General features: G+C 43.4%; 3 protein-coding genes across 19 annotated transcripts in view; 2 read left to right on the forward strand and 1 right to left on the reverse strand.

The window, feature by feature from the left end:
• Positions 1-30,818: 30,818 nt before the first annotated feature.
• COQ10B (coenzyme Q10B) lies at positions 30,819-88,138 on the reverse strand. Its single transcript, XM_033944933.1, has 5 exons — positions 87,920-88,138; positions 57,479-57,625; positions 48,131-48,323; positions 40,862-40,963; positions 30,819-31,999 (listed from the first exon to the last, which is right to left on the reverse strand). The coding sequence occupies exons 1-5, from the start codon at positions 88,015-88,017 to the stop codon at positions 31,832-31,834; spliced, it is 708 nt and encodes a 235-aa protein (XP_033800824.1). The 5' UTR covers positions 88,018-88,138; the 3' UTR covers positions 30,819-31,831.
• Positions 88,139-148,819: 60,681 nt separating this feature from the next.
• On the forward strand, positions 148,820-385,317 carry SF3B1 (splicing factor 3b subunit 1). 5 transcript variants are annotated; one of them, XM_033947227.1, is made up of 25 exons: positions 148,820-148,949; positions 173,246-173,412; positions 174,462-174,563; positions 202,518-202,635; positions 204,765-204,844; positions 220,124-220,294; positions 238,497-238,734; positions 239,190-239,402; positions 266,093-266,214; positions 293,521-293,718; positions 293,808-293,909; positions 294,001-294,180; positions 294,687-294,773; positions 322,383-322,653; positions 336,750-336,895; positions 337,193-337,339; positions 337,500-337,625; positions 337,850-338,071; positions 349,997-350,179; positions 350,272-350,383; positions 350,511-350,631; positions 351,638-351,769; positions 354,498-354,770; positions 372,522-372,738; positions 384,799-385,317. In XM_033947227.1, exons 1-25 carry the CDS (start codon positions 148,922-148,924, stop codon positions 384,955-384,957), a joined length of 3,915 nt encoding a protein of 1,304 aa, XP_033803118.1. In that variant the 5' UTR covers positions 148,820-148,921; the 3' UTR covers positions 384,958-385,317. The 5 variants fall into 5 exon arrangements, 4 of the variants coding, with proteins under 4 accessions (XP_033803118.1, XP_033803122.1, XP_033803120.1 ...); XM_033947229.1 differs by lacking the exons at positions 148,820-148,949; positions 173,246-173,412; positions 174,462-174,563 and adding an exon at positions 204,407-204,461 and having other exon boundaries at positions 202,559-202,635; XM_033947228.1 differs by lacking the exons at positions 148,820-148,949; positions 173,246-173,412; positions 174,462-174,563; positions 202,518-202,635 and adding an exon at positions 203,537-204,461.
• Positions 385,318-420,024: 34,707 nt separating this feature from the next.
• Positions 420,025-513,163, forward strand: part of ANKRD44 (ankyrin repeat domain 44) — a 417,689-nt gene continuing 324,550 nt past the window's right edge. For 8 of the 13 annotated variants that reach the window (XM_033944467.1, XM_033944471.1, XM_033944473.1 and 5 more), the window contains exon 1: positions 420,025-420,267. In XM_033944467.1, coding sequence (XP_033800358.1) covers positions 420,241-420,267 — 27 coding nt within the window. In that variant the 5' untranslated portion in view covers positions 420,025-420,240. The remainder of the gene's footprint in view (positions 420,268-513,163) is intronic. The other 5 variants (XM_033944466.1, XM_033944475.1, XM_033944468.1 and 2 more) reach the window with 1 other exon arrangement.

Genomic DNA, 513,163 nt, shown 5'->3' on the forward strand with positions numbered 1-513,163 from the left:
GCCTGGCCACCTGTTCGGCACAGACTACTGATTAGAGTGCCTGTGGGGTCTGCTATCTGACAGCTGGTGAGCTATGAGAAGCTTAAAAAAAAGAAAGACGCAAGAAATAAAAGGAGCATACAGTGGTCCTGAGACCGCCATTTTTGTATGGCGTTAGTGTGCGTGGGTTTTTAGCACATTCATTATGATTTCTTCAAAAAAGCAGAACAAGTGCATTTTATGTGGGCGCCAAGCGGTGGATGTGGCTGGTGGGTGCTCAAAATGTTATGGTCGCCTCGAGGGAGACCCAGCTTCAGGTGTCAGCGTGTCAGGCTCCCCTTCGTACATACACCGCTCGTCTGAGGGAGGCAGTGGTGATGCCTATGCATCTCCTGCCCTCATGTGGGTTTCCTCATCTGCCACCCATCTGGTCCTTCCAAGAAAGAGGTCTTTTTGACCCATTTTAAATCTTGAAGGTGTCAACAGATCGCTCCAGGTTCTGTTTTTCACATGGAAACCCCAAGTCCATAATCCTTGCGGTCCAACATGGGGAATTTCTGGCTTTTCTCGATCTGACGGAGCCCTATCGGCATGTTCACAGTTGGGCCTCCCATCGGTGATTCCTTCGCTTTGTGATTTTGGGAGAACATTATCAGTTTTGCGCGCTTACCTTTGTGCTAGCTACTGCGCCACGCACCTTCACCAAGATGATGGTAAGCCTTGCGCAAAGAGGGCATTCTGGCACACCTCTTATCTGGATGATTGGTTGATTTGAGCAAAGTTGTTGCAGGAGAGCTACCGGGTTGTGTAGTTTCAGCAGTCCCTGGACTGGGTGGTCAACTTATCCAAAAGCTGGTTGACTCCTTCTCAGTGCTTGAAGTATCTCGGCATTCTTTTTGACACTAACGTGGGGGAGTTTTCCTTCCGGAGGCCTAGGTGTGCAACAAATTGCAGATGCAGATTCACTCTGATAGATTGCCGATGTCCACTGGCACAGGACTTGCTACAGGTCTTTGGGTCTATGGCAGCCTCCCTGGAAGTTGTCCGGTGGGCTCAGGATCACATGCATCCTCTTCAGTATGCGCTTCTTCAGCGGTAGTTGCCCCAGATTCACAATCTGGACTTTCCTGTCCAGCTTTGGGGATTAGTTCATCACAGCCTGCGCTGGGGGATCCATTCTTCCAATCTGGTTCAGGGAGTGAGTTTCGATCAGCCCCAGTGGACAGTGCTTCTCATGGACACCAATCTCCTCAGTTGGGGAGCTCAATGTCTCGGTCGCTCGGCTCAGGGTTTCTGGTCACTGGTGCAGGCATCCTAGTCTATCAGTGTTCTGGAGACCAGAGCCATTTTTGGTGGAATTCCAGTCCTTGTTGGAGGGCAAGTCAGTTTGAGTTCTCTCAGACAATGCCACAGCGGTGGCCTATGTCAGTCGTAAGGGGGGGCACCAAGAGTCATCTGGTGGCGCTGGAGACCTCACTGCTCATGGAATAGGCAGAGGCACATCTTTGAGATATCTCGGTTTCCCACATTGCCGGTGTGGACAATGTTAAAGCAGATTTTCTCAGTAGTCATGCACTGGAGCCCGGCGCATAGTGTCTCAGGCTGGAAGCCTTCGAGTTGAAAAGGTCTGGGGTTGGCCAATCATGGATCTCATGGCCACAACTCAACGCCAAAGCACCAAGGTTCTTCACTTGGCGCAGGGATTGCCAGGCCGAGGGTCTGGATACTCTAGTGCAGGCTTGGCTGACAGGCAGCCTGTTGTATGTCTTTCCTTTGGTGGTCAGAGTGTTTTGGATTTCCCAGCACACAGGTCACGTGATTCTTGTGGCTTCAGGCTGGCCCAAGTGCCCATGATATTCTCAGGGAAACATAGTAGTAGGCGAACCAGATCCACATAAGACCTACCCCGAAAATATGCCCTAGTCGCTGGTAGCAGCGCTTCCCCTGCTGATCCTTCCATCTCTCCCTCTCATCCGAACCCCGACCACGAAACTGAAATACCTGGTAACAAATGGCAACGTCAACAGCACAGGCTGCATCGCGGCCTGCCCTTCTCCCGCCCGGCCGTTCTGTGCCGCATTGCTGATGACATCATCAGTGATGCGGCAGAGGAACACCTGAACGTGAGAAAGGCAGGCTGCAATGCAGTCCAGCCTGTGCTGCCGATGCTGCCATCTGTTTCCAGGTATTTCAGCTCACAGTCTGATTTTGGATGGGAGGGAGAGATGAAAGGGTTGGGGGGTGCGGGGTGCACAGCGGTGGGGGGATGGGAGGGATAAAAATGCTGCACAGGGGGGGATGGGTGAAAGGGAGAGATAGAAGTTTCAAGGGTTCTGCACAAGGGATGGGAGGGAGGGATAGAAGCTGCAAGGGTTCTGCACAGGAGGATGGGAGGGAGACAGCTCTGCCTGGGAGAAAGGTCAGGCGTGGTCTGTAGTCAGATGGTCTCTTGCCCACAGAATCACCTCTATGGTCACTACCATGGAGCCTAGGACCTGCAGGTAATGGTAAGCTGTAGCGATAGTAGCTCCAAAATCTCCAGGATCTGACATCTGAGCTTCAGTTTGCATGATTATGGAAGAAAAGTTCTGCCCTCTTCCATATTGAACAGAACCCCCAAATAATCCAGACACAGAGTATGTTCCAGTGTCTCTTTCAGAAATTTCTAATCCACTTCAGATCCTGCAGGAGCTGAATTGCTTGACACGCTGCCCTGTGACATTCCATCTCGGACAGTGAATTGTCCAAATATGGATGAACTTGGACGATTGAGCTGCGCAGATGTGCTGCTGCCACCATTACTTTGGTAAGGTGTGAGGCGCCATTGCCAGGTTGAAGGGCAGTGCTGAGAATGGACGCTGGCTCTCTAGCACATGGAACGGTAGAAACCACCTATGATCTGGGGAAGTGGGTATATACAGGCCGGGACTCGGCCCTCAGCTACAGACAAGGGTTCAATCAGTTGACCCATTTAGTAATTTCGAGTTTACACCCAGCAGTGTCTACTGCGAGCTGTCAAAGCTCAAGGTTAACAAGGCAATGGGGCCTGACAACCTACACCCCAGGGTGCTCAGGGAGTTGTGTCATGTCTTGGCGGAACCGCTATCAGCGTTCTTCAATCTCTCCCTTAGTACAGGTATCGTCCCTGTGGACTGGAAGACGGCTAACGTCATTCCACTCCATAAGAAAGGCTCCAAGATGGAGACAGAAAACTACAGACCGGTGAGTCTCACATCAATAGTGAGCAAACTAATGGAAACGCCAATTGGATATGATCATGAACGAAGAGAATCTACGGGATCCCTGTCAACATGTATTTACTAAGGGGAGATCCTGCCAATCCAACCTGATCAGCTTCTTTGACTGAGTGACGAGGAAGCTGGATGTTGGGGAGTCCCTGGACATCGTATACCTGGACTTCAGCAAAGCATTCGATAGCGTACCACACCGCAGGTTGCTGAGCAAGATGAGTTCTATAGGATTGGGTGACACATTGACGAAATGGATTGGGAACTGGCTTGGAGATAGGCTTCAGAGGTTAGTGGTGAATGGCACCCCCTCCGAAACGACGGAGGTGATCAGTGGAGTGCCGCAGGGCTCCGTCCTGGGCCTGATCCTGTTCAACATCTATATAAGGGACTTGGCAGAAGGGCTTCGAGGTAAAATAACATTATTCGCCTATGACACCAAACTAAGCAATGTAGTGGGCAAAAGCACAACAGACAAAAATTCAATGCCCGGCAACATGATGCACGACCTACTTCTATTGGAGCGCTGGTCTAGGTCCTGGCAACTCAGCTTCAATGCCAAAAAAAGCAAAGTCATGCACCTGGGCAGCCAAAATCCATGCAAGACTTACACCCTTAATGGCGAGATCCTAACAAGAAATGAAGCAGAACAAGACTTAGGGGTGATCATCCGTGAGGACATGAAGACTGCCAATCAAGTGGAGCAAACTTCCTCCAAAGCAAGGCAAATCATAGGTTGCATACGCAGGACTTTCATCAGCCGTAAACCTGAAGTCATTATGCCATTGTATAGATCCATGGTGAGACCACACCTGGAGTACTGTGTGCAATTCTGGAGGCCGCATTACCGTAAGGATGTGCTGAGACTAGAGTCGGTCCAGAGAATGGCCACCCGGATGGTCTCGGGACTCGAGGATCTCCCGTACGAGGAACGGCTAGAGAAGTTACAGCTCTACTCACTCGAGGAACGCAGAGAGAGGGGAGACATGATTGAGATGTTCAAGTATCTCACGGGCCGCATCGAGGTGGAAGAAGATATCTTATTTTTCAAGGGTCCCACAGCAACAAGGGGGCATCCGTGGAAAATCAGGGGCGGGAAACTGCACGGTGACACTAGGAAATTCTTTTTCACTGAAAGGGGGGTTGATCGCTGGAATAGTCTTCCATTTCAGATCTTTGAGGGCAGCAGCGTGCCTGATTTTAAGGTCCAATGGGATAGACACGTGGGATCTATTCACAGAGATAGGTAGGGGAGGGTCATTGGAGTGGGCAGACTAGATGGACCATGGCCCTTATCTGTCATTTATTTCTATGTTTCTATTCCTCCATCAAATCCATTGAGGCCAAAAATGGTGTTGACTGATCTCACCATTTCCATCTGGAACCTGGGAACCTTTTAACACTGCATTGACTGATTTTGATATCTAGGATTGTCTCTTTTCTTCTGAGTTTTGGGGGGGCATGATAAATATATAGAGTATCTGCTTGAGCCCCAATTTATAAAAGCCTTTGCACCACACTGACTTTGGCTGCTTTCTCTGGTCTTTCTGTTGAAGAGTCCAGAAAGATGTCTTAGAGGGGATGACATAATTTGATTTTGCAACCCTGTCTAATGTTCATTACCCCTTGATCTAATGAAATCTGTGCCATGTCTTCCAAAACTCTTGTCCCTCCTATGCGGGGGATCTCAGAGGTGGACCTGGAGTCATTGAGACTTTTTAGAATTTGTGGCAGAGCGAGAGCAGGATGTAGAGGATCTTCTGGAACCCCCAAACCTCTGTCTAGAGCAGGGGTGGCAACTCCAGTCCTCGAGGGCCGGAATCCAGTCAGCTTTTCAGGATTTTCCCAATGAATGTGCATGAGATTTCTTTGCATGCACTGCTTTCAATGCACATTCTTTGGGGAAAACCTGACTGAATTATGGCCCTCGAGGATTGGAGTTGCCCACCCCTGGTCTAGAGTCCTGGAAAAGACCTTTGGGATGAGGAACCTGCAGACTCATGATGCATTTTTTTCTCTAGGCACAAAAGGAACCATGACTGGAACTTTTGGTACCTCGTGGCTTACTGCCGGCAAGGAGTTGGGATGACAATCTGTCATGCTGGTCATCAAGTCTTTTCCCAAAAAAGCATCTGCTCCTTTAAAAGGGAGCTTGCTCAAGGTGGCCTTGGCACCGGATTTCCCACCCACTGCCTATCCAGAGCACTTTGCAGGCGGAGATTGAATATACTGACGCATTAGTCATGATCCAGAGAATATCATAAATATCATCCACCCCAGGGCCAATACTACCCTACCCCCTTCTATGTCAGATTCTGGCATAGCAACTTATGGCAGGCTCACACACCACAAAGGAAATCATGGCCACAGCTTTAAGGCCTAATGCCAATGCCTCAAACTACGGTTTGAGGACTAAAGCCACCCTGAGAGTCCTTCAGGATTATGCTACCTTCATTAGGCAGAGAAGTTCTTTTAGTAACTTGAGCTACCAGAAAATCCACCATAGGTGGAGTGAATAACTGTTACAAATTGGAAGCCATGGGATACAATTTCATCATTACCCTGGCCCCCATCAGAGGACCCTCAGGCATCTCCCAAAGCTTTGTTATCCTGATAATCTTGGTGTGAAGGGAAGCACATGGACTGTGACTTGCTTAATAGAGCTAGGCAGTAGAAGCCTGTGAGGACTCTTAACTCCAACTCCCACAGAGAAATTGTAATAACCTCGGTTAAATCTATTAGTGCATTGATTGCCTCAGAGGGACTTTCTCCAGTTGCAGTTAACCTGGATGATGGAAATGCACCAGAGTCTTCAGTTGTGACTTTGGCCAGACTTGGATGAACCTGATGACAAATCAAAAAATAGAACCCTATGGACACTGTTGCTGCCAATACTGTCCAGATTATAATCCAACTGAAAATTGGCTAACAGTATTGGCAGCAACAGTGTCCAAAGGGTTCTATTTTTTGATTTGTCATCAGGTTCATCCAAGTTTCATAGTAGTTCATAGTACACTAAGTGCATAAAAGTACATAAAAATGTTTAGTAAAAATTCATGCAAAAATTGGTGTTATAAAGTTGATACCAAAAATCTGATTTCATGTCCCTGTACCCCATGAATAAATATGCAGTTCATACATTTAATCATAGATGGTATTTATCCTGTGTGCAGGGCCGGATTAACCAATAGGCACTTGCCTAGGGCCCGAAACTATGAGGGGGACCCGCTGAAGGAGGATGACTCACCTTGCCATTTTTTTAAACAGCAGTGGCCCCCCTCCCAGCATCAATCCCCCCCCCCCCCTGCAGCAACGGTAACGCAGCTGGATCTATTACAGGAAGGTCCCGCAATGACTGCTTCTGCTGGTCCATCCCCCTCCGACGTCACTTACTTGCTTCGGAAGAAGTGACGTCGGAGGGGGATGGACAGGCAGAAGCAGTCAACGCGGGACCTTCCTAGAACAGATTTGTTGCTGTTGCTGCGGGAGGGGGGTTCATTGCCATTGCAGGGGGGGGGACAGTTGCTGTGGGGAGGTAACCCATTGCCATCAGCTGTTCTAATGCTGCTTTCGGGCAAAGGAGCCCAGCGGGCAGAGCCGGCAGTTGCAATATTTGGAGGGGGAGAAAGGAGCATGGAAGGGTAGTGGAGGGAGAGAAAGGAGGCAGGGTGGTATGGAAGGGTTGTGAGAAGGATGGTATGGAAAGGTGGTGGAGGAAGAGAAAGTGGGCAGGGTGGTATGGAAGGGGAGAGATATAAGGGGAAGGATACTGGATGGAATTGGGTTGAAGGGAAAGAAAGGGGGCAGATGCTGATGGAAGGGAGAGGAGAGATGAAATGCCCGACCATGGGGGTGTGGGAGAGGGAAGGAGAGGAGAGATGCCAGACCATTGGAGGAAGGAAGGGAAGATGATGGATGCCACACCAATGAGGGGGGGAAGAAGAGATGGAAGGGAGAGGCAGACAATTTTTGGAAGAGGCACAGAAGGATAGAAGATGAAAGGAAGAGAGTGACAAGAAGATGAGAGCAGAAACCAGAGAAGACAAAGGTAGAAAAAAAATTTCTATTTTTTTGCTTTAGGGGACATGCATCGTTGTTTCTGTGGTGTTGCATTGTATGCAGAATCCAGCTTCTTGGTGGTTTTTACCATCTTTTATGCATAACTCTGTAGCACCCCCACCTGTTTGTCCCATCGACTTTTGAAGTCAAGCACGCTACTAGCCTCGACCACCTGACATGGAAGTTTATTCCATCAATCAATCACCCGTTCGGTGAAGAAGTATTTCCTGGTGTCGCCATGAAATCTTCCCCCCTTAAGTTTTAGCGGATGCCCTCTTGTTGCTGTGGGACCCGTAAGAAAAAAGATTTCTTCCTCCACTTCAATGCGGCCCGTGATGTATTTGAATGTCCCCCTTTTCTCTGCGCTCCTCGAGATAATATAAGCGCAGTCTGGTCAGACGTTCTTCATATGGGATGTCTTTAAGTCCTGAGACCATCCTAGTGGCCATTCTCTGGATCGACTCCATTCTCTTCATATCCTTTTAGTAATGTGGCCTCCAAAACTGGACACAGTACTCCAGGTGAGGTCTCACCATGGATCTGTATGACAGGAGTATGACTTCAGGCTTTCGGCTGATAAAGCTCCTTCTGATGCAATCCAGGAAGACTTAATTGAATCCTATGAAAAAAGTCATCCTCTTAAGCGATTTTTGGAATATCTTCCCGCTCTGATGGACCGTGCTGACAGATTTGACTAAGATCCTGTCGCCTTTCTAAAGCATTGTGTTCTTTAGCAATCTCTGCTCCTGATGAAGGTGGCAAAACGGAGCTCTGTTCAGTGGTGATATCTATTTCTACAGGCAGTATTTATTTCTTTCAGGATTCAGCTAAGTATTTCTTTCTGCATAATAGTCCTGGGTGAATTTTTTTCAGATATTGAGTGGTGTTATGAATTGCCATAAGGGAATATGAACTTTGCATGGTAATATCTAATTTCCACACACAGCATTTATTTTTTTAAGATTCAATTAAGTCTTCCTTTGTGCCCTATAATCCCAGATGAAGTTTTTTATAAACTGAGTGGTGTTATGAACTGCCTTAAGAGAATATGAACTTTGCACAGGATAAATACCATCTATGATTAAATGTATGAACTGTATATTTATTCACGGGGTACAGGGACATGAAATCAGATTTTTTTATATCAACTTTATAACACCAATTTTTGCATGAATTTTTACTAAACATTTTTATGTACTTTTATGCACTTAGGGCTCCTTTTATTAAGCCGCACTAAACCGCCGGCTGCATCAAAATCGGAGCACTGCCGCCACCGAAGCAGGTTCCCTCTGCCACAGTTCCATATGTCAGAGGAGGGGTGGGACTGCAGCAAAGGGAACATGCTTCAGCAGTGGCAGAGCTCCGATTTCGACGCGGCTCCTTTTCCTGCTAGTCTCTGCACAAGTTGCCCAACCATAGCATATGCGAGGGATTGAGCAGCAGAAGCTTGGGGAGAAACACTGCTGCCAGCTGCACAGTGTGTGTGCCTTCTGCTGGGAGGTGTTCATCTGGCAGGACTAGCACATTTACACAGGCTGCTTTAATGAGACCGGGAAGCCGCTTGTACCTCAGTTAAAAAAAGGTGCCGGCAGGCCAGCTTAAGTACAAATGTTTGATTGTTTGGAGGGCCAAATTTTATTACCCCCACGGGCCAGATTTGGCTTGTGGGCCAGCGTATGACATGTCTGCCCTAGAGAATCCATAACACTTTGGGCTTAAGGCATGACTGTAGAACGCAGAGCCTCAGCACGGACGGGCTATTCGGATATGGTTATCAATGCTTCTACAATCGAAGAAGCCAGTGACTGTAGTGGCCTCTCTGAAAGTGTGGAAGCTTTTTCAGCTCTGGTGTAAGGATAAGCAGTTTGCTCCCTTATGGGCTTCCATTTCTGAAGTCCTATCCTTTTTGCAGGAAGATTTAGAGAAGGGCCCGGCGGTAAGATTTCTCAAGATTCAAATAGCCAGTCTTTCATGTTAAAGAGCTCAAGTGAACAGAAGATCTTTGGCCTCTCACCCAGATGTGTCCAGGTTCTTGAAGGAGCTCTCAAGCTCTGCCCTCTGTGTGGCAGCCGGGTGGAATCTCAACATTGTGTTATGGGTCCTCACTAATGTGCCTTATGAGCCTGTCAGAGGCGTCTAACATGGATCTAACCGTGAAGTTTTTTCTTAGTCACGATAACTTCAGCGAAGAGGGTGTTGAATTGCAAGTGTTATCTTGCAGACAGCCTTTCCTTAAATTCACGGAAGCAGGGGTGTCTTTATGCATTGTGTCTTCCTTTCTACTGAGGTAGTTTTCAGCATTTCATGACAACCAGGAAATGCAGCTTCCCGCTTTTCAGCCCACGGGCAAGAAGAAACAGGACAAAGTTTTGAAGTTACTGGATGTCAGGAGAGTTTTGCATTATCTGGAGGTGATAAATTAGTCCTGCCTGTTGGATCACCTATTTATCTTGACCAGTGTTGGCTATTGGGGCAGATCAGCCTCTGAAGTTTCTATTTCCCAATGGATCTACATGGCTATTTCTTCGGTGTTCAGTGGCTGTGGAAAGCAACCGCTATTTGCCAAGAAAGCTCACTCTACCAGAAGTGTGGCATCTTCCTGGGCAGAGTCAAGGGCTGTGCCACCTGACAAAATTTGTGGGGCAGCCACATGGTCTACCCTTCATATCTTTACAAAATTTTACAGAGTGGCCTTGGCAACACATTTTGCCTTGCTAAAAGCTGTACAAGTGTTGGTGCTGGTTGCACACAGGTCAGTGGGGGGGGGGGGAAATCACCACTGTTCTTTATTGCCCTAATGGGTGATGGTTTATTAACTCTTAGTTACTATTGCAGAGATTCAATTTATCTGGATTGGGGAGTTCACCAAGGCCCCCCCCCCCCCTGTTTTCATTTCCTCTCCTAGTTATCGCTTTGGTACAGATTGAGGAGAGGGGGTGATGCCCAGAAAGACAAGGGGCAAAATGATTGGCTTCTGCAAGCAACGTGAATTGAGGAGTTTAACCCATCTGTAAGGAATCGAAGGCTGTTTACAGGAAAGAGGATTATTGAGGTAAGAACCTAATCCTTCCATATAGAGAGCTTGCATGGTAAGCAGCTAACTTGAACTGCAAAAGCAGGTCTTTGAAGTCTAGTATGCTTAAAAGTGCTAAGACTGTTCAGTTGTTTTCATGATTAAACTAGCTCTGAGCATTTATATAATACCATATGTTAAGGTTCCCCTATCTTTTAATATGGTGTTCTTTGTTAATGTAAGATTGCGTGGTTTTGGTGTGTATGTTTTTTGTTTTTTTAAGATTTTTCAGAAAGCAAATAAGACTTAATTCCATGATTTACATAAGACTAATGTAAAACTATTATCCTATACCATAGCAAATTTTAACTTTGCTTTTCCCATGCAAACCATGCTCCAAATGGTCATAAAGTGCTTTTCCAGTCAGAATTTTACTAATAATTTTTTAATTTGCCCTGTTTTTCCTTGGATAAATATACACAAATACTTTAAAATTCAGAGTACATAATACATAAATATTTGTTTTTATGAATATGAAGAAATTCTCAACGAGTAGAGCAATTCACAGACTTGTAACATGTCCATGTTCTGCCTTACTCAAAGAAAATTCCTTTTTCTTTCTGGTTAGTTTTTGGCCTCTTAGCTTGGTAAAGTCAGTAAAAATGTTTGCAAATACTGAAAGGCGACAGGTCCCATGAATTAACATATCACTGTGCTGAAGTTTACCCTGTCGCTGTAGCCAGACCACTGTCGTAAATTTTCTGGTGCAGGCCGGAAAAGGGTCCTCATTCCTCAAATAAGCATTAAGAATTTAAGAATAGCCTAACTGGGTCAGACCAGTGGTCCATCTAGTCCAGCATTCTGTCTTCATGGAGGCCAATCCAAGTCACAAGTACCTGGTAAAATCCCAAATAGCAGCAGCATTCCATGCCACCAATCCAGGGCAAGCAGTGGCTTCCCCCAAGTCTTTCAATAATATTGATGGCATCGGCAATAGTGAATTCCTTCCAATTTTTCATGATGTTCTCCACGTTGTGGACTTCATCTATAGCATGGACAATCCTCTCCAAGGAATATCATCTGTAGTGTGCTTTGAATGTCTTTATTACCCCCTGGTCAAGAGGCTGAATGAGAGATGTTGTGTTGGGGGGCATGTAGATGATCTCAACTCCCTCAATATGGAACTCATGTATATGGGTGTCTAGGGGCATTGCCCAATGCCAACAGAACCTTGAATTCCATTCCTTTATTGGCCAGGTATTTTCTTTCTTCCGGCACAAAACACTGATGAAACCACTCTAGGAACAGTGCTATTGTTGTCCAAGCCTTCTTGTTGCTCATCCAGTAAACAGACAGCTGGAACTTATCTTTTCCCTTCAAGGCTCGGGAGTTTGCAGTTTTATAAATTAGTATTGTCTTTATCATATGGCCTACTTCATTTGCACAAAGCAGCATGGTTAATCTATCCCTTGCAACCTGGTGCTTGCTTATCCTTTTTGCTTATGAAAGTCCTCTGCGGCATTTTCTTCCAAAAGAGAGCAGTTTCATTGGCATTGAATGCCTGCTCAGGTTCATATCCCTTCTCTTCAATAATTTTCTTAAAGGTAACAGGGAACTCTCTAGCTGCCTCTTGGTTGGCAGATGCTACTTCTCCTGTTACTCTAACATTATGCAGACCATACTGTGACGGAATTTATCAAACCACCCTTTACTGGCCAGAAAGTTGATGGATTGCGACATTACACCTTCCCTGCTCTTCAAGTTATCAAAGACTTTGCCTTTCCTCTTATCACAGAGTCTAGCGAGATTCTCTTTTTGTAGCAATCTTGAACCCACAGAAATGTTGCAGTTTCCGTACAAGAGAGATTGGCATCTCGCACAACATGTAATGTCTTTGCACTTGCTGGCGCAGTTGCCGCAACAGCTTCATGGATTTGGTTTTTATTCTTTTTTATGTACCTAACGGTTGACTCATTAATGCCATAATGTCAAGCAACAGCACAGGACTTTACTCTCTGAAGCATATCCAATAATTCTACTTTTTCTTGTAAGGTTTTTACTTTTTTTCCCCTTTTGGGAGCACTTTCGGTAGCACTTGAACTCTTGTGCTATGTAGCCATGGTGGGAGACCTGACCTGTTCCTGAAGGAGAGGCAATATCCCAGATATTTTAGGGCTTATGGCAGGCAAGCAGTGATTCCCAGATATTCTAGGGCTTTTAGCAGGCAAGCAGCGATTCCCAAAGCTTTTAGGGCTTTTAGCAGGCAAGCAGCGATTCCCAAAGCTGTTAGCAGGGAAGCAGCGATTTTCTGGGTAATAGCGATTTTCTCCATGCGTGCTGGGAAGCAGCGTTTCTCTCTCTGCACGCTGGGAAGCAGCAATTTTCAGGGTGAGATTTGAAGCATCGATTTGGTGGGAAAAAGCATGGAAGCAGCGATTTTCAGAGTGAATGTTGGTAAACGTTAAACTTTTTTTTCCGTACAGTGAAAGGAACTTTAATCATGATGTACTTTTTGGGGAGTGGAGTCAGCATGCAAAACTCGCAAATAAGTGAAACCGCGAATGCGGAGGGAGAGTGTAATGTGAAACGCTGGTCATCGTTGGTGTACCGATCAGTCTCACAAGAAAAGTTGATTGTTTATCTATTTTGTTTAACTTTTGTTTTGCACTGCACAGAGCCAATTTCATGAGGTTGAGGGTGGTTTTTTATGCCTATGAGGTTTAGCCTGAACACCTTAAATCCCATCTGTGGATGGTGGGTTTGTTGTCTGAGGCATTTTCCACCCTTGACATATTAGGCCTGGTCTGTGCATAAGCATTTAGGCCCTGATTCTGTATAGGACGCCCGGGAGAGGTGTCCTATACAGAATCGGACCTACACTAACCCCGATTCTGTAACCGGCGTTCATGTTACAGACGCCGGTTAGAATAGATGCGGCCACTACACTTATCGCGGCAAGGGATAAGTATAGCAGCACCCTCCTGCCGGAACACCCCCCCCCCCAAACTCCCAATCGCTGGCAGGAGGGTGCCGAACCCCTCCTGCCGGAAAGCCGGACCTCCTTCCGGACCTCCCATGCTAACGCCCCCCCCCCCCCGATGACTCCCATAACCTCCCCCCCAACTAACTTGTAAATTGTTGGCCGGCTCTTGCTGCCGTCCAGCCGACAGGCCCGTGTCATCGAAATGAGACAGGCCTGCCCCTTCCTGGCCCATCCCCACTAAGTCTAAGGCCTGATTGGCCCAGGCTCTAGAAGCCTGGACCAATCAGGCCTTAGGCATAGTGGGTCTGCCCATCCCCACTAATCCTAAGGCCTGATTGGCACAGGTGTCTATGAGCTGGGCCAATCACACCTTAGGGTTAGTGGGGATGGGAGGATCCGCTATGCCTAAGGCCTGATTGGTCCAGGCTTCTAGAGCCTGGGCCAATCAGGCCTTAGACTTAGTGGGGAAGGGGCAGGCCCGTCTCATTTCGACGACCCGGGCCTGTCGGCTGGACGGCAGCAAGACCATTCCAGCCGGCCAACAATTTACAGGTTAGTTAGGGGGGAGGTTAGTTAGGGGGGGAGTCATCGTGGGGGCCTACATTTTAAGCGTCTCTTCCTCTACTAGGGAGACACGTAGGGCCGCCTAGGTTCGCCTAAGGCCCTTAGGCGAGCTTAGGCGTCTTGTGGGCCTCCCTAGGCTCCCGGAGGCGCCTTCAATATAGGCAGCCTGCCTGGGGAGCATTTTTAAAAACGTGCATCCCGATTGGCTAATTAGACAGCTGTAGGACGCCTACAGCTGCCTAAAATTGGGATGGCACTTTGCAGAATCAGGGCCTTATTCTCTTTCTTGCACTGTTCATGTGAATGAGTGATTTATTGATAATTTCAGAACAGAACAGACCTGTTTTTCAGGGAGTTACCCCGTACCCCTGCTTCACTTCTGTTCTAGAAAGAGTGCTTGTTGCTTTGAAATAATTGTATGGGGCAGCAGAGCCCTCTGTAAAGTAGGAGGGATTAAGAAAAAATGTAGAGTGGATTCCTTCTGCAAGGCTTGTGAGCACTAGGATATAACCTGCTCGTCCAGAATGATACACCTATCTACTAGAACAGGGGTAGGCAATTCCGGTCCTCTAGAGCCGGAGCCAGGTCAGGTTTTCAGAATATCCACAATAAATATGCATGAGATAGATTTGTATCTCAAGGAGGCAGTGCATGCAAATCCATCTCATACATCTTCAAGGTGGAGATCCTGAAAACCTGACCTGGCTCCGGCTCTCGAGGACCAGAATTGCCTACCCCGTACTAGAAAAATATTTGGAAGGTAAGAACCTAATCTCCTTTTACCTAACAACCCCAACCCCTCCTTCAAAGCTGCCATAGTGGCTGCCACACAGCAAACTCTGACGCCTATTAAATCCATATAGGTGGTGGAGTGATTACTGCAGCCCAAAACATTTACTATTTGTACTGCTAGAGAAATGTATTAAATACCACAAGAGAAAATAAACATGTAGTCAAATATTTTACACTACTTACAATATTCCTGGGTGTACATGTATACCTCATTCATTCAGAGGTCCTCTGCAGGTTACATTTCATACTTCCATATCTTTTCTATCCAGCAGAGGATTCCTTTTTTTCTTTTCCATCTTATGGTGGATATACCTCATCTTCTCCAGCTTATGGAGGATATACCTTAAATCCCTATCTAATGTTTAGCAATTTAGATAAGCGATCACAAAGGATCACTTAATGACCACACCACACAGTCATTAAAAAAGTCCCATCAAGAATTTAGAAAAACTCAATTTCATTACTACTAACTATTTTGTCCTGTTTTTCCAAGTCCATGCTTCAATTCATGGATTTGTAAAATGTGCCTGTTTTGCTCTACTCAAAGAAAATTCCTGTTTCGCTCTGGTTAGTATATTTGACTTTGGTCTTAGCTTGGTAGAAATAAATGAAAATGTCTGTAAATACTCGGTGACATGTCCCATTATTAGTTACCATGTTATCAAACTGCTGAAGTTTACACTGCCTCGAGTCAGACTACACTATTGTAAATTCTCTGGTGCAGGGGCAAGGGTCAAACACAAACAGAAGAAGTGGGATTGGATGAGATGTTTCCATATGGGTTCTTTATTGAGGGACAATCACTCAATAATCAGACTCAACATTGCCATTGTTTTGGTACATAAAGTACCTTCTTCAGGAGTCTACAGACATAAAAATTACATGTAAAATATGCATACATATCAGCTAAGTAAATATACAGATGCCAGTTAAAATCACAACATATGAAAAGTATATCAAAATACATAAAAGAAAGGAGTAATCTAAATATTAAAAATATAAAATATATATATAGATACATCTTTTTAATACTCATAAAAGTGTCATAAAGGAGAAACCAAAATTGAGAATAATGCAAGAATATCTCACAACAGGCAGGAACAGGGTCTTCATTCCTCAAATAAGCATTACAAATACTTTGTATTATGACCTAGAGGTTTGCATTATAGCAGATCTCTCCTGGCCCTTTTTAGATCTTAGTTCCACAGTACCAATTTTTTTTTTTTTTAAATCACTCAGTGCTAACCATCACTAAAAAATAATGCAATCAGTGATTTCAAGCCTACAGAACTGGGAATAGCTCTTCCCTTAAAAAAGCAAACACATTTTTAGTTGTTTGGGTTTTTTAAAATCTTTATTCAGCTTAGGCCTGCCATATAGCTCCCGTGATGAGACCATATTCTTCCTAAGCTGAGCCAGAGTTCTCTAGCTGAAGTCCTGCCACTGGGGCCAGCTGTTTCATTTATATCTTTAATAATAAGGGACAAACTCTACAGGAATTGAGAACCTGCCTTTTCCTAGTGATTATAAACAATATTGAAGTGGTTGGGGGGAGGAGGGATTGGAGTTAGTTTCTGACTGTAAATCTGATTCTCGTTGTATTGTGTATTGCTCTTTGTTGAGTTTGATCTTTAATAAAAATGATTTCAACATAAACAATATTGAAGTACCATCTCCTATTAGCAGCAAAGCCATGGAAGGACTCCCATGCAGCTAAGGTAAATAGTTGCAACACCATCTGAGATAGCACTGGTGCAGCAAGCCCTGGCTTGGTCACCTGGCACAGGAATGTCCTCCACTGTGGAAGTCTCCATGCAGTGGCACCCCTTCTCCCAAACCAATCTTAAACTGATTTGGGGAGGCAGCCAGCATTATCCTGCTGTGACACTTTTATTGTACTGCCAGAGTTCATTGCCAACTCAAGGAGTTATCTTGCTTAGGGGAAGAATCATCTATTTTGGTTTTGGCATACTACAGTCATGTGAAAAAATTAGGACACCCCATGAAATATTCAGTTCTTTCTTAAATGTTGACTTATCTGGATGTCAAATCTTTTTTATTTATCTCTGGAAAATAAAGTGATGTAAACAACAAAATTTTCCTCGATTTACTTATGAAACAAAAGATATCCCCAAAAATGTGTATTCTAACTGAGGAATAAATTAGGACACCTTATTAGTGTTACCCTGTTTGGCTGAAATAACTGCAGTGAGATATTTCTTGTAGTCATGTAGCAGTCTCTGGCATTGTTCTGAGGAAAGTTTGGCCCACTCCTCAATGCAGAATTCTTTCAGCTGTGAGATGTTTGAGGGGTTTCTTGCATGTACAATCTGTTTCAAATCACCCCACAGCATCTCAATGGGATTAAGATTAGGGCTTTGACTCGGCCACCTCAGGACTCTCCATTTCTTAGTTTTCAGCCATTCCTTGGTGGATTTACTGATATGTTTTGGATCATTGTCATATTGCAGGGTCCAATTCCACTTCAGCTTTAATTTTCTTACAGATGGTCTCACATGTTCCTGAAGCACCCTCCGATTCATGGTGGATTCTATGATGGTGAGCTGGCCAGGTCCTGCAGCAAAGCATTCCCTAAACCATGACCCTTCCACCTCCATGCTTCACAATTGGTATGAGGTTCTTTTCCTGGAGTGCTGTATTTTTGTCTTTTTTTCTGGTGTCCAAATAATTCAATTTTAGACTCATCTGTCCATAGAACTAAACTAAACCTTAGGTTTGTATACCGCACCATCTCCATAGTCGTGGAGCTCGGCACGGTTTACAGGAATTGTGGTGAGAAAGGAACTCCAAGGAAAGAGCTAGATGAAGATCAGAGGAAAGAAGAATGTTAGAGGACTAGGATGTCAGATTTTTGAGAAAAGCCAGGTTTTCAGATGTTTACGGAAGGGTTGGAGAGAACTCAGGTTCCGAAGAGGGGGGGGGGTAAGGTTGTTCCAGAGCTCAATGATTCCAGAAGTCCTGGTGTCATCTACATTCTCTCTGGCCTTGATGTTTCTCTTAGAGAGCAAAGGTTTCCTCCTTGCACACCTCCCATGCAAGTTAAATTTGTGCAGTCTCTTTCTGATTGTAGAAGCATGCAATTTTACTTCAACAGTAGCAAGAGCCTGCTGTAAGTCCTGTGATGACATTTTAAGGTTTTTGGAGACTTCTTTTAGCATCTTGGAGTCAACTTGCTTGGACAGCCAGACCTGGGCATGTTGGCAGTTGAATGGAAAGTCCTCCACTTGTTCACTATTTTCCAGACCGTGGAATGGTTGTCAAATTCTTTCAAGATCTTTTTAAATCCCTTACCAGACTTATAAGCTGTTACAATCTTCTTTCTGAAGGCCTCAGACAGCTCTTTTGATCTCAGCATGGTGTTCACTCTCACCCAGTCATGAGCACACCAAAGTAAATGTCTGAGGTTTAAGTAAGGCAAACCTCCTTCAAAATGCTGAGTAACGATGTTCTAATCATGTGCACCTAATGTGGTACATCTGTGTGTGATTTGAGCCACTTTAAGTGGGGGTGTCCTAATTTATTCCTCAGTTAGAATACACATTTTTGTGGATATCTTTTGTTTGAGTAAAATCAAGGAAGATTTTGTTGTTTACCTGCAATTACATTATTTTCTTTTTCAGAGATAAAAAAAAAAAAAGATTTGACATTGATATGTGAACATTTCTTAAGAAAGAACTGAATATTTAATGGGATTGGCCTACTTTTTTCACATGACTGTATCTCCTAAAATGCATCCCTATTTTCCAGCATGGTGGTAGAGGAGCAGTCTGCCACCCTGGTTCAGATAAGTGATGGTGGAATGAAGGGGTTGGAAACAACTGCCCTGGCCTACCTAATATAAAGTCCACTATGCCATAACTAATTTTCATTTCTTCCTTATTTAATATACCACAGAGAGCCAATGCAACTAAGTGTTTTACAAAAACAAACTAAAAAGGGAAAAGAAAACAAAGGAGAATATGCTAAATATAATAAATTAAGAAGGAATGGGTTTGTTTCCTAATTATAGGAAACAAAAAGGAGAGGCAGGGTGAAGACAATAAATGCAATGAAAATAAATAAAAAGTATCTGCTATCGTAATCAAATGTGGTCATATTGGTAAATATAGGTTACTGATTATAGAAAAGCACTAAACTCTTTTGTCTGGTGCAAATTACAAGCATAGAAACATTCCATGCTCTGGTACTAATAGAAAAGGAGACAAAGACCTGTGCTAAGGGAAATTATCAAATAACACATTTTTCTTTCCTTTAGTCCTACCAGACTAGTCCAGACAGAAAACAAGCTAGTGTTCCACCCTTAATGGGCATTATACAACTATCCAATAAATAGGCCAGTAGTGGTATTCGTATTCAGTGTCAGTACATATAAACATATTTGGTAGCAATTTCTAATGAAACAGGCATATACTCTAATGTGCAGCTACTTAAATGAGTCAGCTGCCACCAAGAGTGGAGTACATAAAGGAAAGGCACCAATATCTGCAAAAATAAAAGGAAGCATAGGAGTAACCTCTTCAGTGCAAACAAAACTACATAGGGATGGTCTGGTAGAACAAAAAGGAAAGGAAAATTATTAGATAAGACATTTTGTCTACCCAGCTCAGAATAAGTAGGATGTAGCAAAGCACTCACCAAAAGGGGAAGGCCAGACAGATTAAGTCACATTGTCTAGGTTACTTGATGACAACTTCAACATGCAAGTTGAAATGGAGCGGACATTCAGAAAAAAAAGTTACACAGCTGCAGAAAGCCACTAAGTGCATCTTAGCTGAAAAAAAGCTAAGCAACCTAATAGGAGAAAAAGTGAGGAAATTTCACTTGAAAATAGAGCTGAGCTAGAGAAGAAACTATGCTGTTTAGAACAAAGCTGAACTGCTCACTCTTCTTCCGTTATCAGCCCAAGAGCCCAAATATGCTACTTGACAAGAGACAGATTCAGCTGGAGAAGCCAGCTAAGCCAATCAGAGACAGCACTAAGGTCGTATATTTATCTTGAGAATATATGCAACTTGTATGAATACTGTTTAATTCATTAATCTAGCAAAACAAGTGAACCTTCACTGATCTGAAGAGCTAACTTCCTCATACAATTCAGTTGAGTGCTATAGCATTGGCAGAATAAGATTGAATCATCATTGGTAAGAAAGAATGGAGAGGTTACTGTCAGAGCAATGACACAGATGAGACTAAGAAATTGTTGTAGTATAGGCCCTGTCTCATGGCAGTAAATCTGAGCCTGTTGGCTTGGACAAGCTGCCCACTCTGCCAGGACAAAGCAGCAAGTAACCCCATTGGCTTAGTACAACAAATAAATTGTCATAGGCTGAGGAGGTACAAAATGTCATCAACTTTATCATAATTAACTTCTTCAGCTGAAGAAAGCAGAAGACTCCAACTGAACTAGATAGGACCTACTTCCTTAGTGTTCCTCCAGATCACAGAAAACTGATGGGTTATGCACACCTACCAGCAGGTGAAAACTGAGCATTCTGAGTCTTGAGTGAGCTAATAAGAATTCTGCCCTGTCCTTGTTAGACTTGGTTACAAGCAGGTGGTAAATGTGGTGAGCTTCTCCATATCTAAAATTTCTTTTATTACCCTTATTTCTGCCCTTTCTCTTAAAAAAAATATTTAATCTGCATCTATGCTTTGTCTATGCCCTCTTTACTGTGGGCATGGGAGTTCTCTTCTACAGCTGAAGTATGAAGTGAAGCAGTGAAGTAAACTGATAAAGCTTTTAGTGAAACAGGGAATTCCCCTCACGTTGAACAGGAAAAAATTAATTTCTGCTATGTTTGTGGTGATTTCAAGTGAAGATTGGTTGGCCTGGGCATTTTCTATTATTTCATAATGGCTACACCTTAGTTTGCTCATCCTCTTCTGGATGTCTGTCTAGAGTCCCTCTGTGTGTCCCAGTCAGGGAGACTAACAGGCTGGTTCATTATGTAGGCTGTGTGTCCAGTTCCTTCTTCAGAACTAGGACTGAGTCGTTATTCCATTTATGTACTCAAAAAGGTACTTTTCAACCCATTTCCAATCTCAAAGGCATGAATTGGGTCATCGCATTCCCAGTTTCTACATGGAGATTCTTTGTTCTATCATAGTAGTGGTTCATTCAAGGGAATCTGATCACGTTAGATTTGATGGATGCATACTTTCACATTCTGATTTTTTGGACTCACCAAAGATTCCTTTGCTTCACAGTTCTGAGGCAGCATTACCAGTCTTGTGCAATGCTCTTTGCTCTGGCAATTGTGGCATTTACTAAGATCATGGCAATGGTGGTGGCCGCTCTCTGTAAGATGGGAATTCTAGTCCATCTGTATCTAGTCAATTGTTTAATCAGTGCCACGTCTTATCAGAAGAATTGTCAGGTTACATGATGGGTGGTTCAGTTGCTAGAGTTAGTCAGTTGAGTCATCAATCCAACTAAGAGTCACTTAGTGCCATACAGATCTTGGACTACCTCAGTCTTGTTTCAACATGCTCCAGGGCTACGTATTCCTTCCAGTAGTCCAGCTTCAGAAATTGCACTGGCAGATCCAGCATCTACTCTAGCTCTTCTCCACATGCGCGTGATTTATCTTCTAGTATTCATCTGTCTCTGGAGATTGTTCCTTGGGCCAGGGCTTAGATAAGACCCTTGTAGAAATTTCTGGTGTCTAGATGGTATCCCCAGGTGATTTTTAAAAATGTGGTTTCCTCTTTGTGTGGTGGTAAAGAGTCAACTAAGGTGGTAGCTTCACACTCCCAATCTATCAAAAAGAGTCCTATTGGACTCTCCCTAGTAGATTGTGGTGACAACTGATGCCAGGATCTTGGGCTGAGGAGCTCATTGTATGGATTGTCTGGTTCAGGGCTTTTAGTCCTGGAAGGAGACTTGTTGCTTCATCAATCTGTTTGAGACCAGGGCAATTTGCCTTGCGCTGGAGGCATTTCAGGATTTTCTGGTGGGCAAGGCTTTCAAGACAATTCCACAGCAGGAGCATATGTTAATCAGAAAGGCAGAATAAGGAATCATTTTGTTGGCAGAGGAGACAGCTCAACTCATGCTTTGTGTGGTGAAAAATCTTTCCAATCTGCTAGCGCTCATGTCATAGGAAAACAACATCCAGGCAGACTTTCTCAGTCGTACATTGGTCATACAGGGGAATGGTCACTCAGTTCAGTGGCTTAAAACAGCATCGTTCACTGTTGGCACGATGCACCAAAACACCACATCTCCTCAGTACTTTAGTCACAGGAGAAATACAAGGGTAAATAAAAAAAGTAAAGACAAAATACATATAACGGCTTTAATGGAAGTAACTGAGCAAATGAACAAATCACTTTTCCACATAGTCCCCATGCATGATGATGTATTTGTTGTATTGTTCAACTAGCTTCTGCATTCCTGCAGAGAAGTTTTTCAGCTGCTCCCGCAGTCAGGTGAGCATCACTTCCTTTACTTCATCATGCTTTGTCTTTTGTTCTCCGGGTTGCAGTGATGTACCCATGTCTCGTTGTGGGTGACAATTCTCTCCAGAATACTCAGATCTTCATACTATCTCAAGAACTGGAACACAACCTCCAAATGCTGTTGCTTGTGCAGATCAGTAAGCTGTTTGGGAACCCATTGTTCACAGACTTTACTGTATCCCAAGTCATCACGCATTATGGTAAATACAGAGCCATAGCCGATATCTGGTCATCTCTAATCAAGGCAGCCGCCCTGTCAACGTGCTCATGTGCACAATGTTGGGCAACCACAACGACCTTTGTCAGTTACACCTGTTCTTCCCGCTTTAAACCTTTTTACCCACTCGTAAACCTTTCATTAATTCACAGTGCTATGTCAATACTGAGTCAATAGCAGACAGTGGAGTTCTACAGGTTTCACTCCCTCTTCCCAAAGAAACTGCATTACTGCACTGTGTTCAATAGTGCAATTTTGCAATGGGAGCGTCCATGTTTTTGAACGTGTGACTGCTACACAAGTAAAGGCTGTGCACTGCACTAAATGTGGGCAGGCAATGTACGAATACATATGTTGCATTTCACTTGCTCTCTGTTCGTTATTGTATGACTTAACAATTTCCGTTTAACTTTTGATTCATCCTCATATACAGTATAAGCTGAGTCTTGATGCTTTTCAGCGATGACCACTGGAACTGTTGCAGTCTTTTCCCTATGGCCTTTTTTTGGCAGTGTCGGAGAAAAGAAGGGCACATATGTCTAGTGGCTCTGGATTGGCCCCAGAGGTCTTGATATGCAGATCCTATGCAACATGTTGAGCTGGTAAGTTTTGTGATAAGTACATTAAATTAATGGAAATGCTTTTAAAACAGAATAGTGATGTTTCTGAATCCAGTGGATTTCAAGACCAGAGGCAGCATGGATTCACTAGAGGCACGTCTAGTCAGACAATCAATTTCTTTGACTAGGTGACCAGAGAATTGGATAGAGGGAGTGTGCTAGATGTGTATTTAGATTTTAGCAAAGCCTTTGACAGTGTTCTACACAGCCATCTAATAAACACAGTGCCCTTGGAATGGGTCCCAAAGTGGCACACTGGCTCAGGAACTGATTGAGTGGAAGGTGACAAAGGGTAGTGGTCAATGGAAATTGCTATGAGGAAAGGGATGTTACCAGTGGTATGCCTCAACATTCGGTTCTTGAGCCTGTTAAACAATTTTTGTAAGCAATATTGCTAAAGGGCTGACTGGTAAGATTTGTTGCCTTGTGTATGATACCAAAATCTACAATAGAGTAGATACCCCTGTTATGGAAAACATGAGAAAGGATCTAGTGAAGCTTTAAGAATGGTCCTTAGGAAGGATGGCATATAAACCGAATTAAATAAATAAAATTTGGCAGCTAAGAAATGCAAGGTCATGCATTTGGGCTGCAGAAATCTGAGGGAATGGTAGAGTAGGAAGTGAAGAACTTTTGTACATAAAAGGAGTAGAATTTGAATTGTGATAGTATGTGATGATAAGGTGGCTAAACTGGTTGAAAAGGTGACAGCAAAAGCTAGAATGATGCTTGAGTAGATAGAGGAATGGCCAGTAGGAAAATGGAGGTATTGATGCCCCTGTATAAGAGTCTGGGGAGGTCTCATTTAGAATATTGTGTCCCATGCTGGAGTCCGCACTTTTAGAAAGATATAACCAGGATGGAGTTTGTCCAGAGGAAGGCAGCTAACATGGTGGATGGTCTATGTCACAAGGCGTACAGGGACTTAAAGATCTCTATGTATACGTTGGAGGAAAGGTGGAAGAGGGGAGCTATGATAAGAGATATTTCAATACCCACGTGGCATAAATACATAAGATTAGGCTCTTTCAAGTGAAAGCAAACTCCAGCGTGAGAAGGCATAGAATGAGATTAAGAGGTGATTAGTGTTTCCTTAATTACTCCTGAGCCTATTAACAGAAAGGATGGTAGATGTGTGGAATTGTCTCCTGGTAGAGGTGGTGGAGACGCAAGAAAGTGTGGGACAGGCATGTGTGAACTCTTAGGGAGAGGAGATAGTAGATGCTACAGCTAGGCAGACCAGATGGGCCATTTGGATTTTATCTGCCATCATGTTTCTACCAGTTTCCTCTGTGCTGGTTCAGAGGGACATTAAGGAAGGAGAAATTAGATCTTACCTGTTAATTTGCTTTCATTTAGACCAGACCAGCATGTTTGCTATCTCCAAAAATATCAGGACTAGGGGACAGGGGCCGAAGCTACTAACTAACTGGAAGATTTAAACCAAATCTGAGAAAATATTTCTTCACTCAATGTATAATTAAACTCTGGAATTTGTTGTCAGAGAATGTAGTAAAAAGAGATTATGTACGTACCCTGGTAAGCGCTTTTCCAGTAGATAGTTGAGACATTCTAGAAACTAGACAGTAGGGTTAGTTCCTTATAGCCATGTGCTGCAGAAGGAATCCACTCCTGATTTTTCACTCTACCTCTGTTATATTTCACTGGGCTCTCTAGCTCCTTCAGTTAGTACCCGAGCACATAATAGATTCACCCAAAACACGTGAAGTAGAGGCACCTGTAACAATAGCCTTAAACAAATTGTTTTACTCAAAAAGTACCTAAACAGTACCATTAACTGCCATCACAGGCTTGAAAGGAGCTCAGAAACTACTCCCCAATAAGTTGAAACATATATACAAATTCTTCTCAGCCCTCAAAGGCAATCAGGCATCCACGAATCAGCTTGGAGAAGCAGACTGAAAAGTAGGCAGGCGCAGGAAGGACATGGCAGAAGTCTATAAGTAATTTCCAGATAATGCAGAAGAACTCTGTGCACATCCAGGCTCTTCAACAGGCAGTCCTGTGTCTTGGAACCAGTCAGTTGAAAGGCAGGCAAACATACTTCCATGTGTCATGAGCTTTCCATGTAAATCAGGATTACCATGGAATGCTCATACCATTATCAGTGGCATGAGCATAGTTTCCACTTATTTGATCTCAGTCTGCAGAATTCTCTGGATCAGGCAATAGGCTAGTGATTCAACCTCCAGGGCTACTCTCAGCAGATTTCCTTTCAAGGGACAAATGTTTAGTAAGGGGCTGAACAATCTCATGACCAGTGTAACGGAGCGTCATCCAAAATCTCTGCCAGACAGCAGGCCCAGATCCTCTAGAGCAGGGGTGTCAAAGTCCCTCCTCAATGGTCACAAGCCAGTCGAGTTTTCAGGATTTCCCAAATGAATATGCATGAGATCTATTTGCATGCACTGCTTTCATTGTATGCTAAAAGATCTCATGCATATTCATTGGGGAAATCCTGAAAACCCAACTGGATTGCAGCCCTCGAGGAGGGACTTTGACACCCCTGCTCTAGCGGCTCAGGGCACAAAGAGCCCCTTTCAAGAATCTAGCAACATTCAGATGAGATGCCAAGGAAGACTGATGCTCCCAGGATCTAAAACAGATGAGCCTGGCTACTAGGACCTACAGCAGGGGTGGGCAACTCCGGTCCTCGAAGGCTGGCATTGTCGGGTTTTCAGGATTTCCCCAATGAATATGCATAAGATCTTTTTTTTAATATCCTTTTTATTAGAGTCAACCAGAGAAACAGGCATGATACAGTAAAAACAGGTGCAAAAAGAAATGGCTGGTAACAGTACCATACAATCAATAACAGCAGATAAAACAGTGAATGATACAGAATATGCATGAGATCTATTTGCATACACTGCTTTCAATGCATATTCATTGGGGAAATCCTGAAAACCCGACTGGATGCCGGCCCTCGAGGACCAGAGTTGCCCACCCCTGACCTAAAGAGAAGCCATAGTGAGACCTTTATCCAACCAGCCTGAAAAAAGGTGAGAATCGGTGAGATCGGAGCTGAATAAGTGTCCACTTGGTCCTGGGCACACCAATGTCAGGAGGCCTTAGTGTAAGCCGATACAGTGGACGACTACTTAAACTTCAGAAGAGTATCAAGGGAAGAATATTTTTTATGTACTAGGGCTGTGCGCTAAAGAGCCATACCATAAGAGCAAAGTGACCCAGATCCTCCACGAGGTCTGGATAGGCACTCAGTCAAAGGCTGTGACCTTTGCGCAGACGCATCAGATCTGCGTACCGTGGTCCGTGAGCCAATCTGCAGCCACCAAAATGATGTGGCCTGGATGAGCCGCAATCCTCTGAATGCCCTGGCTCAATATTGACCAAGGAGGAACACATACAGGAGAGCAGAACAAACACTCCTGCAGGCACATGTGCAAAAGGAACAAACTGAAGGTGGAGCTAGAGAGCCCAGTGAAGTATAAGTGAAAAATCTAGAGTGGATTCCTACAACAACAGCACACAGCTATAGGGAAATAACCCTATTGTCTAGCTTCTAGAACAGGGGTTTCAAAGTTCCTCCTTGAGGGCCACAATCCAGTTGGCTTTTCAGGATTTCCCCAATGAATATGCATGAGATTTATGTGCATGCACTGCTTTCAATGCATATTCATTGAGGAAATCCTGAAAACCCAACTGGATTGTGGCCCTCAAGGAGGGACTTTGAGATCCCTGTTCTAGAATGTCTCACCTATTATTACACTGGAAAAGCAGTTTAGCAGGGTTTAAAATGGGTTGAATAATTTCCACAAACAAAAGTCCATAAGTCATTATCAAGATGAACTTTGGGGAAATCCACTACCTACACCTATGAGAAGCAAAATAAAATCTGTTTTACGCCTTGGGATCTTGTCTGGATTGGCTACTGTTGAAAACAGGATACTGGGCTTGATGGACCTTCAGTCTGTTGCAGTATGGTAATGCTTATGATATAGCGACTGGATTTTTTTTCCTCTTGATTCTGTGATTTGTTTGGTTAGGTATTGAATGGACTGTTTCTTTTCTCTCAAACTGGTGTGCAGGGAGCAGCTGGTTCTTTGATTTTTAAACAAGAAAAAAAAAGAAATTGTGTTGAAACTACAGTATTTAAAAGCTAGCTCTTCTGTGTATGTCTTGGGGGCTGTGCTGGGATAGATGCTGGTACAGATACATATTTGTTTTCTTTTCTCCCTTGCAGTCTTGGGATGGATGGATCATTTCTTTTGAATGATAGTGATTCTAGCAAGAACAGGGCAGCATTCCTATTGGCTCATTCAAAAATCAGAATTTTAAGTCTCCACCTGCTGGTAGATGTACACCCCCCCATCTGTTTTCTCAGTGTCAGTCCAGATGATCTAAGGAAAGTGAATTAGCATGTGAAATCTAATTTATCCTTTGTAGAATCAACTAACCCCTAAGCCTCCAAGTTTAAGGTAAGTGGTATTTTGGGAAGGAAGCTGTAAGTTTTCAGTTTGAAACAAGAAATCTAATGGGGAAGAAGAGTCTTCCTTGTAGAGACTACATATGGTAATTAATTTTTTTGAGAAGGCCAAGATTTGTAGCAGAACAATAGCACTGCTGTGACAAGTTTTCCAGTGTGATGCACTAAAACTGGGAGCAATTTGCAACTAGTAGTCTGCTCTAACTTTTGATTTTTACTGCTGTATCACAGAATGAGTGATTTTTGGTTGAAAGGAATACTCATACCATTCAAAAGGGACAACTCTACCCTACCATTGGCTTTAGCACATATGTAGTGATCACCCTGTTAGCTCAATTAAGTAGCTGGTTAAATTAACTATACTTCAGGGAGCTGTTGTAGATATACTCCAGAGGTGGCTGCTATTGTCAAAGGATGCAAATTTCCAGTAAGAGCCTATTCAAATTATACTAGTTTGTTAATAGGCATTCTTCAGAGCTATGGGTTACTAGCAACCTCAGCTTCTGTGTCCTAATTTTTAGGTGGTTACTCTTAACAAGCTATCCTTTTAAGAAGGCATGGGCATCAGTAGTATGGCATGTTACTACTAGTTGGGGTTTTGACAAGTACTTGGGACCTGGATTGACCATTGTGGAAACAGGATATGGGGCTGGATAGCCCATTGGTTTGACCCAGTATGGCTATTTTTAAAGTTGTATCATTGCTCCAGCAGAGCTGAAGGAAAAACAGATCATAGCTACAAGTTATGGCTAATTGATGCAGCTTAGGCTAGAGCTGGCTACTGCTGTATTATACCATGTTAGCTGTTAGAGCACAGATATATAAGAATACAACATGTATGCTAGAGAGCAAACCACTGCAGGAATACAGTCATTCTGAGTATTAAAATGATGGAATAGCTCTAGAGGGGCAGTTCTGAACTTTTTTCTGTACCCCGCACCCACCCATCCCCTACAATCGTAATATCACAGCAACTTCCTACCACCACATAAAGGCACACTGGCAACTAGTTGAGTGATGACTTGGCTCTGAGAGACACAAGTCACACTATGAAATTCTATCTCCTACCCCAGGTTGCGAGCCCTCTAGAGCCAAGTGAGGTCACTGTGGAATGCAACTGACTACAGACAATTTCTTGAGTTAAAAAAAACACTAAAACTCAAGCACAGAAGACAGCTGCGTGGTCTCTGTGTGCTTGAGCCTAAGGACGACTTCCTGCTCCCTGGCAAGCATAGAGGATGAAATACCATTAAGCTATTCACCTTAAAAAGTACGAGCAACACTCGGCTCGGACAAAAAAATGACTTACCTCAGGGAAAACAAGTCTGATCCTTTTCAGTAGGGCAACCTCTTTTTTTTGTGATGGGTCAAAAGCATGCGAGGACAAAGGTGCGCGGACAACTAAGAGCAGGGCTTAATCGTGTTGAAAAAAACCTGTATTTTAAAGGGTTCTGACAGGGGGGAACCCCCCCCCACTCTACTTAATAAGGATTGCGCTGCCTCGCGCTGCCATGTTGGGGGGTGTAACCCCCCACATTATACTGAAAACTTAATTTTCCCTAAAAAAACAGGGAAAAAATAAGTTTCCAGTATAATGAGGGGGGTCACAACACCAGCACGATCTCTATTAAGTAAAGTGGGGGGGGTTCTCCACCAACACCCCGCATCTGAGCCCTTTAAAATACAGTTTTTCTATGGCGTGATGAAGTCCTGCGCTCAGTTGTTGGCACACCTTTGTCCTCGCGTGCTTTAGACTATGAACCTTTTTTTTTTTTAGGCCAGAAAAAGTAACTGTTTATAATACAGTTAGGATCAAACATGACAAAAATAACAGAAAAAGTCAAAATTCAATGGCTGCAAACTAGCTTACACTACTTGCTTGTCCAATTCTGCTGCTCTAACCATTTCTACACTGGATAGGATTGACGACAGAAAAAAGCAACTACCAGTGTAGTTCTGACAGTATGTTATTTAATGGCAAAGCAATTTACTTCACCTTTAGGTTATTAGAGCAGGAATTAGACTTCACTCCCTATTTTGAGTACTATGGGTAAAGCAGTTTATTACTGTACATGAAGCACACTGATGAAACATACCAAAATTTGTTTTTTTCCAAATCCTGCTTTTATGCCCATAAGAAAGTAGCATGCACCTGTGTTGATGCTGTTTAATACCCCTGTTGCAGTACTATGACAGAGGGCAGTGATAACCAGAAGTCAAAACAAAAGGGATAAGTAGGGGAACGAGTTAAGTCAACACCTACTGGAAAAGTTAAGCAATTCATTACCACCACACTGAAGTCAGAAACCAGTGTTTAGGAAATGCTGAGGAAGGTCAAAGAGACCCTAAGCTTACTATTTAAAATAAATAATTTTTAAAAAACCATACAACCCACCCACCATTATACACACTAGTGTGTAATACATAGAATGCCTCTGAACAGTAGTACCCACACCTGTCCAAACAGGCAGTCCAATTGGTCAAGTTTTCAGGATATGTATAACAAATCTTTGAGATTCACATTATATATGCAAATTTCTCATGACCATCTACTGTAGATATCCTGAGAAGGCACTGATGTACAAGGCTGCATAGTTTCAAACCAACATGTGTAAGCAAAGGAAGGTAGTGGAAATAATGTTTAAATCAAAGATGGCTTGTACAATGTACAAGATCTTGAAGGGAACTTCATATGGTACAGACTTAGGCAAACCCATCTCATAATGGCACAGTCTTTTAAGGACCCAACCAAAACCTCAATCTGAATAACTAGAATAGCAGAAACCTTAATAATAGACCCTGTCTAGTCCAAACCATTCTTTGATATAAGTAAATTTCAAACCATGAAATGTTAGTAGGCACACTTTACTCTTTTTTGGGGAAAGGAATAATGTGGGCAACTGGTAAGAGTTTCTTTTAGCATAAGTTTTTCATTCAATAAAATGGGACCTAATTACTGATAACCAAGGTTAACAGAGATTCACATTGTTAATTTTTGTCCCCGAGTGGCTACTGCTGCCAAAGGAGCTTCTTCCAAGGTTTAAGTCAAGAGGAGTAGAAACACCAAACTCTCACAATTACATAACTAAGTCATACACATTGAAGGTATGCTGTGTAGATGAATGACTTAGTTCACCTTGAATTGTACTTTCAGAGCCTTGTGAAGGAAGATCAGCATCTTTGAACAGACTGTCAAGGATACAGAATTTTATATACTGTTTCTTCCAAATAATACCTACAAAGAAGGTAGGGAGAGTAAAGATACAGTACGTGGTTTGTTTCAACAAGTATGTACGCCAAGAAAGACAGCAGCTTGTCATTTTGAAGCATTATTAGAGTTGTAGCTGAGTAGTGGGAAACAAGTAGAAGAGAGAAATGAAAGAGTAAGACAGCTGCAAGTGGAAAGATTAGCCAGTTTATGTTAGACAGCTCCAATTGCATAGAGTAGTCAAGAGTAACTAATAACAGATTTTGCAGCACTCAACTGGACCTACTTGTGTTGCTATTCTGTAAAACTATTTCACAATTACTTTCAATATGCAGGAGGTACAGTATCAAAGGAAAAATATAGCATAATGCTTTAGGTACAAATAATTTAAATACATGATAGAGATTGCATAGTAGATACAGCTCACATCCACCACATCGTCCAGCCTTCCTCTTTTCTATATAGCAGTTTAACACTGGCACGAAAATTAGAAGGCTTACAGTCCAGCACCACTCAGGCCTATTGCCTAAACAGCACCTGTGAGAGACAACTCCACTTAGTAAACCACTACTACTAAGAGAGTTTGCTGCTGAACACAGCTGGCAGCTGTTTCAGGCCATGGGTGGGGGGGGGGAGATCTGTATGCCGTACAATAGTTCCATTAAATGAACATGTTATCTTCTACAACACGCAGCAGTCAAACATTCTACTATAAAACTCCTGTAAGATAATAAATTATGAACCAAAAAGAGAAGTCTTACATTGAGTCTTGTAATAAGCCTTGATCAATACTGTAGAACTAGGCAAGGTTTCTGCTCTGGTAGAGAGAATATGAATGCTTTAGCAGAAGTTGGAACTACTCTAATATTAAGGCCTACCTGTAGTTAGATCACCAGAATAGCAACAGCACGTATTGAAGCTACCATTGCTGTACACTTGCATATGAAAATTAATGCACAACATACTTGAATTGCACTTATGTTTAGCTAAAATATTCTTCTATGTACAGGTTGAATAGTTTACAAGTGTATTTTTTTTTATACAGTGGAGCACTTCACACTTCAAAATTGCATTTTTTATAAAAATGTAACAGCAGGTGTCCAGAAGCAAAACCAAGCACTATGCTATATAAATAAAAGTTTAGAAATGTGTTTCTAAGGCAGATGAGAGCAGGTCTTTTTCCCTCCACCATTTTTGCTTAGGTATGGTGAATCTCATGCAGCATAAACTCGCGGGGTATGCTAGTTTCTGGCCCATACACTTTAGATGCTCTTCTTTCAAAGGCAGCTACCATTTGCTTCACGACTTCATCAAAAAATACAGCAGCAAGCTGCGAGTGGAGAAGTGAACGAAACTCGAATGAAACCTGTGAACAAATGACAAACACACACCATGCTCTTTTTATATTTTTCAATCATGGTTTTATTAAGGTGATACAACACTATAATCTGAAGGAGTTGTTTTAGAAAACTAGATTGAGAATTATAGGAAGTTTCATTTTCAAGAGCTACTTAGGCTATCCAGTTAACAGCAAAATGGCACGTCCTACTATGAAACAAGGACTACTGCTGTAGAAGACTTTTAGGATAGAGTCTACCACAGAAGCAAAATAGAAGATTAGGTTCTTACCTCGATAATCTTTCTGGTACAGGGTATAGGAATCTGGACTCTAGGTTATATTAGAAACATAGAAAGATGACGGCAGAAAAGGGCTAAGAGAATGACATGGTGACACATTTGCCTGTCCAAGCCCCATTCCTGCAAGCTCTGTCCTCATCTGCACAAGCCTCAAACAGTTTAAAATCATAAGTGTTCGAGGCTTGTGCTGTTAAGGCAGAGTTTATAGGAATGGGACAGTGACAAAACTCACCTGGAAATTGAGTTCCTGCAGGGAAAAATTTGTCCCTATTTCATTCTCTGCTTGTGATGTCACTGGAAGAGTTAAGTATCTCTACCTCCCATCTGCTAGCAAGGGGTTATAACCCAATGGTCTGGCCAGACAATAGCTATTTTTCTTATTGGTGAAGAAAATAAAGAGATTTTATGTTTACCCTGGTATGCTCTTTTCCACTAGATAGGCAAGATATTAGGCTTATTTCCCTTTAGTCGCATGGTTGCAGAAGGAATCCACTCTGGACTTTTCACTCTGCCTCTATAGTACTTTACTGGGCTGTTTAGCTCCCTCTACAGTTAATACCCAAGCACAGAGAGCCACCCAATACACATGAAGTAGAGGCACCTACAGCAACAGGCTCAAACCAACTGTTCTGCTCAATAATTTAAGCGACATTAAAGTTAAATGCCAACACATACTTCAAAAGGAGCCGAGAAACCACTCCCCAATAAACTGAAACATTACAAATTCTTTCCATCCCTCAAAGGCTGACAGGCATCTACGAAACAGCTTGGAGAAGCATAAACAGATTGAAAACTGTAAGCAGGCACAGTAAACACTGGACTGGAGTCTAGAATGTCTCGCCTTAAGAGCTTAAAAGGGTAAGTACATAATCTTTTTCCAGTGAAATAGATGAGACATTCTAGACAGTAGGGACGTACAAAAGTAGCCCCCCAAAAACCTAGGGTAGGCTTGATGCGCCAACTCGTAAAACCAAAGGTGAAGTTCTGTCTTGCCGCCACATCCACTCTGTAGAACTTGGCAAATGTGTGAAGAGAAGACCACGTCACTGGCCTACAAATCTCCACAAGGGAGACAGCTCTAGCTGCGGCCCACAAAGGTGCCACACGTCTGGTAGAATGCACCTTGACGGAAACAAGAGACTGTGTCCCCACAAGAAAGTAAGCTGACGAAATAGCCCTACAGATCCAGCTTGAAATCGTGGCCTTGGAAGTGGGAGCACCCCGCTTAACGGAATGAATCAGCATAATCAAATGGTGAAAGACAGAATTCGTTGGTGTCCTCCAAGTAATGCAGAACTCTGCGCACATCTGTTTCTTCAACAGGCAATCCTGTGACTGGAAACCTGTCAGCTGAAAGTCAGGCAAAAAAACATCCTGATTGACAGGGAAATCAGAAACCACTTTTGGCAAACAGGAAGGACCGTTTAAAGGAAAACCCTATCTCCAAAATACAGAGGAAAGAGTCCCTGCAAGACAAAGCCCACAGTACTGGCACCCGATGTACCCATGTAATGTTGACCAGAAAACCAAAACAAGTCTAAGGCGGTAAAATCTTGAAGGGGCTCAAAAGGAGCTAGGCTACACAATACCTGGTTAAGGTCCCAGAAGGGACAAGGTGCTTAACTGGTGATCGGACACGAAGAGCTCCTTTCAAGAATCTAGTGACATCAGGAAGAGACACCAAGGAAGACAGATGCTTCCAGGATCTAAAACAGGAGAGTCTGGCCCCATGGACTTGAAGAAAAGCCACAATAAGGCCTTTATCAAAATTAGCCTGAAGAAAGGTGAGAATTAGTGAGATCAGACCTGTGCACACGATATCAGACCTGTGCACATGATATCCCCTTAGAGCTCGTCTCTTCCTTAAAAATCTTAGGTGTCATCATCGACAATAAACTTTCATATCATGAATATATAAGCAATACGGTTAAAACATGTTTTTTCAAATTGCGTCTGATACGTTTGATTTCAAAATTTCTTGAGCCCAAATCCATCAATATACTAATTCATCCATTGATCATAGCTAAAATCAATTACTGTAATTCCCTTTTACTCAATATTTCGCAAAAAGAAAAAAGACGACTCCAAATAATTCAAAACACGGCGGTTAAACTGATCTACAATGCTAAAAAATATGACCATGTCACTCCCTTGATGACTGAATCCCATTGGCTCCCTATAAGCCATTGCATCACTTTTAAAATACTACTTCTAGTATTTAAATCCCTAACATACAATGAACCTCAATTCATAACCAGATTGCTTACTCCCTATAACACCTCCCGGTCTCTCCGTTCAACTTCTCATAGTCTTCTTACAGTTACATCCCTGAAAATTATAGGCACCAGAAGACAGGATATGTTTTCGGTAATGGCCCCCCAACTGTGGAACTCTATACCACAATACATCAGAGATAAAAAAGATCTCTCATCCTTTAAAAAAATCCTAAAAACGTATCTTTTTAAAGATGCTTTCAGCATATCTCTCACTGACCTGAAAGCATAAGCTTACTTTTCTTTTTTTTATTCTTTAACATTTTTGAATTTTTTATCCTTCCTCTCGTTTACTTTCCCATTGTTTTTCAACTCTAACAAAGAATTGTAACTTTCCCCCCTACCCCCCATGATTCATATTAGTCTTATTTCGTAAGTCTGAAATTATTTTAATATATTCACTACCCTTCTCTTATAAATTGTACATCACTTAGGAAATTAAATAAGTGATTCATCAAACACTAATAAAAACTTGAAACTTGAAAACTTGAAACTTATGGAATGCCTTCCATGTGTGTAGTGTAAGCAGACACTGCAGACAATTATGTAGACTTCAGAAGATCAGAAGAGTATCAACAACCAGGGCAGACTATTCTGTCGATCTAAGGCTGTTGTTCAAAAGCCAGCCGTAAGAACATAGTGAACCGAATCCTCCATGGATACTAGACCCTGCATGACAAAATCTGGGTAGGCGTTCAGCCGAAGGCTGCGACCTCTGCGCAGGCACAGCAAGTCTGCATACCATGAACTGCGAGGCTAATCTGGAGCCACCAGAATGCCATCGCCTGGAAGAGCTATGATCCTCTGAAGGACTCTGTTCCTCCTTGGCAGATGTTTGGCAAACATACTGGAGAATCTCTAGAGGCCACAGCTGCACCAGAGTGAGTGTTCAGCCCCTTGCTTCAGGACTCAAATTATTAAATGAAAAAGCAATCTGCTTTGTTTCTCGCCATGGCCCCGAGGTTGAAGCGGGGTCTTCCTCAGCGCTCCACTATCTCTTGGAACACCTCCAGGGACAGGACGCACTCACCTGGATCCAGAGTCTTGTCTGCTTGAACACCGTCTAGTCCCGCAGACAGCGCTAGGACATGATGCTCCATTCAATGAAAAGGAAGATGGGCTGCTTAAGCCAAGAAGAGTGCTCTTGATTTCTCCCTGGCGAATAACAGCAGCTACTGTTGTTGCATTATTGGAGAAAACTCAGACTGCTTGGCCTTTCAGCATCTTCTGTAATCCCATCAGAGCTAGCTGAATGACTCTAGGCTCCAACTGGATGATTGACCACTTTCGCTGAGAGGGTGTCCAACTCCCCTGAATAGTACAATGATTGCAATGAACTCCCCAGCCCCGAAGGCTGGCATCTGTCATCAACACAATCCAGGAGGCAAAGTGTACTAGAACGCCAAAACAGAGCAATTGTGGGAAAAGCTCTGAGGCCATGCTTGCTCAGCTTCCAGAGCCCAAGGTAGACTGGTCTGCAAGGCATCCCTGTGCAGAACCTGGTGAGAGAGCAAAACATGTTGTAGAGGACATATGTGCGCCTTCGCCCAAGGAAACACATTCAGCATGACAACCATTGATCCCAGAACCTGAAGTTAATCCCATGACAGAAGGAAAGAAAGCTGAGCACACCGTTTCTGCCAGCGGGTACTGGTAGAGACATGGCTCTCTGCTGGGTTGAAAGGAACTCCCAGGTAGCCGAGTGAGTGTGTAGGCGTCAGTTCATTTGTCTTTTTTTTTTTTCATGTTTTGAATCTGACAATCCAACCCATGTCTTCCAGCACATGGAGCACCCGCCCCAACATGCGGCATCTCTTGGCCAACGAGGGAGCTCTGATCAACCAGCCCTCTAAATAAGGGTGCACCTGGAGACTCATCTGCCGCAGGTAAGCCTCCACCACTGCCATCACCTTAGTGAATGTCCAGGGCGCTGAAGCCAGTCCAAGGGGCAGGGTTGAGAACTGATAATGCTGTTCCAACATGAACCCACAAAACTTAGCAGTGGGCCAGAAAAATAGGAATGTGAAAGCACGCCTCTAAGATCCAGACAGACAAGAAACTGTCCTGGAGTCACTGCTGCAATGACTGAACTTACAGTCTCCATTCGAAATTGTGGAATCTTCAGAGCCACAGTCACATGCTGAAGATCCAGAATAGGCCTCCACTCTTCAGAACCTTTCTTTGGCAATACTGGGTCCATAGCTTAAATATCCAGCAAGCACTGACCAGTGGTCAGAATCCCAAGCACTTCGTCTAGGCAATCTGTGCAGAGCTCACTAACCAATCTGTCAAAGGTCGAGCAAATTCCATTTTGTTACCTGATCCAAAGTCCAAGACCCACTGGTTGGATGTATTGCGCATCCAGATAGGCAAAAATATTTTGAGATGGCCCCCTATCTGCAGCGGGGCATCCCTTGATCTGGCACCATTGTGTCACTTGCGCATGGTTGGAAGTGCTGGGTACCATGAGATCAGAACGACCAGAACCCCAGGAGGGCCAGGTCTGCTCTCAGGCTGAGTTGTAGGGCAACGGTCCAGTCTAGAATCCATAAAGTCGTCCAGATCTCTGCAATCAATCACAGCTCCTGAAAAGGCAGCCCAGTCAAAGGAGCCTAGGAAGTGAAAACAGCAGCTGAATGTGGGCAGAGATGGATTACTCCGACACCCGAGTTAAACTCGCATAAGAGCATACAATACATCTGGCATATAAACTGCGCCCACCCCAAAAAAAAAAAAATAAATATTGACGAGGGAACCATTGCCTCACTTTCCAGAGTGCACTTTTGAATCAGACATGCACAAGTTACACAAGACGTCACCAAAGCAGCTTTAATGCCTAATGCAACTGCGTCAAAGAGCTTCCTGATGACCAACTCCACACTGTATTCCTGTATATCTTCTAATACTAAACCACCCACATTGGGGGGGGGAGAGGTACATTTTGTCACCTGTGTCACCAAAAATCCATCCTGAGCTGATCAAAAGTTGCTGACAATCCCAAGCCATAAAATCCCAGCATGGCATAGCTCTAGTAAAAGTCAGAGCACTTTCCGGAGAATTAATCTGCTCCGAGACCAGAATGCACATATCAGGGTACTTAGGCAAAGGTAGCAAGTATATACCACAAAGCCAGAAGGAAGATGTGGCTGGAGCCAGCTGAGTGACCAAAAAGACCTCCTGTAAAGATTCTGAAAGAAGGTCTGGCAAAGCCACAAATTCAAATAGGCTCATGCTTGTGAGAGAATTTCCAGGCTCCCAAAAACCCAGAGGGATCCACAGATCCAGCACACAATCCTTCATCTCCCGTCACCAGAAGCACTGCAGTGTCAGGTAGCACAAGCATAGTGGCAGGGTGAGTCTAGGACGTGTCAAAGGAGTAACGCCACCAAGACACACCATGTAGGCAGATTGGAACTACAAAGGGGGAGAACACTGTGGTCCGAAATCCAGAGTGCAAAACTTTCAAAAATGTTGAAAAGGTGCCCAGCTCCTGAGCACTGTTCTTTTCCTTGGAAAGAAGGATTACAATTAGTTTCACCTATATCCATCGATAACTCTCCACTTGAATCTACTTTAACAACAAAAATCCTATCAACAATAAAAACTTACAAATCATCCCCAAATTAGTGCCCTGGTCAAAAACTACTTTTATAAGCTCAGGATGATTCGATCCTTAGTTCCTCTTCTGGTCCCTAATTTTCTCAATATTTTAATTAATTCTCTCATTATATCAAAAATCGATTATTGAAATTCACTTTATAAAGGGCTGAGTCAAAAAGATATTAGGCATCTCAAACTGGTTCAAAATACAGCCATTAAAATTATTACGAACTCAAAAAGATTTGATCATAACCCTACATTGCTAAAGAATGCACACTGGCTACCCATTCCGCACCGAATTACATATAAAATTGCCTTGTTAACTTTCAAAACTCAAGACTAATGCCCCTGCTTTCATAGATAGGCTCTTAATACCATACGATCCCCCCAGAACTTTAAGGTCCGCCTTGCAACATACTCTCAATGTCCCTTCACTAAAAATAATCAGCACCCATCATGCTACCATCTTTTCAGTCACTGCTCCCTCAATTTGGAACTCTTCTATTATATATTAGAGCAGAACAAAAACTTGGATAATTCAAGAGTAGTTTAAAATGCTTTCTTTTTAAAGATGCCTATGATTGAGTTATCCTTTCTTTTATTCTTGAAACTAATTCCTACCTTTTCATATCCCATTGTTTTTATCCTTTTTGCATTCTTTGCTTATAAATTGTAGTTCTCCCGCCTTTCCTCTTGTTTACACTGCCCTTTCCCAATCAAGTTTGTCTGTTATATAAAGATTTTGTCTATTATCTGTTGGTTGCTCCCCCAGCTTATTTATAGCATTTTATTGTATAACGCTTTGAATGTAATGATAAGCGTTTAATCAAAATTTTAATAAACTATGAAACTAAACAGAGCTTTTCTGAAGCTGCGTAGGATCTGCAACCTAGTGGAAGGAATTACCAGCCGTACTGAGCCCTGAAATTCATGAAAGCCACCCCACAGGGCTAGTTGGATGACTAAGCTCTCCCACAGGGGAGAGACTAAGCTGGATGCTGCAGCCCCCCCCCCCCCCAATCACACACACACATAGTGCAAAAACACTATAAAAGTGCTAAAATTACGCAATCCTGGCAAGAATCCACAAGAGAGCCCAAGGACTCCATCCCAGCAAGTTTCCAGGCAAAATTTGTAGTTTTGAAGAAGCAGGGAGCTTTTTTTAAAAAAAAAAAATCACTGAAAATGCAAGATGGCTGCCGTCAAAATTCACAACAATCGCAATATTTTTCACATTTCCCAAACTCAAAAAACAGCAATTTTAAGATTTTTCAGGAGGGGGACATTCAGAAACACTCAAAACCCCACTTTTCAAACCTCCCCTGATGTCTCTCACAGGCTGTCAACCTCACTGTGTGACCTGAGAGGATCAGTTAGAAGTGCTGCAAGCCTGCTTTAATCTCTCTCACAGTAGCTGGATGAGAATAATAACTGCCACAATGCTGGGAATGCTCCTACAAAGCTGATCTTTTGGATGCCAGTCAGACTCCAATTTTTGACTATACCTCCACCCTTGCGGACCATCGTATACGCACCAGAATGAGCGGAGGCATGACAACACAGCCGGCACCCTGAGAGACACTGCTGAGCCTTCTAATGGTGACTAACAGCCTGAGCTCAACCCCTGCTTAACAGAATACATAGTAACATAGTAGATGACAGCAGATAAAGACCCGAATGGTCCATCCAGTCTGCCCAACCTGATTCAATTTAAATTTTTTAAATTTGAGACTACCTCAGGGACAGCCCTGGGCTCCAGAGAAAACTATGCAGGCTGGCCAACAGGTACCCAGAGGGATCGGCCTGTCAACTACAGACTGAAATCTATGAATTCTCAAGCAGGCAGAGCTTTAAAAATCGCTCCAAGTACTAAATTACCCAAAAAAGGGACAAAATTACATCAAATTAAAACAATAAAAAGGGGAGAAAGAACATACAACTGCATCCATGAGTGCAGAAGGAAAAAAAAAACAACTGTAGAGGGAGCTACTGTAGAGGGAGCTAAATAGCCCAGTGACTTACTATAGAGGCACGGTGAAAAATCTGGAGTGGATTCCTTCTGCAACCACACAGCTAAAGGGAAATAACCCTACTGTCTAGAATGTCACACCTATTGCATTGGAAATATCATATTTCATGAACAGTATTTGCTCTTAAGTAGTTCAATGGCCACTTTTGTGCATGTCAGTGATATTCCTTTTTTTTAAAAAAAAAAAAGTTGTGGTCAGCACAGAAACTCTAATGCAAGACTAAAGAATTGGTTAGAGCAGACACTGATGTATCAATGTGCTCGTCAGAGATGAAGTAGCTGTATTATAAACAAAAGCAATTCAGCATGGTAAAGTGCCTAACTACTTGTTATATGCATCATGCTCTCAAAAACTACATTGCAGACATTTCCTTAAAATCATAATGCAAAATCAGTGAAATGAAAATACAAGTTTTGGTACTTTCTTCATTCTTTACAATCCCTTTTATCAAATTTAGATTAAAGTGAATTTAATGATCATAGCAACATAGCCTGCACTTGCTCACCAACTTTCCAGGCTGTGAGCTTTGAATATTCTCTATCTTGTCTACAGGAAATGTATGGCTCCAATCTGAGAGCTAAAAAGATGTTCATTCTGCTGTGTTGCGTGTGTCTTCTCTTGGATGGGGATCAGTTTCACTATGCTAACTTTCCAATGAAGAATTAGACTTTAGGGAGTTACACTTACTGAAAAGTCCAAAGTGCATGTCCTAGGGTACCCTGGGATTCCTGGGCTGAAACGCCAAACTGTTTCCAGGTGATTAAACAGCTTCCCATCTGTGCAAGATGCCTGGAATATAATTTTAAAAAGTGATATGTAATTACAAACTGTTAGTTTTTCTTCTAACATTTCCCCCTTGGATACTGTCCATTCTGTTGGCACAACAGGTCAGATTTTACAATCACAGCATAAAATAGGAAAAACTCAGATGCCTGAAGATATGAACTAAGGCAGCACATCAATTAAATTTTAAATTGCAAGATTAATCAAATAAAGTGATCTCTCATGTTTTTTCTTGTACCATGCAAAATAGACAGCAGATGTAAGTTCTTAAAAATGAGAAATTTCAGTTACTAAAAAATAAAATTATTTCTTAATTTTGGTGGTTTTTCTAATCTTGTTCACTGTTTCTGCCTCTCCTCCCTTCTCTCCCCCCTAAGGGCACCATTTTCCTCCCTTCTCTTGCCCTACCACTTTGCCCCAGAAGAAGTTACAGTACTGATGAACTGGTCAATGACCTAATGACTGGATTACTTGCTCAATGATTCAAAGCAAATATAAAATTTAGTGGTCCTGTTATACACAGGCATATTAGGATTTAAAAAAAAAGTTGAAATCTATGTGAGAACAAGCTAGCAAAATTTCTGTAAGGAGAGCAAAATTGGAGGAGAAAGACAGACTTATGGATAAGCTCGACACAGTGACATACTTACATGCAAGTGTGAAATAAAGAGTTGTACTGATGTGGGACAATTCTGCCTATTAGTATGTATTATTGGAGAAGAATGACTGGCTCTGTTCTTAGGAGGTTCTTCTCCAATAATATATACTAACATAGTAAATGATGGCAGATAAAGGTGTGAATAGTCTATCCAGTCTGGCCAACAGTTACACTCATTATAAAGTCATCTGGCCAACAGTTACACTCATTATAAAGTCATCCTTAGATTGAATTGTTCTTTTTTCTTTCTTTTTTTTTTTTTAATTTCTTTATTCAGTTTTGCATATCACAACAAGTGCATCAATAAATTTCATATGATCTTATAAATACACACTTGATTTTCCTTCATGTAACACTTTAAGTACACCGTATCATTCTTATATTCATATTCTATAATATTTTAAATAATATGTAATACGTTTAATATTACATTACATTAGGGACTTCTATTCCGCCTATACCTTGCAGTTCAAGGCGGATTACAAAAGAGTTAACTGGACATTTCCAGTGAAGTTACAACAGTTTTGTTTTGTTTTTGGGTTTTTTTGGTTACAAGGGAGGAGAGGTAGCTGGATTAATTCCGGAAGAACTTGCAAATTGGATATTAAATTGACTGTACGTTACTGTGTGATATAACAAATAGATTACAGTTAGAGTACAAATAAGATTACGTTACATTTCAGGGATCTGAATACTTGGTTGATGTTTTGGGGAGGAAGAGATTATTTAAGTGGAGGTTTTGGGGGAGAATGTATCTAGGAGGAGGGGGAAGGGTTGGGTTAAGATATCTGGATAAATTTTTTGAAAAGTAGGGTTTTGATTTCTTTTTGAAAAGTTTTGAAGTCGCCCGTTGCCGTCAACAGGTTGGAGATGGAGTGGTTAAGTTTTGCTGCTTGCGTCACCAGAAGGTTATCAAACATCTTTTTGCGCTGAGTGCCCTTGAGTGGAGGGAAGGCAAAAGGGTTCGGAGTTCTTCTTTGTCTTGAGGTGAGGATCTGGTTTAGGCGGTTGTTTAGATAGGGGGGGGAGGGCGGAGCCGTTTAATGCTTTGAATAATAGACAGTAGAATTTGAATTGAATTCTTGCTTGCATAGGTAGCCAGTGAGAGTCTAAGAAGGCAGTTGTAATATGATCATATTTTCTCAGGGAGTAGATCAGTCTGAGGGCAGTGTTTTGTACAGTCTGAAGTTGTTTTAGTATGTTGGGAGGACAAGGTAGATAGAGGGAATTGCAATAGTCCAGTAGACCTAAGACTAGGGATTGGACAATTAGCCTGAATTGTGCTGGGTCGAAGAATTTTCTTATTTTACATAGATTTCTCATAATTAAAAAAGCTTTCTGGGATGTTTTATTGATTTGGGACTGCATTGTGCAGCATCTGTCTATCATTACTCCTAGGAGTTTGAGTTCGGGCTTTATTGGGTATTTGGTGTTTTTAATTTTCAGTTCTGTAATGGTGGGAGTTTTGGCCTTTTCGAGCAGAAGGAATTTTGTTTTATCTGAGTTTAGTTTCAGTTTGTGGTCTACCATCCATTTTTCCACTGCATCTAGGGTTATTTCCAGTTTTGCTGTAGTGGTGGGCTCTGATGGGTCGAAGAGGTGATGTCGTCTGCGTAGCTGAAGGATGTAACATTTAAGTTATCAAAAGTGGCTCCAAGGTAGGAAATAAAGAGGTTGAAGAGCGTAGGTGATAGAGGTGATCCTTGTGGAACTCCGCATGGGTTGGACCATGGTTCTGATTTGATATTATTGGACTTTACCCTGTAGGTTCTTGATTTGAGGAATCCTTGGAACCAATTGTAGACCTTGCCTGAGATCCCAATGGCGTCAAGTATCTGTAGCAGTATGGAGTGGTCGACCAGGTCAAATGCTGCGGAGAGGTCAAGTTGGATTAGCATCATCTTTTTGCCTTTGCTAATTTGCTGTCGAGCTGTGTCTTGTAGTGTTACAAGTAGTGTTTCTGTGCTGTGGTTGGTTCAAAATCCTGATTGTGAGGGGTGAAGTAGGTTATGGTCTTCCAGGTAGTTGGTGAGGTATTGTGCAACTAGACCTTCTATTATTTTAACGTATATTGGTATTGAAGCGATTGGTCTGTAGTTGGAGGGGTTATCGATTGGGCCTTTGTGGTCTTTCATGATTGGGGTGATTATGATCTCTCCAAGGTCTTGAGGGAATTGACCTTCTGTTAATGTGGTTTGAATCCATAGCATGAGGTTGGCTCTGAATGTGGTGGAGGAGTTTGATAACAGGTAGGTGGGGCAGTTATTTAGGTCGCAAGAAGCATGGCTGTATTTTTTGTAGAGCCGATTCATATCTGACCAATGTAATATGGGGAAGACTGTCCAGCTTCTGTCTGCGGTGATGGCTTCTCCTGGTGAAGGGTTTGTTGTTATCTTGTCAAGGTGGGTGTGAGTATTGTTGAATGCGGTTCTGATCTTGGTGATCTTATTTTTGAAATGGTCTGCTAGTTGGATAGCTGTCGGTGGGTGGTTTCCTTGTGTAGCTAGGTGAAATTTACCAAAATAACCTTTATTCTTTGATATTATTGGGTGGTAGACTGTAGAAGTTTGTCCGGAACTAATGGAGTTACTGTCGAAACTCAATACCTTGGATTCCAACTACTAGAGCTGCCATCAAAACTCACTCCAGCCTATGTAAACCATCAAATCATTTGTGTGACACAGACTGTAAAAGTCCACCCAGCACCTTCCTCGTATTCTAAATTACTGAAGTTCCCATCTAAGCCCTCCTCAGCCCATCCTAAACCGAAGTGCCATATACAGGGCACATACTGTGCAAGTCTGCCTAGTACCAGCCTTTGTTGTTCAATTAATGCTATTCATTTTCAAAATGGAGATACCCTGTGTTCGTCCTACGCTTTTTTGAATTCCATCACTGTTTTCTTCTCCACCACCTCCCTTGGGAGGGCATATCAGGCATCAACCACCCTCTCTGTGAAAAATAATTTCCTAACATTACTCCTAAGTCTGCTACCTCGCAACCTCAATTTATGCCCTCTAGTTTTACCTTTGTCCCTTCTCTGAAAAAGAATTGGTTCTATATTAATATTTTTCAAGTATTTGAATATCTGTATCATATTACCCCTATACTTCCTCTCCTCTAAGAGTATATATATTCTTTTTGTACATCTTTTGGCTCTAACCCAGTGGTAGGCAACTCCAGTCCGAGGGCCGGAATCCAGTCGGGTTTTCAGGATTTCCCCAATGAATATGCATAAGATTTATTTGCAATTATGTAGTAGCACAGTTTTGTTTTATCCCAAGACAACTAATCTATATAATAAGTCAAAGGGAGACATACATCTAAGACACCCTTTTGTATCCTGGAATATTGGTACGTTATTACCCCGATCCTCAGCGGCACCACTTGGAACTCAAACCATTCTCATTGTTCCAAGCTTTACGTGTCAGATCGTCACTGGATCGTTTTACGTTATAACCTTATTCCTTTTTTTTAGCTTTTTTTTCTTTTTTTTGAAACTATTCACATTATTTCAAAATTATTGTCATGAAGAATTTTTATCATGAAAAATTTTTTTTAAGCATGTTACTTAGCTTAGTTCTGTGGTCTCTGGCAGGGGGTTAACACCGACATGTTTCGCATTCAAGCTTTATCAAGGAACCCCTATCGGACATAAAATAAATTATGTCTATCAGAATAGTAACAAGAACAATTCATCATGTAGAGATAGCAGTATAGGACATCTAACTTCATAAGACCTAAATCTGCTAAACATGTCTTACCTCCATATATTTATATGGAGGTAAGACATGTTTAGCAGATTTAGGTATTTATATGGAGGTAAGACATGTTTAGCAGATTTAGGTCTTATGAAGTTAGATGTCCTATACTGCTATCTCTACATGATGAATTGTTCTTGTTACTATTCTGATAGACATAATTTATTTTATGTCCGATAGAGGTTCCTTGATAAAGCTTGAATGCGAAACATGTCGGTGTTAACCCCCTGCCAGAGACCACAGAACTAAGCTAAGTAACATGCTTAAAAAAAATTTTTCATGATAAAAATTCTTCATGACAATAATTTTGAAATAATGTGAATAGTTTCAAAAAAAAGAAAAAAAAGCTAAAAAAAAGGAATAAGGTTATAACGTAAAACGATCCAGTGACGATCTGACACGTAAAGCTTGGAACAATGAGAATGGTTTGAGTTCCAAGTGGTGCCGCTGAGGATCGGGGTAATAACGTACCAATATTCCAGGATACAAAAGGGTGTCTTAGATGTATGTCTCCCTTTGACTTATTATAAGATTTATTTGCATGCACTGCTTTCAATGCATATTCATTGGAGAAATCCTGAAAACCCAACTGGATTTGTCCACCTCTGCTCTAACCCCTACTATTTTTGTCACTTTCCTCTGGACTGCTTCAAAAGTCTTCTTATATCCTTAGCCAGATATAGCCTCCAAAACTGAACACAATACTACAAGTGGGGCCTCACCAACAACTTGTACAGGGACATCAACACCTCCTTTCTTCAACTGGTTTCGCCTTTTTCTATACAGCCTAGCATCCTTCTGGTTTGTCACACTGTTTTGTCACCTTCAGATTTTCAGATACTACCACCTCAAGGTCCCTCTCCCCATCTGTGCATATCAGCCTCTCACCTCCCAGCACATACGGCTCCCTTGGATTTCTACTCCCCAAATGCATCACGCTGCGTTTCAATGCAAAATATTAGACTATTCTTCCAACTTTTGCAGAAATGTTTTCCACTCCCTCTGGGATTGTACATTCTGTTACAAATCTTGGTATAATCCACATAAAGGCAAAACTTATCTTCTAATCCTTCAGCAATGTCGCAGGGAAATGTCCAATCTCGAAAAAAATCATCCAAAATGTGGGTTTTTTTGAAAATGGCCTACCTGTACGTTCAGGAGTTTAAATCGCCCAGACCACCACTACATCTACCTTTAAGCCTTATTCTCGGAGAAAAAAAATAAATCACCCAAGTCCCAAATGTCCAAAACAAGACCTTTTAGGAGTGGAAGGGATCAGCCCTTGCCTAAAAGCACGATTCTCTAACCAGCGTCTGTCATAAGCACTAGTTAGAAAATCATGGAACCATCCTTCTCCAACCCCCCCCCCCCCCAAACAATCATGGCAGGAGAAATGCCCAATCTCTCCTGGCCAGCACCCTCCACGACCCCCCCCCCCCCCCGGAATGATCGCAACAGCAGAGATGCCCAATCTCTCCTGCTTTGCACTCGCTGCGATCCTCCAAAATCATCGTGGCAGAAGGGATGCCCAATTCCTCCTACCACGATCCCCCGCAACCTTCCTGCAAGCACCGCCAGCAGGAGGGATGCCCAATCCGCCCTGCTGGAATACCCCAACCCCCCCTAAGTTAGGCCGCCTGACCCCCACCCCAGCTGGAAACCCCCCCCACCGCACCTTATGTAGTTGGCCGGCTGGAGGGACTCTTCCAGTCTCCGGCTGGCAGGCCTACCTTCACCAAGATGGCGGGCCTTCCCCTTCCCAGTGCATCGTAGGATGGACCGAGGAGGAGCCTAAGGCCCCTCCCATAGGAAGGGCCTTAGGCACCTAGGCCAACCGGAATCTTAGACCTGACTCCGAGTGCATTCTGGGATGCACTAGGAGTGGCCTAAGTTTCCGATTGGCCAGATACCTTAGGCCGTCCCGCCCAACGAGGGCTCCCTTAGGTCATCCCACAATGCACCAGGAAGGGTAAGGCCCGCCATTTTGGTGAAGGCAGGCTTGCCAGCCAGAAGCTAGAAGTGTCTCTCCGGCTAGCTAACTACAAAAGGTAGGGGGGGGGTCCAGCTAAGTTGGGGAGTGGATGGGGGTCAGGCGGCCTACCTTGGCAGGGAGGGGTTTGGAGTGTTCCGGCAGGAGGGAATGGGCATCGCTCTTGCCGGGGAAGATTGCAGCAGGTTCGGGAAGGAGGGATTGGGTATCCCTCCTGCCGGCAGTTGTTTGGGGGGGGGAAGGGGGGTGAATGGGTTGCCTGGCCTGCTGAACTGATTGCAGCAGCTACGATCAGCTCAGCAGCCCAATTCAGAACTTATACCTGTTTGACTTGGTCTAAGTCAAAATGTATAAGTTCCGTCCAGGCAACCTGTTAAACTTTTCAATTATGGCTGCCGGACGACTAAGTCTAGGTCGGCTCACATCCCGCTCACCTCCCACCCTATCCACTCCTCCAAAAATGCCCCTTTTCGCTCTGGGCACACAAGAGGTAGTGACAAGGCCTAAGCTGGTTTTAGATACATCTAAAACCCTGTTTGATATCGGTACTTGGATGACCTGCTTTTTGATCATCCAAGTGCCGTTTTAGGTGGGTTTTTAGACATATTTTCTTTGATGCACCTCATAATACATTACTACTACTACTAATCATTTCTACAGCGCTACTAGACATACACACATAGCCACAAGCCACTGGGCTCTTAATACTGAAATCTTTATTAAATAAAGTGGGAGAAGTAGGCAAGTAATATAAGAAAGATTACCTTAACCAAATGTGGTCTCACTAGAGTAACTACCGATGTATACCTCTCCACCATAGGAGGGAATCCTATTTCTAAATGTGCTTTGCAGTATCCAGCTCGCTTGGATAGTATTTCAGATTTTTTGCACCAAGGTACAAAAAGTTTGTATTCTTCCACAACTGCCACCACCTCATATATTTCCTGCATAGAGTATCTGAAAAGAAAAACACAGTGCAGTTAAATCTGCACAGCCTACTGCCTCTTTTTATTTTAAGCAACTTTTTGGGTTTTGCCTAAGCTACAATACAACAGCAACCAGAAAACAAAAGCACTAAGGAATCAGTTGTAGTTTGCAGTTTATTGGTAGCACAGTTAACCATGTCATATTTGGTTACAATTATGCACATATAGAAACATTAAGTTTAAGAAGTTAATTTATCTTATTGGGGGGGTGTCCAGGCCATCAAAAGAAAAACACTAAAAATAAGTCAAGACACCAAACATGACAAAGCAGATCACAATCAACTGGAGACAACTAAAATAAGTGCTAACATTTTAACTACACTGCTGTGTTTTCCCCAGGACCTTTTGAATGACTGCACCACCCAGCTGATTTTATTGACCACAGGGCAAGGCAGATTAGCCTATTTTTCTGCCCCTGCTGGTCACTCTCTGCTCCATCCTCCTGGAGTCCAGAATCTGTCTCTCCTCCTTGTTCAAAAAGATTAAATTTGCTTTCATATCTGCAACCTCAGTTCTTACCACAAACTACATCTGGCCTTTCTGGGCCTTCCTTCTGCTGCAGGAAAGGGAAGATTAGGTTATTAACTTGGTAATCTTTTTTTCTGGCAGAATAGCATACGAGGCCAAACTAGCGGGTTTGTACATCTTCTCCCGCAAGGACTTGCAGAAGGCTGGTGGTAGCAGCAATGTACTAGAACAAAGCTGGGATTCAAATACATCCTTACTTGGATGACTGGCTTATCAGATTGGCATCCAGGAAGGAGAGATTCAAAGCTGTGACACAGGTATTTCAGCTGTTACAGGACTTGGGCTGATCCGATACCACTACAGATCTTTCCATCTCTGCTCACTCTGAGTCAAGGGTCCATGTTATATCCCAACCTGCAGTCTCTACACTTGACAGCTTGGTACTTTTCGGTATAACTTCAACAGACTTTCATCTCTCTGATCCTTTTCAAGCTATTATTGCTGCATCCTGAAAATTATCTACACAGCAATTATATCAGCAGAAGTGGACACATTTTACCTCCTGGTGCTCTCTTCATCACCAAGAACCTTCATCCTCTTCCCTTCACTTCCTTTTAGTTCTTGTTCTTGATTACATTCTCCATCTTTCCACTTCTGGCCTATATGAGATCATATTATATTTACTGAGGGCTCTGGCCAGTAGTTTCAGAGTGGTACAAGTGTTGGTACTGTTTGTACACAGGTAGGTGGTTTTTGTTTTTCGCTCTACCTTGTTCATGCTTGTTGCATTTGTTAATTGCATGTTTTCTTACAGATCAGATCAAAAGCCAGTGATCAGGGCATTCCCCGTGCCCCTCCCCTCTTGGTTTTCCTCTTTTAGGGGTTTGCATTGCTTTGGTACGAACAGAGGAGAGAGGGCACTACTCAGTAACAGGGAGATGGAGCTGAAAAAATAGACTATAGGTAAGAAGTCTATTTTTTCAGCTCCATCTCCCTGTTACTGAGTAGTGCCCTCTCTCCTCTGTTCGTACCAAAGCAATGCAAACCCCTAAAAGAGGAAAACCAAGAGGGGAGGGGCACGGGGAATGCCCTGATCACTGGCTTTTGATCTGATCTGTAAGAAAACATGCAATTAACAAATGCAACAAGCATGAACAAGGTAGAGCGAAAAACAAAAACCACCTACCTGTGTACAAACAGTACCAACACTTGTACCACTCTGAAACTACTGGCCAGAGCCCTCAGTAAATATAATATGATCTCATATAGGCCAGAAGTGGAAAGATGGAGAATGTAATCAAGAACTAAAAGGAAGTGAAGGGAAGAGGATGAAGGTTCTTGGTGATGAAGAGAGCACCAGGAGGTAAAATGTGTCCACTTCTGCTGATATAATTGCTGTGTAGATAATTTTCAGGATGCAGCAATAATAGCTTGAAAAGGATCAGAGAGATGAAAGTCTGTTGAAGTTATACCGAAAAGTACCAAGCTGTCAAGTGTAGAGACTGCAGGTTGGGATATAACATGGACCCTTGACTCAGAGTGAGCAGAGATGGAAAGATCTGTAGTGGTATCGGATCAGCCCAAGTCCTGTAACAGCTGAAATACCTGTGTCACAGCTTTGAATCTCTCCTTCCTGGATGCCATTCTGATAAGCCAGTCATCCAAGTAAGGATGTATTTGAATCCCAGCTTTGTTCTAGTACATTGCTGCTACCACCATCACCATCACCTTGGTAAAGTTACAAGGTGCAGCTGCCAACCCGAAGGGGAGCACCGAGAATTGGAAATGTCTTTCTAAGACATAGAAGCAGAGAAATCTGTGCTCCAGAAAAATAGGAATAAGCAAGCACGCCTCTTTTCGGATCCAGGGAGACACCGCTATTGATCAAGTCCCATTGGCTGCCTACTAATCATCGAATTACTTTTAAAATAGCATTTTTGGTATTCAAAGTACTATCATTTAACGAACCACAGTTCATATCTAGAATGATCACTCCATATCATTCACCTCGATCTCTCCGATCGTCATCTCAAGTTCTACTATCGGTTCCGTCTTTAAAAATTGTGGGTACAAGGAGAAATTAAATGTTTTCTGTCATAGCTCCTCAAACCTGGAACGCTCTGCCACTCTTTATCAGAAAAGAAAAGGATCTCATCTCTTTTAAAAAACTTTTAAAAACATTTTTATTCAATGATGCTTTTATTAATTAAACGATCAAGCCAATGTACACTTTTACAAAATAATTTTTTTTTTCCGCCTACTGTCTTCCCCCTTCCTTGTGTTTTTACCCCCTTTATGTTTTTCTGACTGAGATAATTGTAACTTTTTTTCCCTTTTATATCATGTTTGTCACTAAGCCACATGTATAAAGAAACCTTATAAATATCCTGACTTTTTACTTGTCTTAATAATATTTGTTTTCTAAAATGATGTTTTAAAATTGTCTGTTTCCCCATAAGTTGTTTTTAAAATTGTTCATCGCTTAGAATGTTTTATATAGGCGATTTATCAAATAATAAACTTGAACTTGAACTTGTATTCCCCAGGAGCTATCAAGGCAATGACCAAGTGCACAGTCTCCATCTGAAATGTGGGTACTTTCAATTATTTATTGACAGACTTCATATCCAGAATGGGTCTCCAGTCATCTGAGTCAGAGTCTTTCTTGAGCACAATAAAGTATATGCAGTATCTGCCCGAGCCTGATTCATCCACTAGGACTTTCTCTATCACCTGTATTTGCAACAGGAGCTGTACTGTATCTCACATTCTGGCCACCTTTTCCCAGCCTGCCAGCTGGTGAATCCATGAAGAAAGATGAAAGAACTTGAGCTTGTAACTTTCTCAAATGATATCCCAGCACCCAGTTGTCTATACAAATGTGTTTCCAGGCTTCTCTGAGCTCTGCAAGTCTCCTCCCTATCTGGGGCCAATCAGAGAGACCTGGTGTCATAGAGACTTCTTAGAGGTGGCTGCAGTGCATCATCTGAACCTGAGGGTTGGCAAGCGGATCCAAATCTCTGCCTAGATCAGACATAGGCAACTCCAGTCCTCGAGGGCCGGAATCCAATCGGGTTTTCAGGATTTCCCCAATGAATATGCATGAGACCTATTTGCAAGCACCGCTTTCAATGCATATTCTTGGGGAAATCCTGAAAACCCAACTGGATTACAGCCCTCGAGGACCAGAGTTGCCCATGTCTGGCCTAGATGCTTGAAAGGATCTCTGAGCCAAGGAACTCTAAGTCTTGACTGCTTGTAGCTTCAAAAGGGGCTACAATTTGATCCCCTCAGGGCCCAAGGTTTACTATCTGGCAAGGACTAAGGACATCAATCCATTACACTGGATATCAGATTGTCCAGTCCCTTTACTAAGGCTTCAAACTGCCTTTTCATAAGGAGATCCAACCTATGGTCCTGAGAATCTTTCAAGACCATTTCCTCTTCGCTCAGTAGTGAAGTGCATTTTATCAATTGCACCACCAGGGAATCCACCTCTGGCAAGATAAAATATTGCTGGAACTCCTGAGCCATAGGATAAAGTCTTGTCAAAGTCCTGGCCCCTCTCAAAAGGACCTTTGGATATATCCCAATGCTCCATCAGCACCCTAGTCATCTCTGGATGCACTGGAAAACATAACATAACATTTCAGATCTATGCAATTTAACATTATTTAAGAGAAAATGAGCCATCTATAGCGAATTATTAAAAAATAATCTTTCAGGAACTTCATATAAGTTTTTAACAATTTCCTAAAATTCATACAAGATGTGAAAATCTGTATCCCAGGTGGCAGCTTGGCATGATAACAAGATTATTTTATCTTTTGTAATGACAGCCACTGACCAATAGAAAAATTGAATAATGATGATATGCGGAATGAACAACTAGAACTAGGAAATTTGAAGTTATCCATCAATTAAATGGGGGCCAAACTATATAGCACTTTATATCACAAACATCCAAACTTAAAAAGCACTCTAGCCTCGACAGGGAGTCAGTGTAATTCCCTGTAATAAGGCATTATATGATCTGTTTTTTACAATCTAAAAATCAAACTGCTGTATTTTATATCAAAGTCAGATTTTTACGGTATCCTCCCAAATGAACAATATTACAATAATCTAAAATACTTAACACAAGTACTGGACCAGTAATTTGAAAAGACTGTCATTAAAATAGGGCCTGATTGCACGAAGCTTCCAGAGCATTTTAAAAAAAAAAAACCCCAAACATTTTCAAACTAAGGCATCCACCTGTTTTGTCATAGATAAATTTCTATCCAGATGGACTCCCCAATATTTAATGGTTGAAAAACGATTCTCTTCCTCGATTTTGGTTGGAGAGGACAAGAACTTTGGGGTTTTTTTTCTGAGTTGAGTTTTTAGTTTTTAATCCTTCATCCAGTTGTCAATCAAGGTTATCGAAGATATGAATTGTGAAACCATAGAAGGTTGTGAGGAAAGGAGAATTACAATGGTTATGTCGTCAGCATAAATATATAATTTTATTCCCAGATTTGACAATCTTGTTCCCACTGATGCTAAATATTGAAAAGTAATGGGGAAAGAGGGGAGCCCTATGGACCACCACAGGGATTACTCCATGTTCCTGAACAAGAGTTTTCAAAATGGACTTGGTAGGTACAAGATTGCAGGTGAACTGAGATTTGGGACTGTTGTGCAGTGAATGCTTGCAAGGCCTCCAAATCAAGCTCCTGCAGAGAAACTGCAATTATCTCATTTTAAGTCCGTAGGCTTAAAAAGTCTGCACACTGCAGGGTCTTTGCCCTGGTCTAACTGCGCCAGAGACTCCTGGCTGGACGTGCCTACTTGAGACCCTGTGTCTCCTAGAAAGGAGACAATTTAGAGCACAGATGGATGGAGAGTCCTGTCCCCAATCTTCCCAGTCCTCCAACAGGGCTTTAGAGTCCTGTCCCCCCTCTGGCTGTGCAGGGACCGATCTTTTCTGAAGCAAACTCTCCTACTCTCTCAACCTTCCTGAATTGTCCCTGATTCAGGGGGACACTAGGCATTTTATAATTTTAAATAAACACCATACATTAAAGTCACAACCTCTGAATCAAAAACCTGGCTGGGGATATCAGGACCTCTGTTCCTTTAAGTCCCTTCCCTGTAGTTGAGGCATCCACACAGTTTTGTTTCGTTGGCGGAAATTCAATGCTCACCAAGGGCTCCAGGAGGGCTTTATGACCCACCTCTCATACCCTTTGGGACTCTAGGCCTCTGAAGGGACCAAGAGAGGCTAAGCCCACAACTTTGTCCCCCTCATATGCCCCGCAGTACATGGGCACTCCTCAGGCAACCATCCAGTATTAGGCATCATAGTAGAAAGGCCTGGAGAGTCCATCCCCAATCGATTATTAGGCAAACTGAACAGTTTTGAGGCAGATGGGAGGCTTTTAAAATAAAATCGTGAAAAAAACCCAACACACCCAAAATGGCTGCGGAGGCAGTGAATTTGCACCAAAAGGCCTGGGAAGACACCAAACAAAAAAAAATTTAGAAATTGAGAATTCAGGGGTAGAAGACCCTCAAGGAAGCCCCAGGAGTGCTTAAAAACCCCTAATTCAAGCTCGATAATCTTCTGTTAGTCCGCAGTCTCGGTGTTGTGGAAATCCACATCTTTTCTGAACACATGCTCCATCTCCTTAGCCTGAGAGTTAGTAAACTATCCTAGTTTCAATCTCTGTAAGCAGCACGAGCAGAAGTCTTTTGGAGTTGCTCCGCTTCTTGTTTATTTTTGTTTAAAGTTCCTTCTTTTGGTGGCTTCAGTGCCTTGAGACCCCTCCCTGGTGGTCCCCTGTCAGAGAAAAGGAAGCAGTCCTGCGATGCTGGATTGCAGCTTTACAGAGAAACTGGTGGATCTGTGGAGCCAGCCTGCTGTGTGCCACCTTCTTCACCCTTCCCGTGGAAGTCTGCTGGCCAGTGACTGTGTCACTAAGGCCAGTGATTGTGTCACAGGTTTCTAGTAAGTCTGGACAGAAAAACGCACCCAGGTTTCAAGGTACAGGCTGCCTTTCCTGCCCCCGACCATGTGGCAGAGGATCCGCGTGGGGGCAGAGGTTGTGGTCAGTCTCTGGCTGGCTGGGAGTCCGAAGATCTTCAATTCTGTGCAATTTGGAACTGTTTATGAGGCATGAAGTCCTTTTTCTCCACCCAGCTGATTTAAAAATGCTGACAGGCAAAGGCACTACAGAAACTGCGACTACCTCCATTATTTCCTATGGGAACTTCAGGGGTGGCTTGTCCATTGATTTAAACTTCGTTTTTCACAGTTTTTATGGGAAGGTTCAGGTCCCTCACCTCCCCAGACCCCAAATTATTTTTGGTTTTATTTTTGTCATTTTTTGCGTGAATTTGTGATGGCGGTCATCTTTGATTTTAAAAATCGATCTTTTTTTCTAACTTTAAAAAAAAATATTTTTATTAAAAAAACAATGCACAAAAGAAATAAGAGTCTATACAGAAAAATTCAAAGGGCAGTATAGCTAAATAACAGTCAACAATGTAGATGCTGTCGAAAGTACAAACATGAGCATCTCCTATGCAAGTTCTCATTTTTGGTAATACAAAATCCCTCCCATCCCCCCAAACCCATCCCTGGACTCTAACCCATTCTAAAAGGAACTCCAACACTCTAGATAACCAGCTTTCCAGCTAGTTGCACCCTTCTTATGCATTCTCTCCAAGACATGCTAGCCCGCCATTGTTGTACGGTAGGGCGTGTGTTTCCCACCCAATGTTGCAGAATAAGCTTTTTAGCAAGTCCAAGGGCCACCAATAAAAAGTGCCGATGGGGCTCCGCAATAAATGCCTCAATCAGGGACTCGTGACACCCAGCAGCAAAGTCTTACAGGACCACTCTAAAGACTGACCTATGATACCCTCCACCGTCTGCAGTACTTGCACCCAAAGAGTCCCCAAAAGAGAACATTCCAAGAAGTAATGCACCATCGTACCCCGAAAGGCCGGACAGCGAGGGCAAAAAGCATCGGGCCATAAACCCATCTTGTGCCCCTTACTTCTTGCGAGATAGGCCTTATGCAGAATATTAAGATGCACCTCATGTAGGCCCACATTGGGGAGGCCCCATCACTCTCCGCAAAGCATAAGGACTCCCCAGCCTCTAATCTACTGAATTTGTTCCACAATTGTGCCGGTCAGTAACCATATACTGCATGCCATAGCACGCAGTGGGAGGGGGCAGGAACTTCGGATTTGGCCTCCATGGTCTCATGAGCTGAGGAGCCGACCTGGGTTCATGAATTTGGTAAAGAATTTCATCCAGCAGTTCTACTGGTTTCTGGCACAGAACACTGGCAAAGTCTGAGGACTCTTGTGGTGGAGCGCAAGTGTCTCAACAGCTCCCTGTCATGGGACATGGGATGTGACTTTTCACCTGAATTTATTCGGCTTCTCTGGAAAGCTTTTTCCATGGACCCAGCATGTTCAACTTGGCCAGTGGGCACGGCAGAGCCGTCTTAACCTGTTACGGTGGTGGTGAAACTTCCTGTTTGTGAGTCCTCTTGTCCTGCCATGGCGAACCTTAATTGCATCAGCTGCCATTCTGATACTATGCCCATCATATCTCCCGACACTGCTTCTGAGGGACTAGTCACCTCAGTCGCCCCGAGAGTCCAGATTTGGGGGATAACCAAACATTTCACTTCATGGCACCTCCAACCTCTAAGACAGTTTCCTATGAAGCTCCCTGGTATTCCACCTACCACTGTGACCTTAAACGAGATTGTAGAAGACTAGAATATAAATGGAAAAACATAAAATTAGAGGATGATAAATTAATTTGGAGAAGAAAAATCACCGAGTATAATCAGGATCTAAACAGAACCCATAAAATGTATTATGGAAACAAAATAAGTAGTTCCAATGATCAAAGTAAGGTTTTATTTAAACTCTGGAAATCTCTTACTAGCACAGCTACAACTTGCTCAACTTGATTACTGTAATTCTTTATGTCTGAACTTATCAAAACTGATCAAAAAATAGCAGTTACTCCAGAACACTGTGGTTAGATTAATTTTTGGGCTAAAAAGATATGAACCTGCTGCATTAGCATAGAAAAATCTTCTTTGGTTATCAGTTGAGAGGCGAATAAGGTTTAAATCAGCTTGCATAGTTCATCGTATATTACAGACTGACTTCAGATAATTTGATTTTCTCATTTACATTATTCTTCCACCAGATTATGTAGTACTTTATTACTACATTTTCCATAAATTAGAGGAGTACGCTGTAAATAACAGCTCAGCTACTCTTTTGCATATATTGCCATTACAATTTGGAATAATCTACATGTTTACATTAGGACAGATATCAATTTAAGGTTTAACAGTTGTAACATCATTTGTGCTTTGAGTGACATAGCCAGTTTGATCTCTTCCAGAATCAATTTGTTAGTTCTGTCAGTCGACAGCATGCATAAAATCCTTCTCCAGCACCAAAGCTCAAATGAGTTATAAATAGGTTAAATATATTGACTAATTAATACAAGAGAAAAAAAGGATCTAGATATTAAGAACACACAGAAATCCAAGATCAATTATTCACTAAATGGAAAAAAAGGGATAAATTCTAGGGAATACCTGGATTACTTAGTACTTGAGAAATACAAACCCTATAATTCTTCTCTCAGAATACTCCTTTCTTTTGTTTATTAATGGTCCAGAAAGGTTGAAGAAAGTTCTTCTCCAGCAGATATGATTAGGTCCAGATGTATGGAGAACAGTAGCTCTACTCAGAATACTGCAGGAAGCAAAACACCTGAAATAAAGGAGGGAGAGATGGTCAATGTGGTTTACCCATTATCCACCATGTAAGACTCCTCAAAGCCTCAACATCTTTATTCTATACCAGGGGTTCTCGCAATCTTCAGGACACACTCAGCCAGTCCGGTTTTCAAACTATCCACAATATACATGAGAAAATCTGCAAACAACAAATATGAGGGCTGTTCAAAAAGTATCAGACCTTAATTTTTCTTGCGTAAACAAATAAAGCTAGGGAGGTGTGGTTTGGTCCACATATGTAGGCGACCCTAATGCGCATGCTTGAATTTTTTCCTGCCTACAGAAGCTGTCAGTCGCCGGCAGGCCGCTAATGAGTGAGGAACTGTAAGTGAGCGCCGTCTGATTTTCATTTTTGACAAAATGACAGAAAAAGTTGAACGCTACTGCATTAAATTTTGTGTAAAGCTTGGCGATTCCCAAGTGGAAATGATCCGCAAGATTCAACAGGCCTTCGGGGATGAAGCAATGGGCACCACACAGATAAAGGAGTGGTACAACCGCTTCAGAGATGGTCGCATATCAGTGGAGAGTGAAGCACATTCTGGTAGTCCCTCAACATCCAGAAACGAGATAGTCATTGACCAAGTGAGGAACCTGGTGATGCAGGATCATCAAATCACCAAGGGGTACTACCAAGAGGTTCTGCGTCATTTTCGTAACGCTGCGAGATGCAAACGGCTGGACCTGTGGGCAGTGGGCAACTCCATCACGATAACACACCTGTCCATTCTTCACATTTGATACGGAGTTTCTTGGTCAAACAATACACCTGTGATTCCTCAGGCTCCCTACTCTCCCGATATGGCTCCATGTGACTTCTGGCTTTTCCCCAAGCTTAAAATGCCCCTGAAAGGGACCAGATTTCAGTCAAGAGAAGACATCATGCAGAATGTGACGGACCAGTTGCGAGCAATCTTAAAAGAGGCGTTCCAGCGCTGCTTCCGACAGTGGCAGAGCCCAAGGGGACTACTTTGAAGGAGATTAGTATAAGATTGTTGTATCTGAATACGAGTATTTTTTTATGAATAAAAGGTCTGATACTTTTTAAACAGCCCTCGTATGAGGAGCTGGAGTAAATAAACCAATACATTAACATAAAAGTTCACCTCCAGTATAATTAACCAAACAACTTGCCATAAATTTTAGATATCATCTAATCTAGAGTGACTATCAGGAGGAAAAAGCCTCAGAGCTACAAAGGAAACTTTCCCTATTGTAGCAGTGAAAAGTGAAGCTGTGAAACTGGTTCACTTTCACACTTCTATCATGGGTAAAAAACCTCTTGTTCATATACACTTATTGTCATCAAACTACAAACAAGCATTGTTTTTTCCATATTGTGCTGTGCCTTGCAATTCGTGCTCTGGGTGGACAAGAATTATTCAATACTTTGGTATGCTATTTCCACAAGAAATAAGTGGGTATGTATATCGAGAGTATAGAACTTATCACTTTCGCCGATGATGACCAACTTTTCACAACATAATTGTCGCTGTTTCAGGGCTCCAGAAAGCAAGCTTCCGAAAACGGCTCTTAAGGCCTAGTCCTTCTTTACCTTGTCTTCTTTTCTCTTTTTTAATATTTTTTACCAAGTAAAAATGCTAAGCTCCTGCTGTTAACAACTAGGTTGAAAAGGCTGTGCAAATCAAGGACAGGAGGGATCCAAAAGGCAGGAGGAAGAGGCTGGCACCAGCAATCATGCACTCCAACGGGCCACTCTGGGGAGCTCAACTGGGAATCAGTCACCAACTGGAATAGGAGCAGCCTAACCAGGCACAGAGCTGAAAGCCATGTCTATCCACCAGTTTGGAGATAGAAAATACTGAGGAGCTAGGAGGGAGGCTAGGAAGGAACTATATCTCATAGCTCTTCAAGTATGTTCTATCGCTACCTGCTGGTCGATGGATATAACTACCCACTGGTTTGGAATAGTGGGAAAGACGCTATGGAAGAGGGGCAGTTTCTTGAAAATTGGAGACCATTCATTGAAGTGCATCAACGTTTCCCACTTTCTCCTTCACTTTTTAGTTTGTTACTTCAACCTCTTATATTTAAAAACAACTCAGTCGAGAGTGACCACATCTGTAAACGATATTACTGTCACTCTTCCATTATCCAAATTATGGTCAGAGACATTAGCTAATATCCAAAAATGTGTGCATATTATTGAAGATTGGTTTTGCACTTATTTAATTTGAAAAGAGGAGAGCAAACCAAAATATTTATGGCTTGGCCCCTCTGACACAAGAAATATTGATAATATAAGTTTTGATGTTATCAATTTCTGTTAGTTTTTCATTCTAAAGTTTTGGGGAGTTGAGAGCATGGAGGATTTGATTTAAACCAGAATCAATTAAATCACTAGTCAGAAAGATGATTTAAACCATGGTTTTCTACTTGATGAAGGTTTCATTTTTTGGAAAATAACTTTTCAGATTAGTTTTAGAGTTACAGTAGACTTTCATTTAACCAGCACCCATGGGGATTGATAGTTGCCAGATAAATGTAGTTTCTGGTTGCTTGAGAGTTACTATTAAAAATAGGCCTAACTAATACTATACCCCATATCATAAACTGCTCCAGACAAACTATTGGACATGTGGTAGACAAAGCGTGGGCGTACTCAGGTGTGGCATACCAAGTTTACTCTTAAATTTCCACCAGAAATAGATTTCATTTTTAAAGTATTACAGTATTTCTTACTTTTTTTTCTGATTGCTTGAGTTCCGGTTAACAGTCTACTGTATATATCAAAATTACTGATTTGGTTATACTACTAGAAATGAAGAGATAAATAATTCTGATGTTATTGTAAGGTGAACTATATCCAGTTTACCAGGTTAATCATTCATATTTGAATAAACTTTTCTGCTGTATGCTATTGAAAGGAAAAAATAAAAAATAAAATCACCCATTACCATAATTTAAATAGTTTTTTAAACCAAAACAACAAATGTAGAGGAACTTCATTAAAGTATTCCCAAACTGAGTCTCTCTTACGGCCTGCTATCATGTTTTCTCCTCCAAGAAGAGAATAGATAAAACCTCAGGCTATACCTGCCCTAGATCCCATTGGAGATTTCCTAGGGTTCTTTATTATGATCCGAAGTTTTACGATTACCTTATTAGAAAATGAAGCCTCTGGAACAGTGTGAAGGATTAATGAAAAGAAAATTATCAGGCAAGAACTAAATTTCTCCTTTCATAGCATCCTTCCCATTATTCCAGACTAGTGGGATGTTTCAAAGACCCCATTAAGGAAGGAAGAAGGGGGCTGCAGCTCACAACAGTGATGCCCCAAACCTGGCATCAGAGTGTGCTGCCACATCTACTCGGTAATGCATGACAAAGGTAATCGCATCTCATCCAGGTTTAGTCATTCTAGTGCAGGGGTAGGCAATTCTGGTCCTTGAGAGCCACAGGCAGGTCAGGTTTTCAGGATATCCACAATGAATATGTACGAGATAGATTTGCATCTCAAGGAAGCAGTGCATACAAATCCATCTCATGCATAATTATTGTGGATATCCTGAAAACCTGACCTGCCTCCAAATTGGCCGTGAAGGCCCTGATATGTGGATCTGATTCAGTTCCTAAACGGCTAGCCCCTTACCACTGCCTCCCGGTCAGGGGCTGCTTCACCAGGGGCTTGTCACTTGAGAAGTCGTGATTGAGGAACAAGGAATACTCTGAGGAGGTAATTGCCACATTGCTGCAAGCCATAAAAAGAGTTCCACTCCAACTGCTTATACTCAAGTGTGGAGGACCTTCGAGGCTTGGTATGTCGAGGCAGTGGTATAGCTAATCTCAGCCACGATTTTTCACATCCTGAAGAGTCTGGATAAGACGTTAGCGTTGGGGGTCACTGAATGTTCAACTTGCGAGTTCTCTTGAGGCCTGCGAAAACTCACAACAGCCAATCACTAGTGGCTCTCCACAGGGCAAGAGCATGGGAAGACCACTCCTTCTCACTGCTGGACCACCAGGAAATGTAAAAGGTACACGGAGAAGGCAAGTAAAGGAAGGCACAGTCGCTCGGGACAGGAGAAGGGGGATTCCTCCTGTCCCGGCCCACCACTAGACCACCGGGGATTTTAAAGGTATGCAGGGGAGGTGGGGAAAAAAGTTTTTCCCCTCAGGTATTAAGTGGTTTATAATACTAACTACACTTCTCCCTCTGTATTCGCTGTGCTAGGGGATTAACAGACCCATGAATACAGAAAAACCGTGAATAACTTTTTAATATGTTATTCACTGTTTTCTATTAAAAAACATTGTGAATATGGTGAAACCGCAAACATGGTGGGAGACCTGGCCTGTTCTTGAAGGAGAGGCAAAACATGGTGAAGAAAGTGCTGGGAATCAGCAATTTTCTCTGTAAACGCTTGGAATTAGCAATTTCTCTCTGCAAGCTGATGTAATTGGGTGAGGAACCAGCAAGCTGAAAAATCGTGAATAATTTAAACTGCGATTGTTGAAACCACGAATACGGAGGGAGAAGTGTATAGGCATTGAGCTATTCTCTCTGTCCCCTGTCCCAAACAGGCTCACAATCTAATTAAGCATACAAGAGAAGACATCACTAACATTACAGAGATATACTGTATAATAAGAGGGAGGAAAAAAAGTACCCTATGGAAAGTAAAGAACATTGAAGGCAAAGAAAAAAAAAAAAAACACAACTCAATATCCAAGGGGGCTGGGTACTTGAATATTAAACTCCTTGGTTTATATTTGAGTCAACCTTTTTGCCTTCTTTTTTTTGGGGGGGAAGGGGCAGGTGGTTACCTTGATTTATATTTGGATCGGCTTATATTTGAGTATATATGGTAACTGTTCCCAGCAAAGAAAGGTGCATGCCATTACTGGCCTCCCAAAGTGACTCCAATATCACTACAGCTATTTTTTCTTGAAAAACAGACAGGTGAAGGAAGCCATAAAAGAAAAGAAGGGCTCTTTCAAAAAAAGGAAACGCATGAAAACAACTGAAGCTTGGAACAAACATAAAGATGATCAGAAAAAATGTCACAAGGCGGTGAGGAATGCCAAAAAGGGCTATGAGGAAAAAATAGCGCAAGAGGCCAAAAACTTCAAACCCTTCTTTAGATACGTGAAAGGGAAAGAACCCGCAAAAGAGGCAGTGGGACACCTGGATGACCAGGGAAGAAAAGGGTACATCAAGGAAGATAAACAAATTGCAGACAAACTAAATTCCTTCTTTGCATCCGTCTTTACGAAGGAAGGCACCGCAACAATACCAGAAGCAGTTAAAGTGTTTAGAGGAGTAATAGAAGACAGCCTCACCACAGTTGAAGTGAACTTGGAACAGATATACTACCAGATCGACAAACTTAAAAGTGACAAATCCCCTGGACCGGATGGAATTCACCCGAGAGTCTTAAAGGAGTTGAAGGTTGAAATCGGAGAGTTATTGCAAAAACTTGCCAACCTGACAATCAAAACTGGACAAATACCAGACGACTGGAAGAAAGCAAACGTCACGCCAATTTTCAAAAAAGGATCGAGAGGAGAACTGGGCAACTACAGACCTGTAAGCCTTACGTCTGTCCCAGGAAAGATGGTTGAAGCACTGATCAAGGATAGCATAGTCCGGCACTTGGATACACATGACTTGCTGAAACCCAGTCAACATGGCTTCAGGAAAGGGAAATCATGTTTAACGAATTTACTTCAATTTTTTGAGACCGTGAACAAACAAATTGATAGCGGAAAGCCGGTGGACATAATATTCTTGGACTTCCAGAAAACATTCGACAAAGTTCCACACGAAAGACTTCTCAGGAAACTACAAAGTCATGGAATAGAGGGAGATATACAAAGATGGATAGGCAAATGGCTGGAAAACAGAAAGCAGAGAGTAGGCATAAATGGGAAGTTCTCCGACTGGGAGAAAGTGACTAGTGGTGTACCCCAGGGCTCGGTACTTGGGCCGATCCTATTTAATATTTATATTAATGACCTAGAAGAAGGAATATCTAGTGAGATCATCAAGTTTGCAGACGACACAAAGCTATGCCGGGCAATCAGATCGCAGGAGGATAGCGAGGAACTCCAGAGCGACTTGTATCAGTTAGAGAAATGGGCGGAGAAATGGCAGATGAAGTTTAATGTGGAAAAGTGCAAAGTAATGCATTTAAGCAGAAAGAACAAGGAACACAAGTATCGAATGTCAGGCGCAACGCTGGGTAAGAGCGAACAAGAAAAGGACCTGGGTGTACTGGTAGATAGGACCCTGAAGCTGTCTGCACAATGTGCGGCGGCAGCAAAGAAAGCAAATAGGATGTTGGGCATGATAAAGAGGGGAATCACGAGTAGATCAGAAAGGGTCATAATGCCGCTTTATAGAGCAATGGTCAGACCCCACTTGGAATACTGCGTCCAACACTGGAGAGGGTGCAGAGGCGAGCAACAAAGCTAATAATGGGTATGGAGAAACTGGAATACAAAGATCGACTCACAAGACTAGGATTGTTCTCCCTTGAGAAAAGGCGACTGCGAGGGGATATAATCGAGACCTTCAAAATACTGAAAGGAATTGACAAAATAGAGCAGAAAAAATTATTTACATTGTCCACTTGCACACGTACAAGAGGACACGAAATGAAGCTGAGGGGAGACAAATTCAAGACGAATATCAGGAAGTTCTGTTTCACGCAGAGAGTGGTGGACACCTGGAATGCTCTCCCCGAAGAGGTTATTGCACAATCGACCGTCCTAGGATTTAAAAGCAAACTAGATGCACATCTCCTTATGAGAGGCATAGAAGGATATGGGTGACTACAAATTATGCCAGGTGTAAACCTGGGAGGGCCTCCGCGTGTGCGGATTGCCAGACTTGATGGACTGAAGGTCTGATCCGGAGATGGCGCATCTTATGTTCTAAAAGCTATTGTTCAAAAAGTGAAACCTTCATCTGGTTGTAAATATTAACATTATGCCAGCAAGAATGGAGTCTCTGTAGAAAACTGATTTAAAATCGAGTGACATCCACACACCTTGTGGCACTTTGTTCAGGGAGGATCAGGATGGGGGTTTAGAAGCTGGTCTGCTTTTGTCAACACTGCTATGTTTTGGGAAATTGGGTGAGGGGGGAAGGGTGTAGATCAGGGGTGTCCAACCTGCGGCCCCGTGAAGTATTTTGTGCGGCCCCGGTCGAGGGCGATGCAGTGTTTTTCTCTTCTGCCACCGGGTGTTTACTGTCTTGCCGGCTCCCTCCTCTGTCTTGCTGCAGCGTTTGCACGGCCCCAGAACATTTTTTTTTCAGCCAATGCGGTCCAGGGAAGCCAAAAGGTTGGAAACCTCTGGTGTAGATAGTAGGGGGGGGGGGGTATAGACATGCGATAGAGCTACTGCATTCTTGGATTTCTTTGCTTGTTTTTTGTTGTCATTAATTCAGTCCGTTATGTATTTTTGTTCTTTTCAAAGCATTGCTTCGGTAAGAAGCGGTACCCATGTTTGTTCATGTTGTATCAAGGTGTAGTTTTCACTCCAATTGTTGATGTTAGAGGGGATGGGGGGACAACAATATAGAGTATTATCTAAATGAGGACAAGGTTGTCTTGCTAGTATATCTTTATTGCTGTTCTCTTGCATAGCCATCAATAAAAAATGTTGAAACATAAATCAAGTCTGACTAGTGGTTTAAACTGATTTTATTTAAATCCAAATTCACCTTACCCACATTGCACCATCTCTTAGAACTTAAGTGATTATAAAATTTAGAACAAACGGATCAGAATGGGCATCACCTTACTCTTGGGTTTGAAGCATGGTAACTTACTTCTACACCACAAGGAGGGTTGTACTAGGGGTGTTCAATAATTTATCTACCTCAGCAGGAAAGAAGAGTTTACACATCCCCACTAGGACAACTAGAAATTGTAATCTTTTTGCCTAGGATCACTGATTGCAAATACAGGTCCTTTCTGGACAGAACTTTTAAGTTTCAAGCTAGTAAACAACAGACCTGGCTAGGAAATTACATCAACATAGCCAGGTTGACCTACGGTGTATTTCGGAAAGAAATTAAGACAGTACTGTTCAACAGATTTATCTCCTAATCAGATACCATTTTAAAACTATTAACACCATACTGATAACTTTGAGAAATTTGTGTATTTTTACTATTTGTATTCTGTAATTCGCTGAATGTCCAGCGATATTTTCGCTATTTTTATTCTGTAATTCGCTGATTGTCCAGCTCTCTTCAGTGTAAACCGCCTAGAAGTCGTAAGATTGTGGCGATATAGAAAAAAAAATTGTTTTTCAATATAGTCCCCTAATAGCGCCTTACACTTCATCCACTTTTCCTACAACGATTTAAATCCCAGCTTCCTTAACATCTTCATCATTTGAAAAAAACGCTGTCCACAGAGAGATTTCTTCAAAACTTGGAACAGAAAATAATCCGAGGGAGCAAGGTCAGGATTGTAGCTGCTGAAACCCATACTCTCGGACGGTAGCCTGTAATTGTTGTGAAATGTGCACTGTCAGTTTTCCTCGTCTTTTCTCCTTGATAATCTCCCACAAAGCGATCATTGTGCTAGGTGTAACTCTCCCCAGTTATGGTTGTCTTATGTGGCATGAACTCCAGAAGCAAAAGTCCATCATCCCAGAAGACAGTTGCCATGACTTTGCTGCAGATTTTTCTGTCTTGAACTTTTTTGGGGTAGGGGATGACTTGTGCTTCAAAGTTTCAAGTTTATTAAAATTTTATTAATCACCTGTTATAATTTCTAGGTGATGTACAGTAAAATCAGGGAGTACATGTAATCTTTAAGGACAAACATTTCAATGACTGACAAGAACAATAAACAGACATGTTAAACAAGATGGGAGAGGGTTGAACTACAATAAGAAAAGTATACGTAAGAAGGGTAAAAAGAAAAGGAGGGGGGAAAGAAATTTAGAATTCACGGTGTTTAAGGCGCAAATCGGGAGCAAACTAAAATTAGGATGCACGAATCTGAGTAGGATTATAGCTCAAAGGCATCTTTAAAAAGGAAAACTTTTCAAAGCCCCTTTGAACTTGTATAAATTTTTTTCCTCCCTTAGATTGACTGGTAAGGAATTCCAGATTAGAGGAACTGAGTTCAAACAAGCGTGGGATGAACAAAGAGGATCTCTAATGGATATACATTGAAGGAACTAAGGCCAGTACTGAGCAAGCTTACACGATCCATGTCCTACGATCCATATCCTGTAGATGAACATTCAGTTGAGGACAGGCTGGAGAGGGCTTCGATGGCTGGGATGGTTAAGATGGGCTGGAATGAGCTTTGATGGAGACTCCAGTCAATGGAACCTAAGCACACTACTGGGCAGGGCTCTGGGTTTCTGGCCCAGAAATATCTAATAAAAAGAACCATTTAAATTAAATTAATTTATGGAGCATGTATGGTTGGGCAGACTGGATGGACCATTCAGCAGTTACATACCATAACAGGTGTTATTCAGAGACAGCAGGCAGATATTCTCGACATGTGGGTGATGTCATCCATGGAGCACCATCGCGGACAATTGAAGAGCTCAAGTTTGCTAGTGCTGCACCACGCATGCGTGTGCCTTCCCGCTTAGCTAAAGGGAGCGTCTCCTCAATGTGGTCTTCAGTTCAGATAGCTAGCAAAGAAGCCAACCCGGGGAGGTGGGAGGGTTGCGAGAATATCTGCCTGCTGTCCCTGGATAACACCTGTTACGGTAAGTAACTGTGCTTTATCCCAGGACAAGCAGGCAGCATATTCTCGACATGTGGGTGACCTCCAAGCTAACCAGAAAGGGACGGAGGGAGAGTTGGCAAATTAGGAGAACAGATTACGCAAAACCGACTGGCTGAACCGGCCATCGTTCCTGGAAAAAGTATCCAGACAGTAGTGAGAGGTGAATGTATGAACCAAGGACCACGTGGTGGCCTTGCAGATCTCCTCAATAGGCGTGGACCTGAGGAAAGCGACAGACGGCGCCATCACTCTGGCTTTATGCCCCATGACCCGACCCGGCAGCGGGAGACCAGCCTGAGCGTAGCAGAAGGAAAATACAAGCAGCCAACCAGTTGGACAAGGTACGCTTGGAAACGGGGCGGCCCAACCGATTGGGATCATAAGATAGGAAGAGCTGAGGAGTCGTCCAATGAGACTGGGTGCATTGGAGGTAAAAAGCCAACGCCCTCTTATAGTCAAAGTTCTGAAGCGCCACCTCACCAGGATGCAAGTGGGGCTTTGGAAAAAACACTGGAAGAACAATGGACTGGTTGAGGTGAAAATCCGAAACCACTTTGGGCAAGATCTTGGGATGAGTACGAAGGACCACCTTGTCATGATGAAATACAGTAAAAGGCGGGTCCGCAACCAGCGCTTGCAGCTCACTGACTCTGCGAGCAGACGTGAGAGCAACCAGGAATACCACCTTCCAAGTGAGGTACTTAAGATGAGCCTTATCAATGGGTTCAAACGAAGGTTTCATCAATTGAACCAGAACCACATTAAGATCCCAAACCACCGGAGGGGGCTTGAGTAGAGGATGAACATTGAAGAGGCCCTTCATAAATCAGGAAACCACCAGATGGACGGAGAGCGGTTTCCTATCAAGCGGCTGATGAAAGGCAGCAATTGCACTGAAGTGGACACGAATAGATATCAATTTGAGGCCAGACCGAGACAAGTGGAACAGATAATCCAGCACGGAAGGCAAGGAGGCAGATAGTGGCTCCATGCGGTGCTCAGCACACCACGCAGCAAATCTGGTCCATTTCTTGGAATAGCATTGTCGAATGGAGCTCTTCCGAGAGGCCTCGAGAACATCCCTCACCGACTGAAAGAAGTCGAAGGAGGGAGGCACGTGGAGAGGAACTAAGCTGTTAAGTGTAGAGACTGCAGATTGGGATGCAATAGCGAACCCCGACTCTGAGACAGCAGAGAAGGAAACACAGGCAGTAGCAGAGGCTCCCTGACACTGAGTTGAAGAAGAAGAGAGAACCACGGCTGCCGGGGCCAGTGAGGAGCTATCAAGATCATGGTGGTGCGAGCCGACTTAAGCTGCACGAGAGTCCTCAAGATCAAAGGAATAGGAGGATCAAAGGAAAACTGGCCCGTCCAATCCAGCAGGAAAGCATCCGCCTCGAGACGATCTGGCGAGTAAATCCTGGAACAGAAGCGAGGCAGCTTGTGGTTGAGGGGGGAGGCGAACAGATCTATTTGCGGCGTCTCCCATCGAGCAAACACCTGGCGCAGAATTTAGGAATGGAGCGACCATTCGTGAGGTTGGAGAAGACCACTCAACTGGTCCACAAGGCAGTTGCGTTCTCCCTGGATGTAGACCGCTCGAAGATGTTGTGGCTTATCGCCCACTCCCAGAGCCAAAGAGCCTCCCGACACAGAGACAGGGAACCCGTACCCCCTGCTTGTTTACATAATACATCACCGCTTAGTTGTCTGTGTGCACCAGGACGACCTGATCCTGAAGCACATGACTAAAGGCGACCAGGGCATTGAAAATGGCCTGAAGCTCCAGCAGGTTGATGTGGCCCGACGATCGGCACTTGACCAAAGACCCTGGGTCCAGAGGCCGTCGAGGTGAGCCCCCCAGGCATACGCTGAGGAGTCTGTTGCGAGGACCTTCCGCGGCGAGAAAGAGCAAACCTCTCAAAAGATTGGAAGAGCGCGTCCACCAGCGGAGTGAACGCCTTAAGGAGGGAATCACTGCAATGCACCGAGAGGCAGGATCCTGGTCCTGTCTCCACTGGGACGCAGGGTCCACTGCGGTATGCAGAGGTGAAGCCTGGCAAACGGAGTCACATGAACCGTGGAGGCCATGTAGCCCAACAAGATCATCATCTGTTTGGCGGAGGCCGTGGACTGAAGGGCGACCCTCCGGCACAGGTGGATAAGGGCAGTTTGCCGAGAACGAGGAGGCGAACCATGTCCAGCACCGCCCCAATGAACTGAGAAGGGCTTAACTGGGACTTTGGAAAGTTGACCTCGAAGCCCAGATTCTGAAGGAAGAAAATAGTCCGTTGGGTCGCTGAAATAACCCCCTCCCGCGACGGCGCTTTGACAAGCCACTCTCGTCGAGGTATGGAAACACCTGAAGACCCTGCAACCGCAGGGCCCCCGCCACCACCACGAGGCATTTGGTGAATACCCGGGGGGACGAAGCGAGTCCGAATGGGAGGACCCGATACTGCAGTTGAAGGTCTCCCACCTGAAACCGAAGGAACCTGCGAGAGGCCGGGTGGATCGGAATGCGAGTGTAGGCCTCTTTCAGGTCCAAGGAGCAAAGCCAGTCCTTCTCGTCCAGCAGGGGGTACAACATGGGAAGAGAGAGCATACGGAACTTCTCCTTGACCAGAAACTTGTTCAGATCTCGGAGGTCCAGGATAGGGCGCAGGTCTCCGGTCTTTTTGGGGACCAGAAAGTACCTGGAGTAAAACCCCGAGCCCTGCTGACACACCAGGACCTCCTTCACTGCCCGGAGACGAAGGAGGGTATGGGCTTCCTGGAGAAGAAGGGGGAGTTGCGCTTTGTTCGAGGGACACCCTCCTGGGAGCCGGGCCGCAGGCGGCGCCCGGAAATGCAGAGAATACCCCTCCCGGATGACAGAGAGGACCCAATGGTCCGCTGTGATCAGAGCCCAACAGGGCGAAAAGGCACTGAGGCGGCCCTCTATAGGCAGAGGAGAAGGCTCGAGGACGGAGGGGGCCGGCCCGCCCCAACCCAGATAGTCAAAAGGATGGCGCAGGCTTAGCCGTCGCCGGGTTCTGAGGCTTCTGAGGTGCCTCTGCTGTTGCCGACGCCGAAGAGGCAGCCTGGAAAATGCCGGCATCGACTTCTTGGGGTAGCGCCTTGGAGGCAACTTATAAGACTTCAGAGGGGCGGGCTTTGCCTTGGGCCGCACCAATGAAGCGAAGGAGCGCTCATGCTCAGAGAGGCGTTTGGTGGCCGCCTCGATAGAGTCATCAAAAAGTTCATTGCCCAAGCACGGGAGATTCGCCAGCCGGTCCTGCAGATTCAGGTCCATGTCCACGATGCAGAGCCAAGCCAATCAGCACATGGCTATTGCAAAGGCAAAGATCCTGGAGGAGAGTTCAAAGGCATCATATGACGCCTGAAACATATAAAGTCGAATCTGCGACAAGGTACCCAGGAGCCGGCAAAATTCCCACTGGCGACTGCCCGGCAAATCCTCCAGAAAAGAGGGTATAGATTTAATGCACAGTTTGAGGTAGGTGAACATGAAGTTGTAGTTCAGCACCCTATTGGCCATCATCGAGTTTTGGTACAGGCGCCTGCCAAACTTGTCCATAGTCTGACCCTCCCGGCCCAGGGGTACAGCCGCATAGACTCGTGAAGGATTGGACTTCTTCAGGAAAGACTCCACCACCAGGGATTGGTGGGAGAGTTGAGCCTTCTCAAAGCTCTTACAGGGGATTGTCGGGTATCTGGACTCCATTTTGGACGGAATAGCCGGGATAGCATAAGGAGACTCCAGATTCCGGAAGAAAGTCTGCTGCAAGACCGGATTCAAAGGAAGGCGAAGGGATTCCTTAGGAGGATAAGGAAGCTCCATCTCCTCCAAATATTCCCGGGTGTACCTGGAATCAGACTGGCGGTCCAATTGCAGCGCCTTGCCCATGTCCAACACAAATCTGGTGAAGTAGGTCAGCTTACCCGCAGAAGACCCCCCTGGGGGGAAGCCGAGCGAGACTTTGGGGCAGCAGAAAATGAGGGGGATGCCTCCCTCGAATACTGTGCCGGGGTATCAGTGTATCAGTGTCCACAAGCATGGATGGCGAGGAGGCCCCACTGAAGGAATGAGGAGTCGACGACTGCTTGCGTCAAGTAACCCGGGAAGGCGAAGACCCCAGGGTCCGAGGAACGGAGAACTGGGCAGCCCGCTCCGGTGAGCCCCAGGGAAAAGAAATCCGTCGACCCTGGAGGGAGGCGGGAGTCTTCGACCTCGGCACTCCAGAGACCAGGGCGGGAGAAGAGGGGTCAGACAGGACGAGGTCCGATGGCTTAATGGACCCCGTAGTGCAGGGGCCCGGGGACCGACATTGCCTCTGGGGAGAATTCCTGGGCCGCTTCGCAGCTCTCCACCTCGAGGACGAGGCACGTCTCGACCGGTGCTTCGCACGAGGCTGGGCGGCGGGAAAAGTCCACCTTGACAGAACCAGCGAGGAATCACTCGAGGACAAGCGTCGAGACCGACACAACATGCCTCGAGAGTCCCCAGCGTGACGCTCAGGCTGGTCCACAACCAGCGAGGTCGAGGCAAGCTGGGCCAAAACCGAGGAGATCTGCGAGGTTAAAATAGCCTTAAGCATATCCTCGAACATCGGCACGGAGACCATAGGGTTCGCACTCCAACGAGGGCAATCTCGATGTAGAGTATTCCCTTAAAGTGGAGGCATGCTTGGGAGTAGGTCTCTTCGAGGCTGACAGGACTACGCTCACTGCCTGGGTGGCCAGAGACTCTGAGGAAGGCTTCTTCGGTAGCTGAGCTGAACCTGAAAGAGGAAGAGGAGACTTACCCGAAGCCGAGGTCTTCGAAGCCAGGGCCCCTGAGGACTTCGAGGCCAAGGGAGATTTGCCCGGGACCGAGGTCTTCGAGGCCGACGTCGAGACCAAGGCCGGGGTCAAGGTCAAGACATCACCAGCTTCCATGGCTAAGAGGTCAAGGTTCTTCGCCTGACGCCAAAGAGCCTGAGGCTGAAGGGTGGTTCAACGAGGACAGGAGTCCGAGGGGTGATCGACACCGAGGCAAAGGATACACCAACGGTGCGGCTCCGTGATTGAGATAACCCGAGAGGCCGGGACAAAAGGCAAAGAGAGGGGGCCGCGGCGCAGGCGAGGCCGAGCGGCCACAAAAAGACCGGGACGCCCCGATCATGGAGAACCAAAAACAAAAGTTTTTTTTTTTTTTAGTTATACGGAATCAAAAAGAAAACAATAAAGCGCAGAGCACAGCAAATTCAGACTCGAAAACAAGAAGCCGTGGTGCAAGAAAGGCACAGGATCACAGAGAAGAGAGACAAGGCTTTCTGGCTCCACAGAAAACTAAGAACTGAAGACCACGTTGAGGAGACGCACCCTCTAGCTGAGCGGGAAGGCACACGCATGTGTGGTGCAACACTAGCAAATTTGAGATCTTCAATCAAGTTTGCTTGAAAAGCTGTACACGACGGGACTCCGTAGATGATGTCACCCACATGTCGAGAATATGCTTCCTGCTTGTCCTGAGATAAAGGTCTTTATCTGCTATCATTTACTATGTTACCGAAAATATGGATGCGCAACGAATTTTAATAACTTTTAGGGAGAGCACGAACAATAGATTTTGTGCAGTAGATCCAAGTCTCATCTTCCCATTCACTTGCTCTTCACAGAGCAACTCCAAATCTTCCCGACAGCACTGGAGTCTTGTGGCCTTCTGACAGGACATCAGCATTCTTGAAGTAACTATGGCCATGCCCAACTTTTCATGAATTACTTTTCAAACTATACCTGCTGAAGTGCCCATTTCTTCAGCTATTCGGGAAACCTTAATTCATCCATCTGACAAAATCAAAGTCCTCTAAGTTCTTGCACATTTCTGTGGACATTGCTTCCATAGGCCATCCAATGTGAGGGTTATCTTCACTGGACTCTCTATCCCACTTAAAATGCTTGCTCCAAAATTTTATTTTGTATAATGCATCATAAACTGCAGTCATGAGTTCATGAATCTCCTTTGGTTTTTTCTCTTCTTTTGTGAGAAATTTTATCACTGAATAGTGCTCAAAATCTAGCAGTTTCTCACTTGATTTGCATGAGGACTCTCCCAACATCCTGTCTCTTGGATGTTAGGCTCGCACTGAGCCACAACTGTGCGTGAGTAACCTTGAGACATATCACAACACACAGACTTGTTTCAACATGCTTGCTACTTGCTTTCATACTCAGGTAGATATTATTGAACACCCCTAGTATTTGTGAGCCCAAGATTGTACTGGTAGTAGGAAAACTGATTCACCTCCAACAAGACACCAAGATCTAGGAGACACTTTCTTCTCATTTAGTCAAATGACAGCTGCACGTGACTGGAAGTTGAGTCTCCAAGTACCTTGCATACTAAATGTTAGTTTCCTGCACTATGGTTGTTTGTACCAAGAGAATAGCTTTTACACTCTATTAATCAACAGCATTCTGTCCTTTGGGTGTGGTTAGTGGTTACAACTTAAGGAAAGGCACATGCAGTTTATATGTTGACAGTGTGATCTTAAGTGCAGTTACTGCCTACACTATTACTCTGTCATTTTTCCACCATACTGGAGATTTTTATTTACATAACACATTTTTAACTTCTGTTTTCCCCACTCAATTATAAAAATGAAAAACCTTACATATACTGGCAGTCCCCGGGTTAAGAACAAGTTATGTTTCTATAGCTGTTCATAAATCAGATTTATATGCAACTCAAAAACTTGTAGATTTTAAGATTCTTGCTGCTTACCTCTGCTCCCAGCTAACAAAATGGCCAACTGTCCCCCAGTGTTCCCTCTAAGGTACTTGATAAATCTTAACCAATTGTTAGTGTAGTCCTTATTCACTTCTCTCTAAATCACTAACTATTTTCTGTACTCTTTTTAAATCTCTAATATTGTAAAGCTATATGGTGCCTGTTTATATATTGCGATCCCATATACACTGTAAAGAGATTATTGGTCTAATACTAACATATACTTCATAATATTGTCACAATCCTATCCCTAAGGCGCAAGTTTTGCCAGGACGCCTGGTAGCTAAATCCAGCCCTTCCATTCAGAGGGCTAACCATGGGGATAGGGTTGTGACTAAGAATAGGGAAAAACCTTACTTTCCCTTTAATCCTGAAAACGCTGATCTCCAGGGGGTAGAGGGGTATGAGGAGAATAACCTAGAACAGCCTCAGAGGAATCTCTCTCCCTCCAGTGACTCCCAGCTGAAGGAGATAACGAGAAAGCCCAGGAAGACTAAGCAAGCTTTGCAGGCAGCTCCTCCCCCTCAGAGAGCAGGGCGTGTTCGCCTGGATACTTTAGAAGCTGCTCTGAGGAGGAGAAAGGCAGTTCACCCTGGGCCAGCCCAGGAGGAGGTCACTCCAGGCTATTCTCCTGAGTCCCAGGACATTGAGATGCAGGAGATTGACACTGACCCTTGTGCCAGCCAGCCAGCCAGCACAGCAAGAACCCATGGACTGTGTGGAAACTCCCAGTCTGCCTGAAGACATTCCAATGGAGGAAAGCTAAGTGGCAGGGCTGGGTTGTTTGTGATTGATAGCATGTTCTATCTGCTGATGCTCTGCTAAGGAAATGTCCTTTCAGGTGAAAGGTTAATGGGACTTGTGCTGCCCTGCTTATATGAGGCAGGAAGAAAAGAAAAAAAAAAACGTTTTTGTTTCTGGACTTTTGGGTTACAAATTCCAGCATAGTTAAGCTGGCTTTGGGCTTGATTAGGCAATTGGGAGAAAGGGGAATAATTCTGTGGGGAGAATTCACTTTCCATACAGGTTGGGTTAGTGGGGCCATTAGTGGCATTCTGAAATTCAGAAGATTAATTGGTGGATTCACTTACTCCCCCTCCCCCCTCACCAACTCCAGCGAGTTGGTGGGAGCCAAGCTACAATAACTTTGAGGCTTGTACACAGAACTGTTGAAAGTGCTAGCCGTAGTTTGGGGTTGTTGTCTGAAATGAAAAGACAACATCACTTGTTATTTTTCCTTACCTGAACTGTTTGAATGAAGATGAGAGCTGACACTTAAACTTTTGGTCAGCCCTATTTTTGTGTTTTGTATGGATTTATTTCTTGGCTGCGGCTGGGAGTTTGGACGGACTGGAAGTTAACTCCCAGCGTCATACCACTGAATAAAGTGATCATTGCATGGGAAGTGAATTGACTCTTTTTGCCTTTTTGTTTTTATTATTCCATGCCTTGAGAGTGAATGTCATACAGCAGGACTTCCTTCCTTCAGGGGAAGCACGCAGGAGTATCCATAATGTGAACGTGGGCCGGTCCTAATTGAGGTACAGGTATCCGGAGCGTTACAAAATGTATATATATATTCTTTGTTTTTTTCATTTGTATGGACCTTCAGATATCAACTGGACCATGAATAATGCCCAGCAATCTCTTGTCTTCATCAGTCCACTTTATTGTTTATTTACTCAAAACTCTAAAATTCATTTAGTTTCATACTTATTCTTAATTTCATAATTCCATAACTATTTCTTCATTGTATTTCATTTTAGTTTCCTTCATTTCCTTACTTAATGTCTTTTTCTTCTAATTTAATCTTATTATTTAGCTACTTAGTTTCGACGTTAGCTCTCAAATGTTCATCAATGCCACCTCTCCTGACATGCATGTTTCAAACAAGGTTTTTCTTCAGGGTCGAGGAGAACAATTGAGTGTGTGCAGTCTTTCTTCAAAAAGTACAGCATACACAACCACATACTGTTCTTAATGTGGCCGTGCATCATTCCTGGATCTGCTACAGGACAAGTGTAGGAGTCTATGTCACTGGAAATACTGCTCAGCGAAATCAAATGAAGCTGCAACCACATTCTTAAGTACGAGTCATACTTAAGTCGGGCGTCTAACTCAGGGACTGCCTGTATTGTCCAAGTCTGCTATCAGTGGATACACTTGATAGAATACAGAATAAACAGTGGGCAGTGACACTTGGACAACATACAGTTCTAGTTCCAAAAGGGTCATTTCTTTCTCTTATGCAACCTCTCTTACCCTTTTAACCTCAAACATTTCATATTTAAAAACCAACTCTGTGATCCTGTTCTCTTAATGATAAAACTCAGGGCTGTATAACTACCGATAAATATATACACATATTTCTGTGGCAAGTACACAGGAGTCTAGGTGAATTACCTCTGGTCACGAGCTGCTTTCAGAAGGATGTCAAAATTACATCTTTCAGTTCCTTGTCCTTCAGCAGTAGAGAATAGTGCCCTCTTCAGTTTTTCCTTCTGCAGTGAGCCGAGGTGTGCTCTGATCTGCTCTGTCCAAGGCTGTGTTTTTCTTATTTTCGGGTATTTTTGGGAAGTACCCAAATAGGGGTAGCTCTGTCTGGGAGAAGATGGAGATTCTGCATGGCAGTCTGCAGGGCAACTTCCAGGTGTACCTGCTGAGCCAGCCTGCTTTGTGCACTTTGGAAGCTCAAGGACCATTCCCCTAGCTCATCTTCTGATTTATCAGAGACTTGAATACTGGCTGTGTGGCCCCTGTGTTAGTCACTTTGAGCTTCAAGGAACCAGCTGCGTTTTCTCACTCCCCCCTTCGCAGAAAGGGGGTATCAGTCCACTGGCAGCCCAAATATCTACAGTTTTGGATCCCTTCTGGAAGACTTTTGAGGCAGAAAATTTTCTCCCTTCAGTCAGGCTGCAGGAAAGCTGACACAAGGCAGGCACCAGCACAACACAGCGAATACAGCTCATTATTCCCCAAGGGGAAAACAGGGGGGGGGGGTCTAAAAATTTGAATTTTTAAGGGTTTCTGGGGCCAGAGATAGAGAAAGGGGTTTTGGTGATGTACCCTGAATTTTTAAACCCTTCAACTTGGCTCAAAATCAATTGGTATGGACTGCTCATGCTGTTCTGCCCCCATATCATGGCAGTTTTGTGCTGGATAGTCAGGCAAGGAATCTGTGTACCGCATGTCACAGGGCGCATGAGGGAGGGGTGGGAACCTCGGGCTTAACCTCCTCCGAGTCCTCTAGGGATGGAGCACCAGAGGGTCCAGATGGCAGGGACTAAATCCCTCCCAGAGACCCTGAACAGTGAATACATGAAATGCAAGTGTGTGAAAGCAGCGGAAAGAAGCCATTCTGAGGTCCTGCAGGGGTCTATGAGGCCTCCTGTTCAAGGATTTACCCCGGATTTCATTAATCTCCTTGAAGACCAATTCTGGACCTGTAATCTGTAAATACAACATTCCCTGAAAGTTCCACGATGCCACATGGAAAAGGACCAGTAAGTAATTGCAGAAGTGGCTCCAGACAAACTGACAGAGGTATACCTTCAAATTACCATTTTCTCAGCCCACAGGAGATACCTGAGGTTTCATGTCCTGCAAAGGGATTTCTAGTTTACAGTTCTACCTTTTGGATACCTTCTCCAAGGTGATGGTGGTGGTCACAGCTCACCTTCACAGGATGGAAATTTACATGCATCCATGCTTGGATGATTGGCTGGTCAGAACCCCGTCAAAAGTTGGAGGGAGAACATGTGGTACAATAAATTGTAAATCTCCTCCAGGATCTGGGATGATAGTCAACTTCAAGAAGAGTCATCTAGAACTGATCCAATGCTTGAGGTACCTGGGAGTCTGCTTTGACATGGTGAAGGGCTACATCTTTCTTCTTGAGCCATGCAAACAGAAGCTCAGGAAGCAGAATGCAGCTCTCTTGTCAATGCATAAACCCACGGTCTGGCATTATCTTCAGGTCCTAGGCTCGATGGCAGACCCAGTGGAAGTGGTTTCCTGAGTGAGAGCGCATGTGTCTTCTACAGGATTCTCTCCTCTTCTGGTGGTCACCACAGCGTCATTCCATCCAAATGCAGCTTACCTGGACAGTGGAAGCAAGGAATAGCTTGTGCAGGTGGCTCCAAACAGGTGTCTCTGTCTAAGTGTATGCCTCTCCGAATCTCCTGTTTGGCTGTGGAGCTCACTGTGATGGTCATCCGGTACAGGGCCAATGGACTCCAGCAGAGAAAATGGTCCATAAATTGCCTGGAACTATGAGCCATTTGGCTAGCATTAAGGTAGTTGGAAAAAGATCTGTAAGGCAAAAAAGTCAGAGTGTTCTCAGACAATGCAACCACGGTAGCTTAAATGAACAGATAAGGAGGCACCAAGAGTGCTCCATTGTGTCTGGAGGCTCAGATATTGTTCAGGTGAGTGGAAGCTCACCTTCAGGCACTCTTTGCAGCCCATGTCACAAGAGTGGGAAATGCATTGGCTGGGAGAATGTCTCAAAGAGCGTTTGACCTCATTGTGCAACACTATGAAGTCCAGCAGTGGACTTTGATGGCGAGTCGATTCTACAGCCAAAGATATGAACCAAGCAGAACAGGGTTGGACTTGTTGGTTCAGCCCCAACTGGAAGAGAGCATGATGGGCTGAGTCATTTGATGAATCACAACTCCCCTGTGACTTGTGATCCCAATAGCCCCAGATTGGCCTCGCCAGCCATGGTATGCAGATCTAGTACGGCTTCAACAGGACAAATGCGTCAAGCTACGGGTCCATACGAGGCTACTCAGTCAAGGTCAGCATTCAGCCTTAGTACACAGGATATTCGGAGTTAATCATTTCTTTCTCCAAGCTAAAAAAAAACTTCAACTGCTGCAGCCTACACCAAGGCCTGGAAGGCTTTTCAGTTCTGGTGCACCAAAGATAATGTAACCTATAGAGTCTTTCAAGGCTCCAATTCTGATGATTCTTGTATTTCTATAGGCTGGACTAGAGAAAGGCCTAGCAGTGGTATCTCTCAAAAGTACAGGTAGCAGGCCTCTCATGCTTCCGAGCTCAAGTGGGAAAAGTTTTGCTGGCATCTCATTCAGATGTGACCAGATTTTTAAAGGGGGCAGATTGCAGCCTCCGTTATGCTGTAGCAGCTTCCCATGCGGACACCAGGGCAGTGCCGCCTGAAGAGATCTGTAGAGCAGCAACCTGGTCTATTCTCCATACCTTTACAATATTCTACAGAGTGGAAAAAGCAGCTTGGGAGGACACAGCTTTGGAATTTTACAGGCAGGCTCATCTGTACCCTAGGCAGCTGCCACTGCTTTGATACCTCACCTAAAGTACAGACTCCTATATTCTTGCTGCCAAATGGAAAATTAGGTACTACGGTACTTACTTGGATGATAATCTCTACAGTTTTCAATGAACCCACTTCCTGCCTCAGATAACTCTACAGTCAAAATGAATTTTTTTTTCCTGTCAGTTGGAAGAACATGCAATCATATATGGCTAATAAAGCAATAAGTTGTTGAGCACTATACATAAAGGAAAGCATACACTCGACTAGAATGGACACAGCAGCGACGACCAACAATTTGGAATTGCTATGGGTTAAAATACCGGGAAGGAAAGGGCACGAGATAGAGATGGGCCTGTACTATCATCCACCTGGGCAAACTGAAGCTATCGATGAAGAAATGGAAGCCGAGATAAAGCGAGAATGCAAAAGCGGTAACACAATTATTATGGGAGACTTCAACTATCCCGGGATAGACTAGAGTCTTGGAAGCTCAAAATGCGCTAGAGAGACAGGATTCCTGGAGGCTATACAGGATTGCTTCATGGATCAACTTGTCAGAGAACCAACAAGAGGGAATGCCACTCTGGATCTACTCCTAAATGGGCTAAGAGGACCTGTGAAGAAAGTGGAAATAGTGGGATCATTGGGAAACAGCGATCACAATATGATCAAGTTCAAAGTTGAAGTAGGAATACCGAAGGGAAAGAGAACCATAGCGACAACTTTTAACTTCAAGAAAGAAAACTATGAAGCGAGAAAGAAAACTATGAAGCAATGAGAGTAATGGTAAGGAAGAAACTTAGGAACACCTCAAAGAAATGGCAGACTGTAGAGCAAGCTTGGTCTTTATTCAAGGACACTGATCGAGGCGCAAAATCTGCATATCTCAAGATTCTGAAAAGGGTGTAAAAAGAATCGAACAAAAGACCCGGCGTGGCTAACCAAAGAAGTGAAGAAAGCGATAGGTGATAAGAAGATTTCATTCAGGAAATGGAAAAAGGGCAAAACTGAGGAGAACTGGAACCAGCACAGGAAGTATCAAAAAGAATGTCACCGAGTGGTTCGAAAAGCCAAAAGAGAGTATGAAGAGAGGGCTAGCCAGGGAAGCATGAAATTTCAAACCGTTCTTTAGATATGTTAAAGGGAAGCAACCGGTTAGGGAGGAGGTGGGACCGCTGGACGACGGAGACAGGAAGGGAGTGGTGAAGGAGGAGAAAGAAGTGGCAGAAAGACTAAACATGTTCTTTTCGTCTGAATTTACAAGAGGACACATCCAACATACCGGAACCTGAGCAAATCTTCAAAGGAGACCAAACAGATAAATTAACATCCATGGAAGTAAGCCTTGAAGACATACACAGGCAGTTAGAAAAATTAAAAACTGACAAATTGCCGGGCCCGGACAGAATCCACCCAAGGGTTCTGATAGAACTAAAGGAGGAAATAGCAGAACTACTACAGCAAGTTTGCAATCTATCCCTGAAAACAGGAGTGATCCCAGAGGATTGGAAGATAGCTAATGTTACGCCCATCTTTAAAAAGGGATCAAGAGGTGACCCGGGGAACTACAGACCGGTGAGTCTGACCTCTGTTCCGGGAAAAATGGCGGAAGCGCTGATAAGACAGCATCGATGAGCATTTTGAAAGAAATAAACTTCTAAAAACAAGCCAACATGGCTTCTACAAGGGGAGATCGTGGCTAACAAACTTACTGCACTTCAAAGGAATTAAACGGATGGACATAGAAGACCCCATAGATATCGTATATTTAGATTTCCAAAAAGCCTTTGACAAGGTACCCCATGAACGCCTACTTCGGAAACTGAAGAACCATGGGGTGGAAGGAGACGTATATAGATGGATCAGGAATTGGTTGGCGGGTAGGAAGCAGAGAGTAGGAGTAGGAGTAAAGGGCCACTACTTGGACTGGAGGAGGGTCACGATTGGTGTTCCGCAGGGATCGGTGCTTGGACTGCTGCTATTTAATATATTTATAAATGATATAGAAACAGGGACGAAGTACGAAATAATAAAATTTGCAGACAACACCAAACTATTTAGTGGTGCTCGGACTAAAGAGGACTGCGAAAAATGACAAAGGAACCTGAACAAACTAGGGGAGTGGACGATGAGATGGCAGATGAAGTTCAATGTAGGCAGATGAAGTTCAATGTAGAGAAATGTAAAGTATTGCATGTAGGAAGCAGAAACCCGAGGTACAGATATACGATGGGAGGGATGTTATTGAGTGAGAGTACCCAAGAAAGGGACTTGGGGGTAATTGTGGACAAAACAATGAAGCCGACGGCACAGTGCACAGTGGCCGCTAAGAGAGCAAATAGAATGCTAGGTATAATCAAGAAGTTATCCTGCCATTGTATTGTGCAATGGTGCGTCCGCCACTGGAGTATTGTGTCCAATACTGGTCGCCGTACCTTAAGAAGGATATAGCGATACTCAAGAGGGTTCAGAGGAGAGCGACACGTTTGATAAAGGGTATGGAGAACCTTTCATACACTGAGAGACTGGAGAAACTGGGGTTCTTTTCCCTGGAGAAGAGGAGAATTAGAGGGGATATGATAGAGACTTACAAGATCATGAAGGATATAGAGAAAGTAGAGAGAGACAGATTATTCAAACTTTTGAAAAATATAAGAACAAGAGGGCATTCGGAAAAGTTGAAAGGGGACAGATTCAAAACAAATGCTAGGAAGTTTTTCTTCACCCAACGAGTGGTGGACACCTGGAATGCGCTTTCAAAGGGCGTGATAGGACAGAGTACGGTATTAGGGTTTAAGAAGGGATTGGACAATTTTCTGAAGGAAAAGGGGATAGAGGGGTATAGATAGAGGACTTCTACACAGGTCCTGGACCTGTTGGGCTGCCGCGCGAGTGGACTGCTAGGCACGATGGACCTCTGGTCTGACCCAGCAGAGGCACTTCTTATGTTCTTAAGGTCCATGTGTGTTTGGGTTAGTTGCACAAAGCAGGGTGGTTCATTAGTATAAACCAATAATATAGGTGTACTAACTGTTCTTTCATGAGTTTATCAAGCAGAACAGAAATGTGCCGTTTTCTAAGGGAAGCTCCCTGTGCCCTTCCATCTGCTTTCTTCTGTTATAGTGGATATTGATTGCTTTGGTACAAACTGAAGAGAGCACTATACTCCACTAGTGAAGGAGGCAGAGCTGAAAATGCAACCGACATCCTTCTGCAAGCAACTCATGACCAGAGGCAATTCACCTAGAATACAGACTCTTTAACAAAAAGATTATCCAGGTAAAAACCTGATCTTCCAATATATAGGCTGCATTTTTAACATGATTAATGCTTTAGAATTTTAGCATGCGTTAATTGTTATACATTAATCATGTTAAAAAGTCACTTACCACCCTCTATTACATTTGTGTGCGCCCTTCCTCCTTTAACCCCTACCATGGCTCTTTAAACATAAAAATAGCCTTACTGGATCAGGCCAATGGTCCATCTAGCCCAATAGTCCATCTTCATGGAGGCCAATCCAGATCACAAGTACCTGCAAAACCCCAAAAAGTAGCAGCATTCCATGCCACCGATCCAGGGTAAGCAGTGGCTTCTCTCATGTCTATCTCAACAGCAGTTTATGGACTTGTTTTAAAACCAGCTACATTAACCACACATCCTCTGGCAATGCATTCCAGAGCTTAACTATTCTCTGAGTAAAAAAATTTTTCTTCCTATTGGTTTTCAAGTATTACTCTGTAACTTCCATTAAGTGTCCCCTAGTCTAAGTTGTAAACCTTGGTGTGTGGGGGGGTAAGATCCACTTGTACTTGTTCTACACCACTCAGGATGTGCACTGTTACTGACAATGGCTCAAACTTTGATAAGGCGTTCAAGGTATTCTCAGAGACAGAAACAACGGTTGTAGAATCAACACAAGTTGTGCCCTCACAAAACAATGGAGAGGTGACCTTAACAAGCATTGCTAAAACACAACATCTCAAATACCTTTCCTTCTCCCACCTTCGTGCGCCCCCCCTCCCACAGATACTACCTGTTCTTCTCAACTTCTCTTGAATTGACCAATGACCTTCTATTGTAACCCACCATTTATAACTGTTTTGTAATCCGCCTTGAACCACAAGGTAATGGCGGAATAGAAATCTCTAATGTAATGTAATGTAATTTTGTAACTTCAATCATATCTTCCCATCTCCCACCACCTGTCTCTTTTCCAGGTTGAAGAGCCCTAACCTTATTAGTCTTCTAGTGCCGCTATATCTTTTTTGATATAAGAAGACCAGAACTGAACAAAATACTGGGCAGAAGGTTTCAACGTATTGTCCATGACACCCAGATCTTTATCTTGAGCGCTGACCCCCAAGGTGAACCCAGGCACTATCATTTGGATATTTCTCCCCAATGTGCATCACTGCATTTGTCCGCATTGAATTTCATCTGCCATTTGAGCACCCAGTCTTCCAATTTCCTAAGGTCTTCCTGCAGTTTTTCACAATCTGCGTGCATTTTAACAACTTTGAACAGTTTGTGTCATCTGAGAATTTAATCACCTCACTCCAGTTTCCAGATCATTTATAAATAAGATAAATAGCACTGGTCCCAATACAGATCACTGCAGAAAACCATTATTTACTCTCCCTGTTCCCTCTAAGCTGAGCAGGAGTCCTCCACCCACAGTCTCACCAATAGAGGGTGCTGTTTTACTGTCACATTTTTCAATTGTGAGGGACAGGCAAGTTCTGCAGGACTCCAGGGAACATACCTGTCCTTAGCGACTGAAAATATTCCACCCCCTAGTGGTAGCAATGCAGCTGGAGGACACCTGCTCAGCTTAGAGGGGAAAATACTACCCTTTGTTTTCTGCCTGATAACCAATTCTTAATCCACAATGGAACATTGCTTCCTATCCCATGACTCTAATTTTCTCAGGAGCCTCTCATGAGGAACTTCATCAAAAACTTTCTGAAAATTTACATACACTACAATCAATCAGCTCGCCTTTATCCACGTTTATTCACACCTTCAAAGAAAGGCAGCTAATGCAAATTCCTGTTTATTCAGGGTGTGATGCAGCAGATGGAAGCCCCTAGAGCAGACCTGTAGGAATCGCTGCTGGCAATATAACGATTAAAGCCCTGCGGCAGTGTTTGAGGAAGGGAAAGGAAGCACACAGATGTTGGAACTGTGATGGCATGGGGAGGAGGGACGTGCCCAACCCAAAGAGAAGGGAGCTGCAGGGAGAGGAAAGAATCAGACCCGCAGAGGAGGAAGCTAGAGGACAGCGATAGAAGTGCCAGATCTGCAGTGGTGGTGGTGGGGTGTTAATACTACCCTGTGTCCAGCTGTTCCCTCTTTCAGTCCCCCTCCTCTCTGACCCCACCAACCAACTTTTCTCCCTTTTCCTCCCCTTTCTACCATCTGGTTCTTTTTACCTGTGGGTTCAGCATTTGACCCCTTCTTTCATCCCATGGTCTTGCACGCATTAAAGCAGAAAACAACAAACAGACTGCAGATAATGTACAAGATGCAGGCGTAGTTTATTAATAAATGCAGTAACATATACAACCTTATAGCCAACCAAGGGACCCGACACGGTCCGTGTTTCGGATAACACGCCTTCCTCAGGAGTCCATGGTGGTTAAGGTATAAAGCAAACTGCGTAAAAGATAACAAACACACGCCAATAACGATCAAATGGGGTCAAGCAAGTCTTGCGCAGTGGCAAAAAAAATAAAAATAAAAATAAAAAATCAGAATAGGGTAATAGGGTATGTATGGTCAATCACATTTCCAATTACAGAATACCCCAAGGCTCTATCCTGTCACCCCTACTATTCAATATCTTCTTGGCCCCCTTACTTACATTATGTCAATCAACAGGCTTTACCCCATTTACATATGCCAATGATCTCCAGTTACTTCACCCATTGGAAACAAACAACCTAAGTGAAATTATGGACATAAACCAGAAAATGGAAAAAAAATAAGTCACCACCTCCAAACAGACGTTAGCGAGATTCTCAAAGAAAGCGAGAGCCAGAAGGCCTTGAGCATGCGCAAATGCTCAAGGTCCAGGCAAGAGGAAGGATCTTCATTCACTGGCATGTCCTGTGGGCTATGTGCCAGTGCCAGATGGAATAAGGCTTCTGTTTGGGCGGGGGATGCCGGTTCACGCAGGAGGGTAAGCAGGGGAGGGAGCGATACCGGTTCCTGGGGGGGGTGGAGGAGCAGTGCCAGTTGCCTCAGAGGGGGGGGCGGGAACCAATCAAGTGAGTTTCCCTTACTTCCTATGGGGAAACTCGCTTTGATATATGAGCAATTTGGTTTACGAGCATGCTTCTGGAACGAATTATGCTCCTAAACCAAGGTTCCACTATATTCTTTTTTTCTTTGTGTCTTTCTCTTTTGAAAGTCCAATGCTTTTGCGCCATCTACTGGGTACGTCTTGTAATAACTAACTCTGTTCATTAACACATTATGCATATGATGTGTCTTTTTTGGTATCCACTTACTGTTTGCATGTTTTTTACTAGACCATATGGTTATCATCACATTTTATTGGCACATTTCCTCAGTTGTACATTATGTATGTGTATATGCATATTCTTTTGTCTTCTACTCTTATTTGCAAATGTATATGTTTTTTAGAACATCAAAGATACCCCTGAAGCAGGCTTCCTTTTGCCTTGAAGCCGAAACACGGACCATGTCTTGAAGAAATCAATAGCGACATTATAGTTTTCATGTGCTTTTAATAAACTCATTTTTTTTTAATCCCAGGTTGATGTGCATGTTTCCTTCCCCATATTTTTGTTCTCATTGTACATTTGTGGTGGGGTGGTTTGCCTTGTTTTTCTAGCATCAAGGAGCATTTCCAACATTTTCCCGTTCATCCACTACATAGTTTGTTTTCTTCTCTACCTAAAACACAATCCTGTTATCTTCCCAGATGATATATAGCACACAAAAAACCCCACACCACCAGCAACGAATCTTTGAGAGGGCTGTACCAAAACCAGATCAAGGAAGGCTCTGTGCTTCACAAGCAGCTGTACAGAATATTATGTATTTCAGCGAGGCGCTCCACCTTACTTGGCAGAAAGAGCTCCCCACTGTCCAGCCTGCCCGAGGAAGCTGAAACCAGAGCATGCATGTTAGTGGGCGGTCACATATTTCTGATCAAGGGGCTGGTTTGCTTCTTCCCGCTACCTATTTCTGAGCAACAGACAAACTTAAGTTCTGGCGAAAAGTTTTTCCTGACAGTGTCAGCATTGCCGGGCGAAGCAACTATTCCGGTTGTTTGTTTTTTCCTTTGGAAAATTGGCTCTTTTCAGAGAGAGTTAGAATAGGAAAGCCGCTCGTTTTCAGCAAGTCTGCCAACAGGATACCAACAACTCGGTTATAAGCAACAGCTGAAGCTTCAGCCAGAGGCGGTAAAACACTCAAATTTTATCAGCGCATTTAAATTTTCGGGGCGACTCGCTAAACATAACCAGAAGAAGAGATCCCAAACCTTGCACCCAGGGTGAGAAAAAGGGGGCTTATAATAACATCGTGCGACACGACAGCAAAACTAAACGCTGTCCCTGAGAACACTTAAATTTTAAGTGAAAATAATCGCTGAAAGCATACTACGGCCTAAAACTGCCATAAAAGCCGGTGCAGAGGTATCTAGCGCCCCAGGGAACCTTCAGTCTTGCGCCCCAACACATTTCAATAACGGGAAAGGGACTCAAATTAGGAGAAGCCTCTCTGTGAGATAACGCCTTTCTATGGACACAATCAAAGGGGTTTGCATATTATGTACTTGGAGCAATATATGGTTAATAACTTGCAGTTACAAGGAGCTGCAATAGAAGCTGGTTTCTCTGGTTCTCATGCCACTGCACTATTAGGCTACCTCTTCTAAACAAAACATTTGTAATCATCTCTGAACACCATCTCTTCCAGAACAATCCTATAAAAATGCATATTTTGATATTTGGAAATCAATGTTTTGGTTTGGTTATACATATTAAACACATAAGCCACTTGGAAGGATAAATAAACTACTCGAAGTTACTTATTTTTGCTAAAAGTAAAAAGTCACTAATGGTCGAGTTACCTTACTGTTTTGATCTGTTTTTTATAGCAGCCCCGGCCCCAGCTATTCCCTTCTCAACTGAGATTATATAATACTTGAAGCTATTTTCGCTAGTTTTAAATAATGGCCAGACCAGGCTATTTATTTTAGGGTTTTTTTCCCGCGAGTTAAAGCCCCCATCCACATACCTATAAGGCAAGAAACAAAATTAAAGATCAACCGGATGTGTCCTTATTCCACCCTTCGTTTTAGCCCAATATGTGCCTCTCTAGCCCTTTAAGACGTAATTTACGGTCCAGACAAACAGAAAGCGGCTCCTTGGAGCCCCGGCAATGAACAATCCCTATGCAGCACCCTAATTCTCTACTTACCAACCAGCACGGCGGACAACACTCCCCCGACCGCAAAGAGTCGACCAGTATGCTAAGTCCAAGAATAATCTTCGCAAACTCTTACAGCTCCTCGCCATGATCGGCCGCCGCGACTCCCATAACCGTCGCCGACTCCCTTATCCGCTCGTCGCAAAGCAACCTAATCGATGCCAAACCCCGCCCACTCAGGGGCAGTACCTCCCCCTCCCCAGGCACAAATGAGATCCGACAGCCCGGCACGCCTATGCAAAGCCCAGCCGCTGCTTACGCAACGGGACGCTTCTTTCCCCCTGCCCGCACAAACACACCCTCCCTTCGTCTGGCGCCCAATAGTGGATCTAGCCGCCCAGCCCCTTCTCCTCCCCCTTTGCTCTGAGCAATTTTGGAGGAACGCAATCATCACGAGACTCCTGGATCGAGTTGCCGGGTTATATAAGAATGTACCAAAAGAGAAGGGAGGGGGGGATGGGGATTACTGCAATGTACGAGGGGCCGCTGAAAATATCTCAGCCTAACCAAACAGAGAATAATGATGTGGAGCCATGGAACTTACAAGTTATCGAATGCAATAGCGTCAAGAAAAGAGTGAAATAACTTGTAAGTTTCATGGCTTCTCGTCATCATTCTCCCTTTTGGTTGGGCTGAGAACTTTTTAGCGGCTTCTCGTATAATTTCATTTAGATATAACCAAAGAAAGTTTGATTCTAGCAATGAGTGGGTTGCTGGGCTTGTAAGGGTATTTTTCTTAATTGACTCAAAAATATGTGGTTTAAATGCTACGCAATTCTTGATTAAAAGTTATTAACATGCAATAAACACACTAGAGGCTGTACCAATAACCCAAATATTTGAAACAGGAAGATATATACTCTATACTGCTCTTCCTCTACAGCAGCCCAGTATAGAAAAATATTTCTCTTTGAATTAAAATAATTTTCACATTGAATTTAATCTGGTCTATACAGTCAGAGTAAGCATTAATAAACATAACAATATCTGATCTGCTGAGGAGTTAAATCTAGGAAGTTATTTTCCTGTTATAGTTTAGAACCAATGTAATAAAACATTCAGTAAATGTACGTTTATTTTACCATATATTTTACTTACACGCTAATGTAAGAGGAAGAAAAAAAATAATACATTTAAATGGCTTAGGGTTGCTCAGCTCAGGCCCCATGCACATATCAGGAAGCTTGGGGGAAGCTGCACAATAACAGCTGTCTCATTAAGAACCCCAGGACTGTTACTGTGAGCTAGAGGAGAGCAGAGAGTTGGAATTGGTGAGCAAATGGTGTGTCTGCTACTGAGTGAAAATTTGTATGTTTTTTTGTGTGTGTAAGGAGTGTATATTTTTCAAATATTTCCTGTTAATGTTTGATTTTGTGAGAAATGCTACAAATTAAGGCCTCCTTTTATCAAGCTGCTTAGAGGTTTTTAGTGCCAGACGCAATAAATGCTTCGACGCTCATATACTAATTCCTATGAGCATCAAAGCACTTACTTTGTCAGCCCACACTAAAAATCTCTATCACAGCTTGATAAAAGGGGAGAGGGTAAACTTGCTTATGGGCTGTTGAGCTGAAGTGTGTACTGAGAAGGCTGTCTTTTATTTGGTTAGTTAGTTCATTTTTCTATTCTGTCCTCTCCAAAGAGCAGGATACAGCTGAGTTTGTGTGAGTTGTAGATCAAGAACTTATGTATCTGATACCTGATGGTTCTTATGATTTACTGAGATTTCTAAATTAAGTTTGGAGTTATATTTCAAAGTAGATAACTTTTTTTAAAATTGTTTATTTAAAGTACAATGCAACACAAGGATACACCAGGAATAACCAACAACAACAATAGCAACGCATACAAAATTCAGCCCAGCACATTACAGATAGAATACAACTTCACATAAGTTTTCAATGAAATTCCCTCCACTTTGACCCCCCATAGAACAATAGAAAGTAGATTGTCCAAAGCAGGCCACCAAAAGCTGTAAAAAAACCAGAACAAAAATGGAAAAATGTAACTACAACCAATTCACACACCTCCATGGTGTCAACCCCCTCAAATACTACTGAATCCCTCCAGATTTGGAAAGATCCTTCTCCAGTTTCAAGTAGCTACCCCAAATATGCTCAAGATAAGTAGATAAAGTTTATAAAGTTTAAAACACAGTTGAATGGACATAAGAGTTTGACAATGTACCACTGCATTTAGTTTAATACACTGGTTTTGGTGAGGAGGAGGTTTTTTATGCCGATGAGATATCTCCTAAGTTACTACCGGCACTCCTCGGTTTAAGAACGCTCAACTTACGTTGAACTCGTACTTACGAACTGAGGTACTGCCTCTCCTTTCTTGTGCCAACATGCCCCTTCTTCCTCCCTTCCTGTCCAAATGCAACCCTCCTCTTCCCTTCCATTTTCCAACACGCCCCTCATCGTCCCCCTCCGTTCCGCATCCCAAATTCATGATTCCCGCGGATGTTGACCTCCTCTGACCATATCCCTCCTCCCAGCCACAGTTCTTTTGGCAAGTAGTGGCTCCTGCATAAGGTCCCCTGGTCTTTGCAAAACCGCAATCGAGGGTTCGTGCATGCAGCCCACAAACCCTGAAGCCTTCCCTCTTTCAGCCAGTTCTTAATCCATAATAGGATATTACCTCCTATCCCATGACTTTCTAATTTCCTCAGAAGTCTTTCATGAGGTACTTTGTAAAATGCCTTTTGAAAACCCAAATTATTATTATTATTTAGGTATTTATATATCGCCTATCAAGGTTATCTAAGCGGTTTACAATCAGGTACTCAAGCATTTTCCCTATCTGTCCTGGTGGGCTCACAATCTATCTAACGTACCTGGGACAATGGAGGATTGATTGACATGCCCAGGGATCTGGCCATTTGGAATCTTGCCTAAGGGATCTGGCCATTTGGAATCTTAGGCCACTCCCAGTGCATCCCACAATGCACCAGGAAGAGGCAGGTTTGCCATTTGTGAGAAGGCGGGCCAGCCAGCTGGAGGCAGGAAGGGTGCCTCTGGCTGGCCAACATTTTAAGGTAGGGGAGGTTCCGGGGGGGGTCCCCATGTCCATATCTCCCTTTCTCCCCATGCACCATCTCTCACTTCTCTCCTTTCATTAGAGCTACTCTCAGGAAATCACATTTAGTTTTAATCATTCAGATTTAAACATAACATTCATCTTATTTTGGAATGTGGGAAAACTACCAGTGCCCTTGGACCTCCAGGTTCATTCTCTCTTTTCAGGCAGGTGATGGGGAGGGGCCTGCCATAGGATCCAGGGAATTTCACAATACTGAGGACAGCAAAGACAAAGGGCTAGATTCACTACCTGACTTCTTTGGGCGATCCTGGCTGATTCCAGAAGGCCCGGCAAATTCACAACAGGAAAAAATTCAAATGAGGGCGATTGGAGGAATGCCCTCTGACTGCACGGATCGCTAGTGTGCAATCCTGACGCATGCGCACACCATCTGCTTTCCCTGCAGATGGTCTGCGCGTGCGTTTTGTGTCCATTTTTTTGTTGTTGGTTTGTTTGGGTTTTTTATGTGCACCGATTCTCCTGCTCTCCCCTTCCAGCCAAGCCCTGCTCTTGCTGCCCCGACTCTCCTGCTCTCTGCCGCCCTTCCCCGCAGTGCAGCCCCACTTTAAAACCACGGGCTCGAACTGCAGGGAAGGACGGCAGAGAGTAGGAGACTCAGGCCGGCATCTGCATTATCGTAGTGGTCTCCGATCTTGCTTCCACTGGCGCTGCTTTGGACCTGATGAATGTGGTCCCATTACCCTGCTGCCACTGCTGCAGTGACCACTGAGGACCCCTTCTGATTATTAATATGCCAAGCAAGCATACTGGGCCAGATCTGAAAAATCCAGCTGCTTCTTAAGACAGTTTTCAAGACGCTGCACTACACTTGAGCCAGAAAATACTTTTTTTTCCACTCCCTGAAGACCACTGTTCTTGCTTTTCTTTAGCATTGTCTGCTGGATATTTGCAAGTTCTATGGAAGGGGCAGAGAGCAGAGTAGAGTAGAGAGCTGGGATTTCAGGTCGAGGACAGTGGGCAAGGATGTCTGCGACTGGTCCTCAGCTGTCACTTCTTGTGTTGATGGCCAGCCCAGTCAGTTTCCAAAATTTCTTTGGTGAATTGCACCCCTGCCTACTTTGTATGCTGTTCCCCTCATTTGTATGCACAGATCGGAATCGGATCGGCACAGAGGTAAGTGAATGGGGCCGGAGTAAAATCGGGTCGCAAAGGGGTCACAAACCGATCGGTACACAATCGGTTTGCTTTGTGAATCTAGCCCAAAATCACTTATAGGAATCTAAATATTAGGGTGACTTGCAACAGTTCATTTTGCTTCACTCCATCTCTTTTATGCGTTTCTCTCTCTTCCTACCCTTGGATGCCAGTACTTTTCTTTCTCACCTACCTTTCTTCCTTCCCTTTACTACAGTATACCTGTCACCCTCTAACTTTCTTTTTTCCAAACATATATCTTTTACACTTATCTCTATTGCCCCCTCCCAAGCCATCTGTCTCACTCCTTTGTTTCACCCTTTTATTGTAGCAGCTGGAGAATATCAGGACACTAAAGGGAAAAGGGATGGTTACAATCAAAGCGGTTTATATACATGCAGGCAGTGGTGTAGTAAGGAGGGGGGGATGGAACGCCCTGGGTGCCATCTTGGTGGGGGCATCAGCACCTCTCCACCCCCCCCCCCAACACCACACTCATGAGCAGACAGGCAGGTGGAACTAAGAAATGTTTGAACTAACTATAAAACCAATGGATGTACTGAACTATGTGTGCTTACTTTGTCATTCTTTCAGTGCAAATTGGACACCCTTTCTGGCCAGGAAGAAATAACAGATTTTCTGCTTTACCAAAGACTTCTGGAGTTTCACTGTGATTACGTATCTTATAACCTGGTGCTATTTTGCCTGCTCCTGTTTTTCTCTGCTTTTGGGTGGGCGCTGCTCCTTCATTACAGATGTCTACCTGGCCTAGTGGTGTAGTAAGAAGAGCGGGGACAGTGGACCACCCCGGGCACTGTCTTGGTGTGAGCGCTAGCACTTCTCCTCCGGTCCTTCCCCACCATGCATGTGTCTTTCCTTCCCCCATACCTCTAACTCTTCGCCTGCAAGAAGTTAAAGAGGTACGAAAGGGGAAGAGAAGGCAAGCATACAGCGAGGGGGGAGGGAAGGAGTATGGGCCGGAGAAAAGGGTGAGGAGCACCACTGCCCCAGGCACCTCCTATCCTCACTACGCCACTGACCTGGTCTGTTGGTCTGTTCCTTTGCTGTGTTAAATATATTCAAGGACCTAGTTATGAGGGACATTTCTCTTTTAGAGCCCCCAAAACATTTTTTGGACAATTTAACTAAATTATCAGGCACTTACCTCTGGAAACTATAAATGGTACCCAAAGAGTCTGCATAATTTAATTAACAAGCCAATTATGCCAGTAATTGGGTGCTAACAATCTATAGAAACATAGAAAAAAGCGGCAGAAAAGGGCTATAGCCCACCAAGTCTGCCCATTCCAAGTATCCCCTCCCCTGAATTTACTCCCTTAAAGATCCCACGTGAGTATCCCATTTTTTCTTGAAATCCGTAACGCTGTTGGCCTTTATCACCTGGAGTGGGAGTCTGTTCCAATGATCCACCACTCTTTCGGTGAAGAAGTACTTCCTGGAGTCGCCATGAAACTTCCCTCCCCTGATTTTCAGCGGATGCCCTCTGGTGGTCGAGGGTCCCATGAGCCAGAAGATATCATCTTCTGACTCAATGCGTCCCGTGATGCACTTATATGTTTCAATCATGTCTCCCCGTTCTCTTCTTTCCTCAAGTGAGTACAGCTGCAATTTTTTTAGTCTTTCTTCATACGTGAGATCCTTGAGCCCCGAGATCATCCTGGTGGCCGTTCGCTGAACCGACTCGATCCTCAGCACGTCCTTTCGGTAGTGTGGTCTCCAAAACTGAACACAGTACTCCAAGTGAGGCCTTACCATGGCTCTGTACAACGGCATCATAACTTCAGGTCTCCTACTGACGAAACCTTATTGGCAACAATTTGAATTTCTGTGCACATCTTGTTAACCACTATTCTATAAAGATATATGTGCAAATTATTTTAGCATGTAACTGAAAAGACATGACCATAGGAGGAGCAGGGGCAGGGTTAAGATTGTTCACAAAAGATGCACACAGTATTATAGAATTTGGGGGATTTCAAGTTTCAAGTTTATTTAAAATTTATTATACCGCCCACTCAAATCTTCTAGGTGGATCCATGCCTAAATTACATGCAAGGATTTACACCAGGTTCAAATCCTCACGCCCAGAGTTGGGCACAGATCTCAATGCTACACACTATTCTATAAACAGCGGTTAATTTGGAGTATCTGTTATAGAATAATGCTCAGTGCCAACTGTTTTATGATACAACGCGGAAAACAATCTTTTCTGTAACCGCTCCCACACTGTGGAATACTTTACCTCTGACCTTGAGACAAGAAAAGAATCTCAATCATTTTAAATCTAATCTTAAAACATTTATTTTTAGAGATGCTTTTGAGATTTATACTTAATTTTTTAATCCAAAATCTCAGACATCAGGCCTTACATTCATGATTCCCTTTGTACCTTTTGTTTTTTACCTCCCCTTTCTTTTCTTTTATGCAATGCATCCAACCCATTTGCCCGTCTGTATCATGATGTGTTTGTATGGTAATTGTGAATTTGTTCCCTTTATTTTACTTTTTTAAAAATCTTTTTAAAACTTTGTATTAATTGGAAACCGCTTTGACTATAAAAGTGGTATATCAAGATTTAAATAAACTTGAAACTCTTTACTGAATCAATCCTTAGGACAAAATCCTTAGGAAAAATCAGAGCTGGAAAAAAATGAGCGCTAAGTGCTATTCTCCAAGTTGGGTACCATTTATAGAATAGTGCCTAACAACAGGATCAGTGCCTAACTTATAGGCATGAGGATTTATACCAACTAAAGCCTGGTATAAACCCCTGGGTCTAAATTAAGCATGGGTCAGATATATTCCATAATAGTGAATGCAGATTCCTGGAATGCCCTTGACATGCCATTGCCCATACCCCTGGTTCATATGCATACACTAGAATTTACACATGCATCTTTATAGAATATGCCTAACAAGATGTGCCGATAAATTCTAATTGTTGCCAATTAGCACTTTTAATTGATTATTGGCACTAATTGGTTCATTATTCAATTAAAATGCACACAGAATTTGGGTTTGCATGCAATTTTGTGCACCAAATATAGAATCTGGGAGTTCGTGGGCAATGAGCAGGGATGGTGTGCATCTATCAAAGAAGGGAAGAAATGTCTTCAGATATAAACAAAAGAATGGAATTAAGTGCAAGATATAAAATGATTGGTTATCTTTTGGATCTGTAGCTATATTTGAATGTTTGCACTCCGTATGTAACTGCTATTCTCCTCTAAACTATTGTATTAATAGTCGGGTGTAATAAATATTATTGTCCTTAATAATAAGATATTTTCTGTTCATGAGACCTTGTGGTTCACCTGGGACTTGAAATTCCCTGCAGCTGTAGACTGTGTTTTTGATGTACTGTAAGTGAAAGGAAGTCCTACAGACTCAACATTATACATAAAAAAGTGATGCTTGCAAAAACTTAATTACAAGTATTTTTTGTTTATTTTAAAGGTATAATCCTGATATATTTAGATATACTCATACATGATTGAGATTGAATGCACATTTTTCCCCAGTACTGTCTCTTTTTAATTCTCAAGAAAGGTAACTGAAACACAACACAATTCATACCAATGTATCTGGCAGTGAAAAGCAAATGATAAAGATGTTCTTTAGATGCTTTTTTATTTTGTGAAAGAAATCCTCATGCTGATATTGGATTGGCACTTATAAACAATGCTTTATCAAATCCCCCAGGTAAGTGAATCACTAAGGCAACCCTAGGCAATTTTAACAAAAATTCCGTTGGCACCACATGAGGGCGAACTCTATTATTAACAATTTCTTCCACAACTGCCAATGTTTCATCCTGCGGAATGCAGGTGTATAGGGAGCGCACATCAAGGGAGACCATAAACGTCACAGCGGCAATGTTCTGCTGATTCTCAAGACATTGCAAAAAATGAGTAGTATCCTGTATATAGGAAGGAATCTCAAAGACCATTGGAGCTAAAAATATATCAATGTATTTGCACACCCGTTCAAGCATAGACCCTTGAGCAGATACAATAGCAGATGCACTTTGGGCAAAAAATATATAACCGGTACCTTAAACATCTGATGTGTCAAAAATTGATATTCCGATTTGGTCAAAAAGCCCACCTTCCTTCCTTCATTCAAAATCTCCAAAAGCATTGCAAAAATGTCATCAGAAGGATCATTAGGCAAACATGTATACACAGAACTGTCATTCAATTGCCGATAAGCTTCCTGTAAATATTGGACTTTGCCCCCTCCTTTGTTTGCCTTACGTATTACAATGTTCTTATCATCTTGTAAAGTTTGCAGAATCTTTTTCTGAGGGGATGTAAAGTTGGTATGCATATGGAGCTGTGTCCTTTCTAACTTAGAAAGTTCTGTCAAAACTAGGGCTTTAAAACCCGCCAACACTGGATCCAAATGGCCCGGGGGAATCCAGGTGCTTTTGTCACGAACCACAGAACGATCACTTCTAGGCTCAGAGTCAAAAAAAATATAACTGTAATTGGAGTGATCTGAAAAATTTTTCTAAATCAGTCCTTAGTTGAAATGGATCATAAACTTTTCCATAGAGTAAATATAAAAGGTTCCCGATCAGAGATCATCCCCCCATTTATCCTAAAAAAATTTTTTTTTCCTGTTTTGGCCCTTTCATACATTCTCTTATCCTAAGGAGTCTCAACACAGGTTCATTACCACGACCGTGGAAAACTGCAACAATCTTTCCAATATTAAAAGATCGTAAATCTAGCACTGAGAATGCCTCAAATTATCGCCCTATCGCTAATATTCCATTTTTAGCCAAACTAACAGAAAGATTAGTATTCGATCAATTATCAGATTTTGTTGAATCAACTAACGTCTTACATCCAAACCAGACAGGGTTCAGAAAAAAATCACAATACAGAGTACTCACTGATTGGTCTGACTACAAATATACTTTACCACCTAGACCATCATAACTCCGTAATTCTCTTCTCCTTGGATCTATCAGCAGCATTTGATACCATCGATCATGCCCTACTTCTCGATAGATTAAAATCCATAGGCATTTGTGATCAAATACTAGAATGGTTCACCTCTTTCTTGTCTAATCGATTATCCATAGTTAGTTTTAATAACACGACTTCTAAGCCTTTCACTCTCAATTATGGCATTCCCCAAGGATCCATTTTATCCCCATTATTGTTCAATATTTTTCTATCACCCTTACTAAGTCTATGTCAATCAATAGGCTTTACAACTTACATATATGCTGATGACATTCAACTTTTACATCCTTTAAATCCAGAAAATACAGAGGAAATACTTGAGATCAACAAAAAACTAGAGATAATCAAAGACTGGCTTAATTCCAACATGCTAGTTTTAAATATACAAAAAACAAAAGCTTTACTTTTCCCGTGGAAACAGGGAATAATCCTGAGTACTCCATTCACCATTAACAACATTCAGCTGGATTTAGTAACATCTTTAAAAATACTTGGCGTCATTATTGATGATAAATTCTCCTTTCACGAACACATAAGTAATACGGTTAAATTTTGCTTCTATAGACTACGTACGATTCGCTCAATTTCTAAGTTTTTTGAGTCTAAATCATTAAATATCTTAATATACTCCCTTATTATCGCTAAACTTGATTACTGCAATTCATTACTAATAAACATTACCCAAAAAGAAAAGAAACGTCTTCAAATAATTCAAAATACAGCCGCTAAACTTTTATTCATAATGGTAAAAAATATGATCATGTTACTCCTCTTTTAATTAACTCACACTGGCTTCCAATCAATCACCGTATCACCTTTAAAATATTACTCTTAGTATTTAAAACTCTGTCCACCAATGAACCGCAATTTATTAATAGAATGCTTATTCCTTACAATACACCACGTTCGCTCTATTCTACAGCTCAAAAGCTCTTAATAGTTCCTTCTTTGAAAGTGATCAGAACCAGACGCCATGATATGTTTTCAGTGATGGCCCCCCAACTCTGGAACATTTTACCTCAATATATAAGAGAGGAAAAGGACCTTAGTCATTTTAAAAATAACTTAAAAAGCTTTCTTTTTAAAGATGCTTTTAATCTTTAATTCATATTTAAGCAGTGAAGTAGTGGCTCTCAAAAGATAAACTTTGCCCTCCCTTGTGTTCTTTCCATTCATGGTTCTCTTTTTCTTCTTCAAAGCACTAATTTTGTAACTGTATCCCTTCACTCCTTGTGTATCAATTTTGTCTGTAAGTTTGTCGGTCTAGCCAATTATATGTAAATTTTAAACAGTATGTCTAAATTTATGTTTATTTTTTTTTATTGTAATTCGTTTAGTAAATTTCAAATAAGCGATTCATCAAATTATAATAAAACTTGAAACTTGAAACTTTAGTTGGAACATAAGAGAGCCCCTTATCCAGGACCGCAATCTCTTGACTCGTGAACACCCTGGACAACAAATTAACTTGCCGTCTCCCCCGATGGGACTGGCTTCGTCGCCCTAAAAAATGGCTTCCTACTAGACATGTCATCACTGCTGGCGGAGGAATCAGTGGTGGTCATCCCTGTCTGACCTCTGCCTCTGTCATCTTCTCTCATCCAGCGATGCACATACCCCTCTGAATAATCTTTTTGATCTTGCTGAAATTCTTAAAGTTTTTTTATACGCAATTCTTCCTTGAATTTATTTGGATGAGTGACAGTTTGAAGAATGAATGGCAGTTGTATGGACGAATGGCAACCGTTTTTTGGCTGTTGCTATGATGCTGTAACCCGGAAGTGCTACTGGAAATCGGATCCTGCAGTTCCTTTTTAGCAAGGGGCGTTTCTTGTGCCGGTGTGCACAGAAGAGGAGTGGAGTTTTCCAGCTGATACATTCCCTGAGGAACCCTTTGAGAGGCGAAACAAGGTACTTGTTGGAGGATTGGGCATGGATTCTGGATTGTACATCTAAATGGTGCCGTGGTGTTTTCATCTACAGTCTGGCCAGACATTTTCTACCAGCACAGCATGGTGTTTCAGACCATGGTCCCAAGCTAAGTAAAACTTTTTTGCTTTTCCTGTGCATAGTGATGGGTATATTACCCTTTTGATAATTACATTTCAGTGGTGGTGGAGTTTTTTTGCCAGTGATAGTACATAAGCAGCTTGGACTTTAAACAGTATTGAAGTTGTTTACTGCTGCATTGAAATTTTTTAGGCTTTTTCTCCACTAGTTTTTGAAATGGTTATCGGGGGAGTGTAACTCATCTCTGGTGAGTAATATTTTGTAGTTAAATTATGGGATTTTTTTCTATTACTCTTTGTTTTTTCTTGAGAGATGTTTAAATACCTATGTAGCATAAATACGCAAGTCTCTTTCAATTGAAAGGAGACTCCTGAGGATTAAGTTAAGAAGTAATAGGCTCAGGAGTACCGTATTTTCACGTAGATAACGTGCACCCGTGTAAAACGCGCACACGGGTATAGCACGCGAAAAACAGAAATTTATGTACAGAAATTTTTATATACCGAGCACACTCGTATACCGCGCATGCTGCCCGACTCTCCTTTCGCCCGCCCCAACTCTCCTTTCACCCGCCCCGACTCTCCTCTCCCCCTTGAAGTCCTGTCCCCACCCTGAAAGCCTGATGCCCCCACGACGTCCGATTCACCCCCACCCTGAAGGACCACTCGCATGCACCCGCACCCCCACCCCAAAGGACCGCTCGCACGCACCCCCACCCTGAAGGACCGCTCGCACCCCCACAGCCTCCCGACCCTCCCATCATGTAGAAGCACCTACCGGTGTCCTGCTGCTTCCTCTTGGCAGTCCCGACTCCCCGACATGATCGGGGCAAGAGGGAGCTCAAGCCCTCTTGCCCCAGCCAACAGCGGCACCCCCGACACGATCGGGGCAAGAGGGAGCTCAAGCCCTCTTGCCCCAGCCAACCGCGGCACCCCCCGACACGATCGGGGCAAGAGGGAGCTCAAGCCCTCTTGCCCCAGCCAACCGTGGCACCCCCGACACGATCGGGGCAAGAGGGAGCTCAAGCCCTCTTGCCCCCCCAACTCCCCGACACGATCGGGGCAAAAGGGAGCCCAAGCCCTCTTGCTCCGCCGACTCCCCAACTCCCCGACAATATCGGGCCAGGAGGGAGCCCAAGTCCTCCTGGCCCTGGCGACCCCCCCCCCCCGCTAGTTGTTCAGGCCAGGAGGGAGCCCGAACCCTCCTGGCCACGGCGACCCCCTACCCCCACCCCGCACTACATTACGGGCAGGAGGGATCCCAGGCCCTCCTGCCCTCGACGCAAACCCCCCTCCCCACAACGACCGCCCCCCCAAGAACCTCCGACCGCCCCCCCCAGCCAACCCGTGACCCCCCTGGCCAACCCCCACGACACCCCCACCCCCCTTCCCCATACCTTTGTGTAGTTGGCCGGACAGACGGGAGCCAAACCCGCCTGTCCGGCAGGCAGCCAACGACAGAATGAGGCCGGATTGGCCCATCCGTCCCAAAGCTCCTCCTACTGGTGGGGCCTAAGGCGCCTGGGCCAATCATAATAGGCCCGGGAGCCTTAGGTCCTTCCTGGGGGTGGGGCCTTGGGCACATGGTCGGGTTGGGCCCATGTGCCTCAGGCCCCGCCCCCAGGTGGGACCTAAGGCTCCCGGGCCTATTCTGATTGGCCCAGGCGCCTTAGGCCCCACCAGTAGGCGGAGCTTTGGGACGGATGGGCCAATCCGGCCTCATTCCGTCGTTGGCTGCCTGCCAGACAGGCGAGTTTGACTCCCGTCTGTCCGGCCAACTACACAAAGGTACGGGGAAGGGGGGTGGGGGTGTCGTGGGAGTCGGCCAGGGGGGTCGCGGGTCGGCTGGAGGGGCGGTCAGAGGTTCTTGGGGGGGCGGTCGTTGGGGGGAGGGGGGTTTGCATCGAGAGCAGGAGGGCCTGGGATCCCTCCTGCCCGTAATGTAGTGCGGGGTGGGGGTAGGGGGTCGCCGTGGCCAGGAGGGTTTGGGCTCCCTCCTGGCCCGAACAACTAGCAGGGGGGGTCACCAGGGCCAGGAGGACTTGGGCTCCCTCCTGGCCCGATATTGTCAGGGAGTTGGGGAGTTGGCGGGGCAAGAGGGCTTGGGCTCCCTTTTGCCCCGATCGTGTCGGGGAGTTGGGGGGGGGCAAGAGGGCTTGAGCTCCCTCTTGCCCCGATCGTGTCAGGGGTGCCGCGGTTGGCTGGGGCAAGAGGGCTTGAGTTCCCTCTTGCCCCGATCGTGTCGGGTGTCGGGACCGCCAAGACGAAGCAGCAGGACACCGGTAGGAGCTTCTACATGATGGGGGGGAGTCGGGAGGCTGTGGGGGTGCGAGCGGTCCTTCAGGGTGGGGGTGCGGGTGCATGCGAGCGGTCCTTCGGGGTGGGGGTGCGAGCGGTCCTGCGGGGGGGGGGGTGAATCAGACGTCGGGGGGGGAACTATGTAAAAAAAATTTTGTACAACGCGCTCACGCGTATAACATGCAAGGGTATGCGCGGTACGTAAAAACCACGTATAACGCGCGCGTTATATGCGAGAAAATACGGTAATCTAAGGCAGTGATTCCCAACCCTGTCCTGGAGGAACACCAGGCCAATTGGGTTTTCAGGCTAGCCCTAATGAATATGCATGAGAGAGATTTGCATATGATGGAAGTGATAGGCATGCAAATTTGCTTCATGTATATTCATTAGGGCTAGCCTGAAAACCCAATTGGCCTGGTGTTCCTCCAGGACAGGGTTGGGAACCACTGATCTAAGGTAATACGTTTTTATAGAAAGTGTGGTAAATGCATGGAATAGTTTCCCAGTAGAGGTGGTGGAGACAAAAACTGTATCTGAATTCAAGAAAATGTGGCATAGGCATGTAGGATCTCTTAGGGAGAGGAGGAGATAGTGGATGTTGCGGATGGGCCATTTGGCCTTTATCTGCCATCATGTTTCTTTCTATATAAACAAAATTAACATATAATAGGATTCAGAACTTCCTATAAGACAGCTTGGAATGGAGAGGAAGGGGAAGGTGATTCCACAGAGCCATACCAATGGAAAAATAACCACAATGTTCATAACATGCAGTTGATGGATTTAGTAGTACTAACCAATTATCATTTAATGAACATAAAGACAGGTGGGCAAATATGGAATGATTAAACTAGACAGATAGGATGGAATGCTTCCACACAAAGCTTTAAAATATACTATTAAACCTTAAAACAAATGTGGTATTCAACAATCAATGAATTTGATGAAGCAGCCAGTGAGAGAGATATTCAGCCACACAAAATGAGTACTGTAGTGCTACTGAATATTTCCTCTGGCTGTCTCAACTCTATCTGGATAGTGACGGGGCAATCTGTGGGCAGTACCAGGGTTTTATAGTCAGTGGCAATATTTGGACCACTGTTCTAACTTTATCTTGATAGCTGGTCTGAGTATCACTGCTAACCAGAGAGCAGAAACGTTCAGTGCCAACTCTGAATATTGGTTTTGTATTAGAATTTATCTAAACTTGTTGCAGTATCTGAGCTTTTGAAACTGCATAAGGGAAGAAGGAATGGATTTTGCATGTGTGTGTTTCAGTAACAACTCAAGGCACAGTAGGAATTTTCCTGTCCCAGAGGGCTTACAGCCTAAATTGTATCTAAAGGAATGCAAGGTTAAATGACTTGGAAAAAGCTCAGAACAACTATTGGTGGTATCTTAACCCTTTCTTTTGGAGTTTTCAGCTTGTTATCATTAGGCTACTCCTCATCTCTTTAAATTGGCTTAGAATAAAAGATTTTTTTATTGGCTGGCATTCAATTTTTCCTTCTGTGGAATTTCAGTACAGCTCTTACTCTGTAACTAAAATGCAGAATAAGATCTGGTGTTTACTCACCTACAAGGAGGAATTCAGTGCAGAAGCAGTTCACACAGGGCTGATTCAAAGCTTCTTAGTAATGTACACAAAAATTAATTTTGTTGGTCGTTGGCCAAGGTCTCTCTCTTCTGATACATCTTTCAATCTCTAATTCTATTTAATATCCCTCCACATTCCCCATGTCCATACAAAGTTCATTTCACTGCCTCTTAGCTAGGTAAAACCCTGCCCATTCCTTTCTTCCTGTGCAGACAGCATTGCTTGTGATGTATAGCTTCCTTCATGGCTGGATCAGGGTGGCTAGCTCTAAGGAAGGAAAGAAAAGCATTGTTTCCCATTCTAATCCTCACACTAGCCACCTCTCATCACTCTAAAATTAACTTCACTCTCTCTCTCCTGTCACTTAGAGATAGTAGAGCAGCTGTAGTCTGCCTCTAAAAGGGCAAGTTGTCAAGCTCACAGTCTCTATGGTCATTTCTCCTTGGACTTCCTATTTAAAAAAAAAATCCTGACTGCAAAGAAATGGTCCCTATGCTAGCTGACTACAGCAAAATAGGTGTTCCAGGGGAAAGGAGTAAAGAGGGTAGAATAGGACAGTAGTTGGAGAACAAGGCTAGAGCGGGATAGACTTCTAGAGTCGGGGCCCTGAAACTGACAAGGACAAACCAAGTATACATAAGTAGTATCACATCATACCTCATGCTTAAGGTGACCATATGTCCCATTTTGAATGGGACCATCCCTTTTTCAGATCTCCTGTCCCATTGCCCCATGCACAGCTTTGGGACGCTGAAATGTCCCATTTTCAGAGATGGCGTCCCAAAGCTGTGTGTGGGGACAACGGGACAGGCGATCGCGGGAGAATGGTCTCTCTGCCTGTTTCCCCACCTGCTGCAGTAACAACCGTAAGAAAGGAATGTCCAAGCTCCGACCCAGAAGCCTTCTCCCCGACGTCAATTCTGACATCGGAGAGGAAGTTCCGGGCCTGCCAATCGCTGCCTGACTGGCCCGGAACTTCCTCTCTGATGTCAGAATTGACATTGGGGAGAAGGCTTCTGGGTCAGTGCCTGGACCTTCCCTTCATGCGGTTGTTGCGGCAGTGGGCAGGAAGCAGCAGCGTGCGGCAGCAGCAGATTGGGTGGGGGGAGCAGAAAAATCGGCAGTAGGCCAGGCTTCGGAGGGAGGGAGGCAGACAGACAAGCAGGCTGGCTGGCTTCAGTGCGGCAGGGAGGGAGGTAGGCTGGCTTCGGGGAAGAGGGTGGGACAAAGGCCAGAAGGCAGTGAGGGGGAAGGAAGGAGGGAGGAAGGAGGGAAGGAGAGAAAGAAACAGAGAAAGGGGGGGTTGTAAGCAGATTAGAAAGGCTAGAGAGAGAAAGGCCTGGACCAAAGATGAAAGACAGGAGGCAGATGCAGGATTATGGGAGGTTCAGACAGAGGGGGAGAGACCCTGAGGAAGAACAGGGAGTTGCAAGATCATAACAGAGGAGGGAGGGAGAGAGAGGGAGACCTGGAACAAAGGTACAAAGGAGAACTGACACTGGATCTGGGAAGGATAACAGAGGGAAAAGAGAGAGAGACCTGGACCCAAAGGGGATGGGGCTGGATTGTGAAAGAAATATTGGATGCGAAAGAAAGAAATATTGGACGCACAGTCAGAAGGAAGTGCAACCAGAGACTCATAAAATCACCAAACAAAGGTAGAAAAAATGATTTTATTTTAAATTCAGTGAACAAAATGTATCCATTTTGAAAATTTGTATTTGCTGTCTATATTTTCCACTATATTTGTCTATTTTTCTATAGTTACTGAAGTGACATTGCATATTTTAAAGTCATCTGCCTTGACATCTTTGAAAAAAAACCTGAAACTCATAAATGATAATTAACATTTTCTCTGTGTACAGTGTGCTTTGTGTTTTTTTAAATTTTATGTTTACCATTAGGAATTAATAAGATATTGCATGTAGATGAAAAATGAATGGAAGAATTTTGGGGCTGGGCGGGATTGGGGGTGGTGCTAGGGCTGGATTGGGGGCGGGACTGAAAATTAATAGATGTCCCATTTTGATGAAAAAAATAAATGGTCAAGTTATGAGTTTATTTTGTTGGGCAGACTGTACCAATCTTTATCTATCATCATCTACTATGTCACTATGTATATTAATATCAAAAGAAAAAAAGAAGGTCAGAAACCACTCAATGTGTATTTACTGTCCCCACAGAAACTCACACACACAAAAAAAACCAAGAGATCAGAGGGGACAAGTGTATTCAAAACCAAATAAAGTCACAAGTACCCAATGAAGATCACATTAAACTCAAATCACAACCTCACTCATACTATTAATTTTAAGCAATAAGGGGAGAGAGGCATCAGACTTAATAATCAAGACTGGATCATTGGGCATCCTATAACACATAAAGCCAGATGCTCCAAAATTGCCATTAAAATCCTGTGAGTCACTGTGGTGCCAGTAAATTGTCCGATTTGGAAATGGCAATTGATGTTCAAACAACTTTGCATGCAAATGCGTTTCACAGATGTCCGTCGTTATCCCATCTGATCAATCGTAGGAGAAAGCGACTAACACCGTAGAATACTGTAGCTACATTGCAGAGACACATAGGTGTGTTTTTTTGTAGCACATGATTGGCGCATGTCATAAAAGTGGAGGGGGAGAACTAACTACAAACTATGCAAATGTGAAAATGCAAGGTATATACGCTTTTTTCTACACTGCTTTGGCGGGACATATGCATTTGGCAGCCCCAGACTAGCCAGAATACAGTTTTAATGGATGTACATGAGATGAGCCTTTAACACATGTGCATGAAACGTGCCTATAACACGCGCAGGAAAGGCGTTCTTTACACATGCATATATTATATAAACCCAATCCCATTAAAATTATTTTTATGAACTTCCACATGCAATTATCATCCCAGACCTACCAGTATACCCTTCTAACCCATGTGTTTCAATGCTACTGGCACCTCCAAACCTGTCACTAATTTTGAATTGTTAAAGGCCAGCGCTTCATTATGTGCATCATCTGGACATCGGTCGGAGTGCTAATTTTAATACTGATGAGCTAATTGTAATCAATTTACATACAATTATTGGAGGCAGCCCCTATTGAAAATGGCCTCCGCAACTTCTAATGTAGTTTTGTGGTACTACTGTTAGAAGCTGACCCATAGCAGTTGTACTGTAAGACTACTGCTAGAGGTCACAGCGGCCATTTTCAATAGGAGCCATGAGGAGCAGGAATGAGTGGGGTTCTCTCCTGCTCTGATCACCATGCCTATTAAGGTAGGCCAGTGGTGGGGGCTGTTGTGATTTGGAGGAGGGAGGATCAGACTATGTATGGAGGGCAGGAGGGCAGGTGGAGCAGCTTCAGGCTGCAACCTGGTAGATATGCGGGTTGAGATGGATAACCTGGACATACAGGCCTACCTTGTGGACGACTACCTTGTATATGCTGGACACTACAGACCTATATTTTCCCATAGCCAGGCCCAGGGTGCTGGCCAATATTATGTCCTGGCATTTGTATAGCTAATCGAGCAAAGTTAGGACTGCTATTTATGTAGTCCTACATCAGCAAAAAATGTGAAGAGTCCCATATATAGGAAAAACTGGAAATAACTAAAAGGCTTTAAAAAATACTGACTAATATCGACAGCAGCTCTAAAACAGAGCCTCTGCTAGATACAATCAGGTGACCAGGTGGATCTGTCAAGGTCTTGTGGATTTTCAGTAGAATATAAAACACAAGAATCACCTTGGATTGTGTGACTCTGGCTCAGAAATGGACGGCTGATCTCCAGATACCCATATCGGACGAGATGATTCGTAAAAGTATTCGCCTGGGCCATGCTACCGCTTTATCTTCAGTGGAACGGGAGAGAAACTACAAATTCCTTCTCCGTGCCTTCTACGCTCCGAAGAGAGCGCACCTGATGGGGATTGGATTGGGACATAGCTGTGGTAAATGCGCTCAACCTTTGGCAACTATTGGACACATGTTTTGGACTTGCCCATTGGTGTCTTCTTACTGGCTCAAGGTGCTGTCTTGTGTGGCTCACCTCTGGCATTGCTCCTGGCGCCTACATCCGAGTTTTCTCTTCACTTTACAGATTCGGTTACATCCTCCTCGACCGGGATGTTCAGCTTTCATTCAGAAGGCAATGTTGCTGGGACGGAAGTGTGTTCTATTGCAATGGCTCTCACCCCAGCCTCCTTCCCTTTCTCAATGGAGAGCATTAATGTTACAACAAATGTTACTAGAACGGAGAGATATTGCTGATATGTCCTCTAAAGCGGGGCGGCTGTTCCGCCTATGTTGGCTGCCCTTTAGTTTAACTTTTACTCCATATGTACAGCAAAAAATTTGGGATGTTTAGTATATCATTGGTATTTCTTTTTCTCATTCCTATTGCTTTTGTACTTTGAGTTGGTTGCCGCTGCTGCTACCCGGGTTGGTTGGGTGGTGGGGGGATTGGAGATGTTTTATACTGAAAATTTAGAGTCTTGCTACATTGTATGATGCTGTGTGTTTTGTTACCTTTAATAAAAATGATTTAAACATAAAACACAAGAATCTTAAGATAACATGTATTTAGAGACATTTAAATATCTACGTGGGGTAAATGCGCATGAGTTGAGTCTCTTTCATTTGAAAGAAAGCTCTAGAATGAGAGGGCATAAGATGAAGTTAAAAGATGATGGGCTCAGGAGTAATCTAAGGCAATACTTTTTTATAGAAAGGGTGGTGGATGCATGGAACAGTCTCCCAGAAGAGGTGGTGGAGACAGAGACTGAGTCTGAATTCAAGAAAGTGTGGGATAGGCACATAGGATCTCTTAGAGAGAGGTAATAGTTAATTCGGATGGACAGACTGGAAGGGTCATTTAGCCTTTATCTGCCATCATGCTTCTAAACTTCTCGAGTAATATAAATTAATTGTTGCATTTCAATAGTTGGGGTCATATCAAGTTCCTGATCAGTTGAAACTGATAATTGCCTCAAGATTTCCTTGTCATAATCTTCAAGATCTAAAATAACAATAGCACCCTCCTTGTCTGTCTCACAAATTCTAATTGTTGGATTAGATTGTAAGGTAACACATTAATCCTATGTAAGATTAAAAGGCTGATGTAATTGTTTCTGTAAATAAATATTCAGATCTGTTTTTACCAGATCTTTAAAGGTAGTTAGAGAACTTATGGCCTCTTTTACAAAGCCACACAGCAACAGCCCCGAAGCCCTTTAAATCGGGGCTGTTAGTGCAGCGCAGCTGCTAGTGCGGCTTTGTAAAAGAGGCCGTTAATTTGAGACCCCCATCATAATTTACTTCTGATCACAGAAAAGTCTTCCATTGTGGTCAGATGCTTGTTAAAAAATTCCTTAAGAGGTAATTTCCCCAAAAAACTTCCAGCGTCAATTCTAGCTTGAAAAACATCAATGGAACCTGTATGAACAAATGTAAATCCTTCACTCAAAATTGAAAGTTCATGTTCTGTAGGCTGATATGTAGATAATGCTACTTCTATCCCATAACAGCCAGCATCAGTGATCCCAAGGGATCCATTCTTGTTCCTATGCTGTTTAACATCTTTTAGCACCTCTACACACCCTAGCACAAACATTAGATTTTACAATGCTTGTATATGCAGATGATAGACAGATTATTTCTACTTTAGATCCCTCATATTCCCAAGGAATCTACCATCTCAATAACAAGCTCTCCCAGATTACAAACTGGTTTAAAAATCATAAGCTCATATTGAATCTAACTGGGCCAATCCTACTTTCCGAACCCTTATCCAGCTCTGTGATACCCCAATACCACAGGTAGACATCCTGCAAAATTTGGTTAATATCCATGACAACACATTCATATTCAGACTGCAAGTTTCTCAAGTGATGCAACACTCCTTCTTTTGACTTTGATTACTTTGGCTGATAAAATCTTTATTGGATCCTCCACTCTCAATACTCTAATACACTCTTTGATTATAAAACAATTAGACTACTGTAATTCTAAGAGCCTTCATATAAAAGAACTTTGCCACCTACAACTACCGTAATTCAAAATACAACACTATGGAAACAGCTCACTGGCTTCCCATATCCCACTGTATTATCTACACAATATTACTTCTTGTGTTACCTTACACCTTATTACCTGGTAAGGGCACTTAGATCAAACATATACTAACCTTTTTGTGATATCCTTTCCTCACTTTCCTATGCTTTTGCAATTCCTCCCTTAACCCTGTCATGTTTTGTTATGCATTACCTTCCTACTCCGATCTTAGAATGTAAGCTGCTGAGATGGTTCACCCGATTGACAGTATAGATTGTGACACTTTGGATGTCATCAGAGTTGCCAGGGGGAATGATTAAACCCCAAGTTTAAGCAATACCAGCATATAAAGTAAGGTGCAGGTAGTTGTCCCTAGAAGCTTAATTGCCCTTCTGACCATATCTCATAGTGAACTGGCATTGGGCTCTTCAGCTCAGATCTGAGGCAGCCTAGGGAAGGACTGAATGAACAATAATTTTCCCAGTTAGTGAACACAAACAGTCAGAGCAGGGATCTCAAAGTCCCTCCTTGAGGGCCGCAATTCAGTCGGGTTTTCAGGATTTCCCCAATGAATATGCATTAAAAGCAGTGCATGCACATAGATCTCATGCATATTCATTGGGGAAATCCTGAAAACCCAACTGGATTGTGGCCCTCAAGGAGGGACTTTGAGACTCCTGAGTCAGAGGAAAGCCCTTTTTAGCTATTTTGCCATGCTGACAAGGAAAGGAGGACAGAACCTTACATCCCTTTTCTTCTAGAATTGCTGATAATATTACTGTTTGTACAGACTGAAAATAGAAAGAAATCCCCAGTACTTACCTTGTAGGAATAGGCAGGGTTAAGGTTACCATATTTTTCTCTGGGAAACTCCGGACACATGACCCTACCCTGTTCTGCCTCCAGCCCCACCCCAGCCCTGCCTAGTTCCACCCCACCCACACAAAGCCTCCTCAACCTTCTGGACGAACTCAAGCCATATCTGGACGGCCTGGAGCATGCGCAGTTGTGTATGACATCATCCACGCATGCTCAGAGACCATCCAGATGTGGACGGAGCTAGTTGAGGCTGGGATGCATTGGGGAGGGGCCTAAGGCTGATTGGTCCAGGTTGTTTAAGGCCCCTCCTTCATTGTACTACATTTGCATGGCAGTATGAGAGACTGCTAGAACACTTGGAAAAAGACCTCAGTAAGCCGTTTTGATAATCCACTGCTAAAAATATATGCTTGCTAAATTGACTAAACCAGTTTAGCGAGCCGAGCACTTTAAAGGCAGTTTTTAGTTTTGAGAATCTGCCCCTAAGTGTTATTCTGTGGAAGCTTATTAACTGTCCATGTGAAAGAGCTGAAAGTTAAGTCTGCAATATAATGTCTGTTTAAGAGAGACGGGATTAAAAAAAGAAGCTGGGGAAGTTTTAAAAGCCTATTAACTAACTGTCTGCTTGGGGAGAGAGACAAGAAGTATTGTAAGGGCTGGATTCACTAACCTGTCCGAACCTGTGCGATCTGTGGCAGACTGACCAATTCACTATGGGTCCATATTCAAATGAAGGCAATCGGAGGAACGCCCTCCACCAACGACACGGATTGATAAAGAGCAATCCTGATGCATGCGCAGACCATTTTCTTTGCCTGTAGATGATCTGCGCATGCTCTCTGTGGAACAATCCTGATGCATGCGCAGACCATTTTCTTTGCCTGTAGATGGTCTGCGCATGCTCTCCGTGAAACTTTTAAAAACTATTTTACTTCCCTGAAACACTTTATAGATTGCACAAAAAGAGGGAACTGTTAACTGGCCCAATGTACTATGTGCAGGCTGATCCCCAACAGCAAACTTCCATCCTGGAGCTGAGTGGACGCTCCACAAAGGGGCCACAGCGGAGTTCCGACCTGGTCTTGCCCGTGCTTCCAGACGAAGGAGAAGAGAGAGGGACGGCAGCAGGTCTCCTCCCTCCCATCTGTGTGTGAGTGCTGCTGACTCCACATGCTGCAGGGGATGGAGGAGAACCAAGGGGGGCTGCGAAGGAGAAGTTCGCGGCTTGTGCCCAGAGCGACATCAGGCTTTTAAAGAAGACCGAAATGGAAGTCCGTGTCGCCCCGACTCTCCTGCTCTCTGCCGCTTTTCCCCGTAGTGTAGCCCTGCTTTAAACTCGTGGGTTAAAACCACAGGCTCGCACTGTGGGAAGGGTGGCAGAGAGCATGAGAGGGCAAGAGCAGGGCTCTTGAAGGGCTCGAAGTGTGGCAATGTATCCCTGTTCACCACCTTTTGGGGCAGAGAGCAGAGCGGCAGAGATGCAGGGTGGCATAGAGCAGAGGGGCAGAGAGCAAGGGGCTTTTTTGATGGTTTAATGGGCTGCAGGACTGGGATTTCAGGGCGAACACAGTCGGCAATGACGTGAGTGACTGGTCTTCAGCAGTCGCTTCTTTTGTGATCAGCCAGCCCAGTCGGTGTTCCTTAATTTTTTTTGTTAATCACTGCCTTCCTACTTTTGGATGCTCTTTCCCTCATTTGTATGCGCAGATCGGAATCGGATGGGGAGGAAGGTTAGTGAATTGGATTGGGGTTGCAAAGAGGTCGCTAAGCGGTCGGGACATGATCGGCGGGCTTAGTGAATCTAGCCCTGATTCACTTAGTGAATCTAGCCCTGGTAATGCCACAGATGGGAAAGAAAGGGGATCCTAGAATGCATGGTCCCTAGACTGGTGGAAGCAGCTGGGGGAGGGGGGAGTGGAGACCCTGTAAAGATAGAAGGGTAATATATGCTTGTTGTTAAGCTGCCACCTGAGTAATATACCTTATGTTAAAAATAAATAACAAGCTACTTCTGTTTAAGTTGATAAAGTTTATTTAACTGAATGGAAAAAGTGTGGACTCAGATTTGGCTGAACGGGTACACAGAAGGCATTGGTGGGTTCATCTTCACTGCTGGTGGCCTGGTGGGGGCACTGCAGGATCACAAGATAAACTCGATAAACTTGAAACTTGAATCTGAAATGATCACAAAAGTTTTTGCTAAATGAATGATGAACTGGTATATTTTGTTCTACGGGGGTCATTTCATAAATAATGCACACTATTTTTTTTTTTTTTTCAAGTATTTATTTACAATCCTTCAATATAGTCTCCCTGCTTTGCAATGGCCGAGTCCCAACGTCCGGGAATTTTCATTATTCCATCCAAGACACCATTTTTGTTCATTTGCCGAATGGCTCTGGAACCGGTGGAAGAAAGCTCTTCCAGAGATGCAAAATAATGTCCACGCATGGGTTGTTTCAACTTTGCAAAAATGTCGGTGGACTCATGTCTGGTCTTTAGGGAGCATGAGATAACACCTCCCAGCCATATTCGCGTAGTTTTTCAATGATGACATTCCCTATGTGCAGACGAGCGTTGTCATGAAAAATGAGTGGCCCAGTCAAGAGCAAGAGTTTTCTTCCACCGGTATCCGACCCAATCGGCAACTGAACAAAAATGGTGTCTTGGATGGAATAATGAAGCTTCCCAGACGTTGGGACTCGGCCATTGAAAAGCAGGGAGACTATATTGAAGGATTGTAAATAAATACTTGAAAAAAAAACAACAAAACATGTAAATACAAAAAAAAAAAATAAAAATAGTGTGCATTATTTATGAAATGACCCTCGTATTTTTTTAGTCTTCTATTTTACAAGATATATGACAACAGCATCAGGGTATTTTAACATGCATTGCTATTATCTTGTTTTCAATACATTTCTGCATGTTTACTGAAAATTTGACCTAACTAGGTGCAAAGTAACTTATGTTATGAAGTAAAATGCATGGGTTCCCTTTCTATGCAATCACTGTATATTGTTCAGTTCCAGTTTCATCCACTGGCATCAACAACACACTCCTTTTTAGCTGTCCCTCTGACATACAATAAAATGTTTGAGAATGACTACAACTTTTAGTTGAACAATGACAACAAAGCTGATTGGTGTTTGTAATGTATTGGGAAATGTATGGTAAAGTTTGACCTCTACTGTGTATGTTTACTTGTAAGCCTCTTAGAAGAAATGCAGATAATAAGTTCTTTAAATAAATAAATAAATATAAATAAGGTTCAAACTTGAACTGCATTGTAACCAGAAGTATAGGGTAAGGGGTAATTATCTTGATATACTGGTTTTCTATGAACCAAAGTGATTTACATTTACTTTTTTTTCTCTTTTATTTTTATCTGAATTTCCAGTTTTAAACAGAAACATCATTCCTTACGAGAAATCAAATGAAAGATCAACTATACATCAGAAGAACAAAAATACAAGGAAATTTTTTAAATATGTCTTCCAACTATTTCCAGTCCTCAGATAAGGAGATTCCAAGAGCTCAAATAGTCTGAGAAACAGATATTAAATCATATCCACTTCAGTTAAGAAATTAGCTCTTAGTTCAAAGCCTTGCTGATTAACAAATTACAATGAAGAGAAGAAAAAAAGAGAAAGTTATAAATAGCTCTCAGATTGCAGTCTCAGGCTGAAATAGTAAATTATGACCTGCTTCAACAATTTTATTACTCAAAAATAATACTAACTGAGCTGGATCAAATAATATGCAAGTATTAGCATTATATTTTATCATACACTTGGACAAAAAAAGCTCCAATATCTAACACATTTGGATGTAGCAATAAAAATTGTTTGTCTTTTCTGCATGGTCTTAGCCACATCTGGAAACATTCAAAGAAAGAAATGGAGCATTTTTATATCTGAAATAAAGTCTCAAAAGCCAGTCTCTATCCAGGTCTAGCGCCATTGTCACCAGTAATATAGAGGATATGACCACGTCATCCTTAAATAAATTAATAAATAAATTATTCCAGGAAAGCAGTCAAGTTCAAACTATCTTGTGAAATTGGGGAAAAATGCCCTGATCATTTTCTCCAGCCTTCTTCTTAAATGGGGGTAAATAGTAAACTCGCACTATAGGAGACAAAGATTGTGAAGGTATCTGTAGATGATCAGTCATAAACCTCTGAAACATATCCTGGGGTGAAACTCCTGGTTTATTTGGGAAATTAATTCCTTTGTTTGACTGTATTTTCTAAGTAAGTTAGAGTTATCTTTAACAACTGCTGTGTTAAGAGAGTCAATTTTAGCCAAATTGTTTTCAGCTTTCAATAAACAGTTTTCCATAGTTGTTAAATGAGATTCATGATCCTCAATCTTAATTTACAAATTAGATACCTGAGAGCTAATTTGGGCTAGATTCAGGCCCAGAGAAGCAATCAATGTCCATAAGTCTTCTAATTATAATTTAGCTGGTCTTGTAGGATTAAATTTAAAATAAACCAAAAAACAGAAGAACTCACCATATTACTATCGCCAACAGAAGCAGCCTCTCAGTGTCTACCAAAGTCTCCTACACTTGCAATTTGACCATCGGATCTTCCAACGCTGGACAATTCTGGTGTCACCAAAGAAGCGACCTCAACAGTTGCTCCCACAGAGGGAGTGAGCCTAGAGTCTTCTACCTGGTTCACATTCACCAAAGGCATCACTTCCCTTGCCGACACTGGATTGACTGGTGGAATCCACTCCTCTGGGGTCAGCAAAATGCTATGCTCAGGGGGCACCGAGGATTCCATCTCGCCCTCAGCGACCGCCAGCAAATCCTCCCGGGATACAGATGGTCTTGACACAAAGGCTTCCATAATTGAAGAAGACAAAAGAGGAGACAAGAAAGCCAAGGCAGAAACAACATTTGGACATCCTTTCCTCTTCTTTTTAACTGGCATTGGTAAAGGTAAGGAGCTGATGTATTAGCATCTACCTCCTAAGACTCCATCATGGAATCCTCTTCCATTTATTTTATGCAGATACTTTTATGTTTCTAGTAGGCTCACAACTTATGTTTTTGTACATGGAGCAGTAGAGGGTTAATGATTTGCCCAGAGAGCTGCAGTGGGAATCAAATCCAACACCCCCAGGTTCTCAATCCACTATAATTAACCATTAGGCTACTCTTCCCAATCAGACCTTTAATAATAACTGTTTAGCTCCCTTATCTTGTTCCATAGTAAAAGTCTCAAACTGAATACATTTTAAGCTGGAAAAACAAAACCCAATTCATCATAACAAATGTCACACTTTCCAAATCTCTCTCATTGGGCTTGAGTCTCTTGTTTTGAGAATCCATCTCTTGCTTTCCTGCACAAGAGCTCAGCAGGATCCTGCCTCAGCCTTCTTTTTAGCCAGCACAGAAAACAGGTTTAAACCTGACAAGTCTGTAGTGTACACCCTGCTGCTAATCAATGAACAAGATCAGCAGCAGAAAGTACAAGTGACAGTCTGATCCTGTTTACTCCTGCTCCTCCTTGCCTGATCTGCTTCCCAACCTAAAGCAGCATCCTAATTTATAGGTAAGAGACCTGGCAGAGGATAGAGGGGAATAGGGGTGGAGCAGAGAGAAGGCATGAAATCTCCCACTTGGGAACTTCTCTCTTTTGACAGCTTTGCAAATAAGAATGTAAAAAAAGCCATACTGAATCAGATCAAGATTCACTGAGCCAAGCATCCTTTTCGGACAGTGGCTAGTCTGGGTCACAAGTAATCAGCAGACCCCCTCCCCCCCCCCAAAAAAAAGGATAAATTTCTTAAGCTCATTTCAAGGGAGAATCAATGGCTTTCACAAATCCACCTAGCTATGTGGGGGTAAGGGTATTTGGAATGCTGGGCTGTATAGAAAGAGGCATAACCAGCAAAAGAAAGGAGGTGTTGATGCCCATGTGCAGGTCATTGGTGAGACCCCACCTGGAATACTGTGTTCAGTTTTGGAGGCCATGTCTGGCTAAGGATGTAAAATGACTTGAAATGGTCCAGAGAAAAGCAACAAAAATGGTATGGGTTTTGCGCCAAAAGACGTACATGAAGAGATTGGAAAACCTGAATACATATACTCTAGAAGAGAGGAGGGACAGAGGAGATATCATACAGACATTTAAATACTAGAAATGTATTAATATAGAAACAAATATTTTCCAGAGAAAGGAAAATGGTGAAACTAGAGGGCATGAATTGAGGTTGCGGAGTGGCAGACTTAGTAGTGTTAGGAAATTCTTTTTCACAGAGAGGGTGGTGGATGCCTGGAATGCCCTCCTGAGGGAAGTGGTGGAGATGAAAACGGTGACAGAATTTAAAAAACATGGGATGAACACAGAGAATCTCTAATTAGAAAATGAATAGTATAGAACTAACTAAGGCTGGTACTGGGCAATCTTGCATGGTCTGTGTCCTCTATATGGTGATTTGGTTTAGGATAGACTGGAGAAGGCTTTGATGGAAACTCCAGTGACAGGATGGTTAGAATAGTCTGGAGTAAGCTTCAATAGCAACTTGGGTAATAGGAACCTAATGACGATACTGGACAGACTTCTATGGTCTATTGCCCAGAAATATTAAAGAAAATACATTCTAAACATGAATGTATAAGGAGTGTGAATTTTGGGCATGTCTCTATCTGCTGTCATTTACTATGTTAATGGTAAGAGTCCATAATGATGGCTAGAGCCCAATATAATGTTAATCTGACCCTAATAACAGCACTTAATATGCTAATTTGCGTTAATGCTCATGTTAACTAATTAACACAGAAAGGGGTGGAGACTAGGCACAGAATATGGCTTAAGTTAATTTGAAGATAGTTACTGCCTATGGCGTAGTTAACGGCACCTAATTAGCTATAGCCAACTGTATTGTGTTAGCTGCCATTCATTTTTCAGTCAGTATACAAAATGATTTAAACAGGCACAAGAGGCTCCTACCCACTTAAAAAAACATAAGAAAAGCCTTACTGGGTCAGACCAATGGTCCATCTAGCCCAGTAGCCCATCTTCACGGTGGTCAATCCAGGTCGCTAGTACCTGGCAAAAAAAAAAAAACCAAACAGTAGCAACATTCCATGCTACTGATCCAGGGCAAGCAGTGGGTCCCCCATGTCTGTCTCAATAGCAGACCAGGAAATTGTCCAAACCTTTCTCAAATCCAGCTACGCTATCCGCTCATACCACAAGCTCTGGCAATGCGTTCCAAAGCTTACCATTCTACACCACTCAGGATTTTGTAGACTTCAATCATATCTCCTTTTAGCCATCTCTTTTCCAAGCTGAAGAGCCCTAACCTTATTAGGGCTCCTTTTACTAAGATGTGTTAGCGGTTTTAGCGTGCCTTTAGCGCACACTAAACGCTAACGCCTCCATAGAGCTTGCGTTAATATTTTTCATTTAGCGCATGGTTTGCGCACACTAATCTTTAGTGCTCGCTACAAACGCTAGTAAAAGGAGCCCTTAGTCTTTCTTTATCCCCTTTATCATCTTGGTCGTTCTTTAAACCTTTTCTAGTTCCACTATCTCCTTTTCGAGATAAAGCGACCAGAACTGAGTTCTGTACTCAAGGTGAGGTCGCACAATGGAGTGATACAGAGGCATTATAACATTCTTAGTCTTGTTAACTATCCCTTTTAAATCATACTCTGCCGGTCAGCCACTTATATTCAGTGCCACTTAACCAGGCTGTGATATTGAATATTGGCTCTGACCAGATCGTTTTAAAGTGAGCTGGAGAATGGTGTTCAGAGGGTGGAGTAAGGCCAGAGCTGGCACCTATGAAGCAACCAAATAGGACCACATAAATAGCAGTCCTAACTCCAGTCATTTAGCGATGCATTTGCCAGCACTGACCTGCACCTGCATAACTTCCAGATCTTGGCCTGAAATGTGCCAATCTCCCCTCCCAATCCCCAGAATAACATCTAGACAACCCCCTCCTAGATTCTCCCTCCCTCTCACTGTCCTGGAAGAGCATCAAGACCCCCCCAGGTCCTTCCTCCCCCACAGAACATCAAGATGCTGTTCCTGGTTCTACTCCCTCCAGGATCATTTATTATTTATTTATTATTAAATTTTCTATACCATTTTCCCAAGAGAGCTCAGAACGGTTTACATGAATTTATTCAGGTACTTAAGCATTTTTCTTCTCTGTCCTGCTGGGCTCACAATCTATCTAATGTATCTGGGACAATCATGGTGGGCTTACCTACTTGATCTCTGGTAGTTTAGTGGGAAATGGACAGAAGTGATGTTTCAAGTTTCAAGTTTTATTTTAACTTATTGAATCGCCTATTTATTTTACTAAGCGATTTACATAATAAAAAAAACCCCACATATACCAATATTCACAATAAGTTACATAGATTTGACAAATTGACATAAAAACTAACAGTTACATAAGGAAAGGAGGGCAGAACTACAATATTATTTATTAGAAAAGAAGACATGAATGGTAAGAACAATAGGAAGGGGGAATAAATAAAAAAGAAGATAATCATTCGATGTGATTATAAATTGAAAGCGTCTTTAAAAAGAAAGCTCTTCAGAGAGCGTTTCAAATGATTCAAGTCATTTTCTTCTCTTAAATACTGAGGTAAAGCATTCCATAACTGTGGGGCTATAACAGAAAAAATTTCATGACGACGGGTTCCGATACCTTTCAATGAAGGGACTACTAAAAGTTTTTGATGCACACTTTCTCCTGCCCATCGCGACTGCTCTTTGAAATGACCGTCATGATCTCTAGCAGCAGTCTTACAGTACTTCAGTGCGTAAAAGTTCAAAACCCAAGAGCAGTCCCTAAAAGTTGGTTCATAGAGATGTAACTTTCTATTTATTTGAGTAAATCCACAAGAATCAGGCTTCCATTCCTCTGAAAGCTACCTATGAAAAGCAGAAAATTGGGTAGGTAGATAGTAGGAACCAGAAAACATACTTTATTCATGGGTATATGATTCAAATCAAAACCTTATAATCCATTTGAAAATAAAAAATGAAACAGGAGAGTTCCTACTCAGTCGTGGATACACTGGGGTTTGCCTTGTTTAAAATGTCAAGTGACAGTGAGCCCCTAGATGAGTTTTAGAAATGTGTTATATCAATTGAAGCTTGTTACCAGTTACGTATAGGCTTGATTTATATTTATGCTTTTGTGTATTCATTAATTTGATATACTACGGGGTGGGAGGGGATGTGCACAGATGTGCACAGATGGATCGAGCACTGGTTGTCGGGTAGACTGCAGAGGGTTGGAGTAAAGGGTCAATACTCTGACTGGCGGGGAGTCACGAGCGGTGTGCCACAGGGATCGGTGCTGGGGCCGTTACTCTTTAACATATTCATCAATGACCTGGAAAAGGAGGCAAAGTGTGAGGTTATAAAATTCGCAGACGATACCAAACTGTGCGGCAGAGTTAGGACCAGGGAGGAGTGTGAGGACCTACAAAGAGACCTGGACAAGCTGGCAGACTGGGCAAACAAATGGCAAATGCGCTTCAACGTGGACAAATGCAAGGTCATGCATATAGGGAAAAAGAACCCGTTGTTCAGCTACAAATTGGGGGGGGTATTGATGGGAGACAGCAGACTCGAGAGAGACTTGGGTGTGCTGGTGGATGCATCACTGAAGCCATCTGCACAGTGCGCGGCAGCCTCGAAAAAAGCCAACAGGATGCTGGGCATCATAAAAAAGGGCATAACAACCAGAACACGGGAAGTCATCATGCCATTGTATCGAGCGATGGTGCGTCCGCATCTGGAATACTGCGTTCAGTACTGGTCGCCGCACCTCAAGAAGGACATGGCGGTACTTGAGAGAGTCCAAAGGAGAGCAACGAAAATGGTAAAAGGGCTGGAACACTGCTCATACGCCGAGAGGCTGGATAGGCTGGGGCTCTTCTCTCTGGAAAAAAGGAGGCTCAGGGGAGATATGATAGAGACCTTCAAGATCATGAGGGGCATAGAGAGGGTGGATAGGGACAGATTCTTCAGACTGAAGGGGACAGCAAATACAAGGGGGCATTCTGAGAAACTGAAGGGAGATAGGTTCAGAACAAATGCAAGGAAGTTCTTTTTCACCCAGAGGGTCGTGGACACTTGGAATGCGCTACCGGAGGAAGTGATCAGGCAGGGTACGGTCCAAGGATTCAAACAGGGATTGGACGGATTCCTGAGGGATAAAGGGATCATGGGATACTGAGGGAGGAGCTGGGATGTAACAAAAGTATAGAAAGTTTGTCAGGTAATGAGTATAAACCAACCAGGTCGTGCATGTGCAGGACTGGAGGGCTGGGACTTCGATGGGAAGGCAGGACCAAATTGGGAGGCCAAGGTGGCAGGGGAGCCCCTTCAGATGATTCAGACAGGTCATGATCTGTTTGGGCCGCCGCGGGAGCGGACTGCTGGGCGGGATGGACCTATGGTCTGACCCGGCGGAGGCACTGCTTATGTTCTTATGTTCTTACTACCTTTTTGTCAAGACACCCAAAGCAAATTTATTAATCTTTTGTCCCAAAGCTGTAGAATGAAAAAAAAAAAGTGCCTTAGTGAGACAGACCGTTTAGGTGAGTTTTCTTTTGTATTTTGCAGGGCAGTAATGTGATGGTTCCAATAGGACTTGTTTCCTGGTACCTTTGTGAGATTGAGCATAGAGTATGTCCTTTTCCCTATTAATTTTTCAGAATTCCAGGTAGAGACATTGTATACTGTAGGATGAATTTTATTTTTTTAAATTAGATTTAATGGTTCAAAGTTGGTTTATAGAATTCCAATTCAACCACAATTGGGTTTCAGGATATTAAGAACATAAGAATTGACGCTGCTGAGTCAGACCAGTGGTCCATCGTGCCCAGCAGTCCGCTCCCGCGGTGGCCCATAGGTCAAAGACCAGCGCCCTAACCAATGAATATGCATGAGATGGATTTGTCTGCCCACATCCTCCATTGAAAAACTGATATTTACACATGTATGCAAATCTCATTATCCCAAGACAGGGAAATGTTTAAAATATATGTGTATTCCTATTACAGTATAGGAAATGCATGTCTCCTGGCAACTGTAACATTTAAATCACTGCATTCGAAAATTGACATTTATACAGGTATCCAAATTTCCATCTCACATAACTCAGCATTTACACTGATATCCATATCTGCCTTGCATACTCAGTAGGTATGTCCTGAAGATGAGAGAGCGAAGCAAGATGGCAGTTTGCATAATCATGTTTTGAGCTGGCTCCTGTTTTTGCCTTTTTCTAGCATCTTCCTCGTTTCTTACCTGGATTATGCCTGCTAAGAGGAAGAGGAAAATGTGGGCCTACCCTACTGTGTGCAGGGCAGGATTAATTTGTCGAGGGCCCCTAGGCACACAAGTCCACTGGGCCCCCTGCCACACCCCGCTTCCATTTATTTACCCATTTTCTTATTTACTTCTTTGGGCCTCTTCCATCAAACTGCGCTAGCAGTTTGTAGCGTGGTGAGCAGGGCCGGATTTAGATGAAAAGAGGCCCTAGGCTATTCCATTTATGAGGCCCTTTCACCTCCCATTTTTTAAGTTTGTAAATTTCATGAGAGATAATAAAATGCATCATTACTGTGATATATATCAATATGTTAAATGAAACATGTTGTTATTGGTACTAACCTTTATAAAAAAATGTGACACGGATAATAAATAAAAAAAAGTCGAGAACACTTATTTGGACATTTATTCTCAGCACCATATATAGTACTTGTAACAATAACTAATCAAACATAACACACAACATTGCCCCTTCCTATGTCCATAGGGCCCCCAGTGCTTCCTTCCTCACCTCACCCCCCTCTGATGCCCGCCTGCCTCCTATCCCCCTTCCATTGAACACCCCCCTATGCCATCCTGCCTGCCTGCCTTCCATTAAACTCCCCCACCCCCCTCCGATGCCAGCCTGCCTGCCTCCCATCCCCCTTCCACTGAACACCCCCCCCCCCCCGATGCCAGTCTGGGCCGCCATGTCCTGACGGATCCACGTTTTGCCTCTCTCCCCGCAGGGCTGGGCTTTGCCTAGCTGTTTCCGGTCTGACGTCTTTCCCTCCCCGATCCTCCTCCCAGGGCGAGAAAAAGAAAGGGAGAAGCCGAGTTGGCGCCCCGTTGCGGCCGGAGCCGGTTCCGATCCCGAAGCGTAGAATTTCTCCTTATTTTCGGTTCAGTGTTTTAGTGTTCACTGTTTTTAAAATAGTGTAATTTTAATTTTGCTAACAATTTGAATGTAGGCCCCTTTTGATCTTGAGGCCCTAGGCTGAAGCCTAGTTAGCCTATAGGAAAATCCGGCCCTGGTGGTGAGCCACGCTGCTCCTGACACTCAGAGAGTTACTATGAGCGTCGGGCGCAGCACAGGCCATTCAGCATGGCTCTCTGCGCTAAAAACTGCTAGCGCAGTTTGATAGAAGAGGCCCTTTCTTCTATGCAACCTCCAAACATCTCTGAACAAATCCCCCCTTCCTTCCTAGAGGAAGAGACCTTCAGCTGGCATGGCTTTGGGAAGCCCACCAACTTATATTTTGCATTTGTGTAGGAGGCATGGGGCATGGCAGGAAGAAAATTTAGTGCCCATCATTTTATTGGACTACCGTAATACATTTCTCATAAGAACATAAGAATTGCCGCTGCTGGGTCAGACCAGTGGTCCATCGTGCCCAGCAGTCTGCTCACGCGGCGGCCCCTAGGTCAAAGACCAGTGCTCTAAATGAGCTCAGCCTCACCTGCGTACTTCTCAATTAGCTTTCAGAGGTTAAAACCTCTTTCTTCAGGTCAGTAAACTATACTGCTGTTACAGTATCCCTGTCCTGACCTGAGGAAAGGAGTTATGTATTAAAATTAGTCCAATAAACAGGATCGCCTTATTTCCATTTTCTATTAATAAACAATTATCAATACAGTTAAAATAATACTTTATCCTAAAGCAAAAATAAATAAAACAAATAGAATTTTTTTCTACCTTTGTTGTCTGGTTTCTGCTTTCCTTATCTTCTCATCACTCTCTTCCTTCCATCCACTATCTGCCCTCTCTCTGCCTCTTCCATATGGCATCTGCTCTCTTTCTATGTCTCTTCTGGAAATGTCTGCTCTCCCTCCCCCCCCATTGGTGCGGCATCCATCTACTTCTCTCCACTCTCCCCATGGTGTGGCATCTGTCTTTTTCCCTTCCATCTCTCCCTCCCAGCAGATTTTAGCATCTCTCTCTCTCTCTCTCTCTCTCTCTACCTCTCTACCTTTCCTCCCCTCAGATCTAGTATCTGTCTCCTTCCTCCTTTCCTCCTCTCAGGTCTGGTATCTGTCTCCTCCCTTTCCCCCCTGCTCTGGTATCTCTCAATCCGCTCCCTTCCTCCTGTTCTTCCCTGGTCTTCCTTCTCAATTTATTTTCTGTCTCTGTCTAAATTATTTCTTACTATTCAGTCCTCAATTTCCCTCTTTCATTGTGTCTACCTATAGCTTGCCACCTCTTTCCCTCACCCTTAAGATTAGTACATGTTAAAAGCGCACCTTAATAAAAGGACCCCTTAGTCTTAGTAGAAGTATAGGGTTACAACCTCTCCAACCCCACGCCGGCTCTGTGATGTAAACAAAATAAATAAAAAAGATTTTACCTCTCTCTTTTAGGTCCTAGTTTACGTATACTGTCTAACACCAGCTCTGGCAGGATACACATTTCAAATCTGACATATTATAATCACAAAACAGAAAATAAAATTATTTTTTCTACCTTTTGTTGTCTGGTCATTATTCAAATCATGTTGGTCCCAGGCTCTGTTTGTTTTCTGATAACTCACTTGCCAGGGTCTCCTACCCATTTGTTGTTTCCTTCTTTCTCCATACTAACCATCCATCTTCCATCTTTGTCCTCCCCTTCCGTTTCCCTTCTCTCACCTGGAGGTCTGGCATCTTTCCTTTTTTTTTTTTTTTTGTTTCCATCCCCACAGCTGCAGTGATGTACCCCACCATCCCCAGATCCAGCATCTATCCTTTTTGCAACTACCCTTTCATCCAGCATCTCTCCCTCCTTCCCCACCACCCCAGGGTCTACCATCTCTCCCTTTCTCTTCCCAACTACCCTCCTATCCAGTATCTCTAGCCCCCCTTTCCACACCATCCCTTGTGTCCAACTTCTCTCCCTTTCTCTTCTTTCCCTCCCTCCATCCCATTGTCCACCATCTCTCCCGCTCCTCTGTTTTTAGACCCATTATTTCTTTCTCTACCCCCCCCCCCACTCTCAGTCCACCATATGCCCACAGTCTGAAGAGTGCAGGACTGCAGCGCTGGAAACAAAAAGTGATGGATCCCAACCAGGGGGTGGGGAGGGAAAGGGGAAGGGGAAGAAGATACCAGACCTCTTTGGGAAGAAAAAATGGGGAGGAAAGGGGAAGAGGAGAGAGAGGGAGGAGATGGTGCAAATGGATGGAGAGGAAGGGAAGACATGGAAAATTAGACAAATTGAGAAGGAAACAGAAAAATGGAAGAAAATTTAATGTTAAAAGTTAATGCCAAATATTAGGGTTATCACACGCCCAGGAAAACCTGGAATGTCCTCTTTTTCAAGGACTGTCTGAGTGTCCGGACGGTTTTTGAAAAATGGCAGAGTCTGTCCGGGTTTAGCCAGTTTCCCTGACTCCCCAACCTACTTCCTCACTGGCTGGTATCTGTAATTGAACCTTTAGGCAGCAATGAGGTGAGCCGGATGCCATCAACCAGCCTTGGAAGCCACCTCTCTGCAAGTCCTGCCTATGTGGGAACAGGAAGTAGCTGCAGAGAAACGGCTTCCAGGGCAGGTCAACGGCATCAGGCTCACCTAGTTGCTGCAGTGCTGCTGGCTGCCCAAAGGTTAAATTACAGCAACTGGCCAGGGAGGAGGTAGAGAGGTCATTAGGGGAAGCAGCATCACAGGTAGGAGGAGGGAGGATAGGGGACTGGAGACACAGCTTAGAGGGATAGCTGGAGAAGCATTATGGAAAGGAGAGAATGCAGGAGAAAAGAGCATAGAGTAGGGTAGTCCTGGATGGGAGGGGAGAGACAGAAACAGCATGAGAGGAAGTTGGAAGGGGTAGGGAGAGGTTTGAGGGGTTGAAAGGACAGACAGAAAGGAGCACACACAGGAGGGGGGGTGAAAGAAGTGAGAGAGAGAGAGATGGAAGAGCACCCTGTGGGGGAGGAGGGTTAGAGGAAGGGAGAGAGAAGCACTAAAAGGGAAGGGGGGGTCCAAGGAAATGGGTGGAGTATGGGCAGAGCTGTGGGTGAGTGTGGGCGGGGTCATGGTCCTTTTTTTATCTTCACAAATATGGTAAACCTACCAAAGATGGATGTAGGGCAGAAAGTGAAGGAGAGAAAAACAGCAAATGGATCAAAAGGTCCTGGAAATATTCAAGAGCACAGAAAAAAGGAAGTGCAGCCAGAGATATGAAAAATTATGTTATTTTCAATTAAGTGCTTGAAATATGTCAGTTTTGAGAACTTATATGTGCTTTCTATATTTTGCATTGTTCAGAAAGAAATGCATTTCTATCTATTTATCTGTGGCGTACCAAGGGCGGGGGGTGCAGACCACCCCAGGTGCCAACCCTAGGGGGGGTGCAAAGCTGGCCAGATCCGGAACCTCCCGCGCTGCTCTAAATGGCATCTGCACCTCAGCATGGCTGCCGTACTTATTCCGAAGTAGAGTTGGCAGCCACACTGAAGTGCAGGAAGGTCCTGCAATGACTGCTTCTGCTGCCTCTGCTCCAGATGATGTAAGTGACGTCAGAGGGGGTGGACCAACAGCCGCAGTCATCGTGGGACCTTACCGCAACTTCCAGCGTCTGCTGCCCCACCCCCTCTGGCGTCACTTACGTCTTCCGGAGCAGAGGCAGCAGAAGCAGTCGTCACCAGACCTTGCTGGTTTGGAGGGAGAGAGGAGCATAGAAGGATGGTGGAGGGAGATAAAGGGGGTCAGGTTGGTATGGAAGGGTGGTGGAGGGAGGGAAAGGGGCAGCGTGGTATGGAAGGGCGGTAGAAGGAGAGAAAGAGGCAGATGCTGATGGAATTGATGTGCTGGGAAAGGAGAGAGACATAAGGGGGGAAGGATACTAGATGGAATTTGGTAGGAGGAAAAGAAAGGAGGCAGATGCTTATGGAATTGGTGTACAGGGAAAGGGGAGAGAGACATAAGGGGGAAGGATTCTGGATGGAATTGAGTTGGAGGAAAAGAAAGGGGGCAGATGCTGATAGAATTGGTGTGCGGGGAAAGGATACTGGATGGAATTGGGTTGGAGGGAAAGAAAGGGGGAAGATGCTGATGGAAGTGGGGGGAAGGGAGAGGAGAGAGTGAAATGTCAGACCATGGGGGTGTGGGAGATGGAAGGGAAAAAGAGGAGAGGAGAGAGATGCCAGACCATTGGAGGAGGAAAGGGAAAAAGATGGATGCCAGACCAATGGGGATGAAGGGAGAGATGGAAAGGGGAGGCATAAAGTTTCTGGAAGGGGAATAGGAGAGAAGATGCCATTTAGAAGGGGCAGAGAGAGGGTAGACAGTGGATGAAAGGAAGAGATTGACAAGAAGCTGAGGAAAGCAGAAACCAGAGAAGACAACGTAGAAAAAAAATTCTATTTATTTATTTCTTTGCTTTAGGGGAGATGCATCGCTGTTTCTGTGGTGTTGCATTGTATGCAGAGTCCAGCTTCTTGGTGGTTCAATTTAACCTTTGTCTACGTTTTTCTATTTTATCCCCCTTGTACAAAACTGTAGAGCGTTTTTTTAGCACCGGCCATGGTGGTTATTGCTCAGAATTCTATGAGAGTCTGAGCTGTTACCACCATGGCTAAAAACCACACTACAGTTTTGTAAAAGGGGGAGGGGTTAGTTTGTGATTACATATTCCATACTAGGCGAAGGTGTTTTCTGTGTATTCAAAAGACATAGTTTTCTGTTAGGATTGACTGTGCAGGACTGATCTGTACTAGTCTGGCTTGTTTAGTTTTACAATTGGTGTATTGATGTTGTACTATTCACTGCAGTATGTAAGATGCTGCCTTTTCCTAGGTACACTCTTGTGTGAGGTGTTGAATTGTTACTAAAAATCATGTTTTTCATACAGATGGGGGTGTGTCAAAAAATGATGGGCCCCGGGTGTCACATATGCTAGGTACGCCACTGGATGCAGGTTTTGGCATCATGCCTCACTCCCCTTTCCCTGCACACCAATTCCATCAGCACCACCCTTCCATACTACCCTGCCCCTTTCTCTCCCTCCATGCAGCAAGGTCCTACCCACGATGACTGCAGCTGCTAGTTGCTGGTCCATCCCCTCCGATGTTCTGGAGCAGAGTCGGCAGCTGCGCTGAGGTGCAGGAAGGTCCTGCGATGACTACATCCGGCTCTGCTCCAGAAGAAGTAAGTTACGTTGGAGGGGGTGAACTGGCAGATGCGGGGAGTTGCTGCAAAGTCCCGCAATGACTGCATTGTAGCACTGGACCAGACCAGTAGGGATGTGGAGCTGGAGGAGGAACTCATGAGGGCAAGCCTAGTTGAAGCAGTCAGCACCCACCCACCCCTTGCTGTCTCCAATCTTCTCTTCTGGTCTGCTTGCGCTTGCCGGCAGTGCATCAGAAATTAATTTAACTGTGCCGGCCCCAGCAATGCATCCCAGTGTGAATTACTGGTGCTGGGATGCGTCACTGGGGCAGGCACAAATTCATTTCTGTTGCGCTGCTGGCACATGGAAGCTGACAACCACTGCGGCTGTAGGTGCTGTTGTTGCCGTCAGGTGAGGGCCCAAACTAGAAGGCAAGGGGACCCCTTGAAGCTGTGAGGCCCAGGGCAGCTGCCCTCTTTGCTCCCCCCTAACGCTGGCCCTGGGTAGGAATGAATGTTAAGAAGCGCTATTGGCATCATGGCCCCAAGTAAGAAGATATTTGCCAGCTCTCATTCAGCCCTTTTGGACCCACAATGGCCCTTGCTTGAAAATTAGTGAAGACCACTGCTCGAGAGGCTGTCTAGAACAGGGGTGCCCAACACGTCGATCGCGATCAACCAGTAGCTCAGGAAGGCAACGCGAGTCGATCGCGGATAGACTCGTGTTGCCGTCCTGATCTATTGGGCCGATCAGCCTTCCTCTCCAGGGTTCTCTCTAGGGCCTTTTAGCTGGGCGGTCCGCCCAGCTGTCATATGCTGCTGCCGCCGCTGCTGAACATTAAAAAAAAACAGGCTTGGAGATTTCAGCCCGTAGCGAACTTATGCTCCGTGGTTCTAACGTGTGCGTGCCGGCTTCCCTTCTCTTCCCTCCGAAACCGGAAGTTATGTCCGGGGGGGGGGGAAGAAGGGAAGCCGGCACGCACATGTTGAGAGCCCTGAAGCAAGCGTTCGCTATGGGCTAAGGCGGGAGACAGCTTAGTGAAGCATTTGGTCTTCTTGCTGCCGGGTCCTGCCTACTTTCTGTTTCCGCGTAGGCAGGACCCGGCAGCATTTCCCCCAATAGGTCGATCGCGATCTTGGGCCAATCAGCCTTCCTCTCCTCGACGGCAGAATTGACGTCGGGGAGAGGAATGCTGGTCGGCCGAAGCAGGAACAGCTTGGGGTGGCGTCGGCTTTCAGGCCTGTTATTGGTGGTGGTTTGGGTCCTGGTCCCCGATGGCAGTGGCAGTGGCTTGGGGGAGGGCAGGGAGAAAGAAAGAAAAAGGGCAGGCAGGGAGACAGAAGGAAAGAAGAGAAACAGAAAAAAAAGAAAGGGCAGGTAGAGAGGAAGGAAAAGTTGGGGAAGGGAATGAGGTCTGGAGGAGAGGAAGCATACAGGTTAAAAGAAGGGAAGAAAGATTGGATGCACAGTCAGAAGAAGAAAGTGCAACCAGAGACTCATGAAATCACCAGACAAGGTAGGAAAAATGATTTTATTTTAAATTTAGTGATCAAAATGTGTCTGAATTTATATCTGCTGTCTATATTTTACACTAAGGTCCCCTTTTACTAAACCGCAATAGAGTTTTTTTTAGCGCAGGGAGCCTATGAGCGTCGAGAGCAGCACTGGGCATTCAGCGCAGCTCCCTGCGCTCTAAAAACTGCTATCGTGGTTTAGTAAAAAGGGAGGGGGGTATATTTGTCTATTTTTGTATGGTTGTTACTGAGGTGATAGTGCATAGAGTCATCTGCTTTGACCTCTTTGAAAAACCCTGGAATAGGAATGATAATTAACATTTTCTATGCGTACAGTGTGCGTTGTGTTTTTTTTTAATTTTATTGTTGGTAGATCATTTTGACTTGGTCATTTTAAAAGTAGCTCGCAAGCCCAAAAAGTGTGGGCACCCCTGGTCTAGAATAATGGAGATTGAAACTTATTTGAAGGAAAGGATTCTATATCATGAAAATGGTTTAGAATTTAAATTTGTTTCTGTTTTCAGGACTCAGATAACAGATCATCATATTTAGATGTATTTTTAGGGTTTGGTGGTATAAAAAGCTATTTAGTTCTAACTGATAGAGGTTGATTTGTTAAAATTGCCCTCTTGTGGTCAGGAATTAATTTATTTTTAACAACAGAACAAAATTAACAGAAGTTTTGGAATGCTTTTTGTTTTCTCTGAATCTTCATTAAAAAAAGAATCCATCCTCTTAAAAAAAAGAAACATTGTTCCATTGAAGTAATTTGAACTGGGTTGAACTCACAAAACCAATATAGTACATGTTTTTATTTTATGCTGTGAATTATAAAGGTCAATATAATTTTGCAGACTTTGAAAGACCAGGAGTGCAGATTGGATTTATGAATCATAAATTGAAAATGAGAAGTCTTGTTTATTTTTATCTGTTAAATAGCATTAACTGTATCATTATTTAATTTAAGTTATAGACATATTTATTATACTTCTGCATATAACCAAAAAATATTGCAAAAGGTCCTTAAGGAGAAAAATGAGACCTGATAACATATATGAAATTAAAATAGCCACCCTTCAGAGATACTCAGATGGAACTTTCTATGTACAGAATCTGTATTGGAATGCTTTTCCATTCTTTTTAGATTTTACTCTGATTGTTGGTCAAGAGGGCAGTTTCTGTTTCTCACAAACATCATGGAGATGTTGCTCTACTCATGTCTAATGTTGCTCCCTACTATCTTCCATATTCGTTTGTAAGCCGCTTAGATACTCATGTAATGGGCAGGATAGCAAATATTTGAATAAACATGAAAGTTTAAACTATACACTCTAGGGTACTGAAAGAACTCAAACATTAAATTGCTGATCTGCTATTAGTGATCCGTAACATGTCATTAAAATTGTCCATAGAAGATGGGAATAAACGGGGGCGGAGCCTGCTGATACGGAGAGAGGTCGCATGGAGTAAGAGCTCCTCCACGCCAGCACCTAAAAAAGAGATTATCGACGTTATTCCTAACTTGATTCGGACCTGGCTACCGGAATCATCCTTCCCACATGCCACTGACGAAAGCTGATAAAACTGACGCCGCCGCATCTCAGCCTAGCGGCAAACGGCCCAAGACCGACATCAGCTCACCCGACAAGATGGCGGCAAAACACGAGGAATCATCACTCGACACTCTTATTAAAGAAATGCGCTCCTTCAAGCGCATAATGCAGGAGCAGGTCGATGTCACCAAACTAGTGAGGGGTGAGATTGAGGCTCTCAATGATCAGTTTGTGGATGACAGACACCGCTGGATGCCTTAGAAGAATCGACTCAAACGCTCACCACAAAATGCTCCCTGATTGAGAAACATGATAAGCAAATTCTGGCGCTACAACGTGACCTGGAGGATCTCTCTAACCGAGGTAGGCGCAGTAATATCCGTATCATTGGAATATCTGAGTCAGCGGAGGGCTCTGATATGTTGTCCTTCCTCACTGACTTTTTGCCAAAAACTCTCGGTCTAGTATTCACCTCCCCCCCCCCCCCGCTGGAAATCGAGCGGGCCCATCGTGTTCCTTCTCATCTTTCCACGATGTCCACTAAACCCAGGCCTATTGTGGCAAAAATACTGCGTTTTCAATACGCCTTACAGCTCATAAATGCGGCAAAATCTCATCCTCAACTTCTCCATCAGGGAAAGAAATTTTTCATCGTGCCTGATCTCGCCAAGACCACCGCACTTAAAAGAAAGGAATTCCTATCATATCGCCAACAATTGAAAGATCTTGGAGCCAAATATGGCCTCATGTATCCGGCCAGAATGAAAATTACGTACAACAACCACACCCCTTCTTATCTGGAGCCAGCGGATCTGAAATCCTTCTTAGACTCCATTCATAATGCCATGACCTGAACTTGCTGATATGGGGTCACTGTGTTTAATCTATTCTCTTCATGTTCTTGTTAGAATGGAATGATACAGATCATTTCTCATGTTGGCCGGGGACGGCTCATTGCTCCCTGTGCTCTCTCACTGTTATACTGGTTCTCCCACGTATTGCTTTATATTGTCCACTTGTGCATGCTTTTTCACTTAGCAATGCCCTGTGTGTGCTATGTTGATTCCTATCTTTCTCATTTTTTTCTTTCCTGTTTGCTTTGTTTTTTAGCCCTGCTATGGTATGATATGCATTTAACTTCCATTTGTTTGCAGCTGCTCCTGGTTCAATCTGATGTACATTTTTCTCATTATGGCTGATCTCCATATTGTATCCTTTAATGTCAATGGGCTTAATCACCCCATAAAAATAAAAAAGATTGCTAACTACTTATCTACCAAACATCCAGATGTCATATTTCTTCAAGAGACACACCTTCCCTCTGGTCCTGCTCTTAAACTACTTTTCCAAGGCTATTCCTCTCATATATTTTCACCTGCGCCTAATAAAAAACAGAATGGAGTTTCTATCCTTTTTAAAAATGGGATTCCCATTACTATTTTATCACAGAAAGCGGATACAGAGGGGAGGTGGTGTTTGGCTCATGTTGCGTTGCACTCGGTAGAATATGTTTTTTTAAATCTATATGCTCCAGTCTCTGATCATCCGGAAATTTTTAGAAATCTTCAATCTGTACTCCTTGAATTCTCTACCAAATCCTTAATTTTAGGTGGAGATTTCAATCAAATACAAGATTTGGTTCTCGACAGATCCTCTTCATGTAAGCCTTCTCAATCCAAGACTAATACAGAACTACATAATCTCATTAACAACTTTTCCCTCCTGGATCCTTGGAGATTGTTTAACCCCAAGGGCAAAGAATTTACTCACTTCTCCCCACCACATAATACATATACAAGAATTGATTATTTTCTCATTTCCTCACACCTCTCTCAGCTCTTGTCTAACACTAATATCCACTCCATTAGTCTCACTGACCATGCTCCAGTATCCATGTCTCTTCTTATCTCTCCTTCATCAACAACACACCCCTCATGGAGATTAAATAATCATCTTCTGCTGGATGATGATATAACGGAGAAAATTAGACTTTTCACACTTGAATTCTTCGCTATTAACACAAAAGATACTGAGGTGTGCCCGTCCATTGTATGGGAGGCTTATAAGGCTACATTACGGGGAGAATTGATTAAGCTGTCTGCTTGGAAAAAGAAACTTACTTTAAAGAAAGAGAGAGACCTGGAATCCGATATTAAAAAATTAGAACTACAACATATGTCTAATCATATACACGATCCGTCCACATATTATCAACTACTGTGACTCAAATATGAATATAATTCCCTGACCTCCTATAAAGCTAGCTAAGGACTCATTAGAAGCTCCTATTTCAATCAAGGAAATCGTATCAGCTATGTTGTCTATGGCAAAAAATAAAGCTCCCGGGCCTGATGGAATCACGAACGAATTTTATAAAAAATTCAATGCTATCCTCGCCCCGCACCTTCTTCGTTACTATAATTTCATTCATGCTTCTCCTCACAAGCAATTTAACTTTGCAGAAGCTACCATTGTAGTTTTTCCGAAACCAAACAGGGATCCCACAATGGTCAAAAACTATCGTCCCATTTCTCTCTTAAATTTGGATTATAAAATATTAGCCAAGATTCTTTCTACTAGGTTGAACAATGTCATTACCAGTTTGATCCACCCCAATCAGATTGGCTTTATCAAGCATCGATACATTGGAGATAATATGAGACTTTTTCATCACATAAATGCTTATACTAAATCTATTTCGGAACCGGTGGTAGGATTGGCCATTGATGCTGAGAAAGCTTTCGATCGAGTTGAATGGTCCTTTCTGCTAAAGGTTCTAAAATGGTACAATTTTGGAGACTACTTTATTGATTGGATTAAAACGTTATATTGGAGACCCACTTCACGAATATTGATTAATAATACTCTTTCGAATAAATTCACCTTACATCGAGGATCTCATCAGGGATGTCCCCTCTCTCCATTATTATTTAATACCGCTTTAGAGCCCCTTCTATCCGCTATACGTCAGGCTGAGGATTTTGAGGGTATCCCTGTTGCTCAACGTCAAATTAAACTCGCAGCGTATGCGGATGATGTTCTCCTCTTCATTCGAAATCCCACACTCCCCCTCCCAATACTCATTACACTTATCAAGGAATATTCATACATATCTGGCTACTTAGTTAACTGGGAGAAATTTGTAATTTTCCTGTTGAATGATTCTATTTTCCAGGCAGACATTTCTCACTTCCCATTTCTTTGGACGGACGCACCTGTCAAATACCTAGGTATAATGATACATAAAGACGCCAACCATGTAATGCAAACAAACCTATCTAAAATTAAATTGCTCATTCAAAATACTTTATCCAAATGATCCCTAGGTGGGGTCGCCTAGCTTCAATTAAAATGAATCTGATGCCACAAATAGTATATATTCTAGCCATGCTACCTTCTCTTTGTAAACAATCTTTTTTTTCTTGGATTGATAGAAAACTTACTTCCTTTCTGTGGAATAACAAACAACCTCGCATAGCCTTGGCTAAATTGCGTGCCTCCAAGGTAAATGGAGGCTTAAATCCTCCCGATTTTTATTTTTATTATTTAGCCTCTTTGGCTAAGTATGGAGCTTATTGGCCTATTACTCACTCATCTCTGGATATGCCGCCTTGGCTGGAATTGGAAAATCATATTTGTCATTCTTATCCCATTCCATCTTTCTGTACTATGTCGCTCCCCCTACACTTAAAAAAGTTCGGTCTCCTGAGTGCAACGCAACGAGCCATACGACATCTGGATTCCTTGGCAGATTCCTCCCTTTATAATAATGTTAAAATGTCTCTCTGGAATAATAAAAAATTAAAATGTAATAATAAGACGTTCTTCTGGAAAAGATGACAAAACGCTGGTCTTTGGTCTGTGGATCAATTGCTTTGTGATAACAAATTAATTTCTTTTGCTTCTTTCAGTGCTCAGTTTCCCATCCTAGCGAATTATCATTCCCAATGGCTGACACTGAACTCCAGTGTATCAGCGGTATTACCTTCCCTATCAACATCCTCATCTCAGTCTTCTTTTCTCTCTTGGAGCGAATTAGTCCACTCTCAGGGCAAAGCGATATCCTTGTTTTATAAAATTCTGAGAGATCACAAATACCATTTCTCATTGCAGGATATGTCTCATTGGCAACAGCTATTACCGTCCTCATTCTCTGATATCAACTGGAATACCTACTGGACTAAAACCAACCGTCCATTAATGTCATCCAGAATATCTCAATCTATGTACTTTGTAATGTGGCAAGCCTTATGGACACCTTACCGTATGTGGAAAGCTAAATTGAGACCGGATTCTTCTTGTTGGCACTGTCAGAGTTCGGATGGTTCCTTGGATCACATGCTATTTCATTGTGCTAACATACGTCCCTTTTGGACTAGTGTTTGGAAGACAATTAAACATATCACCTCTAGTCACTCTGAAATTTCATTTGATATTATTATGCTTCGCTCTCAACACCCTTGTTTTGCCAATTCGGATTGTCCTCCAAAATTGATTGACGCCATGTTTGTTATTGCCCTCATGCATATTCTCAGAAATTGGAAATCAGCCTCCCTTTTAGATTATACTTTTTGGTGGAATTCCTTATGTCTGTATAATAAACATGAGCAATATGTAACTGAAAAACGTCATATTTCCACCATATCCTCTAACATGTCTACTTCACCCTGGAAATTTCTTGACAGGTTTCATTCAGCTGCCTCTGACATCATACCATAGCATAGTTCCTTAGTTCCTCTTTCCTCCATTTTTCTTTTCTCCTGATGATTTCTCCATTCTATTTGTCTTTCCTCTCCCAATCCGTTTTTTATACTAATTTGAGAGATTCAATTTATTGTATCTGATTACACTTATCATATATTCTTGTATGTGAATATTGCGGATTTCTTTTGTTTTCTTATGTTAAACTGAATAATTATTCAATAAAAAATTTGAACTAAAAAAAAAAAAAGAAGATGGGAATAAACATGTGAATAAAGGTGAGCCAGTTGATGTAATGTATCTAGATTTTCAGAAAGCTTTTGACAAAGTTCCTCATGAGAAACTCCTGAGAAAATTTAAAAGTCAGCAATTTCACTTTGCTAAAATTTGAATACTTGGATGTCAAACAATGTGGCCCTGATCGTTGGAAAAAATTCCAGGCTATTTGGGCTCCGGTTTGGGACAGTTTGTCCCATGAAGCTCAAAGTGTTCTTTTTAATTTTTGACACTGGAGTGCTGGGGAGGGGGTGGGGGGTGGGGGGTGGATTCTGGTTTGTTCTTGTTGGGTTCCTGTTGTCTCTGCAAAGAAACCACGCGGTAGACTCTTTTATCATTTTGTTCTTTCCAGTTAAGAGTTGTTTTCAGCTTGTTGTACCTTTTGTATTGTACCAATAACTTTTGGAAAATAAAAATAAAAAAAAAAGTAATGGGATAGGAAGCAATGTTCTATTGTGGATTAGGAATTGGTTATTAGACAGAATACGCAGGGTAAGGTCCATTTTTCTCAAAGGAGGAGGATGAATAGTGAAGTGTCACACGGATCTATACTGGGACTGGTGTTATCTAATATAATAAAATGCTAGGCCGCGCATGAGCACTCAAAAGTCGTGTTCCCTGATCCGTCGCGGAAACACGAGTGCGCATGCGCGGCCCTGCCTCTCACTGTGCATAGTTCTGCGGCGGCTTTCAAATTAAAAAAAAAAAGTTACACAGCTGCGGCGGCCTTCCTCACCCCCAGCTCTCACTGCATGGTACCGGCTCCTCTCTCGAACTGCACCAGGATTGAGAGAGGAGCTGCGGCGGCAGCGGCTTTCAAATAAAAATTTTTTAAAAAATACACAGCTGGGGGTCACCGCTCTCACGGTGCGGCTGAGCGCTGGCGGCCGGTGAACCCTAATTGCGGCGGCGGCGGCTTTCAACTACAAAAACAAAACAAAAAAAAAACAGCTGAGGGTAGCAGCTCTCACCCGGCTCTCACGGTGCCGTGTTCCCTGATCCTATCTCTGTTCTTCCTGCACCATGGCACGCCGCCGTCGGCCGGGAGCTCCTGGGGGCTGGCGGTGCGAGCCGCCCGGCCGGTGCTGAGGTCCCGCCTCCCGCTTCCGCCCTACACGGCGCCGCCAGACCCGGCCCTACAAAACGGCCCTACATTCAGATCCGCGAACAGGGGATCAGGAGCTAAACAGAGATTTAAAAAAACAAACAAACAACAGTGGACAAGGACAGAGACTAGAGAATGACACGGGGAAAAAATCTGTCCCCGTCACCGCCCCGTCACCGGCCCACCATCCTCTGCACCGCCCCGTCACCGCCGTTCCCTTCACCGCCCCATCACCGTCACCGCCATCCCTTTCACCGCCCCGTCACCGCCACTGCCATCCCATTCACCGCCCCGTCACCGTCCCCGCTGCATCCATATAAGCCTTAGTACTGTAATATTTAGCTTATTCCTTTCTTATAAATCAAAGTTCCTGCTGCTGAACTAGAGAAAGAGATGTTCAGCTGGCAGGGCTTTGTTTATAAATTTTTATCAACACAACTAATATACTATTTTATCCTAAAGCAAAAAATAAATAAATAAATATAATTTTTTTTTCTACCTTTGTTGTCTGGTTTCTGCTTTCCACATCTTCTCATTGAATTCCTTCCATCCACTGTGTGTCTTCTCTCTGCGTCTTCCATTTGCTGTTACTGTGCCTCTCCCTTAACCCCCCCCCCCCAATTGGTCTAGCACCCATCTTCTTCCCTCCGCTCCCGCATAGTCTGGCATCTGTCTTCTTCCCACTCTGTCTTCCACATTTCCCTTGGGGGTCTGTTCCTCTCCACCCTCCTTCAATGTCTGTTCTATTCCTTTCCACCACCACCCTTCCCTCCCTCCTTTACCATCTGTTCCTTTCTACTACCCTTCAGCTCCTCTCGCGTGGCCTATCTACCTTCCTTCCTCTTATTTTCATGGCACGTTACAATGTAATTTGTGCAAGCCACTGGAGCCTGCAAGCTCGGTCCCTGTCCCATCCCCACAAACCATCTCGCTTCTGTGCTCCTATTTTCTCCATTTCTAATATCTCCCCTATGTATCTGTCATTGCCCCCCCTGTGTCCATATACCATCCCCATGGCATGTCCCCTTTATGTCTCTGTCCCTATGCCCCATGCACATAATTTCCCCTCTTTCTGTTACCTTCCTGTGTCCAGATTTCCCCTATCTTCCTCTTCCATACCAGTGTGTCTCTTCTTTTCAACCCCATCTAGCTTTTTTCCCTCTTTCTTCCCCCCCCCTGCTTCTAGCATCTGGCTCACCTGCCAGTCCTTCCCTTTCTTTCCTGCTGTGGGTTTTTCTTTCCGACTTCATCCCCTTGGCCCAGAATCCTTTTCCCTTTCACTCCCTCCTTCCAATTTGAGCCGGGAACACTAGCGATCGCACGGTCCCCGCAGCCACTACCTGCCTGCCCAATCGATCCTAGTGTTTAGCCAGCTCTCTCCCTTCTCCTCACCTTAGTCTATAGGTTTTCTTTTTCGGCGACCTGCACGCTTTCCCAAAGAGCCGCGCATGCGCGGCTGCTCAGTGTTCAATCTTCTGCTCTGCTGCAACTTCCTGTTTCCGGTTGCGTCAGAGCAGAAGATCGAAACTGAGCAGAAGCGGGTGCGCGGCTCTCTGATAGCGTGCGGGTCGCCGAAAAAGAAAATCTACAAACTAAGGTGAGGAGAAGGGAGAGAGCTGGCTAAACACTAGAATCGATTGGGCAGGCGGGTGTGAGCTGCGGGGACCGCGCGATCCTTCATGCCTCACTGCGGGGACAAGACCATTCACCGCCCCGCGGGCGGTGAATGGCCTTGTCCCCGTCGCCGCAGCGACTGCTAGTTTTCTTCCCCGTTTTCGGCGGGTGACCCGCCGCAGGTAAACCGCCACCGTGCCATTCTCTAACAGAGACACACAAACACTCACAGAAGGACAGGGGACTAAAGAGACAGATTGAAAAAAATCACAAAACACAGAGGACAAGGAGAGAGAGACACACAGACACTCAGAAGGACAGGGGACTAAAGAGACAGATTGAAAAAATAACAAAACACTAAGGAGAGAGAGACACACAGGAAACAAATGTTACAGCTGGTAGGCTGTTTTAAAGAAGAGGAGCCGCATGCTGGACAGGGGGAGCAGGTAAGGAGTGCTGCTGGACAGGGGGAGCAGGGAAGAGGGTCAAGGGGAGAAAGTAAGGAGTGCTGCTGGACAGGGAGAGCAGGGAAGAGGAACAGGGGAGCAGGGGAGCAGGGAAGAGGAACAGGGGAGCAGGTAAGAAGTGCTGCTGCACAGGGGGAGCAGGGAAGAGGGACAGAGGGAGCAGGTAAGGAGTGCTGCTGGACAGGGGGAGGTAAAAGGAAGGGAGAAGGCCTACTGCTGGACAGGTGGAACAGGCAAGGGGTGATGGTTGACAGCTGAGGAAAGAGAGAGACAGAAAGCGGCCAAGGGGAGAGAGAGAGAAAGAAAGAAAGATACACACATCTATTCTAGCACCCGTTAATGTAACGGGCTTAAAGACTAGTTTAACATATAAATTATTTGAAAATTGGAACAAGTGAGGTGATTAACCCCACCCTACCCCCTTTTTATCAAGCTATGCTTGAGGTTCTAAGCACGGGCCAGCGAGGTAAGTGCTTTGATGCTCATAGGAATTCTATGAACGTCAGAGCATTTACCACACCGGCTTGTGCTAAAAACCTCTAGCACAGCATAATAAAAGGGTCTTAAAAAAGGTTTGGACAAGTTCTCGAAGGAAAAATCCAAAGTCTGTTACTGAGATAAACATGGGAAGACAATGTGTGCCCTGGGATCATAGAATGTTGCTACTATTTGGGTAGGTATTTCGGCCAGGTATTTGTGACCTAGATTGGCCACTGATGAAACAGCTGTACTGAATCAGCCGTGATGAATCAGCCATGATGATTTGTCTTAGACCCATCTCTAGATGTTCTCTCACAGCACCTCTTCTGGACTCAATGCAAATGTACTCAATGCCTGGAAATTCTTTAAAATTGCTCAAATTGTATCCAAACCATTATATATATTTATATATATATATATATCCTTATATTTATTTAAATAATGAAAGACCACATGAACCTCAGCTAATGAAAACAAACTAAAAACCAAAGTGCTTTTACAATGGATGACTTCACACCACATTTGGAGTGATAGTTAATGTCATATCTCCACAGAGAGGCTATTTCCTAAGGAACTTTTTATCCCAAATTTATGGATTTAAATTCCTGCTAAACTTTTGTATCAAAAAGATCATGGTGATCATTTTGAGAGCAGAACCAGCATGGATAGCAGCGACTGGATTACTCCTGCCCTGACTACACCCTTAGACCACCAGGGATTGTAAAATAGGCCCAATGGGGGGTCACCTACAGGTGGGTACATGTATGTTAATCTGAATTTGACCAGGTTTTTTTTATATATATCTTTATTCATTTTTACATCTTACATCAGTATTTTTAATATTTGATAAATTATTGGTTTTATTTACTTATTTTAATTGTTCCCTATAATTTTTATAGTGTACACCGTCTAGACATGTATTTTGATAGACGGTATATCAAAAATAAAAGAAACTTGAAAGGCAACTCTTGTTCAAAGGGGAGGGACACAAACAGGAGAAAGCATACATTTTCAGCTTCCACTGAAAACACATGGTTAGTTTTGACTGAAACTGTGGCCATAACCTTTTGACCAAAACCAGTCAGAAAAAAAAAATTGTAGGCTAGGTTTGGCACCTTAACTAAAACAGAACCCAAAATTTGGTAAACTTCTACAGCCAGATAACTACAGATTCAGTGGGAGATAGTAAACTATAATTTAATAATAATAATAATAATTTATTTCTTATATACCGCTATACTGTGAAGTTCGAAGCGGTTTAGTATAAGTTACGTCTGTATCTCTGGCAGTGCTAAGTCTGGTGTAAGTGCATGTGCTTAACTACATACATACCTGATTATGAAAGTAATCTATAAAGGAATTTAGACACCTACTTTTCTTTATAGAATATATCCAATCAAGTGTCCTCTAGGAGCCTATATATAGGCATGCAGTTATAGAATTATCCTCAATATGACTACAAGCCCTAGACTTAAACAAGTGAAATACCTGGAATCAAGTAGACAACAATCATATTATCTACTGCACAACCATATATAAATGTTAAAATAACCTTTAAAATAAATGTTGCAGGTTTACTTTGACTGCAAAACGTCTTTGCAGTGTCTTTGTTTATTATGAAAGCAGACATCACTAAGATGTCTTTGTTTATTATGAAAGCAGACATCTCTGAGACGCTGGCTAGATGTGTTTTGCATTAGATGGTCTGCTGCATCACTGCATGCCATTTTCAGAGCAGTTTTTACAGGGGTCTTCTTAGACATTTATCAAAAGGTTGTTCTTTGAAAAGCTTTTATGATTGTAATATGAATGCTTAAAGAAATAACAAAATGCACAGGAAATTTATTTGTAGTAACCATCGTATGTTCTGATTGGACTAGCACGTGCACCTAGCAAGGAGTCACAGACAATTCTGGCAGCAAGCTGAGAACATGAGCAGACTTCCATCTGGCTACCACCTCTGAATTTGGATTTGTATCAATTGTTTGAATTGGCTGGATTCAGATTGTTATTTTCACTGTAGCAGGCAAATTGTGATCAGAATTCATACTGAAGAGGGTGGAGATGGGGGGAGTGATGCTGAAAAATATGCAGCTGCTCTACTACATCACAAGATTAAAGCAAAAGCCTTTCACCCATTTCAGGTTGGAGCTGAAACATGTTTACAAGTCGTGAAACATTTATCTGTCTAAGGTGAATATACTGAATATCGGCACATAATAATTCATGCATCCACCAATTCCTATACTCTAGTCCAGGGCTGCCCAAGTCCGGTCCTCGAGATCTATTGGCAGGCCAGGTTTTCAGGATATCCACAATGAATTTGCATACCATGAAGGCAGTGCAGGCAAATCTTTCTCATGCATATACACTGTGGATATCATGAAAACCTGGCCTGCCAGTAGTAGATCTCCAGGACCGGACTTGGGCAGCCCTACTCTAGTCATACATATTACTTTGAAAGCTTTAAAGCCAGGAGACATCAGAATAATCAAGTTGTAAGACACTATACATAAAAGTAATTATTACCCCCAGCTCAGAGGACAGGGGCTGTTCTACTCAGCTGTATTCTTTGTACAGTGACATACCTTGCATTGAACTAACATAATATTCATCCAGCTATGATGTTTATAACCTTTTAAGACTACATAGGGCATTTTCAGATGTGACTACAGTATAGGCAAATGATAACCAGATATAAAAATAGCTTTCACTGGCTAAATGTCTACCTATAAATGATTAAACCAGAGATTTACAAGATTATAATTCCATCATAATTATCTTGGCCAGGGGTTTTCAAAGTCCCTCCTTGAGGGCCGCAATCCAGTCGGGTTTTCAGGATTTCCCCAATGAATATGCATGAGATCTATGTGCATGCACTGCTTTCAATGTATATTCATTAGGGAAATCCTGAAAACCCGACTGGATTGTGGCCCTCAAGGAAGGACTTTGAAGACCCCTGATCTTAGCCATACCTTTTACCAGTGTAGATAAAATTTTACACATACTACATTATTATTACAAACAAATTTCCCCATTCTTCAAGGACCTCTGTTTAAGGAGGCATTTAAAACAGCTGCTGTACTAGTGAAGCATTTTATAAAATTCAGTTGATAGTCAATACAAATCCCTTAAGATTCCCCTATTTTTTCTACTTAATTTCCTCTGTAAAAATGAGTGGCTTATGCATCTGAAAGCTCCTACATTATGAATGCAAAAAATCTGCATACTACTGTATTGTACTGTATGATAAATCTCACTGAGATTTATCATATTTCAGAACCTTTGAACTTGGACTGTGTTTTAAAAATTTCAAGATCATAATAAGCCTTTACAATTTTCACTAGTTCTCAGAGAGTGATTTTTTGAATCAATCATGCCATGGCTATCACCCTCTCTTCAGAGTTTCACTTTTCTGAGCATATTTTATAAATCTTTTTCACTCTCTGTGCACTAGTTTTCAGCATAGTCAGTTCTTATTTTGGTTATGAGTAGTGAATTAAGCAAATATTTTTCATATTGCTTGCTTATAGACTGGGAAAGAAAACTGTTAATGCAAATGTCTCCAAACTGCTTTAATGGAAAAATGTGATTTTTTTAAAGTAGTTTGTGAAATTTATTGTGTTTTTGATACTTGCTGGCATCCTTGCGGTCGAGCAGTTTGTAGTTTTTTCCCAGGAACTTGGAATGCATATCTGGATTTTGCTTTCTGTCAGGAAATATTATGTATGCAAACTTGCAAAGCATGCTTTTCATGGCTGAATATGGTAGGCAATGGACTGATGTTCAGGATTGCTGACTCACTACATCAAAATAAAGGTAGATGGTGGGAGAGGGGAGATGAACTTGGGGGAGATCATGGAAAGAGGGGAGTTGGACTTGGGGGAGTAGGGCAAAATGGGGAGAGGGAGAGATGAACGCACTGAATGCAGATAGCAGAGGGACCCAACAGCTGAAGACAGTCTGCTGAAACCTGAATTCAAGGGATTAGGGCAGTGTGCCTCCTAAGATTTCAGGTGTGCCACGGCACACTGGGGAGGAAGAGAGGCGCTGGCTGGCTGCCCACCTACAGGATGTGCCTCTCGCTATGAAAGGCATGTCCTGTAGGCAATCAGCCTGCACCAGCATCTCTCCTTCTCTCCAGCCGTCTTCCCTGCTGGCAGTGGCACCACCCACTGGTGTCTCAAGGCCCATCTGTAAGGTCTTTGCGCATGCGCGTATATTGACATGATGTCATGAATGCGCATGACATCATCACGATGATGTCTGCGCACTTCTGGATGCCTCAAGAAAGTGTGTGACTGTGACATAGGAAGAACAGAAAAAAAGAGACACTCTCATTCATTAAATCTCTTTATTAGCCACTATTCTCTTATTTATCCAGTTGGGACATCAGACTTCATCTGGTGAAGCCCAGTCTGGTGTAGCTAAATGGTAAAAAAAATAGTGTGGTGGGAAAGATTAGTTTCTAGTGGGTGATGCGCAGCAGAATAGCATACAAATTCTATGCATGCTATTTGTGCTGAGCAGCCTGGGTAAAAGGGGGATGAACTGTGCATGGTACAGCTCCGTCCTGCAGCCACCGTTCTCTCCCTCTGCCCAGCTGATGGCAGCTCCAGCCACGTGCAGCCAGCAAGAGAATGGCGGCTGCAGCTAATTGGGGCTTACCCTACTTGCTCCTGCTAAAGGTTGCTATTGAGAAGCTCTATTTTTGTTTTGGATGTCTGAAAACTGGCAGATGGCTACATTGTGTGGATGTCCAGATTCTGATTTTTATAAAGCCAGAATATGGTTATCTAAAACTGCAGTATTGGTTTTGTGATTTAACACCCTTACCTCCAAAGAAAGAAGTCCCAATGATAGTGTTTTGTTTCTATTTTAGGGTACTGCTTGACTAAAAGATGGACAAACTGAATACAGCTGCTGGAAATAAAGACTCTACTTGTACAACAAATTCAGCAGGGCAACAACATTCAGTAATATGGTCTGTATTTGATCATTTGGATAATGGAAATGTCAGATGCATGCTTTGCAAAGTCGATGTTAAACATAGTGGTGGCACCTGTAATCTGTGGCAGCATGTTGAAAGACATCATAAAGCAAAATATCTTGAGCTACAAGCCAGCGACACTGCTAGAAAAGCATGTAAAGCTTCTGTACCATCCAAAGGTTTGATTTCATCCTTCTTCCAAAAGCCACTACAGCCAGCAGATAAAAAAAAGGATTGATAATGCACTTTATTTCATTGTGAAAGACATGAAGTCATTTAGCGTTGTAAAGGATGAAGGCTTTCTTCATTATTCACAATCTTTGAATGGAGGCTATACATTACCATCAAGGCAAACTGTAGATCGAATGATTGATGATAGATATGAAGAAGTTTCCACCCATGTTACAGATAGGCTACACCATCTTAATTATGTAAGCATCACAACAGATCTTTGGACAAGCAGAACCATGGAGGCTTATATTACAATCACAGCACATGGCATATCTAAAGGCTTTCAACCAGTCAATGTTGTGCTGGAAACACATCACATGCCAGAGCGACATATAGGTGACAATATTACAATATTGCAGATACAGTTGAAAATGCTATGAAAACGTGGAAGTTAGAAAGCAAGGTTTTTGCTGTTGTCACTGATATTGCCGCCTCAATGGGCAAACTTATTTGAAAAGGTGTCTGCATGGTCCACTACAACTGCTTTAGACATACACTCCAGTTGTGTGTTGAAGTTGGACTATGGTCTCAGCAAGCTATCACAGATGTCATTCACAAATTCCGTGATATTGTTAGCACATTTCATCATAGTACAATACTCACAGAAAGTTTGAAGACGGCTCAAGAGACTTTGGGAATGCCTGTAAAGAAACTCATTGGTGGCGTAAAGACTAGATGGCACAGTACTTGCCTCATGTTACGAAGTGTGATTGAGTTACAGCAACTTATCAACTTATGTTTATGTAACAGTAAACAACACTATATGCTGTCATACTCTCTAATGCAACTGGCTCCATGAAATATCACTAGAGTTTTGGTTGTGGGTCTGAGCGTTCACCTAAAAGCACTTTTGAAACCTTTTTTTTATCATCATTTTTTTCCTGTTTTATGGTGATCAGTGATAGAGATATGTAACAGTAAAGCCACAAAGAAATCAGCACCTTTGGAATGTGACTATGATTTAGCACGCAAGCTTGTTGATATATTGTAAGTTTTTGAAGAAGCAAGTACAATTGCATCTGGTGAGCAATGTGTTACTGTGTTTGTTGTTTATCCAATGGTTGAACACCTAATAAATTCCATTGGCGAGTTTGGCAATGAATCAAGAGAATCAGATAGAAGAGTTGATGATGATGATCCCCCGTCAACATGGATTTACTAAGGGGAGATCCTGCCAATCCAACCTGATCAGCTTCTTTGACTGGGTGATGAGGAAGCTGGATGTTGGGGAGTCCCTGGACTTCGTATACCTGGACTTCAGTAAAGCATTCGATAGCGTACCACACCGCAGGTTGCTGAGCAAGATGAGTTCTATAGGATTGGGCGACACATTGACGAAATGGGTTGGGAACTGGCTTGGAGGTAGGCTTCAGAGGGTAGTGGTGAACGGCACTCCCTCCGAAATGACGGAGGTAATCAGTGGAGTGCCGCAGGGCTCTGTCCTGGGCCCGATCCTATTCAACATCTTTATAAGAGACTTGGCAGAAGGGCTGCGAGGTAAAATAACATTATTCGCCGATGACGCCAAACTAAGCAATGTAGTGGGCAAAAGCACAACAGACATAAATTGAATGTCCGACAACATGATGCATGACCTACTCCTACTGGAGCGCTAGTCTAGGTCCTGGCAACTCAGCTTCAATGCCAAAAAATGCAAAGTCATGCACCTAGGCAGCCAAAATCCATGCAAGACTTACATCCTTAATGGCGAGATCCTAACAAGAACTGAAGCAGAACGAGACTTAGGGGTAATCGTCAGTGAGAACATGAAGACTGCCAATCAAGTGAAGCAAGCTTCATCCAAGGCAAGGCAAGGCAAGGCAAATCATAGGTTGCATACGCAGGAGTTTTGTCAGCCGTAAGCCTGAAGTCATTATGCCATTGTATAGATCCATGGTGAGGCCCCACCTGGAATACTGTGTGCAATTCTGGAGGCCGCATTACCGTAAGGATGTGCTGAGACAGGAGTCGGTCCAGAGGAATGGCTGGATAAGTTGCAGCTGTACTCACTCGAGGAACGCAGAGAGAGGGGTGACATGATCGAGACATTCAAGTATTTCACGGGCTGCATCAAGGTGGAAGAAGATATCTTCTTTTTCAAGGGTCCCGCGGCAGCAAGGGGGCATCCGTGGAAAATCAGGGGCGGGAAACTGCACGGGGACACCAGGAAATTCACTGAAAGGGTGGTTGATCGCTGGAATAGTCTTCCACTTCAGGTTATTGAGGCCAGCAGCGTGCCTGATTTTAAGGCCAAATGGGATAGACACGTGGGATCTATTCACAGAGAAAGGTAGGGGAGGGTCATTGGGGTGGGCAGACTAGATGGGCCGTGGCCCTTATCTGCCGTTTATTTCTATGTTTCTATGATGGGGAAGAGGGAGAGGGCTGTAGTGATAATAGCGAGTCAAGAAATATAAAGATCATCAGTTCCTTCACAGAACTGAAGAAGAGTTTATTGCAAAGATTTCGAGACATTTTGTATAAAACTCTTACAGATTAAGCAGCTTTCTGAATCCAAGATTCAAGTCTACATATGGTAAGGTAACAGATATATACTAACTGCATTTGTTATACAAGAGATCCTGAAGATGCAAACACGGATCGTCCCACCAGCAACACTAACTGTGCCAGAAAGCACTCCTATGGTACCTGATCAACTTCACATGCAGGATACAGATTTACCTCGTTGGCGTCACAAGCGCAGCTTTTGTGAAACAGTTAAAGATACCAATGTGGCTGTCATTAAAGCTAGACTTCCATTGATGCCAGACAATGATGGTGAAATCAGCCTCAGATGCAATGCAGAGCTAGCATGCTATAAACTTGAAGAACCCTTGGAAACTGGTAGTGATGTATTTACATATTGGCATGACAGACAAGAGACGTTACCTTTACTAAGCCGGCTTGCATAGAAGTTTCTATGTTCGCCAGCAACTTCTGTTCCTTCAGAAAGAATATTCTCTGCAGCAGGTCAAATAATTGCTGCTCGGTGGAGTTCTCTGAAGCCAGCCAAAGCTGACAAGCTAATATTTCTAAATAAGAACTGGAAAATATAATTCATTTAATCCATGTTTCTAACTAATTTTAAAGCTATGCTATAGTTTGGATGTTCCTATTTTTGACATGATATTGCCGTGATAGGCCAGAGCACGTTACAGGGCTTCAAAGAAGGTTTGGATAGGTTCCTAGAGGATAAGGGGATTGAGGGGTACAGATAGGAGTTGAGGTAGGTTATAGGAATAGTCAGGGACCACTGCACAGGTGATAGACCTGAAGGGCCACCGCAGGAGCGGACCGCTGGGCGGGACGGACCTTTGGTCTGACCCAGCGGAGGCAACTTCTTATGTTCTTAAAAAGCTGTGTCATTGAAAGTTAATTGAATTGAAAAATTAATCAAAATATTTTTCCCTGAATTATGCAGTACTACTGCAGGCTCATGTGCACAAAGAAAAAACTGTAGGGGGTAGCAAAACCCTCTATGAAGTAAGAGATTTAGAAAAATTGTGAAGTGGATTCCTTCTGTAAGGCTCCTGGCAATAGGGAAATTGCCCACTTGTCCAGAATAACACACCTATTACACTACTAGAAAGTGGTTTATTTGACTTAGCCATTTTAGCCAAATACTTCTGCTTGCACTTTTGTTATTTCTATTTCACAACTGGTAATATTTATGTTATAATCTCAGTGATTCAGTCTGTGGGTTGGTTTGCAGATGTGATTCTTTCCTGTCTGAAGGATCCTCAAGCCTTCTCTGTCCTCTTTTTTCATGGTGGAGGAGCTTCTAGGTCTGTTTCTTCAATATATAGCATCAATATAGTAGGAAGCGTGGGATGAACACAGAAGATTTAGAATCAGAAAATAATATTAAATATTGAACTAAGGCCAGTTACTGGGCAGACTTGCACGGTCTGTGTCTGTGTATGGCCGTTTGGTGGAGGATGGGCAGGGGAGGGCTTCAATGGCTGGGAGGGTGTAGATGGGCTGGAGTAAGTCTTAACAGAGATTTCGGCAGTTGGAACCCAAGCATAGTACCGGGTAAAGCTTTGGATTCTTGCCCAGAAATAGCTAAGAAGAAAAAAAAAAAAAAATTTAAATTGAATCAGATTGGGCAGACTGGATGGACCATTCGGGTCTTTATCTGCCGTCATCTACTATGTTACTATGTTACTACGGAAGGAAATCCTGCGTTTGCATAAAAATCTTTTAAAGAGACTTCTATGCTTCAAATCCTTCTCTGGCCCAATAGTCACCGTTTGACGTCACCAGTTGCGTGGCTAAATATTTCTACTAATATAGAAATTAATTTTTAAAAAAGATTCATACCTTCCTTATATGGAAAATGATTCACAAATATATAAAATATCAGTTAAAATAGCATTTAAAATAACAATACATTCGTGTAAAAATCAGGTTGATTCTTTCGTTAGTGGGTGGGAATTCCCAAAGGCAGAACACAGGAGAGCAGAGACGAAACAGCTGATTATCAACAACAGCCTTTAACAACAACCGAACCTCGACGAGAGCATTTATAGAAAGCGCCACCGCGCAAGCGCACTCCAGACCAGTGGTTGAGAGCCGAATGCGCCTGCGCCACCTTCGCTTCTGCCAGCGGAAATCGCTGGCTCTTGGAGCTGTGTTGCAGTTACGCTCGACAAAATGGCGAAGATAGCCAAGACCCACGAAGGTGAGAGGCAGGGGGGAGAGGGATGGTGTTTGACGTGGGTTTCTGTTTGTGTCCGCAATGTACTCGGTGTTGGAGATACTGGGACTGCTCCGTGCCGGGTGTTAGGGGAAGAGGAAGTAGGATTAAGGGGGCAGAACTGGGCCGCGGTTATATGTAATGGCGGCTGTGCTAATCTCGTTGTGAATTCGGATCCGCGAGTAGGTTGGTAGGAGTGGAGGAGATGTTTGAAGTTAGCTGGACGGGCTTCTTCTACAGACCCTGATGAGAAAAGGGAATGCGGCTTCTCGAGCTCGGGGGAGGGGGTGGGGAATGGAGGAGGAGGAGGGAGGCAGATAAATAACGCCGTGGTTGTGGTTTTTTTGCCTTCTCGCAATGTGTCTTGAACTCGAAAGCTACAAAAGATTACATTTTGATCCTTGGTTAAACGTGGCGGATATTAAAATTCATCGTCGGTGCAGTGGGGTTGATTTTTATCAGCAAAAAATGCTTGTATTCTAAGCGTGTGTTGCTTCAGGCTCTTTGTTTATGTTTGGATTTCAGATTTTTACTAGCGGAGATTGGGGTCGTACACTAGTTTTCGGGAACGCTTTTTCTTTTAAACTAAGACTAATTTAGTACTTTAAATAAAAAATCAAGGTTTGTTACAGTTGCCATAGTGGAAGGTTTATATAATGAGTTAAGTCTCTCTTAACATGTTGGCATTCACCTTGGAGCCATAATGTCGTTTTGTTGTTGCTTTTTTAACCTGCTTTGTTTTGATAAGGTGCTGGAAGAAAATATAATTGTACTTGTCTACTGTGAGTTAATTTTAATTGTTACTCCATTACTTAAAGCAAAATTCATAAACATGTACAGTTCACCATTCTTCTATATCATTGTTTCTCAATACGCAGTATGCATACCTTTAGGGGTATGCGAGCTGCTTGTTTGGGATACATGGCACTGTGTGGGTCTACCGCCCCCTTCCTCTTTAATGACCACCACTGAGGATCCCATGCCCTCTTCCTGATTGCCCCCCTCCACCGAAGACAAACCAGAAGGTGATGTTGCGGGTTAGTGGGGGATTCCAGTTATCCTTCCAGGTGGGCTGTTCCTTCCTGCCTTCAGCAGCACTTGTTGCAGGGACACGTCAGCGGCTCTTTAATGCTGCACATGGCTGACCTGGAAACCTCTCCGACATCAGCCTTATGGGTCATCCATGTGCAGCATGTGAGCTGCTGCTCGTGCGTTGCTGTAATAAGTGCACTGAAGGCAGAAGGAGCAGCCCATTTGGATGACCCTGGAAGGAGCAAGTAAGGAAGAGAGGGGACATGATCTGCACAAAGTGAGAAAAGAGGGGGAAGAAGGAGCTAATTTAGGGAAGGGCATGATTTTGGGACAAAGGCTGGAAGAGAGGGGCATGGGACACAGAAGGAAGGGCATGAACATGGGACACAGAAAAGGGCATTAACTTGGGACATAGGGAACAGAAAGGGAGAATTGTTGAGCGTGAGTGTGTGAATGAGAGGAAAATTGGGCATAGAGAGGAGTGAGGTAGAGATGCATAGGGAATAGAAGGAGAAGAGGGAGAAATGTTGGATATGGTGATAGAGATGTGGCATTGTGCTAGAGAGGGGTGATAGAAGAAGAAATGGACATGGGGCTGGTGGGCAGTGGTGAAAAATGCTGCACATGATGCGGGGGATGAGAGGGGGAGAAATTGTGGATGTGGCAGTAGAGGGGTGGGAGAGATGCACCCTGGATCTCTCTCTCTTTCCCCACACCCTTTGCAGCAAGGGAGGGAATAAGAGAAAAACCAATGGACATTGAGAGGGAGAAATGTTGCCAATAGGGGTGAAGAAGAGAGGAAGAAAAGTTAGACTCATGGAGGACAGAGAGCTGTTGGTTGGAAAAGGGAATGAGGTCTGGAGGACAGGAAGCATGCAGAAGGAAGTTAAACCAGAGACTCTTGAAATCACAAGACACGGAATGATCCAGAAGGAAAAACTGAAGGAATCAGCAGAGCCCTTAGTAGAAGGAAGAAGAATTGAAAACCTATAGTGGATTCCTTCTGCATAGCTTCCAAGTGTGGGGAGAATACCCTACTGCCGTGAATGACATACCTATTGCACTAGAAAAACAGGATACACAAATCCTTAGGTTGCTACACTACACCAGTGTTTCTCAACTTCTTCAAGCCAAATACCCACCAAGGGGTCCTTTTACAAAGCCGCGCTAGTGGTTTTATCACACGCACTGGATTAGCGCGTGCTAGCCGGAAATCTACTGCCTGCTCAAAAGGAGGCGTAGTGGTTAGCGCGTGCGGCAATTTAGCAAGCGCTATACCGTGTGTTAAGGCCCTAGTGCGGCTTTGTAAAAGGAGCCCTAAGTCTAACAAATATCAGCCGAGTACCTCACCTAGGCTCCGCCCTAGACCTTCCCAGGCTTTGCCCCTGACTCCACCCCTATAATAGTAATGCAATTTCTTCTATCCATTTTTCATATACACAATATAATCTTATTAATACATAATAATATCTACAAATTTAAAAAAACCCCACAAAGCACACTGTACCCACATAAAATGTTCATCATTTATATTTGGAGGTTTTTTTCCCAAAAATGTCAAGACAGATGACTAAAATATGCAATGTCGCCTCAGTAACACTACAGAAAAATATAGTGCAAAATATAGACAGCAGCAATAAATTCGCAAAACTGATAAATTTCACTAAATTGAAAATAAAATAATTTTTCCTACCTTTATTGTCTGGTGATTTCATGAGTTTCTGGTTGCACTTCCTTCTGACTGTGCATCCAATATTTATTTCTTTTTGCCTTCTGCACACGGACCTCATTCCCTTCCCCAACCAACATCGCTCTCTGTCCCTCCATGAGTCCAACTTTTCTTCCTCTCTCCTCCACCCCTATTGGCAAATATGTCTCCTCCTCTCTCTCACTGTCCATCTGTCTGGAGAGATCCAGACATCTCTCCTAACCCCTCTACTGTCACATCCAACACTTCTCTAGCCCCCCCCCCATATTGATCTGGCACCCATCTTCTTCCCTCCACTCCCCCATAGTCTGGCATCTGTCGTCTTCCCTTCTATCTTTCCTTCCCTCCCCCAGGTGGTTTTTAGCATCATCTCCTTTCCTCTCCTCAGATCTGGTATCTGTCTTCCCCCATCCAGCATGTGCCCTTTTTCCTTTATCCCCTCCTTTTATCCAGTAGGTGCTCCCCTCTCTCTTTTATCCAGTAGGTGCTCCCCTCTCTCTTTTATCCCCCCTCTCTTTTATCCAGTAGGTGCTCCCCTCCCCACTTTCCTTCAGCGTCTTCTCACTCTCTCCTCCCTATTTCCCTTCAGCGTCTGTTCCTTTCACCCCTCCCCCTTTCTCTCCACTTCACTTTGTGCAGTCCAGCAGGCCCCTCCTGATTGCTGCGGTCCGGGCATCTCATTTCCTCCCTTCCTTCCCCTCACCTTTGCTGGTAATTTTCATTGTTTCCGAGCAGCCTGAGCCTTTTTCTCAAGTTGCGTGGCCTGAGCCTTTTTCTCAAGTCGTGTGTGGCTGCCCGAAACTTCTCATCTGACGCAACTTCCTATTTCTGGTTGCGTCAGAGGAGAAGTTTCAGTAGCTAGCTTTGGCGGGCAGGAAGGAGGGATCCATCGCGGTGGCTTCGGCGGGCAGGAAGGAGGGATCCATTGCGGCGGCTTTGGCGGGCAGGAAGGAAGAAGGGATCTCCGGTGGGTGGGCAGGAAGGAGGGAACCCTGGCGGTGGCTTTGGCGTATGGGTGGGCAGACAATATCCTCGGCGGTGCCCACATATGGGTGACGTCATCAGCGGAGCCCGGATGCGGAAGCTGGCAAGCAGACTTGCTTGAAGAAACTAGAAGTTTTGAGTTGACCGCACCGCACATGTGCGAGTGCCTTCCCGCACAGCATAGGGCGCGTCTTTTCAGTTTTCCGCGGAGCCAAGAAGTCCATCTCTGACTCTCTGCGTTTTAACTTCGTGCCTTCTCTACATTGTGGTTTGCGTTTTTTTCTTCACAAATTGCTGTTTTTCCTTTTCTTTCTTTAAAATTTTTTAAAAAAATATTTTACTTTCTTCCGTTCAGCTGCCGGGGCAGGCCGCTCGGCCGCAGCCCAGAGGCTTTGATTTTGCGGTAGTTTTTTCTCCTAAGTCCCGGCCAGCAACGGGCTTCAAGAAATGTAGCCAGTGCCAACGTGCGATTTCCCTCACGGACCCACACCGTTGGTGCCTCAAGTGCCTTGGGCCGGATCATCAACCGAAGTCGTGCGAGCGCTATGCTACTCTTCAACCTTGAGCCGTAAATGTCGTCGTCTTTTGGTGGAGAAGCTCTTCGGGATGGATTCTTCCTCCGATCCCTTAACTTCGAAGGCGACCTCGGCCTCACCTTCGACCGAGACTCCTGCTTCTACTGCTTCCACCTCAAGCCTCATCAGACCTTCGTCGTTTGCAGGGGCTCTCTCCTCGACGACCTGTATCCTCAGATCAAATAGCTCAGCAGAAAGTTCCAGTGGTGGTGCTTAAGGTGCCTAAGACTTCTAAGTCGAAGCACATTTTCATGCCTCTGTGGAACCTCCAGCCAAAGTAGGTGGTCCGGTTTCAGACGCGGATCCATCCTTGTCTGCTTCTTTCCAGACCATGTTGGAGAAACAATTTATTCAGTTCCTCACTAATATGGGACCGAAGCTTCTTCCTCTCATCCAGCCTGGGCATTCTGCAGACTCCCGCGAGGTCGAGCCTCTTCCTTTGCCTCAGTCTGAGCTTGCACACTCTTTACAGGGTGCAGAGTCTCTGCGAGTGTCTGGTCTGGCATCCAAGCACGTGAAGCAAGGAGCAGATTTTTTGCAAGTGCCTCGGCAGGAATCCTCACACTCTATACAAGGAGCAGAGTCTTTGGGAGTGCATCAAGGTTCCTCCATCAAGCCTCTGGAGCTTTGATCCACAGCCTCCAGTCCTATCCATTCCTTGGTGGCATCGGCTGCTTCTGTCTCCGAGGCGAAATCTCCTCGATCTTCGAGATCTGCTTCCAAGCACCATTCTCACCAAGGATCGAGGCCTTCATCGAGGCATACTTCCAGGCATAGTTCTAAAGAATGTCTGTCTTCAACTAAGCCTCGATCTACTCCTACTAGACCGCCGACTCCTTGATCGAGGTCTCCAATTCCACACCTCGAGGATTCAGCGGTTTCGATTGCTCCATCCAAGTCTCCATATTCTTTTGATGCCTTTTTTCCTGCCGAAGCTTCATCTTCGACCCAGGCTGCCTCAACGACCTTCTCGAGGCAAAGCATTGGCGGGTCAGCAATCTTTTTCATCTTTTCTTCGTCCGATGGTTGTTGACTTGGATCTTCAATTAGATGCTGGTTCCAAATACTCTAAGGAGTATCTTGAAGTCATGCATCTTCCTCAACCTCCGGCAGAGTCACTTAAGCTCTCTCTTCACAAGCTTTTGTCTCAGACTTTTGCCAGATGCCTGGAGACCCCTTATACCATTCCAGCTGTTCCAGGCAAATTGGACTCTAGGTATAAAACTCTCCATCGCAAAGGGTTTGACAACTCACAGTTATCTCATCAATCCCTGCTTGTGGAGTCAACCTTAAAGAGGTCCCATCCTTCCAAGGTTTATGCCACTGTTCCTCCTGGAAGGGAAAACTGGACAAATTTGGACGTCGTATCTATCAAAATTCTATGATGTCCTCTAAAGTCCTTAATTATAATTTTTATTTTATTACTTATTTTGAGTTCCTCATAACTCTTGTACCTAAATTTTTGAGTTATTTGGATACTCAAAACACTTTGAATTTCAATAAAAGTCATTGCTTCTCTATCCCAACTCAGATTACATCTCCTTCAGTCGTCTTATGATGCCTTCGAGTTGTCTGCCTGGGCGGCTGCTTGCTCTGTAGCAATGCGTCGCCTTGCCTGGCTTCGTACTATTGACAAGGACCCTAATCTTCAGGATCGCTTGGCTAATATTCCTTGTGCAGGCAATGACCTCTTTGATGAATCTATCGAGGCAGCCACCAAGAAGTTGTCTGAACATGAAAAATCTTTTGCTTCTATTGTCAGACCTAAGCCCAAGCTAACTCCTGTCAAGTCTACACGTCCTCCTATTTACCAGAGGCATTTTGCTCCAAGGGCGGCTCCTTACACTCGCCCTTCTCCTAAGAAACAGCAGCCTCAGAAGCAACAAAAATCTCAACCTTCTGCTGCACCAAGGCTTCACAGCCTTTTTGACTGTTTACAACAGAGCATAACCTCCATCGTTCTGTCTCTGACTTCTCTTCCCCCTATAGGAGATGGATGACAATTACATCCGACCTCTGGGTGCTGACCATCATCAGGGAAGGATACTCTCTTCATTTCACTCAGGTTCCACCAGAGTTTTCTCCAAGAGAGTATCCTTCCAATTCTTCCTAGACCACCCTTCTTCTTCAGGAAGCTTAAGCTCTGCTTCTTCTCCATGCCATCGAACCAGTTCCGTGTTCTCCCCAGAAATTTTTTCCAGCCGGGTGGCATGAAAATGTAGCCTGGTGGGGCAGGATGGGGAAATTTTGTGGTGGGGAAAATTAAGGGCTCCTTTTACTAAGCTGCAATAGTGTTTTTAGCGCATGCAGAATTGCCGCACTACACGGCTAGAACTAATGCCAGCTCAATGCTGGCGTTAGCGTCTAGCACGTGTGGCAATTCTGCGCGAGCTAAGCACGCAGTAAAACCACTATCGTAGCTTAGTAAAAGGAGCCCTAAATGTGTACTATTTGTATTAGTTAATTATTATTAGTTATTTTCCAATGCTCAATATGACTGCCTTTCTTAAGGTTTGACACTTGTTCCATAATTTTTTATTAAATTTAAGAAGTATCCAATTCTAGAAGTGAATAATTAGATATTTGACCTCTTTCAAATGGTATAGAGCAGCGTTTCTCAAACTTTTATAACTGCGGCACACTAAGGCAAATGTTTTTTGTGGCACACTAAATACATGTTTTTCATGGCTGGAAAAAATTTCTAGTTTTCAAGGTCCAATCACGTCAAATAATGATGCTTATCTGGGCAGTTGTATAATAAAAAGAATGGATAAGATAACATGAGAAGTGAAATTGTCATGAATCAGAGGGATACATACCCTGTAGGTCCTAAAAGCAGGCTTGTGGATTAGATATAAACTATGAAGGCAGTGGTGTATCTAGCATATGTGACACCCGAGGCTCATCATTTTTTGACACCCCCCTCCCATCTGTATGAAAAACATAATTTTTAGTAATAATCCACACATCACACAAGAGTGTACCTAGGAAAAGGCAGCATCTTACATACTGCACTGAGCAGTACAACATCAATACACCAATTGTAAAACTAAACAAGCCAAACTAGTACAGATCAAGCCTACACAGTCAATCCTAACTGAAAACCATGTCTTTCAAATACACAGAAAACACCTTCGCCTAGTATGGAATATGTAATCACAAACTAACCCCTCTCCCTTTTACAAAACTGTAATGTGGGTTTTTAGCCATGGTGGTAACAGCTCAGACTCTCATAGAATTCTGAGCAATTACCACCATGGCCGATGCTAAAAAAACGCTCTACAGTTTTGTAAAAGGGGGGATAAAATAGAAAAACGTAGACAAAGGTTAAATTGAACCACTAAGAAGCTGGACTTTGCATACAATGCAACACCACAGAAACAGCGATGCATCTCCCCTAAAGCAAAAAAATAAATAAATATAATTTTTTTCTACATTGTATTCTCTGGTTTCTGCTTTCCTCATAGTCTTGTCACTCTCTTCCTTTCATCCACTGTCTACCCTCTCTCTGCCCCTTCTAAATGGCATCTTTTCTCCTTGTATTCCCCTTCCATCTCTCCCTTCACCCCTAGTATTCTGGCATCCATCTTCTTCCCTTCCCTCCTCCAATGGTCTGGCATCTCTCTCCTCTTCTTCCCTTCCCTCTTCCACACCCCCATGGTCTGGCATTTCACTCTCTCCTCTCCCTTCCCCCCACTTCCATCAGCATCTGCCCCCTTTCTTTCCCTCCAACCCAGTACCATCCGGTATCCTTCCCCCTTATGTCTCTCTCTCCTTTATCCCCGGACAAGCAGGCATGATATTCTCACATGTGGGTGACGTCATCTACGGAGCCCCAATGCGGACAGCTTTTTCAAGCAAACTTGATTGAAGATTTAAAGTTTGCTCTGCTGCTCCACGCATGCGTGCCTTCCTGCTCCACTAGAGGGCGCATCCCCCCTCGTGGTCTCCAGTTCAAATTTTTCCGCTGAGCCTAGAAGACGTGTATTTTTAGGCTCTGCCCCAACTGCCTTCTAGCACTGCAATTTTTTTCTTGTTTTAGTGATTTAGTCGCTGTGCGCGTTTTTTATTTAATTTTTTATCTGTTCCTGCTTCTTTTTGACCCGGAGGCTTCCGGGTCGCTGCGGCCGCGTGGCTACTTTGGCCTCGGCCAGTTTCGTTTTTCTATGTCCCGGCCTTTGACCGGCTTTAAAAAGTGCACCCGGTGCGAGCAGCTTCTTTCCATCACAGACCCGCATCGCCGGTGCATCCTCTGCCTGGGGGCCGTCCATCCAACCGACTCCTGCCCCCAATGCGCTACTTTTCAGAACCGGGCCCTTCGTCGAACCGGGCCTTTTCACCGCCGACCAACCCTCTACCTCGGCCTCGAGGTCGACCCCGGCCTTGACCTCGGCCCCGAATACCTCGGCACCACCTCGAGACTCGACCCCAAAGACCTCGAGACAGCAAAAAGCCTCGGCCCCGAGTAAGTCTCCTCTTCCTTCTTCAGGTTCCGCACCAGCGAAGAAGCCAGCCTCGGGGACACCGGCGACGCATGGTGGAAGCCCCATGCTTTCAGCCCCGGCGAAGCCTTCTAAGCCTTTGGGCCGTGCCTCCACCGCACGGGAATACTCTGATATGAGGTCGCCCCCGGTGGAGTGCACCGAGGCATCGGACATGCCCTCGATGCTGTCCGTGCCCGTTTTCCAGGACCTGCTCCGGGCGATGATCTCGTCGGAGCTGTCCGCTGCACTTGCCCATCTACAATCGACCTCGCGTGCGCTGGACCAGCCTGAGCCTCGTGTCGAGCCACTTCGGGGCAAAGTGCGCCAGCTTCGCCGCATTCCATCCTCCTTGGATTCCTCCCCGAGATGCTCTCCCTCCTCGGACCGCCGTGGGGCAAAGCGTCGCGCTAAAATGACCGAAACCTCAAACCGCCGTACCTCTAAGAAGGCCTGGAGTTCTCCCACACTACGAGGCCGTTCACCGACGCCCCGTACAGGACCGCTGAAGGTGACTGAGTTATCACTCTCCAACCCTCACATCCTCCTAACTCCCCCTCGGACCGGGGCTCCGAGCCGAGGTCCCAGGCTTTCGCCGAGGGAGTCCAGGTCGAGGTCACCGATTCGACATCGATCGGTACCCCGTACCCCGGCATCGTCTCAGAGGGGCTCCTCGAGACGACGTAGGTCCTCGACCCCGGAACACTGCCACAGTGTTTCCCCGTCTCGGAGCACGGGTCAGAGCATGAACCTCGATACTCGAGGGAAGCCTCCCCGTCCTTCTCCGCCCAACGGAGGTCTCGTTCACCGTCCCCACACGGGGCCCCGGGAACGTCTCGTCCCCTCCTTCACTCGCTTTGTCCAGGACATGGGCCACGCTCTGGACTTAGACCTCCAGTCCGACTCAAGATACTCTAAAGAGTACCTGGCGGAACTAGATTTACCGTCACCGCCCAGAGAGTCCCTTCGCTTACCGCCCAATCAGGTACTCCAACAGGCTTTCTTCAGGAATCTGGAGACCCCCTATATGGTAACAGCTGTCCCCTCCAAAATGGAGTCCAAGTACCGTACAGTACCATACCCAGGTTTTGAGCAACCACAGCTCTCCCACCAGTCGCTGTTGGTAGAATCTTCCCTGAAAAAGGCTCACCCCTCCCGGGTCTCAGCGGCGGTCCCCCCAGGTCGAGAGGGCAGGACCCTGGACAAGTTCGACAGAAGACTGTACCAGAACTCTATGATGGCCTCTAGGGTACAAAGTTACACTTTCACCTTCACGTCCTACTTGAAACATCTCATTGGACTGTTGGGAGCCTTTGCGACCGTCCTGCCGGCCTCACGCCAAGGAGCCTTTAACCTGCTCCTGGAGGTCTTCTCCAACCTACACCTCCATTTATTTCACGCAGCCTATGATGGCTTCGAACTTTCCTCCAGAGTGGCAGCCTTCGCTATCGCCATGCGCCGCCTAGCCTGGTTACGCCTTGTCGACATGGACCCCAACTTACAGGACCGGTTGGCTAACCTCCCCTGCGTGGGCAAAGAACTTTTTGATGACACTATCGAGGCAGCTACGAAACGCCTTTCAGAGCACGAACGCTCGTTTGCCTCCCTCGTTCGGCAAAAACCAAAACCGCCAACGTCCAGGCCGTTCAGGGCCCCTCCTCGCCGCTACCCTCAAAAGTCTACCCCTGCCTTCTCACGGCCTCCACCCAGACGCCCGCAAGCTCACCATCGGGTTCTGCCCAAGTCCCAACCGCCTGCGACCGCCAAACCATCCCCGTCCTTTTGACGGGATAAGCGGATGGGGGCTGACCCCCTCCGCCACAGCCTCAGGCCTCCTTCCCATCGGGGGACGCCTCAGAGCCTTCTACCCGCGCTGGGAACAAGTCACGTCGGACGCATGGGTCCTTGGCGTGATCTCATCAGGATACTCTCTCAACTTTCGGGAAAACCCTCCAGACAATCCTCCAAGAGCGTGCCCTCCCAACCGAACTCAGTTACCCCTCCTTCTCTCAGAAGCTCGAGAATTGCTTCGCCTACGGGCAGTGGAGGTGGTTCCCCCCGACCAACGGGGGAAAGGGTTCTACTCCCGTTACTTCCTGGTACCAAAGAAGACGGGAGACCTGCGCCCAATTCTAGACTTGAGGCGACTCAACAAATTTCTGGTGCGGGAAAAGTTCCGGATGCTTTCCCTACCGATTCTCTACCCTCTCATCGACGAGGGCGATTGGCTCTTCTCCCTCGATCTGAAGGAAGCCTACACACATGTTCCAGTGCACCCTGCTCACCGCAAGTACCTGCGCTTCCAGGTGGGGGACCTGCACCTACAATACCGAGTCGTCCCCTTTGGCCTGGCGTCGTCACCCCGAGTCTTCACGAAGTGCCTCGTGGTGGTCGCAGCTGCCTTACGCGCGCAGGGCCTCCAGGTATTCCCCTACCTAGACGACTGGCTGATCAAAGCCCCGTCCAGGGAGGGGGTTATCTCAGCGACCCGACAGACTATTATTTTCCTTCAAGGTCTGGGGTTCGAGGTAAACTTCCCAAAATCCCAGCTGCGCCCCTCTCAGTCCTTACAGTTCATCGGGGCAGTGCTGGATACGGTTCGACTCCGCTCCTTCCTTCCCCTTCCACGTCAAGAGGCGTTAGTAAGTCTGAGCCGAAGGATTTCGCTGCTGACCTCGGTATCAGCTCGGCAGATGATGACTCTTCTGGGCCACATGGCCTCTACCGTCCACGTCATACCCTTCGCCCGCCTCCACCTGAGGATCCCTCAATGGACCCTGGCCTCCCAATGGCGTCAGGACCGGGACCCAATCGACCGTCCCGTGACAGTGACTCCTTCCTTGCAACGATTGCTCCTCTGGTGGGCAGACTCTTCAAATCTATCCAAAGGTTTACTTTTTCTCGCCGCTCCACACAGCAAGGTACTCACCACGGATTCGTCGGAGTACGCTTGGGGAGCTCACCTGGATGGCCTACGCACTCAGGGGATGTCAACAGAGGACCGCCGCTGCCACATCAACGTGCTGGAGCTTCGGGCCATCTATCTCGCCGCTGTGGCTTTTCAACATCTGCTCCACGACTGGGTGGTTCTCGTCCGAACCGACAACCAGGTAGCAATGTACTACGTAAACAAGCAAGGGGGGACGGGGTCTCGGGCCCTCTGTCAGGAAGCCCTGCGTCTCTAGAAGTGGGCGATCTCCAACAACATCTTCCTTCGAGCGGTGTACATACAATGAGAGCGAAACTGCCTGGCAGACAGACTCAGCCGCCTTCTCCAGCCACACGAGTGGTCGCTGCACGCTCAAACCTTACGACAGGTGTTTGAGAAGTGGGGGACTCCTCAAATAGATCTGTTCGCCTCCCCCCTCAACCACAAACTCCCTCAATTCTGCTCCCGGATGTACTCCCTGGACCGCCTCGAGGCCGACGCCTTCCTCCTAGATTGGGAGGGAAGGTTTCTATACGCGTTTCCGCCTTTTCCTCTGATTCTGCGGACGCTGGTCCATCTCAAACCGGTGCGAGCCACTATGATCTTGATTGCTCCTCGGTGGCCACGCCAGCCTTGGTTTTCCCTTCTACTTCAACTCAGTACCAGAGATCCACTACCTCTGCCTCTGTTTCCCTCTCTGCTATCACAGAGCCAGGGTTCGCTGTTGCATCCAAATCTTCAGTCTCTTCATCTGAATGCTTGGTTTCTCTCCCCCTGACTTCTCTCCCTGTGTCGCAATCAGTCAAGGAAATACTGGAAGCCTCGAGGAAGGCCTCGACTAGAACCTGCTATTCCCAAAAGTGGACCAGATTCTCGTCCTGGTGCTCATCGCACGACCAGGACCCGGTGTCGGTCCCGGTCCCCTTGGTCCTGGAGTATTTGCTCCATCTTTCTCACTCCGGCCTGAAGACCAACTCCATTCGGGTACATCTTAGTGCAATTGCTGCCTTCCATCAACCCCTGGAAGGAAAAGCCCTTTCACTCCATCCCTTAGTTTCTCGTTTCATGAAAGGTCTTTTGAATGTCCACCCTCCCCTCAAACCTCCCCCGGTGGTTTGGGATCTGAATGTGGTCCTGGCTCAACTCATGAAACCCCCTTTTGAGCCATTAGACAAATGCCATCTGAAATTCCTCACTTGGAAGGTGATCTTCCTGCTCGCACTTACTTCCGCTCGGCGAGTTAGCGAGCTACAGGCGCTGGTGGCGGACCCACCTTTCACGGTATTCCATCATGACAAGGTGGTCCTCCGCACTAACCCTAAGTTCTTGCCTAAAGTGGTGTCTGATTTTCATCTCAACCAGTCCATCGTCTTGCCAGTTTTTTTCCCCAAGCCCCACTCTCACCCCGGAGAGACGGCGCTACACACGCTTGACTGTAAGAGAGCGTTGGCCTTTTACCTCCAACGCACTCAGTCTCATCGGACAGTCCCACAATTGTTTTTGTCCTTCGACCCTAATCGACCGGGTCGCCCAGTTTCCAAGCGCACCTTGTCCAACTGGTTAGCTGCTTGTATTTCTTTTTGCTACGCTCAGGCTGGTCTCGCGCTGCATGGTCGAGTAACGGGACATAAAGTCCGAGCGATGGCAGCCTCTGTAGCCTTCCTCCGGTCCACACCCATTGAGGAAATCTGCAAGGCTGCCACGTGGTCTTCGGTTCATACTTTCACCTCCCACTACTGCCTGGACACATTGTCCAGGAGCGATGGCCGTTTCGGCCAATCGGTATTGCGTAATTTATTGGCTTAAATTGCCAACTTCCCTCCACCCCTTTTCAGTTAGCTTGGAGGTCACCCACATGTGAGAATATCATGCCTGCTTGTCCTGGGATAAAGCACAGTTACTTACCGTAACAGGTGTTATCCAGGGACAGTAGGCATATATTCTCACAACCTGCCCGCCTCCCCGAGGTTGGCTTCTTTGCTGGTTAAGTGAACTGGAGACCACGAGGGGGAGATGCGCCCTCTAGTGGAGCAGGAAGGCACGCATGCGTGGAGCAGTAGAGCAAACTTTAAATCTTCAATCAAGTTTGCTTGAAAAAGCTGTCCGCATCGGGGCTCCGTAGATGACGTCACCCACATGTGAGAATATATGCCTTCTGTCCCTGGATAACACCTGTTACGGTAAGTAACTGTGCTTTCTCTGCACACCAATTCCATCAGCATCTGCCCCCTTTCTCTCCTTCCACCACCCTGACCCCCTTTTTCTCCCTCCACCACCCTTCTATGCTCCTCTCTCCTTCCAAACCAGCAAGGTCCCATGATGTCTATTGCCTCTGCCTCTGGAAGATGAAAGTGACGTTGGAGGGGGTGGGCCGGCAGACGCAGGGAGTTGCGGCAAGGTTCCTCAATGACTGCAGCTGCCGGCCCACCCCTTCCGACATCACTTACGTCTTCCGGAGGCAGAGGCGGCAAATGCAGTCATCGCGGGATCTTTCTGCACTTCAGTGCGGCTGCTGACTCTGCTTTGGAATAAGTACGGCAGCTGCGCTGAGATGCAGGTGCCATTTAGAGCAACTCGGAAGGTTCTGGATCCAGCCGTCGGCTGTGTACCCCCCCCCCCTAGGGCTGGCATCCGGGGCGGCCTGCCACTGTATGAGGGGACAAAGAATGGATAACTTGACCGATTTAGACATGTCATCAGGGCTGTGGAGTCGGTAGATAAATGTTCCGACTCCTCAGTTCCGACTCCAGGTACCCGAAATTTCCTCCGACTCCACAGCACTGGTTAATTTTCAGATCGTTAAAATGGAATGTCAAGTTGAGAGAAATGAGCATTTTCGACACCATCTTCTTTTTGCTTTTAATGAAGGTTCTAAGACCGCAGAAGCTGCTCGCAACATTTGTGCTGTGTATATAGTGGGTGCTATAGCTGAAAGAATTGCTCGTGATTGGTATGCCAAGTTAAAAAATGGAGTCAGTAGATAAGTGTTCCGACTCCTCAGTTTTTTGTACTTCTGACTCCGACTCCAGGTAACCGAAATTTCCTCCGACTCCGACTCCTCGACTCCAACTCTGACTCCACAGCCCTGCATGTCATACAATTATAACCACAAAAATATGTCATAAAATGTAATTCTAAACTCAAAAGACTCCAGACGAAAAGCAGACTATAGAAAGGAAACCAGAAAAGACCAAACCCATAGTACTAAGATCCAAATGCTAAAATCAGACGTGTCCATTATGAAGAGACGTGTGGATCACCGCTAATTATAACGAGTGAGTCTTTAAAATATGAGACAGTAACGGATAGCCAGACTTGGTGGACGAAAGTGACAAATACTGGAGCCAAAACCAGAGCACCGTGATGAAACTTGAATGGAAATATGGATACCTATTTATACTTTTGAGTAAAATTGCGATGCGAACATGTCATAGAATAGAATAAATAATGTGTAAACTAAAAACCAAGAACAACATATTGTAACTCCAAACTCAGAATTAATGAAATAACATGCTAAAAGAACTTACCCCCTCCCCCTAAAATAGGGCATATACATACTTAAAATGATGTCTGGTTACAAACAGTATGCCTAGACTATATAGACCTAAACAAGGCAAAAGTAAACCTATGGGAAATGAACAGCTGATAATACAGGGTGTATCTTGAAAACATAAGCCAATAGTAGCTCAAAGACAAGCCGACCGGGTAGATGAAAAGTGAAACCTGGGAAAGATCTAAATTATTGTTCAAATGAGCTTCTTTTAAAACCAAAGAATAAAACCACAGCACTCGGGAAAGTAAAAAAGGGAGAGTAAAATGGACTTCGAAAAGGTCCCTGCACTGATGAGATAAACTCGTACGCAGAATAAATGTGAACACGCGACAGTGGGGCTATGATATTTGATCTGTTGAAAGAGGCGCCAAAAAAGTGTCGGCAGTGAATTGAATGCACATTGATAGGGGAGGGGCATCGGGCTGTTAAAAAAGGCTGCTTTAATAAATAAATGAAAATACTGGTGAAAAACTAAATAAAAAACCAAAACCATGCTAAAATGCCGAACCTGATTGCAAGTGGTAGTGAAAGTAGCATAAGGCACCCGTAGTACTGTTAGTGCCAGAGCTGCTTAGAATAAAGAACCGTGCTGTACATGAGGAGAAAAAAGAAAGAATGAGGTGATAAGATGTAAAGTACTGGCCCCTCACTGCACCACTTGATAAAACTAAGGAGCGATGTTCTAGAGCAGGGGTGCCTACACTTTTTGGGCTTGCGAGCTACTTTTAAAATGACCAAGTCAAAATGATCTACCAACAATAAAATTTTAAAAAAACACAAAGCACACTGTACGCATAGAAAATATTAATTAACATTCCTATTCCGGGTTTTTTTCAAAGAGGTCAAGGCAGATGACTCTATGCACTGTCACCTCAGTAACAACCATAGAAAAATAGACAAATATACACCCCCTCCCTTTTTACTAAACCACGATATCAGTTTTTAGCACAGGGAGCTGCGCTGAATGCCCAGCGCTGCTCTCAACGCTCATAGGCTCTCTGCGCTAAAAAAACACTTGCGGTTTAGTAAAAGGGGACCATAGTGTAAAATATAGACAGCAGATATAAATTCAGACACATTTTGATCACTAAATTTAAAATAAAATTATTTTTCCTACCTTGTTTGGTGATTTCATGAGTCTCTGGTTGCACTTTCTTCTTCTGACTGTATCCAATCTTTCTTCCCTTCTTTCAGCCTGTATGCTTTCTCTCCTCCAGACCTCATTCCCTCCCCCGACTTTTTCTTTCTCTCTCCCTGCCCTTTCTTTCTTTCTCTCTTCATGCTCCCTTTCTTTTTTTCTGTTTCTCTTCTTTCTAAACTAAACTAAACCTTGGGTTTGTATACCGCGCCATCTCCGCAGCGCAGAGCTCGGTACGGTTTACAGAGTTAAGAGGAGAGGAACTACAATGAGGGGATATAGGAGAGGGACTAAGGAGATAGAGAGGGACAGGATACTGGAGAACGGGAGGTGATTAGATTTTTGAAAAGAGCCAAGTTTTCAAGTGTTTGCGGAAGGATTGGAAGGAGCTTGAATTTCTGAGCGGGGATGAGAGGTTGTTCCAGAGTTCTGTGGTTCTAAAGGGGAGGGATGTTCCAAGTTTTCCTGTGCGGGATATAACTTTTATAGAGGGGAATGATAGTTTCAGTTTTTGGGAGAGTCTGGTGGAGTGTGGGTTTGAGGAATTCCAAAAGAGTGGGATAACGGGAGGAAGGACAAGTCAATGAAGCTGTCTGCGCAATGTGCGGCGGCGGCAAAAAGAGCGAACAGAATGCTAGGAATGATTAAGATGGGGGATCATGAACAGATCGGAGAATGTTATCATGCCGCTGTACCGGGCCATGGTATGCCCCACCTGGAAAACTGCGTCCAGCATTGGTTGCCATACATGAAGGACACAATACTACTCAAAAGGGTCCAGAGAAGAGCGACTAAAATGGTAAAGGGACTGGAGGAGCTGCCGTACAGTGAGAGATTAGAGAAACTGTGGGCCTCTTCTCTCTTGAAAAGAGGAGACTGAGAAGGGACATGATCGAAACATTCAAGATAATGAAGGGAATAGACTTAGTAGATAAAGACAGGTTGTTTACTCTCTCCAAGGTAGAGAGAATGAGATGGCACTCTCTAAAGTTAAAAGGGGATAGATTCCGTACAAACGTAAGGAAGTTCTTCTTCACTCAGAGAGTGGTAGAAAACTGGAACACTCTTCCGGAGGCTGTTATAGGGGAAAACACCCTCCAGGTATTCAAGACAAAGTTAGACAAGTTCCTGCTGAGCCAGAAGATACGCAGGTAAGGCTAGTCTGTTAGGGCACTAGACCAATCCAGATGCTCACCCTGCCTTTCAAAGTTTGCTGCATGACTACTCCTTTTCTCTTCAGGCAACTCCACAGATGGAGGTATAAGGAGAGATCAAGTTCTCATGGCCCCAGGAATGGAGGTAGTCAGTCAGTGGGGTCCACTGGCTTTCCTCTCTATGCAGTGGTCCATGTTTTTCCTATAAGTGGGGTCCACTGGGTTTCCTCTCCATGCAGTGAAGTCCACGTTTTTCCTGTAACAAAAAAAAAACCAAACCCAAAACTTTTCCATTTTGAATTCTTGTGTTTTATTTTTTTGAATGTAATGTTGAAATTTGATGTAGGCATATTTTGGAAGAGTTTAAAAAAAAAATTTCAAAAGATAAGAATGACAAGGATTTACCGTATTTTCACGCATAGAACACGCATACGCGTATAGCGCGCAGGTCCAAACCATTTGTGTAAAAATTTTTTTTATATAGAACGCACACGCGTATACCGCGCTTGCTGCTATAACCTCCTCCCGCCACTCCTGCTTACTCCCTCTTCTGGCCTGCGAACCGGCATCCTCCCCTCCACTCGCGTCACCCCCCCCTGCGATCCTACATCCCCCCCAGCACCACAAAGACAACGGTCGCTTACCCAATTGGGCACCAGCACCAATGCACAGGATGTGCCAGTGCCAGTGCCCGAAGATCCTCCCTCGCTGGGCTGGGCGGTGCGAGGGAGATCCTCCCTCTTCCCTGTGCTGGGCTGGACTGGGCTTTGAGCACTTGCGCATGCTCAAAGCCTTCTGGTCTCGCTCTCTCTGAGATTCTGAATCTGAGAATCTCGGAGAGAGAGAGACCAGAAGGCTTTGAGCATGCGCAAATGCTCAAAGCCCACTCCAGCCCGACACAGGGAAGAGGGAGGATCTCCCTAGCACCGCCCAGCCCAGCCCATCCCAATGAGGGAGGATCTTCGGGCACTGGCACGTCCTGTGCATTGGTGCTGGTACCGGTGCCCAATCGGGTAAGCGACCGATGTCTTTGCGGTGCTGGGGGATGTAGGATCGTGGGGGAGGGGGGATGATGCGAGCGGGGGGGGGGAGGATGCCGGTTCGCAGGGGGGATGCCGGATCGCACTGAAAAAAAAAATTTGATGGATCCAAGATGGCGACTGCATAGGTTGGACATGAGTCTGCTCCTGACAACCTTCTCGTATTAGCAAATTTTTTTCTTCTAATTAATTATTTCTTACCGAGGATGCCCAAGCGGAGAGGGAAAAGCGTCGCTGGCGCCTCGCGACGACTCGGGACTCCCGCGGCCGGCGGCATCGAGGAGCTTATCCGGCGCATGCAGGCATGTCTGCAGAAACAGGGCTGTCCCCGCTAGAGACGCTGCAGGGGAACGGCGTGCAGCAGACTTCCTTGGGGCTTGTGACTTTCAGCCCTGAAACGCGAGTACCTCCCCTGCATCCTCAAACTGCCAGTACCCCGAGGGAGGGGGAGCTTCCAGGAGCTGGAGCACTTCCCCTACCAGAGGCAGCAGAGACCGACCTGGGGAATGGTGATTCAGACTCTCAGTTTGTACTGGGGAGCTTGAACATGGAGTTTGAGGCTTCAACGTCGGTGGGAGCTGGTTTGGCTCAGCCTGAACAGCAGCAGGAAGACTTGCCAGTGGGTGAGCATAAGACTTTACATTTAAAATTTCCTCAACTTATAAAACCCCAGAAAGTAACGTTGGACGCCCTGTGGGACTTGGTAGCTACTATACCTAAAACTATAACCTCTCAATTTAATCAAGTGGAAGAAAGGCTTAAAGAACATGATAAAGAAATTTCAGGATTACAGAAAATTGCCTGTGACTTTAAATCACAATTTGAAATTCAACACCAAGATACTAAATCCCTTAAACTAATACAGGAGGCTTTAATCAAAGATAATACTAATTTGAGGAGAAAGCTTGAATCACTTGAAAATTTTTCAAGAAATAATAATCTTAGATTGATTAACTTTCCCAGGATCTCTACAATAACTCCTAGAGATATGCTTAAACGTTACTTAGTGGAAATACTTGAAATTCCTAATTCGTCTATTCCACCATTTACACAAGCTTATTATTTGCCTGTTAAAGAATTTAGTGATCAAAAGAATCCTCAAGAAGCGAATCAAGAAGTGATTAAACAACCTTTGGATATAACCGCTTTATTATAATAATAATAATAATAATAACTTTATTCTTATATACCGCCAACAATCTTGCGACTTCTAGGCGGTTTACAGCAAAGAATATTGCAATGTACATTTGATAGTAACAGCATTAATGATAATAACAACAGTTATGTATTGTAGGGTCGTGAAGTACCTTGCGGTTTGCACAAGGTTGAAAGTTAGTGATTGGGGTTATCAGTTTACAAGAACAGATTTGGGGAGTGATTACGAGGGGGGTTATTGTCCTTGTTCGTTGCCTAGGTATTTTGTGAACAGGTATGTTTTCAGGTGTTTCCTGAATTCTCCATAGTTGTTTGTGTGTGTAATTAGTTTAGCTAAGTCTTTGCCCCATAAGGCTGCTTGATAGGATAGAAGTTGTTGATGGTATCTCTTATATTTGCATCCTCTGGCTGGTGGGGAGACGAATTTCAGGTGTAATCTTCTCTCATGTCTGTTGGTTGGGTATGAGAAGAGGTCTGTTATGTATTTAGGGGCTATACCTGATAGTACTTTGAAGCATAGACATACGAGCTTGAACTTCGTGCGTGCCTCCATTGGTAGCCAGTGCAGGAGTCGGTAGGAAGGGGTTATATGATCGGACTTCTTCAGCCCGAAAATCAGCCTGACTGCTGCATTTTGTATCAGTTGTAGTCTCTGCATTTGCTTCTGGGAAATTGCCAGGTGGGTGATGTTACAATAATCAAGGTGGCTTAATATTAGGGATTGTACCAGTATTCTTAATGCTGAAGCGTTGAAGTATGCTCTTATGGATCTAAGTTTCCAGAGAGTGAAGAACCCTTTTTTGACTAGGGAGTCCACATGGTCTTTCATAGTTAGACCTTGGTCTAGTATTACCCCCAGTACCTTCATTGTTGGCTGGATGGGGTAGTTAAGATTGTTTATGCGTAATGATTTTGTCGTGATATTTGAGAGTGGCGAGGCTATAAAGAATTTAGTTTTATCTGAATTGAGTTTCAGTTTAAATTCTGAGGTCCATTGTTCCATCAGGTTTAGTGCTTGTGTTGCTGTGGGGGTGATATCGGAGGGAGAAGTATTGAATGGGATAATGATTGTGAAGTCATCTGCGTAGCTGAATACTTTTATACCCTGTTGGGCCAGCTGCATGCCTAGTGAAGATATATAGACGTTGAAGAGTAGTGGGGATAGAGGGGACCCCTGTGGAACGCCTGATGGGTTTCTCCATGTTTTAGAGAGGCTGCTGTTGAAGCGTACTTGATAGGTGCGGGATGTGAGGAATCCTCGGAACCAGTCAAGTACTTCACCTCCGATGCCGATTGTGTCTAGACATTGTAGCAATTTTTTGTGATCCACCAGGTCGAAGGCCGAGCTCATGTCAAATTGCATGATTAAGGCATTATGTCCCTTGCTGAGTAGGTTGCGTGAGTATTCTAGGGTAGCTGCGATCACCGTCTCTGTGCTAAACAGAGGTCTGAAGCCTGACTGGGTTTCATGTAGTAGCGAGAACTGATCAAGGTAGTCCATCAATTGGGTCATCAATTATTTTTACGAAGAATGGAATGGATGCTACCGGTCTATAGTTAGTTACTAATGATAGGGATTGTTTATGATTTTTTGGAATTGGGGTGATTATAATGTGACCGTTTTTCGTTAGAAATTTTCTGTTTTTGAAGTTATTGGTCATATTATTCCACAGTGTTAGTTTGAAGCCTAATGGCGCTGCTTTCATAATATTGGGGGGACAGGGATCAAGGATGCAGTTTGATTTAGTATATTTGTTGTAAAGTTTTATGAAGTTGCTCCATTCTAGATCCTGAAAGGAGTTCCAGAACATATCCGCTGGTATTTCATTTGCATATATGTTGGTTATTTGATTTCCATATGTGTTGTTTGTTGGGCAGTTGTTATTTAGGTTCACAATTTTTGAGTTAAAGTGATGTGCTAGATCATCTGCTGTTGGAAGTTTTGTGTCGTGTTTGGATTGGATGTGGCGTGTGGTATCAAATAAATTTTTAACCAGGTTGAACAATTCGTGTGTGTTGATTCTTTTTGAGCTCATGTCAGATGTATGTATTTTGGATGAGTAGAATGTTTTTCTTTTTTCTTTTATCAGTTGTTTGTAGTCCTTTATGTTTGATTTCCAATTATTCCGGTCTGATATTTCTCTTGTTTTATTCCAGATCCTTTCTAGTCTTCTTACCGACTGTTTCATTTTTAATAGGTCAGAGTCGAACCAGTTATTATATTTGTTTGAGTGGTTTGTTCTGTTTCGTTTAGGAGCTATTTTGTCTAGGATGGATGTGCTAGTTTTCGTCCATTGTTCCCAGAACTCATCCCCTTCGTTTATTTCCTCGCACAATTCGTAATGCGCCCAGTATTCCTCTGGGTTTATGTGTCCCCTTGTGAGATGTTCTTTTTTTATTATCTTTGGGTGAGTTTTTTCTTTTGGTTGGTTCCAGATTAGGTTGAAGTAGTAGGTGAAATGATCGGACCAGATGTCGTGGTGCCAGATACCGTCGGATATAGAAATAGTGGGATTTAGAATTTCTTTTGAGGACATGGCTACCAAGTCTAACTGATGGCCTTTTTCGTGAGTTTGTGTGGGTGAAGGGAGATTGTAGTTGAGTGAGGATAGGAAGTTTTTGAAATCTTTTGTGTCAGGATTGTCCTCGTTCTCTAAGTGTAGGTTTGCGTCTCCTACTATAATATTGTAGGGCGGGGTGATTGAGTTATGTAGAATGAATTCGTAGAAGTCTTCTCTGGCCTTTGACCAACATTTTGGCGGGATATAAAATAGAATGCAGGTGAGGTATTCTTCTAGATCCTTGTTACTAATTTTGCATGCTAGTGTTTCTAATTGGTTGGTTGTATTGGAATCTACTAATTTAAGTTCAAGTTCTTCCTTGAGGATGACTGCCAATCCTCCCCCTCTTTTGTCTTCACGGTTTAACATGAGAATTTTATAGTTATTTGGTATTAGGTCGTTTAGTATTGGATCCTCTTCAGATAGTAGCCATGTTTCCGTTAGAAAGAGGCAGGCTAGCTTCTTGTTGATGATCCAGTCTTTGATTAGGAAAGCTTTATTTCTTACTGATCTAGTGTTGAGGTAAGCACATGGAAGAGTGGTAGTTGGGATGGGTATGATGGGTGTAATGATTTTGATGGGTTTTAATTCCCTTGTTCTTTTTTTGAAGGTACGGTGAGGTCTAGTGTTGCTTGTGATTATTTTAATATGATTTACTCTTTCTTCCTGTAGGTTAGTTAGGAGTCTGATGGTTGTGTCCGGGTATTGAGTGGAGTGAAGTTTTGGGTGGAGTGATATAACGTTCCCAACGTTATTGCTTAATAAATATATCAGTAGGATCAGTAAAAGCTTCATGTTTGCTTGTTTTGTTGTCGCTGGGTCCTTTTCAATTGTGTGTCCTCCAGCTGGATCGGGGGGGGGGGAGCAGGGCTCCCTCGCCGGTCCCGATCTGGCTGGCTTGTGTCGGGTGAGGGCGCTGGGCCCTTTTCTATTGTGTGTCCTCCGGCTGGATCGGGGGGGGGGCGGAGCAGGGCTCCCACGCCGGTCCCGATCTGGCTGGCTTGTGTCGGGTGAGGGCGCTGGGCCCTTTTGAATTGAGTGTCCTCCGGCTGGATCGGGAGGGGCGGAGCAGGGCTCCCACGCCGGTCCCGATCTGGCTGGCTTGTGTCGGGTGAGGGCGCTGGGCCCTTTTGAATTGAGTGTCCTCTGGCTGGATCGGGGGGGGGGGGGGCGCAGCAGGGCTCCCACGCCGGTCCCGATCTGGCTGGCTTGTGTCGGGTGAGGGCCTTCCCTCAGATAGGGAAGTAGCCACTCCGGCTACTTTGCTTCTTTCAGTTGCTCTTACTTTGGATAAAACATGGTTACTGAAGTTATACTTTAAAAATGAACACAAAGACTTTTTGGGACTAAAAGTTCAAATGTTTCCTGATTTGGCCAGGGACACACAGAGGCGTAGAAAATAATTTTTATTGTTAAGACCTGCAATTACTGCCCTGGGTGCTACCTTTTTTCTCCGATATCCTTGTAAATGTATCGTTCATTATAAATTGCATAAGTTTGTTTTCTTTGAACCCTCACAATTGACAACATTCCTGTCTCTGTCACGGCTGGAGAAAGCTCATGATGAATAGATGACTGCTTTATCATAGTCTCACCTATAATTGTTCTTTCCTTTTTAATTGATTACCTTAAATTCCGTTTAATTTTTTTCTTGGATCTTATATGAGGACTTGAGCGAGATCTAAGATGGAATAATTATTTTTTTTTTTTCTCCTTTGTTATTGGAATGTATATGTCATGTTGGATGTTTTTCTTTATTTCTTGGACCTTGCTTTCTGTACAAGTTTCACTTGATTGATTATATTTGAAAGTATATAAATAAATAATTAAAAAAAATAATTTGTATAACGCGCATGGTTATACTCGGTTTGTAAAATCGTGTATAACGCGCGCGTTATATGCGTGAAAATACGGTATTCTCTTACTATTTTGGCTTGAAAAATATATTGAAATTATTGTTTTCGTTCACAGATATTGAAGCACAAATTCGGGAAATTCAAGGAAAGAAGGCTGCTTTGGATGAAGCTCAGGGAGTGGGCCTTGATTCTACAGGTTATTATGACCAAGAGATTTATGGTGGCAGTGACAGCAGATTTGCTGGCTATGTGACATCTATTGCTGCAAATGAACAGGAAGATGTGAGTATTGAAGTGGATATTATTGAAGATCATTTCATTTTTGAATGGTGTGTTTTCTTTTGAATGTACAGCTGGTTTTCTATCCTGCATATCAAGTACTCTAAATGAATATAGAGCTTGCATTAGAATTTGTTTTAAAAGACCAATGATTACTTAATCCTAGTGCTTTTCAATGTTTTGAAATATTGTTTTAATTGTCAGGTGTCGTATAAAAGCTATCATTTTTATCATGGTTCAGAATTAATGTATTTACTGTATGTGTAATTGTCAGTCAGTTGCTAGAGAACTGTGCACAGTTAAATATTTACTACCTAATATATATAATAGTAGGGAATAAAACCAAAGGCCTTTTTTAAACTAATGTGGGCATTAATGGGTTAAATCTATAAAGCAGATGCTAAAATATACATTTGTATATGCTAGTATTCTTAACATTTATATGCATATATTTGCACATATACACGTACATGCCAGATATATACCTATGCACTATTTTGTAAATATTCATTTATCTGAGGTAGCACATATTTTATGGGTGGGTGGCACATGGGCAGAGTGCACGCTTATAACTTATTAAATTCTGTGTTAGTGTGTATCACTGAAACTTAGGAGTGCACAGATCAGCACTATGGCGGGTGTGAGTGCTTGTTTCTAGTGCGTGTGTGTTTACACACTTGGTTATTTTTAGTATTCTATAAAGAAAAATAGGCGCTTAGTTTCCTTTATAAAATATGCACCCTATTAGGTGCCCTCTGGACACCTATATAAGTGCACTGTTAAATAATTACCTCCCTATGTTGGTAAATAGAGGGCTAACTTTCTCTGGAATTATGGCTTTTATAAGGTTTTCTTACTCGGCCTCAATTTTGTTTCTCCTCTTACTAGATTTCTACTGCAATTAACAATTTTGTATGTAATGGAATTATTAAATTCTGATACACTTGTTTTTATTTTTTACTAAGCTGCAGAGTTGTTTACTTTTGCCTAAATTGTTTTCATGGAAAGGTTTACTTTATATAACTTGTGTTGGTTATTCTTTATGTTAATAGGATGATGATGATGATTCATCTACAACCTTGCTTGGGCAGAAGAAGCCAGGTTACCATGCTCCAGTGGCACTGCTTAATGACATTCCACAAACAACAGAACAAGTGAGTAGATATAGTGCAGAAAAAGGCTTGCATAATATTACAAGGTCCCAGTAATATCCTTTTGTTAAACTTATGTATTCAAAGGGAGGCGGGGGATATGATGAGACATTTAAATATTATGTTAATATATACAAAACCAAATTCAAGAACAAGAGGTTATGTCCTCAAGTTGATAGAATCGAGAGCAACATAAGCAAATATTTGTACACCAAAGAGATATGTGAAACAATTGAATTTAAAAGCACTCTGGGATAGAGAATGACACGGTGGTGTTACCCGCGTTTAGCCGCGGCTAACCTGCCGGAACGGGGAATGAAAAATAACAGTCGCTGCAGGGACGGGGACAAGGCCATTCACCGCCCGTGGAGCGGTGAATGGTCTTGTCTCCGCAGTGAGGCATTTAGGATTGCGCGGTCCCCGCAGCCACCACCCGCCCGTAGCGTTTAGCCAGCTCCTTCCCTCTACCTCACCTTAAATTCTGAGTTTGCCGGCTTCCATTTTCCTGAGCTGCACGCGTTCAAAAAGCCGTGCACGCGCGGCTGCGCGAGTCCATCAAGCTTCTCCTCTGACGCAACCGGAAACAGGAAGTTGCAGGAGAGGAGAAGCTTGATGGACTCGCACAGCCGCGCGTGCGCGTCTTTTTAAACGCGTGTGGCTTGGGGAAAAAGGAAGCCGGCATACTCAGAATGTAAGGTGAGGTGGAGGGAGGGAGCTGGCTAAACGCTGCGATCGGGTAGGTGGGGGCTGCTAGACCGTGAAATTGCGTTTGTTCCCGGCTCATACTAGGAAGGAGGGAGTGAAAAGAAAAAAAATTCTGGGCCAAGGGGATGAAGAGGGAAAGAAAGAAACCCACAGCAGGAAAGAAAGGGGAAGACAGGCAGGTGAGCCAGATGCTGGAAGCAGGGGGGGGGAGAAAGAGGGAAAGAAGCTAGATGGGGTTGAAAAGAAGAGACACGCTAGTATGGAAGAGGAAGATAGGGGAATTCTGGACAGAGGAAGGTAACAGAAAGAGGGGAAATTATGTGCATGGGGCATAGGGACAGAGACATAAAGGGGACATGCCATGGGGATGGTATATGGACACGGGGGGGGGGGCAATGGCAGATACATAGGAGAGATATTAGAAATGGGGAAAATAGGAACACAGAAGCGAGATAGTTTGTGGGAATGGGATAGGGACAGAGCTCGCAGGCTCCAGCGGCTTGCACAAATTACATTGTAACGTGCCACGAAAATAAGAGGGAGGGAGGTAGATAGATAGGCCACGCGAGAGGAGCTGAAGGGTGGTAGAAAGGAACACATGGTAAAGGAGGGAGGGAAGGGTGGTGGTGGAAAGGAATAGAACAGACATTGAAAGAGGGTAGAGAGGAACAGACCCTGAAGGGAAATGTGAAAGATAGAGTGGGGAGAAGATGCTGGAAGGGAAGAAGACAGATGCCAGACTATGGGGGAGCGGAGGGAAGAAGATAGGTGCTAGACGAATTGGGGGAGGGTGAAGGGAGAGGCACAGTAACAGCAAATGGAAGACGCAGAGAGAAGACACACAGTGGATGGAAGGAATTGAATGAGAAGATGTGGAAAGCAGAAACCAGACAACAAAGGTAGAAAAAAAATTATATTTATTTATTTATTTTTTGCTTTAGGATAAAGTAGTATATTAGTTGTGTTGATAAAATTTTATAAACAAAGCCCTGCCAGCTGAACATCTCTTTCTCTAGTTCAGCAGCAGGAACTTTGATTTATAAGAAAGGAATAAGCTAAATATTACAGTACTAAGGCTTATATGGATGCTGCGGGGACGGTGACGGGGCGGTGAATGGGATGGCAGGAGCGGTGAAAGGGATGGCGGTGACGGGGCGGTGAAGGGAATGGCGGTGACGGAGCGGTGCAGAGGATAGTGGGACGGGGCGGTGACGGGGACAGATTTTTTTCCCCATGTCATTCTCTACCCTGGGATAGGGACAAAAAACCACTAATTGTGTATAAATTGGTGGTTTTCTTTTCTTTTTAACTTCTTTATTCATTTTATCTCTTACAACAAGTGTATAAATAATTGACATATTAAATTGTATACATCACTTGAATTTCTTATCATTTTGATCTTAATACATAAGAATTAATCCCTTTCCTCCCACCCCTTCGAATCAAATATATCAAAGAAGAATTTTTAAACAAAGAACCAAAATTTACTCAAATTCAGAAACCCTTCCCCCCACCCTTCATCTGCATTTATACTTATAATGGAAAAATGGTATTTTTTCATTGCAAAATTTTATCAATCACCCCCAGACATCTTTAAATTTACTATAATTTCCTTTTTGTAACGCAATTGTTCTTTCCATTTTATAAATTTGACATAACTAGTTCCACCAGAAACAGTAATTGAGTCTACTAGAATTCTTCCAATTAGATGTGATCTGTTGTATGGCGACCCCTGTCATAATCAATAATTTTTTTGATGAAATTTGACTCTGTGTTCTCATTGACATACCAAATAGAATTGTATTATGAGATAGAGCCACAGGATTCTCCAATAAACAGTTTATTTGGCCCCAAATAATAAATTGGTGGTTTTCAACCCAATCCTCAAGACACACCCAGCTAGTCAAGTTTTCAGGATATCAACAATGACTATGCATGACAGAGATTTGCATACCATGGAGGCAATACATGCACATTTATCTTGTGCATATTTGTTGTAGGTGTCCTGAATACCTGACTTGGCTGGATATGTCCTAAGGACTGGGTTGAGAACCCCTGATATAAAGGATGGGAACCAATTTGGGTCTGTTTTTATGTTCAAAAACGTTTTTATTGTGGATTAAAGACAAAATAGAAAACAAAGTCCATCCAAACCAGTATCCAACAATATACAATTTTTATATGGTATACATACCTCCCCTTCCCACCCAAACTCTTCCCCAACCAACCAATACCCTGTAATACCCCTCCCCTCCCGCCCAAAAAATAAAGAGAACAGTACAGAAGGCAACCAAAAGGTCTCAATCGCTCCAGAGGCCAGTACTCTTGTGGCCTTTGGGTAACCTCAAAAATCTGATTCCAAGTAATAGCTTGGTGCTCAGAAGACTCCTTAAGAGATTGTATTCAAAATTAGGCTGCAACCTCAAGGTGATGATGAAATTAAATAAGCCCCCCAAACAAACAGAAATTAACTACGTCTGCGAGCATGACACACCGCCTCTTGGGCCTCCCAAATTATGCATTCCTTAGCACAGCAGCAGATGAATCCAGAGACTAGTGGATAGCACATATCGACCAGCAGGTGGAGATAGAGAAACTGATTAACAGGTGGTCCTATAGGTTGGCATTCCTCCTGTATATCCAGTATGCTCTATCTCCCAGCAGGGGTTGGTCGCTATCCGTCTAGCTCCTGGATTCTGACTGTGCCTGGTGAAATTCTGAGGATTTTTCATTTCTTCTGTTCAGAATATTTCTCTTCAGATAGAAAGGGGTGTCTGGCTGAGCGGTGCCAGCTTTGGGAGTTACAGCTGGGCCCCCCAGGTCCCTGCTCCACCCTCCCATCCAGTGGATTGAGGGGTTTTCCAAGGCCTCTGAATTTTCTTCTTTCCTTTATTGACAAAAAAAAAAAAAGCCTCACATTGAGAAGCTGTGCTGTACTTTCTTGTCAGCTTACAGCTTGCAACTGCCAGCCCTAACTTCTCTGCTATTGTGTTAAGTAGGAGTGTTTTGGTGAGTAGGCTTTTCTTTCTCTCAGGTGTTTGGTGCTGATTGAGGGATTTTCTGGTGTTTTTCGTGTGCAGCATTGTGTTGTTCGTCGGGCTTTCTCCAGTGTGGGGTTGTTGCCTTCCAAAAAAAAAACAAATGGTGGCAGAGGCAGTTAATAATAATAATAATAATAACTTTATTCTTCTATACCGCCACAATCTTGCGATTTCTAGGTGGTTTACAATCAAGAGAGCTGAACATTCAGCGAAACACAATATGCAGATATACATATGAACTACAGATAGCATAGACTTTAAGAAATCAAGAGTATAGAAATACAATTTGCTTAGCAAGAGTATAAGATGTACATTTTGGTAGGTAGTGTCCAAGCGGACCTGCTTGGAAAAAGCCGCATGTTTTAGAAAATAACAACGAAAAATAACGATATTATAAAGATAATAGATTATGTGTATCACAGTTTCGTGAGATTCAGGTGGATTGAGGAGGGGGGGGATAAAGATAGTGGGTGGAGAGAAGAGGTAAGGGGGGTAAGAGGTAGGGGTAGAAGGGACCGTATTTGGGGAGAGAGAGGGGAAAGCGGGTCAGTTGTTTAGGTTAAGCGGTGTTCACGCTGTGGGATGCTTGGGGAGGAGTTTGAGTTTTCCCGCGCTGGGGAGGCGGGGTCGAGCTCCTCTTCCCTTGCGGTTGAGCCCGCCGCGCTTCAGGGCACGTCAGCGTCTGGGGGAGTTTGACGGCTGTCAGCGCTTCAGGGGAGCAGGTGGAAGACGCGGTTTCGCTAAAGAACACGGTGTAGGCCGGGCTGGCAGGGTTTGTGCAGATCACTTTTTCGCCGGAGTTTATTATGTTGATGCACCGTTCCTTTGTTTTGCAGAGCTCTCAGCCTGCACAAACCGCACATTTAAATGTTTCTTTGCTCCCTACTACTACTTTTCCACCTCCGGTGCAGTCTCAGACGGCGCCATTTCCTTAGGAGGGCGGCTGTCTTCCTTTCTGGCGGAGTGGGCCAAGATAACGTCCGATCAGTGGGTATTGGGACATTATTCGAGACGGTTACAAATTATAATTTTCCTCTCCCGTCGCCGATTCTTTCTTGGTGTCCCCTTGCAATGGGGCGGCCAAGAGGGACTCGGTACAGCTCACTCTTCAGGTGCTTCTGGATCTGGGGGCTGTGGTTCCGGTTCCCCCAGCGGAGGTGGGTCTCAGCAGGTATTCCATTTACTTCGTTGTGCCCAAGAAGGGTGAGTCGGTAAGACCAGTGCTGGATCTCAAGCGGGTCAACAAATTTTTCAAGGTCCGACATTTCCGTATGGAGAAGGTAAGATCAGTCATTGCAGCGGGGGATTTCCTTACATCCCTCGATCTCAAAGAGGCTTACCTACATATTCTGATATGACCTCCACATCGGAGATTTCTTCGGTTTGCGATCCTAGGCCAATATTATCAGTTTCGGGCGATGCCTTTTGGTCTAGCCACGGCTCCACGCACTTTTTCGAAGGTGATGGTAGTAGTGGTGGCATTTCTGCGCAATTAGGGGATTCGGGTGCACCCTTACTTGGACGATTGGTTGATATGTGCGTCTTCCAGACAGGAGAGTTTGTCGGTTACCCAAAGAGTGATATCTCTTCTTCAGTCTTTGGGGTGGGTCATCAACTTTCCCAAGAGCTCTCTGACCCCGTCCCAGTCGTTGGAACATCTGGGCGTGCGGTTCGACACTTGTCTGGTGAAGGTGTGTTTGCCCAAAGACCGGGGAGAGAAGTTGCAGTCTCAGGTTTGCCTGCTTCTCCAATCACCCAGACCACGGGTTTGGGATTATGTGCAGGTTCTGGGATCGTGGGATCTGGGGCTGTGGAGGTGGTTCCATGGGCTCGTTTCCACATGAGACTGTTGCAGAAGTCTCTTCTATCACGGTGGTCCCCGGTGTCTCAGGACAGCGATCAGCGTCTTCAGTGGAATTCTCAGGCTTCCCTCAGCATGCAGTAGTGGCTCAAAGGCATGCCACTTGCGACACCGGAATGGGTCGTGGTTACGACGGATGCCAGTCTTCTGGGCTGGGGAGCTCAGTGCCTTCAATCCTCAGCGTAGGGAGTTTGGTCTCAGGAGGAGGCGCAGTGGTTGATCAATATGCTAGAGTTGAGAGCGATCAGGCTTGTGCTTCAAGCGTTTCAGTCCATGATTCAGGACCGGCCGACGAGGGTCTTTTCGGACAGTGTCACGGCGGTGGCATTTATCAACCGGCAGGGGGGTACCTGAAGTCCTCAATTGGCTAGCGAGGCGATGGTCCTGTTTCAGTGGGCGGAAGTTCATGTTCCTCTTCTCTCAGCAGTGCACATTGCGGGTCAGGCCAATGTTCAGGCGGACTTCCTCAGCAGAAATCTTCTAGATTCAGGAGAATGGGAGCTGTCCGATCAGGCATTCGACGTGCTAGTTCAGAAGTGGGGTCTTCTAGAGATGAATCTCATGACCTCGTCTCGAAATGCGAAGCTTCCTCGGTTCTTCAGCAGACAAAGGGAATGGGAGTCGGAGGGGGTAGACGCGTTGGCTCTTCCATGGTCTCCGAGTTGTCTTCTTTATGTGTTTCTTCCTTGGCCAATGATAGGTCGGGTGTTGCATCGCATATCTCACTTTCCGGGCAGGGTGATCCTGGTAGCTCCGGATTGGCTGCGTCGTCCATGGTACGTGGACCTGATCTGGCTGTTGACGGGCGATCGGCTGACATTTCCAGTGACTCCGGACTTACCGATCTCCGTGGAACATCCGTCCTACTTTGGTCTTACGGCTCTTGAAAGGTCGTGGATATTCAGAACAGGTTATTTCCACTCTTCTTCAAGCCAAAAAGAGATCCACCTCTACCTCATATGCTAGAGTCTGGAGGGTTTTTGAGTCTTGTTGTACTGCTCAGAGTCTTTACCCCTTCAAGGCGTCCCTGTCGGCTATTCTTTCCTTTCTGCAGGAAGGTGTCGCCAAAGGGTTGGCCTATAATTCCCTGAAGGTTCAGGTGGCGGCCATTGCTTGTTACAGGGGCCGGGTATCTCATTCGACGCTTGCGTCTCAACCTGATATAGTGCGATTCCTGAAAGGGGTTCACCATATTCAGCCTCCTGTTAAGAAGATCTGTCCAGAGTGGAGTCTTAAGATTGTCCTTGGAGGGTTGCAGACAGCCCCCTTTGAACCATTATCTAATGCTACTCTGAAGGATGTCACGTTGAAAACGGTGTTTTTGGTAGCTATGGCGTCCGCCCGAAGGGGTTTTGGAGTTGCAGGCTTTGTCATGCAGAGATCCTTTTTTGCGCATTTCAGATGCTGGAGTGTCTGTTCGAATGGTGTCCTCCTTTCTGCCTAAGGTGGTTTCTTCTTTTCATGTGAACCAGTATTTATTCCTTCCGGCTTTTCGGCTGGAGGATTGGGGGTAGTGCTTCTCTTCCTTGCATTTCCTTGATGTGTGCAGAATTCTTCATTATTTGCAGGTTACTAACGATTTTCATCAGTCAGACTACCTATTTGTGTTATTCATAGAACGCAACAAAGGTATGGCTGCATCTAAGGCTTCCATCGCTCGTTGGGTCAAAGAAACGATTGCTTCAGCTTACTTAATAGAAACATAGAATATGACGGCAGAAAAGGGCCATCAGCCCAACAAGTCTGCCCACTCAAGAACCCTCCCCCTTAAGCACTTCCTCGAAGTGAATCCACATGTTTATCCCATCTTTTCTTAAAATCTAGCACGTTGCTGGCCTCAATTACCTGAAATGGAAGATCATTCCAATGATCAACCACCCTTTCAGTGAAGAAATACTTCCTAATATCACTATGAAATCTCCCACCTTTGATTTTTAACGGATGCCCTCTTGTTACCGTAGGTCCTGTAAGGAAAAAGATGTCTTCTTCCACCTAAATACGGCCAGTAGCATATTTGAACGTGTCTATCATGTCTCCCCTCTCTCTGCGTTCCTCGAGAGAGTAAAGCTGCAACTTACCTAGACGTTCTTCATAGGAGAGATCCTTGAGCCCCGAGACCATCCTAGTGGCCATTCACTGAACTGACTCCATTCTCAGCTTATCCTTTTGATAATGTGGCCTCCAAAATTGAACACAATATTACAGATGAGGTCTCACCATGGACCTGTACAACAGCAACAAAACTTCTTCGGATGCAACCCAGCATTTGTCTAGCCTTGGATGAAGCTTTCTCCACCTGAATGGCAGGCTTCATATCTTCACTAATGGCAGGGAAGCGGTTGCTGGAACAGCTTCATGCCCATTCAACCTGAACAATGGCTGCGTCTTGGGCAGAGTCTGGGGGTCTTTCCTTGGAAGAGATTTGTCGTGCTGCTACTTGGTCTTCTAAGAATACTTTTTTGAAGCATTACCGGTTGGATGTGGCAGCCCGTGCGGATGCTGACTTTGGCGCATCGGTTATTGTGGAGGCGGCGTTAGCTTCCCACCTAGTTTGAGTTTTGCTTTGCTACATCCCACTAGTCTGGATTCATCTGCTGCTGTGCTAAGGAAGGAAAAATTATGTTCTTACCTGTTAATTTTCTTTCCTTTTGAAGCAGCAGATGAATCCAGAGCCCCACCCTTTCTTCAGATGGTCTGTCAGTTATGCATTTCGGTTGCGTTATTGTTGGTAGTTGTATTCTGTACTTTACTCTTTGCAATTTGTTGTTGGAAATAATTTTTTACATGCTCAATTTTCCTAGTTCTGGATGCTTGGGCAAGGAGTGTTACTGGATATGCAGGAGGAATGCCAACCTATAGGACCACCTGTTAATCAGTTTCTCTATCTCCACCTGCTGGTCAATGTGTGCTATCCCACTAGTCTCTGGATTCATCTGCTGCTTCTAAAGGAAAGAAAGAAAATTAACAGATAAGAACATAATTTTTCCTTAGTGATCTCCATACCCAAAAAGACGGATATTCTGAAGCAGTCCAAGATTGCAGTATACATTTGTGAGCATGGAGACATCTTACAACACCGGGTGAAACATGTTGGCTTTACTATCCCTGAAAGACCACACAGCTAAGTACTTATAAGATAAATACATATATATAAAAAATTAAAAACTTTTAAAAGGTTTAAAAAGTAAGATCCAGTGAGGAGGTGGTACTTAAATCCTAGGACAGTGAAAGTTTTTGAGTTCTAGATGGTACTTCTGAGGATCTGGGAGTGATACATCTGATGTGAGGATCATTAGGACTGAATTGACATTATACATTTCCTAATGGGATATGGTTAGGATCTTCACAAATTCATTTAAAAAATTAGTGCTGTTAGCAAATTTTTTTATTTGCAGATACATTTTTGCCTGATGAGGACTTGGATTCCCAAGATCTTCTCAGGGGTATGTGTGTGTGGGTGGATGAGGGAGTCTGTTTTTCTGAAACACCAGTTGGCGAGGATGCGTCAGTGGTGTGATTTTTCACTGGGAAGAGCTGCAGGAGCTTATTCTTCAGGCTTTTTTCAGTTTTACGTTTTGAGGAAGAAGCAAAGGACCCCCTGCTTAGGGGAATCCGGTCAGCTTCCCGTTCTTTTCCTATGCATCAGAATATTCAAGATGTAGTGCACGCACAGTGGAAGACTTGGGATATGCCTCTTCTCTTGGTGCAGTCCATCACCAGGCTCTATTCCATTCCTGATGGGGATAGTGGTATCTTTAAGTCTCATGTGGTGGTTTCGGCTTTGAGAGACTTGGTCATTGGTGGATCAGGAAGTGGTTAAGACTGAGCTTGGTGCTTCTTACCTCTCGGATGCCATGTATGATCTGTTGTGGGTATCTGCCAAGTCCATGGCTCTCAGAGTGGCTATTGGCTGTATCCTGTGACCTCGGGGTTAGTCGGCAGATGTGACCTCGAAGGGTAAGCTCAGTAAATTTCCTTTTAGTGACTCCTTCATTTTTGGGGAGGAGTTGGATAAGCTTGTTCAGGCCTTGCGTGACTCTAAGGTGCCCTGGCTTCTAGAGTACTGCCCTTGCCAGACATTGTGGGGTGGTGGAGCTCGTGGGTGTTTGCATGATTCTTATTGGTACCACCCTGGCCGGGGTGCGGTCTCTTTTCCTTCCAGAGCATGTTTCTTTTAGTGTATGCAGTCCTTTTGGGGAGCCTTTCGGGGAATAGGGTGGGGGGTCATGATTCCAACGATTGCTCCTCCGCCCGTCCATCCCAGTGACTCGTTGAAGGTCCTTCCCCCATTCTGGTGTGAGCCCAGTTGCAGCAATTTTACTGGGCTGAGATCATAATGGATCAGTGGGTCCTAGAGGTGATTCGGGATGGCTAGGCTCTAGAGTTTTCCTGGTCCTTGCTAGATGTTTCCTCTTCTCCTTGTCGGGCAGCTTGGAAGAAGCAGGCTTTTTGTCAGACGCTGCAAAGGTTATTGGATCTCAAAGCAGTAGTCCCAGTGACCCCTCAGGAGTTTTGTACAGGCAGGTACTCCATTTACGTTGTGATGCCCAAGAAAGAGGGATCTTTTCGGCAAATCTTGGATCTGAAAGGTGTCAACAAGATGCTTCAGGTTCCGTCTTTTTGCATGGAGACTCTGAAATCTATCATTCTGGCCATTCAGCCTGGGGAATTTCTGACTTCTCTTGATCTGATGGAGGCCTACTTGCAAGTTCCAATTTGGGCCTCCCATCAGTGATTCCTTCACTTTGTAATTATGGGAAAGCACTATCAATTTTGTGCACTTCCTTTTGATTTGTCCACAGCTTCGCATCCTTTCACCAATATTATAGTGGTGGCAGCTCTGCGCAAGGATGGCATTCTGGTTCATACCTTTCTGGAAGACTGGTTGATTCGAGCAAAGTCCTTTCAGGAGAGCTCCCAGATCTGGAGTTCTGCAGTCGCTGGGCTGGGTGGTCAACTTGTCCAAAAGCCAGTTGACTCTGTTTTAGCGACTGGAGTTGATTGTGGAGAGTCTTTCTTTCCGAGGTCTAGGTGCTGAAACTGCAGTCGCAGATTTGTTTCCGGATGGATTGCCGTTGCCCTCGGGCGCTGGATTTTCTGCAGGTCTTGGAGTCGATGGCGGCCTCCCTGGAAATGGTCATTTGGGCCGGGCTCACATTCATATCCTTCAGTATACTCTCCTTCGGCAGTGATCTCTGCAGTTTCAAGATCTGGACTCTTCCATCCCTCTCGGAGGTTAGTTTGTCACAGCCTGCGCTGGTAGCTACTGTCTTCCAGTCTGGTTCAGGGGGTGAGTTTGGATCAGCCCAGTGCTTCTTACGGACGCTAGTCTCCTTGGGGAGCTCAATGTCTTGGCCACTCGGCTCAGGGCAGCTGGTCACTGGAGGAAGCATCCTGGTCGATTAATGTTCTGGAGACCAGAGCCATTCTGTTGGCGATATTTGCTTTCCAGGCGTTGCTGACAGGCAAGTCAATTCAGCCCACGGTGGGGGGGAACCCAAGAGTCATCTGATAGTTCAGGAGATGTCTCTTCTCATGGAGTGGGCAGAGACTCATCTTCTGGACATCTCGGCTTCCACCATAGCAGGAGTGTACAACATCCAGGTGGATTTCCTCAGTCATCATGTACTGGATCCCAGAGAGTGGTTTCTCGGCCTTGAAGCCTTCGAGTTGCTTGATCAGACCTGGAGCCGGCTGGTCATGGACCTCATGGCCACGAGTGTAAATGCCAAAGAGCAGAGATATTTCAGTCACCACAGGAATTCCCAGGTCAAGGGTCTGGATGCTCTGGTGCAATCTTGGCCAACAGATGGTCTGATGTATGTCTTTTGTCCATGGCCACTGGTAGGCAGAGTTCTTCGCATTGCTCGGCTGCAGGCCACGTGATAAGAACATAAGAATTGCCGCTGCCGGGTCAGACCAATGGTCCATCGACGCTCACATGGCGGCCCTCTGGTCAAAGACCAGCGTCCTAACTGAGACTAGCCCTACCTGCGTATGTTCCAGTTCAGCAGGAACTTGTCTAACTTTGTCTTGAATCCGTGGAGGGTGTTTTCCCCTATGACAAACTCCGGAAGAGCATTCCAGTTTTCTACCACTCTGGGTGAAGAAGAACTTCCTTACGTTCGTACGGAATCTATCCCCTTTCAATTTTAGAGAGTGCCTTCTCGTTCTCCCTACATTGGAGAGGGTGAACAACCTGTCCTTATCTACTAAGTCTATTCTCTTCAGTACCTTGAATGTTTCAATCAATCTCCTCTGAGGTAGAATAGGCCCAGTTTCTCTAATCTTTCACTGTCAGGCAAGTCTTCCAGCCCCTTAACCATCTTAGTCGCTCTTCTCTGGACCCTTTCGAGTAGTACTTTGTCCTTCTTCATGTATGGTGACCAGTGCTGGACGCAGTACTCCAGGTAAGGGTGCGCCATGGCCCGGTACAGCAACATGATAATCTTCTCCGATCTGTTCGTGATTCCCTTCTTTATCATTCCTAGCATTCTGTTTGCCTTTTTCGCTGCCGCCGCACATTGCATGGATGGCTTCATCGACTTATCGATCAGAAGGCCCAAGTCTCTCTTTCCTGGGAGGTCTCTTCAAGTACTGCCCCGGACATCCTGTATTCGTGCATGAGATTTTTGTTATCAACATACATTACTTTACACTTATCCACGTTGAACCTCATCTGACATATTGATGCCCATTCCTCGAGCCTGATTATGTCACGTTGCAGATCTTCGCAATCCCCCTGCGCCTGTGGTACACAGATCTGGTTCATCATCTCGTGGCAGATCCTCTTCCGCTGCCCCTCTCGCTAGACCTTCTGACTCTGGGTTCCATTCCAATGTTTGATCCGGGTCCCTTTTATCTTGCAGCTTGGCTCTTGAAAGGGAACGCTAAGTAAGAAAGGTTATTTGGATAAGGTGATCTCCACTGTCTTAGGTTCTCAGAGAGGGTCTCTTTGAGGAATGGTGTTCCATGCGTGGCGTGGTTCCCCTTCATGCATCTTTGCCTCACATCTTGGAGTTCTTGCAGGATGGCTTGGACCAGGGCCTCCCTCAGGGTTCAGATTACAGCTTTGTTTTCTTTTTGCAGTCTGGCGTTTTGGTTTCTTCTCTAGATGTGATTCAATTCTTGAGAGCGGCAAAATTGCTCTGTGGCCTCCAGTTTGTTCTTCGGTTCTGGCCTAGGTTCACAATCTGGTTCTTTCCATGCTGATTCATCCTCCTTTTGAGCCTTTTGGCTCCTGCATGTTGAAGGATCTTACTCTTAAGGCAGTGTTCCTGGTGGCCATACGTCAGCAAGGCAAATTTCCGAACTGCAGGCCTTTTCGTTTGGACCTCCCTTCCTGGAGCTTTCCAGGGAGTGGGTTATGCTACGGCGGTTCCCTCGTTTCTGCCAAAGGTGGTTTCGCCTTTTCATGTCAACCAGTCTGTTGTTCTTCCAGTTTTAGGTAGTTGGGAGAGCTCTTTGGTGCAGAGACTATTTCGCAAATTGGAGGTCTAGAGTCCTTCGTGCTTGTAGCCTGCTCCAGATTTTCTCAAAGCTCATTCCTCTCAGGGGCAGGCAGCTTCTTGGGCTGAGTCTTTTCTTGTGCCTCCAATGGATATCTGTAAAGCTGCGGTTTGGTCTTCTCTCCATTTCTTTGTGTGACATTATTGTGTGGATGGTCAGGCACGTTGTGACACAGTGTTTGGTGAGTGTGTTCTTGTGGTGGCCCTTTGGGGATCATACCCATGATGGGTATTGCTTTGGTACATCCCATCCATGTCTGTGCTGGTCTGGAGGGACGCTAAAGAAGGAGAAATTAAGTTCTTATCTGCTAATTTTCTTTCTTTTAGTCCTTCCAGACCAGCACAGACTCTCCTGTCATTTTTATTTGGTGTTTTTTCTCAAAGAGTATGGAGGTTTCTGCAGTATCTTGTCTGGATTGTTGGGGAGTTCAATAAAAGCAGTGGCATTTGGTTTGTTTGGCGTATCTGGCGAGCTGTGGGAATGTTTTTGAAGGTTCTTATTCTAATCAATATCCAACAGTTTTCCCTGTCATTTCTGGGAGTGAAGTTGATGTTTATAGTTCTCAGTTAAATTCTTAGTTGCTGCTTGGCTATTCGTCAGACTAATTGTAGATGGGACTGCACAGCTCACTTATACTAAAGACAAAAGTCTCTGCCTCAGTCTCCTCCTGCTGGCAGAGGAACGTAAACCCATTAGTTTCTGTGCCAGTCTGGAGGGACTAAAAGAAAGATAATTAGCAGATAAGAACCTAATTTCTCCTTAAGCTTTTAACCTGAGTTTACCTTTTTGTATCCAGAAATGGAGAACATAGTAATGTTTTTAAGTGTTCTGTTTGAGTACTTCTAAAATTAAGTAGTAGTAGCATTTTTATGAACATTAAAATCATTTAGGGAGGATTTTTGCCCCACATTCTGTCTTAATTCAGATGGACTTAAGTTCTAGTCTGCTAATTTCCAACAAATTCAGTTTGCCACATATATAAGATGTAAAAGTTGATTGCGTTACAACAAGGAAATTTTCATAACTTTAAAAAAATATGGGGACCATTGATTTCTTATTCTAGTGATCAGACATCTTAAGCACATGAATAGTTTATACTTGGATAGGGATGGGATATATGTATAATATTGTCAATTAAGTATTGATCATTGGGGGGGTATTTATTATTCTTTTTTTATTCTTTATTCATTTTAAAACTTTCATCAAGTGTACAAAATAAATCTAAGCACTTGTGCATCTTATCATTATATCTTATAATTAAAAATATAACCCTCCCCCTCCCACCCTCGAATCCCTCTACTTATTATATTTTCATATAATGGAAACCCACCCCCCACCCAACCCTAAATCTTACATAATTAATAGAAAAATATTAGAAAATGGCATCAATCATGACAAAAGGACGTTAATGGCTCCCAAATTTTAATAAAATTTTTATAATTTCCATTCTGTACCGCTATTGATCTTTCCATTCTATATATGTGACATACTGAATTCCACCAAAACTTAAAATTGAGCCTACTATGAGCCTACTACTTTCCAGTTATTAGTAATATGTTGGATGGCAACTCCAGTCAAAATCAATAAAAGTTTGTTATTACATATTGATATCTGACCCTTTTTTCTCATAGACATACCAAAAAGCACAGTATCATAAGATAACGCTACATGGTTTTCCAATAAACAATTTACTTGATCCCAGATTGAGTTCCAAAAGGCTAAGATATGGGGACAATAGAACAAAAGATGATCCAAAGTCCCTACATCCAGATTACAATGCCAGCATCTATTAGACAAAGAACTATTTAACTTTTGCAATCTAACTGGGGTCCAAAAAGCTCTATGTAACAAGAAAAACCAAGTTTGTTTCATAGACGCTGACATTGTACATCTCATTCTCCAAGACCAAATTTGTGGCCATTGAGATGCTGAAATATTATGCTTAATCTCAATGCTCCAAATATCCCTAAGAGTATTTTTAGGCTTTTTTTTAACCAAATCACTAATAGTTTTATACCACTGTGCGGCCTGATGTCCCAGAAAGTCCACCTGAAAACATAAAAATTCTATGCTAGATTGAGTATTCAAATTTTTCCATTCAGGGAACACTGCCTGAATGGCCTGCTTCAATTGCAACCAACGAAAATATTGTGATTTGTGAAGCCCAAATTTATGTTGCAATTGTGTAAAATCCAGCAGTTTACCATTAGAAATTACATCATTTAAAGTTCTAATTCCTGCAATTATCCAATGTTTCCAGACGACCTTGAAACTGCCAATTTGAATTTTGGAGTTTAGCCATATGGATTGATTAGTTGAGTTATTAATAGAAATTGCTGTTAAATTACTAACAAATCTTAATGTTTTCCAGGTATCCATTAAAATTCTATTTTCTTTGTATAATCTGGGCATCTTGATACTGAGAACATGAGAAAGATGTAAAGGAAACATGAGTCACCATTCCAAATATAACCAATCAGGAGTATATTCAATGAGATCCGGGAGGACCCAATACATACCTTGATGTAAAATATAGGCCTGATGTTTAACAAAATTTTTTCATTTTCTTTTATGGTCTCATCTACTGTATTTTTAATCCATATTCCTAAATATTTTAATCCATCTTCCTTCCAAACGAAAGAGAAGGAATCAAACATATTTTTTAAACCTAGGGGGCAAAGGGGGCCCCTTCTGGTGATTAAGGCAGGTCATGACCTGTTGGGCCGCCGCGGGGGCGGACTGCTGGGCGGGATGGACCTGTGGTCTGACCCGGCAGAGGCACTGCTTATGTTCTTAAACAATGTACATTGAGTGGAAGAAGTTCAGACTTATTCCAATTTATTTTATAACCTGAAAATTTACCAAACTTATCTATCAAATCTAACAGACAAGGAATGGAGGAAACAGGATTTCTCAAATATAGTAAAATATCGTCTGTATAAGCAGAAAACTTATATTCCCAATCATTATGAGGAATACCCTGTATCCCCTTTGCTTGATTAATAGCTAACAAAAGGGGTTCTAAAACTATATCTGTAGGATCAAAAAGCAAAGGAGATAATGGACAACCCTGTCTAACTCCCCTATGCAATTGAAAACGATCCGACATTTTATTATTGATATATAGTCTTGCCATAGGGGAGCTATACAAAGTCTGAATCATTTGAATAAATCCTGAACCCATACCAAACCACTCCAAAGCTTGATACATGAAATCCCATTCCACTCTATCAAATACTTTTTCTGCATCTAAAGATATGGCAAAAGCCGGTTCATTCATATTTTTAGTTAAATTTAAAGTGTGGAACGCCAATCTAGTGTTACTAGAAGAATGTCTATTCGCAATGAATCCAGTTTGGTGTACATCGATTATAAAAGGGAGAGCCTTAGCTAATCTCATAGCCAAAGTTTTAGCTAATAGCTTTCCATCCACATTAATTAAAGATATTGGCCTATAGTTTGATACCAAAGTAGGATCTCTATTTGGCTTAGGTAAAACAATAGTTAAAGACTCTGCCATAGTACCTGTAATACAACCTTTATTTAGTTGAAATTGGTATAAATTTAATAAATGGGGCAGTAAAGAATTTTGAAATGCTTTATAAAATTCCACTGTAAAACCATCCCCACCTGGAGCGGATCCAACTCTAAGAGACTTCAATGCTGTTTCTAATTCCTTTAATGATATAGGCTCATCTAATCTTCTTTTTATATGATCAGGAAGTTTTGGACCCACTAGTAAATTAAAAAAATCCACACCACTTTGAAATTTATCAGCATAAGACTCGGAAGAATACAAATCTTTATAAAAATTAAGAAATTGACTTAAGGGTGGCTTAGCGCGCACACAAAATGGTCGTGTGATCGCAGCGCTCCTCTTACCTGGGCAACCGTTGAATAAATAAAGATTTCCTTTTAAACTGTTTTCGGCTGAAAACATCGGAGAGGACAGCGGGAGCATGGCGAGCACCCGACAGAGTAAAAGTGAAACCGGAGGGGCTGTGAAAAGGCAGAAGCAGGATCAAATTACCCCGAGTAAGGTTCCGCTTCCTGCTGATGTATCAGAGGAGTTAAGCAAAGCTGAAGTTATGGGGGAACTGAGGCAAATCAAACAAATGCTGACAGAGACTGTGAGTAATATGGCAGAACTGAAGGAAGAAATCCTGAATATACACAGACAAATGGAAGTAGCTAATAAAAGAACAACAGAGTTAGAAGTTAAAATGGAGAGCTTAGAATGTGAAGGAAAAAGATGCAAAAATGACAGTTTGGAAATAATTCAATTGAAAAGTCAGCTGGAAGATTACGAAAACCGTGGAAGAAGAAAGAATATAAAACTTTTTGGAATACAGGAAAATTTGGAAGGGAAAAATGCAATACAGTTTTTAGAAAATTTAATTCCTAGATTATTGCAGTTGGATTTCAAACAGCCTTTGGAAATAGAACGGGCACACAGGATTCCAATAAAGAGTCTGGAAAATCAAGGGAGACCAAGACCATTAATATTCAAGATGTTAAGATACCAGCAAGCAATAGAAATTTTAAATGCTGCCAAAAAAGATAAAAACTTAAACTATAAAGGATCCAAAATATGGTTTTTACCAGACTTGCTAAAAATACAGCAAATATTAGGAAGAAATTCCTTGATCTGAGATCTCAATTAAAGGAAAAAGGATATAAGTATGGGTTATATTACCCAGCAAAAATGAGGGTATCTTGTGGGGATAAATCTTTGTATTTTGTTGACCCGGAAAAACTAAAGACCTTTCTTTCAAAATCAGAACCTATGTCATTTTAGCACAATGGGTGTTGAAATGAAGGGATAAATACTAAGACTGGATTGGTGGATATTGAACAAAAAATTAAATATAAAGAACTATGGGACTTTTGTTTGTTGGAAAAAGAAGAATATGCAACAAAGAACAAGAAATAAAAATGGACAAGTGAAAAAGAAAATAAAAGAATGTAAAGAAGAAAGTAGAAAGAAGGATAGACTGGAAAGACATTAAAGTGAAGTTATTAGACTGAACTTTTAGGAGACTGAAAGATGGATGGTTGGAGTAAAGAATGAACAAGAAGGATTAAAGGACTGGACAAATTAACACAAAAGGAAAAGTGAAGACTGAAAGGAAAATAGATGTGAAGAAGAAGAAAGCAGGACTGATAGACTAAAAGGATATTATTAAAAAAAAAAAAATGAATGACAATTGGCAGTCAAGTCTTTAAGAGTGGATGGATGGAGATAAGAAATAAATATTAAAGTTCAGTTTATTTAATAAGTCAGAAAAGGAGAAAGTAAAGAATGAAAGGACAATAAGGAAAAGATTGCAGAATGGACTAATGATAGAAAGGACAAGTTATATGATATTTAAATGCAAGTAAAGGAAAGGAAAATGAATAATATAAAAGAAAGATACATAAGAATTTATTGGTAGCTGAAGGAATGTAAAGATTGATGTTGTGATAATATAGTTTTAAAAAGATTGGATTTAATTTGGAGAAGAGGAAATATAAAAAGGGGAAAAAAAATTATTTTGAAAATGAAATACAAATGTTTAAATACAAATAGGGGATAAAAACTTATAAAATTGAAATTTTTTTTTTAACAGAAATATATGAAGAGATTGATATTTGCTGATGGATATTTAAAGGAGGATAGGAGAAGATGGATTAGATAATATAAGATATAGGAAAATGATACTTTTTATTAAATATATGACTATGATATAATTTTCTTGAATGAAATAAAATGTTGGAGGAATGAATTAGAGATTGGTGAAATGATAAAAATGCATTAATGGAATGTTAGGAAATAAATATGGTTATGTGACTAAAGGTTAAATAATAGATAGAGAAATTAATTACTTTAAAATGGAAAAAAAAAAGAAAAAAGGTTTTATGATTAGAAGAGATATAATTAGATATATTGTGGAGAGGTAGTGAGTTTGTCTCAATAAAGGATAAAGGGGTTATTAATAAATATTGGTTGCCTGGGGGGGGGGAGGGGGGAAGTTGGGATTACTGTCCAATGTGTGTCCTTAAGCAGTCATTATATTGGGGGGGAGGGGTGGGAAGAAGGTGGGTATTAAAGATATTACTAGGATGATTAAGGAAAAGATTAATAAGGGATTGGGTAATTTGGAGGTAAGAATGTGTGCCATGGGGAGAAGTTTTTTAGATCTTAGTTATGGAAGAAGGGAAGAGGAAGATTATGATAAGGAGTATAAAATATATTATGTCTTAAGATATTTTCTATTAATGTCAATGGCCTGAATCATGTAATCAAAAGGAAAAAGGTATTATCATTTTTAAAGAAGCAAAACGCGGATGTTTATTGTCTGCAGGAGACCCATCTTAATATAAAGGAATCACAGAAACTAACGGGTGGGTGGGTGAAAGAATGTTTTTTTGCTCCAGCAGAGGGTAAAAAAGCAGGAGTAGCAGTTCTTATAAATAAAAAATGTATGGCCAATTTTAAGATAGTAAATTCGGACTCACATGGAAGATGGCTACATGTTGATATAAGTATGGGAAATAATGCCCTGATGTTGTTCAATATACCGTATTTTCACGCAAATAACGCGCACCCGTATAAAACGCGCACACGGGTATAGCGCGCAGAAATCACGATAATATGTACAAAAACTTTGGTATACCGCGCTCACGGGTATACCGCGCATGCTGCCCGACGCTCCTTTCGCCCGCCCTGACTTTCCGTGCGCTGTCCCGACTCTCCGTTCACCCCCCCTGACTTCCGTGCACTGTCCCCCCTTGAAGGTCTGTCCCCATCCTGAAAGCCTGATGCCCCCCCCGACGTCCGATACATCCCTCCCCCCCGAAGGACCGCCGACTCCCCAACAATATCGGGCCAGGAGGGAGCCCAAATCCTCCTGGCCACGGCGACCCCCTAACCCCACCCCGCACTACATTACGGGCAGGAGGGATCCCAGGCCCTCCTGCCCTCGACGCAAACCCCCCTCCCCCCAACGACCGCCCCCCCCCAAGAACCTCCGACCGCCCCCCAGCCGACCCGCGACCCCCCTGGCGACCCCCACGACCCCCCCACCCCCTTCCCCGTACCTTTGGTAGTTGGGCCAGAAGGGAGCCCAAACCCTCCTGGCCACGGCGACCCCCTAACCCCACCCCGCACTACATTACGGGCAGGAGGGATCCCAGGCCCTCCTGCCCTCGACGCAAACCCCCCTCCCCCCCAACGACCGCCCCCCCCAAGAACCTCCGACCGCCCCCCCAGCCGACCCGCGACCCCCCAGGCGACCCCCACGACCCCCCCACCCCCCTTCCCCGTACCTTTGGTAGTTGGCCGGACAGACGGGAGCCAAACCCGCCTGTCCGGCAGGCAGCCAACGAAGGAATGAGGCCGGATTGGCCCATCCATCCTAAAGCTCCGCCTACTGGTGGGGCCTAAGGCGCGTGGGCCAATCAGAATAGGCCCTGGAGCCTTAGGTCCCACCTGGGGGCGCGGCCTGAGGCACATGGTCGGGTTGGGCCCATGTGCCTCAGGCCGCGCCCCCAGGTGGGACCTAAGGCTCCAGGGCCTATTCTGATTGGCCCACGCGCCTTAGGCCCCACCAGTAGGCGGAGCTTTAGGATGGATGGGCCAATCCGGCCTCATTCCTTCGTTGGCTGCCTGCCGGACAGGCGGGTTTGGCTCCCGTCTGTCCGGCCAACTATCAAAGGTACGGGGAAGGGGGGTGGGGGGTCGTGGGGGTCGCCAGGGGGATCGCGGGTCGGCTGGGGGGCGGTCGGAGGTTCTTGGGGGGGGGCGGTCGTTGGAGGGAGGGGGGTTTGCGTCGAGGGCAGGAGGGCCTGGGATCCCTCCTGCCCGTAATGTAGTGCGGGGTGGGGTTAGGGGGTCGCCGTGGCCAGGAGGGTTTGGGCTCCCTTCTGGCCCGATATTGTCAGGAAGTCGGCGGTCCTTCGGGGTGGGGGTGCGAGTGGTCCTGCCGGGGGGGGGGGGATGTATCGGACGTTGGGGAGTCGGCCGGGCAAGAGGGCTTGGGCTCCCTCTTGCTCCGATCGTGGATGCGGGTGCGGGTGGGAGCGCGTGCGAGCGGTCGTTCGGGGTGGGGGTGCGAGCGGTCCTGCTGGGGGGGTGAATCGGGCGTCGGGTGGGGTGGGAACTATGTTTTAAAACTTTTGTATACCGCGCTCACGCATATAACGCGCGAGGGGTATGCGCGGTAGGTAAAAACGCGTATAACGCGCGCGTTATATGCGTGAAAATACGGTATATGCCCCTAATTCGAATCAATCAGAATTCTTTAAAAAATTGCAGAGTATGTTGTTACCACTGGCTGCTTCTAATTTAGTGGTGGCTGGAGATTTTAATGCTGTAATGGATCCATTAATGGATAAAAAACCAGGTAAAAGTATAAAATCTTTAGGTTTAGATAATTTGGTTCAATCATGTGATTTGAAGGATATATGGCGTATTCTTCATTTTAATGATCAGGAATTTTCATTTTGTTCACAGGTTCATAAATCATTTTCAAGAATAGATTATATTTTTATTTCATCACATAAGGTGCAGCAAGTAATTAAGGCTTCCATTGATCCCATTATCATTTCGGATCATGCGGGAGTATGGATAGATTTACAATTAGATCAATTAGAAAATAGAAGACCTCTTTGGAGATTTGATAATGCATTGCTTATGGATGAAAAATTTTTGGAACATTTTAAAACACAAATTAGTGATTTCTTTCAAATTAATTTAGTGGAAGATACATCTATTGAAAATGTATGGGACGCTTTTAAAGCGACTATGAGAGGTCATATTATATCATATTTGGCTTTTGTTAGGAAACAGATTAAAAAAACAGTATATAGAGTTAGAAAAAGAAATTAAAATACTAGAAACTAAATTGGTAAGCAAATGGGAACATGATGTATTACAAGCTCTTTTGAAAGCAAAAGGTAAATATAACGAATTAGCTTAAAAAATGATAAGAAGAGACTTGTTTTCCAAACAGACAATGTATTATGGAAATTCTAATAAGGCGGGAAGATTATTGGCAAATTATCTTAAAGCAAAAAAAAGAAGAACTAACATTAATGGGATAAAAGATGATAATGGTATAATAACCAATCAAACGGATATAATTTTAAAGCAATTTCTAAAATTTTATAAAGACCTGTATTCTTCCGAGCCTTATTTGGAGAGGCAAAAAGATGGTAAAAATTTTTTAGATTTAATTATTGGACCTAAGGTTCCTGATCATATAAAACGGAGTTTAGATGAACCTATATCATTAAAAGAATTAGAAACAGCGTTGAGATCTCTTAGAGTTGGATCTGCTCCAGGTGGTGATGGTTATACAATAGAATTTTATAAAACATTTCAAAATGTCCTTTCCCCATATTTACTAAATTTATATCAGACACAACTTATAAAAGGTGATATTAAAGGTACTATGGCTGAATCAATAGTAATTGTTTTGCCTAAGCCAAATAAAGATCCTACTTTGGTTTCAAACTACAGGCCTATATCTTTAATAAATGTGGATAATAAACTTTTGGCGAAAATTTTGGCTTTGAGATTAGCCAAAGCTCTCCCACATATTATAGACACGCATCAGATGGGTTTCGTTGCTAAAAGACATTCCTCTAATAACTCTAGATTATTGTTTCATATGTTAAATTTATCAAAAAAAATGGATGAACCGGCTTTTACAGTTTCCTTGGATGCAGAAAAAGCGTTTGATAGGGTAGAATGGAATTTTATGTATCAGGCTTTAGAATGGTTTGGTATAGGTTCTGGATTTATACAAATGGTAAAAACATTGTATAACTTCCCGATTGCAAGATTAAATATTAATAATATGATATCTGATGGTTTTCAATTGCAGAGGGGAGTTAGACAAGGTTGTCCTTTATCTCCTTTGTTATTTGATGTTGTATTAGAACCCTTATTGTTAGCAATACAGCAAGCAAGGGGGATACAGGGTATTCCATATTCTGATATGGAATTTAAAATTTCAGCTTATGCGGATGATATTTTACTTTATTTGAGGAATCCAGAGTCTACCTTATCTTGTCTATTGGAATTAATTGATATGTTTGGCAAATTTTCAGGTTATAAAATTAATTGGAGTAAGTCTGAACTTATACCTTTAAATGTTCATTGTGTGAAAGGATTATTTGACGCTTTTCCGTTCATATGGAAAGAAGAAGGATTTAAATATCTTGGCATTCAAGTTAAAAATACAATTGAAGATACAGTAAAAGAAAATGAAAAATTTGTATTGAAAAGAGTTACAGAGTTATGTGAGCAATGGAATCCGTTACATCTTTCTTGGTGGGGGAGAGTTCAAACTATTAAAATGATGATCTTGCCTGTAGTTTGCTACCAAATGAGTATGATACCTATTTATTTTCAGGGGTCCTTTTATAAAAAGCTTAATAGCATTTTAACAAAATTTCTTTGGCTTGGTAAAATGCATAGAATAGCTTTGGTATCTTTGCAAAAATCAATTAAGGAGGGAGGGGTAAATTTTCCAAATTTTTATAGGTACCATCAAGCCTATATTTTACGTCAGGGTATGTATTGGATCCTCCCAGAACTGATAGATAATGCACCGGATTGGTTATATTTGGAATGGCGCCTTATGTTTCCCCTAAATTTAGTTCATCTTCCAAGTATCAACATGCCTAGAAGATACAGAGAAAATAAGATATTAATTGATACTTGGAAAACGTTGAGGTTTATTAGTAAATTAACACCTGTCCCAATAAACAAGTCAACTAACCAGTCTTTATGGATAAACTCCAAGATTAAAATTGGCGGAGCTCAAATCCTTTGGAAGGACTGGATTATTGCAGGCATTAGATCTCTGAATGATGTTATTTCGGAAGGTAAACTGCTGGAATTTTCACAATTGCAACATAGATTTGGTCTTAGTAAAAAACAAAGTTTTAAATGGTTGCAATTGAAGCAGGCCATTCAGGTTGGGTTCCCTGAATGGAAAACATTGAATAATCAATATAGTTTAGAGTTCTTATGCTTCCAAGCAGACTTCCTAGGGCATCAAGCCACATTGTGGTATAAATTAATATCTGGATATTTGAATAAAAAACCAAAAAATGGTCTAAGAGACATTTGGAGCATTGAGATTAAGCATCAAATTACTGCATCTCAATGGCCACTAATTTGGTCTTGGAGAATGAGATGTACAGTGTCAGCATCTATGAGACAAACTTGGTTCTTTTTATTACATAGAGCTTTTTGGACCCCTACACGTTTGCAAAAATTAGATAGTTCTAAGTCCAATAAAAGCTGGCACTGTAATCTGGAACCTGGGACGTTGGATCATTTACTGTATCATTGTCCCTACATTAAAAGTTTTTGGAATGCAATTTGGCCACAAATTAATAAATTGATGGAAAATCATGTAGCAATATCATATGATACAGTGTTATTTGGAATGATGATGAGAAAAAAAAGTCAAATTTCACCAGAAAATAACAAGCTTTTACTAGTCATGACAGGGGTTGCCATTCAGCATATAACCAATAACTGGAAGAATCATAGTAACCTTAATTATACATTTTGGTGGAATACAATTTATCATATATTCAAAATGGAAAGAGTAATAGCAATACAAAGAGGGACATATCCTAAATTTATAAAAATATGGGGGCCATTGACAAAGTATTGTACTGAATGAATAGTAGGATTTATCTTCTTCTTTTTCTTGTCTTCTTTATGGCACACATGGAGGGGGGGTAGTGAAAATAATTTTACATAACATGTTATAATATGGTATACAATATGTATAAGGTGATTGGAAAGTACTTGAAGGGTGGGGGGGTGGGAGAGGGGATAAAAAAATTTGTTCAGAATATTATGAAATAGATATAAAAGTGATATTGTGTATTCATTAGTTGTAACTCAATATTTTGTACACTTCATGTAAAATATGAAAATGAATAAAGAATTATAAAAAAAAAAAAAGAAATTGACTTAAGATATCATTAATCTGAGTGTGCATATTTCCATTAACATCTTTAATTGCTATTATTTTTACTTTTCTTTTTTTTGCTTTACAATCATATAATCTTATAGAATATTTACAAAACATTTACAAAATGGAGAAAATATTGGCATTACAACAAGGAAATATAAAAAATTTTAAGAAAATATGGGATCCATTGACAAAATATTCTAAAGATCAGATATCTTAACACATTGATAATAATACCGTATTTTCACGCAAATAACGCGCACCCGTATAAAACGCGCACACGGTTATAGCGCGCAGAAATCACGATGATATGTACAAAAACTTTGGTATACCGCGCTCACGGGTATACCGCGCATGCTGCCCGACGCTCCTTTCGCCCGCCCTGACTTTCCGACTCTCCGTTCACCCCCCCTGACTTCCGTGCACTGTCCCCCCTTGAAGGTCTGTCCCCATCCTGAAAGCCTGATGCCCCCCCCCCGACGTCCGATACATCCCTCCCCCCGAAGGACCGCCGACTCCCCAACAATATCGGGCCAGGAGGGAGCCCAAATCCTCCTGGCCACGGCGACCCCCTAACCCCACCCCGCACTACATTACGGGCAGGAGGGATCCCAGGCCCTCCTGCCCTCGACGCAAACCCCCCTCCCTCCAACGACTGCCCCCCCCCCAAGAACCTCCGACCGCCCCCCCCCAGCCGACCCGCGACCCCCCCTGGCGACCCCCACGACCCCCCACCCCCCTTCCCCGTACCTTTGGTAGTTGGGCCAGAAGGGAGCCCAAACCCTCCTGGCCACGGCGACCCCCCTAACCCCACCCCGCACTACATTACGGGCAGGAGGGATCCCAGGCCCTCCTGCCCTCGACGCAAACCCCCCTCCCCCCCAACGACCGCCCCCCCCAAGAACCTCCGACCGCTCCCCCAGCCGACCCGCGACCCCCTGGCGACCCCCACGACCCCCCCACCCCCCTTCCCCGTACCTTTGGTAGTTGGCCGGACAGACGGGAGCCAAACCCGCCTGTCCGGCAGGCAGCCAACGAAGGAATGAGGCCGGATTGGCCCATCCATCCTAAAGCTCCGCCTACTGGTGGGGCCTAAGGCGCGTGGGCCAATCAGAATAGGCCCTGGAGCCTTAGGTCCCACCTGGGGGCGCGGCCTGAGGCACATGGTCGGGTTGGGCCCATGTGCCTCAGGCCGCGCCCCCAGGTGAGACCTAAGGCTCCAGGGCCTATTCTGATTGGCCCACGCGCCTTAGGCCCCACCAGTAGGCGGAGCTTTAGGATGGATGGGCCAATCCGGCCTCATTCCTTCGTTGGCTGCCTGCCGGACAGGCTGGTTTGGCTCCCGTCTGTCCGGACAACTACCAAAGGTACGGGGAAGGGGGGTGGGGGGGGTCGTGGGGGTCGCCAGGGGGATCGCGGGTCGGCTGGGGGGCGGTCGGAGGTTCTTGGGGGGGGGCGGTCGTTGGGGGGGAGGGGGGTTTGCGTCGAGGGCAGGAGGGCCTGGGATCCCTCCTGCCCGTAATGTAGTGCGGGGTGGGGTTAGGGGGTCGCCGTGGCCAGGAGGGTTTGGGCTCCCTTCTGGCCCGATATTGTCGGGAAGTCGGCGGTCCTTCGGGGTGGGGGTGCGAGTGGTCCTGCCGGGGGGGGGGATGTATCGGACGTCGGGGAGTCGGCCGGGCAAGAGGGCTTGGGCTCCCTCTTGCTCCGATCGTGGATGCGGGTGCGGGTGGGAGCGCGTGCGAGCGGTCGTTCGGGGTGGGGGTGCGAGTGGTCCTGCCGGGGGGGGGGGGAGATGTATCGGACGTCGGGGAGTCGGCCGGGCAAGAGGGCTTGGGCTCCCTCTTGCTCCGATCGTGGATGCGGGTGCGGGTGGGAGCGCGTGCGAGCGGTCGTTCGGGGTGGGGGTGCGAGTGGTCCTGCCGGGGGGGGGGGATGTATCGGACGTCGGGGAGTCGGCCGGGCAAGAGGGCTTGGGCTCCCTCTTGCTCCGATCGTGGGTGCGGGTGGGAGCGCGTGTGAGCGGTCGTTCGGGGTGGGGGTGCGAGCGGTCCTGCTGGGGGGGGTGAATCGGGCGTCGGGCGGGGTGGGAACTATGTTTTAAAACTTTTGTATACCGCGCTCACGCATATAACGCGCGAGGGGTATGCGCGGTAGGTAAAAACGCGTATAACGCGCGCGTTATATGCGTGAAAATACGGTAATATAGGGTTAGGGAGGGAAATATAGAAATTAATATGAGGAAAAATGAAAAAACAAATAACAGGGGAAAGGGATTCAATATATATGATATGATATTGTACATACAACTATAATTATTATAAACTAAATATTATGCTATTCATTTATTGTAAGAATGAAAATTTTATAAAAAAAAAAAAAAAAAAAAAAAAAAAGAATAAATACTTTAAAGTTAAAGTATTTATTCTTATTCTATAAGATTATATGATTGTAGTTTCAAGTGTTTTGTAAAAATTGATTTAATATGTGTATCTTCACTTGATGTAAGAGAGAAAAATGAATAAAGATTTATTAAAAAAAAAAAGTTCTAGTCTGCTGTCCAATGTGTTAGTAGGATTCCAGGGTGGAAGAGATGTCATTTGCTACAAGTACAGTGACCTTTGCTGGCCAGTGAATAGTGAAAAGCATTAGTCTCAGAGAAGGTACTCCATCAAGGAAGTGCCCATAAAGGATTTTTCATCCAAAATGGATTGGGCTAAAGTAAGAGTAAGATTTTGTCTGAAAAATTAGGAGATATGCAAGATTTTTTTTTTTTTTTCAAATCTGATAGAGCTGCATTTGTTTTACAGGTCTACAAGATTGTATTGGTGGCTAAATTGCATCTGTTTTCTATTTCTAGTATGATCCATTTGCTGAACATCGTCCACAGAAGATTGCAGATCGGGAAGATGAATATAATAAAAATAAGAGGCGAACCATGATCATTTCCCCAGAGCGACATGATCCTTTTGCTTATGGTAATTTTTCACAAATACTTTTCATCACTTTGTTTATTGGTCTTTGGTTTCTGTGAGCATGTTTTACAGATTTTAGTTTTCAACTCGCTGATCATCAATTACAAGACTTTGCAGTAATAATAGATGCCCGAGTTGCCATCTGTCTGATGCAAAGTTCTTTTCATGGTGGACCAACAAGGAAATAAAACTTTTCCACACAAATGCTAGTAGTTGAAATTTTGGGAGGGGGTTGTGAATAGAGTGAACAGATTTGGCAGTTGTATTAAGGTTCTTTCAGTCTTGAAAGGTTTTCCTGTGAAATGGTTATAGATTTTGACATACAGTTTAACATAGTAGCTCATCCTGGCATAATGTGTTAATATAGGAATTATAGCCAGGGCCAGATTTATCATTTGAAAAGTAAAGCACTGTTCTAGTCCCCCAGGTTGCCATAGTTTACCAATTAATTTTGTTAATAAAAATAAAAAGCCGCCTAGGCTTGTAGAAAGTTAGTATTTTTAATTGGCAAACCAGAGTAACAGTAACAACCTAGGAAGTCAGGGTCACATGGAGAGATGCTAAAAATACGTTAACTAAATCTTTTTACTCTGTAAATGTTCTCCATTCTGTCCCCAGGGCTCCGTAACATGGGCTCTGGAAAATGATTAAAGGGAGTGATTTAATCATCTCTCTCTTTTAAACAAGTGGAATAATAAATTCTGTCTTAGAATAGTAGGTTCTCATATATACTGAACCTTTCCATATATTCTTAATTTGACTATCCTTAATTTGGCCTTGAGCATAGCTAAAAAGTGTATTTAGAATTTGATACCTTTTAATAGTTCGAGTCTGTTTTACCAATTTTAGTATGCAACAGAGCACAAGGGGCATAGTGTGCCTGATGAAAACTTTCCTCAGGTGAGTGAGTTTGCCATATGAAAGTAGGGTGCCTGTTTTTGTTTGTGGGTTTTTTTAGTATTTTTTTAAGCTTGCAGGTTTTACAAATTTAGAATTTCAGCCTGCATGAATTAATAGGGTTAGTGTTCTACTTGCTTAACTGTAATTGATATAAACATGTATGTCAGAATTCACAGGCCCATACTAACTGTCCTTAATTTCTTTCCTACAGCAGTACTGCTATATGCCAGTCCTGTCTGCATTCTTAAGGGTGCAGCTCAACACATCCTGTGTAGATTATGGTGAAAAAGTAATCCAAAGGAAGTCCTTTCAAAGCTAGTGTCGGAACGACATTGCCAATTGGGCATGGTCTTCGACATAGAAATGTGTTAGCGTGTTCATATATTTTTTTCATTTGCATACTATACTTTCTGTATAGTAACACACTTTTTATTTTTGAAGCAATGACTTTCCTTCGCACAATTCAGTTAATTTTTATGAAATAAGCCTTCTGCAATATATTAAAATTTATATTTTTAGTTTGCAAAGGCTTTCGCCTTTTATCTGAGCATCATCACAGTGGTAGATGGCTCGTACCCTGTTTGCAGTTAAAAGTGCTTTTTCAAAAGCAGAAGAGACAAACATAAAATACTGATATAGTACATATAGCTTTTGAGAGCTGATGCCCTTTGACACCTTAACATCTAGGATTCCTGAATGGAGACTTTTTTTGAAAATTTGAACCAGATTGGTTAAACTTCTTCTAAGGCTATTTATGAAACAGTTTCTAGGTATAAAAACTAGTAATGGCTAGGATTGTGCAACTTACGCAAGGTAATGTTTTGAGTATCAATCTTTCCAAAGTGTTACTAATGGTAAAGAGATAATTTTCTAGGCTTCTATTCTGCGCTTGAAGTCAGAACTGCTGATGGAGACAAAGGCACGAACGTGTACGTATTCCGGATTAGCAACCCAGGAACCCATCACTTCTGAAGACTTACCTGTTTTTTGTCATTTTGATTGTATCGTTATCTGCATTAAACTGCTGTAGTTTATATCTGTATTCAAACAGGTTAAATTGATTAGTAACCTGATTTTATGTAAGATACATCTAATTGTTTATAACTTTCAGAAAAAGTTAAATTAAGTGATTAAAGATTAGTTTAAAATTAGATCAGGATAACTATATTACTTTAGTTGGCATTTTGCCTTGCACTCATTGTATACTATTCTGTTGCTGTTCTTTTCTGTAGGAGGCAAGACACCGGATCCTAAAACAAATGCCAGGTCATACGTGGATGTCATGCGTGAACAGCACATAACAAAAGAAGAGGTTAGTTGAACTTGAAAATAATTCAGATTGTTTTAAATGTGATTGAAGCCAGTATATATGATAATGGGTTTTTCATCAACAAAAGAAATAATTCATCCATCCATTTCCTGCATCTCTAGTACATAAGAGTACAATATTGCATCCAGCAGATAGCAAACTTTTATTTGCTGACAGCGGGTTCAATATTTGCAACACAACTAAAATCCTATTTGGATAGCTTTAGCTATATACTTCAGGATTGTCTGGTTTTATAGGTTTGATAAAATGATTAAAAATTCTGGATATACAAGGGAGGGGGGGATTCTTATCACTTGGGAGAATTATCTTTCCTTTGTTGCTTTACTGGATGTAACTTGTTTTTGTTACAAGGGAAGGAGGTTAAAAAATTTAATAAAAATGTATAAAAAAAAAAGTTCTGGATCTTTTAGAAGTTTTAATTTTCTGTTAGTAAATAAACCTGTTGAGAACTGTCTTTAAAGCAGTGGAGGATATAGGAAGCAGGGTTTAAGGAAGTTATATAAAACAATTTAAAAGGTTTATTACTCTGAGGAGGGTTTCCTCCTTGAACTCTGAGGACTTTCTTAATGATCAGACTCCACAGGTGACCCTTAAGGTTAATTCCCTCCCACCCTCCCCAAGACGGAGCTTTTTTGGCTCTTCAGTCAACTGGGAGCAGGGTATTGCTTTGGTAGGATTTTTCTGCTCTCTCTTTTTTTCTTCCATGTGTAAGTACTTCTGCAACCACAGTATAGCTGAGAAACATTGTGTCACCAATGCTGCTGCTCAGGTTTTAGCTTCTGTCTCTGTGCAGACAGAAAATGTTACCCAGGCAGAGGGAAGCGGTGGGGCCGTTGGATGACCATGGAATAAAGGGAGTGCTAAAGGAAGACAAAGAAATCGCCGACAAACTGAACACATTTTTTGTGTCTGTATTTACCAAAGAGGATATATGCAAAATACTGGAACCCATCAGGCTCTATGTCGGAAATGAAGACGGCAAACTGACAGGGCTGACAGTCAGTCTAGTAGAGGTATACAGGCAGATTGATAGGCTAAAGAGCAATAAATCCCCGGTACCGGATGGCATCCATCCGAGGGTTATCAAGGAACTGAAAGGGACTATAGCTGAACTGCTTCAACTAATAGCCAACCTGTTGATCAAATTGGGAAAGATTCCGAAGACTGGAAGGTGGCGAATGGTACGCTGATCTTCAAAAAGGGTTTGAGGGGAGATCCGGGAAACTACAGACCGGTGAATCTAAATTCGGTACCGGAAAAGATGGCGGAGGCGCCGATAAAGGACCGCATCATTGATCACCTTGACAGACATGGTCTGATGAGGACCAGCCAGCATGGTTTCAGCAAAGGCAGTTCTTGTCTGACGAACTTGTTGCACTTCAAGGGAGTAAACAGGCGAATAGACAAGGGTGACCAGGTCGACATTGTATATCTGGATTTTCAGAAGGCGTTTGACAAGGTTCCGCATGAACGACTACTTCGGAAAATTGTGAGTCATGGAATTGAAGGTGAAATACGTGGATTAAAAACTGCTTGGACCCGTGTTCTTCAACATCTTTATAAATGATCTGGACATTGGTATGACGAGTGAAGTGATTTAAATTTGCGGACGATACGAAGTTATTCAGAATAGTGAAGATGCAGGGGGATTGTGAAGATCTGCAACGTGACGTAATCAAGCTTGAGAAATGGGCATCGACATGGCAAATGAGGTTCAACGTAGATAAGTGTAAAGTGATGCACATTGGTAATAAAAATCTCATGCACGAATACAGGATGTCCGGGGTGGTACTTGGAGAGACCTCCCAGGAAAGAGAATTGGGAGTTCTAATTGACAAATCGATGAAGCCGTCTGCACAATGTGCGGCGGCAGCAAAAAGGGCGAACAGAAAGCTAGGAATGATTAAGAAGGGGATCACAAACAGATCGGAGAGGGTTATCATGCCGCTGTACTGGGCCATGGTGTGCCCTCATCTGGAGTACTGCGTCCAGCACTGGTCACTGTACATGAAGAAGGACACGTTACTACTCAAAAGGGTCCAGAGAAGAGCGACTAAAATGGTTAAAGAGCTGGAGGAGTTGCCATACAGTGAGAGATTAGAGAAACTGGGCCTCTTCTCCTTTGAAAAGAGGAGACTGAGAGGGGACTTGATCGAACGTTCAAAATACTAAAGGGAATAGACTTAGTAGATAAAGACAGACTGTTCACCCTCTCCAAGGTAGGGAGAATGAGAGGGCACTCACTAAAGTTGAAAGGGGATAGATTCCGTACAAACATAAGGAAATTCTTCTTTACCCAGAGAATGGTAGAAAACTGGAACGCTCTTATGGAGTCTGTTATAGGGGAAAACACCCTCCAGGGATTCCATGCAAAGTTGGACAAGTTCCTGCTAAACTGGAATGTACGCAGGTGAGGCTGGACTCATTTAGAGCACTGGTCTTTAACCTGGGGGCCGCCACGTGAGCGGACTGCTGGGCAGGATGGACCACTGGTCTGACCCAGCAGCGGCAATTCTTGTTTGTTCTTGTGTTCTATGTATAAGCTGCCTTCAGCTTGAATCCCTAATGAAGGAAGTAAAGGAACAGAGAGAGAAGGTGGCAAGACTGAGAAGCATCCATGATAATGAGAGGTATATCAATGGTATGGTTCATGGGTCAAAGATTTCCAGCGGTGGGGAAGAAGATGCTGTGCTGAGTGAAGACAGCTGGACTCAGTTTACACAACCCTGCAAATTGGTATTGTGATTCCACCCACCTTTGAACTGAAGAACCAGTATGCTGCCCTGGAAATGGAGGAGATGAGAGCATCCCAGGAAGAGGAAGGACCAAAGCTTGACATCCCAAAAATTGCTGGATACATGACCACTAGGAGGTGTAAGGTAGTGGTGGTTGGTGATTCCTTTCTGAGGAGTACAGAAGCATCCATCTGCAAACCAGACTTGATGTCCCAGGAGGTATGCTGTCTGCTTGGTTCCAAAATTAAAAGATGTTACAAAGAGATTGCCAAGACTCTTCAAGCCTAATGGCTATTATCCGATGCTGCTCATCCACGTTGGCACTAATGATACTGCCAGGTACCCCTGGGAATGTATCAAAAGTGACTTTGTGGCGCTGGGAGAGAAGATGAAGCAGTCAGGTGCACAGGAGGTATTTTCGTCCATCCTCCCTGTTGAGAGTAAGGGCCAGGTCAAAGAAGCATGCATCCTGGAGATGAATGTGTGGTTACGTGAATGGTGTCAAGAGCATTTTGGCTTCCTGGATCATGAGATGATTTTCCAAGGGCTGCTGAGCAGAGATGGTATACATCAGCGGTCTCAAACACGCGGCCCGAGGGCCGCATGTGGCTCTCCAAGTGTTATTTGCGGCCTGTGGTCTGGACGCAATCAACAGCATTTCTCTTCTCCTTTCCCTTCCTTTTGGAGCAGCAGCGTGTCTGGCCGGCTCGTTCCGTTCAAATCCGCGGGCTGGCGGCTCCTTGCGCTATTCACTCCTGCATCGGAAGCCTCTCTGACGTCACAACATCAGAGAGGCTTCAGACGCAGGCATGGATCTCGCAAGGAGCCGCCACCCGCGGCTTTGAACAGAACGAGCTGGCCAGACACACTGCTGCTCCACAAGGAAGAGAAGGGGAGGGGAAAGAGAAATGCTTCTGCTACATAGGAAAGGGGGACCCTAGGGAAATGCTGCTGCTGCTGCTGCTGTACAGGGAAAGAGAGGGGGAGGGAAAGGGGAAGAGAAATGCCTCTCCTGCACAGGAAAGGGGGAAGGGAAATGCTGCTTCTGTTGCTGCTGCACCCAATTGGGGAAAGAGGGAAGGAAAGAGAAGGGAGAGGAGAGGAACAAGAGAAGAAGCCAAATTCATGGGAGGGAAGGAAAGGAGATATCAGACCAAGGAGGGGGAGGGAGAGATGCCAGGGCATGGGGAAGGGAAGGAGACAGATGCTAGACCAGGGGAAAGGAAGGAAGGAAGGAGGGAGGGAGAGAAAGGAAGGAAAGAAAGAGATGCCAGACCCTGGAAATAGGACGGAAGAAGAGAGAGATAGGAAGGGAAGGGAAGACATGGAAATGTAGATTTTGAAAAGAAAGCAGAAAAATTGAACATTAAGTTAATGCCAAAAATGGATGCAAGGCAGAAAGTGAAGACAGAGAGAAAAACAGTCAAAGGACAAGAAGGCCCTGGAAACATAGTTGAAAGCACAGAAAAATAAAGTCACCAGACAACAAAGGTAGGGAAAATGATTTTATTTTCAATATAGTGCATGAAATGTGCCAGTTTTGAGAAATGTGAGGGCTGCAGAAAAAATAGAGTACTTGGAGGACCGCAAACATTAACTATTTTTTCTGCGGCCCTCCAAGTACCTACAAATCCAAAATGTGTCCCCGCAAAGGGTTTGAGTTTGAGACCACTGGTATACATTTATCAAAGAAGATCTTCGGCGGCAGGCTGGCTAATCTACTGATGAAGGCTTTAAACTAGAAGTGATGGGGCTGGGTGATCAAAGCCCCCGGGTGAGTATAAGCCCTCAGGTAAGTAAATCATTGAATGCCTCTACACAGATTGGAAAAGAGGGTAATGTCTGGAAAGCAGTATACTAATGCTTGAAGTATGGGAAACAAAATTCTGGATCTAGAAGCTGTGGTGGAAGAAGATGAATTGGATATATAGCCGCAATCTGCCTTAATTTGTATTAATTTGTACTGATTCATGTTGATTTGGGTTTATTTATTTCATATAACAGTTTTAGTGGATATGTTTTAAAAATGTTAATTTCTTTGATGCTCTCAAGCTCTGCCAGTGATGGATCTGTGAAGTGTGCTGTGCTGGGAGTTGTATTAAGACCTGCACTAAAATATGACTGTTTGCTATCAGGCCGCTTCAGAGACTTTTCTGTCTCTTAAATTTGTTTTATTTTATTTTTAATTTTTTATCGTCTTTCGTTAATTCTATTTTCTATCTCTTTGATTTTTGATCTTGGAAATGCATTATATGTTGTTATTACATATTTTAGTTTATCAGGTACTTCGGGACAGAAAGGGTAGTTTTTTTCAAGTACCTAATTCATTTTAGTTTGATACATTGTAAACCGCTTAGGTCAGTAAAATGCAGGAGTGGTATATCAAATCTTAAATAAACATAAACATATAATGGCGATCACGGAGACATGGTTCACAGAGAACCATGACTGGGTTGTAATCTGTTCAGGAAAGACAGGGTAGGAAGAAAAGGAGGGCAAGTAGCATTATATGTTAAAGATTATATTAAAACTACACAATTGTAGAATCTGCAGGGCAAGGAAGAGGTACTGTGGATCAGTTTAGAAAGAGGGAATGGTAAATATATTTATATTGCTGTGATATACAGGCTACCTCCACAGATGGAAGAAGTGGACAGAGATTTAATAGTAGACATTCAGAATATATCTTAAAAAGGGGAAGTTTTACTAATAGATGATTTTAATATGCCGGATGTTGAATGGGGTATCCCTATTGCGGGTTCTTCTAGAAGGAAGGAGATTCTGGATTCTCTACAAGGAGAACTGTTCCAGCAGTTGATAATGGAACCCACGCGGAATGGGGTTATACTGGACTTAATGCTTACAAACAGGGAAAAGTGTTTCTGATGTTACAGTGGGAGATCATCTGGCATCCAGTGATCACTCCATGGTACAGTTTAATATTAAGATGGGTATAGAGAGAGCTCTTCAAAAGTAAAGGTTCTAAATTTTTAAAAAACTAATTTTGTTCAGATGGGGGTTTATTTCAAGGAATTATTGTCTGGATGGGAACATCTGGAAGGAGTGGAAATGCGGTAGGCAAAACTGAAAGGAGCGATTGTAAGGGCGACAAACCTTTTTGTGAGGCAAGTAAAAGTAAGAGGAGAAGAAGGCCACTTCGGTAGCTGAGAAGGTAAGGAATAAGAGGTTAGCTTTCATAAACTATGGCCCAAAAAAGCAAACAGGATGCTAGGGATGATTAACAAGACTAAGAATGTTATAATGCCCCTGTATCGCTCCATGGTACGACCTCAACTGGGGTATTGCGTTCAATTCTGATCTCCTTATCTCAAGAAAGATATAGTGGCACTAGAAAAGGTTCAAAGTAAAATGACCAAGATGATAAAGGGGATGGAATTCCTCTTGTATGAGGAAAGACTACAAAGGTTAGGGCTCTTCAGCTTGGAAAAGAGATGGCTAAGGAGAGAGATGATTGAAGTCTACAAAATCCTGAGTGGAGTAGAATGGATACAAGTGGATCGATTTTTTTTACTCTGTTAAAAATTACAAACATTATGAGACACTCGAAGTTACAGGGAAGTACTTTTAAAACCAACAGGAGGAAATTTTTTTTTCACTCGGAGAATAGTTAAGCTCTGGAATACATTGCCAGAGGTTGTGATAAGAGTGGATAGCGTAGCTGGTTTTAAGAAAGGTTTGGACAATTTTCAGGAGTAAAAGTCTGTATAGTCTGTTATTGAGAAAGACATGGAGGAAGCAACTGCTTGCCCTGGATCGGTAACATGGAATGTTGCTACAGCTTGGGTTTTGGCCAGGTACTAGGGACCTAGATTGGCCACCGTGAGACTGGGCTACTGAACTTGATGGACCATTGTCTGACCCAGTAAGGCTATTATGTTCTTAGAGGCAAAAATAATCTGGAAAAGTTGAGAGGCTGGTCAAGTAGTCAGGAAAGCAAAGATTCAAATGGAAGAAAAAATAGCTGACATAGTAAAACAGGGAGACAACATTGTTTAGATATACTTGTGATAAGAAGTACAAAAGTGGTGTTGTGAAACTCAAAAGTGAAGAAGAGGAATATGTAGAAGCTGATAAAAGGCTGAATTGCTTAACAAATACTTCTGTTCTGTGTTCATGGCTGAAGCACCGGGAGCAGGACCACATAAGCCAAATATGAATAGGGATGGAGTTGTGGTAGACCCTGATCAATTTTTTAGAGTTGTGTTCACAAGAGCTAGCTAAATTAAAGGTAGATAATGTGATGGGGCCAGATGGTGTACATTTGAAGGTGCTAAAGGAGCTTAAGGAAGTTCTGGTGGCTCCACTGACTGACCTTTTCAATGCTTCTCTAGAGTCGGGAGTGGTACCGGAGGAATGGAGAAAGGCGGATGTAGTCTCTCTGAAATAAGGAAGAAGTAGGGAATTACAAGCCAGTAAGTCTGACTTCTTTGGTAAGGAAATTAATGGAAACGCTCTTAAAACGGAGAATGGTGAAGTTTTGGGAATCTGGTGGATTACAGGACCGGAGGCAACATGGATTCACTAGAGGTAGGTCTTGTCAGACAAATCTGATCAATTTATTTGACAGGGTGACCAGAGAATTGGATAGAGGGAGTGTGCTAGATGTGGTGTAATTAGATTTTAGCAAAGCCTTTGACAGTGTTCCACATAGACATCTAATAAATATAAATGCACGGGATAGGCCCCAAGTGACGTGCTGGGTTAGGACCTGGTTGAGTGGAAGACGACAGAGGGTAGTGGTCAATGGAGATTGCTCTGAGGAAAGGGATGTTACTAGTGGTGTGCCTCAAGCTTCTGTTCTTGGGCCTGAAGAATGGTGTGAAATTTGGCAGCTAAAATTTAATGCTAAGGTCAGCTCCCCAGACCTTTTTCCTAACTACCTTGCAGGCTCCCTATAGGAAGGCGTCTGAAATCCATGGTCTTTATGTCTTCAGTGGGAATGATGGCCATTTTTTTTTTTTTTTTGGGGGGGGGGGTTCTTGCTGCATTTCCTCTGTAGCAGAGACCACCTCAGCCCCCATGGGATGGGGGTGGGGGGTAGAAAAATTTCTCCCACACATTCCATGGATCTGATTGCAGGGGGTCCTGATGGGGGGCCCCCCAAGGCTTTTTTTTGCTTCAGGTGCAAATGATCATGAACCCTGAAGGCAGAGACTGGCTCCTGCTTTGTAAGTTGCTTGGTGGGGAGGGGGCATGTCGTAGGGGGACCAGGTGGTGGAGAAGGGCTTAGGTGAGTCAGTTAGAGCCAGAAGATCTCTGACCCCCATTCTCTCGCAGGCTCTGAGGTTTGTGGCAGAACCCCTCTTCTGGAAGAGAAGTCCCATGGCCTTTTAGGTGGGAGGAGTTTCCCACTACTATCTGGGGGTGACCCTCATCTGGAAGGGTCCCTGAATCATTTTTCACTTCACAAAATACTTTTTATACATGATGTTAGCAGAGTGGGAGTCCCCTAGTGGGGTCATTATTGGATAGATTATACCCCTTTGTCCCTGAGGAGGTGGATAGGTATTAGAAGTATCTCAACATTGATGCCCTCATGACAGAAGTGACTAAAAAGACTACTGGGTCTGTCCAGGGGGCTCTGCTCTTAGGACACAAGAATAGCCATACTGGGTCAGAACAGTGGTCCATCTAGCCCAGCATTCTGTTGTCACAGTGGCCAATCCAGGTTACCAGTACCTGGCAAAAATCCAAATAGCAACATTTCATATCCATATAGCTGACTATGGACTTTATCCTCTAGAAACTTATCCAAACCTTTTTTTAAATCCATCTACATTAACCTCCATTACCACCAGGGCTGTGGAATCGGTAGATAAATGTTCCGACTCCAACTCCTCAGTTTTTTGTACTTCAGACTCCGAATCCAGGTACCCGAAATTTCCTCCGACTCCAACTCCTCGACTCCGACTCCACAGCACTGGTTAATTTTCAGATCGTTAAAATGGAATGTCAAGTTGAGAGAAATGAGCATTTTCGACACCACCTTCTTTTTGCTTTTAATCAAGGTTCTAAGGCTGCAGAAGCTGCTCGCAGCATTTGTGCTGTGTATATAGTGGGTGCTATAGCTGAAAGAATCGCTCGTGATTGGTATGCCAAGTTCAAAAATAGAGTCGGTAGATAAATGTTCCGACTCCGACTCCAGGTACCCGAAATTTCCTCCGACTCTGACTCCGACTCCACAGCCCTGGTTACCACATCTTGTGGCAACATGTTCCAGAGCTCAACTATTCTCTAAGTGAAAAAATATTTCCTCCTATTGGCTTTAATAGTATTTTCCTGTAACTTTGAGTGTCCCCTAGTGTTTGCAATTTTTGATGGAGTTAAAAAATCGATTTACTTTACTATACCACTTAGGATTTTGTAGACTTCAAACGTATCTTTTGTAAGCTGAAGAGTCCTAACTTCTCTTTTAGTCTTTCCGTATATGAGATAAGTTCCATCTTTATAATATCGGTTATTCTTCTTTGAACCATTTCTTATTCCGCTATATCTTTTTTTGAGTTACAGCAACCGGAATTGAATGCCTTACTCAATATGAAGCGATGGAGGCATTATACTGTATAAAAGGACTCTATATAAAAGGATGCTGTATAAAAAGAAGGTAGTTAAGCAGTTTAAGCTGGGTTTTACCTCTAGGGCTGTGAGTGTACATGTCACCATTTGCAGAGGTTATGTGGTTAAGGTGATGCAACAGTTGCTGAAGTCCCTTTGAAGTCTCCCAAGAGGAGTCGGTATGGCCTTCCTATCTGATATTTTACATGACCTGGGGTGGCTTTCTTTCCATTCTATATCTTTCCATGGTGGTGGGCTGCAATAGCCGTGGCTACATACATGGGTCACAGATGCAGTTTCCAAGGAAGTTCTCAATCAGTTTCCCTTTCTGAGGTGTCTGCTGTTTGGGGAGCATTTGGAAAGGTTGGTCAGGGATATGGGAGAAGCTTGGCCTCTTCGGCTCCCAGAGATTAGCAACAGAGTTTCCAGTGACCCCTGGCAGCCAAAAGCCATTCCAAAGGTGGAGTTTGATTTCAAACAGTCAACTGCCTGGTTCTCTAGCCTCAGGCACTGGTTGGTCTTTTAAGCTGGGTTCCTTTTGAGATCCCAAAAGGACAGGAGACTCAGGTTCCTCCAGTGGTGCTTGAGGGCTCAGGCCTACCCAAATGAGGGTACGCCAGGCCTCTCAGTAATTCCAATAGGAGGCAGGTTGGCTGTCTTCCACCATGAGTAGGTTCTGGAGAAGGTCAAGAGAGGTTATTCCACAGAACTGGCCTGCCCTATTCCTGATACTTTCATGATTTATCCTTGTGGCTTGGAGGTAAAGTGCTCTGTTGGTCTTACTCTGCAGGATCTGCTGGGGGGGGGGGGGTAGAGCCAGATCCAGCAGTGGAACAGGATGGTAATTCATCTATTTTGTGGTCTTGAGGAAAGATTCCTTTTGACCCATTCTGGACCTCAAAAGGGTGAACATTTGCCTCTGGGTCAGCATTTTCAGATGGAAATCCTTTTGCTCTATGATTGCCTCAGTTCAGCAGGCAAGTTTCTGACCCCTCTTGACCTTGGGAACCTCCTCCTTTGGGTGATGGTATGTCACTTTTAGTTTCAGGCCCCACCCTTTTAGTCAACCAAGGCATCCTGCTTTGTGCAGCAAGGCATTTGGGCCAATTGCTATCTAGACCAGGGAGGCCAAATGTCAGTCCTCGAGCGTCACAATCCAGTCAGGTTTTCAGGATTTCCCCAATGAATATGCATGTGATCTATTAGCATACAATGAAAGCAGTGCATGCAGATCTCGTGCATATTCATTGGGGAAATCCTGAAAACCTGACTGGATTGCGGCCCTCGAGGACCGACATTTGGCCTCCCTGATCTAGACCATTGATTTGATCCAGGTTGATTAGGCTGGGGTTTCCCCAGTTGCTGCCTCTCAGGTCATTGGCTTCCTGGAAAGTCTGGGCTGAGTGGTGAGTTGAGTCACGTCACCTTCTTTACAGGTCCTGGAATACCTGGGAATATGTTTTCAACATGGCCAGGGGGTGATGCACCTCTTGGAGGAGTATATGGCCAAATTCAGGTCCCAGAAGCACAGATTGTGCAAGCTTCAGTCTCCCAGAGTCTGGCTGAGCTTCATGGTGGCAACTGGTTTGATTGCCTTGGGCATGAGAGAATATTCAACCTCTTTGGTTAGCTTTCTTCTCTCATTGAGCTCCAATTTCTCAGGACTTTTTAATCGGCAGCAGCTGCTCTCAGTGTGAGGCACAGTTTGGCATGTTGTCCTTTGTGGGGGATCTCATTAGGCTTGGTCATAGTTGCCACTGCTGTGTGTTTCCTTACCTTGGGAACCCACTGTCTGGACCAAGTGGCACAGGGAACTTTGGTTCCTGCTGGAAGCCTCATGGTCTTATCAACCATCTGTAAACGTGGACAGAGTGCTTGTCCTTGCTGAAGTTCCTCCCTTTGATTCGGGGGAAGACATTTGAGTGATAGTGGACAATGCTATAGTGGTGGCCTACATCAACAAGCAGAGTGATACCAGGAGCTGTACAGTAGCTTTGGAGGCAGCAGTCATCTGCTATTAGACAGAAGAGAACCTGCAGACTCTCTTTAGTGGTCCATATTGCTGGCAAGGGCAAGGTCCAGGAGGACTTTCAGCTGTTGCATGGTTGATCCAGGAGAGTAAGAGTTGTGGTAAATGACCTTACAGCTCATTTTGGACCAGTGGGACAGCTGATGTTCTATCTGATGCCTACAAACAGTAGTGGCAAATGTGACACACTTATCCCTTGCTCTAACCGGCAGAGGGATTAGGTGTGTTGAGTTCTGGCCTGACGGCGTGGCCTCCTCAAGTTGGAGGAAGGCTTTTCAGGTTATAACAGACCTAGGCGCCGGCCTAGTCTGCCAGGCCACACTGAGAGTAGCTTGTAAAGAGAAGACCACACAGGTAAGTCTTGTTACAAAAGAATGTTCTTGTACTTTATTGAACCCGGGGGTCTGAATGCCATCAGCCACCCGCATGTCATGGCAAAATATAAAACACAAAATAGCTTGCAGTTGTCAGAATGGCTTGCTACAAATGCCACATACAGTTCAATACCCTGGACTTTTCAGTCTAAATACAGTCCTCTTCACCAGGGGTAAAGGTAAATGAAAAATATCAGGAAAATAAACTTTCAACCTTTGCAAACACAGCCAGAGTAATTACAGCTCCCAAACCTAGCAATGAATTTCTCAAATGTTTCAGCTTACCTAGCTGAGACACGGATAGGTTTTGCAGAGCAGGCTTCACAGCTCGTTACTATCAGCTGGGCTTCCTGGGGAACACAGCATGGCATTAGATAAGCTGTGAACTTTACTTAAGTTTTTCCCACGGAGCTTTCACACCCCTACAGATAAAGTTCCTTGAACAAACAATGCTCTCCTATAGCGAGAGATTTTCCTGCTCTTCCCCTAATCACTGTCAGCTGGGCTTGGGTTACGGGAGCCAGCACAAGCACAGCCTTGGTTCCTTCCCCTTAGCAACTAACCTCCATGGCAGTGGGGAAATAGCCAGCTTCCAGCAGTGGCTCAGAGACATTCATAGCCTCTGTCTGCTCAGCAGCCTCTGGGGTGGAGCTGAGGTAGTCCTCGGTCATCTCCATGTCCTCACAGCTGCGGGCGGGAGGAGAGAGACTTCTCCCCTCATCTGCCTCCAAGCCTTGCTGCTTCTGCCGCTGCCTGAGCTCGTTAGCTCTAGCCCCGTCCCGGCTCTCCCTGTTCTCCCTACTGAGATTCCATACTCTGTTTTTATGTGGGTTAAAGTCCCACCCCTCTCTCCTAGAGCAGCTGTGTTAGGCAGGAAATCCCTAGGGAAATAATTCAGGTTTCTCCTAGACTGGTAATGAGCATACCTTCCAGCACTGGGACTCCACTTCTCAATAAGAATCCTATCAGGCTTTCTAGAGTACCTGTCCTGAGATGGCGTTCTCTGCTGGATGTACCTATGTTCCTGTCTCTCCTGCCCTACCTCACTGTCTGAGGGGTAATCAGCCAAAACCAAACCTTTACTTTTAACCTGGTCAGCCCTTTTGACCAGGGACCGTGTTTTGCTTTTATCCCTTACAGGGACAAAACTGGCCACAGGTCACACAAAGCAGAGAATTTCTTGTGGCCTCGCAGAGGATAGATGCCCATGTTCAGCCAAAGCCCTTAGAGGAACCCTTATCCATCTTCCTTTTGTGGTCTCTGATATGTTGACTTCTCTAAAGGATTGTGCATCATCCATACCTAGTATTCCTGGTGGCTTCAGACTGGTCTTGTCAGCCTTGGTATGCGATCCTGGTGTGGCTGATGGCATCTGCTTCCTCTTCGCAGGGGTTGTGGATATATGTTCCAGATCCATTCTGGCTTAAAAGTATGACCTTTGAGAGGCAGCATCTATCATGGAAGAGGTTCTTACTCACTGTAATCTCTACCTTGTTTAAGACCTGCAAGTCCTCCACATTCCAGGCCTATGGAAGGTTATTGAGTGCTGGTATGCCCAATTGTATGGAAGGCGTAGGTCTTCTGATATCTTTGGGATTTGCAGCAAGGCCTTATGGGCTTTAAGAAAGAAATTACAGTGGGCAAGAAACCCCTTCATTGCTAGCTGCTGCCTCTTAAGTACCATACTTTAAGCCAGAAGGGATCTTGATCTTCCATTTCCACCAGACCTGCTGGTGATCTCCACAGCCCCTGCTCAGATCAAGCAGGGAGCAGATGCCATCAATTAAGGAACGCTCTCTCAAGGCAGGCTTCCTTGTAGTGATAGTCTTGGCTGGTATTGTCTTTCAGAGGGTTAGGCTATTTCTGTTTGGGACCCTTACCTCCCTTATTTGGAGGATTCATTCACATTGTTCTCTCCCTTCTTCCTAATGTGATCCTTTCATGTGAATCGGAAGGTATTTTTGCTCTTCTTTTGTGAAGGTGGGTTCAGATGCTTTTGCCTTGGAGGCTGTACAAACTGGACATCTGCAGGATACTTCTCTGGTACTGGCAAGTGATGATGAGTTTCATCTCAAAAAGGGTTAGGTGGCATCCAAAACTTTCATTGTAATATGAATCACAACAGCCATTGTGGTTCTCTACGTTTGTAGGAATGTGAAAATGTTATCCAGATTGAGAGCTCACTCAACTCAATCTCAGGTGGCTTCTGGGAGGTTTCTCTGAAGGATCTCTTTCAAGTGGTGATGTGCTCATTGTCCATTCATTTTTGAAGCATTACAGGTTGTATGTGCTGGTCACAGCTTGTTTGGACTTTGGCAGGGCCGTCATTCAGGGCACCTTGTCTTCCCCCACCTGCTTAGTTTGCTTGGATAAACCCTTCTAGTTAAGGATGTTAAATTATCATAGTTGGGTTTTTTTTTAGTCAGACTATACTGTCCTGAGATCCTCTCAGAAAACTAGGGGCTCCTTTTATAAAGGTGCGCTAGCGTTTTTAGCGCACGCACAAGATTAGCGTGCGATATAGCATGTGCTAGCCGAAAAACTACCGCCTGCTTAAAAGGAGGCGGTAGCGGCTAGTGCGTGCTAAAACCGCTAGTGCATCTTTGTAAAAGGAGCCCTAAGACTATTTTTTTTAGTCAGACAATACTGTCCTGAGATCCTCTCAGAAAACTAAGGGCTCCTTTTACAAAGGTGCGCTAGCGTTTTTAGCGCACACACAAGATTAGCATGCGATATAGCATGTGCTAGCCTAAAAACTACCGCCTGCTTAAAAGGAGGCGGTAGCGGCTAGCGCGCGCTAAAACCGCTAGCACACCTTTGTAAAAGGAGCCCTAAGACTATTGAACTGCTCTGCATTTCTCCTATACAGTGTTTTTTGTGTTTGGTTTTTTTCTTAACAACAAAAAAAAAAGAGTGAGAAATGCCACATTTTGTAGTGTTTTATGCTTTTTTCTTGATAGTTACGATGGTTGATGTGGCATGGAGGTGCTTTATATAGGGACCACCTTCTGCTTTGGCAGATGCTTATTGTTTTCTATTGAGCGCCAGCAGATTTTACCGGTGAGGTCACTGGAAAATGAGTTTTTCTGGTAGGAGGGTATAACACTGCTTGTTCAGGATGGTATGGCCCAACTGAAAGAAAGAACATTAATAGATACAATACAATGTTACCTTTTGATAACATCACCACCTGCAAAAATGAAATGAAATCTTGCTCAGTTTTCATCTGCCACTGGTTGATTCTACTGCCATCCCACATAGATGTATGTAGCTTGTTTCATTTCATACTTGATCTTTAAGAAGGGCAATTGTAGAAATAGAGTTGCTGAGGGACAGGAAGAGAGAATGTTATTTTTCTGCTGTCCTAATTCTTAACTCTATAGCATATTCCATTTGTGCTTCCAGATGTGGTTTCTGAATAATTGGAGTAACACATACATATCAACTTGGCAGAATTTTAATCTTTAGAACAAGACCTAGATGAATACAATACTAACCAATTTAATATTGGAAAAATTTTAATGACTTTTTTCTCTTCTTTGTTTAGAGGGAAGTTAGGCAGCAGCTGGCAGAGAAAGATAAAGCCGGAGAGCTTAAAGTTGTCAATGGAACAGCATCCCAACCACCATCAAAACGCAAGCGCCGTTGGGATCAGACAGCTGACCAAACACCTGGCTCCACCCCAAAGAAAATATCCAGCTGGGATCAAGCCGAGGTCGTTGTAATTATTCCTGGGTCTTTTTGTTGTGGAGCTAGAGAGAAACCTGATAGAATAAAACATTAGAAATATATGAATTTGGGTTCCCATCCTTCATTAAAATAAGAGAGGGAAAGAAGCAGAACAGAGATAAACAAGCCAAATCTTTTTGGGGTAGATTTTTAAGTAGTTCCCAATGCGTGTTTGTGGGTGGGTAGGTGCTTGTCATTTTTGCTGACAAAAAGGAGGAATGCACACTCAAAAGTATAAAAGTAAAACAGAATAAAAGAACTGTGTTTAAAATAATTTATTGGTAACATAGAACCCAATATGTTTAACTATATGGTGCATCAGAGAAATTTAACAAATTTAACCATAATGTATAAAAAAAAAAAAAATAATCATAGCCCAACATATGAACGCTTAAATACATATATAATAATAATTTAATTATAATAATTTATTTCTTGTATACCGCTATACCGGAAGTTCAAAGCGGTTCACAACAAAAGATACATACAGCAGAGGAATTTGCTTGGATAATTAAAATACAGAATTAACATTTGATATCTAGTGCAAAGTAAAAACAATCAGTAAAAGAATACATCAGATGAAATCAGTAAAAGTTAAGACAATAGCTCAATTGGCAAATAAAAAGCTATTAAGAATCATAATAAATTTGACAGTAACATAACTAAGAGGAAAGCATATATATTGAAATATACCATTATCCATATCATATTCTAGATGCTGAAATGACCCCAATAAACCTTTTTTTTAAATTAAAATAGGCGATAAAATAATATTTAAATGAAAAAGGAAACTTAATCATATTTGTGTAATGAATACACTTGTTATCCATCTAATAATATCTTAGGATTCATATATTACACAGCTATAATATATTCATCTGTATATATTATAGCTGGCTAATTGTACGACTTCCAAAACATTTTTTAACCAGTTCTTTAGGGTAAAATATTTGGAACCCATGGAAAATTCAGAAGTCTGTCTAAAGTCCCAAAGATCCTATCTTAGTTCAGTGTCTAAACAGTGGCATGTGATCGGGGAATTCAGGGGGTTCATCCAACCCCCTGAAGACCCTAAGGGTACTATTGAGTTTGAACAGGCAGAACATGATGAACCAATCAAATTCTTTAGCAAAATCTCCAGACCGGTATAGGCTTTAGATCTTACAGATGGGTTATATCTCATCATGACCAGCAGGTGGAGACTGAGACAAAACTTTGGAATAGTACATAATAGGTGACTCTCCCTAATTAAATCCGTCTTTCTCTCCAGCAGGTGTGAGTGACTTGTATCCCTCTCCCTTGGTTAGGGCTGTTGGAATTTGTTTAGGGCTCCTGGTCCCTGTTTTTTGTGTCTGACTGAGCTTGGGTGGGTCCATTGGGGGTGTCAAACCCAGCGGGTCTTGTGCTGCGTCCCTCCCCCCTTTTCCTCCACCTCCCCAACATTTTTGTAGAGGTGCCTCAGCAGTAAGCCTTGCCTCCTCTTTAAGGTAAGGCATACTGCTTTGAGAGCCAAGTGCGGTCTGTTCTGTGAAAAAATAAAAAATCTTGAGGTAGTGCTAGTCTGAAGGGTTGCTTTCCCTTTAAATTTGCTGTATTTTTTGTTTAACCGGCACTCTTAGCTAGTTAGCGTATGGCGCAATGAGCACTTTACAGGGAAAAAAGTGCTCATTGGGCTCCAGATTCGAGGCACTCGAGGCTGGCCTGTGCAAGCGTTGTACAGGCCTGTGCGGTGGAAGTTCCCCGTCTGCATCAGGTGCCGGTGTCCAGGGAATCCCTCTGCAAGTGCCTCATGATTCAGCTTCAGACAGCGGGGAAGCCTGGTCTTCCCCCACTGCCCACGGAGGGATTTTTTTCAGCCACCAATGGTAAGGATAAAAGGGATTCCCTTACCGCCAAAGTGGCTGGGGATTCCCTCACAGCTTGTCTGCTTTAGCGGCTGGGACAGTTCAGACTTCCCAGCTGCTACAGGCCCTGGAGGGGTTGGTTTTGGCGTGATCTTCGCCATTTTTGGTGGGAGGTCCTTCCATCTTGTCTGCAACCTCAGGTGACCTTCCCCCTGTATTGGAAAAACAGGGGCAGGTTTCTGCTGGGTCCCTTGCTGGCAGGGAGTCCCATGGGGCCACCAGGGAGGTTTTCCCCAGATTAATTTTTTTGCTTTGTGCAGAGCTTATTTTCAGGTGGCCAGGGTTCTGTGTTTCTCTGGGGGGGGGTGGAGGATTTCCTCCGAGCCCCCTGCGGCTCAACCCCCTTCTACTCCTTTAGCGCCCCCTCCTCCTCCTCCCTTGTCCAAGCCCTGTGGGTTGCCTGGGACGAAGACTTGTGGTCTGAGGAGTGTGTTGATCTAGATGAGGACCTGGACCCTTGGGGAGACCTCCAAGATCCTCTTGAGGAGACAACCGCTGGTAGCGGGGCCTCTGCTTTACCGTCAACCAGTGAGGAGGTATCCATGGTGCGTCTTTTTCAGAGAGATGAGTTCCCAGATTTGATTCTGCAGGTCTCCTCGGTGTTGCACTTTGAGGAGGTGCCACTGGAAACCCCGCATGTGGGGGACCCTCTTAGGGGGATCGTGTCGGCGTCCCACTTTTCCTATGCATCAGAATATTTAGGTTATTATCCTAGCGCAGTGGAATACACCAGAGGCGCCGTTTTGGTTTGCGCACTCCATGGATCGTTTATATCCCATGCCGGAGAGGGATAGGGCTATCGAAGGCACCAGTGGTGGACGCAGTGGTCTCAGCTATTGCTAAGCGGCATACTGACAAGCGGAAGTTGGAGACCATTCTTAAGAGAATTTTGATGTGTCTGCCTTGGGTGTCCAGGCAGCTATTTGAGGAGGGGGGGGGGAGAGGCTCGTGGCTCAGGCTGTGTTTCGGTGGGCCGAGGGTGTCCTTAACAGTGAGTCTGATGACTGGTCCTTGGTGGATCAAGAGGTGACAAAGATTGAGATGGCAGCCTCTTTCCTTTCAAACGCTCTCTTTGACTTGGTGCGGACATCTGCCAAGTCTATGGCTTTTGGGGTGGCCGTTCATTGTACCTTTTGGCTTCGCGCTTGGTTGGTGGATGCGGTATCCAAAACTAAACTCACTAAATTTCCTTTTTTTATGGTCTTTTTTGTTTGGAGAGGATTTGGATAAATTAGTTCAGACTCTGACGGACTGTGTAAGTACCCCCCCCCCCCCTGCCTGAAGACCATGCCCACCTGGCTGTTAGGGGTGGCACTGTTCAGGGGCGTCTACGGGATTTCTGCAGCTATCGCCCTGGGCGTGGGGCTGCAACCTTCCTGACTTCTGTTTTTTCCCCGGGGTCGTTTCAATCAGAGCATGCAGTCCTTTCAGGGGGCCCATCGGGGGCTGGGAATTCCTCTGTTGGTTCCCCCGCAGCCCATCCTACCCAATGACTCCTTGCCGGTGCCGTGGGTGCCCAGCTTCATGAGTTGTCTCAACAGTGAGCAGAGATCAGGTCTGATCAGTGGGTCCTGGAAATGATTTGGGATGGTTATGCTCTGGAGTTTGCCCACTCCCTGCCAGATCATTTTCTATCTTCTCCTTGTGGAGAGTGGAAGTAGTAGGCTTTTCCGCAGACCCTTCAAAGATTGCTAGATCTCAAAGCAGTTCCAGTACCCCTTCAGGAGTGATGTACCAGCAAGTACTCGATTTACTTTGTGGTGCCCAAGAAAGAGGGGACCTTTCAGCCTATCTTAGATTTGAAAGGGGTCAACAAGGCTCTCAAAGTTCCATCTTTTCGCATGGAGACACTGTGGTCTGTCATTCTGGTGGTTTAGCCGGGGGAGTATCTGACTTCTTTCTTTTTTTTTTATAAATCTTTATTCATTTTTAATCTTTCAACAAGTGTACAAATTAAAATCATACATATTCTTGAAAACATCACTTGTAAATCTATCAAGAAAAACAACAATATGTGTATGTATGTATGTATATATGTATGTATGTATATATGTATATATAACCCCATTCGATCTGACGGATGCCTACTTGTATATTCCAATGCAGTCCACCCATCAGCGCTTCCTTTGTTTTGCGATCTTGGGTCAGCACTATCAGTTCTGTGCGCTTCCTTTTGGTCTGGCCATGGCTCACCAAGGTTACAGTGGTCGTTGTTGCGGCGTTGTGCAAAGAGGGCATTCTAGTGCATCCCTACCTGGACAACTGGTTGATTCGAGCAAAGTCGATCCATGAGAGCATCCGGGACACGACTCGTGTGGTGGAGTTCCTGCAGTCGCTGGGATGGGTTGTCAACTTTGCCAAGAGCTGGTTGGCCCCCTTGCCTGGAGTATCTTGGGGTTATGTTCGACACCTCCTTGGGGAAGGTCTTCCTCCCAGAGGCCCGGGTGGGCAAATTGCAATCCCAGACTCACCTGCTTATAGCATCACAGTGTCCTCGGGCACAAGATTTCCTCCCAAGTCTTGGGGTCCTTGGTGGCTTCCCTGGATGTAGTGCGGTGGTCTCAGGCCCAAGTGAGTCCTCTTCAGTATGTTCTGCTTCAGCGGTGGTCACCCCAGAGGCACAGTCTGGATCACCCTGTTCCTCTGAGGGGCTTGGCTCACTGCAGTCTTCGTTGGTGGCACCAGACCCCTCATCTGGTCCAAGAGGTGAGTCTGGATCAGCCACAATGGACTGTGCTTCTCACGGATGCCAGTCTCCTGGGTTGGAGAGCTCAGTGTCTGGGTCACTCATCTCAGGGCACCTGGTCCACGGAGGAGGCGTCCTGGTCAATCAGTCTCATCTTCTGGATATCTTGGCCTCCCACATAGCAGGAGTAGAGAACGTTCAAGCGGACTTCCTCAGTCTTCACGTGCTAGATCCCGGAGAGTGGTGTCTGAGCCACGTGTCTTTTCAGTTGATAGTGCAAGCTTGGGGGTCAACCCCTCATGGATCTGATGGCCACAGATGTCAACGCCAAAACACCCCACTTCAGTCATCGCAGAGACAGCTGGCTGAGGGTCTAGATGCTCTGGTTTAACCATGGCCACTGGAGGGTCTATTGTATGTGTTCCCTCCGTGGCCATTAGTGGGCAGAGTTCTTCTTCGCATTGTTCGTCATCCAGGCCTTGTGATTCTGGTGGCCTGGATTGGCCCAGGTGCCCGTGGTATGCAGACCTGGAGAGGCATCTGGTTGCGGATCTTCTGCCTCTCTCGCCTGACCTGTTCGTTTTGGGTCCCTTTTGTTTTACGGCTTGGCTCTTGAAAGGGAACGCCTAAATAAGAAGGGGTATTCAGATAAAGTAATCTCAACCCTGTTGGGGTCCCGGAGACTTTCCAATTCTCGGGCTTATGTGTGGGTTTGGCGAATCTTTGAGGAATGGTGTGGAGTGGTCTCTTTTCATGCTTCTCTGCCCAGGGGCCTGGCTTGGTCTTATCTCTGGGTTCAGCTTGCAGCCTTGTCAGCCTTTCGTGGGTTGTTACAAGGTCAACGTTTGACTGCCATTCCTAATGTCATTCGCTTCTTTCGGATGGCCAAATAATCCTCCCATTCTACCGTCTGTTTCATCTTGGGATCTTAATCTGATCTTGTCCGTGCTGGTGCGCCCACCTTTTGAGCCTTTGGGTGCCTGCTCGTGAAGGACCTTACCCTTAAAGTGGTCTTTATGGTGGCTATTACTTCTGCTATTCATGTTTCTGAGCTGCAGGCTTTCTCTTGTAGGTTTCCCTTCCTGGAGTTTTCTAGGAAGCGGGTCGTGTTGCGGTCTTCCTTTCTGCCAAAGGTAGTTTCTCCTTTTCATGTCAATCAGGCAGTGGTCCTCCTGGTGTTGAGTAGTCAGGAGTGATCTTCAGAGCAGAAACAGTTGCGCAAGTTGGATGTTGGTCGGGTCTTTTGTAGAGGTCTGCACGGGGATCGCGGGAATCCCGTGGGTCCCGCGGGAATCCCCCCTAACCCACGGGGACCCCCCTCTGGCCCACGGGGACCCCCCTCTAGCCAATGGGACTCCCACGGGGATGGAAGGCTTTGGAAGCAGGGTTCATCCATATAATGGACACGTCAGCCTTAGTAAAAGAGGGGGGTTATAAGTTAATTACCTGAACAGAAAACAAAAAAATGGTTCCACCAAAGAGATTCCACAAGGAAAACAGTAGCGCAAACACAAAAGAAACTGTGGAATCGATGATCCTATCGGAAGTAATTGCTGCTTTTTTGGGGACGGGGGGGATGGAGGTAATTCCTTGTGGAGTTGGGTGGGGACGGAGAGGATCCTGACAGGGACGGGTGGGGACGGAGAGGATCCTGATGGGGACGGGTGGGGACGGAGAGGATCCTGGCGGGGATGGGTGGGATTTCTGTTCCCGTGCAACTCTCTAGTCCTTTGCACTTATGTGCAGAGGACCCAGGAGATCAGGAAATTAGATCATCTTTTTATCCTTCTAGCGGGTCCTCATAAGGGGGATGGTGCTTCCAAGGCTACCATTTCACATTGGATCAAGGAGACTATTGCTTCCGCATACATTCTTCAGAAGAAGCCTGTTCTGGAATTTCTCAAGGCTCATTCCCACTTGGGGGTCAGGCGGCCTCTTGGACTGAGTCTTCGCTGGTGCCTCCAGTGGATATTTGTAAGGCTGTGGTTTGGTGGTCTTTGCATTCTCATGTCAGACACTACCATGTGGATGTTCAGGCATGTTGGGACGCGGTGTTCAGTGATTGTGTTCTGGTGTCAGCCCTTGATGGGTACTGCTTTGGTATATCCCGTCTGTAAGATCTAAAGCGGTTTTGAGAGTTTGATAAAGAAGGAGAAATTAGGTTCTTAACTACTATTTTTTTTTTTTTTTTTCTTTCTTTTAGATTCTCCACACTGGTATAAAGCCCCACCCTATCTGTTGTCGTGTTGTTCTTGACTATGTTACACTTGTAGATTTTGCTTTTTCTGTGGGTATTTTTCTAGGGCCGGGGAGATCAAAGAACAGCGGCTGTGGCTTAGCTGGAGAGCTGTGGGGACATTTTGCTGCAGAGATCTCTCCTTTGCATTTTCCAACAGCATTCATGTATATTAGTTGTTACTCTTGTTCAGAGTTTTGTTTTCTGTTTATAGTTCTTTGTTCTGCTTGGCTATTCGGCAGACTGGAATTAGGGAAAATCACCTATTATATAACTAGTCCAAAGTTTTGTCTTGTCTCCACCTGCTGGTCATGATGAGACATAACCTAGCTGTAAGATCTAAAGCCTGTACTGGTCTGGCAAGTCTAAAAGAAAGAAAAATAGCAGGTTAGAACCTAATTTCTCCTTAGTACTGTTAGGGCCTTCAGGTCATTGGGTGACTCCTGAGTCCTGCCTTCTTTCTTTCTTCTTCTTTTTTTTTTTTGGAGGGGATGGTTACTTTTTGCTTGATGGAATTTGACTGGTTGAGTAGACTGCCTGCTCTTCTATCTGGAATGCTGCTACCTCCAGCTAATAGTAGACATCTTGGTGCTGTTTCTGGACTCTTCTGTGGAGATTACAGAAGTAGAAACCAACAAACAAAAAAACAAAAGGGTCATTCCAAGTCAAGAGGACTAGGAGCCCACACTCTACTCTCTTGAAATCCAACCAAATTTTACAGGAGTGTTGTCTAGGGTCTCAAATGAAACTCTGCAAAATTTTTTGGATCTATCTCAATTTGGTCAGGAGCTAGAGGTGGTTGAACAAAAACAATCGATCCACTCCCATGCCTCATGTGACCTAAAACGCCATTGCGGCAGAAGGAAACTTTTTTGCCTGGGCATATTATAGATATTAATCGTCTTCATAAAAATCCAGGACTTTCTGTGTAATCTGCCGAGCAAGCACTTTTCCTCTCTTTGTTGCTGGAACAGCAGGAATGCCACCCTGCTGTTTCAACTTCCTGGCTTTTTTTTTTCTTTTTTGAAAATCATTTTTATTAGGGAGTTAACAAGAGAAACAAGCGAATTACATGAATGAACTAGTCAAACAGAGGCAGCAACAAAAACTAATACAATGTCCAACAGCATAGCACTTAATACACCAATAAGACACAGGAATATCCAAGAGCAAGAACAGGCCGTTTCCCTCATCAGCTCCATTAATTTTCAATGTAACATACCCACCCCAGGAGTCCCTGCTCGAGGGACAACACACTCACCACACTACTCAAACCAGCTACACCCGCAAACATGCACCACGCACACCCCCCAGTCAGTCATTCCCCACCCCCCTACCCCCAAGTCTGGAGACCAGAGGTAACCGTAGGAACACCTTCCACAAGACCAAATAAGCCAGCACCTCAGGGTTGGAAGAACATTTATGATAGCAAAGCTCAAAATATGCTAGCTCGATCATCTGATGAATCCAGCAATCCAAAGGAATTGACCCTGCTTGAGTCCAAAATTGTAATATCAGGCGTTTAACCGTCAACAAAGTCAGTTAAATAAATTGCCTCTGAGGGATAGTGAGGCCTTGCTCTTCCAACAGGGTCTGGTCACCGAGAAGCAATGTTTTGTAGTCCCACTTTATAGTACGCTGCAGAACTAGGCGAAGCTGCGCAAAGGAGGAATTCCAAGGGAGAGCTTAGGACACTCCAAAAAGGAATGCAGGAATGTTCCAAGAGCCTCTCTGCATTTGGTACACACAGACTCTTCCCACAAACCCATGCAAGCACCCCATTCTTTAGTGATGTAAGCCCTGTGAAGGATTTTAAATTGGGTCTCCTGCCAAGCCGCGGATTTCACAAATGCATGCAAGGTTTGAAAAAGTTCCAAAAAGGAGTCAGGAGAGTACTGTATAGCCAGATCCCGGTTCCATCTATCGCGTAGCGGGGTCAGATGCACCTGAGAAGCAGAGGAACGGACCACCCTGTACCAAACCAAAAGAGAATTCAGGGAAGCTGGTACCCTGTATCGAGGGGTCCGCAAGTCCACTCCTCGCCATACTGCAAACAAAGACTCTGATAGTAATGACGAGCTTGTAAATAGGCAAAGAATTGAGTTTTGGGAAGGTCCCACTTGTCCTGAAAGTGGGCAAAAGAATCAACACCTGTGTCGCCATCCAGCATATGAGAAAGAGTCAAGGCCCTCTTGGTAGCCCAAGCAATAAATGGGAAACTGCCTAGTCCTGGGGGGAAACTGGGATTACCCTGAAGTTGCAAAAAGGGGGAAGCCCCTGGGGATTGAGCCTGTGCCCAACGCCACCACCACCACACCTGGCAAAAGGACGCAAAAACTGCAGTTTGAATGACAATGCTCCCTCTACACCACAAGGTGTATGCACAAGATTCAAAAAGGTAAATGGTGCACACCAACCTGCCATCCATCTCATCGGGGAAAATCTAACAACCCCCATTACTCCCTTATAGATAAAGCGCATTAGAGCCGCCACATTATACACACGAACATCAGGGAGACCCAGGCCCCCCTCTTGCTTAGAAAGCTTCAGCTTCACAAAAGCAATATGTGCCGCCCGGTGGCGCCATAGAAATGTGGAGAAAAGAGATCAAAGTTTCCGGATATCCCGCTGCATCACCCAGAAGGGTTTGTAGAGGATTTAACAATTTAGGCAATAGGATCATTTTAATCAACGCCGCCCTCCCCAATAGGGATAGCGGGAGATCCTGCCACGCAGAACAGAGAGCTTTAATTTTATCAATAGCAGCCAAAATATTACACTTGTACATAACCCTGAGTTCTGTGTGCAGGTAAATACCTTTCCTGGCCTTTTTAACCATTCTTGTTGAAAAGCCAAATTCCAAAGCAGTTTTCTCCATAGTCCAGCTGTGTGGAGCAAGAGTGAGAATTTGTATTTTATTCCTATTACTAGATAGTTCCAACTTCTGCTTCAGTTCAGTCAACAGAAGGTCATAGTCAGAACACCTTTTACATTGGCCACTTTCTGGTTCTGCTTTGATATCAGCTGGAGTTAAGTCACCAATAACTGCAATTTGGTCTGCAATTGCATTATGGGCTTCAGAAAGTTTGCGTTTAGCAAAACTTAAGGAATTTTGCTTGCTAATCTGTTGAATCTTTAGAGGAGAGATTCCTAGTGGTGAAAAGCTGGCATTGAGGTTTTCAGATGCATTGGTAGGGTCATCACTATCAAAATCAGACTTAGGCCTACTTAGATCTTGCAGTTTGACACAAGTCTTGCCTACATCTTGGGCAAAGCTTTTGGCCTGGTTTAAACTCATACTTTGTGATAGCTTTTAAATGCTCAGCTGCAGGAAGATCAATTGGGCATAGACCTTTGATATTGTTGTGATTCTGTTTTCTGAACGGATTACAGCAGTTTTTCTGTAGAAATTCAAACTTCATCAGATTCAAGTCTTCATGATGAGTTACAAATATTAGATTCCATGGACAAAGTAGAAAGTCCAGAGCATCTTTTAATTAATTCTTGGTCAGGCAAAGAGAAATTACAAATAAGCTTCAAGCAGCTTTCTCCAGAATAGAAGGTTTCTGGCACTCAGAACTATCATAGATTCCAATACTAGCTTATTATTAGTCTCCATAAGATAAGAGTCACCTGAAAATACAGAATAAAAGTAAGATGAAAAATATCAGTGTCAGAACACAATGAAAATAGAGCAAAGCAAGTTGTACATGTCAGCAAGTGCAGAGTAATTTTCCAAAATCCATACAGGCATAGCCTAGTTAACTAGGGAAAGAACCAGATGCTGCACAGAAAGAATAGACGGAAAACAACACGCCAAAGGCAAGCTTTGTCAAATAATGAAGTCATATGGTGTTATAAGGTCATGTTGAACCTTAAAGCCAGACTTGTTCATACAGCCACTGTGCTGTGATAGTTGCAAGTCAGAACATGTTCAGAAAAGCTGCATGTATCAGACATGCTACTACAGCTATGCGTACATTCTTGTGAATCGCATGATTATACGTTTCGGCTTGCACGCAGTAAGTAGTTTGTGCAAGCCAATGCATGTTTTGACTGTCATCTTGCAAAAGTGCACAGTAAGTTTGTCAAATGCTGAGCATAGTACGAGATAAGCACTTGTGGCTGGCAAAGCTTGGTTATGAGTTTTCAGATCAATATAGTTCCACTGCACATTCACAATGAAGTGCCAGTGACTCTGCAACATAACATGTTTATGCAAGCAAGTAATGCTTATCTTTAAACCATCAATTCTCATCAAAGAAAGATTGGGTCCAAGATGAAACAGGATAGCTTCTGTAGTGAAAACCACTCTTTCAAATGATATTAAAAAACAAACAAACAAAAACTACACATTAGAGATATTTGAATCTGAAAAACAGTGAAAATTTGCATAAATGCACAAAGCCATATTTTTGGGATGGTCATATCTTCAGCTTCACTTGACTGTTAAAGCTCTTATTGCAAATCTTGGAAGTACCTCATGGTACATGTCTGCTGGTAAAGTTTTACCCTCAGCTGACTTACCTACCAGCAGCAGTATGGAGCCAAACTGCCAAAAAATTTCGTTCGTAAATTTTTTTGCCTACTTTGCTGACCTGTAGAAATAGAAGCACGTTCGCAAAAGATTTCAAATTTGGCACAGAAACTTGCCCCAAGGTGCTGCACCAAACTGCAAAATTTTAGACTTCTAGGTAGTTTCCTCCTGCCGTAGTGCTTAAGCAAAGTTGGTGTCTTAGGTCACATGAAGCATGGAAGTGGATCGATTGCTTTTATTCAACTACCCTCAGTTCCTGACCAAATTGAGATAGATCCCCAAAATTTTTCAGTTTTATTTGAGATCCTAGACAACACCCCTGTAAAATTTGGTTGGATTTCAAGGGGCTCGAGCTTGGGCGGTTTTCAGTATTGGTCCACTTGACATGGAATGACCCAAAAGCCAGATCAACCTATTTGTGAGAGTTGTTGGTGATGTCCCAATAGTTTTCTTTTAGTTGAATCTATTTTGTATGATGTCTTGCTGCAGTTTATACATTCTAAGTCTGCGCTAGTTAGTGTGCCATGGTCATTGAATTAGGTTGACCAGCTCCTGTGAGCATTTTTTTAAAGAAGTAGATCTTTCTGACGTGAACCCTCTTTGTTCCTGGTACAGAGCTGGGTATGTTGAATGTAGTAGTAGTACAGTATAATTTCGTTATAACGGACTTGCTTATAACAGACCCTCACCTATAGCGGACGAGGTCCGCTGGTCCCAGCCGTGCGCCATTATAAACATACAGAAAATCATCGCACATAGCGCACTCGCGTGTAATGGACTTTCAGATATAATGGACAACCTATTTGGTCCCCAGAGCTACTTTTAGCAGTAGTTTTCTTTGGCTATAACGGACATGCAGGCTCCGCCTTCAAGGTGTGTGGCATGTCGGTGATATAGTATCAAAATGTAGCCCAGAAGAAAATAACAGAGTATTTTTCTTTCTAGTACAGTACGACATAATGCTCTAGAACATCTTTTAGTGTTCTGGTTTTGCAATCATTTCGTGCCATACCAATGTTTTGCTGAGTTTTGTTCTTGATGTTGCTGATATAGTTGTGAAGTGACTGTTGTTCATTGATTGAATGTTGTTTCAAGTTGGCCTAAATAAAGTAAAAAAAAAAAAAAAATCCAACTCTGGATATAATAGACCGTTTTTCCAGGTCCCTTGAAATCCGTTATAACGAGATTATACCGTAGTAAGTCATTATAATTAGTATTCAAGTGCAATAGGTGTGTTATTCTGGATAAGCAGGTAATTTCCCCATTCCTGCTAGCTCTGTAGAAGGAATCAACTCCAAATTTTTTCTGTAATCTTCTTACTTCACTGAGAGCTCTACTGCCACCTACAGTTTTTTTTTCCTTCTGCTGTTAGCCCTCAGAACTGTTTTGGTTCTGCTCTCCCTTTTTTATTTATTTTCTTCGGTGTTTTTCAGTTATTTTCACCGGTTTCCGCACTTGGAGCTTTCCATCTTCAAGGTCAACTCTGCCTGCATGGAGAAGAAGCAGACTGAGGTCTGCAGCTGACGGCCAATCCCTTGTGGTACCTGTTGGCCGGCCTGCAAAGGTGTTTTTAGAGCTTGGGGCCATCCCACTTACTGTCCCTCACCTACTACTTAGCAAGGGTTTGAGCGTAAGCTGTTTGGCATCTGTAGGAGGCTCTGCAATGTCTCATAGGGTGCCGACTGTGTTTTTGCCTCTCCCCTTCTGTTAGTGCTTCCGTTGGTCTGCAGGAGTAGTGGTATGGTCAACTATAGAATCTGACTGGCAGCCCGAAGATCAACAGTGGAAAGGAACTTCCAGCATAAGGCAGTGATTTCTTCTCTTTTTCCAGCTACAGTAAATAGCTAAGGTAGGCTGCAGCACATTTCCGCCTCAGGTCACAGTGAGTAAGGCTGTAAAAAATTGGGGGTAGGGGTCTAAAATTGCTATTTTTGGTAGTTTCTACAAGTTCCTTGGTATTCCCCCTCCTCAAAAATTCTGTTTTTGCTGGTTTGTAGCTTAAGTTTTTATTTTAAGTTCTTTTTTCCAAAAGTTCCCTGCAGCTCCAATTTTTTGCCTTGATACTTATTGAGATGGAGTCCTTAGGCATTTTTACCATAATCCATACCAGGATTGCACAAATTCTGCGCCTCAGGAGTATTCATGCACCAAGTGCCATGCTCCATGCAAAGGAGAGATGGAAGCTTCGGGCTTAGTCTCCTTTGTTTTCTTGACTTGAGAACAGGGCAGCTAGACCGCTTAGGTGGACTATTCTTTTTTTAGGTCCAAAAGAGTGTGGAAGCCGTAGAGCCCTAGAAGTGCAAATTTAGGTTCGTTCCCTGGTTCAGCTTTTTCTTTGGAATTCATCAATTCAGTGTGGAAATCCTTTCAGGAGAGCCGTTCCCATAAAGCGCATACTTCCTGATCTTTGGACTTGGCACTTCAGGACACAACCCCTTGGGTTTTCTTCCTCAGTCTCACACTGCTCAGCCCTCGGGAGATCTGTTTGCGGGGGATACTGATGATATATCTTTTGCTATGCCACTGTTGTCCACAGACGCGCCTCTCATATCAGGGGAGATTGCTCCACCACAAACTGGCGCTTTAGATCCTGTTATAACCTTGGTTTCTGGAGATGATCCCATGGTCCTGTGCTTATTTAAACCCATGGCTTTGCTAGATCTCATTTCTGAGTCTCTGCATGAACTAAATTTAGACTCCCAGCCAGCCGCCGCCTTTCTCCTCCCTAATGTGCAGAGTCACGAGGCTCTCTTGTTTCAGAGCTTGAGACCACAGACCTATGCTGGTATTTCATTTGGACATCGCCAGGTTTTTGAGAGATGCCCTCCACATCAGACCTCTGATTAAACCACCTGTCCCTTTGTGGGATCGTAACGTAGTTCGCTGGGGTCTCATTAAAGCCTGTTTGAGCCTCTGGAAGAGGCATCCTTGCTGGATTTGATGCTAAAGGTGATCTTTCTGGTAGTTGTGACCTCAGCAAGATGAGTTTCGGAGCTCCAGGCTCTTTCTTATAGAGAGCCTTTCCTTAAAATCTTGGAGACTGGAGACTCTCTGCGTACTGTTCTTTCTTTTCTGTTGAAGGTTGTTTTGGTATTTCATGTCAATGAATAAGTCCATTTACCTGTCTTCCAGTCTACAGGTTCTAAGAAACAGGATTCTATTTTGAAGAAGTTGGATGTGAGAAGAGTGCTTTTTCAATATCTAGAGGTCACCAACTAGTTTAAACTCTCTGACCATCTGTTTGTATTGACTCAAGCTACTAGGTGAGGCACACCCACTTCTAAGACCACGATTTCCAGATTGATCCGTAAAACCATTTTGTCGGCTTACATTTTCTGTGGGAAGCAGTCCCCTGTTTCTGTTAAGGCGCATTTGACCAGAAGTGTAGCTTCGTCATGGGCAGAAGCTAGGGAAGTCTCTCCAGCAGAGATTTGTAGGGCTGCCACTTGATCAACTCTACACACACTTGCAAAGTTTTACAGGGTGGCCGTGGCAGCAAAAGAGGACTCTGCTTTTGGTTCCTCGATGCTATAGGCCACCGCAGTCAGCCCCTCTAGATGTCTGGGACTGCTTTTGTACATCCTGCTTGTCCAGAATCACACACCTATTGCACTGGAAAAAAGATTGTTCTTACCTTAATATCTTTTCCAGTAGATAGGTGTGTCATTTTGGACCCTTAGAAACATAGAAGATGACGGCAGAAAAGTGCTACAGCCCATCAAGTCTGCCCACTCTGCTTACCCACCCCCTGTCTATGCCCTAATGACCCAATTTTCTTATCTTGACCCTCGTAGGGATCCCACATGGGTATCCCATTTATTCTTAAAGTCTGGCACGATGTCTGCCTCGATCACCTGCACTGGAAGCTTGTTCCAATGATCAACCACTCTCTCTGTGAAGAAATACTTTCTGGTGTCGCCATGAAATTTTCCGCCCCTGAGTTTGAGCGGGTGCCCTCTTGTGGCCGAGGGTCCCTTGAGAAAGAAAATATCATCTTCCACTTCGACACGTCCTGTGAGGTACTTAAATGTTTCGATCGTGTCTCCCCTCTCCCTACGTTCCTTGAGAGTGTAGAGCTGCAATTTGTTCAGTTTCTCTTCATACGAGAGACCCTTGAGCCCCGAGATCATCCTGGTGGCCGTCCGCTGAACCGATTCAATTCTGCGCACATCTTTACTGTAATGTGGCCTCCAGAATTGCACACAGTACTCCAGATGAGGTCTCACCATGGCCCTGTACAACGGCATTATGACTTCAGGCTCTCGGCTGACGAAACTTCTATTGATACAACCCAATATCTGCCTTGCTTTAGATGAAGCCTTCTCCACTTGATTGGCAGTTTTCATGTCTGCACTGTTGATTACTCCTAAATCTCGTTCTGCTGAAGTCCTAGTTAAAGTTTCTCCGTTCAAGAAGTACGTCCTGCATGGATTTCCGAGGTGCATGACCTTACATTTCTTAACATTGAAGCCTAGCTGACAGGTTGAGGACCAACTTTCCAATGTAAGCAGGTCCTGCGCCATATAATTCTGTAAACTGCATTCACTTACTATATTACATAGTTTGGCGTCATCGGCGAATAGTGTTATTTTACCTTGAAGCCCTTGAGTCAGATCCCCTATGAATATGTTGAAAAGGAGTGGACCCAGGACCGAGCCCTGCGGCACTCCACTGGTCACCTCCGATGTTTTAGAGAGGGTACCATTAACCACCACCCTCTGAAGTCTGCCACTCAGCCAATCATTGACCCATGCAGTTAGTGTCTCTCCTAAACCCATTGATTCCATCTTGCTTAGCAGCCTGCGGTGTGGGACACTGTCAAAAGCTTTACTGAAGTCCAGGTACACGACGTCCAAACACTCTCCCAAGTCCAACTTTCTTGTTACCCAGTCAAAGAAGCTGATGAGATTGGATTGGCAGGACCTACCCTTGGTGAATCCATGCTGACTGGGATCCCGAAGATTCCCTTTATTCAAGATCGTGTCCAATTTGCTTTTAATTAGTGTTTCCATGAGTTGGCACACTATTGATGTGAGACTCACCGGTCTATAATTCGCAGCTTCTGCCCTGCAACCCTTTTTATGCAGAGGAACGACATTAGCTAATTTCCAGTCCAGGGAGAGATTGAATAGCTCAGCCAACGGTTTTGCCAGGACATCGCTCAATTCTCTGAGCACTCTTGGGTGCAAATTGTCTGGTCCCATGGCTTTGTTCACCTTGAGTCTTGCCAGTTCACTGTAAACTTCACCTGGTGTGAACTCAAAATTCTGAAACGGGTCTTCTGTGCTTCGTGTTGCCTTCAACTGCGGACCGTGTCCCGGTGCCTCACAGGTGAAGACTGAGCAGAAGTATTCATTCATTAGTTCGGCTTTATCGGAATCTGCTTCCACGTAACTTCCGTCCGATCTTCTAAGGCGTACTATCCCGCCTGTGTTCCTTTTTCTGTCACTAATATACCTGAAGAAGGATTTGTCCCCCTTTTTAATGTTTTTTGCCAGAATTTCTTCCACTCGAAATTTTGCCTCCCTAACTGCCATTTTGACCGCTGTAGACATGGTCCTATATTCTACCTTTGCCTCTCTTTTCTCCGTGCGCTTGTAGGAGAGAAATGCTTTTTTCTTCTCCTTAATGAGGTGCGAGATTTCTGCGGTGAACCATTGGGGTTTATTGTTTCTTTGTCGTTTATTTACTGATTTTATGAAGCGGCTAGTTGCTTCATGTATGGTTGATTTCAGTGTTAACCACTTAGCTTCTACATCATCGGTCTCCGCTTGGTCCTGCAGCGTCCGATGGACGAAATATCCCATGCATGCGAAGTCTGTGCCCCGGAAATTGAGTACCTTGTTTTCGTGTTTGATCTAGGGAAGCCTTTCCTAAGGTTGAACCATACTATGTTGTGGTCGCTGGAGGCTAGCGTATCTCCTACTGAGACCTCTGAGACGCTTTCCCCGTTGGTGAGTACCAGGTCGAGGATCGCCTGGGCCTTAGTGGGCTCTGTTACATTTGTTTGAGATGTGCTCCCTTTATGGAGGTTAAGAGCCTCCCGCTACCGCTGGTTGTCGCTGAAAATGAGTTACAGTCTGCATCAAGCATATTGAAGTCCCCTAGCAGTACAGCTTCTCCTCGTAGAGTGGTATTCTCTATGTCTTCAATTAATTCTGCGTCCATGTCTTCCAGTTGTCTTGGGGGTCTGTATACCACACCTAGATACAGGCATTTTTCTCTGCCTCTTGCCAGGTTTACCCAGAGGGATTCCCCTGCCCTGTCCTTCCTGCGCCTACCTGTTTAATTCTGTTTGTTCTTCAAGTATGTATCTTGGATATCAGTCATCCCTTTAGGCCATGAAGAAGTGTATATTGTCTTATTTTCTGCTTATACAGGGGTACTACCTGAGCTCCTTTGATGCTTTTGTTAGATTTGTTTACTTTCCACCTATTCATTTGTTATTTGTTAGAGCAGAACTTTTATATGTGCTTGGGAAGTTTTCCCCTTTTTCCTTATTTCACCTGTTCTTGGAGGAGCTCTTGCATGCTTTGAAACTCACTGTAGGTGGCAGTAGAGCTCTCAGTGAAGTAAGAAGGTTACAGAAAAAAATCTGGAGTGGGTTCCTTGTACAGAGCTATCGGGAATGGGGAAATGACACCTATCTACAGGAAAAGATATTATCAAGGTAAGAACATAATCGCTTATTCTGTGAATCTGGTACATTGTAGGCTGCTTAGCATCTTCAGCATTGCTTATGTGGCAATACACATCTAGCTGTGATGGCTTTTAGAGTCTTCTACTTATTGAGGATAAGGATTAATTTTTTCCTTTTGGCTGCTTCAGACTCCTGGACATACACCTTCCCTCAGGTGGGATGAAACTCCTGGACGTGCAAAAGGAAGTGAAACTCCTGGTGCAACACCAGGCTCAAAGATTTGGGATCCAACTCCTAGTCATACCCCAGCAGGTGCTGCTACTCCTGGTCGTGGTGATACACCTGGTCATGCAACACCAGGGCATGGAGGTGCAACCTCAAGTGCACGTAAAAATAGGTGGGATGAGACCCCCAAGACAGAAAGAGGTATGCTGAACAGAATGTTGTTTAAATTTTAATAACATGCTTGCTCTTCAGCGGCTTCATTTTTTCTACATTTGTTTAATGAACATGAAATGTATAAAATTTAAATATAAGCTTTCAGTGCTGTAAAATCTTTACTAATATTTCTGTTAAGTATGCTAGAATAGTTAATGTATTTATTCAATTCATAAGTTGCGTTGTCCACATTTTAAAGCATCTGTTATGTAATGAACTTGACACTAAAAAATGTATATCCACGTCATAGACTAGTTGTATTAATTTATCACAGGCCCCATTTTATGCAGCGGGGCTTCTTTACTAATACTGTAATTCATGTTAACTTGATAGTGCACGTTAGTAAAGTTAGCCATATGTGTATAGACAGTAGGTAAAAACCTGACACATGTTTAAAATTATGATGATTTTTTTTGCTTTGAGCATTTTTGTTCCGGTTTCAGATACTCCGGGACATGGCAGTGGATGGGCTGAGACACCTCGCACAGATCGTGGTGTTGATTCCATTGGTGAGACACCAACTCCTGGAGCAAGCAAACGCAAATCACGCTGGGATGAAACACCAGCTAGCCAGATGGGAGGCAGCACTCCAGTTTTGACACCTGGCAAAACTCCAATTGGTACACCAGCCATGAACATGGCCACTCCTACTCCAGGTAAGCACAGATTTTACCTGGGCACAAATGGAGGTAGGGAAACATTTTTAACATTCTAACCATTGTGATTTTTCCAGTTTACTATGAGTAAGCTATGTATCTGCTCTTGTCTGGACTCTTACCTAGCCTATTTTTTGAAAATACTACAAAAAATAGTATAGTCTTGTTTAGTAGACCAGGAAACATAATTATTCCTGAACTTCCTTTTATGGGGAAGCAGAATATATGAAACAAGTGGGCCATTTAATGTCATTTCTAGTGCAATGTGTCTAATGGTCCTGAATGCTAGGATTTTCTATCTAAACTTGCAAGCTGTTTGCAGAATGCTGTCAGTCATCATTTGAACTCTGCCTCCTTCCCAGGGAGCTGTTCCTGCCCCCTCGGTGTGTTTTTCCACAAGCAAGTTGCTCAGAAGTGTTTCTGCTCTGTGGTTTTATTATTTTTGGATATTTTTTCTAAGCATTTGGTTGGAGGCTTAGTGCCCAGAATTCCCACTTGTTGAGACCTCTGCCTAAGAGAAGATCCAGACTGGCAGCACAGAAGTCTTCTGCTAGCAGGATCAGCCCTCGAGGACTCCTAGCTAGCCAGCTTGCTTTTGCATTTTTTGAGCTTGGGGACTGTCCCCTGTGTAGCTGCTCACATCCCTCATTTATCAGGAACTTGAGTGCAGGTTGTTTTGGCTTCTTCCTGGCTTCACTGGGGTTAATACTAAGCCACTGCATAGTCCTCTCCCCTTTTAGGGCACAGGGCTTCTGAGGGTTGAGGCTCAGTCTGACCTCGGTTCAACTGGAAGTCTGAAGACCAAGTTCGTCTGGCAAACCTGTGAGGCAGAGTTCTCCTTTTATCCCAGCTGCATTTCTGAGGTGAAGCAGGAAGGCACATGGCACAGATGGGAATAACTAATGTGATAATTAATTAAATTTGCTGATGACGCAAAGTTGTTCAAAGATGCTGGCATTGTAATCTGGAGGCAGGGACTCTGGATCATTTAATATTCTATTGTCCCTGTATCATGCCCTTTTGGAAATCAATTTGGTCTCAAATTAATTGTTTACTAGAAAAACCATGTAGCTTTATCATATGATACAATTCTGTTCGGGATGTCAATGAGAGCAAAAAGTCAAATTTCATCAAGTAATAATAAACTTTTATTGATTATGACAGGAGTCGCCATATAACATATTACCAGCAATTGGAAAAATTACAATAGGCTTAATTATACATCTTGGTGGAATTCGTTATGTCATATTTTATAAAATGGAAAGAACAATTGCAATACAAAAAGGGAACTATAATAATTTTTAAAAAATTTGGGGGCCATTAACAAGTTATTGTAATGAATAGACAAGTTCAAGTTTAATCGTTCTTGATAAATCGCCTATTTAGATTACTAGGCGATGTACAATAATAATAACATTAATTAATAAAAATAAAACAGATAAATGTTAGTGTTACAAACCAAACAAAAATTTTCCATTGAAAGTACATTTATACATGGGGGGAGGGGGGATGGTATATAAGTTCTTCTAAAGGTTTAATTGATAAGAATACAATATTTATATGATATTTTAAATTAAATATTTGTGGGAAGGGAGGGAATAAATTTATGTATGTAAAATGATAATTGAACGAATTTCAAGTGATTGTGCAAAAGTTTCAAAGGATGTAATATTGTAAACTTGATGTAAGTTGAAAAATGAATAAAGAATTTGAAAAAAAAAACCCAAAATCTAAGTTGTTAAATTGGAAAAGGATTATGAGAAATTTGCAAGAGGACCTTGAGAAACGGCATCAAAATAGCTGATGTGAACAAGTGCAAAGTGATGCACGTGGGAACTATAGCTATATGATGCAGGGTTCCACGTAAGGAGAAGCTGCCTTGGAAAAGGATCTAGGTGTCATCGTTGAGGTTATGTTGAAATCCTCGGCTCAGAGGGCAGCGGCGGCTAAGAAAGCAAATAGAATGTTGGGAATTATCGGGGAAGGAAAAATGAAAATGTTATGCCTTTGTATCACTCTGTGGTATGACCTTATCTCAAATACTGTGTGCAGTTCTGGTCACCATATCTCAAAGATATAGTGGAATTAGAAGAGGTATAGAGAAAATGGAAAGAGCGTTGGCTGTTCAAAAAGGTTATTATAATAAATTTAAGGATATGTGGGGACCTTTATTAAATTATAGTAATTTCTGCCTCTCAATGGCCACGTTTTTGGTCTTGGAGAATAAAAACTACAAGGGCAGCATCTATGAGACAGACTTGGTTTTTTTTGTTGCATAGAGCTTTATGGACCCCAGTTCGTTTACAGAAGTTAGACAGTTCAAGATCCAATAGATGCTGGCATTGTGGTTTAGAAGTTGGGACATTGGATCATTTGATATTTTTTTGTCTCTGTATAAATGCCTTTTGGAAGTTAATTTGGCCCCAAATTAATTCATTGTTAGAAAATCATGTTGTCCTTTCATATGATACTATATTATTTGGTACTTCAATGAGATTTAAAAGCCAAATTTCAGCGAATAATAATAAACTTTTATTAATATTAACAGGGGTTGCCATTCAGCAGATTACAGGGAATTGGAAAGATTATACTAAATTGACTTATACTTTTTGGTGAAATTCAGTGTGTCATATTTATAAAATGGAAAGGGTATTTGCTCTACAACAAGGCAATTATAATAAGTTTAAAAAGATTTTGGGGCCATTGACGATTTATTCTGATGATCAGACATCTTAAACACTTAAATATTGGACAAGATAAGGGGGGGTGGGATTATGAAGGATAATAATTGATAATTGTTACTTATTAGTATATGGGTGGAAGGGGTAGGCTTCTTATATAATTATCTATTTGGAATATTACAAATAAGAATGTCAAGTGATTTTTTTTTTTTTTTAAATTTTTATTTATAAGTTTTCCATTCTTACATTATTTAAGTAATATAATATACAATTAATTATTACATATCTTAAATATTATCATTAATAATACATCATGTTGAAAATATAATATGATAACACTTATACAATAATATGTATAATATAAATCCCATTCCCTTTTTATATAATATATTTCATTAATTATTCAAAACCCACCCCATTCATGTATAATTATTTATCCTTGTGCTAAGAACTTAATCATTAGAATAATTTGTCAATGGTTGCCAAATTTTATTAAAATTAAGAAGATTTCCCTGTTGTAAAGCTATTATTTTTTCCATTTTATAAATATGACAAACAGAATTCCACCAGAATGTGTAATTTAATTTGGTGTAATCTTTCCAATTTTGGGTAATTTGTTGCATGGCGACTCCTGTTAATATCAGTAATAGCTTATTATTATTTGCAGAAATCGGACTCATATTTCTCATTGCAGTACCAAATAATATGGTGTCATATGAGAGTCCTACATGATTTTCTAGTAATTTATTAATTTGGGGCCAAATTGAATTCCAAAAAGCATTTACATAGGGACAGAAAAAGATTAAATGATCTAACGTCCCTATTTCTAATTTACAATGCCAGCATCTATTAGATCTAGTACTATCTATTTTTTGCAGGCGCGTTGGGGTCCAGAACACTCTATGTAATAAGAACAACCATGTTTGATTCATAGATGCTGACCTTGTAGATCTTAATCTCCAGGACCAAAATCTTGGCCATTGAGATTCAGAAATTTTCTGACCAATCTCAATACTCCAAATATCTCTAAGACCTGTTTTCTTTTTTTTATTTAAAAATCCGTATATCAATTTGTACCATTTTGCGGCTTGGTGACCCAAGAAATCCGTCTGGAAACATAGAACCTGTAGGCTATATTGATTATTTAGATTTTTCCATTCAGGGAACCCTACCTGAATGGCCTGCTTCAATTGCATCCATTTAAAATATTGTGTTTTATTTAAACCAAATTTGTTTTGCAATTGTGAAAAACTAAGCAGTGAACCTTCTGATATGACATCATTCAATGTTCTTATTCCTGCATTTATCCATTGTTTCCAGACGATTTTATTTCCGCCAATTCTGATCCTGGAGTTTATCCATATTGATTGAGTTAGAGATTTAATAATAGGTTCTGGTGATAGATTACTGATATATCTCAATGTTTTCCAAGTGTCAAATAAAATTCTGTGGTCTTTGTATCTTTTAGGCATTGTTATGGTTATTAACTGTTCTGGATATAAAGGGAACAGGAGCCGCCATTCTAAATATAGCCAATCTGGTACATTTTCTAAAAGGTCTGGGAGGATCCAATACATACCCTGTCTTAAGATATAGGCTTGATGATACCTATAAAAATTTGGAAAATTTACCCCCCCTTCCACAATTGGTCTTTGTAATGATACTAAAGCGATTCTTGGTCTTTTCCCACACCAAACAAATTTTGTAAGAATATTATTAAGTTTTTTATAAAATGACCCCTGAAAAAATATTGGAATCATACTCATTTGGTAACAAACCACAGGCAATATCATCATTTTAATTGTTTGAATTCTTCCCCACCAAGAAAGATGTAATGGATTCCATTGCTCACACATTTCTGTTATTTTTTTTAATAAAAGTTTTTCATTCTCTTTGATTGTGTCTTCTATTGTATTTTTGATCATAATTCCTAAGTATTTTATACCATCCTCTTTCCAAATAAATGAATATGGGTCAAATAATCCTTTGGTACAATGAACATTTATTGGGAGAATTTCAGATTTATTCCAATTAATTTTATATCCAGAAAAAGTACCATATTTTTCTATTAAATTTAGTATACATGGAATAGTAGTTTCCGGTTTTCTTAAATATAATAATATATCATCTGCATATGCAGATAATTTAAATTCAAAACTGGTAAATGATATTCCCTCTATCTCCTTAGTTTTGTTTATTGCAATTAATAAAGGTTCTAGGACAATATCAAAAAGTAAAGGAGACAGAGGGCATCCCTGTCTAACTCCCCTATGCAAGTTAAATCTATTTGATAAATTATTATTAATATATAATCTTGCTCCAGGAGAGCTATACAATGTCTGAATCATCTTAATAAAACCGGATCCTATACCAAACCATTGTAAAGCTTGGTATATAAAATTCCATTCCACTCTGTCAAAAGCTTTTTCTGCATCTAAAGATATTAAAAAAGCTGGATCGTTTATATTTTTTGCTAAATTTAATGAGTGGAATGCTAATCTAGTATTATTTGATGAGTGTCTTTTAGCAATAAATCCTGTTTGATGTACATCAATAATGAAAGGGAGAGCTTTTGCCAATCTTAATGCTAATACTTTAGCCATTAATTTATTATCCACATTCAATAATGAAATAGGCCTGTAATTTGATACCAGAGTAGGATCTTTGTTTGGTTTTGGTAAGACTATAATTATCGATTCTGCCATAGTACCAGAAATTTTTTCATTCTTTAATTGATATTGATATAGATTTAACAGATGTGGTAATATAATATTTTGGAAAAATTTATAAAATTCAACAGTATACCCATCTCCACCTGGAGCGGATCCAACTCTAAGAGACTTCAATGCTGTTTCTAATTCTTTTAAAGATATAGGTTCTTCTAAACTTCCTTTTATATGATCTGGAATATTTGGTCCAATATATGAATTTAAGAAAGTTGATCCGTCTTGTTCTTTATTTTTATAAGAATTGGAAGTATATAATTCTTTATAAAAATCAAGAAATTGTGTTATAATATCTTTTGTGTTGGTATGTGTATTACCTTGTGTATCTTTAATTGCAATAATCTTAGATTTTCTTTTCTTTGCTTTTAGAAAGTTTGCTAATAATTTCCCCGCTTTATTTGAATTTCCATAATATTGTACTTGTTTGTTGAAAATATCTTTTCTCACAATTTGAGAAGAAATTTCATTGTATTTAACTTTTAATTTTAATAATTCTTGTAATGTATTATTTTCCCATTTCTCAATTAATTTATTTTCTAATAATTTAATTTGCTTTCCCATCTCAAGAAATTGTTTTTTTTTTTGTTTGTTAATAAATGTTGAATATGAAATAATATTTCCTCTCATAGTTGCTTTAAAAGCATCCCATAAGATTTCAGCATTAATATCATCTGTTTCATTAAATTGAAAGAATTCTTGCATTTTTATTTTGAGATCTTCAAGAAATTTTGAATCCGCTAATAAATCATTATTAAATCTCCAAATTAAATCTAAGTTTTCAGCATCATAATTTTGAAGATTAATCCACACACCAGCATGATCTGAAATTATAATGGGATCAATTACTGCTTTTAAGATGCGCTGCGCTATATTATTAGAAACAAATATATAATCAATTCGTGAAAAAGATTTATGGACCTGAGAACAAAAAGAAAATTCCTGATCATTAAAATGAAGAATTCGCCATATATCTACTAAATCACAAGATAGTATCAAATTATCTAAGCCTAATGATTTTATAACTTTACTTGGTTTTTTATCCAATATCGGATCCATTACAGCATTGAAATCCCCTGCTACTATTAAATTAGATGTAGCCAGTGGTAAAAGCAACTGTTGAATTTGTTTAAAAAACTCCATTTGATTCGTATTAGGAGCATATAAATTGAATAAATTCAGGGTAGTATTTCCCAGAACCATTTCGACATGTACCCATCTTCCTAAGGGATCATAATTAATTAATTTAAAATCTGCATTACATTTTTTATTTATTAAAATAGCCACTCCAGCCTTTTTCTTTAAAGCCGGTGCAAATAAACATTTAGAAATAAAACCTCCAGATAATTTTTTTGATTCAATTTCCGATAGATGAGTTTCTTGAATAAAGTAAATGTCCGCATTTTGATTTTTAAGGAACGATAACAATTTCTTCTTCTTAATAGGATGATTTAAACCATTGACATTCAGTGAATACATTTTTAGATCCATCTAATTAATAATTATATTTATCCAATATTTATCCACTATTCTATGATTATTTACATGATTAGTTCCTAGCACCTTCATTAAAAATTTATCCCCTATCCCACCCATTAATTTCCCTCCCCTCCCACCCTTTATCTTATTCTGATTTGGAACACGCATTGGTCATGCAAAACCTACAACTCCATCTCCAGGCAACTAATAATTCATTATATTATTTAAAAAATATTTTTGAATTCAATACATTCTTTATATTTCTACCCTTATATTCTTAAAAATTATATTCATTTAATCTATAAAATTTTATAAATATATGAAATTTATATATATTTAAATCATAAATTATATTCATTATGCATACATGTAATATAATATTCTTAATAGATAAACATATTTCAAATGTAGCTCTTATTCTCTATATATATATCTATATATCTTCATATAAATTAAGTATATCCATTTTTAATATAAATATATAATATTAATCTTAATAATAATGCATTTCAATCATTTTCATAAATCATCTTCATAATAAATTAATTTGAATGAATAATTGATTAAAATATACATTTTATGTCAATACATAAGTTTTATAATAAATTCATATTTTATTAAATATCTATCATTCATTTACTTATTTTCTTATTTATCATAATAAGTTATTATGACTGAATAATTAAATAAAATAAAATATTTATTAGACATCTATTTTGTTAATTATTTCTGTAAATAATCAATTATTTTCTTATATATATTTCTTAAAATTATAATTTCCTTATACAGAGTTAAAATATTAATTTTATAATAAATTAATATATTTCATTATTAAATCTTATTCTCAATATAACAATTACAAAATTTTTTTTTTTTTCAATATTTAATGATAATTTCTTTGTTACTCATTTATTATTACTTAATCTTAATAATTTAATATGCTATATAATTAAATGTATTATCTAATTTGATTAAAACTTGTATTTTATATATAATTTTTTATTTATATTTTGATAATAAATATTTTTATATATTTTTTTTTTTTTAATATAATAATAATTAATAATATTGGATGCTGATTTTTAAATATTATTATATTATTGCATCCATTATTCCAATAAATACTATTTCCATTTAATAACATTTCTTATGTCTTAAAAATTTTTTTTTTTTTTTTTTTTAATAATCTTCTTTATTTTCATTTTTTTCCATCTTCATTCTTCTTTCTTCTTTCTTCTTTCTTCAGCTAAATTGTTCTGTTTTTTATATAAACTTAGGATCTTTTTGTGTCAGAAATTCTTTCAGCTTTGCCGGGTCTTGAAAATATATGGATTTATTTCCACTGGATATTCTCATAGTGGATGGATAATATAGACCATATATGTATCCTTTTTCCTTCAGCTGCTGTCTGTATGTGAGGAATTGTTTTCTTATGTTAGCAGTATATTTAGCAAAATCCGGTACTAAAATCAGTTTTGATCCTTTATAATTCAAGTTTTTATTTGCTTTTGCCATTTTTAATATTTCTTGAGCTTGTTGATACCGTAGCACCTTGAATATCAAAGGTCTTGGAGCAGCCTGGTTTACAGGCTTTCTTGTGGGGATTCTGTGGGCTCTTTCAATTTCTAACGGCCATTTTGAATTGAGCTGAAGCAGTTTAGGTAACAGATTTTCCAGGAATTGTACTGGATCTTCTCCTTCAATATTTTCAGCCAGCCCCAAAATTCTGATGTTCTTCCTTTTTCCTCGGTTTTCCATGTCCACCATTTGATTTTTTAAAGCTGCTATTTCTTTTTTATCATTGTCATATTCCTTTGTGAAAGATTCAAACCTCTCCACTTTTTCTTCCAGCACTGTCATTCTCAGTCTCTCAGTTTGGATTTCTTGTTTCATGTTAAGAAGCTCTTCTTTTACTTCAGATATTTTATTGGAGTTTTCAGTCAGCATTAGTTTTATTTTATATAGTTCAGTCATTATATCAGCCTTTTCAGTGAGTTCTTCAGTCTCCATCGGGAACGGGACACTCGATGGTGACAGGGGAGTAACTTTTGTTCTTTTTGCTGAGATACCTGATGTCGAAGGTTTTTCAGCTTTCCCCTGCTTCATATTCGCCATCTCCGACGTTGTTTTAAGTGTTTTTAATCGCGATTTGAAAAAGTAGAAGTATTATTTTTGTTCCGTTTGTTGCCTGGATACGGGAGCGCTGCAGTTAGGCTGCCATATCGTGCGCGCTCCAAGCCACGCCCCAATGTCAAGTGATTAAGATATTTATGATTGTAGTACACTTGTAATTTTTGAAAATGAATAAAGATTTTAAAAAAAAAAATTGTAGTAATGAATAAGTTACACTTTTCCCAATCTTAATATACATGTGGATTTGGGGGGGATTTCTTGTTTTTCCATTAAGAATATATAGATGATTGTCGTAAGATATTATTTTTATGTGGTATATATTAGTTGTATATGAATTTGGGAGGGGGGTGGAGGTTAAATCTTCTTGGTGTATGATATTGAAAATTTTTCAAGTGATGTTGTATTATATTTGGTTGATATTTACTGTACACTTGATGTAAGTTTAAAAATGAATAAAGAAATTATAAAAAAAAAAAAAAAAGAAGAGGTATAGAGAAGGGAGAGGACGACTTCCCTATGAGGAAAGGCTAACATGGCTAAGGCTTTTCAGTTTGGAGAAGTAATTGCTCAGGGGTGATAGGATAGAGGTCTATAAAATACTGAGTGGAGTAGAAAAGGTAAGATGTGAATCGCTTGTTTATGCCTTCCAAAAATACTAGGACTAGGGGGCATGTGATGAAGCTACTAAGTAGTAGATTTAAAACAAACCGGAGAAAATATTCACACACATGATTAATTCAAGATTTGTTTTTTTTTTGTTTTGGGTTTTTTTTCCCAATATTCTTTATTTATTTTTTCATCTTACAACAAGTGCAACAGAAAATAACAGAAATACTTATACAATATCACTTGAATATATATTATTAATATCACAATTAAAAATAGATATAAATCCCTCCTTCCCATCCCTGTTATTACACATGTGATTGCATATAGAAATTATTCTCTATTACTCCAACGCATCAATATATAAATAGACTTCCTCCCACCCCCCACCCCTGTACAATTATATTAGCTGAGGAAAAATGATATTTATTCATTACAATACAATGGTCTCCAAACCTCCTGAAAATTATTAAAATTTCCTTTCTGCAACACTAATGTTCTTTCCATCTTATACATATGACACAGCGAATTCCATCAAAAACTGTAATTTAATCTATTCCAGTTTTTCCAATTGAATGTAATCTGCTGAATGTCAACTCATGTCATAATAAGTAATAATTTATTATTATTTGCAGAAATTTGACTTTTTTTCCTCATTGACATTCCAAATAAAATAGTATCATAGGATAAAGCCACAGGATTTTGTAAGAAACAATTTATTTGGCCCCATATCAATTTCCAAAAAGCCAAAATGAATGGACAGTAGAATAATAAATGATCTAAAGTCCCTGCTTCGAGATGACAATACCAACATTTATTTGACTTAGAGCTATCTAATTTTTGTAATCGAACAGGGGTCCAGAAAGCTTGGTGTAACAGAAAAAACCAAGTTTGTCTCATAGATGCTGACATTGTACAACTCATTCTCCAAGACCAAATTAGTGGCCATTGAGACGCAGTAATTTGATGCTTAATCTCAATGCTCCAAATGTCCCTAAGACCATTTTGGGTTTTTTTTAATTTATAAATCCAGATATCAATTTATACCACTGTTTGGCCTGGTGTCCCAGGAAGTCCACCTGAAAGCACAAGAACTCTAAACTATATTGGTTGTTAAGATTTTTCCATTCAGGGAACCCCGCCTGAATGGCCTGCTTCAGCTGCAACCATCTAAAACTTTGTAATTTATTAAGACTAATTTGTGTTGTGTTGTGTTTGTAGTTGTGAAAAGTCAAGCAGTTTACCATTAGATGTAACATCGTCCAGAGTTCTAATACCTGCCATTACCCAATACTTCCAGATGACCTTAAATCCGCCTATTTGAATCTTGGAGTTAAGCCATATAGTTTGATTTGTTGTTTTATGTATAGGAATAGGTGTTAAATTATTCACAAACCTCAAAGTTTTCCATGTATCAACTAATACTTAGTATCAAAATGCCTAGGATATATAAAGAAAACAAAGAACATGATTTAATCACAGAGGAAAAATGAGTCACCATTCCAAACACAAAATTCCAACCTAAAATTCCTGAACATATAAAAGGAAGTCTTGAAGAGCCTATATCATTAAAAGAATTGCGAACAATGTTGAAGTCCCTTAGAGTTGGATCCGCTCCAGGTGGTGATGGGCTCACGGTAGAGTTTTTTAAAATCATTTCAAAATACCCTATTATCCCAGGACAAGCAGGCAGGTATTCTCACTAGTGGGTGATGTCATCCAGCGGAGCCCCGATGCGGACATCAGAGGAAAAATGAGTCACCATTCCAAACACAAAATTCCAACCTAAAATTCCTGAACATATAAAAGGAAGTCTTGAAGAGCCTATATCATTAAAAGAATTGCAAACAGTGTTGAAGTCCCTTAGAGTTGGATCCGCTCCAGGTGGTGATGGGCTCACGGTAGAGTTTTTAAAAATCATTTCAAAATACCCTATTATCCCAGGACAAGCAGGCAGGTATTCTCACTAGTGGGTGACGTCATCCAGCGGAGCCCCGATGCGGACATCTCGCAAGCATACTTGCTTGTAGAAACTTTTAGAAGTTTCGAGTTGCCCACACCACGCATGCGCGAGTGCCTTCCCGCCCGATGCACCGGGCGTGTCTCCTCAGTTCTTTCTCTTCCGCGGAGCTGAGAAGTCTGTCTTCGACTCTCTGTGCGAAGTTCCTTCACTTGTGCCTTCTGTGCCCGCGGTTTTGAGTTTTTTGGGCTCATTATCGTTGGCTCGCGTTGCGTTTTCTTGTTTATATTTTTTTTTTTTAAATTTCTTTCGATCGTTCAACCGGGCAGGCCGCGTGGCCGCGGCTTTGATCTTGCGGCGGAGCTTTTTCGGGTTATGTCCCGGCCTGTTACCGGTTTTAAAAAGTGTGTCAAGTGCTAGCGCGCGATTTCGTTGACGGACCCTCATCGACACTGTTTTCAGTGTCTGGGGCCTCAACATCTTCCGAAATCGTGCCGGCCTTGCTCCACACTTACAGCACGTGCTTTTAAGCGTCGCTGTGTTTTGTGGGAGTCGCTGTTTAGCATGGAGGCGTCCCCGGAGCTGACCTCATCGCAGAGTGCCATGCCTTCGACTTCCGCTTCAACATCTTCGGCCTCGAGTCTGCTCAAGCCTGCCTCGTTCGTGCCGGCTTCGACTCCGACGCCTGCTGCGGTGCCTTCCGCTGTCTTTTTAGGTCAGGTAGCGCAGCCTCCCATTCCTCCAGTGGTGCTCAAGGTGCCCAAGGCTTCTAAGCCCAAGCCCCCTGGTGGCCGAGTTAGCGATGTCCGTGCTGGAGGTCCCATTGCTGATGCGGATCCCTCTTTGCCGGCTTCGTTCCATGCCATGATGGAGAAGCGATTTGTCAAGCTCTTTACTAAGATTGGGCCGACGCTTCTCTCCCAGATCCAGCCTGGGCACGCGGAAGCCTCCCACGAGGTCGAGCCGCCTCCGGTGCCTCCTCGGCGCACACTCACTGCTGGGAGCAGAATCTCGGCGAGTGTCTGGTCTGGCTTCGGGGCATGCCTCGCAAAGAGCAGAGTCTTTGCCCATGCCACCCTTGGAACCGATACCCTAGATGCATGGCTTGCCTGGACCAGAGACTTCCTCCTCGATGCCGAGCCTCGAGCCTTGGGGAGCGCCTCGGGGGGCTTCGTCTCAGTCCAAAGCCTCATTCTCATCCTGAAGAATCAGCTCTTCACACTCTGGACTGTAAGCGTGCTTTGGCTTTCTACCTGGATCGCACCAAGCCTCACAGAACTGCTCCTCAACTTTTCATCTCCTTCGATCCGAACAAGTTGGGGCGCCCTATCTCTAAGTGCACCATCTCCAACTGGATGGCGGCTTGTATCTCTTTCTGCTATGCCCAGGCTGGATTACCCCTTCACAGTAAAGTCACAGCCCATAAGGTCAGAGCAATGGCAGCCTCTGTAGCTTTCCTCAGATCAACACCGATTGTGGAGATTTGTAAAGCTGCCACTTGGTCCTCGGTTCATACCTTCACCTCACACTATTGTCTGGATACCTTCTCCAGACGGGATGGACAGTTTGGCCAAACAGTGTTACAAAATTTATTCTACTAAGTTGCCAACTCTCCCACCATCCCATTGTGGTTAGCTTGGAGGTCACCCACTAGTGAGAATACTTGCCTGCTTGTCATGGGATAAAGCAATGTTACTTACCGTAACAGTTGTTATCCAGGGACAGCAGGCAGCTATTCTCACGTCCCACCCACCTCTCCTGGGTTGGCTTCTCTGCTAGCTATCTGAACTGAGGAGACACGCCCAGTGCATCGGGCGGGAAGGCACTCGCACATGCGCGGTATGGCAACTCGAAACTTCTAAAAGTTTCTACAAGCAAGTATGCTTGTTAGATGTCCGCATCGGGGCTCCGTTGGATGACGTCACCCACTAGTGAGAATAGCTGCCTGCTGTCCCTGGATAACAACTGTTACGGTAAGTAACATTGCTTTACCACATTTGTTAAATCTATATTAGGCTCAACTACTTAAAGGTTGTATTTTAGGCACTATGGTAGAGTCTTTAACTATAGTTTTGCCACAGCCAAATAAAGATCCTACATTGGTCTCAAATTACAGGCCTATTTCTTTAATTAATGTAGATTGTAAACTTTTGGCTAAACTTTTGGCTTTATGCTTGGCCAAGGCTCTCCCTTATATTATTGGTATGCACCAAACTGGGTTCATTGTTCAGAGACATTCCACTAATAATACCAGACTGGCTTTTCAAATGTTATATTTAACAAAAGCCATGAATGATCCAGCCTTTTCTGTTTCTTTGGATGCAGAGAAGGCATTTGATCGGGTGGAATGGACCTTCATGTATCAAGCTATGGAATGGTTTGGTGTAGGGACGGGTTTTAAACAAATGATTCAATCCTTGTATAGCTCCCCGACTGCTAAATTATATATTAATAATAATTTTTCAGAAAGCTTTAACTTGCAGAGGGGGGTTAGTCAAGGATGTCCCTTGTCTCCTCTGCTTTTTGATATTGTAGTAGAACCCTTATTATTAGCTATTTAACAGGCAGAGGAGATACAGGATATTCCCTATTCGAAGCGGGAATATAAGGTCTCTGCTTATGCAGATGATATACTGCTTCATTTGAGAAACTCCAAAACAACCATTCCATGCTTGCTTGAATTAATAGAGAAATTTGAAAATTTTCTGGGTATAAGATTAATTGGAATAAATCTAAAGTTCTTCCACTTAATGTACATTGTACAAAAGGTTTGTTTGACTCATTTTCCTTTATCTGGAAGGAAGATAGAATAAAATACTTAGGAATTTGGATAAAAAAAATACACTGGATGACACAATGAAAGTAAATGAAAAAGCTTTATTACAAAAAGTAACAGAAATGTGTGAGCAATGGAATCCTTTACATCTTGGTGAGGGAGAATCCAAACGATTAAAATGATGATATTGCCTGTGGTTTGTTACCAAATGGGTATGATACCAGGTTTTGTTTTTTTTCAGGGGTCCTTTTATAAAAGGTTAAATAGAATTCTTACAAAATTTGTTTGGCTTGGTAAAATTCCTAAAATTGCTTTAGTGTCTTTGCAAAAGTCAATTAGGGATTCATAATTAAATAATAGTTGATAAAATCATTATATTTTATATGATGTCTAAAATTATAATAAGGATAATATAAGATATGTTGTATATAAGTATGTTATGGAGATATCAAGTGTATTTTTGAGATAATTGTATGAAAGGTTATAACACACTTGTTATATGAAAAAATCAATAAAAATGTTAAAGCAAAAAAAAAAAAAAAAGTCAATTAGGGAAGGGGGGGGGGTAAATTTTTCCCAATTTTTATAGGTATCATCAAGCCTTAATTTTGCACCAAGGTATGTATTGGGTCCTCCCAGAGCCCATTGAAAATATTCCAGATTGGTTGTGGTTGGAATTCTAGATTTGTTACCGGAGAATGTAGTGAAATCAGTTAGCAGGGTTTAAAAAAGGTTTGGATAATTTCCTAAAAGAAGTCCTTAGGTCATTACTGAGATGGCTTGGTGTAATACCTAGTTGTAATGGGGGGGCAACAAACTAGGTATTCCACCTAGCCATATATGGGGGGCAACAGGCCAGAGCAACATAGTTTTATAGCCCACTGATGTTTTAGGGTAAAACAGAATAATCTACACTAGCTGTTTCTTACAACTGAATATAGCATTTATTAGTAAAAGAAGGAAATGGCAGAGTATTTACAAAGACAAGAAACAATACATCACCGTGAAAAATTGACTGCTGCTTTTAGCCTCCAAAAACAAAGACCGGGAAGCTTTCTTCAAATGGTCTGGCTGGAAGAGCTCACAGGAGTGTTCCTGTGCAGTAGTGCACGTATTCTATAAGTGAATTTCAAGCCAGCCACGTTGAGAGGATTGCTTTATACACACACACACACAGGGCTCTAAGCTAAATACTTCACTACACTTGGGGAAATACACTACATATTCCTAGGATAAGCAGCATAAAATCTGTTATCCCAGGACAAGCAGGCAGGTATTCTCACTAGTGGGTGATGTCATCCGACAGCCTCGATACGGACATCTTGCAAGCATGTCTTGCTTGAAGAAACTCAGAAGTTTCGAGATGCCCGCACCGCGCATGCGCCAGTGCCTTCCCGCCCGATGCTCCGGGCGTGTCTCCTCAGTTCTTTTTCTTCCGCGGAGCTGAGAAGTCTATCTTCAATTTGCGCCCATTGAATCTTTTCTTTTTGCCTTCTATTTTGCCGCGGGTTGAGTTCTTTGGCTCTCCTGTGCATTTATTTCTTTCTTTGATTTCTTTAAAAAAAAAAAAAAAAAAAATTTTTCCTTCTGGGGCCCCGCGCCTTCGACCTTGCGGCGGAGCTTTTCCGGCCTATGTCCTGGCCGATTACCGATTTTAAAAAGTGTAGCAAGTGCCAACGCACGATTTCGCTCACGGACCCTCATCGACGCTGCTTACAGTGTCTGGGACTGGATCACTTCCCGAAATCGTGCCGGCCTTGCTCCACTTTGACGGCGAGAGCGTTTAAGTGCCGCTGTCTGCTGTGGGAGTCCATGTTCAAGATGGAAGCTTCATCGGATCCTGCAGCTTCGACATCGACATCGACAGGTGCTTCGACTCCTTCCGCGAAGCCCTCTGCCTCCCCGGCTGCTTCGGGCCTCCTGAAACTGGCATCGTTCACACCGGTTTCGGCCCCGGCTTCGGCGCCGGAGCCTTCCTCCGTCTCCTCGGAGCAGGTATCGACCCCGACAGTTCCACCGGTGGTGCTCAAGGTGCCGAAGACTGGCAAGCAGAAGCACGCAGCACCGAAGGAGCGCGGAGACCGTGCGGAAGGGCCCCCTTTTGGTGCGGATCCCTCCATATCGGCTTCGTTGCGGTCCCTTCTGGAGGCTCAGTTCGTGGAGCTCATGCAGACCATGGGGCCTCGGCTGATTGCCACCATCCAGGGTGACCTTCCAGCTTCGGCTTCGAGGGGCGGACCGCCCCCTCCTCCTCCTCCTCGCCGCACGACCTTGTTGCTTGGCGAGGAGGAGCGGCGAGCAGTGTCCGGGTCCTCGAGGAGGTCCTCCGTTAGCGCTGTACCTCCTTTGGAACCGATTCCCTCGAGGAGGGCCTCCCTTAGTGATATGCCTCCCTTGGAGCCCATCCCCTCGAGGAAAGCCTCGTTTAGTGACCTGCCTCCCTTGGAACCGATTACTCCGCCCCATGACTCAGTGTGGCGTCCACCTTCGGGGCCACCCAGTCCTGGGCATAGCAGGAAGCAGGACGAGTTCTTCCGAACCCCCTATCAAACCTGGGCGGCGTCGGGGGGGCGCCGACTCTTCCGCCTCTGCGATCGACGGCATCGAGTCCAATCTGCTCCTTGGAGGCGTCTGAACCAGTTTCTCACAGACGGGCTCGATCCCCTTCCAGGCATCGGGAGGGGCATCGATCCAGACATTCTTCGAAGCATTCCTCTCGGCACTCGACCGTCTCGCCTCAGAAGAAATTGCCTCGGTTGGGGTATGCTGCTTCGACTGGGTCTCCTCCTCCAGGCCCGGAGTTCGAGGACCCTGAAGTTTTCTACTTGTCCTGTTGCTCACAGGCCTCTCTGGAGCCTGAAGCCTCTTCTTCTTCTAGTCCGTCTCGCAGACCGGCGACGGCGGACCAATTGTCCTTTTCATCGTTCCTCAGGCAGATGGCAGATGACATGGACATTACTCTCGATGCTGGGTCTCGATACTCCAAGGAATACCTCGATACCATGCACTTGCCTCGTCCTCCGTCGAAGTTCTTGTGGCTTCCCCTGCACAAGCTCCTCGACCAGACCTTCATGCGATGCTTCGAGTCTCCTTACTCTATCCCTGCGGTCCCTGGCAAATTGGATGCGCGGTACCGCACGGTGCATCATAAGGGCTTCGAGGGTCCTCAGCTTTCTCACCAGTCCCTCCTGGTCGAATCCTCGCTCAAGCGGTCTCATCCTGGCAAGGTCTATGCTTCAGTGCCTCCAGGCCGCGAGGGCAGAACCATGGATAAGTTTGGTCGACGCATCTATCAGAATTCGATGATGGTGTCTCGAGTCCTGAATTACAATTTACACTTTGCAGCCTACTTGGAATTTTTTCTGCCTGTGCTTCAGAAGTTCACACCGTACATCGAGTCCCAGGCTAGGTTTGAGTTTGAGGAAGTGGTTGCTTCGCTGTCCCAACTTCGGCTTCAGTTAATGCAATCTGCCTATGATGCATTCGAGCTCTCAGCCCGAGCGGCGGCCTGCTCGGTGGCGATGCGCCGGTTGGCCTGGTTGCGGACCATTGATATGGACCCGAATCTTCAGGACCGCCTGGCGAACGTCCCGTGTGCTGGGGCGGATCTTTTTGATGAATCCATCGAGACTGTTACGAAGAAGTTGTCTGACCACGAAAAGTCCTTCCAATCTATCCTTAGGCCGAAGCCTAAGCCTCAGCAGTCTCGACCTTCTCGTCCGCCGTTGATTTATCAGCGGCGTTATCAGCCGAGGCAAACTCCACCTGCGAGGCAACTGGCGAAGCGCCAGCCTCCCCAGAAGGGTCAGCCTAAGTCTCAGTTGCCTGCTGTCCCTAAGACCACTCAGCCTTTTTGACTGTTTCGTCGAGGGCATAACCAACCTCATTCTGCCTCCCCCTGTTTTTCCCATCGAAGGGCGCCTCCATCAATTTTATCATCGCTGGGAGGCCATAACAACCGACCTCTGGGTCCTTACTATCATCAAGGAAGGATACTCTTTTCATTTCCATCGGGTCCCTCCGGACCACCCTCCAAGAGAGTATCCTTCCAACTTGACTCAGACCGCCCTTCTTCTCCAGGAAGCTCAGGCTTTGCTCCGGCTTCGTGCCGTGGAGCCGGTCCCGACGGACCAACTGGACCAGGGGTTTTACTCCCGGTACTTCCTTGTTCCAAAGAAGACGGGCGACCTGCGACCCATTTTGGACCTCAGGGCCCTCAACAAATTCCTAGTCAAGGAGAGGTTTCGCATGCTGACTCTTGCTTCGCTCTACCCTCTCCTCGAGCAGAATGACTGGTTATGCTCTCTGGATCTCAAGGAGGCCTACACTCACATTCCCATTCATCCGGCCTCCCGCAAGTTCCTCAGATTTCGGGTGGGACATCTACATCTGCAGTATCGAGTGCTTCCATTCGGCCTGTCCTCGTCTCCCAGAGTCTTCACGAAGTGTCTGGTGGTGGTGGCCGCTGCACTCCGGAACAGGGGTCTTCAGGTATTTCCATACCTCGACGACTGGCTCATCAAGGCCCCGTCAGCTCCAAAGGTCATTTCGGTGACCTTGACCACGATCTGCTTCCTGCAGAGCCAAGGCTTCGAGATCAATTTTCCCAAATCTCATCTGCAGCCTACCCAGTCCCTTCCCTTCATCGGGGCGGTACTGGACACCATTCAGCTTCGAGCATTCCTTCCTCCTCAGCGCATGGATTCTCTTCTTCGTCTCTGCCAGTCTGTATCTTCTCGCCAGTCCATCTCAGCGAGACACATGATGGTCCTCCTGGGCCACATGGTCTCTACAGTTCATGTGACACCCTTTGCCAGGCTCCATCTCAGAATTCCTCAGTGGACCCTAGCTTCTCAATGGACTCAAGGGTCAGACCCGTTGACTCGACACATCATAGTCACTCCTGCTCTTCGGCAGTCTCTACTTTGGTGGATGACCTCTTCGAATCTATCCAGAGGTTTGCTGTTTCACACTCCTCCTCATCAGAAGGTTCTCACAACCGATTCCTCGGCCTATGCCTGGGGGGCTCATCTGGATGGGCTTCGCACTCAGGGATTCTGGACCTGTGCGGACCGACTCCATCAAATCAATCTGCTGGAGCTCAGAGCCATCTTCAATGCTCTTCAAGCTTTTCAACATCTGCTTCACGACATGGTGGTCCTCATTCGCACCGACAATCAGGTCGCCATGTATTATGTCAACAAGCAAGGGGGCACGGGCTCGGCCTCCCTCTGCCAGGAAGCTCTCAGAGTCTGGGATTGGGCGGTTCGCCACAACACCTTCCTCAAAGCTGTCTACATTCAGGGGAGGGACAATGTCTTGGCGGACAAACTGAGTCGTCTTCTCCAGCCTCACGAATGGACACTCCACTCCAAGCCCCTTCATCAGATCTTTGCTCAGTGGGGAACGCCTCAGATAGACCTCTATGCGGCTCCCCACAATTTCAAACTGCCTCAATTTTGCTCCAGGATCTACGCTCATCGCCTCGAGGCAGATGCTTTTCTGCTGGTTTGGGGGAATCGCTTTCTGTATGCGTTTCCTCCATTTCCTCTCATTCAAAAGACTCTGGTCAAGCTGAAGTCCGACCATGCCACCATGATTCTGATAGCTCCTCAGTGGCCCAGGCAACCTTGGTTCTCCCTTCTACTGCAACTCAGCAGCAGGGAACCTTACCTACTTCCAGTGTTTCCTTCACTGCTTACTCAGCATCAGGGGTCTCTGCTTCATCCCAACCTACAGTCTCTCCACCTGACAGCTTGGTTCCTCTCAACGTAACTCCGCACCAGTTTTCCCAGGCGGTGAGGGATGTCTTGGAGGCTTCCAGGAAGCCTGCTACTCGTCAATGCTACTCCCAAAAATGGACTAGATTTTCTTCATGGTGTATTTCCAATTCTAAGGAGCCTCAGCGAGCCTCCCTATCCTCTGTTTTGGACTATCTTTTACATCTGTCTCAGTCTGGTCTCAAGTCAACATCTATACGAGTCCACCTGAGTGCTATTGCGGCTTTCCATCAGCCTCTACAAGGGAAACCTCTCTCTTCTCATCCTGTGGTTTCCAGATTTATGAAAGGACTTTTTCATGTCAATCCTCCTCTCAAACCGCCTCCAGTGGTTTGGGATCTAAATGTTGTCCTTTCTCAGCTTATGAAACCTCCTTTTGAGCCTCTGAGCAAGGCTCCACTGAAGTTTCTCACTTGGAAAGTGGTTTTTCTGGTGGCCCTCACATCTGCTCGCAGGGTCAGTGAGCTTCAGGCCTTGGTGGCGGACCCACCTTTCACAGTATTCCATCATGACAAGGTGGTCCTCCGCACTCACCCGAAATTCCTGCCTAAAGTGGTCTCTGAATTTCACCTCAACCAATCCATTGTGCTTCCAGTGTTCTTTCCAAAGCCTCATTCTCATCCTGGAGAATCAGCTCTTCACACTCTGGACTGTAAACGTGCTTTGGCTTTCTACTTGGATCGCACCAAACCACACAGAACTGCTCCTCAACTTTTCGTCTCCTTTGATCCAAACAAGTTGGGACGACCTGTATCGGAGCGCACCATCTCCAACTGGATGGCGGCTTGTATCTCTTCCTGCTATGCCCAGGCTGGATTACCCCTTCCCTGTAAGGTCACAGCACATAGGGTCAGAGCAATGGCAGCCTCTGTAGCCTTCCTCAGATCGACGCCGATTGAGGAGATTTGTAGGGCTGCCACTTGGTCCTCGGTTCATACGTTCACCTCTCATTATTGTCTGGATACTTTCTCCAGACGGGATGGGCAGTTTGGCCAAACTGTGTTACAAAATTTGTTCTCCTAAGTTGGCAACTCTCCCTCCATCCCATTGAGGTTAGCTTGGAGGTCACCCACTAGTTAGAATACCTGCCTGCTTGTCCTGGGATAAAGCAATGTTACTTACCGTAACAGTTGTTATCCAGGGACAGCAGGCAGCTATTCTCACGTCCCACCCACCTCCCCTGGGTTGGCTTCTCTGCTAGCTACCTGAACTGAGGAGACACGCCCGGAGCATCGGGTGGGAAGGCACTGGCGCATGCGCGGTGCGGGCATCTCGAAACTTCTGAGTTTCTTCAAGCAAGACATGCTTGCAAGATGTCCGTATCGGGGCTCTGTCGGATGACATCACCCACTAGTGAGAATAGCTGCCTGCTGTCCCTGGATAACAACTGTTACGGTAAGTAACATTGCTTTTTACTACTTATAATCTAGCTACCGTGTTTCCCCGAAAATAAGACAGTGTCTTATATTCATTTGGGGCCCAAAAAAGGCACTAAGTATTATTTTCAGATAGGGCTTATTTTTTTCATGTACATGATTATCTTTCCCTTCCTCTCCTTCACCCCAATTCTTCCTCTTTCCTTTTCCCCACATGTGCAACATCTTTCCTCCCCTCTCACCCATCCCCTTGTGCCTTTCCTCTGCATCATCTTTCTATCCCTCCATCCCTCCCATCCCCCTGTGTAATAGAACCCTTTGCCCAGCTTTCCTCCCTCCCATCCCTCATGCAGCATAACCCTTTGCCCAGCTTCCATCTTTCCCTCCCATTCCTTGTGCAGCAGAACCCTTTGCCCAGCTTCCCTCCCTCCCATCCCTCATGCAGCATAACCCTTAAGCAACCGCTGCCGCCCCCACTGCGCAGCTAAAGCCCCCGCTGATCCTCCAATCTTCCCTCCCAACCGATCCACTCTGACCACAAATACCTTCTGGCAGAGGAGCGTCGGGCCAGCAGCACTCACAGGCTGTTTCGCGGCCTTCTCACTGGGGCCTTCTGTTTGCTGTGTTACTGATGTCATCATTACACACAAGGCCCCAGCGAAAAGGCCACGAAGCAGCCTGAGAGTGCTGCTGGCCTTACACTCCTCTAGGAAGGTATTTATTGTCGCGGTCGGCAGGGATCGGTTGGGAGGGAAGGATGCAGGGTCAGCAAGGGTTCTGCGGTTCGGCTGCGCAGAGGCGGGGTTGGGGGAAGCGTGGCTGCCTATGACTAGGGCTTATAGTATTCTAAGCTTAAAGTTGCGATTCACTTTTCAAGTGTCCTTACTGGGGCTTCGTCGGTGACATCACCCATCAGTGAGAATATCTGCCTGCTGTCTCTGGATAACACCTGTTAATGTGCTTTTGGGGAAACACGTTAGGTATTTGTGACCTGTGTTGGTCACTGTTGGAAACAGGATATTGGGCTTGATAGAACTTCGGTTTTTCCCAGTATGGCAATTCTTATGTATGTTCAGCCAAAGGTGAATTTGCTAGTGGCGCAGGTCACCAACCAAACCTTCTTGCCTAGTGAAGGAGGTGTAATGCTAAAAGATACTTAGGACTGTAAAGTAGAAGTGATCCCCTAAGTGGCAATTTGAAGCTTTGGCTCTAAGGATTAAGTCTGCAGCTGTGGCTTCCTTTGTGGCACGTGCTTTCCAAACCCTTCTGTTTCGAATCCTGGCCTTGGAGGATGACTAAGATCCCCAAATGCTCCTATTTGGGGTGGATTAATATAGTGGATGCTCTATATATCATCAGAGTTATGAACAAGGTGTCAGCCTATGCTATCTTTGCCCGGTGGATGCTCTGGATCAGGCAGTGGGCAGGAGATTCATCCTCAAATCCAGTCTGAGCAGGCTTTCCTTTCAAGGCCAGATGCTATTTGGCAAGAGTCTGGATGACCTGATGGCCAGTTAGAGGTGTAGCGGGGGTAGAAAACAGCAAGCCTCTGGCTCCCTCATGTTTCCCCAACCTCCAAGAAAGCACAATGATGCTACGACAAGGGCCAAGCCCCCCACCCCCCTGCAGATAGGGGGCAGGCTGTCAGCCTTTTAGTTTGTCTGGGCTCAGTTAAATGCAGACCATTGTTTGAGGAGGTTATAAAAATGAATTTTGTGCTCTCCCCCCCCCCCCCCCCCCCCCCAGATCTTTGTAAATTCTCCTGCAGGCCAGCTGAAGAAAGCCCTCAGAATCCAGGCAGCAGTACAAGGGCAACAGGATCTTTGTGCCATAGAGCTAGTATCAGACAAGAGTTGGGTTTGGGCCTATACTTCATTGTACCAAAGAGAGGCTCAGATGACTGGAGGCCAATTCTGGACTTCGTTGGCCAATGCCACACTGAAAGTGCCAGATTTCTGTTGGAGACCAGTTAGTCATAGCGGCACTGGGAGAGTTTCTTGCCTCTCGATTTTACAGAGGCCCATCTTCACATTTCCATATTTCTTTTTTTTTTAAACTTTATTGAATTTTTAAAGTTTTTTTTTATTTTTATAATTCTTTATTAAATTTTCAGTTCTTACAAAAAGTGCATTATAAAATACATGTCATAACCATAAGAATTAAGCACTTATAAATATTCAGAAACAGTTTATCAAAACCCAAAAACTACCCTCCTCCCCTTCCAACCCCTCCAGAAAAGATCAAAGAATCATTTAAACATATATATATCCACCCTCCCCCCCGGATGTGCAACTAATATGTCATCAAAAATTAGACTATAATAAATCTACAAAAGATGTCAATGGGCCCCATATTAATTTGAAAATTTTTGTGCTCCCTGACAAGTCAGCATTTGTTTTTTCATATTTATATATTAAACATAAATTTGCCCACCAGAACGTAAAATTAAGTCGGCCCCAATTTTTCCAGTTAGGTTTTTAAAGCTAACAAAAATACAATTTAATATTTATACAAATAATAGTAATTATATATGCACTTATCAATCAGTACCCATACAACAGTAACCCCCCCCACCAACTTTTACATAAGGGAATATAACCATACAAAAGAAATACCTCCCTCCCTTTGGATGTGTGTGTATTATACCAACAGAAATAAATAAAAAAAAAAAAGACAACTGTAATGAATCCACAAAAGATGTCAATGGGCCCCAAATTAACTTGAATCTCTTAGCATGCCCCAGCATATCTGCATTTATCTTCTCATACCTATAACTTAAGCATTTCCATATTTCTGGCTCAGAGGAGGTTTCATGTCCTGGAGCAGCATTTCCAGTTCCCGGCACTCCCCTTCAGCCTTGCGACGGCACCTCACACTTATCAAGGTGGTGGTGGTGGCGGCACACCGCCACAAGGCAGGGATCCAGGTGCACCCGTTTTTGTACGATTGGCTAATCAGAGCTCCGTCTAAGAGGAATTCTAACTAGCTGTTTTGAAAGTGGTTCAACTCCTCCAGGATGTGGGATGGATTGTCAGCTTCAAGAAGAGCCAGCTCGAGCCGACTCAGCACCTGGAGTACCTGGGAGTTTTATGGCTCAGCCTTGGGCCACTTCTTTCTTCCAGAGCCATGCAGACTGAAGCTCTAGAAGCAGATTTTGGACCTGCTACAAAGTCTGACTCTCATGACGTTGCATTATCTGCAGTTCCTGGGGTTGATGGCAACAGCCATAGAGGTGGTGTCTTGGACAAGAGTGCACATAAGGCCTCTCCTAGACTCTTCTTTCTAGATGATCTCCTCAGACAGACTCACTTCAGCAACCGCTTCCCTGAGTACTGAAAATGAATAGCAGTCTGTGATGGTGACTGCGGCTGGCTTCCCTCTCAAGGGTCATCCCTCTCCAAATTTCCTCCTGGGAGATTTTAACAAATGATGCTAGCCTTTACGGTTGGTCGGGGGGGGTTGGGGTTCATTGCAAAGGACATACAGTTCAAGGTCTTTGGACACTGGCTCAGCAAAAGAGGTCCATAAATTGACTAGAACTCTGAGCCATTTGACTTATCAGTCAAGCACTGGAGAAGTCTCTGGAAGACAAGGCAGACAGAGTCGTTTCAGACAATGTGACAGCGGTGGCCTGTGTCAACAGGTAAAGAGGCCCCAGAAGCAACATGTTACGCTTAGAAGCTCAACTCCTCTTTTGGTGGACAGATACTCATTTTCAGGCTCTATCGGCTGTGCACATAGTAGAAGTGAAAAATGTACATGCTTACTTTCTCAGTCAGCAGACTCTCGACCCAGGAGAAAAGTCTGCCCCCCCCACCCCTCCAGATGTTCTCCTCCATAGTTCGGCGGTTTGGCGGTGGAGTGCGTCGGAGGAGGAGGAAGTCTGGAGCAAGAGGGACTGAGCATCCCTCCTGTTCCCAACTTTTTTTAAGGTACAGGGAAGGGGGTGGGCCGGGCCCAACCGATGGAGGGTTTGCGATATAGCAGGAGGGAGTTGGCATCCCTCCTGCCATATTCATTCATGCGCTTAGGGAGGGGGTGGATGGGCAGCGTTGGGGATTGCCCAGAGATGGTTGTTTTTTGGTGGGAGGATCTGGGCCTGATGGCAGCGGTAATGGGGGGGGAGGGGCTCTGTCGGGTTAAAACTACAGGCTCACAATGCGCTTTTTGCAAAATATATAAAAATTCCTTTTTTTATTTATTCTGCTTAAAGCATTGCGAGCCTGTGGTTTTAGAGGGCAGGAGAGTCAGTAAGGAAGTGAAGCAACTGGTCCTCAGCAGTCACTTCACTTCAGATCGGCCAACCCAATCAGTGTTCCCTCTTGACTTTAGTTAATCACGTCCTTTCTGCTTTGCATGCCGTTTCCCCTCATTTGCATGATTGGATCAGAGGTTGATCAGCCAGGAGGTTAGTGAATCGGGTCGGGGAACGATCGCAAAACTGGTTTTGCGATTATCGGAACATGATCGATAGGGTTAGTGAATCTAGCCCTTTGTCTTTTAAATAATCCACCAAAGACGAAGAGGGGATGATGTAGACTCAATTCTGCTACAAGAACAGAAGGTTATCTTTGAACTATAGAGTATCTACCCTAAATGACTCAACGTGGAAATAGACTGCATTGTATTCTTGTAAATGCTATTGCTACATATATATATATTTTTTTAGATACAATAGACCTCTTTTAGAATTCATAAATTATCACTATGGGGGTTAGACTTCTATTTTATTTTTAGTTTCCCGTGTTTTTATTGTTCCATGTTAATAGAACTACTCATTTGTGTACCCCATATGCAGAGTAATTTACTTTTGAGTCTATGCTGCTCAGAAAAGAAAGTTTGCTTTGGATTGCCTACTGCTATATGGTTGACATCTTTTCCTCACGACTCTTATGTTTCTTACAAAGCAGAATAGAATTATTGTGTTAGGGGATTTTTCCCCATTTCCCTCCTTCTGGTTTTGGTCTTTGCATTACAGTGCTACTTGATTGCTTTTGTACAAACTGTGGGGGCAGGAGCAGCTCCCTGGGAAGGAGGCTGAGTTTAAAAGATGATTCACAGCATTTGGCAAGCAATGGAAGGGTTCAGATTCAAACCCTAGTGTCTAGGATCACTAGACTGTTGAGTACTTGTACTGTTGAGTTTGACTCTCTCCAATTTCATCTCCTCACTATAGGTCACATAATGAGCATGACCCCTGAACAGCTCCAGGCTTGGCGATGGGAGAGAGAAATTGATGAACGGAACCGTCCCCTCTCTGATGAAGAGTTGGATGCCATGTTTCCAGAAGGATATAAGGTATAAGATTATCCTGAACTGAATCAGGCTGTCTGCAGGTTCATAATTTTCTATTGCCCTAGGTACAAATTATACTACTTCAGCATCCCTCCAGACCGGCACAGATTGGATGGGTTTACGTTCTTTTGCCAGCAGGTGGATACTGACACATAATGACTTTTGGCAATAGTACAAGTGGGCTGTGCAGTCCCATCTACAATTAGTCTGTTCTCAGTCTCCAGCAGGTGGAGATAGTAAGCCTGTGCAGTCTACCTTTGGTTAGTTATGGCCTGTTGGAGCTAATTAGTGATCTTTCTCTTGTCCCTTTTTGCAGTCCAGATAGAGCTTGGGGGACCCTCTTGGGGGGTCCTGCCAACCTTAGGGCTGCCACACTCGAAAGGGTTGCATCCTAATGCCCATTTTCCCCACCTCCCCAAATTTTATTTCTTTAAGAGGAGCCTCATTTGTATGCCTGGCCACATTTCAGGCACAGACTATAGTTTAGAGAGCCAGTGGGGTCTGCTCTCTTGATCTTTACAGTTGTGGGCTGTGAGATAAAAAAAAAAAGAAAACAACAAAAAAGAAACCATAAAAGGGCCTGAGGCAGCCATCTTTAACCTGTGATTTTGTGTGTAGGTCTCCTGCACGTAGGTTATGAGTACTTTTTAAACAGCAGAAGTGCATTTATGTGCAGTGGATGTAGCCGGCGTGTGTGCGGAAGTGTTCCGGCTGTTTGGAGGGGGAACCGGCATTGGCGTCAGGTGCCGGTGTGTGAGACTTTGCTTCCCATGTGCACTGCTCATCAGCTGGAAGTGGTGGAGAAGCCCGGGCTTCTTTATCACCTCTCCAGACCGGTACAGATTCACTGCTGGGTAATAGCTCACTTAGGAATTTCTACTATTGCTTTTTTTTTAAATTTAATTTCCTTAGATAGGAACTGTATAGCTTATTAATTTCTGTACAAGAAGTGTATTTCTTGATAAAGTGTTAAAATATAAATAAATAAATAAATAAAAAAAAGCAATAGTAGAAATTCCTATGTACATGTTTTGGGTACTGAGCACGGTAGCATGGCAAACGATGGGCAACAAGGATGTACAGAACAACAGATTAAAGGGAAGAACAGCAACAGAGGGATAATTCTTATGAATTGCATGGAGGAATGAATACATGATTTGGGGGCTGAGCCCAATAGCATGGCAAGCGATAGGCCCTATAAGTATAGCAACTAGAAATACAATACAATCAAAGTATAGGACAATTTTAGGCACTTTTGTTGTAGGTGCATGTAGTAGGGGGGTAAGATCTTGTATGGTTTAGTACCGAGTGTGCGACTAGAGACTTAGACCTCTAGTGCCTTCAAATTTCCTTCAGTGGAACCTAAATTTGGATTTTGAGACTTAAGTTCACCTCTTTGACCAACTGAAGAATGCTAAAGGACCTCAGTCTGAAGATTTGTATTCTTGATGACATGTTTTTGGTTTGGAGATTTGAGTTGCAAGAATTATCCTGTTAAGAGGTCCTTGTGTTTTACAGAGGCTGGAGTTACTATCCAGATATGCAAAAAGAATGGCACTAAGGTGGCATCACTTTTTCACCTAAATCAATTTCTGGTGCTCTTCTTTCAGTAGAGAAGATTGTGGGGAGGAAATTAGACTTCCTTATCTTTTAGATATCGTAACCATATTCTCATAGTACTTCACTATTTATCAATGAGGTTTGGATAAATTTGTGCTTACTTGATGGTGCTATTAGATTCAGTAACTTCAAAAGGGACTATATTAGCTGCTGGTTTAAAGAAACAATTTCTTTTACTTGTATATGCAGTGCAGATTACCACTATGGTCTTAAGGGTACAGTTGTCAAAGTGGGGTGGCAGTGTTGCCTGAGAAGATTTGTAAAGCCGCAACTTTGTCCTCTCATAACTGCCTGTATGTGTTCACTAGAGAAGAATCGGCCTCAAGTGCTGGCGAGCTTAGAGCAGTTGTCTCAGAATCAAATGTAATCTGGTATATGTGTCGCGCAATACCTAATAAGGTTCTAGGCAACTTACAAGCGAGAAAAGTTAGATAGAAGAGGAACAAAGCTTAGACACTACAAAATGGAAGATTCATAATAATAGCGAACCATTACTAAGAGGGAGGCATTAAGTCAAGAATTTATGATCTGAACGGAGGAGGAGATGAAGAACATGTTTAATAGATGGAGCGAAATGGCATGGTAGATGGTTGGGTAGAGGAAGTAGGGGATGGACTTAGATCTATGTAGGGTTCAGGTATCAAAAAGGAGCGTTTTCAGTTTCTTCTGAAATGTGATGTAGTTTGATTCTGTTCCGACAGTTTCTGTGAGGTTCCAAGTTTTCACTCCCAGAAAAGGGAACATGGAGTGGAAAATTTGTTTATATTTGAGATTTTTTTGTTGTGGGGAGGTTCAGTTGTATCCTGTTAAGATTTCTATGAGGGCGGAAGGAGCTGTATATGCTTAGAGGGGAGAGGCTGATATGCATGGATGGGGAAAGGGACCTTGGGGTGATAGTGTTCGAAGATCTAAAGGTGAAAAAACAGTGCAACAAGGTAGTGGCTGCTGCCAGAAGGATGCTTGGCTGTATAACGAGAGGCGTAACCTGTAGTACAAAGGTGGTGAGGCCCCACTTGGAATATTGTGATCAGTTTTGGAGACCGTATCTGGCGAAGGACGCAAAAAGGCTTGAAGCGGTCCAGAGGAGGGCGATGAAAATGATGAGTTTTGCAACAAAAGGCGTATGAGGAGAGACTGGAAGCCCTGAATATGTATACCTTAGAGGAAAGGAGGGACAGAGGAGATTTGATTCAGACGTTCAGATACTTGAAAGGTATTAATGTAGAACAAAATATTGTCCAGAGAAAGGAAAATGGTAAAACCAGAGGACATAATTTGAGATTGAGGGGTGGGAGACTTGAGCAATGTACGGAAATTCTTCTTTGCAGAGAGGGTATTGGATGCCTGGAATGCGCTCCCGAGAGAGGTGGTGGAGAGGAAAATGGTGATGGAGTTCAAAAAAGCGTGGGATGAATACAGAGGCTCTAGAATCAGAAAATAAGGGTAAATATTGAAGAACTAAGGCCAGTACTGGGCCGAATTGCAAGGTCTGTATATGGCCGTTTGCGGGGAGGATGGCTGGGGAGAGCTTCAATGGCTGGGAGGGTGTAGATGGACTGGAGTGAGCTTTGACAGAGACTTCAGTAGTTGGAACCTAAGAACAGTACCGGGCAGAGCTTTATATTCTTGCCCAGAGATAGCTAAGGAGAAGAAGAAAAAAAAACAATCCAACAAATTTTTAGATTGAATCAGGTTGGACAGACTAGATCAGCGGTTTCAAAGACGCAGCCCCCCAGGGACTATTTTGCGGCCCGCGATCTGTCCTCTCCACTTCACAAGTTTTCTGATTGTGGAGAGGACAATCGTGTACAGACCGCAAGTGCTGTAAATGACTTGATTTGGAGGGAATGTCAGCAAACGGCCTCCTGGTGGCGCTGTGCTTCTCCCAGTCTCAGCCTCCCTCCACCCGCTTTGGCTTGCGTCTCTAGGCGGCATTAGCGGCTTCAGGGTTGCGCTGTGCATCTCGCGATCTCAGCCTCCCTCCGCTCCCTCTCAGCCTGGATCCGGAGTGCACGACTCACTCTGCCCTGCAGCACAGCTCACTCTACCCTGCAGCTCACCCACAAGCACCGGAACCAAGCAATGAGGCATCCCAGGCTGTGGTAGCTGTAGGCCTTTGGCAAGTATGTGAAAAATGTGTTTCTTTGGAAATTGCAATTATCTGTCTCACAGAAATTTTTTTTTTTTTTAACCCCCTATGATTTCTCCTGTGGTGATGTTTCTTCACATTGGCCTATGTCAGTGGTCGGCAAACTGCAGCTCTTTAGCCACTTCAGTACGGCTCACCTAAAGCAGGGGTCCCCAACATGCTTCTCTTCTCACTGCCCTCCCCCAAGTCACCGCAATTGGGGGAACAGGCCGCCACCACAGCCGGTGAATAGGCTACCACCGCAACCATCGAGGAATAGGCTAACACCGCCGCAATCAGGGAACAGGCTGGCACCGAGTTCTTAGTTCTCCCTGCTTATCTTCCCCAGCGCGGAGCCGACCAATTCTCACCACCCGATGTCTTAACGTCAGAGAGGAAGTTCTAGGCCAGCCAATCGCTGCCTGGCTGGCCCGGAACTTCCTCTCCCTGGGTGGCGAGAATTGGTCAGCCCTGTGCTGGAGAAGATAAATAGGGTGAACTAAGAACTCTGCCCTGGCTTTCTCCGATGGTGGCTTGGGGGAGGGCAGGGAGAAAGAAAGAAAGAAAGGGGGGAACAGGGAGACAGAAAGAAAGAAAGAAGGGAGACGGGACACAGACAGAAAGAAAGAAAGGGTATGGAGAAAGAAAGGGGACACGGAGAGAGAGAGAAAGACAGACATATAGAAAGAAAGGGAGCATGGAGAGAAAGAGAAAGAAAGAAGGGGGCAGGGTAAAAGAAATAAAAAGTTGGGGGAGGGAAGGAGACAGATGCCAGACCAGGGGAAAGGAAGGAAGGAAGGAAGGAGGGAGGGAGAGAAAAGAAAGAAAGAGATGTCAGACCATGGAAATAGGGACGGAAGAAGAGAGAGATAGAAGGGAAGGTAAGACATGGAAACATAGATTTTGAAAAGAAAACAGAAAAATTGAGTATTAAGTTAATGCCAAAGATGGATGCAAGGCAGAAAGTGAAGACGGAAAGAAAAACAGTCAAAGGACAAGAAGGCCCTGGAAACATAGTTAAAAGCAAAGAAAAATAAAGTCACCAGCCAACAAAGGTAGGGAAAATTATTTTATTTTCAGTATAGTGATTGAAATGTGTCAGTTTTGAGAAAGGAAAGATATTAAACTTTAAATGTGAAGGCTGCAGAAAAAATAGGGTACTTGGAGGGCCGCGGAAAAAATAGTTAATTACAATTTTGCTTAAGGTAAAACTCTTTATAGTTTATAAATCTTTCCTTTAACTGTTAAAGGAAAGATTTATAACCTATAAAGAGTTTTATCCCAGGACAAGCAGGCAGGTATTCTCACTAGTGGGTGATGTCATCAGACAGAGCCCCGGTACGGACGTCTCACACGCACGTGTTGCTTGTAGAAACTTAAAAGTTTCTAGATGCCCGCACCGCGCATGCGCCGGTGCCTTCCCGCCCGGAGATCCGGGCGTATCTCCTCAGTTCTTTTCTTTCCGCGGAGCTGAGAAGTTCAACTTCATCATGCGCTAGCTGAATTCAGTTAAATTTGCCTTCCTTGTCCGCGTTTTCGCTTTCTTTTAATTACAATTAACAGTACATTTCTTTTTCAGTTTAAAAAAAAAAGAAGATTATTTCCTCCGGCGGGTCGAACGGGCCAGCCACGTGGCTCAGGCCTACAGGCTTCGACCTCGCGGCGGAGATTTTCCGGCCTATGTCCCTGCCAATCACCGGGTTTAAAAAGTGCAGCAAGTGCCAACGCGCGATTTCAATCACGGACCCTCACCGACGCTGTTTGCAGTGTTTGGGTCCTGACCACATTCCGAAATCGTGCAGGCCTTGCTCTACCCTTACGGCACGCTCATTCAAATGGCGTTGCCTATTGTGGGAATCGATGTTCAAGATGGACGCAGCTAAGGATCCTTCAGCCTCCACTTCATCTGATACCTCCCCGGTTCGGGCGAAACCGGTATCGACCCCTCCTGCATCGAGTGTGGTGAAACCGGCATCGTTCATCCCGACAACATCCACGAGCTCGACGTCGGTGCCTGCCCCGGTCTCCTCGGTTCAGGTACCTCTTCCTTCCACAGTACCACCAGTGGTCATCAAAGTGCCGAAAGCTACTAAGCAGAAGCACTCGACCTCGAAGGAACGCGATGACCGTGCAGGAGGACCCCCTTTCGGTGCGGATCCCTCCTTATCGGCTTCGCTACGGTCCATGCTGGAAGCTCAATTCGTTGAGCTCATGCAGACCATCGGACCCGGGCTCATCGCTGCCATACAGGGTGACCTCCCGGTACCGGTCCAAAGGGGCGGTCCGCCCCCTCCCCCTCCTCCACGCCGTTCGACCTCGAAAACCGACGAGGACGAACGGGGGAGGGCGGCGATGCCCATGCGGCAAGCCTCGCTTACCGATATGCCGCCATTAGAGCCCATTACGCCTCCGCGCCAACATGGGACCAGACCTCCGATCGATACTCAAAGCCCTGGGCATAGTCAGGAAGAGTTCTTCCGCACTCCTTACCAGACTTGGGTAGCATCGCAAGAATCCGCATCGCAACCCCAGTTGCGATCCACCGCTTCCAGCCCTATCCACCACTTGGGGGCCTCGGGAGACCATGCGATGCACAGACGATCCCGATCCCTGTCCCGCCACCGAGACGGGCACCGATCAAGACACTCATCTTGGCACTCTTCACGCCATTCGGAGGTGTCACCGCAGAAAAAACTGCAACGTATGGGATACTCCTCATCAGAGGTGTCCCCTCCGGAGGGACCGGAGTACGAGGAGACACCCGTACCCGATTCTCCTTGCCACTCCCCGATGTCCATGGACCCGGAGGCCTCTTCCTCCTCCAGCCCGTCTCACAGACCGACGCTGGCGGATCAATTGTCTTTCTCATCATTCCTCCGACAAATGGCGGATGATCTGGATGTGACCCTTGACACGGGCTCCCGATACTCCAAAGAGTATCTGGACACCATGCATTTACCTAACCCTCCAACGGAGTCGCTTCGGCTCCCTCTGCATAAATTGCTGGATCAGACCTTCATGCAGTGTTTCGAAACACCGTACTCCATACCGGCGATTCCCAGCAAACTCGATGCTCGATACCGCATCGTGCACCATAAAGGGTTTGAGGGCCCTCAACTCTCCCACCAATCCCTACTGGTCGAGTCCTCTCTTAAACGCTCTCATCCCTCTCAGGTCTACGCCTCTGTACCGCCGGGCCGAGAGGGGAGAACGATGGACAAATTTGGTAGAAAATTCTATCAAAACTCCATGATGGCGTCACGGGTGCTGAACTACAATTTCTTTTTCTCTTCCTATCTGGAGTTCTTCTTGCCGGTGCTCCGCAAGTTCACTCCGTTCATAGACACCCAAGCTCGATTCGAGTTCGAGGAAGTGGTAGCCTCCCTCTCCCAATTACGCCTCCAGCTGATGCAATCCTCCTTCGATGCATTCGAACTCTCGGCACGAGCTGCCGCAAGCGCGGTAGCCATGCGTCGCCTGGCATGGCTCCGTACAATCGATATGGATCCCAACCTCCAGGACAGACTCGCCAACGTACCATGTGCGGGAGCTGACCTGTTCGATGAGTCTATCGAAACTGTTACCAAGAAGCTGTCGGATCACGAAAAATCTTTTCAATCCATCCTGCGGCCCAAACCCAAACCTCAACAGTCTCGACCTTCCAGGCCACCCCTGATTTACCAGCGGCGTTACATGCCCAGACAAACGCCTGCTGCGAGACAACCTGCGAAGAGACAACCTCCCCAGAAGTCTCAGCAAAAACCTCAGCCACCGGCTGCACCTAAGGCTCCCCAGCCCTTTTGACTCCCCTCCTGGGAGCATAACCGACACCGTTCTGCACCCCTCAGCCTCTCCCATAGGGGGCCGCCTCCATCTTTTTTACCATCGATGGGAGGCCATAACCACGGACCTATGGGTCCTTACCATCATAAGAGAAGGATACTCTCTTCACTTCCATCGGGTCCCCCCGGACCATCCTCCAAGAGAGTATCCTTCAAGCTCGACACAGACCGCCCTTCTTCTTCAGGAAGTCCAAACCTTACTTCAGCTTCGGGCTGTCGAGCCGGTCCCGTCAGACCAATTGAACCGAGGGTTTTACTCCCGGTACTTCCTCGTCCCGAAGAAAACGGGCGACCTGCGACCCATTTTAGACCTTCGGGCCCTCAACAAGTTTCTGGTCAAAGAGAAGTTTCGCATGCTGACTTTGGCTTCTCTATACCCCCTCCTCGAGCAGAACGACTGGTTATGCTCCCTGGATCTCAAGGAGGCCTACACTCACATCCCCATTCACCCGGCCTCCCGAAAGTTCCTCAGATTTCGGGTGGGAAATCTGCACCTACAGTATCGAGTGCTACCATTCGGCCTCTCTTCGTCCCCCAGAGTCTTCACAAAGTGCCTGGTGGTAGTGGCCGCGGCACTCCGGGACAGGGGTCTACAGGTGTTCCCATACCTCGACGACTGGCTCATCAAGGCCCCGTCAGCCCCAGAGGTCACTTCGGCGGTCTTGGCTACAGCCTACTTCCTCCAGAATTTGGGCTTCGAGATCAACTTTTCCAAGTCTCATCTACAACCCACCCAGTCCCTCCCCTTCATCGGAGCGGTCTTGGACACCACTCGACTCCGAGCATTCCTGCCTCTGCAACGCATGGAGTCTCTTCTTCATCTCTGCCAGTCGGTGTCTACTCGCCAAACCCTACCGGCGAGACAACTGATGGTGCTCCTGGGCCATATGGCCTCCACAGTACATGTGACACCCTTTGCCAGACTCCATCTCAGGATCCCCCAGTGGACCCTGGCATCACAGTGGAATCAGACGTCCGATCCACTAACCAAACACATCGTAGTCACACCTGCTCTTCGGCAGTCTCTACTTTGGTGGATGACCTCTTCGAATCTATCCAGAGGTTTGCTGTTGCACTCTCCCCCCCATCAGAAAGTTCTCACAACCGATTCGTCGAACTATGCATGGGGGGCCCACCTGGATGGTCTCCGCACCCAAGGATTCTGGACCAGTGCGGAAAGACTACATCAAATCAATCTACTGGAGCTCAGAGCCATCTTCAATGCGCTCCAAGCTTTCCAACACCTACTTCACGACATGGTGATCCTCATTCGCACAGACAATCAGGCCGCCATGTATTATATCAACAAGCAAGGAGGCACGGGCTCGGCCCTCCTTTGCCAGGAAGCTCTACGAGTCTGGGACTGGGCGGTGCGCCACAACGCCTTCCTCAGAGCTGTCTACATTCAGGGGGAGAACAACGTCTTAGCAGACAAACTAAGTCGTCTGCTACAACCGCACGAATGGACTCTCCATTCCAGCCCCCTTCACCAAATCTTCACACAGTGGGGGACGCCTCAGATAGACCTCTTTGCGGCTCCCCACAACTCCAAACTGCCTCAGTTTTGCTCCAGGATCTACACTCCTCATCGCCTCGAGGCAGATGCTTTTCTACTGAACTGGGGGAAACGATTTCTATATGCGTTCCCACCATTCCCGCTGATCCAGAAGACTCTGGTCAAGCTGAAACTCGAACAGGCCACCATGATTCTAATAGCTCCTCGGTGGCCCAGACAACCTTGGTTCTCCCTCCTACTTCAACTCAGCAGCAGGGAACCAGTACCACTTCCAGTGTTTCCTTCACTACTTACTCAACATCAAGGATCACTGCTTCATCCCAACCTGCAGTCTCTCCACCTGACAGCTTGGTTCCTCTCAACGTAACCCCTCACCAATTCTCACAAGAAGTGAGGGAGGTCTTGGAGGCTTCCAGGAAGCCCGCCACTCGACAATGCTACTCCCAGAAATGGACTAGATTCTCCTCATGGTGTGTTTCTAAATCAAAGGAACCTCAGCGAGCTTCCTTATCCTCCGTGCTGGACTATCTCCTACACCTATCTCAATCTGGGCTCAAGTCTACATCCATACGAGTCCACCTGAGCGCTATTGCGGCGTTCCACCAGCCCCTACAAGGGAAATCCCTCTCGGCCCATCCGGTGGTCGCCAGATTTATGAAAGGACTCTTCCATGTTAACCCTCCTCTCAAACCACCCCCAGTAGTTTGGGACCTCAATGTAGTCCTTTCCCGTCTTATGAAGCCCCCGTTTGAACCACTCAACAGGGCCCCTCTTAAGTATCTCACCTGGAAAGTGCTTTTTCTTGTAGCCCTTACGTCCGCTCGCAGAGTCAGCGAACTCCAGGCATTGATGGCGGATCCACCATTCACAGTATTCCATCATGACAAGGTGGTCCTCCGCACTCACCCGAAATTCCTGCCTAAGATGGTCTCCGAATTCCTTCTCAACCAATCCATTGTACTTCCAGTATTCTTTCCTAAGCCCCATTCTCACCACGGAGAATCGGCCCTTCACACTCTAGACTGTAAACGTGCTTTGGCTTTCTACCTGGATCGCACCAAGCCACACAGAACCACTCCTCAACTTTTTGTCTCCTTCGATCCTAATAAGTTGGGAAGACCCGTATCAAAGCGCACCATCTCTAATTGGATGGCGGCTTGTATCTCTTTCTGCTATGCCCAGGCTGGATTATCACTTCCTTGTAAGGTCACAGCCCATAAGGTCAGAGCAATGGCAGCCTCAGTAGCATTCCTCAGATCAACACCAATCGAGGAGATTTGTAAGGCTGCCACCTGGTCCTCGGTTCACACATTCACCTCACATTATTGTCTGGATACTCTCTCCAGACGGGATGGACAGTTTGGCCAAACAGTATTGAAAAATTTATTCTCTTAAGTCGCCAACTCCCCCTCCATCCCACTGAGGTTAGCTTGGAGGTCACCCACTAGTGAGAATACCTGCCTGCTTGTCCTGGGATAAAGCAATGTTACTTACCGTAACAGTTGTTATCCAGGGACAGCAGGCAGCTATTCTCACGTCCCACCCACCTCCCCTGGGTTGGCTTCTCAGGCTAGCTACCTGAACTGAGGAGACACGCCCGGATCTCCGGGCAGGAAGGCACCGGCGCATGCGCGGTGCGGGCATCTAGAAACTTTTAAGTTTCTACAAGCAACACGTGCTTGTGAGACGTCCGTACCGGGGCTCTGTCTGATGACATCACCCACTAGTGAGAATAGCTGCCTGCTGTCCCTGGATAACAACTGTTACGGTAAGTAACATTGCTTTACCTCATGCAAAGTTGTCATTTCTTTAATAAGACATTATTTTTTCTGCGGCCCTCCAAGTACCTACAGATCCAAATGTGGCCCCACTAAGGGTTTGAGTTTGAGACCACTGGACTAGATGGACTATGTGGGTCTTTATCTGCCGTCATCTACTATGTTACTATAAGTGGAGCAGCTGAGTTTCCATAGAGTATGCGCTGTATAATGCATGATGATTTGAATTTTATTCGGGCGGGGATGTGTAGCCAGTGAAGCTCTTTGAGGTAAGCAGAGACCAAGTCGTATCATTTTAATTTGAATATGAGTCTTATAGCAGTGTTTTGAATGAGTTGCATTTTGTGGTCAAGGGTGGCATTGATTCCCATATAGACAGAATTGCAGTAATCCAGCTGGGCAGGATCATCATTTGCATGATTAGGGCAAAATGGTGTTGATGAAAGAATGGTCTGATGATTCTTAGCTGTCTCATGGTGAAGACGTTTTTTTTTCTAGAGATGGGAGATTGAGTGAAATCTAAGTTACAGCCCAGGATTTTAGAGGTCTTGTCTACTGTGAGGATGTTGCCAGATTGGAGAGTTATGCTAGTTGGTGTTGACTATTGGACAGTATGAAAGTAAAGAACTTTTGGATGTATTTAGCTTAAGTTTGTGGATTGTAGCCGACAAACTGAACACATTTTTTTTGCATCTGTGTTTACCGAAGATGATATACACAACATACCGGATGCCGACAGGCTATAAGTGGGAAAAGAAGACAGGAAACTGACAGGGTTGACGGTCAGTCTAGAAGAGGTATGCAGGCAGATTGATAGGCTTAAAAATGATAAATCCCTGGGACCAGATGGCATCCATCCGAGGGTAATCAAGGAACTGAAAGGAGCTATAGCTGAACTGCTTCAACTAATAGTCAATCTGTCAATCAAATCAGGAAGGTGGCAAATGTTGCGCCAATCTTCAAGAAAGGTTCGAGGGGTGATCTGGGAAACTACAGACCGGTGAGTCTGACCTTGGTACTGGGAAAGATGGCAGAGGCACTGGAAAAGGACCGCATCATTGATCACCTTGATGGACACGATCTGATGAGGACTAGGCAGCATGGCTTCAGCAAAGGAAGATCTTGCTTGATGAACTTGCTGCACTTCTTCGAGGGAGTAAACAGGCAGCTAGACAAGGGTGACCCGGTCGACATTGTATATCTGGATTTTCAGAAGGTGTTCAACAAAGTTCCGCATGAATGACTAGTTTGAAAAATTGCGAGCCATGGAATTGAGGGTGAAATATATGGATCAAAAACTGGCTGGCGGATAGGAAACAGAGAGTGGGGGTAAATGGACAATACTAGGACTGGAAAAGCTTCACCATTAGAGTGCCGCAGGGTTCGGTGCTTGGAAACGCTTCAACATATTTATAAACGATCTGGAAATTGGTACGACGAGTGAGGTGATTAAATTTGCGGATGATACGAAGTTATTCAGAGTAGTGAAGACGCAGGAGGATTGCAAAGATCTGCAAAGTGACATAAACACGCTCAAGAGATGGGCCGCAACGTGGATAAGTGTAAGGTGATGCATGTCGGTAACAAAAATCTTATACATGAATACAGGATGTCCGGGGCAGTACTTGGAGAGACCCCCCAGGAAGAAACTTGGGAGTACTGGTTGACAAGTTGATGAAGCTGTCCGCACAATGCGCAACTGCAGCAAAAAGGGTGAACAGAATGCTAGGAATGATTAAGAAGGGGATCACGAACAGATCGGAGAAGGTTATCATGCTGCTATATCAGGCCATGGTACACATTCACCTGGAATACTGTGTCCAGCACTGGTCGCCGTACATGAAGAAGGACACAATACTACTCGAAATGGTCCAGAGAAGAGCGACTAAAATGATAAAGGGGCTGGAGGAGTTGCCATACAGCGAGAGATTAGAGAAACTGGGCCTCTCTTCCCTTGAAAAGAGGAGACTAAAAGGGGACATGATCGAAACATTCAAGATACTGAAGGGAATAGACTTAGTAGATAAAGACAGTTTGTTCACCCTCTCAAAGGCAGAAAGAATCTGATGTCTCCAAGCGAGCTCATAAACAGGTTAAATAGGATAGGGAATGTGGGAAGCATATTTTATTTATTTAATATTCTTTATTCATTTTCATATTTTACATCAAGTGTACAAAATATTAAAATGGAAAGCATATTTAAATGGATGCTTTCTCTCATTTGTTCTGGACTGCTCTGGTGAGAACAAAGAACAAGGTCTTAACTGCTAATTTTTCTTTCCTTGAGTCTCACCAGACCAGTCCAGATTTCTCTCCCTACGTCGTATGTGCTATGTTCATTATATTTGTGATGAGAAGAAAAATTTGATCCATTTCATTTCATGGCCTAGTTGTGATGAGTTCCAGGTGGAAACTAAATGTCTCCCTTTTGGGGAAGGATAAAGATATTGTTGCACATTGCTTTATTAGAAAAACTAGTGAGGGGCGTGGCTTGGAAGCGCATGGCAATATTCGGGTGAACGGTGAGCTCCGTCCCGATAGATCGTTTTAAAGATTATTTAAGTTACAAAAGTTAACTTTTCTTGTCGGATACGGGAGAGTTAATTATAACTATGGCGTCTGGAAAGAATAACAAAGCTGATTCAGTTTTTGTGATGCCGGCAAGTGCAAAAAGAGCCAAACCTGAGCCTCCGACCCCTTCAAAAAAACAGGCTGAGAAGGAAGTTGTTGAAACAGCTGAAATTTTGAGGGAACTGAAAGCAATTAGAGAAATTGTGCTGGAAAACTCCAAGGATATTAAAGAGGTTAAGGCGGAAGTAAATATTCTGAACAGGAAAATGGAGTTGGTGGAGAATAAGATTGTTAATCTTAATGATAGAATGCTGGCTGTTGAAACAGATTTATTCAAATTCAAGCCGGTATAGAAGAAAATGGATATACTTACGCAAATGCTGGAGGATTGTAGTAATAGGGAGAGGAGAAGTAATTTAAGATTACTTGGGATTCCGGAAGGGGCAGAAGAAAATAATATTACTTCCTTTCTGGAGAATCTGCTCCCTAAAATCCTCCCTCTCAACTTTAAATATCCTATTGAAATCGAAAGAGCTCACAGAATACCAGTCAGGAGGAATGATACTCAAAGAGGACCTCGTCCAATAATATTCAAGCTCTTAAGACATCAGCAAGTATTGGATATTATTCGGCTGGCTAAAGAAAATAAGAACTTAAAGTTTCAGGACTCTCGCATACACTTTGTTCCAGATTTTGCTCCTGCCACTGCAGCAAAGAGGAAAAAATTTATTGATATGAGACCACAGCTCAGAAGTCTTGGAGCAAAATATGGGCTGATTTATCCAGCGATGATGAGAGTGACTTTTAACAATAAAACAACGAATTTCAAGGAACCAGAAGAGTTGCAGGATTTTTTTGCAGAAGCAAGAGGAACTTATGATTACAGAGTTATGTACTTTATTATTTATTTTTTAGATGCTCTGTGTTACAATTCAATTTCTTTAGAAGATGCAGTTCAAAGTATTATATATTTGGAGCTTTTAATACAGTCATTAATACAGTTAGTACAGTTTACTGGCTTTAGAATTGAAATGGTTTCATATTTGGAATCTTATCCTTTTATGGAGTTATGGAATCAGTTACAGGCTGTTTATTTTTGATGCTAATGTAGTTTTGATGAGTAACCTCATATGGTATTAATTATATAATATGTTTTTATGTCACAGGTATCTCTTTTCTATTTTTGGTTAATTCGATATGCCTAATGACTTTTTTTAAAAAATTATTTATTATTTATTCAGGATTATTGGAATGGAAAGAAGAGGAAAAAAAAAAAGATTTTTGTTATGAGTTACTTTATTCTTATAATATTGGTTGGGATTCTACATAAAATTTTTGTTTGGTTTTTATTAAAGAAAATTATTTTAAGGGGGTTGGTTTGGATATTAGGGATTTGGGGCAAGGGTTCATTTGTTCAAATATTCTTTGTGTAACTTATGATTATAGATTTTTTGGTTTTGAATGTTCTAGGGGGAATTCTTTTTACCTGATTATCTATGTGTGTTTTCAAGTTTACACATTTATTAAAGGGTGGGGGGCGGTGGGGATAGGGTGGAGGGATGGGAAGGGGAGGGGGGGTGGGATGATTAATGTTATTTTAAATAAGCTTACAATGCACAATTATTATGTGATATTTTTTAGGTGATTTTTTCAATAATATACTGTTTAGACTCGACAGTGATCTTAACCATCTGAGATAATAAACACCTGTTACCATACAGTTTTTTGGAACCTCAGGCCACCACTCAGAGCTCAAACTCGTTCATTGCTCTAAGCTTTATGTGGAAGCTCCTCATTGGATCCTTTTATATTTTCTAACCTCTTTTTGCTTTTGTGATCAATTTTTTGTTTTTTCTTAAACAATTTTATATAGACTCAAAGCTTAAAATATTAAGCACTACTTAGCTTGGTCTTGTGGTCTTTGGCTACGGGGAATTTCACACCAACATGTTTCGCTGAATAGCTTTATCAAGGTTTTACCCCTTTCAAATTTACCGCCAAGACTTGTGACCACTTGATATTTGTGGATAAGTAGTCACAAGTCTTGGCGGTAAATTTGAAAGGGGTAAAACCTTGATAAAGCTATCCAGCGAAACATGTTGGTGTGAAATTCCCCGTAGCCAAAGACCACAAGACCAAGCTAAGTAGTGCTTAATATTTTAAGCTTTGAGTCTATATAAAATTGTTTAAGAAAAAACAAAAAATTGATCACAAAAGCAAAAAGAGGTTAGAAAATATAAAAGGATCCAATGAGGAGCTTCCACATAAAGCTTAGAGCAATGAACGAGTTTGAGCTCTGAGTGGTGGCCTGAGGTTCCAAAAAACTGTATGGTAACAGGTGTTTATTATCTCAGATGGTTAAGATCACTGTCGAGTCTAAACAGTGTAATGTTATTTTAAGACATAAAGTTGGGAAAAGTGTAGATATTGAATTGTTTATTTTCTGGAAAAAAAAAGGATGGGGGATTAGGGGAAGGGGGGATGGGGTGGGAAAGAGATTATATCTTAAATATGTGCTGATGTCTGATCATAATATTTATTATAGAGTTATATGTCAAACTTTAATCATAAAAAGATGGATATTAAAATTTTCTCTATAAATGTCAATGGTCTAAATCACCCAATTAAGAGGAAGAAAATGTTAGCTTTTCTACATAAACAGAATGCGGATGTATATTTCATTCAAGAGACGCACCTTTCCGGGATTGAATCTAAGAAGCTATCAGGGGGTTGGGTATCTAAATGTTTGTTTGCACCTGCTGTAGGGAAAAAAGCTGGGGTAGCTGTTCTTGTAAATAGGAAATGTAGTGCTGATTTTCAATTAATAAATTCTGATCCTTTAGGAAGATGGGTGCATATCAAAATGGTTCTGGGAAATACAACCCTGGATTTATTTAATTTGTATGCTCCTAATTCGAATCAAATGGAGTTTTTCAAACAAATTCAACAAATATTATTACCACTGGCTGCTTCTAATTTAGTGGTAGCTGGAGATTTCAATGCTGTAATGGATCCGATTTTGGATAAGAGACCAAGCAGAATTATGAAATCGTTAGGTTTAGATAATTTGGTACAATCTTGTGATTTAGTTGATATATGGCGTATTCTTCATTTTAATGATCAGGAATTTTCTTTTTGTTCTCAGGTCCACAAATCTTTTTCACAAATTGATTTGTATCTAATAATATAGCACAGCGTGTGATGAAAGCAGTTATTGATCCTATTGTAATTTCGGACCATGCTGGTGTGTGGATTGACTTGCAGAATGATGATTTAATATATTCTAAATCAATTTGGAGATTTGATAATGCTTTACTTGCGGATTCGAACTTTCTGGAAGATCTTAAATTAAAGATGAATGAATTTTTTCAAATTAATAATTTGGATAATATAAATGTTGAGATTTTATGGGATGCTTTTAAAGCAACAATGAGAGGAAATATTATTTCATATTCAGCATTTATTAAAAAACAACTTAAAAAACAATTTGTTGATTTGGAAAAAGAAATTAAAGTATTAGAAAATAAATTAATTGAGAAATGGGAACTTAATATATTGCAAAAATTATTAAAAGCAAAAACTAAGTATAATGAGATTTCTTCTCAATTTGTGAGGAAAGATATGTTCTCTCGGCAAGATCTGTATTATGGTAATTCAAACAAGGCTGGAAGATTATTAGCAAATTTTCTTAAAGCAAAAAAAAGGAAATAAGCAGTCGGGTGGACAATGGGGAACCCATAGACATCATTTACCTCGATTTTCAAAAGGCTTTCGACAAGGTGCCACATGAAAGGCTGCTTAAGAAGCTGTGGAACCACGGGGTGGGAGGGGATGTGCACAGATGGATCGAGCACTGGTTGTCGGGTAGACTGCAGAGGGTCGGAGTAAAGGGTCAATATTCTGACTGGAGGGGAGTCACAAGTGGTGTGCCACAGGGGTCGGTGCTGGGGCCGTTACTCTTTAACATATTTATCAATGACCTGGAAAAGGAGGCAAAGTGCGAGGTTATAAAATTTGCAGACGATACCAAACTGTGCGGCAGAGTTAAGACCAGGGAGGAGTGTGAGGACCTACAAAGGGACCTTGACAAGCTGGAAGACTAGGCAAACAAATGGTAAATGCGCTTTAACGTGGACAAATGCAAGGTCATGCATATAGGGAAAAAGAACCCGTTGTTCAACTACAAATTGGGGGGGGTATTGTTGGGAGACAGCAGACTTGAGAGAGACTTGGGTGTGCTGGTGGATGCATCACTGAAGCCATCTGCACAGTGCGCAGCAGCCTTAAAAAAAGCCAACAGGATGCTGGGCATCATAAAGAAGGGCATAACAACCAGAACACGGGAAGTCATCATGCCATTGTATCGAGCGATGGTGCGTCCACATCTGGAATACTGCGTTCAGTATTGGTCGCCGCACCTCAAGAAGGACATGGCGGTACTTGAGAGAGTACAAAGGAGAGCAACGAAAATGGTAAAAGGGCTGGAACACTGCCCATACGCCGAGAGGTTGGATAGGCTGGGGCTCTTCTCTCTGGAGAAGAGGAGGCTCAGGGGAGATATGATAGAGACCTTCAAGATCATGAGGGGCATAGAGAGGGTGGATAGGGACAGATTCTTCAGACTGAAAGGGACAGCGAATACGAGGGGGCATTCGGAGAAACTGAAGGGAGATAGGTTCAAAACAAATGCAAGGAAGTTTTTTTTCACCCAAAGGGTCGTGGACACTTGGAATGCGCTACCGGAGGAAGTGATCAGGCAGAGTACGGTACAGGGATTCAAACAGGGATTGGACGGATTCCTGAGGGATAAAGGGATCGCGGGATACTGAGGGAGGAGCTGGGATGTAACACAAGTATAAAAAGCTAACCAAGTAATGAGTATAGAAACCAAACCAGGTCGTGCATGTGCAAGACCGGAAGGTTAGGACTTCGATAGGAAGACAGGACTTAAATGAGAAACCAAGGTGGCAAGGGAGCCTCTTCTGGTGATACAGACAGGTCGTGACCAGTCTGGGCCGCCGCGGGAGCAGACTGCCGGGCAGGATGGACCTATGGTCTGACCCGGCGGAGGCACTGCTTATGTTCTTATGTTCTAAGATTATTGCAATTAAAGATATGCAGGGCAGTACACACACTAACACTAAGGATATTTTAATACAGTTTCTTGATTTTTATAAAGATCTATATTCTTCTGATACTTATGAAAATAAAGAACAAGATGGGTTAGATTTTTTAAGTTCCGGATCATATAAAAAGAAGTTTAGAAGATCCTATATCTTTAAAAGAAGTAGAATCAGCATTGAAGTCTCTTAGAGTTGGATCCGCTCCAGGTGGTGATGGATATACTGTTGAATTTTATAAATCATTTCAAAATATTATTTTACCATATCTATTAAATTTATATCAGTACCAAATGAATAATGGGAATATATCGGGTACTATGGCTGATTCTGTAATTATTGTCTTGCCAAAACTAAACAGGGATTCTACTTTGGTTTCAAATTACAGACCTATCTTTTTATTAAATGTAGATGGTAAATTGGTAGCTAAAATATTAGCATCAAGATTGGCAAAAGCTCTTCCTTTTATTATTGATGTTCACCAAACAGGATTCATTGCTAAAAGGCATTCTTCAAATAATACTAGATTAGCATTTCACTCTTTAAATTTAGCAAAAAATATTAATGATCCAGCTTTTCTAGTGTCTTTAGATGCAGAAAAAGCATTTGATAGAGTGGAATGGAGTTTTATGTATCAAGCTTTAGAATGGTTTGGTATAGGCCCCGGTTTTATTAAAATGATTTAGACATTGTATAGCTCTTCTGGTGCAAGATTATATATTAATAATAATTTATCAGAGAGATTTAACTTGCTAAGGGGGGTTAGACAAGGATGTCCTTTATCCCCCTTACTTTTTGATGTTGTTCTTGAACCCTTATTAATTGCAATTAATCAAACTAAGGGGATAAAAGGAGTCCCATACTCTAACTGGGAATTTAAACTTTCTGCATATGCAGATGATATTTTACTGTATTTAAGAGAACCGGGGAATACCATTCCATGTTTACTTAATCTTCTAGAGAAGTTTGGAAAATTTTCTGGATATAAAATTAATTGGAGTAAATCTGAAGTTCTTCCAATTAATGTTCATTGTACCAAAGGATTATTTGATTCATATTCATTTTTATCCCAGGACAAGCAGGCATGATATTCTCACATGTGGGGTGACGTCATCTACGGAGCCCCGATGCAGAAGCATTTTCAAGCAAACTTGATTGAAGATTTAAGTTTGCTCTGCTGCTCCACGCATGCGTGCCTTCCTGCTCCACTAGGGGGTGCATCCCCTCGTGGTCTCCAGTTCAAAATTTTCCGCGAGCCTAGAAGCCGTGTTTCTCAGGCTCTGCCCCAACTGCCTTCTAGCACCGCGATTTTTTCTTGTTTTTTCACGATTAAGTCGCTGTGCGCGAATTCTTTACTTTTTTACTTGATTCCTGCTTCGTTTTCGACGACCCGGAGGCTTCCGGGTCCCCGTGGCCGCGTGGCTAATCGAGCCGCGGCTACTTTCGATTTAATGTCCCGGCCTTTGACCGGCTTTAAAAAGTGCACCCGGTGCGAGTGGCTTCTTTCTCTCACAGATCCGCATCGCCGGTGCATCCTCTGTCTGGGGGCGGCTCATCCAACCGACTCCTGCCCCCAGTGCGCTAATTTCCAGAACCGGGCCCTCCGCCGAAGAAAAGCCCGCATGGCGGACCTCTTCACTCCGGACCAACCCTCCATCTCGGCCTCGAGGTCAGCCCCGGCCTTGACCTCGGCCCCTGATACCTCGGCATCGCCTCGAGACTCGACCCCGAAGTCCTCGGGACAACAGAAAGCCTCGGCCCCGGGTAAGTCCCCTCTTCCCTCTTCAGGTTCTGTAACAGCGAAGAAGCCAGCCTCGGGGACAACGTCGACGCATGGCGGAAGCCCCATGCTTACAGCCCCGACTAAGCCCTCCAAGCCTTCGGGCCGCGCCTCCACCACACGGGAATACTCTGATACGAGGTCGCCCCAGGTGGAGTGCACCGAGGCAGTGGACATGCCTTCGATGCTGTCCGTGCCCGTCTTCCAGGACCTACTCCGAGCGATGATCACGTCGGAGCTGTCCACTGCAATGGCCCAGTTTCAATCAGCCTCGACCTCGAATGTGCCAGACCAGCCTGAGCCTCGCACCGAACAACCTCGAGGAAAGGTGCGCAATCCTCGCCGCATCCCATCCTCCTCGGACTCCTCGCCGAGGCGCCCGAGACATTCCCCCTCCGCAGACCGCCGAGGGGCAAAACGTCGGGCTAGAACGACAGAAACCTCGAACCGCCGTACCTCCAAGAAGGCCCGAGGTTCACCAACTCTACGAGGCCGTTCTCCCACACCTCGTACGGGACCACTAAGGGTGGCTGAGTTATCACTCTCCAACCCGCGCATCCTCCGAACTCCCCCTCGGACGTATTCTCCGAGGGAGTCCGGATCGAGGTCACCGACCCGACATCGATCGGTACCCCTAACTCCGGCATCGTCTCCGAGGGGCTCCTCGAGACGCCGAAGATCGACAACCCCGGAACACTCTCACAGTGCTTCCCCAGTCTCGGAGCATGGATCAGAGCATGAACCTCGATACTCGAGGGAAGCCTCCCTATCCTTCTCCACCCGACGAAGGTCTCGCTCCCCGACCCCACACGGGGCCCCGGGGACATCTCGCCCATCCTTCACTCGCTTTGTCCAAGACATGGGCCACGCATTGGACTTAGACCTCCAGTCCGACTCCAGATACTCTAAGGAGTACCTGGCGGAGCTGGATATGCCATCACTGCCCAGAGAGTCCCTTCGCTTACCACCTAACCCGGTACTTCAACAGGCCTTCTTCAGGAACCTGGAGACCCCCTACATGGTCACGGCCGTACCCTCCAAAATGGAGGCCAAGTACCGCACAGTACCTTACCCGGGATTCGAGCAACCACAGCTCTCCCACCAATCGCTGCTAGTAGAATCATCCTTGAAAAAGGCTCACCCGTCCCGGGTCTCAGCAGCGGTCCCCCCAGGCCGAGAAGGCCGAACCCTGGACAAGTTCGGCAGGAGACTATATCAAAACGCAATGATGGCCTCTAGGGTGCAAAGCTACACTTTCACCTTCACATCCTACCTCAAACACCTCATTGGACTATTGAGAGCCTTTGAGACTGACCTACCGGCCTCCCGACAAGGAACGTTCGGCCTGCTTTTAGAGTCCCTCTCCAACCTGCGCCTCCATCTATTCCACGCGGCCTACGATGGCTTCGAACTCTCCTCCAGAGAAGCAGCCTTCGCTATCGCCATGCGCCGACTAGCTTGGCTGCGCCTGGTCGACATGGACCCCAACATACAGGACCGTTTGGCTAACATCCCCTGCGTGGGAAAGGAATTGTTCGATGACACTATCGAGGCAGCTACAAAACGCCTCTCCGAACATGAACGCTCGTTTGCCTCCCTTGTCCGGCAAAAGCCCAAACCGCCAACGTCCAGGCCGAATAGGGGCCCTCCGCGCCGCTACCCACAAAAGTCCACCACTGTCTTCTCGCGGCCCCCACCCAGGCGTCCGCAAGCCCACCACAGGGCCATGCCCAAGTCCCAACCGCCTGCAACCACCAAACCATCCCCGTCCTTTTGACGGGACACGCGGAAGGGGGCGGGCCCCCTCCGCCATAGTCCCAGGCCTCCTTCCCATCGGGGGTCGGCTCAAAGCCTTTTACCCTCGCTGGGAACAAGTCACGTCGGACGCATGGGTCCTTGGCGTGATCTCATCAGGGTACTCTCTCAACTTTCGGGCCATTCCCCCGGACAACCCCCCAAAGGAATTGCCCTCCCAACCGGACTCAACTATCCCTACTCCTCTCCGAAGCTCAAGACCTGCTTCGCCTCAGAGCAGTGGAGAAGGTTCCCCCCGACCAACGGGGGAAGGGCTTCTACTCCCGCTACTTCCTGGTACCGAAAAAAACGGGAGACCTACGCCCAATACTAGACTTGAGACGCCTCAACAAATTCCTGGTACGGGAAAAATTTCGGATGCTCTCACTACCGACACTTTACCCCCTGATCGACAAGGGCGACTGGCTCTGCTCCCTCGATCTCAAGGAGGCGTACACACATGTCCCAGTGCACCCCGCTCACCGCAAGTTCTTGCGTTTCCAGGTAGGGGACTGGCACCTACAATACCGAGTCCTCCCTTTCGGACTAGCATCATCACCTCGGGTCTTCACCAAGTGCCTCGTGGTGGTAGCAGCAACCTTACGTTCCCAGGGCCTCCAGGTATTCCCCTACCTGGACGACTGGCTAATCAAAGCCCCGTCCAGGGAAGGGGTTATCTCAGCGACCCAACAGACTATTACCTACCTACAAAGTCTGGGGTTCGAAATAAACTTCCCAAAATCTCAACTACGCCCCTCGCAGTCCCTACAGTTCATCGGGGCCACGCTGGACACGGTTCGCCTCCGTTCCTTCCTCCCCCCTCCGCGCCTGGAGGCGTTAGTAAGACTGAGCCGAAGGATCTCCCTGCTGACCTCGGTATCAGCTCGACAGATGATGACCCTCCTGGGCCACATGGCCTCCACCGTCCATGTCACACCCTTCGCCCGCCTCCATCTGAGAATCCCTCAATGGACCCTGGCGTCTCAATGGCATCAAGACCGGGACCCGATCGACCGCCCCGTGACAGTGACTCCTTCATTGCAACGATCGCTCCGCTGGTGGGCCGACTCTTCAGATCTTTCCAAAGGTTTGCTCTTCCTCACCCCACCCCACAGCAAGGTACTCACCACGGACTCGTCGGAGTACGCTTGGGGAGCCCATCTGGACGGCCTACGCACCCAAGGAATGTGGTCAGCACAAGATCGTCGCTGCCACATCAACGTGCTAGAACTTCGGGCCATCTATCTCGCAGCTGTAGCCTTCCAACATCTGATCCGCGACCGAGTAGTTCTCATCCGAACCGACAACCAGGTAGCGATGTACTACGTAAACAAACAAGGCGGGACAGGGTCTTGGTCCCTTTGTCGGGAAGCCCTGCGCCTCTGGAAATGGGCAATCTCCAACAACACCTTCCTTCGAGCGGTGTACATACAAGGAGAACAAAACTGCCTGGCGGACAGACTCAGCCGCCTCCTCCAGCCACACGAGTGGTCACTACACTCTCAGACCCTACGAGGGGTGTTCGAACAGTGGGGGACACCTCAAATAGACCTGTTCGCATCCCCTCACAATCACAAGCTGCCTCTCTTCTGCTCCCGGATATACTCCCCGGACCGGCTCGAGACTGACGCCTTCCTCCTCAACTGGGAGGGAAGGTTCCTGTACGCGTTCCCGCCGTTTCCTCTGATACTGCGGACGCTTGTCCACCTGAAAACAGTACGAGCCACCCTGATCCTGATTGCCCCTCGCTGGCCACGCCAGCCGTGGTTTTCCCTCCTACTTCAACTCAGTGTCAGAGATCCACTACCTCTGCCTCTGTTTCCCTCTCTACTGTCACAGGGTCAGGGTTCACTGTTACATCCCAATCTTCAATCTCTTCATCTGAATGCTTGGTTTCTCTCCCCCTGACTGCTCTCCCCGTGTCTCAATCAGTCAAGGAGATATTGGAGGCCTCTAGAAAAACCTCGACGAGAACCTGCTACTCCCAGAAGTGGACCAGATTCTCAACCTGGTGCTCCTCCCACAGCCAGGACCCGGTGTCGGTCCCCGTCCCCCTGGTCCTTGACTATCTACTTCAACTATCTCATTCCGGCCTAAAGACCAACTCCATTCGAGTACATCTCAGTGCGATTGCGGCCTTTCATCAGCCCCTGGAAGGGAAAGCCCTCTCGCTCCATCCCTTAGTCACTCGCTTCATGAAGGGTCTGCTGAACGTCCACCCCCCTCTCAAACCTCCCCCGGTGGTTTGGGACCTTAACGTGGTTCTGGCTCAACTAATGAAACCTCCATTTGAGCCACTAGACAAATGCCATCCAAAATTCCTCACTTGGAAGGTAATTTTCTTACTTGCGCTCACGTCCGCACGACGGGTTAGTGAGCTACAAGCTCTGGTAGCGGACCCACCCTTCACGGTATTCCATCACGACAAGGTGGTACTCCGCACCCATCCAAAGTTCTTACCTAAAGTAGTGTCTGATTTCCATCTCAATCAGTCCATTGTATTACCTGTGTTTTTCCCCCAAGCCCCACTCTCACCCCGGAGAAGTGGCGCTCCACACTCTTGACTGCAAGAGACCGTTGGCCTTTTACCTCCAACGCACTCAGTCACACTGGAAAGTCCCACAACTGTTTTTGTCCTTCGACCCAAACCGATTAGGTCACCCAGTTTCCAAACGCACCTTGTCCAACTGGTTGGCCGATTGCATCTCCTTTTGTTACGCTCAGGCTGGTCTCGCGCTGCATGGTCGAGTAACGGGACACAAAGTCCGAGCGATGGCAGCCTCCGTAGCGTTCCTCAGGTCCACACCTATTGAGGAAATCTGCAAGGCTGCCACGTGGTCTTCGGTTCATACCTTCACCTCCCACTACTGTCTGGACTCACTGTCCAGAAGCGATGGCCGGTTCGGCCAATCGGTACTGCGAAATCTATTCGCTTAAATTGCCAACTTCCCTCCATCCCTCTACAGTTAGCTTGGAGGTCACCCACATGTGAGAATATCATGCCTGCTTGTCCTGGGATAAAGCACAGTTACTTACCGTAACAGGTGTTATCCAGGGACAGCAGGCATATATTCTCACAACCCGCCCACCTCCCCGAGGTTGGCTTCTTTGCTAGTTAAGTGAACTGGAGACCACGAGGGGATGCACCCCCTAGTGGAGCAGGAAGGCACGCATGCGTGGAGCAGCAGAGCAAACTTAAATCTTCAATCAAGTTTGCTTGAAAATGCTTCCGCATCGGGGCTCCGTAGATGACGTCACCCCACATGTGAGAATATATGCCTGCTGTCCCTGGATAACACCTGTTACGGTAAGTAACTGTGCTATATGGAAAGATGAAGGTTTAAAATACTTAGGTATTATTATTAAAAATACAATTGATGACACAGTGAAAGAAAATGAAAAACTTTTATTAAGAAAGATAACAGAAATGTGTAAGCAATGGAATCCTTTACATCTCTCTTGGTGGTGAAGAGTTCAAACAATTAAAATAATGATATTGCCTGTGGTTTGTTATCAAATGCAGGTATACAGACATTGAATGATGTTATTTCAGAAGGATCACTGCTTAGTTTTTCACAATTGCAATATAAATTTGGTTTAAATAAAACACAATATTTTAAATGGATGCAATTGAAGCAGGCTATTCAGGTAGAGTTCCCTGAATGGAAGGGTCTTAATACTCAATATAGCTTGCAGGTTCTCTGTTTTCAGGCGGATTTTTTGGGACACCAAGCCGCAAAATGGTATAAATTGTTATATGGATTTTTAAATAAAAAAAAGAAAAATGGACTTAGGGGTATTTGGAGTATTGAGATTGGACAGACAATTTCTGCGTCTCAATGGCCATGATTTTGGTCCTGGAGATTAAGGTCTACAAAGTCAGCATCTATGAGTCAAATGTGGATGTTTTTGTTACATAGAATTTTTTGGACCCCTACACGTTTACAGAAGTTAGATAGTACTAGATCCAATAGATGCTGGCATTGTAGATTAGAAGTTGGGACGTTAGATCATTTAATTTATTTTTGTCCCTGTGTAAATGCTTTTTGGAAACTAATTTGGCCCCAAATTAATAAATTATTAGAGAACCATGTAGGACTCTCATATGACACTATATTATTTGGTACAGCAATGAGAACTCAGAGTCCGATTTCTGCAAATAATAACAAGTTATTATTAATATTGACAGGGGTCGCCATGCAACAAATTACTCAAAACTGGAAAGATTATACTAAATTAAATTATACATTTTGGTGGAATTCAGTCTGTCACATATATAAGATGGAAAAGACATTAGCGTTACAACAAGGGAATCTTCATAATTTTAAAAAAATATGTGAACCATTGACTAATTACTCTAATGATCAGATATCTTAGCACATGGGTAGTAGACAGGTGGGGATGGGGAGGGAAATGTATATCATATGGAATAGGAATATTGATAAAAAGGTGGGTATTTATTTTATATTACAAGAATATTTGATTGTAAATACAAGTGATATATGAAAATTGTTTGTATTATGTTTAATTCACTTGCTGTAAGAATTCAAAAATGAATAAATAAAATGTAAAAAAAAAAAGAAGAAAAACTAGTGAGCTTAAACCCTTTTTAGGGTAGAGCTTGCAAGTTGCCCGTCTGACTCCATCAGCTAGTTGAAAGGTTCAGCCTATCTGTTCTTGACTGATGTGGTGAGACTTGAAGAAAGAAAAATAGCAAGTAAGATTAACCCCCTTTTTTTACGAATATATAGCGTGGGTTTTAGCACCGGCAGCGGTGGTAACTGCTCCAATGCTCATAGAATTCCTATGAGCGTTGAAGCAGTTACCATTGCTGCTGGCGCTAAAACCCACGCTATGCGTTAGTATAAGAGGGGGTAAGTTTCCCTTAAGAGTCAGAATATCTTTTTTTTTTTAATATTCTTTATTCATTTTATATTTACACCAAGTGTACAAAAAATAATAACAGATTAACTTAATACATCACTTGAAATACCACACATTATAAATATCAATAGTTTAAAAACATAGCAGAGAAAAAATATTCCTAGAATAATTTTTTTTTTTAAATTGCTTTTGCATGTTTCAGTGGTGATCTTCTTAATGGTTTATTTTTGTTCTTTCTTAAACTCGCATATCTCTCTTGTTTTAATCTCCGTTTAGGTTCTCCCCCCTCCAGCTGGTTATGTTCCCATTCGTACTCCAGCTCGTAAGCTGACAGCAACTCCAACACCACTGGGTGGTTTGACTGGATTCCATATGCAAACTGAAGATAGGACAATGAAGAGTATGAATGATCAACCCTCAGGAAATCTGCCCTTCCTCAAACCAGATGATATTCAGTACTTTGATAAACTATTGGTATGTGGAATTACAACCATTTGAAACTGTATACTTTTATATAAGGTAAGGTGGATAGATTTGATTGTGTTTAAACTTTTTAAAAATAGGTTGATGTTGACGAATCAACACTTAGCCCTGAAGAGCAGAAAGAGAGAAAAATCATGAAATTACTCTTGAAAATAAAGAATGGGACCCCTCCAATGAGAAAGGTAGGATTACATAGCATGACTTCTTATTATTCAAGAAATTACCTCATGATTTTTTTCACCCCTTGATTCTTACACTTGATTTATTGTATAGGCTGCTCTTCGTCAGATAACTGATAAAGCACGTGAGTTTGGAGCTGGCCCGTTGTTCAATCAGATTTTGCCTCTGCTGATGTCACCAACCCTTGAAGATCAAGAGCGACACTTGCTTGTCAAAGTCATTGACAGAATCTTGTACAAATTGGATGACTTGGTCCGACCATACGTGCATAAGGTACTTTGGAAAAGCACTTAAAGGAAATGCTTTTAAGATTTATTAGGTGGAATCAAATTAGTTGTGTTGTACAGTATTTACTTGGTGGTCTCATTTTACTGGTAATTCATTATTAGCACAGTAATTTTAAAAAGGTTGGTACTTATATAACCGTTTTCATTGTGGTATGTTGAATATTTTTTTAAGAATCCTCTTCACTTAAAAAAAATCCAAACAGAAAAACCCAAACCTTAAATATTACTTATATTAGGGTACAAAACCAAGACACTTTTATCTAAGTTGTATTTGTAGTAGTTCTAGAATTGGGCTTCAGTTCAACAATTTAGTAGTTTATATTCAGTTTCAACATTTGATGAGGGAAGGGAAATCTTTTTAAAAATGGAGGTCTATAAGCTATAGTTATAAGCTAGCAAACTAGCTTTATTTTGCTTTGGATGCTTAATGGTTTGTAAGCTACACTCATATGCAGATAAATTTTAATATGTACATTCATTTTTCCCTTTCAGATTCTTGTGGTTATTGAACCATTGCTTATTGATGAAGATTATTATGCTAGAGTGGAAGGCAGAGAAATCATTTCCAACTTGGCTAAAGTAAGTATCATTATTTCCTTTCCTTTGAATTGGGATAAAGTTTTTCAGAATGAAGAGGCAAACAAATAATGGTAAAATCTTTTTCAGGTCTATTAGAAGCAACAAGCCTGTGAGAGAGTCATTGTGACTGGACCACCAAGTAGTAAAAGGGGCACTTGGGGATGTTGGGGATGATAGGGTCATAGCGGAGAGACCAAGAGGTTCTTTAACTAAAGCTTAATGCTTGCTAATTCCATTAGCACATACTAAATGCTAAGGAGCCCATTTTATACCTAATGGGCTTCTTAGCATTTAACACATGCTAAGCTTTAGCTAAAGGGCCCCTAAATGAATTATTTTTGTCTTTACTGTATCATACCATACAGTATCTTATACCCTGTAAATTTCAGCAAGGATTCATTATGGTTTACAATAAAGATTCCAAAATATATCGTCATAGTTGGGAAGAACTCCTAGAACATAGTGGTTAAGAGAGATTATAAAGAAAAGCATTATGTCTTTAACATTTTTGTGAAATTGTAGTAAGAAGGGAGTTGACACAGGTATAAAGGCAGTCTGTTCCAAACTTTGGGACCCTGGAATTCAAAAGTAGACTTGAATAGTTTCTTCCGTTGGACTTGTTGAGGTGATGGAAAGGTTAACTTAAGGCATTGTGGTGTATTGTGGTGGTCTTGAGTTATAGAAGGAATGCGGAACCCTAATATCAGATACTAGTCCATTAGTTTTCTCCATAGATCTCCTTGTAGACCATACAAGAGATCTTGAAATGAACTTTATCCCAGGACAAGCAGGCAGCATATTCTTGACTGATGGGTGACGGCACCGACGGAGCCCCGGTACGGACAATTTTAGAGTGATTACACTCTAAGAACTTTAGAAAGTTCTAGCTAGGCCGCACCGCGCGTGCGCGAGTGCCTTCCCGCCCGACAGAGGCGCGCGGTCCCCAGTTTTCTTAATTCCGCGGAGCTAAGAAGACGCGTGTTTCCAACGGCTGTTGGAAGTTTTTTTCTATTTCACTTGCCTTCCCGCTCGCGCGTATTTTTTTCTTCATATTTTATTTCTTTCCTTCTTTTTTACCCTTTGTGTAAAAAAAAAAAAAAAATTATTATTATTTTTCATTTTTTTGTCGAATCTGACCCGGCGGGGCCTGTTGGCACCATCGAAGCCTCGGGCTTCGATTTTGCTACAGCGGTATTTCCCTTCATGCCCCCGTCACCAGGTTTCAAAAAGTGTCAGCGGTGTGCGCGCCCTATCTCCCTTTCCGACCCACACAAGTGGTGCCTCCAGTGTCTGGGTCCGGACCATAGGGCTGAAACCTGCACCCGCTGTAGTTCTTTACAAAAAAGAACTTTAAAAAATCGACAAATTCAGCAGCGGATCCTTTTCGGTACCGCTATGGAAGTTGCACCGGTATCGACGTCGACGACTTCCTCCAAATCGACTCCGACTACCTCGGCACCGCCAGATCCCTCGTCGGTGTCGACTCCTGTAGGTAAGCCGACTAAAAAGCCTTCCCCTACTGTTCTAGGCCCGCCAGTCGAACATGCAGTGAGCCAAGTCCTGCAGACTGAGCGCCGGCCCCGTAAACGCTCCGCTCCCATTGAAGTCTCTGCATCGTCATCGGCATCGACTTCACCCGAGCGTCGAGCGGCACCGAAGGTACCGAGCAAGAAAAAACCGGTACCGGTGCCATCGGGACCAACGTTGGATGAGCGCATTGCCTCTATCCTCCAGGTCCAGCTTAAGCAGCAACTACAACAGTTGCTCCCGGCTCTATTGTCTCCGAACCTTCCAGTGTCGGTACCGACTGAGCCTTTGGTGCCGTCTGTCGAACAGCCTCTGTTATCGGCATCGACTGTTTCGGCACCGCAAAAATCTCTGTCCATGCCTGTTCTGTCTGCAGAACCAAGACGGCGTGCTACCCCTACGGTGTCGGAACCGGTACTGGTCTCTGAACCCCGTACCGTACTACATTCTCCAGGTACCGTCTCCACTCGGTCTGGTAAATCGGTACGCAAGACTAAGCATACTGATACATCGACTCCACTTTCCCAGGGCCGTTTACAATCGGTACGGGACCCTGACTTGTGGGACGATTCAGATGATCCCCTCGGTACCGAGGAGGATTACACATCTGATGAGGAGGAACCATCGGTGCAGGATACTACTGCTAAGCCAGAGCACTCCTCCTTCACTAAATTTTTAAAGGAGATGTCAGACACTCTGTCTATTCCTTTAGAGTCTGACTCTAAAAAATCCAAGGCATTTTTGGATGCCTTGGATTTTGACCAACCTCCTAAAGAGTTTTTAAAGTTACCCCTTCATGACATCTTGAGGGAAACTTTTTATAAGAATCTGGAAACTCCTTTGACAATCCCAGGAGCCCCAAGAAAACTAGAATCTCTATATAAAGTGATTCCAATACCTGGATTTGACAAACCCCAACTTCCCCATGAATCTCTGTTGGTAGAGTCAACCCTAAAGAAGACTACAGGAGCCAGTATGTATGCCTCTGTCCCTCCTGGTAGGGAGGGAAAGGCCATGGACAAATTTGGAAAGCGTCTTTACCAAAATGCAATGCTGGCCAACCGTTCAAGTAATTACGCTTTCCACTTCTCGTTTTACCTGAAGCATCTCATTCAACAGGTAACCTCTTTTCAAAAGTATATTCCGGACCGTAAACTTCCTGCTTTTCAGCAATGTACCTCTAGTCTTCTGCAACTCAGGAAGTTTATGGTCCGTTCTATTTATGATACTTTTGAACTGACGTCTCGTGCTACTGCTATCTCTGTAGCAATGAGAAGATTGGCATGGCTACGGACCTCAGAACTGGACGTAAACCATCAGGACCGGCTTGCCAATGCTCCTTGCCTAGGGGATGAGCTGTTTGGGGAGTCCATGGATACCACCACACAAAAGCTCTCCGCCCATGAAACTAGGTGGGACACCTTGTTGAAAAACAAGAAGAAACCTCCTCCTCCTCGTCCATTCAGGCAACAACCTTCATATCAAAGGAGGTTTTCTGCTCGACCGGCGCAGTCCCATCCTCCCCAACCTCGCAGGCAGCGTCAGCAGCAACAACAGGCTCGTCAACAACAGCAGCCTGCTGTCAAACCGGCTATTCAACCTAAATCGACACAGCCCTTTTGACTCCTTTCTCCAGGACATGGCCAGTCTTCCTCCCTCGTGTCCTCTACCTCAGCCCATAGGAGGTCGACTACAAGTTTTTCTATCTCGATGGGAAGCAATCACCTCCGACCAGTGGGTACTTGCTATCATCGCCCACGGCTACTCTCTAAATTTTCAGACGCCTCCACCTCTAAGTCTGCCAAAAGAGTCTGCTTCCAACAAGGCTCAATCCCTCCTCCTCGCTCAGGAGGTTCACTCCCTCCTTCTTCTCAATGCCATCGAACCGGTTCCTTTGGACCAGCAAGGCCTGGGATTTTACTCCCGGTACTTTCTTGTACCCAAAAAGACCGGAGATCTCAGACCAATATTAGATCTCAGGGATCTCAACAAATGTCTGGTCAAGGAGAAGTTCAAGATGTTATCTCTTGCCACCCTATATCCTCTTCTTTCTCAGGAAGACTGGCTATGTTCCCTCGATCTCAAGGAGGCGTATACTCACATTCCAATTCATCTGATGTCCAGACAATATCTGCGCTTTCTTGTCAATCAACATCATTACCAATACAAGGTGCTACCCTTCGGCCTAGCCTCCTCGCCCAGGGTATTCACCAAATGTCTGATTGTGGTCGCAGCTTATCTCCGCTCCCACAACTTTCAAGTCTTCCCTTACCTGGACGACTGGCTCATCAAGGCTCCTTCTCCTCAGTCTGTTCACAAAGCCACGGATCAGACCATTTACTTCCTTCGACTGTTGGGGTTCGAAATCAATCTACCCAAGTCGCACCTCATTCCGACTCAGCGACTTCAATTCATTGGAGCCATTCTGGATACTGTTCAGATGAGGGCTTTTCTTCCTCCAAACCGCCTTCACACCATCCTTCATCTCTGTCAGCAGGTGTTCCAGCAACCTTCCATCTCTGCGAATCACATGATGGTGCTCCTGGGACACATGGCCTCCACAGTACATGTCACTCCCTTCGCACGTCTCCACCTGCGTACTCCTCAATGGACCCTAGCGACTCAGTGGTCACAAGCGACGGATCCTTGTTCACAACACATATCTGTGACCTCGTCTCTTCGACAGTCGCTTCTTTGGTGGTTGAAATCATCAAATCTATCCAGAGGTCTACTGTTCCATCTACCTCCTCATCAACTGGTCATCACCACGGATTCCTCCCCCTATGCATGGGGAGCTCACTTGAACGAGTTCCAAACTCAGGGATTTTGGACCACCCAGGAAAAGAAACACCACATCAATTTCCTGGAACTCAGAGCGATGTTTTACGCCCTCAAAGCTTTCCAACATCTCCTTTTTCCTCAGGTTCTTCTCATTTGCACAGACAACCAAGTTGCAATGTATTACATCAACAAACAGGGAGGGACGGGATCCCGTCCCTTATGTCAGGAAGCTCAAAGGATTTGGACCTGGGCGACTGCTCGTCACTTATTCCTGAAGGCAGTCTACATTCAAGGGGAACAGAATTGCTTAGCAGACAATCTCAGCAGAATTCTTCAACCTCACGAATGGACTCTCGACCCTTCGACTCTCCAGTCCATTTTCTCTCAATGGGGCACACCTCAAGTGGATCTTTTTGCAGCTCCCCACAACCATCAACTGCCCCTGTTTTGCTCCAGACTTTACTCTCCTCACCGTCTGGAACCCGATGCATTTCTCCTAGATTGGACCAATCTCTTCCTTTATGCATTCCCTCCTCTTCCGCTCATGCTGCGCACCTTATTCAAGCTCAAGAGGGACCAAGCCACCATGATTCTCATCGCTCCACGGTGGCCCAGACAGCATTGGTTTTCCCTTCTACTTCAACTCAGTTCCAGGGAACCCATACCTCTTCCTCTGTTTCCTTCACTACTTACACAGCATCAGCAAACACTGCTTCATCCCAACTTACAGTCTCTGCACCTGACAGCTTGGTATCTCTCGGGCTGACTCCAGCTCATGCTCTCTTGTCTCAGCCTGTCCATTCTATTATTGATGCCTCCAGGAAACCGTCCACTCTTCAATGTTACCAACAAAAGTGGTCTCGCTTTTCTTCCTGGTGCCTGTTACATCACCTCAATCCCATATCTACAGCAGTGGGACTGGTGTTGGACTATTTATTGTCCTTATCTGACTCTGGTCTGAAATCCTCTTCGATAAGGGTCCACCTTAGTGCCATTGCAGCTTTTCATGAGCCGATTCATGGGAAACCCCTCTCAGCTCATCCCTTAGTTTCAAGGTTCATGAAGGGCCTTTTCAATGTGAAACCACCTCTTAAAGCCCCTCCTGTTGTTTGGGATCTCAATGTGGTTCTTTCTGCATTGATGAAGCCTCCTTTCGAGCCGTTGGCCTCAACGCATTTTAAATTTCTCACTTGGAAAGTGGTCTTTCTAATAGCTCTCACTTCTGCCAGGAGGGTCAGTGAGCTTCATGCGCTGGTGGCGGATCCACCTTTCACGGTTTTTCACCATGATAAGGTCGTCCTCCGCACACATCCCAAATTCCTTCCTAAGGTTGTGTCTGAATTTCATCTTAACCAATCCATCGTTCTACCTGTTTTTTTCCCAAAGCCTCATTCTACTCCAGGTGAACAGGCTTTGCATACCTTGGATTGTAAACGTGCTCTGGCTTACTATCTTGATCGCACCAAACCTCACAGATCATCTCCTCAACTATTTTTGTCATTTGATCCTAACAAGTTGGGTCATCCTGTATCTAAACGCACTCTATCCAATTGGCTTGCTGCTTGCGTTTCTTTTTGTTATGCTCAGTCCGGCCTGACACTGGAAGGTTCTGTTACAGGCCACAAAATTAGAGCTATGGCAGCGTCTGTAGCTTTCCTCCGTTCCACTCCTATTGAGGAAATCTGCAAGGCTGCTACTTGGTCCTCAGTTCATACTTTTACATCTCATTATTGTCTGGATGCATTCTCCAGACGGGATGGACACTTCGGCCAATCTGTTTTGCAGAATTTGTTTTCCTAATGGCCAACCTTCCCTCCATCCCTCTTTTTGTTAGCTTGGAGGTCACCCATCAGTCAAGAATATGCTGCCTGCTTGTCCTGGGATAAAGCACAGTTACTTACCGTAACTGGTGTTATCCAGGGACAGCAGGCAGATATTCTTGCGTCCCTCCCACCTCCCCGGGTTGGCTTCTTAGCTGGCTTATCCTAACTGGGGACCGCGCGCCTCTGTCGGGCGGGAAGGCACTCGCGCACGCGCGGTGCGGCCTAGCTAGAACTTTCTAAAGTTCTTAGAGTGTAATCACTCTAAAATTGTCCGTACCGGGGCTCCGTCGGTGCCGTCACCCATCAGTCAAGAATATCTGCCTGCTGTCCCTGGATAACACCTGTTACGGTAAGTAACTGTGCTTTTTTTCCTTTGGGTGCCAGGAATAGTATTTAAGGGTGATGATATGGAAGAACTGAAACTAATATTGGTGAACCTGGAAATTCAAGTAAGCCAAATAGTTAAAGAGCAATAAATTTCCTGGACAGGATAGCACTGTATATACCTCAGAGTACAGAAAGAAACCAAAAATGACATTGCTGATCTGATGGTTTTCACCTGTAATCTGTCATTAGTCATCCATAGTACCTGAAGATTGCAATGCAAAGCTAGTTTTTATTTTTTAAAAAAGTTTTAGGATTGATGTGGAGAAATTACATACCAGTAAGCCTGTTGGGCAAAATAATAGAAACTATTAGTTAATAGTTTCATAGTTTATTAAAATTTTTTTTTTTTTTTGTTTAATTCTTTATTCATTTTAAAACTTTCATCAAGTGTACAAATATTCATAATAAACACAATTAGTCTGAGCACTTACATAGAAACATAGAAGATGACGGCAGAAAAGGGCCACAGCCCATCAAGTCTGCCCACTCCAACAACCCTACCCCCTTGAATTTACCCCCCTAGTGATCCCACATGTGTATCCCATTTCCTTTTAAAATCCTTCACGCTGCTGGCCTGAATCACCTGAGGTGGAAGTTCATTCCAACGATCGACCACCCTTTCGGTGAAGAAGAACTTCCTGGTGTCGCCATGAAATTTCCCACCCCTGATTTTCAGCGGATGGCCTCTTGTGGCAGAGGGACCTTTAAAAAAGAAGATATCATCCTCCACCTCAATACGGCCGGTGATATATTTAAACGTCTCTATCATGTCTCCTCTCTCTCTACGTTCTTCGAGTGAATATAGCTGCAATTTATTCAGCCTTTCTTCATACGGGAGGTCTTTGAGTCCCGAGGCCATTTTGGTGGCCATTCTTTGAACCGACTCAACTCTCAGCACATCCTTTTGGTAATGTGGCCTCCAGAATTGTACACAATACTCCAGATGAGGCCTCACCATGGATCTGTACAATGGCATTATAACTTCGGGCTTCCGGCTGATAAAACTTCTTCGGATGCAACCCATCATTTGTCTTGCCTTTGATGAAGCCTTCTCCACTTGATTGGCAGTCTTCATGTCTTCGCTAATGATCACCCCCAAATCACGTTCCGCCTTGGTCCTAACTAAGGTTTCACCATTTAGTGTGTAAGTTTTGCATGGATTCCTGCTGCCGAGGTGCATGACCTTACATTGAAGTTTAGCTGCCAAGTCGAGGACCAATGTTCCAATAGAAGTAGGTCCTGCGTCATACTGTCTGGTAAAGTGTTCTCACTTACTATGTTGCATAGTTTGGCGTCATCGGCGAATAATGTGATTTTACCCTGAAGCCCCTGAGTCAGATCTCCCACAAATATGTTGAAGAGGATCGGGCCCAAGACCGAGCCCTGAGGCACTCCACTGATCACCTCCGATGTTTTTGAAGGGGCACCATTTACCACCACTCTCTGAAGTCCATTGTTTAGCCAATCACCGACCCATGTAGTTAACGTCTCTCCCAGTCCCATTGATTTCATCTTGTTCAATAGTCTGCGGTGCGGAACGCTATCAAAAGCTTTACTAAAGTCCAAGTAAACGATGTCTAGGGACTCACCCACATCCAGTTTCCTTGTTATCCAGTCAAAGAAACTAATTAGATTGGATTGGCAGGACCTGCCCTTGGTAAATCCATGTTGGCGGGGATCCCGTAGATTTTTCTCGTCTAGGATCGTATCTAATTTATGCTTAATTAGTGTTTCCATGAGTTTACTCACTATGGATGTGAGACTCACCGGTCTGTAATTCTCAGCCTCTGTCCTGCAGCCCTTCTTGTGGAGTGGGATTACATTGGCTGTTTTCCAGTCCAAGGGGACTTTTCCCGCCTTCAAGGAAAGATTGAAGAGCACAGACAATGGCTCTGCCAGGACATCACACAGCTCTCTAAGCACTCTGGGGTGTAGATTGTCCGGTCCCATGGCTTTGTTCACTTTGAGTCTTGATAGTTCGCAGTAGACGCTGCTGGGTGTAAATTCGAAATTCCAGAACGGGTCATCTGAGCTATGCCTTGCTTGCAACTGTGGACCGGACCCTGGCGCCTCGCAGGTAAAGACTGAGCAGAAGTATTCGTTTAGTAGTTCGGCTTTATCGGAATCTGATTCTGCATAAGTCCCGTCTGCTTTCCTAAGGCGTACTATCCCATTTGCGTTTCTTTTCTTATCACTGATGTACCTGAAGAAGGATTTATCCCTTTTCTTAATGTCCTTTGCTAGATTCTCTTCTATCCGAAGCTTGGCCTCTCTGACTGCCGTTTTGACAGCTTTGGACTTGGCCAGATAGTCTTCTTTTACTGCTCCTCTTCCTGAATGTTTGTAGGAAACAAATGCTTTTTTCTTTTTCTTAGCGAGGTCCGAGATTTCTGTAGTGAACTACTGGGGTCTGTTATTCCTCCGTCGTTTGCTTGTTGTTTTTATATAGCGATTTATTGCTTCATGTAGGGTAGATTTCAGGTTTGCCCACATAGCCTCTACATTATTGGTTTCGGCATGGTCTTGCAGTGCCTGATGGACGAAGTCTCCCATGCGTTTGAAGTCAGTGCCACGAAAATTTAGGACCTTTGTTGTTGTGGTCGATCAGGAGAAACCATGTTATGGTCGCTGGAGGCCAGCGTATCACCTACCGAAACTTCCGATACGCTGTCTCCGTTGGTGAGTACCAGGTCTAGTAACGCCTGGTCCCTAGTGGGCTCCAATACCAATTGTTTGAGCTGTGCACCCTTTATGGAGGTTAACAACCTTCTGCTGCCGCTAGTTTGTGCGGTAAGTGCATTCCAATCTGTATCGGGCATATTAAAATCCCCTAACAGTACTGTGTCCCCACGCAAGGTGATGTTTTCAATGTCTTCGATTAATTCCATATCCTTGTCTACCTGTTTTCTTGGAGGTCTGTAAATCACACCAAGATACAGGCATTTTTCATTTCCTCTAGCCAGGTTCACCCAGAGGGATTCCCCGGTATACTTGACATCTGTGATTATGGTAGTTTTGATGTCTTCTCTAGTGTATAGAGCTACCCCTCCTCCTAACTTGCCCTCCCTGTCTCGACGGAGTAAGTTGTAACCCGGTATAACCATATCCCACCCGTGTGAGTCCGTGAACCAAGTTTCGGACATCGCCACTACGTCTAGGTCGGCGTTCATTATTTCCGTCTCTAAATCTAGAATTTTATTGCCCAAACTGTGTGCATTGACGTACATAGCTCTCCATACCTTATGTTTGCTAAGTCCCTGTACAGAGTTTCCCGCCTGAGTTAGTGTGACCCCTGATGTATTGTTTACAGTGTGTGCACTTACCTCAGACTCAGAGTGGCGACTCACCTCCTCAGGATAGTTACTTACTGCTCCAGAGAATGAATGGATACCCTCCCCCAACTTACCTAGTTTAAAGCCCTTCGAAGTAGGCGGGCTAGTCGACGTCCGAAGACGTTCTTACCTCTTCTGGTCAGGTGGAGTCCGTCTGGTCCCTGAAGTCCCTGCAGTGCCTCTCCATGGTCCAGAAATCCAAAGTTCATCTCCCTGCACCATCCATGTAGCCACTCGTTAGTCCTCTGGATACGCTCCTCCCGGGCTCTACCCTTACCTCTTACCGGGAGGATTGATGAGAAGACCACCTGCGCTCCCAACTGCCTCAGCTTCTCACCCAGGGCTCCAAAGTCTTTGGGTATGGTCTCCGGGGTGAACATCTTATCATTATAACTTATAAGTAGAAATGTAACCCTCACCCCACCCTCCCTCAAATCCCTCTATTCATTATAAGATCATATATTTGAAACCTCCCCCCACCCAATACTAAATGGTATATAATTAATAGAAAAATGGCATCTAATCATGACAGAAAGATGTTAATGGCTCCCATATTTTAATAAAATTTTTATAATTTCCATTCTGTACCGCTATTGATCTTTCCATTCTATATATATGACATACTGAATTCCACCAAAAATTAAAATTAAGCCTACTATGATCTTTCCAGTTATTAGTAATATGTTGGATGGCAACTCCAGTCAGTTGTTACACGCTGATATCTGACTCTTTTTTTCTCATAGACATTCCAAATATCACAGTATCATAAGATAACGCTACATGGTTTTCCAATAAACAATTTATTTGATCCCAGATTGAGTTCCAAAAGGCTAAGATATGGGGTCAGTAAAACAAAAGATGATCCACAGTCCCTACATCCAGATTACAATGCCAGCATCTATTAGACAAAGAACTATTTAACTTTTGTAATCTAACTGGGGTCCAAAAAGCTCTATGTAACAAAAAAAACCAAGTTTGTCTCATAGATGCTGACATTGTACATCTCATTCTCCAAGACCAAATTTGTGGCCATTGAGATGCTGAAATCTGATGCTTAATCTCAATGCTCCAAATATCCCTAAGACCATTTTTAGTTTTTTTTTAACCAAATCACTAATATTTATTTATTAAAATTTGATAAAACGTTTCTCCTGGAATATAAAGCATTGTACATTAAAAATTTAAATATGAATAGGGAACAAACAACAAATAATAAACATAGACCTTCCAAGACTGACATACTTGGTTGGGGTAGCGACATGAGAACAGTAGGAAAAAAGGGAAGAACTACAATTTGTTAAGAGAACACATAAAAGGGAGGAACAGTAGGAAGGATATGGGTCAATTCATCCCATAGGCTGCACGTGGATTACAAATATAAATTGAAGTGTTAATCTTGATTAAAATATATAATCTCATGATTAATTGCATAGAGCAAATGTAAACAGTAAAAGAAACTTAGTATGTACACACTACAGTAATCTGCAACTCATTATTAAATGTCACCCTTTCTGTCACTATGTGAGCAGTGGTACGGGAAGGATGATAAAAAATGACCTAGTGTCTAGTAGTAGGGTGGGGGTGACCTAGACACTAGGGAATTTGTTTTATTAAGTTGGAAACCAGCTGGCCCTTGGTGTACATCTTATCATTATAACTTATAAGTAGAAATGTAACCCTCACCCCACCCTCCCTCAAATCCCTCTATTCATTATAAGATCATATATTTGAAACCCTCCCCCCACCCAATACTAAATGGTGTATAATTAATAGAAAAATGGCATCTAATCATGACAGAAAGATGTTAATTGCTCCCATATTTTAATAAAATTTTTATAATTTCCATTCTATACCGCTATTTGTTTCTTCTCCATCCAATAGAGCAGGCCTGCTCATCTCTTGATTATCAGTTAAATTGGCTATAATCTTCTGCTGTACTCAGTGCTGTTCAGCATGTGGCTACAAGCATTTCTGGATTTGCAGCAATCTCTTACTTCTGCTTGCATTCTTTTCTGGCAACTCCATCTTGCAGCCCAGTCCTGGAGCCACTGGAGAGCTGCTTGTGACTCTGGGCAAGTCATTTAACTCTCCATTACTCTAGGTACAAAATAAGTAGTTTTTCTGTTACATCCCTTACGGATTCCATACGATAGGTTTTCAATCCCAACCCACAGTCTGAATATTGCAGGAATTTGCATCTTTTTAGAACACATGGTGCACTCCCCCTAGTGGCAAAATCAGTTTTCAATTTCTGCAAGCAGTCTGGGCAGAAGTCTTTTGCTGTTGCTTTTCTGTTTATTTTTTTCTATTAAAATTTTCTTTCTTGTTGGCTTCACCTGTTAAGACCCCCTCCCTGGTGATCTGATGTTGGAGAAAAGGATGCGGAGCTGGACTGCAGTTTCACAGAGAAGCTCTGGTGTTCTACAAAACTCTGTGTGTTCCTGCTGAGGGCTTAATGCGGCCTGCGTTTGTTTTTCTTTGCGGCCAAAAGGGGAACGCTCATTAATTTTGGAGCCAGCCAACTCAAGGGTTTCCCTAGCAACTATGAAGGGTGTGTGGGCAGTGGAGAGACCCAAGGTTCCCTGTTGACATTGCTGGGGAAGACCAGGCTTCACTTACTGCCAAAGGTACTGGGGATTCCCTTACCAGCACATGGGGACTTTCTGGGGATTCTCTTACTACGGCTTTGATTTTTCAGGCTTCTTCAGTGCCCTCAGCCTCAGAGATACCTTTTCCTGAGGGCTTTTCTTCTGTGGTGGGAAACTGCCATTTTGGCTGAGTCTTCTACTAAGCTTCCACCTAGATTGGAGAGGCAGGAATAAGTCTTGCAGACTTCTTCCTCTGCTGGGGAGCATGATTCCCACTCGTAGGGTTTTCCCCAGATTTCGTTCTCGCCATGTACAAGGCATATTGCATGCATGTGATGGGTAGTCTTGTCTCTGCTTTGGTGACTTTGGCCTCATCTGGGGAGTCTTCTGTGTTGGCGCCAGTGCCTCCTCTGCCCCTGCCTAAGCAACTGCTTGTTTTGTGGGAGGACGATGCGTTCCTTTGATGTTTTGTCCCCTAATGACATGCAGGACCCTTGGGGGCAGGGGGGGAGGTGTGAATGATATGGGTGGTTGTCTGTTTGAGCCACCTGCAGGGGAGGATTTGTCTGTGGTGTGCATTTTTCACTGGGAAGAGCTCCAAGAACTTATTCTTCAGGTGTCTTCTGTCTTGTGTTTTGGGGAGGACACCAAAGAGGTTCTGCAGGTTCCCCTCTTCTTAAGGAGATTAGGACGGTTTCCCGTTCTCTTCCCATGCATCAGGATCTCAGGAATATTATGCATGCTCAGTGGAAGACCATGGACGTCCCTTTTAGGTTGGTGCAGTCCATGTTCCGGCTTTATCCTATTCCTGAGCCTGATAAAGATTATTTTCGGTCACCGGTAGTGGATGCTGTAGTTTCGGCCATTGCCAAGAGACATATTTTTTAGGTGGAGCGGTGTTCAGCCCTGAGGGATCCCCAGGACTGGAAGATGGGGTCTTTTCTTAAACAGAGTTTTGATGTGGCGGCTCTGGTGGTCCAGGCAGTGATTTGTGATCTGGTGGTCAGGGCCTGTTTCCGGTGGGCCGAGCATATGTTGGATAGGGAGTCTAATGACTGGTGGATCAGGATGTTGATAAAATTGAGCTGGGCTCTTCTTATCTTTCAGACACCATGTATGACTTGTTGCATGCTTCAGATAAGTCTATGGCCTTTGGGATAGCTACTAGATATACTTTATGGCTCTGTGGTTGATCAATGGACACGGCCTCCAAATCCAAGCTCAGTAAGTTTCCCTTTATGGGTTCTTTTCTCTTTGGAGAAGAATTAGACAAGCTGGTTCAGAGTTTGGCAGACTCCAAGATGCCCTGGCTTCCAGAGGATAAATGTTGCCAGTCTGCTAAAGGGGGTCTGGGTTGAGGTTGTCTTCAGGAGTTTCACCGGTATAGATCTGGTCGAGTGTTTGCAGTGGAGGCTTCTTCCAGCGTAAGCGGTCCTTTCAGAGCGCTCCTCCTCTCGATCTGCCCAATGATTGTGCTCTGGTCCTTTCTCCAGTTCCAGTGGGTGCTCAGGACTTTTACTGGGGGGTAGACCAAGATCACGACAGATCAGTGTGTCCAGAAGATCATTCAAGACAGGTATGGTCTCGCGTTCGACTGGCCCTTGCCAGATCTTTTCCTTTCTTCCCCTTGTCGGAGCTCTTGGAAGAAGCAGACGTTTAGTCAGATTCTAAAGCGGTTAGAGCTCAAGGCAGTAGTTCCTGTGTCTCCTTCAGAGATTTGCACCAGGAAGTACTCAATTTACTTTGTGGTGCCCAAGAATGAGGGGTCTTTTCATCAGTTTCTGGATCTGAAAGGTGTCAACAGAGCGCTCCAAGTCCCTTTTTTCACATGGAGACCCTGAACATAAGAATTGCCACTGCTGGGTCAGACCAGTGGTCCATTGTGCCCAGCAGTCCACTCACACGGTGGCCATTAGGTCAAAGACCAGTGCTCTAACTGAGACTAGCCTTACCTGCGTACGCTCTGGTTCAGCAGGAACTTGTCTAACTTTGTCTTGAATCCCTGGAGGGTGTTTTCCCCTATAACAGCCTCTAGAAGAGCGTTCCAGTTTTCCACCACTCTCTGGATGAAGAAGAACTTCCTTACATTTGTACGAAATCTATCCCCTTTTAACTTTAGAAAGTGCCCTCTCATTCTCTCTGCCTTGGAGAGGGTGAACAACCTGTCTATGTACTAAGTCTATTCCCTTCATTATCTTTCAAAGGAGAAGAGGCGCAATTTCTCTAATCTCTCACTGTACGGCAACTCCTCCAGCCCCTTAACTATTTTAGTCACTCTTCTCTGGACCCTTTCGAGTAGTATTGTGTCCTTCATGTACGGCGGCCAGTGCTGTACGCAGTATTACAGATGAGGGCGTATCGGGGCCCGGTACGGAGGGCTACCTTCACATTCCGATTTGGAACTTCCATCAGCAAATCCTTCGCTTTGTGATTTTGGGAAAGCACTATCAATTCTCTACGCTTCCATTTGGTCTGGTAACGGCTCTGCCAATCTTCACCAAAGTTATGATGGTGGTGGCAGCCTTGCGCAAGAAGGGCATCTTGGTTCATCCTTATCTGAACAACTGGTTGATTCATGCAGAGTCCTTTCAGGAGAGCTCCTGAATTACGGCCATGTCGTGGAGTTGCTGCAGTCATTAGACTGGGTGGTCAACCTTTCCAAGAGTCGACTGACTCTGTCTCAACGATTGGAGTATCTTGGAGTTCTGTTAGACACCGCTCTGGGGAGGGTGTTCCTTTATGAGGCCCGAGTGTAAAAGTTGCAGTCACACTCCCTGATGGGTTCTCATTGTTCCCTGCTGCAGGAGTTTTTTCAGGTCTTGGAGTTGATGACAGTCTCATTGTAGGTGGTCCATTGGGCTTGGGCTCAAATGATCTCCCTTCAGTATGCTCCTCTTCAGTGGTGGTCTCCATTAGCTGGACTCTGGTTCCTTTTCGCAGGATTGTTCTTCACAGTCTGCGCCGGTGGCTTCAGTCCTCTCCTGTGGTTCAGAGGATGAGTCTGGATCAGCCCCAGTGGACAGTGTTTCTGACAGACACCGGTCCCCTCAGCTGGGTTGCTCATTGTCTCGATCGTTCATCTCAAGGCAGCTGGTTGCCGGTGGAGGCTTCCTAGTTAAGAACATAAGAACTGCCATCTCCAGATTAGACCTACGGTCCATCAAGTCCGGTGATCCGCATATGCGGAGGCCCAGTTGGGTGTACACCTGATGTAGTTTTAGTCACCCATATCCCTCTATGCCTTTCGTAAGGAGATGTGCATCTAATTTGCTTTTAAATCCTAGAACAGTGGATTCCGCAATAACCTCCTCTGGGAGAGCATTCCAGGTGTCCACCACTCGCTGCGTAAAGCAGAACTTTTTTACATTTGTCCTGGACTTGTCCCCTCTTAGCTTCAGTCCATGTCCTCTTGTCCGTGTCACGTTGGACATTGTAAATAATTTTTTTCCCTGCTCTATTTTGTCGATGCCTTTCATATCCCCTCGCAGTCTCTTCTCAAGGGAGAACAGTCCCAGTTTCTTAAGTCGTTCATCATATTCCAAGTTCTCCATACCATTTATTAGCCTCGTTGCTCATCTCTGCACCCTCTCCAGCAGTTTTATATCCTTCTTTAGGTTGGGAGACCAATGTTGGACACAGTATTCCAAGTGTGGTCTGACCATTGCCCTATAAAGCGGCATTATAACTTTCTCCGATGTACTTGTGATTCCTTTCTTTATCATGCCTAACATTCTGTTTGCTTTCTTTGCCGCCGCCGCGCATTGTGCTGATGGCTTCAGGGTCCTATCTATCAGTACACCCAGGTCCTTTTCTTGTTTGCTCTTACCCAGAGTTGCAACTGACATTCTATACTCGTATTCCTTGTTCTTACTGCCTAAATGCATCACTTTGTACTTTTCCACATTAAACTTAATCTGCCATTTCTCCGCCCATTTTTCTAACTGACACAAGTCACTCTGGAGTACCTCGCTATCTTTTTGCGATCTGATTGCCTGGCATAGCTTTGTGTCGTTAGCAAATTTGATGATCCCACTGGATGTTCCTTCTTCTAGGTCATTTATGAAAATATTAAATAAGATGGGCCCAAGTTCTGAGCCCTGGAGCACACCACTAGTCACTTTCTTCCAGTCTGATAACTTCCCATTTATGCCCACTCTCTGCTTTCTGTTCTTCAGCCATTTGCCTATCCATCTTAGTATATCTCCCTCTATTCCATGGCTTTGTAGTTTCCTGAGAAGTCTTTCATGTGGGACTTTGTTGAACACTTTTTGGAAGAAACATAGTAGATGACAACAGATAAAGACTAGAATGGTCCATCCAGTCTGCCCAACCTGATTCAATTTTAATTTTTTTATTTTTTTTTCTTAGCTATTTCTGGGCAAGAATTCAAAGCTCTACCTGGTACTGTGCTTGGGTTCCAACTGCCAAAATCTCCGTTAAAACCTATTCCAGCCCATCTATACCCTCCCAGCCACTGAAGTCCTCCCCAGCCCATCCCCCACCAAATGGCCATACACAGACCGTGCAAGTCTGCCCAGTACTGGCCTTAGTTCAATATTTAATATTATTTTCTGATTCTAGATCCTCCAAGTATATTATGTCCACCGGTTCTCCATTATCAATTTGTTTGTTCACGGTTTCAAAAAATTGAAGTAAATTCGTCAAACATGATTTTCCTTCCCTGAAGCCGTGTTGACTAGCTCCCATCAGGTCATGTGTTTCCAAGTGCCGGACTATGCTATTTTTAATCAGTGCTTCAACCATCTTTCCAGGGACAGATGTAAGATTCGCAGGTCTGTAATTGCCCGGTTCTCATCTTGATCCTTTTTTGAAAATTGGCGTGATGTTCTCCATCTTCCAGTTGTCCGGTATCTGACCAGTTCTAATTGACAGGTTGGCAAGTTTTTGCAATAGCTCTCCGATTTCAACCTTCAGTTCTTTTAAGACTCTTGGGTGAATTCCATCAGGCCCATCACCTTTAAGTTTGTCAATCTAGTAGTATATCTGGTCCAAGTCCACTTCTACTGTGGTGAGGCTGTCCTCTATTACTCCTTTGAACACTTTCACTGCTTCTGGTATTGTTGCGGTGTCCTCCTGCGTAAAGACAGATGCAAAGAAGGAATTTAGTTTGTCAGCAATTTGTTTGTCTTCCTTGGTGTACTCTTTTCTTCCCTGGTCATCCAACGGTCACACCGCCTCTTTTGCAGGGGTTTTTCTTTTTATGTATCTGAAGAAGGGCTTGAAGTTCTTGGCTTCTTGTGCTATTTTCTCCTCGTAGTCCTTTTTGACATCCCTCACCTTGTGACATTTCTTCTGCTCATCCTTGTTTTTGTTCCGAGCTTCGATTTGTTTTCATGCGTTTCCATTCTTTAAAGGAGTCCTCCTTTCCTTATATGGCTTCCCTCACCTCTCTAGTAAGCCATGCCGGTTCTCTTTTGCCTTTATTTTCCCGCCCTTTGGTTATCTGTGGAATGTAGAGGTTTTGTGCTTTCGTAATAATATTTTTAGTAGGGACCATGCCTGATCAACCGTTCTGATTTTATCCATCCTTTTCTTGAGCCGTTTTTTTACCATGGCTCTCATGCTATCATATCTTCCTTTTTTAAAGTTGAAAGTCGTGATCTAGAGGGGAAAAATACTATCCTTTTCCTTGAAAATTTAATTCCAAAAATACTACAGTTAGACTTGAAACAACCAATTGAAATTGAAAGGGCGCATAGAATCCCAATTAAAAACTTAGAAAACAAAAACAGACCAAGACCAATAATTTTCAAAATGCTGAGATATCAACAAGCACTAGAGATACTAAATGCAGCAAAAAAAGATAAAAACCTAAATTATAAAGGATCAAAATTATGGTTTTTACCAGACTTCGCCAAAAACACAGCAACTAAAAGAAAAAGACTACTAGACATGAGACCACTACTAAAAGAAAAAGGATTTAAATATGGTCTATACTACCCAGCGAAAATGAGAGTGTCATCTGGAGACAAGTCTTTATATTTTGAGGATCCCGAAAAACTAAAAGAGTTTCTCTCTAAACCAGAACCTATGATATTCTAATATAATACATTAAGATGGTTTTGAAGACTCTATGAAAAAATAGAAAATATAACATATCTACTAAGGAAATACAAATTAACATATTGTTAAATGGATAATGATACATTAATAAAATGTTATGGAAAATGATTAAAGATATAAATGATCAATATAGATAGATAGAAGGGAAATTTGTTTAAACATTGAATATTGATTGCCTGGAATGGGGAGAATGTTAGGATTACAATTCCAATGTGTATCCTTAAGCAGCCAATGAATTGGGTGGGAAAGGGAGGGATAAAGAGAATATTTATTAGAATAATTAAGGGAGATACATTAGGGTTAAATATGTGTGTCGTGAAGAAAATCTTTTGGATATTAAATATGAAAGAGGAGAGGAAGAATAAGATAATGAAAAGTATTAAAATATATAATGTCTTTTAAAATATATTCTATTAATGTCAATGGCCTGAATCATGTAATTAAAAGGAAAAAAATATTAACATTTTTAAAAAAACAAAATGCAGATATTTACTGTCTGCAAGAGACCCATCTTAATATGAAGGAATCACAGAAATTATCAGGAGGATGGATAAAGGAATGTTTTTTTGCTCCAGCAGTGGATAAAAAAGCAGGGGTTGCAATTCTTATAAATAAAAAATGTATGGCTAATATAAAGGTAAAAAGTTCAGATCCACATGGAAGATGGATACATATCGATATAAGTATGGGAAATGATACCCTGACGTTATTTAATATATATGCCCCTAATTCGAATCAATCAGAATTTTTCAAAAAACTACAAAATATGTTATTACCACTGGCTGCCTCTAATTTAGTGGTGGCTGGAGATTTTAATGCTGTAATGGATCCATTATTGGATAAAAAACCAGGTAAAAATATTAAATCTTTAGGTCTAGATAATTTAGTTCAAACATGCGATTTGAAGGATATATGGCGTATTCTTCATTTTAATGATCAGGAGTATTCATTTTGTTCACAAGTTCATAAATCATTTTCAAGAATAGATTATATTTTTGTTTCAACAAATAAAGTGCAACAGGTGATTAAAGCCTCCATTGATCCTATTATCATTTCGGATCATGCGGGAATATGGATAGAAATACAATTAGATCAATTAGAAAATAATAGACCTCTTTGGAGATTTGATAATGCATTGCTTGTGGATGACAAATTTTTGGAAAATTTTAAAACACAAATTAATGAATTTTTTCAAACAAATTTAGTGGAAGATACATCTATAGAGAATGTATGGGATGCATTTAAAGCAACTATGAGGGGTAATATTATATCATATTCAGCTTTTATTAGGAAACAGATCAAAAAACAATATATAGAATTAGAAAAAGAAATAAAAATATTAGAAGCTAAATTGATAAGTAAATGGGAATATGAAGTTTTACAAGCTCTTTTGAAAACAAAAGGTAAATATAATGAATTAACTTCAAAAATGATAAGAAAAGATTTGTTTTCCAAGCAAACAGTGTATTATGGAAATTCTAATAAGGCGGGAAAATTATTGGCAAATTATCTTAAGGCAAAAAAAAGGAGAACTAATATTAATGGAATAAAAGATGATAATGGTATAATAACAAATCAAACAAATATAATTTTAAAACAATTTTTAAATTTTTATAAGGATCTATATTCTTCCGAACCTTATTTGGAGAAACAAAAAGATGGAAAAAAATTTTTAGATTTAATTAATGGACCTAAGATTCCTGATCATATAAAACGAAGTTTAGAAGAACCTATATCATTAAAAGAATTAGAAACAGCATTGAGATCTCTTAGAGTTGGATCCGCTCCAGGTGGTGATGGTTACACAGTAGAATTTTATAAAACATTTCAAAATATCCTCTCCCCACATTTATTAAAATTATATCAGACACAACTTATAAAAGGTAATATAAAAGGTACTATGGCTGAATCAATAATAATTGTTTTGCCTAAGCCAAATAAAGATCCCACTTTGGTTTCAAACTACAGGCCTATATCTTTGATAAACGTTGATAATAAACTTTTGGCGAAAATTTTGGCTTTGAGATTAGCCAAAGCTCTCCCACATATTATAGATATGCATCAAACGGGTTTCGTTGCTAAAAGACATTCCTCCAATAACTCTAGACTATTATTTCACATGCTAAACTTATCAAAAAAAATGGAGGAACCGGCTTTTACAGTTTCATTAGATGCTGAAAAAGCATTTGATAGAGTAGAATGGAATTTTATGTATCAGGCTTTAGAATGGTTTGGTATAGGTTCTGGATTTATACAAATGGTAAAAACTTTGTATAGCTTCCCAATTGCAAGACTAAATATTAATAATAAGATATCTGATGGTTTTCAATTACAGAGGGGAGTTAGACAAGGCTGTCCGTTATCTCCTTTGTTATTTGATATTGTATTAGAACCCTTATTGTTAGCAATACAGCAAACAAGGGAGATACAAGGTATTCCATATTCAGATATGGAATATAAAATTTCGGCTTATGCGGATGATATTTTGCTTTATTTGAGAAACCCAGAGTCTACCTTATCTTCTTTATTGGAATTAATTGATAAGTTTGGCAAATTTTCAGGTTATAAAATTAATTGGAATAAATCTGAAATTATACCCTTGAATGTTTACTGTGTAAAAGGATTATTTGATACTTTTCCATTCATATGGAAAGAAGAAGGATTTAAATATCTAGGCATTCAAGTAAAAAAAACAATTGAAGATACTGTAAAAGAAAATGAAAAATATGTATTAAAAAAAGTTACGGAGTTATGTGAGCAATGGAACCCATTACATATTTCTTGGTGGGGAAGAGTTCAAACAATTAAAATGATGATGTTGCCTGTGGTTTGCTACCAAATGAGTATGATACCTATTTATTTTCAGGGGTCCTTTTATAAAAAGCTTAATAGAATTTTAACAAAATTTCTTTGGCTTGGTAAAACACCTAGAATAGCTTTAGTAACCTTACAAAAATCAATTAAGGAGGGAGGGGTAAATTTTCCAAATTTCTATAGGTACCATCAAGCCTATATTCTACGTCAGGGTATGTATTGGATCCTCCCAGAACTTATAGATAATGCACCAGATTGGTTATATTTGGAATGGCGCCTTATGTTTCCCCTAAATTTAGTTCATCTACCAAGTATTAATATACCTAAAAGATACAAAGAAAATAAAATAATAATGGATACTTGGAAAACATTGAGATTTATTGATAAATTAACACCCATCCCAATATACAAATCAACTAATCAATCCATATGGATAAACTCCAAGATCAAAATTGGCGGAACTCAAATCCTTTGGAAGAACTGGATTATTGCAGGCATTAGATCTCTAGACGATGTTATTTCAGAAAATAAACTGCTGGATTTTTCACAATTGCAACATAGATTTGGGCTCAATAAAACACAAAGTTTTAAATGGTTGCAATTGAAGCAGGCCATTCAGGTAGGGTTCCCTGAATGGAAAACATTGAACAGTCAATATAGTTTAAAGTTCTTATGCTTTAAAACAGACTTCCTAGGACATCAAGCCGCAATGTGGTATAAATTAATATCTGGATATTTGAATAAAAAACCAAAAAATGGTCTGAGAGACATTTGGAGCATTGAGATTGGACATCAGATTGATGCATCTCAATGGCCACTAATTTGGTCTTGGAGAATGGGATGTACAGTATCAGCATCTATGAGGCAGACTTGGTTCTTTTTATTGCATAGAGCTTTTTGGACCCCTACACGTTTGCAAAAATTAGATAGTTCTAAGTCAAATAAATGCTGGCACTGTAATCTAAAACCAGGGACATTAGATCATTTATTATATCATTGTCCCTATATTAAAACTTTTTGGAACTCAATTTGGCCACAAATTAACAAATTAATGGAAAATCATATTGCAATATCATATGATACAATTTTATTTGGAATGATGATGAGAAAAAAAAGTCAAATTTCACCAGAAAATAATAAGCTTTTATTAATTATGACAGGGGTTGCCATTCAACATATAACTAACAACTGGAAAAATTACAACAACCTAAATTATACATTTTGGTGGAACACAATATGTCATATTTTTAAAATGGAAAGAACAATTGCAATACAAAGGGGGACATATACAAAATTTATAAAAATATGGGGGCCATTGACAAAATACTGTAATGAATAAATAATAGAATACTTTTTCTTCTTTTCTTCTTTTAGAGATTTTTATTTATGACACACATATAGGGGGGATAAGGAAAATAATTTATACATAATATATTATAATAAATGATACAAAATGTAACGAATGAATAAAAGGTAATAAAAGGGTGGGGGGAGGGAAATGGGATAAAATTTGTTTAGATTATATGGTATTAGATATAAAAAAGTTATTCAATATGTATCAATTGTATTCTAATATATTGTATACTTTTTATATAAAATTTGAAAATTAAAATATTATATTAAAGTAAGGAAAGGGAGGGGGGAGGGTGAGGGGGAAAATCAAATTCAGATATATAATGTATTAGATATAAAAGTGAAAAAATGCATTTATCAATTGTAATTTATTATTATGTACACTTTATGAAAAATTAGAAAATAAAAAATAATGGAAAAAAAAAAATAAAGTTTTTGCTACGCCAAAAAAAAAAAAAAAAAAAAAAAAAGTTGAAAGTCGTGGTTAAGGTTTTGGTACGTTTCCCTTTCTCGATGTCTAGTTTAAAGTTTATCATATTGTGATCGCTCGTCCCAAGCGGGACCGTGACTTCTACTTCTTTTGTCTGACCAGTAATGCCATTTAGGACCAAGTCCAGGGTGGCGTCTCCTCTCGTCGGCTCTCCCACCATTTGTTCTAGGAAGCAGACCCCTATCATTTCCAGGAACTTAGTCTCCTTACCACAGTTTGAGGTTCCCAGGTTCCAGTCAATCCCCGGGAAGTTGAAGTCTCCCATGATTATTACATTTCCTGTCTTACATCCTAGTTTGATTTCCTCTATCATTTCCGAGTCTGTCTCCTCCGTCTGTCCTGGGGGGCGATAGTAAAGGCCAATTTTTGTGTCTGCACCGTTGCGTCTAGGAATCTTGATCCAGAGGGACTCCAGCTTCTCTTTCCCCTCTGTCTTTACCTCTCTGACAGATTCTATTCCTTCCTGAACATATAGGGCAATACCTCCCCCTTTCTGCCCTGTTCTATCCCTTCGGTATAGCTTGTATCCGTGTAGTATTGTATCCCATTCATTTTTAACATTCTAGAGACCAGGGCCATTTCATTGGCACTAGCAGCTTTCCAGTTGTTGCTGGAGGGCAAAGTGGTAAGGGTTCTTTCTGACAATGCCACGGCGGTGGATTACATCAATCATTGGAGAGGGGGGGGGGGTTTGACCAAGGATCATCTGGTAGCGCAGGAAGTGGCACTGCTCATGGAGTGGATGGAAGCTCACCTTTTTGGACACCTCAGCTTCCCACATAGCGGGAGTGGACAATATCCAGGCTGATTTCCTCAGCTGTCATGTTCTGGATCCTGGCATGTGGTGCCTCGGGATGGAGGCTTTCGATCTGATAGTTGGCGAGTGGAGTTGGCTGATTATGAACCTCATGGCCATGAGGTTAAACTCCAAGGTGCAGAGGTTCTTCAGTTGGCAACAAGATTGTCAGACTGAGGGGTTGGATGCTTTGATGCAGAATTGGCCAATGAACCAATTGTCTGTCTTTCTTCCTTGACCACTAGTGGGCAGAGTTCTTTGCATTGTGTGGCACACAGGCCTTGTGATCCTGTTGGATCCAGATTGACCCAGGTGCCTTTGGTACGCGGATCTGGTTCATGTGCGCATGACACTCCCTTTCCTCTGCCCTTCTCAATCGATCTGCTGATTCAGGGTAGGGTTCCTTTCCTATGTTCGATCCAGGTTCCTTTTGTCTTATGGCTTGGCTCTTGAAAGGAACTGCCTAAGCAAGAAGGATTATTCAGATAAAGTGGTCTCTATCTTTTGAAATCTCGGCATTTTTTGACATCTAGGGTTTGTGCACATTTGCCACCTCTTCAAAGATTGGTGTTCTGCTTGGGCGTTCGTTCCCCTGTGTGCATCCCTGCTGCACTTCTTGGAGTTTTGCAAGATGGTCTGGAGCGTGGCCTTGTCTGGTCCTCCTTGAGGGTTCCAGGAGATGTCCTTTTCATTCTTTAAAGGTCCTTTGAAGATCCTTTAAAGGTCATTGGTTGTCATCTCTTCCTGATATGATCCGTTTTTTGAGGGTGATGAAACTGATTCGACCTCTAGTTCGCCCTTCGGTTCCAGCTTGGGATCTCAATCTGGTGCTTTCAGTGTTAGTTTGTCCTCCATTTTAGCTCCTTGGCTCCTACACTCTGAAGGACCTTACTTTGAAGACCTGTTTTTCTTGTGGCTATTTCCTCAGCTTGTGTGTGTCTGTGAGTTACAAGCCTTTTCTTGTCGTGCTCCCTTCTTGGAGTTTTTAAAGGAACATGTGGTGCTGTGGCCTATTACTTCCTTTCTTCCTAAGGTCGTTTCCCCTTTTCTTATGAATCAAGACTTGCCCTTCCGGTTTTGGATAGTTGGGAGGGTACTTTGGAGCAGAGACAGTTGCACAAGTTGGATATCTGCAGAGTCCTCCGCACTTATGTGAAATGGACTCAGGAGTTTAGGCGGTCAGATCGTCTCTTTATTCTCCTGGCGGGCAATCGTAAGAGGGGGAGGTGCCTCTAAGGCTTCGATTACACGCTGGATCAAAAGAGGCTATCAGACTGGTATACCTTCTTCAGAAGAAATCAGTTCCAGAGTTTCTCAAAGCTTATTCTACTCAGGGTCAGGCGGCTTCTTGGGCTGAGTCTTCTCTTGTGCCTCCGGTGGATATCTGTAAGACTGAGTTTTGGTCTTCTATGCATTCTTTTGTTCGCCATTACTGTGTGGTTCAGGTGCGTCAGGATGCAGTGTTCGATAAGTGTGTTCTGGTGTCGGCCCTTTGGAGTTCCCATTCCTGATGGGTACTGATTTGGTACATCCCATCAGTGAAGGCTGTACATGTCTGGAGAGGTTGATAAAGAAGGAGAAACTAGGTTCTTACCTGCTAATTTTCTTTCTTTTAGACTCTCCAGGCCAGTACAGCACCCCACCATGTCTGTTGTCATTTGTTATTGCGGGTCTTTTTGCATGAAGATTTTACTTTTTCTGCAGGTTCTAGTATTTTTCTAGGGCTGGGGAGATCAAAGAAGAGGGCTATGGCTCGGCTGGCGAGCTGTGGGAGCATTTTGCTACAAGGGCCTGTTCTATGCATTTTCCAACAGCATTCCTGTATATTAGTTGATACTCCTGTTAGGAGTGTTGTTGCTGTTTTCTAGTTGGTTCTTAGTTCTGCTTGGCTATTCAACAGACTCTTAGATAGCTGTTCCTCCCACTATTAAGTACTATACAAAAGTTTGATCCCAGTCTCCACCTGTTGGTCATGGTGGTCATCAGTGAAGGCTGTACTGGTCTGGAGATTCTAAAAGAAAGAAAATTTTTCATTGAGATTGAGTCATGTGTTATGTATTAAGATGCCTAGGATATATAAAGACAATAGAATATTAGTAGATACAAGGAAAACCATAAAATGGGAGAATAATTTAACACCTATTCCAGTACATAAATCAACTTATCAGACCTTGTGGCTGAACTCCAAGATTCAAATTGGCGGATTTAAGGTAATCTGGAAGTATTGGATGAAGGCAGGTATACAGACTTTGGATGATGTTATTTCTGATGGTAAGCTGCTTGATTTTTCACAATTGCAACGCAAATTTGATCTTTTTTTAAAAAAAAATTCTTCATTTTTAAGCTTTCATCAAGTGTACAAAATTTATATTAACAATATTAATTAGACCACTTGAACATCTTATCGGTATACTTTATAAACATAAAATCAACCCTCCCCCCACCCTCCCTCTAAGCCCATTATTAATTATAAGATCATAAACCCTCCAATAGAAACCCTCCCCCTCCCAAATTTGATCTTAATAAATCACAAAACTATAGATGGTTGCAGTTGAAGCAGCAATAAAGAAAAAGGTTAACCAACACTTACAAGATCCACAAAAAGTTAACCATTCCGGAGAAAGGATAAATTTAAAGAAGGAAAGAGTCTCAGAATTGCCACTCCATGGATCATAATGATATCATCCAATTTAGGAATTGTGGCTGGAGTATCTTTCATAGACCCAAAACCTTCATATAATCAAAATGTGTATTTACAACACTTAATCAGAAATATTATAAGTTATATACTCCGTAAAAAGTTTTTGTTTGTTTTTGTATATTTTTTTCAATAAATATGAGAACTTAGTTGTGCAAATTAGAGACATCTAAGATCTTTATATGAATGCTGTATCTTTATGGTTAAGTAAAGCACAATGTTCAACAATGACTTCTGAGCTTCTATCGCTTTTCAAATTAGACTTATGTTCATACATGCGTGTCTTGAGATCCCTGGTGGTCATACCAACATAAAGCAATTTACAGGGACAAATAATGATATAAATAATAAAAGTTGTCCTGCAATTTGTAAAAAAGTTTAGTTTGTATTCAAAATTATCAGATGGATTAACAAAGGTCTTAGCTTGTATCGTAATATCACAGATACTGCATGACAAGCATTTAAAATTACCCTTGACAGTGTTTCTAGTAGTTGGTATCTTCGGCATTGATGGACATAAAATTTATTTGAGGTTTGAATTTCTTGAAAAAGCTACCTAAATTCTCTTGTGGTCAAACAATGGATGAAGTTTCACAATGTCCATCAATTGCAGTGTGCTGTTTAAAGAACTTGTATAAGATATTAATGTAAGTTTTAAAAATGAATAAAGTATATATATATTGTTAAGCATCAAGTTTTTCACACTATCAGTACAGTATCTAAAAATTTCAGCTGGATATGTTTTCTCCAATCATAGTTCTTTATTTGATATACTGCCTATAAATTTGCTTATATAATAATCTAGTTATAATCATAACACACAGAAACAAGTCAGCTTTTGCAATCAGATATTAAACTTGACATAAAGGAATTCTGTGATTGCTCTGTTTAACCCTTTGTTAATAATATAATTTTGTGTTTCTGTTTCTGCTTTAGGCAGCTGGCTTGGCTACAATGATTTCCACCATGCGACCTGATATTGATAACATGGATGAATATGTCCGTAACACAACTGCTCGAGCCTTTGCTGTTGTTGCTTCTGCTTTGGGCATTCCTTCCCTTTTACCTTTCTTGAAAGCTGTATGTAAAAGCAAAAAGTCTTGGCAGGCTAGACATACTGGCATCAAGATTGTACAGCAAATAGCTATTCTTATGGGCTGCGCTATCTTGCCGCATCTTAGAAGTTTAGTGGAAATTATTGAACATGGTAAGTTTTTATTGGTGTTTGGATATAGTGTATTTCTCTATGGCATAGAATTGTTTAGAAATCCAGTTACTGTATTTTTCGCTCCATAAGACGCACCCACCTGTAGAGGAGGAAATACCAAGAAAAAAAAATTCTGAACCAAATGGTGTGACCTGTTCTCCCTCTGGTGGTCTAGTAGTAGGCTGGGACAGGGCACATCTAGTGGTGGGCACATCTAGTGGCAGCCAGCCAGCCAACCCAACCCCAAGCCGGTCAGTCCCAAGCCAGACAGCCAGCCCCAAGGCAACCAGCCAGCCCACTCCCTAGCCAGCCAGCCAGCCAGCTCCCAGCCAGCACCAAGCCAGCCAGCCATTCTCATGGCAGCCAACCAACCAGCCCCCAGCCAATCCCAAGCCAGCCAGCCAGCCCCAAGGCAACCAGTCAACCCACCCCAAACTAGCCAGCCAGCCCCCAGCCAGCCCAAAGGCAGGTAGGCACCCCCCCGTACCTTTTTTGCCATCCCGGCAGTCCAGCGCGCTCTCCACACTTCTGCCTTGGCTCCCTTGCTCTCTTCTGGCAGTGTCAGCGGCACAGCGGTGCATGAGGCAGGTGCGCGCTTTTTGCGTGCCTGCATGGTCCCGCACTGCACTCCGAATGGCTGTCTGTCAGTTCTCGTCCTGCGAGAACTGACAGGCAGCCATTAGGAGTGCAGGGAGGGAACAAGCAGGCACGCAAAAAGCACACGTCTGCTTCGTGTGCCGCTGACGCTGCCAGAAGAGAGCAGGGGAACCAAGGCAGGAGCACGGAAAGTGCGCTGGACCGCCAGGATAGCAAAAAGAGATATGGGTTTTGGTTGGGGTTGTGTTTTGTATTTGGTTGTTTTCTGGTGTTTTTTTTTTTACATTCGCTCCTTAAGACACACTTATTTCCACTCCCTTTTTGGTGGTGGAAAAAGTGCATCTTATGGAGCGAAAAATACAGTAACTGTTGAATATTGTGATGGCTTCTCAAACTTTAATTGCCTGTTAAGATTTAAGACCACTACTGGGCATGAGTAATGAAATCATACCACCCCACTATATACAGCCTTACACTGGTTGCCAGTGGCACTGAGATTCCTTTTTAAAATTCTTGTTAATGAGTTTTTAGAATTTTGAATGTGTTGGGCTCATATTTAGCTCAGTTGGATATGCAGTATTTTCATTCCCTTGCATAAAGATAAAACCATAATTGTCATTTAATTTGATAGTTAAAGAGATAATATCCATAATCTACTCATATTTAGAATATTTTTTTCTTGTGGCCCCCTTCCCTTTGGAATGACTTTCCTTTGGTGGTTGGGTTCCAGTTATTTAGAAAAAAATAGGGCTCAATATTCAAAAAGAGCTGAATTCCTAAATTTGTGCCCTATTTTCAGCCAAATTTATGAGCAAAATTGTTTAGTTGAAAATTAGATGCTTACATTAAGCTTGTTTAGGCCTGCTATTCATTTTGCCAAAATGTATGAGCATAATGCTGAAAATCAGTGCTAAGCTCCTAACCACCTCAACCCCCCCCCCACACACACACACACAGTAAATCCAGCCCTGTTGCTACCCACTTATGCTCCTAAATTTTAGGCATTTAATGAAATTTTCAGTATAAAGTTAATGCACTCATCCCTAGTAAATTTTCAGAGATGCTAATTTATAAGCATAACTCTCAGGAGCATAAATCCTTTGAATATCAAGTCCTTGGCTATTTTCTCAAATTTCATAATATCCTCACCAAATAAGTCCAGAATGTGTGAATTATACACATTGATCAGCAAATAGAAACTGAGAACTGTTGTGAGCTCTACCATATTAGGCCACTATTATCTCTCTGTGTCTAGCAGATAGTGACAATCATACCATGCAGATTCTTGTCTGGCCTAGTGAGAGAGCTCTTGGACCAGCTGGAGAGCTGGTAGCTGGTTGAGCAAGGGGTCTTAGAATCTGTGACCATAGTTCCAGCTTCAGAGGAATCTTTCAAGCCCCTTCCTCCTCTTCTTACTTCTCTTCACTGCTAGTGTCTTCTGTGTTGTCCTTACCTTCTCTACCACATTTTTTTTTTTTTTTTTTTTTTAAAGTCCTGAGGAACTGGAAAGGAAGTGTCCTCTAGCACAGGTAAACCAGTTTTAGCTTGTGGGGAGAGATACCACTATTAGTAACTACTCAAGGAGTTCAGCCTAGGTCTTTCGTCCATGTTGGGAATAGTGCAAATGGCAGACCTTATTCCTAGGATCAAAATACAAAAAGTTTGCTAAAGTTCCCAAGTGGAGTAGAAGGCAGTTATTAAACAACAAAAGCCTCAAACATTCATCATTTTGGATTATAACCACAAAGATTGGAACCTTCAGAAATGGAGCTTGTTTTTTTTAATTGTAGCAACTACAGTTGTGAATGAAAGTAATGTCTTTGGAGCTATATTTCTAGTTGTTGTCCTTTTGTGGTAGGGTTAAGTTTAGTATTTTGCTACACTGGGTTTTTCTAGTACAGTCTTTTCTCTGAGTGGAGTTTTTTACTGTGCTATTTTTCCCAATTTAAAGAAGAAGCCAGTGATAAAAACAGATCTCTATGGATTTAGAGCAGTTTTGGTCCTGCAAGTTGGAGACTGATAATGAATGTTTGAGGCTTCTGTTTAATGACAGGCATTTAATAACTGCCTTCCATACCACTTGGGAACTGTTCCCATTTTGATTTTGGTATAGTATTTGTTGAAGCATTTGATAGAAAAAGTCTGTATTCCTGTCAGGTCTATAAGTAGAATCTTCCCCAGAGCAGATAAAGTACTGATAGTCACTTCACTAGTTCAAGTCAATGCTGTTTTAGTTGCTGTGGGCCACTAAATTACTCTGATCATGGGGAGCGCCCTTCTGCAGTCCAGAGTGCTATACTAAGGTGATATTTATCTATAGAGGATAGAGTTCACTGCCAGCTATGAAAAGCTACATTTTCGGTGGAGGAAGTGACGTCGAGCTCCTGCATGGCTGCTTAATCTGAGAGCTCTGTCGGGGCCGAAGAGAAAATAGAGCATTACAGCCTTTCATTGCACAGTTTTGAAGACTCAAGGGGTCCTTTTCCTCTTCCCCAAATGGCAGCAAAGAAAAAGTTGGATAAATTCCACTTTCCAGCAGGGGATGCAGATCGGCCAGAGGGGCTGGTGGAGGGCCGTTGACGAACGCTAGAAAAAAAAAAATGGTGCCAGTGCCATCGGAATCTGAAGATGAAGAAATTATTATCAAAACCCCAGATGAGACTGAAATCACACCGCTAATTTTACGGTCTTGGTTTCAGGACCTTAAAAATGAAATAATTAGAGTTCGTAAAGATTTGAAAGACACCATGGCAGAAATACAATTGGAGGTCGTGGAATTAGGAGGACGGGTGGCGGCAACAGAGGAGCACATTTCAGACCTTGCACGGGATGTTATAAAGGCAAGGGCTGCTCAGGATCAGATGGACACCACGCTGCAAGCTTTACAGCTGCAGGTAGTGGATCTAGAAAACTGATCCTGTCGCTGCAATTTAAGATTTAAGGGTGTGTCAGATAATGAAGAATATAAAGACTGTGCAACCCTAGTACAGGACATTTGTGCAGCATTGTTATCAGAATCGGGGAATTCACCTTCAGAGAAGATTGTTCTGGTCTGGGCGCACCGCAGTTTGGGACCAGCGCATAGTTCCGAACCTAAAGATATCATAGCTTGCTTTGCAAACTTTGGTCTTAAAGAAACGATTTTGCAAGCTGCCCTTCGCAAGTGGAATAACATTGGAGTGGGAATATTTCAAGACTTGTCCTGGGCTACCCTACAGAAGCGTCAGAATTTCAGGGAAGTAACACAGGTGCTTCGTTCACAGGGCCATAGATTTAGATGGCTTTTCCCGTTTAGAGTGTGGATAACCATCAATGGAAAATTTAGAAAAGTTCAGGAAGTGGATGAGGCCTGGGCCGTATTGAAGGAACTGGGCTGTAAAAATATGCCTGACATTTTGGGACCGATGCATAAGGTGGCAGAAAAGAGAACCTAGGGGTTATGGACAACAGTTACTCGGTTCAGCACCAAACAAATGCGAGTTAATACCTGACTTGTTTCGTTGATGGATCCTTGGTTTGCGCTCTTTTTGATTTGGACTGTGAGTTACCATCTTTATGGAGGTCTTGATAACCGTGACTCTTACGGGTGGACACTTCCTTGAACTTGTAGTAGAGAGTATTATTCTTGTTTAGAATGCCATAAGTGCTCTTTTGGGTTTTGTACTGCTGTTTAGGGGGGAGAGGGGGGAGGGATTGTGTCCTGAGCCATAATTGAAAGGAAGTTTAAGGGGTGAGGGGGGAATTCTGGGTGGATTGGAAAGGCTTAAATTTGGGGATTTTGGTGGCCTTCGGGAAGATGGGGACTTCACTTCTTTTCTCTGACTGACCAGAGGGCGGCCCAGTCAGATATTGCAGGGGGGGTCGGGGGGGAGGGGAGGGGGGATTTAAGTGGAAGGGTGCTGAATACTGGAGAAGGCGGGAGGGGGGTTAGTGGGGGAGCTAGACACCTTTTGATAGAGGGTATCTTGGAATGTTAATGATTTAAATAATCCAGGGAAGAGGGGTATTGTTTTTAGGGATTTACAGAGGTTACGTTGGGATATTTGTCTTTTACAGGAAACTCATTTAAGACCACGAGATGAGCGACTGTTACACTCGCCCCAGTTTGATATGGTTTGGGTTCATCAGGCTAATAGTCCCCAGCGGGTAGGGGGCTTGGCTATTTTGATGCGTAAAGGGTTGGGGGCAGTAGTAGATCAGGTGTATAGGGATATTGAGGGCCATTGCATGGCAATTCAAGGACGAATACAGGGGAATCTGTTTACAGTTATAAATGTATATGGTTCTAATTCTTCCCAAGCTGCATTTTATAAAGGACTGACTGAAGGGTTGAGTGAGTTTGTTAAGGGGGCGGTTTTCTTGGGGGCGGATTTTAATGTATGTCCTGATGTAAAGTTGGACCATTCTAGAGGGGGGCGCCATGAGGGAGGGAGACATAGCAAAGCTCTTTTGAGGTTGATGCAAATACTAGGATTGGTAGATTGTTGGAGACTTCTCCATGGTTCCATTAAAAATTATACTCATTATTCCCATTCTACTCATACGTACACTAGAATTGATGGATTGTGAGCTCACAGGAATTTGTGGGGGGAAATACAAAGGGCAGAGATAGGAATGATGTAAATCTCTGATCACGCTCCTGTTTGGATCTTTTGCACGGAGCTTCGGGTGGCTAAGAGTAATCAATTTTGGCGCCTTAATGAATCACTCTTGGGGGATCCTATAGTATTGCATGAGGTACGGGACACGATTATAGTGTACTTAAATGACAATGGAGAGGTGGGGGATGGGATGCTTTAAAGGCAGTCATACGGGGAGTTTTTGTTAAATGGGAAGCTCGCAAGAAGAGGGATAGGGTGCAACGCTCTCTTGGGCTCTGAGAGAGGATAGTGCAGTTGGAGTGCCAGCACAAATTAACACCAACTCCAACCATATATGAGCTTTTGAAACGGGCTAGACTGGACCTGCATCAGCTTCAATTGGAAGAAGTGGAATTTCGGAAAGCTCAATTAAAACAGGCCATATTTGAGAATGGAAATAGATCTAGTGCTATGCTAGCCTGATTCTTGCGAGCTCGGAGGGTACATAATACAGTGAAGGGGGTGAAAACTAGAAGCAGGGACCACTGTTTATACTGATAAAGGGATAAGAGAGGCATTTGTGGATTTTTTTCTTCCGTTTATACCATGGGGATCCCCTGGGTTCTTTTGGAACTATTGAGGCATTTTTGGATAAACTAGATCTACCTAAATTATCACCATCTGTTGGCCCGCCCAGTTACGGAGGAAGAGGTGCATGATGTTATTAAAGGATGAAGGGGGGTAAGTCTCCTGGGATAGATGGTCTTTCTAATATTTTTTATAAACGGTTTGGTGACTGATTATGCCCTTTATTAGTACGTGTTTGTAATGGGGTGAGGGAAGGGAAGCCCTTGCCGAGATCTATGGGGGAACGGGTATTTCGTTGTTATTAAAGCCGGGTAAAGATCCATAGCATTGTGTTTCTTACCGGACCATCTCGTTGCTAAATGTAGATACTAAGATTATTGCAAAGGTGCTGGCAACAAGATTGGGTCGGGTTTTACCAGAGTTGATCCATATAGATCAATCCGGCTTTGTTCAGCGACGTCAAGTGAGAGATAACATATGTTGAACGTTGCATTTGATGTGGGGGGCTCAGACCTTTCAAAGTCCTATGGTCCTGCTATCTATAGATGCAGAGAAAGCTTTTGACAAAGTACGCTGGGAGTTTCTCTGGTCCATGCTTGACAGGATGGGGTTGGGTGGGGGGTTTGGACAGTGGATTAAAAGTTTCTATATGGAACCATGTGCATGCCTCCGTATTTATGGGTTTTATACTCATTTCTTTAATATTCAAAGTGGAACGCGACAGGGGTGTCCATTGTCACCCTTGTTGTTTGCTTTATATTTGAAGCCGTTAGCGTGTTATATTAGGGACCAGGCAGCTATTAAGGGATTGCATATGGGTGGCCGTGAACATAACAATTCTTTGTTTGCCGATGACATTCTTTAATATGTTCGTGACCCGTGTTCTTCGTTTCCAGTATTAGTGGAAGTGTTTCAAGAGTTTCACCAAGTCTCGGGATTTACTATTAACTGGGATAAATCTGAGTTTTGGGGGGGTCTCTATAACGGATGTTGTTGCACAGAGATTGGTGACAGATTACTTATTTAAAAGAGCACAGAATTGTATTAGATACTTGGGCATACAGCTTCCGAGGATTTATCGAGATTATATGAACGTAACTATGCGAGGATAGTGCGGCAGGTTTGAGCAGATTTACAATATTGGCAGGGGTTATGGCTCTCCTGGTGGGGACGTATTGCTGTGATTAAAATGAATATCTTACCAAGGTTATTATTTATATTTCAAACACTGCCATTGGCGGTCCCCAGAGGAGTCTTGCAGGCGTTATATAGAGAATTTTGTTTGTTTATTTGGCGAGGTAAAACACCATGGATTGAGCAATCGGTGCTCTGGGCAGCCCGAGAGGAGGGTGGTCAAGCTGTCCCAAATCTCCACTGGTACTATTTGGCTGCGCAGCTTCGTTTGGTGCTAGATTGGGTTATAGCAGAGTTTAAGCCCGGGGTCCAAATTGAACAGAATTATGTCTCATCTGGCTTGTTGAAGCATTGGATGTGGACCTCTTATACTGAGGTGGATAGATTACGAGGGGTGACAAATCCTTTTTTTGGTCATTTAGTGCGAATATGGGGGAAATTTTGTCATAGTGAGGGGCGCGATAAGTGATTGTCTACGCTGGAGAGCTGCAATTTTTGGTGGGGAGGAGAGAGGGTATATTACTTTTAGGGATATACTTCAAGGGGGGACAATACCTACTTTTGATGAGTTGATTAGAAGGGATGAGAGGTTTCGGGATGATTTTTTTTGATATATGCAAATACGTCATTTTATGATTACAGTGGGGTGGGGAAAAGGGCAGTTTTTAGAGGGGGAATGTCTAGAAAACTTATGGGGATTATTGGGTAAGGTTCCCCGTCCCATTTCTGTACTATATAGATATTTGCGGGGGTCAGCAGGTAGTTCACTTCTCTTTTCGGGAACATTGGGAATCTGACTTACATAACAGGATTCAGACTGATGAGTGGGTAAGGATTTGTGAGGAGGTGCAAAAGGCATCTTCCTGTGTCTTAATTCAGGAAAATTCTTATAAGGTTTTAACTAGATGGTATTACACTCCAGATAGGGTGCACCTTATGTACCCGCAGGTTCCTGATGTATGTTGGCGCTGTGGGAGAGTATCTGGTTCTTTTTATCATATCTGGTGGGACCGCCCGATAATCCAGGCCTTTTGGCGGTTGGTCACAACTGAACTAACACAGTGGACGCAGGAGCCGGTCCTGCTTTTGCCAAAAGACTGCTTGTTGGGGACCCAAAATTTGAGAACATGGCCCTGGCAGACTAAATTGGTGCGTATAAGTCTTGAAAGTGCTAAATGCCTCATTGCATTGTATTGGAAACGCTCTGCACCTACAAAGGAGAAATGGGTACTTTAAGTGTCATAAATTGGCCCAGTTGGAACGTTTGGCAGCTAAGAATCTAGGATTTTTTGATCTTCAACAGCATATGTGGCAGAAAGTATTTCAGTGCCTTTAAGTGTTCTTGAAGTGGGGAGGGAGAGAGGGAATTTGGGGGAAATTCTCTGCAGGAGCTGCGGAGGGGTCCTCCTATGGTGTAAATTTGTGTTTAGAGAGGGGAGATGGGGGGGGGAGTTGGGGTTTGAAAAGTGTGGTTTGGGAGAAGGGGATGGAGGTGGTGTTTTATATGATGGAGTTATTGTGATGTTTAGTTGAAATGTCAGGAGGGGTTCAACAAGTTTACCTTCCATGTTGTTCTTTAGTGCTTACTTTAGAAACATAGAAATAGATGGCAGATAAGGGCCACGGCCCATCTAGTCTGCCCACCCCAATGACCCTCCCCTACCTTTCTCTGTGACTAGATCATAGAAACATAGAAATAGACGGCAGATAAGGGCCACGGCCCATCCAGTCTGCCCACCTTAATGACCCACCCCTACCTTTCTCTGTGAAGAGAACCCACGTGACGATCCCATTTTGTCTTAAAATCGGTCACGCTGCTGGCCTCAATCACCTGAAGTGGAAGACCATTCCAGCGATCTACCACTCTCTCGGTGAAAAAGTATTTTCTGGTGTCACCGTGCAGCTTCCCTCCCCTGATTTTCCACGAATGCCCTCTTGTAGCCGTGGGACCTTTGAAAAAGAAGATATCTTCTTCCACCTTGATGCAGCCCGTGAGATATTTGAACGTCTCGATCATGTCTCCCCTCTCTCTGCGTTCCTCGAGTGAGTATAGCCGCAACTTATCCAGCCGTTCCTCGTACGGGAGGTCCTTGAGTCCTGAGACCATCCGGGTGGCCATTCGCTGGACCGACTCCAGTCTCAGCACATCTTTGCGGTAATGAGGCCTCCAGAATTGTACACAGTATTCCAGATGGGGTCTCACCATGGATCTATACAATGGCATAATGACTTCAGGCTTATGATTGACGAAACCCCTACGTATACACCCTATGATTTGTCTAACCTTAGATGAAGCCTGCTCCACTTGATTGGCAGTCTTCATGTCTTCACTGATGATCACCCCTAAGTCCCGTTCTGCTACAGTCCTTGCTAGGATCTCGCCATTAAGGGTGTAACTTCTGCATGGGTTTTGGCTGCCAAGGTGCATGACCTTGCATTTTTTGGCATTGAAACCTAGTTGCCAGATCCTAGACCAGCGCTCCAATAGGAGTAGGTCGTGCGTCATATTGTCGGATATTGAGTTTTTGACCGTTGCACTCCTTTCTACTACATTGCATAGTTTGGCGTCATCTGCGAATAACGTTATTTTACCTCGAAGCCCTTCTGCTAAGTCTCTTATAAAGATATTGAACAGGATCGGGCCCAAGACCGATCCCTGCGGCACTCCACTGATCACCTCTGTCATTTCAGAGGGGGTGCCATTCACCACCACCCGCTGAAGCCTGCCTCCAAGCCAGTTCTCAACTCATTTTGTCAAAGTGTCACCCAATCCTATAGAACTCATTTTGTTCAACAGCCTGCGGTGTGGTACGCTATCGAAAGCTTTGCTGAAGTCTAAGTATACGATGTCCAGGGGCTCCCCAACATCCAGCTTCCTCGTCACCCAGTCAAAGAAGCTGATCAGGTTGGATTGGCAGGATCTCCCCATAGTAAATCCATCCATGTTGATGACCATCCGGGTGGCCATTCTCTGGACCGACTCCAGTCTCAGCACATCCTTACGGTAATGCGGCCTCCAGAATTGCACACAGTATTCCAGGTGGGGCCTCACCATGGATCTATACAATGGCATAATGACTTCAGGCTTACGGCTGACGAAACTCCTGCGTATGCAACCTATGATTTGCCTTGCCTTGGATGAAGCTTGCTCCACTTGATTGGCAGTCTTCATGTTCTCACTGACGATCACTCCTAAGTCTCGTTCTGCTTCAGTTCTTGTTAGGATCTCGCCATTAAGGGATCTTGCATTAAGTCTTGCATGGATTTTGGCTGCCCAGGTGCATGACTTTGCATTTTTTGGCATTGAAGCTGAGTTGGACAGACACTGCCATGGGTGTTTTTCTGGTACAGTTTTCTAATCAATATTTAAAAAGAAAAGCTACATTTTTCACACAGAAGGAATGGCAGCCATTTTAGTGTTTGACTCCCAGATTTTTCAGATGAAGCCAGTTCTGCAAAAAGACCACACACTACCAGGAGCGCTGGGATTCTCAGTCAGTTGCCTCAGGCGTACATTCAGAGCTGGTAGATCAATTTGGACAAAAGCTGTTTGTTTTGGTCCGTTTTGAAGAGGGGGGAGTACCCATTAGGTCAGGGGTGTCCAATGTCGGTCCTCGAGGGCCGCAATCTAGTCGGGTTTTCAGGATTTCCCCAATGAATATGCATTGAAAGCAGTGCATGCAAATAGATCTCATGCATATTCATTGGGGAAATCCTGAAAACCCGACTGGATTGCGGCCCTCGAGGACCGACATTGGACACCCCTGCATTAGGTGAAGGAATGACTCTATGGTATTTCACCTTTTCTACAGGAAGGAGTTGCCTTTAGTCATTCTAAGGATTATATAGGTACTGAATATTTCTGATACTCTAGTTTAAGAAGATTTCTCTTCAGGGGATCCCACTTTGGATGATCATATGAAACATAGCTTGTATGTACAGATTAAGGTCTGTCTATCTGATCTCAGCTGAGAGGGATACTCCTGAAGAGTCATGGCTAAACATTACCCTTTGTTTCTATGGTCCAAAAAAATCAAATGTATTTTAAACCACTTATATCCTAAGTAGCTTACATTGGATAGTAAGCAGTCACTCTTAAGTATTTTCCCTATCTGTGCCCAAAGTGAATGCTTTAGTCTCAGTGGTTACTAAGAAAATTACCATTCCTATAGAGCACGGCTCTGTATATACAGGACAGGAATCAAAGGCATTAATAAAGCAGGCATTTGAGGTTCTTGCTTTGGCTCTCTTAGGCTATCTGTAGTGGTTATATCTCTAGGGCTTGTCCTCTTTGGGTTTGGCTAGATCAAGGAGTAGCTGTAGAGGGAGCAAAATTTCCTGAGGAACCTGCCTAGCTAGAGGCAAGTTTAGCTTACGAGGGTCAGTTGAAATGTTTCTGGATGCTGAAGGAAAAAATGAGGAAGGCAGAGGACGCTGAAGGGAAATGGGGATTGGGGAAGACAGAGTGGGGAGAAGATGCTGAAGGGAAAAAATGAAGAAGGCAGAGTGGGCAGAAGACACTGAAAGGAAATGGGGATTGGGGAAGGCAGTGTGGGGAGAAGACGCTGAAGGGAAATGGGGAACAGAGAGTGGGGAGAAGACGCTGGAAGGGGAGAAGACAGAGATGCCAGACTATGGGGGCAGCAGAGGGAAGAAGATGGGTGCCAGACTAATTGGGGAGGTAAAGGGAGAAGCACAGTAATAGAGCAAGTGGAAGATGCTGAGAGAAGACAGACAGTGGATGGAAGGAATTGAATTAGAAGATGAGGAAAGCAGAAACCAGACAACAAAGGTAGAAAATAAAATTCTATTTATTTATTAATTTTTTTGCTTTAGGATAAAGTAGTATATTAGTTGTGTTGATAAAAATTTATAAACAAAGCCCTGCCAGCTGAACATCTCCTCTAGTTCAACAGCCAGAACTTTGATTTATAAGGAAGGAATAAGCTAAATATTGCACTGCTGAGGCTTGTATGGATGCTGCGGGGATAGAAGTTGCGGGGACAGTGGTTGCAGGGATGGGGACGGAGTGGGGACAGTTATTGTGGGGATGGGGCGGTGACGGGGACAAATTTTTTCCCATATCATTCTCTGTCAGGTACTTCAAGGGTGCTCTGAGGTTGTGGCACCCCGATTCCTCTGCCCTGTTTGTCCTGTAATCTGAACATAATGTAGGGAAGGGCTCCATTTGAGCCCTTGCAGGATGCCACCCTAATAGACTTGACTATCAAGACAGTGTTTCTGGTGGCCATCACTTCTGCAAAGTGTGTCTCCGAACTGCAAGTCTCGTCAAGAAGGGACCCTTAACCTGCAAATCACAGAGGCCGGGATTTCCTTGAGGACCATTCCCTCTTTTATGCCAAAGGTGATCTTGGCGTTTCACATGCGCACTCCTGCGGCCACGGACCTACATCTCACAGATCAGAGATCACGGAAGCACGCAGGTATAAGTGCGCATGCGCGGCTAGGGTTTTATTATATAGGATTTTTATTTTGCTCTGTTTATTTGCATAACCATAATTTATGATGTTTCATGGTACACTGGGTTATAAATGATAAATTCAACAGCCGGAATTATAGTGTGTTTACAGTTCTTTAAATAAAAGAATTCAGTCGAAAAGTATCATGTTCATATTGGGATTTGAATAAGGCTTTTAAATAAAACACTACTATCCATGTATACTTTCCTTCTGTCACAAAAGTGTTCTAAAATGCAGATGTAGAACTTTTCAAATCCTATATTGTGGTGATACTTTTCTGACCAAATTATTGTATTTTACTGAAAATTATTATTATTATTTTTTTTTTAAATTCTTTATTCATTCTTCCATCTTACAACAAGTGCACAATACTACATCATATTAACTTTTACATATCACTTGATATTCATACAATTATGATTTTACATATGTGAATTTATTCCCCCCATCCACACTTCCCATAAGTAATTTAATTCAAAATATCATTTATATATTATATTTCAATCTATTAATCAGACATTTAAAAGAACTATTTACCCTCCCCCCTCGCCCTACATGTAACTGTACTTTCATTAGGAAAATGATGTCTATTCATTGCAATAATTTGTTAATGGCCCCCAAATCTTTTTAAAATTATTATAATTCCCTTTTTGTATGGCAATTGATCTTTCCATTTTATAAATATGACATAATGAATTCCACCAAAATGTGTAGCTAAGCCTATTGTAATTTTTCCAAATGTTGGTAATATGTTGTATGGCGACTCCTGTCATAATTAATAAAAGCTTGTTGTTATTTGATTAAATTTGACTTTTTGCTCTCAATGACATCCCAAACAGAATTGTATCATATGATAAAGCAACATGGTTTTCTAGTAAACAATTAATTTGAGACCAAATTGATTTCCAAAAAACCATGATACAGGGACAATAAAATATTAAATGATCCAAAGTCCCTGTTTCCAGATTACAATGCCAGCATCTATTAGACCTAGAGCTATCTAACTTTTGTAATCTAACAGGGGTCCAAAAAGCTCAATGTAACAAACATACATTCACCAAATCCAGGGTATTATTTCCCATGCTCATTCTTACATGTACCCATCTTCCTAAGGGATCAGAATTTATCAATTGATAATTAGCAGTATTCTTTTTATTTATTAATATGGCAACCCCAGCTTTTTTAACAATAGGTGCAAAAAAAACCTTTATTTTACCCAACCCCCTTCCAATTTTTGTGATTCTACCATTGATAAGTGGGTCTCCTGTATGAAATATAGATCTGCATTTTGCTGCTTCAGAAAAGTAAGCATTTTTTTCTTTTTTATTTGATGGTTAAGGCCATTAACATTTAGTGAAAAAAGTTTTAACTTCCATAATATAATTTGTTATCTAAGTAATCAGATATAATTATCTTAAAATGATTAGACACAATTTCCAATATTTTAAAATTTTCCACATAAAATTCTCCTATCCCCAATAATTCCTCCACCCCCCATGCACTCTCCCCATCCCTTTATTAATAATGTTAACTTGGTGAAACACATTTTACTGAAAAATTATTTTTTTTTAACTTTATAAATGAGTCTGAAAATATTGCTCTGTTTGGTTTTATTCATTACTGGGCCTCAGTCAGTAACTGTTTTAGGAGTTGTGTGTTCTCCAGATGACTCAGTTCAGCAAACCTTTACTAAATCAGAGTCCATTAATGTTTACAGGTCTAGTAGATGAACAGCAGAAAGTCCGCACTATTAGTGCTTTGGCTATTGCTGCTTTGGCTGAAGCAGCTACACCTTATGGGATTGAATCCTTTGATTCTGTTTTAAAACCCCTTTGGAAGGGTATCCGTCAACACAGAGGCAAGGTATGTTTATTTTTTTTTTCCAAAGTCTTTATTCATTTTTCATTTTACATCAAGTACACAATATTACATCAATTGTACTTATACACATCACTTGAATTTCTTTCAGTTATCTTAAATACATGTAATTTATTCCCTCCCCACCTACCCTTCCCACAAATATTTAAACATACCTTAAAAAAAACATAGCTTTCAAAAAAAGGCAAGGTATGTTTAAGAATTAAAATGTTTCTACTTGGGTTTTCTCTCTATCAGTGTTTATTGCTGCTTTGCTACAGATACAATTTATTTTTGTAACAGGGTCTGGCTGCCTTTTTGAAAGCTATTGGTTATCTTATTCCACTTATGGATGCTGAGTATGCAAACTACTATACTCGAGAAGTGATGTTGATTCTTATCAGAGAATTCCAGTCTCCTGATGAAGAAATGAAAAAGATTGTGCTAAAGGCAAGTTTCCTTTTCTCTGTTTTTCATAGCTCTCAGCTGTAGCAATGATCTTCCTTCTTGTCTTGTCTGGATTTCATGTTTGTTTTGCGTTGGATGGGAAGTGGGTTATTAACTTAAACATTATTGAAGCTAATTATTTTAGTATGTTTGTTTCATTTAGGTGGTTAAGCAGTGTTGTGGCACAGATGGTGTGGAAGCAAACTACATAAAAACAGAAATTCTTCCACCTTTCTTCAAACACTTTTGGCAGCACAGGATGGCATTAGATAGAAGGAACTACAGACAGGTAGGTGTCAACAGTCATTTGGTTTTCCCAGGGCTAGTTCATTTTGCTGGCTATTGAGCTTACCTTATTTAAGGATTAAATGTTGCAAGATCTCTCTAATTTAGGTAGCAAAATCGCTCAAGTATGATTTCAGACCATATCGCTTATTATTTTTTTAATAAACAATATTTTTTTAATGTAACCCTTTTAATTAAAGCTATTTTCCTGCTTTTATTTTCCTTCAGTTGGTCGATACCACTGTTGAGCTTGCAAACAAAGTGGGTGCAGCAGAAATTATTTCCAGGATTGTGGATGATTTGAAAGATGAGGCTGAACAGTACAGAAAAATGGTGATGGAAACAATTGAGAAGATAATGGGTAACTTAGGAGCAGCTGACATAGACCACAAGCTGGAAGAGCAGCTTATTGATGGCATTCTGTATGCTTTTCAGGAACAGACTACAGAGGTATGAACTGAATAACCAAACTCTTTGTGTTAAGGAAATAGGTTACTCCTCTACTTAAATGAATTAGGGACTTTGCCCTTAGCTAAAATGTAAACAACTGTATCACATGTTAAATTAGTAAAAAATCATAACACACGTAAGCATATAGGGCTAGATTCACTAACCTGTCCGAATCGGAACAATCCATTTCCAATTCGAGCAGGTCCAACAAATTCACTAACTGTAAAATATGCAGATGAGGACGTTATTCCGATTCCCCCATCTGCCTGCGCAGACCGTCCAAGCTGCGATTTTTTTTTTTAACTTTAAACTTTTGCGAGCCCATGGGTTTAACCCGCTTTGGGTTAAAACCACGGGCTTACACAGGCAGTTGGGGCAGGCATGTTCGGGGCCCGACTCTCCTGCTCCTATGTGGGGGCGGCGGCAGCTGCTTCCCTTCAGTGTGAGCCCGCAGGTTTAAAACTGGCACTGCACCACGGCGTGCAGCCCCGCTTTAAAACCACAGGCTTGCACTGCGGGGAACGTAACAGAGAACAGGAGAGTCAGGGTGAGCAGGAGAGATCGGGACGGGCAGGCAGGAAGGCACGTTCGGGGCAAGCAGGCAGGCGTGTTTGGGGCTGCAGGAGATGGGGCTGACAGCAGGGCGGCAGAAGCAGGGCAGTCACAAAGGGCTTCAGCGACTTGTCCTCAGCAGTTGTTTTTTGTGAGCCCATTCGGATAGAAAAAAAGTTTAGTGAATCGTGTCCCTGCCTACTTTGCATGCAGTTCCCCTCATTTGCATGTGTGCACTGGAATCGGATTGCTACGCAGGTTAGTGAATACTGCAGGAGGGAAATCTGGTTGCAAAGGGCTCGCATACCGATCGGTACATGATCGGTTTGCTTAGTGAATTTAGCCCACAGTTCTTCTGCTAACTAGCTATTGATAGTGATGGTGTTACATTGCATCTATATAAATACAGTTTTAGCAAATCTCACCTTCTGTTAATTATGTTAATCCCCTCCCCCCCAAAATCAGGAAAAAGCAGAATCCCAGCGAGAGAGAGGCTGTTCAGCCCATTCTCATATTTTCTTAGTTTTATTTTCCCTACTTTCCTCAATCATTTAAATTTCTTAACGTAGTTTTTTTCCCAGAAGATAGATAATTCCATTTCATTTAGATTGAGATTAGTTTGCTGCCTTATTGTTTGTTTCCTTGGCATCCTTAGTTCAGAACCTGTGGGCTATAGGGAGCTCTGCCCTGTAGTGGCACTGTGCAGTCTGTAGCTCTTCAGTATTTCTGTCTTAGCAAGTTAAGGCAGGCAGCAGTGCAGTTCTTGGAGTAGAATTTAACTCCTGAACTGATTGGAGGACTGAGTCTCGGTGCAGCTGGTTAAGCCTAACATTAATTATAGGGGTGGTGGGGGGAAGAAGCATTTTGGCATTTTACTCTATTGAGCTAAGGAGACATCTCAGAAGTCCAAGATTCCTCCTGCTACCAGCCCACCCTCCCATGCCTGAATACCTTTGTGGAAAAAATTCAGAATCGAAGATAAATATTTAACCTTCTCACCTTCATTTGGTCTAACAGAAGCCTCTTTTTCTTAGTGTCCTTCCAGACTGTCCCAGAGAAAAATGATTGGTTATGCACGCCTACTAGCAGGTGGAGACTGAGAATTCTGATTCTCCAGAGACAAGCAGGGAACATGCAGGCACACTTGCTGGTGAAGTCCCTGACTGAGCCTGCGTGCTGGTGCTCTCCCCTAGAATCAGTAGATTTGGTTTTCTACCTAGCATGTGCGGACTACCTTGCCTCTGGGACTCTGCCTCTCAATTGTCAGTTTTTTCTTTGACCGGGATCCTAGCACATTACAGCTCTCCCCTTCTCCTTGCCTCTCATAAATTGTTAAATAATTTAACTAGATACTGAGAATTTTCTTCACTAAATCGTTTACTTTAGTATTCTTTTTCTACCCCCCAAAAAAAGATAGAAAACGAACTAGGACTTTTTTCCTCAACTCTGGTGTAAAAAAAAAAAAAGAGAGAAGAGAACCACCAACCATTACATTACATTAGTGATTTCTATTCCGCCAGTGCCTTGCGGTTCAAAGCGGATTACATTAAAGTTATCAAGAATTGCATAAAGCTTATAGGAATAGCATAAGCGATGTCATAATAGTTACTTAAGAAGTACCAAAGAGTTGTCGAGATCTTAAGGTGATAAATGTTGGGTAATTAGAAGAATTTTAGAATTCGTTGGGTAGTTAGAAGCAAATTAGAGTGTATTAAGGGTTTAGAGAGGGTAGGTGGGGTTTGGGTAGGGACTGGTCATGCTAGATGGGTTTTATGTATTTTTTGAAGAGTATGGTTTTTAGTATCTTTCTTGAAGGTTTTATAGTCTGTGGTCAATGACAACAGAATGGTGATTTGTCTGTCCAGTTTAGCTGCTTTGGAGGCTATTAGGTTGTCATATAGTTTTTTTCATTTGACATTTTTGGATGATGGGTGTGTGAATAGTGAGTGGGTTCTCCTGTGCCTGGTTGAAGAGTCAAAGAAACCGCCAACACTGTTTTTTCTTAGTCGGCAGTTATACTGGTGGTCTTTAGCACTGCGAAGACGCTGAAAGTTTTCTCATGGACGGCTGCTTGTATCTAGTGATGCTTTGTGCCAATGGCGCTGCAAGCTTGCCGATGCTGCTTATGTCCTTGACTCCTTTCCCTCATGGCCCAGAAAAGGTTCTGCCAGAGGCAGACAACTCTCCTTCACTGCAGCCATCAGGGAAACACAAAATGGCTCAGGCGGTTAGTACCAAAAACAAGCAGCTGGCAAGGGACGGAACTAGCACTATTCCTTCACCAGCTCTTACTAAAGCAGTTTGTGGCTCTCAGAAGCAGCCCGCAAATGCTTCACAACAGCAAGTAACACCTGTGCAGCTTCCTGTGGTCTCTGTTTTTGCCTTGCAGCCCTCTATTGATGCGACATTGGTATCTCCAGGTACTTCTTTCTCTATATTTAAACCTGTTTCAGCCTCACACCGATCTTTATCTCCTTCAATATTATCTATGTTGCTGCTCCTCCCCCTCAGGGCTCAAGATAGGTACCACTGGGGGAGTGAAGCATTTCTACATTATTGCTGCTTGTTTTCTTTGCTGCTTCTCCCCCCCCCCCTTCAGGACCCAGGATAGATACCGCTGGGGGAGAGAAGTGTTTAGTATCTTCAGCAAGTTCCTTTGTCACACACCCTCCCCCTCAGGGCCCAGGATAGGTACCGCCGGGAAAGAGAAGCGTTTGTGACAACCCTCCCTCTCAGGGCCCTGGACAGATATCGCCGGGGGAAGGAAGTGTTTCTCTGCTGCTGCCGGTGCACAGTTTAAAAATTAAAAAAGACATCCACAACCAATAGTTTACAGGAGCAGCAGCTGGCTGAGAGGCATGTGGAACACATTCCCAACCAGTTTACATGTAGCCAACATGCGGCAGAGGAGCGACCGGATGTGAGAAGGGCAAGCCGCGATGTAGCCTGTGCTGCCAACGCTGCTGTTTGTTTCCATGTATTTCGGCTTGAGGTCAGGGTTTGGATGGGAATGAGAGATAAAAGGGTCGGTGGGGATGGGAGGGATAGAAAGATGCTGCACAGGGGGATGGGAGGAAGGGAGGGATAGAAGCTGCAAGGGTTCTGCCGCACAGGGGGGATGAGAGAAAAGGATAGAAAGATACTGCACAAGGAGATGGGTGAGAGGGGAGGAAAAATGCTGCACATGTGGGGGAGAGAAAGGAAATAGGAAGAATTGGGGTGGAGGAGAGGAAGGGAAAGATGAGTGTTCATGAAAATAAATAAGACCTACCCAAAAATTAGACCTAGTGCCCCAAATTAATATAAGACGGTGTCTTATTTTCGGGAAACACAGTAGTAGCAGATCCTTTCCCGCTGCCCCTCTTGCCTGATCTTCTGTCTCGGTGCTATTCCAATGTCAATTTGGGTTCCTTTTGTCTTATGGCTTGAGGAAAGGGCTCGCCTGAGTAAGAAGGGATATTCGGATAAAGTGATCTCTTCTCTCCTGGGGTCTCGCAGAATTTCCACCTCTTGGGCTTATGTGCATGTTTGGCGATTTTTTGAAGAGTGGTGGTCCGCGCATGCACTGCTCTACCTCACATTCTGGAGTTTCTGCAGGATGACCTGGAGCGAGGCCTTGCCTGGTCTTCCCTTCAGGTGCAGATTGCCTCTTTGTCTTCCTTTTGTGGTCTTTTGCATGGTAGGTGTTTGGCCTCTGCTCCAGATATGATTCGATTCTTGAGCACTGCAAAATTGCTCCGGCCACCAATTCGGCTGTTGGTTTCTGCCTGGGATCTCAGTCTGGTTCTATCCTTGCTCATTCATTCTCCATTTCAGCTTCAACACCTGCAGGTTGAAGGACCTTACTCTTAAGGAGGTTTTCCTGTTGGCCATTACTTCCGCAAGATGTATTTCAGAGCTGCAGGCATTCTCTTGTAGGCCACCTTTCCTGAAGTTCTCTAAGGAGCGGGTCATCATGCAGCCGGTTCCCTCTCTCCCGAAGGTGGTTTTTGCCATTTCATGTCAACCAGTCCATGGTCCTCCCGGTCTTGGGTAATCAGGAGGGCTCGTTGGAACAGAGGCAGTTGCGCAATTTGGGTGTCCATAGGGTCTTTCACTTTTATGTTCAGCGGACCCAGGAGGATAGTGGTGTATTCCTTTAAACCTGCCTGATAGTATCTCCAAGTTCTGTTGGCTTCTAGAAGATTTCTACTAGCAGGTCTTATGGTTTTAAATGAATAAGGTTTGCTATTTAGTATGAATGAGTGTGAGACCTAGGATTTTATCTGTTCTACACAAAACTGCTTGAATACCCTCAACATTTGTGAGTCAAATTTCAAGACCAAGTTTAAGTTTATTTGATTTTTGATATTCCATGTATCAGAAACTTCTAAAAGGTTACAGTTTAGTTTTAAAAATAAAAAAAAATAAAAACAGTATCAGTTACAGGCAAGGTAATAGTTGACTGATACAAAACAAAAGAACTAAAGGAAAGAAATTCAATGTAATAAAAAAAAAAAAAAATAGAGGAAGAAGAGGGAGGGGGGCGAGTTATTTTCTCATACATTCTTTCTTTATACCGCACAATGCCTTGTGGTTCTAGGCAGAGTACAGAAAGAACACATCAAGGAAGACATTAACATTAAAAATAGACCAAAACATAGTAACATGGCATAAAGAAGTTCCCTGCCTGTCCCAGGATCACAGTCTCTGTTATATAGCCTGAAAATGAGATAGAATAATGTGTACACAAAATAAAAAGAAGAAAACAGCATCATAAACTCAACAGAGGCAACTCCATTTGTTAAAAGTAAGTTCATGTCTGCTCATCTTTTAGGTATCTATGGAGTTTAACTTCTTGTTGAAGCCTCCCATCAGGCTGCCTGCAGAGTCAAGGGACTTGTTTTAATCCAGCTGATGAAAACTCCTTTTGAGCCACTAGATAAACCTGCTTGTTGCAGGTTTCTGGGTCTCGCTGCATCTTGTCAGGTAGAAACATGTTGCCTGAAGTACCTGACCTGGAAGGTCTATTTTTGGTGGCAGTCAATTCAGCCTGCATGGTGCATGAACGCCAGTCTTTAGTAGCTGATCCACCTTACACAAAGTTTTTCAACAGTAGAGTGGTCCTTTGCATAAATCCTAAGGTCCTTCCAAAGTAGTCTATTTTTCCCAAAGCCTCCTGCCACAAATGTGAAAGTGTATTACACACTTTGGACTGGCAAAGAGACAAAAGCCCATAATCCACCCATCTTTTTGTTTCTTTTCATGCAAACAAAATGGAGGCTGCCATCAGCAAATGCACTCTAAATGGCTAGTAGATTACATTTTTTTAATTCCTAGGCTGGGAAGATTTTTGAGGGCCATGTCATGGTTTATAATGTCAAGAATCATGACTGCTTTGGTAGCCACACACTTTATTCCCTCTGCTTCTCCCATTTAGCTGAAGAACACAGAGCCCACTACAGTTTTTATTTCTGACGCGAAACGCAAGCATGCCGATTTCCGGGGACCCCTCATTTGGGGTTCATCAGGAGCTGTCTTCAGCCCTGGGGGTGTGGCTTTTCCCCAGAATTTGTTCAGCTTTTGCAGAGAGCACATGGCTTCCAACCCAGTGCATTCCTTTGCGGAGGTCACTGTTCAGGTACCCAGTGGTCAAGTTCCTACAGACCCAGACTGCCTTAGTTGACACACTGATACTATGCCGCTTTTATCACAAGATGATGCTTACACCCTGGATGACACTGATTCCCTTTGTAGAACAGTTAAGATGCCTCAGGGGAACATAAGAATTGCCGCTGCTAGGTCAGACCAGTGGTCCATCGTGCCCAGCAGTCCACTCACGTGGCGGCCCACTGGTCAAAGACCAGCGCCCTGAGACTAGCTCTACCTGCATACGTTCTGGTTCAGCAGGAACTTGTCTGACTTTGTCTTGAATCCCTGGATTCCCCTATGACAGACTCCAGGATCTCCCTGATGACCCCCTCCATCTGCTGGTTGTTTAAGTCTGCTTCAGACCACCATTTTATTATGGACATCTTGAAAGAATTGAAGTTGGAAGGTCAGCCTTCCATACCTCAATGTACAGTAATGAGCCACTCTAATGCTCTGACATACTTTTTTCCTAAGCATCCAGATCTCACGGCTCTGGATACAAAGCAGTGGGGGACACCAGAGAGGTCTTTCTGAGTGACTAAAGCAATGTCTAAGCTTTATCCTACGGCACCGGAATTTCAGCAGCTGTTTGAACAACCGAAAGTGGATTTAGAAGTGGCTCAGGTTACCAACTGTATTGCCCACCCTAGTGAAAGGGGTGTGATGCTTAAAGATTCCCAGGACCGCAGGGTAGGTATGGTCTTGAAGAAGCTCTTTGAAGTGGCTTCTTTGGGCATTTAGGCTGCGACAGCTGCCTCTTTTGCGGTGAATGCCTGTCGCATGAGATTGCACAGGGATCCATTGGCGGACAGGAACGCCTGCCCTCCAGTTGGTGCTCAAGGGAGTGGATTATGTGGCAGGTGCCTTATATGACCTTTAAGGTTTATGGGCAAAGTCCTGGCTTATGCTGTGTCAGCTCACAAAACACTTTGGATCCACCACTGGGCTGGAGATTCGGCCTCTAAGGTGACTCTTTAAGGGACAAATACTTTTTGGAAAGGGGATGGATGACCTTATGGCTAATTTGGCAGTCCTAAGTCCCTCTCAGAGAACAAGACTCTACATACCCCTGGAGGGAGTTGCAGTAATTTTCGTCCCTCACGTAGGTTTTGCCAAACTTCAATAGGCTCATCCACCTAGAGATATTCCCAGAACTACAGTCCTAGAGCTACAGACAGTGCTGAAGCAACCCCAGACGTCAGCAGGCTTCAGGTTCTCTCGCACCAGTCCCGCATCTGAGAAGTCCCAATGACACCAGATCTTCAGCCGCGCCTCCTCATTTTGGAGGCCGATTGTCTGAGTTTCCCCAGAAATAGGAACAGATCTCCTCAGACTTATTCATTTAATTATTTATTTAGTCAAATTTCTAGCCCATCCTCTCAGAAGAGCCCAGAACGGGTTACAAGTTTACATACATAGTACATGTTTAGCAACAAGGTTGCAACTTCATATACAGCAGATATACAGAACAACAAATTTAAGGAAGAAAAGCAATAGTAGAAATTCTTATGTACATTTTGGGTACTGAGCATGGAAGCATGGCAAATGATGGGCAACAAAGATGCAAATTCACATATAAGAAGAACAAATTAAAGGGAAGAACAGCAACAGAGGAATGATTCTTCTATGCACATAGATTTTTGTTTTAATTAATCCACAAGCCTGTCTATAGGACCAATAGGGACCCCTGAAGAAGATAATTGTGTTGAAACATGGACTGTGTTGGGTCCATATGTTTCCAGTGGTTCAGGCCCTGATGTTTTTACGTGGATTATTTATTTGTTTCAGTAAAGCCTTCATATTGGACATCAACTCTCCACAAGCCTTTTGTTTCTCTGTTAGCCTCATCTATATCCGCTACTGACATGAGTCACCTCTTCCTTTAAAAGCATCACTCAGTGACTTGCTTCTGCTTTCAGAATTTCAGATATATCCAAACAAGGTTGTGCCAACAACATTCACCAGACATCTATGGTACTTGTCAGAAACTTTGGTTGGTATGACTTTTTTTGATTACAGACTAAGCAATAAAGTAAAGTCCAAGATGGTGACAAACCTTCAGCTTCCACAATCCACAAGTTTGGTGAAACATCTTGACTGCCCTCCCAAGTCATTTGGTCCCATAACAACCTGGCATCATGTATAACAGTGAACTTGTATCTTCTTTGGTGTTCTTGACGCAAATGGACAAGAAAAGACTCAATTTCTGGTTAAAGATCCTGCAAACTGAAGAGATGTTTCAAACTATCAGTATTTGAAGCAGTCGGCATCATCATTGACGGTAGTCAACAACTCCACTGAAAGAGCACTTGCTTTAATGCAGCACTATAATTCAAGTCTCACAAAGAATGAGGAGCAGAAGCAGCTTCTACTCCTTCACCTTTTTGCTCAATACAGAAATACCAGTCCAACTTGCTCCAAAGCCACACTGATGAATATTGACTTGAATGTTGACATACCAAACATTTTGTATTTACTGTGGAATAATGTTAGTTACCAGTCATCACTAAACATTAAACAATGCATAATAAATCATTAGGCCAACAAGCCTATTTTCAGCTCTAAGTAACAGTATGTATTTTAACCTCTATGTGCATTTGCTCACAATTCAAGTTTAGATGGAAAATTTTAATATAAATTCTGTACTTGCATTTTATGTATTAAATTAAAAATTGTTGCATGACCTCTAAATGTTCACCAAAAGGCTTATAATTTGGCTCAATTAAGAGAACAAAATAGACTTGTGGAGGTCATGTCATATGAACTTGATTTTAAATAAATAAAAAATTTTCTGAAGGAGTTTAACTAAGATGGTGGCCTGAAGGTGCTCATAGAACGCCATTGATTCTTACCCGCATGGTGAAGCAAAAGTCAGACCCGGGTTTTCCCTTCGGTGCCTGGGTCGCAAGTGCAGCTTTCTGGCCCGATGGATGTTTTTGTCGAGCGCGGGCCTAAAGAAATTCCAGTGCAGATGATCTCGGCTAGCGGTGAAGGCAGGTCGGAGAGTCCTTCATCCTCTTTTGAGGCAGTCAGCTTGTCCCCGGATGAGCGCAGAACGCCGGCGCAGCCACTCCCCTGCCCAGTGTTGCTAGACACAGGGAGAGAAGAGAATGTAGAAGGGAGTGTAGCGGCCGTCTCCGTAAGCTGTACAGAGGAGGAAGAAGAACGGGCAGTACGGAGAGTGACGGCTGCTTCAGCAATACAATTGCCACTGTGTGGAGACTTGGAATTGCAGGAGGGCTCACTAGAACCCCTGTTGGAATCTTTTACTCCAGGTACTGTGAATTCTAAAGATTTGCCATTGGAAATTACAATTGCTCCATTACAAAAACCCCCTATGATTGATTTAAATTCCATTTGGGAAGCAATTTCAATGTTGCAGGTATCTTTGGGCTCTCAATTACAAACACTTGCCACTCATTGTTCTGGGATACTTTCAGATTCTTTAATGGTGCAACAAAGAGTAGGAAAATTGGAAAATAAATAATTGGAGCAAGGAAAAAAATTGGAAAGTTTGGCTGTATAAAATCACTTATTAATGAAAGAAAATGGTAATATTAACTTTAAGTTGGAAATATTGGAAAATATGACAATAAAGAATAATTTAAGATTGATTAACTTTCCTAAATCACCAACTATTTCAGCGATGGGCATGTTTAAAAAGTATCTTCTGGAGATTCTGAAAATCCCACAAAATTCATTTCCACCTATTTCAAAGATCTACTATGTTCCACTGGGAAAGAAGAAAACTTTGGAAGATCAACAGGAACCAGCAATTGACTTATTGGAATTAACAAACTTATTAGAGTCATCAGGAATAGATCAGATTAGTTTAATTACACTTTTTGTTCAATTAACTCTTGACTCTGATAGAGGTTGGCTCTTGAAGATATTTTTTAAACATAAAGAGATACTCTTTTTGAATCAAAAAAATTAGAATGTACCCTGACGTGTCTAGGCAAACACAAAAAAAGAGGAAACGGTTTTTGCTATTGAGACCCCAGGTCTTAAAACTGGGAGCTACCTTTTGTCAGTTTTGTTCGTGGCCCCCCCAATGTATGGTGGTAGGGGGTAAGTGAAATGCGCACTGACCAACGCCAGGTCCCAGGTTCAGTTCCCTCACAGATGACTCACCAGGAAGTAGAATAAACGAGCACAGCCAGAGGTGATTATATAAAGAATATATTATAGAAATAGGCTTACAGAAAAGCAATATTTATAATCATTACAATTAAGCATTACAATTAAATAGAGAGCATAGCAGTTTCCCTGCCTTACAGAGTTCAGAGGAAAAGAGAGACATAGAAGCTTGCAGTTCTAGGGAGAGCCAGAGAAAGAAAGAGAGAGAGAGGGCCAAGACCCCTCTCCTCCAGAGATAGATAGATAAATTGATAGCTCCATTGATAGCTCAGAGAGTAGGCTTTTATACCTTGGAATCTTATTCTGAATAGAGAAAATATTGTATGTCCCAGTATCTTTCTGTTTAGAATTTGTAAACTGTTTGAAACAATGGTTAATTTAATTGCTAAGGAGGGTGTGATACTTGCAAGCATGGTGATGGGATTAGTCTCTGGCTTCTTTGTCCCATTCAAGCAGGCCATTGTCCTAAGCACCCTCTTAATCAGACATTAATACCTTTTAGCTAGTCATGATTCAATCAGGGCTACTTAAAACCATATCAGGGATACTTAAAACAGTTTCCCTGTCCTCAGAGTCTATCTGCATTCCCATGCCAGAGTCAGATTGATATAATTTCCCATAGGCCTTTGCTGACATAAGTAATGCCAACTGAAAATGCTGAATGGTAGCGATAGCTAGGCTGACACCTTTGTATTAAGATTTCCTTGTAAATGTCTGATTACTTTTAAAGGAGCAAGATATATTTTCTTTGATTCTTCGCAGTTTCTAGGTTTATTTTGGATAATGGTGTGGTGACAGCAAGTACCCCTGTTAATAGACAAGAGTAAAGCTCATAGTTTAATTTTAGGCTCACTTCAGGAAGTCCTTCTGAATGCCTTAAGATTTTCCTTGTTGTTCCGACTTATTGGGAATACTCCTCCTTCAAGTTTTATTGTGGGCTAACAAAACAGTTTTACGATTTACTTTTTTCCCTACTTTCCTTATTACCTGTTTGCTGTTTTTGTAGTTACTGTTGATTTCAATATGATTTTATGTTATCATGAAAATGTGAAAATAAATAAAGAAATAATAATAACAAAAAATTTTCTGTCCTCGGAAAACATATTACAGGTAAGTAACAACGTTATCTCTGTCATTATTAATTGAATGCACAAAATGCAGTCCCTGTACACTTGTAAAAGAATTTTGTACATGGAGGCACATGAAAACATTGCTTTTAGTTAATCCATTTCTCTTATTAGGAGATGGCATTTTAAATATTTCCATAACATAGCTAGAATGCAGACTAACTGTCCTCATCCTCCCTTTTTGACATATCTGATATTTGTAATGTTGTCTATAGACTTATTACTCCTTTTATGCCAGAGACTGTTTGAAATAGTATTTAGCTTTTAAATAGGAGAATACAAACCAACAACTAGCAATTGCTTTTAAAAGCCCCAGAGTCTTCAGTAGAACATTTTTACCTTTATATTGAAGTTCAACAGTCTATTCCAGATAGATGTAATCACTTAACCATATTTTTTAATTGTACCTTTTATTATTGAAAGTACCAATGTAATTAAAATGACAGCCTCTATTGATTTCCTTTCTCTTGTATAGGATTCTGTGATGTTGAATGGCTTTGGTACAGTAGTGAATGCTCTGGGGAAACGAGTGAAGCCATACCTGCCTCAGATCTGTGGTACAGTCTTATGGCGTTTAAACAACAAATCTGCCAAAGTGAGACAACAAGCTGCAGACCTGATCTCTCGTACTGCCGTGGTCATGAAGACGTGTCAAGAGGTATTCACGTTTTTTCCCACTACAGCAGTTTCTGTTTAATCATATATAAGGCTTAATGCTTATTTAATTCTTAAAATCTCATTTATTTTTAGGAAAAACTCATGGGGCATTTAGGAGTTGTCCTGTATGAGTACTTGGGCGAAGAGTACCCAGAGGTATTGGGCAGCATTTTAGGAGCACTTAAAGCGATTGTGAATGTTATAGGTATGTAAAAAAATTAATAAATAAATACAAATTCAGTATTACTCAAAAAATACTAATACTGATTTTTGACTTGAATAAGTTTTATATGTAAAGAAGAATCAATAAAATATTTGTTTTTAATGAACAGGAATGCACAAGATGACACCACCAATTAAAGATCTGTTGCCAAGACTCACGCCTATCTTGAAGAACAGGCATGAAAAAGTACAAGAAAACTGCATCGACCTTGTTGGACGTATTGCAGATAGGTAAACAATTTATTTAGGGCATTAATGTTAGCTTGTTAAATCTGAATTTTGCAGAAAAACATCTCCATTCTTGTGCACAAGTGTCTAGTCTCTTCAGTACAGAACCATTACCCTGAGCTGGCCATAGCATTTGCAAGAAAGAAATGCCAGTGCCATTTCTGATGATCAGGAATTTTGTGGATAAAGGCCCATATATTTACATTTAATTTTCTAGCATGGGCTGTGATGATCCCTTGAGTAACGGCTGATAGGAACTGTTTCAGTTTGAAAGTGAATATAACTGTGCCGTCAAAACTCCTAGTTAGGAACTTGCATTCACAGAGAACTTTAGGCTTCATGTAATGTTTCATGTGTTAGGGTTTGCCATGAGTCTGAATTTAGCAAACTCTCAGCAATATAATTTAAAAAAAAATTCACTACCAATTGTACTTAACTAAAATATTTGCAAATTTAGATTAGTTTTAAATGTAAAAGAAAAATATCTGAACTAATAATCTTATTCTATCTATATAAGCCTCTAGTTTCAAGAACTAGATGGGAATTTACTTGTCATTAGGCAGGCTTTTTTTTTTTTTTAATCTGATACAGTCTCTGTAACCAACTTCCGAATAACATTCGATCTGAAGCAAACTTTAAGACATTGTTAAAGACCTAATTTTTTTCAACTAGCTTTCAGAACTGACTCCTTTCCAGTTGACCATATTCACTAATTGAGAGGTTATCAGGCACCCCTTACATATGAGGTTGCAATTGTGTGCATGTTTTTATTCTCTTGTATGATTGCATTTGCTTTTAGGACTGTCCTATTATTTTTATAGTGTTCCTTTCTTTTATTTCTATTGAAATTTATTGTTATGTAAAACTGCTGAGAACTGTTGTAAGATTTAGCGGGATATCAAATTTTAATAAACATAGTTCTGATGATGTGTCAAAACTTGTTTCTGTGCTCTGCTTTCATTTTAGTTGATGCATTTTTTAACTGTAGAACTTTTTTTGCTTGAATCAGGGGAGCAGAATATGTATCTGCTAGAGAATGGATGAGGATTTGCTTTGAACTCTTGGAACTGTTGAAAGCTCACAAGAAAGCCATCAGAAGAGCCACTGTAAATACTTTTGGCTATATTGCAAAGGCTATTGGGTAAGTAGACATATTCTGTATATTTGCTTTTGTGCTTCTTCTGAATTAAGCTCTCAGTGCTGTGATTGAGCCGCCAAATTCTTTTTTTTCCCCTTCAGTTGGCAGATAAATCATTGTATGTTTTACTTTTTGTTTTACATAAGTTGTTTTTCACTGAGATATTAACATAAAATGTATTTATCTGCCATCAGCAACAAGAGAAAACTTAATAGTTTTATGTTTTGAGAGTTATCCTGTTACTTCAGAAATCCTGTTTTCGTAACTTGTGGCTCTATTTGTGTGTGTGTTTGTTGCTCAGAGACATTCTTCTAATAATACCAGACTGGCTTTTCAAATGTTATATTTAACAAAAGCTATGAAAGATCCGGCCTTTTCTGTTTCCTTGGATGCAGAGAAGGCCTTTGATCGTGTTGAATGGACCTTTATGTATCAAGCATTTGAATGATTTGGTATAGGTTCAGGATTTATACAAATGATTCAATCCCCGAATGCTAGATTGTATATTAATAATAATTTCTCAGAACATTTTGGTTTGCAAAGAGGGGTTAGAAAAGGATGTCCCTTATCTCCTTTGCTTTTTGATATTGTATTAGAACACTTGTTATTAGCTATTCAGCTAGCAAAGGGGATACATGGTATTCCTTATTCAGAACGGGAATATAAGGTCTCTGCTTATGCGGATGATATTCTGCTTCAATTGAGAAATCCTGAAATAACCATTCCATGTTTATTTGAATTAATAGATAAATCTGGAAAATTTTCAGGATATAAGATTAATTGGAGTAAATCAGAAGTTCTTCCACTTAATGTACATTGTACAAAAGATTTATTTGACTCATTTTCCTTTCAATGGAAAGAAGATGGAATAAAATATTTAGGTATTTGGATTAAAATCACACTGGAAGACACAATGAAAGTAAATGAAAAATCTTTATTACAGAAGGTTACAGAAATGTGTGAGCAATGGTGTGGTTTGTTATCAAATGGGTATGATTCTAGTATTTTTTCAGGGTCTTTTTACAAAAATAGTATTTTAACAAAATTTATTTGGCTGGGTAAAATTGCTAGAATTGTTTAGTGTCTTTACAAAAGCCAATTGCGGAGGGAGGGGTAAATTTTCCAAATTTTTATAGGTATCATCAAGCCTATATCATGCGCCAAGGTATGTATTAGATCCTCCCAGAGCCCATTGAAAATATTCCAGATTGGTTGTGGTTGGAATGACGACTCATTTTTCCTCTGAGATTAAACCGTGTTCTTAGTATCAAAATGCCTAGGATATATAAAGAAAATAGAATATTAGTTGATACATGGAAAATCTTAAGATTAGTGAATAATTTAACACCTATTCCAATACATAAATCAACAAATCAAACTATATGGCTTAACTCCAAGATTCAAATTGGCGGGTTTAAGGTCATCTAGAAGCATTGGATGATGGCGGGTATACAGATTCTAGATGATGTTATATCTAATGGTAAACTGCTTGATTTTTCACAGTTGCAACATAAATTCGGTCTTGATAAATCACAAAGTTATAGATGGTTGCAACTGAAGCAGGCTATTCAGGCGGGGTTCCCTGAATGGAAAAACCTTAATAATCAATATAGTTTGGAGTTCTTTTGCTTTCAGGTGGACTTCCTGGGACACCAGGCCGCTCAGTGGTATAAATTGATAGATGGATTTATAAAAAAGAAACCAAAAACTGGTCTTAGGGATATTTGGAGCATTGAGATTAAGCATCAAATTACTGCGTCTCAATCGCCACGAATTTGGTCTTGGAGGATGCGATGTCAGCATCTGTGAGACAAACTTGGTTTTTTCTTTTACATAGAGCATTCTGGCCCCCTGTTCGTTTATAAAAATTAGATAGCTCTAAGTCTAATAGATGTTGGCATTGTCATCTTGAGGCAGGGACTCTAGATATTATTCTATTGTCCATTTATTTTGGCTTTTTGGAAATCGATATGGGGCCAAAGAAATTGTTTATTAAAAAATCCGGTGGCTTTATCATATGATACTATATTATTTGGAATGTCAATGAGGAAAAAAAGTCAAATTTCTGCAAAAAATAAGTTATTACTTATTATGACAGGAGTAGCCATTCAACAAATTACATTTAATTGGAAAAATTGGAGTAGACTTAACTACAGCTTTTGGTGGAACTCTGTGTCATATATATAAGATGGAAAGATCATTAGCCACACAAAAAGGAAATTTCAATAAATTTCAGGAGGTTTGGGGTCCATTAATAGAATATTGTGATAAGTAAATATCATTTTTCCCTTATTGGTACAATTGTAAAGTGAGGGATGGGGGAAGGATTTCTGATCTGATTTTAAATGTTTAGATTAAAAGAAAAGATTATATAATATATTATATATATGATATATGAAATTACATATGAAATAGTAGGGATGGGAAGGTGAGTTTAAATATTATCATTTAAGTTGTATATGAAAGCTAATCAAGTGATATTGTGTAAGTTCAAATGACATTTTCTGAAACACTTGTTGAAAGATATAAAAATGAATAAAGAATTTTTTTTAAAAAAACTTTTATTGTAGGCCACTGTAAAAGTAAAATTTGTGTGGTCTAATTTCTTTCTGGCAGTGAATTATAATGCCACACCCTCCTTGCATTCTAAAAAATTGTATTAATTTATGCACTTTGTGCTGCTCCTGTATTCTTAATGATGTATGCATCTGGATTTTGTTTTTTTTTATAGACCTCATGATGTCTTGGCCACATTGCTGAACAATTTGAAAGTACAGGAAAGACAGAACAGAGTGTGTACTACAGTAGCTATTGCCATTGTAGCAGAAACATGTTCACCCTTCACAGTGCTGCCTGCCCTCATGAATGAATATAGAGTTCCTGAACTAAATGTCCAGAATGGTGTATTAAAATCACTGTCCTTCTTGTTTGAATATATTGGAGAGATGGGCAAGGATTATATCTATGCTGTAACTCCTTTGTTAGAAGATGCTTTAATGGACAGGTGAGTTACTTTATGTTCCGGACACTTGTTGCCTGATGTCGTACAATAATTTGTTCCAAAAATGAAGTAATTAGAGTATACCTGATCAACAGTGACACATTATTACAACACTTAAGAGGTAGCTAAGAAATCAACATGTGGCATATCCATTTAAGGCTTTGTTCTTGTAGTATGCGCAGGTTAGTAGTGAGTTGTCTTCAGTTAACTGACATTAGTTAGCAGCTTTTGTTTAGCTGTACTTAAGTGTAATTCCACCCAAGAAACCTCTGGATGAGGTTATCATGGCTGGTGTTTAAAGGCAAGATGTAAAATATCTATACCCACAGGCGTGGATTAAGGAAGAGTTTCTCACCAGTATTACTCAGAAATTGGAGAGCATGCATGGAGATAATTCTTTTGTTTCTTTAAAATTGCCCCTAGTTTTGACTCCTCCTTTTCCGCATTCCCTTATCTAAGATCTTGATATAGCTGCAACGGTCAGCATGAGGTGCTAAAGAGATAGCAGAGACCCTGGAGATATCCTGAGAATGAGTAGGCTATATTATTCATGGAATTTTTAGCCATGAGAAAGCTCTCGGCCAAATGAATTCCCAAATATCTCAATGCTGACCAGAAGTATGATCAAGTGCCTCACAATGCCTCACAATCCATTTTGGGCTGAATTTGGCGGGATCCTGTGAGATTTTTAAACTGTCTCATAACTATAGATGAAACTTGTACATATGTATGTAGGAGGGCTGATTTGAAAAGTAATGAGACAGTTTGGGGTTTTTTTTTTTGGTTTAATTCAGAATCTGATGTCTCCACAGGATTTGAACATTTTTCTTTTTTAAAGTATCATCCTTCTCATTTTTTGCAGCATTTCAAAAATATGCAGTAGACTGTTTTGCAACTTCACTTTTAGCGCTGTGGCATTTTTCACTTTATCATCTGAAAACGTTTTGCACAGTTGGTTATTGTTCAGGGTTTGGAGTACCCAGAAATCACAGGGTGCTGTGTCTGGGCTATATGAAGGCTGTACAACAACAAAAAAGAAGAAACAACCCCACGTGTAATTAAGTGGGGAGGGGATTTTGCACATCAGCCTCTAGAACAGTGTCTCGCAAACTTTTCTGGCCAGCGGCAACACTAAAACCAGATGCCCCGGCCGGAAGGCACCCAGCATCCATCAAGTCCACGCATACACGGAGGCCTGTCTGGCCACAACACCGCTATTACAGGGATCTGGGAGGTACGGGGAGAAGAGGAGAGATGCTGGCCAGGAGGAGAGTCAGCTGCGCCAGCTGACTTCCTACAGGACGTGCCTCTCACCACAAGAGGCACGTCCTGTAGGCAGGCAGCCGACATGGACGACTCTCCTCCCCACCAGTGTGTCGCGGCACACCAGAAATCTCAGGAGGCACACTGGTGTGCTGTGGCACACAATTTGCGATACACTGCTCTAGAACAGTCATCCACTTATTAAAAGTACATTTATCATATACATAAAATCATGCAAGCCTATTAGTCCTTGGTCCTTTTTAGCTGGACCACAACATGATCTGTGCTTTGGCTTCCAAAAAAAGCCTTCCTCAGGGAGTATGTTGGTAATCTATAAAATCAAAAGACATATATATACTTCCTTGTAAATTTCACAAACAAATACAAAATAAATAAAAATCAAAGTAAAATCAAATATGAAAGATCATGACAATGTATCATTAGCATAAATTATCATAGGTAACATAACATAATGTGCTTATAGATCGCGTTACCAAAAGTTCTACGCAGTTCACAAAAGATTAAAACATTAAACATAATCATGTAGTTAGATGAATCAAGTGGTCAGGTACTTGGAAGAAGATAAGTTGTTTAGCTGTTTTCTGTAATGTCTGTAGGAAACAGCTATAAGCACAATAGGCGAAACTTAAGCACCATAAATAACATCAAAATACAAATACATGCAAATAAAAAATGTGTGTAAAACCAAGTAAACGTATAAGAAACATACAAGAAAAAAGAGAAACAATACCAAGCATACCCAGTAGATGGCGCAGATATACTGGAAATATAAAAAGGGTGTCAGGTTAAAAGCGCGCCGGGACAAAGGCGCGCCCAGACAATTGAGCGCAGTGCGGAGGCACGCACCGCTCAAAATTACTGTTTTTAGGGCTCCGATGGGGGGGGGGGTGTGGGGGGGAACCCCCCACTTTACTTAATAGATAACGCACCGCGTTTTGGGGGGTTGTAACCAGTGTTCCCGCTAAGCTGCGCTGGCCAGCGCTCGCGCACAAAATATTACATCGCAGCGCAAAGTTTCTCTTCACAGCGCACACACGCGTCGGTAAGGTAAGGGGACGCATTGGGGGGATTGCACTTCCCCACAATTGCCATGCTTCGGTTCCTCTTCTTCCTTCCTTCCTCCCCCCCCCCCCCCCGCGGGACCCTGCGGCACCATCAACTCTTACTCCCTCTAATGTCGGCCCTGCAGCTCCAGACTTCCTCGCACCTTCTCCCCTCCCCTTTGGATCGCTATTATTTTAAATGTTATAGCCGCGGAGCTGTATCCATCAGTGCAGATGTCTAACCTCGGCCTGCCCCGGAACTCTTACTGCAACAGTGACTTCCTGTTCCTGCCTAGACGGGCGGCTGCTGCAGTAAGAGTTCCGGGGCAGGCCGAGGTTAGACATCTCCACTGATGGATACAGCTCCGCGGCTATAACATTTAAAATAATAGCGATCCAAAGGGGGAGGGGAGAAGGTGCGAGGAAGTCTGGAGCTGCAGGGCCGACATTAGAGGGAGTAAGAGTTGATGGTGCCGCAGGGTCCCGCGGGGGGGGGGGGAGGAAGGAAGGAAGAAGAGGAACCGAAGCATGGCAATTGTGGGGAAGTGCAGAGCTGCAGGGAAGAGTGTTGCGGTACCCAGCTGGAGGGAGAAGGAAGATGAGGGAGGGAATTAAAGGAGATGCCAGGGCTTGGAGCGTAGGAGGAAGGTATGCCAGTCTAAGGGAAAAGGAAGGGGGAGATGTGAGAGCATGGAGGGGGAGCGAAAGATGGAAGAAAAGGAAAGGAGAGAGATGCCAGAGAATCAGGGGGAAGGGGAGATACCAGACTATGAGGAGAGGTGTGGGAGAGGGGAAGGCGAGGAAGAGAGATGCCAGACCAATGGGGTGAATAGGAGAGATGGAAGGGGGAGGCATACAGTTTCTGGAAGGGGCCATAGAAGGAGAGAAATGCCATATAGGGGAAGAGAGACGTCAGACAGTGGATGGAAGGAAGAGAGTTACAAAGAAGATGAAGAAAGGATAAACCACAGAAGGACAAAGGTAGAAAAAAAATTTCTATTTATTTATTGCTTTAGGAGACATGTGTCACTGTTTCTGTGAAGCATTGTATGCAGAGTCCAGCTGGTTCAATTTAAACCTTTGTCTATGTATTTATTATTTTATCCCCCCTTTTACAAAACTGTGAAGCGTTTTATTAGCACCAGCCTTGGTGGTAGCAGCTCTGATGCTCAGAATTTTATGAGCATCAGAGCTGTTACCTCGTAGCTAAAATCCACACTACAGTTTTGTAAAAGAGGGGAGGGGGTTAGTTTGTGATTACATATTAGCCTTACTAGGCGAAGGTGTTTTCTGTGTTCTGTGTGTTCGAAAGACATGGTTTCTGTTAGGATTGACGGTGTAGGATTGATCTGTGCTGGTCTGGCTTGTTTTAGTTTTACAATGGGTGTATTGAGTATGCTCACTGCAATATGTAAGATGCTGCCTTTTCCTAGTACTCATGTGTGACGTGTGTTTTGTTACTAAAAATCATGTTTTTCTTTACAGATGGGGGGGGGGGGGGGGGGTCCAAAAAAATGATGGCCCCGGATGTTACATATGCTAGGTTACGCCACTGATGTAAGATACCAGAAAGCTGGCGTAGCAAAAACTCTTCTAAGTTTTGAGTATTTAAACCCTCCCACAATCTCCACGGGCACTCGTTTCAAGTTTATTGAGATTTTGATTTAAACGCAATATCAAATAGTTTTCAATGCGTATAACAAAAATAAATATGTGGGAAATAAATAAAACCATTTGAACCAGTGTTCCCGCTAAGCTGCAGCTGGCGTGCGCTGGCGCACAAAATATTACATCGCAGCGCATCACGTTTCTCGTCACAGCGCACGATCGGAAGAGGCGTACGGCAGATGGCAGGGCGGCGAGAGGAGAATCGGGCGAGTTGGCTCATAACTTGCTGCGCCCGATATTTTTGGCTCACGGTGAAAAAAAGTTTGCTCACAACACTCCGACCCGCTTAGAGGGAACACTGGTTGTAACCCCCCACATTTTACTGAAAACTTCACTTTTTTCACTGTTTTTAGGGAAAAAGTTAAGTTTACAGTAAATGTGGAGGGTTACAACCCCTCAAACCCCCCCATAACGCCAGCGCCATGTCTATTAAGTAAAGTGGGGGGGTTTCCCCAACAAAAACCCCGTTGAGAGCCCCTAAAAACAGTATTTTGTAGCGTGCGCGCACCTCCGCGCTGCGCTCAATTGTCCAGGCGCGCCTTTGTTTTTCACGCGTTGCATATGAACCATAAAAAGGATTGCTATAAAACAGAACAAAAGCAAAAAATGAAAAACTTGTCAGCCAAATACATAAAAATCACCACAAATGACCATGTAAACTAAAAACCCACCAAACTTCACAAGGAAAAGAGTGCTCATTTAAAAAGCTTATATGAAGAAATATGATCCCTCAAATAAAAAAAAAAGAAACATTGGACAGTAAAGCAAATACCTCTTAACTTGTATAAAGAATTGCGAGAAAACAAAATATTCTGTGGGCAACAAACAAAAAAAACTATTGTAGGCAAACATAAAAGATATGAAAAGAAAATCAACAAAGAATCGTTTTAAAAAGGAAGAAGCTGATTATGCAATATTCACCGGTCCCAAGAAGTGTGGCGGAGTTCACGTGCAGGTAGTGTTATTAGCTAGAATGAGACGTGATAAACTGTAACACCTTAAAAAATGGGAAAAGAGTGCGAAAACAATGGCATCATAAAAAGATCACCCCTTCCAACAAAGTAAAACAAATGAAAATGAAATTAAAAACATTGTAACTAAAACAGGTTTTCATGTAAAACATTTAAACTAAAACACTAAGAAACCCACCTTCAGATTAGTTTAAAAATGGAGTTAGCATGAGACATCTTCATACTCTAGTTGGCGTCGTCATGCCGCGCATAATAATGTGTAAAAAGATCAATAAGGGATTGGAACATGGTGTGAAGAACAAAACTAAAACTAAATAAAGGCAACCCCCCCCCCAAAAAAAAACCCCTCAAATGGGTATAAAAATATAAACAAAACAAGAAAGGTACTTTTAATAAATGAATTGTTCTAAAGCAGTGGTCTCAAACTCAAACCCTTTGCAGGGCCACATTTTGAATTTGTAGGTATTTAGAGGGCCTCAGAAAAAATAGTTAATGTCTTATTAAAGAAATGACAATTTTGCATTAGGTAAAACTCTTTATCCCAGGACAAGTAGACAGCATATTCTCACTCATGGCTGACGTCACCGATGGAGCCCCGGTAAGGACACTTGAAAAGTGAACTGCAACTTTAAGTTTAGAAAGTTTGTGATCAGCCCACACCGTTCATGGGCGACATAGGCGCGTGATTCCTTTAGCTTCTTAGCTTCTGCGGAGCTAAGAAGTCGCATTTCAACGTTCATTGAAAGGTTTTGTCTCTTTTCGCTGCCTTCCCGCTCTCGCAGCTTGTGACTTTTGTCACTTTTTTCTTCTCCTTCTTCCCCAGTTAAAAAAAACAAAGTGAGCAGAATCCCCCTTTTTTCTTTTGCCATTGCGGGCTTTTGGCCTGGCGGGGCCTTCTAAATTCTTTCCAACATCGAATTCAATTTTTCGATGCTGATCTTCCTGTCCATGTCCTACCTGCCGACGGATTTCAAAAAGTGTGGTTGCTGTGCTCGGGCCATATCCCTGACTGATCCTCACCGCTGGTGCCTCCAGTGCCTGGGGCCCGAGCACTGTCTTGCTCACGCTGCTCTTCTCTCTAGAAGCACACCTTAAAAAAACTACTTGCTTCAAAACAGCTTTTTGGTGTCGCAATGGAAGCGGAGCCGACTTCATCGTTGACACTACCCATGCTGACCAAGACCACACCGAATTCTTCAACTACAGTGGATCCACCAACTTTAACTCCAGTGCCGCAGTTCATGATGTCTCTGGGTAAGCCAGCTAAGAAGCCTTCCATGTCCCCCTCTGGGATGCAAGTCAAAGCTGCATTAAGCCAAATCATGCCGACCTCGCGTAAGTCCCGTAAACACATGGCTCTATCAGTGAGTGCCTCTTCTTTGGCCTCCTCATCCCTGGACCATGTCGTAAAGCCAACCATACAGGCAAAAAAGAAACGTTACCGGTGCCTTCCCTTAAGCAAAAGAACTAGGGGAGCATTTTCACCTCTTGGTGCCATCCCCACTTGTGCAGCTGTCGGCACCGACTCCCCAGGAACTGGTCCGGTCTGAGTTGCTCACGACACCGACCACTCCTGTTACTGCTACTCCTCCGGTGCAGACATCCTCGACAAGGGAGTTGAGCATTTTACCACTCCGGCACCACTCCTCAACATCTCGGGAGGCAACTCCAGCACGGTCAGGCAAGGCCTCACACAAGTCTAAATATCTTAAGGCCTCAACATCGACCCACCAGCACCGATCCCACCATACATCTTCTCTCCTAAGAGATTCTGATCTGTTGGGAGATTCTGACCCAGAATCCTCATTTACTACAGAGGAGGTTTCTTCTGCTTCTGGTTCCCCTCGCTGTTTACCAACCAGAACCTCGTCTCCTTCAGAGAAGCTTTCATTCTCCAGATTTCTGCGCAAGAGGCAAAAGACAGGCAGATTCCAAATATATCAAAGAATATTTGGAAACTCTAGATTATGACCTTCCTCCTAAGGAAATGCTAAAGCTTCCTCTCCATGTCATCCTTCAAGAAACTTTCTCTAAGAACTTTGAGACTCCTCTTTTTGTACCAGTAGCTCCCATAAAGCTGGAAAATCTATACAAGGTGGTGCCATTGCCGGGCTTTGATAAGCCTCAACTACCCTATGAGTCCCTAGTGGTGGAGTCCACACTGAAAAAATCTGGGGCTAGTATGTATGCGTGTGTTCCTCCTGGTAGAGAGGGAAAGACAATGGACAAGTTTGGCAGGCGCCTCTACCAAAACTCAATGTTGGCGAACAGGGCAGGAAACTACAATTTATTTTCCTGCTACCTGAAACACCTGGTCAAACAATTCTCATTTTTTCACAAATGCATCCCTGCACGTAAAGCCAAGAATTTTCAGTATCTTGTCTCTACTATCGTACAGCTTTGTAAATATATGGTGAGATCCACTTATGACACCTTTGAACTCGCCTCTCGAGCGGCTGCTATGTTGGTGGCTGTGAGACGTCTTGCATGGTTGCATGTTTCAGACCTTGATGTTAACCACCAAGACCGTCTAGCCAATGCTCCATGCCTTGGTGATGAGCTTTTCAGAGTCCACCAACACTGCCACGCAAAACCTGTCTTCTCACGAGACCAGATGGGACTTGCTGGTGAAGCCTAAAAAAAAACATATACCTGCTCTCCCTTTTAAGTCTGCTTCTTCTTACCAGTGCAGATTTACTGCAAAGGCTACTGCTCCTGCTCCTCCTCCATCTCGTAGACAGCCACATCAACAGCCTAAGAAACTGGCTGCTCCTCAAAAGCCTGCCCAGCCTTTTTGACGTATTCCTTCAGAGCATATTCACTATTCCTCTTCTTCAATCTCTGCCTCAGCCAATAGGGGGACAATTTCAGATTTACATCAATCGTTGGGAGCTTATTACATCTTTCCGTTCAGCCTGGCATCTTCTCCCAGAGTCTTCACGAAGTGCTTAATTGTAGTGGCAGCAGCCCTCTGATCCCAAGGTCTACAGGTGTTTTTTTATCTGGACAACTGGTTGATCAAGGCCTCATCATCTCAGGAGGTGACTCTGGCAATGACTCACCATTTCTTTCCTTCAAGCCTTGGGCTTTGAAATCAATTTCCCAAAGTCCAACCTGCAGCTGACTCAGTTGTCCAGTTCATCGGGGCTATTCTGGATACTACGCTCATGAGGGCATTTCTTCCTCCAGATCGCCTAACCGCTCTACTTCATCTCTGCCAGCAGATGTTTCAGTTCCAAACAATCTCTGCGAAGCACGTGATGGTTCTTCAAGGACACATGACCTCCACAGTTCGTTACACCCCACTTGCCAGACTGCATCTTTGCACTCCCTCAGTGGGCCCTCGCTTCTCCGTGGTCTCAAGCGACAGATAAGCTCTCGCAGCACATCTCTGTAACATTATAATCTTCTGCAGTTGCTCCACTGGTGGGGGGGGGTTGGGTATTCCGCTCCATAAGACTCACCCTTATTTCCAACCCACTTTTGGGGGGGGGGGTGAAATGTGCATCTTAAAGAGTGAAAAATACGGTATATCCACTTGGCTAGCAGATTGTATCTCCTTCATTGTATTCTCAGGCTGGCTGATGGCTGCAAAACCATTTGACAGCCCACAGTGTACGAGCTATGGCTACCTCAGTAGCTCATTTCCACTCTCCCTTTATTGAAGACATCTGCAAAGCGACTACTTTGTCCTCAATATATACTTGTACATTTACATCTCATTACTGTTTAGAACAAAACTCCAGAAGACAGTCAATTTGAATAACCAATTCTGCAAAATATTTTTGCTTTCTAAGTGCCACTTTTCAGTTTTTGCAGTCTTGAACTGGGTGGTCAATCTGGCCAAATGTCATCTGACGTCATCGTAGCAGTTAGAGTTTGAGTTCTTGATTCAACACTTAGCTAGGATGTGTGTTTCTCCAGAAGGCCGGATTGAGAAGCTTCAGTTGCAAATTCGGACCCTTCTATAATTTTTGTTCCCCCCTGGAGGGGGATTATACCCAAATGTTGGGGTCCATGGCGACAAGCCTCGAAGTAGTGCAGCAGGACTTGCTTCTGTTGAGGTAATCTCCCTAGTTCCATCCATGGGAGGTGTCTTGCACAACTCATAGTGGTGGCTGGATTCAACTATCTCTTGTGAGGCATGTCTTTGAATCTGCCACAGTGGACAATGGTCACGATGGATGATAGTCTTTCTGACTGGGGGACACATTGGTCTGGTCAGTGGAGGCTCATTGGTTGATCAATCAGTTGGAGACCAAGACTTTTAACCTAGCCCTGTTGCCTTTCACCATTTTCTCTGAGGCAAGGCAGTATGAATTTTATTAGAGAATACGACTGCAGTAGTGTGTGTCAGTCAGTCAAGAGCCATTTAGTGGAATAGGAGGCAGCTGTCTTAATAGTGTGGATAGATTAATTTTACGGATCTGTATGCAGTGCATGTATCTGGTGTGGAAAATGTGCAAGTTGGTTCTCTCAATAGGAATGTGATAGATCCCAGGGGATGGTCTTTGGGAGTAGGCGCCTTCAGTTTGATTGTCTAAAGGTGGGGCACTCTGATCATGGATCTGACGGATACTTTTTGTGATGCTAAAGCTCTGCGCTTCATTTGCCACACTGAGTGTCACTCAGAAGGCTTAGATGCGCTGGTATAGCCATGGCCTGTTTCAGAGCTCCTTTATGTGGCTACCATGAGGGTTTGGTTGTGTTGGTAGCACTGTATTAGCCCTGCAGACCATGATATGAAGACTTGGTTCACCTACCAGTAGACATCCCTCTTCCACTGCCGGTCTTGTAGTAGTATCTTTTTCAAGGTCCAGTGTGCATGTTTGATCCAGTTACATTCTGTCTTAAGGCTTGGGTCTTGAAAATGCTTGCATATGAAAGTGGGGATATTCTGGTATAGTGAGTGAGATGCCATGGAGTGCTCTTAAGTCCCTTGCTTATATTTGTGTATGGCATATCTTTGAAAGCAGGTGTATGTATCGCCATGTTTCCCTGTTTCAAGCGTCTTTACCTCACATCTTTAAATTCTTGCAGGATGCTTTGGACAAGGATCTGCTCTAACTTCCTTGTGTGTGCAGATGGCTGCTCTGTTTTTTTTTGTTTGTTTGTTTGTTTGTTTTTTTGAGGCTTGGTCCAAGGTAAACACTTGACAGCTCTTCCAAATTTTGTATATTTTCTGTGTGTGGTGCATCATCTTTGTTTGCCCCTCTCTGCCTCTCTGGAACTTTAATCTATTTTTTTCAGTATTTGTCCATCCTCCATTTGAACTGCTGAAGGGTAATTCTTATGTTCTTCAATTTGACCTTGAAGGCCATAACTTCCACTCATTGCATTTCAGAATTGCAGGCGCTTTTGTGTCACGAGTCTTTTCTGGTGTTTTATAAGGAATGAGAGATCCTCTGGTCAATACTATCCCCAAGGTGGTTTCTGACTTTCATCTCATTTCTTTACCGGTGCTGGGTGGAGCAAAAGCAATTGCAAAAATTGGATGTTTACAGAATGGTGTATATGTATGGATGCAGGAGTTTTGAAAGTCAGATTTATTCTGCTGGGAGGTAATCATATATAGAGGAGGCAACCTCTAAGGCCACAATTGCTAGGTGGATCAAAGAAGCAGTGGCATTGGCATATCTTTTGCAAAGAGACCTATTCTGGCCTTCCTTAAGGCTGATTCAACCAAAGGGCAGGCCACTTGGGCGGAGTACTCTCTTGTGTTGCCTCAGGGTGTTTGTAAAGCTGCAGTGTGACCCACCTGCATTCCTTTGTGCCGACACTACTGGGCAAGTATTCAGGCCTGCCAGGACATAGTTTTTGGGGCACATATGTTTGAGACACAGCTTGCGGGGCCCCACTTTTAAGGTTCTATTATGGATTAAGAACTGGTTGAAAGACAAAAAGCAAAGTAGGTTTAAATGGTCAATATTCTTGATGGAAAAGGATAAATAGTGGGGTTCAAAATACCAGCTATGCAAAAACTGTAAGAAAAAGGCTAGGTTAATCTTATTTATACAGAGGAAAAGCCTCAGAACCCCGTTAGGGAGAAACCCTTCACCAACTAGAGAGGGCAAATCACTTCATAACAATAACTTTATTTTTCTATACCGCCAACACCCGAAGAGTTCTAGGCGGTTCACAAAGTAAGAGGACTGAACATTTCAGTGATAGAACTCAACTACCATACTCAACGAGTTAATAACTACCCCCACAACAGAAGAAGCCATAACAGCAGATAGAACATGGACCACCTTCCCAACTCTCCAATGGCCTGAACTGAACCGACTATATAAAAAATACAGCCACACCTCATGCGAATTGAACAACTGCCCATCGTATCTACTCACAAATGCCTCCCCTAAATTCAAAACCAGCCTCATGCAGTGGATACAAAGCACTCTCATAGAAGGCCAATTCCCACAAGATCTAGGAGAGATCATAATCACACCCATATTGAAAGACCAAAAAGGCCCTGTAGACACACCTACCAACTACAGACCGATCGCTTCAATCCCACTCTATGTCAAGCTGATTGAAGGACTCGTGGCTCAATACCTCTCTAACTACCTAGCAGACCACAATATACTTCACTCATCCCAATCAGGATTTAGATCTTACCACAGCACGGAAACTCTACTAGCAACACTACTGGACATAGCCCGACAACACCTCAGTAAAGGTCACAGGATCCTAATTATCCAACTAGATCTTTCCGCAGCCTTTGATCTAGTTGATCATACCATACTACTCCAGATACTTGACGCAATAGGGATCTCAGGGGTGGTGTACAACTGGTTCCAAGGATACCTTAAAACAAGAACTTACAGAGTTAAGATAAACGACACGAAATCCAACACATGGTCTAATCCATGTGGAGTCCCTCAGGGCTCTCCACTTTCGCCCATTCTATTCAACCTCTACATCTCTTCCCTTGGTACCACTCTAGACAACCTAAACGTAACATCCTTCAGTTACGCAGACGACATAACTATCCTCCTCCCCTTCGAAACCCAAGACAACTCCGCTACTGGACACTTGGAAACAATACTGGACGAAGTAGAAAAAATGGATGACAAACCACAAATTAAAACTAAACTCGGATAAAACCAAATTCTTAATGCTTGAAATGGACAAAATCCCATCCATATCAGACCTGGAAATCAAAACTACCAAATACCCAATCCAGACCTCCCTCAAAATCCTGGGAGTGCTGATAGATAGATGCTGCACTATGCAGACTCAAATCAACAAAACTACCCAAAAAGCATTCTTCACAATGCGCAACTTACGAAAAATAAGGAAATTCTTCGACAAAGAACACTACAGGATCATTGTTCAATCCCTGGTACTAGGACTTGTGGACTACTGCAATATCCTATATCTACCATGTCCTACAAAAATGATCAAAAAACTACAGACCATTCAGAACACGGCTCTCAGACTAATCTATTCCCTCGGAAAATATGACCACATAACTAACGCCTACCTAGACTCACATTGGCTACCGATCAGAGCCAGAATCCAATTCAAACTATACTGTCTAATCTTCAAAGTACTCAACGGTACAGCACCTGCCTATCTAATCGATCGCCTACACCGGAACCTTCCACCCAGAATAAGAAGAACACTGACACCATTCTCATACCCACCACTCAACGGCACTCATCGTAAAAAGCTTTACGATAACCTCATAGCAACGCATGCAGCAAAACTCGAACCCTCCATAACCAGATTATTAACCTCAACATCTGACTTCAAAGCATTCCGCAAAGAACTCAAAACGCTACTTTTCAAAAAGCATATTCATAACACCTAATCTCCTCTTCCACATACACCGACCAGGTTACCCACTCCCTGACACCAAATCCTCAACCGACCAAAAACTGGAAAAAGATTTGATATGTAATGTAATATAACTGCTCTCATCCAATGTTACCAAGTCTATACTCATTCTGTAACTATGTCTTACCCTAAATGTCATGTACCCTCCTGGAAATGTCCAGCTTCTTCTTATGTAATCCGCTTTGAACCGCAAGGTACAAGCGGAATAGAAATCACTAATGTAATGTAATGTAATGTAATGTAATGTAACACTTAGGAAGGCACAATACAATATTCCATTTACAGAACTACAGTATGAGAACTGACGTAGTTGTCAATCAAGTAACAAATTTTTTGAACAAATAAGTCTTAACTGATTTCCTAAAAGTGCAATAAGATGCATTTTGTCAAATCAGATCATCTAACCTTGCATGAATTTACCTGCTTGATAGGCCAAAGATCGTTCAAAAAACTTTTTATAACTACAGTTTTTGGGATTAGGAAAAGTGAATAAATCAGAATGTCGAGTAGACTTAATTGGACTATACATTTCAAAATGAGAGAAAAGATAAGATGGAGCTAATCCAAATAATTTATAGCAAATGCAAGCAAATTTAAAAAGTATTCTAGCTTCTATTGGCAACCAGTGCAGCTGACGGTAATAAGGGCTGACATGTTCCTGTTTTTTCAATCCAAAAATTAAGTGGACAGCTGTGTTTTGGATTAGCCTTGGTCTTCCTAGGATAGTTTTTTGTAAGATCCCAAATAGGTATAAAAATCTCCGGTAATAATTCAAAAAAACAATTGTGCATAGACAGTTCAATGTATCTTTTACTTAGTTGAATAATCTTAACAAAAGTCACTTATCTTTTAGCGTGTGAGGCTGGATATATACTCGTCACCCGTCTGACTGATGATGGCCAGCAGGACTAAGCCTGTAAAATAATTTTTTTTTAAAACAGCACACAGCAAAAGAAAAATGAAAATTTACTGTACAAAATAAGTAGCCTAATTCCACTTACATAACATTGACACTCTTCATGCTCACCAGCACCCACGCAAAGATGGCTGCTGCACATCGGCTGACACTTGTAAACTTCACCCCTGTGCTGGGACTGCTTCTTTTTAACATATTTATTGATCTAAAGATGGGAATAACTAGTGAGATAATTAAATTTGCTGATAACACAAAATTGTTAAAAGTTATTAAATCACAAGAGGATTGTGAAAAAATTGCAAGAGGACCTTGTAAGACTGGGCATCAGAACGGCAGATGATGTTTAATGTGAGCAAGCGTAAAGTGATGCATGTGGGAAAGAGGAACCTGAACTATAGCTACGTGATGCAGGGTTCCATGTTAGGAGCCTCACTGCCCAGAAAAAAGATCTAGGTGTCATTGTTGAGGATACGTTGAAATCCTCAGCTCCATTGTGCAGCGGTGGCTAAGAAAGCAAATAAAAAATGTTAGAAATGAACAGGAAAGGAATGGAAAACAAAGATAAAAATGTTATAATGCCCTTGTATCACTCTATAGTACAGCCGCACCTTGAATACTGTGTGCAGTTCTGGTTACCGTATCTCAAAAAAGGTATTGCAGAATTAGAAAAGGTACAGAGAAGGACGAGGAAAATGATAAAAGGAATGGGACAATTTTCTTATGAGGAGAGGCTAAAGTGTCTATGGCTCTTCAGCTTGGATAAGAGATGGCTCAGAGGTGATATGATGGAGGTCTATAAAATAGTGGCATGGAAAGAGTAGATATGAATTCTTGTTTACTCTTTCCAAAAATACTAGAACTAGGGCCATGCGATGAAGCTACTAAGTTTTAAACAAACCAGAGAAAATATTTCGTGTAATTAAATACTGGAATATGTTTCTAGAGAATGTGGTGAAATCATATGTTCTTCAACCCCTAAACTCTACCTAACAAGGTGAAAAACAAACAAGTCACCAACTTGAGTGCAACCTGCACTAAAAGAGTATAGGCGATTTTTATAGATATCCCCTAGCGTCTTCAATGCAAGTCACATCCTCTTATCTTTGTTGAGGCTGGATAAAGGAAAGAAACAATATGTCTGGATTCTATGGTATCTCTTCAGCAGTAAGCAGGCAAATGAACATCTGACAGGGCGAGCTTCAGGAATGGTGTCTGTCTACTAGAAAGAAGATTAACTAATTCGGGAGCCCTTTCCAGCAGGGCACCCGACACCATCTCCACCCCTCCCCCGTTCCAGCAAGGGAGAACCGACAGAGAAGTGCAATCCGGCGCTCAGCACCAACGGTCAGTTCGGGAGCCCTTTCCAGCAGGGCACCCGACACCATCTCCACTCCTCCCCCGTTCCAGCAAGGGAGAACCAACAGAGGAGAAGTGCAATCCGGCGCTCAGCACCAACGGCCAGTTCGGGAGCCCTTTCCAGCAGGGTACCTGGCACCTTCTCCTTCCTTCCCCCAATCCAGCTGAGGATAAATGTGAGCACGAGGGAGACACCAGGGCCGCACCAAAACCAGTAGCAGACATTATTAGAATTGACTAAGATATTATAACTGTCCTACCCTCAATCTTATACAATACTAGATATGTCAGGTACAGTGAGCTTCTCATCTTGCACCACCATGAGAACCACACTTAAGTTATTCTCAAGCAATCCTTCTGATATTTCTGCTCACAACATATATCCAATACCTATCATAGCAAACTCCAGAGGAATTACCCAGCCAAACTGGCATCTCATATTAAACAGAAACATAAATTATCAGCCCTTCACATATCAACTCTCCCCAAAATCAACAACTAGAAAACCAACAAATCCATACAATACCACCCCACCAAAGATCACTCATATACCTGAAAACAATGAGCAACTCACCAATAGAATACACCCCTCTTAAATGCGCCTATATGAACATCAGAGCTATTGGCCCTAAAACAGAACGCATAAAAAACTGGATAGAAGAAGATAACCTTGACTGCCTTTTCCTCACAGAGACCTGGCTCACCTCTGAAACAGACCCTAGAATAACTGAAGTCTGCCCAAAAAGCCACAAAATGACACTGGTATGCAGAGAAAACAAGAGAGGAGGAGGAATTGCCATCATAGCCAGAGACACAATAAACATATACCTACAAGACAAAATAACAGACCAATACATGGATTTACTTGCCTGTCAACTCTCAAGCACATCACTTAAAGGAACACTCACATGCATACTATGCTACATAACCCCAAGTAACTGGAACACAGCCAAAGCAATATTTGAAGAATTTATCTATCGAAACTCCCTAGCAACTACCAACAACCTCCTCCTAGGAGACCTCAATCTTCACCTTGAAAACAATCCTGCAAAAATGCTGAAACCGTACTAGCATACCTAGAAGCCCTAACATATAAAATCTTAGATCCTCAAGCTACTCATGAAAAAGGTCACCAGCTGGATATCGTAGCATATATGTCCCAACAGACCTCACACCCAAATATTCAAACCTTAAACAGAAAATGGAACCGTTCCCTTTGGTCGGATCACTACACCTACTCCTTCGAAATCAGTTGGCCCAATAACAAATACACTCCGACTACTCAACAGACCACCTTCCTATCACGCAAACATATAGATCCACAGTATAAAGCAACGAATGGCTCCAGCTGCATGTTCTTAAAGACAGATAGTCTTTGTCAATCAGAAGCCAACTGTCACAGAAAGATACTGGAAAATAACAGAAACTCAAGTCTGAATAATGTGTGAGAGGTGTGAAAGAGAGAAACAAGAGCTAAGCTTGCTCTCATAGACTTGAGTTTCTGTTATCTTCCAGTATCTTTCTGTGACAGTTAGCTTCTGATTGACAATGACTATCTGTCTTTAAGAACATGCAGCTGGAGCCATTCATTGCTTTAAACATCAGACCTTAGCACCTCTATTGAATATCTGGATCCTCCCTGCCTTTTGTTAAGGTTCTTTGTCAAGCTCAAGTACTGGTAATGTAGAAGTAATTTAGTGGCATTCTAATGTCTTTTCTTAGATCTGTCTGCACTGACATGCCCAGGATCAGATCTATTTAATATAGTCTCCCATATGCCTTTGCTGACATTAGTTGACAACCAGCACTCGGCAATGCAAGGCTGACACAGACATGTCTCTCAGGAAGTGTCCCCGTACCCCTCCCTATTCTGTTTTCTCTCCAGGGCTGACTATCTGTTTTGGTATGAACTGAGGAATTGAAGGACAACCCAGAAGGATGGGAAGCAGAGCAAAAGAACGCTAATGAAGCTCCTTACAAGAATTCTCATGAAAAGGGATTGACAACCCACAGGTTCAGAAATGGAGTATCTGTTTACTAGAAAGAAGATTAGTTAGGTTAGAACCTGATTTTTTCTTATCAAATCCTATAGTAATGTAGGCAGTGATGTAATATTTCAGCCTTATGACTCATTTGTACATGAGATCTCCAGGGAAACATGTTTTGCCCACAGAGAGCTGACATCACTTGCTGTAGTTCCCATTTATCAGAATTGGTACAGATGTAGAGCCACAGCATTTTCATAGGTTCTTCACACACTGTTTTGTGTGTAATTTATATGAAATGAGACTTCTGGTGTCATGGCTAAACACCAACAGAAATTGTACAAAGTGGCCTACTGAAATTCCTCTTAAAGATACTAATAATTAAGTTGAGAGAAGACCTTTATTTGTTTGACACTGTTCAGGCAACTAGGCCTGATGGGCCGCCGCGAGAGCGGACCGCTGGGCAGGATGGACCTCTGGTCTGCCCCAGCAGAGGCAACTTCTTATGTTCTTATGGTTCTTTAAATCACAGAGAAATAAAATACTACCCTGATACATAGTTATCACCTTAAATATATTGCTAGGGCGAGTTGATTGTTTTGTTATTTCTTAATGTTAAAAACTTTTATTGCCTACCTTAATTAACAAATTATGAAGTAGTGATATATTTGTTTATCTTTTTGTTGCAGGGACCTTGTCCACAGACAGACAGCCAGTGCAGTTGTACAGCACATGTCCCTCGGAGTTTATGGGTTTGGTTGTGAAGATTCTCTTAATCACTTGTTAAATTACGTCTGGCCCAATGTATTTGAGACTTCTCCTCATGTTATTCAGGCTGTGATGGGAGCACTGGAGGGCTTAAGAGTTGCTATTGGACCATGCAGAATGTTGCAGTATTGTTTACAGGTAGGAAGACATGCTTATTAAATCATTCACATTGTACCATTTTATTTTCTTGTGGTGAATTATCAGGAAAGATAATGGAAATCCAGTTAAAGTATTATGAAATCTGTTGAATAGTGGAACAAATTGTAAATCGTAGATTCCTTATCCCACCAGAACAATCTAGAAATTAGGTTTGCTGTGTTCTGCCAACAGATGGAGATTGAGAACTACTATACTAGTGACGCCGCTCTTTACGTATCCTGTGCAATCGCTCACCTAGCCAGTATTTCTCAGTCTCAGTGGATGGTAGATGAGGCAGCCGGGTAACTGGTTTGGTAGGCCAGGCCCTGGGAGACTAGTTCAAATGCTCAAAATTTAAAATTTCCTTTCAGAAAAAAGGCACTAAAGTTAAACTGTTAGTCTCACATATGGGTGACGTCATCCATGGAGCCCGGTACGGACAGTTTGACAAGTGAACTGTCACTTTAAGTTGAAAAAAACCTTTGTGACTGCCCGCACCACGAATGCACGAGTGCCTTCTCGCCCAGCACCTGCTCGAGCCCCTCAGTTCTTCATTTTCCGCATAGAAAAGAAGTTTGTTTTTACTGAACTTGTTCAGTTTTTGTTGCCTTTCCACTTCGCATCTTTTATTTTCCATCCGTGGAAATGGCTTGTGCAGCGGTAGTTACATTTTTTTGTTGCTGGCCATTTCTAAGGTCGGTGGCTTTCTTCTATAATAGCTCAAGTTTAAGTTTCAAGTTTATTATAAATTTGATTAATCTCTTATTCAAAATTCTAAACGATGAACATATCTTTAAAATACAAAATTAAGGGGGCAACAAAACAAACAGAGAACTAAACCTTACAAAACATATTGAAGACTAACTTTACAAACATAATAAAACACGAGGAAAGGATGGGAATGAAATGCAAATTGATTTATAGAAGAGAAGACAATTATGGTAAAAAACAATAGGAAGGGAAAGAACAATGAACCTCAGAGAAGTTATGGGATTGGAATGCTGATGAAGTCATGCAGTCAGAGTCAACCTACTACACCGAGGGGATCACCTGTTCAGTCATTAATACTGGTGCATACTTTAAGGTGCCATAGGTCTCAACAGCATCCGGTTATTTGATGCAGACCATGCAACAACACCACTGTTTCTTCAGCTTTCTATGTGCATCGGGACAACCTTCTGCTCCGATGGTACTGAATATTCACTTTCTGATACCGGTACATATTTAAGGCAAGCCTACATGAGTCCTACAACAGGAAGTTTGGTACACCATGCTGAGGTTAGCAAGGGAATCCTTGGTACTGGCCCATTGCGTTTTTCACTATGAGGCCTCTAAGTATCAGTGTTAGCAATCCATAAGAGCTTCTTACCACTCATCGATCCTCGTCATCATTGGATCGATGCAAAGATTATCCTATTTTTATTCAGACTGGACTTTTTAACTTTCATTCAGACTTTGCTTTGGCTTTACCTATACCTGACTCTTCCAGCATTCTTTAGAACTGTCTTTACAAGGAATTGCTTCCCAAGACCAGATCTTCTTCAGTATATATGATGAGCTCAGCATAGTTCTGCTTTGTTTAAAGCTCTTACTGACTCACTTGCTGAGTTCCTACATGTTTGGAACAGCGCTTCAATTTCTTTTTGCACATCAGGCTTACTAATATTTTTAAAAAAGAAGCAATTGGGACACATTTTTACATATTACAGTTTCCCCATGAGCACTAGATTCCTGGTACAGGCAGATTCCTGTCTGCGTTTTATGGACCCACATACATTCTTGCAAGGAAGCACCTATAGTTCAGTGGTTAAAGGCACTGCTTCTCTCTTCCATAGGTCAGGGGTTCAAATCTACACAACCCCTTAACAACTTCATCGCCACTATCAAAAATTTATGCTGGCAATCAGGATTTTTTGTTTTTCCAATTTCTTCCTTTTTCTCTAAAGCAACTTAAAAGGAAATATTTGTCTCTAATCCAGTGTATCTCAAACTGTGTGCCAAGGCATTCTAGTGTGCCTCGGTACACTGAGGAGGAGGAGATCCGCTGGCACCAGCTGACTGCCTACAGGATGTGCCTCTCTTAGCGAGAAGCACATCCTGTAAGCAATCAGTGGGCACTAGCACCTATGCTTCTCTCTAGCTCTCTTCCCTTCTGGCACCCCTCACTGGTGTCTCAGGGCTCACCTGGAGGGCCTTCACAGACACGTGGACATCGACATGATGATGTCGCACATGCACGTGATGTCTTCACAGCAATACCCTTGCACTTCCAGGTACTTTGAGCCACAGCCACTACCTTTTAGTGTGCCGCGTCTCGAGAATATTTGCAGAACACTGCTCTAACCAGTATATTTCTCTGGAGCATTCATAGACTGAAATTTGCATATTACTGTCAACCTCTTCTGCTTATCTATAGCATCTGCTATGTTGTGAGCTCTGAGACATCTAGTTGCTGGGAGTCTATCTCTCTCTTGCGGTGGCCACATTACATTTCAACATGGAAGAAGTTAGAATACTTTGAATACAGTTTTCTTTCTATTTGAGTCACGGGCAAGATGGTTTTTGCTGCAAAACTCGGAATTCTAGCAGCAACTTCCGAAAATTTACATAGCAGCTCCTTCTCCTTCTAATATGCTCAAGCATAGTAGATTTTTTTTTTTCCTCTTCCTCAACCTATCTGTTAGCTTCAGTGGCTGTAGATGTTCGGTCTTTATTCACCTACAGCTGCATTGGCAGATGAACCACCAACAATTTCAATATACAGTTCTGTCCTTCAGCCTGATCTCCTCCAGGAGGCTTCATCAGAACGGCGTTCTGAAAGTATAGCAATTTTAGTGCCTAGCCAATTTTTCCCTATCTTGATGGTTGCTTCTCCTAAGGGATGCTCTCAGACATTCAAGTTTGCAGTTAGCTTTTTTACATTTCAGCTTTAAGCCCCTCAACCACTGCAATTCATAACAGCCCTGCGTGACTTAATTATATTCAGGGCCTTCCTAATTCAACAATGACAGGACCACCTGTTTCAACTTTCCAGTCAAGTCTTTCCTCTTCTGTCTATTTGAGCTAGACAACTGATGGGACTCTTGGATCACATGGCATCTGATGGATCTGATAGGACTCTTGGATCACATGGCATCTTCAGTTCATATTATTTTCTTCATGAGACTTCATTTTTGAACTACCCAATGGTTTCTGGTCTCCAGTTTTCAGGGGAGGAGGGAGTGTTCATAACCACTTTCATCGCTGTGTTACTTTCTTCAATGGGGGATGACCATGTCCAATCTTTCCAAACGGCTGCTGCTTCAGATGCCTCCAGATCAGCCAATTCTGACTACATACTCCTCCAAGTATTCTTGTGAACCTCACCTAGTCAGTATTAACACAAGAGCCTGTTCTGCTAAGAGCAGACGTTTATATACATATGTTGAGACTTAAGCAAGGTGGAATACTCAAGTTTTTTCATCATAGCATATTTATTCAACTCTTACTATGCAGAAGCAATCAACTTACGTTCTACTGCATAATCAAGCATGACTATTAGTTTTTCTATTTTTTCTGTCAGAAAGCCAAGAGGATTTCAAACTACTTAATTACTTGAAACATATTTCTAAACCTAGTCTATGTGGGATCATTGGATGATCAAGGAGCAAAAGGGCACTCAGGGAGGATAAGGCCATAGTGGAGAGACTGAATGAATTCTTTGCTTTGGTCTTTATGCAAGATGATGTAAGAGATCTACTGAACTGGAAATGGTATTCAAGGTGATGATGCGGAGGAATTGAAATAAATCTCTGTAAATCTGGAAGATGTACTAAACCAAATCAACAAGATAGAAAGTGATAAATTAGAGAATGACACGGTGGCTGTTACCCGCGGGTAGCCCGCCAAAACAGTGAAGAAAAACCTGTGTTCACTGTGGCTACGGGGACAAGGCCTTTCACTGCCCCGTGGAGCGGTGAATGGCCTTGTCCCTGCAGTTAAGGGAGGGAACGCGTGCGGTCACTTATCACGCTCCCTCCCTACTACTGCCGCCGCTGAGTTGAAACAGCTCCCTTTCTCCCTCCCTGCCCCGTGGCTGCGAGTCTAAATTGCCTTCTTACAGCAGCCGGAGCCTTGAAGCTGCATGTGGCTGCCGTAAAGGTCATCTCTGACGCAACCGGAAGTTGCATCAGAGACCTTTACGGCAGCCATATGCAACTACAACGCTCCGGCTACTGTAAGAAGGCATTTTACACATCGCTGGCCACAGGTAAAGGGCAGGGAGGTTTGTCGGACCGGGCCTGTTGTCCGGGGGGGAGGTGAAAGCGCCACAAAGGTAAGGGGCAGGGAGGAGGAAATGTGTGGTGGAAAGGAAAAGACGCTGAAGGGAAATGGTTAAAACAGAATGGGGAGAAGGATGCTGAAAGCACATGGGGAAGACAGAGGGGGGGGAGAAGGATGCTGAAAGCACATGGAGAAGACTGGGGAGAGAAGGACACTGATAGAACATGGGGAAGACAGAGGGGGGATAAGGATGCTGAAAGGACATGGGGAAGACAGAGGGGGGGGAGATGCTGAAGGGAAATGGGGAAGAGAGAGTGGGGAGAAGACAGAGATGCCAGACTATGGGGGGAGTGGAGGGAAGAAGATGGGTGCCAGACCAATTTGGAAGGGGGGGAGAAAGGGAGAGGCACAGTAACAGAGCAAATGGAAGACGCAGAGAGAAGACAGACAGTTGATGGAAGGAATTGAATGAGAAGATTTATTTATTTATTTATTCGATTTTTTAGCCCGTCCTCCCAAAAGAGCCCAGAACGAGTTACAATGAATATATTGGTGCATTAAAATTATAAATAAGATAGGTACTTAGAAATTCCCTTACTGTCCCGAAGGCTCACAATCTAACTAAAGTACCAGGAAAAATGACAATTAGAAGAGTAATAAAGAAAGAAAATAGAGATAGAGGAGAAAAATAAGAAAATAAACATACTAATAAGATTACAATGATCTAAAGGAATTTGAAAGGTTAAAAAGAGGGGAGATAAGAATAGATGCAGAGGGAGTACCGTTGAAGCAATAGAATTCTGGGGAAATTTAAATGAAATTTGAATGATAAAATAAAACAAAATAAGTGGTAAAACAATAAGTGAGATTAAAAAATATATCATAAACTAAAAAGAAGTGAAAATAAAATCAAAACAGTCAAAACTGAAGTCCAGCTTGAACGGGCCCCCGAGCCAACCGTTGGTCCGATGGCCGGACTGCAGCCCTCCTCTGTCGGCTCTCCCCTGCTGGAATGGGGGAGGAGTGAAGACAGTGTCGGGTGCCCCGCTGGAACGGGCCCCCGAGCCGACATTTGGTCCGATGGCCGGACTGCAGCCCTCCTCCGTCGGCTCTCCCCTGCTGGAATGGGGGAGGAGCGAAGACAGTGTCGGGTGCCCCGCTGGAACGGGCCCCCGAGCCGACCATTGGTCCGATGGCCGGACTGCAGCCCTCCTCCGTCGGCTCTCCCCTGCTGGAATGGGGGAGGAGCAAAGACAGTGTCGGGTGCCCCGCTGGAACGGGCCCCCGAGCCGACCATTGGTCCGATGGCCGGACTGCAGCGCTCCTTCGTCGGCTCTCCCCTGCTGGAATGGGGGAGGAGTGAAGACAGTGTCGGGTGCCCCGCTGGAACGGGCCCCCGAGCCGACCGTTGGTCCGATGGCCGGACTGCAGCCCTCCTCCGTCGGCTCTCCCCTGTCGGGTGCCCCGCTGGAACGGGCCCCCGAGCCGACCATTGGTCCGATGGACGGACTGCAGCGCTCCTTCGTCGGCTCTCCCCTGCTGGAATGGGGGAGGAGCGAAGACAGTGTCGGGTGCCCCGCTGGAACGGGCCCCCGAGCCGACCGTTGGTCCGATGGCCGGACTGCAGCCCTCCTCCGTCGGCTCTCCCCTGCTGGAATGGGGGAGGAGTGAAGACAGTGTCGGGTGCCCCGCTGGAACGGGCCCCCGAGCCGACATTTGGTCCGATGGCCGGACTGCAGCCCTCCTCCGTCGGCTCTCCCCTGCTGGAATGGGGAGGAGCGAAGACAGTGTCGGGTGCCCCGCTGGAACGGGCCCCCGAGCCGACCGTTGGTCCGATGGCCGGACTGCATCCCTCCTCCGTCGGCTCTCCCCTGCTGGAATGGGGGAGGAGCAAAGACAGTGTCGGGTGCCCCACTGGAACGGGCCCCCGAGCCGACCGTTGGTCCGATGGCTGAACTGCAGCCCTCCTCCGTCGGCTGTCCCCTGCTGGAATGGGAGAGGAGCGAAGACAGTGTCGGGTGCCCCGCTGGAACGGGCCCCTGAGCCGACCGTTGGTCCGATGGCCGGACTGCAGCCCTCCTCCGTCGGCTCTCCCCTGCTGGAATGGGGGAGGAGCAAAGACAGTGTCGGGTGCCCCGCTGGAACGGGCCCCCGAGCCGACTGTTGGTCCGATGGCCGGACTGCAGCCCTCCTCCGTCGGCTCTCCCCTGCTGGAATGGGGGAGGAGCGAAGACATTGTCGGGTGCCCTGCTGGAACGGCCCCCGAGCCGACCGTTGGTCCGATGGCCGGACTGCAGCCCTCCTCCATCGGCTCTCCCCTGCTGGAATGGTGTTAGATGGTGTTACAGGGTTTGGTTTTGGTCTTTTATTTTCCCATCTGTAGCAAATACAGTATCCAATGTAAGTTGTTTTCTTGAAGCCATCTGAAATCACTTTAGTTAAACTGAAGGGATTAAATAGTTATAAAATCTTTAGTAAGAATGTCCAGGGAGAGGAGCTCTGCACTCAAACTGCCATCCTCCTCACCTCCAAGATGAGGAAAGCAGAAACCAGACAACAAAGGTAGAAAAAAAATTCTATTTATTTTTCTTCAGGATAAAGTAGTATATTAGTTGTGTTGATAAAAATTTATAAACAAAGCCCTGCCAGCTGAACATCTTTCTCCAGGTCAGCAGCCAGAACTTTGATTTATAAGGAAGGAATAAGCTAAATATTGCAGTACTGAAGCTTGTATGGATGTTGCGGTGACGGGGCGGTGAATGGGATGGCGGTGACGGGGCGGTGAAGGGAATGGTAGTGATGGGGCGGTGAAGGGGATTGTGGGCTGTGGACGGTGCAATGATGGGGACAGAATTTTTTCCCCGTGCCATTCTCTATGATAAATCACCAGGACCAGATGGTACATCCCAGGGTACTAAAGGAACTCAAATATGAAATTGTCGCTAAAATCATCTGTAGTACCTGAAGATTGGAGGGTGGTCAATGTTATGCCAATTTTTTAAAAAGGGTTCCAGGGGAGATCCGGGAAATTACAGACCAGTAAGCCTGACCAGTACCGGGTAAAATGGTGCAAACAATTATAAAAAAATAAAATAAAATTATGGAACATGTAGACAAACATGATTTAATGAGACAAGAGTCAGCATGGGTTCAGCCGAGGGAGATCTTGCCTCACCAGTTTGCTTGACAACTTTGAAGGTGTGATTACACATGTGAATAAAGGTAAGCTGGTTTATTCGGTGTATCTAGATTTTCAGAAAGCTTTTGACAAAGTTCCTCATGAGAGGCTCCTGAGAAAATTAAAGAGTCATGGGATAAGAGGCAAAGTTCAGTTGTGGATTAGGAATTGGTTATCGGATAGAAAACAGGGGGTAGGGTTAAATGGTCATTTTTCTCAGTGGAGGAGAGTGAATAGTGGAGTGCTGGAGGGATCTGTACTGAGACCGTGCAATTTAACTTATTTATAAATGATCTGGAAATTGGAACGACGAGTGAGGTGATTAGATTTGCAGAGGACACTAAACTGTTCAAAGGGCTAGATTCACGAACCTGCCTTATCATGCCTGATCCGGACAGGTCCGATGAATTCAGAAAATGCTAATATGCAGATGGGAGTGATTGGAGGAACGCCCTCATCTGCCTGTCCGGATCGTGCTACAGCGATCCCAGCGTATGCGCAGACCATCTGTAGATGATCTACACAAGCGCTAGACATTCGGGCCAGCAGAATTGAGTTTTGTTGGGTTTTTATTCTTTTTAAACTTATACGTTGTGTTATGTTCTGCTGGGCTTTAGAGAAGTGATACCCGGTCGATATTTAAGAGGGCAGCGAGGATACACAGGGCAGGTGGAGGAAGGAAAAAAATTATACTGATAATTATGGAAGCACGTGCACGAGTTAAAGCGCGTGACAAACAGCAAAGCCCGGAGTTCTTCAAGATACTTCAGTCACTTTCAACCTAAAAACAGAGAAAAATAAAGACAGATAGAGAATGGAGCCCGTGGTTTTAACCCGTTTAGAGCCCACGGTTTAAAACCAAGGGCTTTCACTGTGGGGAAGGGTTGGAGAATTGGGGCAGGCAGCTCCAGGGATGCAGGCGATCGGGGCAGGCAGGCAATCCAGGGCAGTTTAGGGCTGCAGGAGAGTTTGGAGTGGACAGGGCAGAGAGCAGGGCGGCAGAGAGCAGGGCAGTTGGAAAGGGCTTGAGCGATTGGTCCTCAGCAGTCACTTATTTGTGATGGGCCAGCCCAGTCGGTGTTGCAGGGTTTTAGTTTGTGAATCGGGTCCCTGCCTACTTTGCATGCTGTTGCCCTCATTTGCATGCGCAGATCGGAGGATGGTCGGCAGAGAGGTAAGTGTATCAGGCCGGAGGGAAATTTGGTCACTATGGGGTTGCAAACCAATCGGTACACGATTGGCTTGCTTTGTGAATCTAGCCCAAAGTTGTTAAAATGCATGCGGATTGTGAAACATTGCAGGCAGACCTTAAGAAATGGGAAGACTGGGTGTCCAAGTGGCAGATGAAATTTAATTTGGACAAATGCAAAGTGATGCATATTGGGAAGAATAACCCAAATCACAGATTCCAGATGCTAGGGTCTACCTTGGGGGTTAGTGCCCAAGAAAGGGATCTGAGTGTCATTGTAGACAATACGATGAAACCTTCTGCCCAATGTGCGGCGGCGGCCAATAAAGTAAACAAGATGCTAGGAATTATTTTAAAAGGGATAGTTAACAAGACTAAAGATATTATAATTCCTCAGTATCACTCCATGGTGCGACCTCACCTGGAGTATTGCTTTCAATTCTGGTCTCCTTATCTCAAGAAAGATATAGCGGCACTAGAAAAGGTTCAAAGAAAAGCAACCAAGATGATAAAGGGATGGAACTCCTCTCGTATGAGGAAAGACTAAAAAGGTTAGGGCTCTTCAGCTTGGAAAAAAGATGGCTGAGGGGATATATGATTGAAACTGCAGGGAAATACTTTTAAAACCAATAGGAGGAAGTATTGCCAGAGGTTGTGGTAAAAGCGAATAACGTTGCTGGTTTTAAGAAAGGTTTTGATAAATTCCTGGAGGAAAAGTCCATAGTCTGTTGGTAAGACATGGGGGAAGCCTCTGCTTCCCCTGGATCTGTAGCATGGAACATTGCCACTGCTCGGTTTTGTCCAGGCACTAGTGACCTGGATTGGCCACCGTGAGAATGGGCTACTGGGCTTGATGGATCATTGGTCTGACCTAGTTAGGCTATTCTTATGTTAAACAACAAATAATCTTGCCGACAACCTCATCTGATTTCTTCGTCAACACAAGTGGATGCTCACCTCTTTGGTTTGCGCCACATTTTCAGTCTTTCTGAGACTCCTCAGATAGTTCTATCCTGTTTCAGACACTTAACGATCCAGTATCCTTCTAGATCTTGCCATCTCTTCTCAGAGTCAAAGTTGGGTTTTTTTTTTTTGCATCCCATTCTACAGTTGTTTCATCTGACATTTCTATTTGAGATGACCTTGTCTGACGCTGATCTTCTGCTCTTTCACAATCTTTTTGGATGTCTCCAAGAATCCCTTCTTCATGGCAGTGTTTCCAAAAAATATGGGTTTCAGCATAGTATTGTATTCATCATCAAGATGCTTTATCATTCTCTATATCTTTGATGTTTTAATATTTTTTCCACTTATCCAATTTATAGCTTAAAATCACTTTGTTAAACTCACTATAGAAGGGAACTTTAATTATAGAAGGTGATTTGCAATATCTCAACTTTCATTAATCACTTTAAAATACCATACTGTATAAGTAATCACTTCAAAACTTTAAGTGTGCTTAATAGTGAACGCTCACACAACTATAACCCAGTGAAAATTCACGGAGTAGCTGTGTATAGAGACCATCATTGTATGTTCACTGTCTCTCCCACCAATAACCAGAGAGCATATGTTCTAACAACTCCAATAAATCCTCCATTGGAAACAAAACAACTTATGCGACGCCAGTAGCGTTCTGTATACAGGAAGGAGGAGTCTTACTTCCCGTACCCCTCTTGAAGAAACCAACTGGTGAAACCTAGGTTGGGGGGTTGGTGAAAATGTACCATTAAGTTATGGAGATTAAGGAAGTGCCCAGAGCAGCTGTGTTGGCCATTTCACCAAGATAAGTTGTTTTGTTTCCAATGGAGGATTTATTGGAGTTGTTAGAACATATGCTCTATGGTTATTGGTGGGAGAGACAGTGAACATGCAATGATGGTCTCTATACAAAGCTACTCCGTGATTTTACTGGGTTATAGTTGTGGGTCTGAGCGTTCACTATTAAGCACACTTAAAATTTTGAAGCGATTACTTATACAGTATGGTATTTTAAGGTGATTAATGAAAGTTAAAATCACTTTGGTCAGACTTCACCTCATGGTTTTCAGTGTTTTCCATGTTTGTTTTATTGTTCAAATTCTGACTATTCATCTTCTAGTTGACAGTTTATAAAGCACTTGTCAACATCAGACCTTTTCTCCAACTTCCTCTACTGGTTTGGAATCTTACTATGGTTCTCTCCAGTCTGCTACAGCCTCCATTTCAACCAATGGCCTATGTTCTTCTTAACTTCCTTTCTTAAGAAGTGGAATTTTCTTTTTATCTCCACCATTTCTGACTTCTTTGACAGTTTCACACCTTCATTTCGGACACACTTTTTTTTTATCATAAGGTGTTTCTCTGCACTTTCCAGAGGTAGTCTTGGATTTTAATTTCCATCAATTCATTGTGTCACCAGTTTTCTTTCTGAAATCTATTTCTCATTCTGTTGAACAGCTCTTCATACCTTCTACTGTAAACAGGCCTTAGCTTATTATTTACAAAGGTCTCAGTCTTATAAAGCATCGCTTCAACTGCTCATCTCTTTCCATAGTAAAAGTTGAGCCGGTCTGCTACCAAAAGATTTATTTTCACATGGCTTGTGGCCTGTATTTCTTTTTGCTATGCTCAGGATGGGCTGCAAATTGGAGATCTTATAACTCATGGGATCCAGGCTAAGCAGCTTAGTTGCTTTCTTACATTTCACTTACATTGCTGATATCTGCAGAGCAGCTACTTGGTCCTCAATTCACACATTAGAGTCTCTCTATATTTTCTGGAATTCTTTCCAGACAGGATGGTGACTTCAGCCAAGCAGTCTTATAATTTTTATTCTCTTATCTGGTCAACCCTCTCTCTCCATACTATTACAGTAAACTAGGGAGTCCCATATGTGAGAATATGCTGCCTGCTTGTCCTAGAATAAAGCACAGTTACTTACCATAACAGGTGTTATCTGGGAACATCAGACAGATATTCTCACATCCCACCCACCTCCCATGGTTGGCTTTAGCTTGCTTACGGAACGGAGGGGCTTGAGTGGGCATCGGGTGGAAAGGTACTTGCGCATGCGCAGTGCGAGCAGTCGCAAAGTTTTTTCAACTTAGTGACAGTTCACGTCAAACTGTCCGTACCAGGCTCCATGAATGACGTCGCCCATATGTGAGAATATCTACCTGCTGTCACCGGATAACACCTGTTAACGGTAAGCAACTGTGCTTTTTATTCCAAAGAATGAAATTTTAAAAAAGACTATCAACATAAGATCAAGAGGATAAAATATTTTATTTTTTTATTTTATTCATTTTATATCCTGTTCTCCCCAATGAGCTAAGAAATGGCTGGCTATATACTTGATCTTAAAGGTCACTAATTATCAGTTCTGATATCCCAGCTCCTTAAATTATAGATGGTGCCTACCTTTCATATTACTTTTTATATTTTTCAGGGTTTGTTCCACCCTGCCAGGAAAGTGCGAGATGTGTACTGGAAGATCTACAACTCTATTTATATTGGTTCACAAGATGCCCTGATTGCTCACTATCCAAGGATCTACAATGATGATAAGAACACTTACATTCGATATGAACTTGACTACATCTTATAATCTTTTTGTTCAGTCTCTTGTGATCAGTATGCAGCTGTTCCACACTTAGCTTGCTTTTTAAATTTGTTGTAAAAATTAGAAATCTTGCAAAGTAATGTTAGAGCTGATCCTGTAGGAAGATCTAGAATGGCAGCAGCATGATTAAGTACCATGTCGGGTTTTTTTGTTGTTGTTGGTTTTTTTTAAATGTACAACAGTGAAAGCCAGTAGTGACTGAAAGAACGGTGATTACTCAAAAGAAAAAAACAACAAACTTGAGAGATTCTCCCTTCATTTGAATTCAATCTGTGAAGATTTAGATTTCATTCCCTGTGGTTAGGGGGAACTGTCTACTTGAGAAATAAACATTTGTGTATAAAATACTTGTGTTTATAAATGATGGAATGCAGGTTGTTTGTGAGTATAATGGGTAGGAAAGATTTTCCAAAAATTGGTAGTGGTTATTAACTAATTTATAGACATAATGCAAAGTATTTGTGAGGTCAGAAATGAAATGCTGATCCATTCTGGCTTCCCTCATGAGAGATTTTCCACATGTCATTGCTCTGTTTTCCGTGTATGCACAAGCACCTCCTACAGTGGAACTCTAGATATAGGACAATGTTTTTATGAGCAAGATGATAGCTTTGCAAACAAAACAAAACTGCAGAGTTGTACACGATGCAGGCAAATTTTATTTTGACAAATAAATCTTATCTAAAAACCTTTTACCAGGCAAGGGACCCAACACGGTCCGTGTTTCGGACAACCTTCATCAGGGGTCCATGGTAAAAAAGAAAAATTGTGTCACAGAAGAAATGTGACGGATTTTGTATGTGATTTTGGTGAATCTCAGCGTGCTACTGAACGCTATTTCTCCAGTTTTTTTTGTGACACATTTTTTGTGACATTTCTTCTGACACAATTTTTCTTTTTTACCATGGACCCCTGATGAAGGTTGTCCGAAACACGGACCGTGTTGGGTCCCTTGCCTGGTAAAAGGTTTTTAGATAAGATTTATTTGTCAAAATAAATTTGCCTGCATCGTGTACAACTCTGCAGTTTTGTTTTGTTTGCTCTGGTTTGGTTTTTCACTGCAGACGAAGTTGGACTTTTTGGTTCCTTCCTTTTTTGCTTTGTTGCTTTGCACCCATTTGGTTCCAAGATGATAGCTTTATCATGAGGCAACATTCCTCACTAATTTTTCTCCAACTTCGGAAATAGATTATACTGCAGGAAGTAAAGATCTTTACTATATAATAATTTATTTTGGTAACTTAAGGGTTCTTAATACAGTATATGTTGGATTAATATCCATGTATAAAACCAAAGACCCGTGAGCCAATGGTGTTCCTCGGAAACCTAATGGGCATCCTGCACAGTCTTTTTACTTGACCTCCAAATAAGTTACTGCCTGTCAGAATTCCATCCCCAACCCCCTGTGGGATCCAGTACTTTTCTCATTCTTGCTCCCAACAGGGCTGCACTCTTTAAGTCTGTGGGTTGTGGGCAGCATGAGTGAAGTAAACACTGCTACCTTTGGCAGCTTTCCCCCTATATGGGGAGCAAGAAATTATACTGAATCATGGCTGTACAGTTTATATGTGGGGGATGTTTCTGTACGAATTATGAATGAGATAAACTTGTTAAATGTGAGGCTTGATTCAAATCTTAATATGCAGCTTTAAGTAACCAAAACAATTCAGGGCTAGATGCACTACAGTCTCCAATCTCCTAATGATCATTGCTAAACCAATTTTATTGATTTAGCGACCAATTGTATTTGCCAACCCGATGCATAAAACAGCTCACCACGTGATTTTCCTCGTGATCCCTCATTCTCCGACTCAGCCATACAAACTAACTAGCCAACCAATGCAATGCACAAAAAATAGTGATCTACCTCCACCAACCTGAAACCCCCCCCTGATATGGCCCTCCCCGACAATTCATCTAGAATGAATGAAGGCAGGAGGGATGCCCACTCTCTCCTGCCACTGTGAAACCCACCATGTGCCAACCAACATTGGCAGGAGGGATTCCCATGCCTTCCTACCACTGCAGCCCCCATAAAATTACCCCTCTTCCACTCCCCTTCCTTTAAAAAAAAAAAAACCCCCGCAAGATGCCCACTTCCTCCTGTCACTGGATGTTTCCTCCACAGTCCTCCTCCAAACCTCTCCATGCCTGGAAATTAGTTTAAAAGCAGGAGGGATGCCCAGTCCCTCCTGCTCCTCAGGCCCACCACTGCACAATGGCGGGCCTTCTCCTTCCTGGTGTATCCTGAGATGGAGAGGCCTAAGGCCCTGATTTGCTCAGATGCCTTAGGTCCTTCCCCTAGAAGAGGCCTTGGGTGTCTCCCCGTGCAAGGAGAAGGCTCGCCATTTTCCAGAGGTGGGACTGGGCATCCCTCCTGTCAACTAATTTCCAGGTTGTTGGGGTTTTTTTGGGGGGAGGGACGGAGGGCATTCAGTGGCATGATGGAGTCTGCATCCCTCCTGCCAATTTTTTTTTTAGGAAGGGGAGCGGGGGAGGGGAGATGTCAGTTTGAGTGGCCTCACATGGGGTGGCAGTGTGGGGAGGATTCACGGTGGCAAGGGAGCTGGCATCCCTCCTTCCAATTTTGGCTGGCTTGAGGGGGTGTCTGTGTTGGCAGGAGGGAGTGGGCATCCCTCCTGCCTCTTTTCTGTTTCTTGGGGGGTCATTGGAGAGCGCCGTCATTGCTTTGGGGGGGGGCATTATTTTTTTTGTTTTAATGAGGTAGATATTGTGCATATTTAACACGCACACATATCTGTATCATTAAAAAGAAAAAAGCCCAAACAGCTGAGTGAGCAGGAGGCTACTTTGGGGCTTCCCCTGTCACTCAGCTGTTCAGGCTTCCCCAAACCGGCTCTGCACATGTGTCAAAGTCGCTCTCAGAGCAACTGGGCGGATGGGATTACTGCGAACCTTCATGCAAATTATTTGCATAGAAACTTATTGAAACATCAATCACTGTTCCAGAATCAGCCAAAAAATCAACCAACAACGACTTGCACGGTCTTAACGATCGTGTTTTGTTCATCTAGCCCTCGGACTTGTTTCGGTTAAAGCCTGTGTTGCTTCCCTGTGATTTAGAATTGTAGCTACAGGGATTGATTCTGTCTAGGCTTGATTATTGCAAGTCATTGTATCTTGGTATATCTAATGCAAGGGCTAAGGCATTGCAATTGGTGCAAAATGTGACTTCTCGTTTGGTGATGGGGTACAGAAAATGGTACATATTACTCTTGCGCTAAAACAGCTTTGTTGGTTACCAGTAGCATATTGGATGCAACACAAGGTTTTTGTCTCTATAATTCATCAAACATTGTATGCTCCTGCACCGTTCTTCAAAAAGCTATTAGAGGTATATTGTCCTAGTACATGGATAGGCAATTCCGGTCCTCAAGAGCCGGAGCCAGGTCAGGTTTTCAGGATATCCACAATAAATATGCATGAGATAGATTTGCATCTCAAGAAGGCAGTGCATGCAAATCTATCTCAGACATATTCATTATGGATATCCTGAAAATCTGACCTGGCTCCGGCTCTCGAGGACCGGAATTGCCTACCCCTGTCCTAGTAGAACATTAAGATCAGAGTATGCTGTGCTGTTATCTCAGAAGAAAATTGTGAAAAAACATTATGCTAGAACATAGGCACCTACAATTGCTGTAGCTGGAGTGCAGTTATTGAATAATTTACTTGGTTTATTATGGACAATGTATTTCTAAATGGAAGTTTAAAAGAATGTTCAAAACTCAACTCTTTGCAAAGGCATTTACTGTATTTTGCCTGTTTAGCATATTATAAGATTTGGGTCAGGATTTGATGGTATTGCAGTGACGTTGTCTAACTGTTGTGTTTTGTAAGGTTGATTTATTTTTATATGTTTATTATGTGAACCACCTAGGTTTTTAGGCAGTATATACCAGGGGTCTCAAAGTCCCTCCTTGAGGGCCGCAATCCAGTCGGGTTTTCAAGATTTCCCCAATGAATATGCATGAGATCTATGTGCATGCACTGCTTTCAATGCATATTCATTGGGGAAATCTTGAAAACCTGACTGGATTGCAGCCCTCAAGGAGGGACTTTGAGATTCCTGGTATATATATTTTTAAAATAAATAAAAGTACCATATCCTGCCGGTGGGGTGTGAAAAAGAGATGCAGCATTTGCAAAGGAGGGGATTACAGGGGGAGGGTAGTGAGAGATGCTGGACCGTGGGGACAGAGAGGAAAGGTAAATAAAGATATGCCAGACCTCCAGGGGAAGAAGGAGGCAGGGAGGACAGATGCTGAACCACAATAAAGGAAGGGGGAGAGAGGTGTCAGACCAGGGAATGGAAAGGAAGGAGGGTAAATAAATATGGCAGATGTGCAGGAAAGAGAGAGATGTCAAACCACTGAAAGGGGAAAGGAAGGAGAGAGATTCCAGTCTGATGCAGGGAGGGGAAAGGGAAGGACAGATGCCAGACTACAGTGGGGGAGGAGGGAAGGAGGAGAGAGATGCCAGACCAAAGGAAGGGAGAAGGGGAAAGACACAACATGTCAGACCACAGCGGAGAGAGGCAGGAGATAGTGTTCAGGGATGGGAGGGATGGAGAAAGGATGAAGACATGCTTATAGATGAGAATAGGAGAGAAAAAGAGATGGCACACATGGATGGGATGGGAAGACCTAGAAAAGTAGATTTTGAGAAGGAAACAGAAAAATGGAAGAAAGTTGAATGTTAATGTCAAAGATGGATGTAGGGCAGAAAGTGACGGAGGAAAGAAAAGAAATACACCAATAATGTTTCTCGACGTTTATTCCTACCAGAACACCTGGCCTTGATCACAAATGTAGAACACAGATAACCCCTATGCAAATACAGGACTACAACTAAAATTACTAATGTACACAAATGAAACACTAAGATGCCAGACTCTGCATGCACTACACCACCAGAGAAATAGAAAGAAATGCATTTCTTTCCAACAGACTCTGGTTATACTTCTGTCTGTGTTCTTAACTCTTATTTCTAGGGCCACCTTTTCCATTTTCTGATGGTCCCAAGTAGCAAGAAATTTGTTGGCTCTCCTTCAGTATTTTTTGACCCAAAACAGCCCTGACTTAAAAATTAGTGAGGCCCATTGCTATAAGGAGTTGGCACAGCTAGAAAATGAAGTTAAGAAAAGTGAAAATTTGGCACTCAGTTTTGGTTTAAGTGGACACATACTGACACACAATGCCTGCTAAGTTTAGCAGTTCTTTGGCTAGACCAGTTATTTTCAGTACAGGATAATCAAATAGCATGTATTATACTTTTTGCTCTGTTTGGTTGTGCTTTCACTAGTCCTTGTATATCCATACTCCAATGCTAAATTCTCAATGGGTTTACCTGTTAACACCAGCAAAATTGGGTCATTGTGATAGTCTCTTCAAAATTGGTAAAGGGTACCAGAGATAAGTGATCAGTTGGTAATGAGACTTCAAAGGTAAAGGATAAATAGAAGCTGATGAGGGAAAAGTGGAATTACATAAGTATTATAGTGCTTACTGAGGCAAGGCTAGGAATAGGATGGCAGAAGACAGATGCAGATGGGAATGGAACTAAAATAAACCTCAAAACAATTTTCAGAAGCCTAAAGCTGGGCAAAGTTTTGAGACTGAATAGAGTATTGAAGGAACTTTATGAAGTTCTAGTGGCCCTGCTGTCCTTTTCAGTGCTGCTTTAGATTCTGGTTTGGTTCCTGCTGATTGGAAACAGGTACATGTGGTAACTCTTTAGAAATAAGGGGGAGAAGAGCTAGCAAGTCCACAAAATTGTCTCGTAACTCTGAAGATGTCCTTCTTGACTTGGAATTTTACTTTGTGTTGCTGTGGCTTTGAGATGACCTCACAATACACACCGTGGTTTGCTAATCGTATCTACTATGCTTATGTATGAAAATCCAGCCAGAGGGATGCATAGGGAACAGGCAGGACACAGAAGAGCATAACAGCATGAACAGAGAACATAACATAAGAAGCGCCATCTCCGGATCAGACCTTCGGTCCATCAAGTCCGGCGATCCGCACACGCGGAGGCCCTGCCAGGTATACACCTGGCTTATTTTATAGCCAACCATATCTTTATATGCCTCTCTCAAGGAGATATGCATCTAGTTTGCTTTTGAAGCCTAGGACTGTCGATTCCGCAATAATCTCCCCTGGGAGAGTATTCCAGATGTCAACCACTCTGTGTGAAACAGAACTTCCTGATATTAGTCCTGAACTTGTCCCCCCTTAGCTTCATTTCATGTCCTCTTGTCCGTGTCAAATTGGACAATGTAAATAATCTTCTCTGCTCTATTTTGTCGATTCCTTTCAGTATTTTGAAGGTCTCAATCATATCCCCACGCAGTCTCCTTTTCTCAAGGGAGAACAATCCCAGTGTTTTAAGTCGATCCTCATATTCCAGTTTCTCCATACCCTTCACTAGTTTAGTTGCTCGTCTCTGCACCCTCTCCAGCAGTTTTATATCCTTCTTTAGGTAGGGAGACCAATGTTGGACGCAGTATTCCAAGTGGGGTCTGACCATTGCCCTATAAAGCGGCATTATAACTTTCTCCGATCTACTCGAGATTCCTTTCTTTATCATGCCCAACATTCTATTTGCCTTCTTTGCCGCTGCTGCGCATTGTGCCGACGGCTTCAGGGTCCTATCTATCAGTACACCCAGGTCCCTTTCTTGTTCACTTTTTCCCAGAGTTGCACCTGACATTCTGTACTCGTATTCCTTATTCTTACTGCCTTGCATTTCTCCACGTTGAACTTCATCTACCATTTCTCTAACCGACACAAATCAGAGATACACAAGCAAGGGGCCTGCATCATTGTCATATCATTATTAAGTCACTCTCTGCCTGTTTTATTAAGTCTGTCATTCAGATCAGGAGTGATGACACAACATCAACTAGATGTTCACCAGGGATGTTGAAGGAGGACTTTGCCCAGGTTCACCAGTTTGAGATGAACAAAATGGTTTCAACATTAGACCTCAGGTTCTGTCCACAGTGGGCTTGAGCACAGGCTGGGTGGCTCCTTAGTGGTTTTTCCAGAATTGGGGCCAACTGCTTTCTTCCCCAGTTTGCATGCACAATGTTCTGGTGGGAGTTGAGGTCTCTGGCTGGTTCAATGGGGCCTGATAGGAAGTCCAAAGAGACAAGCAGTCAAGGATTCCAGGCTTGTTGAGGCAGAAGCTCTCTGTAAGCTGTCTGCAGCTTCAGCACAATCAGCTCCTAGTACACAGCATAGCTGACAACCTGAAAAACAAAATTGAGGGGTGGGGTTAAAAGCAGTTTTATTGGGTTCTAAGGTTAGAGTCAGGGTCCCCGATCTCTAAAATCCCCAAGCCATTAGATTTTGGACCCCAGTGTAGCTCCCCAGGTTATTTTTTTATGTTAAAATCGCTGCCTTAGCAGTCATCTTGGATTTCCCAATTTCAAAATAAAAGCTTCTATCTGTCTCAAAACACCTCAATTTTGCTCAAATACAGGCGTGATGGACTTCTTAGGCTAGGATACATTAGATTCATGCCACAATTGTGCTGGATGGCCATCTGAGGATTGTCCATGTGCTACGTGAGTGAGGGGCGGGAGCAGCTAACTTAGCCTCTAGTCCCTCGGGGGTAATAGTTCCCAGATGGTGTGAGGGCTGGTAAAAAGGTCCAAGTTCAAACGGGGGAGCAGCACAAGTGCATCCCCAGTGCCATAAAACCCCAGAAGTGAGCGAGTGTATGGACATCCTGGACAGGGATTCCCCCTGAATTCTTCAATATGATGTTTGAAGTTTACATGATTGACAAAGGATGCATGGAACCCTTGAGGATTGTGGCTATACTAGCACCAGGGGCTCTCTTGCCCAATTTCCCAGCAACACAAAATTGGGAGGTCCAGTCTGAAGAAAACTGGGACAGAGAGGGCTCTAAACAATGTAGTGTAAACTCTTTGCTGATTGTCCAGGACATCTTGTTGTAAACCGCTTCGAACTTTCATGGCTTTGGCGGTATATAAAAAATAAATTATTATTATTATTAAATAACTTTACTGTCTCATTCAGGGTCCTCTGTAGCAGGACCAGATCTGATGGAGGCCCTTGATCTCAGAGAGGACCAAACTGTGTGCAAGTTGTTTATGCCCTCAGCACTTTTGGAGGTGATCACAGAATCCCTCCAGGAATTAAAAATAGAGACTTTGCAGTTCTCTGCTACACAGTGTTCACTGACTGACCTTTTCAATGAGTTGGGAGTGGTACCGGAGGACTGGAAAAGGGTGAATGTGGTCCCTCTCTACAAAAGTGGAAGTAAGAAAGAAGTAGGGAATTACAGGCTGTTAAGTCTGACTTTTGTGGTAAGCAAATTAATGGAAACACTTTTAAAACAGAGAATGGTTAAGTTTCTGGAATCCTGAGGATTACAGGACTGGAGGCAACATGGATTAGAGTTAGGACTTGTCAGACAAATCTGATCAATTTCTTTGACTATGTGACCAGAGAATTAGATAGAGGATATGTGCTAGATGTGGTGTATTTAGATTTCAGCAAAGCCTTTGACTGTTCCAAACAGACATCTAATAAATAAATTGTGTGTCCTTGGGATGGGTCCCAAAGTGACGGGCTGGGTCAGGAACTAGTTGAGTAGAAGGCAACAGAGTGTAGTGATCAATGGAGATCGCTCTGAGGAAAGGGATGTTACCAGTGGTGTGCATCAAGGTTCTATTCTTAGGCCTGTTCTTTTTAACATTTTTATAAATGATATTGCTGAAGGGTTTGTCGGATAAGATTTGCCTCTGCAGATGATACCAGAATCTGCAATAGAGTAGACAAACCAGATGGTGTGAATAACATGAAGAAAGACCTGCGAAGCTTGACGAATGGTCTGAAATTTGGCAGCTAAAATTTAATGTTAAGAAATGCAAGGTCATGCATTTGCGCTACAAAAACCTGAGGGAATGGTACAGTTTAGGGAGGGAAGAACTTATGTAAACTAAACCTTAAGTTTGTATACCGCATCATCTCCATAAAGATAGAGCTCGGCACGGTTTACAGGTAATTCAATAAATGAGGGAAGGATGTAATAAGAAATTAGAGGTTATGAAGAGGATAGCTAGCTTTACATTTTAAATGTACAGAAGAGCGGGACTTGGGTGTGATTGTGATGATCTTAAGGTGGCAGCGAAAGCCAGAAGGACGCCAGGTTGCATAGGGAGAGGTATAGCCAGTAGGAAAAAAGGAGATATTGATGCACCTGTATAAGACGCTGGTGAGACCTCATTTAAAATATTGTGTACAATTCTGGAGGCCGCACCTTCAAAAGAATATAAAAAGGATGGAGTCGCTCCAGAGGAAGGCTACTAAAATGGTGTGTGGTCTTCATCATAACACGTATGGGGACAGACTTAAAGATCTCAATCTGTATACTTTGGAGGAAAGGCAGGAGAAGGAAGATATGATAGAGACGTTTAAATACCTACGTAATGTAAATGCGCATGAGTTGAGCCTCTTTCATTTGAAAGGAAACTGCAATGAGGGGGCATAGGATGAAGTTAAGAAGCTCTGGAGTAATCTAAGGAAATGCTTTTTTTTTTTTTTACAGAAAGGGTGGTAAATGAGTTGAGCCTCTTTCATTTGAAAGGAAACTGCAATGAGGGGGCATAGGATGAAGTTAAGAAGCTCTGGAGTAATCTAAGGAAATGCTTTTTTTTTTTTTTACAGAAAGGGTGGTAAATGCATGGAATAGTCTCCCGGAAGAGATGGTAGAGACAGAGACTGTATCTGAATTCAAAAGGGCCTGGGATAGGCACGTGGGATCTCTCAGAGAAAAAGATAATGGTTACTGCGGATGGGCAGAGTAGAGGCCCCTATGGCTTTTATCTACCATTATGTTTCTATGATCTCTGTACTCTTCACATATACTTATTAAAATAATAAAAATTATACATAAATATATAAATAACCATACCCCTCCAGGTGCATAACCAGTAGCAGTGTTCTCCACATCTCATGAAAGCTACAAGCAATACCTGTGATTTCTGAATAGACCAACTCACCTTAGAAACAGAGAGAACTACTTTATTGGCCTGGAATCGGCGTACAAACTGTTGCGCAGTATTTGTCATGCCTGCACTGTTTCTTTCTTAGAGAGTTAATCTGTTCCTCTTAAGTCAGTGGTTCTCAAGCCTGTCCTGGGGCCAGTCGGGTTTTCAAGATATCCCTAATGAATAGGCATGAGAGAGATTTGCATATAATGGAAGTGACATGTATGCAAATCTCTCTCATGCCTATTCATTAGGGATATCTTGAAAACCCGACTGGCTGGGGGGTCCCCAGGACAGGATTGAGAACCACTGCTCTAAGTGAAAGTCTGGTTGACAAAAGCATTGTTACTTCCAGCAATCCAATTGGTCACTGAACTGCCAATGCCATGATTTTACCATTCCACCCTCCTCAACTCATTATCAATTTTTTTTTTGTATGCACAATGGGCGTCAGCCAGGCTCGCTGTGGATAACCTCTGTCACCTTTGGGAGGGAAGCAAAGGGTGAGACATTGGTGGGGCGGGGGAGGGCAGTAAGTTCCCATTGATCTGCAGAAGTGGAAGATTGGTGGCAGTTTGCACCAAGGGAGTCTTGGAGGGGGTTGGTAGGGAGGTTAGGGGTATCTCCTTGTGGTGCTCATCTAGCAGCCAAACATGGTTTAAATTTCTTCAGATTGCGTTCATGTAGATTCCAAAATGCTGTAAGATGTAGGCATCGTGGGTAGAGCCAGGGTATCACACATGTCCACTATTTCCCCCTGGACATTACACACAACTTGCATGTTCATCTAATTGTTCATTGCATGGAGTGCTTTCCTGTTTCTGTAAATGGCCTCATCCACCTGGGGAGTTCTGAGTGCAATGTGTGTGCTGTGCAGTCTATGATGCCTATGACACAGGCGAAGTGGGCTATGTTCTGTAGGGCCTCGGGGCAAGGAAGGTGTCCTGGATGTGGGTGAAGAAAACTTCTAGGAACTGGGTGCGGCAGTTGGAGTTTGTGGGCTGATTTAGTGTTGGCTGCTTGGGCAGACTGGAAGCTCCTGATGGGTAGGAATGATACTCAATTACATCTGTGAGGAGCTTTCTCAAACAGCTTTCTGCTCAAATTAAATTGTTTTCATGGCAGAGAAAGTTAGTGATAAAACAGATTACAATGGCACTGGCCACACTGCAGGCTCTGAAGACAATTGTTTAATGGGAGTTCTGCCAATGATATCTTCCTTCTGTGCACCTTACCTCCATCAGGCCTTCGTTCTGATTTGCCAGCCCACTTGTTGATGCTATAATGAATGGAATCATTAAGCGCTGGTCCACTTTAAGCAAGGATGATTTGATAGTAATGATTGAATTTGCGCTCTATCCCTGTTTATACCAGGGATGATTTATGTTGTTGTTTAGACATGTCTTTGTTATATGTGATAAATCATAGGGAAAGATTTTATGTATGTGATATGGAAACTGCATAGTTGTGGATGTGAAACTTATTTATTTATTTATTAATTTAAAAATTTATATACTGCATACAATTCAAGCTGTTCTGGATCCAGTCAGATGCTGCCAGAGCTCGTGCCACATACTTGCTGATGCAAGCTATGCAGGCTCAGGCTGATGCTGCAATCACAAGCCCTAATGCAGCACCATCTTCCAGTGAAGATACTTGCTTCTTCTGCTTTTATGAATCAAATAAAGGAGACAACGCTGGGCAGTCGGAACTAGACCTCTTCTTGAATGATGCTGCATGTGATATATCCAGTCTCCAGTGCTATCCAACTGTGAAGGAAGTGTTTAGTCTGAAGAATACGAGCCTTCCATCAAGCGCATCAGTGGACAGATTCTTATACTACGGAGGAACAATGTAACCAACGAGCATTTTGAAATGTCTTTAATGCTCAGAGCCAATAAGAAAATCATTTGAAAATACTCATTATAATATTCAGATTGTTCATATAATTTTGGGGTCTTTTTACTAAGACGACCATAAGCTAAAATGGATGTGTTATTTATTTTATTTAAAAAATGTATTAACCGCCTATATCTAGGTGGTATTACAGTAATAACATGCACAAAATATGACAAATGGACCCCTTCTGTTAATAACTAGTAAAATAACTACATTTAGTTAAGAGTAACTGAAATCAATAACTAATTACATTTTATCCCATGCATCTAGTAATGGTAGCTAGTTACTTTTTTATAATAAATAGCTCAGCACTGCACCAACAGTGGAGGATGAAGTCTTATGTTGGGATCAAAATCTACCAAAATTTATGTTTTGTTTCCAGCATTAAACAAGCTCTTCAAACACCCATCAGAATCATTACCCTGCCTGATTCCTTGATCTGGAACAGTACTCACAAAACACTGATGTTACTGAGCTTAAAACAGAGCTTGGTAACTCCGGTCCACATTCAAAATTATGGTGAGCAGCATGCAATCCTGGTTGGAAGAGTGACAGATCTTGACTGATATAAAAACCTAAAACAGGCGCGCAAAAGCATTGCAACACTTAAAAAGGATTTGGAAGAAGCAAACAATTGGAACTGGTGAACACGTGCACTGATCTCTGCTAGAAGATTGACAGCCAGGGTGAGACTGAAACCATTCATTTTTAAAGCGTTGCGATGCCTACAGGTGTTGGAAATGATCACCATAGTAAAAAGTAGACAGAACCTAGCCTGGCAAGGCTCACATTATTACTTTCTTACCAGACTTCATCACTACAACTGCAAACAGAAGAAAATGGCTCATAGTGTTCATCTTCCAGATAAATCAGCTAGGTGCTCAGGATGGTCTATTTTACTCAGTGTTTCTGCGTCACCCTCAATAATTTTGAATGCCCAGACCTGCTGAAACAAAATTATTATATGGCCAAACGCATGGTAACACTTGAGTAAAATATTTGTCCACTCTGTCCTTATTATGATTGATGCCTTATTGATCATGCTGGCTGTGATCATATTTTTGTTCAAGAGTTTGATAGTTATTTCAGGAGGGTTTTCCTGCTTTCTCCTTGTAATGTGTTGGTTAGGAGGATTTTCCTGCTTCTTGTAATGTGTTGGTTCTCTTAGGGTTCTTTCTTTCTCTCCCTCCCTTGCTGCAAAGGGAAATGGGGAATGAGAGAGTTATCCAGGGTGCATCTCTCCCACCCCCCTCTACTGCCACATCCAACACTTCAACCTCTCTCATCCACTGGATCATGTGCAGCATTTTTCACCACTGCCCACCAGTCCCATGCCACATCTCTCCATCACTATGTTCAATATTCCTCTCCGTTGCATCCCCTTCAATCTGTCCCTCTGTTCTCTCTCCAACACCATATTCAACACTTCTCCCTCTCATCCTTCTTTTCCTCATGCATCTCTACCTCACTCCTCTCTCTATGCCCAATTTTCCTCTTTCTTCCTTTCCCCATGTATACCATCTCTTTCCCTCTCACACACTTGAAGTAGGCCGCTGTCTAGGCCTACCTCGAGATAGAGACCTCACACACTCTATATACTGGTATTAATCAATAAGTATATTTATTAGCAAATCAGTAACAGCTTACAAGAATAAATCATTCAGTATATAGAGTAACAGAATGTGATCTTCAGGCCTGAGGATCCTCTGATGTCTGTTCTGCTCATTTCCGCTTACAGGCCTGGTTTTATACATTTCTTGGTGGTCAACACCATGTTGGTCTAAATCACATGATGCATCTTTATTGGTATTTCCCAATCAGTATATGCCAGCTGGCAAGTGTATTATGAAATGTCTTTTACATTGTTAATATACTGATTTATTAGAGCAGGAGGGAGAGAAAGGGGGGGTTTTCTTCTTTGAGGTCTGGTCTCTTCACCTTTAGTGTTATCCAAAGGACTTAACATGCTTCACCTGTATCATACAAGGACTTTATACCAGAATTTTCCATGCTTTTCTTCTTCTCATCTTCCTCTGTCTTTCACACTCATGCCCAACAATTCTCCCTTTCTATTTCCTCCCTTCTATGTCCCACATTAGTGCCATCTTCCTCCCTTCTGTGTACCCAGTTTGTGCCCCCCCTCACTGCCTTCCAGCCTTTGTCCCAATGTGCTCTCTTCCCCCCCCCCTTTCTCCCAGGTCATGTTCCCTCTCTCCCTTACTTAATCATACCAGGTTGCAGTCGCTTCCCTTAGGGCCGTCTAGCTGGGCTTATTCTTCTGTCTTCAGTGGCACTTGTTGCTCTTACACACTGCATGGGGCTGACCCACAAACCTTCCCTCTGACATTGGAAAGAAAGCTTCTGGGTCAGCCATGTTCAGTGTGAAAGAACTGCTGACATTTCCCTGTAACAAATGCCCCTAAAGCCTGGAAGGAACAGCCCACCTGGAAGGTAACTAGGATCCCCTGATGACTTGGAAGGCTTCCCTCTGATGTCAGCTCTGACATAGGAGGGAAGCCTGGGTCAGCTTTGGTGGAGGGGGGTGGGCAGGAAGGAAGGCATGGGATCCCTGGCAGCTGCAGCAGCAGTAGCTTTGGTAGAGAGAAGTAGGTGGGCAGACAGGGACTTAGGATCCTCAGCGGTGGTGCCCTTTGACGGGGTGGAAGACCTGTGCGCTAGAAGACATGAACTGAAGTTGCAGAGTGGTAAACTTAGGAGTAGCATAAAATCTGTTTTACCACGTGGGACCTATGTTGGCCACTGTTGGAAACAGGACATTGAGCTTGATGGACCTTTCATCCCAGTATGACAATTCTTATGTTCTTATGCAAGGGAAGCAGTGACCTTGAGGTGGATGGGTGTGGAATTATTCCTGCAGGAGGGGTTTCAGCTGCTGACAAAGATCCTATATAGTGGTATCTATCTTAATTGCTGGTCTGTGAAGTCTAGGCAGCAGGAGTGAGCATTGAATGAAGACTCTCCTGAGGGGTTATCTCCAGCGGGGCCCGCCCTGATCTCTCTCTATTCATCCCACAGCGGAACTTCAGTCACCACCAGTGCATTCATTTCATCCTTGACCACCATCACAGGGCAGCTTACTATCACTGCTAACTACTATCACCACCTACCAAAGGTGCTTCCCTCCCTATACAGATGACCCCCAGGCCCTTGCTATCACAGCCAACCAGCAACACCAGTCCTCAATCAGTCATCCCACCCCTCAGACAAAACAGACAACCACAGGCAAGACAATCAGCACTCACACTGCAGCTCTTGGCACACTGGATAGATAGAGACAGCACAGCAACAGAGAGTAAGTGAAAATGGAAGGGGAAGAGGCAGGTATCAGGTAAGAGGGGTTGAGAATACTCCAAGTGGGGCCTCACCAATGACCTGTACAGGGGCATCAACACCTTCTTCCTTCTACTGACTACGCCTCTCTTTATACAGCCCAGAATCCTTCTGGCAGCAGCCACTGCCTTGTCACACTGTTTTTTCGCCTTTAGATCTTCGGACACTATCACCCCAAGGTCCCTCTCCCCGTCCGTGCATATCAGCTTCTCTCCTCCCAGCATATACAGTTCCTTCCTATTATTAATCCCCAAATGCATTACTCTGCATTTCTTTGCATTGAATTTTAGTTGCCAGGCATTAGACCATTCCTCTAACTTTTGCAGATCCTTTTTCATATTTTCCACTCCCTCTTCGGTGTCTACTCTGTTACAAATCTTGGTATCATCTGCAAAAAGGCACACTTTTCCTTCTAACCCTTCAGCAATGTCACTTACATACATATTGAACAGGATTGGCCCCAGCACCGAACCCTGAGGGACTCCACTAGTCACCTTTCCTTCTTTCGAGCGACTTCCATTAATCACCACCCTCTGGCGTCTGTCCGACAGCCAGTTTCTGACCCAGTTCACCACTTTGGGTCCTAACTTCAGCCCTTCAAGTTTGTTCAACAGCCTCTTATGAGGAACTGTATCAAAGGCTTTGCTGAAATCCAAGTAAATTACATCTAGCATATGTCCTCGATCCAGCTCTCTGGTCACCCAATCAAAAAATTCAATCAGGTTCGTTTGGCACGATTTACCTTTTGTAAAGCCATGTTGCCTCGGATCCTGTAACCCATTAGATTCAAGGAAATACACTATCCTTTCTTTCAGCAACACTTCCATTATTTTTCCAACAACTGAAGTGAGGCTCACCGGCCTGTAGTTTCCTGCTTCATCCCTGTGACCACTTTTATGAATAGGGACCACATCCGCTCTCCTCCAATCCCCAGGAATCACTCCTGTCTCCAGAGATTTGTTGAACAAGTCTTTAATAGGACTCGCCAGAACCTCTCTGAGCTCCCTTAGTATCCTGGGATGGATCCCGTCTGGTCCCATCGCTTTGTCCACCTTCAGTTTTTCAAGTTGCTCATAAACACCCTCCTCCGTGAACGGCGCAGAATCTACTCCATTTTCTCGTGTAACTTTGCCAGACAATCTCGGTCCTTCTCCAGGATTTTCTTCTGTGAACACAGAACAGAAGTATTTGTTTAGCACATTTGCTTTCTCCTCATCACTCTCCACTAGCAGGAGTTTGCAAGGTATTAGTGTGAGTCAGTCAGGGAAGCAGATTAGGTTAAGGTTGAGCTGGATGCAGAGAGCCAATCTAGCACTCAGTAACTGTGCAATTTGTTCAAATGCTCATCTCTAGCTTTCCAACATAACCAGAACGCTAGTGGATCAAAAGACAGTCTGGGACTCACTTTATGCACTTTTAAAACAGGTCTAACTGTAGGTGTCTTTGGGGGATGCCTAAACCAAATTGTCTTAGTTTCTGTTATCACACTTGAATATCCAGTCTCTAATCATGCCCCAGGCACACCCATGGCAAAACCACATAAAGCCCACACCTTGAATCTCTTTAACTGGGCATCCAGTTAGGGTTAACATAATTGTTTATTCAAAGCTAATACACCACTATTAATGACTGAAACAGTCAAATCTGAGTGGTATACATGAGCTTTTACAATGGTGGTGCAAAGCATGAGCTGCTGTAGTGGTGTAACTATAAAGGCAGTGGTGTATCTATACAGGGCAATTACATGTGTTACAATGCTACATCCTAGGTATATATAGGTGCATTCATCCTATGCTTATCTCTCAAATCATATCGCACTAAAAATAATTTCTTCACAAACTAGCTAAAAATATCAAATATAGAGCATAGAAAACCAAATAAAAGCTAACATAAATCAAGCCCTACTAAAGCAAAAAATTAAAGTAAATAAAATTATATTTCAGTTCCAGAGTCACTGGCTACAAGAAAAAATTCCACCACTTCAAACTTCACTGCAGCTCCTCTGGTTAGATCCAGAATTCAGCCTGGCAAGATATTGATCCTCCTCCTCCTCTTGGACTCAGACTGACATGCAGGTTATGAGCTGGAACAAGTAAACACCAGGAGCAGCCAGATACACGAGGTCCTCTCAATACCACCGCTTAGCGCTGCTCCACACCAGGACATCACCTCCAGTCCCGCCATCAGAGCCACCAGCCATGAAGATCTGAATATGCCGCACGTAGCAGCCTCCATGACTCGGCCATAACAGCCGAAAGAGGAGAGAGCTGGCAGAAAGCAGAACCCTATATCAGTCCTTGAAGTTACTAATAAACTTAACAAATCCAATATCTTACCAATATGCAGGATTATATTCACTGGTGACACTTCTGGACACCAGTCAAGTCAAAGCTTTTCTCCTGGAAGAAAGACTGCAGAGACTTATAGAAGTTATTCAAATTTCACCTTAGATTACAGCCAGAACCTACAAAGAAATGCTAGTCCATATAGCATCCACTGAACAGATAGGATCTGCTGAGACTGGAGTCGGTTCAGAGAATGGCCACCCAGATGGTCTCGGGACTTAAGGATCTCCCGTACGAAGAACGATTAGACAAACTACAGCTATACTCGCTCGAGGAGCGCAGAGAGAGGGGGGACATGATCGAGATGTTCAAGTATCTCACGGGCTGCATCGAAGCGGAAGAAGATATCTTCTTTTTCAAGGGACCCACAGCAACAAGAGGGCATCCGTGGAAAATCAGGGGCGGGAAACTACGAGGTGACACCAGGAAATTCTTTTTCACTGAAAGGGTGGTTGATCGCTGGAATAGTCTTCCACTACAGGTGATTGAGGCCAGCAGCGTGCCTGATTTTAAGGCCAAATGGGATCGGCACATGGGATCTATTCACAAGGCAAAGGTAGGGGAGGGTCATTAGGGTGGGCAGACTAGATGGGCCGTGGCCCTTATCTGCCGTCTGTTTCTATGTTTCTATAGTGTAGACCCTCTTGCTGATCCTAAGATGAGTTGATCACAATGGGATTGGAAGTGTCAATGGACTTAGCAATTTGCAGCCTGCATGTCTGAAAACCATGCAAATAGTGGACCACAGAATCCAGCATGCTTAAGGAACTCTCCTTTATGCCATAGCAGCATTACTGTATATGTAGCCTGCTTCAAACATCAACTGGGGATCTCACTTCTGTCTTCAATTCACAACATTCTGATTTTAGCAAGGAAACGTTCCATGAAAAGATCCTGTACCTTCAAATTGAAGAGAATATTCATTTGGTGTTCTACATAAGGTCCATAAATACCATGTTATACATACCTCTCTGTTATTGTTTATTAGAAGCTTTTATACTTCTATTAATGACTGGGGAGTCAATTTTGAGCAGTTTGCATGAGCTTCAGTAAAGGTGTTATAAGGTGCTATGCTATGGAACACATTGACAGAGGACATCAGATCTGATCTGTCTATAATGTTCAGATAGACCAAGCTCCTGATTCTCATGATCCAGCGCTCTCTCAGTTCATGAGAGTTTTTCTTCATATGAACCATCCTATTCAAAAGCTGCCAGTTCCATGGTATCTGAATGTGGTGTTTTCTTCTCTTTAAATCTCTTTGGGCCAATGGAATTCTCTCTAAAGAGTATCAGAATGACAGCCATTTTGACTAGAAGGATTAGTGAGCCTGAAGCTTTAATCATATACAAACCATATAAACAGTTTTATCACTATAAGGTAATTGTGTCACCATGGATGAATGCTTGAGCACTGGGCTGCTGGGAGATATGTAAATAAACAACCGAGGATCTCAGGAACAATTAAAAACACCTTTTAATTCAGGACAGTAATGCAAAACAGAAATGGAGAGCCTGTCCTACCTTGCAGGCAGTGTCTATAGCTGAACAACAAATATTCCTTCCATATAAAAAGTGGAAGAGCAGCCTAGAGGGCTATTTGTTCCTGTTCTAGACCTTTCTGTGTGCTTATAGAGCTGTCGTTTTTAGCTGTGTTCCCTGAGCCTTGCCTGTGACACAACCCAGTTATTTATTTGTTAGTGGGCTGGTTTTATAGAAGACAGGATGTCTCATATACCCCTTCACAGTAGTCATAAGGATGCATCCTAGCAGTGAGGGGATAGGTATGCCTATCTTCTATCAACAAGATAAAATATACCATACTTTGAGTTGTAAATGAGCTCTTGCACACTATTAGAAAAGGAAAGGGTCCATCAGAATGTCTTTACAGCTTTTTCAAGGCTTTAGACTTAAACAGGTGGCCCCTGTGGTGAAGTATACGAGGGAGTGCTAAAAAGTTCTCAGCCCAACCAACAAGAGAATAATGGTCTGAAACAATGTCAAAACATTTAATTTTGTTTCTGCAAATCAGCACTTAACAAAATAAGATAATACTCTTTCAGCTACAGTGGCAAAATAGCGCTCAGAATTTAGGAAGTTGGATGGTTGGGCTGAGAACTTTTCAGCACCCCCTTGCATAGAAACACATGTCATTCAAATTACTCACTAGGGGGACTCAAGTTATGGTGGTACAAAGGCTGGAAGTTATCCCTCAAGAGTTCATACTGTTACTTCTCCCGATCCTTAGACTGAGAGAAGATTCTTTAGAGTATCTAAAAGCCCAGAAACATGGCAGATACAGGCCAAATATCCCATCCTGCTCATCCACAGCATCCACTATCTCCTCTCCCTAAAAGATCTCAGGTGCCTGTCCCACACTTTCTTGAATTCAGACACAGTCTTTGACTGTAGCAGTGTCTCTCAATTTGTGTGCAAAGGCACAGTGGTGTGCCTCAAAAACATTCTGGGTGTGCCATGAGAGATTCCAGAATTTTACTTTATTAAAAAAATTCCCTTCATAAGTATACACTAGAATAGCTGATATGTACGTTGTGTATGCAAGAGTCTGTCAATGTTGTAAGCATCTCTGTGCATAAGGATATAACTGCCCAGACAAGCATCATTCTTTGATGTGATTGGTCCTTGAAAGCTAACAGCAAGTAATTTTATTTTTATTTTTTATGCAGTAGTTATCCTAACAAAGCAATCAAGGCTTTGTTACCGTTTGGATCTTTTTATCTTTGCAAACTTGGATTTTCAGCTCTGACAGAAATTAAATCGAGAAAAGAAAACAATTGCAGATGGTGGATTATGAAATGAGCATTTGCTTATCGACTATCAAGCCTTGTTTGAGTTAATTTGCACTCAAAAACCCCTTCTTCTACAAAGCCGCGCTAGCGGCTGCTACATGGTAATGGCCCCGAAGCCCATAGAGATTTAAAGGGCTTCGGGGCTGTTACTGCACGGCAGCCTCTAGTGCACTTTGTAGAAGAGGGGGTTAATGTGCTGTGAAAAACATTTGCTCTGTTTAGTGTACCAGAGCTAAAACATTTTGAGAAACACTGGTTTGTGGTATTAAAAATACATTTCTTAAACAAAGAGTTAATTTCTAGTTTCTTTACAAAAGCAGCAGCTAAGCCTCAGGAAATCAGTCTGTTCCTCAGTGAATCCACAGCCAAGGGCATTCTTTTTTTATTATTATTTATTCATTTTCACATCAAAGAAAGGAAATTTAAATGTACATTGAAGAAATTATTATCAAAACACAAGAAAAGGGGTAAAACCTTCACTCCTATTACTAATACCATGATCATACTCCACATTAAAGTGAGGTGAAGCCATATCCAATCAAGGGAAGTTGACTTTAAGAAGTCATTCACGGTCATATTAACACATGTCCTTCAGAAATACAAGGTTTTTTTGGTTATTTACATTTAGGCCTGAGTAGCGGAAATTATGGAGAGGTCTGGAGCCTTTCCTTCCCAAAAAAAATTGCAATTGTTCTGGTTCATAGAAGATATTTGTTCGCCTGATAAATAATACAACATTTACAAGGAAATCTAAGCTAATAGGTTGCTTCCAAACTCAAAACTGACTGACGAAACGTCAGAAATTTCTTACGTCTAGCCTGCGTCCACTTTGAAACATCAGGAAAAATAGAACCTTGTGATCATAAAATTCAACATTTTCAGTTCTATAAAAAAGATGAAGAACAGCTTCTTTGTCTTGCATGAAAACAAAGGTCACAAGCTGAAATCTATGAGGATTCCAACATCCCGGTAAGATCCAATTCTCCAGGATGCGTAGATGACTTATCTTTTTCCTCTTTCGGGATGTTAAGATAATACAATTTCTGCAGCGGAGGCATATTAGTCTCTGAAAATTTTAATACCGATGTCAGAAAAAAATGGAAAAGTTCTCTAGGAGATTGTATTCTAGATATAGGAAAATTGAGAAGTCTCAAGTTCAAATTCCTATTATTATTTTCTAAATTTTCAATTTTCCTGATTAATAGATTTTTATCTTTCATCTGAAGATGAGATGTAACTTTTGATTCTGAGACTGTTTTCTCTACTTGATCCAGTCTACCTGATTGTAGTTGAATTTTTTCTTGCCAAGAGCATTCTTAAACATTTCAAACAAGAACTTCAGTTTGCTTGCCTGAGTATGTATGTGTAGAAGGAGCTTGTTTCTCTAGATGAGTGTGTATGTGTTAAATGAGGAGACTGTTCTGTGTGAGCACTTATAACAAAGAATTCACTGCCCATGTCACTGTGTAAGAGACTCGGGCAACCTAATTTGTTTCCTCTTGCACTACTTTGTGCATGTGTATATGTGTGTAAAAGGGAGGTTTGAGTGAGGGGGTCAGAAGCTGATTGGTTGTCTTTGTTGCTGCTGACACTATATGTATTTTTATATGGCACTTGCTGATTCACTCCATTTATTCCTGTATGTACGTATGTGCAGGGGAGCTAGTTATCTGTTCATCACTCAGGCCTGGATTCTGTATAGGGCGCCCGGTCTCAGAAGCTGCCTAAGCGGGTAGGGTGGGATTCCAGCAGGAGGGACTGGGCATTCCTCGTGCTGGTAGTCTTCGCAGAGGGGGGATGGATTGCCACAGCCGCTAAACTTATCTCGACAGGGAGATCCCTTGTCGCAATAAGCTTGGTGGCCGTGTCTGCTTGAAATGTAGGCCAGCATTTTGTTGGCCTACATTTCAGGCACCTATCGCGGGCTTAGGGAAGTGCCTAGGGCCGCCCAAGCTCACCTAAGGCCACTTTTGGATGACACCATGCCTAGCCTTAGGCGAGCTTAGGCGGCCCTATGTGCCTCCCTATGTTCACAGAGGCACCTACAATATAGGCAGCCTGCCTGGGATGATTTGTTTTTAAAAACATGCAGCCCGATTGATGGTTAGACAGCAATTGGCCACCTAAAATCGGGACACCATTTATAGAATTTGCTCCTAAGTGCATGTATGTGTAGAGTAGCTGGCTGGCTTACTGTGTTTGAATGTTTCACAGGGGCAATGTCTCCTACAACAGGAAATATGGAGTATGATCTCAGTTTCTCACATTTACTGCTAATTCTTGCATTATGTTAAAGAGAACTTCTTTCTGGAATTCATACGATGTAACGTGTGCTTGAGAATTCCGTTTATAATCAACTGTGTGTGAGTGTACAAAGGGAGAGCTCTATGACTTCCTCACTTTATATCTCTGTGTTTCAAGTGAGATGCCTGTCTGTTTCCATCCATGAATACACATTTGTGTAGGGGAGAAAGATAGGAAGGCTGTTCCCCCATGTGTTATGTGTGTATATTATGAAGGGAAGCTTTTTGCCTCCCCCCATGTGTGTGTGTGTGCATGTGATCTTGCCAGGCAATTGTGACCTGGGGATTAGCCATGTTGGAAACAAGATACTGGGCATGCTGGACCTTTGGTCTCTCCTAGTATGGCAATTCTTATGTATGCATAAAGGGAAACTGCTTGTCTTCTTTCCTGTGTGTGTAAAGAGATGTTCCTACCTGCCTGCCCCCGTGTATGTAAAGGGAAGCAAGTTGCCAGCATCCCTGTGTGTGTGTGTATGAGGTGTTGCTTTCTGACCTATCTCAAACCCTTTGAATTTGTCAGGGGGGTGCTATCTGCTCTGTTATTTGTGTTTGAATGTTAGGGGAAGCTTCCTGTTCTGTGTTCTTCCTGTGTCAGGGGCATGGGTATAATTTTTTTTGGGAGGGGAGTGAGGGTATTGTCCCCCCCAAACAAGTTGACCCAACCTCAGGTATGGAAGAAAACAATCCCCCCCTCCCACGTGCACATCTGGCACCTCATCTCACCCCTCATCCCTGAGCGTCTGACATCTCATTATCATCCTCTTCTCTCCCCTGTAAACAGCTGGTAAGTCACCAACATAGGCAGCTGAATACAGGCTGCTTCTGGAACAGCCCCACCAGGGCTTGCCTGTGCTGTGTTCCACCTCTCTGATGCAACTTCCAGTGGATGGGACATGGCCCAAGAAAGGCCCTGCAGGAGCCGACCCAGAAACAACCCGTATTCAGATGCCTTTACCAGTGATTTGCTGACCATTTGCATATTGGTGGGAGGGGTGATGAGGTGCTGGACCCATGCAGGGAAGGGAAGATGAGAGAGGGGTGAGTGACGAGGGAATAGAAAAGAGAGACCCAGTTCAAGGGACGAGGAGAGACCTGGAGCAAAGGGGAGGGGTTAAAGAGAGAGAGAGAAAAACTGGATGGGGGAGAAATGCTGAAGCTGTGGAGATATGGAGAGAGATAGGGGTCAGGGGTGGGAGGTGAAGGGGGAAGGGAGGAGAGAGAGGAAAAGGAGACAAAGAGTGGAGCCAATGAATGGAAGCGGGGAGACACTAGATAGAAGGGAGGGAAGGGGAGCCACTGGATGAAAAATGAGTCACTGAAGGAGAGAGAGTATGGAGACAGTGGAAGGAAGGGGAAGGCAACATAAGAGGGAGAGATAGAGGAGATAATAACAAGGAGACAATGGAATAGGAAAAAAGAGGGGAGACAATGGAAGAGGGAAGGGGAAAGATGGGAGATGCTGGATGGGAGTGAAAGAAGAGACATTGGATGGAAGGGAAGAAAGAAAAGGATGGAGGAGATGTGGAAAAGAACAGGGGGAGAGGAGATGCAGGAAGGAACAGAGAGAGAGAGGGAGAGAATGGAAAGAGGAGACAACAGAGTTAGTGAAAGTTTGAGGAGGAAGGGGAATGCAAGAGCCAGTGTGAGGGAAAGAGATGGAAACCAGTAGGTAGATACTGTGCAGTAAAAAGAGGGAAATTGGACTTATCTATATAATAAAATGCTAGCCCGCGCATGCGCACTCGCGAAAACCGTGTTCCTTGATCCCTTTTCTGTCGGGATGTGGCCGCACGAGTGCGCATGCGCGCGTATTACCTCACAACAGCCTCCCTACTCTCAACCTAGCGCTGCTTTCAACGGGCCCAGTGAAGGTCGGAGAAGGCGGCGAGCTCTGACACCAACAGCAGCGCCACTGCGATCGGGAAAGCACAGCACAGCCAGCGACTCCCCCCTCCCGCCCTCACTCACTGCCAAAACACCACCACCTCCTTCTCGCCGGCTCACCCGCTTTTAAATGAAGAGAACGCCGGCTTGCTGTCTTCTGTCCACTGCGGGCCGCCCTCTCTGACTACTTCCTCTTTCCGCTAGGGTTGGCCACAGTGGATAGAAGACGCCGAAGCCAGCGGCTGTAACCGCCGATATCCGTTCCTCCAGCGGAGAGGGGGGGGTGTCTGGGAGGAGAGGGATCGCGGCCACTCAGCGCCCCCACCGAGGAGCCCAGCAACTTTCCGCTGCCCAGGACCCGACTCATTTACCGCCCCCCTCCCTCTTCCCTTACTGCAGGCCTGACTGGCGATTTAAGCAGCATGTCCAGCAGTCTTCACACGCTGCTTCGGGCCCTTCTACTGCCCTGATTTGCTCCGGACGTGCCAGAGTAAATCAGGGCAGTAGAAGGACCCGAAGCAGCATATGAAGACTGCTGGACATGCTGCTTGAATCGCCATGTGTAGTCGGGTCTGCGGGAAGGGGGGGGGGGGCAGCAAAGGACTCGGGCCCGCGTTTGTAGTCGCGACTGTGGGAAGGGAAAGGGGGTAGAGGAAACGCTAATGCAGGCACAGGGAACTGGTGTGGGGGGAGGGAAATGGAAGGGGGAGGGAATGCTGCTTTGGACAGACAGACAGAGGGAGGAAGGGAGACAGAAAGAAAAGAAGAAAGACACAGGGGCAGATGCACAGGGAACTGGTGTGGGGGGAGGGAAATGGAAGGGGGAGGGAATGCTGCTTTGGACAGACAGACAGAGGGAGGAAGGGAGACAGAAAGAAAAGAAGAAACACAGGGGCAGGTGCACAGGGAACTGGTGTGGGGGGAGAAAAATGGAGGGGGAGGGAATGCTGCTTCGTTCAGACAGACAGAGGGAGGAAGGGAGAAAGAAAAGAAGACACAGGGGCAGGTGCACAGGGAACTGGTGGGGAAGGGAAATGAGGGGGAGGGAATGCTGCTTCGGACAGACAGACAGAGGGAGGAAGGGAAACAGAAAGAAAAGAAGAAAAACACAGGGGCAGGGAGATATACAGAAAGACAAACAGCCAAAGGGGGCCAGGGACAGAGACAGACAGAAAGAAAGACAGTGGGAGTCGTGTCAGGAGGGGTGCGGGTTGCGGCAGAAGGAACTTTTCCAATGGGTGCAACTGGGCGACTGTCGGGAACCTCTGATCAAGGGCAGAGCAAGGTAAGTGTATCATAGGGATAAGAAGGAGGAGGGTGGGAGAAAAAGGAAGGGACGCCTACTGCTGGACAGGGGGAGAAGGAAAGAGGTGCTGATGGACAGGGGGGAGGTAAAACAAAGGGAGAAGGGCTGCTGCTGCATAAGGAGAGCAGTGAAGGGGTGGTGGTGGACACAGGGGAGGTAAAAGGAAGGGAGAATGGACAGGGGGAGCAGGCAAGGGGTGGTGGTGGACACAGGGGAGGTAAAAGGAAGGGAGAATGGATAGGGGGAGCAGGCAAGGGGTGGTGATGGACAGCCAAGGAAAAAGGAAGACAGAAAGAAAGAAAGCGGCTAAGGAGAGAGAGAGAAAGAAATAAAGAGAGACACACACACATATATTCTAGAACCCGTTAATGTAACGGGCTATAAGACTAGTTAGTAATAATGAAGTCTGAACAGAGAAGCAGAAAAATAAATGGAAAAAAACTGAAAGGAAAAGATTAATGCTGGAGATGGATGCAATGGAGGAAGTGAAGAAGACAGGAAGAGAGAGAAAAATTACAAATGGATAGGAAACCCTTGCAAAAGAGCTAAGAGAAGAAAGAGGAAAGCACCAGAGACTAGAATCAAGACGATCAAAAAAAAAAAAAATGAAGGGCCTCTTTTATCAAACAAATTAGCGTGGGCTGCTGCAGCAAATGCACTGAAGCCTATAGGGATGTACAGGGCTTTGGTGAATTTGCCACGCAGCATACTCTAGAGCAGCTTGCTTAAAGACGCCCTAAATTACTAGACTTCACAGGTAGAAAAAATAATGTTATTTTTAATTTAGGATAAAGTAGTGTCATAACAGTGTTATTCTACTTTCAAGATTAATAAATAAAAATAAAACAAATATATAGACAAAATTAAGGGCTCCTTTTACAAAGCTGGGCTAGCGGTTTTAACGCACGCACCGGATTAGCGCGTTAGCCAGAAATCTACCGCCTGCTCCAAAGGAGGCGGTAGCGTGCGCTATTCAGCACGTTAAAGCCCTACCGTGGCTTTGTAAAAGGAGCCCTAAATCAAACCTATAATAAGACAAATTCTGTATACATTGCAGCAACACAGAAAGAGAAACAGTGAAGAGATTCTCTGTACTGTGGAAAATATTAAAATAGGTGGCGTAAATTTCAAAAACGGATATAAAAGGGGGCGCTGAAACATTCTTAGCCCAACCAACCAACTTCCTAAATTTTGAACATTGGGGTCCTTTTATCAAGCTGCGGTAGGGGTTTAACGCACGTAATACCGCTTGTTAAACCGCCTGCCGTGCTAGCCGCTAACGCCTGCATTGAGCAGGCGTTAGTTTTTTAGCCGGCCACGGGGCTTAGCGTGTGATGAAATGTCCGACGCGCTAACCCCGCTAGCACGGCTTGATAAAAGGACCCCATTATTTTGACACTGTAGCTGAAAAGAGTGTTATCTTATTTCATTAAGTGCCAATTTGCAGAAACAAAATTCTGTTTTGACATTGTTTCAGATCAATGATTGAACCATATCCACATCATTCTCTTCTTGGTTGGGCTAAGAATTTTTCAGCACTCCCTCATATTACAAACAGTACATTATAAATTAAATAGAAATGAAAAATATGGTGATAGCTTTCAATGGACTGTTAAATACATTTTTTAGTATGCTTTCAGAAGCCAAAACTTCTTTCCAGACAATATGCCCTATTTAGGGCTTCTTTTATAAGAACATAAAGAACATAAGAACTGCCATCTCCGGATCAGACCCTCGGTCCATCAAGTCCGGCGATCCGCACACGCGGAGACCCAGCCAGGTGTACACCTGGCGTAATCCTAGTCACCCATATCCCTCTATGCCTCTCATAAGAACATAAGAACTGCCATCTCTTCCCTAGTCTGAAAAGCGTCCTGACAACTGAAGCCTTTTAGTATGGACCACTGCAGTAACTGCCCCAAAAGCTCATAGGGATTTAAAAGGGTTTGGAGCTGCTAGCGCAGCTTTGAAAAAAAAAAAAAAAAAAAAAAGGAAGGGGGTAATTTATAATGTAGTATATGGAATATGTCAGGATTTGAAATTTATACCTGCTACGGACTGCATACAATACAACATCAGAGAAACAGTAGCATGTGTCCCTCTATACCAGTGTATCTCAAACTGTGTGCCTCCTGAGATTCCAAATGTGCCGTGGCACAATGAGGAAGAGAGGCGCCTGCCAGCTGACTTCCCTATGCGGTACAGTGCTAGTGCTGCCCGATTCGCCAAAGCTCTGCATGTTTCCCCCTTCTCTCTAGCATCCTCCGGCTTCCCCCTGGCCTCCCAGTCTCACCTTTAAAACTAATTACAGCAGCCTGCAGAGGATCGCTTGTAGATAAAATGATTTTATTTTCAATATAGTAATTGAAATGTGTCAGTTTTGAGAATTTATATCTGCTGTGAATATTGTGTGCATATGAAAAATTAATGGAAAAAAATTGCATTACAATTAGTAAAGGGGCTGGGCTCTGGGGCAGAGCTTGGGTGGGCCTAGGGAGGTCTGTGGTTGGGGTACTCAGTTGATATTTGTTAGACTTTAGGGGTTCTTAGCTGGAAGTAGTTGAGAAACACTGCTGTGGGCATGGCCGGATTTTCCTATAGGCTAACTAGGCTTCAGCCTAGGGCCTCAAGATCCGTGTCACATTTTTATAAAGGTTAGTACCAATAACAACATGTTTCATTTAACATATTGATATATATCACAGTAATGATGTATTTTATTATCTCTCATGTAATTTACAAACTTAAAAATGGGAGGTGAAAGGGCCTCATAAGTGGAATAGCCTAGGGCCTCTTTTCATCTAAATCCGGCCCTGGCTGTAGGCAATCAGCTGGCTCCAGTGCCTCTCCTTCTCTCCGACCCTCTTCCCTGCTGGCACCCCCTACTAGCTTCTAAGGGCACATCTGGAGGGCCTCTGCACATGTGCGGACGTCAATGTGATGATGTCATGCATATGCATGATGTCATCACGGCGACATCCGCACACTTCTGGGTGCCTCAAGCCGTGGCTACTACTTTAGTGTGCCCCAACTCGAGAAAGTTTTAGAGACATTGCTCTATAATCTTTATATTTTACACAGTATAAAGGGACACATGTTTCTCTAGTGCTATATGTGTGCAAAGTCTGGCTTCTTGGGATCTCAGTTTAACTTTTGTCTACATATTTCTATTTTTAGTTTGTAGCTACTTATCCTATATTTGGTAAGGGTCTATCTGTATTCGCCTGTATGGATAAGACCAGGTATTCTGCTAGCATTGAATGTCTATACAGGATCAATCAGCACTAATCTTGCTTGTTTAATTTTCCAATAGCTGTATTGATGTTCTACAGTGCAGCTTTTTCTTAGGTAGGCCCTTCTTGTGTGATTCCTGGAAATGAGTGCTATTATGGCACAGTAGAATTGCTTTATAGTTCTCAGTGATAGTTGTAGGCTTTTGTATTACTATAAAATATACCTGATACTGGATTTGAATTTAACATTATACCTTTCTCAAGAGTAGCTCAAGGCAAGCTACACTTTATTTATTTAATTTTCTATACCATTCTCCCAAGGGATCTCAGAACGGTTTACATGAATTTTATTCAGGTACTTAAGCATTTTTTCCCTGGGGCAATGGGGGATTAAGTGATGTGCCCAGAGTCACAAAGAGCAGCGTGGGTTTGAACCCACAACTTTGGGGTGCTGAGGCTGTAGCTTTAATCACTTCACCACACTCTCTTCACTCAGGTACAGTAGATATCTCCTGTTCCTGGAGGGCTTGCAGTCTAAGTGTGGACCTGGAACATTAAATGTCTTGTCCAAGAAAATCAAGGAATATTAAAAAATTCCTCCTATAAATAAAAAATACACTGGGAGATCACCATCAAGAATGAATGCCAAACATTAAACAATAATAATAACGTGTTGATGAATGAATAAATTAAATATTTATGTGCTCTGTTATGTGTGTTTGTATGTTAGGGGAAGCTTCCTGTTCTATGTTCTTCCTGTGTCTGTTAGGGGCATGGGCATAGTTAAGAACATAAGTAATGCCTCTGCTGGGTCAGACCAGAGGTCCATCATGCCCAGCAGTCCGCTCACGCGGTGGCCCATCAGGTCCAGGACTTGTAATAATCCTCTATCTATACCCTTCTATCCACTTTTCCTTCAGGAAATCATCCAATCCCTTCTTGAACCCCAAAACCGTACTCTGTCCTATCACGCCCTCAGGAAGCGCATTCCAGGTGTCCACCACCCTCTGGGTGAAGAAGAACTTCCTAGCATTGGTTTTGAATCTGTCCCCTTTTAATTTTTCCGAATGCCCTCTCGTTCTTGTAGTCTTCAAAAGTTTGAAGAATCTGTCCCTCTCCACTTTCTCTATGCCCTTCATGATCTTGTAAGTCTCTATTATATCCCCTCTAAGTCTCCGCTTCTCCAGGGAAAAGAGCCCCAGTTTCTCCAATCTTTCAGCGTATGATAGGTTTTCCATACCCTTTATCAAGTGTGTCGCTCTCTTCTGAACCCTCTCGAGTATCGCCATATCCTTCTTTAGGTACGGCGACCAATATTGGATGCAGTACTCCAGATGCAGGCGCACCATCGCCCGATACAACGGCAGGATAACTTCTTTTGTTCTGGTTGTAATACCCTTCTTGCTTATACCTAGCATTCTATTCACTTTCTTAGCGGCCGCTGCGCACTGTGTTGACGGCTTCATTATCTTGTCCACTATTACCCCCAAGTCCCTTTCTTGGGTACTCTCACACAATGACAACCCTCCCATCGTGTAGCTGTACCTCGGGTTTCTGTTTCCTACGTGCAAGACTTTACATTTCTCTATATTAAACTTCATCCGCCATCTCGTCGCCCACTCCCCTAGTTTGTTCAGGTCCCTTTGTAAATCTTCGTAGTCTTCTATAGTCCTAGCCCCATTACATAGTTTGGTGTCGTCTGCGAATTTTATTACTTCGCACTTCGTCCCTGTTTCTAGATCATTTATAAATACATTGAATAGCAGCGGTCCAAGCACCGACCCCTGCGGAACACCACTCGTGACCCTCCTCCAGTCCGAGTAGTGGCCCTTCACTCCTACCCGCCAACCAATTCCTGATCCATCTGTGTACGTCTCCTTCCACCCCATGGTTCTTCAGTTTCCGAAGTAGGCGTTCATGGGGTTCCTTGTCAAAGGCTTTTTGGAAGTCTAAGTATACAATGTCTATGGGTCCCCTTTGTCCATCTGTTTGTTAATTCCTTTGAAGAAGTGCAATAAGTTCGTCAGGCATGATCTTCCCTTGCAGAAGCCATGTTGGCTTGTTATCATAAGTTTATTCCTTTCTAGTTGCTCCTCGATGCTATCTTTAATCAGTGCTTCTGTCATTTTCCCCGGGACCGAGGTCAGTCTTACTGGTCTGTAGTTCCCTGGGTCACCTCTCGATCCCTTTTTAAAGATGGGTGTAACATTGGCTATCTTCCAATCCTCCGGGATCACACCTGTTTTCAGGGATAGATTACAGACTTGCTGTAGTAGTTCCGCTATTTCCTCCTTTAGTTCTTTCAGTACCCTAGGATGGATTCCGTCTGGACTCGGTTATTTGTCAGTTTTTAATTTTTCTATCTGCCTGTGTACGTTTTCGAGGCTTACTTCCATGGATGTTAATTTTTCTGTTTGGTCTCCTTTGAAGATTTATTCAGGTTCCGGTATATTAGATGTGTCCTCTTTTGTAAATACTGACGAAAAGAACATGTTTAGTCTTTCCGCCACTTCTTTCTCTTCCTTCACCATTCCCTTCCTATCTCCGTCATCCAGCGGTCCCACCTCCTCCCTAACCGGTTGCTTCCCTTTAACATATCTAAAGAACGGTTTGAAATTTCATGCTTCCCTGGCTAGCCCTCTCTTCATACTCTCTTTTGGCTTTTCGAACCACTCGGTGACATTCTTTTTGATACTTCCTGTGCTCGTTCCAGTTCTCCTCAGTTTTGCCCTTTTTCCATTTCCTGAATGAAATCTTCTTATCCCCTATCGCTTTCTTCACTTCTTTAGTTATCCACGCCGGGTCTTTTGTTCGGCTCTTTTTGCACCCTTTTCTGAATCTGGGGATATACAGATTTTGCGCCTCGCTCACCATGTCCTTGAATAAAGACCAGGCTTGCTCTACAGTCTGCCATTTCTTTGAGCTGTTCCTAAGTTTCTTCCTTACCATTAACCTCATCGCTTCTTAGTTTCTTTTCTTGAAGTTAAAAGTGGTTCTCTTTCCCTTCGGTATTCCTACTTCAACTTTGAACTTGATCATATTGTGATCGCTGTTTTCCAACGGTCCCACTACTTCCACTTCCTTTGCAGGTCCTCTTAGTCCATTTACGATTAGATCCAGAGTGGCTTTCCCTCTCGTTGGTTCTCTGACAAGCTGATCCATGAAGTTGCCCTGAATAGCCTCCAGGAATATGGTCTCCCTAGCGCATTTTGAGTTTCCAAGACTCCAGTCTATCCCGGGATAGTTGAAGTCTCCCATAATAATCGTGTTACCGTTTTTGCATTCTCGTTTCATCTCGGCTTCCATTTTTTCATTGGTAGCTTCGGTTTGCCCAGGTGGACGGTAGTACAGGCCCAATTTTATCTTGGGCCCTTTCCTTCCTGGTATTTTAACCCATAGCAATTCCAATTTGTTGGTCGTCGCTGCTTTGTCCACTCTGGTCGAGTGTATGCTTTCTTTTATGTATAGGGCTATTCCTCCTCCTTTCTGACCTGACCTGTCCTCGCGATAGAGTTTGTTTGGGAGGGGGGAGAGCGTTGTCCCCTCAAACAAGTTGACCCAACCTCAGGTATGGAAGAAAACACACCCACCCACATGCACATCTGGTACCTCATCTCACCCCTCATCCCTGAGCATTTTTCCGGCATCTCATTATCATCCGCTTCCTTCCCCTGTAAACAGCTGGTAAGTCACCAGCATAGGCAGCTAAATATAGGCTGCTTCTGGAACAGCCCCACCAGGTCTTGCCTGTGTTGTATTCCACCTCTCTGATGCAACTTCCAGTGGATGGGACATGGCACAAGAAAAGCCCTGCAGGGGCTGACCCAGAAACAACCCGTATTCAGATGCCTCCTTTTCAGATGGGTTCTCGATTTACACAACTCACAATCAGGACCAGCCTGTAATATGGAGTTGAGAAAGTATAAACTCTCCAGTGTAGGACCTGATGATATGATTTTACAAGCTGTTTGCAGGTTACCTGCTTTTCGTAAATATACTACTTTTTGGGAACAACATTATAAGTTAGTCCTCCATTTTACATTTCTCCTGAGAGGGCTTATCTCTCTGGATTTCGTGAGTCAGCTGCCTGTCTTAGATATCAGGCCCCTAAGGCGGGCTTGGGACATATATTCTGGACCTGCCCCATCATTCGCTCCTTCTGGGATGCCATCATTCTCTTTGTGGAGCGCATCTGGAACATCACTATCCAACGTTTTCCTTTGTTTTTATTTGGAGCTGCCCCCCTTCTTGCCTTGAAATGTATCTTACTTAAATGGCTTGAGGGAGAGGTGCCAGATTACTCACTCTGGTGGTGCTGGATGATTACTATCCTGATGTGGGAACACCAGGATGTGCTGGACTTTTCCTCTTTCTCAGGGCGCTCTTTTCAGCGCACTTGGGAACCCTTTTGGACCACTATGACTCCCTTGGCTCATAGCCGCTTACTTAACTGCTGATATCGTGTTCTTTTATATTCTTAGGTTCCTTTTATGTATGCTTCCATATTTTGTATTGTATTTTGGTTCATTCTAAGGGTTGTAACTGGAAGGAAGATCGGGGTGGGGGGGGAGGTGAGTGGATGGTTTGGGTGGTTGGATGGGGGGTATGGTGTTGTGGGTTTTTTGACATAACTTGAGCTTGTCTCTGCTTAACCCTGTGCATTTGCTTGTTTTACTGTTGAGCTCAATAAAATATATTTGAACAATACCTGTGAAAAACCCTGTTGGGTTACACTCTCTCAACTCCATATTACATGCTGGTCCTGATTGTGAGTTGTGTAAACTGAGGACCCATTACCACAATTGAATTTATTAATTTATCAATACATTATTATTATTAATGTTTACTGTTTGGCATTCATTCTTGATGGTGATCTCCCAGTGTATTTGTTATTTATAGGAGAAATTTTTTCATATTCTATTTTCTTTTCTTTGTTTTGGGGTTAATTTTTGTTCAAGAAAATCAAAGAGCAGCACTGGGATTTGGAACCCTGGTTGGCAGCCTGCTGGTGTAACCATTGGGTACAACTAATGGAGACGTTCCAAACATGTTTGATAATTTCTGGGCTTTAATTTATTGTCAGGTTACCAAAGTGCATATGTTGAATGTTGATGTTACACCTTACAAAACTTCTGAAGGAGGCTGTGTTTTGACACAGTGATTAGTGCTGAACATTAACATATTTCTGAGAGTATTATTAGGCAACTTACTCTGTTTTAACGAGTGTTGTTCATTCCTGTAACTGTTATGGAGTGCACAAAAATAATTCAACTGGAGATGTTATTCTGGTACATAAAAAACTACTTGCTGTCCCTGTCAACCATTTTGCCTCCCAAATACATAATTTATATAGCTACAGCCTGTGTATTTCTAATACTGGAATGGAACAGGGAAAATATTAGAGCACTAGGGGAAAGAGAGAGTGCTGGCTAAAAGGAGGGAAGGAAAGAGAAGCTTTGGGGGAAAAAAAGACAAGAGATATATGGTTGCAGTTGTGAGGGAAAGGGGGAACATGATTGTGTGCATCCTAATTCATAGGGATGGGAGTAGGGGCTCCATCAGGCAAACTTCCCTTGGTGCTGGCTCATTTCAGTGAAAAAGAAAATCTGTCCAATAAACTGGGTTCCTAAATGGTCTTTCTTTTTTTTAATAATCTTAACGAATATGTATGAGACATATATATATATATATATATACACACACACAAATGAATATGCTAATGTGTCATAGCAACCCCCTCTATGAAACAGTTATACAGAGGCCTATAGTGAGGGGAGCAGCCTGCTCCTCATGTGTTGCCATGTTAAGGGAGCTCCCTCTGTGTCTGTTGTATGTTAAGGGGAGCATCTTTCCTCCCTCCCCCTCCGTGTGTGTGTGTGTAAAGGAAAGCAACCTGCCTCCCTGTGTGTGTGTGTGTGTGTGTGTGCAGTGATGTCAGTGGTAAGCAGGCTGCCTCAGTACACTTCCTGTCTGAAGAGCAGCAGCCGCTGCGGCCCGGGGGAGGCTCCGGCTGCGCTCAGCTCGCCTCCCAAGCTGCCGGACTTGCCTATCTTCTGGGTGGATTTTATCGCTGTCATCCGCCGCTGAACGATGGCTGTGCTGAAGCTGGCGGAGCAGGTAAGAACGAAGCGTGCGGGGGGACCTCCCCCCCCCCGCCCGGAGCAGGGCCGGGGAAAGGCAGCCCCCGATCGCCGCCTCTGCTGCTGTTTTCGTGCGGAGAGAGGAAGGCGCTGGAGGCGGTCTCGGGGCTCCTGCCTCGCCCGGGCACCCCCCTCGCCCGCACAACAATGCGCCGCTCGCCGCGGGCTTTGTGATGGGCACTAGGCAGAGGGAGGGAGGGAGGCTGGGGATCGTGTCCGAGCGCCCTCGCGAGTCTCTTTTTGTTTTTTTTTTTTTTCTGCCTCTTGGCTTCGCTCCTCGTATGTGAGGCAGGCGAAGGGACGACGGTGGTGGCCAGCGCTGGCCGGGGGGGCTTTGACGTGCCGCTTTGGCTCGGTCTCGTTAACAATCCGGCTCTGTTGGTTTCCTGCTCCCCCCTCCCAGCTGTAGTGTAGACGAAAAGGGGAGAGTGAACGATTACAGGCAGATCGTTTAATTAACTTCGTTACTTCTAGTCCCTCGGTCCCCTGCTGGTCTTTAGCCTGTACCTGATTTTTCTCTCTTCGGGCCTGCTGTGCAAATGTTTGCAGGGCTTAGGACCCGTTATCCCCCCCCCCTCCTCCTGCGAGAATTAAACACGGTCTGCAAATGAGCTCAATCTGCTTCTTAGATCAAATCTTTTAAGAAACCGTTCGCTTGTTGCCACGGCGGAGAACTTGACACACTCCTGGCCATTGCAATGTGTTAAAAAACAAACAAACCCCAAAACATCCGGGTCTCGTCTTTTTGTGGGGATCGTGGCGAGGGCCCTCGTAGTCGGAGGCCCCGAGGGCCTTTCCTCCCCAGCACAGGGCACAAAATATAAGGGACCTTAAGCCCCTAGTGGGCTCCTTCCCAGTTCGAGGTGTTAATGGTCACAACTACCCACAAAACCCTACCCCCCCCCCTTAAACCTCTCCCCTCCCAACGGCTACATTTTGGCAAGTAGCATACCTTCCACCCTACCCTTGGACTCCAACTCATCGAAGGGGACCGGTAATGCTGGGGACAGGAGCGATCCCTATTGCTCTTGCTCTGTGAAAATTGTATTGTCTCACCCCTAGCAGTAATCCCATAATACTACCACTAGGGCAACAGTAAGCCATAAGACCAGGAGCTAGTGGGGATCACTCCTTTCTGCAAGGTTGCCCAGATCCCTAGAGTGGGTTATTAATTGGAGGAGTGGATGGGGTGGGGGGTTCAGAGAAGGTCCTCAATTTACTTAATGGAAGGGGTGGTACTGTTCAAGGGTAGCTATGACTATTAATGCTCCAAATGGGAGGTTGTGGCCCACTAGACCAGGGCTGCTCAACCTTCTGGAGGCACACCTAACCAGTAGGGTTTTCAGGAACTCTGCAATGAATATACATAAGGTAAATTTGCAATCAGTGGCTCTCCATTATATGCAGATTCTTTGGGGTAATGATGAAAATCAAATTGTCTAGGTGTGCCTTCAGGAGAGGTTGCCAAGCACTGCCCTAGATTACCAGGGCTCAAGGTCTTCTCTGGTGGAATTGTCTATGGAAATTTTTTTTTTCCCCTGTGGAAAAAAATTAAACCCTATATTGGGGCTGGAGGGAGGGAGGGTGAGTTGTAAGAAGGACTAACTTTTTGTGAATGAAGGAGAATAAACAAAACACTTTCAGAGGTATAGTTATTTTTCTTGTGAGAATGGGCTTGCAGAGCCTTTTTAACATGTTCATTTTCACTGGTTTTGCTATTAATGTGCTGCTGCTTTGCATTAATTTGCATTGCAGAAGCTCATTCATGACAAATGTAAAGACTCTTTCAAGCAAAAGTGTTTATGGCAAAGTAATGTCATGCTCCTATATATGAGGCCCTTAATCCTTTCCTTCTGTGTTTGTCAAATATTGTCATCTTAAATAGTTATGCAAATATTTAGCAATGCAATTCGTTTTCTTTTTAAACAGCATTTTCCTGCTTTTATAATCTCATAACTTGGGTCAAATCTTTGTTCTTTGTTCCATATTGTTTTAGTGATTAAAGTTTAGTACAATGTAGTATTGGATGTGATTATACTATATACAGTAGTAACCGTAATCACCAAACACAGGGAACTCCACCTAGAATTGTTTCATCAAAACAAACCACCCTCCCCCCAAAAAAACTATATAGTACCCATAATATTCTGGAGTCTGAATTAGCACATTCTAATACAGCAGAGTAATAATTTTATATGTAATTTTGTGGGTCATTGTTGCACAGTGTCATAACAATACGTACGCTGGGTTTTACAAAGCTGTGATAGATTTCTACCACGGGCCAGTGAGATATATTTACCTCGCCGGCCTGCAGTAGAAACTTCTACTGTAGCTTTGTAAAAGGAGCCCTTAATTATTTATTGGAATTCTTTGTAGGATGTGATACATTTTGGGGACCAGCATAAAAATTATACAAAAATGGTGATGGACGTGAGGTTTTGGGACCAAAATAAGTCCATTCTTTAGTTAGCTGAAAGATGTTAATTTGTAACTGAAAATTTCGCATGTTGATAGGAGGGGCATAAGGTCACTAAGGGCTCCTTTTACAAAGGCGTGCTAGTGGTTTAATAGCGTGTGCTAAACCGCTGGACGTACTCGCTGCTACCGCCTCCTCTTGAGCAGGTGGTAGTTTTGGGCCAGCGTGGGGGTTAGCACGTGATGAAAAGTCGCACGCGTTAACCCCGCTAGTGCGGCTTTGTAAAAGGAGCCCTAAGTTTGATGGTGTACTAAAATGAATTCATGCTGCCAGGCAGCTGAAGAACAAACATGTTGAGATGCTCTTTTTAGATTGGTAGTGCTTGGTCACCACTCTGCTCTGCGGACACTCTGTTGGTGTCCTGTAGGAAGAGCAGTTGCTCAGGGCTCTCCATTGCAAGGTGAGGCTGAATGATGCCACTTGGGCAGAGTTTCAGTTTGCTTGATACTATGTTGGGCCCAGTTCTTAGCTACTTTTGGTTCTTTCCTTAGGGATCCAGAGCCTAGGAAGGCAGTTTGTTCTCTCCTATCCAAACTGCAGTTCCTACCTTGTTCCTTTCGTGCCAGTTTGTTAAGTCAGTCCTGAATGACTGTTTTTCTGCCCCTCCTCGTTGTTGATCACCTGTTTTATTTTAATCTTATGTAAAACTGCCTTGAATTCTGATAGGGCGGGATAACAAATTTTAATAAACTTGAATAAGACATTAAGTATTTTTTCTGCGGCCCTCCAAGTACCCTATTTTTTTCTGCAGCCCTCAGTTTAACATCTTTCCTTTCTCAAAACTGACACATTTCAATCACTATATTGAAAATAAAATCATTTTCATTACCTTTGACAACTGGTGACTTTATTTTTCTGTGATTTTAACTATGTTTCCAGTGCCTTCTTGTCCTTTGACTGTTTTTCTCTCCATCTTCACTTTCTGCCTTGCATCCATCTTTGGCATTAACTTAACATTCAATTTTTCCATTTTTCAGCTTTCTTACCTTTCCTTCCTATCTCTCTTTCCTTCCCTCCCTATTTTCATGGTCTGATATCTCCCTCCTTCCCTCCTTCCTTCCTTTCCCCTTGTCTGGCATCTGTCTCCTTCCCTTCCCCTGTACCCTGGCATCTCTCCCTCCCCCTCCATGGTCTGGTATCTCCTTTCCCTCCCTCTCATGGACTTGGCATCTCTTGTTCCTATCCTCTCCTTTGTTTTCCTTCTCCCTCCTTCCCTCTCTCTCCCCAATTGGTTGCAGCAGCATTTCTCTTCCCCTTCCCTGTGCAGCAGCAGCATTTCTCTTTCTCCTTCCCTCCCCCCTTCCCTGTGCAGCAGCAGCATTTCAGTACTGTTTAGTTTTTGCCCGGCTCCCTTTCTGCACTTGTTTTTCCTTCAAAGCTGCAGGCATCGTCGGCTCCTTGTGTGAACTGCGCCTGCGTCAGAAGCCTTCTCTCTGATGTTGTGACATCAGAGAGGCTTCCAATGCAGGCGCGAGGAGCTGCCGCCGCCCGCAGCTTTGAAGGAAAAACGAGTGCAGCAAGAGAGCTGGCCAGAAACTAAACACACCATCATCGTGTCCAGACCGTGGGCTGCATGTGGCCTGTGGGCCACAAGTTTGAGACCGCTGATCTAACAGAACAGACATCTCTAAACTCCTTTAAGATCAGTCTAAGAACCACCTTGTTTAAAGATGCCTTTGGTCTATAATCATCCTTTGAAGAACATCTAAGATATATCCTGATGCATCTTAATTCCCCCCCCTTACGAACTTTCCTTCTTCCTTCTTTTCTATATAAATTGTAGTTCTTCCCCTTAGCTCGTGTGTCTGTTGCCTCATTGTATTTTGTGTTTCAATGTATTTTGTATACCGTATTTCCCCAATTATAGGCCGTGGCTTATACATGGGTTTTACAAACCTGTGTAGTAGGTGCAGCTTCCTTATATGGGGCAGTCTATCTAAAAACATCGTAGATAAGCTGCGGTGCTACTGGAGTTTGCTGTACCTTTTAAAATAGCTCCCTCGCTGGCCGGCTGCCGGCTGTGTCTTCCAATGTCGCGGCCAGTGGTGTAGGGCAGGAGCGATCTTTTCGACATCTAGCCTGGCCACGTGAAGCTTCCTCAATGCTTGCTGTCAGTTCTTGCAAGTCCCGCGAGACCTGATGGCAGGCATTGAGGAAGCGGCGTGGGGCCAGGCTGGATGCCGAAAAGATCGCTCCTGCCCTGCACCACTGGCCGCGACATTGGAGGAGGCAGCCAGTAGCTGTCCAGTGAGGGAGCTATTTTAAAAGGTAAAGGGGACTCAAGTAGCACTGCAGCTTATCTAATGGGGCGGCTTATCTACATCTTTTAAAACGAGAATTGGTGTTTCCTGCAGCCTATACAAAGGGGTGGCCTATACATGGGGAAATACGGTAATTTGCTTTTTTTATGATATTGTCTATGTTTAATTTACTATATTTTTATGGATGGTTTTACCTTTGCATGTATTTTTATACCTTTGTAAACCGCCTACAATTTTGATTAGGCGGTATAACAAATTTCAATAAAACTTGAAACTTGAGTGCTTTTGGGGATGGGGAAGGAATTGGTGGCCAGATCTTGCTAAGGTAGCAAGTTAGAAAAAAACACCCAAATAGTTCCTGTTCATACAAGCTGAGCAGATGATGTGTGTTTTGAGCTCTGAAATACTGGAGCAGTTAGAAAATAGACCACAGCACAGTAGTTTGGTTTCCTTCTATTAGTGTGATGACGTTAAACCAGCTCAGTTGAAATAAGTGTATGTGCATTCTCCATTTAGATTAAATGATCTGAACTAGTGCTGCCTGATTCACGATTCAAATCAATTCACCAGTTCAGTTTGGCTGAATCGATTTGAATTGATTAGTTTTGGAAAAAAAAAAAATATCAGGCTCACCGATTCAGGCCTGCTCTTGGACTTTTCCTCTGCTGGAGTCCTTCCTTTTGATGTAACTTCCTGTTTCATGAAACAGAAAGTTACATCAGAAGGAAGGACTATGGTGTGGGGGAGCAATGCTGCCGTTGGACTCGGATTCGGGGGGGGGAGTGTTGCTGCCGCCAATGGACCCAGGGAGAGCTGGAAGCTGGAAAGAAGGCTCAGAAAGGAGAGAGAATGCTGGATCTGTGGGGGGGTGCGGTTTGACTGTGCTGACCACATGGATTGGGACAATGATGGTGTTGGTGGCTGGAGGGAAGGGAAGAGAGATTATATGGGGTAGGGAAGATGGAGGGTAGGAAAGAAAGAGGGAGGGCTGGAGGGAAGGGAAGAGAGAGAGAGAGAGTGCTGGTCCCTCACAAACTTCCAGGGGTAGCTGGAGGCAGATGAGAACATGAGAAGAGGGGACAGGCAGAAACTTTTCCTTAAGACTGGAACCTTGAGGGGTGCTAGACCTGTAGAGTGAAAGAGAGAGAAGGGAAGGTACAGAGATGGAAGATGAATGGTAAGCATGGAGAAAATGTCAAATGGGCAGGAGAGCTTGGTGAGCGAGCGGGTTAACAGAAGACAAACAGAAAACAGAACCTGGGACCAACATGAAATGAATAATAAAATGACCAGACAACAAAAGGTAGAAAAAAATAATTTTATTTTCTATTTTGTGATGACAATATGTCAGATTTTGAAATGTGTGTCTTGCCAGAGCTGGTGTTAGTGAGCGTGAGCTAGGACCTAACAGTGTTTCTTTGGTTTATATTTGATAACGCCGGCGTGGGGTTGGAGAGGCCAAAAGTGGGGTGGGTGAAGAGGCTGCAAGATAACCCTGCCAGCTAATTTTAAAGCTATATCATAGAAAGTGAATTGAATTGTATTGAATTGAAAAATCAATTCTGTTGTCAAAACCAAATCAAATTGAAATGTTTTTTTCTTGAATCAGCAGCTCTAATCTGAACTGCAGTGACTGGTTATCGGTATAGAAATCTTAGGCCACTGGAGTCCCAGGTACAAAAGGTTTTAGGGACAGTGAGATAGTGTGTTATAGCCAGGAGAGTGCCCAAGCCTATAATCTTGCAACTGGTTTACATAATTTTTCCAGGGGGGAGAGCAGCCTTTCCTATAGAACAAGGAACACAAGGAGAAAAGGAAATCCTGGGCTAAGTATAGGGCTGCATTTGAATCAGGGACCTGACCCATAGGAGGGACTATGGCGGGAGGGGACATATGGAAACTGAATATATAATGGCTCCCATTAAGCCCAGAAAGGTTGAGGTCCTGCCTAGTGCTAAGAGGCTGGAGGAGCCCACTCCTATGGAAATAGGAGACATGAAGAACCAAGACCTGAATGCACTAAATTCACCGTGTATCTAATGATCATCGCTAAAACAGTTTAGTGTCAACTTAATTTACCAATCGATACGATGGCTCAACGCAGACTTTTCCGTGTGTTCGTTGCAGCCTCTTGACTTTGTTATTAGTATTAAAACAAGGTCATTGATATTAGAATGAGCACAACCTGAAATTACCGGCTGTGTGTGTGTGGGGGGTCTGGGTTTCCAAGGCACGAGGGAGTGGGCATTCCTCCTTCCTAGCTCTTTTTTTTTTTTTTAATTTGGGGGCCATCATCGGAGGGGGGCTGAAGAGGAGCAACCAGGCTTCTAAACATTTGGCTCAGCTTCTCTAAATGGCGCCATTGTTGGCAGCTGCCTTAAAAGCGGCCGCCAATTGTGTGTCAATCATGCGATGTCGCTGTTTAGAAATTTGTGCCTTTTGAGGAAGGTAGGCACTGGAACTGTAGACCAGGGTTTTCAAGGTGCTCACCTTTGATGTGATTCACACCTACGGAGGTGCTTTATGGTGTTTAACACTACTTCTAGCATTAGCCACGCCTATGGTGGTATTAGGTGTCATAATGTAGCTCATAGCATGATTTTGGTGCTGTTTTTTTGGGCGTCTTGAAATTTCTCTTAAAAGCTCTTTTAAATAGCATTTTCCTCCTAACTTAGGGCTTCCTTTACAAAGGTGTGTTAGGGCCTTAACGCGCGGAATAGCGCGTGCTAAATTGCCCCGCGCACTAGCAGCTACCGCCTCCTCTTGAGCAGGCGGTAGTTTTTCGGGTAGCGCAAGCTAATCCGGTGCGTTCGCTAAAAATGCTAGCGCACCTTTGTAGAAGGAGTCCTTAGGCGCTGGTAGGGTGAGTACCAGCGCCTAAGTTAAGGCACCGTTTATGGAATATGGACCTTTGTGCATGATAGACAATATTTTGGTTCCATATAGGATAAACTTTCAGGAATCTGTTTGACTTATATTCTATATATACAGTATTTTGGTTTAGATATTGCTATTCAAAGATACAGTGGTACCTCAGTTTGCGAGTGTTTTGCAAGATGAGCAAAACATTTGCAAAATCGGCGCTTCGGAAACCGAGCATGGCTCGATTTACGAGCGCCCTCCCGCCGTGATCCGGCACCCCCCCCCCGCCGCGATTGGGCACCCCCCTCCCCGCCGCTGCTTATTGTCATCTGAGCACCGGCACCGGCATGTCCTGTGTGTTGGTGCCGGTGCCCGAAGATCAGCCTCCTCTTCTTGCTGGGCCTTGAGCATCTGCGCATGCTCAAGGCCTGCGAGTTCATGGATTTTTTTTTTAACTGAAAACTTTCCTTCCAAGAAAAGCGGAGAACATGAATAAGAAGACTGTATGGTCTATCCAGCCTGCTTCTGTTTAGTCTTGTCACTTGTGACTTGCCAAAATTGGATAATTTTTGGACTTGATTCATCCCAAACCTTTATAGCCTTTGGAGATCAAATAGAGGAGAATGTTTAGGTTTTGCTGAAAAGCAGTTATTTTACAAAGATAAATTTGTGAGATGTTAATTTAAAAAAAAAAAAATATATTTGAAGGAATAGGAGGAACCGTTATGAGCACTGCATAATTATTATTCTGTATTTGCCCTAAAACAGAGGGCCTAATATTTACCTCTGCAGCCATCAGACACAAGTATATTTCTGCTTGCTCCAAATGTCATAAATTTTTGCAAAGCACTGTTGTAGCCACATAATTGCCATTGCTTCCCATGGGAGCAATTTTGACAACTTTTGAATTCTGATTACGTTTTAAAATAGCAAGTTTAGCTTGTATTAATTCTTTTCTTTTACTCTGTTGTACAGCCTTCTTGAAAAATTAAAGGGCCTCTTTTACAAAGCCGTGCTAACAGCCCCGAAGCCCTTTAACTCTCTATGCCGCGCGGCTTTGTAAAAGAGGCAGAAAATGTTAGTCATCCCCTATTTTTGAACATTAGTTAGGGTCACCCTGGTCTTTTAGGGCTCCCTTTTACTAAGGTGCGCTAGCATTTTTAGCGCTACACCGTGTGCTACGCTTCTAGAACTTAACGCCAGCTCAATGCTGGCGCGCGGCAATGTAGTACGCACTATTCCGTGTGTTAAAGCCCTAACGCGGCTTAGTAAAAGGAGCCCTTAAAGTGGCTTTTGCAGGGCAATGTTTTCCTGTCAGGGATCATGGCACTTGCCAATGAAACATTTTGGTAGTCCCTAGATCGGGGGTCGGCAACCTGCGGCTCCAGAGCCGCATGCGGCTCTTTTCCACCTTTGCTGCGGCTCTGGTAGTGTGTCACGCAGGCATGCAGGTTACAAGTTCGGCGTCGCGGCGGGAAATAGCCATGCTGAGCAGTGAGCTCAGCATGTACACAGATGAAAGCCTTGCTTGCTGATTGGTCCGGCGGCCGTGCCGCCGGACCAATCAGCAAGCAAGGCTTTCATCTGTGTAGTGCTGAGCTCACTGCTCAGTATGGCTATTTCCCGCCGCGACGCCTGAAAAAGAAATCATCCTGGCCGGGGTCGGTGTCATGCTCCGGAGATCTACAGCCTTCCTATCTCCCTCTCCCTTCTACCTGCTTCCGGCCACATCCCCTGCTCCGCGGCTCTCTTCGGCAACTCAGCAGCAGCGATCGACACAAGCTTCTGACGTCGGGGCCTACCCTCTGCGAGTCCCGCTTGTTTCAACTTCCTTTTTCCACAAAGGCAGGACTCGTAGAGGGAAGGCCTCGATGTCGGCAGCTTGTCTTGATCACCGCTGCTGACGAGTTGCTTAAGAGAGCCGCGGAGCAGGGGGGGGGTTGCCCAGGTGCAGGTAGAAGGGAGAGGGCCAGATGCAGGACTCGTGGGTGAGGGAGCAGAAGAGAGAGAGAAAGAGAGAGGGAAGGGAAACAAAAGGAAATATTTCATACTGGGCTGGGCCGGAGTGGAAAGATTCTGGCTACAGGGAGCATTAACAAAGGAAAAGGGGGGAAAGCTGAAAATGGAGATAGTGACACAAAGAAGAGAAAGAGTAAGCAGGACCTACTGAATAAGGATAGAGATACAGAGGGGACATGAAGAGGAGGTGAAATAGAGACATAGAAGTAATGCTGAAAAAGGGGGGGGGAGATAAAGACATTGAAAGGGCAAATGGTGAACATGGCGTAAAGATAAGGACAGAGACAAATGAAGATTCTGAAAAAGTGGTGAGATAGGGATATAGGTGAGATGGACACAAAGAAGGGTGATGCTGGAAAATAGGTGGAATGGTAATTCTGACAGACACAGAAGGGAAATGCTGGATCAAGGAGAGATGGGGCTCAGGCTGGATGGAATGAGGAGAAATGCCTTGTTGGCCCGGAACTTCCTCTCCTACGTCAGAATTGACGTCAGGGAGCGGAATGCTGGTCAGCGCAACACTTCTGCAGGGAAAGCTTGGGACGGCGGTGGCTTGGGGGCTGTTCCCCGATTGCGGTGGCAGCAAACCGAGTGGCTTGGGGGACGGCATGGAGACAGAAAGAAGGGGGAACAGGGAGACAGAAAGAAAAAGTTGGGGGAGAGAATGAGGTCTGGAGGAGAGGAAACATACAGGAGGCTGAAAGAAAGGAAGAAAGATTGGATGCACAGTCAGAAGAACAAAGTGCAACCAGAGACTCATGAAATCACCAAATAGCAAAGGTAGGAAAAATGATTTTATTTTCAATTTAGTGATCCTGTATATAGCATTAAGATAAGAAACAATATATGCAGTGTTAGATTTGTTTTATAATGGTTTTGCGGCTCCAAGTTTTTTTTTCTTTTCGAAAACGGGTCCAAGTGGCTGTTTATGTCTTAAAGGTTGCAGACCCCTGCCCTAGATAATATGCAGAGTATATCTTTTTTATGTTCTGAGTCTAGTTGTGCATACATTGTTGGCTTTATGCTTCTCATTTATAGTCATTCAGTCACACCTCACACACTCGTGTTGTCTACACAAGCAAAGCCTTTACTACATACAGCACTTATCTGAGGGGCTGTGGATCCTCTGCAGGGATATTAGAAAAGCACAGAGCATGTAATATGCCAATACTCTGCACTGTTGAGGAGAGTTCATTAACATTGCTTCTAAGTAGTAGTTCTGCTCAGTAATGCAAGTAGTCATCCTCTTATATATATAAGCTAATGTGCATATATGTAACGTCCATCTCTCTTTCACACCTTGTGTTTAAATGATTTTTATTATTCCAGCAATAAGAAGCAAATACAAACAGTAGTACCATTCAGGAAATAACATTTTCAACAATATAATCAGTTCCCCTCCCATCCCCCCCTCCCCTCCCCAATAATCCATGGCCAGTCCAACAGCTGAGAGTGGGAATAAAATCTTAAAGATTCAAAAGTCTACTGCGAGCACGCGGTGTGAGGTCCTGCCAGAAGTGCTCCCACACCTGACAAAATTTGCGACCCGTGCCAAGAGTCAAGTCTCCCACCATGCGTCTCTCCAGTGTTGCGTGCACTATCATTAGGGATCTCCATTGTGCATATGACGGGGGATCACGGGAGAGCCAGTTGGTGAGGATGACTTTTTTTCCCATCAAAAGGGCTCTGGAGATAAATGCTGACATTCCCCTGGGTTTGGGCGAGGCTATATTATAAAATCCAAATAACGCCCTCGGTTGCGGAAGCCATCGCCTTCCCCAAAGCGATGTGGTATATAGGCCAAGATGTCTCCAAAACTGTTGGATTGCGGGGCAGGCCCAAAACATGTGACTCAAAGATGCGTGAGCCTGATTGCATTTCGGGCAAGAATGCGACGCAGTAATCCCCATCCGGGCTGCACGTTCCGGTGGAATGTAAAGTCTAAGAACAATTTTCAATTGCATTTCCCAGTGAGTAATATTGGGTGACACCTTCTGAATGTTCTTCAGGACCTGTTGTAACTGTTGAGCAGTCAACTGGCAATGCAAGTCCTTAGCCCACGCTGTCGCTAATATATCCAGATTCGTACTTGGTTAGCAATCCCGGATCCCCACAATATGAAATCGTAGAGGAATCCTCTGTTGGGCTGAAAGGCTGAAGAGTTCCGAAAGCGCAGACTTCAGTAAGGGCAACCACTGGGAGGGACTGAACATAGTGACGGATCTGGTAATAGGCGAAGAGATCATTAGCCTGTAGGTGAAAAGTTCGTTGCAGCTTGGCAAATGTGACCAGGCTCCCCTCCTCCGAAAACAGGTGAAAAATCTTTCACACCTTATACATAGGGTTGCCAGCTGGCTTCAGATTCACTCTACAGGATTGTTTTGCCCCATTGCATGCAGAGACTTGTAATTCTGATTTCCAAACTGGATTCCCTAAGAAAAGCAAGGCTATAAGTCCCTGCTTGAGTGAGATAAAACCTGGACTGGATCAACCCTGTCGGGCAGTTCTGGAGCTAGTTGGCACCTTAAGATGCAACATGTGGGTAGAGATGAAGTGTCCATCTTTCCTAGGTTCCCTGTATGAACACCTATGTGTTTGGGATTCTTGGAATGGAATTTTGTCTCGTCATAGGAACTTGAAGGATTCAGGTTCAACTTCTGAGATCCCTAGTTGGAAATAAAGATGTGGCACTGCAGCTTATTCCACAAGTATGGAAACTTGAGAGCCAGTCCTGGGTGAGTGATAGAACCCGCCCTTCATTTGTGTTGCTGGCATGCAGTATTAAGTACTAAGGTAACTGCTGGATCACTGGGTAATATTCCAATTACCGCATTACAGGCATGCATTTTAATTTTAAAATGTTGAAGGGAGAATGTGCAGTATCATATTTATTTTCCATTCTCTTGTGTCCATGTTTAAAAGTATTTAGTTTGACATTATGGAGAAAGCATATTAAGAGTGAGGAGTTAAAGGAACTGATTGCTTAGGACAGGGGTGGGCAATTCCGGTCCTCGAGAGCCGGAGCCAGGACAGGTTTTCAGGATCTCTACCATGAATATATATGGGATGGATTTGCATGCACTGCCTCCTTGAGATGCAAATCTATCTCATGCATATTTATTGTGGATATCCTGAAAACCTGACCTGGTTCCGACTCTCGAGGACCGGAATTGCCTATCCCTGGCTTAGGACAAGGAGGTTTTGGTTTTGTGATTTTCTTCTCTGTCAGTCATTAAGCTCCCACCTGGATTGAATTGCCTTTGAAACCTAGGATTTTTAAATATTTCTTTTATTTTAAATGTTTGCCAAATTTTATGTCATATGGTTGAATGTCTTATGTTTTGGTATATTACACTTCTTGATCTGGAGTCTCATTTTTTTGGGGAGAGATAAACTTTGGGAGGATCATAAAAAAAATTGTATCATTTTAAGAAGCTTTTCATGTGTCATAGTATGCTTTCAATAGTTGACTAATTTCTCTTTGCCCTTTCTCCTTATTGGAGAGTTCTATAATCTTTTTAAGGTGAAACCTGTTTTATTGAGCCAATAAAATTTATTGAAGGAATGAGAGTTCAGCGTCGGAGAAGGAATCTTATCTTGATAAAGCTAACTTGCAGTTAGATCAGGGGTGTCAAAGTCCCTCCTCGAGGGCCGTAATCCAGTCGGGTTTTCAGAATTTCCCCAATGAATATGCATTGAAAGCAGTGCATGCACATAGATCTCATGCATATTCATTGGGGAAATCCTGAAAACCCGACTGGATTCCAGCCCTCGAGGACCGACTTTGACACCTGTGAGTTAGATGTTAGTACTGTACAGAGGGTTACCTCTAGGTCAGGGGTAGGCAATTCCGGTCCTCGAGAGCCGGAACCAGGTCAGGTTTTCAGGATCTCCACAATAAATATGCATGAAATAGATTTGCATCTCAAGGAGGCAGTGCATGCAAATCCATCTCATACATATTCATTGTGGATATCCTGAAAACCTGACCTGGCTCCGGCTCTCGAGGACAGGAATTGCCTACCCCTGCTCTAGGTGATGCTGTGAAGTACACATGTAGAAATAAAAAGGGAATTTAACTAGAAGAAACTTCCAGAGGTTATTGTGAAGTACTGATGTTAACAACAAAATTTACTAAACTTTTTACTAAAGGCCCCCCCACTCATCTAGTGAGTAAATGATCAATGCTCGTTACATTGTTGTGACCTCAAAATTTCAAATACCATAATATCTTTATTGTTACTTCAATAATAGGAATTAGAACCTACAAAAATTCTACTTACAAGTGAAAAACGTGATGAAGTAGAAACACTGTAAAAGGGCTCAAATATTCTACTCCTCTCCCTAAAGCTCCTTATGATGTTGGACAAGTCATTTCACCTTTAATTTCCTCAGGTACAACTTAGGTTTAAGCCTTTTAGAACAGTGAAGTATGTACTATACTTGAATCAGCTTAGGTTTGGAAAGGCAAATAATTAAATTTAAATCCAATGTATGTTCAATAGTAACTTAAACTAACTTAGTGAAAATGCTGCTGCATTAGATTATGCATGAGGTCAGATTTGGAGACTACCTTAGTTTTCATTTTACTCCTGAGGAAGCTCTATGCCAGTGTTTTTCAACCGCTGTTCCGCGGCACACTAGTGTGCCGCGAGATGTTGCCTGGTGTGCCGCAGGGCCGCCATCAGGGCAGTACTACCAGTCCTGCATTCAGGGGCCCAGAGCTGACAGGGGGCCCGAGGCAGGGGCGCCAGTAGCTCGCCAAGGCAAAGTGAGTCGATCACCCAGGACTCACTTTGTCTTGGCGATCTAATCTATCGAGCCGATAAGTCTTCTTCTCCCCGACGTCAATTCTGCAGTCGGAGAGGAAGTTCGGGCCAGCCAATCGCTGCCTGGCTGGGCGGAACTTCCTCTCCGATTGCAGAATTGACGTCAGGGAGAGCATGCGTCTGCGTCGGCTTTGGGGCCTGTTATCCATTGGTGGGTCCTGTTCCCCGATGGCAGTGGCAGTGGCTTGGGGAACGGCAGGGAGAAAGAAAGAAAGGGGGCAGGCAGGGAAACAGAAGGAAAGAAGAGAAACAGAAAAAAAGAAAGAAAGGTTAGGGAGAGAGGAAGAAAAAGTTGGGGGAGGGAATGAGGTGTGGAGGAGAGAAAGCATACAGGCTGATAGAAGGGAAGAAAGATTGGATGCACAGTCAGAAGAAGAAAGTGCAACCAGAAATCACCAGACAAGGTAGGAAAAATGATTTTATTTTAAATTTAGCAAAGTGGAGGCAGTATTACCACAGTTTTCAAAGGAATTTGCCCAAATAACTTAATAGTTAACTGGGTAAATTCCCAGAGATGAAAACTTCCCTTCACTTACTATGCACAGTTCTGAATTTATATCTGCTGCCTATATTTTACAATATGGTCACCTTTTACTAAACCGCAATAGTGGTTTTTAGCGCAGGGAGCCTATGAGCGTCAAGAACAGCGCTGGGCATTCAGCGCAGCTCCCTGCGCTAAAAACTGCTATTGTGGTTTAATAAAAAGGATGGAGGGTATATTTGTCTATTTTTGTATGCTATAAAAACCAAATACAGAGAGAGACTGAGAGCTGTTGACGAAGAGCTACGTGTGTGTCTTTCTTCGATTCCAGCCAGAATATCAGCTTTGTGTTCAGCCAAACAGGCCCAGGTTTCGCACTGAATAAAGTATTTTATAATTTTTCACTATTCTGTTTACTTAATATTTCATAATAAAGTAATTATAAAATACTTTCTTTGTGTTTATTTGATTCCTATTCAAGAGAATTACTTTATATATAGTCAATATAGGCACAGAGTTAAATTTTTTAACATTTTCTAATGGTGGTGTGCCTCGTGATTTTTTTCATGAAACAAGTGTGCCTTTGCCCAAAAAAGGTTGAAAAACACTGCTCTATGCAATTGTGCAGTATAGAATTTTTTTCTGTCATGTGCAGAATTTGACTGCCAGGGGTGGATGGGTGAAAGAATATCCGTCAACCCAGTGACTTCAGCATCAGTAGTGTCTCTGTGGTTCCATAAGCAGGCCAGATCATTTTTGGCTGCATGGATGGGGAAAAAGCAGGAAGTGTCAGATGGGCCTTGTTGGCTGAACATGGGTTATAGCGCTGTCTGCCTAAGCATCTGGAAGGTCACACGTGGTAATATTTTTGGAAATGAGGATGCCAGGCCTTGGAAAGTTAGCATAGGTACCTGTTGTAAAAGGCTTGAGGAAGCTAAGCGTCCCTGAAACACATGCAGAGAGCTCAGGATATGCACTTGGATGGAGGCCAAGGCAAGATCCCAGAAAGTTTTCTGTTTGCTGCTGCTAGTTTGTCATCCTGTCTCACATTAGCTCATTCTGCTTGCCAGGAGCAGTCAGCAGCAACCAGAGGTGGGAATATACTTTATTCAGCTCCCACAGTGACAAGAAGGGCACATAAAGAGATATTAGCAGAGAAGTCGGGTAGTGTGGTACACCTGAATTGAAAATTTAGTGGGCCAAAAAGAGGGGGGGGGGAAACAAGCAGAAGGGATCGGGCCTGGATAATGTGAAGGATAGAGATGGTAGCAGGGATCAGATCCTGGGGGTGGAGAAAGGAGGAGAGAGAATAGATGTGGGTTTTGCCTGGGAGGAGGGACAGAGAGTAAGAGTATGAAGGTGATGGTGGGTGGCTGGGTTTAAGAGGGAAAATGGATGGAGTTTGAGGTTGAAGGGGTGCATTGAGGAATTTGTGTTTTTCTTTAAATTTTTTATTATCTTATGCAATTAACACATCAATTATCACAGTGTAATGTGCTAATACATCATCTCGCATACGACTACAACTCCATGCAACACATAACCAACCATCCCCAACTGCCATTAAAGTGTACAGTTCTCTTTCTCCATACTTGAAGAGGCCCAAAGGTACAGTCCAAAATGAAAAAAAAAATGGGACAAGGAATCTGTTGACATGAGTTATGTAACTGATGCAGGAAGTAAATATGCAAAGACTACTAAATAAGCGCATGAGATCCATTAATTACATTAACAGCCTCTGCAGAGACACCCGGGGCACTTAGCCTCTAACCCAAAGGTTATCCCTCAGGTAATGAGGTCTTGCGTGAGCAGTACAGTCTGACTTTTAAATTTTTTGCCAGATGTTTAACCTGATGTGAAGACGTGTTCTAAAGCGTTCTCCCTTAGTATGCTGATAAATTTTTGTAATCCAGTCAGAGAAAGCAGAAGAACATGGATTTTTCCACTTGCCGCCTATAGCTAGCCTAGTTGCTAGCTAAAAAAGAGGTGAACACATTATTCCTATTCAGTACTGTGAATTGAGGGTTCACTTAAACTTGAAGCATAGTTTGCATGGAGAAATTTGGACCAGATATGGGAAGACTACGAGGAAGAGAGACTTTCTCATTGCATTCTGGTATTTGTTATGTTATGTGCAATCTTATATCCCACAAAATCCTCATTAATTAGAGTTCTAAGTGGGTTACAAGTAGCATTTTATTACATAGAATTCTGTAAGGAGTTAAATATGTTAGAAAGAATTATACATAGTCTGAGGTAATATATCAAAGATAGCAGCTGACCATTACCATTGTCTTTATTTTGAGTGACTAGTATTATTAATCTGAGTCTTTTTTGACCCCTGGTAGGGATTTCTTAAAAAAAAGCTATGTTTTTAGATTTTTGTGAAACAACATGTTGTATACTGTGATTGGGCAAATTTCAGTGAGAAGTATGTTCCACAATTTTGATATTTGTAGATCTCCAGTTCAGAGGGCAGTGTTAAATTGCCATGTCTCTCAACGGAGGAAGGTGAATAGAGGAGTACCCCAGGGATCTGTTCTGGGACCAATGTTGTAAATCAGGGGTGCCCACACTTTTTGGGCTTGCGAGCTACTTTTTAAATGACCAAGTCAAAATGATCTACCAACAATAAAATTAAAAAAAAACACAAAGCACACTGTACGCATAGAAAATGTTAATCATCATTCCTATTCCAGGGTTTTTCAAAGAGGTCAAAGCAGATGACTTTAAGCACTATCACCTCAGTAACAACCATACAAAAATAGACAAATATACCCCCTCCCTTTTTACTAAACCACGATAGCAGTTTTTAGCGCAGGGAGCTGCGCTGAATGCCCAGCGCTGCTCTTGACACTCATAGGCTCCCTGCGCTAAAAACCTCTATTGCGGTTTAGTAAAAGGGGATCTTAGTGTAAAATATAGACAGCAGATATAAATTCAGACACATTTTGATCACTAAATCTTCTATATATATATAAAATCGGAGGTGTGTATGTATGTGTGTGTGTATGTGCCGCGATCACGCAAAAACGGCTTGACCGATTTGAACGAAACTTGGTATGCAGATCCCTCACTACCTGGGGTGATATGTTCTGGGGGTCTCGCGGCCCACCTGCACACGTGGGCGGAGCTACAAACAGAAAATCAGATTTCACCCATTCATGTCAATGGAAAAAATGTAAAAAGCTGCCATTCTCACAGTAATTCAAAAACGGCTTGACCGATTTGAACGAAACTTTGTATGCAGATCCCTCACTACCTGGGCTGATATGTTCTGGGGGTCTCACGGCCCACCTGCACACGTGGGCGGAGCTACAAACAGAAAATCAGATATCACCCATTCATGTCAATGGAAAAAATGTAAAAAGCTGCCATTCTCACAGTAATTCAAAAACGGCTTGACCGATTTGAACGAAACTTGGTATGCAGATCCCTCACTACCTGGGCTGATATGTTCTGGGGGTCTCGCGGCCCACCTGCACACGTGGGCGGAGCTACAAACAGAAAATCAGATATCACCCATTCATGTCAATGGAAAAAATGTAAAAAGCTGCCATTCTCACAGTAATTCAAAAACGGCTTGACCGATTTGAACGAAACTTGGTATGCAGATCCCTCACTACCTGGAGTGATATGTTCTGGGGGTCTCTCAGCCCACAACTCTATGTTGCTTGCTCAAGGGTGGGTTCACCCAACAATTTATATGTTCTTGCTCCTGGAGGTGAAACTAAAAATGTTGTTTATAATCATGTTTTGCGTTAGTTGTATTGTGTTCATTTTGTCAAATATTTCACATTATAATTTGAATATTGTACTTTTTATTAAGCTGTAAAAAAATAATTTCATTCACCACTATAAAGTATCTTTATTTGAATCCATTTACAGTGTTATTGCTATAATTAAATACCCGTGCAACGCCGGGGCATCAGCTAGTCTATATATATATAATCGGAGGTATGTATGTATGTATGTGTGTGTGTATGTGCCGCGATCACGCAAAAACGGCTTGACCCATTTGAACGAAACTTGGTATGCAGATCCCTCACTACCTGGGATGATATGTTCTGGGAGAACACTGGAGAGGAAGGCTGATCGGCCCGTAGATCAGGACGGCAACACGAGTCTATCACGGAGCCCGGGATGGGCTCCGCGATCGACTCGAGTTGCCTTCCTGAGCTACTGGTCGATCGCGATCGACGCGTTGGGCACCCCTGTTGTAAATGATCTGGAGGTGATTAAATTTGCAGATGATAGAACACTATTCAAAGTTGTTAAATTGTAGGAGGACCTTGGAAGTTTAGGCATCCAAATGGCAGATGAAATTTCTTGTGGACAAATGCAAAGTGATGCACATTGTGAAGAGTAATCCAAATTATAGTTACTTGATAGAAACATGATGGCAGATAAAGGCCGCATGGCCCATTAAATCTGCCCACACACCAGCCACTATGGGCTAGATTTACTTACTTGACTCTCTGTGCCCGATCCGTGCAAGTCCGACCTATTCACAAAACAACAAAATTAAAATGAGGGCGATCGGAGGAACCCCCCCTCCAACCGCACGGATCGCTAGTGTGCGATCCTGACGCATGCGCAGACCATCTGCTTAGTGAATCTAGCCTTATCTCTTTGTATGCCTAAGAGAATCCAAATGCTTGTCCCACTTTGAATTCAAATAGTTACTACCACCATCTTCTCTGGGAGACCGTTCCACGTATCCAACACTATTTTTTTTTTTTTTTTTACAGAGAAGGTATTTCCTTAGGTTACTCCTGAGCCTAAAACATAAGAATAGCCTTACTGGTGGGTCAGACCAATGGTCCATTAAGCCCAGTAGCCCGTTCTCACAGTGGCCAATCCAGGTCACTAGTACCTGGCTAAAACCCAGAGTATCAATGTTCCATGCTAACGATCTAGAACAACCAGAGGCTTCCCCCATGTCTTAATAACAGACTATGGACTTTTCCTCCAGCAATTTGTCCAAACCTTTCTTAAAACCAGCTACGCTATCCGTTTTTACCTATCAACTTCATCCTGTTTTCTGTGATTCCATAGTTTGTAAATTGAAAGAGACTCTCCTCCTGTGCATTAATGCTTGAAAGAGACTCCTGTGCATTAATGCCATGGAGATAATTAAATGTCTCTTATCATATCTTCCCCTCCCATCTTTATTACAAAGTAATACATATTGAGGTATTTTAAGTCTGTCATACTTTTTGACAGAGACCACTGACCAATTTAGTAGCCACCCTCTGGACTGACTCCTTCCTGTTTATATCTTTTTGAAGGTTCAGTCTTCAGAATTGCACATGGTATTCTAAATAGGGTCTCACCAGACACTTACCGGGATACAATTGCCTCTTTTTTTTTCCTGCTGGCTATTCCTCTTTCCATGAACCCAAGCGTCCTTCTGGCTATGGCTGTTGCTTTTTCTATTGATCCGCCTTAAGATCATCAGGTATGATCATCCCCAAGTCTCACTTTTCTTTCATACACAGAAGTAATTAACTCCTTATATTATACTCTCCCTTGGATTTTTGTAGCCTAAGTGCATGACCCTGCATTTTTTAGCATTGAATCTTGGTTGCCAATTTCTGGACCATTCTTCTAGATCTTTCCTCATGCTATCAACACCAAGAATGTCTAGAATGTTGCTAGGCTCCACATTATGAGTCACACCCCCTCAAGAAAAAAAATCTAGATGTATTTATGGACAATGCGTTGAAATTTTCTTCTCAGTGTGTAGTTGTAGCCAAGCAAACAAGCAGAATACTAGAAATTGTTAGGAATGGGATAGAAAATAAGAAAAAGAATATTATAAATGCCTCTGTACAAGGGTTACCATATTTGTGAAGTCAATAAAGAGGACACATGACCCTGTCTGACCTCCCACCAGTCCTTGCCCCTGCCTGTCCCATCCCAATCCCCCCACCTTTCACCAATCTCACCCCACCTTTCACCTATTTCCTTAGTCCCCTTTCCCATCGTCTGTACTCTTTTAGTACTGCTCTCTTTTCCTCCCTTCACCCCCCCAAAAGGTGCTTCCCCCTCCTCCTGCTTTCCACCTACATTCTCACTGAAATGTAATATTTGGGCTGGCCGGCAGCAGCAGTAAGGTGAGCTTGCTGCTGTTGGCCTGCCTTGAAGCCACCTCTCTGGAGTGTCCTGCCTACACAGCAACAGGAAGTCGCTCCACAGAGAAGGCTTCCGGGGCAGCTAACAGCAGCAGGCTCACCTCGCTGCTGCTGGCCAGCCCAAAGATTACATTTCAGCGGAGCTGGAGGTAACTGGGGATCAGGGAAGAATACTCCACAATCGCAAACCCAAGGGACAAACAAATCCAAACCCCACTACCCTTGGAACAATATATAATGTCTTATTCCCAAGTAAGAAATGTTTTAAAGTTATCTTACAAATTTAACTTTCCATTGCTATCCCTCTTGGCTTCACAACACATCAATGAGATAAATGTTTCAGGAAAAATATTTCAGAAAAAACAGGAACCTCATAAAGGGGGCGAAAAAGCCTCAGACTCCAGCCTGCTGCTACATTTCTATAAGCATTCAGGCTAAGTTTTGAGCCTGAACAGGGAAGAATACCCTGGACAGGGGTGAAAGTTGTCTGGACACCTGGACAGTCCTCTTAAAAAAAGAACATGTCTGGGAAAATCTGGATGTCGGGTAACCCTAAGTATACTCGGTCCCTCCCACTACTGATTGACCTCTGAACCAACTGAGGAGCTGAGGAGACTGCTAGCATACACAGTCCCTCCTTCTTCCCAAGAACTGTCTCACTGACTGAACCAGCTGATGAGCTGAGACCACTAACATACTCAGTCCCTCCCACTTCCCTGTGAACTGTGTCACTGACTGTGCTCTGAACCAGCTGAGGAGACCACTGGCACAGGAAACACTGCATATGCTCATATCTTTCTACTGAGCTCTGAGCTCTGGGAGAGCAAGTTGCTCTGACGCTATCCGATGACATCACCCAAGATTGTTGACCCAAAACAAATTTCTTCTACTGCCCTACATTGACATTGAGCCTGTTCTCAATTCCTTCTGTCTTGCTCATCTCTAATTAGACAGCAACAAATAAATCATGCTTGAGTTGCATTGTTTACAAAGCAACACACAGCAAAGAAAGTAGCTGTCTTGTGGTGACACCAGTAAAAGATCAAAGGTTATAACGGTGGGAGGAGTAGCCCAGAAAGCAAGGGAAAGGATTACTTACCTCTGCTGGTGCTACAATTAAATCTTTGGGCAGTTGATGGCGGCAGTGAGGTAAGCCTGTTGCCATCAGCTTGCCCTGGAAGCCACCTCTGCAGGTCCCGCCTATGCAGAAGCTCAAGTATTGTAACACCTTTTATAGAAGCTCATGCAAACCGCTCTGAATTGACATCCCATTCATTAGTAGTGGTATAGAAGCTAACAATAAACAGGAAGTCGCTGCAGAAAGGTGGCTTCTGGGGCAACCTGATGGCAGCAGGCTTACCTCTTTGCAGTGACTAAGGAGGAGGTAGGTGGGGGAGTCAGGTCCAATTCCAGGGAGTAAGCTGGCCCTGCCACTCTGGGTGGGCTTGTGGGACAGTTAAACTCAGACAGATTCCCCCATTTAAAAAAATGTATTGACACCTAGACAGTCCTCTTAAAAGAATCTGTACTGCTTCATGGTATGACCTCACCTTCAGTACTGTGTGCAATTCTGGTTACCATATCTCAAAAAAGATATAGTGGAATTAGAAAAGGTTCAAAGAACCCGCCAAAGTGATTAAGGAAATGGAACTCCTCTTATATGAGGAAAGGCTTTAGAAGTTAGGACTTTTCAGTTTGGAGGAGAGATGGCTGAGGGGTGATATTATAGAGATCTACAAAATCCTGAGTGGAGTAGAATGGGTAAATATAAATTGACTAGTATTTAAGACAGTTACATTAATGGGTGTTAAAATAGGTGTGTCTGTCTTTCTTTCTGTCTCTCTCCCTGCTCCCTGCCTGTCTGTTTCTCGTGCCACTTCTCCCACCTACCTACCTGTCTTTCTGTGTGTCTGTCTTTATTTCTGTCTTTCTGTCTATCTCCCTGCCCCCTGCCTGTCTGTTTCTTGTGCCCCTTCTCCCACCTACTTACCTGTCTTTCTGTGTGTCTGTCTTTATTTCTGTCTGTCTGTCTATCTCCCTGCCCCCTGCCTGTCTGTTTCTCGTGCCCCTTCTCCCATCTATCTGTCTTTCTGTGTGTCTGTCTATCTCCCTGCCCCCTGCCTGTCTGTTTCTCGTGCCCCTTCTCCCACCTACCTTTTTTTTTTTTTTTTAGAGTGCAAAGGGCAACCGGCGCACAGAAACCGCCGCTGGCTCCAGCTGTAGGAAGTGTAGGAAAGTGCTGAAAACCACCACCCGCGCATGCGCCACTACTACCATGTCTCTGCCATGGAGGTAGGAGTGCACATGCGCGCTTAGGGTTTTATTATTATTGATGGTATTGGTCGAAAGAGTAAACAAAGACTAGGAGGACAGCCCATGAAGCTGCTGTTGGTAGTTTATCAAAGTCTGTATGGGTTGGCCTCCCAAATACTTAATTGACAGTCTACCATATTATATTGCACTCCCTAAGTTGCGTTCCTCTGACCACTGGGATTTGAAGATCCTGACCAGGAAGGAGTTAAAATTGTAAACAAGGGCGGGTGTGTTCTCTTGTGTTGGTCCAGAGGAATGGAACAGGTTTCCACAATATATACGGTGACAGGGGAATTTGAAAACATTTAAGATGCTAAAATGTCATCTGTTTTGCAAAATGAAATATGGTTGAAGAATGAGGGACTACGTTTGTGGCTATAAGAATACATGTTATGAACATTGATGTTTAATTGCTGTTTATCGTTGTATGGTTTTATGTTTTTGTATGGTTTTACATCTGTAATAACTTCCTAAAAATAGGCTATTGTAGAACCAGGAACATTAATTACAAGAAATTAAACTAGAGACTTTAGATCTCAAGTGCCCACGGTTATTTAGCCAATAGAGCAAGTCTTAGCTCATAACTTTCTTGCGGGTTATCATCAGTCCATTAGCCTCTCTTATACTATTTAATTTACTTTATATAAAAGCTTTTTCTTTATGTGATTCTTTTTCTAATTCATTTTATGTGATTCTTTTTTTAATTCATTTTTATTAACTCATTTTTATCCTTATCTTAAATTTCTATTATTAATGTAATAGTACTTAGCTCGGCCATCTAGAAACGAACATCTGTAATGACATATGTTATGTTTGTTGATTTGTATTTTGCTTTGTATAAGGCGAATAATAAATAAACACAATAATACAATACAATATGATAATAATTTTAAAAGGAATAGGATACATTTTTTCTTCACTCAATGAATAGATTAGCTCTGGAACTCTTTGCCAGAGGATTGTGGTAACGGCAGTTACTGTTTCTGGGTTTATATAAAGTTTGAAAAAGTTTATAATCTGAGTGGAGGAGCGGCCTAGTGGTTAGAGCAGCTGCTTTAGCGCCTTGAGTTTGATTTCTCACTGCAGTTCTTTGTGACTCTAGGCAAGTCACTTAACACTTCATTTTCCCATGTAAACCATCTTGATTGTGTAAACCACGCAGAAAAAGACAGTACAGTACATCAAGTCCCAGTCCCTTTACCCTTTTTGGAGGTGAGAGGTGGCCTAGTAGCAGAGCTTCCTCAGCACCCTGAGGTTGTGGGATCGAATTCCAGCGCTGCTCTTTGTGACCCTGGGCAAGTCACCTAATCCTCCATTGCCATGGGCACAAAATAAATACCCATTTGAACATGTAACCACAAAAAAAGGCAGTATACAAGTCCCATTCCCTTCCCCCGCCAATTAAGGTAGACTCAGAAAAAGCAACTACCGTATTTGCCGGCGTATAAGACGACTTTTCAGTACCTTAAAATTCTCCCCAAAGTCGGGGGTCGTCTTATACGCCGGGTACTGTTTACATTCCCTTACTTTACATGCCCTAACAATTTGCTGCTTCTTCAGACCAGAGCCCGGGGGCCCCGCCTTCTGCACTTTTCCCCCGCCCACCAGCCCGCCTCACCTTTTGCCTCCGCCTACCACGCAGCGGGCCGTCAAAGCGCAACCAATGAGAGGAGACTTAGCTCGCTCGCCCACCAGTGAGCCCGCGCGATGGATTGAAGTCGTGTTGCCGGCCGGGTTAAGCTCGCCCTGGGGTTCGGAGAGCGAGGCGTGCTACGGGGGAGGGGAGCCGGTGCCGGGATGTGGTGGTTAGACGGAGCGCTGTTCCGGCTCGTCCGGTGAGTAGTGGGTCCGCCGGCGGGCTTTATCCTTTCTGCTCCGCTTCCTAACTGTGGGGGGTCTGGTGATAATAAGGTCTTTTCTTAGCCAATTTATTTAAAAAGATAAATAAACCAGGTTTTGCTATAGGAATGCGTGCACATGTCGGGTCTGTGCAGCTCTGGGGGGAGGGGGTAAGTAAACATTTGAATTAAAATTGTTGAAATAAATTCTGATGTTCTTTTAAGTTTTATTTGTTGTGCAGAAGGTGTGCGGAAGAAGGGGTAGTCTTATACGGCGAGTATATAACAAACTCTATATTTTAACTGTAAAAGTTGGGGGGTCGTCTTATACGCCCAGTCGTCTTATACGCCGGCAAATACGGTACTTATCCCTGAGATTGGTAGCATGGAATCTTGCTATTCTTTGGGATTCTGCCAGGTACTTGTGATCTGTATTAGATACTGTTGGAAATAGGATGTTGGTCTGACCCAGTATAGCTATTTTTAGCACTATACAAAAATACATAGATCAAATGGATATACAAATTATGGAGTCCTTTTTTTTTTTTTTTAGTTCAAAAAGTGTTATTGATTTTATAAAAGATGAAATACAAAGCCAACAATATGCTAGAAAAATGTGACAGTAGTTTGGAAGTTTTATCCAATCCTAGGTAATCAATGGGAGAGGTCAAGTGTAGGAGTAGCTTTCTCTACTGGTAAACACACTGGTGTACCACCAGAATAGCCAAATCACATAGATTACTGTTAGAGGAGGGTTCTTGTACATGACGTCTCTGATTGTTTACCTTGACCTAGCCCAGGATGGGGTGAAACATGGCTACATCCGGATCTTTAGAATCAGAAGATTTAGAATCAGAAAATAATATTAAAGATTGAACTAGGCCAGTTACTGGGCAGACTTGCACGGTCTGTGTCTGTGTATGGCCGTTTGGTGGAGGATGGGCAGGGGAGGGCTTCAATGGCTGGGAGGGTGTAGATGGGCTGGAGTAAGTCTTAACAAGAGATTTCGGCAGTTGGAACCCAAGCATAGTACCGGGTAAAGCTTTGGATTCTTGCCCAGAAATAGCTAAGAAGAAAAAATTAAAAAAAAAATTTAAATTGAATCAGGTTGGGCAGACTGGATGGACCATTCGGGTCTTTATCTGCCGTCATCTACTATGTTACTATGTTACTAAGTTTTTATCTCCATGTAATTAGCATATTTTTGTCTTGCATTTGCTTGCGGATCTCATCAGCCTTTCCTGCGTATTTGCTTAATTAGTACTATACTTTACACAACATGCTAAGTCAAGCCTGGCCTAACATTTCCCTCCCAAAAATTGCTCTAGCAATAATTTCACTGTCCTAAGTATTCCTACATTTTTTTTCCCAGGGCTAGAGGGGGTGGGGCTTGGGGGAGAGACAGTGAAGAGGATCAGGCTCTGGAGGTATAGAAAATTGAATAAATAAATGGAGAGGTGGCATTTGAAGGGGTCAGGCCGGGGTATGAAGTAGGAGGGGAGAGCAAGGTGTTGGGTCTGAGAAGGGCAGAGGGCAAAAGAGGTCAATGTAATTGGGAGTGAAGGTAGAGACTGGAAGAGACGACCTTGGGAGCCACTCTTATACTTTCCTAGGGGAATTCTGTACAAAAATCCTGCATAATTTTTATATAATACATTTTAAACTAATTACACAAAGACCTTAATGTTATAGTATGCCATTTTGATCTTTATGAAGCTTGTAGAAAATTGTAGAATATCTGATTTTTTTGCACAGCTTTCTAATTTGTTTCTATGCACATATCATCCAGGAATATCATTTGGAAGAAAAATAAATTAACATTGTGTGTGTGTGGTGGTGGGGGGGGCGGGGGAAGGCAAGACCAGGCTTGGTAGTGGAAGGATGTCATTTAAATACATTTATGTAAAGGTAGAGCTATTCCTATAATGATATGTTTCACATCAGTTTTGGGTTTAAAAAAAAAATTTTTTTAATTGATTTTTCAGACTACAAATGCGCAATAAATGATTCACATATTTGCACCTTACATAATAAGCGCAACAAAACTTACAAATATTACTGCACAATGAAATTTCTCCCACCCTTCCAACTAATAAACAAATATAATAAAACCTTCATGAAACTATTCATAAAATCTTTGAATCCATTTCAATTCTATTCCCTTCCCCCCCCGGATGTGTATGATTACTTGTCAATAAAATAAAATTAATTATTTCTCTTTACAGTATTTAGCCAATGGCTCCCAAACATCCATAAAATTCTTAAATTGTACGGCCATGCAACACCCCATTTTACATGTATAATACAGGGATTCCCACCAGAATGAGTAATTCAGCCTATCCCAGTTTTTCCAATTTCTTAAAATAAGTTGCATGGCAACTTTCTGTCATTACTAATAGAAGTTTGTTATTTCTCATTGATAATTGGCTTTTAGCTCTCATAAGAGAACCAAATAAAATAGTATCATAAGATAAAGCCACTGGATTCTCTAACATATTATTTACTTGGTCCCAAATAGACCTCCAAAACTGCAGTATCAAGGGACAATAGTAAAGTAAATGATCTAAAATCCCGGCTTCAAGATGACAATGCCAGCATCTATTAGACTTGGAGCTATCTAATTTATGTAACTTTTTAAAATTAAGATTTTTGATGAGTTACATACAAAACACAACAACAAAACAATCAAACAATAGCAGAACCAGTAACGTCTTCCGTGTTAATCCTTCACGAAGACCTAAAGGATCCAAACCCCTTGCCAAAAGACATCAGTTTTTTTAAAAAATAACTAATTTGAAAATGAGCATCCGGCCAAGATCTGTACTTCCTTTGAGCTACAGCACATGAGGTGGCCTGTCCAGGAAGTGTGAGTGACCTGGCTGATTAATCTGAAAGCCAGTTTGGTGTTGCTTTATATAGGCTTTGGCGTTTTGACCAGCCTTTACTTGCAGTATTTAGGTCTAGCAGATTGCCTGACCTGTGTGATATCAATTGTGTCTGAAACGGTTCATCAAAGTCTATTAAAAGGAGTTTGTTGTCAGCCACTGTTTTTATGCACATTTGATTTTCTTACTTGCACTCAGTTGGTAGCCCGACTGCACATTACATTTTTATTTATTTATTCATTCATTCAGTTTTCTATACCGTTCTATCAGGGGAGCTCAGAACGGTTTACATGGATTTATTCATGGACAAGCAATTTTTCCCTGTCTCAGCGGGCTCACAATCTATCTGATGTACCTGGGGCAATAGGGCGATTAAGTGACTTGCTCAGGGTTACAAGGAGCAGCGTGGGTTTGAACCCACAACCTCAGGGTGCTGAGGCTGTAGCTTTAACCATTGTGCCACATTCTCTCCTCTTTTGTACTTTTTTTTGTTTGGGGGGTAGGACTTTTCATTTTATTACATTTCAAACCCACATATCCTCTTAAATCTAGGTGGCTTACAACAAACATAAACAATTAAAACTACATTTGTAAGTGATTGTATTGTGCAGTTAGATTTCAACCACATCTGAATATGCTATTTGTTTATTTAAAAGATCTATTGCCCACGCTGTCTACCATTCGAGGCAGGATACATTTTATATCCCTGTCAAAACATAATGGTAATAAAAACATTACATACTTGAGCTGTTGATCTAGCTTCTACAAGGCCCTTTTAGGTTCCACATGTCATCTTTTGAATTATTAGCTATTTCTTTCTTGATATGGTTATGTGCTTATCTTAATTTGTAATTTTGTTACTTCATGATTCTTGTTTTTACTATTCATTTTTATCAAATGTAAGTTGCTTTGTTTTGATGGGTTACTGGGAAGCCATATATCAAATATAGGCGCCTTTTTATGATGTTGCGTTAGGATTTTTTATTGCAGGCCACTGCGGTAAAAGCTCTAATGCTCATAGAATTTCTGTGAGTGTCGGAGCTTTTCCCAAAGCGGACATTATTAAAAAAAACCCTAACCCAGCTTCATAAAAGGGGGCCATAATAAACTGGAATACAAATAAAAATAGTGTAAATATACAGAGATTTTAACAGTGAAAATCACAGAAAGGAAATGTATGTATTTTAGAAAGAGGAAGTGTTATTGTAAAATGTGAGTGAATTATTTTTCAGAGACCAACAATCTACATTTTAGTACCAGAGTTACCAAGTGACTCTGCTTCTGGAAGAAGATTTTCTCATTGCGTTCTGGTATTTGCAGTTTTCTTTAAAGTGTGCCAAAAGTTAAGTGTGATAATTCTGCTCTCCTTCCAAGCCTTCTGTAGTTTTCTGAGGGCCAGATCTGCTGTTGATGGTGTCCCCTAGTCCTTATGGAAATAATAGAGACCATCTCTTCCTTTTATTGGTCCTCATCTGTGGAATTAAGAGCCTTCTTATGGCCTCATTTATTATTTTGTATGAAGAAGAGTAGTTATCTGAAAGGCTCATGAGTTAATAATGGCAAGACAGGAAAGACTGGGCTATTCTGAGAAGACCACTTATCTTACATTGAAGGGTGGGAGGAGAGAGGTGCGGGGCAAAGTGAAATTTCCTCTTCTGGTTCAGGTGTACTGTCACAATCTCTCTTCTTGCCTCGGTGCAGGGGATCCTGATGAGCATCTTATATAGTGGTCTGGGTAACCTCTCCAAGTTTTCTTGCGTTGTTGGGTGTGGTCAGTCTTGTGAGGTGGCTCTGTGTGTGTTCACATTAGTCCTTTCATTGATGTCCACATTTCTACAGCAATATAGAATGAGGAAATCAGAAAAAGTTTCCCTAAAACCAAAAATTTATATCAATAAGTTCATGTAAGTGAGAAATCAAAACTTGCCTTTGATCTTGGGGCCATTTAATGTTTAAATCACTCCTAAAATATTTGAATTTTGAGAAATGGAGGAAAAAAAGGCTTAAAGCTGAAAAACCTCCCTCCCCCTCTGATACAAGCATTGAAAAAGTCATAATTGAAGCATAGATTCTCTTAAGCTGACATATAAAACAAACAGGATGGAGAAAAGGCACTGAGCAATGTTGCTTTTCAACAGGAAGTCATGAAAACTGCAGTGCTTATAAAAAAAAAAGTGTTTACACAGAATGAAGAAACCAAAAATATCTTCTTGAAATTTCAGCTACTCAATCTCTTGCACTGCATCCACATGGAAAAGCCAAGAATTCTTCTGGGGAAATGTGAAAGCAGCAGTGCCAGGATTTTTGTTTTGCTTGGGATTGTAGTTTTCAGGTTCTTTGGCTTTCCTCCGTTTTCTATTTCTGTTTCATATTTTTGGTTTGAAGTGGCAGCTGCTTTTAGAATAGTACAGGAGAATGACGTACTGTATTTCCAAATGCAGAAGCTGAAGAATTCAAAGCAGCATGGTTAACAGAGGGAGATCTCTCTCTCTCTCCCACACAATATATACGGACTCAGATGTTTTCCGCTTGCTTTTACTGGGTTTCATTAGTTTGAACTTAAGTTCAAACTCAAACTGAACTCAGCTTAGAGGCTGACCAAATTGTGGTTTTAGTTATGGTGCTGAAATTGGACCAGAATATTTTTTTCTGCTTAGTTTCAGTTTTAGCCAAAAGGCTGAAACTGTACTTTGGGTTAGATTCACTAAGATTACCTTTGCTGGGCGATCTGTGGCCGAGTCTTCCCGGGCAATCGATTCACCAAGCCTCCTCATGCAAATTAATTCAATTGGAGGCACGCCCCACAGCGACTGCACGGATCGCTGTAGAACGATTCTGACCAATGTGCAGGCCATCTTTTTTGCATGTAGATGGTCTGTGCATGCGCTTGCTCTCCTGACTTCTCTCTCGCTCCCTAAAAGGACTGACAGCACGGAACAGAAGAAAAAAGGAAATCAACTGCAAGAAAACATGATCTATTTGTTGCCTATGTTGCCACTGGAGCTTTTCTGTCAATTGTTCCATGATTGTGGCCTGCATCAGGATTTTTCAGTCGAATGAGTTTAAACAATCTGCGCTGAGACCAAGATTTTTCTTTTAGTGATGGCGGAGAAAAGAAATCCTTTTATTTTCTCATATTGGCTATTAATCAAAAAACAAAGCCCTTCTTGAAGAAAAAAACAGGAAGCTGACCGAGCTTGCCTCGCCTCGGAGAATCTCTGAACAGTCGTCTGTGTCACAAGTGTTTCTCGAGAGAAACCCGGAGCCGGAGGAGAGGTTCCTGCTCTTGTCAGAGATCGTCACAGAATACTAGGGCATCAGGAACTGAAGGGAGCAAAATATGCGGTTGCCCAGCAAGAACTGAGGGCTTCTAATTGTGCATTTCTCATTTGGGAAAACTGTTTTCCTTATCTCTGCAAGACATATGAGTTTCCCGCATCTTCTGTTTCTCTTCTTCGATATGGAGTACAGTAAAACCTTGGTTTGCGAGCATAATTCGTTTTCAGAAGCATGCTTGTAATCCAAAGCACTCGTATATCAAAGCGAATTTCCCCATACGAAATAATGGAAACTCAGACGATTTGTTCCACAACCCAAAAACTTTAATGCAAAATACTATACGTACTTGTATTGCAAGACCTCGCTCATTTAGAACAGTCACTACACTCCCAAAGCGTTAGAGAGAGAAGAACCATCGGCTCAGTTGTGATGATGTGACGTGTGTATACTGTATGTATTCATATTGCATGACTTTGCTCATTTAGAACAGTCTTCTCTTCTCTCTTTCATTTTTCTTTCCTTTTTCCTTTACTGCTCTCTCTCATCTTTATCTTACATATCCCTTACATGCACCTTCAATAATTGGAGCCTTTGCTCCTCTATAGCTAAACATAGATTTGTATACTCTATATACAGAAAGCTTTATTTTGTTTCTATGTACTTTAAATGATTCTTGTATCCTTTAAAATACTTAATAAAAATTATTGAACTGAAAAAAAAAAAGAACAGTCAATAGACTCTTGCAGTGTCCGAGAGAGAAGAATCATTGGCTCAGTTGTGATGTGTGTATACCAGTGGTCTCAAACTCAAACCCTTTGCAGGGCCACATTTTGGATTTGTAGGTACTTGGAGGGCCTCAGAAAAAAATAGTTAATATCTTATTAAAGAAATGACATTTTTGCATGAGGTAAAACTCTATAGTTTATAAATCTTTCCTTTTGGCTAAGTCTTAATAATAATATTGTCATTTATAGCTAAAGAGACATATGATCAAGACTCTGATTTATTTTACTTTTGTGATTATGATAAACATACCAAGGGCCTCAAAAGAGTACCTGTCGGGCCGCATGTGGCCCCCGGGCCGCAAGTTTCAGACCACTGGTGTATACTGTATGTACTTGTATTGCAAGACATTGCTTGTATATCAAGTTAAAATTTAACCAAATGGTTTTGCTTGTCTTGCAAAACACTTGCAAACCAAGTTACTTGCAATGGATATGGAGGAAAGCAAGTTAACAGTACCTTTTTTAAAAAAGCTTTATTGTCGTGAGCCCGTGGTTTTAACCCGCGGGGCTCCTCACGGTGTGTTCTGTTCCAGTCTGGAACAGAACACGCCATAGTGCAGCCCCGTTTTAAACCTGCAGGTTAAAACCATGGGCTCGCGAGTAAGATGGCTGCATACATCATGAGAGCAGGGTGGCAGAGAGCAGGACAGCCGGAGAGGATGTGAGCGACTGGTCCCCAGCAGTCACTTCTTTTATGATCGGCCAGCCCAGTCAGTGTTCCTGATTTTGTTTACTGAATCACTGCCTTCCTACTGTGCATGCTGTTTCTCCACATTTGCATGCGCAGATCAGATCGGAGGTTGATCGGCCACAAGGTTAGTGAATTGGGTCGGTACATGATTGCAAACACAATCAGTGAGCTTAGTGAATTGGGCCCTTTGTCCTTTATCTGCCTCTTCTCCCCTCCCCGCCAAACAGGAGTTGCCTTTCCCCCTTGCTCACCTATAGAGACCCTCCAGGCCTATTTTACAATCCCTGGCATTCTAGAGGTGTAAAATAGATCTAGATCAGGGGTGTCCAACACGTCGATCGCTCAGGCGTCCCCAGTCGATCGCAGAGCAGGTTCTCTTCTTCCCTTCTCTTTTTTCCCCTCCTGACTGGCCTGCTCCTGAATTCTGCTGCTGCCTCCGCTGCTCAACATTAAAAAAAAAAAAACCCAGCTTGGAGAATTTATGCTCCGGGGGCTAACGTGTGCTTGTACCGGCTTCCCTTCTCTTCCCTCTGAAACCGGAAGTTATGTCCAGGGGGGGGGGGGGGAGAGAAGGGAAGCCGGCACGCACATGTTAGAACCCCATTCGCGGGCTAAAGCGGGAGACAGGTCAGTGAAGCTTGCGATTTGCTCTTCTTGCTGCCAGGTCCTGCCTACTTTCTGTTTCCTCAAAGGCAGGACCCGGCAGCATTTCTCCCAATAGGTCGATCTTGGGCCGATCAGCCTTCCTCTCCCCGACGTCAATTCTGCCGTCGGAGAGGAAGTTCTGGCCAGCGGAACTTCCTCTCCGACGGCAAAATTGACGTCGGGGAGAGGAATGCTGATGGGCCCGAAGCAAGGAGAGCTTGGCCGGCGGCGGGCGGCTTTGGGGGCCTGTTATCCGATGGCAGCGGCAGTGGCAGTGGCTTGGGGGAGGGCAGGGAGGGAGAAAGAGGGCAGGCAGGGAGACAGAAGGAAAGAAGAGAAACAGAAAAAAAGAAAAGGGGCATGAAGAGAGAAAGAAAGAGAGGGCAGGGAGAGAGGAAGAAAACGTTGGGGGGGGGGGAATGAGGTCAGGAGGAGAGGAAGCATACAGGCTAAAAGAAGGGAAGAAAGATTGGATGCACAGTCAGAAGAAGAAAGTGCAACCAGAGACTCATGAAATCACCAGACAAGGTAGGAAAAATGATTTTATTTTAAATTTAGTGATCAAAATGTGTCTGAATTTATATCTGCTCTCTATATTTTACAATATGGTCCCCTTTTACTAAACCGCAATAGAGGTTTTTAGCGCAGGGATCCTATGAGCGTCGAGAGCAGCGCTGGGCATTCAGCGCAGCTCCCTGCGCTAAAAACTGCTATCGTGGTTTAGTAAAAAGGGAGGGGGTGGATATTTGTCTATTTTTGTGTGGTTGTTTCTGAGGTGACAGTGCATAGAGTCATCTGCTTTGACCTCTTTGAAAAAACCCCGGAATAGGAATGATAATTAACAATTCTATGCGTACAGTGTGCGTTGTGTTTTTTTTAAATTTTATTGTTGGTAGATCATTTTGACTTGGTCATTTTAAAAGTAGCTCGCAAGCCCAAAAAGTGTGGGCACCCCTGGTCTAGATTGTAAAATAGGCCCCCCAGGGGGCCTATTTTACAATTCCCAGTCACTCGTGCCCATGCTGGCTCTGCTCTCAAAATGGTTGTGATGATCTCTAGTGGCAATCTCGTGAGACTGCCGCAAGAGGTCATGGCAGCCATTTTGAAATGGGTAAGAGCAACTGGGGATCACTCTTGCCCTGACTACTTCACTAGGCCACTAGGGATTGTAAGGTACAGGCAGTCCCCGAGTTACAGTCATCTGACTTAAGTACAACTCGTACTTAAGAACGCGGTTGTAGCTTCATTTTATTTTACTGAGCAGTATTTCCAGTGGCACAGACTCCTACACTTCTCCTGTAGCAGATACAGGAATGATGCCGCGGTTGTGGCTTCATTTTATTTTACTGAGCAGTATTTCCAGTGGCACAGACTCCTACACTTCTCCTGTAGCAGATACAGGAATGATGCATGGCCACATTAAGAACAGTATGTTGTGCTTGCTGTACCTTAGAGAGAACACTGGTAGGGACAATTGGCCCTTTTGTCAGCTGGGAGCAGAGTAAGCTTCAAGGATCTTAAAATCTACAAGTTCTGAGTTGCATACAAATTTGATTTAAGAACAGCTTTAAAAACATAACTTGTTTTTAACCCGGGGACTGCCTGTAGTTGGTGGAGGGGAGCTATGTTTTGTATTTTTTTGTGTAATGCGATTGCAAGTAATGCATAGTAGTTTATATGGTAAATAGTGTTCGAAATAAATGCTTTTGATACAAAAGTTTAGCAGGAATTTAAGTTTATAAATTTGGAATGATAAACTCTTTAAGAATTAGCCTCTCTGTAGAGATATGACATCAACTGTCATTCCACATGTGGTGCAAAGTCAGCCACTGTAAAAGCATGTGGTTTTTAGTTTGTTTTCATTAGCTGAGGTCTTTGGTTACAGAAGCTATTTTGCTTGGAGGTAAAATATAATCTTTCATTATTTAAATTGTTATATCGTATATTCTGTATTGGATATTTCCAAGCTCTATTGGGTATGATGAAGATGCAGCGTTTTAATCGAACTTGTGTGTGGAAGCTAGATTCTGAGAAAGGAACCTGCAATGATTGCTTTGAAGCTAAAGCACTGATCAAGCTGATAGTGTTATATTACAATGAAACGAAGTTTACATATTGGAAAATAGTTTGAGAAATGTATTGCGCTTGATTTTTCTGAGTAGTTCTCACATTCAGTAGCATCAATGTGCTTTATTCTGGATTGTGCATCAAGTTTGTATAGGGGATTGGGATTTGTATACTGCCTTTTTGCAGTTACACAACCACACATAAAGCAGTTTACATACAGGTACTTTAAGCATTCGAATCCTCCACCTCTGACTCATCACAGGCCTGTCTCCGGGCCTACCTTAAGCCATGCTGGTCCAATGGTGAGCCAGGGCAAAAGCAATCCTCTTATGCTCCTTCCCCATTCAGTCTCAAATCAAAATGGCTGACGTGAGTTTCCACAGTGGTCGCTATGTTTGTTTACTGCTTTTTTATGAAGAGATTCAACCAAAGTGGTTTACAATGCATTAAATTGTAAACAGGTGCTCTTAAGTATTCTATCTGTTCTGGCAGGCTCGCAATCTAATTGTGGTATCTGGGATAATAGAGTCATAAGGAGTACACTGGGATTGAACTCACATTAGGGTGCTGAGGCAACAGCTTTAACCACTAGGCCACCCTGCCACTCCACAGTAACTTTGTGAGATTGCCACGAGTTCGGTTTATATTCGAGTCAACCGTTTCCTCCTCCCCCCTTTTTTGAGGGGAAAAAAGGTTACCTCTGTAGATGTTCAGATGGGTCTATATTTGAGTATATACGGTACTTTCTCTTATTTGTGCATAAAAAGTTGGTAAATTCTTTTTAACACATTTCTCAGAAAGGTCCTGTCTGAAAGGATATTTAACTACATCTGCATTGACTTGGAAACCTAACCATGTTTTGCTTTTGAGAAGTCTGTTTAAAATGACTCTCAGTTGTCAGCTTGTGCTTGTATCGATTTCTCCTCAATTCAAATGGATAGTAAAGTCAAACTTCTTGGAGTCATTTTAGACAAGGACCTCACCTTTCACCAACAAATTAGTGCAGTTATGCAGAAATGTTTTCATAAGCTTAGGCTCATCCGCTCTATTTCTTCTTTTCTTGATTTCCCTCCCCCCTTCTCAATATTCTAATTCACTCTCTTGTAATTTCAACCATTGATTATTGTAATGCTCTTTATCAAGGTATATAATCCAGAAAGAACTCTGCCGTCTACAACTATTGCAAAACACTGCTGTCAAATTAATCTATCATGCAAAAAAATTTAATCACGTCACTCCTCTCCTCCGTAAAGCACATTGGCTACCTATCACTCATCGTCTCACTTATAAAATACTCCTCCTCACTTTTAAAACAAAAAAACTCTAACCAACCAGCATTTATAAATAAACTTTTGATCCCACACTCATCATCCAGGACCCTCCGATCTAACAATCAAAACCTACTTTCCATACCGTCAATATGCGAACTGTTTTACAATACTACTCATAAATCCATTTTTTTTCAGTTACTGCTTCTTCTTTGTGGAATGCCCTCCCATTAGATGTTCGATTAAAGAACTCGCTTGGAAAATTTAAAACCAAGCTCAAAACTTTTCTCTTTTAAGATGCCTTTACTCTTTAGTACCAGCTTCCGCTTCTCAAACTTCTAATTTCTGTGAAGCTCTGAAACATCAAACGCTTCTTCTGAAGCGATCCCCTCCCTAATGACTTGCCACTCCCCTTTTACCTCCCATTTTTTAAATTAATTTTACTTCGAAGTATTTTAAACAACTTCTCCTTTCCCAACTTCCCTTTTGTCTCATGTACGTTAATGTGAATTTGCCTAGTATTTTAATATATGACAAAATATTGGTTTTATTTACCCATTTTAACAGTTTTCTACAATTTTTTTATATTGTACACTGTTTTGATAGACGGTATATCAAAAATAAACAAACTTGAAACTTTCAGTTCTTAGGATCGGAGGTTGATAATCTCCTGTGCGTTTAGCAGAGGGTTGCCAAATGTAAGCTCTAACAATTCCCAGTGGGCCTTTTTGGTTCACATTCACACATCTAAACTTTAGTTTTTGGTTTCATCCAAAACCAGTGATAAGTTTAAATAGCAGTTTCGATTTTGGCCTAACTGAAAAAAAGCAGGTTCAGTTGGCCTCTTAACTTGGATTCTTCTATTCAAGCAGAGGAACTTGCTTGAATAGAAGAGTATAGAAAATGGAAACATAAAAGCAGCAGAGGGAACTGGGGAGAAAACCTTAGGATTACCTTATGGCTCCAGAAGAAGGAGGACAGATCGAGACATCCAGGTTTTACTTCCATTGAAATCAATGGAAGTAAAACTCTGATGTCTCAATCCATCCTCCTTTTTCTGGAGCCGTGGAGGGGCATAATCGAAAGGGACGTCTAAGTCCATTTATGTCCATCTCTCAAGTCGTCCAAAGTTAAGAAGAGCCTAAGACACATTTTCGAAAGATACGTCCAACTTTATTTACTTTCGAAAATCGTCTAATTATACGTCCTGCCGATCTGATCGTTCAAGCCGCTAAATCGTCCATCTTTATACCACATTTCCATCCAAAACGCCTAGAACAAGCCCTGTTGGACGTGGGAGGGGGTCTGCAAAGTGATGGACTGCACACCCAGACATGCCACCTAAATAGTGGGGTACCTTACAGGGCACTGCTGTGAACTTCACAAAAAGAGTGCCGTGGCTTCTCCTCACTACAGCTCCCTTAAGGTGATGGTGAGGCCCCCCAAACCACCTCCAGAATCCCCATGACCCATTTATCTACCACCCCAATAGCTCTTATGGCTGTAGGAGCCACTTATATGCCAGTAAAAAAGGGTTTTGCGGGTGTATAGGGCAGTGCACATGTTTAAGTATCAATGCAGTGATTACAGGGTCTTATGGCATGGGTCCCTAACCCACCCCCAAGACGACTCAAGCTGCCTCTGGGGTGGACGACTAGGCTTTCCTATGCCAGGCGGTCAGGTGATGATGGTTTGAAGGCTGAAATTTAAAGTTGGGGTAGTGTGTGGGGGTCTGTGTTATGTGTTTTCAGTGCGTATCTGGTGAGTTTAGGTGGGTTTTTGTGACTTAGACCACAACATCCAAGTTCCGTCTAGGCTCTGTTGTAAAACTTTCGGTTATAAATGCTGTATGACTAAGTCTAAGCCTGCCCATGTCCTGCCCAACTCCCGCCCTTGACACGCCTCCCGAAACGCCTCGTTTAGCTTTGGATGTTGAGCGGCACTATAAAGGCCTAGGTCATTTAGAAATAAGTCCAAATCCCAGTTTTATTATCGGCACTTGGACGTTTTTGAGAAATGTTCGTCCAAGTGCCGACTTAGGCTGGTTTTTGGACATTTTTCTCTTTCGATTATGAGCCCCATATGGTAACACTAGAAAACATGGCTGAGGAGAAGAGGGTTCTCTACAGGGCTAGTTTTAGGTGGTTGCCTAGGATGGCAGCTTGTGGGGGTGGCAAAGAGCAGCTGTAGTCAAAACAAAACAATCGATTTGACTGCCATGCAAATTCAAAGAACCATTAGCTCCTACTTTTGAATGCAGGGAAGATGGACAGTTTCAAATAGCCCTTATACCTTGGTAAATGATTTTTGAAAATGCTCTAATTTCTGCATACAATACATACAAAGCTAAGCTTAATATTTGAGTATGCCGTCCAGTTATGCATTTTTATAGGAGAAGTGGTGGGATGATAACTAAACTCAACAATCGTTGAAGTCTTGGGAGTGGGCAGCTAGGGGCTTGAAAGTTAAAGAGAGGGGCATAAAACTGTACCCTGGCCTGGTTATCTAAAACAGATGTGCTAGGGTAGGGAAGTTTTGGGTGCATGGGTATTGGAGAAATAAACCAAAATTACAATATCTTCTCCAGTTCTAAACGCAGAGTATGATTGTGCATTTTTGTACATTTTAGATGGCATCGCAAATCCTATAGCCTTCCCACTTTTAGTACTTTTTCATTTTGGAACAGTCCATCTGGACTCTGTTTCTTTTACCTCACTTCTGTTGCAGATTGGAAGATCCTCTCTGTGGTTTGCTATAAATTATACTATTCTGTAATTTACACCTTTTTTACTTGATTTGCCTATATGTACACCCACTTCCAAACTATGTACCATCACATTTAAGTGCAAGTTTACTAACTACAATTTCCTTGTCATCAACAGCAGATGAATCCAGAGACTAGTGGTTGATGGACGTAATCCCACTAGTCTCTGGATTCATCTGCTATGACTAAAGGAAAGAAAATTAACAGGTAAGGACATAATTTTTCCGTTGGCACTGACCCATGTACATGCTGGTGTTAGGTACATTTTTAGCATCTAAATATAGGCACCCTGTTATAGAATTATCTTCTTCATATCAGAAGTTAGGTGCCTAGATCGGATAAATTTAAAATTTTTACTGAGCTCCTAAATTTAAGATACCTAAAAAGTAGGTGATCAGAAGGGGTGGGAGGAACAAAGGGCAAGTCTCTCAGTGATATTTCCCAGGGCTATGTTCTTTATTTGGGAGAGTGAAGAATAGGTCTAGGCTTAGGTGTTTGTTTTCAGTGATGATAGGCTCAAAATGAAGGCTGAAAATAAGTTTCTAACTTGAATATCTACACTTAGGCACTGAGCTTCCTCTTTGAACACAACATCCAAACTCCCAAATAAGGGAAAAATTTACTTATTTGGCAGACTGACCCCATGTGTGTCCTAGGTTGCTCCATTTAGGGGGTCAAGCATCACCAGTTTGGAAAATGGCTCTCCAGAGGCAGGAATGAGTGGGCATCGCGCATGCCCCTTTTTTAAGGTATGTGGGGTGGGAAGTGACCTCGAGGGCCTGTGGATTCATTGCACTACTATGAATCTACTTTTGGGGGGGGGGGGTTTCAGGTGGTCCATGATGGATGGGGGGGGGGGTCTACCAGACTTCTAGGGATTTTTTTGTGGGGATAAGGATTTAGATGATTGGGGGATCATTTCAAGAGGGGGAACTGGAATTTTCTGGGTGGAGGATGGAGGCAATCCCAAGTATGGCAGAAGACTAATTTTTAAATGTCTCCTTTTCTGTCGGTGAGATTCAGTCATTTCTCATGCACTAACAGGAAGGGAGGCCTTTTTCATTCTTCTGTAGCAAATAACTGCATACTACTGCCAGTGTTTACTGTTTGGGTTGTTTTTTTTTTCCAGGCGGTAACTTATATATTCCATTAGTTTCATTGCATCAGAGAGCAAAAATTCCACTTTAGGTTTGCATTATCAACTGTCACATGGTTCTAATATATGACTTTCTGCATGGGTCCCTCAGGTTGTAAAGTTTACTGCAAGCTACATTATTCATTTTTTGCCTAAAAATGAACTGCGTAGTATGCGGTCCTTATCATCCGTGCTAGACCTATCTAAAAAAATGGGTCGAGTCCTCCTACCAGCAAATGGAGGTAGAGTTGCTGCATTATTCCATTGGTAAAAGCCTTTGCCTCCCAATAAGAATAACACCCGCAGCTTAGATAATACAAAGACTAAATAATACTACTAATAATGGGATTTCAGGATGGGCTCAAGAGTGAGAAATACTGGAAAGACGAAAGAACCAGTCTGCTCAATCAAGATGAGTAACAATAAGCCCTGCTAGCGACAGCGTAGTACAATCACACAGTCTCAGTGCAGACTGGTTCTTTCGCGTCTCCAGTATTTCCCACTCCTGATGAAGATTCTGACACGGGCTCTGTTGAGTGGAGGAGATAAAGGGCTCCTTTTACAAAGGTTTTTAACGCACGCACCGGATTAGCGCGCTCTAGCCGAAAATCTATCGCCTGCTCAAAAGGAGGCAGTAGCAGCTAGCGCGCAGCAATTTAGCGCGTGCTATTCCGCGCGTTAAGGCCCTAGCGTGCCTTTGTGAAAGGAGCCCAAAGTGGCGACACGAACCTGAGGGGACTCAGCTAAGTTGAACTGTATTTTAGCTGTTTGATGTGAAATTGTGATTTTTCATATTTTGTTATTACTATTTTTGATCGAGTTTCGGGGATTTAAAGCACCTTACAGTCCTTTTCCTTCTTCTTTGAATGCATACCTGCACTTTATATTTATTTGCACAAAAAAAATTGTTTTGAAATAGAGGAACTTATGATGTACGGGCAGTGTTTATTTAGACCTGTGGTCTGGTGCTACTCATCTATAAACACTTGCCTGGGGTTAATTATGATTCAAAGGGTTGACTGAGCCCGTACTGAAATCCCATTATTATTAGTATTATTTAATCTTTTTATTATCTAAGCTTATTGGGAGGCAAAGGCTTTTACCAATGGTTTTGAACTAACTTTCTACTTTATTGGTAATTATTATTTTTGTTTTTATGAAGCATTATTCCATTGACATTGTTGGTGTAAGAGCTGGAGCAGCCTGGAATTTGCCAGTATTTTTCTACTGCATATAGACTTTTCGCTCTATTTAGAGCAGAGAATGACATGGGGACAAATTTGTCCATATCCCTGCAGGAACTCAATTTCCCCGTCCCCTTGAGTTTTATCGCTGCCCCTGTCCCATTCCTGTAAGCTCTGCCTTAACCACACAAGCCTCGAACACTTATAGGGGCCAAATAGCCTCTTCAACCTTCAATTGTGCATTGGATTGAGGTTGCCATCAAAGTTGCTTATATCATTTATGGGAAATTGGTCCTGCTGGGCCTCAAGGCCTTCTCTAACTAGGCTAAGTGGTGGTTTTGGCCGAGATGTGAGCTGTTTGAGGATATATGCAAGGTGGTGGTGTAGTCATTGCTGCACTCTTTTATGAAGTATTTCAAGACTGGAGCCAGAGGTGATATAGGGGCTCATTTTCAAAGCCCAAACACACATAGAAATATATGGTACTAAGTTCCCCATAGTCTTTTGCAGGGCAGTGATTTAGGGGGGATCTTGTCTTCCTCCTCTCAGGAAGGTAAAACTTGTTCATGCCTGTTAATTTTCTTTCCTTGAGTCCTGCCAGACCAGACCAAGACCTGCAGCTGTTGGGATCTTTCCTTTGGAGTAACTTCTCTGTCTTATTAGCTATACATAGTTCAAGTAGGTGTTTGAAATATATGCCGCAGTGGTTAATTAAGATGGGATGCAAATTGGTATGTGAGAAGATTTATTTATTCAAAATTTGATATACTGGTACATCATAAAATGGTTTGAAATGGCTCACAATCCTGTCTAAAAAGACAGCAGATAATAACTAGATGAATGACACAGGAGGGAATAAGAATACAAAACAATTATTTTCCTTGGACTCGCAAACATGTAATGGTCACACTCAATAATAATAATAATTTTATTCTTATATACTGCCATACCAAAAAAAGTTCTAGGTGGTTCACAACAAATTGGGCAAGTACATAAAATACAGATGAAATACAACAGATTGGAATAAGAGATACTTAGCAATAATGAATGGAATGCATTTACTATATAATGCGGATAAAATACATTAAAAAATAAAGAGAATGCTGATAAAATACCAGCTTAACAGGCAAAAGAAATGCATATAATACAAATGAAATATCAGCTGAATCTAAACTAATTAACAGTTTAAAAAAGAATGCAGTTAAAAAACTAACCTAACCGGCAAAGTTGATGCATGTAATATAAATAAAAATACATCAACTAGAACTAAAAAGACTTATTAAAAAATGCAGTGCGTTAAGATACCAACCTATCAAAAAGTTATGTCTTTAACAATTTTCTAAAATCAAAATAGGAAGAGACCTCTAGAATTATTTTTTTTCCAAGCCATGAATTCAGTTTAGCGGCTTGAAATGAGAGGGTTCTCTCAAGGAACTTCTTATAATGACAGGATTTTATGGAAGGATAACTAAACAAGTGTACTCTGCGTGGGATCTTATTAGCGTGACTCAAGGAAAACTGAGGCGCAAGGTAACCTGGTGACAACCCAGAAACTGATTTATAACAAATACAAGAAAATTTAAACAAAATTCTTGACTCTATCGGTAACCAATGGACTTTCAAATAAAAAGGAGTAATATGCTCCCATTTTTTTTAAACCAAAAATGAGGCGAACAGTAGTATTCTGAATTACTCTGTTTTTTAAATAATTTTCTTGTAAGCACCTAAACATATAATGTTACAGTAATCAAGAATGCTTAAAATAGAAGACTGTACCAATAAACAAAATGAAGTTTCATCAAAATACTTCTTAATGGTGCGAAGCTTCCAAAGTACAGAAATTCATTTCTTAAACAATAAATCAGTATGATGTTCCAATGTAAGATGTTTATCCAAGGTCACATCCAATATTTTTATATATTGTTCTATATTATAGTCCAAGCCATTCACCTGTATTGATGTTTCTTTGATCCTATCATTGGGAGAAGCTAAAAAGAATTTAGTTTTTTCCGCATTTAATTTCAGTTTAAAAGCAGTCATCCAGAGTTCAATCTGACTTAAAATAGTTGCTAAAAAATTTAAGAACTCGGGTGATAGGCAAGTTAACCGGATGACAATTGTAATGTCATCCGCATAAATGTAGAACTTGAGCTTTAAACTTTGCAGCAAATTTCCCAAGGAAACAAGATAAATGTTGAACAAAGTGGGGGACAGAGGCGAACCCTGCGGCACCCCACAAGAATTTTCTCAATGATAGGACAAAGTATCATCCTTGAACACTTGGTACGATCTTTTACCCAGGAATCCACGGAACCAATTTAAGACATTTCCCGTGACTCCAATGGATTCCAAACAATCCAAGAGAATGGGATGGTCTACCAGAGCGAAAGCACTACTCGGATCTAGCTGCAGAATTAACATGCTTGAACCTTGACTGAATAGTGAATGCAGATAGTCAAACAAAGAGAGGCCATGATTGTTTCTGTACTAAAACCTGACCGGAAACCAGATTGGTTATCGTGCAGAATGCTAAACTTATCCAAGTATGTAACTAATTCAGCATTCACCAGTCCTTCCTGTATCATGGAAGATTTAGGGCAAAGGGGAGAGAGAGTGACCAACTGAATAAGACTATTATTCTCCTAGGCCTTTAGTTAAGTCTTTAGAGCAGCCTTAAATTTATGTTCAGAAGGTTCTGAGCAAAGGAACTTTGGCAGAGAATGCTATAAAGTAGCAGCAATACATGAAAAAGCTGTGGCACAGGAACTATCCAGTAAGATATTGGTAAAAGAAGGTACCACAAGAAGGCTGGTGTTTGTTTATCTCAAAGAGTGAGTGGAAGAGTATGGAATAGGAAGAGAGGTAACATGGCAGACCTGAATAATAAGCCTGATGTGTGAGCATAAGACGTTTTAAATTGAACACTACATTTAACTGGTAAACAGAGTTACTCTGTGACATAATCTGATTGCTTTATGCTATAACAATTGTATTTTGTGTAAACTGAAGATATTTACACTAATAAAATGTTAAGCCAGCAAGTAGGAAGTTTCAATAATCCAGGTGATTGAAAATTAATGAATGCAGTAAGTTTCAAAGCCTTGTCATTGAGATGGAGTCTAACTAGGGAATACACTAAACTTACCCTTCATCTAGCGATCGTCGCTAAACCGGTTTGACTGGTTTTGTGATCGATTGGATTTCCCGACCTGATGCACAAAACTTCTGGCTGTGTGTTTCTCCAAGCGATCGCTCATTCTCCGATCTATCCATGCAAATTACCCCATTAACATTAAAATCCCATGCAAACTAGCCCACTGATCAATGCCCTAAATCCCACACAAAATCGCGATCGCTCCTACCCTGAGATAGCATGATTGGCAAGGCAGCAAGGAACCCTCAGAAACACACCAGAGGGCAGAGTAAGGCCAAAAATGGAAAACATTACTATTTACAAGGGAAATAAACAAGCCTGTTTATCTACAGGTTCAATAATCCTTCATGGAAGTCTCTTGAATACAATCTAATTTTCATTAGTCTGCCTTTAGCATAGCTACTCTCTCTTCCATGTCCAGTATCTTTATTAGTCACAACCATTGTTCAGAAACCAAGAGGTTCTGAACCTACTTTGGCAGTCTTCTTTCTTACGAGCACTCAACCCTGGAATTCCTTCAAGCATAAGCTTCAGGCATTTTCTCACTCAGCATACAAGGTCTGAGCTAAGGCTACTAGGGCCACCCTTTTTCCCCAGAACTCCACTAGATAATATAACCTAAGCCAGATCACCTTGCAAGGATCCTTGCCCTCAGCACCTCTGTAGGAAACCTGTCTTTGGGGCCTCTCCTGTTCTACACTGACTCAGATCATTTAACTTCATTCTGGCCTGAGCCCTGCCTCTCTGACTCGGCCACTGAGACAATCATTTAGTGCCATCTGCTGTAAGGAGGCTTAACCACACCACCAGTGAGGGAGTGGTCTTAGAGTCAACTGTCGCTACACCACTCACTCCCTCACCCCACCCCACGCATTATCAGATATAGAGCCCTTGATTTGTGAATTGTCACTGTCCCCTTACCTCTGTCTATCCCACCCTGCTCCTTTCATTGAGCTGTACTAACATATGCAGACAACATAAAACGTAGAGAAGTTTGTACTGTCAAAATCTAGTCTAACTGCATTATTCCTTCACTGACCCAATGCAGAGAAACTTGTGAAAGACATGTCAAGTTAGTATAATAAAAAATTATCACCTTCAAGTTGGTGGTTGTTTCTTATTTCCATAGTTCCCTCGGTATGAAATTGAAGAATGGGTGATTATGTTGGCTGTGGGTTTAGTGCCATGAAAGAATGGTTCTATTCTACAGTCTAGAAAATGAGTTTCCCCAGCAGCATTTGTTAGCTATTTCTTCAAAGACACTTTAAATATATGAGGGTCAAACATCTGGAATAAATATAAAAAAATCCTTTCTTCTTAAGGTTGCTGAGGAGAGAACAAAACGTTGGGGGTTGGGAAAGCAATCAAGGTCAAACTGCTGTGTGAAAAAGTGAATACTGTAACCAACAATATGTGGCCTACAAATTTTAGGGAGTTGCAGAAGCTGTGATACTATAGGAGGGCAAAAATGCTAGTAGTCTTTAATAAAAGATACTTGAGTGTGCTTCAGTTTGAATGAAATATTTAACAAATGAAGAATACTGCTAAATAAAATTTTGTCTTTGAGAAATATATGTCAGAAGAGTGGATAAAGATGTATTTTTATAATTTGATGTCCACAGTATGTTTAACTAAACAATGGTGAATTGGAATTAAGAAAATAGATTTGACTGTTTTTGTTCTGGATACTGTGGTAATTTTTCCCCCCTTTTACAAAACCGCAGGCTGGCACGCTGAATGCTCTGCACTGCTCCCGACACTCATAGAGTTCCCATGAGCGTCGGGAGCAGCGCATAGCATTCTGCACGTTGACCTGTGCTAAAAAACATTTCTGTGATTTTGTAAAAAGGGGGGGGGGGAGTTTGGGGGGATTTTCAGAAAGTTTATTTATTGAAATATCTTTATATTGAACAGATCAGTATAATATGAAATAATTTGCTGTGGTAATTTTAACCAAGTTTGTGCCAGTCAATTGAGTCTGTAATTCTCATATGTATTGTTTTTATATCAATGTGGTACAAATTTAGGATTTATGCTATTTATTGACAGCCTATAATAATTGCACATTGAATATTTAGATTTAGTTACTTTTTTGTTTCCAAATTTTTTGATTATTGGCTACAAAATTTAATAAGAGAACTTGAAAATGCACCTAGGGAAATCATGAAGTTATAAAATTGCAGTGTGCCCTTGTGCTTGGTTGCTGGAAACCTAATATAGGGTGACTTTAAGGGCTTATTTTATTCACAAGCAGTTATGCTACTGTGGTGGTTTCCAATCACCCGTTTGTCACAAATGTGGGTTGGGGAGCACACCCTGGGACACGTCTTTTGGTCTTGTCCAGTTATTGAACGTTGTTGAAGACGTATAGTATCCTACTTGTCAGGCTTGTTGGGAGAGATATACGGGGCACGCCCACTCAACTGGTCTTGGATTTGCCTGAGGAATATGGCTCTCTGCCATGGGGAAACCGGACTCTCTGTAGGAAACTGTGCCTGTTGGTCCGTAAATGTATTCTACAGTATTGGGAAAGTCCAGGACCCTCTGGCGTACTGGTATTGGCGGAATCAGTTGCATCAGTTGGTTACCTGGAAGGCAAGGGATGCTCGGGGTCGCGAAAATGGAAGTTATTATTTTTGAGCATTTGGGATCCTTGCTTGCAGTCTTTGCACCACAGAGGGCACAGTGCGATACTTATGTGGTTGACTTAAAGCCTGGTTTGGTTCATGTAATGTTGGGGAAGAGAGTATCTGGGGGGAGGGAGGAGGAAAGGCTCTTTGGGTTGGCCGTGATTATTTGGATTTGGGGGTGGGGGGATTTGGGTATTCCTTGTGTGATTATTTTCTGACAGCAGTCTTTTCTATTTGATGATGTGTTGTTGAGTGTGTTTTGGCTGTTTTTGACTTTGGAAATAAAAAACTGTTTGAACATAAAATTTCAGTGTGTTAATAGTAAGTATGTTACTTTATTTGTATTAGGTCTCATTTCAGTGGTCCATGTCAAGGAATTACTCTGTGTTTCTTTTCTTGTGTCATTATTCAACATTGTGGTGTAATCAGAGGTGGGTGAGAGGTACAGCTGCCCAGTCCCTCCAGGGAAGAAAAGTAACTGAAGGGAGCTGGCTGTTTGAGGAGTGGTGAGACGTTGAGAAGGTGCAGACAGGAACCCCGAGGGAGAGGAGCAGTGACATCATTGTTACAGGGTACTGTTGTCATTTTTGTATGCCCAGAAGATACTTAAACGTGCCTTCCTGTGATGTAGCCAAAGGGTGTGGCTAAAGGGGCGTGCCCTAAGGGCACACCAGGCCCTTGAGTGCCACATGGAGCACTGAAGGCGTACCAGAGATCTGGAAGAAATAGCTGCCACCCTCTCCAAACTGTGTGTTTGCCTTTTTTTTCTTTTCATTGGGACATGTTACTTTAGATTCTTATCATGGGGAAGAGGAATGCAGCAACAAAAGCTCCACATGGCACCAGCGCTCCTCAGCAAAGGTCAGTGGACAAACATGTAGTGTCTAAACTGTTATTGAATCAGGGATATTTAACTTCTCAGGAACTGGCCTCGCTAAGCTTGACTGAAAGGACCTAGCTCCCTATACTGAGCCTATCTTTGAATCTCGTACCTCCGTTGGAACTAGAATTGAGAGTGATGTAGGGCATGCCTGGTTCCACTAGGGCCCAGGCAATCCTAGACCTGGTACTCACCAACGGGGAAAGCGTCTCAGAGGTCTCGGTGGGAGATACGCTAGCCTCCAGCGACCATAACATGGTATGGTTCAACCTTGGGAAAGGATCCCCTAAATCAGGGGTGCCCAACGCGTCGATCGCGATCGACCAGTAGCTCAGGAAGGCAACTTGAGTCGATCGCACTCGTGTTGCCGTCCTGATCTACGGGCCGATCAGCCTTCCTCTTCAGTGTTCTCCCTAGGGCCTTTTTGCTGGGCGGTCCGCCCAGCTGTCATCTGCCGCTGCTGAACATTAAAAAAAAACCCAAAAAAAACCGGCTTGGAGATTTCAGCCCCTAGCGAACTTATGCTCCGGGCTCTAACGTGTACGTGCAGGCTTCTCTTCTCTTCCCTCCGAAACCGGAAGTTATGCCCGGGGAGGGGGAGGGGGGGAGAAGGGAAGCCTGCACGCACATGTTGAGAGCCCTGAAGCAAGCGTTCGCTACGGGCTAAGGCGGGAGACATGTTAGTGAAGCATTTCCTCTTCTTGCTGCCGGGTCCTGCCTACTTTCTGTTTCCGCGAAGGCAGGACCGGCAGCATTTCCCCCAACAGTTCCTCGCGATGCTGGTCGGCCGAAGCAGGGAGAGGTTGGGGCGGCGTCGGCTTTTGGGCGTGTTATTGGTGGCGGTTTGGGTCCTGGTCCCCGATGGCAGTTTGGGTCCCCGATGGCAGTGGCAGTGTCTTGGGGGAGGGCAGGGAGAAAGAAAGAAAAAGGGCAGGCAGGGAGACAGAAGGAAAGAAGAGAAACAGAAAAAAAGGAAAGGGAGGCAGAGAGAAAGAAAGGGCAGGGAAGAGGAAGGAAAAGTTGGGGGAAAGAAATGAGGTCTGGAGGAGAGGAAGCATACAGGCTAAAAGAAGGGAAGAAAGATTGGATGCACAGTCAGAAGAAGAAAGTGCAACCAGAGACTCATGAAATCACCAGACAAGGTAGGAAAAATGATTTTATTTTAAATTTAGTGATCAAAATGTGTCTGAATTTATATCTGCTGTCTATATTTTACACTAAGGTCCCCTTTTACTAAACCGCTATAGAGGTTTTTAGCGCAGGGAGCCTATGAGTGTCGAGAGCAGCGCTGGGCATTCAGCGCAGCTCCCTGCGCTCTAAAAACTGCTATCGTGGTTTAGTAAAAAGGGAGGGGGGTATATTTGTCTATTTTTGCATGGTTGTTACTGAGGTGATAGTGCATAGAGTCATCTGCTTTGACCTCTTTGAAAAACCCTGGAATAGGAATGATAATTAACATTTTCTATGCGTACAGTGTGCGTTGTGTTTTTTTAAAATTTTATTGTTGGTAGATCATTTTGACTTGGTCATTTTAAAAGTAGCTCGCAAGCCCAAAAAGTGTGGGCACCCCTGCCCTAAATCAATTACAAAAACAAAGGTGTTCAAATTCCGGGGCACCGACTTCGCACGCATGGGAGATTTCGTTCATTAGACGCTGCAAGACCAAGCAGAGACCGGCAATGTGGAAACTATGTGGTCGTACCGGAAATCATCCATACGCGAAGCAACTAATCGCTACATAAAATCGGTAGATAAACGGCAAAGAAACAACAAACCCCAATGGTTCACTGAAGAGATCTCGCAACTCATTAAGGAGAAGAAAAAAGCATTTCTTTCCTACAAACGTACGCAGAGAAGAGAAACTAAAATAGAATATAAGACCAGATCTGCAGCGGTCAAAACAGCAGTTAGGGAGGCCAAACTTCGAGTGGAAGAAACTCTGGCAAAAAACATTAAAAAAGGGGACAAATCCTTCTTTAGGTATATCAGTGATAGGAAAAGGAACACAGACGGTATAGTACGCCTTAGACAACTGGACGGAAACTACGCAGTGGCGGATTCAGAAAAAGCAGAACTACTAAATGAATATTTCTGCTCAGTCTTCACCTGCGAAGCACCGGGACACGGACCACAATTGATGATAAAACAAGACGTGGATGACCCATTTCAGAATTTTGAGTTCACACCTGGGGATGTCTACAATGAACTGGCAAGGCTAAAGGTAAACAAGGCCATGGGACCGGACAATTTACACCCAAGAGTGCTCAGAGAATTGAGAGATGTTCTGGCGGAACCATTGGCAGTGCTCTTCAATCTCTCACTAAGTACGGGGAAAGTTCAGTTGGACTGGAAAACAGCCAACGTCGTTCCTTTACATAAAAAGGGTTGCAAGGCTGAGGCTGCGAACTATAGACCGGTAAGCCTCACCTCAATAGTGTGTAAACTCATGGAAACACTAATTAAGTATAAATTAGATATGATCCTGAACGAGGAAGATCTCCGGGATCCCAGCCAACATGGATTCACCAAGGGTAGGTCATGCCAGTCCAATCTAATCAGCTTCTTTGACTGGGTAACAAGAAGACTTGACTCAGGAGAGTCCTTGGACGTCGTGTACCTGGACTTCAGCAAAGCGTTTGACAGCGTCCCACACCGCAGGCTGCTGAACAAGATGAAATCGATGGGATTAGGAGAGATTCTAACTGCATGGGTTAAAGATTGGCTTAGTGGCAGACTTCAGAGGGTTAACGGTACCCTCTCTAAAATGTCGGAGGTGACTAGCGGAGTGCCATAGGGTTCAGTCCTGGGCCCACTCCTCTTCAACATATTCATTGGGGATCTGACTCAAGGGCTTCAAGGCAAGGTAACCTTATTCGCTGATGACGCCAAACTATGCAATATAGTAAACGGCTATAATCTACAGGATGCTATGGAGAAAGACCTGCGTACTTTAGAAAGTTGGTCCTTGATCTGGCAGCTGGGCTTCAACGCCAAGAAATGTAAGGTCATGCATCTCGGTAACGGAAATCCTTGCAGAACTTACACCCTGAATGTAGAAACTTTAACCAGGACTACGGCAGAACGAGACTTAGGAGTAATCATCAGTGCTGACATGAAAGCAGCCACTCAAGTGGAGAAGCTTCATCTAAAGCACGGCAGATGATAGGTTGTATCAAGAGAAGCTTCAACAGGAAACCTGAAGTCATGATGCCATTGTACAGAGCCATGGTGAGACCTCATCTGGAATAATGTGTGCAATTCTGGAGGCCACATTACCGTAAGGATGTGCTCAGAATTGAATCGGTTCGGCGGATGGCCACCAGGATGGTCTCGGGGCTAAAGGGTCTCCTGTACGAAGAAAGACTGAGCAAATTGCAGCTCTACACTCTCGAAGAGCGTAGGGAGAGGGGAGACATGATTGAGACATTTAAGTACATCACTGGACGGGTCAAGGTGGAAGATGATATCTTTCTTCTCAAGGGACCCTCAACCACAAGAGGACATCCGCTCAAGCTCAGGGGAGGGAAGTTTCGTGGTGACGCCAGGAAGTACTTCTTCACGGAGAGAGTGATTGAGCAATGGAACAAGCTTCCAGTACAGGTGGTCGAGGCACGCAGCATCCCAGACTTCAAGAATAAATGGGATACCTATGTGGGATCCCTACGAGGTCATGCCAAGGGATAAGGTCACTAGGACTTGAATGAGCGGGTCAGTAGAGTGACAGTATAATTACAATTATACTTCAGGGGGTCAGTAGACTTAAGAGGGTGGGTAAATAGTGTGGGCAGACTTGATAGGCTATAGCCCTTTTCTGCCGTCATCTTTCTATGTTTCTATGATTTCTTCTAAAGTTGTAATGTATGAATAGCACAAGATTTTTCACTCTTTTCCCCTGATGTAGCAGCGTGAGTGCTGTGAAGCAGGCATACTTTCTGTCGGGAGGACCCTGTACATGTTTGAAGGAGAAATCATTTTCGGCCACGGATTCAGATAAGTGCTTTTTTCAAGCTGCCTTGGTGCTTGATAAAATAATGAACTCCATATTTTGAGATTGTCCCAGCTGTAGCTGTGAGCCTAAAATTTTCTGCAGTGAATACCTTGTTTTATTCAATTTTGGAAGCACTTACTTTGAAAATAGAACATTTTGAATGTATGAAAATTTACAAATATTTATGTGGAGTTTTTTTCAGACCCATGATGATACAGACTGCTTAGTGTACAGTGCAGTCCTGGCAGTCTGTGTATGAGGTCTATTTTTCTCCACGTTCTGTGCTTATTATTTAGTATGTGTCTTATTATGATTGAATGACTGAGTGATCCTCCAAGAACTTATTCAATAGTACGTATATCTTATTTTTATTTTCTGTGGACAAAGTACTGTCATCTGGGGAAACTCTTGTGCAATTGTCTAAACCAGTGACACTGGTTTTAGTGGGCACTGGGGAGGTACAAATGTCTCCTGAAGAAGTTTCCTTCAAGAATATCTAGAAGGTGGTTATGAGAATTGAGACCAAATTGCGTGATACTGTTGGACAGCTATGCCACTTCTCTCAAGAGACAGTTCTTAAATTAGAAGAAATAGAGAAGAAATCTTTCTTGTCTGAACAAAGATTCCAAAATTTGGAATCTCAAATTACTACTTTGAAGAGTACTAGCACAACTGCAATTAAGGATAGTCTCTCCATCCATTTTGGTTTGGCGCAAGTAGAAAATTTGCAGCATGCTAAGAATCTAAGATTTTTGAATTTTCCTTATACAGTACAAGACTTTTGACTTCTGAAATATTGCTTTCTTAGTATTTTAAGGAAGTACTCTTCATTAAAATGAAATATAAATATCTAAGCAATGTTATATTTCCTTTAAATCTCTCGCTGTGGCTAGGGATGAAGCGGCCTTTGACTTCTTAGAGGGTAACTCGCTTTATTTTAACTAATTTCTTGGAATTTACTGAAAATTTAAACCACCAGAGCTACCCTTCTTGTAACCATTCACAGCTGAGAGTGTATTAAATACATGTATTAAAACTACTTAAAAAAAGGCACTACTGTACTTTTTTCTGGTGAAAAAATTCAGGTCTTCCAAGATATAGCATAAGCTATGCAATTTAAAAGGAAAAAGTTTATCCATTTAAAATGTAGGTTTTTTACAGAGTGGGTGATTCTTTGTACGTTTTCCTCATAAATGTTTGATTATCTTTCCGGGGGGGGGGGGGGGGGGGGGGAGGGGAAGCAATATGTTTTATAGACCCTTCCCAATTGCAACATTTTTTTGTTAAAGAAATTACCTGAAGTAGTATAGGGGTTTGGTTTTGGATTATGTTCTTATGTACCATTTTGATTGGAGTTTTTCCCTTCATTTTTACTATTACTAATATAAGCAAAACTAATTAGTAGTAGTAGTCTTAATTTTTCTATTAAGATAAAGAAGATGGCCAATTCCCCATGATGAGGGCTAGCAGCTAGATTATATATTTGGGGTGGGGTTTTTTTTTAGCTTTTCTTTTCCTCTTTGATTAGTATGTACATGAAATGGCTGTATTTCTTGTTTGTATTATACTTTGTAATGCATATGAAAATTTCCCTCCCCCCCCCAAGAAAATAACTGAAATGCAAATGTGGGCTGGCATTCGGGCTCGGGAATCAGAGAGGGGTAGGTGACACCATGGGCATCACAGTGCCTTTTTACAGATCTAACTCAGCATTTAGTTGTTATAGAAAATGATATGTGTTCATCATAGCTCCATTTCATGCTAAACAAACTCAGGCTCCTATCAAAATGGTCTATGATAATATATGTCATTTGCTAATTAATTAACATTAATGGCCAATAATGCAGCTTAAAGTGGAATTTTTATTTTTTTTTAACCACAGTGCATGTTAAATAATGATCTGTGATGTGTGCAGATACATGCAAAACCACTCATTATGCAAAATGAGTAACAGAGCTTGTGGTAAGCTTCACAAACTACATTATTCATTGAAAGTTAATACCTCAGTAAATTTTGTTAAATTCCCTGCCTTTGTTCCTTGCCCCACACTGGATCATTGGACCATCATGGCCTGATGGTCCTAGGGAGCAACTTGATGGGAAAAATAACCTCTCCTTACCCTACCCTATCGTCTTTAACTCGTTCAAAATACTGCTATAAAATTAATAACAGAAAAGAAAAAATTTGACTATGTGATCCCTGTAGTTAAAATTGGCACACTGGTTACCGATAAAATATCATCTCACTTACAAAATTATATTCCTAGTCTTCAAAACATGTTACAATAGGTCGCCATCATACCTGGATAATTATTTAATACCTTATTCATGGGTACATACACTACATTCTTCACAGCAAAACCTTTTAGTGATTCCATCGATTAGGCAAATAGTATATTCATCCACTAGAGATCGTTCTTTCACAGTCATTGGTCCTCAGCTTTGGAACACCCTGCCAAATTACATTTGAACAGAACACAGTCTTGAACGTTTTAAAACATTATAAAAACCTTGCTGTTTACAGATGTTTTTGACCAATGATTTGCAAAATGAAATAAGGGACCCATCGGAAACCAGTCTGAAACAACAAGCATAAAATCAGTTTTCTTTTATTAATGATATTGTAGTTCCATCTTCTTTTTTATTATTATTAGTTTTTGTATGTAAACCGTATAGATGTTTTTCCATTGTGGTATATCAAATGTTAAATAAACTTGAAAAATAAACTTGATTCCCTCTAGAAATGAATATTCTCTCCTTAAGCTTTATTTTTTTGTTTTACAAATCATGGGATGTTCCCTGACACATACCAGCTATCCCTGGAGTCTAGTGGGGAGGGAGGAAAACGTTCCCCCAACAGCTTCCTTTTTCAGTATGGTACTGTTATGATACTACCACTAGAGATTAGGCTGCTAAATAAGGGAACATTGTCTGTCTTATTTAGCAACTTAGCTAACAAACTGGGTAACCCAGTAATAATGGGTGATTTCAACTGCAAAAAATCATCAGTAAAGAAAACAATATGCTAGACATTCAATCCAATCAATTTTGTCTGTATAAACCCAGGAAGAATTCAAAAACTACAAGGCAGGAAAAATTACTAATAAGTCAAAGAGGATCACCAAAAAAAACGTTTGGAGAGAAAAAGGCCTTGGTTGAAAAGCTTCATGGGTCTTACAAAAAGACCTCCAAACCTGGTGCTTCTTCTCAACAGTTCAAGGTACTGAAGGGAATAGACTTAGTAGATAAAGACAGGTTGTTCACCCTCTCCAAGGTAGGGAGAACGAGAGGACACTCTTTAAAGTTGAAAGGGGATAGATTCCGTACAAACATAAGAAAATTCTTCTTCACCCAGAGAGTGGTAGAAAACTGGAACACTCTTCCAGGGTCTGTCATAGAGAAAAACACCCTCCAGGGATTCAAGACAGGGTTGGTCAAGTTCCTGCTGAACCAGAACACACACAGGTAGGGCTAGTGTCAGTTAGGGCGATGGTCTTTGACCAGAGGGCTGCCGCGTGAGCAGACTGCTGGGCACGATGGACCACTGGTCTGACCCAGCAGTGGCAATTCTTATGTACCCACTTATGGGTCCGCCCTGTGACTGCAAATGCTCAAAGTCCAAAATACATCCTTGAGGTTCAAATCCTAGAAGACTGTGTCAAACCATAAGTGTGCTGATAATAAAAAAACAACATAGCATCAGTACTGTATCGAAGAGAGGAAGAGTACTTCTGGGGGTCCAGCCTTGTCAGGAATCTTCGCTGTGTCTACCCGGTTCTATGCTTCAAGTGCCCTTTTCTGAGTTGAAATACCCAACCGGGAATCCCCGTTTTGCTGGTCAAAGCTGTGTCAGGGGTTCAGTAACAATCGAACAGTGCTGCTGCGAATCCACACACTCGCTAAACAATCCAAGCTTCAAAATGGCGCCATTTAAGTGACCACACCTACCTTGAAAGTCCTGAAAACAAAAAACATTTAGCTGCTTGCCAGTGCCTCCCAAACCAGTGCCCTAATCGCAGCTACGGAGGTGCCTAAGGTTGAAGAAGGTGTGGCTAATGCCGGAAATGACCTTAGGCATCCTTAGACGCCTCCGTAGCCGCGATTCAGAAAAACATAGGCACTGGAAATGTAGGCCTTCAAAACCCTGGCCTACATTTCTGGCGCCTATATTTGATGTGGCTGCAATTCTATAACCAGCGCCGGTGTATGATTGACATGTACCGGCGCCGGTTTTGGAGACGCCAGCTGATGCCGGCATCAATTGCAGAATCCGGCCCATATAATATTACAAATTATAAAATTTCTTAACCAAATCATCGGTTTCTGTCAAAACCTCCCATTTTGCTGCTATACATGTAAATTAAAAGGCAAGGCATTCCACAATGAAGAATCGCAGCTCACTATATGTCTTCTTTTATTTTCTTTCCAAGAAACCAAATTTATTTATTTATTCATTAATTTATTTAGTCTGTCTTCCCAAATGAGCCCAGAACGGGTTGCAAGAGTACAGTACATACGCAGCTGTTTCATTTTTTTGCCTCTTTATGGGTATTTTCAGCATCTGGCAATCTTGTTATCCATTCCTAGCTATCCTGATTGTTGCTGGTGTGGTGTAAGAAGTGCAGACTGTGGTTTCATTTGGAGTTTGAAATATTTGTGCTTTATGGTCAAGCAGTAAATGTCACTTGAGTGCAGTGGGCAGCCTAGGCCCCCTGCCAGTGGCTGGGAACATTGACAGCATTCCTATCTTCCCTAGCCTGAGGAGCGGGAGCTGGGCCTGGATTGAAAACTGGGTCATCTTTGTGTTGATGCACGGGAACAGCCCCAGGGCCACATACATAAATCTGCTGCTCTGTAATATTACACTGAAACTCAAAAGTATTTCTCTTTTTGCAAGACCAGACTTACAGCCATTCTAGATGTCCATCATTTGGATATTTCTTTGGAATCTGGACAGCCATTGGTATAACACTTTAGACATGTGTCCATTCAATGTGGAAATGGCTACAGCAGAAAGGTACAATCTGTTATTCATCTAACCAGAGCTGACCACAGTAGTGTCTTGATTTGTCCTCCTACTAGGTGGGTTGGTTACAACAATGTAATTTCTTGCAGTAGACAAGACTGATGTTTTAAATGTGGATCCCATTGGTGTTCTTTTTCTGGGTGCTTCTCTATTATTCCTGGTCTGATTCACCAGACTCTCTCCAGACAGGACATTTTAGTGTCTCAGCAACATTTTTTTAAATATCCTAATGGATTACTGCTTGTACTCAGTTCCTACATAGTATATTCCTGGTTCCTGTCTACTAATTATATTTTAAATTTTTATTGATACTTGTAAATACACATACAAGCAATTTGATACTGGGCTAGTTCTTTCATCTGCCAGGAACAAGCAATACAAAATTAATTTGTAAGAGGATGGTGCAGTATGCACTAGCAAGGGATGGTCGACAAGTTGATGGACACCTGTTCTGTTATTATACAGTGATATAGCATATTCTGGGGTTGTGATTTTCTGTATAGGTATATGTACAATATGTGGTGGGTAAAGTCATGTATGCTAAATTTTGGTTTTATTGGTACAGTGTCTTACTTTTTCTGTATTTTATCTGTTGTAGTTTTAGTAAACTGCTTAGCATCATACCTTGTATGGGCTACAAAATTTTACTAAGCGATATTTCTGGCCATTTAAATCACTTGTGCAGGGCATAAATGGTTAGTTCCACAGAATATCAGCACTGACCGCTAACTGAAAACCATCTGTTCTGTGGGTGGACCGGGGTGGAGTCGGCACTCGTGCGGTTAAGTGTTGATATTCAGGACTTAACTGGCTAAGTGAAGCTGCCAAATTGGACCGCGTAAATCACGGTCCTATCTTTTTCCGGTTTCACATGATCTGGCACTGAATATCTGGGGATAATGCTGGCAGTGGCTTAAAAAAACATTCACCTCCGCTGGCTGAATAACTTGTTAATAAATAAAACCTGCATTAAAGCAGGAAATATTTTAAATTCTTTTAAAGAAAATGGTTGGTCAGATTCCTGCCCAGCTACAAGAACCTCATTTAAGGGGTCTTTTGCTAAGGTGTGCTAGCCGATTTAGCGGGCGCGTTGGCATTTAGCGCACGCTAAATCGACTAGCATGCCTTAGGAAAAGACCCCCTTAATTTCTTTTGACAGGATCCAGCGCAGAATGTCTCTCAGATATTTAAAGATTGAGAGTCTTGTCCCATTTTTAAGTGGGACACATTTGAGTCTCAGACTGAGGGATTCATGTAAACCAGGGATCTCAAAGTCCCTCCTTGAGGGCCGCAATCCAGTCGGGTTTTCAGGATTTCCCCAATGAATATGCATTGAAAGCAGTGCATGCACATGGATCTCATGCATGTTCATTGTGGAAATCCTGAAAACCCGACTGGATTGCGGCCCTCAAGGAGGGACTTTGAGACCCCTGATGTAAACCACTGGTCTCCAACCTTTTTCATGTAAAAGGCTGCAGTGTGAATTTGAGAGAGCTCCGACAGCCACCAAAAGATTTAAAACTTACATATACAATTTACTAATTTGTAAACTGCCTTGACCTGCTTCTGAGGACTGGGTATTAATCATTGAAAATTAATGCTAATATTGATTCTATAACACTTCAAGGATATGTTTTAAAAGTTCACTTTATTTTGGATTGTTCTGAGTAGCAAATAACACACGTAAGAGATTGTTTGCAGTTACTATAACAAGTAGGCAGGATTGAAATTTCTGCATTTAAAAGAATTTGAAGAGATAAAGGGTTAAAGGGGATGTGGCTTGGTATCCTTTTTTTTCTGTGTAGTTTACATATTTTAGACAGGTACTTATTTTGTACCTGGGGCAATGAACTGTTAAGTGACTTGCCCAGGGTCACAAGGAGCTGCAGTCAGGGCAGGATTAATTCGTTGAGGGCCCCTAGGCACACAAGTACACTGGGCCCCCTGCCCCACCTCACCCCACCGTGCCCCGCCCCTACCACACCATGCCCCACCCCTATCACACCATGCCCCACCCTCTGCCCCGCCCCATGTATTTACTTCTTTATTTCCACTTTATTTCTTTTATTTTAAAATTCAAAACAAACAAAGATTACCATTTCAGTGCCAGTGTATAGTTTTTCTTCTATGCAACCTCCAAACATCTCTGAACAAAACTCCCCTTCCTTCCTAGAGGAAGAGATCTTCAGCTGGCAGGGCTTTGGGAAGCCCACCAATTTATATTTTGCATTTGGGTAGGAGGTATGGGGCATAGCAGGAAGAAAATTAGGTGCCCATCATTTTATTGGACTAATAAGTTTTTCATTTAGCTTTCAGAGGTTAAAACCTCTTTCTTCAGATCAGTAAACTATACTGTTGTTACAGTATCCTTTTCCTGACTTGAGGAAAGGAGTTATGGTCTCTGAATTTGTAAAAAATTCCACGAGCTCCCAAAAGTTCCTTGATCAAGGTCCAGCATTTGTAAAAAAATAGAAGAAGAAGAAAAAACAAACAAACCCAACTCCAATGGCCCAGAGGTCCCGTGCATGCGCAGACCATTTATAGAAAAAGAAAGCTTCATATAGTTTGATAATAAAAACCATATATTAGTTTAATAAACAGTATCATCTTATTTCCATTTTCTATTAATAAACAATTATCAACACAACTACAATAATACCTTATCCTAAAGCAAAAATAAATAAATAGAAAATTTTTTCTACCTTTTGTTGTCTGGTTTCTGCTTTCCTCATCTTCTCATCATTCTCTTCCTTCCATTCACTGTCTTCCCCTTCCAGAAAATGTTTGTCTCCCTCTGCCATCTCTGCTCCTGCCCCCTCCCCCCTTGGTCTGGCATCCATCACCTTCCCTCTGTTCCCCTCATAGTCTGGCATCTCTCTCCTTCCATCTCTCCTTCCCTCCCCCCCCTGTGGTTTTTAGCATCTCTCTTCTCATTTCCTTCACTCAAATGTGATATCTCTGTGTCCTTCCCCGTTCTTTGGCATCTCTCTCCTCTCTCTTCCCTTTCCTTTTCTTCTCTGGTCTTCCTTCTCTATTTTCTGCCTCTGTCTAAATTAAATTCTTTCTTACTATTCAGCCCTCAGTTTCCCTTTCCTTCACCCATCCACTATCTCACTAACTATCTTCTTCCTTCCATCCAGCATGTGGGAAAGTAGTAGCAGTGGTGAGGGCTAGGCACAAGTTCTCCCCACTTTCATCATCTGCCCTGCTCCCTTCTGTCTCCCTTTTCCCCACTTCCATCATCTGTCCTGCCCTGCCCCTTTCTTCCCACATCAATCATCTGCCCTGCTCCCTTCTCCCCACACCCATTATCTGCCCTGCTCTGCCTTGCCCCCTTCTATCTCTCCCTCTAAGCCAGGCCCATCTCACACTCACCTTTCACGCTGATTTTTATTTTTTTTAAGAACGACGACGCCCCCCCAAAAGTATTGATCGGCAACGCAGGCCTCCCCCAGATCGGTAATGCGGGTCCCCCTCCCGATTGGCAACGCGGCCCCTCCATCGACGGAAAGTAAAACAAACAAGCAACGCAGTTAAGAAAGGCAATGGGAACTGTAATTTTGCAAGCGGTGCTACTTGCCCAAAGCTTCCCTCTGAAGCACCCAGGTGGAAACAGGAAGCTGCGTCAGAGGGAAGCTTTGGGCAAGCAGCACTGCTTGCAAAATTACAGTTCCCGTTGCCTTTCTTACCCGCGTTGCTTGTTTGTTTTATTTTCAGTCGATGAGGGGGCCCGCGTTGCCGATAAGGGGGGGCTCGCGTTGCCGATCAATGCTGGAGGGGCTCATCGCCGTTTGGAAAAAGAATGTTGATGCCCTCCTTCATCGGGCCCCCCTGACCATTTTGGGCCCTAGGCAAGTGCCTACTGGGCCTATTGGTTAATCTGGCCCTAGCTGCAGTGGGAATCGAGCTTAGCACCTCAGGATGCTGAGGCAGCATTTCAGCTGTTTTGAGGGCTTCAATGGAGGACTTTGTGGGCTGCATGCAGCCCTGGGGCCTCACATTGGAGACCACTGATGTAAAGCTCTGGTGAGGGTGACTATTTGATTGGTTTTTTTAATGTAGCTGGTATATTTCCTCTGTATTGTTGAAGGCTATGCCGTAATAACTTGGCCGAAAAATTTCTCCAGTCTTTGTACTGGAACCTTGCCAGGTAATTCTAGGCTATGTTGATAATGTAGCACTGAGTTCACTTAAACTCTAGTGTTTGATTTGTAGAACCATAGAGTGGTTTTTGGTTTTTTTTTTCATTTGAAGCAGAACAGAGGTGTTTATGGAAGGCTCATACCAAAAGGTTGTTTTTTTTTTTTTTAGAACGATGAAGAAATTGAATGACTTTAAACTGTGAGGAATGAGTATGCTGAAAAGCTCATATAGACAAAGTAAAAGGAACAGAAACCCCACGTAAAATCGAACAAAAAGAGAACAAATGAGGAGTGGGATAGAACACGTGAACCTTGAGACAAACAATCTTTCATTTCTTTTTTTTTTAAATCAGTTTATTCAGTTATTACAACAAATAACAACTTCAGGTAATTACAAAAAAAAGGTACAAAATAAAAATAACAATCTTTTATTTCTGTAAATTCAAAAAAATACAGCAACACGTGAATAAAAACACATGTATAAAAAGTCCTATGAACGTGAAGTTCTATTGTTGCAAAGATCCAATTGATGGCCCGACACAGTCCGTGTTTCGGCCCCTAGGTGGCGGCCTGCCTTAGGGGTGTGTCTATTGGTCCACTAGGTGTCACTCTAGTGCTGGAAATACAAACTGTAAAACAATCTTTAAAAAGGCTCGTAAAAAAGGCCAACAGGAACTCGAATCAACAGATTGTTTGTCTCAAGATTGACATGTTCTATCCCACTCCCCACTTGTTTTCTTTATGCTGAGAAGCTCTACATTTTATATCTAGATAGTAGTCTTGCCACCTCACTCCGGTCAATTGAAGAGGCCTCTTAAGGCCTGGTTTTACCCTAATGCCTGCATGGCTTTGTACTTTTCTGACTTACCAATTAAAAACAAATCTGCTTTAGTCAGATATGATCTAATTCCACCTAGTGGTAGGCGAGTTATGACAGCAAATATAGTTAATTCCCCTTTAAGAAGAGAATTAAGAAAAAAAGACTCCATGTTGAATTTGGAAAAAGGACTATATTTTCCATCATGTGATGAGATGAAACTAGGCCTGGTCAGCCTCTCTCAGTTGGTTTGGCTGAGGTGGAAACTCAGCTGGACAGCTGATGATAGTAACACTGTCCAAGATCTGTAAGTGGGTGTTTTCAATAATCAGTCAGAAAGTGAAGCCCTAGATCTCATTTTTGAAGTGGCTTGTGCCACTGGCATGTAGCGAGATGTACCCTTTTTTAAATTACAGGCTCTATTATATTTCACAGCACAATAGTGTGACCTGTGCTTATGAATAATAATACAATATGTAAAGCATTTGGTTATTGATTGAAATATAGACTGGCACTATAGCTGGAACACCAGCATTTCTTTTTTTCCTGTGTGTGTGTGGGTGGGTTTTTTGTTTGGTTTTTTTTTTTTGGGGGGGGGAGGTTAGTAATTGAAAAATTTAACAAAATAAGTTCCAGCACACCTGTTCCTGTAATTTTGTTGCATTTGGAAGACTCATGTGTCTAGTCTGTCCTGTTGCTTGGCTTCTAATGAATGGGTAATAAAAGACAAGCACTCAGTTCAAGAATATTGTTCAGCCCTGGATTCTAATGGTGGTTGAAGTGATGGTTCATACCTGTCCCTCTTGGCGTTGCTGAAAGGTACTTTTCTCCTCCTTGGTGACAAGCTGCTACTACTACTACTACTACTACTAATTTATTCTTGTATACCGCCAAAGCCATAATAGTTCGAGGCGGTTAACAATGAGAAGTACTGGACAATCAGTGAAAAAAATACAATACAAATTATCAGAAATGCAAACAAGATAAAAAGAAAAAAAATTAATCATTAGGTTATAAATCGATCAAACAATTGTTTTTACTAATTTTCTAAAAATAAAATAAGATGGAGCACGCATAATAATATTACCCAACCAGTCATTAATTTTATCTGCCCGAAATGCAAGAGTTCTATCCAGAAATCTTTTAAAGCGACAAGTATTTACTGTTGGGTAAGCAAACATATGGATTCTGCATGTAGGCCTGTTAAAACGGTCTAGAAAAAAGTGAGAGACCAGGTACGCAGGAGCCACACCAAATATTGATTTAAAACAGATACAGGAAAATTTAAACAAAACTCTTGCCTTCATCAGTAACCAATGTAATTTTTGATAATAGGGAGTAATATGTTCCCATTTTTTCAAACCAAAAATTAGCCGAACTGCTGAATTTTGAATAACTCGAAGTCTTTTCAGTGTTTTCTTATATGTGCCCAAGTAAAGAATATTGCGCTGGGAAAGGGGTGAGCTAAATGAATAAATTAAAAGTTATCTCCTGTTGGCCTTCAGCTTTCAGGTGCAGAAAATACCGTGGCAGGAGCGATTTTTTTGTTTTCTGAGTGATGTTCTACACCACAGATGTCAGTCAGTCCTCAAGGGCCGCAATCCAGTCGCGTTTTCAGGATTTCCCCAATCAATATGCATGAGATCTATTAGCATACAATGAAAGCAGTGCATGTAAATAGATCTCATGCATATTCATTGGGGAAATCCTGAAAACCTGAGTGGATTGCGGCCCTCGAAGAGGGATTTTGACATCCCTGCTCTACACAAATAGCATGCAAATTATAGGCATTCTATTTGTGCGGAGCAGCCCCCTGTAAAAGGGGGAGGAACTATGCCTGGCACCTGCTCAAAAGAGCAGTTGCTAGGCACAGCTCCTCCCCTCATCCATCTTGTCAAAATTTTAAAAGTTTTCTTCTGCTCTCCCAGCCGGCTTAGTTGATCGCAGCAAGGGAATCCCCGATCAGCTAAGCCGGCAGGACTTCCTGAAGCCACTGGCTTCGGGGCTTCCCATGCGCTCCCTGGGAGGGGCCTTATGCCCCATTGCAAGATTGTCCCATTGGAAAACAACATGCAGTAGTGCGCTTTCTTGCCGAGAAAGCAAAACCTATGGAAATTCACCATAGGATATTGACTCAGTAGGGACATAGCATCATGAATCAATGAAAGGTTTATGAGTGGGTAAATAGGTTTAAAACGGTAAGAATAGGTGTATCCGAGGAATGTTGTTTAGGTCATCCATCAACATCGAGCACACAAGAGCACGTCGACAGGGCGGATGCCTTGATTAGAGAAGACCGACGGATAAGGGTGTCTCAACTGGCTGCAAATTTGGATATCAGCTATGAATCTACTGGCATCTGTCTCACGGTTCATAGGAATACCGTATGAGGTAAACTACTTTCCATATTTCATTCGACCAGTTTTGCTGAACTTTGTTCCTGCAGATCTCTGCTTTCCCTGCCAGGTTATGGATGTGCTGCTAATGTAGAACAGATGTCTGTGTTTCAAGCAGGCACTGATTTTGGTTATACTGTATATACAAAATGTAGATAAGAGTCTTACTAACTATAGAATAAATGGCCACATATTAGATACAGAAATGTGCAGACAAAAACAAAATTAGAAACCACAAGTAGCTGGATTTTGGTTGATATGTATATAGTCCCAGAGAAATAGAAACAGAAATCCATTTTCCCTTGCACTGTGCAAAATACAAATGCTGCACATTCAAATTTCTGAAAGCTAGCATATTCAAATAACTAAACCAAAACTAAAATATCTTTTTCTTCCTTTATTGTATGGAAAGTTTAGTCTCCATTTCATTTAGCTTCCAACATTTTAGCATCCATATACTATGATATATTTGAGATTGTTATACACTGGAGTTGTTTCTCTCATAAAACATGTCTCGTATGTACTGTTTCAGCTGTAAATGTATTTCTAGGAGTTTAATTCTTCACCTCTGAATCTTGAGTTTAATATCAGACCTTGCTGCAACCATTATTAATCATCAAGTTAGAGTTCTGACTGCCAAAAATGGAGACGCTTCTCTGTCCTTTTTTTGTTACTTGTGCTTGGTTGAACCACTCAAAAAGCCAGCCCTATCTGCTGAAATAATGGCCTGATTCAGATTTTCAATCCCACATCTCAGTTAATTCCTCAGCATCTTCTCTTTTTCCAATATGCCTCGCATAACGAACGCCTCGCACAGCGAACGCTGCGCACAACGAACTTTATGTCTTGCTCCCTACAACGAACTTCGTTTCACACAACGAAGTCGCCCGAGCTGCATCCTTCCGCGCAGGCACTGTGCTTAACTGCCCTCTCTCCGCCTGGCTCCCTCTTGCCCCCCCGACTCCCCGACACGATCGGGGCAAAAAGGAGCCCAAGCCCTCTTGCCCCGCCGATTCCCCAACTCCCCGACAATATCGGGCCAGGAGGGAGCCCAAGTCCTCCTGGCCACGGCGACCCCCTAACCCCACCCTGCACTACATTACGGGCAGGAGGGATCCCAGGCCCTCCTGCCCTCGACGCAAACCCCCCTCCCCCCAACGACCGCCCCCCCCCAAGAACCTCCGACCGCCCCCCCAGCCGACCCGCGACCCCCCTGGCCGACCCCCACGACACCCCCACCCCCCTTCCCCGTACCTTTCTGTAGTTGGCCGGACAGACGGGAGCCAAACCCGCCTGTCCGGCAGGCAGCCAACGACGGAATGAGGCCGGATTGGCCCATCCGTCCCAAAGCTCCGCCTACTGGTGGGGCCTAAGGCGCCTGGGCCAATCAGAATAGGCCCGGGAGCCTTAGGTCCCTCCTGGGGGCGGGGCCTGAGGCACATGGGCCCAACCCGACCATGTGCCTCAGGCCCTGCCCCCAGGAGGGACCTAAGGCTCCCGGGCCTATTCTGATTGGCCCAGGCGCCTTAGACCCCACCAGTAGGTGGAGCTTTGGGACGGATGGGCCAATCCGGCCTCATTCCGTCGTTGGCTGCCTGCCGGACAGGCGGGTTTGGCTCCCGTCTGTCCGGCCAACTACAGAAAGGTACGGGGAAGGGGGGTGGGGGTGTCGTGGGGGTCGGCCAGGGGGGTCGCGGGTCGGCTGGGGGGGCGGTCGGAGGTTTTTGGGGGGGGCGGTCGTTGGGGGAAGGGGGGTTTGCGTCGAGGGCAGGAGGGCCTGGGATCCCTCCTGCCCGTAATGTAGTGCGGGGTGGGGTTAGGGGGTCGCCGTGGCCAGGAGGATTTAGGCTCCCTCCTGGCCCGAACAACTAGGGGGGGGGGTCGCCAGGGCCAGGAGGACTTACCGTAAGCACCGTAAGGAGGTAAGGAAGGAGATGTTAGGGCATGTAAAGTAAGGGCATGTAAACAGTACCCGGTGTATAAGACGACCCCCGACTTTGGGGAGGATTTTAAGGTACTGAAAAGTCGTCTTATACGCCGGCAAATACGGTATGTTTTTAGATGTATCTAAATAAAAATAATAACAAAAAATTTATCTTTTTTTATGTCATCTTAGCATATTTTATGCTACAGAACGAATTATTTTTTTTAACATGTATTGTTATGGAAAAACGCGTTTCACATAACGAACTTTTCGCATAACAAACTTGCTCCTGGAACCAATTAAGTTCGTTGTGTGAGGCACCACTGTATAAGTGAATACAGTTTCCAGTAAAGACTGCGTTTGTGGGGATTTTTTGTTTGTGGTTCTTGCCATTACTTAGTTCTCTCTCACAATTACTTCTGCTGCTCCTTGTGATCTTTGGCAAATCACTTAACCCTCCATCATCCCAGATGTAAACTCAGATCTTGAGCCCTCCAAGGACAGAGAAATACTAAGTATTTGTGAATATACAGTACTTTGATTGCTTTCAGGCTCACAAGCAGTACATAAGAAATTAAAGTTTTAAAATTTAAGTTGATTTTGACTGTTTAGGCCTTTAAGGTCTTTATCAGTGCATTTGTAACATTTTGTTTATAGCTTAGGGCTCCTTTTACAAAGCCACTGTAAAGGTTTCTACTGCGGGCCAGTGAGGTAAATGGGTGAAGTAAATGCTCTCACGCTCATAGGAATTCTTGTAGGCTTTATTAATTTATCTTTAGACATATATCATATACCTAACATAAACAGACACATACAGATATTCCTACAGTACAGACACACAGGGCCACTCCTAAATGGCAGGCCTTTCCCTCCCTGGTGCATCATGTGATGCACAGGGAGGGGCCTAAGGCCCTGATTAGCCCAGATGCCTAAGACCCCGCCCCTTGAGAGGGGCCTTAGGCTCCTCCCTCTGTATCCTGTGATACAAGGGGAGGAGTCTAAGGCCCTGATTGACTCAGTCAAGCATCTGATGCACCGGGGAGGGATAGACCTGCCATTTGGGAGCGGCGGTCCTAGGAGTGGGATGGACTGAGCTTCCCTCCTGCTGCAATGTTTCTAAGAAAGTACAGGGGGTTTCAGGGGGGTGGCAGGGAACCACTGGTGGCAGGAGGGAGTTGGCATCCCTCCTGTCTTTTTCAGGGGGAGGATAGGGAAAGTTTTGGGGGAATGCGGGGGGTGGGGGGCGCATGGCATGGGAGAGGGCCTTTGGTGGCAGCAGGGAGTGGGCCATCCTTCCTGCCTTTTTCGGGTGGGAGAGGGGAGGGAAAGTTTGGGGAGAACACGGGGGGGGGGGGCATATGGCATGGGAGTGAGCCTTCGGTAGCAGGAGGGAGTTGGCATTCCTCCTGCCAATTTTCTTTTGCCGGGGAGAGGGTCGGCATAGGAGGAAGTGGGCATTCCTCCTGCTGTTTTTGCTGGCACGGGAGGGGGGAGGGAATGGGGAGGGGTGGCACGGGAGGGGGTCTTTCTGGTGCCACATTAATTGGTTCGGTAGGGATGGGGGGTGCTTTTTATCTTTTTATTTTTTTTCTAATGTGGCAGATATTATGCATCTGTGCCCATAAAAGAATGGTTAGACAGATAAGCCACTTGTCTTGACCAGTCGCTTTTTTGGATCGCTAAAAGCAATCTCTTTTTTTCGTGCATCGGGAAGTCATGTTAGAGCATCAATTGCTCTACTAGTTTCATGGCATTTTAATATTAATTAGCTTATTTGCATGGTTGGATCGGGGAATGAGCGATCGTTCAGAAAATCAGGCGGTGAGCTGTTTTCTGCATCTGGTTGGCAAATGTGATCATTGCTAAAGCTGTTAGAACAGGTTTAGCAATGATCTCTGGCTTTAGTGCATCTGGGCCACACGTACATATGCAAAGAGGCTGGAAATTTATTTCAAGGCATGCTTCACATGCGTTCTCCCCCTTCCCCCATGCAAACCCTTATTACCACATTCGTATTGTTGCTGGCCTTTAAGTTTATAGTTTATTCACTTGTTGCCCTCTTTTACAAAGTGGGTCACAAAAGTACATGCATATTATTTGTTACACTTCCACTAAAGATGGCATTATTTATCACTGCAGTTTAATAGTTGGGGAACAAAACCTAAAATCTCAACTATATCACCCAACCTCCAGAATATTTTACACTCCTGCCAGTGTGCTTACAAATTTTCAACACGCTCTTGTGATATATTTAATATATTATATAGACGAATGTGGCCTTGGATACACCTCCTCCGCTCTTGATAATAATTTATATCCAGTGGGAATAACAGTGTATCATTATCCTCATTGGCCTACATTCTTTTATCCCATCTCCTTGTTTTTTAAGTTTTTATTTTTATTTTTTAACATCCTAATATTTTATTAAAGTTTTTTTCTATATAAAATTGTTAATACATATTCTGATGAATTATGTACTTAACTTAAATTCATCGTGTTCTTACGCTACTGGGCTACATGATCCGACATGTTTCACAAAAGATTTGCTTTATCAAGGATCGGGACTTGCGAGAACTGATGCCGGCCATTCAGAAAGTGGTGCAGGTCCAAGCAGGAGCGCTAAATCTTGCTCCTGACATCCACGCTCCTGAACTGTGTGCCGCTAGCGAGAGAGGGATACACACTGGACCACCAGGTACGACGATGGCGGTGGCGGGCAGGTGGGTGTTTGTAAAGGGGTGGCAGTGGCAGCAGGTGTGCAGGCAGACTTTTTTTAAAGGTACGGCAATGGCGGGTGGGTAGATGGGTGGATGTTTTTAAAGGTGCTGTGGCAGCGAGTTTTAAAACGGTGCAGGGGGGTTTAAAATTTGTACCTTCGCTCCATAAGACGCACTGAGATTTCCACCCACTTTTGGGTGGAAAAAAAGTGCATCTTATGGTGCGAAAAATACGGTACAAACCTGTTTCTAGAACAGAAGCGCTTGGTATGGGAAAGCCTAGTAGAGCATCACACAGGTGTCTTAAGTAACCTGGTGGATGGACTAGTGAACCATTGAGCCAGAAGTACATCTCACCATATTTATTTATTTATTTAATTTGTTTTATATCCCATTGTCCCCAAAGAGCTCAGAACAGCTTACAGGTTAAACATACATATTATATAGTTGACAGATTACAATCTGACATAATTACAGAACAAGTTTGTCATATAAAGTTGTATCATAACTTGATACAAACTTGGGATCTAGTGAAAACAATTACATTTTCCAGGTTACAATTTGCATAGTTATCCTTGGCAGTGCATGTTTTTTTAATAAAACGTTTTTACCCCTTATAATTTATGCTGAGCCCTCCAAAACTCCCCCGCAACCTACTAGACCGGGGGTCGGCAACCCGCGGCTCCAGAGCCGCATGCGGCTCTTTTTCACCTTTGCCGCGGCTCCGGTAGTGTGGACGCCCCCTGGCCCACGGGACTCCCACGGGGATGAAAACAGCCTACTTAAATTCTGGCGATGCAGGCATGCAGCTTACAAGTCCGGCATCGCTGCGGGAAATAGCCATGCTGAGCAGTGAGCTCAGCACGTACACAGATGAAAGCCTTATGCTGATTGGTCCGGCGGCCCCGCAGTGTTAGATTTGTTTTATAATGGTTTTGCGGCTCCAAGTTTTTTTTTTTTTTTCGAAAACGGGTCCAAGTGGCTCTTTATGTCTTAAAGGTTGCAGGCCCCTGTACTAGACCATCTGTCTCCCATCCCAATAGCCCTCATGGTTACAGGTGGTACTATATGGTAGTTGAGTAGGATTTTGGTGAGTTTTAGTGGGCCCATAAGCCACTCTAACCACTTACATTTATAGTGGAAAGTGTGAGCCCACTAAAACTCACCAAAATCCTACTCAACTGCCATATAGATACCACCTGTAACCATGAGGGCTATTGGGATGGGAGACAGATGGTCTAGTAGGTTTCGGGGGAGTTTTGGAGGGCTCAGCATAAATTATAAGGGGTAAAAACGTTTTATTAAAAAAACATGCACTGCCAAGGATAACTATGCAAATTGTAACCTGGAAAATGTAATTGTTTTCACTAGATCCCAAGTTTGTATCAAGTTATGATACAACTTTATATGACAATCTTGTTCTGTAATTATGTCAGATTGTAATCTGTCAACTATATAATATGTATGTTTAACCTGTAAGCTGTTCTGAGCTCTTTGGGGACAATGGGATATAAAACAAATTAAATAAATAAATAAATATGGTGAGATGAACTTCTGGCACTCTTATGTGAAGTTCACAGCAGTGCCCTCTATGGTGTCCCACTCCTCATTTAGAATGTTTTTTTGGCCAGTCCAAATGGTCTGGATTTGGACGTTTTTAATGTGGACATTTACTTGGTTGAAAATGGGGTATAAAGTTAGATTTCCTAATGGTTGGATGTCCTGTCAGCCTAGACATCTTAAGGAGATGATTTTCAAAATAAAATATTTTTGGGCGTCTAGTGGTTCGGTTTTCGAAAATGGATTTTCTTTGCTTCTGACTTTGGACATTTAGCGGGAAACAGACTCCCTTTTTGAAAATGGCTCCTCCATGTGTTTGTTAACCTGATTAAAAAGAATTGGATATTCAAAGCCGGATCCCACACAAGTTCCAGCTATGAATATCCGGGAATAATGCTGTCTCTGGTCTTTGGCTGAATGTTGATCCCTGTGTTATTAGGTAGATCTTGAAGGCGTAGAAAGGCATGTTAACTCCCTCCCTCTACCAGTACATTATAAAGAAGGTGATCATCAAGGACCACCTAGCTTAGCCTCCTTATGTGCGGGTTGCCGGACTAGATGGACCTATGGTCTGATCCAGTGAAGGCATTTCTTATGTTCTTATGTGATAGTAGGATCAAGGACTTAAAGTCACATATAAACAAGCAGATCCCTCAACCAAAGAGAATAGAGTAGAGGCCTGTGAAAAATGTAAGACAGGCTAAAGAAATGCAAAATTGTCAAGGATAAACGAAAAAAAGGATGTGTAGAGCCAACATATGTGGCAGAGAGAGAAAGAGAGAGTTAGTAGGATAGGAAAATATTTTACTGTGGTTTAGATGCTTTGCGCTGTGGCAAGTTAGATGATAGTGGTCAAGGTGAAAAGCTGGTTTTGATTGTAAAATCTAAAAGTTTTGACTATGTTATGGAGAAAGTTTTGACTATGATATAGGTAAAGCTTGGTGAAAGAAATGGATAAGGTAGAAGGTGACAGAGGGAGTGTTGTGCAGTTCAAGGGTAATAGGCTTTAGGAAATGGGAGGATGGTTTTGGTAGGAAGAAATATCAAAGGGGAAAAGATGATGAGTTGCCTTTGATATATTGAGTTTGACAAGATAGACGGACATTGAGAAGACAACATGGAAACTGAGATCGGGTGTGGATGGAAAATGGGGGAGTCTGGGACGGGGACCTTGGCAGTGCTAGAGTTTAGCTCTCCAGATCAGATTTTCAGGATTTCCCTAATGAATATGCATAAGATCAATATGCATACAATGGAAGCAGTGCAGGCAAATAGATCTCATGCAAATTCACTGGGGAAATCCTGAAAATCCAATTGGATTACGGCCCTCAAGGGCCGGAGTTGAGCACCCCTGAGCTAGAGTTTAGGTAGAATTTGGAGTCAAAAAGGTGCATGTGAATAGGACTGACCTAAATTTGTACTCAAGAGACTGCAGCAATACCAAGGAATTGAGAAAGAAGACGAAGGATGGTAATGTAGGTAGGAGAACAAGAGCCAGTAATAAATAGTAGGGACCAAAAATGTGAAGAGAGAAGAGAAGTAAAGAATGACTGATAGACAGCAGATAAGTTGAAGGATGATATGGAGGTAGAAGGGGAAAAGTAGTTTTTGAGATGTGGCTAAAAATTTTTATGTTCTTTAAGATTTGAACATCACCATGACTTTTTTTTTTTTCCTGCTCAAACATAAAGGAAAGCTTAGAGGAATTAAATAGCAAAGAACAGCAGTGGCAGCAATGGCCAAAGCAGATAAAAATAATCATGCTATGCTTGGAATGTATTAAGCCAAGAAAGCCTTTCAGAATGGAGTCTGAAGTGGCACACTTGAATTTCAGATCCTTATCTGTGACGTGCAAAACAAACAGCTGAAGTGGACTTAAAAAAGAAAATATAGGACATAAATACTTTGTGATAAATACATGGCAGACTAGTACTAGTTTTGAAGAACACAGCAATATTTATTATTTCTATTTCTTTGATTTTTGATCTTAGAAATGTATTACATATTTTTATTTTAATCAGGTACTTTAGCTAGATTGTGAGCCTTCGGGACAGATAGGGTAGTTTTTCTCAAGTACTTAATTTAATTTTAGTTTGATACATTGTAAACCGCTTAGGTCAGTAAAATGTAGGAGCGGTATATCAAGGGCTCTTTTTACAAAGATGCGTTAGGGCCTTAACGCGCGGAATAGCAGGCGGTAGTTTTTTGCAACGCGTGTGCTAAAAACGCTAGCGCACCTTTGTAAAAGGAGCCCCAAATCTTAATAAATAAACATAAATAAACAATATATTCTGTACATCATACAAGATACAAATTGAGGGCTTTATTTACTCAGGGGTCAGTTATCAAAAAAAGGTCAGAGTTCCTAACTTAGCCAGTCAGATTTCGACCTGCTAAATTAAGCACATTTTCAGTTGAACATCAGCTTAAATATGGCTAGCTAGATTAAACTTGGTTTACATGACTAATGTAGAGAATCATTGCTAGTTGACTAAGCCTTCACCATAGACTGTGGGATCTATTAGCCCCCACTTGCCCCAGTGCCCTTTTTCACCTTCTTAAGTTTAGAAAAAAATTGTTCCTGTAATCCTTGTCCCTGAAACTAAACTAAACTAAATCTTAGGCTTATATACCGCATCTTCTGAGCTAGCAGAATACATGGGAAATTAACAGATTGCCTGCTCTGGAATAAAAGAGAGCCTGCTAAATATAAGGTGGCCATTCCTGTGCTTTAGATCAGGAGTGTTCTGAACCAAAAAATGTGCCCTATGTGGCACGCTCCCTAGTGTTCCTGCCCTGCTCACTATGTCACAGCCAAGCAGGGGAAGCAGTGAATGGAACACGGTACCCTGTGCAGCTACACTTGTCACACATACCTGTTACAAGCCTGACTTAAATTTGGTTGACAAAATTCTGTGACTAGTCACCTAAATTATTTCCTAGTCAATTATAGCCCTGCTCTCTTCTTCGTACATCTTCAGTAATGGTGTCTGAAGAGGTGAACCTCCTGTTAGTGGAATTTGACTACATAGGGGAGAGGCTGTAATTGTATATGGTAATTTATTAAGAGGCGGTCTGTTGTTTATGGGAGAGAAAGGCACCTATCCTCAGGGAGCCCTGTTTCAGAGCATGGGGGAGGTCCTGCCAGGCTCATGGGGCATCTGCTCTTGGAACTCGTTTACTCGTAGCCTGCAGAGGTTTGTGGAAAAACTTAACTGCGCCTCAAGAGGTCAGAAACTCAGGCTACTTACTGCAGTGTGCATTGACTCCTGTTACTTATTCATGAGCTGCTTTGCATATATTTGCGTGCGAACCATGTTTGTTTTATCATTCCCTCTGTGAGAAAATTCCTAACACCTGTTTGTCTGTTTTAATTAGATTGCAAGCTCTGTTGAGCAGGGATTGTCTCTTACACCTATTTAATGTACAGCGCTGCATATGTCTAGCAGCGCTATAGAAATGTTAAGTAGTAGTAGTAATCGGTTTATTTCCATATTTCCTACATTAAATTCTTTACTACACAGGCTCCTTTGTCTTTCATTCGGTCTAGTACGCTCTCGCAACATTAACTGCATCAATCCAGGTTAACAGTTATTCCCACTGTTGTCTTCTGTGCTTCTATGTAGTGTAGTTCACCCAGTAAGTTACTTGATCGGCTCTGTCAGTCTGTAATACAGAGTTCCTTTTTATAAAGAAAAAGGAAAAAGATTGCAGATGAAATGTTTACTAAGTAGATCCTAGGCTCGCCAATTGTACTGTAAAATAAACTGAAAATGCTCATTCAAGAGCATAAATCAAATACTGTATTTCTCGTTCTATAAGATGCACCTGACCATAAGATGCACCCACCTGTGGAGGAGGAAAAACCAAGGAAAAAAAAAATCTGAACCAAATGGTGTGCCCTGTACCCTGTCCCTCCTCTAGTGGCATCTACCAAACTTCTTTGACTCACTTCAAGATATCAATAAATGACCTGGACAACGATTCAGCTCAGAACAGGCTGTACTATCCAATGGGAATTCTGATTCCACTTCCTCAAAACGAGTCAGCGGTGTTGGAATTCTTCATCATTCCCCATAGATGGAAAGTACTAAATTAGTGTTTTTAATTTTTTCTTATTTTTCTTTACTCTTTATTTATAACTTATAAATTATTAATAAGTTTATAAATAAAGAGTAAAGAAAAAATTAAAAACACTAATTTAGTACTTTCCATCTATGGGGAATGATGAAGAATTCCAACACCGCTGACTCGTTTTGAGGAAGTGGAATCAGAATTCCCATTGGATAGTACAGCCTGTTCTGAGCTGAATCGTTGTCCAGGTCCTCCTCTAGTGGGACAGGCTACAGGGCACATCTAGTGGTGGGCATGCCTAATGGTAGGCATGTGTAGTGGAAGCCAGCCAGCCAACCCCCCCCCCACCTCCCCGGTATCTTTTTTTCATCTTGGCGGTCCAGGGTGCTTTCCGCGCTCCTGCCTTGCTAGACGGCTGCCTCCTGATCAGTTCCCCCTGCTGTCTTCTGGCAGCGGCAGAGCGGTACACGAGGCAGGCGTGTGATTTTTGCATGCCTCCCTGGTCCTGCGCCGTTCCTTGAATGGCTGATGTCAGCTCTCGCGGGACTTATGAGAACTGACGGCAGCCATTCGGAGTGCGGTGCGAGACCAGGCAGGCACACAAAAATCACACGCCTGCCTCGTGCACCGCTCTGCCACTGCAGGAATGATAACAGGGGAACCGATCAGGAAGCAGCTGTCTAGCGAGGCAGGAGTGCGGAAAGCGCACTGGACCACCGGGATGAAAAAAAAGGTACTGGGGTGGGCTTTATATTCACTCTGTAAGACGCACCCTTATTTTCATCCACTTTTTTAGGGAGGAAAAGTGCATCTTATAGAGCGAAAAATACGGTACTCCCAAAACAGCATAGAATCTACTTTCATATAAACTAGGCCAGATATTTATTAGATTTTATATACCATTTTACTGAAACATTGTCATTCTTAATTGTTTGTCCCCCCTTACTACACCACTGGTGGTGTGTTTAACAGTCAAATCAGATTGCATAAAACTTAAGTCCTAACTTTTTGCGGTGTCGTTTAGATGGTTGCATCGTACTTAACTGAATGCGAGAGAGCCACGTAAATAGAGTAACAGACTAGACACCGAAGAGGGAGTGGAAAATATGAAAAAGGATCTGCAAAAGTTAGAGGAATGGTCTAATGCCTGGCAACTAAAATTTAATACAAAGAAATGCAGATTAATGCATTTGGGGATTAATAATCGGAAGGAACCCTATATGCTGGGAGGTGAGAAGCTGATATGCACGGACGGGGAGAGGGACCTTGGGGTGATAGTGTCCGAAGATCTAAAGGCGAAAAAACAGTGTGACAAGGCAGTGGCTGCTGCCAGAAGGATGCTGGGCTTTATAAAGAGAGTAGAAGGAAGAAGGTGGTAAGGCCCCACTTGGAGCATTGTGTTCAGTTTTGGAGACCGTATCTGGTGAAGGACGTAAGAAGACTTGAGGCGGTCCAGAGGAGGGCGATGAAAATGATAAGAGGCTTACGCCAGAAGATGTATGAAGAGAGACTGGAAGCCCTGAATATGTATACCCTAGAGGAAAGGAGAGACAGGGGAGATATGATTCAGACGTTCAAATACTTGAAGGGTATTAACGTAGAACAAAATCTTTTCCAGAGAAAGGAAAATGGTAAAACCAGAGGACATAATTTGAGGTTGAAGGGTGGTAGATTCAGGGGCAATGTTAGGAAATTCTACTTTACGGAGAAGGTAGTGGATGCCTGGAATGCACTCCCGAGAGAGGTGGTGGAGAGTAAAACTGTGACTGAGTTCAAAGAAGCATGGGATGAACACAGAAGATTTAGAATCAGAAAATAATATTAAATATTGAACTAGGCCAGTACTGGGCAAACTTGCACGGTCTGTGTCTGTATATGGCCGTTTGGTGGAGGATGGGCAGGGGAGGGCTTCAATGGCTGGGAGGGTGTAGATGGGCTGGAGTAAGTCTTAACAGAGATTTCGGCAGTTGGAACCCAAGCACAGTACCGGGTAAAGCTTTGGATTCTTGCCCAGAAATAGCTAAGAAGAAAAAATTAAAAAATTTACTATGTTACTATGTAAATACAGATATTCATGGCTGATGCCTGGACATGGCCTACATTGAATATCCAGGAATAGCACTGGCGGTGGCTAATAAACCATGCTCACCGCTACTGGCTGAATATCGACACCTAATCTTATATACTCATAAGTTCCTTATCTGTAAATTTTCAGAGGCACTGAATAGATAAAATTGTTCAAAATTCTTACAGACAGCTCTGGTACTATCCAGATAGTACCAAGGAGAGTGAGGGAAGAGCATGGGCAGTTTGTCCTTCTTTATGGATAGCAACGATGTTCAGCCACTATCAGAATATAAAAAAAATCAGAGTTCATCGCTGCTATCCATGTAGCTCAATAGTTTTATGTAAGTTCTGTGCCACTGAGGATACGTGAATGGGTTAAATGCTGGCTGCAGGATTTAAATATTGACTTGACAGTGGTAATTTTATTTGCAGCATTTCTCAGGCACTTTGATGAAAAATTACCCCATAGATTTGCTGATACCATAAAGCCTTTTGCTGCATAATTTATTTGTATTGGTGCACGTCAGTAAAAGTCGCTTAGTTACAGCCTATGTTTCTTTCCATGGCTTGCTTGTCAGGTTCTTGAAACGGAAGGACTCCAGAAGATGTCTTGCTATCTGCTGCTTGTTTATCCCAACATAGCAATTAAGTAGGAGAGGAGGCAAAGGATATTCATCATGGCAAATTCTCTGTATTGAGACAAGAGCTATACTTTATCTGGCTTGAGGGCTGGTTTGCTCTTAGCCTGTTTTGTGAAGAGAGAGAAGTTTTGTGAAACTGATAGGCCTGTGTCGGTTCCCCTAATAATTTCTTTGTTTAGTGTCCTATGTGCTCCAAATTTGGGGGGCCGTGTGAGGGGTCTAAGAGCATCCTGACAGAGGCATTTTTTTCTGGAGTCTACTATGAGGTTTCCTACATGATGTCCTTTGAAAGCGTGCTGCACTCGTTCAAGAAAAAGAATTACATCTGCCTTTTTTCTGAACGGCTAAATAAAGTTGCAAGAACTTCCCCCAGCTCATAAAAGAGAGCTGGATTGTGAGATCTAGGAGTAGGTGCAGATAGTCTTCTTCCTTCTGGAGATGGGATTTCTTCCTTCATCTGAAAGCCTTATGGGCCCAGCTGCCTTGTGTTTTTCTTTCTTTTTTTTCTCATCACACTTTCTGAAGAGGAAAGACAAAAAAAGGCAGCCGGGGTATACTTTTGCAGTTCACTGTAAATTTTATATTTTCTAATTTGCCCTACAGGTAGACTGAAAACCCACCTTTTTGATATAGATTTCAGTTCATAATTCTGCTCCCCACTGCTTACCACCCTAGCCAGCAGATTAACCATTTCTCCTAACTGTATCCACCACCCTGGCATCCTGTTTGTCTGACTTGTCTGTTTAGATTATAAGCTCTTTTGAGCAGGGACTGTCTCCTTTCTGATTCTGTACAGTGCTACGTACATCTGGTAGCGCTCTAGAAATAATAGTAGTAGTAGTAGCATAAAGTGGTTTTGATTTAAATTACTAGTCAGAAAGACTTGATTTAAATCATGGTTTACTCATTGTATTCACTGCCACTCAATACTGCCTAAAAAAGGAATATTTTATTGTTTCAACCCTTAATTTCTTCATAACAATTGTATCAAAATGACAGTAACATTTAGTAATAATAATAAATATATTTTTGTTCAAATATGAAAATTCCTTAAGGCGGTCTTTAAGAAATATGATGAAATCAAAACATTTACCAACCTGAAGATCCTGCCTGTTCAAACAAGTTCCTTTTGCCACTTTCGTCAAAGCACTTCTCATGATGTTTCATAAGGGCCACCAGGCCTTGCATTTCTTTGTTGCTGTGTTTGCATTTTGCACGCATGCCTTCCTTACCCATAGGCAGAGGAACTTCATTAAAATATGGGTTTCTTTTATGGCCTACTGCCATTATAGGCTTTCTCCTCCAAGGAGAAAATAATATGATAAACCGCAGGCTATACATGCAAAAATCCCAAGACTTGTGGAGTATTCTGCCCCAAAGGTTTTACTTTCATTTTCACAGCTTGCCCCTTCTTCTTCACACTTAGCTCCTTGTGCAGATATATAAACTTAGCACTTAAGAGGTAAGGGGTTGTACATAGATTTGCAAACGAACACTGGGGCTAAGGTCTTTTTCTCAACTCTGTATTTTATAACGCTGTTCTTCAACCGCCGGTCCACGGACTGGTGCCGGTTCGCAGGAAATTTCTGCCGGTCTGCGCAGGGCCGGCAAGATCGAGTTATTTTCAGCTGGTCCGCGCTGGACCGGAGAGATCATGAGGAGCCTCCGACAGTGGCTTTCTCCCCTCTCTGCAGCTCTCCTTTACTTACCAGCACAGCGATTCACGAAGGCAGCCTTGGGGCTTTTGCTGAGTTGCGGCTGCCTCTGATGATGCAACTTCCTCTTTCCTCAGAGGCGGTGCGACCCAACAAAGGACCTGAGGCTGCCTTCCTGAAATGCTGCGCTGGGAAGTAAGGAAGGAGAGCTGATGGGAGGGGAGAAAGCCACTATTGGAGTCTGGGAAGCTGCTGGGCAAGGGAAAAAAGGGACAGCTGCTACTGGAGAGGAAGAAGGAGAGATGCTACTGGGAGGAGAGGAGGGAAAGGAATCTGGGAAGCTGGTGGGCAAGGGATAAAAGGGACAGCTGCTACTGGACCTGAAGGGAAGGAGAAGGAGAGATGCTGCTGGGAGGGGAGGAGGGAAAGGAGTCTGGGAAGCTGCTGGGCAAGGGAAAAAAAGGGACAGCTGCTACTGGACCTGGAGGGAAGGAGAAGGAGAGATGCTGCTAGGAGGGGAGGAGGGGCTGGGCAAGGGGAAAAAAGGGACAGCTGCTACTGGACCTGGAGGGAAGGAGAAGGAGAGATACTGCTGGGAGGGGAGGAAGGGAAGAGAGTTACTGCTGGACAGGAGGAGAAAGGAAGGGAGAAGGAAAAAAGGAAGGAAACAGCTGGAAGGGAGATTAGAGGAGGGGAAGGGGAGAGACAGGCATGAGAAAGTAGAGAGATTGATGGTAGGAAGGGGTCAGCAGAAAAATAAGCAGAGAGGGACAACGATGGTAGATCTGGTGTAGGAGAGATAAAAATGAAGAGAGTAGTGAAGCTGGAATGAATCGTAAAAAGGAGAGAGGGGGCGCAGGCTGGGTGGAAAGGGGAGAGGGGCATAGAAAGAAGACAGATACCATATGGAAGGGGGAAAGGACAGACAGTGGATGGAAGGGGCAGATGCTGGATTGAAGAGACAGAGAGGGCAGATGCTGGAAGGAAGAGAATGAAAAGAAGATGAAAGCAGAAACCAGAGATGAGAAAAGGTAGAAAAAAATAATTTTATTTCTATTTTGTGATTAGAATATATCAGATTTTAAATATATATCCTGCTAGAGCTGGTGTTAGACATAACTGGGGACTGCAAAGCCCAGGCAGTGCTTCTATAGCTTGCAGCTGGCTTAGGGCTCTCTCTGACCTAGTTGCACTCCCCTAAAACTATTCCTGTCATGTGTGATTGCAGTATTCTGTTAGCATGATATTTCTGTGTAGCATTCTGTAATAATTTGGCTTGTTCAGTTTTCTTGATAGTAGAGGGGATATATGTGAAGGGGAGACGAGACAGGGGTTTTGTTGATCCTTGCTCTGTATTATTTGTATTTATAAAATGACAATTGTACAGAATATTGTTTCTTTTTATACTTTAATAAAATACATTCAATATAAAATCATAACTGAGGCTTGTGTGGATGGGATCAGATGATTTGCGGGGACCGAGCTCACGGAGATGGGGCGGAAACGGGGTTTTTAAATTTTAGTCCTAGTAGTTTGCCGGTCCACAAAATAATTCTTTTATTATCTCTGCAGACACAAATTCATAGTTTTGAGAAATGCAAAACCAAGCATCTGTGATGTCTTCTAGAATTGCCCGTGACATTATGAATGGATTAATGGAATTCATTTATCAAAAATTTTAACATTGTATAGCTATTCAGCCTCATGCTACATAAATAAAACCTAATCCTTATTTCATGATGAATAACTTTTGGACTATAATGTATCTTTAAATAGAAAACTATCCGCATATATATTTTTCCTTAAAAAAACAAAACCAGTTTGTCTATTTATTTTTTTTTTAAATCCAATTTAAATAAAAAAAAAAAAAGATTTAAATCAAAAAGTTAGATTTTTATTCACCATGATGCCCTATTGTATTACTGGCGCTTTTGCAGATAGGTCAAGACGAGTTTAGTAATGTGCTGGCTGACAAGCTGTAATTATATGGTAAGAGTTTGTGGTTATCTCCCACAGTGTGTATTGAAATCTTTTGCTACCTTGAGTTCCTGGTTTCAGCTGGATTTCTGTAGCTGGCTGCCAGTTTCTTTCTGCATTTGTTTGAAGGATAGGTCCATGTTCCAAGTTTAATGAGCTGCATGGAAGTTGTGCAGTGTGTCAGAAGATCAGCATGGCTGTTCTTGGATGCATGTCTGAGAACATTATCCCAGGACAAGCAGGCAGGTATTCTCACTAGTGGGTGATGTCATCAGACAGAGCCCCGGTACGGACGTCTCACAAGCACGTGTTGCTTGTAGAAACTTAAAAGTTTCTAGATGCCCGCACCGCGCATGCGCCGGTGCCTTCCTGCCCGGAGGTCCGGGCGTGTCTCCTCAGTTCTTTTCTTTCCGCGGAGCTGAGAAGTTCAACTTCATCATGCGCTAGCTGAATTCAGTTAAATTTGCCTTCCTTGTCCGCGTTTTCGCTTTCTTTTAATTACAGTTAACAGTACTTTTCTTTTTCAGTAAAAAAAAAAAAAAAAAAAGAAGATTATTTCCTCCGGCGGGTCGAACGGGCCGGCCACGTGGCTCAGGCCCACTGGCTTCGACCTCGCGGCGGAGATTTTCCGGCCTATGTCCCGGCCAATCACCGGGTTTAAAAAGTGCAGCAAGTGCCAACGCGCGATTTCACTCACGGACCCTCACCGGCGCTGTTTGCAGTGTTTGGGCCCTGACCACATTCCGAAATCGTGCAGGCCTTGCTCTACCCTTACGGCACGCTCATTCAAGCGGCGTTGCCTATTGTGGGAATCGATGTTCAAGATGGACGCAGCTAAGGATCCCTCAGCCTCCACTTCATCTGATACCTCCCCGGTTCGGGCGAAACCGGTATCGACCCCTCCTGCATCGAGTGTGGTGAAACCGGCATCGTTCATCCCGACACCATCCACGAGCTCGACGTCGGTGCCTGCCCCGGTCTCCTCGGTTCAGGTACCTCTTCCTTCCACAGTGCCACCAGTGGTCATCAAAGTGCCGAAAGCTACTAAGCAGAAGCACTCGGCCTCGAAGGAGCGCGATGACCGTGCAGGAGGACCCCCTTTCGGTGCGGATCCCTCCTTATCGGCTTCGCTACGGTCCGTGCTGGAAGCTCAATTCGTTGAGCTCATGCAGACCATCGGACCCGGGCTCATCGCTGCCATACAGGGTGACCTCCCGGTACCGGTCCAAAGGGGCGGTCCGCCCCCTCCCCCTCCCCCACGCCGTTCGACCTCGAAAACCGACGAGGACGAACGGGGGAGGGCGGCGATGCCCATGCGGCAAGCCTCGCTTACCGATATGCCGCCATTAGAACCCATTACGCCTCTGCGCCAACATGGGACCAGACCTCCGATCGATACTCAAAGCCCTGGGCATAGTCAGGAAGAGTTCTTCCGTACTCCTTACCAGACTTGGGTAGCATCGCAAGAATCCGCATCGCAACCCCAGTTGCGATCCACCGCTTCCAGCCCTATCCACCACTTGGGGGCCTTGGGAGACCATGCGATGCACAGACGATCCCGATCCCCGTCCCGCCACCGAGACGGGCACCGATCGAGACACTCATCCTGGCACTCTTCACGCCATTCGGAGGTGTCACCGCAGAAAAAACTGCAACGTAGGGGATACTCCTCATCAGAGGTGTCCCCTCCGGAGGGCCCGGAGTACGAGGAGACACCGGTGCCCGATTCTCCTTGCCACTCCCCGATGTCCATGGACCCGGAGGCCTCCTCCTCCTCCAGCCCGTCCCACAGACCGACGCTGGCGGATCAATTGTCCTTCTCATCATTCCTCCGACAAATGGCGGATGATCTGGATGTGACCCTTGACACGGGCTCCCGATACTCCAAAGAGTATCTGGACACCATGCATTTACCTAACCCTCCAACGGAGTCGCTTCGGCTCCCCCTGCATAAATTGCTGGATCAGACCTTCATGCAGTGTTTCAAAACACCGTACTCCATACCGGCGATTCCCAGCAAACTCGATGCTCGATACCGCATCGTGCACCATAAAGGGTTTGAGGGCCCTCAACTCTCCCACCAATCCCTACTGGTCGAGTCCTCTCTTAAACGCTCTCATCCCTCCCAGGTCTACGCCTCTGTACCGCCGGGCCGAGAGGGGAGAACGATGGACAAATTTGGTAGAAAATTCTATCAAAACTCCATGATGGCGTCACGGGTGCTGAACTACAATTTCTTTTTCTCTTCCTATCTGGAGTTCTTCTTGCCGGTGCTCCGCAAGTTCACTCCGTTCATAGACAACCAAGCTCGATTCGAGTTCGAGGAAGTGGTAGCCTCCCTCTCCCAATTACGCCTCCAGCTGATGCAATCCTCCTTCGATGCATTCGAACTCTTGGCACGTGCTGCCGCAAGCGCGGTAGCCATGCGTCGCCTGGCATGGCTCCGTACAATCGATATGGATCCCAACCTCCAGGACAGACTCGCCAACGTACCATGTGCTGGAGCTGACCTGTTCGATGAGTCTATCGAAACTGTTACCAAGAAGCTGTCGGATCATGAAAAATCTTTTCAATCCATCCTGCGGCCCAAACCCAAACCTCAACAGTCTCGACCTTCCAGGCCACCCCTGATTTACCAGCGGCGTTACATGCCCAGACAAACGCCTGCTGCGAGACAACCTGCGAAGAGACAACCTCCCCAGAAGTCTCAGCAAAAACCTCAGCCACCGGCTGCACCTAAGGCTCCCCAGCCCTTTTGACTCCCCTCCCGGGAGCATAACCGACACCGTTCTGCACTCAGCCTCTCCCATAGGGGGCCGCCTCCATCTTTTTTACCATCGATGGGAGGCCATAACCACGGACCTATGGGTCCTTACCATCATAAGAGAAGGATACTCCCTTCAATTCCATCGGGTCCCCCCGGACCATCCTCCAAGAGAGTATCCTTCAAGCTCGACGCAGACCGCCCTTCTTCTTCAGGAAGTCCAAACCTTACTTCAGCTTCGGGCTGTCGAGCCGGTCCCGTCAGACCAATTGAACCGAGGGTTTTACTCCCGGTACTTCCTCGTCCCGAAGAAAACGGGCGACCTGCGACCCATTTTAGACCTTCGGGCCCTCAACAAGTTTCTGGTCAAAGAGAAGTTTCGCATGTTGACTTTGGCTTCTCTATACCCCCTCCTCGAGCAGAACGACTGGTTATGCTCCCTGGATCTCAAGGAGGCCTACACTCACATCCCCATTCACCCGGCCTCCCGAAAGTTCCTCAGATTTCGGGTGGGAAATCTGCACCTACAATATCGAGTGCTACCATTCGGCCTATCTTCGTCCCCCAGAGTCTTCACAAAGTGCCTGGTGGTAGTGGCCGCGGCACTCCGGGACAGGGGTCTACAGGTGTTCCCATACCTCGACGACTGGCTCATCAAGGCCCCGTCAGCCCCAGAGGTCACTTCGGCGGCCTTGGCTACAACCTACTTCCTCCAGAATTTGGGCTTCGAGATCAACTTTTCCAAGTCTCATCTACAACCCACCCAGTCCCTCCCCTTCATCGGAGCGGTCCTGGACACCACCCGACTCCGAGCATTCCTGCCTCTGCAACGCATGGAGTCCCTTCTTCATCTCTGCCAGTCGGTGTCTACTCGCCAAACCCTACCGGCGAGACAACTGATGGTGCTCCTGGGCCATATGGCCTCCACAGTACATGTGACACCCTTTGCCAGACTCCATCTCAGGATCCCCCAGTGGACCCTGGCATCACAGTGGAATCAGACGTCCGATCCACTATCCAAACACATCTTAGTCACACCTGCTCTTCGGCAGTCTCTACTTTGGTGGATGACCTCTTCGAATCTATCCAGAGGTTTGCTGATGCACTCTCCCCCCCATCAGAAAATTCTCACAACCGATTCGTCGAATTATGCATGGGGGGCCCACCTGGATGGTCTCCGCACCCAAGGATTCTGGACCAGTGCGGAAAGACTACACCAAATCAATCTACTGGAACTCAGAGCCATCTTCAATGCGCTCCAAGCTTTCCAACACCTACTTCACGACATGGTAATCCTCATTCGCACAGACAATCAGGCCGCCATGTATTATATCAACAAGCAAGGAGGCACGGGCTCGGCCCTCCTTTGCCAGGAAGCTCTACGAGTCTGGGACTGGGCGGTGCACCACAACGCCCTCCTCAGAGCAGTCTACATTCAGGGGGAGAACAACGTCTTAGCAGACAAACTGAGTCGTCTACTACAACCGCACGAATGGACTCTCCATTCCAGCCCCCTTCACCAAATCTTCACACAGTGGGGGACGCCTCAGATAGACCTCTTTGCGGCTCCCCACAACTCCAAACTGCCTCAGTTTTGCTCCAGGATCTACACCCCTCATCGCCTCGAGGCAGATGCTTTTCTACTGAACTGGGGGAAACGATTTCTATATGCGTTCCCACCATTCCCGCTGATCCAGAAGACTCTGGTCAAGCTGAAACTCGAACAGGCCACCATGATCCTAATAGCTCCTCGGTGGCCCAGACAACCTTGGTTCTCCCTCCTACTTCAACTCAGCAGCAGGGAACCAGTACCACTTCCAGTGTTTCCTTCACTACTTACTCAACATCAAGGATCACTGCTTCATCCCAACCTGCAGTCTCTCCACCTGACAGCTTGGTTCCTCTCAACGTAACCCCTCACCACTTCTCTCAAGAAGTGAGGGAGGTCTTGGAAGCTTCCAGGAAGCCCGCCACTCGACAATGCTACTCCCAGAAATGGACTAGATTCTCCTCATGGTGTGTTTCTAAATCAAAGGAACCTCAGCGAGCTTCCTTATCCTCCGTGCTGGACTATCTCCTACACCTATCTCAATCCGGGCTCAAGTCTACATCCATACGAGTCCACCTGAGCGCTATTGCGGCGTTCCACCAGCCCCTACAAGGGAAACCCCTCTCGGCCCATCCGGTGGTCGCCAGATTCATGAAAGGACTCTTCCATGTTAACCCTCCTCTCAAACCACCCCCAGTAGTTTGGGACCTCAATGTAGTCCTTTCCCGTCTCATGAAGCCCCCGTTTGAACCACTCAACAGGGCCCCTCTTAAGTATCTCACCTGGAAAGTGCTTTTCCTGGTAGCCCTTACGTCCGCTCGCAGAGTCAGCGAACTCCAGGCACTGATGGCGGATCCACCATTCTCAGTATTCCATCATGACAAGGTGGTCCTCCGCACTCACCCGAAATTCCTGCCTAAGGTGGTCTCAGAATTTCATCTCAACCAATCCATTGTACTTCCAGTATTCTTCCCTAAGCCCCATTCTCACCACGGAGAATCGGCCCTTCACACTCTAGACTGTAAACGTGCGCTGGCTTTCTACCTGGATCGCACCAAGCCACACAGAACCACTCCTCAACTTTTTATCTCCTTCGACCCTAATAAGTTGGGAAGACCCGTATCAAAGCGCACCATCTCTTAATTGGATGGCGGCTTGTATCTCTTTCTGCTATGCCCAGGCTGGATTATCACTTCCTTGTAAGGTCACAGCCCATAAGGTCAGAGCAATGGCAGCCTCAGTAGCATTCCTCAGATCAACACCAATCGAGGAAATTTGTAAGGCTGCCACCTGGTCCTCGGTTCACACATTCACCTCACATTATTGTCTGGATACTCTCTCCAGACGGGATGGACAGTTTGGCCAAACAGTATTGAAAAATTTATTCTCTTAAGTCGCCAACTCCCCCTCCATCCCACTGAGGTTAGCTTGGAGGTCACCCACTAGTGAGAATACCTGCCTGCTTGTCCTGGGATAAAGCAATGTTACTTACCGTAACAGTTGTTATCCAGGGACAGCAGGCAGCTATTCTCACGTCCCACCCACCTCCCCTGGGTTGGCTTCTCAGGCTAGCTACCTGAACTGAGGAGACACGCCCGGACCTCCGGGCAGGAAGGCACCGGCGCATGCGCGGTGCGGGCATCTAGAAACTTTTAAGTTTCTACAAGCAACACGTGCTTGTGAGACGTCCGTACCGGGGCTCTGTCTGATGACATCACCCACTAGTGAGAATAGCTGCCTGCTGTCCCTGGATAACAACTGTTACGGTAAGTAACATTGCTTTATTGTCTGAAGTAATCGGTATATTTACAGCTCAGGCAGGAAGTGAGAGGAGTTCTTCTCACCCCAGTGATCTACTGTCAGGCAAACTCAGTCCTGCTGCTGACCTGCTGGGAGCTCCTCTTGAATATAATGAACTGTGGTTCCAGTAGCCAGTCTTCATAAATGACCTATTGTAACGCAGGAATTGATTTTTGAAGTTAATGCATATCCCATTTAACACAGAATGAGTTTGGAATATGGGGATCAAGACGGACACAAATGTGTGTTTGTTTATTAAAAGGTTTATACACCACCCTTTGTGTAGCTTCAGGGCAGTTTACAATAAAATAAGAAATGGAAATGGACTACAGGGAAAACAGCTGCAGATGAGGAAGCGGATCCATTAAGGCAAGATTATCAAAAACAAAATAATATTGAGGGTTTTGGGTTTTGTTTTTTTTGTTTTTTTGAAGGGGGGGAGGAAAGAGTCTTCATAGAGTTCCTTTCACCCCAATATCCTCCCTATCTGGCCAATGAAGTACCAGTGCTAATAAGAGGATGGGCTACCAGGAAAAGTCTTGGGTGAAGAGATGTAGTTTGAAGGTAGTAGAGGATGTTGCATTTCAAGGAAAACTTTGCAGTAGGGGTTAGCTATTCCTCATAGTGGTATTTGTGCATAAGGCAGTTAAATGGGAAGCTTAGAAAGAAGAGGCAGGTGATGGTTGTACTATGTCTGTTTATTTATTTATTCAATTTTCTATACTGTTCTCCCAGGGAGGCTCAGAACAGTTTACATTAATCTATTCTGGTATTCAAGCATTTTTCCCTTTCTGTCCCGGGGGGGGGGGGGGGGGGTTCACAATCTATCTAATGTACCTTAGGCCCCTCCCCAGTGCATTCCAGGATGCACCAGAAAGGGAAAGAGGCGAAGAGGCGGGCCTGCCGGCCAAACTACAAAAGGTACTTGAGGGAGGTGTCAGGGTGGGGGGTGCTGTGGAGGAGGGTTTGGGTCTGCAAGAGTGGCGTCATGGGTTTGGAGGAGTACTGGTTGCAGGAGGGAGTGGGTATCCATCCTGCCTATCGTGGGTGAGGGAGGTTGTTTCGGAAGTTCTAGTAGGAGGGAGTGGCCATCCCTCCTGCCATGGACAGTGTCATGTGGGGGATCAGGCGTGGTTGCGGGAGGAAGTGGGCATCCCTCCTGCCAGCTGACTTCACGGGGAGTGGGTTCCCTGTTGTGGCTGCTCAGCTAATCACAGCAGGGAGATTTTGGCGATCAGCTCATGGCTGCGTCTATTTGAAATGTAGGCCAGATTTTTATTGGCCTACATTTCAGAGACTCCTAGGGCTGCTTAAGATTGCCCAAGGCAATTTCCAGGTGAAACCATGCCCAGCCTTGAGTGAGCTTAAGCGTCCCTAGGCACCTTCCTGCACCCATTACAGATGCCTAGAGTGTAGGTGTCCTGCTTCGTGTTTTTTTTGTTGTTTTTTTTAAGAAAACATGCGTTCTGATTGGCTGCCTACCTGATTGGCTGTCTACCTGATGCCTACCGCTGCCTACAATCGTGATGCTTAACTGATTGGCTGCCTATCTCATGCCTACCGCTGCCTACAATCAGGATGCCTACCTGATTGGCTGTCTACAATCAGGATGCCTACCTGATTGGCCACCTGATTGGCTGCCTACCGCTGCCTATAATCAGAATTTGCCCCATGGTGCCTGTTGGGGAGGCTACATCGAAGTGTAACAAGTCTGAAAAGTTGACAGTCTAGGAGAGAATGCTGAGCAGAGGCTTTTAAAGAGAATTGATGCACATTAATAACTGTAATTGTACCCACATGACTCATGCAAGCTTTGCACAAAAAGTCAAGAATACACTTAATTTTATTTTAAAATAGCAAAAGATGGAGGTGAAGGGTAGTTAGTTTCTTCCTGCTAGTTCTTCCTCTGTAATAAATGCCATCTCTGTACAGATTTTTTTAAATTAGAGTAATAAGCATTTGCCTCATTATAAGTGCTGAAAGCTGCCAAGGATTGAGAGGACTAAAAAAGAACTTCAAGGTGGAATGGTTTGTTTTTCTGGTCGGAATCAGACTGAAAAGACAGCATACACACAAACAAGTCTAAGAGGTACATTTTACTTTTCTTGGTTTTCTGTAGAGCAGTTGAACTTGGAAAACAAAAGCAAAGAGTATTTGACAAAAGGTACCAAGTTTTGGTTAATAACGTTTACTATCTTTAAGAACTTTAAGATCTAGTGAACGGAATCTTTTATCAATTCCTTCGTTAAAAGTTATTAGCACAAGAAGACAATTTATCTTCTCATGTACAGCTCCCCAGATCTGGAATGCGCTTCCCATGTTTTTACGGGAGGAGAAGGTGTTTGGGAAATTTAAAAGCGAATTAAAAACCTTTTTGTTCAAAGACGCATTTGCAAATTAATTAAATTTTATTATAAATTTTTATTCTAGTGAATTATTTTTCTCTCTTTTGTTTTTTAATTTCCTTATGTATTTTCCCTGTATGTTCTTTCTTTACTATAAAAAATGTATTTCACCCCCTCTTACCTTTTGTTTACGTTATAATTAATTAACTGTATGTAATGTTTTCGTTTCCTTACATGTATATTTTATTGTACATCGCTTAGAAATCCGATTAAGCGATTCAACAAGCCAATTAATAAACTTGAAACTTAAACTTGAAACTAACTCCTCCTTCTTACAAAATCACAGAAGCAGTTTTTAGCGCAGGCTGGCACACCGAATGCACTGCGCTGCTCCCGATGCTCATAGGAACTCTATGAGAGTCAGAAGCAGGGCAGAGCATTCAGTGCTCCGGCCTGTGCTTAAAAACTACTTTCATGATTTTGTAAAAAAAAAAAAAAAAAGGGGAGGGGGAGGGGCTAAACTTTTACAACTGGAAAGAAAAAATACCCCGATGTATCTGATAATATCTTGTGCTTAGGTTATAGTCTTCAGACTTGAAATTTTCTCTTGAGAGCAAGTTAAAAATTGGAGAAAAAAGGTTCTTTGTGATTATTTTTTTTAAGAATGAAAATTTATTTTATTTCACAATTTGAAATTTTCTAAAATGATTTATCTTTAGTTTGTTACTGCCTCCTTTTCTTTCTGCCTCCAGGGATCAGGTGGGAGACACTTTTTTTTTTTTAATACTCTGGTTGGAAAGAGGTTTCTTCAAGCAGATATCTATTATTATATGTTTAGCTTTATTTTAATGGAACAATTCCAGCAAAGAGCTCAGGATCAGAAGGAGGACTTTTTAGAGCTAGGTGTTTCTTGTTGCTAATACCTTCTGAAATTATTACCTTCTACTTGTTTATGCCTGATTTGTAGGTACTGGTATCTGAAACTGCTCTCCTTCTCTATACCTGCCTGGCTTCCTATGTAATGCCATTATGTTGGATACAATATTCATAGTGTTCTGTAAACGCAGTAATTTTAGTGTATCTGGCTCTCACAGCTATTTAAGGGATCATTTATTGTGCAGTAAAGCTTTTATTGCATATTATCAGCCACAGAACCCATAACTGCAGATAATATGTGAAACTGTTAGGCATAATGGGCTGGATTTTATAAATGGTGTGCAGTTTTGCATGTGCAAAATTTGCATGTTGTCCTTAGATTGCATGCAACTAAATTGGCTAATGAGCCAATTAATGCCAATAATTTGATGCTAACATTTGTTGGCAACAGTTTGGATTTCTGTACATATCTTGCTATGTGTTATTCTATAAAGATCCACCCATAAATTTCATAGCATGCAACTCAAAAGGAGACATAGTCATGGGACGGGTCAGGGGTGCTCACTAAAGATGCGTGCAATATTACAATACCAGGAACCAGTGCCTAACTTGCGCGCCAGGATTTGCACCGAGTTTCGGTTGGTATGGATCCTGGAGTTACATGCTATTCTGTAAAGGGAGCCAATTCTGGAATGCCTGTTATAGAATACTGATCAGGGCAAATATTTTTGGCACCAAGGCCTGAATTCTTGAACTTTCTCTGATATCCGATCACGTGTCAATCACGGATTGGAATTGTGCCAATGTGAAAGATAGGCGCCAGAAATGCAGGCCAGGGGTTTTCCGGGCCTACATTTTCGGCGCTTATCTTAGCGAGAATCGTGCCTAAGTAAGCGCTTTAGGCTGCCTAATGCCACTTCTGGCACTGGCCATGCCCACTTCAGTGTTCAGCAGCCTAAAGAGCCTATGGAGGCAAGATTCCAGTGCTGATGTTCTAGGCACCAGTAAGCGCCTCAAATCTCAATTAAGAACACCATTTGAATGGTGTTTTTAACGGAGGTATGGGCTCCTACCGGCACCTAGAAAATCAGTGCCAGTTTAGGCTGAAATTTTCAGTGCCGTTTTCTGAATCCAGCCCTATGTGCCAACGGGGGGTCATTAACCATCCTAGTTGAGTTCTGATTGGAAGTTGATGCCAGATGCAATGTTTTGTTGAACAAGTTTGGTTTTTTTAAACTAATTTAACTTATCAGGGAACGGCAAATGTTTTAGTCTCAAAGCTCATCAAAATTGCCAGTTTGTTTGGATCACTGTTTTTTGAGCTCTGTTCTGTGCATCATCTCAGAAGCTATGCACATTTCTTGGTGGTGCACTAAGATTGCAAGCAAGAGTTGATTCAGTTACGGTACTTGACAGTTGATAATATGCTGCATGTCATATCTCTATTGTAAAAGCAGGAAACACTGGGTAAGCTTAAACTTATAAATAAACTAAAGAAGCTTGACTAACATGTTGTTCTATTTGTACTACTGCCATCTTTATTACATTAAAGTATTTGAAGGACAAGGAAATCAAAGTTCATTATATTTATAGCAAGAAAATTGTAAGTGATAAGGCTTGTTCAGTTTAAAGGCCTGGTTTAATGGCTCAATGGTAGAGCTGCTTCCTCTGTTCCCAGAGGTTGTGAGATCAAATTCCAGTGCTGCTCCTTATGACCCTGGGCAAGTCACTTAATCCTCCAGTACCCACCCCTTTGAATGTCAACTTTGAAATGCCAAAACCACAAAAAGTGGTATACAGGTTCCCATTCTCAAATTCTGATTGGTTCATAAATAATTGCTCTAGCACTAAGTGGTTTTCACATGACAGCACAGTGTGGTATAAGACAGCAATTACTACTAACCATAAAGAAAGCTTTTCCATATGGAGGCCAGATCTGTCGAATTCCACGACTAAGGAGTTACAATTGATTG

Source organism: Geotrypetes seraphini, chromosome 5 (assembly GCF_902459505.1).
Source record: "Geotrypetes seraphini chromosome 5, aGeoSer1.1, whole genome shotgun sequence".
Taxonomy (NCBI): domain Eukaryota; kingdom Metazoa; phylum Chordata; class Amphibia; order Gymnophiona; family Dermophiidae; genus Geotrypetes; species Geotrypetes seraphini.

What these genes read in the sequence shown, in the direction of transcription:
- COQ10B (XM_033944933.1), bottom strand. Translation starts at nt 88,017, where the DNA reads ATGGCGAGGAGCTGTAAGAGTTTGCGAAGATTATTCTTGGACTTAGCA. An exon ending in TCTGAGAGAAGAATTATAGG is followed by an intron (nt 48,324 to 57,478) that starts GTTTGTATTTCT and finishes TTTTCTTTTCAG; the next exon opens with ATACTCTATGCAGGAAATAT. An exon ending in CATGCACTTTGGACTTTTCA is followed by an intron (nt 32,000 to 40,861) that starts GTAAGTGTAACT and finishes ATTTGTTCACAG; the next exon opens with GTTTCATTCGAGTTTCGTTC.
- SF3B1 (XM_033947227.1), top strand. Translation starts at nt 148,922, where the DNA reads ATGGCGAAGATAGCCAAGACCCACGAAG. An exon ending in CATGGCCACTCCTACTCCAG is followed by an intron (nt 239,403 to 266,092) that starts GTAAGCACAGAT and finishes TCCTCACTATAG; the next exon opens with GTCACATAATGAGCATGACC. An exon ending in ATAGAAGGAACTACAGACAG is followed by an intron (nt 337,626 to 337,849) that starts GTAGGTGTCAAC and finishes ATTTTCCTTCAG; the next exon opens with TTGGTCGATACCACTGTTGA.